At 43.8% G+C, this 576,716-nt stretch overlaps 5 long non-coding RNA genes across 8 annotated transcripts; 2 read left to right on the plus strand and 3 right to left on the minus strand.

Annotated features, from left to right (window-relative positions):
- Positions 1-34,076: 34,076 nt before the first annotated feature.
- On the plus strand, positions 34,077-334,485 carry LOC132346745 (uncharacterized). Of its 3 annotated transcripts, XR_009496684.1 has the most exons (5): positions 34,077-34,258; positions 34,391-34,487; positions 229,370-229,443; positions 318,083-318,159; positions 330,921-334,485. It is a non-coding gene; the product is annotated as an uncharacterized lncRNA (long non-coding RNA). The 3 variants fall into 3 exon arrangements; XR_009496683.1 differs by having other exon boundaries at positions 34,143-34,487; XR_009496682.1 differs by lacking the exons at positions 34,077-34,258; positions 34,391-34,487 and adding an exon at positions 47,447-47,570.
- On the minus strand, positions 164,808-166,660 carry LOC132346744 (uncharacterized). Of its 2 annotated transcripts, none has more exons than XR_009496681.1 (3): positions 165,885-166,660; positions 165,558-165,745; positions 164,808-164,977 (listed from the first exon to the last, which is right to left on the minus strand). It is a non-coding gene; the product is annotated as an uncharacterized lncRNA (long non-coding RNA). The 2 variants fall into 2 exon arrangements; XR_009496680.1 differs by lacking the exon at positions 164,808-164,977 and adding an exon at positions 165,023-165,426.
- On the minus strand, positions 303,086-306,549 carry LOC132346746 (uncharacterized). The gene is made up of 3 exons (XR_009496685.1): positions 306,008-306,549; positions 305,256-305,321; positions 303,086-303,923 (listed from the first exon to the last, which is right to left on the minus strand). It is a non-coding gene; the product is annotated as an uncharacterized lncRNA (long non-coding RNA).
- A 102,954-nt stretch (positions 334,486-437,439) lies between the features above and the next one.
- LOC112449125 (uncharacterized) lies at positions 437,440-442,894 on the plus strand. The gene is made up of 3 exons (XR_003037619.2): positions 437,440-437,996; positions 439,677-440,944; positions 442,142-442,894. It is a non-coding gene; the product is annotated as an uncharacterized lncRNA (long non-coding RNA).
- A 26,727-nt stretch (positions 442,895-469,621) lies between these two features.
- LOC112449126 (uncharacterized) lies at positions 469,622-491,880 on the minus strand. Its single transcript, XR_003037620.2, has 5 exons — positions 491,654-491,880; positions 481,653-481,728; positions 478,319-478,433; positions 473,222-473,452; positions 469,622-473,131 (listed from the first exon to the last, which is right to left on the minus strand). It is a non-coding gene; the product is annotated as an uncharacterized lncRNA (long non-coding RNA).
- Between the last annotated feature and the right edge of the window lie 84,836 nt (positions 491,881-576,716).

Here is a 576,716-nt window from a genome sequence, read left to right on the forward strand (position 1 = left end):
AGAGATCGTCCCTGACCAGGGATCGAACCTGTGTCCCCTGCATTGGCAAGTGGGTTCTTAACCACTGGAGCACCAGGGAACTCCAAGTTGAGAGTTTTAGAATGGAATATCTATCTTAGCACTCTGAGAAAAAGTGACTTAAAAATTTTGTGAAAGAGCAGCAAGTATAGAAAGAACGGCAAGTATGAACTATACTTAGTACTTCATTAAAATAACAATCTTTGTTCAAGGCTTTTTGGTGTAGTTGTTTCTTCCATCTCATTATTTAGAGATTGTTCTTGTATCCTTGATTTAATGGGTTTATTGTCTAAGTTTCTATTATTTAAATTCCTGTCATAGACTCAGGAAGGAATAGTAAACAAACCCAAGGCAATATAGATGATGTTTTCAACTATTCAGTTTTGTCTGTAATCTGCCTTCAGTGGTGATAAGGTAACTTATTTCAGCTGCGTGGGTTCTAAAATGCTTTACTTTTTTTTTGCTCGTGATGAACAATATGCTGTAAACCTAGGGAGAAAACTGACCCCCAAATGAAAGTCTCTTTCAACCTGGAATTTCAGTGCTTACTTGTAAGGTTAATTTTATTTTAATATTTCAGATATTTTCAAAAATGCTCCTGGGAAGAATTTATTTATTTAGATCTAATGTGTTGGTCAATTTAATGAGTGTGTGGTGGCAATGATAATCACAAAGTGCTGGAGCATCCCATAGTCTGGAGAGAATTAGAATGTTGTTATCATCTTCTCCAGTTCTTCTAGAATGAGGTTGGAAGAGATCATTATCCTGTTTACCAATGAGAAACAGATATAGGTGTGAAGAGACCTGGCCACAGCCATTTAGCAAATGAAAGGCCCTACCAAAGATGGGCCTAATTTCTCATCCTCTTATTATCCTGGACAAGACCACGAGGACCACCAAGACACTCAGAAGCGGCACCTGGTCTTTCCCAGATGTGCCAGTTTTGGAGCCTATGAATGTGTGTCGTTTGCTTCACACGCTCACTCTAAACTGGTTGCTGACATTGCTCGTACGTGATTTGCATGTGTGCCAGTTGCAAGTGGGCAAGTTGAGTCAGAGACATGGCAGTGATTACGTCGGATCAGGCAATCTCTGCTTTTCAGCTTTGTCGGTCAGGCTTGTGTGGGTCACACCAGCAGCTTGCAGTCGTACTTCTCCACCCAGTGATGGCTCCTTGCGGCTGCAACAGGGGAAGGTGATGCCACAGAAGGGCCATGGTGAGAGCTTTTGGAAGTAGACTGCATGACCTGTTCACAAAAGAAAACCCTCATAAATATGTTACAATCTCATTCTCATGTGTGTGTGTGCTTACTCGCTTCAGTCACATCTGACTCTTTGCGACCCCGTGGATTGCAGCCCGCCAGCCTCCTCTGTCCATGGGACTCTCCAGGCGAGAATACCGGAGTGGGTTGCCATGCCCTCCTCCAGGGGATCTTCCCAACTCAGGGATCAAATCCACGTCTCCTGAAGCTTCTGCATTGCAGGTGGATTCTTTGCTGAGCAATCTGGGAAACCATACACATATGTGTGTGTGTGTGTGTGTGTGTGTGTGTGTGTATGTGTGTGTGTGTGTATATATATATATATATATGCATATAGGGTTGGCTAAAAATTTTGGATTTTTCCATAAGATGTCACAGAAAAACCTGAATGAACTTTTGGCGAACCCAATATATATTTCACTTTAGTTTTTAGAAAACCAAAATGCATATTTAGAACATGTAACATCACAAATGCAAATGGAAATATCTAGAGTAAAAACTAAAAGAATAAGAAATTATGTAACAAAAGCTACTAGATATAAAAAGAAAATGCCTATCAAAAGGAGAATGGATAAGTAAATTGTGGTATTTTCACGTAGGGGAATACTATGCAGCAATACAAGAGATACACTACTGGTCCATGCAGCAGCATGGATGAAGCTAACGTATGTTGAATGAAAAAAACCTCCTGTAAAAGTATATGCACAAATTCTATACATCTAAGTTTCAATAACAGGCAAGATGAATAAATAATAATAGAAAAGGGCCACAGAGGGGAAGGCACATTGGTAAAGACTGGAAAGGTCATGAAGAAACCTTAAGGAGTGGTGAAAATATTATATGAGGTATCTTTTTTTTAAAAATTGGAGGACAGTTGTTTTACAATGTTGTGTTGGTTTCTTATATTTTAAATTTATGCTTTAGTGGTGAAGAATGGTCTTACTGAACTGAAATGTCAGAGCCTGGTGGCGTCTCTTCCACATCAATGAGGGAACCTCCAGGCTCTCAAATAGGAGCCTGGTGGCTCAGATGGTAAAAGAATCTGCCTGCAATGCAGGAGACCTGGGTTCCATCCCTGGGTTGGGAAGATTCCCCTGGAGAAGAGAATGGCAACCCTTTACTCCAGTAATCTTGCCTGGAGAATTCCATGACAGAGAAGCCTGGTGGGCTACAGTCCGTGGGGTCTCAGAGTCAGACACGACTAAGCGACTACCATTTCAGTTCACCTTTCTCTTACAGACTAGATTAATTGCCCTGTCTCTTTCATCTGTGTTCCATTTCCCACCGCCAACAACATCCCACCCAACAAGCCACTCCACTGAGAAACCGTTGCATTGCTATGTGTCGAACCCGGGCTCACAGACTACATATGTAAACGGGAGATTTGTGGGTGAGCTGGCAGAGACCATGCCAGCCAGCGCGGATCTGGGGAACCCCCAGTGCGAAGGCCCTCGTGTGGTGGAGCTGGGAGGACGAGGACTGAGTTTTACCGCTGTCGCTCCTGTTCGTTTGCCGGGGCCGCTGTGACAAAGTGCCACAGGCTGAGTGACTTGAGTGACAATTTATTATCTCTGTTCTGGAGGCCAGAAGTCTGACATCAAGGTTCAGCAGGGCTGGTTTCTCCTGAGGGCGGGGAGGGACAGCCTGTTCTAGGCCTCTCTCCCAACTTCTGGTGTTTCCTGGCAGTCTTTGGTGTTTCTTGGCTTGCGGTTCTCTGCCTTCATCTTCACATGATGTTCTTCCTGTGTGCCTGTCTATCTTCAAATTCCCCCCTTTTGCAAGAACACCAGTCATAGTTCACTGGGGCCTACCCGAATGACTCCATATCAACTTGATTACCTTCTGTAAAGACCTGATCTCTGAGTAGGGCCCATTCTGGGGTACTGGGACTTGAGACCCAACATTTTTCTTTCTCTTCTGGAGACCCCATTCACTCCATAGTGTTATGACTCAGGAACGTGATGACTTGTCTCTGTCGTGTGAGCTCACGTAAGTTTGTTTTGCTTTTCTCCTCTTCTGAATTAGGTAGCACGCTCTGTAGGGTGTGCATGGTACTCACGGTTCCTTTTCCATCTTTCCAGCCCCTCACGTGTGTGTGTTAAATCGCTCAGTCGCGTCCGACTCTTTGCGACCCCTTGGCCTGTAGCCCACCAGGCTCCTCTGTCCATGAGGATTCTCTAGGCAAGAATACTGGAGTGGGTTGCCATACCCCTCTCCAGGTGATCTTCACAACCCAGGGATTGAACCCTTGTCTCAGGCATCTCCTGCACTGCCAGGCGGCTTCTTTAGCAGTAGTGCCACCTGGGAAGCCCCCAGCCACCCCCATACAGGGTTATTTTTCAGCTGATCGAGGAGCTTGGGGAAAGCTGCCGGAAGACGCTATGCTTAAGGAGGTCACCTTCACTGCAGGGAAGTGTTCTTCACGCCAGTCTCCAGTGGGTTTTAGGAAGAGACCTGGTATGAATTCCAAGTATTTGAGAAGGGGCTGGGCAGATGGACTTGCCCTTTTTTTTTTTTTTTTTTTAAATAATAAATATAGGCTTTGTTTCCTCTTTGGAACACTCTGATCAAAACAAACGGATTAGGCCAAGCACATGGTCACAGTAACAGGTGGTCGGGAGGTCCCCTGTGGCGTGTGGCCTGCAGAGCCTGGCCTCCTTCAGGCCTGGGAGGGAGGCACTGTTGCGGTTGGGCCCCTGGAGGAGGCGGGCGCACACAGGGGAGCCAGCGGTGCGTGTCTGCAGCTGGGCCGGCCAGCTCTGGACTCCCTGAGTGACTAAGGGGGAAGTGCAGACAAAGCGGGTAACGTGTAGGGCTGACGGCTATTAAGGAAAGGAAGCTAGGTTTGTTAAGTCTTTCTCCCTGGCCGCTGTCACTGGCATGCTTTGTAAAGCACACTGCTTTCCTCCAGGGTTTCCCAGGTGGCTCAGATGGTAAAGAATATGCCCGCAATGCAGCAGACCTGGGTTCGATCCCTGGTTGGGAAGATCCCTGGAGAAGAGAACACTCCAGTGTTCTTGCCTGGAGAATCCCATGGATAGAGGAGCCTGGCGGCCTACAGTCCATGGGATCATAGAGAGTCAGACACGACTGAGCACACAGCATGCCTGCCTGCCGCTTGCCTCCAGGTCTGAATGGACCCGCACTCTCAGCGATGGTGGATTCACCAGCCTTGATGGGGCACAAGTGACCTGGGTTCAGGCCCTAGGGCCACCCTCAGTGTAGCTCTGTGACCCTGGGCAAGTGAGTCCAGCGTAGGGAGTCAACGAGTTTCTGCCTGCTCAGCCCTGCTTCCTCCCAGTGGTTAGGAACCCAAACCGAACGACGTGGAGGAAAGCGATGCTCAGAGGATAAGGTGATCTGTACACCATTACCCCTGTCACTGCTATGATTTCCAGATGTGTGCTTCATCCAAGTTAGTGAAATACAAGGAAAACTTTGCGTCAGAAAACAGATGGGAAGAGGCTGAAGAAGGGGAGAGGGGACTCGGCAAGATGAAGAAGGGAGATTTGTCCTCAGCAGGGTCTCGGCTTGCGATTCCTCCGAGCAGACCCAGAAACCGTCCCATGAGGCAAGCGGCTGCGGTGTTCACCTGGCTGAGAGAGGGTTTTGAACCATTGTTTCTGGAGCTCACTTTCTTACAAAGCTCTGGGAAAGCAGGTTGGCTTTAGGGTAGACTGAAGCCCCGGAGTCTTCTCCCTTTGTTTGGGATTCTCTTGGCTTCGCTCCTTGTATTTAGCTGGCATCGTCCGGGGGTCAGAGGCACCGTGTCCTCCTCAGGTCACTGCGTCCCAGTGACCGCCAGCTGCACCAGAGGAGGAAGCTTCCTTTCCAGGCCCAGCCACAAACCTCTCCACATGACTTTTTATTTCCAATTAGTTCTTATTTGTTTAGTTGCTAAGTCATGTCCAACTCTTTTGCAACAAACACCACAGACTCTAACCCTCCAGGCTCCTCTGTCCATGGGGTTCTCCAGGCAAGAATACTGGAGTGGGTTGCCATTTCCTCCTCCAGGAGATCTTCCCAACCCAGGAATCAAACCTGGGTCTCCTGCACTGCAGGCAGATCCTTTACTGCCTGAGCCACCAGGGAAACCCATAACTGCCCTACACCTTCTATGATGAGGCCCTTGGCCCTGTTTAAACCACTGAGACTACTTCTATCCAGAGATGATACCTGAGCTGGGCCTGGCTGGCCCTAAGTGGGGAGACTGGTCATTTTCCCTAAAGTGGTTTAAACAGAAGAGTCAAGATCATGCCCAGGGTCACCATGATGGGATAGCATGCTGAGAGGTGGCTTCTGAACCTCTTAGAAGGCCCCAGGGTCTCTGTCACTTGATCTTATACAGTTCCAAGTCTTTATTTTCATATACTGCTGGACTAAATGCAAGAGACACTTGACTTCTGTTGAGTTTAGAATCCTACTTGGTCTGAACGAACAGAATTGTCTTTTTGTTGTTGTGGTTTAGTCGCTAAGATGTGTTCAACTCTTTGCGACCCCATGGACGGCAGCACGCCAGGCTTCCCCGTCCCTCACCATCTCCCGTAGTTCATCCAAATTCCTGTCCATGGATGGTGATGCCATCCAACCATCTCTTCCTCTGCTGCCCTCTTCTCCTTTTGCCTTCAATCTTTCCCAGCATCAGGGTCTTTTCCAAGAGCATCAGGGACCATTCACATCAGGCGGCCAAAGTATTGGAGTATTTAGCTTCAGTGTCAGTCCTTCCAATGAGTATTCAGGGTTGATTTCCCTAAAGCTTGACTGGGTTGATCTCCTTGCGGTCTAAGGGACTCTCAAGAGTAGTTGCCCTTTTGAATAGCAAGTAAATGAAGGAGGTCCCTTTTGAAATAGGGTCTTCTCTAGACTCCAGTTTTTATATAATAGAGCTAAACCACTCATCTAAAATCCACAGTTTCAACACATAAAATGAGGTTGTATTGATTGGTTGATGAAAATATTGTGACCAGAGGCTCAGAGGAACCTAACTCTGTATTTTCCCTGGAAAAATTGTTCATTATTCACTAATTAAGTGTTTGTGGTCACTTTGTAGTGCATAACTACTGTGAATATTGAGAATCAACTAAGCGAAGAGTTGACTCATTGGAAAAGACTCTGATGCTGGGAGGGATTGGGGGCAAGAGGAGAAGGGGACGACAGAGGATGAGATGGCTGGATGGCATCACTGACTCGATGGACGTGAGTCTGAGTGAACTCCGGGAGTTGGTGATGGACAGGGAGGCCTGGCGTGCTGCGATTCATGGGGTCGCAAAGAGTCGGACACGACTGAGCGACTGATCTGATCTGATCTGAAGTGTATGTGCACATTTTTGTGTATTCACTAGTTAACACAATATTTCTTTGCATAAAATATATTTAGAGGGAAAAAAATTCCCTGGTGGCTCAGTGGTGAAGAATCTGCTTGCCAGTGCAGGAAAGCTGGGTTTGATTTCTGGACCAGGAAGATCTCCTGGAGAAGGAAATGGCAACCCACTCCAGTATTCTTGCCTGGAAAATCCCCTAGACAGAGGAGCCTGGAGGGCTATAGTCCACAGGGTCACAAAAGAGTTGGACATGACTTAGTGACTAAAAGCAACAATAGTTGCAGCAGGCCCCTTCACCTTGGTCAAAACTGATATGGATATTTTTCAAGTCTCTTTTCTTTACCGATCAAGCTTCTGCATGTTGACCTTTGAGGCAGATATTACCATTTTGGTAACACAAGATACAAATGACTGAATTATTACGTAAACTCTGGGCAGCTGCATTTCCTAACACACGTGGGCCTCGTCTCAAGGGGCCAGGACAGTACTTTCAGTGCAACAATTCTGAGAAGTTTTATACAAATAGCACTCTCTTTGAAGAATTTCTCCTGTTTAATGGGAGCTAAGGGATATCATTAACTCGAACACTTGATTTGGAATCAGACATTAGAGATTTTAGAAATTGAGGGATTTGAAATATCAAACTACCTCCTAGGATTTAGACCCGAACAAGAAAAAGCTTCAAAATAAAACCACATAAAAATCATTAAATTATTATCATCCAAATTTAGAAACATGTAATGAATATTCATTTTTCTTTTTTCTTATCTGGAGGCTATGTAATCCCAGTCAGGGATTTTTTCTTGAATATGAGAGAATAGAAAAACAAGTGTCTAGGAATGAGGTCACCTTATGACCTTTTCCCCAGGCGTCCCGCTCAATGTTTGGGGACTTCTATTAAATTGATGAGAACCATTCACATTGAGGACAGCATGAGAATAAAGCACGCAATTATGGGGGGAAAAGAGAGGAGAGAAAAGAGACCCTTTTTACTGTCAGATTCAATCTTTAGAGAATTGCTATGCCTCCCCCACACCCAAATTTTAACTTTTTACTTTGTATTGGGATATAGCCGATTAACAATGTTGTAGTAATTTCAGGTGGACAGCGAAGGGACTCAGCCATATGTATACATGTTTCCATTCTCCCCCAAACCCCGCTCCCACCTAGGCTGGTACATAATATTGAGCAGAGTTTCATGTGCTATACAGTAGGTTTTTGTTGGTTATCCATTTAAGATATAGTAGTGTGTATATCAGAGAAGGCAGTGGCACCCTACTCCAGTGCTCTTGCCTGGAAAATCCCATGGACGGAGGAGCCTGGTAGGCTACAGTCCATGGGGTCGCTGGGAGGTGGACACGACTGAGCAACTTCACTTTCACTTTTCACTTTCATGCATTGGAGAAGGAAATGGCAGCCCACTCCAGTGTTCTTGCCTGGAGAATCCCAGGGACGGGGGAGCCTGGTGGGCTGCCGTCTATGGGGTCGCACAGAGTCGGACGCGACTAAAGCGTCTTAGCAGCAGCAGCAGCAGTGTGTATACGCCCTTCCCCAGGTCCCTAAACTATCTCTTCCCCCTGGCAGCCATAAGTTTGTTTTCTGTGTCTCTTTCTGTTTTGTATATAAGTTCATTTGTATCATTTCTTTTCAGATTCCACATATGAAGGACGTCATACGCTATTTCTCCTTCTCTGTCTGATTACTTCACTCACTATGACACTCTCTAGGTCCGTCCATGTTGCTGCAAATGGGGACTGTTTCATTTTTTTAATGGCTGAGTATTATTCCATTGTAGATATATACCACATCTTCTTTATCCATTCCTCTATGTTTGAATTGTTAATGTGTTGTGCATGCTAAGTCACTTCACTCATGTGACCCCATAGACTGTAGCCCGCCAGGCTCCTCTGTCCATGGGATTCTCTGGGCAAGAATACTGGAGTGGGTTGCCATGGCCTCCTCTGGGGAATCTTCTCAACCCAGGAACTGAACCCAGGTCTCCCCATTGCAGGTGGATTCTTTACCGTCTGAGCCACCAGGGAAGCCCTGATCCATAGTTACTTATGCCTAATTATGGTTGATCTTTTTATATTAGAGTTGATGTGTGACTTGGGTCTTACCTCAACCTGTGGTTATTCAGAATCTTCATCTTTGTTTCATCAAATGATGACTAGTCTTCGTCATTTTCTGTAACTCTAACCATTTCTGTTCCCATTTACAGCCACACTAGTCAGTAAAAAACCAGAAGTCAGAAGATCCAGTTTAGCACTTCTGTTCTCCATGAAGCATCCATGCAGAGCCCCTGACAGCCGTAATGAGAGGGAGTCTTCAAGGCTCCTTGTTTCTTGCTGTAGGGAGAGCCGGGCCCTGCCCTGAAGGTGACAGGCAGATGTTTGACAGTTACTCACAAATCCTTTCTGCTATGAGGTTCTCATCTTCATCCTGCTCTCTTTTCTATGGTTCTTTTCTCTTTCCCACTGTTAACTGGTCCTCTGGCTGCATCAGTTGGAGTTATACATGCCCCTTTTGTTTAAAAAGAAAAAATGCCTCTCAACTGAGGGTTCCTTTCTTATGGTGGTGTATGTTACCCTGACAGATTCTCACTCCTGGGGTTCGTGAGCCAAGTGGAGGCGCTGATGGGCCAGCATTTGGCACACATCCTCCTCTAACTCATTTATAACATGTCCTGATTTCGTTCATCTGTCCTTAGCAGAGTCAGCAGAGTTGGTTGGGTTAATCCTGAGTGCATGCCTGCTAAGTTGAGTGTCTCTTTGTGACCCTATGGATTGTAGCCCACCAGGCTCCTCTGTCCATGGGATTCTCCAGGCAAGAATATTGGAGTGGGTTACCATGCTCTCCTCCAGGGAATCTTCCTGACCCAGGGATTGAACCTGCGTTTCTTTTGTCTCCTGCCTTGGCAGGTGGGTTCTTTACCACTGCCGCCACCTGGGAAGCTGGGGTTAATCCTGCTCTGTGGCTTACTAGCAAGTGGCCAGACCTGATCCCGTTACCCTCAGGAAGTGACTGTGCTGGGTGATGAGATGCCTGGCAGGTCTCACTGACCTGTCTTGTCCAGTCACCCAGTTCAGGATACCTTTTCAGCCTGGCTGGTTGCTCCAGGGTGATGACAATTCAGATACAGGTCTTGTTCACAAATTCTTTAAATCAACTGAAGTAAATTCCAGACTTACTGCTAGAAGTGAGAGTGCATTCGCGATCTCACTGAACCTGAGAAGATCGTGAACACGTGGTGAGGAGTCAATAATCCCTCACTCGTACTTGCGATGTGTTTGGTCCTGTCTTTAAGCAGACTCTTTGAGATCAACTTTGGGTCTTGCTAATCAGTTTATTTGAAAATTTGCTTTAGTTATTGTTTTAATGAAAGTGACAGGAAGTTTATTTTTTGCATGCAAGTATAAATCATGTTGGAATATTTTTTTCTTTATCAGAAAGCCTCAGATAGAGCCAAGATTTGGCATACTCTGCACCCATGTTTGCATAGACACAACAGGGTCAAATCTGTCTAAAAGATCATTTGATGTGATTCTCCACGCGTGCATGTTAAGTCACTTCAGTCGTTCAGTCACTTCAGTCACTTCAGTCCGATTCTTTATGACCCCCTGCTCTGTAGCCTGCCATTCCTCTGTCCATGGGGATTCTCCAGGCAAGAATACTAGAGTGGGTTTCCATGCCCTTCTCCAGGGGATCTTCCCTACTCAGGGATTGAACCCACGTCTCTTATGTCTCCTACATTGGCAGGTGTATTCTTTACACTAGGGCTATCTGTGTTCTTCACACTAGGGCCATCTGGCAAACCCTGTGATTCTCAGTAGCCAGCTTCTATTAACTATTATTCAGTTTGAATCTGGAAATTCCTGTATGGGACTGATGGGATGGTCAGTCATTTCAAAAGACATGTGCATGTAAACACTGATGACCATATTTTCCCCCTGGTGTAAACCCCTTAGTACAATGCCATGCTCATTTTTTTTGTTTGTTTTGTTTTGAAGTAAAGAAAGGTATATTGCAAGGCCATGTAAGGAGACGAGGTGGCCCATGCCCTGAAAAGCCTTGAGCTCCACTATGCTAATTTTGGGTCAAAGTCATTAGCTGCAATGGAGAAAACGTGGCACTGTGGATTTGATGGTTAGGACTCTGTCAGTGAAGGATACTTATCTGGGCCCGGGGCTCAGGAAACTCAAAAGGGGAAGCTCCGGTTCCCACAGTGAATTGCTTGCCAAGCCTTTGGTCAATCTTGGCAGGCTGCCACCTCTGTCCTGCCCTGGTCTGACCCCTGGAGGCTGTGAGTGCTGGTACCCGCTGAGTGCTAGATGGCAGGCATGGCCAGGGGCCAGAGCCATCTGAGACTTCAGTCAACTCGAGACACAAGGTGAATCTCTTTCCCGTGAATCAACATGATTTGCAGTTGGTGCAGGTACTTTTTAGCAGAAACCCTTTGCCCTAGAATACCTGTTGGTTCAAATTTTTAGAATTCTCCAGGCAAGAATACTGGAGTGGGTTGCCATTTCCTCCTCCGGGGAATCTTCCCAACCCAGGGATTGAACCCATGTCTCTCGTGTCTCCTGCGTTGCCCAGGTGGGTTCTTCACCCCTAGCGCCAACTGGGAATCCCCAGGCATGGCTCACAGACCTTTTTAATGTCTCAGCTCTCCTTTTTGGATGGTACATTTTCTTTTTTTTTTTTTCTCAATTTTTTTTCTGGGGCAGGATCGGAGCCGTTCCCTTTTATTTCCCCTCTGCTGCACTCACAGCTCGGCAAGACCGCCCGGCAGCTGCCAACAATGAGCTGTGTTTCTTAGGGCTTTGGCCACAGTTAATATCGGATGGTACATTTTCTTCTTATTATTTTTTTTTTAATAGATCTTGTCAGTCCTCAGCCTTGGACAGATTATGTTCATGGAATCCTCTAGTGTGAGACGTTAACGTGTTCCATTTTACTTAAAAAAAAATTGTTTTAATTTGTATACAACTTTAAAGGTTACTCTCTATTTACAGTCATTACAGAATACTGACTGTATCCTCCATGTTGAATAAGCCCAGCTCACACCCACCCGTTGGTACCTCCCACTTCCCCACCTCTATTTGCTCCTCTCGGCCCTACTGATAACCACTGGTTTGTTCTCTTTGTGAGCCTGCTTCTTTTTTGGTCATATTCACTCGTTTGTTGTATTTTTTCCAGGTATTTCATTTTTCTTGACTGTTGCATCCAGGTCTGGACACATTTACAAGACAGACAGGAGTATTTTTTAGATTTTCTCTCCTTGCAAAGGGAATGACACAGAGATAGAATCTCACAAATAGCTTGTGGTTTTCCAAATCCCCCAGGAGGAGGCCATTAGAGTTCTTATGAATGGAACCTGTCTTGGTCCAACCCCTCTAAGATGATCAAAATGCTCATTCAGAAAAGCACAAGGGCTTTCCTGGTGGTGGCTAAGGCTCCATGCTCCCAGTGCAGGGGGTCGGGGTTTGATCCCTAGTCAGGGAACTGGATCCCGCATGCCGCAACTAAGAGTCTGCGTGCTGCAACTAAAGATCCCACGGGCTGCAAGTAAAGACTTGGTGCAGCCAGATAAATAAATGTAAAAAAAAGAAAAACACAAGGGCAGCTTGGGTGATTCCCTACTTCAACAAAAGGAGCACGGTTTCTTCTCTTCCTTCCTCTCTCTGTTCACAGCCTTCTCCTTCTCTTCGAGTTTGGGTCTGATCTGTGTCTGATGTTCTCGTGGCTTTTAGGTCATTTTAGGAGCTAATGTGAGAGGGGAAATTAGTAGCAAATAGTGATGGGCAACTGCCTTCTTTACATTTCTCCATAGAAAATTGGAGACTCCCATCAGAAGGAACCGTTGGGGAGACTTGCAATGTTACCCTCTATGACTGTTTCCCTGCCCTCCTTGCAGGAGCATGGAGTATATCAATCCTTTCCAGAATGTGCTAGAAAGATGCCCCTGTCACACATCAGTGCAGAGATTACTAGCATGAGCCTTAGGGCAGGCAGCCCTGGGTCTGAGTCTCATGTCTACCCGATACGTGTCACCCAGTATCCCAAGGCAAGTCTCTAGCCTCGTGAAGCTTTAATATGCAATGTCTTTATAATGTGAATGTTGACTCTCTTCTTATAGGTGGCTGTGAAGATTCAGTGAAATGATTGCATATAGCATTTAGCACAGGGAAAACCCTAGGACATGCTAAGTACTTAATTGTGTGTAGCTCTCTGCTCCATAGTACAATTGTCTGGCTTCCCTTCTGCAAGTTAAAGTGGTTTTCTAAGCCTGATTTGCAAAATATTGAGCCCACTGTTTTGGGACCAGGAATATGGTTTTTTTTTTCTGTTTGCTATTAGTCACTAGTAGTGGGAGATGTTGTTAACTGGCCAAAGAGAACTTTGGGCATAGATAATTCCAGTCTAACTCAAAGTGTAGTAGAATGACGAATAATTAAAATGTGGATTTAATTGCAGTCAGATTTTTAAAATTGTAACTCTATCCTAGGATAGTCATCTCTTAACATTTTTAATAAATTTGCTCAAATGTAGGTCCTGCAAAAATAGAATATACAGGAGGGTCTTAGGTTATCCTAAGATAACCTAGGTTAACCTAAGATAACTTAGGTTAACCTAACTTAGGTCTTAGGTTAATTTGTAGAAATAAGTGCAGTTCAAATTGGATTTCTTTTAGAAGATAATTCATGTTCATGCTCACAAATTTAACCGCTAATTTCAGCAAATGAATGTTAAGAAAACAGATTTTAATAAGCTTCTACAAAGTCAAAGAAAATCTATGGAGCCTGTTTGCCTAAGGAGCAAAGGAGTTCTGAATAACTGGGTTTATTTCTAAGGAGAAAAAAAAAAATAGAAAGAGACTGCTTTCTTTGGATCCAGTGGAACTGAGACAGGAGGAAGAAAACAAGCTCATGTAAGAAAAATATGAAATAAAAACGTGAACATGGCAGAAAAAGGAAACTGGGTCAGACTCTTAAGCAACATGACTGTGGTGACAAAGCCTTGGAAGAATAAGGTCAGACTAGCCAAAGCTGCTCATAAGACACCACTCGTAGAAGACAGAAAGGACCAAGAAAGGGCCAAAGAGAATGTCACCTCTCTTCTTTATTACTAGCATGAGCTAATAACAAGCCATTAAAAGAATGGAGATGTTTGATGCTCCTTGAAAATTAACCTCCATACTTAAAAAGAAGAAGAAGAACAGGAAATAGGAACAGAAGACACATAAATTTGGAGGGTGGAGGACAGCTGTGTGGTGGATGATGTTTTAAATGGGTTGAGGGTATTAAAGTCAGAATGCTTGGTGTACTTGTATTTCAGGGCATGAAAATGAAGTTGCCAGTGTCGTTTCAAGAGCTGTCATGCCTATACACACCCATACACATTGGCATGTGCACACACACACACAGATTTAGCAATGACCCCTAAGGAAGAGTCTCCAAATAAATCAACAAGCATATTGAATAAAACAATGCACAGGGTAAACTCTTTCATACTTAAAATGAGCATCTCCATCTGGTCAAGGAAGATGCAGAGGGACTGGCTTTGAGATCAAGAGAGCTTACTTGGTACAATATCTCTGGCTTCAGAGAGACCCTGTAACTGTCCAAAATGATCAGGCAGCTAAGCAAGCTGACCAGCCCAGCTACCATCTGTGTTAGTTCTGAGCTGAACCATTTTCCTACAATCTGGACTCTGTGTCTGAGTTTCCCACTTTTCCCCAGTATAATTTTATAGAAGAATGTATTTGGAGACAAATAGATTGGACAACAATTTACCTCTATTATGAAAGGTATTGGAATCTTTGGTGAGATTTGAAATGAATTTTGATTGGACAGTACTTTTATTGACTCTCAATAGTAACCTGAAAACCAGCCCACAGTTTTTATAGGCTTGAGATAAAGTAGTGCTTTTTACAGCTCAGTTGTGTTTATAGGTATTTATTCTTTGAAAAGACAAATAGGACCAAGTGTTTATAAGAATATTTAATAATGTATCCTGAGGGTTTTTAATACTTTCACCAGGCGTTTCATCAGATTTCTTATGGAGAAACCCTGCTATTAAATAATATTGTTCTCCCTCATGCTTATCAGTGAAAACTGTGTGATCTTTCCACTATGTGGAGGGATCAGGGAGAGCAAAATTGGCATGGTCTTCATTTTTAGAAAGGCTGTGGGGGTGGAGCTTTCCCACTGGTAGTCCAGTGGTTAAGAATCTGCCTGCCAATGCAGGGGACATGTGTTTGACCCTTGCTCTAGAAATGTCCCCCATACCCCAGGGCAACTAAGCCCGTGTGCCACAGCTAATGAGCCTGTGCTCTAGAGCCTAGGAGCTGCAACTTCTGAAGACTGTGCACCCTAGAGCCTGTGCTCTGCAGCAAGAGGAGCCACTGCAATGAGAAGCCCATGCACTGCAACTAGAGAGTAGCCCCCGCTTGTGCAACTAGAGAAAACCTGCATGGGTGGCAGCAAAGACCCAGGGCAACCGAAATGAAAAATAAATAATAAATAAATCTTTAATGAAAGGTCTGGGGACCTCTTGACCTACAATATGACTACAGGCTCTATCATGCGTGCAGATATGCATCAAATGATTTCTGAGTTTCTGCTAAATGCAAGAGAATATGCACCCTTTTTTCCTCAAAAAGAGTGGGAATTCATTTACCATGGAGCCATATTGTAACGCTAATACTGCATATTGTGACCTGGATATCATGGTGCTTAATACATGCTGGAGGACTTCAACACTTAGCATTTACTTGACTCTATGTTAAGCTCTGGTTCCCACCCTTTTGATTTTCTGCAGAAGACCAAGAAGAAAGCTCAGATGGGGCGGGGACAGAGGAAGAGCTGCTAACAGAGTAGAAGAGGCATTTACTTGAACCACATCTAACAAACCAGAAAAATAAAGGCAGTGTTTTCCTGCCTGAAGCTCCTCACTTTTATCTGCCCGAAGTTTATTCGAGAACATAGATGTTTAACTCATTGTTCAGGCTGCTCAGCTCTTCGGTTTGTAAATGCCACCATACGCACCTGGACATTCAAAACAGCCAATGAACGGGCCTGAAGGCGATGCAGTTTCATCTTCCTTGGTCACTGCCCAGCTTCATGCATGGAGAAAAGTGCTTAGAGCATTGTCGTTGGCATCATTACACCTTCTTCTTTCTCTCTGCTGCTGAAATGGTCTGTAAAGAGAAGTCTTGCTGGCCAAAGTCGTATGGGCTGCAATGGGTCTCAGTTGTGGCAGGCGGGATCTTTAATTTGTGTTGTGGCATGTGGGAATCTTTAGTTGCAGCATGTAGGATTTTTTTTTTTTTTTAAGTTGTGGCATGCAAACTCCTGGTTGTGGCATGTGGGATCTCGTTCCCTGATCAGAGATCAAACCTGGGCCCCCTGCATTGGCAGCATGGAATCTTAGCCACTGGACCACCAGGGGAGTCCCCTACTTTACTTTTCTGAATCTGCCCTGGGACAGTGTCAGTGCAGACAAGCAGTAAGACCTGAGATCCTTGGTTTGCATACATTTTGGGCTTGTGTGAGAATACTCCCTCTCAATATGCTCATTCTCTGAGGAAGCTTGTATGAGCCAAATAGGAAAGGATTAGGAAGTTCCTTCTTTCCTCCCTACCCACCCCATCATGGCTGATGGTTTAATACCCAGCTAAAGGTTCCAGTTTGCTAAGGGCCCCAGGGAAGATGAGAGTGAAAGTCATTCCTATGAGATGTCAAGAGTAGCTGAATCTGGCCTCACATCAGTGTTCCTCAGAGTTAAATGTGCCAGGAATCATATTCGCAGTTAGCATTGATGGAAAGCATCCCTTGGTCATGCTCTGGAAAAAGAGGTGAAATATATATTTTTAGTATGGGTTTCCCAGATGGCTCAGCGAGTAAAGAATCCACCTGCCAATGCAGAGGAGACACAGGAGACACGAGTTCAATTCCTGGGTCAGGAAGATCCCCTGGAGGAGGGAATGCCAACCCACTCCAGTGTTCTTGCCTGAAAAATCCCGTAGACAGAGGAGCCTAGTGGGCTTCAGTCCAAAGGATAGCAAAGAGTTGAATGCAGCTGAGCATAGCACAGTCATATATTTTTAGTAGAGAAAGGAGGGCCTCACCAGCCACAGTTGGCACATGAACAGATCTGCTAGCAGCTGGAGCTGTGATCTGAATGTTACTCACCGAGACGAAAGGAAGTAAAATTCCTAGCTGCAGACACAGCCATGCCCTCCCCAGGGGCTGCCTATTTAAAAGCCATTTTTGGCCTCTTCTTTCCTGACACTCGAGGGTGAATGGGCCTCTCTGGGCTTGTAGGTGTGAAACACTTTCTCTTTTCAAGTCCTTGGGCATTTTCTCCTTTGGGGAGTTACTTGTGTTGTGATGTATCTAGAGGACTCAATTAGGTGGCTGAGCTGGGGAGTACACTTTTTCTTTTGAGAACTCAGGTAGCTCAGGGCACTGACACTTTCAAATTTTTGACTCTACATTTAATAAGGATTGCCTTTTGGAAGTGGGTTAAATTGCTCAGTGTCCTGAAAAGCATCCACTAAATGGACAGATGGCAAATTAATTTGTATCTCTTTTTGAATATTTAAATTATTTCCTACTTGTAGAGCCTGTTTGGATGCTAGACTCACATGGAGTTCTCTTCATGGTCTCAGGACTGGATTTTCAGACAGTGCTTCCAACATTGACTTTATTTTGCCAATGCAGGCAGGCACAGTTGGAACTCTCCTTACTTCAGTTTTCATGTGCCTTTACTTTGTGAAAACAGATGCTGAAATATTTCATCCAGGCTGCTTGTATCAACTTATAACCATGAAGTGAAGGATGAGATGTTCAATTCTTATTTTACTAATGCTAAAGGAAGATTAGAACATTCTTATTTGAAGATAAACTATCTGTTGTTGTTTAGTTGCTAAGTTGTGCTGACTCTTTTGTGACCTCATGGACTGTAGCTTGCCAGGTTCCTCTGTGCATGAGATTCTCCAGGCAAGAATACTGGAGTGGGTTGCCATTTCCATCTCCAGGGTATCTTCCTGACCCAGGGATCAAACCCTCATCTCCTGCATTGGTAGGCAGATTCTTTATACCACTTAACCACCTGGAAGCACCAACTATCTGTTAGTGTACCATGAATGTGTTCTTGTATTATTTGGTATAGGCCATCTGGAATTTTCCAAGAACTCAGGCATCTAGGTCAATGATCAAATTGCAGAGCTTGGTAGAATGCTGCGGGTAAGGTTCTGCCCTATTCCTTTTGTATGTAAATGGATTGTTTACACAAGAAAGGGTTTGTGGTCAACTCTGCTCTTTCCCTGTAGCTTTCTTGGGTCCCCAGACTGTAGGGGCAAAATAGACTTCACAGTTAAAGAATCTAGGACTAAGAGAAGCAAGTGATATGGGGTTTCTGACCGGTGAGACACATTTTCAACACCCACGGGCCCACAGGAGTAGACATCATTGCTATGGTGCGCTAATGATGCCATTTGTCATACAGAGCTATGCGAGCCAGCTGAGAGCTCACAAAGTCAGCCTTAAATGGGAGAGAATGGGCGGAGTTGGCCAGGAATTCTCACGCTCAGCTCACTTCCATCCTCGGCTTCCCTGTTCTTCTAGAAACCAGAAGAAATAGCAGGGAGTCTTTTCCTTAACCCAGTTTCTGTGTGTGCACACGGGCATGTAGGTAACGGCATGATGGCCGGTCTTAGGTGTTCAAGGAGTGAATGACAAATCCAAGTTCAGTGACCTGGGGCTTGATCGCTCAGCCAACTTTCCCGTTCTTAGCTGTGTCAATGTCAGGTCTGTCTCTGTCCCCATCTCTGTCTCTCTGTCTTACACACATGTGCACACACACCTGGAGAAACACGGCAGTTCAACAGGAGGAAGTGAAGGAGGTCACAATCTGCAACACACATACCTGCACAGTCACTGGACTCTGACTGACTCTACTTTTTAGGTGGGGACAGCAGGCAACATACAATCCTGGACATTTCTGCAGACCTCAAGAGTTCTGTGACAAACCACGGGCTTTCATCTCTGAGTGCCCAAGTGGTTCTGCAGAGCCCTGGCCTGGCTTCCCAGGCAGGTGTGGATGGGAACCCTGCCCTGTCCTCACTCCTCCTGTCTACACAGGCTGGAGAACAGAGGAGGGTTTCTGCCCATCTGGCTTCCTTCAGGCTGAGGGCTTATGGGTAAGGTCCTTTCCAAGCTTGTGTAACCGCACGGAAACCCCTAGGGAGCCTCTCAACGCAAACTCTTGCCATGTGGGCACGGCACCTGCCATACCACAAATTCCTCATCTGCAGCCACCCTGCCATTTCCCACCATGAACAGTATGTTCTGTAGCCTCACGCCACATCTAATTTGTTTTGCATTTAGAATATTCTTGGAAGTGTCCATATAATGAGAAGAAAACATTGTGTATCGAAGCAGAGTCTTGTCTCCACGCGCAACTCTTCCCCTGGCAGAAGTCACCTGGATGCTAATGAAATCTGAGTGTTGACGTCCTGTGGTGGGGGATGGTCTCCTCTGTGCTGAGACATGGTTTCTTTTTGTTAGCTCCGCCATCTTTATTAATATTAATAGAAATAATGAGAATGCGGGAGGCTGGCTTCTGGCAGCATCCAGAATTAATGGAGAGGATGGGAGGATGGTTGAGGAGTTAAGGTTCATTGGGCCAGTGAATGGACCACATCCTTCTGGGACCCTCTTAAAAGGTATTTTGTTCTAAATGAGGAATTTGGTGAATTTCTTCCACCCTTCAGTTTTATCACTAATGGGGAACTTCTCACAGCTGAAGCCCTAGTTTGCTAGAGACTCTAGCTTGTGATGGATTTACAGCTGGTATGTATTTGTGTGTGTATGTATTTAGTTAGGTATTTGGATCTATGATCAACAGCCAGCTTAATCAGGATTTATTCACCATGAGAACATTTGCTGCAAGGATCTATTGTTAAATGCATATCTATAAGCGTTTCATAATCTTAATGTTTTAATGACTGTCTCACCCACCATATGAGATGCTTTAAAGGGAAATACAGTGATGGGAAGTGGGGGCAGAGTCAGGGAACTTTCATTGCAGAAGAGAAATTTTCACGCTGAGGGAAAGTCAATCAAAAGTGGTAGATGATGTATCTCCTACTGATTTCATTCCCCTTGGAAGTTTCTCTAATTTTTGCTGCTTGTTCAAGCATTGAATGTCACTATGTCAACTCCCCCTACTGTTCCCAGGGATGTTTGTGACTCTGAGAGGGGGTGAGACACCTGTCCCCAGGCAGGCGACCTTCAAAGGCAATCTGGGGGTGGGGCAGCCAGGGGTCCTGTACAATTTCCCAAGAACTGCCAGCTTTCAATTCCTTCAAGCAACTGCTGTGCCAGGGAGATTATGGCTGGTAGCAGGAGAGACTCAGATGTGGTCCCAGCAGCTGGAGGCCATGCTGCTTGTATTAATACTTAGAGGGAGTCTAACTAACACTTGGGCTTCCCAGGTGGCTCAGCGGTAAAGAATCCACTTGCAATGCTAGGAGACTTGGGTTCGATCCCTGGGTCGGGAAGATTCCCCTAGAAAAGGGCATGGAAACCCATTCCAGTATTCTTCCCTGAGAAAAGTCATGGACGGAGGAGCTTGGTGGGCTATAGTCCATGGGGTCTCAGAAGAGTCACACACGACTTAGTGACTGAACAACAAGCAACAACAACAAACCAGCACTCACTGGAGCAAAGGGAAGGAGTGCATCTCAGTCCCTTTGGAGACTCCCCACCAGCAGTGCTGTGCTCACATCTCCCTTTCCTGTTAGGACGGGGCCGAGGGAGCCTCAGGGCTTCCCAGGTGGTGCTAGCGGTAAAGAACCCGCCTGCCAATGCAGGAGATGTAAGAGATGCTGCTTCGATCCCTGGGTTGGGAAGATCCCCTGGAGGAGGGCATGGCAACCCACTCCAGTATTCTTGTCTGGAGAATCCCCATAGACAGAGGAGCCTGGCGGGCTACAGTCCATGGTGTGGCAGAGTCGGACACGACTGAAGCGACTTAGCGTGCGCTAAGGGAGCTTAGCGTGCTCCTTGCACAGCAAGGGAGCCTCGAGACTGTGTGGCACAGGGCAGGGTGTCCTGGCTTTCACGCTGGAAGACCTGGGCTTAGGTCCACGTGCTGACGTCATCAGTGGTGGGACCTGGCTGACAAAAAACATCGGGTGCTCTTAGGGTGGGTGAACAGAGAGCGCATCCAGCACGGAGAGGTCGAGGGATCCCCGGGAGGGCCCCGTCTGGAGAACTGAATCGGGTTCTGTGTGCTGCTCTGGCAGAACACTCGAGACAAGTGGAAGCACACCCAGAGGATGGTGTGCAAGGCTGGGAGGGGATGTGAAACCACATGACATTAGGAACTCATGGAGGACTGAGGCCCTGGCCTGAAGGCATGATTTGGGGGAAGGTGTGATGATCTGAAGCGCTGTCATGAGGAAGAGGAATCAGTTTCTTTTCATGAGGCCCTTTTGGTGAGATCTGGGATCTTGGCAGAAGCCACGGAGATATACATCTTTGTTGCCCATAGGGAAGATCTTTCTAACAGTTGCAAAAATGTCTAAAGTGACTTTCGTTGCTGTTGCTCAGTCGCTCAGTCCAACTCTTTGCAAATCCATGGACTGCCGCACACCAGGCTTCCCTGTCCTTCACCATCTCCTGGAGTTTGCTCAAGCTCATGTCCATTGGCTGTTATTGTCCACTGACCATCCAAGAGGCTTTAGATGATTGTTATTGGGGATAATCATACCAGATTCTGCAACCGACACCACCATCTTGATGTTATGGAAACTTTCATGCCGTGTTGCCGTGAATTGTCACCATGGCCATTGTGATAAGCCTTTTAGGAGAGAATCAACACTAATTGATTTTTTGGCAATAGTAGAACATAACACATGATTTTAATCCTACTTATTCGACTTTCATCTGTTTTGAACTGAGTGTGAAATAGAGGCCTTTGGTCCATTCCCCCCCGCCTCCGCCCCCATCCCAAGCCTCTTCCTGACTCATAGCTCTTCCCTGACTCAGGTCCCATTCTTGAGAGATCTGTGGGGCCCCCACCCCACCCCTGTCCCTTGTCCCTTTTGATTTGCTTGAAGACGGAGATATGGTGATATTGATGATCAGTGACGGGCCTCTGGGGTAGAGCTGGGGTTAGAGTTGGAAACACTGATTCAGTTTTTGAATTCTGGAGTGGTTGGTTTTTTCTACCGTTACCTAAAAGCCTCAATTATAATATTATACTCCACATGTCAAGATGTCCATGTGTCAAAATGGTCTGATCAGAATGTTGTTCTTACAACTAGCTGGACACATGCTACTCAAGTATGTTACACAGGGAACTCAAGCATCATAGGGCTGGTTGAACATGGTTATTTGAAAGATATTTTGTCATTCTAAAATTGTGTGCTCCAGCTCAAGAGTTCCCTGTCGCACCAGCCTAGGACAAAGTTGTCACCATCTGCATTAAAATGCAGAAAAATAAGAACAATGGATTACATTTTGTCTAAGGCTAAACTTATTCAGTTTTAAGGACTTTATTCTAAGATAATGGTCTTTATTTTCTTTTCGTTATTGTTGTTGTTATTCTTCTTTTGTTTTTAGATGGTGATAGGAGGTGGCATTTAAAAATGTCAATGGACAAGATAAATAACCTGTCTCACCATTACATTTTTATTATTATTTTTTTCTTTTACTGATACGTAAAATCTCAAAGTCTGGGAGCCCTGATTTAAGTCCAGTCTTTGGAACCTTGTTATTCAATTGTTAAATGGGCATAGATGCCTGAGTTCCCTATCAGCATTGTTGTAAACTCTCACATTGGCTACTGTTCTTCCCAGACACAGGAGTCATATACTTTGTATGATATTGGGTTGGTCAAAAACCTTGTTCAAACAAACTATTTGGTCAACCCAATATAAATGCCCTGATCACTGAGTGTATGCAGTTGTAATATTGCTCCTCCTCTCCTAGTTTTTCCTTGACTAGAGTTTCCTTCTCAGCTTCCAGTAGCGCATATGAATGCAGTCCGGGAGTTTGCTGTGTTCTTTCAGGATCCCTGTGACAAAATTTCTGCCAGGGCACCCAGAGGAAGACCAGAGCACCTGGGGCAGCCAGCACAGGCTCTTCTCTTCTGTGCAACCTGGAATGGGGGGTGGTGGGCATGCTATGGGGGTTGGAAGAAGAGTTCCAAGAAGGTGGGAGAGGAGCGGTCCTGTCTGTCCCAAGGTGGATGTGAACTCGTGGCATGTTTACCAGGGCAGGGCTTCCAGCCAGGTGTGAGGAACCAGTGGTGCCGATGGAACCATGCCCACACTGATGAAATCATGCATCTCCGGTGATGCTAAACCTTTCCGGGTGATTCTCATCTATGGCCAAGAGGACTGTCCTGTTGGCTGTGAAAATTTGAGACTCTGAGGAGATTAACCAGGTTATGGCTCATTTGTGCTGATATCTATCAAATGAAGCAAAGTCCCTTCAGTTTTCAAGGACTCATCAGTATAGGTGGGAGGGGTTTTCCTACATGCTTGCTCTAGGGCACCAGCTGTCTGTACCTGATCTCCATTTTTTGTCTTAATATTTCCCTAGGGAATTAGTAACTTCCCTGGTGGCTCAGAGGTAAAGAATCCACCTGCCAATGCAGGAGATGCAGGTTTGATCCCTAGGTCAGGAAGATCCCCTGGAGAAGGGAATGGCTACCCACTGCAGTATTCTTGCCTGGAGAGCCCGGTGGACAGAGGGGCCTGGCGGGCTACAGTGCATGGGGTTGCCAAGCGATGGACACGGCTTAGCAACTGAGCACACACGCAGGGGATTAATAACATACTAAGGTGAAAGGTTCAGCTTCTGAAGAAGTTCTTTCCTTGTTTAATGATGTTCAGAGCAGTAGTGTTACTGGTGGTGGGAAGGTAGAAACAGCTTAGTGTCCATCAGTGGGCTCCGCCCCACCAACACATCTGCAGTGGCATGAGATAGAATACTGGGAATCCAGTCTAAGTCTTATCATATCACATGCAAAGTGTAATGTGGCCTGAAAAAAGGCAAGTTATAGAATAACTTTCCCCATAGGGAATGAGACAGTTTAAGTGGCTATTTAAAAGACACAGTACAACTTGTTACTTACTGTTACAGGTATCTTACGGTTTCTGGATACCTATGCATGTGATCCAATGAGAGCTGAAGCGTCACAGCAGGGCCACGTAGAGGTGATCTTTGGGGAAGGAGAGCAATGGAATTGGAGAGAAGTCCAAAGAGGATATTTCCATAGTGTTTTGGTGCCTTTACAAAAAGTAACGGAAGCACATATGAAAATGATTATAAGAATTCCAGGTTGTGGCTACATGTGTATTTATACATTCTTTGTTCTTTATTGAAGTTATATCTTTTTATTTTTTAAAATTTTTTAAAAGATTTTTTTTTAAAAAGTGGACCATTTAAAAAATCTTTATTGAATTTGTTACAATGTTGTTTCTGTTTTATGGTTTTTGGCCACCTGGCATGTGGGATCCTAGCTCCTTGACCAGGAATTGAACCTGTACCCTCTGCATTGGAAGGTGCAGTCAGTCTTAACCACTGGACTTCCAGGGAAGTCCCAGAAGTTATATACTTTTTAAAATGCCACCATATAATGACTAGAAAAAACTTAGCCTCTAGATTAAGATGCCCTTGGCTTCAGGTCTTAAGATGGCATAAGGCCCTTGGTCTTCCACTCGCTGTGCTTGTGACCTTTAGCTGTTAGACCTTTTGGGGCCCCACCTGTGAAGTGAGGACGGCACAGCGCCTGGGGCGCAGTGAGAACACCGAGGAGGCTGGCCCATGTTATCAGCATCCTCCAGCTGAGATGCTAGAGACTGATTCTTCCTGGTCAGCCTTTGGAACCCGGCTCAGGCGTCATTTCCTTTCGGTCATTTCCCAACCACCTCAGCCAGGTGCTCCTATGCTGCTTCATTCTACCTGCAGCATACCCTACGTGCATCACCTTCTAATAACGATGATTCATATTTGCTGAGTATTTACTACGTGCCAGGCACTCTTCTAAGCATCTTGCGTGCTTGCAGATTCTCTCTCTTAATTCTCTCATGAGAGTTTTATATCTTTTCTAATTTCCATCTTACATTCTAGTGTTTTTTTGTTGCTGTTGATTTTTATTGGAGTAGAGTTGATTTACAGTGTTGTGTTAGTTTCTGGTGTTTGGCAAAGTGAGTCAGTTACACATATACATATATCCACTCTTTTTTTAGATTCATTTCCCATATAGATCGTACAGAGTATTGAGTAGAGTTCCCTATGCTATACAGTAGGTCCTTATTAGCTGTCTGTTTTGGACATAGTAGTATATATATATTTCAATCCCAGTCTCCCAGTTTATCCCCGTCTAATACTCCCTGGTAACCATAAGTTTGTTTACTATATCTATAACTATTTCTGTTTTGTAAATAAGTTCATTTTTTAAAAAATGATTCCACATGTAAGTGATGTCACGTGATATTTATTTCCCTCTGTCTGACTTCACTCAGTAATGACAATCTCTAGGTCCATCCACGTTGCCGCAAATGGCATTATTTCCTTCTTTTTTATGACTAACAGTCCATTGATTATAGGTGCCACATCTTCTTTATCCATTCCTCTGTTGATGGATATTTAGGTTGCTTCCATGTCCTGAGCATTGAACACTAGGGTGCATGTATCTTTTCAAATTATGGTTTTCTCTGGGTATAGGCCAAGGAGTGGGATTGCAGGGTCATCTGCTGGCTCTAGTTTTAGTCTTTTAGGGAACCTCATACTGTTCTCCATATACATTATAGTTTAGAATGGCCTGTTAGTGTGTCTCACCTAATAGGTGGTGGGTTTCTGGAACCTAGGTGTTGTGACTGATGAAGCTTTGTGCCCTTGAAGCTTGGCACAACGATGGAGAAAAATAGGTCATTCCATATGCTTCCTGGCCCATGTTGATTATAGCTCTTAGACGGCTGTCTGTGGAATGATTGCTTCCTGCTCCTCTCCACTGGAACAGCACCTGCTAGGAGGGAAGGACTATCTCTGTTGTGTCCTGGGGCCTCTGCTGGGTGGGGCCTGGTGCTCAGTACCTCTTTGATGAATGGATGGAGTCAGGAGAGGCTGAGAGTGGGAGGACCGGGATACTGGAAGCCAACTCAATACTCAAATTCACAGCTGCTACTGATAAAGACCTTGACTAATGTCTTCAGGCCAATATTCTGGGGTCTTGTGAGCCTCTGTAACTTGGAGCTTCGCATGGCTGATAAGTGACTCTTCTAGAAGGAATCTTGCTCAGTAGGCAAAACCTTCTGTGGCCAGCGTCAGTTCAGACCCTCTTCCCCATTAGGATGGGTCACAACTTATACTCTTTCTGTGTCTCTTTTTTGTGTGTGTTTTATCTCCCATGCTGGGTCTTAGTTTCCTGACCAAGGATTGAACCTGTGCCCCTTGCAATGTAAGTGTGGAGTCTTAGCCACTGAACAGCCAGGGAAGTTTCGACTTACTTGCTTGACTCATGATCACTTGGGGCCATTAAAAATACAGATGTTATGCCCTCCCGTGCCCCCACACTATAAATACACCCACACATACCCTGAATCAGAATTTCTGGGGTGAAGCCCAGGAGGGTATGTGTCAGATCATTCAGTCGATTTCCGATGTCCTTAATTTATAGGTAGGGAGTTCCTGACATCCTACCTTTCAGGTGGAGGAAATGGATCAGGTACTGAAAGCAAAGAGATGGATTTTTTTTCCCCCTGATACAAAACCATACACTTTCTCTCTCCCTTTTATTCTCGCTCATGTCTATTCTCTTTCTTGTTGTCTTTATTGAATCATTCTTACCTGAATCTTAAGAGACAAATGGACACAGCCTGAAACAGGCAAAGGTGAGCTCAGGGCTCAGTTGTGACCAGAGTCGGCCCAGTGACTTGAGTCCTCTCAGCCCTGGGCAGGCAAACGGGAGATCTGTGGTGTGCTGGGCACCGCTGATGACAGCTTATCATACAGCGGGGCCTCCCAAAAGCTCATTTACTAGCTTAAAGGTCACATTTCCTTCTACTCCCCTTTTTAAGCTTAAAAAAAAAAAAAAAGAACTCTGTCAAAACGACAGGAGGCGTCACAGATGCAATCTTCAAGTCTTTCTGAGCAGGCCAACCATTCGTTGGCTCTCAAGATGACTGCAAATAATTTCCTTCCCATCTTCTTTATAAGCATCAGCTCCTCCTTCCCCCTTGCACAGGGAGGGACTCTGTCCCCCCATCCTGAGTGGACACATGGTCAGACATCTTCATCCACACTCAGGGTGCAAGCTGTTTGCCCAAACATCACTTTGTTTTATCGTGGCTCAGTAGTAAAGAATCTGCCCATGATGCAGGCGAGCTGGTTCAATCCCTGGGTTGGGAAGATCCCCTGGAGAAGGGAATAGCAACCCACTCAGTATTCTTGCCTTGAGAATCCCCATGGACAGAGGAGCTTGGTGGGCTACAGTCCATGGGGTTGCAAAGATTCCAATGCGATTGAGTGACTAACACTTTCCCTTTTCAAGGACACCAGGGGTCGTGTTCTTTTTTTTATGAAACACCTATGAGATCTGAGAGGGTCAGTGATGTGCAGGCTGGGAGCGGACACAGTCCCCAAGACCCAGCGTCCTGTCTTGGGGGCCAGGGCCCCCTTCTCCACCTTCTCCCTCCTCACTGGTCTGGGTGGTAGCACCTTCTCTGTTCTCCCTGTCCCAGTCAGGTGCAGGGAGGCACCTGCCAGGTGGCTGCTCTGGCTCTGTGGGACTCTCAGGCATTTCCTTTGGCCTCTGGTCACTCTTTTTTTTTTTTCATTTTATTTTTTATTTATTTATTTTTTTAATTCAAAAGTTTTAAATTTTATTTTATTTTTAAACTTTACAATATTGTGTTAGTTTTGCCAAATATCGAAATGAATCCACCACAGGTATACCTGTGTTCCCCATCCTGAACCCTCCTCCCTCCTGCCTCCCCATACCCTCCCTCTGGGTCATCCCAGTGCATCAGCCCCAAGCATCCAGTATCGTGCATCGAACCTGGACTGGCGACTTGTTTCATACATGATATTGTACATGTTTCAATGCCATTCTCCCAAATCTCCCCACCCTCTCCCTCTCCCACAGAGTCCATAACTCTTGATAAATACCCCTGTCCTGCCTTTGAGGAAGAAGCCAAGCTGAGCCTGAATTAAACCTGAGTGGAGGTGCTTGGAATGAGAATGGGGTCTGAGATATTTGTTAAGGTCCATAAGGAGCAATGGAGCTCAGCCTCTTAGCCTGTAAACCTCATTTTTATTTCACTTGATGTTCTGATATTGCCATTTATTAGCAGCTTCACTGGGGCTTCCCAGGTGGCTCAGTGGTAAAGAATCTTCCAGCCAGTACAGGAGACTCAGGAGACATGGCTTTGATCCCTGGGTTGGGAAGATCCCCGAGAGAAGGAAATGGCAACCCACTCCAGTATTCTTGCCTGGGAAATTCAACGGATAGAGGAACCTTGTGGGCTACAGTCCATGGGGTCGAATAGAGTTGGACACGACTGAGTGACTAAGCATGCACGGCTGCTTCATGAACACACACGTCTTTGCTGAGGACTTGCTGCATGCCGGGCATTGGTGTGGGGCTGGGGGCGAGGCAGTGTGGACGGCTCAGGGTAAGAGCAGTGTGGACTCTGAAAGGCTAGAAGGGCATGTGTGGTGCTCTTGAGATAGGAAGGAGGCTTGGGTTCGTTGGGAGGGCAGGAGCGGGGAGGAGTGGTTGGATTTAGGGTTTGTTCTGGAGGCAGAGCTGATGGCATTTCATTGAGTATGGGGTCAAGAAGAGATGAGTTTGGACTGGTAACGGCATGTCTATGCGTGTACACCTAGAAAGCTTCTGTGATCTTCGGCACCTGGGGAGATTCAAATGCAGGAGGCTCCTGGCAGGACATGGGCCATTGGAGTCAGGACCTTCTCTGGAGCCACTGCAGCAGCTTCCTGGCAGGTCTCAAGTCTGCTTCCTGGCTTGTCTTTCTAAAGGAGGGTTGGGTACTTTCCTTTCCCCCAGACCCACAGGTTGTCCCTGTGGCTTTTAGACCAAAGTCTAGACCAGCCCAGGGGCAGTCACAGCCTCATGCTAACTTCCCACCCCAGCTCCAGCCACTTCTTCACCTGCATTTACTGATGTTCCAGACACATCAAACGCCTCCCTCCTGCTCCCCCACCCATGACATCACAGTCACACTCCCTGCCTTCCCTTATTCTCTTCCCATGCCTCTGCCTTTCAGGAGCCTTTGCAAGCTTAGTCAGAATTCTGCCTTCCCCAAGCTCATACCCCATATTCTTCCTGATGGAATTATTTCTCTAATGAAACTTGATTTGTACATTTAGTCACCATTTAATTTTCCTCTGTATTACAGTTGTGTATCTTTAAACATGTATTATATATATTTATACTGTATTTATATATATATTATATATTTTGTGTTATAGTTGTATATCCCTATGCTGCTGCTGCTGCTGCTGCTGCTAAGTCGCTTCAGTTGTGTCTGACTCTATGCGACCCCATAGACGGCAGCCCACCAGGCTCCCCCATCCCTGGGATTCTCCAGGCAAGAACACTGGAGTGGGTTGCCATTTCCTTCTCCAATGCATGAAAGTGAAAAGTCAAAGTGAAGTCGCTCAGTCGTGTCCGACTCTCAGCGACCCCGTGGACTACAGCCTACCAGGCTCCTCTGTCCATGGGATTTTCCAGGCAAGAGTACTAGAGTGGGTTGCCAGTGCCTTCTCTGTATATCCCTATAATACTGCTTTTATTATTGTAAGGTCTCTATTACTAGATTTAAAAAAATTTTTTTTAATGTGAACCAATTTTGAAGTCTTTATTTACTTTGTTACAATATTGCTTCTATTTTAAGTTTTGGTTTTTTGGCTGTGAGACATGGGATCTTAGCTCCCTGTGTGTGTGTGTGTACTCCTTCAAGTCACTTATGTCCGACTCTGTGTGACTCTGTGGACTATAGCTCACCGGGCTCCTCTATCCATGGAATTTCCCGGGCAAGCATACTGGAGTGGGTTGCCATGCCCTCCTCCAGGGGATCTTCCCAACCCAGGGATCGAACCCACGTGGTCTCTTATGTCTCCTGCACTGGCAGCTGGGTTCTTTACAATTAGTGCCACCTGGGATGCCCCTTTGATCCCAGCTCCCTGATCAGGGATCAAATCCACATCCCCTACATTGGAAGGTGAAGCCTTAACCACTGGACCGCCAGGGAAGTCCCTCTATTCTCAAGGGTGAAGCTGAGTCTTACTCTGTATTCCAGTCTAACCTAGATTTTTAGACCCTCAGTAAATGACCTGCATTATATTGATTCAGTGAAGACAGACAGGAGCTAAGAGGGCAGTTCAGAAGCATCAAGTGCCCTCTGATTACAACTATTGCTGGTGTACATGGGTGACGGTAAAGAGCTTGTAAAAACCTGGAAATCAGGTAGCTTTCTATTTCAGAGGCAGCCAGCTCTCTCAAGATAATCCAGTGGTCCACCACATTTCCCAGCCTCCTTTGCACTTAGATTGGTCACACGACTGTCTCTGGTCTGTGAGATGTGGACAGGAAGTCAGGTGTCACTTTGAGGCTCTTGGGAATCAGCACTCTCCTCCGTCTTTGTCTCTGGCTGCTGCAGTCAGCCTGTTCAGTTCAGTTCAGTCGCTCAGTCGTGTCCGACTCTTTGTGACCCCATGAATCGCAGCACGCCAGGCCTCCGTGTCCATCACCAACTCCCAGAGTTTACTCAAACTCATGTCCATCGAGTCGGTAATGCCATCCAGCCATCTCATCCTCTGCTGTCCCCTTCTCCTCCTGCCCCCAATCCCTCCCAGCATCAGTCTTTTCCAATGAGTCAACTCTTTGCATGAGGTGGCCAAAGTATTGGAGTTTCAGCTTTAGCATCAGTCCTTCCAATGAACACCCAGGACTGATCTCCTTTAGGAAGGACTGGTTGGACCTCCTTGCAGTCCAAGGGACTCTCAAGAGTCTTCTCCAACACCACAGTTCAAAAGCATCAGTTCTTCAGTGCTCAGCTTTCTTCACAGTCCAACTCTCACATCCATATATGACCACTGGAAAAATCATAGCCTTGACTAGATGGACCTTTGTTGGCAAAGTAATGTCTCTGCTTTTGAATATGCTATCTAGGTTCATCATAACTTTCCTTCCAAGAGTAAGCGTCTTTTAATTTCATGGTTGCAGTCACCATCTGCAGTGATTTTGGAGCCTGGAAAAATAAAGTCTGACACTGTTTCCACTGTTTCCCTATCTATTTCCCATGAAGTGATGGGACCAGATGCCATGATCTTAATATGTAGAACACAGAACGGATGGAGCCTGGATCCAGACACGTCTGATGGAGATGGGTCCTGCCATCTCACATCAGAACTTGCAAGGATATGACACAAATGTTGTACTGAATTGATGAGGTTTGGATTTGCTTGTTACCTCAGCATAGCGTATCATATCCTGACTATCGTATCCTCTCAATGTAGAGCTAGTAAAATCTGCATATGATGGTTTGATTAGCGATCTGAGAAAGCTAAGTCAGAAATGGTCTGTTTGTAAACTTGCAGGCATCAGACATCACACCCAGGATGATTCAGTGAATGAGCTCATGGAGGCAGAAATAGAATATGATTGTAAACAAACACACAAACAAACAGCAGAAATCGAATCCATTGTGATGTACTGTGATTCAGAAAGGGGGCACAGAAAGGGCAATGGAGAACCAGAAGTCAGTCGTGTCCTTGAGAGAGGATGTCTTGGCTACTTGGAGGAACAGCATCTGGGCCTTTTGGACTATACTGCGGAGATGCAGGCATCGGCCTGTTGGGGACCAGATGTCATTTCACGTTCAGGTTATGTAACTTCCTGTTTCTGATGTGAAGCTAGGCGTGCAGTTTGTAGCCCGCCAGGCTTCTCTGTCCATGGGATTCTCCAGGCAAGAATACTGGAATGGGTTGCTAAGCCCTCCTCGAGGGGATTTTCCCGACTCAGGGATTGGTCCTGAGTCTCCTGTGTCTCCTGCATTGCAGATGGATTCTTCACCCACTGAGCCACCTGGGAAGCCCCTGCTTGAAGTATAACTTCCAGATAATACTGAACTTGCCATTAATTTGTTCAAAAGGAGAGAGGAGCCTCTGTGCTATCACACATACTAGCTGATTTAATCGACAGATCATTTTCATTGCCAATGAATTCTCTAGAAATCTAGTTATGTGTATCAGCCTCTCTAAGGCAGTAAGTTCATACATGGAAATCAGAATGAGATGGAAATCAGAATCAGTCTGTTGAATCTGTTGAAATTAGACCCAATTCACTGGTAATCCACCTTGTGAGGTCTTTAGGCAGCCAGGTGGGCAGTTGGGCATCCAGGTCTCAGACCCTCTCTGGTTCCACCACTCAGCTTTGCTGTGGGAGTTGTGCTTGCTACAGTGCGTAGCCTTACCATGTAACCTTCAGGGACTTCCCTGGTGGTCTGCTGGTAAAGAATCTGCCTTCTTTACATAAAGAATCTACATCCCCAATGTAGGGGATGCGTCTCAGATCCCTGGTTGGGAAACTAAGATCCCACTTGCCTCAGGGCAACCTGTTTACCACAGCTACCAAGCCTGTGTGCTCTGGAGCCCAAGCACTGTAATGAGGAGCCACATAAATAAATAAATTAAGAAAGAAAAAACACGTAACCTTCAGATACTTCCAGAAATGGAGCTGACTGGGAGACACAGTTAGCTTTGTCTGTATGATATGAGTCTTTACATTAAGGTTGGAGACCCCCAAACACCCCTTTAGAGAATCTCCTTGAAAATACATTTGATTGCTGACTTGAAAACAATAGACCCAACCATGAACAGCATTGATTCTTGTTTGCTTAAATAAATTTCAGGGAGAGGAGTCAGACAAACACACTCTAACTCTGCGGTTTCCCCCAGAAATCTCAAAGACAGTTTTGGATCATCAACAATATATATATCTGCAGCTGTGTGTTTGAAAGCTACCAGCAAATTCTTACTCAAATAGTTTCTCACGTAAGATTCACGTTTTGAAGATTTTCAGTTCCCTTTAGTCTCCTTTCTGGTTCTAGACTTGAAATACTGGTTAAGTCTCATATCCCAAACACCCAGCCCCAAACTAAAAATAGAACACAAATCGTTAATTTTTTGGATTTATTAAAAAACTTTTTTTTAATTTATTTTTCGTTTTATTTGTTAATTTATTGGCCACGATGCCTGGCACGCGGGATCTTAGTTACCTGAGCAGGTATTTAACCTGAGCCCCTGGCATTGGCAATGTGGAGTCTTAACCACTGGACTGCCAGGGAAGACCCTGTTAATTTTTTTAAAAAAATTATTTCTTTTTGACTGTGCTGGGTCTTCGTTGCCTGTGGGCTTTCTCTAGGGCAGCAGGGGCTACTCTAGTTACGATTCTCAGGCTTCTCTATGGTGGCTCCTCTTGTTGCAGAGCAGGGGCTCTAGAGGATACAGACTTTAGCAGTTGCACCTCCCGGCTCTAGCGCACAGACTCAGTCGTTGTGGCGCATGGGCTGAGTTGCTTTGCGGCATGTGGCATCTTCCCAGATCAGTTATCCAACTCATGTCTCCTGCCTTGGCAGATTCTTTACCACTAAGCCACTAGGGAAGCCCCCTTTTAATTTTTTTTTAATGGTAAAAATAGTCATATAAGAAGAATTTCTAGAAGTGCAGAAATAATAAAAAATAGAAAGTAGGACCCTTCCTAGTTCCATCCCCCAGAAAAAGCCGCTGTGACTAGTTTGGTGGATATTATTCCAGATTTTCTCCCTACACATATACAACCATATGTTTTATTATTTACAAAAATGGAATAATTTATGCATGCTGTCTTACAATATGCTTTTTTTCTCTCAGGAACATATCTTGGGCATATTTTTTATGTCAACGCACATTTGTATTTTTTAGTGGCTGTGGAATATTCCATTTTATATGTGTACTATAACTTTTTTAACCAGTTCCCATTGCATTGCTCTCAATTTTTCACGTTTATAAACAATCCTGAAATGAATGTCTTTATCTACAGATTTTTGAGTACCATATGGCCTTACTATAGTTAAGTTTCTAGATGAGAAAATATTAGGCCAAGAGATTTCTATGTCTTAAATTTTGATAGCTTTTGCCCAAAGGTCTGTAGAGTATACATATTTACCACCACCATGCTGACCTCTTGGTTGGCATTGCATTTTGATAGTCTTTGGTAATAGAAATCTCAGGACTAGAGTCTACTGTGCAAGGTAGAGGTGTAATTTTTTTTGAATTACTAAAATGCAATTACCCCCTACAGTGCCATTTTGGTTGTGGTTTCATAAGCACAAAATGGTAACCATGACTCATGAGTGAAAGCAGAAGTGTAGCCCATTCTGACATTCTCAGTCGAGTTCCCACCTTGTGGCTCCCCCACCCCCACAAGGACAACTGTACATGTGTGACAAGGTTTGTTGGGCTAACAGGAGTAGGAAGTGCTTTGCTTTACATCTGCCTTTTACAGAGAAGTCCGTGGGCTGAGATGGAAAAGTCCTTAACTCCCACATTTGCTGGCTATGCACCCTTGGTGCGTCACGAATTCTCTCTGAACTGATTTCTTTATCTGGCTTCTGGCATTTTGCAAGAACTAACTGAGAAAGTAGACGGAAGTTCCTAACCCAATGCCTGACATGTAGCATTTGCTTGTTTTCTCCATCAGCTGAGCATCCTTCCTCTGTGGAAAATAGAGCTTCTGTTCAAGGACCAAACTTCACCATGACAAACGACTCTGGTTTTAAACCATTTTCGAGAGAAGGGTAAGTCTTACTTGTTGGGAAACTCTATTCCTCTTGATTTGTTTGCAATATATTGGATGTTTAGATATGTTGTTGAACAGGATGCTTTTTTGCTTGTCTTTTCAGAGCAACTTTCTCTAACGGTCTTGTTGTTGATCAGTTGCTAAGTCGTGTCCGACTCTTTGTGACTCCATGGACCGTGGTCTTAACTGTATCCATTTGGTTTTGCCGAGTGCATTATGAAATAGGTCATATTACTGTTTGACCACATTATGTAGATACATACAGCTCATTATGTTTAAAGCTGCCTATTGTTTGCAAAGGTGGCTCTGCTGACAGTGGTTCCAGTGGGAGTGACTTGAGCTCAGTGAGACCGGTTGGGTCTATGAGGCTTTTCACTCTGTGCACATGTGAACTTGTTTCCTGGGTGAGCTGCTTTACTTAAGATTGGAAGAATCTGTCACTCATGGTAATTTTCTTCTACCTAGGGGCTTAGCTAAACCCTTGCTATGTTTCTAGCCATTCAGAACTACTCCAGAGTATTCTAAACCACGTGGCTGTCCATCTGGAATATCCACAAGGTGGATATGTGGGAAATGCCTACAGAGGGGGATCATTCCTGGAGAAATGAGAAAGCTGGTGGCAAAAATAAGGCCTGGATTGAAGGGAGGCAGCACAGCTTAATTCATTAGCTTGCTTTTATTTAACCACCATCAAAGGTGGGGCAGGTAGTGAATAGTAACCTTAATTTTCAGATGAGGAAATGGGAATTCACAAGTTTAATGCCTATGTTTAATGAGATTTGTAAAGTTCCAGATTGAACTCAAGACCTGTGGTCCAGTTCTCTCTCTATTGAGGAAGACTGGGATGGTAGTAGCACCCCCCAAAACTGTTCCTGGGCTGCAGATGCAGGAGGCCCAGATTCAGCATCCACAGCAAAGTGTCAGGGTTCAGCCAGGTGAAACTCAGCGGGGACACGACCTGGTGGTAAACTAGAGGGAAACTAAGGCAGACACAGAGTTCTATGAAGTGTGTTGCTGAAACCAGAGATGGAAGGACCAAGGATGTCCAGGTATTCAGGGCTCACCTCTGAGATAACCAGTCACTTTCAAGATCCACCTGGGAGAGGCTGGAGGCTGTTAACTTATCCTAGTTCATCAGATTTCACTGGGTATGAAGCCTGGCAGAGCTCAGGGGAAATGAGGCTTCATGACTCCTGGTCAGAGGGGCTGAGAGCAGCAGAGAATGTATGCAGGGTTCACAGGTTATCCCACAGAATCGCCTGTTCTAGATGCTTCTCCTGCCTTCCTTGCTTCCCCTCTGCACTTTGATTGAATGCGGCCAGCAACACCAATGATGCCAGGCTATGCTGAGCTCCATGCAAGTGTTCTGAGCTCTCCTGACTGCTTTCTCTCCTTTTCTGCTGGACTCATTCAGCTCTTCATTGAAATGTGTGTTGTTCATGTGGCAGATTTCTGTTTCTGATAAGGCCGAGTGAAGTTTAGGCTGCTGCATGGCTTTGGCTTCCTTCAAATTTATACCTGTTCATAGCTCTATTTAGTTTGCATCATGGTTTGTAGATAATGACACCTTTTCTCTGTTACATTCTCTAACAATCTAGTTACACTAAATCTTTCCATACAGGTTCATGATCTCAGATCATTTTCATGACCAATCCATGGGGAGATTTTCTATTACCCTCTCTTCCCTGCCCCTACTCCTACAATACTCTAGCCTCAAATTAATATCTGACATCTTTCTTGAAGGCTGATAACAAAGTATTTTTGTAAAGAACAAAGGCTTTTTTTTTTTTTCTTTCCTAAAGCTGACTTTTGGTTAACCACATTTGTTTTCTGTTGGGGCAGAGAATAACTATAGAAGGCACAGGCCTGGATGCTCAAATTATGTCTCTTAAAATGAATGTTTTACTGCTCTAGAATAGAACATGCTGAGAGTGATAGAGTGGGAAGGTCCAGGCAGGGCCTGCTGTTTAGCTAATCTGTCCAGTTCTTGCAGTGCTTTGGAGAAAAAGAAAATCATGTGTTGAAGGGCAAGGGGATCTTTGCAGTGATGCTGTGGCATTTTCAGTCCTGTTTATCTCCTGGTCCTTGTTTTTACTTTTAAGGAGTTAAAGGTTAATAATTTATACTGAAATACATAAGGATAAATATTGGGTGGAGCTTTCCTTGTAGCTCAGTTGGTAAAGAATCTGCCTGCAGTGCAGGAGACCTGGGTTCCATTCCTGGGTCAGGAAGATACCCTGGAGCAGGAAATGGCAACCTGCTCCAGTATTCTTGCCTTGAGAATTCCATGGACAGAGGAACCTGGCAGTCTACAGTCTATGGAATTGCAAGCATTGGACACAACTTAGTGACTAAACCACCACCAAATATTGGGCAGGGTGTTGCCAGACACCTTTTTTTCTGACACTTTTTGATACTATTGTGTAAGAAAATCAAATGTATTTCCTATGTTATATGAACTTGAAGAAATTGAAAGCCAGGGGAGAAAATACAATCAGTAACGTTTTGGATTAATCAAGCTCCAGACCCAGTGACCGATTTATAGGAAAACAAATTTATAGGGAAACAAGAAAGAGGAATGTATTAAGAGACATCATGGGATGCAATTAGCAAAACTCAGATATAAGTACTTCTAAGAGCCTCTTGATGAGGGTGAAAGAGGAGAGTGAAAAGGCTGGCTTAAAACTCAACATTCAAAAAACTAAGATCACAGCATCTGGTCCCATCACTTCTTGGCAAATAGATGGGGAAAAGGTGAAAACAGTGATAAATTTTATTTTCTTGGGCTTCACTATCATTGCAGGTGATAACTGCCTGCATGAAATTAAAACACATTTGCTCTTTGGAAGGAAAGCTACAACAAACTTAATTAAAAAGCAGATACATCACTTTGGTGACAAAGGTCCATATAGTTAAAGCTATGGACTTTCCAGTAGTCGTGTACAGACGTTGGACCATAAAGAAGGCTGAGCGCTGAAGAACTGATGCTTTCTAACAGTTGTGCTGGAGAAGACTCTTGAGAGTCCCTTGGACTGCAAGGAGATCAAACCAGTCAATCCTAAAGGAAATCAACCTTGAATATTCATTGGAAGGGCCGATGCGGAAACTGAAGCTCCAATACTTTGGCCACCTGATGCAAAGAGTTGACTCATTGGAAAAGATCCTGATGCTGGGAAAGATCGAGGGCAAGAGGAGAAGGGGGCGCCAGAGGATGAGATGGTTGGATGGCATCACCGACTCAATGGACATGAGTTTGAGTAAACTCCCGGAGAGAGTGAAGGACAGGGAAGCCTGGATTGCTGCAATCCATGGGGTAGCAAAGAGTCAGACACTGCTTAGGGACTAAACAATGATTGAACAACAAAGAATGGATAATCTAATTTCTTCTTCTTCTTTGATAACAATAAGGGCAAGAAGACATGGGAAAAAGAAATGGAGTAACCCGTAATTTAAAAGAGAATTAAGATCTATAACTAATAATAGTGTATAGACCTTACGTGGATCCCAGTGCAAAATTCTAAATAATAAAAAAAGTTTTTTTAAAGGATAGGTAAATGTGAACACTGACTCAATGTTTAATTATATTGAGTTAATGTGATTTTTAAAGTTTGTGGTCATTTCAATTTACACATTTAAGAAGATAAAATAGTTTCAGGGATTTACTTCAAATCATAAATCATTGGTGTTTGTGTGGACAAAAAGGAAATAAAAGTGGCCACTTTTGTGTAAGTTTGAAAATTTCCTAAATTAAAGGTAACATACAAAAAGTAAGCTAAACTGTAAATGAAAAAAAGCAAGGGCTGCAGCTTAGAATAATTAATGTAAAAATGCCTTGTGTCTCTAAGTTGAAAGAAAGCCAAATGTTCATTTTTATTATTATTTTTCATGCTAAGGTTTTGGATCATCAAAATCAAAACCTAAACACAAATGCACTTAAAGTAAAATTAATAGAAATATATAAACCTATTGACAGTGTTTTTTGTAGCAATCCTGTAATAAAACAAGGAATTTCTCAGCCCCACTCCCTCCCCCTATATCATTTGAAGGTCAGTAATGCTGTTGTGTTTGACTAAGATTTCTAGTGTCATTTATATACACTGCATGCTAAATTAATTTCCAAAGTTAAACTTGACGTTTATCAGAGTTAGACTTTGAAATTCACACAAGAGAAATAGGTCAAATCACATATTACAAAAGAAAAAAGATAAGCACCCATGTGTTTAAGCTTTAAAATGTCCTGGAAGGGGCTTTTTTTTTTTTTTTTAATCAAAACAGTAGGAGCTACAAAAAAAAAATGATTATATAAGGTCTTCAATTGTAGATGCATAAAAGTAGATGGAGGGGGTGGCAGGAAGACATTTGGCAAGGTCAGAGTCAGAATTTGTGGAGTTCAAATGTCTTGTTCAGTCTCCATTCTACTCTGCTCTGGTTGGAGATGTTGGGAATCTAAAAGTGAGGCATGGCAGATGTCCTTGCGGTGAGGATTCTGAATGAGAATTATGTTCTTTAATTATACGCTCCTCGGCTTTGGATTTGGAAGGCAGAATGAGCTTTGGTTTTTCCAGTAGTCATGTACGGATGTGAGAGTTGGACCAAAAAGAAGGCTGAGTGCTGAAGAATTGATGCTTTTGAACTGTAGTGCTGGAGAAGACCTTGAGAGTCCCTTGGACTGCAAGGAGATCCAAGAAGTCCATCCTAAAGGAAATCAACCCTGAATATTCATTAGAAGGACTGAGGCTGAAGCTGAAGCTCTAATACTTCGGCTACCTGATATGAAGAGCTGACTCTTTGGAAAAGACCCTGATGCTGGGAAGGATTGAGGCCAAGTGGAGAAGGGGGCAGCAGAGGATGAGATGGTTGGATAGCAACACTGACTCAGTGGACATGAGTTTGAGCAAGCCCTGGTGGAAAGTGGAGGACAGGGGAGCCTGGCGTGCTGCAGTCCATGGGCCCGCAAAGAGTCGGACGTGACTGAGGGACTGAACAACAACGAAAGCTGGTGACAGTAACCGTCCTGCCTTTTCGTTAGTTAGTAGGAGACGACCAAGGAAGAAGACCTGGGAAAAGGCTGTAAGGTACGAGGGAATAAAAGGAGGAAAGGGCAGTGGAGGTGAGCGGGTGGTGCTGGGGCTGTGGGTGGCAGACAGGGCGGCGCCCTGGTGGTGCTTGCTGGGGCAGTGGCAATCCTGGCGGGCCTCATGGTGCTGGTTTGTCTGCTGCTAGCGCTCAGAAGTAAGGGAGGAGGTTGAAAGCTGCTTAAAGATTTGTTGTGACACTTAGCCTGAGCTAGTTATTTCTGCTCACTCCTTTAGTTCTATGATGAACCTCCCTCTGCAGTAAGTGCAGATGCTTCTTTCTGACCCAGCAAACCGCACACAGCTCAGCCAGGCTGCAAGGTTGAGGCCTGGACTCCTGTCCTTTTCCTGTGTGTAGCTGACCCTCCAGTCATAGACTTGGGCCTCCTGTGTTCTGTACTATAACTCTGCTGGCTCCAAAGAACCAACATGTGACTCCACGGGTGCTTCTACCCCTTCCCCATCCTGACCCCCAACCAACGGGCCTGGGAACCAAAATACGCGGCTCCGAAGGCCGGTTCTGCAGCTTTCTGTCTCTGTGATTTTGGCTCAGTTTTGTAACCTCTTTGAACCTCTGTTTCCTCATCTCTGAAATGGGGGGAAATAGCAGTACTTCACAAGGTTAGAATGTGGATAATAAAGTGAGTTAATTATCTAGAATATGGCAGGTGTTTGTACACAGTATCCATTATATAAGTTGCGCACACTCTGAACGGAGTCAATGGATCATTCCACTTGGGGAAACTGATGAGAAAGCAGGTTAGTATCAGAGGGCATTTCTTCGCCGATCACAATAGACTTTCCATTGAGAAATTCCCTCTGCACACGCGTGCAGAACAGTCGGGTTCCTCTCAAATGAAGTGTTGTTTTTTTGACTTGGCAAGGGCATGGTGTACTCTGAGCCACTTACTGTCCTGTGTCAACAACAAAACAGAACAACACAAACAATTGCTGTTTGGCCTTGGTGACTCTGATCTCGGGTTTCTGCCTACCACCTGATCAAGCTCTGAAGTCTTGCTTCATGTAATCCTTAGATAAATACAATATTATTTCCTCTTAAGAGAAACCCATCCACCTAATGAATTATATATATTAAAGTAATTTCTGCTTACACACTTGCCGAATGTTAAATGCTCATAAACTATACTCTGAACAATGCAGGTGCCATTAGACTTAGAGTTGTTACAGTAATTTTATCATCTCTCCTAGTTCATAAATAATTTACACAGGGACTTCCCTGGTGGTCCAGTGGTTAAGACCCCTTGCTTCCACTGCAAGGGGCACAGGTTTGATCCTGGTTGGGGAGCAAAGATCCCACATGCTGCATGGTACTGCCAAAAAATAATAAAAACTTAAAATAATTTACACAGAGCAGAGAGCTTAAATTTTATATTTTCTAAAGGGAAGAAAAGCATAATCAATTGTGTATCTCCCCATTTCTATTTATAGACTATCTCCCAAAATATCTAGTTCTGAAACTCTACAAGATTGATGATATGAAACTAATCTATGCTATCGGAAGTTGAAACTAACATGTTTAAGTGGGTGTTTTATACGAAGTTCTCATACACTTTTTGATTCAAAGTTAACAACTGGTAAATATCAGTTCCTTTTGAATATTTACTAGAGCCTTAGATTGATGATTCTAACTCATACTATGAATAGAAATTGTGTTTTCTTCATTTTGAAAGGAATTTTTTTTTTTTTCCTTTGCCATCCACTGGATATTGAGACTGTGTCATGATGTGACTTAAACATGATGTAACCTGGTGGGGGAAGGAATTATGTGGTGTTAAAGAAGGTCGGGTCGAATGGAATGTTCCTAGTTCCTGAAGGAAAGGAGATATTGCCTTTTATTGGTTTACAAGTTATGTTTCAAGTGTTTTCTTTGAGACTAGGAGTTAGGTCATCCCTTTACTATACACTTAATAATTTGCTAATTCAGTCCCCAAGCTTCTAAGTAGTATTTAGACAATCTTATTTGTCTCCAGTCCCCATTATAAAGTGAGTCGTAAGCTTACTCTCCAGGTGCATCACGGATATCAAGGCTGGGGGCTTATTTTAGCAAGAAATACACACAATCATTTAGACATGGCCCCTACCTTCATAGACGTGACTATTGAGCCTTAGAGATAAAGTGAAAGAAAACATTATGAAATGTCTTTTTGTTGTTCTTTGGGGGTTGGATATAGATACAGATGCAGCCGCTACTTCGGTGAGAACGTTGAGTGCACATCCAGCTCCCTGCATAGTCTAGCCGTGGTCCTTCTCAGCCCAGACCTCTTGAAGCTGTATGTTGTGTTTGAGATGACAACCTTTCCAGATAAAGCGAGATCATTCTTTATTGTCAGTATACACACAGCTGGCCTCCCAAACCAGAAGTTTCCTATAAGCACTCAAGGTCCACTCAAGGTACAAGAACGAGAAGTGAAATTGGATCACAAGCTGAGGGTTGAGCTTTTGGGTCTTGAGTTGTGCTTAGTGATCGGTTTCTGAGAAACCTGCTCCCCCAGCTGTAGCACATGTTGATGTTCTCTGGGCCCCATCAGAGTTATGGTCTCCAATGAGGCAACTCAGTTTCTGATAAGGTAGTACGTGGTGGGTGGGGGTCAGGAAGCAAGGGCAGAGGATGTCCCCTTGAACTATGAGATAAGAAAACAAACAAACCCATGTGAGGCAGGAATGACATTTGTTCCGATGCCTAATTTTAGAAGCAGAACGTGAAGAGATGAGTTGGAACACACATGGGCAGCTCCAATAAAATGTTGAGGTGGCGTGTCCTTGCTCTTACTCTGAATGCTAGACTGTAGGACCGACATGCACAGGGTTTTGCAAAACAGGTAATTGCTAATATATTATTGTTTTCTACTAGAAGGTCTGAGATCGTCTGGCTTGGTCTCTGTGAATAAGGATATAGACTTGATAGGAACTGAAAAGTAACTTTCCTTTCCTGCATTAACCATGTAGGAAGCAAGTAGGAGGGAAGTAGAAACTCCCCCCAGGTTGAATCTTCATGGAGCTCTGTAATTAGGGGCCCTGATGGGGTGTCTGAACATTCAAAGGAAACTGGAAGACTGAAGGCGGTCTAGACAAGGATGGCAGATACATGGTATAAAGGCCACTCTCTTTTTTCCCATGTCCTGGCAGATCTCACCTGTGAACCATGGCATTTTTTTTTTCCTGCTAAGATTTTCAGTCCTTTTATGTTGAGATCTACAAAATCAGGAAGACCATCTCACCCTGTGTGAGTTCTCATTTTATATTTCTGGTTGTAATAAATTAGAAGTCACAAGACATCAAGAAACTGACATAATTCAAAAGGTTTCACTTCTTCTTTATTCTAATTTATGGTGGTGGTCATGAAGCCTCTTAAAGTGAAATTGATGTTGGTGATTTATTCTGGGTGAGGGACTAGTCAGATTTTTTTGTTGTTTTTACATAATGAGATTAAGGTTAATTTTCAGAGATAGACTCATACTAACCAAGATTACAAAAATTACATGCATGCTCAGTTGCTCAGTTATATCCAACTCTTTGTGACCCCCATGGACTGTAGCCCACCAGGCTCCTCTGTCCATGCAATTTCCCAGGCAAGAATGCTGGAGTGGGTTGCCATTTCCTCCTCCTGGGAATCTTCCCAACCCAGGGATTGAACCTGCATCTCCTGAATTGGCAGGTGGGTACTTTACCACTGAGCCACCTGGGAAGCCCACTTAGGAAACTAATGTTGTGTTATAATAAGAAATATACTTGGTCTCTGCTCCCAGTTCTCAGCACCATTTGAGTTTATGCCAATGCGGTGACTTAAGGCACATCCCCTGGATAGCCTGGGATGGGGCAGGTCATCAGAAAGACCGAGTGATTAGTGGGTTGAGACTTTCAGCTCCCCAGCCACAGCCTCTAGAAAGGGGAGTGGGATGGATGCTGGAGATTAAATCTCTATAAAACTCTCAAACAGTGAGATTTGATAAGCTTCCAGGTCGGTGAACACTTGGTGCTGAGCTGGTGGTGCACCTGGAGAGACCCTGGAAACTCCATGCTCCTCCCCCCATGCCTTGCTCCAAGCATCTCTCCCAGCTGGCTCTTCCTGAGTTGTATTCTTCTAGAATAAATCAGTAAACATAAGTAAATGTTTCCCTGAGTTCTGTTAGCTATTCTAGCAAATTATTGAACCAGAGAAGGAGGTCAGGGGAACCTGATTTATAGGTGGTTGGTCAGAAATGCAGGTGACAACCTGACTTGCAATCGGCCTCTGAGGTGGGGGTGGGTGTGGGTAGGAAGGGTGGCAGGGCAGTCTTCTGAGACTGAGCCTTAACCTGTGGGATCTGCTATAATCTCCAGGTAAATAGTGGTGTCAGAACTGAATTTGTAGGACATCAGTTTGTGTCTGCTGAGACTGGGGAGTTGCTTGAAGTAGGGAAAGCCCCCACATAGGAGAGAATTAGTGTTTCCTTTATGGATAGATAAACAGAAATGCCACTCTATTTAAACTCAGTGAGTACTATCTTTGCATTAGCCTGACCTGGTTTTTAGCTACCTGAGAAGTAGAATCATAATGAGTAAGTTTCTTGAGAATTATGGAACCGAGGGCTTCCCTGGTGGCTCAGATGTTAAGGAATCCACCTACAATGTGGGAGACCTGGGTTCGATCCCTGGGTTCGGAAGATCCCCTGGAGGAGGGCATGACAACCCACTCCAATATTCTTGCCTGGAGGATCCCATGGACAGAGGAGCCTGGTGGGCTGCAGTCCCTGGGTTCGCAAAGAGTCAGACATGACTGAGCAACTAAGCACAGCATGGAACCAGAAGTAAAAGAATCAGTTGCATGAATTCCTTTACTTGTTTAATGTTTTGACCATTCTACACTGAAGACAAAGTGTCTGCTCTCTTAGGGCCTACGTGGTGAGAAGATGGCTGATGATCAACAAGGATACGATGAATAAACATGGTCATTTCGAATAATATTTAGTTGATATGAAGAGTATAAAACAGGATGTTGTGGTAGTGAATCAAACGTTTAATTGATTCCTGCTCTATTAGTGGGCTGGCCTTTCTGCAGCTGGTAAACTCCTGACACCAGAAGCAGAATGACTAAGACCTTGGGCGGGATGTGCCTTCTCCCTTGGACGGTATACTAACTGGACTGCCAAAACATGCCTCAGCAAGTCCGCGGCTCATAGCCCCTTTAGACAGATCAGCAGTCCTTGATGCTGGGGAGCAGCAGTAAGTCCGATTAACAGCAGCAACCCCGTGGTCAGAACAGACCTGTAGACATGTTGTGCCTCTTGTAGACGTTCAACAAATGTCCACTGAGCTTCTGTTATGTACCAAGTGCTGTGCTGGTGCTAAAGACAGGCCATGAACAAATATGAAACATGCTATCTTTGGACACCCATGTTCACAGCAGTGTTATTCACACCAGCCCAAAGGTGAAGTGTCACAAGTGTCCACTGATGGATGAATGGCTATAAGGTGCCATAAACACAGTGGAATATTATTCAGCCTTAAAAAGAGAGGGAATTCTGATACATGCTACTGTGTGGATGAAGCTTGAGAACACTCTGCTAAGTGAAATAAGCCAGCCCCAGAGGAACAAATACTGTGTGAATTCACTTATAGAAGGCACCTAGAAAAACTCACATCAGGTTCACATAAGTTCACAGAGATAGAAAGAAGGGTGCTTGCTGTAATCAGGAGAAGAGGTGGGAGCTGGTGTTTAATGGGCACAGAGTCTCAGTTTTGCAAGATGAAAGGAATTCTGCGGATGGATAGTGGTGATGGTGGCCTGACAATGTGAATGTACTTGCAAAGTGAAAGTGTTTGTGTTCAGTTGTATCCAACTCTTCATGACCCCAATGGACTGTAGCCTGCCAGACTGAATTGTACACTTAAAAATCATTAAGATGGTACATTTTCTATCATGTGTATTTTATGACTGGTGCTACTATAAAAACAACATAAATCCCAAAGGGGTGATGAACAGTAAAAAGAATAAAGCAGGTACTGGGGATTGAGAGTGGCCTGGGGTGGTTGCCATTTTGGGAAGGATGGTTTAGGCACAGCCTCTCTTAGGACATGACAGAAGAGACCCAAAGGAAACGAGGGGACAGGCCATGAGGATGTTTGAGAGAACATTCCAGGCAGAGGGAAGAGCAGGTGCAGAGAGCCCGAGCTGGGAGCGTGCTTGGCGTGTTTGAGATTCAGCCAGGAGGTCCTAGACCAGAGTAGAGTGGGTGGGGTGAGCAGACAGGAAATGGGGTTTAAGAGGGAGACCGAGGCCAGAGCAGGTTGCATCCTGTCACCGTGGTAAGGACCTCAGGTTGTTCTCCAAGTTGATTATGAAGTCATTGGAGGGTTTTAAAAATGTTTTTTTGATCTATGTGTTTATTTTAGTTTTTAATTTTGGCTGCACTGAGTCTTCATGGCTACGTGTGGGCTTTCTCTAGTCTCGTGTGGTGCAGAGCCTTCTCATTGCACTGGCTTCTCTTGTGGAGCATGGGCTCTAGGCGCTCGGGCTTCAGTAGTGGTGGCACATGGGCTCAGGAGTTGCGGTGCATGGGCTTAGTTGCCCCACGGCATGTGATATCTTCCTGGACCAGGGATCAAACTTGGTCCCCTGCATTGGCAGGCGGATTCTTAACCCGCTGGACCACCAGGGAAGTCTGCTGGAGGGTGTTGATTGCAGGGCTGACATGGCTTCAGTTATGTTAAAGGGATCCCTTGGGCTCCCTGGCGAGGAACAGACTTCAGGAGACCAAGAGTGGAGGTGGGATGACCAATACGGAAGCTGACGCAGCTAGAAAGCAAGTCAAGGTGAGATGAAAGGGGCTTGGACTAGGGTGGTATTGGTGGCGGCAGCGGGAGGTGACTTGATTTTGCCTTTTCTATATTGAAGGTAGCCCCCCAGTGGGATTGTAGTAATAAAGCAGCCTTTAGGCAGCACTGATGGCCATCTCTTCTGGTCTCCCCACTGTGATGTCTTCACTGACAACAAGATCAGTGCCCACTCAGCTGCCTCTCACCACCTCTGTTTCTTATCACCCGAAGGCACAGGGAACTCCCGGTCCCTGACATACGGTGCACCAGCCATGGAGATCTGGGGTGCTGCCTCCAACTGTCCAACAACCTGCCTCCCTGCCACTTTTGCTCCCGTGCCAGGGGGGCAAAGGCCAACTGCTGTCAAGATCCCAAGAAGGTCCCACACATATCTGACCTGACGTATCTTGAGCCCTGTCGCTTTGAGAGATGCTGGCCTTTGGGGTGTGGGGTTTGCAACCTGTAACCCCTTCTTCATCTTCCTTCTCTCATTCCTGGAGGGGACCTGTCTCAGGGGGAACTCCAGCCTTGCTGCTTGAAATGTTAAAGAAGGGAAGATAAAGGGATTTTGAAAAACCCTTTTCTCTCTTGACAAAGCCTTTGCATGGGTTTGATAATCTTATTATAGATGTTAAAGGCTGAACTTGAATCTTCCTTTTCCTTGGCATCCTTACTTGAACATCCTAATGTTCTCTGCAATACTTCCCAGCTCAACTAGGATGCAGGTCTTTTGCAGAGAAAGGCCAAAAGGAAAAGCAGAGCGATAGATTTCAAGACACTACGCCTCTCCTGTAATTGAACTTTAATAACCTGAAGCAGTTCCCATAAGTTTCCTGGGGCGAAGTGGCCTGTGCCCACGAGCGGTCTCCAGGGCCGCGGGGAGTGACGGTGACTGGTCTCCTCTGCCCGGTGCTGGGTGGGCGCCAGGCCCAGCCCTTTCCCTGATGGTTCGGTTGAGGACATTTTTGGAAGCTCTCCAGAGAAAATTGTCAAGGCTAATCTGAAACAGGTTGTCACTGGCAGGCAGCAAAGCAGGAGGTGTGGAAACGGGCGGCCGTGTCGTCAGATGGAGGTTTCTGAAAGTTCAAGGGAGCCATGGTTACAAACACCTCCTGTACGGTCAGGCCCTTGGGCGCAGTGCGGGGACACTGGGCGGGAAGAGAAGAACCCCAGACTCCTGTTGGAACCAGGTCAGTCCCCATTTTCAGAACTGGATGGGCCTCTGGTCCCAGTGGGCTGGAAGTGAGTTCAGAGGGTGGCGAGGTGCAACCCTTGTGGGCTGTGGTATTTATTGCCCCTCATGAACTGTGTGGTTAAATTCTGAGGTACGGTTTCTTATAAACTTAAAAAAATTTTTTATTTTTGGCTGCGCTGGGTCACTGTGGCTGCGCTCCAGCTTTCTCTCATTGCGGCCAGTGGGGGCTGCTCTTCGCTGGGGTGCGCGGGCTTCTCACTGCGGTGGCTTCTCCTGTTGCCGACCACGGGCTCTAGGCATATGGGCTTCAGTAGTTGCGGCTCAGGGATTTAGTTGCCCCGCGGCACATGGAATCTTCCCGGACCAGGGATTGAACTCGTGTCCTCTGCATTGGCAGGCAGATTCTTAACCGCTGGGCCACCAGGGAAGTTCAAGACTCAGTTTCTTTATCAGTAAAATAGAAACAGTATCGTAATCACTTCTGTCCAGCCAGTTTCACAGAACTCCTGACCACTGAGGTTGGGACAAAGGAGGGATGGGAGGCAGAAATTACCCAGAAGGCAGAGACATCATGATTCAGTGTCCTGCTTGGGTTGATCGCCTGGGTCCAAGGGCTCAGTGGGCTGCTCAAACCTTACCAGGGGCAGGGGGACCTGGAGAAGTAGAAAGCTCTGTGTAATGGTCCCTGGTGGGGTCGCCTGGGGCTGCTGACTGCTCTTGCTTAGTGAAAGGCGTTTCAAATGCACAATGCATGATTGTAGCCCCTAGGAATACAGCATTTTCGAGCAGCTATGTACAGGATGCCAGCTGTAAAGCATTGCCGTGTTCATACGAGCACTCAGGACATGTGAAGAGAAGTGACTATATTATTGCTGGAATACTTCTCTATTGAGGAGAACCTTGCCGTTCCCCTACGGAGCCTCTGGAAGAAATTAGGGTCATTTTTAAGAGGCCTGCGTGAACACAGTGGAGCATTCATGCCTTTTATTTTATTCCTGACGCATTTACAATTGGAAAGTTTTATTATTCTGAAATTATTAAGTAGTTTGGGGGGAATGATTATTTATTTTTAAATTTATTTTTGAGAGCTCCTTTCCTTATTTCTTTTCATGTTTAAAAAATGTATTCTCTCAGAAGCCAATTTTTTTTTTTTTGGTGCAAGTGTGTGTGTCTAAAAAACCTTGGCCTGAGCATGAGAGGCTGACCTTTAACTTCAGAAGAGGAGGAAGTGCGGTTCGGGGCAGCTGGGGAGGGCGAGAGGGAGGGCAGAATGAGTCAGAGGCTTTGCAACGCCCTCCCACCCCGCCCTCCACCCCCAGGCAAGAGCCAAGCGCGTCCATCCAATGCTCAATCGGAAAAAGGAATCCCGTAGAAGCGACCACTGTGGTGATGACAGCGTGAGTGGTTCCTCTTTTGAAGTCTTAACGCTCCCAGAGCTGTGGGAGCAACAGTCAGCCGTGAGGAACTGGGTGTTTTCTCTCCGGGACAAAGGAGAAGGGCCGTGACAGCGAAGAAGCATTGGCCTTAGGAGCTGAGCAGGGCGACCCTAAGAGGTTGAGGAATGGAAGGCGTTTCAAGGTGGGCCGTGGGTCACAGTGACCTGGAACCGTGACTTCAGCTGTAGGCAACTGCCTCTCCAGAAGAAGTGGGGGCACTGTGTTATCGTCTGAGAACCGTGGTGTCCTGTCTAAGCAGACAGGCCGTGTCCACTCGGCAGCCTGCAGTGGGCACGCTCTACCGGGGCACCAGGGCCTTGTCCACCCGTCACCTCCTGCATGAAATGGTTCCTGTCCAGCTTGAAACCGATGTGTGAGCCCCCTGCTCCCACAATTCTGAACTCCCAAGTCACATAGCCACTGTCTTTCCTTTTTGACCCCATAACAGTGATTTTTGTGGACAGTTCCCTCGTCCTCTGCAATGGAAAGCCAGCAAATGAGGAGTAATTATGTGTAAGCCAGGTTCTAGGCACACAGATGGAGAAAGGGAGAGAGAGAGAAGGAAAAAGACAAGGAGAGAGAAATCTTCCTTTAGGGTCTTAAAAAATATTTGGATTCTTTCCCCTAAATGCCACTAAAACTCTTCCCACCTGGGTCACAAACGATCTCCTAACCATCAGTTCCAGCAAACACTGCCTACCGCCTTCAATGATCTGGAAGAATCAACCTTGTATTTGGAGATCTTCTCTAGTGCTCCCAGGATACCACTCTGCCTTGGCTCCCCTGTCCCCTCTCACCTACATCTTGGGGTCCACTGTTCTTTACCTCTGTCTCATGAATGAGGCTGCTGTTTCTCAGAGTTCCACTTTTTTGGTCTTCTTCTCACTCCTCCATTTTTTTTTTTTCCCTCAGCAATTTCATCTTATTCCAGAGCATGTAATCCTACATTTTATTAGGCTTCTCAGGTATGCTGATTCCCAAGCTGTTTTGAGAATCTCTGGACTTCCTAATCCCTCTGGTTCTTAGCTTCCCCATCTATAACATAGGGACAGTCATGGTACTTGCCTCACTGGACTGTCATCAGCATGAAGTGGGTTCATATATGTAAAGCACTTAAGCGGTGCCATGCTCATAGTCAGGTGTTGGAGAGTCCCTTGGACTGCAAGGAGATCCAATCAGTCCATCCTAAAGGAGATCAGTCCTGTGTGTTCATTGGAAGGACTGATATTGAAGCTGAAACTCCAATCCTTTGGCCACCTGATGCAAAGAGCTGACTCATTTGAAAAGACCCTGATGCTGGGAAAGATTGAAGGCAGGAGGAGAAGGGGATAACAGAAGATGAGATGGTCGGATGGCATCACCGACTCAATGGACATGAGTTTTGGTGAACTCCGGGAGTTGGTGATGGACAGGGAGGCCTTGCATGCTGCAGTCCATGGGGTCTCAAAGAATCGGACACGACTGAGCGACTGAACTGAACTGAACATGTCAGTTGTTTAGTTCAGGACCCAAAAGAGATCGGCAGAAAACAAAAGCCTCAGGAATATGTCCTTTTAGGACTTAGAGGAGGAATAGAAATCAATGCAAGCAGAAGAAACAATAGGAGAGATAGATAGTAGGGAAATATGGGGAAGTTCTCTATCATGGAAAAGAGGAGACCAGAGAGACCAGGGGCTGCGGACGAGCTGAAACAAATGCGGTCTCAGGAAAAACTGTTGACTTTGAGGATTAAGAAGCCATCGGAGGGCATGTTTATAGAAGGACGGTTAGAAAAACCAGATTCCTTCTTTAAAGCTCGGGGCCCAAGAATATATGAAGTTCATTTATACAGCATCCAGCAAAACTTCTGGTGCATTACAGGCTATAAATAAATGCACTTTGATGCATTTTATAAATTGAAAGTACTTTGGGGATTACTTGACTGTGTCTAAAGAAATTGGGTCATTTACTGATCTTCAAAACTGTGTGGAGGATGGAGCTACTTAATCTACAATGAGAGGAAGAGGATATTGGGGTGGTGGGGATTGTATATGGGGCAAACATCTTGGCCTACTTGATTGAATTGTCATCCACCGATGAAGGAGTTACGCCCATCTCGATTCAGGGACGTGTATGTGCCTCAAGTTGCCCTTTGATTTGTAGATGCTGCTGCTACAGTCTAGTCTCGTTTGCTCCATGCTCAGTCCTAGCCCTTGCCTGCAACAATAATTTTGTCTTCGGCATTCTGTGTTGGTCTCTATGTGCCCCAACTGTGGTAATGCTTTTCTGTAGTTCAATGTCCTGAGAGTTATGCATGAAAGTCCTTCAAAATATTTCTCCACTTTATGGTTACCTGCCTGTTTTGGGAAAATGGGGGGATGGGATATTGGAGGAAGAAGGAGAAATCAAACTTAAAGAATGCCCACTATTTTATTCTTTAATTAAAAAAAAATTTTTTTTGGCCACACTGTGAGGGGCAGGTTATCACTAGACTGCCAGGGAAGTCCCAAATGTCCATTATTTATAAAACTCATTTCAGTTCAGTTCAGCAACTATTTATTGGGCATCTCTAGTTGCCAGGCCTCTCACATGCTGTATCATTCTTCCAAAAACTTTCTGAGAAGTTGTCATCCTGCCAATTTACAGATAAGCTGTTCTGTATTCACTCATTGCCCTGCAGGTGATTTCTAGAACTTTATGACGGGTAGGGCTTTCTTTTTCTTTTTTAGCATCACATATGTCTGATTCAGAGTTGACCTACGAATAACAAAGTTCTCCAAGGCTCTGGATGTAACATCCTCAGTGAGCCCTAGGCTATAACTACATCTGGGATTTGGACATCATCTAGAGACCAAACCAAAAGCAGGACCATCTCCTTGTGGATCTGGCTTCCAGTCAAGGGCTCCAGTTGTTTCTATACCTGGTTTCTTGATGTAGGAATATAGGACTTGGAACACTGGCTCACACTGTCACCCGTTTTGCATTCATTCATTCAACAAAAATGTGATAAACTCTCACTCTGCTGAACACCGGGATTGCAGAATTAAATAATCTTTTGTCCTTGCCCTCAAGGAGTTTGTTCATTGCAGAGCAAGCCGAAGATCAGAAAGTAGGTCATTCTCAGCCAAGTCAACGTCAGTGATCAAATGCCTAGCACTACTTTGTTGTGTAAGCTGTGGTTTCTGTGCAATTATGTTCTGTGGTTATCCTTATAATATTTCCTCCGTTTATTTCATATGACATCACCTCCCATGAGGTGTAAGTGCCTTGAGAGTTGGGACTCTGTCTCATATGACTTTGTATCTGCACCGACTGGCACAGTCTCTGGCATATAATCTGTGTTCATCGGATGCTCATTGAATTGATTGATGAGGTATAAGGACTTTTTGTCCTGTATATCAAACATGAGGCTCTAAAACTGACTTAGTAAATTTAGAACATGCTACAATTCAGATTTTCTAAATGTTAGTCTTATAAAATAATTTTCTCATTTCATTTTTGACCTTTAGTGTACAGAGTTGAATTTAGTATACTTCTTGAGTCGTGTTTCACAAAATCATCATTCTGTGCAAGGCCCGTCTTTGTTCTATTTTGTTTTTTCCCTCTGACTTTTCTCATTTCCTGTGCCTGCCCCCTGACACCTACTCTGGCTTGTTGTTTGAGTCCTTAGATATGCATGTATTAATATTTTTGATGAGTAAATAGTGTCTAGATTATGCATGTGTGGTACTTAATTCCCAGCATTTAGAGATTTTCTATTATTGATTAAAGAATGTACATGGTAAGATTTCAGTCCTTTCAGGTTTACTAAGGCTTGTTTTTTGAACTAGCATATTTTGCTAAATTTCCCATGTATATTTCAAGAGTATGTATTCTGCAGCTGTTGGATTCAGTGTTTAATATTTCTCAATTAGGTCAAGTTTATTAATTGTGTCATTCATATTTTGATTATTTTTATTGATTTTGTCTGCTTGAAGAAATGTGTTACAATCTACAATGACTATGAAATTCTATTTTTTTTTGTTTTTGTTTTTTTTTGTTTCCTTTTGCTTTATATATTTTGAGACTATGATGTTACGTGCTTAGAAATTCAGAATTGCTGTATCTTCTTAGGAGGTGGAAGCTTTTATGATCATGAAATAACTCTATTTCTCTAAGTGCTTCTAAATCTATATTCTCTAATATTGATGTAGCTACATTAGTTTTCTTGGGGTTAGTGTTTGCATAGTATGTATTTTTCATCATTTTACTCTTAACACTTCTATTTCTATATATTTAAAGTGAGTCTTTTGTAAGCAGCCTGTAATTGGGCTTTGTTTTGATTTCTCAGTATTTCAATTGAAGTGTTTAGTCATCTTGCATTTAATATAATTACAATATACTTGAGATAAGAAATATCATCTTCCCATTTACTTTCAGTGTGTTTTACCTTTTCTGTGTTTCTTATCTCTCCTTGTTTGCCTTCTCTTTCATAGAAGTTCTTTTTAAAGAAAATATTCCTTTCTTCTGTTAGCTTATACATGCTTTTACTAATATCAACGCTTACTCTGGAGATAGCAACATTCTTGACTATGTAAAATCTAACCTAAGTTCATATTGTTACCATTCCCTAGATGCAATAAACCTCAGAACATTTTAACTCCCATTAACCCCACTTTCAACTTACTTACTATTTGTCATGTATTTTAATTTTATATGTATTTTAAATCCCACAAGACCATTACATAATGTTGTCACTATTTATTTAGATAGTTATGTTTGTTATGGTTTATGTAAATTGTGTTTATAGATTTACCATTTGTGCTGCTTTTTATTCTTCCCTGAATTTCTAAACTTTTACCTAGGATCATTTTCCTTTGGTCTAAAGAGAAGATTTTAGTATTCTCATTAGATTTGATGTGCTGCTAATATTCTCAGTTTTTGTTTGAAAATATGTTTACTTAAAGCTTTACTTTTGAGGGATTTTTGCTGAATATAGAATTCTAGATTGGGAGTTCTTTTCTTTCAATAACTTTGAAGATACTATTTCAAAGTCTTCAGGATTCCATTGTCTTCTGGATTCCATTGTTTCTACTGAGAAGTATTGTGTCAACAGTTTATTCTCTTCCTCTGGCTGCTTTTAAGATATGTCTTTGGTTTTTAAGTAGTTTCACTATGTGGAAAGATGTAATTTTCTTTGGTATTTGTTTCTGGTATTTATAGTACTTACTGAGAGTTTACCTTGATATCTTGTGCCACTTCTGGGGAATTCTCAGCTATTCTCATCTTCCCTGGGATTCTATCTACATTTAGGTCATTTTCTTGTACAGGTTTCCTATGCATCTATACTTCTTTACATTCTTCTCTATTTTCTTCCTTTTGCCCTTTCTTGCTTCAGTTTGGATATTTTCTTCTAATATCATCTAGTCCACAAATTCTCTTTTGAGATAATTTCAGTTATTGAACTTTTCATTTCATTTGATTCTTTTAAAAATAAAGCTTCCAAGTTTCTGGCTGAGCTCTTGGCCCACATTCTCTCTCTCTCTCTTTTAAGCTCTGAAAACATACTAAGCATAGTTATTCTAAAGTCAGTGCTTGATAACTCCATTATCTGAATTTCCTCTTGTCCAGTTTCTATTTTTCAGTTTAGTTCATTGGCAAGCCCTTGATGTAGGCAGGGCTGGCCTGAGAGAGGCTGTTTCTGTCTAGATGAGAATTCTGTGTTCTTCATTTGCACTTAATGTCCTGGTCCAGATGCAGACAGGAAGTTGGTGAGCTTCCCAGAGGAGCCCCGACTCTGTCAGATTTAACAGTGCCTAAGAAGCACTAGGAACAGGAATTTAAAAATTCTTATTAAGTGCTGTAGTTGGTGAGTAAAGCTGCAAGATATATATAGAATCAAGAGTGAAGTGATTTTAAGAAAGTCTTTTATCTGCCCTTCATATCCTGTTTTAGGTCTATAATAATAACAATGACAGCTAACATTTATAAGAACTGAATTTGTACCAGACAATGTGCACTATCTCTTCAAGGCACACAAAAGTCATGAGCTGGTCACAGTTATTAATCCTATTAGATGTACATCCAAGAATTAGTCCAAGACTGACTTGTCCTGGGGTCACACGGAAGCAAGTGGCCAAGTTAATCTGACTGCCTCGGGATACCTGTGCTGAACAGCTATCCGAATTGTGGCTTAGATTTCAGGCCCTTTTGTTTTGAAGAGTAAACTTTTAGTATTCTGTGTGAGAAGACGTGCTCTTGTACCTTTTCTGAGCTGCTTACTTAATGGGCCTTTATTAGCATGAGCATCTGGTTCTTGAGGGATTTAGTGTTACAAAAGCAGCGAAGGTAATGGAGAGGGAGAGACATTTAACAGGCTTCCTTTCTTCTGCTGCCACTGTTGGCATTCTGCTCCTGGGCCTCCTCATTTTCCCTTGGCAATGAGCTCGAATACATCAGTGGGGACGGACTCCGCCAAAGTGCAGCTACCCCAGGTCAGTGGGTAAGTGGCCAGACCTTGGTGGCCGTGGGGGGCAGACGGAGACACAGGTGACCTTCAGAAACTCAGCTGCGTGACTGGCTTCTCTGAGCACCCCCAGTGTGACCAAAAATGCAAGTTTCACGTAGATTTTCTTTTGCCCTTTTGGTGTTTGGTATTTTCCTCATCTGGGTCTGATGATCCCAGGCTGGTGTTTTCTCTGCACTTTGCTGATTCACGCTATTTCTTTCTGAAGTAGCTGAAGCAGTGTTTCCAGCCTGGCGCCTTTCCCATTTCTCTTAAGCCAGGTATGTTTATAGAAAAGTGGAATCATGTGCTTCTTATTCCTATTAGATTTACCTTCGTGGACTCCCAGGATATCTCGAGGAAGCTGGCGGGACCATTCCATGCATTTTCTCTTTGAACTGAGAAGTTATATTTAGTCCAAATGAGATGGCACAGTTGCTGGAGGCAGAATGGGGCTGAATGAGTGAGTTGGGATATTGAGAAGTTTATTCTGTAAAGCTGGCCCTAAACCTGAAGTGACCCCTTCTGACCCCTGGCACTTACTTGGGAACGTTTGAAGGACGCTCCTTTCAGGGCCTAAACCCAGGCATGAGAACAGAGGAAAAGAGAAAATAAACCCCAATTTTATCACCTACCACCTGGAACTCAGAAAAACTTTGACTCCAGTTTGGGATGAAGTCAGAATGGATTCTTTTGCTCATATCTGCACAACCTTCGCCTTTCAAAGCAGAGAGGGGGAAAAAGTCCATTTGTATCTTTTTTTTTTTAGATTCTGCAAATAAACATTGTCATGTGATATCTGTCTCTCTCTGTCTGACTTACTTCACTTATGATAATGTCCAGGTTCATTCCTGTTGCTGCAAATGGTGGTAATGAGGGGGTTGGGGGCTGGGGGAAGTCAGGGGGAGGGAGAGATTGGGAGTCTGGGATATACAGGTACACACTGGTATATTTAAAATAAAGAATGAACAAGGGCCTACTGTATAGCACAGGGAACTTTATTCAATAGTCTGTAACAACCTAAATGGGAAAATAATTTGAAAAAGAGTAGATCCATGTATATGTATAACTGAATCACTTTGTTGATTGTACACCTGAAACTAACACAGCATTGCTGATCAAGTGGCTAACGTGGTGGTGGTGTTTTTGTTTAGTCACTAAGTCATGTCAGTCTCTTTTGCGACACCGTGGGCTATAGCCTGTCAGGCTCCTCTGTCCCTGGGATTCTCCAGGGGAGAATACTGGAATGGGTTGCCATTTCCTTCTCCAGCGGATCTTCCTGTACCGGGGATCAAACCCATGTCTCTTGCATTTGCAGGTGGATTCTTTACCACTGAGCCACCTGGGAAACTCAATACTCCAATATGAAGTTTTTAAAACATGAAAAAAACAAAGAAGAGAAAAGATAAAAGAGCCTTAGTGAGGTGATGTCATCTTGATTCCCTTTGCAACTGAAAATCTCAGTCTTTTTTCATGAACCAGGTGCCAACCTATCAAAAACTCTAGAAGCGGCATGGTGACATCACCTCTCAGTTACAGGGGTGAAGTTAAGGGAGACTCTGTTCATACCATTTCTCCTGATAGGTTTTCAAGTCACACACACCACTTGGGGTAATAAAGATAAGGCTTGAGTTCTTCCAGGCTGTTTTCTCGAAGTCATTGACTTTCAGGTTGTGCTGGCTGAGCCTTGCCTGCAGGCCAAGCTTGGCTGATTGTCTTGCTGGCTCACAAAAGACAGAAAGTAGGTGTCTTGGTGGGAGCAGGGGACAGCCATCGTCTCCCAGAGTGTGAGTGCCGGGGATGTGAATAGAAGTGGTTTTCTGTGGAATCCTTATGCTTGGGTTTTTTGCTTTTATTCTTTGGTTTTCATGGGAAGTCTTTTCAGAACACTAAGATAGCAGGGCCTTTACAAGCCCAGGAGAGGAGCGTGGACAAGGCATCAGCAAAGGCTGGAGAATTTACAAAGCAAGTTTGTGGACAGTACTTCACTGGGTCCTCACAAAGGCCCTGTGATGAAGGTAAGGATTGTTATTCCCATTTTGCAGAAGAGAAAACTGAGGCCCAAGGAGGGTAAGTGGCTTACTCCTGGCAACACAGTGAGAATGTCATTCATCAAGGGGAGTCAGGCTTTCCCACAGGGGCTTTCCCAGGGCGCTTGACATCCCTTAGGCTCAGGGCCATCATATCAGGATCAGCAGCGGCCCTTACTGGGCAGATCTAATTGTGCAACTGTGATTAGGTGAATTCTCAAGCAGGATGGGTACCTGCAGAGGGCATTTGGGAATGTGTGGGGGCTTTTTAGTTCCAGTCGCTTGGGGTGGAGGGAGCCACTGATATGTAGAGACAGGAGCCAAGGCTGTCAAATGTCCTACCACATGCAGGACCATCCTGCAAAATGAAGACTGTGCCCACAGTTGCAATAGCATCCCTCTTGAGAAACACAGAAGAGCATCTTTTTCTTCTTTTTAGAAAAATACTTATGGAATTTCAGCCATAAAAAAAGAGTGAAATAATGCCATTTGCAGCAACATGGATGGGCCTCAGTTCAGTTCAGTTCAGTTCAGTCGCTCAGTCGTGTCCGACTCTTTGCGACCCCATGAATCGCAGCACGCCAGGCCTCCCTGTCCATCACCAACTCCCGGAGTTCACTCAGACTCACGTCCATCGAGTCAGTGATGCCATCCAGCCATCTCATCCTCTGTCGTCCCCTTCTCCTCCTGCCCCCAATCCCTCCCAGCATCAGAGTCTTTTCCAAGGAGTCAACTCTTCACATGAGGTGACCAAAGTACTGGAGTTTCAGCTTCAGCATCATTCCCTCCAAAGAAATCCCAGGGCTGATCTTCAGAATGGACTGGTTAGATCTCCTTGCAGTCCAAGGGACTCTCAAGAGTCTTCTCCAACACCACAGTTCAAAAGCACCAAATCTTTGGCGCTCAGCCTTCTTCACAGTCCAACTCTCACATCCATACATGACCACAGGAAAAACCATAGCCTTGACTAGACGGACCTTTGTTGGCAAAGTAATGTCTCTGCTTTTGAATATGCTATCTAGGTTGGTCATAACACCTAGAGATTGTCATACTGAGTGAAGTAAGTCAGACTGAGAAAGTGAAACAGACTTACAGAGAACGAACTTATGGTTGCAGGGGAAAGGATGGGGGGATGGACACGCTGCTATACTTAAAATGGATAATCAACAAGGACCTATTGCAGAGCACAGGGAACTCTGCGCAGTGTTCTGTGTCAGCCTGGACGGGAGGGGAGTTGGGGGAGAGTGGCTGCATGTACATGTGTGGCTGGATCACTTCTCTGTGCACCTAAAAGTATCACAACGTTATTAATCAGCTCTACTCCAATATAAAATAAAAACTTAAAATATACATATGGAGTTTATACATATGATTCTATTTGAGATGAGGTTTCCCCTGCTGAAAGGAACCTTTGAAAATGGCTGGGCTGGCTGTCCTCTAGGGCATCTCTGGCTCAAATCGCCCACTACTCTCTGCATCCTCGTTTCTGGAATTCCTGAGTACCATGCAGAGGGGCGGTGGGCTGCTCTTGCTGGTCTAAAATCCCCAGGTGGAACCATTTCAGCCTTTCCAGCCAAATACCGCAAAATGTTTGAGTGGCTTGAGCCTTGTGCAAAGGGATTGACCCTCGCTGAACTGAACTGCTCAGGTCAGGAACCCTAGGTCCTCCCCACCCACGAGAAGGAATCAAGCTGTCTAAAATTGTGAGATCCAGTCGCCCGCCAGGTTAGAGACGAAGGTGCCAGCACTCCTTGCTACCCTGCAGAGAAGACCTGGATCCCAGCATCCTCCATGGCCTTGGGAGCCGCTGTTTCGTGCAGCATCAGATTTTCCCCGCTGAAAGTGTCAAAGTTGGGGGTGGCAGCAAGAGGGTGTCATAGGCACCCGTCTGTCACAGCCAGAAGCTGGTGAGAGCTGAGCTGTGACAGTTTTTTTTTTTTTTCACAAACCCCCAAGAGCGCTGCTGGCAGCATTTCAAGCCTTCTCTGATCGTCCTGGCTGCAGGGTTTCCTTACATCTGCCTCCCCACAGGAACTGGGGGCTGCTGGAGAAGCCTGGCATTCTCTTAGCAACTCCTGTTCCCACTCAGTGACAGAAAGAGGCTTCAGTGTGGATAAGGGTGGAAAGAGAAAGCTCTTCGGCGCTGCGTCAGAATCCTATCAGACGTCATAGGCCCTACAGTAATGCTGGGCTCACAAGAGCCCTGAGGGTGGGCATGGTTATTCCTGCGTTACAGATGGGGAAACTGAGTCTTGAAATGAAGACTTAAATCATCAAGACCACATAGCTTCAAGGCAGGACAACTAGATTACTCACTGAGGTCTTTACTCATTGATTTGTGGATTATTCTTTGCTCTCTAGTGCCCCAGGAGGGCAGATATTTTCATTTGTCCTGGCCCGACATGTTGTTAGATGCTGGATAAATATTTGATGCACGAAAGAATGAATGAAGACGGTGAATGGGTCTCACTGATGAGCAATGTAAAAGCCATAAGGAGGAGTTTTAATCTAAGGGACAGTAGCCACAGTCGGATTCTGGAAAAAGAAATAACTCCCTAGCTCTGATGTACATGGGCAGACACTGTGCTGGGTGCTTTCTATAGATACGTTTATCTCTGTGGATCCTCCCTACTGCCATTGTCGTCATGTTTTACAGATGAAGAAAGCGAGACATGAAGAAGTTAAGGGTTGTGTCCAAGTGCAGGGGCTTTGGATTGACACCTAGATCAGTCTGAGCCTCGGTGAGGACTCTTGATGTCTGTAGGATGTGTTGGGGAAGGAAGTTAGAGACTGGAAGCTGGTGGAAAAGCAGAGAAGGGGTGTGTGAGATGAAGGAGGTGACATGTGACGCTGTGGAACACTCTTACGCCATCCACTGTCACCCCACCACTGAGCCATCCCGTCTCCCTGTGATCAGGCCACAGATCTGGGGAGGACCATGTGGGCTTATTGCCAGTCACTGGAAAGGAGGTTGGGGCCAGTCTAGGAGTGGCTGGAGGACAACTCTGCTGGGGGGAAAAAAACGTGTTCAGGACTTTTTAAAAATGTGATTTTAATCAGATTAGCAGCGTCGTCTGTTGTAATCGCAAACAAACCTGTACTTGTTTATGGTTCCAGCTTATTCTCAAGGTCCTTGCTGGCAGCCCTCAGATCTGAGGGATCCGTCTGGTCAATCTTAGGGAGCTCTTTGAGGGACAAAGACGTTGTCGACTGGAAAGAGAGAACTCTTAGGAACCCAGAGAAACCTGGGCTGACATCCTGATTCTGCAGACGTCACCCTTCTGAGTCCGAATCTTGAGGGCTCTGATGATTAACCCCTTTCTCCCAGGGTGCTGTAAGGGTTAAAGGAGGTGATTTATACAAAGCATCTAGTGTCTTACTTGGCACCAAGGAGGTACTACCTGGATGTTCGTGTCCTCGACTTTTTGTCTTTTTTTTTTTTTGAGTTATTTGTAGACTGGTCAGCAGGAAGGTAGGAACATGTGGAGGACAAGAGCTGGAAGTAGATGGACACCTAGGAAACACTGAGAAATAGGGCTATAGGTGACCCTCACTCGTGCTACTTGGTTATACAAGCACACACTTAAAACCGGTACATGATGATAAAACGGTTTATAGGATGCTATTTCTCCAAGGAATTCAAAGCACCTTTACGCATGTGATCTCCACAGTCCCAGCAGACTCCCTCAGCAGGTGCTGTCATGTCCGTTTTCAAGAGGGGACAGGAATCCTGGAAGCACCAAAGACCCATCTGGTCCTCATATTTACTCCGCTCTGCACTCAGCCCTGTCTTGAGGGCCACCCACCCAGCAAGGGCTGGCAGGAAAGTGGTAATGCCTTCAGAGTGCCCTCGTGTACCCAAATCCTCGTCATCTTAAGCACCTTAATAAAGCCATGCTTTCTTATGGGGAAAGTAGAGCTTTCCAGGAAAGTTTTCTTCAGGTTATTGGAAATTACTGGAACAGCAACTTCGTCTTATTAGCCTTCTCTGATAAAGCCTATGAGGGGATTTGTTTCATTCCAGAGATTTAGGGGGCAAGTTGAGACATGACCGGTCAGTGTTAGCAGTTTTTGACTAATCTGCAGAATCAAAATTATCTTGAACCATTGATTTTTTTCTTTTCCCACTTCTTTTTTTTTTTCTTTCCATTTTCTGGGGGCAGATTGTTGATCCGGGACCATTAAAAAGGGACAGCTCTTGGGAGTGAGTTTGATTACGAAGAGGCACAGAGTTCAGAGCACAGACTTTTTCCAAACTGCAACTTTAGGTAGACTTCGTGTGCTAAGTGATAAAGATGACTATCGGTTTGTCTTAACATTGACCCTAACTGTAGACAAATCCATCAGGAGGCCTCAGTATATCTTCTACTCAGGCTGTTGGATGAGGATCAGCCCTGTGTGCGGAGGTGTGTTTGGCTTGACTTCATCAGCCTATGTCCTAAAAACCAGAGGTGACAACCATAGGAAGTGGATACTGATATGTGATTCCTATTGCATTGGACCGGCCACACTTCCTGCAGCCATTCAAGTCCTTCACCCTAAACTGAAATGTTCAGCAAGCAGTTAAATAATCAATCATATCATGGAGTTTTAAATTCATTCCCTCAAAAAGCATTCCAATATCAGGTGCTGAAGATTTCCCAGGTGACTTAGTGACAAAGAATCCGCCTGCCAATGCAGGAGACACGGGTTGGATCCCTGGGTCAGGAAGATCTCCTGGAGGAGGGCATGGCCACCCACTCCAGTATTCTTGCCTGGGAAATCCCATGGACAGAGTAGCCTGGTGGGCTACAGTCCACGGGGGTCACAAAAAAGTTGGACACGACTTAGCGACTAAAAGACAAGAACAACAACCAGGCACTGTAAGAGATGCACATGGTATAAGGATGAGGGCAGCACAGAGCAGATTCGCAGATTCGCAGATTTTCTCTTAGTCCTCAGAGCAATCTTAATGTGGATAAACATACATTGCTCCCACTTTGTAGGCGAGGTGACTGAAGCTCTGGGAGATGACTAACGTTCACTCAAAATCTCACATAGAGGCAACAGACAGAAACCAAACTCATGTCTTCTGAAAACCAATCATTCTAACAACTAATGTTATTTAACATTTGCTATGTGCAGAGTTGCTTTATATGTACGGTATTGCTTCTAACTCTTTAAAACAATCCTAGGAAGCAGGTGCTCTTTTTATGATGCCCAATTCACAGAAAAAAATCCTATTTGCTCAAACAGAGGCACAGAAAGTTAAGTGACTTATCAGAGGAAGGAAGAGATGGAGCCAGGATCACACCCAGCCAGCCTGGCTGAGTCTTTGCTCACAGTCCACTCTGCTGCCAGTTACAGAGGGGACCCCGTAGCCCTCTGTGAGTGGGGGGTGCCTTTGAGTTTCCTCTTGGGAGGAATGAATTGGATGTTACGTTCTGAGTCTCTCCGTTCCAGCATTTAATGGGAATCTGACACGTTCCAGGGGCACTTTTGGCCTGTCCACAGAAGTGGTCCTTTTCAGGCTGTGATCAGTGGCTAGGCTGTGGGAGACAGCTGACCCCGAGAGGGAGGGGTGTGAACTGGTTTGGTCAGAACTGCCTGGCCCAACGGAAGCCTCATGCTGTAGACTCAGTTTTCTTATGAATATTCAGTCCCAGGGCTCTCCCCACACTGGGACTGTCCGCTCTGCCCGGAGCCCCTGCCGGCTCCTGATGACCTTGAGCATAGGCTATTTAGGGGTTTGGAGAAGCCCTTTCTGGAAGAACAACTTTGGGGATTTCTCTTGTGTGTGATCCTGTAGGGAGGCCCCCAGGGGAGGTTGCTGCTGGCTAGGGGAGGACGAGAGAGGGCAGGTGGGCATATGGGTGAGGGATGTCTGTGTCCCTCTCTGAGTGAGTAACTCAGTTTACTTAATGATGCCACAATTAGGCCATTTTTTTTTCTGGTTTTATTCAAAGAAAGATATTATTTTGGGGGCTTGGGGAAAAGGCAGGAAGATGCAGAGGGCTTATTTATCTGAAGCTAAAGGAGAAGCTTTAATGTTTTGAATTTATTAGACCCAGGCTATAGGATTGATGGGGTTTCCCTGGTGGCTCAGGTGGTAAAGAATCCGCCTGCAATGTGGGAAACCTGGGTTCAATCCCTGGGTTGGGAAGATCCCCTGGAGAAGGGAAAGGCTACCCACTCCAGTATTCTGGCCTGGAGAATTCCATTGACTGTACAGTCCATGCAGTTGCAAAGGGTCGGACACGACTGAGCAACTGTTACCCCACATGTTGATTTGCCTTGGCCAAGATAATCAAGCACTGCAGACTGGGAGGCTTAGCCAGCAGAACCATAGTTTCTCCTAATTCTGGAGGCTAGGATTCCAAGAGCAAGCTGTTGATGGGGTGGTTTCTCCTGAGACCTTTCTCCTTGATGTGCAGACAGCTGTCTTCTCCCTGCATTTTTAAACGGCCTTCCCTCTCTTTGTATTTATGTTCAATTTTTCTCTTTTTAAAAGGACATCAGTATTATTGGATTAAGACTTGCCCTTACAACCTCATTTTACCTTAATTTCTACTTTTTAGGCTTTAAAAAGAAAATGACATCTTACTGTGCTCTGATGTTAGTATTTTGGGTACAGTTTCTCTTCTGTTCACCCAACTTTCTATAATGTAGTTATATCTTTAACCACCCCCCCACCCCCCCACCAATTACTTCCTTAAAGGCCCTACCCGTCAATATAGGCACATTGTGAGGTCCTGGGGATTAGGAATTCAATAGGTGAATTTTGGGGGAATACGATTCAGCCCAGAGCTGTCCCTGGTGGTTCTGATGGTAAAGAACCCACCAGCCAATGCAGGAGATGTGGATTAGATGTGGATTCGATCCCTGGGTTGGGAAGATCCCCTGGAGGAGGACATGGGAACCCACTCCAGTATTCTTGCCTGGGAAATCCCATGGACAGAGGAACCTGGAGGGCTACAGTCTGTGGGGTTGCACAGAGTTGGATGTGCGACTAAAGAACAACAATTCAGCCCAGAGCAATAGTGGAGCAGCGGGTTTCCCTGCCAAGGAGCAGCTTTAGTTTCTCTGAGTCCTAATGAAATGAGAGAATGACAGGCAGTGGGCATGGCTGACTGACAGGTGGGGAGGTCAGCTCAAACCCCTTCCCAGCTCTGGCCACCTGAACAGAGGCTGCCCAGCTAAGACTTCAGAATCGATGGCCGGATCCAAATCGTCCTTGGCTTCTCTGATGTATACTGCTGGGTGCCACCTGCCTTCATCCTGCCCCAGAGCCAAGTGTGACAGTGGGCACGGGGCTGGCCCTGGGAGCTGGTGCTGAGACCATGGAGCCCCACTCCCGTCTCCACACTGAGGCTGGTGCAGGGCTGGGCCAACGCAGCCTTTGTTTAGGCTCAAGGGGATTGTTGGTTCCCTGGGCAAAGATGGGGCAGAAACAGGGAAAGTTCCCTTTCCTCACTTGATGGGGCAAGAGCTGGCAGAACACACTGTCCCTGGGGAAGGAGTGGAGGATCCGGGGCAGAGGTGGATAGAGGTGCCAAGTCAGTGGGAGGGAAGCGTGAGCTGACCAGCCAGGGGAGAGGGGGAGAGGCAGGAGCCACTCCAGCCTTGGCCACCGACCATCAAGATGGGGATGGCTGTCAAGTGGCCTTTTCTAGCCTTTGTTCTGTAAAGAACTGGAGCGCTTGTCACATGGGGCACAGCACTGGCGCCTATGACACAACTTAGGAGACACCGGAGACTCTCGACAGGTTTGGTTTCCAAAATGAAGACAGGTTTGGTTTCCAAAATGAAGACAGCCTTGGTTTTGAGCAATGCTTTTAAGACTTGCTCATGAACTTGATGCTTCAGGCTGGACTTTTCTTATTACCTCATCCTTTATCTATTTCCAATTTATTTAAAACACACACACACACACACACACATATATATCAGATCAGATCAGTCGCTCAGTCGTGTCCAACTCTTTGCGACTCCATGAATCGCAGCACACCAGGCCTCCCTGTCCATCACCAACTCCTGGAGTTCACTGAGACTCACGTCCATCGAGTCAGTGATGCCACCCAGCCATCTCATCCTCTGTCATCCCCTTCTCCTCCTGCCCCCAATCCCTCCCAGCATCAGAGTCTTTTCCAATGAGTCAACTCCATATATATATATATATATATATATATATATATATATATATGAGTCCATGTATATATAGGGCCCAATATAGATAATGATAACAATAAGTAGATATTTGGATTGTTTTTTCTGATTATAAAAATACATATTGTAAAAAATGTGAAATGTATATATACTCAAAGTCTAGAGGAGAGAATTTAAAATCACTCATGAAGTCAGAGATAATAATTTTAAAGAGTTGGCATTTAGTTTGCTAGTGTTATCCTTTTGCGTTTACATAATACATATATGTACAAATACATATAAATAAATACATACCATATATAAGTATATAAGGTTGTTATATAATTATTTTTACAAAAGGAGACATTCAGTACATACTTTTCAGTTGATATATATTGAACATTGCTGACAAGTTTGTATATCATGGTCTTTAAATAGCTTTTTAGTCATCCATTGAATGGATTTACCACAATCTATTTAATTCTCTATTGTAGGAGAATTTGTTTCCTCTTTTATAAACAAGACAACATCTCTGTAGAAATCTTCTGCTTTGTAACAGATGCAAACCTCAGCTTGGACTCCTTTGATTTTCTGAATCGTGTCTGGGAAGGAATGTGATTGGGGGGCTTAGCTGGCTGATGGAAATCAGGGTGGGATCCTGGAGCTTATGGCTTCATGTGGCTATGTCCCAAATTGATTCAGGTTTATTCAGGATGAATCGACACAGTGTCCAGAGGATAAAGTGTCAGGCTGTACCTGGGGAATTGTGCAAAAGTCTAATGTTATGTATAACAATGGAAATGGCAAATGGGAACTTGTTTATAGAAGGCCTCAGAGTGTGGGGTTCTTTAAGAGATCCCTCCAGGCAGTTATAAGTTTATAGAGTGAGGCTGCTCCTTTGACCATAGAAAGTGTGGACTTGAATTTTTTTTGCTCTTAATGGGCCAAAACATGGGAGAAGGAATGCCATGGGGCTTAAGTTTAGTGACTTTCTGTAAAAGAAGTCCAGATGGCAGATTAGGTGGCTCCATCTCCATCAGATGCCTAGATTCTCCCTTGTCCATTAATTAGTGTCTGGCTGCCATCTTGAAGATTACATCATGGTCCTGAATGGCAATTGGAGCTCCAACCATTACATCTTTATTTTAGGCAGGGCTAATATTTACTAAGAAGTTATAGGGGTGACCAACTCGTTGTTAAAATATCCACGTATTTCTGAATGAATGGGCAAATACCTACTGCCTCTTGGTATCTCTGGACTGTCCCCCAAATCCAGCAACTAAAGAGTTAATACAAGTTGCAGGAGTATCCTGTAGGACTCTGCTCGGGCTAAGGTTGACGTCCATTGGAATGGTTGAACATGTTCAAAAGGACCCCCAATTCTAGGAGGGGAGAGGCAAGCAAAACGGCTCACTTCCCAGGTAAGCTGGCTTCCTTTACACAGTGTTTCTCACAAGCCCTGGGCATCAACTTCCACTTACAGCTCATTGGCTACCTCTTCCTGCAGTGCAGGCTGGGAAATGTAGTTCTTCAGTTGTCAAGATGTCATCCTTCCAACAGTATAAAGTTCTCTTTCTAAGGAAGCACGAGAGTTGATTAGGAAACCCTACTCAGAACAACAAAGTCTCTGATGGGCACAGTGGAGAAGGCTCACTCTTTTTATACCTTAGCGTGAATCATGTCCCAAATCAAGTCAGCAACATTTTAGAGGCAGATAATTCTTCTCCACTATCATTACTGTCGCTTTGTGTGTTTGTCTGTGTGTGTATATGAATATGTGAGATGTGGGGAGGAAAGGGATGAAAGATAAGAGGAGGAGGGCTTATGCAGCTGGGATGTTGGATCTCCAGGAAGAAAAAAAAAGGAACAGCTTTTGTAGCTGTTTCCGTTTGTCAGGGAAAAACATGACTCTTTCCTCTGCCTAGACCAACTGTCTGAGAAAACCCCTCCTACAGTTTTTGAAAACAAAAACAAATAAATAAAACAAAAACAAACCTCCCCCCAAGGCTGGTGGGAGTGTAAATTAGACGACAATTAGGCAGTGTTCAGCAAAACAAAAAATTCACACCCCATTTGACCCAGCAAATTCACTTCCTGGAATCTCATCTAAGAAATATTCATCTGTTTGTAAGAAGATGTCTGGACAAAGATGTTGATTGTTCTTGCACATCTATCAATAGGGGATTTGTTAAACCAAGTTAGGGTATATCTGTTCTGAAGGATTAAAAAAAGAAGTAGACATACCATCATAGAAAAATCTCCATAATATGTTTGGAGAGGAATAAACAAGCTGCATAACAATTTGAATGCAAGTCTAGCATGATAATACTTTTGGGAAAAAAATGTATACATACCTGTCTGTGTAAAAGGGAACGGAGGGAGGGATTCTAAGTTGACAGTTAAGAGGGGGTGAGGAGTGAGTGTTGAGGAACTTTTATGTTTTGTTCCATCGGTAGACAAACCTCAGAGATACTTTGGGTTGGGTTCCAAACCACCACAATAAAGCTAATAATTATATCACAATAGAGATAAAGCTAGTCACACAGCTTTTTGATTTCCCGGTGTGTATAAAAGTTATCATCACACTATACTGTAGTCTATTAAGTGTGCAATAGCATTATGTCTCCACAATGTGCCTACCTTAATTAAAAGTGTGCTTCATTGCTAAAAAATGCTGACCATCATCTGAGCCTTTTGGGAGTTGTACTCTTTTCGCAATAGTAACATCAAAGATTACCGACTGCAGATCATTGTAACAAATACAATAAGATTGAAAACGTTTGAAATATCGCAAGAAGTACCAAAATGTGACCCAGAGACATAAAATGAGCAAACACTGTTGGAAAAAGTTGGTGCCGACAGACACAGTGTGGCTGAAACAGAATCACAGAGAGTCGGCTGGCTGCTTCCCTAACCTGTAGGTAGCCTGAGGGGAAGGCTCAGAGACCCAGGAAGAAGGGAGCCGGCTGGGAACTCTACTGCAGCCCCTCCAGCCACACTGGCCCCGGGGCCCTTTTTTTCTAAAGCATCAGGCTCCGTCTTTGGCTTGTTGTTTCCTCTGACTGAACATCTTTCTCTCAGCTCCTTAGGTCTTTACTCCATGGTTCCAGGGAAGCCTTCTGTGTCACCCTCTAAAATGACACCAGTTCCTTGTGCCCCTTAGCACTTGGCGCTGGTCAACATAGGAAATGCTTTACTTCTTCCTCTGGGCTCCGGAGCACTGAGGCACGGGCACTGGACCATTCACTGGGGCAGAAGCACTGGGTGATGCCCTGAGGCATGAGCTCCAGGGCTGAGGTGGCTCGTGTTCCCTGCTCTGTCCCTGGCACCACGTGAGTCTTGCCGCATGAGTAGGACTTCCGGTTGCCGCTGGTTGATGGACTGAGAGGGCAGGTGGGAAGAGTAGCCTGGGAAGGGTGGGGTACAGAGTGGAGAGCCTTGTTTTAGGGACCGCAGAGCAGAGCTGAAGAGGGTGGGAGGAACCCTCTACACACGTGTTCTAAATATGTTTTCACTGCAGGCCCGTGGCCCCTGGCCCTCCCCCAGGCCCTACCCTGCTGGGTGGATAGTGGGTGGCCCGGCTTCCCTCTCTGTGTGGGAAAGGGCCGGGCGAGTAGTGGGAGCCACAGAGCCCTCGAGAAGGGCGTGGGTGCCAGGCCAGCTCCCCACAGCCTGTCCCCCAGGGTCCATGGAAGGCCAGGCACACAGCGAGCTCTCTGTCACTCAGCGTGTGGGCTAAGCGTTGTCCCCTCTGGCCTCTGGTGGGAGAGGGTAATTGGCATTTCCTGCTCCCTCACAGCCCTTGGCTCTCCGGGGTCCTGCTCCGGTCTCTGACCCCCGAGACAGGGATATCCTTTCCCATCAGGGCTCCAGAGACCCTCTGGCTTCGGGTCACCACATGTTCCCTTGTCTTCTGTAACTGCTGCTGGGCTCCCTTTCCTGGCCCCAGGGTGTCTGGTCCCTTAGAAAATCCCCCAAAGCCACCCTTTGTCTGTCACTCAGCCAGGCCCTGAGCGTATTACCTCTCCCAACCCTCGGACTCCCTTGTGAGGCTGATTTCCCCTTTTGACAGGTTGATAGGAACGGTTTTCATCATTTCTGGAGACTTCTTCCAGTGCAAGGCAATGTCCCAAGCACTTCATCTTTGGAATGGATTCTGTTCTTGTTCCTGAGTGCTCGCTGCTCCTCCCAAGGGGACAGTCATGTTCCCCACCCTGAGAATGACTTGCAGGCCCGGGTCAGTCAATGAGGCGGGATTGGAAGCAACAGACTTCAGCATCGGAGTTCCCTGAGCCATTGTCATCGCGTTCTGCTTCTCTTCCCTCCGAGCCAGCCCCGCCGGGCCCAGAAAGGGGTGGGTCCAGGTCGTGTCTGGTTCCCAGAATAAAGACACGCGGCCAAACCACAAAGAACATGTAACAGGAACAAGAAATCGACCTTTGTTGTTGTAAGCCGCTGAGATTTCGGGTTGTTTGCAGCATAATCTAGTGAAAGCTGGTGGTTACGCCATGCATCACCACATTTAATCCAAAGACTAGCCCTGGGGGGTAGGTATTCATATACCCATTTTCATCATTAATACTCTAACCCCTCGAAATCCTACAGAAGTAGTCTGAACGGCTCTGACTCCAAACCGAGTCAACTTTAAAGAAACATTGGACGAGAGCCAAACTAATTAAAAGGGAATTTTTTTCTTGTTCCTTTAGGAAAAAACTGGAAAGGGGTCCACGTGAAACTCTTAATTGAATTCCTTCTCCTTCCTGCCCTCTATCCCCCCACTCCCAGCTGCTCCCCAGCCTGTCACGGGTTCCTCAGATTCTCTCCCACCTTTCTTCTCCTCTGCTCTCCTCTCTCCCTGCCAAAGCAGGCTAATTTTTTTCCCCCATTAGAAAAAGATATCGGAAACCCCGCTGTGTGAGGAACGCCAAATCTCTGCTTTTTCAGGATGGATCCTTTTTGCATACCCTGGAGATGATTGATTAAGAAGCCTTCCTTCCACCCCCATTGGCCCAACTCCATCATCCAGGAGAGATTGGATGACTCACTTAGCTTCAGCCTCAGAGAATGAGCCTCTTTTTCTTGCAAAAAGGAGAAAGAAAGTGGAAAACTAGCACAATTCTCTTGGATGGGCAGGGGGAGGGGCAAAAGCTGTGGTCATACGAAGCTAATAATATTCATTAATAATAATATTGCGTTCTTAATAATAGTAGTAACAGCATTACATATTTATTAAGAGTTTACTACATCCCCAAACCTGTGCTAACCATTTTACGTATACTCATCTCATTCATTCTGTATTGTAACGCTGTGAAGGTCATGGAACCCTCGCTTTATGGAAGAAAACTGAAGCCTAGAGCAGTTGAGAAACTTGCTCAAGGACTTAAGCCAAAAAGTGAAAGAATGGAGGTTCAGAACCGGTTCTGAATCTATAGTCTTTTATCGATCCCGGTGCCATGCTGGGTGGATGTGGCTCATTGCTTACAGACCTCAGAGCTGCTGGATCCTGGACATGCGCCCAGCCCCGAGCACCCCGGAGGTCCTGCAGCCCTGTCCCTACCTCCTTCAGCAGCTTCATCTTCATCTTCCTCATCTTCATTTTCCCTGTCTCAGCCCTCACTGCATCTCTCCAGTTTCTCTGCCTCCCGGGGACACAGCCCAGGCCCTAGATGGAGTGCGTGCTCAGTAAATATTTGTTTAATGAATGGCTGATTGATGTTTATTTATTCAGTTTACATGAAGTGGATGGTTTGGTTGCTTTTACTGTTTGGTGAAGGTTCCAGGCCACATCTGGATTTGATAATCTGTCGTCTGTGGCCCAAGAGCCCCTTGATGAGCAACGTCTTCCTTCCTGCCCGGGACTCGACTTTTTCATATTTGCCACATGACATGTTTCACTTTTGCCACTTCCAGAGCAGACTAATTTTTTTTTTCCATTAAAAGAAAGTCTTGAAGATCCCTTGTCTGAAGGACTTGATCATTTTTTTGTTTGTTTGTTTTCAGGACGGACTCCGTCCACACATTCAGAAATGACTTGTCAAAGAGCTCTCTGCTCATAGCCCATGACCCAGAGTCCAGCCCCTGTCTTCTCACATGAATGATGGGAAGAGTTCATGGGCCAGGGTATGACTGACTGGCATCCCAGATTTGTCATGGAACATTTTTTCCAGACCTCAGACATCCATGGCAGCAACAGGGATATTGTATTCATGAAGGGATAAAAGAAAATTCTTTCACAGCTTGCAGCCAAAGCAAAAGAGCCAAATTACCAAAAGAAATGGCACATTGGAGGCCTCACCTGAGGGCTTTTCAGATTTCCAGTGCAAGGGAAAAAAAAGCAGGTAGGCATACAGTAAGCCCCCTACATGAGAACAACTTCCCTTCCGAGAGTGGGTTCATAAGTCCAATTTGTTTGAAAGTCCGACCAAGTTAGCGTAGGTACCCAACTAACACAATCGGCTATATAGTACTATGCTGGAATAGGTGTATAATACTTTTCACACAAATAATACATACATAAAAAATACAAATAATAAAGAAAACATTTTTAATCTTACAGTACAGTACCTTGAAAACTACAGTGAGTGCATGCTGCTCAGTCGCTTCAGTAGTGTCTGACTCTTTGCGACCCCATGAACTGTAGCCTGCCAGGCTCCTCTGTCCATAGGGTTCTCCAGGCAAGAATACTGGAGTGGGTTGCCATGCCCTCCTCCAGGGGACCTTCCCGACCCCAGGGATCGAACCTGTGTCTCCTGTACTGCAGGAGGATTCTTTACCACTGAGCCATCAAGGAAGCCAGAATCACCAAGACGGCTGGTTAAAACAGATTGCAGGACCCCATCCCTAGGGTTTCTGACTCAGTCATTCTGGGCAGGGGCCAAGGATGTACATGTGCAACAGGTTCCAGGTGAGGTTGATGCTCCAGGGAGCACACATTGGAAATCACTGCCAAGTGTGTACTCTTATTCTATCCTTGCAAGGACTTGAAGCCCATGAAGGTGAAGCATCTAATTCAAGGTGACATCACCAGTAACCTGCAGAGTGGGGAATCTAGCCCACTCCCAGCTCTTTCTAGAGCCAGTTCTCTTTTCCATGGCCCTTCCATCTTCCCATCACACTTATTTGCCCTGGGAACCTTGCCCCAAGACAAACCAACACACCACAAAAACAAAATTCCAAACACTTAAAGGGCCTGTTCCTTGGGGAGCCCACTGCTATTTTATTTCTGTGATAGTGAGAAGCTTGAGAGATTTAGAGGTACAACAAGCAAGTAACAATCCGTGACCACAAATCAAATGCATGACGGAGTCGAGGCTTGAGAGTGCGATTTCTGCCTGGTGGGAGGTCCCAAGGCCACAGCGTATTTTAATCCATGTGCAGAATGATCAGGATGTAGTTCTGAATCAGTCTTTGCAGGGTGGTGGCACGGCAGCCTTCCATATTGTTTCAGCACTCCAGTAACCATCCCTCAGCATGGCAGGAAATAGATGCACAGTTCTTGCTCTGAGTGGCCTCGAGTATGGCCTTATATGAAGCCTTGGCATCCTAGAAACTTGCTTACAAGCTGCTGAATTTGTAAATTTGCCAGCAACTGGGAATCTCCAGCTCTAACCCAATGGACCAACAGTGAGAGATGTGGAAAGTGGACTTTGGGGTAACTTCACAAGGCTGAGCGAACAGCGTGCCCCAGTTGGCCTTGCAGATGGTTTCTACACGATGCAGACATCATACTGAGAAAGGTCTATGGGCACACAAGCATCTTTTGAGGTCACTGTGGAACCCATGGTCACCTACCCTGTCAGTCACATCACCTTCCATTTCTGGAGCAAAGGTTGTTACATCAGCACTCTGCTGCTTTTGACCCAGCATCCTGCATGAGGACCGGGGATGGGCACCCCCACTCAAAGATGCTCTGACTACCTTTATTTACCAAAAAAGATGAAAATATTTCTAGTGCGCAAGAGGTCTTCTTACCTAGAGACAACAACAACAAGCTATCAGAGGGGTTTGATTCACTTTTTTAAGTGATCAAGGGAGTTTTATGGTGTTTCTTGATTTCCTTTGTGAAGATGTTCTTCTCAAAAAATGACAATAAGAGTATAAATGATAATGACCAAAAAGACAAGCTAAACTCTAAGAAGGAACAAAACTAGCATCCTGGTTGGACATTAAAAATAATCCTGAAACATACTCAAATCTTTCAAAGCTTATAGACTGCATAAAATCTTGAAGAACTCTTGGGAGAAACTTCTCCAAATAGGTTTACGAGCTCTGCTGAGCTGAGTGATGGGAAGATGTAGACAGAGATACATGTTTTTTTTCAATGGGAGGAGAAAAGTGTACCACTATTCTGGGTTCCAGTAGAAACCCTTTTCCTTAGTTGGAAGTTACCATTTTCCCTGGGCCTCTGGGGCCTTCTTTTCCTTGAGCTTTCTCTGGGGTGAACCCTGACAATTCAGAAATACTGGCTTTTGCTTTTGAAAAGCCAGTAATGAGTAATAAATAAGGAGATGGACAAAGTCACGTGTGTAGATTCAGCACATCTCTTTCATGAGGCATGTGAAAAGGACCAGGAGTTGCATCACTATCCACTTAGACAATCGTGAGTTCACAGCACGCCCCACTGTCGTTGCCCCAGACAAGCACTGTCCAGTTGCTAGTTTATTTTCTTGAGCATCGAAATTTTTCTCTTGGTCTTATTGGCTGGGTATCTTTCTAAGAGACCATGTTACTGGTCTGCCTTTTGTTTCTGTTCCTTGTGTGTGTATGCTAAGTTGCTTCAGTTGTGCCCACCAGGCTATTCTGTCCATGGGATTCTCCAGGCAAGAATACTGGAGTGGGTTGCCATGCCCTCCCTCCTCCAGGGATCAAACTAGCATCTCTTCAGTCTCCTGCATTGGCAGGTGGGTTCTTTACCACTAGCACCACTTGGGAAGCCCTTATGTTCCTTATGAGCAGAAATTATTTATAGTTCAGGGGTTATCCACAAAAGCCCTGGCTTGTTCATCTTTGCTGGTTGGTTTGACTTTGGCCTAGTCTACTGCTGTGAATTTTTCCTAAAGGAAGGAACCTCTTACCAGTCTTCCGTGTTCCTATGTGGGAGGGTATAAGGATGTGGAGGTGATAAGGTGATTTCAGGACTAGGATTTATTTGCCGACTCATTCGATGATTCGTCACCCAATACAATGTGAGTCAGGCAACACTTAACCGCTCTAGAAGAAGAAACTCAAGAGCCTCATTGTTGTTGAGGGCTAGCAATTCTAAAGATGATTTTACTTAGGAATTTGAGGGGGGAAAACTCTTTGATTTTCTGTCCTTAAATGTCTGTGGTCCATCAGATGGTTACAGAGTGGAGCAGAGCTGAGTGTCCGCCATCACTATTTATTCGCCTGGAGCCGGGACCCCTAGCAGTGGTCTTGGAGGTGGCTGGCCTTCATTTCTGAGCCAAGAATGAAGAGTAGGTGTGGCAGACCTGCCCTGAGGGCCAGGAGTTGAGAAGGCGGCCATCATGTCTTCCCGAGTCTTCCTGGTCAGTTGCTTTCCCTACGCTTCCTCGGAGGCCGTGGTTTCCTGACCCTCCCTCCACTTGTTTGCCAACTCAGGATTTTCAGCCTTCAGCGGCTCAAGCCTGAGTTTTAACAGCAGCTCTCTGAGTTGCTTCTTCCCTAGCGTTGTTCTTCCTTCCTTGACAGTGATGGTCATGTAAAGCCATTTTCTGACTTCATATATGTTCCCCGTAGACGCTTGTGCTGTGTGACAATCCTCTTCAGAGTGGTTTCTAAAGAGCGTGTGAGTTCATCTTTAGAATGGGAGTTATTCATACAGCAGGCGCCCAGGGACAGGGAAGGGGAGGATTCTCTCCAAGTCTTACAGTCCGTGGAAGATGAGCGATCTGAATTCAAATGACTCGACTGAGAATCTCATAATTTCTGACCATAAATAGCCTGTGGAAAGCCTTTATTTTACAGATAAGGGCACAGAAGTCCGGAGAGAGAAATTGATTTGCCTGGTACCATATAGCCTGTGGGTGACCAGCGCTGGGGGTGTAAGCTGGCTTTTCTCATCCCAGGTGGCAGTTCTTCCTGCCCCCTCCCTATCTAATTTTCTTTTTTCTAATTTTCCTTTGGTCCCTGGGGTACTTTCATTTCAGTGGAATAATTTCTTAACTACTGTGGCCTACCAATTTGGGAGGAATGAAAAACACCAGCATGAACATCAGTGGTGGAAGGGTTTTCAAAAAATATAAAACATAATGACATGTCCTGAAATATTCTTAACTTTTCACTTCCCATCCCTCTGCTATGCAAAGCTTATTAAAGACTTAAACATTTCAAAAGAAGTACTTAGCTTTTTACCATGGAAACTATTTGGGAGTTCCAAAACTGTGATTGTTTTTAACTTCAAAGAGTATTGTAAATCAGACAAAAAGTGTTTTACCTGTTCTCAAGTTAGAGGGAATAAAAAGGATGAAAGAAAATGTGTGTTGAGGGTTGGTTACTCTAAACTAGGCAACAAGAAGTTCAGGGTCAGTTGTGTTTCTTCATTGTGAAAGAGCGAGTCTGAACCTTGAGCCCAGATTACAGATGAACCTTGGCCCCTGATCTTAATAACTAATTTCTCCTAAGTTAACTTTCCCTCCATTTATTCCTCTAGTACTAGCAGAGCATTTTTTAACATACAGATTATGCAGGGATTTCTCTAGGTGGATAGGGACATTCTAGCTCAACATTCAGAGAAAAGCTCAGGTTTAATTTGATCCCTGGTTTCATTAATTTCCCATAACACTCACAATTTTATGAATTCACCTGACTAGTGATAAGTTTATTTCTGATCAGTTTTTCCTTTCTTAACATAAAACTTAATAGGGATGTTAAATTATAAGTCATGCTTTGTAGTTAGGGTTGTCAAATAATGCATGAGATATATTTATACTTAAAAATTATTTATTGTTGACATGAAATTCAAACTTAACTGATTATCTTGTATTCTAATGTGCTAAATCTGGTAATCTTATTTGAACTATGTAATAGATACCCTCCTGAAATTTTGCATTTGGATAAAGTTTTTTTTTTTCTTCTAAATAAAATCAGACATTTAAGTATTTTAGGGAGCTAAATGTCTATTTTTTGATAAAGACATGCATAATAAATCTGGACTTTTATATATCTGGCTTGCTTTCAGTGTGATATATCCATATGTGTTTTATAAATTCAGTTTTTAAAATGTCTATTTTGTATATCAACCACTGCTCACTCTCCCTCCTCCAAGCGCACATTATATACTATCTCGTCATTTATAGACTCCAGGCCACAGTTCAGAAGTATATCAGTTTCCACTCATTTAGATGCCTACACTTCATGGTTTTTGAGATCTGTTTCAGGAAAAAGACTAGCCTGTTTTGAATGCTGTGAGATTTTTTTTAGCTCTGAGCCATTAACCCAAAAGAGTTCCACCAAGGACTTTGGTATCCACAGTGAAAGTGAAAGTCACTCAGCCATGTCTGACTCCTTGTGACCCCGTGGACTATACAGTCCATGGAATTCTCCAGGCCAGAATACTGGCGTGGGTAGCCTTTCCCTTCTCCAGGGGATCTTCCCAACCCAAGGATTGAACTCAGATCTCCCGCATTGCAGGTGGATTCTTTACCAGCTGAGCCACAGGGGAAGCCCAAGAATACTGGAGTGGGTAGCCTATTCCTTCTCCAGCAGATCTTCCTGACCCAGGAATCGAACTGGGGTCTCCTGCGTTGCAGCTGGATTCTTTACCAACTGAACTATCAGGGAAGTCCTATCCACAGTAACAACATTTATTAAATGCTTACTGTATACTGTATATATGTGCTTTCTGTATGCATTGTTTCATTCAGTTTAAACGACCCTACGAACTAGGGACTGTTAGCATTAATATCTCCATTTTACAGATGAGGAATCAAAAGTACCAATAATTTGCCTCTGGTTTCACAACCAATAAGCTAAAGTGCTAGGATTCAGACCCAGATCTCATGCTTTTAACTCTTACCCTAAACAGAACATTTCCCACTGGAGGACACAGTGGTTGCGAGGCCTGTTGTGGGCCTTGTGAAATATGGAAGTGCAGAGACTTACTGAGAAAAGGGCGGATCTAGGACAGTTTGTTGTGCTCCACTGGCCAAGTCTGGTTCCGTAGCAGCTGACGAAGAGTGGAGATGGTTGTCTCTGCTCTCTTAGGAGGTGGGTTTGCAATCCAAAGCCCAGAATTTGAAGGCTTATCACAAAGAAAATCACCAAGTATTTACAAACGCTTTGAAATTAGAGTGTCTGTTACTTTCAAGTATGTGGTCATAGAACCAGCAGAAGAACTTGTATCGAGTGCTGAGCCCACTCTCAGAGATTCCGATGAAGTTCTAATATGGTGGTTCTGCATATCTGAAAACTCAACTTGCTGCCTGATATTTGCAGCAACCTCCTAGGAACCAGGCGTTCCAAGTGGGTGCCAATGGGTGCACACCTTGAGAAGCCCTGCTTGAGCTGGTGAGTTCCCAGAGGGCAGGACTGTGTCTCACCTATCTTTGCATCCTCAAACCTAAAATAGAGCCAGATTCGAATCCCCTATTGGCTGAGATAGTATCACAGGGAATGCCGAAAGGGAGCGGTTTCCGTTGACATTTCAGGCTGCTGAAAGCAACCAGTTATAATTCTAATCATAATGGAAGAACTTTCTTCCAGCTTTTATAAGTGCAAAGTGTTGACTTTGATCTCCAGGGTCTACATTTCTAAGGGGTGGGGGGGGGGCAGATGGTGGGGGCGAGCATATATTTATGAACAGCAAAATCCTTATTATGCTTTATCAGTGAAGTCAGAGCACACGCGTCTTTGTATGTGAATATGCATCCATGTCTTCGTCCCTTCCACAGCTGACACTGGGGATTAGACTCAAGCTTTAAGCTTGTAAAAAGCCTTTGAGGGAAACCCTTAATGAGGAACTGATCCTTTTCAACTCGAGTCTAATTACTTTTACAGCAACGTTTCTATTTTGGATGCTTCCCATGAATAAAGTCTCTTTTATGCCACTGATGCCAGGCTTGCCCCTCAGTTTCAGCAGAAAGAACACCCAACACATGGCCTGACTGAGAGACCCCAATGAGAAAGCCAGTGACTCTTTTCTGCTTGAGCAGCTGGCTGGATTTCAAAGACCACCAGGAAAGAAAAACTTGGATTCCATGTTTATAAGCCCTTGAGAATGTTTCTATCTTTTCTTTGTTGTTTAGCCATGTGCCTCGTCTTCTCATGGCAGGTGACAGGCATCCTGGGTCATGAGGCTTTTAGAATGATCTCTTATGGGGCCAAAGAAGATTGGAGGGGTTATTCTGGTCATTTCAGCCACATGGATACTTGCTTTTTCAGTGTTCAGTATTTAATGGAAGTCATATGGGGGCTTCCCTGGTGGCTCAGCAGTAAAGGATCTGCCCACAATGCAGGAGACTTGGGTTCGATCCCTGGGTGGGGAAGATCCCCTGGAGAACGAAATGGTAACCCACTCCAGTATTGTTGCCCAGGGACAGAGGAACCTGGCAGGCTACAGTGTATGTAAAAAGACTAAAAAGCCTCCAGGTTGTTATAGGGGAAGTTAGATCTGACTTTGTCTCTACCAACACACCCTGGCAACACAGTTCCAACTAATTTATTTTTTCCCACAAAGTTCATTTTTGCCTAGAGATAGCAAGGTTAAGTGAGAAGTGTACTAGATTAGCAATTAGGAGGCTTTCACTAATTTACCAAGCTCACCTGAGCTTCGTAATGAACAAACCTCCATGACTTACAAAATTTCAATGAATGTGAGGTGTTGTAATCATGGCATGAGTGACAGAGTGTAGGCTGAGGTGTGGATAGATGTCACAGGGATGAATTCCTGTATCCTGGGAAAAACCTGCCCCCTGCAATCCCACCAAGCCCCTGGGGTAGACAGGAATGTTGCCTTGACCACACTTTGTTTGGGGTTCTGGAGAAAACATGGCCAGAACCCTTCAGCTAGTAAGGTGAGTGAGGGCAGGGAGCACAGGCTTGAGCTCAGATGGGGGCCCCAATAAAACAGACCCCAGATCTGCCGTGTGTGGCCATGTGACAGTGGGTGAGTCAGTGACTCTCTCTGAATTCCTATTTCCTCATCTGCAAGTGCCATGTTCCAGGGCACCTGGTGCTAGGAAGCACCTTGCCCATTGCAGGTGCTTACCAAGTCAGGTTGTTATGAATTACTAGCTGTGGTTCTTGGGGTTGGGCTTTGTCTTGGGGTTCCAGCTGCCACAGTCTTTGTCCAGGAATTCCAGCCATTGTTTAGTTAAATTCAGTCAAGCTCTTTTTAATGCCCTATCCCTTAGCTCTTCCAAACTGTAAAGGTGGTCCACTGGGACACTGAGATCTTTCTCCCATTCTTAGCATCAGGATTGTTCTCATCTGTATTGTTGAATAGTTATTAAGGTGGTTGAAGAAAAATGAGAGAAAGGCCAAAAAGAGCATTAAGACCTTAAAAGTTAATCAGTTAGTCTGGTGTCAGACTGCCCAAATGTTGATACCATCAGTTACTTACTGGATGACCCTAGGCAAGTTACACAACCTCTTTAAGATGTACTCATTCATAAAATGGACATAATAATGTTTATAGAGTGTGGGAGATGTTCACAGTGATAAGAATTAAATGAAAACATATGTACAAAGTGCTTAGCATAGTGCTTGAAATATAGCTACTCTTTGATAAATGTGGTCCTCCATGAGAAAAGGATTAAAAACCTAAAAGCTTCTCAAAGACTATCTTCAAGTATATTATACAGCATGTAGAGAATGATAGAAAATAAGGCACAATCATGACAAGGACGATTTAGGTCATCATTAAGAATAGCATGATGCTAAGGGTGATTAAACACTTGGGTATAATTTCTTTCCTTTGATTTTTAAGAAAACTTTTCATTTTGTATTAGAGTATCTTGATAAAAGTGAAAGTGGAGAGTGAAAAAGTTGGCTTAAAGCTCAACATTCAGAAAACGAAGATCATGGCATCCGGTCCCACCACTTCATGGGAAATAGATGGGGAAACAGTGGAAACAGTGGCAGACTTTATTTTTCTGGGCTCCAAAATCACTACAGATGGTGACTGCAGCCATGAAATTAAAAGACGCTTACTCCTTGGAAGGAAAGTTATGACCAACCTAGATAGCATATTCAAAAGCAGAGACATTACTTTGCCAACAAAGGTTCGTCTAGTCAAGGCTGTGGTTTTTCCTGTGGTCATGTATGGATGTGAGAGTTGGACTGTGAAGAAGGCTGAGCACCAAAGATTTGATGCTTTTGAACTGTGGTGTTGGAGAAGACTCTTGAGAGTCCCTTGGACTGTAAGGAGATCCAACCAGTCCATTCTGAGGGAGATCAGCCCTGGGATTTCTTTGGAAGGAATGATGCTAAAGCTGAAACTCCAGTACTTTGGCCACCTCATGCGAAGAGTTGACTCAATGGAAAAGACTCTGATGCTGGGAGGGATTGGGGGCAGGAGGAGAAGGGGATGACAGAGGATGAGATGGATGGATGGCATCGCTGACTTGATGAACGTGAGTCTGAGTGAACTCCGGGAGTTGGTGATGGACAGGGAGGCCTGGCTTGCTGCGATTCATGGGGTCGCAAAGAGTTGGACACGGCTGAGCGACTGATCTGATCTGATCTGATAGCCAGTTAACAATGGGATAGTTTCAGGTGAACAGCAGAAGGACTCAGCCGCACATATGTATGTATCTGGTTTTCCCTCAAACTCCCCTCCCGACACTGGGATAGAATTTTATCCTTCTTAGAGTTCTCTCCTTCTGGTTCTTAGCTCTCCCGGAGCTGCATATTAATAGAATAGCAACCAAAACAAAGGGTTTAAAAATATAGTTAGAAACATTTGCTTCAAATACAACTCCTAGCAAGTAAAATTACAGTCAATAATACTGTAATCATAGAATTTAAAAGTTCTCCTGTGGCTCAAACCAGCTTCTAAAGATCTCACAGGGAATGGCTGGAATGAGGCTGAGGATTTAGCATCAGCAGTTGGCATCCAAGACAAAACATGCCTGCTGTAGGTGTACAGCAGTATAAGCCAAGAAGAACAGTCAGACTAGAGAGGGGATGTCAAGTAGGCAGGGAAGATGGGAACACTGGTTATCTATCTAGTGATTTGTGGAGAGTGTACTGGGCTCCTTATATTGATTGTTCTTTTATTGTTCATAATAAATATATTATTCCCAGGAAAATAGAGCTTAGAAACTAAGTTAAGTAACTTACCCCAGTTACAGAGTTACATAAAGGTGGAAGCAGTGTTCACATCCACATCCTTATGTCCTGGGTGTTTCCTGATGCCGTGTGGCCACGCACATATGGTGTGTGTCTATATTGCTATGAGGGCTTTCGCAGGTGGCAGAGAGGTAAAGATTCCACCTACCAGTGCTGGAGTTGCAAGAGAATCGGCTTTGATCCCTGGGTTGGGAAGATCCTGCATGCCTCAGAGCAACTGAGCCCCTGTACCAAAACTACTGAGCCTGTGCCCTAGAGCCGGGGAACCACAACCACTGAAGCCCCACATGCTCTAGAGCCCATCTTCACAAGAAGAGAAGCCACAGCAGTGAGACTGCCCGAGCACATCAGCTAGAGAGTAGCCCCCGCTCACTGCAACTAGAGGAAAGCTGCAAGCAGCAACGAAGACCTAGAACAGCCATAAATAAAAAAAATTTACCCACAAAATCTCTGATAGCAGGATCATCCCAACATTTCTCTTATATTGTCTTAGGCCAGCTTTGTAACTCTTTTTGTCATCACCCGTGAGGTCGCCTGAGTTACCTACTGGCTAATTTTAAACATGGACTGTGAGGGACTTCCCTGGTAGTCCAGTGGTTAAGACTCTGTGTTTCCAGTGCAGGGGGCTTTGGATTGATCCTTGGTCAGGGAATTAAGATCCCACTTGTTGTGGGGCGTGGCCAGATCCACCACCATCACCATTACTAACAGCAACAAAAACCTGATTGTGAGTTTCTCCTGACTGGAGAATAAGGTGAAGCAGTAGACGATGAGGTTGGGGCAAAGGTGGGGTGGGGAGAGGTGAGAGGAGGCCGTTAGGAGTGGAGGCAGGAAGAAATGTGGGGCTTCAGACAATTGAGTTCTTCAGATTTGGGGTGAAAAAGTCACTCTCAGTCTGGGCAAGGAGCATTTTCTGTGGAGGGTTGAGGGTGCTAGGGTACAGTCTCTGGGTTACTGATTATAGCCAGCGTTCTGAGCTCCTGACCTCTCTCCTGCTTCCTGTTGATTGAGGAGAACTGTAGCTCAGCTGTCTGGTCAACCAGCCTCATGGGGTCTGGGAGGACACAGCTTCAGCTGGGGAGAGTGGGTGACCTGTGTGGGAACTGACAGCACCTTTGATTTATCTGTTCCATTCAGTGCTGAATGAGAACAAGCCAGGTGCAAGTGGGAGGTGCTTCCCCGGTCTCAGGGTGATTGGAGTGCGGGAGGAGCAGATAATAAATCTTGCGTTTGAGCAAGAGCAAGAGCACCTGTGTTGGGCTCACAGGCCCCTGTGTGCAGTTGTGCTGGTGTCTAGACTAGAAAAGCAGGGAGAGATGCTAGCGAGGTTCGGGGTAGGGAGGATGCTTCTAGGTGAGGAGGTATGGTACCCCTCTTCCCTGGTGGGTGGGTATGCTTTAGGGGCAGCTGGCAGTGTGCCTCTAGAGGTTACAGTCTTTGATCTGCTGCCTTATTGCTGCAACTGCCTCCATGGATTCTGTTCAGAGAAAATTACCATGTTAATATCTCAACCAGTGGTTCTCCAACTTGAGCCTGCAGCAGAAATGCCTGGAGGGGTTGCTCACACACAGATTCCTGGGCCTCACCCCCAGACTTCGTGATTTAGTGGGTCTAGGGTAGGGCGGGCAATGGCACCCCACTCCAGTACTCTTGCCTAGAAAATCCCATGGATGGAGGATCCTGGTGGGCTATACAGTCCATGGGGTCACACAGAGCTGGACACGACTGAGTGACTTCACTTTCGCTTTTAACTTTCATGCACTGGAAAAGGAAATGGCAACCCACTCCAGTGTTCTTGCCTGGAGAATCCCGGGGACCGGGGAGCCTGGTGGGCTGCCATCTATGGGGTCGCACAGAGTCGGACACGACTGAAATGACTTAGCAGCAGCAGCAGCAGCAGCAGGGTAGGGCCTGAGAATTTGTACGTCTAACAAGGTCCCAGATGCTGTTGCTCCTGCAGGTCTATTGACCACATATTGAGGATGACTGTTTTAGACCTGGCTTTCTCAGTTGTCCAGGGAGAAGGCTGGGGTGTTCTTGGGGCAAAAAGACATTGAACCTGGTGGGAGAGCCAGAGGATAAATCCTATTAAAGGACCCAAAGTAAACTCACTGAGGGGTTCAGGGAAATTGGGGAAATGGTAAGATTTTAGGCCTGCAACTTGCATGGGGAAGAATATATGACCTTTGTTCCGTTCAGTTCAGTTGCTCAGTCATGTCCGAGCATCCCTATCCATCACCAACTGCTGGAGTCTACCCAAACCCATGTCCACTGAGTTGGTGATGCCATCCAACCGTCTCATGCTCTGTCATCCCCTTCTCCTCCTGCCCTCAATCTTTCCCAGCATCAGGGTCTTTTCAAATGAGTCAGCTCTTCGCATCAGGTGACCAAAGTATTGGAGTTTCAGCTTCAACATCAGTTCTTCCAATGAATATTCAGGACTGATCTCCTTTAGGATGGACTGGTTGGATCTCCTTGCAGTCCAAGCGACCCTCAAGAGTCTTCTCCAACACCACACTTCAAAAGCATTCAATTCTTAGGCGCTCAGCTTTCTTCATAGTCCAGCTCTCACATCCATACATGACCACTGGAAAAACCATAGCCTTGACTAGATGGACCTTTGTTGACAAAGTAATATCTTTGCTTTTTAATATACTGTCTAGGTTGGTCATAACTTTCCTTCCAAGGAGTAAGCGTCTTTTAATTTCATGGCTGCAATCACCATCTGCAGTGATTTTGGAGCCCCCTAAAATAAAGTCAGCCACTGTTTCCACTGTTTCCCCATCTATTTGCCATGAAGTGATGGGACCGGATACCATGATCTTAGTTTTCTGAATGTTGAGCTTTAAGCCAACTTTTTCACTCTCCTCTTTCACTTTCATCAAGAAGCTCTTTAGTTCCTCTTCACTTTCTGCCATAAGAGTGGTGTCATCTGCATATCTGAGGTTATTGATATTTCTCCCAGCAATCTTGATTCCAGCGTTTCTCATTATGTACTCTGCATATAAGTTAAATAAGCAGGGTGACAATATACAGCCTTGATGTACTCCTTTTCCTATTTGGAACCAGTCTGTTTTTCCATGTCCAGTTCTAACTGTTGCTTCCTGACCTGCATATAAGTTTCTCAAGAGGCAGGTCAGGTGGTCTGATATTCCCACCTACCTCAGAATTTTCCATAGTTTATTGTGATCCACACAGTCAAAGGCTTTGGCATAGTCAATAAAGCAGAAATAGATGTTTTTCTGAAACTCTCTTGTTTTTTTGATGATTCACATTTGTTAGCTTGTCTTACTATAGTGTCCTGCCTTCTTGTATGCTATCACACGGTGATTTCTTTGCTGCATGTTATGTGGAGAGGTTTCTCCTGATTTCTGGGAGAGACCTCACTAAGAAAAGAGAGGAAGGCAAAGAAATATGCGCCTACTGCACTGAGACAATACAAGTGTTTTTAGAAAAGGAGGGGTTGTTTGTAGAGCATTCACTAGACGCTGGGCCCTGGGATATTAATACTTTACATACATCACCTCCTGCACTTTGTCTGTATTATTTTTCACTTTATAAACAAAGAGACTGAGGCTCAGTAGCATTAAGAAAAGCTCCGCGAATCATGAAGCTAGTAATGGGCAGAGCAGGACTTAAAAATATGTATCATTCTTATTCCAATTCTGTGTTCTTTTGATTTATTGTTGTAAATTCAGAGATCTTTATAAAAATGTGCAGTTTTAATTTATACTTTTAAAATTAATTTTAATTGGAGGGCAATTGCTTTACAATGTTGTGTTAGTTTTTACTGTACAGCAAAGTGAACCAGCTATACATATACGTGTATTCCCTCTTTTTAAAAAGTTTCCTTCCCATTTAGGTCACCATCGAACAATGAGCTATGCAGCAGGTCTCATTAGTTCCCTGTTCTACAGGTAGTATCATTAGTGTATGTATGTCCATCCCAGTCTCCCAGTTCCTCCCACCTCATCCCTGCCTTCCCCTCTTGGTGTCCATATGTTTGTTCTCTAAGTCTGCATCTCTCTTTTTGTTTTGCAGTTAAGATCATCTATAGTGCAGTGTCTAAAATGAAATATTACTTCTTAGCTTAAAAACAAGATTAAATATTCAGGACGAAGAAGACTCAGACAGGAAGGAGTGCAGATTATAGATGAAGAGATAAAGAAAGCGAAACACATAGAATCAGGACATCTAGAGTTATGTACATTGATCCAATCGGTTATTCTAAAGCTTCTTCCCCCCGCTGCTCACCTCCCTGGCTCTCCTCAGATAGGTAAGAGTTCAGAAAAACTGAAGTAAGATGCAGCGGGCAGATTCCCCAATCTTATATGCCAAGTGTTTAGAGCAGTGCCTGGCACGTAGGCAATGCTCAAAAACTGTTAGCTGTCTTTCTCCTCCTCCTCTTCGGCTGCATCATCATTACGTGCCTGCAGGTGTGCAGGCATGCAGGTGTGCCCACCTGCAAGGACTGTGAGGTTGGGAATTAGGTGGGCACCACAGCAGTGGGTGGTATCAAAGAGGAAAAGATGTATCACAAAGAGTGGATTGCTTTAGTTACGGATGCTGCTGCTCACTCCTGTATTCTTGGGCTTCCCTTGTGACCCAGCTGGTAAGGAATCCACCTGCAATGCAGACCTGGGTTCAATTCCTGGGTTGGGAAGATCCCCTGGAGAAGAGAATGGCTACCCACTGCAGTATTCTGGCCTGGAGAATTCCATGGACTGTATAGTCCATGGGGTCACAAAGAGTTGGATACGACTGAGTGACTTTCACTTTCACTTTCCTGAAAATTCTGGGCTCTGATTTAGAAGGCAAATATGATTTTGCTGAAGAATGGGAACTGAAGGAATTTGAGAGGGGGCGTGGAGACAAGGAGAGGAGGTCTCTAAGAGAAAAAAGTGGATCAATCAGTGAGAATGACTGTCAGGAAGGTAATTTGAAATTTGGGTTCATCTTGCTGAAATACAAACTGCCTGATGAGAAAACTCTCCCTCTATCCAACAGAAACCCCATGTGGTATGTGCGTGTTGGGTACTTAGGTAGTTCTTGAAAAGGTAGGCTTGGCAGGAAAGCTAGATGAAGAGAAAGCTGCTAAGTGAGCAAGAACCCAGGTGAGGCATGCGGGTATAAACTGGGGAGAAAACACACCTGTGGACTTTTCAAAGCGTAAGTTTAGAAGGTAACAGAGAGCGCAAGGGCATGCATACTCAGTTGCTGTCATGTCCGAGTCTTTGTGACCCCATGGACTGTAGCCCGCCAGACTCCTCTGTCCATGGGATTCTCCAGGCAAGAATACTGGAGTGGATTGCCATTTCTTCCTCCAGGGGATCTTCCCAACCCAAGGATCGAACCTATGTCTCCTGCGCCTCCTGCATTGGCAGGTGGATTCTTGACCGCTGAGCCACCTCGGAAGCTCAAAGGAGACCGCAGGACCTTTGTGCAAAGAAAGGGAGCCCTGGGAGATCCCGGCATAGAAGAGGTGGCAGGCTGGGGAGATGGAAAGAATTAGGATAGAAACAGTTGTGGCTGCACATGTGGGGATACCCAGGAGAGGAGCAGCCTGGGCGGCAGGAGGGGGCCCATCCCACAGCCAAAACCAGGCTGTTTCTAATTGATTTCCACATGGCAGAAGGGAGAAATGCTGGGTGGGCGGCTGGACTCCTCTTTTTAAGAGGCCTGCAGGAGCCGAGGACAGAGAACTGAGCACCGGGAAGCTGCCGAGGACATAAACAACTGGCCAGATGTTTTGGAGACGACCCGGGTGGCAGCTGGAACACATGCCAGTTATCAAGACCCATGAGTCAGCCGGAGCCAGCCGGGGGCGTGGCGCTGCTGGTTATGACCTCCTGGGCCCTCCGTGCCCTGGGCGCCGATGTGCATGGGACCGCGACACAGGCCAGGGATGCAAGTGAAAGCGATGCTCGATTCTGTAGAGCTAAGTGGGAGCCTGCTAACAAAAACAGGAGCCCAGCTGAGAGGTGAGAAAAGGAGGCTGCAGGAACCAGTCGGAGCCCCAGGCTCGATGTTCCGTGCTGTGATGGATGAATCGCGGGCGCAGGGGCGTAGCCATCCGAGGACGTCCTGTTCCTGTTGGCTCTGAGGGCAGGGAGGCATTAACAGCCTGGTGATGTGGCCTTGGTTTAACTCTTTTGTAAGATTGGCCTTTGCAGCCGGTTTCAGCATTCTGTGCCCACGGGGCATGCAGTTCTTGGCACTAGTCACAAGGTCCTCCCCACTGACAGACCCTCCTTGGGATTCTTGTACCCCAAGGGAATTCTCCATGGCAGTTTTTCGGCCTTGAGATCTGCCTATCTCTGAGGACAGTTGCTGGGAAAGAACTGAGCTGCATCCTGGAGCCAGGCTGGGAATTACACACCTTCTGTCCAGCGGAGGCAGGTTTGAGGCCCCCTTTGGCTATTGCTATGGCTGTAGCCAACCTCCACAGAAGGAACTTCCTTTCCCTGCTCCCAAGGTTGAGCTCAGGAACTGTCTTAATACAAATAAACATGGAGGGAAGGAAAAAAGAGCCCAGCAAGTTAACAGACAAAAATTCAGCTGACGAGACTCAAGACTAGCAGACACTTGGGTGGTGCGAGACTCCTGGGATCACCTGTCGGTTCAGTCATCATAGAGCGTGTTTCTAGAAGAGGCATTAGTAATGGAAGAAGAGGGAATGAGAGAGGGAAAAGTAAAAGCCGGCAGAGGGGAGGGCTGCTGAGATGGAGAGAGAGAGACAAGAGGCGCAATCGGATGGCTGGAGGCCAGGAGAAGACGGCTCCTGACTCCAGCAAGCTCGGGACCGCATGGTGACAAGGAGCCCGCTGTCCCAGGACCACGCTTTGCGGGGACACGACACCAGGAGGCCAAGCAGACCGTGGTTAGGGCCGAGCATGGAGGGTGCTGTGTGGAAGCAGATTATTAATAGGGACCCAGAGCACTTGCTGGGGAGCTGAGGGAGAGGTGTTGGGAACTGGAAAAGAAGCAGGGGACAGAGGGCTTGGCACAGCCACTGGGACATTTCAGAAGAGCCTGCAGAGTGCTTGCTGAGATCAAACTTCCAGGTCCCCATCTAAACTTTCTCAGAGTGATTAGAAAATCTGGCTTGGGTGGCCTTTGCCTTAAGAGAAACTGCCTTGGCAATTTCTTGCTCTCCCTCTCTCTTTTTTTTTTCCTCCTCATTTTGTTTTCTCACCTGAGAAACTGCTTTGCCAGCCAGTCTGGTACTATCTGGGTCCTTCAGCTCTATAGTGTGTTGGTCATTCAGTCACGTCCGACTCTTTGCGACCCCATGGACATAGCCTGCCAGCTCCTCTGTCCATGGGATTCTTAGGGCAAGAATACTGGAGAGGGTTGCTGCTCCCTTCTCCAGGGGATCTTCCTGACCCAGGGATTGAACCCATGTCTCCTGCATTGTGGGCAGATTCTTTACTGTCTGAGCCACTAGGGAAGCCCTCAGCTCTGTAGAAGGTTCCCTTTTGAGTGACTGCCAGTGTCTGGTGAACATGCTCCGTGACTGGGAATTGTGAGTGTCCTGCTGCCCTCCCCTGCCACCAATGGGCTCAGCAATGACCCCTCTCATCTGTATTGGGGATTTCTCCCAAATCCTTGAATAGCATTGAGATCAGGAAATTGTCAATGACTTTGGGTCAGTCTATCAGTTTAAGGCAAAGGTTTTGGGTTAGCTATTTTTGTGGGTTGGAGGGGGAGCCAAGGATGGGGATCTCGTAGACTCATTGGATGAACTCCATTTATGTTCCTTTTACTTTCTCCCCAACAACATGCTTGTCCTACAAATACACCCAGAGCAACAGCTCAGGCTTCTCAGGGCTACTGAGGTGAAAACAGCCTCAGAAGCTCCCTTCTTCTTTCTGCAGCAGGGCTTCCAGGAAGCGTTCAGGGAGCTTAACATCTAGTACTGGACCATAGGGCATTTTCCTGAATAATCATAGCATAAAATAGAATGTGATAAGTACACTAAGAGGCGTCTAGATTTAAAAGCCTCAGGAGTTCAAAGGAGGAGAGATTTACTACGCACGTTGGGATTGTATTCAAGTACAGGTTGTACCGGGAGAAGATAAATAACCTATCCACATCATAGTAATATAATAAATAAAATATTATTGACATGGCTGGAAAGACAGCTAATACCTTTTGGGCGTTGCGAAAAAGTCTGATGTTCATGAATAACCATGGGTTCGTAGAATCACAGAATCTAGAATGTGAGCCGCCCTGCAAGTGAGCTTGGAAGACATCCAGTTCAACCCCCTCATTTTGCAAATTTACAAACAGATGTCCACATAGGTTAGGTCAATTGGCCAAATCATAGAGATGGCTCGTGGCCAAGGCCGGGGCTGCTTGCTCACTGCTCACAACAGAGTGGTGGCTGCAGCCACTCTCCTGCCTCCGCTTGGCAGCAGGGGGCTTTCTGTTCCCACCCCAGCCTTCTTACCACCATAGCTTTTTGTCTCCTTTTTTACAGAGGACTCAGGTGTCCTGGGAACAGCCCAGAGCAAGAAAAACAGAGATGGAGGTCTGGAATATGTGTTGATTTTATTTATTTTTATTTTCTTTATATTTCCTTGGCAGTGCCACATGGCATGTAGGATCCTAGTTCCCCAACCAGGGATTGAACCCACACCCCTAGCATTGGAAGTGTGGAGACTTAACCCACTGTACTGCCAGTGCTATTAGTCACTCAGTCATGTCTGACTCTGCGACCCCATGGATTGTAGCCCACCAGGCTCCTCTGTCTATGGTATTTCCCAGGTAAGAATATTGAAGTGGGTTGCCATTTCCTACTCCAGGGGATCTTCCCGACCCAGGGTTCGAATCTAGGTCTCCTGCATTGCAGGTGGATTCTTTACTGTCTGAGCCACCAGGAAGCCCTGGACTGACAGTTCAGTTCAGTTCAGTTGCTCAGTCGTGTCTGACTCTTTGCGACCCAATGGACTGCAGCACGCCAGGCCTCCCTGTCCATCACCAACTCCTGGAGTTTACCCAAACTCATGTCCATTGAGTCAGTGATGCCATCCAACCATCTCATCCTCTGTTATCCCCTTCTCCTCCTGCCCTCAATCTTTTCCAGCATCCGGGTCTTTTCAAATGAGTCAGGTCTTCACATCAGGTGGCCAAAGGATTGAAGTTTCAGCTTCAACATCAGTCCTTCCAGTGAACACTCAGGACTGATCTCCTTTAGGATGGACTGGTTGGATCTCCTTGCAGTCCAAGGGACTCTCAAGAGTCTTCTCCAACACCACAGTTCAAAAGCATCAATTCTTCGGCACTCAGCTTTCTTTACAGTCCAACTCTCACATCCATACATGACTACTGGAAAAACCATAGCCTTGACTAGATGGACCTTTGTTGGCAAAGTAATGTCTCTGCTTTTGCATATGCTGTCTAGGTTGGTCATAACTTCCCTTTCACTGTACCTGGTGTGTATCCCACCTTGTCAGGGATCCGATCCCCGACCAGCAGCCACGTGTCCACCATGCATGTGACCCAAGAAGGGAGAGTTAGCCAATCAGATTTGTCCATTCTCTGTCAGTCCTTACCTCTCTGTTGAGCAGTCTGACCATTAGTCCCTCTAGCTGCTGGTCAGTCTCTCCTTCCATCTGTCCTCCTCTCTGTCCTTCTCTTTCACTCTTTTGAAAATTACTTATTTATTATGTCGCATAGCACAGGGGATCTTTGCTCCCTGACAGAGGATGGAACCTTCACCCCCCGAGTGGAAGTTTGGAGTCTTAACCATTGGACTGCCAGGGAAGTTCCCCCTTCTCTCTCACGCTTAATGACTGTATAATTTCCCTCCCATCACATTTTTCCTCTTTTCTGAATTGAATTTCCAGTGTTTGCTGCCGCTGCTGCTAAGTCACTTCAGTCGTGTCCGACTCTGTGCGACCCCAGAGACGGCAGCCCACCAGGCTCCCCTGTCCCTGGGATTCTCCAGGCAAGAACACTGGAGTGGGTTGCCATTTCCTTCTCCAGTGCATCTGCTAACCAAAGTCAGCCACAGCCCAACACTGCATCCTGACTTCCTTATAGTCTGTCCAAGCTTCTGGCTCCGTCTTGCTGCAGACATGTGCTCCCATCCCCTCTGCACTGCGGCCAGTCCTTCTCGTCTTCCCTCTGCTGGATGGTGGATTGTTGCCTTGGTCATGTGTCTCCTCTGGATCAGTTGTCACTGGCCATCCTCATTTGCTGTTGAAATCTGAGTTGTGAGGGTTGAGTGACTCCACTCAGTCACTGAATGTGAACCCTGTTTCGTAAACTTCTCCCTCTCCTCTGAGGCCAACAGTGAGGGATAAGCCCCTGAGTCCATTGGGTGGGGAATATTTCGATCGCTGGGTCAGGAAGATCCCCAGGAGAAGGAAATGGCAACCCACTCTAGTATTCTTGCCTGGAAAACCCAATGGACAGAGCAGCCAGGTGGGCTACAGTCCATGGGGTTGCAAAGAGTTGGACGTGACTTAGCACTCACACACGCAATAAAGTAACACCATGGGTCGAAAAAGAGTTGGACACAACCGAGCGACTGAGCAATAACAACAACAGAGTGACACCACTAGCATCCTCATCGTTTATAGAATTTTCTGCCAGGCACGCTCCAGGAGCACTTCGCGTGCTTGCCCTCATGTATTCCTAACAAGAGCTAGAGAACTGTAAGTACCATTAAGGTCCTTTTTACAGATAAGGAAACTGAGCCTCCGGGAGTTTGAGAAACTCATCCAGGCTCACAGAGCTAGAAAGTGAAAGAGCTTTCCAGTGCAAGCCTGTCTCATGCCAAATCTAGTGTGAATTGTGGCAGAAGGGTGGACTGATCTCCCTAATGTCTTATTTAATCAACATGGTGGTGGTGCAGTTGCTATGTCTGGCTCTTGTGTGATACCATGGGACTGTAGCCCGCCAGGCTCCTCTATCCATGGGCTTCTCCAGCCTAGTATACTGGAGTGGGTTGCCATTTCCTTCTCCAGGGGATCTTCCCGACCCAGGGATCGAAGCTGGGTCTCCTGCATTGCAGGCCAATTCTTAACCGACTGAGCTATGCGCAGTGTGTATATAAACTCCTGATATTCTGAAGGCGGAGATTTGGGACTGTACTTTGGAGTTTCACTTCTAAAATCCCTGCTCAGCTTATTGCCTCTGTCTCACTCCTGACTAGCTTCACTTTGGGTTGTGACACCCCAATCCTTGCTCACAGGTAACAAACTCCTCTAGCACATTCTTGTCCAAAAGGAGTAGCACGTGCTCTTTAGCTGGCCGCTATCGTAATGTCCAGGTAGCAGAGCATCGTGCTGCTTATCCCCGTCATGTTGCAGTGCTGTGTGAATACAGGATGTCACCCCCTGGTTCCGGAATCTGTGAGGGCACACTGTCAGCTCAGTCTCTGCTTGGATCCAGTGGCCTTATGAGGAAGCCCAGATGAAGCTGTTTTCAGTCTGAAGTGACTGGCCTGAGGGCTGAGAGCTGAGCGCTTGGCTGCCTTTGCAGGTGCCAAGCAGGAACTACTTTGTGGCTTATCAGTGTTGCTGCTGATCTGTTGATCCATCAGTAGTAGCTGGGCTGTAACTTCCCAACTTCTTTCCCTGGGTCATCCTTAAGCTTCTCTAACCTTTGAACCATGAATATGAAGAAGGGCCTTGGGTTTTGCAGGACAATCGTATGAGTGCTCAAGGTTTCTCTTGCAGCCATCTTGTTTCTAATATATATGCCCCCTGTCCTCTGTCCATCCCTTGGTCAACTCGATGGTATTACCCACAGCTGGTAGTACTCATTTTCTCTTCTTCCAGATTTGCCTTCCAAAAGATATTATTAATTGCCCTGCTTCTAAAGCCTATGTCCTACTTTTTGATTCCTGGCATCTAAATTGCCATTAAAACATCTCTTGTAATCATTCCCTGTGACAATAAAGACCGGGTTCCTGCAGCATAATTCCACTGCCTGAATTTTTCCCCCTTACATCTCATTCAGATGAGGAATAGTCCCCTCATGCTCCTAGAATCTGCCTTCCTGTTCTCAGGGGCTGACAGCATGGGTCCCCTCTGCCCTTCTTGGCCCCGCTTGCCTTTTGGAATGGCCTGGGCTCACAAGTGCTTGCAAGGCATCTTTGGACATTCTAGTTTGCCTCTGTCTCATTCTCTTTCTGCTTTCTTCTTCTCCACTCTGGCACCTCCAGTTTTCACTCTGGCTTTTTCTTGCTCCCTCCAAACTCTACCTGTACAGAACTATCTTCATCTTTCAGCTTATCCTTGGGACTGGCAACATAGTGCTCTTCCTTTCTTTTGAGGCTGCCTCCAAAATTTTCATTAGGTGACCCCGTGTCCTCGCCTCCTCTTCACCTCTGGTCATGGTGGGGGGCCTCACTCACATCTGTTTCTCAGCCTTACATGAAAGCAGCTGTCCTGCCCGTCACGCTTTCCTTCAGCATGCATCATGTAGCTTCTATATGCCATGCTGTGTGGTTGCAGAGATGGATCACGTAGTCTTAGGAATTTAAAAAATTTAAATAACCGTTTTTAGAGCAATTTTAGTCTTACTGCAAAATTGAGCGTGAAGTACACAGATTTCCAGTACCTCCCCCACACCCCCACACATGCAGAGCCTCCCCCGCTATCAACATCCCCCACCAGAGTGGTACTGTTGTTACAGCAGCTGAACCTACATGGCATGCAGGGCATGTGCATCCTCTGTCATGTCTGAATCTTTGTGACCCCATGGACTGCAGTCTTCCAGGCTCCTCTGCCCATTGGATTTTCCAGGCAAGAATACTGGAGTGGGTTGCATTTCCTGCTTTAGGGTGTCTTCCCAACCCAGAGGTTGAACCTACATCTCTGGTGTTTGCTGCATTGTAGGTAGATCCTGTACCACTGAGCCACTTGGGAAGCCGAACCTACTTGGACATACCATTATTACCAAAGTTCATATTTGACATTCGGGTTCACTCTTGGTGTTGTATGTTCTATGGGTTTGGACAAACAAACATATGATATGTGGGCTTCCCAGGTAAAGAACCTGCCTGCCAATGCAGGCGACTTAAGAGACTTGGGTTCTATTCCTGGGTAGGGAAGAGCCCCTGGAGGAGGGCAAGATAACCCACTCCAGTATTCTTGCCTGGAGAATCTCATAGACAGAAGAGCCTGGCGGGCTATGGTCTGTGGTGTCCCAAAGAATCGGACACGACTGAAGCGACTTGGCATGCACGCTCAATGACGTGTATCCACCATTGCTGTCATACAAAACAGTTTCACTGCCTTAAAAACCTTCTGTATCTTAGGAATTTTAAAGCCTAATAAGAGAGACTGGAACATAATAATTACCATACAATTTAAATAGTGGTGAAGTAGAGTTAAGAACAGAAGGCCATTGGAACGTGAACATGGGAGCAGCTAATACTCCTTAGTGAACCCATGGACATTTGGAGCCAGGAAAAACATTTGAATTTTATATATTTGCAAAGGATAAGGGTAGCGTGAGGCATGTGAGGCCAAGGGGCAACTTGAACAGGGCCACGCAGGCCTGAGTACCTGGGCACGTTTGAAGGAATGCATGAGGAGCCTGGTGTGCTGCCGCCCAAGGGGTCTCAAAGAGTCAGACACGACTTAGCAACTGAACAATGATGTGAGTATATTGACGGCGATCAAGAGCGAGACTGCTGCAATCTCATGAATGGAAATCCGAGTATGACCTCTGCATGGTCCTTGCTGTGTGATCTTAGCTAAGTTACCGAACCTCTGTAAGCCTCAGTCTCCTTATCTGCAAAATGGGGATGATGATAATACTTGCTTGCAGAGATGCTCTGAGGGTTAAATGGTGGTTTAGTCACTCAGTCGTGTCCAACTCTTTGTGACCCCATGGACAGTAGCCAGCCAGATTCCTCTGTCCATGGCATTTTCCAGGCAAGAATACTGGAGTGGGTTGCCATTTCCTTGTTAAATGGATGCACTTAATTAGCTCAGTGTCTGGCCTGTGGCTTGAGGACCCAAATGTCAGCAGGTGAGGTAGAAGCAGAGAGGACTCTGGGAACAGGACTCCAACGGCAGATTGAAAGGGCCCTGAAACCATATTAAGGACTTTGGACTCTTGTCCTCTAAGTCTGTGATGTTCAGTCTTGAGGGTACATATGAGTCACCTGAGGATTTGTTAAAGTGCAGGTTTCTTAGTTTTTCCCCTCAGAAATTCTGTTTCCATTGGTCTGGGTCATGCCCAGGAATTTGCATGCTTAGTGGCTCTGATGTGAGTGGTTCACATCACATGTTGGACTGGGTCACCGGGAGACCTTGTGTGTGCTAAGTCAGTCGTGTCAGACTCTGTGCAACCTCATGGACTGTGGCCCACCAGGCTCCTCTGTCCATGGAACTTTCCAGGCAAGAACACTGGAGTGGGCTGCCATGCCCTCCACTAGTGGATCTTGCTGACCCGGGGATGGAACTTGCGTCTCTTACGTCTCCTGCATCGGCAGGAGGGTTATCACTGGCGCCACCTGGGAAGCCCTCTTGTCATAGTTCTGCTAAAGGAAATCCAGAGTTCACAGATTCAGAGGCTGCAGAGAGAGGTCTGGGACTTTCAGCTGGGCGGCAGACCGCTCAGTGGAGCCAGAGCCAAACCCCGGGCAGGCTTCTGGATTCCAAGTCTGGGCTCCTTCTTCTTTCCTCAAACGCTGTCCACACAGGGCTAAACAGAAGCTCATCCAAAATCCTGGCTCCTCTGGTTCAGGGTCCTGCTTGAATAGCTTGTGTGCCCAGCAGGCTGGGATTCTGTGAGGGGACCATGCTGTCGACATCTGTGCCCTGGACACCTCTGGTCAGCACGGCCCTTCTGGGCACCACTTTCCTTCTGCCCAGTCCTCCCCTACCTCGAACACTTTATGGATTATAAGTAAAAATACACGCTGGAGAAGAGAATGGCAACCCACTCCAGTATTCTTGCCTGGAGAATCCCATGGACAGAGGAGCCTGGCAGGCTACAGTCCATGGGGTTGCAAAAGAGATAGACATGATTTAACCTCTAAAACAACAATAGCAGATATTCCATCACATGTATATATTCATCATATATACATATCACATCTCTGTAGTAGAAAAATTTTGGTAGCATAAATTTCAAGTATATAAAAGGCTATATGATAGCCTTTCAATATATTCTTTCTTTCTGCTTATAATAGAAATGTTAGTTTCAGGTACTGGACCGAGAACTTTGTCTGGAACAACAGAAGTAAAATGGATCTTGTTTTCTGTGGAATTGCTAAAAGACACATAACATCTTTAACAGTATTGCTACTGCATGAAACTGGATGTCAGGATTGGACTGATTAAAAAAAGAAAAGAGTAAAAATGTTTATGAGTCTCCAGGTCCTGGAATCTGACTTTTCGGAGCTGCCTGAGCACAGATTTTCAGAATGGGAGACAAGGCACCCCTTTTGGGGGAGCACACGGCAGCCCCAGGTGAGCCTTGCCAGACTCTCCCTTCTGGGTGTTAGGGACACCCTCCTCTGCTTGGCCTCTGGTGAAGATTGTGTCTTATTTCCTTGTGTCCTTCCAGCCCTGTCTGGTTCCTGTGCCTGGGAGAAATTGTCCCCACCTCTAATATGAGGGGCTCCATGCTGTTCGTTAGCCAGGACTAGTTCTCTGAACTACCCAGCTTCATTAGCACTGGGTTTACGAAGATAACCCTCTCCCTTCCTCCCTTTTTCTGAAAGAGGATTTAGAGGGCTAATTGAGGTTCGTAGGCCCCTGGTTGTAGAGAACTGTTGGTAAATCCTGCCTTAGGAGTCCCTACTCTGATTTCCAGTTTATTTTTAAATCCCCTGGACCAAGCCAGCCCTTCCTCACTTTTAAATAGAAAGCTTTGAATGCTCGAGTAAGCAGGACCACTCTTTCTGACTTTTTGGCTCCTCTCGGCTGAGATTATTTGTGAGCAGATTTGTTGATCTGGCTGTTGCTCCCTCTCCACCCCCACGCCCCAAAAGTGCCTTTAAAGGGGAGTGAAATCCCACGTTAAGTGGGCATCATGGAGCGGAGAAAGGACCAGCTGCATTGGCCCTGAGTCCGAAACAGAGCTTGTAAATAAAGTGCTGGAGCAACTGGGAAGGCCATGGTGTCAGGGAGCCCTTGACACTGACAGGGGCCCTTGCAGGGGCTGGTCACCCCAGCCAGGCTTTAAGCTTTCTGGATGCTCCGGGCTTTGGAAAAATGACACATCAGGTTTCCCAATGCCATCCGGGCAATGAAAGCCCAGGCCCAGCTGTGTCTGCAGCTATTCAAAAGGTTGTGGGGCAGCCGGGGGCCCTGAGGGTTGTGGTCCTCTCCGTTAACTCTGGTTATGGCCGGACCCTCTTAGGAGCTGTGACTCTCCCACACTTCACTCCCTGCTGCCACCGCTTTCTGGCTCTTAGGCTGATGTTAAGTAAAAGCAGCCTGGTGCTTTATATACATTATCTCAAATCATGAGCGGCTAGGGAGCTGGCCTTCACCCCCATTTTACCTCCGAAAGCTAAATGATTGACATAGGGCAATTGCGCAGCTGGGGTTCACCCCCAGGCTGGCACGAGTCCCGCCCTGGTGACCCTTCACCCCGGGTCCCGCGTCGTGTTGCCGCCCCTGGAATGAGAGTCAGGTCATTACCCCCAGTGACAAGGAGGTTGCTTAGTTACCGAAACCAATTGAAAAGCGTGAACTGTGGCTTGACTCAGGATAAATCGGTCCCAGGCCTGGCCATGGACAGTTCCGGACATTCCCAGAACTCAGGGAATTACTTGGAAAGGAGGCGGTGAGAGGGAATCAGAGCCAGCAGAGAGATAAAGTGCTGGGACTATATGTTGACAAGAGCTCGTCTTAGCTTAAATGTGTAGGTTTTAAATTACACTTATCTGGTGATTTCCACTTGGGCGGCGGCTGTGGCCTGAGGTTTCAGCCCCAGCTTCCCCAGCTGTTCACAGGACAGGAGCAACAGCCCTCCAGGGTGTCCTCCCGGGGGCCAGGCAGCTGGGACTCAGGTAAACTTGTCTTCCACGGCCAGCAAGCGGGATTTGTAGTCACTGTTATTCTTATCAGAGGTTAAGCGGTTCGGACTCACATCTTGATGGGCGACTTTAGCTGCGATTCCAAAACACCAGTGTGCCATCCGCCTCAGTTTTTTAGGACACGCTCCACGCCATCCACACACGGGAGTGATGAAGCCGTGGACAATGATTAGAGCTACAGTTTCCAAACCTGGGGTGCAGCAGGATGCCTGGGAGAATATGCAACAAACAGAAACAAACAGCCCCCGCCCTCCCCCCGCTGGCGATCAACAGACAGTCTCAAGGCTTGCCAGGCCCAGAGATGGATTTGGTAGGGAAATTATATATTGAAAACCTCACCCAGGCACTCATTCTGGGTGATGACCCGGTTTGCCAGGTTTGCCAAATCTCGAATGAGCTGTCTTGGACAAAGAAATTCTAGCGTTTGATTTCCCAGCTTTTAAAAAATTTCCCAGTTTTAACCTACTGTATAGCACAGGGGACTCTGCTCAGTGTTAAGTGGCAGCCTGGATAGGAAAGGAGTCTGGGGGAGAATGGATACAGGTATGTGTATGGCCGAGTCTCTTCACTGTTCACATGAGACTGTCACAATATATTGTTAACTGAGTATGCTGCTAAGTCTCTTCAGTCGGGTCCGACTCCGTGCGACCCCATAGACAGCAGCCCACCAGGCTTCCCCGTCCCTGGGATTCTCCAGGCAAGAACACTGGAGTGGGTTGCCACTGCCTTCTCCAATGCATGAAAGTGAAAAGTGAAAGTGAAGTTGCTCAGTCGTGTCCGACCCTCAGCGACCCCATGGACTGCAGCCTTCCAGGCTCCTCCGTCCATGGGATTTTCCAGGCAAGAGTACTGGAGTGGGGTGTCATTGCCTTCTCCGTTAACTGAGTATACACCAATATAAAATAAAAAAGTTAAAAAAAATCTGTTAATGATGCAAAAAAAAAGTTACCCAACTTTGAAATGAAAAGGTTGTATTACCCAGTTTCTTAGGGTCAAGGTAATATAGCAAAACAGCATCATATTCTGGTTGGAACCTTGGAGAGAACCTTGGCGTAATCCTGTTATCTTGTGGGTTGGAGGTTCTCAGTGGCAACAATAAAGAGCCTGTGGTGGGACTTCCCTGGTGGTCCAGTGGTTAAGAATTCACCTTCCAATGCAGAGGATTCGAGTTCAGTCCCTGGCTGGGGAACTAAGATCCCGTATACTGCAGAGCAACTAAGGCCTGTGCTCCGCAACAAGAAGCCCACACACCGCAGTGAAGACCCACCGCGGTCAAATAAATAAATGAATAGCCCATGGGAACATGGGTGAATGACCTCAATTTTTGGTACTCTCCATCTACAAAATGCAGGGCTTGTTCTGTGCGAAGGGCCTAAAAGTCTTTGATGAGCATCGTCACTTTCTGGAATATCCTTCCATGGCCAGTGATTTAAATCATATTAGCAAATATTTACTGAACCCTTGCTATGCACCCAGGAAGTGGTATTCTTTGAAAAGTTAGTTCTGGAGTTTAAAAAAGAGTTGGGGAGTGGGGAGGGGACAGACGCTAGTGAAAAGAGAAAGACAGAGTTCAGTGACTAAGACTTTGTGACCCTAATAGTGCCCCTGCTTTCTCATTTTGAGCCATTTTGTGTGATTAAAGCGCAGGTTAGAGTGAGACCACTGACAGAGAGCCACAAACAAATATAACCTGCTGGATGGGAACTGTGCTACTCAGCCCTTTGGATAACAAATATTGCCAGGCGATAAAAAGCCCTAATGCATCTGGTGCTAAAATGCTGCTTCAGGAAAAATGTGCTCCCAGAAAGGAAATGCTGGCGATTTGACTGACGGCAACAGCTGGAGGCCCCTCTATTCATCCAGATAGGAAGCAGGAAAACATAAAAAAAAAAAAAAAAAAAAAGTCGTATGGAGGGAACTGGTGCGAGCCATGTCTCTCCAATGTTCTTGTTGCCCAGGGTTTAGGAAGGTGCTGATGACGTTGCCTGTCAGTGGCCTGAGGGGCTCAGGGTCTGGGGACTCACGGTGCTGAAAGCCTTGGTCCACCTGGCGGTCCCCAGGGCCATACTTTCAGTGGAGGAGGCAGCAGTCCAGGGTGGGGGCTTTCAAATGGCTTTTAAAGGTAGAGGAGGGGAGAGGGAGAGAGGAGGAATGTGGTCACTGGCAGCATCTCCTTAAATCAGAGGTGTGCTGCTCTTACCTTTGGTATAATTGGGGCTCCACCTGGGATGCTGGGACAGTTTAGCCAGTTGGCAACCTCACCAGCTGCTTTGGGGGCATTAGTCACCCATTTGGCAAAGCCAAGTGGGGCAGAGACTGAGCGTGCAGTCTGCCTGGTTTGTTTGGGACAAGTAACTAAGAAGTGTTTGGGATGAATTTGTGGGGTAATGTGATCAGATTTCCTGGACCAGAGAACTGGGCAGGTGGTACGTTTGTTATCGCACACCTTCCCCCACAACCCGTGGCTGTCCTGTCCCCTGGGTGTGGCGGGGTGAGGAATGAGGGTGGGGACCGCAGCGGGCAAACCTTTGATTTTCACTACAGCTCTCTGGGCCAGCTCCTATTAATACATCTTTTAGAGGAGGAAACAGAGGGTCCCAGAGTTCTAGGATCTTGTCTGAGACCAGGGAGACAAAGGAAAATGCTGGGGCGACATCGAGTGTTGTGCTCTTAAGTCATCTCCTGGAGCTGACTCCAAGCACACCCGGAAGTAGCCTAGTCCTGGAAGTAACTAGAACCTTCTCTGGGGACCATGCGAATTAGGAGTCTAGGCGGGGGAGCTGACCTGGCCAGGGCCTCTGAGAAGGAGGCAGGGGTGGGAGTTGGCCTTGGGTCTCAGGAGAACTGTGATACAATCCACAAGTCTTTACTAGCTTCAGCTCACAAGCACCAGGGCGCTGGGGATCAAGGTCAGAATGGGTTCTGTTTAAGCTCAGATCAGCTGCAGCCTCCTGCATCCTCACCACTCAACCGGGGTTAGAAATGCTGAGCAGTGCCCTAGGCAGTGGGGCTTCCCAGGTGGCACTACTGGTAAAGAACCCATCTGCCAATTCAGGAGAGGCAAGAGACACAGGTTCCCTCCCTGGGTCGGGAAGATCCCCTGGAGTAGAAAGTAACAATACTCCAGTATTCTTGCCTGGAAAATTCCATGGGCAGAGGAGCCTGGAGGGCTACAGTCCATGGGGCCACAAAGAGTCAGACACGACTGAGTGACTAACACACAAGCTACGTCTCAGAAGGGAGTCTTACTATGAACCCTAGACACATTCTTTACTTCTGTAGAGCTGCTGAAAACTTGAGGTGGTTTTCTTATGTTTAATACTATTTGTATGTTACTTGTCTAAGGTCTTAAAAAGTCGATAGACTACGTCTATCTGTTCCCATCTTCTCTGTTTTTGTGGCAGGATCTCAGGTGGCGTCTCCCTCTGGTCTCTCTTGGGACATAGCCCCCCAGTAAGACATGTGACTTGACACACCCACAGCCTCACCACAGACAGATGTTTAGAATTCCTCCGTCCACTGGGAGTCAGGCAGAGAGAGCCTCAAGCAAGAAAGGCAGACACTGGGCACTTTTGAACTCATCTTGGTATTAGAGGAGCATTACATGGGGAAGGATTTGTGGAGACGGCAGCCAGCAATTGTAGCTGACTCAGGAGAGAGCCGTCTTGGGAGAGAGACCGTGGCTGCAGAGTGAGAGCGGCAGAACGCACGCTTAGGGAGATATCCAGCTGTCCAGTCCCGCGTGTATGCCAGGTGTCACCGTATGCAGAGTAAAACCATCTACAAAAGGGGGTGGATCAGAGCCACGGTTCTGCCTTCTTCCAGGTAGAGAGAGGCAGGGCAGGTTGGGTTTTTCTGCCCAGGGCTGGCATGTAGCCCTGGTACATAGGGGTGCATAGCCTGGTTGCCTATGGCTGGTGCCCATGATGACTGGCTGGTACTTTGAATGTCACCTCTCGTCACGTCCTCTGTGATACTGATTAGTGGAGGCTCAATAGATTCTATGGAATCCACAGACCTCCATCTTTCTTCCTGTCCTCATACTCAATCGCTCTGTCATGTCTGACTCTTTGTGACCCCGTGGACTGTAGCCCACCAGGCTCCTCTGTCCATGGGATTCTCTAGGCAAGAATACTGGAGCCAGTTGCCATTTCCCTCTCCAGGGGATCTTCCTGACCCAGGGATCTAACCTGAATCTCCTGCATTGCAGGTGGATTCTTTATTTTTCCTTTTAATTGGAGGCTAATTACTTTACAATATTGTATTGTTTTTTGCCATACATTGACATGAATCAGCCATGGGTGTACATGTGTCCCCCATCCTGAACCTCCCTCCCACTTCCCTCCCCATTCCATCCCTCCAGGTCATCCCAGTGCACTGGCCCTGAGTGCCTTGCCTCATGCAGCGAACCTGGATGGGCGATCTATTTCACATATGGTAACATACATGTTTCAATGCTATTCTCTCAAATCATCCCACCCTCGCCTTCTCCCACAGAATCCAAAATTCTGTTCTTTATATCTGTGTCTCTTTTGCTGTCTTGCACATAGGGTCATTGTTACCATCTTTCTAAATTCCATATATATGCATTAATATACTGTATTGGTGTTTTTCTTCCTGACTTACTTCATTCTGTATAATAGGTTCCAGTTTCATCCACCTCATTAGGACTGATTCAAATGTATTCTTTTTAATGGCTGAGTAATACTCCATTGTGTATATGTACCACAGCTTTCTTATCCATTCGTCTGCTGATGGACATCTAGGTTGCTTCCATGTCCTAGCTATTGTAAACAGTGCTGTGATGAACACTGGAGTACACGTGTCTCTTTCAGTTCTGGTTTCCTTGTTGTATATGCCCAGCAGTGGGATTGCTGATGGATTCTTTACCATCTGAGCCACCAGGGGAAGCCCTGTTCCTGTCCTCAGTAGTGGCTTTAAGGAAATGGTAGCAAGGGCCATTTGGAGATGAAGCAAGCTTGATAAATTAGTCTCAGTCTCATTCTTCACTTGGATAATTATTTCTTCTTGGCTTAAATGTGAGTTCTTTAGAGAGGCCCTCCATGACCCCTAGTCTAGGCTCCCTCCTGCATGTGCCCATAGCTTGCAGTATTCCATGTGTTACATCATTCCTTGTACGCCATCATTCTCACTTGTTTTAGGGAATGTTTATCCTCTGTAAGGTGCATAAGGGCAGGACCTCATAGATCTTGTTCACTCCCTATGCCAGAGGCTAGCATCAGATGGGTTCAGGTGATATTTGTTGAATAAATGAAATGAATCAGTGTTGAATGTTTTCTAGATGGCAGGTATGATACCATCCTCCAGGGAGTCATTCTACAGATTAGACAGTAGGACCATCAGCTGGACACAGATGCTGTGGAATTAGGGTGTTTCTGGAAGTACAGTGAGAGGGGAGATGTGCTTACTGCCCTGAGTTTGTGGGGCTGGGTGGTGGTGTCTTTGGTGAGGATTTGGAGGAAGACTTCATTGGGAAAGCAAGTCTGAAAGTGGGAACCAAGAGTCTGTCGAGTTGGGGAAAAGCCTTCCCAAAAGAGAAACCTGCAGGTACAAGTTCAGGGGGTATTGGCCAGAGGTGGCATATCTGGAAATGATACACATTCAAAGTGACAAGATAGAGCATTGGGGGAGAAATAATAGAACATCAGAGCAGAGAGGTAAGCAGAGTTTTCTAAGGCATGCTACAGAGCCTGGGCTTCTATACAATGGGGCACTTTTACAGGATGTTAACAAGGGCCTTTAAATTTTTTTTTTCCCCCAAAACATAGTATTCATGGTTATGTATGGAGAATGGGTTGAAAACTGGAAGATTCTGGAAGTAGGGCTATTTTCTAGAGGGCAGGGCCTCCCTTCTAGTAACATTCAAGGTGAAAGGGAGAGAAATAGTTAACAGACGCCACCGTGTTTCCCTGGAGAGGAACGGTGTGTATGTCCTGACAGACCGGCAGGCAGTGAGTTGCGATTCAAGATTAATATTTGACCTCTTTGTACCTCAGTAACTGCATCTATAACGTGTACAGGGACTGGACTCAAAGATCTATGTGTCTCTGACCATGAATATCCTGTAATTCTATGCAATCATAAACTGATAAGATAATGTAGGAAATAGTAGTATATTACTATTAGTAATAGTTCTGTGGGAACACAAATTAGAAAGAAATCAATACAAATACTAGCTTAGCAGTAACATTTGTGAAAAGGTGTAGGACTTTTATGGGACTGCAGGTCAGCATGGCCAGTGGCTTCCCCAGTGGCTCAGCAGTAAAGAATCCACCTGCGATGCAGGAGACCCAGTTTGATCCCTGGGTTGGGAAGATCCCCTGGAGGAAGGCATGGCAACCCACTCCAGTATTCTTTTCCAGACAATCCCACGGACAGAGGAGCCTGGCGGGGCTACAGCCCATGGGGTTGCAAAGAGTCAGACGTGACTGAGTGACTAAGCACAGCATGAAGGGACTTAGCACGGCACAGCACAATCTATGGTCCTTGTATAGAGCCTGGCACAGGCCCTTGATCAGCAAGTGTTCAGTAAATGAGTGAATGGAGAAGGTGGCATTGAATGAGCCATGAGCGCCTTTTCATCCTTGATATTCAAATTAATATCTCCACCCTCCAGCACTTTTGTTTATACAGCACTCATGACATTAGATTTTAATTTGTTCTTTCAGGATCTCCTTTTCTAGCTAGACTATCAGCTTGACAAAGCCAGGGACTGTATTTAACTGTGTCTTCAGTGTTCAGTTCACTTCCTGGCATATAGCAGGCACTCAGTGAGTAGGGAGTCATGTAACTTATTATGCAAACCAGGACTCTTTGAGAGGAAGGGGGGCTGACAGATACGAGCTGATACCACAGCACCCACCGGCTCTGTGTGGGGCAAACCAGGATGTATGGGTCCCCAGAGCAGTCGGCGCTTGCTGAATGTTGCAGAGTGAATGAGTTCCTGGAACCAGCAGAGGCAGGTAGCGCAAATGCCTTCCTTCTATTGAGATTAAAAACTGCTCCCTGGGAATTCCACCCGCTGGGCTCAGTTCTGTTTGACTAGACACACAGAAAGCATCTAGGCTTTCGTGTGGCATTTAAATGTTTTGAATTCATCTCCTGCTTCCCTTGGGCTGAATTTTCTCTTTTTCAGCCCAAACAGTCTCATTTTTTCTTTAACCATTCCCTGATTTGCCTGGAGGTGAGCCATGCTACATTCCGGGTTCTTTGGTTCTGGAAGGGCTTCCGTTTGACAAGGTCAGTTTCGGTGTCGTAGGCCTTGACCCTCAGTCACCGCACGTCCCCATCCTCCTGTGTTCGTCCACTCGCACATGTCTTCTCCTGTTTTTCCTTCACACCTCAAGTCCCTGGACTCCTACCTGTTCCTTGCCCATGCGACTTTGGTAGGGTCTCTGTGCATGCAGGCTTACTTGCTCAGTCGTGTCCGACCCTTTGTGAAACCATGGACTGTAGCCCGCCAGGCTTCTCTGTCCTGGGATTGTCCAGGCAAGAATACTGGAGTAGGTTGCTCTTTCCTTCTCCAGGGGATCTTCCCGACCCAGGAATGGAACCCATGTCTCCTGTGTCTGCTGCACTGCAGGTGAATTCTTTACCTGCTGAGCCACTTGGGAAGCCCCTGGCAGAGTCTCTAGAATCAGTATTTTGTTTTTAAGGACATTTATTCATTTATTTTTGGCTGTGGTGGGTCTTCTTTGCTGTGTTCGGGCTTCCTCCAGTTATGACAAGTGGGGGCTACTCTTCCTTGTGGTGTGAGAGCTTCTCATTGTGATGGTTTCTCTCATTGTGGAGCATAGTTTCTGGGCACACTGGCTCAGTAGTTGTGGTGCACGGGTTTCGTCGTCCCACAGCATGTGGGATCTTCCCAGACCAGGTATCAAACCCATGTCCCCTGCATTGGCAGGTGGATTCTTAACCACTAGACCACCAGGGAAGTCCCAGGAACCAGTTTTGACCATGGGCAAAAGGGATTTAGTAAATTCTGAGCCAATGTACTGCATGCCATCCTCATATAAGCCTTGCTGCTGATCCAGCCCTGCGCTGGTGACCTGATTCCCAACCATCCGTGCACTCTGGCTTCCCTCTAAAATGCAAGTCCCTGGGGCCCCAGTTCTGGTGACAGGCTTCAGTCCTAGTTCCTTGTCCTGACTGCTCGTTGGACAGCTACTGAGGGCTCTTCTTGTCCTTACTTGTCTGTCTCTCTCCCGGCCGAGGGGTAAGGACTTAGCCCGCAGGATCCAGCCAGGTAAATGTCCAAGCCCTGGGGCATTTGCTGTAACAGGCTATGGCTCCCAGTGCCTGACTGAAAGACCGGAGCTTGGCTCCTCGCCATTGGGTCTGGGTTGGGGGTTCTGCCCCCAACTGGACTGGGAGGACCTCCCTGTCTGTATCTGTAAATAACCTTGCTCTACTAGAACATTCCCTGGAGGCGGCACTGATCACCTTCTTTCGTCTTTTCTTTTCCTCATTTGTTTTCCTATTTGCCTCCTTTTTGGGCTTCCCTTGTGGCTCAGCTGGTAAAGAATCTGCCTGCAATGAGGGAGACCTGGGTTTGATCCCTGGGTTGGGAAGATCCCCTGGAGAAGGAAAAGGCTACCACTTCAATATTCTGGCCTGAAGAATTCCATGGACTATCATGGGGTTGCAAACAGTCGGACATGACTGAGCAACTTTCACTTCGTTTCACTTCGCTTTGCCCCCTTTTCACTTTCTTTTTTCTCTAGATGTAATTAATTAGCTCAAAGAATGCAGATAGCTCTATTTTCCTGTGGCTGCTAGTTTTTGTAGAGAAAAGAAGGAGAAGGAAACTCTCAAAGATTCTAAATCCCTTGGAGCGAGGAGCTGGGCTGAGTCCTTTTACTTACTGCTTCTTCAGTTCAGTTCAGTTTAGTCAATCTTGTCCGACTCTTTGCTACCCCATGGACCGCAGCACGCCAGGCTTCCCTGTCCATCACCAGTTCCCGGAGCTTGCTCAAACTCATGTCCATCGGGTCAGTGATGCCATCCAACCACCTCGTCCTCTGTCGTCTCCTTCTCCTCCTGCCTTCAATCTTTCCCAGCATCAGGGTCTTTTCTAAGGAGTCAGTTCTTCACATCAGGTGGCCAAAGTATTGGAGTTTCAGCTTCAGCATCAGTCCTTCCAATGAATATTCAGGGTCGATTTCCTTTAGGATGGACTGGTTTGATCTCCTTGCAGTCCAAGGGACTCTCAAGAGTCTTCTCCAACACCACAGTTCAAAAGCATCAATTCTTTGGTGCTCAGCTTTCTTTATAAATTTCTTCAGCACTCGGCTTTCTTTCAGCTTTCTTTATTGCATCTTATTTCCCACATAATCTCCTGTGCTTGCAACTCAGGAATCTATTCAACTGACCCATCACTTCAAAATACAACTGGGAGATACTAAATCTTGATGCTCCCACCCCCCTAGTGGAAAATGCTCCACAGAAATGTACAGCATTATTACAAATTTCTAGGAAGCCCTGAAGAGGGAACTGACCTTTTCAAGTGAAGTCACATTATACCCTTGAGTTACATGTTCCCTACATTCTGGAATAAATTCAAGCCTCTGAAAGGTTAATCATCTGAGCTGGAGAGGGAATTCTTTTCAGGATAGGATGATGTTCTTTCTTATCTCTTCCTAATACCAGGTTCCAGGTCCAGCTGCATTTTTTCAGGGAGAGAAATAGAAATGGCATCAGTAAAACAACATACTACTTTTAACTCCAAAACAGGACTCCTTGCTCTGCCTTCTAGGCAGGGAACCTTGGGAAAGCCATTTCACCTCTCTGGGTCCTGCGTTCTCATTTCTAAAATGAAGGTTGGAGGCCAGGCATCTTCAGAAGTCCCCTGTTGCTCTAGCATTTTATGATTTAACATGGACATTGAGAAGTAGCTGCTGTGTTGGGCTTGGAGTGGAAGCAGATGTAACTTTCTCTGGGACTGTGTGTGATTTGCTCTGATAGGGGATGGGAAGCTCCATTCTAAAGACAGTCAGGATCCCACTGGGATTCTGGAGTCCTGGAATTTCACAGAGTCTCAGTGGCTGGAGAAGCTGCTGAGATACTGCAGTGTTTCAGAGCTCCTGGGACCAAGGCGGAGATCTGGGTGCGGCTACTTCCTCAAAGGGTGACACTGGACGTGTTACTTAGCCAGTCTGAAAGCCTCATGTATCAGATGTGGGTCATAAAGTACCCACTCTGATGGGCCGTTGGGGGATTAAAGGAGACGCTTCAGTAGTTCTTGGGAGATGGTCTAAGGTCGATAAATGATGTCACAGTTCTTCATCTGTGATGGATGGTCCCGCAAAGGGCGGCATGGATCATCTCAAAGGTGATGATCCATCCAGCTCCCCATGGCTGTGACTTTTATGGCTTTGTGGAAAACGTATGGGCAGTTGATCTCCAGGATGTTTGGTTAACTGGAGTTTGGGGAATGAGGCCAATGTTCACAAGCCCTCTCAGCCTATGATAACTGGCAAATGCTATTTTTAGATTTGCTGACATAACGGAGCCTTTTTCTTCTCCTTGTCTCTCGCAGGCATTCTCATTCTGCAATCACACTTATATCTTTCTGGGAGTTTGGAAAATGCAAGGGTGTATTTTGTGACATCCGCTGCTAGAGGCCAAAGAGATGGAGCTAATGACTTCTCAGAAACGTGCTGCCTGAGAAAAAATAGTTCCTTTAGTGAATCTGTGATGATCACAAAGGAAAACATAGGATCTGGGCATGGCCGGGAAGGAAGTGCTGGCTCTGGGCTATGTCTGGCCTCGTTCACACCCCGGCTCTGGGTCCAAAGTCCACAAGCCCAAGGCTCTTTGCTGGATCGCTGGCAGAGATGGTCTTACAATTGTGCACATGCACAATTCTTTTAGGTGCCCTGGCCTGGACTCTGACCGCCCTGAGATGTCACCAGAGACCTTTGTGGCTTTCTCTCCCGTCTGTGACGTGTCTCTGTGACTCGGCTTCACACGGCAGGGCTGGGGCGGGAAAGCTGGTGAAAGGTGGCTTGAGTGTGTGGATGGCGTGGCAGGGCTTGGGAGGTCTCTTAGCAGAAGAAATAAATGACTTTGATGACGCATACTGAAACTCAGCACACAGTAACTATTAAGGGGCTCTTCACATTTCCATGCGATTGCCGGTCTTCAACCTGTTGAATCAAAAAGTCTGACTTGTAGGGTAAAATCAAAGCTGAAGATTAAAAATTAATATGATTTTTAAAAATGAAAGTAAGGCATAGTAAATTGTTGAGACAAAAGGCCCATTCAAAGGCCGTCTGCATTTAATAATAAATAACAGGATCTGTAAACCCAACTGGATGACCTGTTAACTGCACATAAAAGGAAACTGAAGTCAATGCAAATGTAAAATAAGCCCTGCACGTGGTTTGCTTAATTCAGGACACTGCATTTTCAAAATGCCCACCACTACCTCCCACTGGCCCCTTGCATTTTTGTCTTGACCAGCAATGCCAACCATCTTGAGTGGAAAAACAATGAGTGGCTTCTTTTGTAGGTGTAGGGCCTTCTGTCGATTCTGGACTTATCACCATATCTGTAAGACAGCATCATCAGACACTGGGTTGAGACTGCTGATTAGTAAGATCAATGATATGATTAAAGGCATGTAGATGAGTAATACTAAAAAAACTCAGTTATTCATCTTGAGACCATGTAATCAAGGTACGATTAAAATAGAAGTTGAGAACCAAAATTAAAGAAGCCCAAATGAATCACATTTGACCCACAACTCCTACAACTGACATTTTATGTCTTAAGTCTCCAAGAGCAATTGAATGTCACCTCCCTAGGGTGGCCTGCTTAGATCCATCCCACACCCTCCAATTCCTGCCCCACCTGGACCCCTGGAGTGTATTCAGTGGTCAAGCAGGGGTTCTTCCTGCTCATCTCTGCCACCTCCAGTGTACCAGGGCTTGTGCCTTGCACTGATTCTGTTCTGATCATGGTGATCTACTCATCTCTCCAATATGGCTCCAAAGCTCCTTTCTCTGTCACAGCTGTCCATCACAGGCAACGCTGAGTCTTTTCTCTTACGTGGATTACCTTCTTGGGGGTTGAACCCTAATTTGCATTGGCCTCTGGCACATGGGATCCTCTCTAGCTTGGTGACTGTTCACCTGTTTGGCAATATCCCAACCTCTTAGCCTCTGAGTCCTCCTTGGGTGCATCGAGTTTCGGTCCTGCTTTGCTCAGACATTCCTGTCCTAGCCTTCTCGCCTCTCTCCTTCACATGTTGCTGTCTCTGTGCGCTCCTGATGTGCGCTGATGCCCTCTCATCCCTGACTCTTCTCACAGGATGCTGCCCTGGAATTGCTGCAGGCTCCCTGGGATCCCTGGCTGTGTCGTGGAAAAGACACTTAGGCTGGAGACTGAGACTCTAGTCCAGACTTTCTGCTTCCTGATTATGTCATCTTAAGTCATGTGACCTCTCTGAGTTTCTGTTTCTTCATTGGTAAAACCAAGAAGATGATAGTGATGACGATATTACTTACCTGGCTTACCTTAAAAGTGCTGACTGGGACAATGATGTTGCACCTATTTAGGGGGGTTTATTTGCTATCTATCTCTTCTTGGGTGAAGTGACCATTCAAATCTTTCACCCATTAAAAAAAAAAAGTGAAAGTGAAAACACAACAGATTGTTGGACTTCTCTGGTGGTCCAGTGGTTAAGAATCTGCCTGCCAATGCAGGGGAGATGGATTCAACCCCTGGTCCAGGAAGACTCCATATACTGAGGGGCAACTAAGCCTGTGTGTGATAACTGCTGACACCCGCACACTCCAGAGCCTGTGTTCTGCGACAAGAGAAGCCACTACAACGGGAGGCCTGCTGACCACAACTAGAGAGTAGCCCCTACTTGCTGGAAGTAGAGAAAGCCCTCAGGCAGCAACAAAGACCAGGCACAATCAAAAAATAAAACACATACCTTTAAAAAATGATTGTTTGTTTTCCTTGATTGAGTTTTGAAAGTTCTTTATATATACTCATGACACAAGACCTTTATCAGATACGTGCTTTACAAAACTCTCTGCCCAACTGTGCTTGCCTTTTCATTCTCTTAATAGTATCTTTAGAAGAGCAGAAGATTTTAGTTTTGCAAAACTTCAGTATATTATTTTATAAATATAATTATTTTTCTTTTTATGTCCCATCAAAGAAACCTTTACAATCTAAGATTGCAAATATGTTTTGCAACTATGTTTTCTTCCAGAAGCTTTATCATTTTTGTCTTTGTATTTAAGTTTGTAATTTATTTTGAATACATATTTGTGTGTCTATCTATCTATCTATCTATCTCCTGTGAGGTCAGGGTTGACGTTCATCATTAGTCATTAAGGAAGTAACCACAATGAGATATCACTGCATACTTAAAAGAATAGATAAAATTAAAAAGACTGGCCATACGAACTGTTGAAGAGTTGGAGGAATTGGAAATTCGTACCCTCCTGGTGGGAATGTAAAATGGTGTGACCACTTTGGTAAACAGTTTGATAGTTTTTTAAGACGTTTTTTATAAAAGTTCACTCACCATATGATATAGCTGTTCCAGTGCTAGGCATTCACCCCAAAGAACTGAAAGCATGTATCCCTATAATATCTGGAGGAGGGCACGGCAACCCACTCCAATATTCTTGCCTGGAGAATCCCCACGGACAAAGGAGCCTGGCGGGCTACAGTCCATAGGGTCGCACAGATTCCGACATGACTGAAGCAAATAAGCACACACATATCTATGTATCCTTATAAGGACTTGCCTGTGAAGGGATCACTGCTCTATTTGTATAGCCCCAAACCAGAAACAACTGTAGGAGAATGAATAAGTTGTGGCATATCCATAAAATGGAATACTAGTAAACAACGATATGGATGAATCTCAAAGTAATTATGGTGACTGAAAAGAGACAGACTAGTACCGTGTATGTCCATTTATATACAATTCTAGAAAGTGCGGACTAATCGAGAGTAACAGAAAGGAGATCCATGGTTGCCTGGAGATGGAAGTGAGCTCGCATGGAGTGATTCTGAAGGGGCATGATGAAATTGTGCGGGGTGACAGAGATATTCATAGCCTGCATGTGGTGATTTTTCACAGGGTATCCATGTATCAAATGTACAAAGTCATGCACTTAAGCATGTTCAGTTTATTGTGTATCAGCTATACCTCCCTGAAGCTATTAAGTGAGGGGATGTGAAATAAATATCCACTAGTGTAAAAAAAAAAAAAAATGATTACAAGTCTCCAGTACGGTAATGCCGAGGACACTGCATTGGTAGCTGTAATCTGCTCTAGAAAGGTGTGTTGTCATTATTCTCTCTACCACATAGACTAGGAAATTTTCCTATAAAAGAATTAGACCAGTTTCTGGTGGGGGCCTCATACTCTAGTTTTCCCAACTCCACCCAGTGGAAAATGTCAAATTGAGATTATAACACCCATTACTGGAAAAAGACCTGACTGCATACTAAGACATTCAGACTTTTGAAGGATTTCTTTTAAGGCTTGACCATATCCCAGCCCGGGCTTCTCTGGTGGCAGGTAAAGAATCTGCCTGCCAAAGCAGTAGACACCGGTTCGATCCCTAGTCTGGGAAGATCCCTTGGAGAAGGAAATGGCATTCCAGTGTTCTTGCCTGAAAATCCTCAGAGACAGAGGAGCCTGGTGGGCTACAATCCATGGGGTTGCAAAGAGATGGACACGACTTAGTGACTGAACAACAGCAACAACAATATCCCAGCCCACTTACCCTGTCCCTTTATCCCAATAAACAATAAAGCAGTAGCTTCCAAGGCTTTCCTGTATGTAGAAGGGAAGTTCTCAATCCCGCCATATACAGAATTTACTAAGAAGATTGTGGGAAATGCTGATGTCTGGCTCTGTACCTGGACATTCTGATTCCCTTGGTTTTTAGTTTTAACTTCTCTAGGTAATTCTAAAGTACTGCTCAGGTGGGGAAATTCCAAGATGGAGCCTCCATCATTACCTGCCCGACTCCTGTGACCATGTCACCTCCCAGTTCATTCTGTGCACTTCTTTCTGTTCAAACAGTGTTAGGAGCAATTATGACCATAATCACCAATGGACATGCAAATAGTTCTTGGCTTTTTCTCAAAGAGTGTCCATGAGCACTTTCTCATTGTGTCTCATAGATAACTTGAGAAATAGATAGGAAATGATGCTACTATTTATCTCTTTTGCTGTCATTTTCATAAGTGTAACAAATGGTCATTTGAGAATTTTTTTTTTTTTTGGATCATGCCACATGGCATGTGGGATCTTCCCTGACCAGGGGTCGAACCCATGCCCCCGCAGTGAAAGTGTAGTGTCTGAACCCCTGGATCACCAAGGAAGTCCTAAGAGTATTTTAAAGAACAAATATGGAAAACTACAGAGAGAAAATAAATCACCTGTTATCTAATCTCTCAGAGAAAACCAGGGTTAATATTTGGGTTCTTTTAAAGCAATTATAGTATATGCGTTTAACTTTTTTTCAAACAAGATCAGTACAAGCTGTATCCGTGTTTTGTAACCTTCTCTTTTTACTTCATACATTTTAATTACCCATTGGGTAGTCTGGGCTTTCTACTAACTAGGCTACATTTCCCAGTCTGCCTTGAAGTTAGGTGTGGGTATAATTGACACCATTTCCAGGCCTTACCTATATGAACCTGCCTATCCACTCTTTCCCTGATCCCTTCCTCTGTCTGCAAACTGCATATAAATATCAGGACAACTTGGCAATGAAAATCAAATACTGAAGATGGCAGAGCCTTCACCAGTCTTCTCCTTGAAAGACTGAGTGGCACAGAGCCTCTGTTTCATCATTTTGAACTTTCCATGTTAGAAAAAATTAGTATTGGGTCAAGCCACTCATATTCTGGGATTTGTCTGTTAGGGTAGCTAGTGTTGTGTGTGCATGCTCAGTTGCTCAGTCGTGTCAGACTCTTTGCAGCCCTGAGGACTATAGCTGGCCAGGCTCCTCTGTCCATGGGATTCTCCAGGCAAGAATACTGGAGTGGGTTGCCATTTCCTCTTTCAAGGGATCTTCCCGACCCAGGGATCAAACCCTCATCTCTTACATTTCCTGCATTGGCAGACAGATTCTTTAGCATTAGCGCCACCTGGGAAGTCCAAGGCAACTAATGTTACCTTAACAAATATATCCGCCCTTCAAGTCGGGCTCAAATCCCTACTTTTCTATCTTCCTTTATTGCTCCAGGCAGAAGTAATGCCTCCTTCCCTTTAGTTATTATAGCACAGAGATCTTAATTTCATTTTTATTTCATAGTGCCCATGCCAACCTACCTCAACTTCCTGCCCACCGGCCTCCTAAAACGGTGCCTGTTCTGTCTTCCAGGCGCTTCCACGGAGACTAAAGGAAAGGAAACGCCTCTCCTCACACCTTAGGCCTGTCACCTCCCCCTGGAACCCATCTCTCTCTTGCTGCCTCGGGGTTTTTCTTCTCCTGTCTGTCCACCCCCTTGCCTTTGAGTTCAGATTTTCCCTCAACTGGCTGTGCAGGATTTGACAACGTACGTTGCTCGTTATTTCATGGAACTCTGATCTCTAGCTTCTGTAGCTGCAGCAGTTACGATGGGCCGGATTATGTGGCAGGAATCCAGTTTTCCCTGAGTCTCAGTGGTTCACAGTGGCAGAGACTTCCTTCTCCCTCGCGCTCTGTGTCCATTGTAGGTTGGCTGCACTTCTGCTCTGTGTCCGGAAGCTGGGCTGATGAAGGGAACTCTGGGGACTTTGTGGCAGAAGGAAATAAAAGGATCATGGAGAAACACATCCGGGCTCTTCGAGTTTCCATCTGGAAGTGACATGGGTCATTTCTGCTCACATTTCACTGTCCAAAGCATGCAGCATGGCTCAGCACCTCCTGCTCTCAGAAGCCTTCCTTGAGGGCACTTTACCTCACCCAGACTGGCCCAGGTGCGCTGTTGGATGTTTCAGAGTCACCCCATACTTCCTTTACCAGGGTCCTTAATAGGCGTGCGCAGTCACTCAGTCTTGTCTGACTCTGACTCTGGACTATAGCTGATTAAGCTCCTCTGTCCGTGGAATTCTCCAGACAAGAATACTGGGGTGGGGAACCGTTTCCTCCTCCAGGGGATCTTCCCAACCCAGGGATTAAATCCATGCCTCTGGAGTCTCCTGTGTTTCAGGCAATTTTTTTTTTTTTTTTTTACCACTGAGCTACCGGGAAGCCCTATAGTCCTGAAAATACTTAATTGGAATCAGTTTTAAACTTCTCTACTTCTCCAGTTAGGTGGTGGTGTTACGGGCATAATTGTGTCTTGCTCCCCAAATTCATACGCTGACGTCTAGCCCCTAGTACCTCAGAATGTAACATGCTTGTACCATTGCCTTCTCCGGAGGTCTTCAAAGCGGTGGTTAAGTTAAAACAAAGTTGTTAGCGGGGAGCCCTGATTCAGTCTGACTGGCATCCTTATAAGAAGAGGAAGAGACACCGGGGATGTGGGTGAATGGAGGAAAGAACACATGAGCACAGGGTGAGGAGATGGCCATCTGCACGTTGAGCATCGAGGCCTTGGAAGAAATCAGATCTTCCAACCTCCTTGATCTTCAAGGTCCAGCCTCCGGAACTGTCAGAAAATAAATTTCTGTTCTTTAGGCCGCACAGCGTGTGGTATTTTGTTCCGGCGGCCCTAGCAAACAAGCTCGGTAAGTGGTTTGAGGACAAGTTCATGTGTTCTTCTTGGTGTCCTTATCATTTATTCCAAAGCCTATCCCATACTAGAGGCCAAAGACATGTTTATGAGCTCAGCCGGTTAATAATTTGATTAATAAGTGGATAAATAAGGTTGATAGTGAGAAATAAATCAGTTTTGAGTGTTATTTTGATATAGTAAATTTGAATCCAGCTAACTTGTAGCCAGGAGCCCTGTTATGAACAAACTTGCAAGTCACAGATGTGCAGGAAAAACTGGTTGGCTGGCGAATAATAGGGTCGTATCATAACAGTGTTTTGTATTTATAGACACTTTTCTCTCAAGAAACTAAAAAAGGCTCCAGCTTCTGTTCAGACATCCCTCTGGGAGCAGTGGACCGAAGCACTAGGAACTGGGTCTTGCAGGGAAGGAACCTGGGGGGTGGCTGGTGGTCAGGTGGTCTGTCCCGAGTGGCCAGGGTGGAGGGGAGGGCTGCGTTCCCACCGGGTAGCTGAGCGCCCAGTCCTGCAGCAGGTCCCCGGGGTGGTCTGTGCAAAGGTCTGAGGAGATGACTCAGCCATACTGGCTCCTAAATGGCTGTCACACCTGGAGTTCACCTCCTGGATGTCAATGAAGGGAAAGAAACAGCAGATTTGAAGGGAAAAGAGAGACGACCCCATCAGAGTTTTATATGACTGACAGCAAGCATCTGGGTAAAAAGTGGATGCGGGGTCAAGGAGACACCCAGATGTTTTCTAACCACAAACGTGACAATATCTGGAAACATCTGGACGGTAAGTGGAAAGGCTTGTGTTGTTCCACTCATGTGGCCCATTTGGGCAAGCCCCCAGCCAGGAATGGGCTGAGTCAGAAGCGAGCCTCCCCCGCAGGGTTACACTGGGTCGGAGGAAGCTGGATCTGGCTGGAGTTGAGGTTGAACAGGCATGTGTGTACACACACACACACACACACACACACAGAGGCACATGAACACACACATGGTCAGAAGCTGCCTGCATGGATCTGGGGTTAGTGCATACCGGGGTTTCGCAAGGTGAAGGCTCCCCAAGGACTGAGAATGACAGCAGCCTGCCAAGACCCCCTGGCACTGGGGGCATGGAGCCAGCCCACGCCTGTGTGTGGAAATGCTAACCCGCTCCAGTGTTCTTGCCTGGGACATCCCCTGGACAGAGGAGCCTGGCGGGCTACAGTCCATGGGTTCACAAAGAGTCAGACGTGTCTGAGCGACCAAACAACAGACAACAGCTGGTCGCTAGCCAGAGGAGGCAGTCAGATAATGTGCTCAGAGAAAGCACACATCCTGGTGGTCAAAGTGCGTGGTGTTGGTGGGACTCCAAAGACGAGGTTAAGTGTCCCTTCTTACGAGCAGATGTTACCTATGCTGAGCGAAGAGGATTCCTTGGGAAACAGGGCTTGTGGGTCATAGCCGACTTGTCCCACTTCGAATCCCTGGGCCCCTCAGACTTGAGAGGGTCCTGAGATCAGATGAAATGGGGCCATCCATTCATTCATTTTTCATTCACTTGCCAGTAGGTATCAAATGCCCATGATACACAGATCAACAACTATACTAGTTAGTAGGGACTAATCATCTGTAGCCCGCCAGGCTCCTCTGTCTGTGAGATTCTCCAGGCAAGAATACTGGAGTGGGTAACCATTCCCTTCTCCAGGGGATCTTCCCAATCCAAGGATCGAACCCGCAATCAAACCTGTGTCTCCTGCATTGCAGGCAGATTCTTTACCATCTGAGCCACCAGGGAAGCCCAAATAGCAAACATCTGGCCTAGGGGAGGATGCAGAGAAAAGAAACAGGCTGTTGTAATACAGCGGAATAGGTGTTCTGATGGGGCAGGCGTGCTGGACAGGGCGAGCTCCTCTGGGCCTGCTGCCTCCACGCTTCCTGAAGGAAGTGATTTCCACATTAAGATCTGAAGGCTGAGTGGAACTGAGCCAGGAGAAGGGAGGGCTGAGGAGGTTACCGGAAGAGGGAACAATGGTGGTGCCGAGGCTCAGAAGAGGAGGAGCCAGTGGTTTAGATAGGCTGAAAAATTTGGTGGGAGAAACCAGGCAGGAAAAGTCAGCATAGCCGGATCCTAAAGAGGCTTTTTTCCTCCTGGTGGTGAGGTGGGACCGCTGGGGCTGGATATATGGGCTCAAGCGCAGAACGCAGAGCAGGGTGGGAGGCAAGGATCTGGGAATCCCTGGTGTATGGACAGTGAAAGTGAAAGTCCCTCAGTCGTGTCCGACTCTGTGACCCCATGGGCTATGCAGTCCATGGAATTCTCCAGGCCACAATACTGGAGTGGGTAGCCTTTCCCTTCTCCAGGGGATCTTCCCAACCCAGGGATCGAACGCAGGCCTCCCTCATTGAAGGCAGATTTTTTACCAGCTGAGCCACCAGGAAAGCCCAGGAGTGGGTAGTCTATCCCTTCTCTAGTGGATCTTCCCAAAGCAAGGTCTCCTGCATTGCAGGCGGATTCTCTACCAACTGAGCTATCAGGGATATCAATATCAATCTAAAGCCTGAGAGAGTGAAACCCTTCCCAGAGAGTGTCGGGGCTGAGAGGGAGAGCCCAGGACAGAATCCTGAGAAACTTAACATTTAAGGGGTAGGCAGGGTTACAGGGGCCCTAAGGTAGCCAGAGAGCTGGGAGGAAAACCAAGAGCCATGGCAGTAAGGTTCCCAAAGGCAGAGCAGGTTAGAAGAACAAGGTCGTGGTTAACACTGTGAAAGGGGCTGACAAATCAAGTCAAAGAATAACTTAAAAAAAAAAAAAAAAAAAAGCCTACTTAGCAACAGGGGGAAGGTTAGTGAGCTCGGCGAGATCAGATGTGGGCAGTGAGTAGGAGGTGAGAAAAGAGTGTTGCACGCTTTTTGTAGAACCCTAGCCATGATGGCCGGAGAAGGCAATGGTACCCCACTCCAGTACTTTTGCCTGGAAAATCCCATGGACGGAGGAGCCTGGTAGGCTGTAGTCCGTGGGGTCGCTGAGAGTCGGACACGACTGAGCGACTTCACTTTCACTTTTCACTTTCATGCAATGGAGAAGGAAATGGCAGCCCACTCCAGTGTTCTTGCTTGGAGAATCCTAGGGATGGGGAAGCCTGGTGGGCTGCCGTCTATGGGGCCGCACAGAGTCGGACATGAGTGATGCGACTTAGCAGCAGCAGCAGCCATGATGGCAAGAGAGAGTGTGGTCTGAACCTGGAGGACTTTGGTGGGAGGGACTTTTAAAGGTGGAAGAGCCCAGAGGACATTTGAACGTTACTGAGTGCCTTGGAGAGGTGGAAAAACACTGTAGCCTGGATCGGGTATGGTCCAGCATGTAAGGGGTGGAAGGGGTGTGTGACGACAGGGCAAGCCTGGGGCCAGACCACATGGATTTAGTCCTGCCTCTTGCATATCCAGGGCCTTCCCTGGTGGCTCAGCTGGTAAAGAATCTGCCTGCAATGTGGGAGACCCGGGTTTGATCCCTGGATTGGGAAGATCCCCTGAAGAAGGGAATGGCAACCCACTCCAGTATTCATGCCTTGAGAATTCCATGGACAGAGGAGCCTGATGGGCTGCAGTTCAGGGGGTCGAAAAGAGTCAGACATGACTGAGCAACAAATACTTCTTCTTCTTGGGTGTCCTGTCCCTGTGACCTTCAGGAACTCACTTAGGCTCTCTAAGTGTCAATTTCTTCATCTGCAAGAAGAGGACCTACCTCCTAAGGCTATTGGAAAACCGAATTCAATGATGTCCATAAGGGGGTTAGCACAGGGCCTGCCGAATCCTCATCACCATCTGGCTGCCAGCGTAGCTGCCTCAGAAGGATGGATGCTTGTCAGGACTTATCCATCCAGGTGGTAGGGGTCTCCTCCAGTGCCCACGTCTCCCTTGGATGGAGCGAGGGCTCCTCCTCTGCACTCTTGCTGGGCTCTTTCCCTGGGCCAGGAGCCATACACAGCTCACGTGGGTCTCTGTGGTCTCCAGATTGCACTTACTGCATGTGAACCTCTGACGGGGGAAGAGTGCCTGGGGACACACCCACCGGAGGCAGCATTGACGTCTGGGTGACACCGGGGGAGACCACAGGTTCGTGCCTCTGTGCCGGGAAGCCCAGCTGCCTCTTTCTCTGCCTGCAGAAATATTGTTAAAGGGAATGCAGACTGAGCTCCTGGGACACTGTCAGGTACTTCTGACATGGTTGCTCTGTTTTCTGAACATTACCACAAGGTACAGAGCGGGGCAGCAAGAAGGGAGTAGCCCGAGGGAAGCATCTTCTAAACCACGCTCTGAGCTTGCTGTCTCTTGCTCTCTGCCCCCGATTTCCTCCCAGCAAAGACTGTATCGGGCTTTTCCTCTCCCGTGAGGAGACTGAGAGCTTTATTCCCACTGGAATCAGATGGGGCCCCACAGATGGAGCCAGGAGCTGGGTGGATAATCTAGTGCCTGCAGAGGAAGATGAGGTTTGAGGTCACACAGTGAGTGACCTAGAGGCCAGGACACGACTTCAAGTTCAGGACTGCTGGTCCAGTGCTGTGCTCATAGATGGTGAGGATTTCAATAATCCATCTATCTCCCTTCAACCTGCTTGATTGTTGCTGATTTATTCATCCAGCATGCATCACGGAGTTCCTTTTTTTTTTTTTTTTAGAGGATTTCCGAGGACTCATGGGCAGTCCTTTCTAGACCCTGGGAATTTATCAGCAAAACAGAAAAAGAATCCCTGCTCTTGTGGGGCTCACAGTCCAGCCCACCTTGGTGATAGTGTGGGTTCAGTTCCAGACCACAGCAAGAAAGCAAATATCATGTGAAAGCGAGTCACACAAATGTTTTGCTTTCCCAGTGCATATAAAAGTTATGCTTACCCTATACTGTAATCTATTAAGTGTACTGTAGCATTATGTCTAAAAAAAGCAATGTATATAACTTCATTCAAAAAGAGTGCTGTCAGAAAAGTGGTGTCAAAAGACTTGTTCAACACGGGGTTTCAATTTGTTAAAAAGAAAACGATAATATCTGCAAAGTGCAACAGAACAAGGTATGCTGATAAACAAACAAGTGTAAATACATCCTCCACAATGTCTTTCCAGGGAATCTTTTCTCAACAGAATGCCTTTTGAATTATTAAAATCCGTGTTCATCCAATGTATGTACCTCTCAATACAATGTTTTTCGGTCAATGTTTATATAGAAAGCGTGTCTCTTTACGACCCCCACACTCCACACAACATTTAAACAAAGCAATTAGCAGGAAGAGTCTTGCATTACATTCTAAATACAATTCATAGAATTGTTTTAAAGGCACATTAAATGTCAACTTGGGGTGTGGGCCTTGGTAGTTAGAGCTGAGAGAAACCACAAGACATCAATCAAGCAACTCTTTGTTACAAACCTATTAATTTTTTGGTGGTCAGGAATCAATGCTTGAAGCATTTCACATCCTAACATGATGTTGTATTACTTAGGCGTGCATACATAGGTGTTGTCTACTATACTAGTTACCTTTTAGGACATTGGTTAGAGTTTTGGTTTTTTTTTTAATGTGGATCATTTTTTAAAGTCTTTATTGAATTTGTTTCAGTATTTCTTCTGTTTTATGTTTTAGATTTTTGGTTGTGAGTCACATGAGATCTTAGTTCCCCAACCAGGGATCGAACCCACACATTTTGCATTGGAAGGAGAAATCATACCCGCTGGACTGCCAGGGAAGTCACTTGGTTGGAGTTTTGGGTTGATGCATTTGAAAGTCATGGGAAGGAGCCTCCAGGTCAGCACTGGTTCTCTTGCTGATGTAGAGCGTGTGGTAGAAAGGTAAACGATGGTATACCAGGACCACATTTGTGTGCGTTCTCAGAGTGGTGTCTGGTTGGGACTCTGGTTGAGGTTTCAACATCCCCCGCGGTGACAGATCCCTTCCATGGGGGAGCTAGAGCAGAGACTGGTCCTTGACTCCAGGACATCTCGGTGGGTGTCCTGGCTATGAATATGACTTCTACTAGGAAGCTTGACTCACTAACGATGACCATGGCTACTTGCAAAATAACTTCGATTGGAAGAACAGAATAACGCCCCCGTCAAGTTCCGTGCTGTTCTCGTGCCAGGAGAGGCGGCCCAATTTCATGAGCTTTTTTTTTTTTTTTAATTTTCTTTGAATGGTAACTCTGGAATGGTAGGAAGTCTCCCACAAAGGATTTCCTTTGGTCATTGTTGTTTTTCCCTTAGGAAAAAAAAACGTGGTCGCGGAGGGCCAAGCATCTCTCTCCCTTTGTGACTTCTGTGATTCAGAGTTTAAAAGGCCAGTGACAGGATCTGGGTCACAGACTTGGTTTCCTTCTTGTGTGAGGCACGGTGTTTCACAGGCCTGGCCCTTTAAACACGGGGACTAGAGCCTCAGATTCTGTCCTAATTTTAGATTTGGTCACACGGGTGACGAGTGTTTTCCTTGAGGTTGGAATCTGTACTAAGGGAAGTACCAAGTATTGGAATAACCAAATCTTAAATTTTAGCTTTGCAAAGAGTGGAAAGGTCCCTTAGTCCCCCTTCCTCAGTGAGAACCCCACCCCAACCCCACAGCCTTCCTCCCTGTGACAGCTGGTTGAGACTGTGTGTGCTCTGAACACATCTCACTGTGGGTGAGTGTGTTTGGCTTTCCAAGAGAAATAGAACCAACAGAGTGTGTACACATGTAAAAGGAGGTTTACTTTTAGGAACTGGCTCCTGTGGTGATTTTGTTGTTCAGTTGCTAAATCTGACTCTTTGTGACCCCGTGGACTGCAGCAAGCTAGGCTTCCCTGTCCTTCACTATCTCACGGAGTTTGCTCAAAATCACATCCCTCGAGTTGGTGATGCCATCCAACCATCTCATCCTCTGTTGCCCCCTTCTCCTCCTGCCTTCAATCTTTCCCAGCATCAGGGTCTTTTCCAATGAGCCAGCTCTTCACATCAGGTGGCCAAAGTCTTGTGATGCTGGAGGCTGACACGTCTCAAATCTGCAGGGTGGGCTGGCAAGTTTGGAAGATCCAGTGCTCTGGTCTGAATATTTGTTCCCCTGCTCCCCCACCAATTCATATGTTGAAATCCTAATGCCCACTGGGGTGGTGGTAGGAGGTGGAGCTTCCGGGAGTGATTAGGCCTTGAAGGCAGAGCCCTCGTGAATGAGATGGATGCCCTTAGGAAGAGGCTCTCGGTCCCTCCCTCACCCCGTCTGCCTGTGGGGATACAATGGGAAGTGTGCACCCCAAAAGAGAACCCTCACCTGACCGCTCTGGCACTCTGATCTTGGACTTCCAGCTCCAGAACTGTGAGAAATAAATTTCTATTGTTTATAGGTCTGTGGTATTTTGTAATGGCGGCCTGAATGGACTAAGACACCCAGGAAGAGCCGAGGCTGCAGTTCAAGTCTCCTGGTAGAACTCCCACTTGCTCAGGGGGATGCTGGAGAAGGAAATGGCTACCTGCTCCGGTATTCTTGCCTGGGAGATCCCATGGACAGGGGAGCCTCTGGGGCTGCAGTCCATGGGGTCACAAGAGTTGGGCGTGACTTAGCGACTGAACAACAACAATGATGGGGGAGGTCAGACTTGTGGTCTGTTCAGGCCTTCAGCTGATTGGATGCGGCTCACTCAAATTATGAGGGACAATCTGCTTTACCCAAAGATCACCAATTTCAATTTATATCTCATCCCAAAACACCTTGCCAGAAACATCCAGATTAATGTTTGATTAAATATCTGGGTACCAGCCCAGGCGGATCAACACATAAAATTAACCATTGCAGTGGGGTGTGGCATCTGGAATATTATATATACTTGTGAATGTGTAGCAATTAAATACACACACGCACACACAAATGAATTGAACCCCTCTTTTGAAGAAGGAAAGGAAGGAAGCTTCCCTGGTGGTCCAGTGGTTAAGAATCTGTCTTGCAGTGTAGGGGATGTGTGTTCCATCCCTGGTTGGGGAATTAAGATGCCACATGCCAGTCAAACGCCTCAACCAAGACCTGGTGCAGCCAAATAAAATAATCAAATTAATATTTAAAAAGAAAGGAATTTAATTTTTTAAAGGAAAGAAGAAGAAAAGAAAGAACCAGCATTGGGTGGAGAGAGTACCTCCTTGTTTCTTTCTGCCTAGGAAAAGCGGCTGGCAAAGGATATGACACCTGGTCTTCGATGACTAAGAGCGACCTTGACTTCAGAGCTTTTAAACGTTGATGTTAGCCAGCGGCAGAACTTCCTGTCTGCCTGGATTTGCGTAGGACCTGAGAAAGGCAATTGGCTGATGTGTGTGTATGAGAAGTGGACACACACACATATGTGTGAGGCAGTGTAACAGAAAGGTTAGGAGGTGCAGGGACTATGGGGACCCACTGCAGAGTTAGCATCCCAGCTCTGCTGCTGACTGTGTAACTGCAGGCAAGCTACTTAAGCTCTCTGTGCTTCGTTCTCTCATCTACAAAACAGGGAAATAACAGATCCCATACTTCATAGGTTGTGGGGATTAAATGAGGTAGTAGCTGTGAAGTGCTTACAAAATTGCCTGGCACATAAGCACAGAAGTCCTAGAAATTATCTCTCTCTCTGTCATCATCATGAAGTATTCAATAAGTGTCACTTGTTCATATATCAATTTGGTTATTCGTAAGCAGGCAACCTACGCTACAGGAAAATAAATGGGAAATTTATTTCCAAACTCTACTATCACAGAGCCCGTGCCTGGACACTGCTTCATAAGAAGATGTGTGCTTTTTGGTACTTCATTAATAAGATTCCACTGGATAAGGTCCAGATTGTATCTGCTTTAAATTAATTTTATTTTTTAGTAAACAGTGTTATAGCAAGATGCTGACATGGTGGTGGAGGAAATTAGGCATTTCAGGTTTGCAAGGATCACCTGCAGCGACTTGGTCCCACTGAAGTGGGGGGACTCTCCCCTGCTCCCCACACGCTCAGCGAGCAGGCAGGCCACCTGAGGCTCAGGTGTGCCTGAGGCTACAGGGAGGCGCGTGCAGATAATGACAGCTGGTGGGCTCCAGTGTGCTCCAGCTCCTTCTCCCTGACAAATGGCTTCACAGATGATGCCAGCTTCATGCTCAATTAATCTCAGTTGAATTGATCATCCAGTTATAAAGAAAACCATTAGCACTAAAGCAAAACTTCCCAAAGAGCTTTTATGGGGAGGAGGAAAGGAAGTGAATTGGTTTTTTAAAGAAATTAAGATGATGAACTGTGTTTGAAAAGAACACAGCACCAGCCTTCTCTCTACCCAGCTGACTCAGCCCTAAGGGGGTGGGATAATAAGGTGATTTTTTTTTTTCACCTCTTCAGCTCAGGAATTGTTAAGAGGAAATATTTTTTAAATAAGCAAGTGCATATAAAGCTTATCACAGGACAGACTTAATTGGAAGCCGGGAAACTTTATACACCATGTATTAATTCTTTTAGCTCTTCAACAATATGGGGGGTTTAGGTAGGATTATTTTTTACCCATTTTATAGATTAGGAAATGCAAAAAAGAGATGAAGTTATTGCCAAAAAAAGTTCATTCGGTTTTCCAACCTGAACAAACGTTTTGGCCACCCTAATTGCTTGGCCTCCATGACTAGTGGTTGACAGGGGATCCAAAGCCTGGCTCTTGGGCATTTGCTACACGTATTCTATTCCTCTCTTTCTATTAGAACCCAGATTCCACCTGGGCCAGTCCCCTGCCTCACATTTAATTCTGGTGCTCATCGTCTTATTCCTGAAATCTTACTTTCATACTTTTAATGAAATGAAAAAAATGAAATCTTTTTACCACATGCACGTCTTCAAAAAGATAACTGTTCCTATACATGTGATACACATTCATTTCAGAAACAAAGCAACAATTAAAAATGCCAGGAAGCAAACAAGAAGAAAATAAAAATTATTCATACTCCTCCACTTTTTATAACCCTCGTGACTGTATTGGTATACATCCCTCTAGATTTTTTTCCTGTGCATATTCTTGTGTTTTCAAGCAATAGTGAGCTCATATACTGCATGCTCTATTGTAATTTTATTTTTTTCACCCAATAACAGAAAATCCTTGCATTTAAATAAATACATTTCTAGGACATTATTTTTAATTCTTAAATAGCATTTCATCATATGGATACAGGATAACTTATTCAATTAATTCTTTTTGGACAATTAAATTGTTTCCAAATTTTGAGATTAGTGACAAGGCCACTATGAACATGCTGTGCCTTAATGTATATGCACATTAAAACAATTTGAATTAAATTAATAATTTTAATTAGGTTTTATAGTATTATCATTATAAATTCCTATTCATTCAAAAGGTTTATTTACAAACTGCTACCATTTTTCATTTCAAGGTACTTACCTATTAAGGGAGGTGATCTGAAATTAGTAGCAAGTTCTATACTTTTCATTAACATGGATCTTGATTTCATTAAAATTGTATGAATTCCACATTAAAACCGTTGTGAATTGTGTTTTAATTTTTTAGAGGGTGACTGATGACATATGAATAAAACATAGAGAAAGCAGCATATTCTGCAACAAGCTCTCAGGAGGCCTCCCTCTAACTCCTGGTTCCCAAGAGTCTGCAGGGAGCGGGCACCAGCACTTAAGACCTGGGGTCTCTGCCTCCGTGCATACTGGCCATGCCCCCTGCCACCCTTTGGGTTCAGGTCCTCACTAGCCTCTTCCTGAGACCTTTCCCCACCTCCTACCTGATTTCCCACCTCCTGGAAACCTCCCTTCTCCAAAACATTTTGCACAGTGTTAGCAAATACAGCTCACACGCTAGCCTGATATTGCTTGGCTATCCAAAAATCTTCAGGATGGTTTCTTATTAAAAATTAAGGGGGACTTCCCTGGTGGTCCAGTGGCTAAGAATCTGCCTTCCTATGCAAGGGACTTGGGTTTGATCCCTGATCGGGGAACTAAGATCCCACATGCCATGGGACAACTAAGCCCGTGTACCACAGGTAGGGAAAAGCCCACACGCCACAAGGAAAGATTCTGCAAGCAAGATTCTGTGTGTTGCAACTAAAACCCAATGCAGTCAAATATATAACTAAAATAAAAAACATTAAGAGGAAGAGATTAAAGCACAACAGAAGGTCTAGCCTGAGTATCAAGTTGTTCCTCTCCCACTGCTTCCAGTGTCCAGGGGCAAGCCAGCACCCTGTCCCTCTGCTTTGATAATCAGTGGATTACAAAAACTTCTGGGTACAACCAGGGGGCTTCCTGCTTTCCAGTTCCCCTCTCTAGAAGATGTGGTCTGGGTTCCCAGGCGACCCAGGGGCCCTGAATGTGGCTATGAAGTGCCCAAGTCCCCTCCTGTACTCACCTGCCCTGTGGCACCTGCTTGTCTGGGCTGAGGGCTAAGAGCTTGCTTCCTCATTAAGACTATTTTTCATCCATCCTCCTGCCTTTCCCCAATCAGGGTTGAGTCTGAGTCCACACGTGTATTTTCTGTGGCTCTGTAAGAACTGTGCTCTTCCTCTAGAAGTGTCTTTAATTAAGGGAAGCAGAGGCGGTTGGAATTTACAACAGGATCGAGGGACAGCGTGACACTTGTTTTCTCACAGAAAAGGTGCTTGCGAGGAATTTTTCCTTTATTAATGGGATGTCAATGGAACTGAGCTTGAAAACAGATTGATTGAGCTCGCAGGGTATCTCTTGTCGAGCTCTTGGGAGAGTGTGTGGCTTATCATAACTTTGCATATTTTAAATGGCTTTTATACACAAAAGTAATCATCCTCTTTCCTTCCCTCTTAAGGTCACATGTGCCTGTGTACCCAGAAGCTACAAACAGCATCACGCGCTCCTACGGTCCCAACACTACACCTACTATGTGGGAGCAATCACAGGGAAAGACAGAGACACTTGTTAAGCACTGAGTGTCTCATACAGTGAGATGAGACACTCGTGCTGTGGAGAGATAGGTCTAATGATCTGGTTCTTTGTTTTCCCCTAAAAAAGAAATTTCAGAATATAGAGCATCACACAAAGAAGTGTTTCAAAATTGACTCAAAAAAAAAAAAAAAAAAAGAGAGAGAGAGAGAAATAATGACAGAAAGAAATAGTGGTAATTTGTTCAGTTCAGTTCAGTTCAGTCTCTAAGTCATATCCGACTCTTTGCAACCCCATGAATCATAGCACGCCAGGCCTCCCTGTCCATCACCAACTCCCGGAGTTCACTCAAACTCATGTCCATTGAGTCGGTGATGCCATCCAGCCATCACATCCTCTGTCGTCCCCTTCTCCTCCTGCCCCCAATCCCTCCCAGCATCAGAGTCTTTTCCAATGAGTCAGCTCTTCGCATGAGGTGGCCGAGTGTTGGAGTTTCAGCTTCAGCATCAGTCCTTCCAATGAACACCCTAGACTGATCTCCCTTAGAATGGACTGGTTGGATCTCCTTGCAGCCCAAGGGACTCTCAAGAGTCTTCTCCAACACCACAGTTCAAAAGCATCAATTCTTCAGCGCTCAGCTTTCTTCACAGTCCAACTCTCACATCCATACATGACCACAGGAAAAACCATAGCCTTGACTAGACGGACCTTTGTTGGCAAAGTAATGTCTCTGCTTTTGAATATGCTATCTAGGTTGGTCATAACTTTCCTTCTAAGGAGTAAGTGTCTTTTAATTTCATGGCTGCAGTCACCATCTTCAGTGATTTTGGAGCCCCCCAAAATAAAGTCTGATACTGTTTCCATTGTTTCCCCATCTATTTCCCATGAAGTGATGGGACCAGATGCCATGATCTTAGTTTTCTGAATGTTGAGCTTTAAGCTAACATTTTCACTCTCCTCTTTAACTTCCATCAAGAGGCTCTTTAGTTCCTCTTCACTTTCTGCCATAAGGGTGGTGTCATCTGCATATCTGAGGTTATTAATATTTCTCCCAGCAATCTTGATTCCAGCTTGTGCTTCTTCCAGCCCAGCGTTTCTCATGATGGACTCTGCATAGAAGTTAAATAAGCAGGGTGACAATATACAGCTTTGACGTGCTCCTTTTCCTATTTGGAACCAGTCTGTTTTTCCATGTCCAGTTCTAACTGTTGCTTCCTGACCTGCATATAGGTTTCTCAAGAGGCAGGTCAGGTGGTCTGGTATTCCCATCTCTTGAAGAATTTTCCACAGTTTATTGTGATCCACACATATCTGAAAATTATGACCATAAATAGTCAAAAATTATATACATATAATAAGAATAAAAGATAAGACATGTTAGTTATACTATTAGCCACTGTAAAATGAACTATTGTTTACATATATGGCATATCTATGGGCTTCCCAGGTGACACTAGCTGTAAAGAACCTGACTGCCAAAGCTGGAGATGTAAGAGATGCGGGTTCAATCCCTCCGTTGGAAAGATCCCCTGGAGGAGGGCATGGCAATCCACTCCAGTACTCTTGCCTGGAGAATCCCATGGACAGAGGAGCCTGGTGGGCTACAGTCCATAGAGTGTCACAAAGAGTCAGATAGGACTGAGGCATCTTAGCACTTATCCATAAAACCTAAAACAACACACTGAAATACTATTTCTATCAATAAAAATTAATTGTTTTAAAAAAATTTTGGCTGCTTCATGCAGCGTATTGGATCTTAGTTCCCCGACTGGGATCGAACCTTTGCCTTCTGTGGTGGAAACACAGTCTCAACTCCTGGACCCACCAGGCAAGTCCTATGACCAAGTTCTTTAATTGGCCTTTCTTTATATAAATCTTTTTTGCCTAGTGCTTATGTATACAGAAAACTGTCATTTCTGTAACCTCACTTTCTCAGGGAAGTGGATTCAGAGAATTAAGGTGACTCAAGGTCACATTTCTTAAAATGATCAGAGTCAGAGCCTCTGACTTTGAATTGAGTTTCTGCTGCTCAGACCCAAGTGTCTTTTGATAATTGATATTTCTGTGCTGTGTTTTCATTGCCTTTATGTCCGGAGTGGTTACCTTTTATGGCATGACTCACTACAAGCATGAGCTTAAGTCTCCAGTGTGAGCCCCCAGACTTCACCTTGCCTCAGGGCAAGTATTCTCAAGGAGGAGTGGCTTATGAGTTTGGGTTCTGCGGGAGCCGGAAAGCGCGGCAAGGAACTGAGTCCAGACCAGTGGACAGGAAGCCTCCAGGTGTTCAGACCCCCTTTTCCTAGGAGCTTTCTGACTCAGCTCTGTGCCACACCTTCTTACTGTCTTTTCTTCCCTTGGCATAAAGCAAGGACTTAGGTTTGATGTTAATGAGAGTGCATGCGTGTTAAGTCGCTTCAGTCGTGTCCGACTTAATGAGAGTGGAGCGATATAATTCCCTTCCCCTGCTCACCAATCGAGCAAGATCCTTTGGAGAAGAAATAAGCTTGATGTGCCTTGCTAAAAATGTGTCTCGTGTTTGATGGATATAAATTTGAATCGGAAATCTGCCTCACTGTCAGCGGACATCAGTCTTCTCCTTTTCCACTTTACGAGACTGTAAAAAGCTTCCAAAGTGTCACCTTCTAACACATGACCATGCAGACCAATGGGTGCTGCTAATAAAACCGTCTTTGAAAGCTTGGGCTATGGGCCTGGTGACTGCAGCAGAGCTGCCTGCTGAGCGGGTAGTCTCTGAGTATTCACTACTTGCTCTTTCCACTTTGATGAGGAGGAGGGGGATGAGAGCGTGAATGACAGCGAACATAGGTGATCACAAGGAAGGATGTGGTCCAGAGATGGGGGTGGGAGATTATCTTTAAACTGATACTGCATTTAAAATTACAAAAGCCCCGAAATTTAAAAATATAGTTGCCTTTGGGTGCTGATTATATTTACTAATTTTTGATAAATCGATAACTGTGCTCTTGCTGTTATTGTTGTTCAGTTCCTACGTTATGGCTAACTCTTTGTGACCCCATGGACTGCAGCCTGCCAGGCTCCCCTGTCCTTCACTATCTCCCAGAGTTGGCTCAAATTTGTGTCCATCGAGTCAATGATACTATATGACCATCTCATCCTCAGCTGCCCCCTTTTCCTTTTGCCTTCAATCTTTCTCAGCATCAGGGTGTTTTCCAGTGAGTCCGCTAAAATATCAGAGCTTCAGCTTCAGCATCAGTCCTTCCAATGAATATTCAGGACTGATTTCCTTTAGGATTGACTGGTTGATCTCCTTGCAGTCCAAGGGATTCTCAAGAGTCTTCTCCAGCACTACAGTTTCAAAGCATACATTCTTCTGCACTCAGCCTTGTTTATAGTCCAACTCTCACATCCATACATGACTACTGGAAAAACTACGGCTTTGACTAGACAGACCTTTGTCGGCAAAGTGATGTCTCTGCTTTTTGACATTCTCTCTAGGTTTGTCATACAGACCACTGTGTATCATTATGCATTTATCAAGTACCTGACAAGGGCCAGATGCTGTGTAGGGCACCAAAACTCCCCTTGGATTTTTTCTGGCTTTGGGTAGCAGGAAGGAACACATCTTATCATTTTCCACCTCTGTTAGATTGCTAGCAGAGTGGGTTGCTGCTAACAAAGTGGACTCATTTGAAATCTGTGACTGGTGCATACATACTAGCCAGATGCCAGAAGGTTCTGGAGTATGGAAGTCTGGAGCAGTGACCAGTGAGCCTGTATCATTAGAGCCTGACTCTTCAGTATCTTGAGTGTGTCAGGAGATTTTTGACACACTTAAAATTCAAATTAATTACACCTTGGTTCTTTGTTTTAAAAATTAAGGAAGCTTGCAAAAGAGAGCATTACAATAAGGTTGAATGAAATAGAGATGGATAATTAGAACCAAAGGAAATGAATCTATGGATATGCTAATTGGAAGTAATTTGCCTTGATTGGGACTTAAATTTGGCTCCAGGCTCCATGGAAGCCCAGACAAAAGAGAAATAGGACAAGTTGCATGTTCTTCACAGGTCCTTGGAGGAGACAAATCTGATCAAGCCCTAAATCCCAGGAAGGATCTTTAAAGGGTTGTACTGGAAAGATTTTTATGTTTGAGGCATGCCTGAATTCCTCCCTAAAAGAAGGACTCATGGCAATTTACTAATCCTTTATAGAAAGTCCAGTTTTTACCACATTCTTAAATGGGGTTTAATGGTAACTGGGGCTTCCCGGTGGCTCAGATGGTAATCTGTCTGCCAATGCAGGAGACCCTGGTTCGATCCCTGCCTGGGTTGGGAAGATCCCCTGGAGAAGGGCATGGCTACCCACTCCAGTATTCTTGCCTGGAGAATTCTACGGACAGAGCCTGGTGGACTACAGCCCCTAGGGTTACAAAGAGTTGGACATGACTGAGTGACTAACCACACACACACATACACACACACACACTACTCTTCATGCTTGTCATAAGGATTAAATGACAAGCTTGGTAGAATGTGTTTTCATGACTATTTGTTGGAAGCAAACTAATTTTAATCAACAGGAGAATGGTTAAGTAAAGTAGGATACATTCTTATCAGAGCATCCTACATCCTTCCTCAGGTATTGAACCCTCCCTGTAATCACACCCTTTGTCAATAACTGAAGTTTCTCCCTGCAGAGAGGGAGAGAATATTTCTCTCCACACCAGATTCTCTCTGGTGTGTCAGAATCTCCTGACACACTCTAGATACTGAAGAGTCAGGCTGTAATGATACATGGTCACTGGTCACTGCTCCAGACTTCCATACTCCAGAACCTTCTGGCATCTGGCTAGTATGTATGCACCAGTCACAGATTTCAGATGAGTTCATTTTGTTAGCAGCAACCCATTCTGCAGAGAGGGAAGAGGCAAAGAATATTTCCCTACCCTAGGGATTGAACTTGACCATGTGGCTTGCTTTGGCTGATAAACGTTGACAAAGGTGATATGGAATGAAGCCTAGACCTTCAGAGGCATTGTGTGTTTCCACTTACCCTTTTGAGCTTCTGCTTTTTACGTTAGAAGAATATGATCCTCTGGTGGTTTGGTCCAAGGTGGATATTAGACACGTAGAGCAGACTGGATCCAACTTGAAGTTCAGAGTCTAGATGAGTCTAGGTGGCTGAGACACTCATTGTGAATGAAAAGAAAAAAAAACAAAACAAAACCCAGAAAGTTGTGGAAACTCACTGAACATGGGGGTGATTTGTTATACACCATTACCATGACAACTGACTGATGCCGGAGCCTTCTACGATCAAGCCTCAAGAGCTAACTGTGATGTACTGAGAGAGGATATAAGCTTAAAAAGGAGAACGTGTAAATTCTGATTTGTAGAATAATATAAATGTCTGATTTTGCTTAGTTAGAAACAGAATTTGCATACATACAATGGGTTGGAAAACCCAAATGAGCTTCTTGGCCAACCCAGTGCATCTAAATAATAAAAAGTGTTGAGGAATGCCGTTCACATCTTTAACAGCATGAATGTGAAAAATATGCATATTTTAAAAACTGGTGGGTTTTTCTTTTTTCTTTTTTTTTCTGTGTGACATGGATGGACAATTTGTGAATTAAAAAAAGCTTAAAGATCAAACACAACAGCTTCGAAGCAGGCTGCTGCTACAGCACTGTGGTAGTCACCTCTGTCTAGGGGTATCGGGGAAGATCTATGGTCGGTAGGAACTTTTTGCTCAGACCTGCCGTTCATCCCTGCCTAAGAGACAGAGTCTATTGAAGACAACCATTCATCCTCTTAGCTGCTGTCAGAGTCTCAAAGCATTGCCCAGAGCTGCACAGCTAGAGGGGAGTGTAGTTAGAACAGGGCGCCACGCTTGCTTCCTTGCTTTCTCCGTCCAGAAACGTCTGTACTATAGGCATTACACTAAATGCTTGGGAGGCTGCTGTGGATCAGATATTCTCACAGAGCAACTGCAGCATCAAATCCTAGACGAGCACATGATCCATTTCTCATATACACACATAATTTAACGTAAGTACAAAAACTCCATCTTATAATTTGCTTCTTTTTTTCAATGCTATCATGTATATTCAGACAGCTATAATGAAATACTACAGACTGGGTGGCTTATAAACAACAGAAATTTATTTCTCCCAGTTCTTCAGGCTGGAAGTCTTAGATCAAGGTGCCAGCATGATTGGGTGAGGGCAATTCTTCCTAGTTCATAGAGGGCTGTCTTCTTCTCCTTAAAGGGTGCAAGAGGGTTGGTGAACTCTCTGGGGTCACTTTTATAAAGGCACTAATCCCATTTGTGAGGGCTCCACTCTCAGGAGCTAACCTCCTCCCCAAAGCCCCACCTTATGAAACCATCAGTTTGGGAGGTTAGGATTTCAACATATGAATATGGGGGTGACAAAAACGTTTAGACCATAGCAAGTTCAGTCTTTAAAATTATTTTTTTCCTTTGCTCTTTGACTCCCCTCTTCGTCCTTTATGTGTCCCAATTTTCCATCCCTCTGCCCCACACCACACATAGCACAACACACTAATTTGTATCCTTTTCTACTTTTATGACCATATAACCATGTATAAACATATTTATGGTGTGAGGTAGGGAGACTAGTGTTCTTGTGTCTATAGAACCCTGTGGTCACTTTTTATTTTATATCAGAGTAGAGACTCATATGAGAAATCAAGGCCAGGCATCCAGATAATGCCATCAGGATTCTCTTGCTCCAGAGTTTTTTGCCAGTCATGCTGCTAATCCCAGCGTAGCAGCAAGGCTGTTCATCTGCAGACTGTGTGCTCCCCCACCCCCCACCCCCCCCCGCCATTAATACAGATGAAAGATTGTCCCAAGACACAGTGTCATGTTCCCCTTGGCCTATGGAGGTGGGGGAGGAGTAGTGGGTGGAACAGGAGGGTGACCGAAGAGCCACCCACACTCAGAGTGTCATTCGCACTGAGTCTTTGTGTTTGGGGTGGCCAACCAAAGACTTCTGAGGGTGAAAGGAGTGCTATTAGTAATTCCACCAGAAAGAAGACATAAATCGACACTCTCCCAGGCAAACCCAGCCACGTGGTCACAGTTCTTTAGGCATTAGTGGGTAGACTTGACCTGACAATGCTTACAGCTTTGCGTAGCTTGCTTTTACTTTTTTTTTTCCCCACGTGGAATGTTAGCTCCCCAACCAGGAATCAAACCTGTGCTCCCAGCATTGGCAGCACAGAGTCTTAACCCCTAGATCGCCAGTCTTTACTTTTTGAAAAATACATCAGGGCCTCCCATCATTCCTACCCTCACCTCCCACCCACCCCACCCCTCCAATATAAGTACTCCAGTCCTATCCATCTCTGGGAATCCCAGGTATGTTTGTTTGTCTTCACTGAGTCTATACCTTAATTTTTTCCAGGAAGATATGCTTAAATACTCTGGAATATCAATCAATCAAACTTTACTGGCAGCTGCCACACATTCATCAAACAGATGGTAGTCATGGTTCAGATGTTGGTTGAAAGGCTTAAACTGAGATAGTGCCTGTTGAACACTTAGCACAGAGTCTGGCACGTGGTAAACCCTTTTATTATTATTGCTCTTCTGTTGTTGTTTTCATTAGAATCATTACACAGCAATAAATATGAACAAGACAGACTTCTTGTTTTCAAAATCCTGGCAATGGTGATGGGGGCAGAAAGAAACCAACATTTCCAGCACCGTGGTGATAGAAGTATCTACAAAACCATAAAGCACAGAGCTCTAGAACGTGATGGGTGTGACTCATCGTGCCTGTGGGTGGAAGCACAGGGTGGGTGTGGGAGGTGATCTCTTAATGCCTTCCACTGCTGCAGGAGGCACAGAAGCTTCCTCAGAGGAAACTCCTTTTGTTAAGATAGTCTCATTTTATGCGGCGAGAAATCTTTTGTGTAAAAGGAAATCCATTATGTAGATATTTGTATTTTGCAACAGTAAAAATGACTAGTAATGATGAGTATTTTATTTTTTATTTTTTTTATTGGAGTTTTAGAATTGCTTTGCAATGTTGGGTTAGTTTCTGTATACAGTGAAGTGAATCAGCCATGGGTATACATATATCCTTTCTCTTTTGGACCTCCCTCTCACCCCAGTGATGAATATTTTAAAATTAATATGCAATAGCAGTTAAGAGCTTGCATTCTGAGCGGGGAGCCTGAGTTTGAATTCTAGCTCTATCCATATGGGGTGTGATCTTAGGAAGTGACTGAGCCTTTTGGGGTCACAGTTTCCACATCTGGGAAATACAGATATTAGTAAAGTTTACCTAGAGAAGTTCACATGAGGGTTAAATGATTTAATCACTGGAAAGTACCCAGAGGAGAAAATGGCAGATGGTGAGAGTCTCACAAATGCCACCTCTAACTTGACACTTCAGTGTCCCCAGAGTTTGTCAAAGTGCTGTTGCACAAGTTAAACTCCTTTAAGAAAGAGCTAAGTGAATATGAATTTAAAAGTTGGTTTTTGCATAGAAGAAATGTGAATCCATGGACCAAATTTAAAGGCTCAAAAACCCATCCTTCTGGTTCCATGGATCTAGACTGTAGCACCAAAGACTCCAGAGCTTTCCACCTATTTTTATCGAAGTGTAGTATTTATACCTAACATTGGATTGAAATATACAGTTGTCCCTTGAACAACACAGGTTTGAACTACACGGGCACACTGCGGGTATTTTTCCCAATATAAACACAATGGTGCTACAGGGTGGGTTGAACCCACAGGTACAGATCCATAGATACTGGGGAACCACAGGCACGGTGGAACCACATATACAAATTTTTGACGGTGTGGAGGGTTGGTGCCCCAACTCGCACATGTTCAAGGGTCAACTGTTTCCTTTTAAAATAACAATTTGTCCCATAAGGAGGTGATTTTTCAATGTTTGCTAGAATGGGAATGGAATATGGGTCTTCCAAGGAAAGAACTGGAAGGCTTACTCTCCTAATAAAAAAGCTTCAAGCCAGAACTCACCTCACCCTCCCACCCCACTTCCACCTCCACCCCAGGCATAAAGTTGAAGAACTGTCAGCCTGAGCTGGATGAATGAGGAAGAAAGGAGGCCTGCATAGCCCAGATCCTTGGTAAGGAGGAAAAAGAGACAGCAAACAAAATAGATTAGAAAAAGTATTTAAATATTCTTTATTTATCATCTTTAAGCCATGATCTTAAACAGGGCTGTCACCCCGGGTCAGGGAACTGGACAGAGAATTGTAGTGTTGGCCCCGACCTGAGGGATCCCAAGCCCAGGTTGGTCATCTCTAAAATGCAGCAGTCACCTACCTTCTTCCCTCATCTGGTTCCTCTGGTTGTACCTGCTTCCCTTTAAACATCCAAGAAGATTCTTGGGTCACCATTACCTTTGACAGCTCTTGGCTATTTCATAATAGGCAGTGGGCCATTAGCACAAATGCCTGTGACCCCAAGTTCCTTGCTTGATTGAACAAGCAAGCTCTTCTATTCCTTCTTTCTCCCCCTGGAACTGTAAATGTAACTTTATAAAGTGAGAATAGTAATGGTACATATTACATAAAATTATTGGGAGGATTAAGTTTTAATAGATAAAACAGAGCATAAAATTATTGGGAGGATTAAGTTTTAATAGATAAAACAGAGCATAAAATTATTGGGAGGGTTAAATTTTAATAGATACAACAGAGCTTGACACAAAAAGATTGTCGGTATGTTTTTACCATTATCATGACTGTTTAGCATCATCTACATGCCAGGTTCTAGGCCAAGTGCTCTCCATGTGTTAGCTCAGTTTATCACCAGAAAAATGTATTCCTTTACTTTTCTATCTCAGTGATAGAACTTAGTGATCATTGGTGTTTTTCTTTGCAACTGTTTTTATTTTTAATGTTGTATTCTTGTACCTTGTTAATTGATAACAACTGCACACCAACCACGTGGATTGGAGTTTTGATTCTTCTTACCCTCTTTTCTCTCAATCTGCCCATTCCCCATCAGATTGGATGGATTTAAAACCTCTCCTGTGTCTTTCATTGATTTTTTTTTCCCTCCCCACTCTTTCCTGGCCCACGGGACACAGTCATAGCTTCCTAACAGGGTTCCTGTCTGGCCCACTTTTTATACTGCTCCCCAAAGCATCCACGCATAGCATAGTTCTCAATAAAATGCCAGCTGCTTGGCCTGGAACCGAAGATCCTTTACTTTCTGCTCTTAATCTACCCCTTGGAACCTTCTGGAAGGAGTTCTTTTATGCCCTCTGTTTTATTGCCAAACTGCGCCCTCTACTTTCCCACTTAAAATTCAGGCTGCTCCATCTCCCAGGTAGGTTCTTCTTGTAAATCATATGAATTCACTTTCCTTGTCAAATATGAAAACATTATATAGAATTCCTCTTTAACCAGCCCCCTAGCCACTCCCTGGAGAAGGCAATGGCAACCCACTCCAGTACTCTTGCCTGGGAAATCCCATGGACAGAGGAGCCTGGTGGGCTGCAGTCCATGGGGTCGCTAAGAGTCAGATACGACTGAGCAACTTCACTTTCACTTTTCACTTTCATGCATTGGAGAAGGAAATGGCAACCCACTCCAGTGTTCTTGCCTGGAGAATCCCAGGGACAGAGGAGCCTGGTGGGCTGCCGTCTCTGGGGTCACACAGAGTCAGACACAACTGAAGTGACTTAGCAGCAGCAGCAGCAGCAGCAGCTAGCCACTCCCAAGCCCTTCTTCTTCCCAGAGACCACCACTGTTCTTGGTCCCAGGGCCCCATTTGGCTCTTTTTCTATGCATTGACATTCATATATATGCACATACAGAGAAGAGAGGGTGATGCTTGTTGTTTTGTGTGTGGGTGTGTCTATGATATAAATAGTATCCAACTGTGCTTATCGTTCTGCAACTTGCTTCTCTCCTCCAACAATATGCCCTGGCAATCTGTCCATCAGGATGCATCTTAAATGCCACCAAGAATTCCCCAAACTTCACAAGATTCCATCATACTGGAAGCATTTTTTCTGCTGACACTTCTTGTAATCTCTTAAGAAAATTTCTACTTTAGATATGTGTGTAGCGGGATTATGAGTGATTTTTATATTTATACATTTTTGTAATTTCAAAAATTTCAACTATTCCCTCAATAGTATATTTAATCAAATAGGTATTAGGTTAGACACACACACACATACATACACACCATCAAAAACATTTTATTTTTTTTTTGCTGTTGTTGTTCAGTTGCTCAGTTGTGTCTGACTCTTTGTGACCCCATGGACTGCAGCACACCAGGGTTCCTCGTCTTTCACTATCTCCCAGGGTTTGCTTAGACTCGTGTCCGTTGAGTCAATGATGCCATCAAACCATTAATTTTATGTTACCCAGACTCCTAACTATTAATATTAATTTGTCCTCCCAGTGTCAAGGTCACTGGAAATGCAGATGCCTTGGAGAGTGAGATGAACATACAAGTCACCCGGCAAATGTGCCATGGGCACATTCTCCAGTCATGCTCAATTCTTAGTCAGCAACTTCACTACCAGAACACAAGGAGAATGAGCCTCAGATGAAATTCTCCCAAATGGTGCTGTTGTGCTCAACCACACTGGAGCCGGTGTAGAAGGAAAGTGAATGCTTCTTCATCTCTTTATCAAAAGTTCCTCTTTATATGATTACTATTATATTATATAATCATATATGATCTGCACTCTAGATTAGATAGACATAGCCAATTAATTGTTATAAATGACTAATTATAAAATACTTCATATACAAGCAGATTTTATCTTATGTCACTATATTAAATTATATTAATATCAAGAGTTAATAAAAACTATCCAACTGAAAAAAATGACTGTACATCACACCCACCCATGTTGCCCAATCTTTATGGGAACCACGTCCACCCCCAAAAACCTGTGCAGTGAGGAGGGCCCCAGGTGCGGTCCTAGGATGTGTGTTGTTTAGTCACTAAGTCGTGTCTGACCATTTGCAATCCCATGAACTGTAACTGAAGAAAATGGCAATGCACTCCAGTATTCTTGCCTGGGAAAGCCCACGGACAGAGGCGCCTGGTGGGTACAGTCCATGTGGTTGCAAAAGAGCAGGACATGACTGTGTGACTAAACAACAACAAAGACATCAGCTTCCTTGGAGCCAAGCATCAGCCAGTGTGTTACTGATGGTTGTTAACATTACCTGAATACTTGCTGTGTGTGGTGGACAACTGTGTGCTTATATGCAATACCTTATCCCCATGTTTTAGACAAGATGACTGAGCAGTTAAGTCACAATGCGCAAGTTCAGAGCTGGGATTTGAACTGGGCTCTGAGCACCCTGTCCCCACCAACCTACACATCTATGCTCTCTCCAAACCTCCACATCTGTGCTCTCAGCCCCCATGGTATCGTATGCAGCCAACAGCACTGAAGGATTTCTCAGAGAGTGCATTTGGTTCTTTGTTTTTCATATAAAAGATGCTGTTGCTAGGCTGACACATGAATTTCTCTGCTTTTGCTGATAAAGGAAGGGTGATTCTGCTGAAGTATCTGACTTTAGAGGGACCAGTGATTACCTTAGAGAAGTGAAAACCACTGTGAGTCACACTGGAAAAGCTGTCCTTCCCACCAAAACAATCCGAGATTGAACAAAGTGCAGAATTTTCAACCCAGTGCATAGCCATTTGTTCATTAAAAAAGAAAAGCTTAAATGAATGTATTGTTATGAACTGTCTCAAAATGCATTCACATCTTTGATATTAACCCAAATAAATACTAGGTTAATTTCTGGCTTACTTTGCTTGTTGGATGAACTTAGATCATTTAGTTTCTTTGATTCTCTCTATTCTTGTTACAGTTGACCCTCCGTATCTGTTCAGCATCTGTGGATTCAATCAACCATGGATAGAAAATGTTAAAAAAAAATCAAGAAACTTCCAGTAAGCAAAACTTGAATTTGCCGTGTGCTGGGCAACTATTTACATAGCATTTACATTGTATCAGGTGTTACAAGTCATTTAGAGATGACTTAAAGTATATGGGAGGATGTGGGTAGGTTATATGCAAATACTACAGCATTTTATATAAAGGACTTGAGCATCCGTGGATTTTGGTATTCATGAGGGGTCCTGGAACAAACATCCCAAGAAAAGCAAGGAACAACTATATTAATAAAGCAGAGTTGTGACAAGATTATCATCCCATAAAGAATTATCTTATGTTATCTACCCTGCAAAATTGGCTTTTCCCTCTTTATCCAAGAAGGAACTCAAGTCCATCACATTGCAGTGATAAATGCTGCATTCATTGTTGGGTTTCATGGCAAGTACATTGCAGAATTCCAAAGTTCCACACAACACAATTTCTGGCCTTAAATACATATTCAGAATGTATTTTGAAGTGAGGAAAATTGTGAGGGCTAATGAAAACATCAGTAAATCTTTCACTCAAAGAGTTCATCCATAAAAGAGCAAGTAATACTTTGAAAGTTAAGAAGGAAATATGCAATGATGTTTCATCACCATATCTGGCCATCAACATGTAGATTTCAGCCTTTTCCCTTTATGTTTCTTCTAATCCAAGGGCTTTTACGCATACTGCAGTTGAACTGTCCTTCCCTCCCCTTGCTATCATTCTCTGACCCAGGAGCTGGATGATGTGAGTTCTGTTTCCAGGTCTAGCTCTGACCATACATAGATCACAAAGTCTCAGAGCAATACCTTCCTACCCATCATACAAAATCATCAGGCACTAACACAACAATGTATGTAGAAGAACTCATTTACTTACACAGGTTATTCACTACAAAAATGTGAGATGCTACAATTAAACACTGTATTTAGAAGTTCTAATAGCTACAAAATAAGAGTTAATGAGGGGACTTCCCTGGTGGTCTAGTGGTTAAGACTTTGCCTGTCTAATACAAAGAGAGCTGGTTTGCATCCCTGATCAGGGAACTAAGATCCTGCATGCCGCGTGGTGAGGCCAAAAAATAGATAAACTTTAAAAAAATAAAAATAAAGGTAATGAGTAAATGATTGAACAGGAGAAACATTTGAAGTATCATTTTATTTTCCCAAAGTTATCTATTTTATCCACATGATAAAAAGATTGACCATATATGAAGGTGGTACAGGCATAAATTCCCTTTTTTTTTTTCAAACAGCTTTTAAGAGGTAAGAAAACATTTACTGAAACATATGCACTGATGACAATTTTCCCCACACATTTTATGATGAAAACTTTCATACAGAAATACTGGAAGAATGTCCTAAGACTACCCATAAACCTAGATTCTACCATTAGCAGCCTCCTCTACCTGCTGTACTGTGACTCTCCCTGTCTAGCCAGCCTCCCATCCATTCCTGAATCCATCTTAATTCAGGTATATAGTTCATAGTAACTTGCAGACATCGGTAAACTTTCCCCTAACTGGCACACATATCTTCAACTAGCGTTGAGCATCTACTTCCAGGATTTTTTTCTCTAGATGTGAATAGAGTCTAATTTAATGTCATGAAAAGCAGGACATAGTATGATTTTTGTTGTTGTTGTTCTGGCTATGAGACAGTGAAACCCTCTTTTCAAGCTAAATCTCACACAGGAGCTGATGTGTGAAACAGATAGCTGCAGAGATTCTCTGGATAAAGCAGGAATGGGGACCTGAGCCCTCCTCACTCCCTAGGGTGCCGCTGAAGAGCCTCAGAACGCCCCATTTGCCGTGTATCGTGAAACATGGGCAAATTCCCGAACCCCATGAAGCTCAGCTGGATCGTCCACAAAACAGGGCTTTGGAAATAACTGTTTTTCCTCAGGTTCTTTTCAAATTTCTCTCCCCTGTCATTCAGTGATGCTGAAGCATCAAAAACCTCAAAGACATTCCCTTTCCCAAACCTTCAGCAAAAAGCCTTCTCTTGCTTTTAATTAGCTCAGTGCAAGAAGCCTCATTTAAGACTGTGGATCTGGATGTCTGAAGCAGAAACTGCAGTTGGAAAGGCTGCCCGTGGAATGGAAGAAAACTGGAAAAACAAGAACCCGATCTAGGTGGATGGCTAAATACATTAGCCTGCACACATGGGGCGAGCGTGTGGGCAAGGTGTGCCGGGCACACTGTCCATCTCCCATGGCCTCTGCCAAGTCAGCGCTCAGGAATTCCAGCATCGTGCTGTGAAGTCAACCTGGCAGATTTACGTTCTCCTGGTCCCTCCTGAGACACAGTGCCCTTGTGTGCAGGCAGGAGCAGTCTGGAGGCAGGGGGCGGGGGTAGCCGGGCCTGCAGCAGGTTGGACCAGAATCCCATCAGCCAGAGTATAAGTGTGTTTGAGGATTAGAACAAGCATCAGGGCCATGGAAAGACCACACCAGTTCTCCAGATCTGGGGCAAAAGAGTGAGTCTGAGAAATGGGGAGAAGCAAGGACTGGGCTGGGGACTGAGTTGCAAAGCAGAGCTACAGAGTGAGTTCAAGTCTGTGCCCCGAGAGGTCTTGGCCCCCCAGAGGTCATTCTTGAGTGAGTGAGTGAAAGTCACTCAGTTGTGTCCAACTCTTTGAGACCCCATGGACTATACACAGTCCATGGAATTCTCCAGGCCAGAATACTGGAGTGGGTAGCCTTTCCCTTCTCCAGGATATCTTCCCAACCCAGGGATCAAATCCAGGTCTCCCACATTGCAGGAGGATTCTTTACCAGCTGGGCCACAGAGTAAGCCAAAAGTCATTCTAACTGTTTATTAAACTCTGTGCTATAGTCTCTGTGAGGACAGGACTCTGTCTACATGGACTCTATGTCCAGGCTCTAGAAAAGTGAATGGTAGGTAGGAGATAAATACTCAGGAAACTTTTTTTTTCATTTTACAATTAATTAGTGTATTTATTTTTGGCTATGCTGGGTCTTAGCTGCTGTATACAGGCTTTATCTAGTTGTGGAGGACACCAAAGGCTACTCTTCATTGTGGCATGCATAAAAAAATTTTCAAGTGGACCATTTTAAAAGTCTATTGAATTAGTTTGCAATACTGCTTCTGTTGTTTACAGTTTGAGGGGTTTTGGGCTGCAAGGCATGTGGGATTTTAGCTCCTCTACCAGGGATCGAGGAGAAGGCAATAGCACCCGACTCCAGTACTCTCGCCTGGAAAATCCCATGGATGGGGGAGCCTGGTGGGCTGCAGTCCATGGGGTTGCGAAGAATCGGACACGACTGAGTGACTTCACTTTCACTTTTCACTTTCACGCATTGGAGAAGGAAATGGCAACCCACTCCAGTGTTCTTGCCTGGAGAATCCCAGGGACGGGGGAGCCTGGTGGGCTGCCGTCTATGGGGTCGCACAGAGTCGGACATGACTGAAGCGACTTAGCAGCAGCAGCAGCAACCAGGGATCGAACCAGCACCCCCTGCAATGGAAAGTGAAGTCTTCACCACTGAACTGCCAGGGAAGCTCCTCAGTAAATGTTTACTGAAGGAAAAAAAGAAAAAGGAAGACACAAAGAGAGGGATGGAGGAAAGAAAGAGAGAAGATGGGATGGTGGGTTTCCCTGAGTTCCAGGAGGGTTGGGACAGGCATCCACGCCATGATCACCAGCACCAGTAGATCGCCGTAGAGAACTTAAATCTAACCTCGCCGCCCATAATCACTGTTTTCAACATTTTGACAATGAATCACAGTTGAAAAATATGCTTTAACTTGTGACCCAGTACATACAAATACACACAAAGAAACAAAGTCTCTTAAAATGTGATATGTTCTAGTAATTTCCAACTGAACCCATCCCATTCCGTTCCCAGAATACTGACTTGTAGCCTACAGACTGAACAATCTTCGTTCCAGTATCTTTGATCTTTTCTGGGACATTATTCTTGCAGTGATAACTTTGCTTCCAAAATTCTTAATCTCTCTCTTCTAGATGGAAGTTAATCCTCTTCCTGCAGACATATCAGGTTTATTCTGTTTTATAAGAAGCAGAAAAAGTTCTTCACTTGACTTTTCTCCCTTACTTGTGACAGCTCTTATTTAAAAGGATTCCTTTTTAAAAAATGATTCATACTCACTGCTTCTTTCCTCGTCAGGCTTACCATCTTTAACCCCCTCAACAAGCCACTTCTTCTATCACTTCCTCTCAAAGGATCCTAAGGACCTTTGACCCTAGAGATTCACAGCTGCTTTTCTCTTTTGCCTTCTTATTTTTCTCCTTCTCTTTTTCTTCTCAGTCTCTGCTCTTCTTCTTGACTCTGAATACTTTTGAATCCTGTTGTCTTAATGAGGACTCCTTTCTTGATTTATTCATGAGTTTATTTATTCATTTGACTAGTCATTCAAAATAAGTGAAAGAACATTTTGATGAGTAAAACATGGGTCTGTGTGCTGAAGGGAGAACAAAGATTAAGAAGATGCATGGTTTCTACTCTTGAGCACCTTGGAGTGTAGAGAAGAACTTGGATTTACACAGCTAACTGCTTGCACTAGGAATTAGAGGGCTACTTGAATGGTGAAATATGGCTAAAATCTCAGGCATCGGAGCTCCATAGATCTGGATTCCATTTTGGCTCTGCCGGTTTCTGGCCCTCTGATCTGGAGAAAATCAACTCACGTGTCTAAACATCAGGTTCCTCTTATGTCAAATGGTGATCAGTATTCATGGTACCTCCCCTGGAAGTGTTAGGAGGGTTATAGCATCTCACTGAATTCTTCCGTGATTCCTCTGAGGTGGGTACTATCATATGTCCCACTCTACAGATGAGGAAACTAGCCAGGCCATACTGTCCCCAAGTGACAGACCTTTTGATTTGAGAGTCTGTGATCCCAACACAAAGACACCTTACTTCTCTGGGTGTCCCAGAGTCTTTAGTGATTCAAGACTAGAACCTAATTTCATCTGTATTTGCAGAGGTCATCAGACTCTCAAGAGGCTGATTGATAAGTTAGGAGACCACTTTGTTAGTTTACTGCTCAAGAGATGAAACTGTGCCTCTGTACAGGATACTTCCTCCTGTACAGATAATGAGGACATCAAAACAGAATAATGATAACTACCATCGAGGTAGGGTATGCTGTGTGCTAGGCAATTTACACAGAGGACTTACTCTGAGTAACAACACTCTGGAGTGATGTTATTAGCTCAGTTTTACTGATGGCAAGACCAAGACATTATTATTATTATTTTGTTTAGAAATGAGTTATTTATTGCTGAGCAGGCTGACGAACACATTATTGAGTGGTAAAAACTCAATTCATTTTAGTAGCTACTGCTGTTATTATTTGGAGAAGGCGATGGCAACCCCACTCCAGTACTCCTGCCTGGAAAATCCCATGGGCGGAGGAGCCTGGTGGGCTGCAGTCCGTGGGGTCACTACCGAGCGAGTTTCCTTTCACTTTTCACTTTCATGCATTGGAGAAGGAAATGGCAACCCACTCCAGTGTTCTTGCCTGGAGAATCCCAGGGACGGGGGAGCCTGGTGGGCTGCCGTCTATGGGGTCAGACACGACTGAAGTGACTTAGCAGCAGCAGCAGCTGTTATTATTACTATTAATATTAATAACTATCAACAGTAGATGATATTAAGAAATTTGCCCAGTAGTTCCTACTGGTAAATATTAGAGACGAAAATAAGCTCAGGTCTATCTGATTTCAGAGATGATATTTCTCATTATTCAACCTTACAAATGAACAGCTTCAGACAAAGGGGATCAAGTGTCCCTAGAGAACCTTTCCATTCCATCTGAACTGCTTCTACCCCAGAGGACTGGGCCTAGCAAGGAACAAGGTTTGGTCACAGTCTGATTCTTTGGATGGTTACAAGTAAAGATGGGTGGCATGGTCTTGACTGATACCTTTTTCAACCAACTACCCAAATCTCTACTCCCTGTTGCCTGTCAGGTCACACTCAGTTGAGTGGATTATAGCTTTCTTTACAATGGATGAATCTAAATATTTTCTTCGATGAACTAGCTCCACCTGGTCTTTGATCTACACTAGCTAAGACAAGATGCTTCAGGTTATACGGTACCTATGGGGTCTGGAAGGAGTTCTTTTGTGCAGAGAATCTTTCTGAGCCAGGATTCCTTCTTTGGGGGTGGTGGGATATTTGAGGAGCCCTTCCATGTGTTGAGAGGCTTTGTGGTGGAAAAGTGAAAAAAGCTTTCCAACTAATTTTGAGGAATTTGGGGTTTTGTGGTGAGTGGGAAGATGGGAAGGAGTGAGATAGGAAAACGCTGAAGTTGGAGGTTAGGTAACTGGGAAAATGGCGGCAAAATGGCAGAAACTGAAAATAAGGAAGAGAAACAGTTTCTAGTTCTTTCTTTTCATGGGGTGAACAGTTGGGATGGAGAACAAGGTGGGCTACAAAATCAAGAAGATGATTTCAACTTCAGACAATTTAAGATCTGTAGTGTGGCTATAATAAGTAAACTTGTTTTACCTGATGTGTTTTCATACCTTTCCATTTCTGTTCAAACAGGCAAACTTGATTTTCATAGTTAGAAATATTGGGCTAAGTAAAGTCACTTTCATGCATTGGAGAAGGAAATGGCAACCCACTCCAGTGTTCTTGACTGGAGAATCCCAGGGATGGGGGAGCCTGGTGGGCTGCCATCTATGGGGTCGCAGAGTCGGACACGACTGAAGCGACTTAGCAGCAGCAGCAGCAGCAAAGTCATATGAAAGTGTTAGTCATTCAGTTGTGTCTGACTCTCTTAGACTACATGGACTGTAGCCTGTCAAGTTCTTCTGTCTATGGGATTTTCCAGGTAAGAATGCTAAATGGGTTGCTATTTCCTTCTCCAGGGGATCTTACAGATCCAGAGATAGAACACAGGCCTCCTGCATTGCAGGCAGATCCTTTACTGTCTGAGCCATCAGGGAAGCCCATAAAGTGTATATGTATGTTCATACCCATATGATTTTATACTAAGGAACAAAGTTATATATTCATGCACAAATCTGTAAATATTTACCCAAAAGCCTTTAAAAGATGATGCAAGATTTACAGATATGAGAAGAGAAAACTGGGAAGCAGAGAAAAATGGACTTAAAAAATTTCAACTCACCTCAGATAATAAAGAAAAAATTGCTTCGAAAATGTAAAAATATTATGAATGCACTTGACAATTATTTCTGGAGCAACAAAACAAACCATTTCAATATTTTTTAGTTCAGTAACGTGACTGAATTTTGGCATAGGTACATTTGGCAGGTGGGAGTGTAAATCTGTTTACAATGATTTTTTTTCTACAAGAAGTCAGTAATCCAATAGGATTCATGGCTGTAAGAAGTAAGTCTGATGGGTTTAACAGAAGTCATGAGCTAGTTGGGCATAAAATCAAGTCCATGAGTGAAAACAAAATGGAAAACTCTTTAATTATCAGAGTCTGTGTTTCAACCACTGTAACACACCACGACGAACACAACCAACAGCAAGAGACACAAAACAAATCCAACCAACCATTTTTTGAGCAGTGTTTGAATCACAAGGTTCTCAAAACTCCTGGGAGTGTGGAACTGTGGAGAATGAAATGGAGACTGATGCTTTCATTTGGAGTGATATGTATGTGCAGAGGGTAATCCAAGGATGGGTGTGAGGACAAGGAGAAGAAAGGAGAAGAGGGCTGAGGGTAGAGTCATGGGACATGTTCTCATCTCAGAGATGGGAGAGGGAAAATGAAGAACTGGGCACTTAGAGAGGGGGAAGAAATGAGAAGGTGCAGTCCCGAAGAAGACAAGAATTCTCCAACTTCATCAGAAGAGGCGTTTGATAGTGTTGAAAAGTGGGCAGAATCACAGAGATGAGGTCTGAAAATACATGGGAGGGTGTGGCTACTGGGGGCCATCGGGGCACAGCTTCAGAGATCAGTGAGGACGGAGGAAGTCAGGTTGCCAGGGGTTAGGTGAGCAGAAGGTGAGGAGGAGGGATCCTAAGAAACTGATGTTGGGACTTCAGTGGTGGTCCAGTGGCTAAGACTGAGCTCCTGATACAGAGGGCTAGGGTTCTGTCCTTGGTCAGGGGACTAGATCTCACATGTGGCAATGAAGAGCAAGGTTCCATGTGCTGCAATTAAGACTTGGTGCAGTCAAATAAATAAATATGAAAAAAAAAAAAAAAAGAAATTGATTGTGAAGGAGGAGAGGAGAAAGAGAGCGTCTATCCCTCATTTTGGATCTTGTACTAAGTTCTTTCCTAGAAGCTCTGGGAAGAGGCAGGAAGAGATATGCCAGGGATGGGCAAATTCCTGGTATCTGAGAGCCTAAGGCCAGCAATATGAAGCAAGAGTCAGAGAGAAAGTGGCAAAGATTACATGTTATAAAGTGTATTTTGCAAAACATTTGTCCACAGGATGTTCAACTGAGTCCCCTTCTCTCACAAAAGGATGATTTTATTCCTCTGTGTCCCACAAGAAAGTCATCAGCACCCCTGCCTCCTTCCCGAACCAGCAGGCCTGTGGGGCCAGCCTGCTGCTGCTTTGTCTTCCCATTTCTGGCTCGCTGAGCTGTTGGTTTGGTCTGGGTGCTGGGCTGTGCCTTTCTATTTTCTTGACTTAGATTTAGTCTCTTAGGGCTATATGTGTTGGTGTCCCAGGTCGCGCTAGCGGTAAAGAACCCTCCTGCCAATGCAGGAAACATAAGAGCCCTGGGTTCAATCCCTGGGTCAGGAAGATCCCCTGGAGGAGTGCATGGCAACCTACTTCAGTGTTCTTGCCTGGAGAATCCCCATGGACAGAGAAGCCTGGCGGGCTACAGTCCATGGGGTCACAAAGAGTGGGACACGACAGAAACAACTTAGCACAGCACAACTGTATGTGTATATGGTGCAGAAAGTCGAAAGTGAAAGTCGCTCAGTTGTGTCTGACTATGCAACGCCATGGACTATACAGTCCACGGAATACTCTAGGCCAGAATACTGGAGTGGATAGCCTTTCCCTTCTCCAGGGGATCTGCAGCCCAGGAATTGAACCGGGGTCTCCCTCATTGCAGGTGGATTCTTTACCAAAAGAGCTATCAGGGAAGCCCATGTGGTGCAGAGGGATGTGTCAAAGATTGAACCAGCCATGCCATGTGGATTGCAAGTCCTAGGAAGAACTGTCTGCTATAGGATGTCTCAGAGCTTCATGGGCTGTGAATCTCCGAGATGGGAATAACTCATGTATCTTGTATGTGCTCAGTCACTTCCGTTGTGTCCGACTCTGCAACCCCATGGACTGTAGCTTACCAAGCTCCTCTGTCTATGGGATTCTCCAGGCAAGAATACTGGAGTGGGTTGCCATGCCCTCCTCCAGGGGATCTCCCTGACCCAAGGATCGAACCTGTGTCTCTTACGTCTCCTGCATTGGCAGGCAGGTTCTTTACCGCTAGCCCACCTCAGAAGCCTGATAACTCATGCAGTGTTTCCCAAATTTGTGTGACCATTGTGCCGCTTCTTCCTCTTGTTCTGTGAGACACACTTTGGGCAGCTTGCAAATAAATGGTGAGAGGGACGGGAATGTACTTAAGAACAACTGTGTGAAGTATTTGAGTTGAGGGTCAGAGAAGCACTCTCCAGGTTGCTGCTCACGGCTGAGTGTGCAAGGAAAGATGGCCCTGCTGAAGACAGAGAGGAATTCCAGCTCAACGATGCCAGAAGGGCTGCCCAGGGAGGGATATCAGCCTAAGAAGGATCAGTGGTAAAGAATCCACCTGCTCGTGCAGGAGATACAGGAGACTCAGCTTCCATCCCTGGGTGGGAAAGATCCCCTGAAGGAGGAAATGGCAACCCACTCCAGTACTCTTGCCTGGAGAATCCCATGGACAGAGAAGCCTGGTGGGCTACAGGTCCATGGGGTCGCAAAAGTCGGGCACAACTGAGTGACTTAGCAAGCACACACGCATGCATGTCCCCTGCGTGGTACAGAGCCAGTGCCCGAGAGAAGCCCAGCAGCATCTGCTGAGAGAATGAATAATAAATGCCTACATATTTCCAGATGCCTGCACAACTTGTGTTAGAGTTCTCTAACCCACCATTCCCAGGCTCCAAACAACTGGCCTGCTTTCTCATTCTGAGTGTGCCTTTTCTATCTAGACTTTTGGTTTCCACTGACACAAGAAGGGCTGAGATTATGAAGCCGGCTCTGTGTGAACGCTTCGAAAGCAGGTGCATGTTCCCCTCCTCTACCTGGGTGAGGTCACATTGCGAACCTTAAATGCACTTTGCAAAAACGGTCAGCTGGGAAGGAAGGGGCCATCTACTCTGCTCTCTGCAAACCACACACACTGCCTGTTGCCTGGGATACTGACCAACAGCCGGTGCCCAGGTGGAGGTGATGCACATGGTCCAGGAGCCCTGTGTGACTCCACTGGTGAAAAGCGATCTCCTTCACGGGGCAGCAAAGCGTGTCAAGATGAATGCGGCATTCAGGCCGGTGCACGGAGCTGTTGATAGCGCTCTGTGAGAGCTCTTTGTTTCTCCCTGGCATGTGGATGCACAGGCTTTGATGTTAGAATTTTGGCTCATTAATAACTAATTTACATTTCCCAGACAGCAAATTGTGATCTGACACAAATTTATAAAAGAACTCCAAATGGTGAAACTCTCTTATACAATGAGTCCTTTGTGGGTCTTTTTTTTTTTTTTCCTCTCTCTCTTCCTAACTTAAGGAGTTTGTGATTAAAATTTTAATGCGATCGTTGAAATCTCATGGGCTACTTAAAAATAAAACACCATCTTATTTCCTTCCTGTCAGAGATCATGACAACGGGCTGCTCCTCCGGGGGTGTTTCAAGTTGCTACAATTGCTTTTTCATTTGCTCTGAGCCTCAGAGAGAGTGGGATGTCTGCAGTGAACTAGAAGAAAGGCACAGGGCGGGGACTGGAAGTGATGGCAGAAGGCAGTGGCACCCTGTTCCTCGGCTTCCGAGTGCCCCGGGCAGGTTACCGGGAGGCAGGTTTTCATAGCATAGTCTCACTGGCCTCCAAGGAGCTCACAGGGGCGAATCTCACAGCTCCGGGTGCACCCAAGGCTGAACAGGTCATTTTCAGAAACCATGGATGAGCTGATCAGAGCTCTCAAGATAAGAAATTTATATTCAAAAACAAATACATACTTGTTTTCTCTTGCCTACATCATCTTGGAGGACCAGATGCCTCATGGAAAACCTGGTGGTTTGAAGATGTTTTCCTCCAGGTTTCTTTGGGGGAAACGTGGAGGTCAAAGGAAGCTGGAAAAGAGCTCTTGGGAGGCAAATTTGGGTGCATCGTGGCTCCTTCCTCCTCCTCCCCTAACTCATCCTTGCCAAAGCCTTTGCCATCCTATCTGTTGATGACTCATGGCTGAGTGGGGGAGGCAGGCAGGGTTTCTCTTCCGTGTTGGAAGGAGGAATTGCCATGTGCATCCAGTCGCCTGGAAACACACCTTCCCGGATCACAAAGGGAGGCCTGTGCCGAGGAAGGTGAAGAGGCGGACCTGAGAAGTGGACCAGAGAGCCGGCCCTGGGCAGGGCAGCTGGGTGGGGCCAGGGGAACAGGACACTGAGGAGCTCGGTGGATTGCATCACTCCTGGCAAGAGGCTGGGTCTACTGAGTTACTCTTTGCTGGGAGAAAGAGTTTGGGGAACAGCTGTGGGCTTGTTGTGCGGAATGGAAACATACCCAGCATGAAAAGATTTGGAAACTGGCACCTCTTGAGGTCAAATTTTAAATGGTCGCCCAGCATGAGCCAAATTGACTCCATGCAGCGAAGCAACGGGCCACCCTGGTTCCCTATATTATTTTAATAACAGAAAGAATGTATTAGGAATTCCAGGCAAGACCTCCCCACCTGGAGCCGGTCCCAGATTCTAAGTCCTCTGTTCAGGCCATTGCAAATGAGCTTTTGACAAAGAGGCTCTTTCTCTCTGCAGCCTCTTTTCCACCAATGAAGGAATCTGAGACTCTCCCTCCCAGTTTTGGTTGGAGGAAGCGAGAAAATTGAGAACACTGTGCTGCTAGAGTAGGGTGGCTCCGTGGAGTGTTGCTGAGAAAATGGTGGGGCAGCTTGGTGGCAGGGTGGTGGGGGAGCTTTTGTTCAAATAACAAGGCCTGTCTTAGAAGGTGGCTCAAGGCCCACTGGCCTTTCTCCGGCTTGGACATCAGGGCGTGTGGAACAGAGAGGGGACGGAAGCTGGTGGTTGCTCCTGTTAGAATCTCAGAACCAGCTCCCTGGGAGCATCACCACGTCTGGAGGTCCACTTGCTCCTCCGAAGTGCTGGGAGGATTCCCGGAGAGCATTCTGAGATGCCCAGGGGAGGAAGGGAAGCGCGTGTGGGTCCTGACAGTGCTCAGGGTTGTTCTCAGCCCCTGGAACATCGCTGACCTTTATAGGAGAATGCTGCTGCCAGCCTTGCTAGTTTTGCCCTCTTGGATCACACAGAGTTCATGTAACTCTTTTTCTAAGTCACAGAGATCAGACTGGATTTTCTGAGAAAAGATTCATTTCTGTTCTGAGCCAGGCTTGCATGCATACTCTGTTGTTTCAGTCGTGTCTGGCTCCTTGTGACCCCCCTGGCCTGTAGTCCACCAGGCTCCTCTGTCCTTGGGATTGTCTAGGCAAGAATACTGGAGTGGGTTGTCATTTCCTTCTCCAGGGGAATCTTCCCGATCCAGAGATTGAACCCAAGTCTCCTGTGGCTCCTGCAGTGCAGGCAGATTCTTTATCACTGAGCCACCAGAGAAGCCCTTCTGAGTCATAGAGAGACCTCCCCCAACCACCCCCCCCCAAAAAAAAAACCCCTCCTCATTGCTGTAAACAGATGGCTTCTCCTGGCTGTGCTGTACTCAGCTTCTCTAACCTTGGGAGATCCCTGGAGTCAGGTTAGGGTTGAAGCCTGGTTCTACCACTCGTCACCAGTGAGCTTGGATTTGATACTTAATCTTCCTGAGCAATGATTTCCTCATCTGTACAAAGCAGATGATAATAGTGGTTAAGCGGCTTCAAGCACGGTTTTTAGCTCTTGGCCTGGCACACAGTAAGTGCTTGAAGTGAGTGTTGGTGTGTTCCAGAAGACCTGGGAGTGGCCTCCTGTGACATGAGGAAATGGGGTCACCGTAGGCTGCTCCCTCGATGGCCGTTTCCAGGGGGGTGTCACCAGTGCTGTGGTGTTCAGATTTCTGAGCAATTAGGGATCCCTCCTGGGCTCAGGCGGGCTTCCCTGGTGGTGCAGTGGTAAAGAGGCCACCTGCCAATGCAGGAGACACAAGTGATGTTGTTTCCTTCCCTGGGTCAGGAAGACTCCCTGGAGGAGGAAATGGCAACACACTCCAGTATTTATGCCTGGAGAATCGCATGGACAGAGGAGCCTGGTGAGCTACAGTCCTTGGGGTGGCAAAGAGTCGGACTTGACTGAGCAACTGAGCACTTGGGCTCAGACACCAAGCCTGAAGGGCTCTTTCTGCCCAAAGCATTTATAGCAAACCCCTTGGCCTTTGATCTCACAGGGCGAACCCATTCTCCTGAACAAATCTGACTGTGGAGGATAAACGCCTCCAAAGGAAGGGCATTGTGTGTGTTGTGCAGTATCTTCTCCTAAGCAGTGTTTGCCATATTGTGGCGCTGGGCAAATATTGATGGAAGGAAGAAGAAATGCAGAGACGGAGAGCTGAAGGCTGGGGGGCTGTTCCCAGGTCAGACTGCAGCTCATCTTCCGCCAATCACATTGGAGGGAGGCAGATCAGTGGAGGCTGATTTGATTCTCAGCGACCTTGCTTTGGGCCATCACACAGACACAAGCCAAGATCACTCTGTAGTTACATAAGGAAGCAGATGCCTTGGCACAGAAACTTTTCAAGATGTAGAGAAATAAGAAATGGGTCGGAGAGAGAACTCTATCTTGGCTATGCCGTGTGAGGGTTTTCACCAGTTTCTTAGGGAAAAGAAATTTAGGATTGAGTTCCATTACCTAAGAATATCTAATAAATAAAGAAAGAAAGAAAGTGCAGTTGCCCAGTCGTGTCTGACTATTTGCAACCCCATGGACTGTAGCCCACCAGGCTCCTCCCTCCATGGAATTTTTCAGGCAAGAATATTGGAGTGGATTGCCATTTCCTCCTCCAGGGGATCTTCCTGACCCAGGGATCGAACCCAGGTCTCCTGCATTGCAGGCAGACGCTTTACCATCTGAGCCACCAGGGAAGCACAAGAATATCTAATAAAATAATACACAATTCTCATTACAGAGCAAGAGCCACTTACTCCTTATTACATCTTATTGTCAATTTCATAAAGTCTTCAGTTTAAGGCTCCTTTCAGGTACTGATCATCGGAACCCAAAGTCTGAGGCTCAAAATAACCAAAAGCAGGCCTGTTACAAAATGTAATCCTGTTTGGGTGTGATGCACAGTAAAGAGGCATGGATCGGCCCTCAGTAATAATAACTGTGTGTTGTATTTTGGTAATCCATATTTACATTTTGGCTTTCTTTTTTTTTATTTTTTAAAGATTTTTTTTGATGTGGACCATTTACAAAGTCTTTATTGAATCTGTTACAATACTGCTTCTGTTTTATGTCTTGGTTTTTTCTGGCCACGAGGCATGTGGGATCTTAGCTCGCCTGACTAGGGGGTCAAACCTTCACACCCCTTGCACTGGAAGGTGAAGTCTTAACCACTGGACGACCAGGGAAGTCCCTCTGCTTTCGTCTTATCCTGATGTCATTCACAAGAGGTTAGCACAACAGGTGGGGTGTCAAGTATGGTCCTGATCTTACAGCTGAGGAATTCAAGTTGAAGTTTGCCCCGTCTCTGTGAACAGGTAGATTCAGGGCTTAGCTGGAACAAACACAGCTTCCCCAAATGCAGGGCTCTTTGTCAGCATTCTACCAGATCATGGTTTCAGACTGCTGACCTTACCCCTTCAGTCATGTCAGGGGCCAACCTCTGTTTTCTAGAAGGGAGAGGGGTCTGGTGGGATGGGGGTTTGCTGTTGTAAGGAATGATCCAGGGGTGTGCTGGTATTAATAACAACTGGTGTGCATCAGACGAGGACGGAAGGAAAAATTTTTAAACCAACCATGCATACTTGACTTTTGCTTAATCGTCTATCTTAGCTTCTAGAAGAACTTGGACCACAGGGGCAGGTTTTGGAATGGTGTCTGTGAATAGCAAGAGCAGCAGCCAGGCCTTGTCCAGTCTGTTTGAACAGCCAGATCCGAGGAATCGGGGAACATGATGACGGCAGACACCCCGGGTGATGACTGCAGCCGTCACATTCCTTGACTTTCATCAAATGACGAGCCTGTCCAGACAGAGAGGCGACTCGCTGTCTTGGCCATTTCGTTGGTCCTGGAAGGGCTTGGCTATCTGAGAATCGGCACAAAGCTGTGGGTGACGGCTTCTTCCAGCAGCTCTGGCAGGTGTCGTGGGTCAGCTGAGAGTTCAGGATGCAGGTCTTGCGGCTTTCAAGATGCCTACGGTCGGTTTCAGCCTGGATCAGATGGAGCTGGGCGGGGAATTCCTGCATGAGCTCTTTGTGAACAGCGCATGAGTGGATTGGGGTGAGACGGGGCAAGCCAAGATCTTACCTCACCATACAGACTGCTGTCTCATGGTGACAGGAAGACGTTTTAAATCACATGCAGATGCCTCCACTTTGGCGCACGATAGGCATTTGGATCTCCTGTTGCTATCAATCTTCTGCTGCCGTGGGGTGAGGGCTACATAAGGAGCCAGCCTGATTCTTTGCCCAGCACCTGGGGGAAGCTGAGGCCAGTGGTTTCCGTGTTGTCATCCAACCCATCTGTGACTTTGCCCAGGCTCCCTCACCACTGCCCACCTGCTTTTTGCCTCCTCCTTTCTTTCCCTGATGTGAAATGCAGATGATGAATGGTTACGTCACTCTTTGGTTTAGTAGCTTTGAAACAGATCTACTTAGATGTTAAATAAATATAGCTGTTTATTATCTGAAGTGGATTTGGCCTGTAAGATGAGCAAAAGTTTTGTATTTGTTTTTAATATTGAGGGTACTTAAGGACTTCCCTGGTGGCACAGTGGATAAGAAGCCACCTGCCAATGCAGGGAACACAGGTTTGATCCCTGGTCTGGGAAGATTCCACAGGCCATGGGCAACTAAAGTTCGGGTACCACAGCTGCTGAGCCTGCACTCCAGGGCCCACGAACCACAACAGGTGAGCCCACGTGCTGCGACTGCTGACGCCCGTGCTCTGCAACAAAGACCCAGGGCAACCAAAAAGCAAACAATTAAATTAAAAATTTAAAAAATAATGAGGCTACTTGCCTAAATCCTGGAGGCCTTCACCGTGGGCTCTGGGATCCCCCTTTTCACTTTCTGGCAAGTTGTAGCTTAGGAGTATGAACGGAGAGGATATAGTGAGAGGCTCCCCTGTGGGCTTGGGAAGGCTGCTCTCTTGGTGCACATATCAAGATATTTTGTTTTTGAAACCAGTTTCCTGGGAAATTTGGATTTTGCTTATAGTGATTTCTGGGAAGCCGTACTTCTCCATGCAATCATTCTGATTTTATTGAAGTCATTCTGATTTATTGATTTCTGGACAGTGAAGAACAGGTTGGAGTAATAGAAAAATGCTTAGCTAGGAGCCATGAGCCCCTTCAGTTGGAGGATGACATGATGTAGAAGAGAAAGCATGAGCTTTGGAGTCAGACATACCAAGGGACAAATCTTGGCCATCCAACTATGAGACTGGGTAAACTTTGGTTTTCTTGTCTTTTAAATGAGCCTGTTAAGCTCTGCCTCCTAAGGTGGTTGCAAGGAGTAAATGAAGTAGTATCCATGCTGATGCTTCCCTGCCTGGATTCTCTAGCATCTCTAGTCCAGACCAGTCTACTGAATTTCACACCTGTAGTCCCACCCGGATTCTCAGCAGTACTGTGTACCCGGCGCATCCTAGTCTGTGCTCATCCTCTTTCTTCCTCACCTTCCAGACCAAACTATCCACTTCCTCCTGAATTTTTCATTTCAGTGAAGGGTCTCATCATTCTTCATCATCCACTCCAGACACCTGGAGTGATCCTCAAGTCTTCTCTCTGCCTCCATCCAGAAAATTCCCTCCATCACCCAACCTTGATCCCGCTGCTTCTTTTATTGTGTTGTGTGTTCTCTCTACCCAAGGCCACTCTTATTCTAGCTCCTTGTCATGGTTCATCTGGGTTTCTGTGGCATCTACCACAAGAGTGAATGACCAGCTGTCACACAACTATTTAAAAGCCTCCTCATTTCTTCGTGAAGTTCAAGGGTGAGTTCAGTTTGGGAAAACATGCCCTCTGTGAGCTGTGTGCCTCGTTCCGTAGCTCCACCACTCACCACTTCTGTGTTCTCACCCTCAGTGGACGCTAAGCTGGAGTACTTTATGTCCTGCAGGAGCGCCAAGCTCTCGCTGACTGTCCTCCAGGATTATCTCTTCTCTCTGCCTGAAATGCTTTCGCACTTCCTGTGTGCCAGGTGAACCCTTAACCACCATTCCAGGGTCAGTTCGTACATTGCCTTCCCTTGGACCAGGCTGAGTTAGAGTCCCCATTTCTGTACCGTGACCAGTTCATCTATTTATGTATGTATGGTCCGTGGTTTTTCTGGTCTGCCTTCCCTTGAGAGCAGGGACTCTTCCTGCCCAGCTTGGCACCATCGGCTCCTGTATGAGGCTAAGCAGCGGTGGACTTTAAGTGCTTATTTAGGAATTGAAGGACATTGAAAGTGACTAGTGCAGAGCCTGGCTTATGGGAGGAACCCAGTAAAAAGATCTTCCTGATTTTGCCACTAAATAGCTGGTCGACTTGGGTGAAGCCTATTACCTCTCTGGGTCTTAAGTTTTTCATGAGAAAAAATTCATAGATAATTTTATATATACATAAAATTTATACAAGCAGACCTTGGAGACATTGTGGGTTCAGTTTCAGACCACAGCAATGAAGTGAATATGAAAATAAAGTAAGTCACATGAATTTTGGTTTCCTGGTGAATATAAAAGTTCTGCTTATACAATGCTGAACTGTATTAAGTGCACAATGGCTTTATGTCTAAATGCCATGTGCATACTGTCATTAAAAAAATCCCGTTGCTCAAAAATGTTAATTGTCATCTGAGCCTTTAGTGAGTTGTGATCTTTTTACAAGTAACATCAGAGATCACTGATCACAGATCACCATAACAAATAGAATCATAATGAAAACATTTGCAGTATAGTGCGAAGTACTGAAATGTGACCCAGAGACATGAAGTGAGCAAATGATCTTGGAAACACGGTGCCAACAGACTTGCTCAATGCAGGGTTGCCACAAACCTTCAATTTGTTAAAAAATAAAAAGCACAATATCTGCCAAGTGCAATAAAATGAGGTTTCCCTGTAATAGTAAGAAATAAATGGAAAGCAATTTATAACACAATTTCTCGTGTCCCATACAACTACAGTAAATAATGTAATGAAGGAGTCAGATGCTTGCACTTATAAAGAAGACTCTTGAGAGTCCCTTGGACTGCAAGGAGATCAAATCAGTCAATCCTAAAGGAAATCAACCCTGAATATTCCTTAGAAGGACTGATGCTGAAGCTGAAGCTCCAATACTTTGGCCACCTGATGTGAAGAACTGACTCCTTGGAAAAGACCCTGATGCTGGGAAAGATTGAAGGCAGAAGGAGAAGGGGATGACAGAGGATGAGATGGTTGGATGGCATCACCAACTCAGTGGATGAGTTTGTGGAAACTCTGGGAAGTGTTGGACAGAGAAGCCTGGCGTGCTACAATCCATGGGGTTGCAAAGAGTCGGACACGACTGAGTGACTGAACAACAACAACAATAAATAATAAATCTGGTTTCCAGAGCAATAAGACTAAATTGTGTTTACACTTTTTCTTTAAATTCCTTATTTGGAATAAAGGCTAAATAAAAAGTATTTAAAAGTTAAAGTGGAATCCTTTCAAGGGGGTTAGCTGAAAACTCAGACTGATCAAGATACTTTGTCCTGGTGACTGACAATATCTAACACCACAAGAGGCAACGCTGTTGATGACACAGTCTTCTAAATAAACATCCAGAATGGTAGATGGCTCTTGGTAAAGTTCTAAGTAAACATCACAATGTCTGTTGAGTTTTCAATGTATTTACATTCTTGGAAAATTCAGTGTGTACCAAAATAGTGCAAAAAAAAAAAAAAGTGTTTTTATGTACAGTGGAGTGAGACATTAGGCTCGGTTCCTTATAAATAGGCGTTTCACCTGTGGGAGCATCAAGTGGAGAGTTAGAAAGTCACGTAGGAGACAGCACACTCCTCCGTGGTGTGGGGTAACTGCCTCACTGCAGGTTGTTCAGAATTTCTGGCCCTCACATGTATAGGGTGGGAACACGAACTGCATCCTTGAGAAACAAAGAAGTACCCACACACCCAGATTTGTAAAATAGCTTCTAAGTGTCCAGTAGGGAAGCAGATAAGCCACAACGCGCTGGGCAGCAGTGGTGAAGCCCTCCGCACCTGCGTACCCCTTCTCAGTGTGTCTCGTTGGTCTAAAGCTCATTGTTGCAAAGTGAATTTAATTCCTATAATCAAGGATTTGCAACGTTGGGAAAAAATGACTAACTTTCAGTTACAAAGGAACTAGAAAGGACTTTCTCGAGACTCCTGCATATCTTGAATTCCCCTATCCTGGTTCCCCTGCTGTCGCCTGTAGTATGTAATGGGACATTTTATAATTTGCCACAATTATTTGCTGGCTTCACACACTCCTCTTCTTGGGGACTAGTGTCCTATTATCTATCAGTGACGCCAAGCTTACCATGATGCTGGGACTGTAAAAAGTGCTCCACAAAGAAGTTGGATTAAATAGATGAATATGGTTGTCATTTGGTTGCTCAGAGCAGAGCTCAGCCAACTTTCTCCATAAAGGGCCAGAGAGGAAATATTTTTGACTTGTGGGCCTGGTGACAACAAATCAGCTCCACTGTAGTGGTGGAAAAGCAGCTATAGGCACTGCGTAGCTAAGTGAGGGCCGCTGTATACCAATAAAACTTTATTTACAAAAATTGGCTTGGCCAGCAGGATGTTTCCTGACCTCTGGCTTATACTATGGTGCTAATGAGGCCATTATCAAGACTCACTTTGGATCTTCATTGGTCAGTTTAATTGTAGTACTAAAATTTCTAACCCTGGCCAATAGTCTTAAAGGTGCATTGTCCCTGCGGGAGAACTGACCAAAGCAGAAGGATAGAACGTGCATCCATGCAGACTGTGGATCATATAATTCAGAACTGCCACTCACAATGCCTTCTTTAAGAGCTCAGTCTTTCTAGGGCAGCTGAGTCCTGTTGTCTTCCCATTAGTAGGGAAGAGCACGGCCATTTATTTGAGTATCTGCCATGTGCCCGGTATTTTATATGTTGTCCATTATTTCATTAAGGACAATTATCCTCAGAGGCATGAGTGTTATCATTTCTGCTTTTCAAACGAAGAGACTGAGTCACAGGAAGTTAAATAATTTACTCAAGGTCACAGATGGGACATAGTGAATTCTATGTTGGCCTTTCCAACACCAAAGTTTGTTTTCTTTGCACTCCACCATCACAGAGTTATTATCGTAATAACTCTGATGCTGGTGCATGAGAAACCAAACGGAATGTAATGTTCCTGGCGAGGCAGGCTGCTGCAGCAAGTTAGTATTTATGGTCTTTCAGTCTCAGCTGAATTTCTGCTGTCGACTTTGTTAATTATGACAGTTCTTCTTTTACAGTCATTAGAGCCTGTCACTGAATTATGATCTTACGTCGTCAAGTATATCTAAATCACAGAGATTTAACTTTGGAAAAGAATCGCTCCTAGACGTACAAGTATTTTTACCCAGTAGTCATTGTAATACAACTGTAGTCTCACTTAAACTAAGGGGAAATTTAAATGGGGCGAACATAATAATGACTCTCATTTTCCCTATGCAGTTTGTCTCTGTTGTGGTAAACCAATGTGAGCCTCACAGGAGTTTTAAAAACTGGTCATCTCTTTTCTGTACTTGTGGCCATCCTCAGGGTAAAGATACGGTTATGAGAAGTTAAAGAAAATTCTATAATTCAAAATCCCCTTATACCTAGATTGTGTTCCTAAGACTGGAAGGAAGTGAAAATTGGGGCAAAGAAAACACATTTATCTTCAGAGTTTGAAGCTTGAGTTTCCTAAGGCTGGTTAATTGTACTTGCCATTTGTTCTGTCTTCTTGCCAAACCATGGTATAAATCTAGATTCATCTTTTCTATCTTGCTTCTTTTGCTTCTTTCCTTTTTTCTTCCCTCCTCCACTCCCTCTCTTTATCTGGTTATGTATTTCTATGTCTGTTCATCCATCCATCTATTTCTAGATATCTATCTAGATATCAGTCTAACCTCCAGGTTTTAAAAAAAATCTTATTTGTCTATGTTGTGTCGCGTGCAATCTTGTGTTGTGGCACATGGACTCTCTAGTTGTGGCGCGTAGGATTCGTTGTTTAGTGGTATGTGTGGGATCTTAATTCCCAACCAGCGATTGAACCTGTGTCCCCTGCATTGCAAGGTGGATTCTTAACCACTGGACCACCGGGGAAGTCCCAAACCTTTAGTTTTTAATCGTAATCTATAGGCTGAGTTCTCCCATGGAGCCACCGACTCTATCATACTTGTATTGTGCTTTTCTCACCAATCTTCAGTTTATATCCGCCTCTCTAAATAGTCACGGTTATTGTCCGATGCAAAAGAACAAAAGTATGCAATGTCTTTCTAATGTAGTTGTGTCCACTGTTTGCTTGTTCCAGCATTTCCATCACAAAGATTCTGTGTTGTGAGATGGAAGAGCCCAGGAAGTGCAGGAAATGAATTCCACTGAACTTGGTGCCTTTTGTAGTGATTTTCCAAAAGACTGGGTTAAAAATCAACAACAACAACAAAAAGCACACCCCAGTGACCATCCAGAGAAGTTTGTAAATCCCAAAGATCATCATCTTTTGCTCGGGCGGAATACATTCTAGTGCATCATGCTTTGAACATGTGAAAACCAAGACCTGCTGTGAGACACTTCAGTTTTGGACCAAAAGCCTTCAAAGGCTTCCCGGTCTCTAAATGAGGCTTTGAAGTAAAGCCCTGGGGAGGGGGGAGCGGGGAGGGATGGGAGCAAGCTCACCCCTCTGCAAGGCCACTGTGTTATTTCAGGCTTTTGATTTCCAGCTGCAAAGCAAACAAGACCCCCCGGTGCTCTGACTTACCCCAGGTTATCTTTATGGACAGAAGGGGCTAAATTTCCAACTAGGCCAAAGATAGAGCTCATCAGTCCAGTTTATTTATGTATCCAGACATCTGCAAACTTGTCCTTATTTTGATTTTGTTATCATCACAACGCCCTTTGACATTGCATTTGGTGTTGTGAAAATGAAAGCTTAATGATATGCGTTGATTTGAAAATATGCTGTGGTGGAAACCAACGATAGGCAAAGCATTGACTGGCAAAGCCAAGTGCAAGCTTCTTTCTCCTTTCTGCCTCCCCAGGTAGAGAGGGAGCCACGCATTCACTTTCCCAACTGCACTTGCAGCTAGGGTGGACACGGAACCCAGTTCTAGCCAATGAGATGTTCGTCCTACTGGCTTTTGGGAACGCTTTCTGCTTTCCCTGGTAAACGGGACATTTGGGCTGGTGCCCTCTTTTCCCTTTTTTCTTTTTTTTCCTTTATTATATGCACATAAGCTGCCTGGAGCTTCTGCAACCATTTTGTGACCAGTGATCATTATGAAGATGAAAAGTCAGTGTGCTAAGGGTGCTAAAGATGGTGGGAGGAAAAGATTGAACAGTATTAGGTCCTTGATAGTTTCATTGAACAGCCAAACCAACATTAGAAAAGATTGAACAGTATTAGGTCCTTGATAGTTTCATTGAACAGCCAAACCAACATTAGAAAAGATTGAACAGTATTAGGTCCTTGATAGTTTCATTGAACAGCCAAACCAACATTAGAAAAGATTGAACAGTATTAGGTCCTTGATAGTTTCATTGAACAGCCAAACCAACATTAGCTGTAACCAGTTTTTGGACTCCTTTGTTCTGTGAGATAAATGAGTCCTTGTTTGTTTCAGCCACCGTTTGTTGGGGACTCTGTTATTTGAGGCTGAAGGCCTTCTTAACTGATAAAGTATAATAGTCAATCAATGGTAATACAGAAAAGCCTCGGTCTACCGCCATCCAAAAAAGGGTTAGGGTTAGGGTTAGAGTTATTTCTAACTCTCTCAGGAGAGTTATTTCTGACTTTCACTTTTAGCTATGAGACCCAGTTTCAGATGCACACTACCAGTCTTCTATTAATTAAGGAACATATCTATGGAATAGTGAATCTGGCTTCACAGATCTGACTTGGTGCTCCTTGTGGGCTGGTTAGTGCATTATCCAGTAATTAAGGATGCCACTAAGATGCACACGAACACAGCATTTTCATTGAATACCTTCTCACTCATTTCCTCAGGTTAATTTATTTGATAATAAAACATGTTCTTTTCTTCTCAGGGCTCCCAAGAATACGTTTACTGTTGGAAAAACATCAAGTTATAAAAACCCTAAGTTATAAGAACTTTTAATGGGAAGTAATTTGTAACACTTATACCAACCACTGAATATACATAGTAATCCATACAGACAAGAAGAAATTCTGAGTGATTAAAGTCCATAAACCTGCATACTTGACCCTCAGCGAACAATATGTTGCTTTTTTTCTGAACCAGACATGTGATTTCTGAGGTACAGGGCTTTATTGTGTTCAGCCTTCATGGTTTCCTGAGAATCTAGAGGAAATGCCAAGCTTAAAGGAGGCAAGAAGTCTTCTTCTCCTCCATGTTTTATTGGTCTGGGCAACAATCACTGCTTGTCTCGCTCCCTCTAAGGAAAGTAAGTCACCAAATCCATTTTCTATTTTGCCAGAGGGAAGAGGACTTTATTACTTTCGTTTGGTGTTCCCAGAAGAGTAATTAAATGTGACCTACAAGGCAAGCTTAGGAATTAGTCTGGGGTCTAACTCAAACTTCTCTTTTTATATAACTTACATTTTGAAGAACTGCAGACCCAATTTACAGATAAAGTAATTCCTTTTAATAAGAATGAAATACGTACCTGGAAAACTATGTACTGCTTAGATGTCATCCTAAAATGAGAATGTCTGAGTAGCTGGAATTTAGAAAGTGTTTCACTGGTATCATCATCTAGTTTCTAGAATGTGCCTCCTTCCATGATCCATAGTCTATTAACACATCCATTATACAAATGGGAGTCAGTTTGTGTGAGGTGGATGGACCTAGAGCCTGTTATACAGAGTGAAGTAAGTCAGAAAGAAAAAAAAAACAAATATCATATATTAATACATGTATATGGAATCTAGAAAATGGTACTGATGAAACTGTTTGAAGGACAGGAATAGAGACGCAGGTGTTGAGAACAGACCTGTGGACCCAGCAGGGGAAGGAAGGCGTGGACCGAATTGGGAGAGGAGCAGTGACGTATATACACCACTATGTGTGAAATAGACAGCCGTTGGGAAGCCCCTATATACCACAGGAAGCTCTGCCAGGCGCTCTGTGATGACGTAGAGGGGTGGGATGGGATGACATAGAGAGGGAGGGAGGTTCAAGAGGGAGGGGACTTACGTTTACTTATGGTTGTATGGCAGAAATCATCACAACGTTGTAAGGCATTTATCTCCCAATTGAAAATGAAATTAAGAACCGCCCCCCCTCCCCCGCCGCCACCAAACATCCATTCTAGAACTTTTTACTGCACTAGGGATTTCTTTCTTCTTCTTCTATTTTTTTTTTTTGGCACCAAGGGTTTCTGCACGTGCCTGCTTCCTCTTCTAGATTGTGAATTCCTAAAGGGCATTGGCAGAGTTTGGTTTATCTCTGTGTTCCCCCACGTTTCCTAGTGTCAAGATTTCATAATCATATGACAGCTGATAAATGTTTGTTGAATTTTATCTGTGCGGTTGTAGCCTTGTAATTTCTTGATCACATGGGCGGCTGACCTCTGAGTCACCCACTCAGATGATTCTTAGCTAGGCTTCTGAGACTGTCCAAAAGATCAATTGGTTAGTATCACCAAGCTCTGATTCTTTGGTGTTATATAATTATGCTGCAATTAAGCTAAAAATAAGCAGCATATTTAAATAACCCAAACAGAATTAAGGCAAATGGGTGATTCACACAAATGGCCTCATTTCTCTTTTCTTGGTAGATAAAATTGAGTGTATCATCAAACAGGTTGAATCTTTTCCAAGACTGACTGGCTTCACTTAAGGCAAGCACACTTACAGGAAACATGGATTGATGTGAAAATAAAATTCAGTTCAGTTCAATTCAGTCGCTCAGTCGTGTCTGACTCTTTGCGACCCCAGGAACCTCAGCACGCCAGGCCTCCCTGTCCACCACCAACTCCCGGAGTCCACCCACACCCATGTCCATTGAGTTGGTGATGCCATCCAACCATCTCATCTTCTGTCATCCCCTTCTCCTCCTGCCCTCAATCTTTCCCAGCAGCAGGGTCTTTTCAAATGAGTCAGCTCTTCACATCAGGTGGCCAAAGTATTGGAGTTTCAGCTTCAACATCAGTCCTTCCAGTGAACACCCAGGACTGATCTCCTTTAGGATGGACTGGTTGGATCTCCTTGCAGCCCAAGGGACTCTCAAGAGTCTTCTCCAACACCACAGTTCAAAAGCATCAATTCTTCAGCACTAAGCTTTCTTCACAGTCCAACTCTCACATCCATACATGACCACTGGAAAAACCATAGCCTTGACTAGACGGACCTTTGTTGTCAAAGTAATGTCTCTGCTTATCAATATGCTATCTAGGTTGGTCATAACTTTCCTTCCAAAGAGGAAGTGTCTTTTAATTTCATGGTTTCAGTCACCATCTGCAATGATTTTGGAGCCCAGAAAAATAAAGTCTGACACTGTTTCCACTGTTTCCCCATCTATTTCCCATGAAGTGATGGGACTAGATGCCATGATGTTAGTTTTCTGAGTGTTGAGCTTTAAGCCAACTTTTTCACTCTCCTCTTTCACTTTCATCAAGAGGCTTTTTAGTTCCTCTTCACTTTCTGCCATAAGGGTGGTGTCATCTGAGTTTCTGAGGCTGTTGATATTTCTCCCAGCAATCTTGATTCCAGCTTGTGCTTCTTCCAGCCCAGCGTTTCTCATGATGTACCCTGCATATAAGTTAAATAAGCAGGGTGACAATATCCATCCTTGACGTACTCCTTTTCCTTTATGGAACCAGTCTGTTGTTCCATGTCCAGTTCTAACTGTTGCTTCCTGACCTGCATACAGATTTCTCAAGAGGCAGGTCAAGTGGTTTGATATTCCCATCTCTTTCAGAATTTTCCAGTTTAGTGTGATCCACACAGTCAAAGGCTTTGGCATAGTCAATAAAGCAGAAATAGATGTTTTTATGGAACTCTCTTGCTTTTTCCATGATCCAGTGGCCATTGGCAATTTTATCTCTGGTTCTTCTGCCTTTTTAAAAACCCTTCAGGTATGACCTAAATCAAATCCCTTATGAGTATACAGTGGAAGTGAGAAATAGATTTAAGGGACTAGATCTGATAGAGTGCCTGATGAACTATGAATGGAGGTTCGTGACATTGTACAGGATACAGGAATCAAGACCATCCCCAAGAAAAAGAAATGCAAAAAAGCAAAATGGCTGTCTGAGGAGGCCTTACAAATAGCTGTGAAAAAAAGGGAAGTGAAAAGCAAAGGAGAAAAGGAAAAATATACCCATTTAAATGTAGAATTCCAAAGAATAGCAAGGAGAGATAAGAAAGCCTACATCAGTAATCAATGCAAAGAAATAGAGGAAAACAATAGAATGGCAAAGACTAAAGATCTCTTCAAGAAAATTAGAGATACCAAGGGAACATTTCATGGAAAGATGGGCTCAATAAAGAAAATAAAATTAGGGCATTCATTTTTCCCCCCCTTTTCAATTTGTCTGCAAATAACATTCTTTTAAATAGTAAATTTAAAGTCTAACTCTATTTTAATTTTATTCATCTAATTAAAAATTTTTAAAAATTTGTTTTGCCATGCTGCACAGTGTTCGGGATCTTAGTTCAGACCAGGAATCAAACCTGTAAGGGAGCATGGAGTCTTAATCACTACACTACCAGGGAAGTCCCCTGACTCAATTTTTAAAAATCAGCTGAAAAGAAAAAAAATAAGAAAAGTCCCAAAGTGGCCTTTTCTGGGGGGGAGAAATGGGAGCCTAGGAGCTAAAGATAGGAGGGAGATATTCTCCCTGAAATCCCTTTGTTAACATCTATTGAAAGATAAAGACAAATAAATTTCAATACAAACAAAATGGAAGGACTTGTGCAGCCTGATTCTAAGATTTACTAAAATGACCTCATTGTAACTTGATTACATTTGTGAAGACCCTGTTGTCAAAGAAAGTCACGTTCACAGGGATCAGGCGTTTGGACTTTGACATCTCATATTAAGGGACATAATTCAACCCACAATGATTGTTCATAGCAGCTTTACTGGAAATAACTGTTTATGGAAACAACCCAGATGCCCACCAACTGATGGATGGGTAACAAATTGTGGTACGTCCAAATAACACACTACTCACTAAGGAGTAAAACAGATTGAATTACACATGTATATAACACAGATGAATTTCAAAACTGTTTTGCTGAGTGGAAGAAGCAGACAGGCAAGAATACATCCTGTATGATTTCATATACATTAAACTCTTGAAATGACCTATCTAATCTATTTCAACAATAATACAAATCAGTGTTCGCCTCAGGCAAAGGATGTGGGATTGTTGGATTGACCGGCAGTACCCACTAGAGAACTTTCTAGAGAGATGAAAGATTTCTATATTTTGGCTTTGGGGGCATCACAAAGGTGTACGCAAGTGTCAAAACTCACTGAATTACCAAACTGAACACATTTTATTTTATATAAATTACATCTCAGTGAAGGTTACTTAAAAGTTCAATTGCAAGCAACTATTCAGTAATCTATGGCATAAAGCAAGATCTGTCTTTGTGAATATGTTCACGTTCTTGTATTTATTTAATATTAAGTATGAGTGGAGCAGCTGTGGAAGGTGTTAGGATTTATCCATCAGCCACTGGGCAGCAAGGGAATATCTATGTTTTTGTCTGTCCAGCATCCCTTTACCCTCCTCCCGGAAATAGCATTCACTCCTTTCCCTTCTCACATTTTAGTCGTAATTTTAGGGGGACCTCCACTCGTAATGGACTTCTTGCCTATTGTCACCTCCTCGTCTGTTCCCTCTTCGCTCCTTCCATCTCCTCTCTCCCACCCTGCCGACGGGAGCATTTCCGTGTTCCATGAAGTAGAAGGTAATAATGCCGAGCTAGGGTAAAGCTGTAGGGAAAGGAGGAAGAGAGAGAGGACACCTTGCAAGCATGCCCTCTCTGGCTTTGGAAATCTGCCAATTATCCCCTACTCCATTATTTCTAATTTCTCGAGCCAAGAAAACAATAAAATTTCCCTTTTTGCTAAGTAAGTTAAAATTCAGCTTCTTTCAACTCCAACCAAACATATCTTAGCATATTAGAATTTTGAAAAATCCTATTAGCTCTAATCAGGTTGCTTCATACAAAGGACTGTTTCTGCAAATACATTCACTAGTCTATACAACATTTTCAAACTGTCCATGTCCCTTCTAACTAGCATCACCCTGGACTCCTCCACCTCCCAGTACTCCAGAGGTCGTGTTGTCCAGCATACCAGGAATCTAACTTTTATTTTTTTCAACTTTAATTGGTGGTGGTGGTGGTTTCTTTACTGTCTGAGCCACCAGGGAAGCCCGAGGTGGTGCTAATGATAAAGAACCTGCCTGACAATGCAGGAGACGTAAGAAACTCGGGTTCAATCCCTGGATCTGGAAGATCTCCTGGAGGAGGGCATGGCAACCCACTCCAGTATTCTTGCCTGGAGAATCCCATGGACAGAGGAGCCTGGAGGGTTATGGTCCATAGGGTCACAAAGAGTCAGACACGACTGAAGCAATTTAGCACAGTGATGATTTAGTCACTAAGTCGTCTATGACTTGTGACTCCATGGACTGTAGCTTCCAGGCTCCTCTGTCCACGGGATTTCCCAGGCAAGAATCCTGGATTGGGTTACCATTTCTTCCTCCAGGGGATCTTCCTAACCCACAGATTGAACCCAGGTCTCCTGTATTACAGGCAGATTCTTTACCACTGAGCCACCAGGGAATCCCTTCAGCTTTTATTAAATAGCATAAAATAGGGTGAGACATTCTGATAGTTGCTTTACTTGTTGCGGTACTTTGAACAGGAAGGCAATGTGTTAAAACTAAGCCTAGATTTAAAGTGTAAATTAACAAAAATTTAAAAATGTAAATTGCTATCAAGTTGGGTCTTCTTCATCTAATACTTCTGGAAGTGGTCATTTCAACCCCCAAATGAGAGTTTACATTTACTGCTCTTCAGTTTAATTCTGATTTGTTTTCTCTTTCTACTATTTTAGAATCCCAGTGAATCCTTAGTCTGTCATCTCAAAATTCTTCTCAGTTTTGTTTCATGCATTAAAGCAATAGAATTGGAGGGGAGCGATGACTTTTTGATGAGTGTCTATGTTAGTTCTGGTGTTTTCCTAAGCGCTCACCAAGGTCTGTTCAATAATCAGTTTGGGAATTTCCCTGGAAGTCAACAGGAAGCTGATGGATCAGCAGCTTTCTACGTCTCTGTGAGCAACCAATTCTCCCTTTTATGACCATCAGGAAACAGTTTTCTATCTTTAGCCTTTTGGCATTTCCTCTGTTCTCCAGGGGATTGTGATGACCATTAATGTAGCTCTCTGATCTCTTCTTCTGTTGATTTTGGTAGAAATTTGGGAGGCCAAAGGCTTGTACTCATTTCAGGCAACTTGGTATTCTCTAAATATCTCCTCATTTCTCTGGGTTTTTTGGTCTCTTCCAGTTTTAATCTCATTTTCCTTCATGGAGACAAATGAAACAAGATGAAAATGTAGTTATTTAACTCCCTACATTACTGACATCACCAAACCTCGCTGAGCATCCCTTTCCCATGGTATTCTTGTGGGGATAAAGCAGGTGGTGCAGAGCAAAGAGCAGGTGTGAGATAACTGGTAGTGAGGGGTTGGGCATGTAGCCTCAGAGCTGCTGCTCAAGTGGGTGATCCCTGGGGTTGGACACCACTGATAGAGGAGGTTCTGCCGGGGAGGAAGGGCGTATAACAGTTGCTTTTTGGGGAAATGGTATCTCTGCACATGTTCTTATTGCCAAGTGTTCTGTTCCTTCTGGGTGAACAGCCAAAGGCAAGTCTTCTGTTCCTGAGAAAAACTGAGACAAATTAGCCTCTGTGGACTACATGGGAAGAATCCAGATGTGGGCACCTAGGTACCAAAGGGCAAGGGGGCTGAGATTCAGGGAGCCCAGTGGTCAGCAGTGCAGCTTGACATCCTCAGTCAGACAGATGCAGGAGGGGATTGGTGGGCATTCGAATGACTGAGGATGAGAACTGCAAACTGACAGCATGAACAGCTCCATCCAACCTCCACACCAAGAGACTTGGCTGAACTCTAACATGGCTCGTATTAGCTTAAAGCCTTGTTCCTAGGATGATGACCTAGCCCCCTTGAAATGCCTGCCTCAGAAAGCTCAATGCTAGGGACTTCCCTGGTGGTCAGCTGTTAGGACTCAGTCCTAACAATGTTCCCAATGCAGGGGACCTGGGTTCCATCCCTGGTTAGGGAAGAGCCTGTATGCCGAAACTAAGAACGCGGAAGCCACAACAAAGAACCTGCTTGCTACAACAAAGACCTGGCACAGCCAAATAAGTAAAGAAATATCAAAACGGAAAGCTCAATGCTAAAAGAATTTACTCTTTGTTCTAGCCCAAACCTAACTACAGACCCCTGACTTCCCTTTGTATCAAGGAGATCCAACCAGTCCATCCTAAAGGAAATCAGTCCTGAATATTCATTGGAAGGACTGATGCTGAAGCTGAAACTCCAATACTTTGGCCACTTGATGCAAAGACCTGACTCATTTGAAAAGACCCTGATGCTGGGAAAGATTGAGGGCAGGAGGAAAAGGGGACAACAGAGGATGAGATGGTTGGATGGTATCACTGACTCAATGGACATGACTTTGAGTAAACTCCAGGAGTTAGTGATGGACAGGGAGGCCTGGCGTGTTGCAGTCCATGGGGTCACAAAGAATTGGACACAACTGAGCGACTGAACTGAACTGACTTCTCTTTTCTTCGAGTATTAACTTTAATAAATTTACAGCTGTAAGTCTTTTCTCTGTCAGTCTGTGCTCCATCTCCTATAACCCAGAAATGTTTTTCTCAAGGACCTGGAAGCCATCCCTTTGAAATGCAGTCATCAAGAAGGGTAGCCCTCGTCTCCCAGTCTCTGTGGGAAGAGAGGTGTTTACCTCTCATGCCCAGCAGTTGACAGACATAGTTGCTTGATCACAGTGACCAATCACACCCCTTGACATTCTTTAAGACTTTTCTTTGAGCCCACACCAGCATTTAAAAAGCTTCTCACCTTTTATTTTAGGAGAGTTGAGCTTGGCTTACACTGGGGTCTCCCCTTCTGCAATAGCCTGAATAAAAGCTGTTTTACCATTTTAAAGTAAGCATGCAGTGAATAATTCCTCTTCAACAAAGAGTTCAGATCATGGTTGGTCTGAGATAGTAGGGTGCAGCCAAACTTTCAAGATGAGAGGTGTCAGTGGATCCAGTATGGTGTCCTGTAAGTGGCACGAGGAGGAAGCAGGAGGTGGGTTTGGTGACAGTCTTCTTTGGGGGCAAGATGAACAGTTGCTGGCCTGGTGATAACACTCTCAGAGTGTCAGATCATTGAGGCGATAACAGAGATAGTTCATAAACTATGAATCCAACCGGAGGCTTCTCATGGGTACTATAGGGCTCTGTCTTTAGCTCTGTTACCCTCTGTATCAGTTGTTTAGAGAAATGTTTGAAAGGGATGTGAATAGCACTTGTGATGGTATGATTATGATTCCAAATAATCTCAAAGGTTTGACTAAAGAGCTAAAATTGTCAGGCAGAAATGGGACAGGAAGAAGTACAGAGATACCGATACTCAAAGCAGGGCAGGCCATGGAATTCACATGGCCGAGTGCAAAGTGGAAATGAAGGGTCTGGGATGGGGAAGTCAGTCTCCCTCACACAAGCCCACTGCCCCACTTGAAACGTCCACTTCAGGATGCTCCCTCATCTGGATCAAGGGTGGGTGAGAGGATGAACGTGCTATGGTACCCATGAGGCCACTTCAGGATGCTCCCTCATCTGGATCAAGGGTGGGTGAGAGGATGAACGTGCTATGGTACCCATGAGGCCACTTCAGGATGCTCCCTCATCTGGATCAAGGGTGGGTGAGAGGATGAACGTGCTATGGTACCCATGAGGCCACTTCAGGATGCTCCCTCATCTGGATCAAGGGTGGGTGAGAGGGTGAACGTGCTATGGTACCCATGAGTCCACTTCAGGATGCTCCCTCATCTGGATCAAGGGTGGGTGAGAGGATGAACGTGCTATGGTACCCATGAGTCCACTTCAGGATGCTCCCTCATCTGGATCAAGGGTGGGTGAGAGGGTGAACGTGCTATGGTACCCATGAGGCCAAGGCAAGAGGGCCTCCACTTTGCTGTGCCCCAAGACACTACGGGGTGCATGCTTGACCCTAACGTTCCCCAGGCCTCTGTCCAGGCCTCTGCTGAGGGTGAGGGCGACAGTGGCTATGCAATGAGGATGCAGAGGAGTGGTGAGCTGAGACTGAGACCCATCTCAGGCAGTGGGGGACACAGCGGGAGGTGGGCTACTTGGGGAGTATCATGTACTCTGTTGTCCTGTGGACATAACACAAGTTCAAAGGCAAAATCATTAAGAATCTCAAGACAGTAGCTGCAGAGCTTTAAATCCCAAGTCCGGGCCCTTCTGAAGGTAGGTCTTGTATGAATGTACTGGTCACAGGCCCACAAAGCTGACATTGATTCTAAGGCAGAAAACAGTGTTGAAAATGGAAAGAATATCTTTCTTGGGACAAACCAACTTGAGCAGATGGATGGACCTACAAAGAAGCATGAGAAAAGCTAAAGACAGATTAAAAACTAAGTGTTGAGAACTTTGAAAGGCAGACTGAGGATTCAGATATCAGCTTGAGGGGGAGAGGAGGAGGGAAAGTTGAGAGCAGGGAAGTGACAAGGTGAACGGAGCATTTTACGGCATTGATTTCCAGGGAGATATGTTTTAGAAGCTTGCGCCTTTCAACTATTCTTTTTTTGTTGTTTTCATACATAAAAACTGAAGAAACGCTCTTTTTGGATCAAAGAAGGGCAGTTGCCTGGAAGGCCTCTTGCGCTCACTTTTTCCTGCTTGTTCCATGCATGAAATCTGCTGGAACTTTTGACTTCCTGCTCTTCCTTGCTTCTGGATTTGAACGCCAGCAAATTAGTGTGTAAGATGTCAGCAAAAAATGACTTTCACAGGACAGAATGACCTTGCATTTTGGGTCAGCAGAAGAGCAAAGCAAGAGACATACTAACTGCTGAATTACAATGAACCTGTCTAGGATCCTTTGAGTCTCTCAGGGGAATCACAACGAAAAAGAGAGCAGTCGCAGCAAGCAACCAGCTTTGCACGCAGACAACAGGTGGAGATAAAAGCCAAACCCTCAACTTCCCTCAAAATATCAGGAAAAAAACGTAATCTTTCTGTTCCCCAGGGACCAGTAATAATTTTCATCTACAGTTCTTCTCATCTTAGTAGCAATTTATGAAAATGGGCATTTCCATGGCACACACACGCATGCACCCACAGGCACACCTGTAATCTTTTATCCCAGATACACATAGATTGAAGCTACCAGCGAATCAGTAATACAGTTTAAACAGTAGTTGTTGAGAATGTTATTGTTGTAAGAAGCAAACTCTATTAGGGTGGTGTGTACCCAGAATAAAGGCTTTTATAGTGCTGAAAGCTTTTGGTAGAAAAAAGCTCTGGGCTTCACCAGAGACAGAAAAATGAATACAAACTCCCAGCAGAGTTTTGTTTTCTCTCTGTAATCCTCTCACTTGCATGGCCTTGAGCAGTCAACCCGTTTCCTGGTTTGTCAGGTTCTAAGAGTCTTCTCGCAGCTGACCTGGGCGTTTTGAAGTAGTCTTGGCAAACGTGGAGCTCGCTTTGCCCTTCAGGGGATGTCCCCACCCCTCCTTCGTCCTGTGCTCTCTTTCCACTCTTTTGAGCAGGTCTTAGAAACATGTTGGCTGTTTGGACCGCTCCCTGTGGAGGTACGCTCATTTCTTCAGCGATGGCCACTGGACCGTCATCATGGGTGCTTTTCTGTTGCTTAGACAGAATGGGCTTTCTGCGCAAGTGTGCTGGAAAAGGGGTCAATGTAGGAGTCAATCTGACCGGGGTCTGGACCCTGGCCCTGCCCTTTCAGTTCTGCGACTTCTGACGGGTGACGCGGCTTTTCGCCCTCCTCTGAGTGTGGGGGTGCTGATGGCCACCCCCCAATAGATGTGTCGTGAGCATGAACCAAAGACACATGCATCAGGCACAGGAACGCAGTGGCCCCTGGGGACTCCTACTCCCTCCATTCACTCGCCTTCCCGTCTCAGCTGCCTGTAGAGTCTCGGGTTAAAGCTTGTGCCTGCCTAGGACTAGACGAGCCTTCCTGATTATCAGAAGTTCTGAGATGGCTTGTTTGCTTCTCCTCAAGATGTCAGCACTGTCAGCTCCCTCAGACCTCTTAGTTTGACTCAATTAGGTTGGAAGAGTTTATCCTCTTGTTGTTTCTTTATTGGCTCAGAGATAAAATTGTCATCAGGGCAAGTCTGGAACTTGTCTGATGATCTGTTTTTAAGAGAATGCCTCTTCTGGCAGATGCCCAAGCCCTTGGAGTATCTCAACCACCACCATGGGTCTCCCTGGACCCATTTTGTGATGTCCATTGGGAAAGGCTGTGTTCGTTCAACAATTTTTATTTTTATAAATCAAAGTATACATTGGGCAACTGGCCTGCCATCTAATAATTTCCCCAAATAATGGTTTTATATTGACTATTTAAAAACTAGCTATTATTTTTATAAGATATTTCTCAGTGGCTTATGATAAATAATAACCCTATACCAAAAAAAAAAAAACAAAAACCCTCATTCAGCTACCTTGACTTAAGACTGGTAACCTCATTTTACTCATTTTTAATGTAAGTTTGACTAGGAAGTTATATCATTCAAAGTGAATTGGGTGTTTATTATTATTTTATAGCCACAGTGGGTATTTTATAGCATGTGCTTAAAACATTAAGTTAAAATTATTCTGTCTGTGTTCTAAGCTGTATGGCTTCAATTATCCATTTATTTTCATGGAAGGACAGACCTACAATGAAGAAAGTTAAGATCTTTCTCAGTTCAGCTGCCTGTGGAAATTAGGTGTTCATCTTTGGAGGGCTCCGCAATTTTCCTAGGAGGTCATCTGTTAAGACAGTGGTTGTGCTTCTGACTTTTAACATAGAAGAGCTCCATTGCAGAGATTTGTTTTCAAATATATCCTTAAACTCACATTTGGTCAATACTATGAAAAATGCAAATGAGAAAGATCACATTTATGAAGGATTGTTTGGATAATGGGCAAGGTATTCTGTTTCATACACTACAATCTCTCTGTGGTTTAAATTAGGAATTTAAAGAGCCTGTTCCTGAAGCTTTATACCATCAGCACTGTAAACAGTCATATGGAATTCACTGCTGTATTTATTGTTATAATGTTGCTGAGACAGTGTTCACTCCATCACCCCTTGGCTTTTTAGAAGACAAAGAAGAGAACTTTGCTTAGTTCTTAGGACTAGACTTTCTAGTTGGGTTTCTCTGTTATTATTTTGTGGGCTCTGTGAGTCACTAGGTCCCTCTTTCACTTATACCAAGGAGATCATCCGAGTGCCTGGGTCATCGGGGGTTATTTTAGCGTTCTTTCTGCCATACCCTTAGTATTCTCAACTTCAGGAGTCTCAGTCTTAAACTATAGCCTCTTATTGACAGCTCACTTCCAGTTCTATGACATTTTTGGTCACGTTTCTAAAACCTATTTTTATTAAACATGAATCTTATGGGAAAGAGACATTTTCCATACGGAGGCAAAATGGAAAATACTGAACTTTGGGATTTTACTTTTGAAATATTTGCAGGGAGAAGTAGACCTGCTAGGTGCTTTTTCTTACTGTAGTTGTCTTTTTGTTTGTTTTTAATGCTTTTTTATTGTGGTAAAAGTCACATAATATAAAATAGACTCTTTTTGTCATATTTAACTACAGTTTAGCAGCACTAAGTACTGTCACATAGCTGTGCAACTCTCATCATCATCTGTCTCCTGAATTTTTCATCTTCCTAATCTGATACTCTGTCCCCCTTACACACTAACTCCCTGGGCATCTACCAATGTACTTTCTGACTCTTATTAGTTTGACTTTTCTAGATGAGTCAAACGGGTGGAATCAAACACTATTTGTCTGCACCTAATGTATTTTTGGTTCCATGACTTTAATAATGTCTTGAACTTGCCAGAACCTATAGTTTATTGGTCTGACCACATTTGTATGTCCCACATTCTCATCAGTTCTTTACTTCCCTCCTTTCTCAACTTATGGTCAATCACTATCATCACTCATGGAAAAATCCCATCAGTTCTTTTCTCTCTCTCTTTTGTTTTATTTGCTTAGCAAAACCCCTAACACCAGTTAAATCCTGCTCTCCTTTTCCCCTTGCCTACATCCAAGCAGATAAAAGTGGCTGGACAAAAGCATACTCCAATGCCGACCAATCTTCCTTAAATCTGTGAGTCCTAATTTAAGTAGGCTCTTAAAGCTGGCAGGCACTCAGAGAACACTTGCCTGCTTTTAAATACCGAAACTTTTAGACTTAGAACAAAGCTATCCAAACCTGTTCTGCTTGCAAATCTCCTAAAATAATTTTTCAAAACTATGTATCCTCTTGCATATTTTAAATGGTTATTTAAATTTTCATACAGAAATCTAAATAGTTGAGAATCTTAATTATAGTGTATTGCAAATACATATCTTTTTAATTGTAAAACTTTTATATTACTCTAAGGGAAACTTAATATTATAGTGATTTGATAGCCATCAGTATCCATTTTTAAAAATGGATAAATAAGTTCTTCTTTATCAATTAGAAATTTTACATCAGTCTAGTTTTTCCTTGAATTCGTTTATGTTATAATTCAAAGTAGTTTATTGTTCATCCTATCATTGCTTTGCTGCCAAAAAGTGCATATATGGTTAAATTAAAATTGGCTTAAATATCCTGATTGTAAATCTCTTAAGTGTCCAATTTATTCATATTGAAATATTATTATAATCATGATTAGTACCAAAGTTACCAAAATTATGTATATATTTTGCATATTTTAGTAAATAATCATAAAGCATGAACAAATAAAAATGTTAAAATACATCTTACAGTAACCATAGGGCTGGTGTGTATTTTATAAAAATTTGTTTTGAAAAATTTGAAAAATTTTAAATTTGCAAAGTTGCAAGCATGGCACAATGAACAACCACATACCCTTCCCCTGGACACAACAACTGTTAACTTTTGCCTTATTTGCTCTGTTTCTCTCCATATGGTTTTCTTTGCTTGTTGACCCACTTGCGAGTGTTCAGCTAGGAGCCTTAATAACACACGGGAAAGCAGAGTGTGGAAAGCAGAGTGTGTGGAAAGCAGAGTGTGTGGAAGGCAGAGTGTGTGGAAAGCAGAGTGTGTGGACATGACACAGATCGTAGGGAAGGTGTGGTGGTGGGCATACCAAAAGCTTCTGACTCCTTTATTTTCCTGGGAAAGAGGAATCAAGAGTCTGGGCGAGATGTTGCTGGAAGTTTATGGAAAGAGATGAAAGTACAACTCAGGTCAGTCAGCGGACTTCAGTCCTGGGTCTAGACACCCTTCAGTTCAGTTCAGTTCAGTTCAGTTGCTCAGTCATGTCCCACTCTTTGCGACCCCATGAATCACAGCACACCAGGCCTTCCTGTCCATCACAATCTCCAGGAATTCACTCAAGCTAACGTCCAACGAGTTGGTGATGCCATCCAGCCATCTCATCCTCTGTTGTCCCCTTCTCCTCCTGCCCCCAATCCCTCCCAGCATCAGAGTCTTTTCCAATGAGTCAATTCTTCGCATGAGGTGGCCAAAGTACTGGAGTTTCAGCTTTAGCATCATTCCTTCCAAAGAACACCAAGGACTTATTTCTTTTAGAATGGACTGGTTGGATCTCCTTGCAGCCCAAGGGACTCTCAAGAGTCTTCTCCAACACCACAGTTCAAAAGTATCAATTCTTTGGCGCTCAGCTTTCTTCACAGTCCAAATCTCACATCCATACATGACCACTGGAAAAACCATAGCCTTGACTAGACGGACCTTTGTTGTCAAAGTAATGTCTCTGCTTTTTAATATGCTATCTAGGTTGGTCATAACTTTCCTTCCAAGGAGTAAGCGTCTTTTAATTTCATGGCTGCAGTCACCATCTTCAGATTTTGGAGCCCAAAAAAATAAAGTCTGACACTGTTTCCACTGTTTCCCCATCTATTTCCCATGAAGTGATGGGACTGGATGCCATGATCTTCATTTTCTGAATGTTGAGCTTTAAGCCAACTTTTTCACTCTCCACTCTCACTTTCATCAAGAGGCTTTTGAGTTCCTCTTCACTTTCTGCCATAAGGGTGGTGTCATCTGTGTATCTGAGGCTATTGATATATCTCCCGGCAATCTTGATTCCAGCTTGTGCTTCTTCCAGCCCAGCATTTCTCATGATGTACCCTGCATATAAGTTAAATAAGCAGGGTGACAATATCCATCCTTGACATACTCCTTTTCCTATTTGGAACCAGTCTGTTGTTCCATGTCCAGTTCTAACTGTTGCTTCCTGACCTGCATATAGACACACCTGGGGGTATACAAAGCCCTTCAGGAAGTACAAGGACATATACAGCTTTTTTTTTTTTTTTTAATGTGGGTCTTTCTTTTTTTAAGTCTTTATTGACTTTTTTACAATGTTGCTTATGTTTTACTTTTTGGGCCATGGGGCATGTGGACTCTTAGCTCCCCAACCAGGGATCGAACCTGCACCCCTGCATTGGAAGGTAAATTCCCAACCACTGGACCACCAGGGAAATGCACATGATGTGTTTCCATGTGCATTCTCTCCTTAGAACGCTGCCTGCTACCTTCTCCATCTTCCCAACTTTAAGCATCCATTATTAGGCCCATATCCACTATCTATAGCTCACTTCTACTTCCATGACTTCAACAATGTCTCAATGTCTTGGACCCACATTTTCCCACTTGATGAACTTTATTTACTAACCTTCTAGTACATCACATTGTTCCCACTTTCCTCCTAATTCATTGCTTACTCTTCCTAGGACTTCTTTGCTTGTTTATCTTTATTCCTGGCTGTTAAATGTTGGCACACCTAGGGCTGAGACCTCAGATCTCTTCTCTTCGCTATTGTTACCTAGGTTATCTCATCCAATTTCATGGCAATACAACCGTCGATATACTCCCAACTCCTGAATTTGCATCTCCAGCCTGGCCTCTTCTCTGAGATCCAAACTTGCATATCTAACCACCTAGATAAAATCTCCATTTAGGTGTATACTGAGCATGTCAAATTTAACATTGTCAGGACCAAACTCCTGCTGGTTTCCTCTTGAAACCTGTTACACCGGAGGTCTTTACAGCCAGTAAACGCAATTCCATCCTTACCAATGTCCAGGTCAACGTTTTTGTAGTTATTTTTTCACTTTTCACTCTTTTCTCTCTCAAACCCCACCACTACCAATCCATTGGCAAAACCTGCTGGCTCTAGTCTCTTCTCATCACGTCATAGCTACCACCCAGGTCGTGGCCATGGCCGTGTCTCACCTGGATTTATGGCATTAGCCTTCTAACAGGTCACCTTGCTTCCTCTCTGTTGAGTCTGTTCTCAACACCGCAGCTGTTGCACTGCTCAGAACCCTCCAGTGGCCAGAATCCTCCCGGTTCACCTGTGAAGCCCTTCCTAAGCTGCTCCCCAGGACTTGTCTGGCTTCTCCTCTGGCCGGCTCACCTGCTGTCTCCCTGGACCAGCCACACCAGTCCTTCTGTGCATCTCATTCCCACCATACCTGCTCTCTCCTCCTGCTTTTGTGCCTGCTCTTCCTCCAGCTCTTTCTACCAGGGCTCACCACTGCCCTAGTTCCTTCAGTCCTCTGCCCAGATGCCACGTTCTCAGGAAGGCTTCCGATAATCTGACTGAAATCCACAACCTCTGCCCTGCGCTCCTTAAACCTGCTCCCTGCTGCACTTTTCTCCAGAGCACCCGTTTCCTATTGTGCTATGTTTTGCTTATTTGCTTATTATCTGTCTCCACCCAGAAAGCAGGACACTTTTTCCATCTTGGCCACTGCTAAATCCCTCTTCTTTGTTTTTGCTTCACATGCAAATCTTCACCTCACATTTGGGACTATCCTCAGAATTCTATTTCTTCTTCTTTTTTTTTTTTTTTTAAAACCTATTTAAGTATTTATTTTGATTTGGCTCTACCTGGTCTTAGTTGCGGGACACAGGATATTTAGGGCAGCATGTGAATTCTTAGTTGTGGCATGTGGGATCTAGTTCCTGGACCAGGGATCAAACCCAGTACTCTGCACTGGGAGCACAGAGTCTTAGCCACTGGGTCACCAGGGAAGTCCCTCTCTTTCTTCTTGATGTGGAATGAGACGTCAGTTCCTCTCCCAACAAAGCCATTTCTTTTGGGTTGGTTATAGCTTCTGCAACTGAATCGCCACTGGAGATGCAGCCAACCAAGTTTTGGGGGCACAAGTGAAGTTGTATTTATCAATCAGGTTACGTCATTTATGACTCAGAAGCACACATGAAAATCAGAGACCGTCCGTATTGCTTCTGTCTCCCTGGCTGTTTGTTATTTTGAGTGAATTATTGGGTACATCCTGTCCCATGTCCTCCTTTTCATCGCAGGCTGACGCCCTCCACAGAAGCCAGTCTGCACGCCCTCTGCTCCTGTTTCTTCCACATCTGCTTCGGATTTCACTTGCTCTCCTGTCAAGAGCATTCTGCTGACATTTTGAAATCCTTTACCTTCGAAGCTGGAGGGAAAAAAAAAAATTGGAGTTTGAAGCATGGCACCGTAAGATTTTATGGGTGGGATAAATCAGTTTGTATTTTTATAGATTTGACAACCCTGCTTTGAAAGGCACAACTGTAAAACATCACAGATTGGAAAATGTCTTGGTGGAGCCCGTAACCTCTTCTATTGGCGACCTCACCTATTAATTATTTTTCCCCAGCACCTGAGGATTTGAAAGTGGCTGACAAAGGTGTTAAGAACTGATTCAGAACAGTTTGCATTTACACATAGTTTAAATGCATATTCAGAATGATTTCCACCTTTTCAATGTGTCGGTTATTATTCTAGGGTGTGTAACAGTGTGGCAAGAATGACATGGTTAACGCAATAATGTGATCTTCCATCACTTTTATGAGACATTTGCATGCTTCCATGCGACACCTAATTGACCGTTGCCCCACCGGTCCTCCCCAGTGGCATCGCCTATTATACGGAATTTATCGCCAGTACTTTCCAAGTTAGTTCAATGACATGAAATGAAAATCTCTTTTAAATGACATTCAGTGAAATCTTTTCTCTGCCTGGAAAAATTGCATTTTGAAAAATATTTACTTGTTGTTGTTCTTGAGCAAGACACAGTGTCAGCGTGTGGTGTGTGTCAGGCAGGGCACACCTGCTGTGATTTGGAAGCACAAGTTCCAGCCCTTGTTGTGACCTTTCGTATGTATGGCAGGGCACTGCTAGTCAAGTGGCTGCTTCTGGGGAGCACACACACCCCTCTTCGCCTCCTGGGTCCAGATCTTCTTGTTCTGTGTATGTTTTTCTCTCTCTCTTTCATCTCATGTGAAAAGTGAAAATGTTGGTCACTCAGTCGAGTCCAACCTTTTGTGACCCCATGGACGGACGGTAGCCCGCCAGCTCCTCTGTCCATGGAATTTTCCAGGCAAGAATACTGGAGCCATGCCCTTCTCCAGGGGATCTTCCAGACCCAGGGATCGAACCTGGGTCTCCTGCATGTCAGGCAGATTCTTTACCATCTGAGCCACCGGGAAAGCACTCTTACTTACTGCCCCTCTGCTGGAGTGTCAGCTCCAAGAGGACAGTGATCCTGCTTTGTTCAAGGATGTATCCTCTTGGGACTTCCCTGATGACCTAGTGGTTAGGACCGCACCTTCCAATACAGGTGGTGTAGCTTCAATCTCTGGTTAGAGAGTTTAGATTCCACATCCTTTGGGGTCAAAAACCAAAACATAAAACAGAAGCAATATTGTAACAAATTCAGTGAAGATTTTTAAAATGGTCCACGTCAACCCCCTCCTTTTTTTTTTTTTTTTTAAGGATGTGCCCTCTAGCACATGGCAGGAACTCAATAAATCTTTGCTAAATGATGAATACTCTGACTGCCTTGACTTTGTTATTTTTGTGATTTTTGACACAATATTTCATCTGTTCCAACCCATTCAATCCTTATTCAACAAACCATTGAGTTTTTATGATGAAGCCCCAAAGAGATGCTATATTTATTTTTTTTTTAGAGAGGTGGATGAACCACCTCACCTAAGAACTGGCATCTCTTCCAGCTGACCAATGGGTGGGTCTCCTAAAGTGGCCAAAGACTGGGCTTCTCAGACTGCCTAATCCAGTTGGCCCAATTTTGGGTAGGGCTGGAGAGATGAGTGAGCACAAATACTGGCTTTGACTGGGGGAGGACAGCTGACTTTGTTTGGGTTTTTGGCTCATTTGAGGACCAGCATGGGGATCAATGTCTGCATCTTCTGTCACAAAATGAACATAATTAAAACGAAATGTTTAGATGTTCACCCAATGCCTTCCAGAGCTGAACTGAGAAATTTACCCTCAGCATCCTGCTTCTAAGAAGGCAATGTGGATCCCCACTAATGTCCTGACAGTCCTTCCAAGGTCTCAGCATGCAAGGGCCACACTGACATCTTCCTGTTTGCTCTCACAGCCCCAGTGTCCAGCATCCTTTCATTCATCAACGGTCACTGTGCTCTGTGACTACAAGTTGGTGTTCAGCAAACATTGTTGAATGAGTCAAGTCATTCACTCTTATTTCTGGCTAACTGGGGACTTCCCTCATAGCTCAGTTGGTAAAGAATCCGCCTGCAATGCAGGAGAAACTGGTTCGATTCCTGGGTCGGGAAGACCCGCTGGAGAAGGGATAGGCTATCCACTCCAGTATTCTTGGGCTTCCCTGGTGGCTCAGCTGGTAAATAACCTGCTTGCATGTGGGAGACCTGGGTTTGATCCCTGGATTAGGAAGAAACCCCTGGAGAAGGGAAAGGCTACCCACTCCAGTATTCTGGCCTGGAGAATTCCATGGACTGTACAGTCCATGGGATCACAAAGAGTCCGACACAACTGAGGGACTTTCACTTCACTTCACTTCTGATCGGTACTGTTTTGGAAGCCTGAAGATACTATTTGTGGAGCCTAAAGCTTACATACTTTGTGTGTGTGTGGTGGGGGCAGGGTAGGGGGGTGGTCTTCTTTAATGTAAAAGAATACAGAATGATGAATTAGGTATGGATGTAATAATTTATTTGGAATGAGTAAAGAAATTGTAAGAAATTACTGGAGACTTAGAGGTTCAGGTCCCTTTTGCCAAGTTCTTTTTAGCCAGTTTGCCAGAAGGACTTTCTTAGAACTGTTTCCCTTTTCTCAACTGTCTTTCCTTCTCCATTTATTTATTTGTGGCTGCGTGGGGTCTTAGTTGCGGCATGCTGGATCTTTGGTTGCAGTGTGTGGGCTCCTCCCTAGTTGCAGGTGGGGGGGGCTTAGTTGCCCCAAGACATGTGAGATCTTAATTCCCTGACTAGGGATTGAACTCAGAGTCTCCTGCATTGAAAGCACAGAGTCTTAACCACTGAACCACCAGGGAAGTCCCTCCTTCTCCATTTAGAACTCCTTAAAAGTCCCAGCAATTTGCATGTAAAGGACCCCGAATCTTAATCTTCATCAGCTTCATAGTAATCCTACGTCCTCTTAGTGATTATTTCACTGTGGTCTTGAGAAGGCCCTAGAAAGAAAAGAGGTGGGAACGGGAGGAGAAAGATAAAGTTCTTGACTAAGTAAGCCATTGGCTCTCAAAGAAAATTCTAGACACAGTCTGAGGCCTCAACTCGACTGCAGCCCAGAAATGTCGTAACACCAGGACATTCTGCACCGTCTTCTTTTGGATCCCTGCCATGGTTCCTCTGACTTGCCTTGTCTCTTGTGACCAGGGTTTGGCAGCCACCAACATCCTGCCTTTGGGTTGCTACTGGATCAAGCCTTGGGCATATGTAGAGTTGAATAAATTCCCAGGCTCCAGCTCTACTCTTTGGTGATCACTGGGGGAAAGGTCAGGTCAATTGTTCTTACTTTCTTTCCTTCTCTTTCTCCTTCATTCTATTTTCTATCTTCTCATAGAGGGGAGCAGTGTTTGAGTAGCCAAGTCCTCTGTTCCTCTTCTGAAACCTAAAAACATGTTCTGTTTTATAGGAGCATGTGATAGTCATTTTTTTCTTTTGTGTCCTTGAGTCTTTTCAGTTTCTTTACAGATATTTAAGACCACACTTGCATCATACATCAGACATTATTAGTTTTTTCCATAACATTTCTAAGATAAAAGATCTTTAAATGCAATCATGCGGACCGAGTAAATTCAGTAAATGTGTATGGCCTTGTGTAAGTGAAAGTGCTCGTCACTCAGTCATTTCTGACTCTTTGCAACCTCATGGACTGTAGCCTGCCAGGCTCTTCTATCCATGGAATTCTCCAGGCAAGAATACTGGAGTGGGTAATCATTCCCTTCTCCAGGGGTTTTTTTCTTACCCAGGGATTGAATCCAGGTCTGCTGCATCGCAGGTGGATTTTTTTTTTTTTTTTTTTTACTGTTTGAGCCATCAGGGAAGTCCCCATGGCTATGCGTAAAGGGTATGACAAAGAGTTAGGAAAGACAAGAACCTTCCAGAGTGTATATGCTATTTTGGGGGCAGATGGAGAATGAAGGATGTACCATGTAGCCATAACAAAAATCAGGGTTATGATGTCGTCATAATCAAAATAACATCAGTTCAGTTTAATCACTCAGTCATGTCTGACTTTTTGCAACCCCATGGACTGCAGCATGCCAGGCCTTCCTGTCCATTACCAACTCCTGGAGTTTACTCAAACTCATGTCCATTGAGTTGGTGATGCCATCCAACCATCTCATCCTCTGTCGTCCCCTTCTCCTCCTGCCTTCAATCTTCAGAATAACATAAGGAAGGTAAAAAGGCAGGGTGAGGGTAAGAGCTTGCATCAGAGTCCAAGATGGGCAAAGAGCACGTTGGGTTATATACTCTTTGTGGAGAGGCTGGTGAATTTCATGGAACTTTGGAAAGAGGTACTATTTCAGCAGGCATGGATGGGCTGGGAGAGCAGGAGAAAGGGGAACGTCCTGTGAGCACAGCAGGGTGGGGGACATTCAGGGGAAACTGAGCATATAGCTTTGCTCTGACATGAGAGAATACATTGGAAAATATTTTTCGAAAGATGTGGAAGGGTAAATTAAGTACACATTATGGATATCCTTTTTTTCACTTTGCTTTAAAAAAAAGCTGTGCTGGGTCTTCACTGCTGTGTGCAGGCTTTCTCTGGTTGCAGTGAGCGGAGGGCTACTCTTCACTGTGGTATGGGGGCTTCTCATTGTGGAGGCTTCTTTTGTTGGGGAGCACGGGCTTTTGGCTCCTGGGCTTCAATAGTCGCAGTGTGTGGGCTCTTGGGCACTAGGGCTTCAAAAGTTGCAGCAGGCTCAGCAGTCATGGCACCTGGGCTTAGTTACCATGTGGCATGTGGGATCTTCCCAGACCAGGGGTTGAACCCATATCCCCTGCATTGGCAGATGGATTCCCATCCACTGTACCACCAGGGTAGTCCCTATGGGCCTCCTTGAATCTTGGGTTTAGTAGTTGATATGAAAGAGAGTGTGATATATTGGGGAAATCACAGATCTCGGAGCTGGAAGAGCTGAGTTAAATTATGACCTTGTAATTTGTCATCTGACAAACTCAGTGAATCATTAAACAGTTGGAGGCTCCCCAGCAGAATGGCGGATTAATGCCTGAACTAGTGGTCATTTGAGTATGGTGAGGTTAAGAATAAAGGAATGATGTTCACTCATTCATTCTTGCAAGAAACACTTACCCAATGCCTAGGTCTTAGGGATCCTGAGGGAACCAGGCATTCAGGGCTCTGTTCTCAAAGAGTTGACATGTTGGTGCACAGACCTAGGTAAGATAGGCAGGGACTAGCCAAAAGGAAATAAGATACTTTCAGATAGCGATAATTACTGTGAAGGGAGGAGAACAGACAACTGGGTGAAGAATAATGAGACAGAATAGAAGAGCTGTATTTTTCATACTTCAGATGTTGTAGTTAGGGAAGGCTTCCTGGAAGAGTGGACAACTGATGAAAACGAGCCAGAAGTGTGAAGACCCGGGGTCTAGAGTTCCAGGCAGTGGCAATAGTAAAACCATACATGAGGATCAGAAGGAAAGCCAGTATGGAGGAGGATAGGGTAACAGTGTGGATGGAGCATGGTGGTGGAGAGCAGAGAGACAAGTCCCTGTACTGTCAGGACAGATCATACAAGGCTGTGTGGTTAGAGGAAGAGTTTGTTTTTCATCCCAAGAAATACTCATTGGTGGTGTAAAGCAGGGGTGGGGCTGGGACCGAATTTATTCTGTGAGAAAAGAATTGTAGTGGGACAAGAATAGAAGGGGCAGACCAGCCCGGGGACCATTGTGGTAATGTAGACAAACAATGGCAGTGGCTGGGCAGGGTGGTTGTCGGCAGACAGAAACACACGGCTGGATCTGGGCTATTTGGAGCATTATGAAATTGCTGATGGATTAGCTGTGACCACAGATAAAATGTGAAGCGAAAATGCTTTGTAATCTGAGAGGCCTGTGTACACACGAAAGAGTAAAGAGTCTGTAGTCCATCAGAAAAAGTGAAGGTTTTGAGCTTGGGAGTGACTCGAAGCAGCACTTCAGCCAGGTAATGAAGCCTTCTTAACTCAAAGAGAACGCTCAGAGTCCAGAAGGGAGGGCGTCAGGCAGTCCAGCGCTTCTCAGCTTCCACAGGCACCCAGATCACCTGGAAGCTGAGTGTTAGTCGCTCAGTCTTGCTCGACTGTTTGTGACCCCAAGGACTGAAGCCTGCCAGGCTCATCTGTCCATGGAATTCTCCAGGCAAAAATTGGGTAGTCATTCCCTTCTCCATGAGATCTTCCCGACCCAAGGATCAAACCCGTGTCTCTTGCATTGCAGACAGGTTCTTTACCATCCGAGCCACCAGGGAAGCCCACCTGGTGTGTGTGTGGGGGGGTCTTGTTAAAACACAGATTTGGCTCTGTAGATTCAGAATAAGACCTGAGATTCTGCATTTGGAACCAGCTTCTGTGATGCTGAAACTGCTGGTCTACAGGTCATACTTGCAGCAGCCAAGAGTTCAGGAGAATATTTCAGGTGAAGTTAATGAAAGCTTAAAGTGGGTGGGAATATAGATGCAGAGATATATATGGGTATAGAAGATAACTATTTCTTTTAGAGTCCAGGCTGAAGAACAAAAGGGAGTCATGAAAAAAATGAAGTTTTGAGTCATGGGGACCAAGAAATGATGGTGTTGATAATATTCATACTGAAAGCAGAAGGACATTTGTGGGAAGGGAGGAGAATGGATTCTTTTAAATTCCCACTATTTTTCTTGGGCTGAGGTGTGGGATCTGACTTGGGTACTGGGGTGGGAAACCCTCCTGACCTATCCAGCCTTGTCTGGAAGGATGACAAGTCCCAGTCTTAATTCTCTACGACTATGTTTGCTGAGAAGGAACACACAGAGTCTGGGTGTATTTAAAGAGCCCCAGAGGGATGGAGGAACAGGAGCCTCATTCCAAGTAATGTGGTTGGAATCTGAACCTATAAAGCATCTTAGAAGTCAAGGAAGGCTGTGTTTCCTTGGACTGTGTAGTGGCTTAGTCCCTGCCTGTTTACTGCAGAGCATCCTTAAGGCCAAACTCCACCCCGTCTCATGGCTGCACATGACATGCTGCTGACTTCAGATATTAATACCACAGAGCCTGAGGGCTAGAGCTGATACATCTGTGTGATATTAATATTATGAGCAATCGTCCACATTATTGGACACATTATGTGTCAAGAACTGTGCTAAAAGTTTTACAGCTATTTCATTAATCTCTTGCCATTCCAAGAGGAAAATTTAATTAATATTACCTCTTTTTACCCCAGACATCACCCATCCCCCATAGGATGTGAAGTTTTGCAAGGCTTGGTGCTTTGTCAAGGTCCCACAGTAAGGTGGCAGAACCAGAAATCAGATGAATCCATTAAGTAATTCTTCCAAACAGCAGGCCCAGGGAGACTGTTCTAAGAAGCCTCACCTTGAACCATCAGGTCAGACAGCTCCCCTGGCAGCACCTCTATAAAATCATCCTGGTTGTTTTTGTTTAGTCACTCAGTCGTGTCTGACTCTTTGAGACCCCATGGACCATAGCACATCAGGCTTCCCTGTCCTTCACTATCTCCCACAATTTGCTCAGACTCCTGTCCATTGAGTTGGTGATGCCATCCAGCCATGTCATCCTCTGTTGCCACCTTCTCCTCCTGCCCTCAATCCTTCCCAGCATCAGGATCTTTACTGATGAGTCAGCTCTTCACATCAGGCGGCCAAAGTATTGGAGCTTCAACTTCAGCATCAGTCCCTTCCAATAACTATTCAGGGCTGATTTCCTTTAGCATTGACTTGTTTAATCTCCTTGCTGTCCAAAGGACTCTCAAGAAACTTCTCCAGCACCAGTTCTAAAGCAACAATTCGTCGGCGCTCAATGGACCTTTTGTTGGCAAAGTGATGTCTACCTGGCGATAAAACAGAGTATCTGGCTTGACAATTGGTTTAAGTCATCTCTGGTCCTAGCTCTGTACCCAGTGATCTGTGTGACTTTAAGGCAAAGCACTTGAATTCTCTGAGCTAAAGTATTATCCCCCCACCCCACCCCACCCCTAAAAAGGGGATTTGATTTCTCAGGCCAAGTTATCTATTAGAATCAATGAAAAAGGGACTTCCCTGGTTGTCCAGTGGTTGAGACTTTGCCTACCAATGCAGGGGGTTCAGGTTTGATTCCCAGGTGGGAAGCTGGAACCCCACATGCCTCAAGGTCAAAAAAACCACATCAAACAGAAGCAATATTATAGCAAATTAAATAAAGACTTAAAAAATAGTTCACATTAAAAAAAAAAAGAAATTAAAGGAAAAAAAAGAATCAATGGAGAATGGTTAAACAAACCACTGATGCTGGGTCCCATCCTGGGATGGCAATTTACTTAGTTTGGCAGAGAACTCAGGTATTGGGACTTTTATGATGTTTCAAGGGGCTTCTATTGGACAGCCACGGGTGAGCCCCCAGAACGTCCGGTCACCCCTGCAAGGTGGCGAAGGAAAGCCCACCTCTATCACTGTCTTCCTAAAACTTTGTTATGTAAATCTGTGTGTGTGTGTGTGTGTGTGTTGCTCAGTCGTGTCCCTCTCTTTGTGACTCTGTTGACTGTAGCTCTCCAGGCTCCTCTGTCCATGGGTTGCAAATTTTGAGAATTCATTTCACACAGGCTATTTTTTTTAAACACTTCTGAATACAGTATTTTTATTTCTCATATAGCTTCTATTTCTTTTGAAATTTATTTTTAATAGGAGGATAATTGCTTTATAATATTGTGTTGGTTTCTACCATATCATGGTGGCTTTTATTCTAAGCACAAAACCTCAGTAGGTGGGTCTGTGCAGTCTGAAACAGGAAGGAGGTCCGATCTGGTGATACAAATTCTGGGTTTTATAGGTGAAAAATAGGAATATGGGAAAGATGATTCTTTTGTTTTTAAATAAAAGACGCTGCTGCTCCAGAATGGCGCCTGGAGAGGCCTGGATACTTTGTGTGCTGAGCTAGAACCCAAAGCTGAGAAATGTGTTCAAGGCCAGTAGGACCCGCCTGGATTTGGCTGGGAAAACGTGGTCATGGATGCCTGAGATATTACAGCAGAGTGACATGGAGGCAAGGCCAGAGCTCTACTTAGAAATTATTTCATCCCTAAGGCCAGGGGTGTCAAATACCCTTCCGGGGCCTCTGGGGATGTGAGCTTCCAGGCCATGTGTGTGGCAGCACCTGGGGCCATAAAACCCCACTTCATGGAGGTGACATCATGACCAGTGACCCTGGGCCCAGGGTTTTGCAGCCCAACCATCCCTCAACCCAGATGGCGCTGTTACATTTCTATTTTAGGATTCCTCAGTTGTGGAAGAATCGGCATATTTCTCCCTAAACTGTCCCCTCGGAGCCAAGCCTGGGCCGACTCCCATCGATCCCCCTCTTCTCTCAGTTCTGGTCCTGAATGGCCGAACCCAAAGATATTTGCCTCCCGGGGCAGGTTGACGTCAGTGAGGAGGCAGTTCCTCGGCCCAGGGAGCCAAGTCCTCAGACACGATCTCGGAAGTAGGACAAGTACATTTTGTTTCTGCGATGCAACCCAGAGAACTTCTTGGTCCCTGAAGCCTGTGCCAAATGTGTTTGCGCAACCTCAGTCAGCCGCTGCCAGGATGCGGCTGAAGGACTTGCCAGGGTTTCATTTCTGTGCAGAGTGAACGTGGGGGTCGGGACCTCAGAAAGGGCGAGGGTCCTGGGAGACAATCTCCCTGCCTGGGCTACAGACGAGACAAGGCTGCACCGCTCACTGCCCACCCCCACTACCGTCCCCCTCCCGGGACATGTGGCCGCAGGAACATTGAGACGAAGTTGGCCCAGCCATGGTTCCATTTTGTTTTGGCTAAGAGTGTGTTAATGCCCGTGGAAAGAAGCAAGAAGAGCTACCAATTTGGCTGTTGCTTCTGAACATTTGCTCTGCATTCCTGTCCTCCTGGTTAAAGAGAACTGCCTTGCAATTCTTTTCCTCTAGGCAATGGACAAGAACACTCTCTCTCTCTCCACGCATGTGAACCACACATACCTGGAATTAGAACCTTTAGGAAATGACAATCCTTTATTGCATGTGTGCCCACCTTCACACGCTCCTGGTGGGAGAAATAAAGGACTATAAAAATGGGTGTGCACAGAAAAAAGACTAGTTTCAGGGCTGGCATCTAACAAAGGTCAGTCTTATAATAATAAACTCATACTTTGTAGTGGTTAGAGTTTATGGAACCATTTCTCATGTCTCAGTCTGATCAGCCCAATGACATTGTAAAGTCACATTAGTTTCCTCTCCATTTTAAGGAAATGAAAGATCAGAGAAGTTAAGTGACTTGTTCAAGATTACACAGCAATTAATTTCTAGACTCAGGATAAAAAACACAGGTCAATCCCATCCAACCTCTCTACCAAGCTCTTTAATCTTGACCCTTGAAAGACAGAGGTTAATTGGCATATGACATCTGTTTTTTTTTTTAATTTAATTATTTTTGGCTGTTCTGGGTCTTCGTTGCAGTACTGGCTTTTCTCTAGTGGCGAGTGGGGGCTGTTCTCTAGCTGTGGTGCTAAGGCTTCTCATTGTGATGCCTTTTCTTGGTGCTGAGTACAGGCTCGAGGGCACAGACTTAGTAGCTGTGGTGCATGGGCTTAGTTGTTTCGGGCATGTAGGATCTGCCTGGATCAGGGCTGAAACCTGTGTCTCCTACATTGGCAGGAGGATTCTTTACCACTGAGCCACAGGTAAGCCCTGACTCGTTTACTTGTATGGCTGGGTGCTAGGCCTCCTGTCACAGGGCGCCTCTGAGGACCAGTCTCTCCCAGAGCTTTTGGGAGCTGAGACCTACAGACCCGCTCCAGACCTTCAGGGTTCCCCAGGTGATTCCCTGGCACGGTCGAGTTTGGGGTGCAGGGGAGAAGGGGGCTAGGGTCTCCATTTCAACTCTGCCATGCTCAGGAGTCCCTGAATACCAGAATTGCATGACCTGGGGAACCATACCAGAATCCCACCCCTGAAGTCCTACCTTTGTTATAACCTAGTTGCTCAGTCGTGGCCAGCTCTTTCTGATCTCATGGACTATAGCCTGAGAGGCTTCTCTGGTCATGGGATTCTCCAGGCAAGAATACTGGAGTAGGTTGCCGTTTCCCTCTCCAGGAAATCTTCCTGACCCAGGGATCAAATCAAGTCTCTTGTATTGCAGGCAGATTCTTTACCATCTCAGCCACCAAGGAATCTCATTTTCATTTTCTGCCTCTGGGATGAGACCAAGGTGTTATTGTTCAGTTTCTCAGTCGTGTCTGATTCTTTATGACTGCAGCATGCCAGGCTTCCCTGTCCTTCACCATCTCCCAGAGTTTGCTCAAACCCATGTTTATTAAGATGGTGATGCCATCCAACCATCTTGTCCCCTGTTGTCCCCTTTTCCTCCTGCCTTCAGTCTTTGCCAGCATCAGGGTCTTTTCCAATGAGTCAGTTCTTTGCATCAGGTGGCCAAAGTATTGGAGCTTCAACTTCAGCATCAGTCCTTCCAATGAATATTCAGGACTGATCTCCTTTAGGATTGTCTGGTTTTACCTCCTTGTAGTCCAAGGGACTCTCAAGAGTCTTCTCCAACACCACATTCAAAAGCATCAATTCTTCGGCACTCAGCCTTTTTTATGGTCCAACTCTCACATCCATACGTGACTATTAGATCATGACTATTTGCTTTGAAAAACGCCCCAGGTGGTTCTCATGTGCTTCAGATTTGGGAATCATTGGAATTGATCATTTCTGAGGTTCCTTCCCACCTTGGGTGAGTCTGAGGGCCTTGATTATAAGGAACCGGCCTATAAATGCTTCACCCCTACCACGGCTTTATTTATATTGAGTTGGTCAAGACATTCGTTTGGATTTGTCCATAACGTGGACAAACTTGAATGAAATTATTGGCCAACCCAATAGTTCAGGATTTGTACAACATTTTGCACTGAACCAGACCTTTCTTCTCCTGCCCAGAGACTCTGCCTCCTTGAGTCCTCCTTTAATAAGCACTTCTGAGGGCATCAGCCCCTCTCTGTGGTTACTAGACCAATGGGGTGGTATATTAATATTTTATTCTCTTCCTATGCCTGGGAAAAGCAGTTAAAATGTCCTTTTAACTTTAAAAAGGCCCCAGGCATCAGGGCCCACAGTGTCCTGCAGGGCTAAAGGCCCTGGGGTGAGAAGGACTGGCCTGCTCAGTGAAGATTTCCCCTGTCCCTTAGGACTGGCCCCAAAGTCAGCAGATTGCAAACACCACCAAGAGGGCCAAGGAGAAATTTCCAGACCAGATCTGGATCCTAGGAGAAGCCTGGCTGTTGCTGGTAAGGTGTGGAGAGTTCCCAAGACTTGATTGTGTTTAAAAAAAAAAAAAAAGCGAATACCAAAACAAACCCCATGGTTCCCTGCATACAGAGTCATGCCGAAGGATGTGGGAATGTGTTCAGCCTCCCATGGCGCATCTGGTCAAGCCATCAGGAGGGAACAGTCGTTAGGGAGAGACTGCGCCCGGGTCAGCGGAGGACAGCTGTTCAGCTGGGGCCACAGAGCTGGCCCGTGTGCCAGGGAGCCCGTAACACGAGATGTCCCGTGTTTCACCGCTTCTTAGATATGCAGAGAGGGTGCCAGACGGCAGGACCCACGGTGATTTACTGGATTTTGCAAAAGCAATCTAGAAACAGATGGATGGAGGTTTCTGGTGGCGCCCTGTGTTGCCGGGGCAAACGCGTGTGTTTTCATCTGACGTCTGAGCAAGTCAGGTGTCCCTCTGGCCACGGAAGACCACGTGCTTCAGCTGGGCGCCACACACAGAAAGCACACAGCTGTCGCCACCCTTGGCTGACGGATATGTGCCTGTCACGTACTTCTGTGCTCTCTGCCCGTCCTCTCTCTTTTGAGCTCAGTTTTATGGCTCAGCAGCTGCATGGCTCATTATTTGATTTTCCTCCCCCTCGACTTCTTGGACTCCTCTCATCACCTCCTTCCTGTCTCTTCCCAGGGCACAACCCAGTTCCCATAGCTAAGCCTCCCACTCGCTCTCCCAAGCTCAGGGTCCTAGGGAATCTGGAAATACCGGCGTAGACCTCTCTTGGATCTCGGGAGAGAGGCAGAGAGGCAGGAAAGCTCGGCTTTGGGTACCCGGCATCTTGGATGCTTACCTTCTCCACCTGTGTTGGCCGTCCTGTGACCATCACGGGACAGGGCAGTGTGCATTGGCCATCCTGTGACCATCACGGGACAGGGCAGTGTGGGACCAGTCATCAGTCAACAAAGAGGCCACGCAGGAAGTGTCCCAATCTCCCTGTGGATCCAAGAGCAGGAGGATGTGGGCATTGTGGTCAAGTGGGCCCTCCTGATTACAAAAGTGAGTGGGTCTCAATCCCATTACATCTTAGAATCTTCTGGGAAGTTTTCAAAACGTACCAGTTCCTGGGCCCCACTCCTGGAATTCTGGCTTAACTAGGCTGGGGAGATGCCCAGGTTAGGAATTCTCTTTTGTTTGCTTTTAAATGTTTTAAAAAATGTTATTCATTTATTTTTGACTGCACTGGGTCTTTGTTGCTGTGCTAAGGCTTTCGCTAGTTGCATAGAGTGGGGCTGCTCTCTGGCGTCAGCAGTTAATAAGCCACTGTGTGTGCCAGACAGAAGCTTCTCTTGTTGCGAGCACAGGCTCTAGGGCACTCGGCCTTCAGTAGTTGTGGCACATGGGCTGAATAACTGTGGCTACCAGGTTGTTGCTCCTTGGAAGAAAAGCTATGAACAACCTAGACAGCATATTAAAAAGCGGAGACATTACTTTGCCAACAAAGGTCCATATAGTCAAAGCTGCGGTTTTTCCAGTGATCATGTATGGATGTGAGAGTTGGACCATAAAGAAAGCTGAGCACCGAAGAATTGATGCTTTTGTGGTGTTGGAAAAGACTCTTGAGAGTCTCTTGGACTGCAAGGAGATCAAACCAGTCCATCCTAAAGGAAATCAGTCCAGAATATTCATTGGAAGGACTGATGCTGAAGCTGAAGCTCCAATACTTTGGCCACCTGATGCAAAGAACTGACTCACTGAAAAAGACCCTGATACTGGGAAAGATTGAAGGCAGGAGGAGAAGGGGATGGTAGAGGATGAGATGGTTGGATGGCATCACCAACTCCATGGACATGAGTTTGAGCAAGCTCCCAGGCGTTGGTGAAGGATAGAGAAGCCTGGCATGCAGCAGTCCATGGGGTCACAAAGAGTTGGACACGACTGAGCTATTGAACTGACTGAACAGTCTCTAGAGTAGTTGTGGCACACGGGCTTATTTGCTCCGAGACAAGTGGGATCCTGCTGGCTCAGGGATCAAACCCACTTCTGCATTGGCAGGTGGATCCTTTACCACTGAACCATCAGAGAAGTCCTCTGTTTATTTTGTTTGCTCTTAAACAAGCTGTTGGCTGGGTTGAGAGCCACTGTCATTCCGCTGTCCTTGGGTAGGGTCTGAAATAGAGTCACCAAATCCCCACTCCCAGGATGGCGGGTGGTGTGTTCCCCAAATCTGAATTCTAGAATCTCTGTAAAAATGAACAGGGACATGTCATGTTTGCTGACCCATAAGGTGAGGCCAATGTGAATGCCAGTGTTAGAAAAAAATGCAGTTGTGCCTCTGGCACACACAGTGGCTTATTAACTGCTAACTAAGTGTTCCCTGATAGTCCTCCAGAGGGGCTGGCTGGAATGTATAAGATAGACGTGTCCGACTCATTAGTAATTACACATTAATGCCTCTAAATGCAGCTCACACTTACTGCTTTTCTGACAGCCTCTTTGCCAGCAGGCAGACTTTTCCATTGCTTATTCAGTTATGCTGTGTCTATCACTTAATGGCTTTTAGATTTGCCCTCATTCCTTTTGCAGTTGCTCAATGGTAAAGAATGCACCCGCCAGTGCAGGAACCATAAGAGATGTGGGTCTGATTCCCAGGTCAGGAAGATCCCCTGGAGGAGGAAATGGCAACCCGCTCCAGTACTCTTGCCTGAATAATCCCATGGACAGAGGAGCCTGGTGGGCTACTGTCCGTGAGTTGCAAAGAATTGGACACAACTGAGCACGAATGCCCCTCTGGAACGGGTATCATTGGCATACCTGTCTTAATACCCTTTCCCAATGAAGAAAGTAGGAATGGCTACCAGTCCTGGGATGCAGCTAGGTTGACTGGGGCGATGGGGAGAGAAGGAACCACAGAAGAAATTACTTATCCCCTGCCTCAGTCTGCCCCCACCAAACCAGAACCCCCCAAACCAATCCACACACCTGTCCCTCCCTGCTCGCTCTCAGAGGAAGCCACTTGTGCTTCCTGATTCAAGGATGTGCGTTTAGGGACTTCCTTGGTGGTCCAGTGGTTAAGACTCCACACTTCCAATGCAGGGGCACAGGTTTGATCTCTGGTCCAGGAAGTAGGATCCCACAGGCTATATTACACAGCCCCCCCCCCAAAAAAGATGTCTTTAGACATCATCTCCATGTATGGCAACAGATTGTGAAGGAAAGAGTCTTTTAAAGGGACACGTGTGCCATAGTTCCAATCCTGCTGGTGGAGTTTCCCCACAAAGAAGTTGAAAAATCATGTGTTGTGCTTAGTCACTCAGTCATGTCTGACTCTTTGAGACCCTGTGGACTGTAGCTTTCCAGGCTCCGCTATCCATGGAGATTCTCCAGGCAAGAACCCTGGAGTGGGTTGCCATGCCCTCCTCCAGGGGATTTTCACAACCCAGGGACTGAACCCAGGTCTCCCACATTGCAGGTGGATTCTTTGCCATCTGAGCCACCAGGAAAGCCCAAGAATACCGAAATGGGTAGCCTATTCCTTCTCCAGGCAATTGTCCTGACCCAGGAATTGAACTGGGGTCTCCTGCATTGCAGGTAGATTCTTTACAAGCTGAGCTAACAGAGAATCCAGAATGTTATTTAGCCTGAGGCCACACATTCAAACATCTATGCAGCCCTGTTGGATGGAGGTTTCTGTGATGACAGAAATGTCCTTTAACTGCAATGTCCAATTCAATGACCACTAGCCACGAGTAGCTTTTGAACACTCAGAATTGGCTAGAAACCGAACTTTGCTGCTGCTGCTAAGTCGCTTCAGTCGTGTCTGACTCTGTGCGACCCCATAGATGGCAGCCCACCAGGCTCCCCTGTCCCTGGGATTCTCCAGGCAAGAGTACTGGAGTGGAGTGCCATTGCCTTCTCCAATGCATGAAAGTGAAAAGTGAAAGTGAAGTCACTCAGTCGTGTCCGACCCTCAGCGACCCCATGGACTGCAGCCTACCAGGCTCCTCCATCCATGGGATTTTCCAGGCAAGAGTACTGGAGTGGGGTGCCATTGCCTTCTCCGAGAAACAGAACTTTAAAGCTTATTTAATTTTAGTTAGTTTAAACTTAAGTTGAAGTAGCCCATATGACGAGAGGCCATTGGATCAGACAGCTCAGGTATACAGAGTCAGGCAAGGGGGAGAGACCTGGGTTCAGATAAGACCCCAGGACATGGGGTGAACTTGTGCCTTGAGTAAAGAAGGCTCACTCGACTCCAAGAAACAGTTGCCTTGTGGCAATGTTATAGGCTCCATGGTGAGATGTTCTATTTTTTTTCAAGAGGAGTCAACAATCCAGGTTTTTATTTGAAATCACCTGAGTTTTAAATGTTGGAAACCAGTCCAAAATTTAAAGAGCTTGTAACTTTCCTTTTTAGTACAATTCCTTCATTTTATACTCGAGGAAATGGAGATTTGGGGAACTGACGTGACCATCTCAAAGCTGAAGAGCGAGTGGGTGATGCAATGGTCCCTGGTCTACAGCTAGGTTTATGCCTCTGCTGCTGCTGCTGCTGCTAAGTCACTTCAGTCGTGTCCGACTCTGTGCGACCCCATAGATGGCAGCCCACCAGGCTCCCCCGTCCCTGGGATTCTCCAGGCAAGAACACTGGAGTGGCTTGCCATTTCCTTCTCCAATGCATGAAAGTGAAAAGTGAAAGTGAAGTCGCTCAGTCGTGTCCAACTCTTAGCGACCCCATGGACTGCAGCCTACCAGGCTCCTCCGCCCATGGGATTCTCCAGGCAAGAGTACTGGAGTGGGGTGCCATTGCCTTCTCTGAGGTTTATGTCTCATCTCTTGTTTAATCAGTGTATGTTCTCTTTCTGTATATTCTCGTTCTAGATGGCACCTATTTTGTCCTCCAGACATTTTCATTTTGCCAGACGGACCTGTGAGTTTATTGTTCCCTCTTATTCTTCCAGCCAGAGAGAATTTTCTCCGAGCATCTGAAATACCCTTGTGGCAGAAGAAAGAGAATTTTTGCCTCTCGGATTTAGGGGACTATAAGCCGTCTGTCTAGAGGTCTGAAATTCCTTTGAAGTCTCATATTTTGTCTTAAAAAATATCCATGTGAACTTGGCAGTCTACTCCTTAATATATTTGTGCTTATTTAATATTAAGACAAAATCCTCCTTTATATCTTCAAGTAAAACTGAAGTTCCAAACAGAAGCATGATTTAATCTTACGGTTTCAGGAATTGACTGGCCCCACAGCTTGTACCACTGGGTACCCCGTACTTTCAGCTGGAAAGTGCTGATGCATGGCAAATGATTCTGATGGTCAGCTGCAATTTCTCGGCCTTTCCAGCACACCGTTATTTAATAGGTAGAGAGGAAACTTCTTGTTTGGCAGTATCAGGATTTCTAGTCTTTTGCAGGAAGATGTGAATAGTCTGAGGCATGAATTTGGATCCCAACATACAATCCTTGAATTTCACGTATTTCAAAGGTATAAACACTGAAACAGGGTAAAGCAGGGAATATAAGCAGGCACAAAGAGATCAATCCAATGTCACTGGCTATTCAAATGGCATTGTCTTCCAGGAGACTTTTGTCTCCAAAAAATGAGAACCATGGAAGTAATTAGGAGGGAACCCTGCTGTGGTGGAGACAGTAAACGACCTTAATCCAGCCTCCCATCGCATGTTCTTGAAATTAGTGTGCAGGCATTCCAGCTCACAGATACACTCACTATATACACCTTGCAGAGGAGATGCAGATGAAAGAAGGGTGGCTCTTATGAAGAGAGGTCACACGCTTTCAGTTCTGGGTTGATTTTTTTGCTCTGTGATTTCCTGATGCATCAACTTCTTCTCTGTGTTTTTCTGCATTATCCCCTCCTTACTCCAAAGCCTCTAGTCGGTTAGGAGATATAAAGGAAAGTTTAAGAAGCCTAACATTAGGTGGAAGGGAGGTTCGAGAGGGATAGGACAAATGTATACATATAGTTAGTTCACTTCGTTGTACAGCAGAGAATAACACAATTTTGTAAAGCAATCAGACTCCAATAAAAAAGATGAAAATAAAATAAAGTTAAAAATTTTAAACAAAGAAAAAGAATCCAGACATTGAGTTTATGGCTAGTCATGGCTTAATAAAGTTAGCAGCAGAAAAGTATCCTGAGCATTTTTTACTCAGATAAAAGACTAAGAAAATGTGGGCCCCTTTGTGAATGTACTGTGATTTGCTATCTGCTCTTGAATGCAGAATGCAGTGCATTATGGATTTTTGTGAATGCTTTTGGCTTTATAATGAGCTTTGGCTATTTGGGCAAATCCTAAGGTGTCCTTGATCCCACGTTCTGTTTCTGTTTTATTTTAATCTTGAATTTTCCAGAAGACATTCAGGATTTTAGCCATCACACTTCCAAGTTTTTACTCCCCAACACATCATCTGCATATTTTGAATTGCCTGCTGGATACATCCTTCATATTCAGAAGCCATGGCATACCAAACTTAAAATTTACTGAAGAAAATTTATCATCTTTTTTCCACAATTCTGCTCTGTATCCTATACTTTCTCTCTCAGATAGTAGTGAAATGGTTCACTTAGTTTTTCAAGTTAGATAATCCTCCATCATCTTTTGAGTTTTCTTTTTCCTGCCCTTCCACATTCAAGTAGTTGCCTATCATGTCAGATTTCTCCTAATATATCTGGCAGCGTTCCCAGTGCTGTGACTTTGCTTCATATCATCAAGTCTTGTTTAGAGGAGTTCTTTCCTGACTTCTGATCCCTCTCACCTCTGGAGTAACTTTAACACTGCCATCCTGAGATTTTTTTTTTTTTTTTTTTTGTAAATGGGTATCATGGTCTCCTGCTTTAAATTCCCAGTAGACTCTTGTTGTTCCAGAATAAGGTTTAAATTCATTGTAAATATTGCAAGATTGGTCCCAACTGATGCCAATTTAGCTCTTCAACCTAAGTTTTCTCCGGCTTTCCCCTATGTATTCGACAGTCAAGCCACAGAGAGCCTCATTCCTCTGAAAGGGATCTTTCACGACCCTGGGTTGTCGCCACATGATCCTCTCTGTCTGGGATGCTCTTTCCTTTGTTCTTATTTCTTATTCATCTTTCAAGATCAATTTCAAATGCCAGCTCCTTTAAAAATTGTCTACAGCTCCTCCAGTCACAATTACCTATTCCGACTCTTATTATTTCCCAGAGCTGTGTCCCTGGCTCTTTTATGGCTATGATGCTTTGTCTTTCACTGGTTCACTGTTTCTCTGTATTGTTCACTAGGTAGGAAGATTGGGAAGACACAGATTTGTTCATTTCTGTGTCCCCAGAGCCTGGTACAAGTGGATGCCCAGTCTTTATTCAAACACGAATCGAATCTTATTACAGAGAAGGCAATGGCACCCCACTCCAGTACTCTTGCTTGGAAAATCCCATGGACAGAGGAGCCTGGTAGGCTGCAGTCCATGGGGTCGCTAGAGTCGGACACGACTGAGCGACTTCACTTTCACTTTTCACTTTCATGCATTGGAGAAGGAAATGGCAAGCCACTCCAGTGTTCTTGCCTGGAGAATCCCAGGGACGGGGGAGCCTGGTGGGCTGCCGTCTATGGGGTTGCACAGAGTCGGACACGACTGAAGCAACTTAGCAGCAGCAGCAGCAATCTTATTAACCACAGTGGCCAACTGTGAACTCCTAAAGAGGAAGGGTCAAGTTTTATACATCTCTTCATTGTCAGTGCCCATCAATTACTGTGTTAATGGGCATAATAAATTATAAATTTTCAGAAATCAAATATGGTGATAAAGATCACACTGTCAGTTTTGTGCCCTTGGAAAGTTACAAATCATCACTGGGGAGAACCAACCATCTAAAGACCAACAGTCCATCACGACGGCCTTGCTTCTTGCATTCATCTTATTTCTACCCAGAAATTATACTAAGAATGATAACAGCTACTCTTTACTGAGGGACTCCAGTGTGTCAAGTTTCACACTAAAAATTACCTCATTCAATTAGCATTTCTTTAAAAGTAGCTTCGATTGAACTAAGGACTATCATCAGGAAAAAACCCTGGAATTTATTTAAAATTACGTTGTGCCCATCTGAAAGACTCAAAATTATTGTTTAAACCCTTCAGACATTACAACACTAATCCTTTTCTAATGATCTCATCTTAAGACATAACACTGGCAGGAGGACTGTTGAGCCTCCCCCCATAACAACATAATGAGCAGATTTGGGTATTTACATAATAACTCAGGATGATTTCAGGGCATTTTAGACAAAATATACAGCCACTTAGATTGCCGTCACTGCAGTTATCTCATCTCTCTTAGAAATTAAATGGAGATGGAAATGGAAAAAAGTGAAAATCAGGGGGATTTTGGATTCATCGTACTTGGGTTTAGCTATTTCAGTGCTCTGGGTCTGAAGCAAAAAGCCACCATTAGGAAATTTGGTTCACAGAAAATGCAACCATTAAAGCTTTGAGCAAGACATCAAAAATTGATCTAAAGTAGAAGCAATTAGATTCCAGAAATCCTTTTGAAAATGGGTACCATTTGACATTTGTAAATGAAGAAACTAATGATCCTAGGGGTGAGATAACGTACCAGATTCCCCATTTCTGACTCACATACCATTTTTATTTAATATTTTACTTCTAGCTCCATGTCTTTAACTTCACAAATGGGGTGGACACTATATTTATTATTTTGTACTTTATCATCTTGCATGTTTGGCGTTTTGTTTACTCCTCCTTTCTTCTTCAGAATCATTCTATATCCTTCTGAGATAATCTTCTTTCTGAAATTCACCCTTTAGAGGTTCCTTAACTGAGTGTTGTTGTTTTTTTTTTTTGGTAATAATCTTTCTGGTTTTTTTCTTATTTGAAATTACATTAATTTCACCCTCATAGTTGAAAGATAGTTCTGCTGGATTGTCAATGATTTTTTTTCTCAGTTGTTGCTGCTTGTATATCAGCTGTTGGGTTAAAACTCTTTATAGGTTAACTGACTTCTCTGGGTGCTTCTTCTTTGTCTTCAGTGATTCTGTAGTCTCGCTCTGATGTGTCTGGGTGGGGCTTTCTTTGGAAATGCTGGTGTTCAGTGGGCTCCTAGAATCAGGGGATCATTGTGGTTAATTGACTGAAAAGGTCTCATCCCTTATCTCTTTTAATATCTCCCCTTATGCATCCCCTTCATTATCTCCTTGAAGATTGATATTAAAACTTTGCCCTTGACTTCTCTGTCCTTTGCTCTCTCCTTATGTTTCATCTCTTTGCCACTTAATGCTGCATTTTTGGTAACTTTTTCAACTTGATCTTGAAATTCATTAATTTTATCTTGAGTTCTGATTAGTTATTTTAGCTTTTGGTTTCTCAAATTTCTAATTGACTTTTTTTTTTTTTAAGTCAAAATCTCACTTCTTTATCTAGTTGTAGTACCTTCTCTCACTCTCTTTGTAAATAGTTGTTTCTTGGTACTTCAATGCAGGAGTTCTTTGAAACCTGGGCTGAAGTCTCTTTAACTCAATTTGTGACTTCTGCTTATAAAATGAATCCCAGCCCCAAACCATTTTAAGTGTGGGTTTATAGTTATATATTCTCAGCAGAGAATTCACCTCCCCTACCACCACCATCCCCTTGCTTTTTCTTCTGTCAATAACCAAGGAAAAGACAGATATATCTGTTTCTTTCTCTTTTAGATTTTCTTTTTTTGGATTCACTCATAAGAGTATTTCCCTTCTGAGGTCATAGAGGTTTTTTTGCCATGGTTTTCTCTGACTTCTCATCCACTCTATCCTGCAGTCTTGGAACCTGTTAAAACACAGATGTTAGGTCCCCAGTGGTCGGCAAATGACACAGGATGGGTCTGCTCCACCAGCAGCTTGCCTCCCTGGATTCATGTTGACTTACTGTTCTGAGCCTTTGAGAATTCACCTTACTTTCTTCCAGGTCTACCACCCATTTCAAAACACTTTAAAATCATTCTGCATTTCGGTTATCTCTGGATCGTATTTCTAGAAGCAGATATCTCCAGAATGAATTCATTCTCCAGTGTCTGATCAATACAAAAATGTATAGGAGGCTGTGCATAGATAACATGCAGATACCTCACCATTTTATATAAGGGACTTGAGGATATTGAGATTGGGGGTGGGGTGGTGGGGTCCTGGAACCCACCTGAGGATATGGAGGGATGGCTGAACAAAAGCGGGTATGTTAGTGGATTGGGGAGAGGAAGATAAGGATTTCCTGCCTAACTAATGCTGTGTTCTCTAAGACATATGCAGCAAGGTCATTGAATGGCCATTACACATCTTTCTAATGTGAAATGGGGCTTCCCAGGTGGCTCAGTGGTAATGAATCTGCCTGTCAATGCAGGATACCCAGCTTCAATCCTTGGGTTGGGAAGATCCCTTGGAGAAGGAAGTTCCCTTGGAGAAGGGAAATCCCATAGCAAGGAGGAGCCTGGTGGGCTACAGTCCATGGGGTCACAGAGAGTTGGACATGACTAAGCACGCATGCACACAAATAGAAAGACTGATATCTTGTCAACTAAGACAAAAATGAAGATACTGTTCTGGGTGTCTGGTGTAGACACTGATTATTTATCAAGAAAGTCCCTTCTCCTGTTGTTAAATGTATTTCTAAACTTTCAAACTGGAACGACAACTATTGTATTGATCAGACATCAGAGAAATAATGGGAAAGAAAGTCACAGACCTTGGGGCAATAGACATCTGAACCCTGGGAAAGGAAATCCTTTTCAAATCCTAGGTTGCTTTTCTCAGAAGAGGGGGACTGTGTGTGTGTGTGTTGGGGCAGACGTGCTAACCTGGAGTGGGTGGGGGCCACTGACTATAACGTCCCTGGAGGAAAGGACAGAGAAGTTAATCTCTTTCACACACATAAACTTGTGCAGCATCACGTCTGGCAGGGAAGGTCCAGATTGGTTCAGGTGTATAGTCGGGTCTGGGAAATGCAGATAATGATTAATCACAGGTCTCCTTCAGCCCCTGGCTTCTCAGATGGAGTCCTGAGGGGTCTCCATTAGGTCTGGGCTTATTTGAATTCTGGCTAATGATCTGGAGGGAGGGTGTTGCCAGTAGACTAACGACTCTGAATCACGTTCATGTTGAGGGCTTAAATCTCAGCATGGACTGAAGAGAATGCATATTGTATTAACTTCCTATTGCTGCTGTAACAAATTATCACCAGTTAATGATTTAAAACAATGTGAATTTATTACATTAGGGTTGTGTGGGCCAGAAGTCTGACAAGGGTCTGGGGCAGCTGCAGTCAGGGTGTGGGTGCGGGCAGGGCCACACTCCTTCTGGGATGGTGGGAGACTGCTAGCTCCTTCCAGCTTTGATGGGTCCCTTCTGCTGCCGCCTCTGGTTCTCAGCAGCCAGGAAAGGGTCTTCTGTCTGAAGGACCCTTGTGATCCCACTGGGCCACCCGGACAATCCAGAATGTTCTCTCCCCAGCTCAAGGTCCTTGACCTCGGCGACATCTGCTAAGTCCCTTGCTGTGTATGGCAACATATACACAGAGTCTGGGGTTTTAGGATGTGGGCTTCCTTGTAGGGTGGGGTATTATCCTGCCCATCACACGTGTAAAGAGCTTATGGAGATTGGAGCTGTGTAAAATCAGTCTCAAAAATGGAAATGAATGAAGGAGAGAAAATGGCTAATCTGAGTGACCCTGGTTCAGCGGGGATTAAAGACACACCTCCCTGTGAACAGCAGCCACTCTTCCTGGTTAGGCCCAGAGAACCCATTTTGCAGAAAAGTGATGGGTGGGCCATTGCCTCAGAATGGATATTCAAATGACTGTTGCTGTTTAGTTAAAAATCAAATATCAGACTGAAACCCTGTGGACTATAGCCCTCCAGGTTCCTCTGACCATGGGGATTCTCCAGGCAAGAATACTGGAGTGAGGTAGCCATTCTATTCTCCAAGGAATCTTCTCAAGCCAGGGATGGAGCCCAGGTCTCCCAGATTGCAGGCAGATTCCTTACTATCTCAGTTACCAGCTCTAAATATCAGACAAATGTGTCTTAAATAATAAAATCATTTCTTGGGATGAGATATTTTAGAAATGGAGACTTCAAAGGAGATGAATGTGCAAGCTGATGATTAAGAGGACACCAGGGCCAGTCTGAGAACAACTGGCAAAAATTACGCCTGGGGAAACACCTTCAAGCAAGCCAAGGAGGCTAATGAGGAACAACAGGCCACAATCAAGGTTAGTCAGTTTTAATCAGATGTCAAAAATGAACAGTGTTGGAACTGGGACTGTGTTAGGCAGAGTAAAGATGTTCAAGTCATAACCCTCAGAATATGTGAATGTATTGCCTTATATTTCGGTGATACATAGCATAGTACAGTACACCACATACATGACAAAAGGGACTTTGCTGATGGGATTAAATCAAAGATCTGGAGATGGGAGATTATTCTGGATTATCACAGTAATCACAAGCCTTCCTAAAAGTGGAAGAGGCAGGCAGAGGAAATCAGAGAAGTGGTGGATGAGGAAGATGCAGCCGAATGTACTGGCTTTTCGTTGCTGTTGTTAAATTGGGTATAATTGTTTTACAGTGTTGTGGGAGTTTCTACTGTCCAGTGCTAATCAGCTATATGTTTACACACATCGCCTGCCTTTCCATCCTCCCTCCCCCTCCCATCCCACCCCTCTAGGTCATCACAGGGTACTGGGCTGAGCTCCCTGTGCTATACAGTGGCTTCCTGCCAGGTATCTATTTTACATATGGCATTTTACACCTGGTAGTATATGTGCTTCCCAGGTGGCTCAGTGGTAAAGAATCTGCCTGCCAATGCAGGAGACATCGAGTTCGATCCCTGGGTTGGGAAGATTCCCTGGAGGAGGCAATGGCAACCCACTCCAGTATTCTTGCCTGGGAAATTTCATGGATGGAGGAGCCTGGTGGGCTACGGTCCATGGGGTCATAAAACAGTCAGACACCACTCAAGTGACTGAACAACAACAACAAAAAGTGTGTATATGTCATTGCTCCTGTCTCACTTTGTCCCACCCTCTCCCTTCCCCCCGTGCCCACAAGTTCATTCTCTATGACTGCGTCTCTATTCCTGGTCACTTGTAGTGATGCGGATAGGCCTAGAATCTGTCACACAGAGCGAAGCAAGTCAGAAAGGGAAAAACAAACATTGTATATTCATGTATATATGGAATCTAGAAAAGTGGTACTGATGAACGTATTTTCAGGGCTATCTTTGAATAAAGAGGATGGAACCACAGCAAAGGAGTGTCAATGGTCTCTAGAAGCTAAAAAGGTCAAGGAAATGGATTATTTCCTAGGGCTTCCAGAAGGAACACAGCCCTACCCACACCTGGATTTTTGCCCAGAGACCCATTTTGGACTTTGGACCTTTAGAAGTGTCAGCTAGTACTTTTGTGTTGTTTTAAGTCCGGGCTTGCGGTGATGTTCTTCCAAAGCAATAGGAGGCTGACAGAGGAAACCTGCGTTTTTGTGGGTCTGCTTTCTGTGTGTGCATGCTCAGTTCAGTTCAGTTCAGTTGCTCAGTCGTGTCCGACTCTTTGCGACCCCATGAATCACAGCACACCAGGCCTCCCTGTCCATCACCAACTCCTGGAGTTCACTCAGACTCACGTCCATCGAGTCAGTGACGCCATCCAGCCATCATGACCAATTCTTTGTGACCCCATGGACTGTAGCCCGCCAGGCTCCTCTGTCCATGGGATTTTCTAGGCAAGAATACTGGAGTGGGTTGCCATTTCCCACTTCAGCAGATCTTCCTGACCCAGGGATCGAACCCGCGTCTCCTGCATTGGCAGGCAGATTTCTTACCACTGAGCCACCGGGGAAGACCCTGCTTTCTGTGATGGAATCCAATGCTACAGGGATGTGCCCTCAAAGTCTGGCGTGAAGACTGAACAACTGAGTCAATGAACACAGAAACTATGGCACAGTCTTCTCAGGACACTTCAAAATAATGTCATTACTTTGCCATTTAAATTTATTCCCCTCTTGCATCAACTTCCTTTGATCAGGAGCATAGAACACCAAGAGGACACGCAGACACATACATGCAAATAAACAACTGTGAGTTCTAACGGACAGGACGAGGCTTCCCCCTCTCGGAGCTCCTCAGTTAAGCCCGGGTTGGAGGAAACTCAATGTTCTCTGGTTTGGGGCCCAGCAGTGCTGTGGTAGGGTGATCTTATCCTCTCTAATGTTCCAACCCAGACTGTGAAATGTTCTTAATCATATGACCTCAGACTCTTAGTTCAGGCTAATTAAGCCTCTTTTGACTGTACCTAATGTCCTGGTTTGCAACAGCAGTTGGGTAACCGTTAATATTGTATACCTTGGCCATGGTAGCTTGCTTGAATTCCTCTGTTTCTCTGGGCAAGATTCAGGCACTTCTGATAAGAATACAATCTATCTGTGGCTCTCGGGGGGTCTTTGGGCTTGCAGTCAACTAAGGGATTATTTTTAGAAGGAGGTAATGGCACCCCACTCCAGTACTCTTGCCTGGAAAATCCCATGGATGGAGGAACCTGGTAGGCTGCAGTCCATGGGGTCGCTAAGAGTCGGATAAGACTGAGCGACTTCACTTTCACTTTTCACTTTCATGCATTGGAGAAGGAAATGGCAACCCACTCCAGTGTTCTTGCCTGGAGAACCCCAGGGACGGGAGCCTGGTGGGCTGCTGTCTATGGGGTCGCACAGAGTCGGACACGACTGAAGTAACTTAGCAGCAGCAGTGGGCTAGCACCAGCTGGCAAACCTCCCCCGAGTCTAAGGATCTTTCCTTTCCTTCTGGGAGCTGCATATACAAGTTTTCAGGTGGGTTTAGAAGGGGAGTATGCCACCCACTGTGTCTGAAAAGGACAGTGAATGGAAAGGTCAAAGGGTGGGGGAGCGATCAGTGAGAGAAATGGTTCCTACAAATGAGTATGTGTCTCCAGAATTAGTGTAGGAGGGAGAGGAGCTGATTAGACTTTAAAGTCTATTTTATTAGATGCTCTTAGCCATGAACTAGGCTTCATGGTGGGCTCCATGGCTTCTATGCTATGATGTTATCTTGGACTTTCTTGGTGGTTCGTAGGTAAAGAGTCTGCCTACAATGCAGGAGACCTGAGTTTGATTCCTGAGTCAGGAAAATCCCCTGGAGAAGGAATTGGTCTACCCACTCCAGAATTCTTGCCCTGGGAAATCCCATGGACAGAGGAGCCTGGTGGGCTACAGTCCAGATGGTCACAAGAGTTGGACATAACTTAGTGACTAAACCTGACTTGTGAATCCTCTCTAGGGCTAAATAAGTAAGAACTCTTAGATTTTGAGCGTGTGTATATCTACACTTAGTCCACTGTTTCACTGTCAGCAAAGCTGATAGCCCTCAGTTTTGTGATGATATTTGAAGTTTTCTCAATGTCAGACTGTTTCACCTACATCTGTCTGAGGCAGTAGAGATCCCAGGAAAGAAATAAAAAGCACCTTCGTTTTGGGCAAGTTGCTTAGCTTGCCTCAGTGTCTTCATCTATAAAGTGGGGATAATAACACCAGACTCAAGTGTGTGGTTCTTGTGGGGCTTAAATGAGACGGTGCGTGTAAAGCTCAGTGGAAAGTGTCAGCCACAGGGTGAGTTTCTCTGCAGAATTTAGCTGCTCTTCCTGGTAACAAGCAAGTGCTTAAGTAGGACCAGGTGTCAGCAACAAGGTCAAGTGCTGGGTGCAAAGATGATTAAGGTAGAGTCCTGCCTGAGAAACTGCAGTTTATTGGGGGAAGATATGCAAATACATGGGGCTTCTCAGGTGGCTCCGTGGCTAAGAATCCAATTGCCAATGAGGGAGACATGGATTCAATCCCTGGGTCAGGAAGATACCCTGGAGAAGGGAGAGGCTACCCACTCCAGTATTCTTATCTGGAGAATCCCATGGACAGAGGAGCCTGGTGGGCTACCGTCCATAGCGTCACACAGAGTCAGACACAACTTAGCAACTAAACAACAACAGCAATGTGAACATGTAAGATTAAATGAAGAATCATGGGTCCCCTTAAAATTATGACTAGAGGTAGAGTGAGTGACCTGCTGTATCTGGGATAGGGGTGGCGATCATGAGGAAGCCCTTTTAGAGCAGATGGTCTGGAGGTAAGACTGGACCCATGAGTAGGTGTTCACAAGGCAGATGGGAAGGAAGGTGGTCCCTCCCATTTACAGTGTGCCCACCATAGAGAGTCCTGGAGGCACAGACCCGGAGCACTGCCTGCCTGTCCCCATTGTGGTCAGCTGTGTGCAGGCATAATCGGGAGGAAAGCAGGCATCCCAAAGGGTTCAACGTCTGCAATCAGATGGCCTTCAGGGCAGGCACAGGAGACCCTGCATCCCAGCACAACATCTTCCAGGGCTCCTGGCAATGGAGACTTTCCCTTTGCAAAGTGGCGGGGCTCCTGCCGCCTCCTGCCTTTTCTGGCAGCGATCAGGGAGGTGCCCTGAGGAGATAACCTGGGGAAAGTGCTGATGAAGGAGGAAGAAGATGGAAGTGCAGATGAAGGAAGACTTGCTAAGATGAACTCTTTCTCCTGTTCTGACCCACCCTTTCCTTCTTTCAGCAAGTGCTACCAATTCCTACCAACTCCGAGTGGCACGGGGGTGGGGAGGGCAGGCATCAATGGTGTCTTCATCCTCCCCTTCTAGGGTTGGAAGGACCTGACTCAGTTTTGTACATAGTAGGTACTCACACAGTCAAAGCTGGTTTTTCCACTAGGCGTGTATGGATGTGAGGGTTGGACCATGAAGCAAGATGAGCACCGAAGAGTTGATGCTTCCAAATTATGGTGCTAAAAAAGACTCTTGAGTGTCCCTTAGGAAGCAAGGAGATCAAAGCAGTCAATCCTAAAGGAAGTCAACCCTGAACATTCACTGGAAGGACTGGCACTGAAACTGAAGGCCCAATACTTTGGCAAACTGATGCCAAAACCAGACTCACTGGAAAAGACCCTGATGCTGGGAAAGATTGAAGGCAGGAGGAGAAGGGAGTGACAGAGGATGAGAGGGTTGGATGGCATCACCGACTCAATGGACATGAGTTTGAGGAAACTCCAGGAGATAGTGAGGACAGGGAAGCCTGGGGTGCTGCAGTTCACGGGGTTTCAAAGGACTGGACACGACCGAGTGACTGTACTGAATGGACTGAGAAGATGGACAAACACACCAGCAGTGATGTATAGAGTGGCAAGTAGTCTAGACAGACATGTGATCATGACAACAAAATGTACTCAGCAAATGCTAGTTGGAAGAAATAGAGATTTCCCGTATGAATGGAGGCTCTTCTCAGTGTGTATTTGGACAGAAAGCTCTGTGTATTTGGAAGCCAGAGCCCACACCTGTCTTGCTCACCAGTCTGTCTGGAGCCAGCAGAAGGCTTGACATTTTGTCAGTTCTCAACAGATGTTGAGTATGCTTTTTCTGGTCGTTAATGCAAAGCTTCAGGATCATCTTTAACCACTTCCCCCCACTCTTAATGAGTTACTAGGCCTTGTCAATTGTGTGTATAAATATTATGACACTTTTCTCCTTATATTCCTTGAATTCAGACTCTGGTTATTATTTACTTGAACTTTTATGAAACCTTTTACCCCGTCACCTGGTCTTCCTGTTGTCAATGTCACCTCACCCTTTCTACCTCCCTGGCCTACTTTTAAAAGTATCAACTGATCACATGTTATCCATCAGCTCTGTGTATGTTCATTTCTTAGCTTGGTAATAAACTCCTTCACAATATAGTCTGGACCTAACTCTTGAGACATGATTTCTTTCTGCCAATTGCTTTAATCAACACATCATTCCATTTCTATTTCACGTCTTCTGTCTTCAGGAATGTGCTTGTGTTAGGTGGCTTTCTCTGTGCACTAAACATGAATAGATGGATGGGTGAGTGGATGGGTGGATAGGTGGATGGGTGGATGGATGAATGAGTGAATGAATGAATGAATGAAAGGATGAATGTGTAGATAAATGAATAGGTTGTTGGATAAGTGGATTAAAGCAGGATGAGTAGATAAATGGATAGATGGATGGAAGGATGGGTGGAGAGATGCATGGATGAGATGGACAGGTGGATGGATGGATGGCTGGATGGACAGATGGAGGGATGGATGGGTAGATGAGTGGATGAACAGACAAGCAAACGGATGGATGCATGCATACATACATGAATGAATAATTGGATAATTATTGATGTAGCAATTCTCCAGGAATGTGCTCAGGTATCCTTAGAGCCCCACAGTGGACTTTATCTGCCGATGCGTGTATTATGTAGCACAGCTGCAGGTGTGGCTTACTCATTTTCTGATGTGATGAGGAAAAGATTATGGGAAGGGGGGCTGGATAAGGGATATATCCTTCCAGGTGTGCATAATAATGATAATATAATTCTTCATTTGTAACAGAGCCTATATTAAGTACTCTGTGCACATTATCATATTTAATCCTCACAGCAACTTTACGAAACAAGTTTCTTATTATCCACGATTTGCGGGCATTTAATGAGGTTGAATAACTTGTGAAGGAAATTTCAGAGCTAAGATCTGAGCCCACGTTTTATCCACTTGGAAGCTCAGGCCCTTACCTACTACCCAGAGCCAGGAAATATTGGGGTAGCAATTGGGTGTGAGGCCTTAGAAATCAGAGCTGCCATGTTTGAACCCAGCCAGGCCACTCATTTCCTGAGCAGGCAAATCACTTAATTCAGCTTCTCAGTTTACTCTATGGTTTAATGGAAGTAATAGAATCTTCTTAGCAGGAGTGCTGTGAAAATTAATGACTGCATATAAAGTGGTTTAAGATAAAGATTTTCAGATAAAAGGAACTGGAGGGAGGGAGTTTGAAGGGCTATTAGGAAAGAGTGGGAACTGCAGCTTATTCTATTTCCACGGGTTGGGCTGCAAGTAGGCAATGCATTTGTAAAAAATTCAGCTTCAGATCGATTTGCATGGCTGAAGAGTTTGGGGGGAAGTAATAGAACCTGGTAAATAATGTTAGATTCCATTTTTATACATTTATAAAACATTATTTTTAACACTGTATTATTTAAGAAAGAGAAACTCCTGTTTTGAATTAATTATGATGGTAATGGGAATTTCCTGGCAGTCCAGTGGTTAAGACTCCACACTGCTAATGCAGGGGATACTGGTTCAATCACTGGTTGGGGAACTAAGATCCCAGATGCCACATGGCCAGAGATTCAAAACATAAAACAGAAACAATAATGTAACAAATTCAATAAAGACTTTAAAAATGGTCCACATCAAAAAAAAAAAAATCCGAAAAAAGAAAAAATGATGATAGCTACCACAAGGGAACCAGGGACAAAAGCACTGTATGGCCTGATCTCGGAGTGAGCCTGGCTTCTCCAGTGGCAAGCTCAGAGTGCCACGCTCTTCCCTTCATCTGCTTGTGCTTGGCCATGGGCGTGGGTAGGAGATGGGAAAAGAGAAACTCTTTATGTTAATGCATCCTCTCCTCACCTGTTCCCCGAGATGGGAGTGTCTTGCGTGGTTGATTTTGTCACCCTCCATCATTTTGTACTCTACCACCACGCATGCCCTGTTGAATGGATGAACCAGCGTTCCCTGGCCTCTTCTACCCCAGCCAGGTATTACTGTGCATTTACGTACACTTTCTCATCCATTCGTGTGCTCATCAAATATTTATGGAACATCAGCTCTGTGCCAGACACTGTTCTAACACTGGGGATTCAATGGATGTAAACTCTACCTCGTGGAGAGATTTCCTGCCAAATCATCAAACCGTGAAATAATTACAGAAATGACAAGAGCATTGAGGAAAAGCAAAGGCAAGTAGAGAATCCTGTGACAAAAGAGTGTGACTTTGTGGGTAAGGTCAAGGGAGGCTCCCGGAGGAGGTGGTTTTAGCTGGGGCTGAAGGATGAGCAGAAGTTAGTAGGGCTTACAATGCTCAGTTCCCATACTAGGCGTGTGCAGAGATAAATAGGACCCAGTGGATAAACGGCACAGCCTTGAACTCAGGAACTTTTGCTGTGGTCCAGGAGATGGGCCTCAAAAGAGCCTCTTGATGAAAGTGAAAGAGAAGAGTGAAAAAGTTGGCTTAAAACTCAACATTTAGAAAACTAAAATCATGGCATCGGGTCACATCACTTCATGGGAAATTGATGGGGAAACAATGGAAACAGTGACAGACTTTATTTTGGGGGGCTCCAAAATCACTGTAGATGGTGACTGCAGCCGTGAAACAAAAAGACTCGCTCCTTGGAAGAAAAGTTATGACCAACCTAGACAGCATATTAAAAAGCAGAGACATTACTTTGACAACAAAGGTCTGCCTAATCAAAGCTATGGTTTTTCCAGTAGTCATGTATGGATGTGAGAGTTGGACCATAAAGAAAACTGAGCACTGAAGAACTGATGCTTTTGAACTGTGGTGTTGGAGAAGACTCTTGAGAATCCCTTGGACTGCAAGGAGATCCAACCAGTCAATCCTAAAGGAAATCAGTCCTGGATATTCATTGGAAGGACTGATGCTGAAGCTGAAACTCCAATACTTTGGCCACCTGATGTGAAGAACTGACTCACTGGAAAAGACCCTGATGCTGGGAAAGATTGAAGGTGGGAGAAGAAGGGGACGACAGAGGATGAGATGGTTGGATGGCATCACCAACTCAATGGACATGAGTTTGAGTAAACTCTGGGAGTTGGTGATGGACAAGGAGGCCTGGTGTGCTACAGTCCATGGGGTCACAAAGACTCGGACATGAATGAGCGACTGAACTGAACTGACTGATGAGATGGACAAACACGCCAGCAGTGATGTACAGAGTGGCAAGTGGTCTAGACAGATGTGTGTGAGGGGGTGGGTGAGGGGGCGGAGCTTCTACTTGGAGAGTTTTCAGGGGAAGTCCATCCCGTCTGGCGAGTCTGTGTTGCTCGGAAGCCTGAGTGGGGTCAGTAGTAGATGATGAACGAGGGAGTGGGGGCAAGGGCATTTTATGGAAAGGGAACACCTCATGGAAAAGCTCAGATTGCTGAAGCATTTGTTGGTGAAAGCACAAGTAGCTTTTCAAATCTGGAGCTTCAGGACACACTCGTGAGATGTGATGGGAGGGAGAAAAAGAAGGAAGTCAGGTAAGGAAGGGCCTTGTGAGTTAAGATGCTGAGAAACTGGAACTCTATCCTCTTTTCTGTGAGAATTGTTGAGGGGTTTTGACTAGGGAAGTAAGAGATTCCCTTGGCACTGGAGCATCCTCCCTTCAGCAGTCACGCTCGGAGGCTGATAGAGAGAGCACCAAGGGTATGGACGGGGAGAAGGAGAATTTGGCAATGACCTTTTGAGACTGGGTGACTGGATGTGACTGGGAGAGTACAGACGGCAGTCAAGGAAGATTCTTAACCATGTTTTCCAGGACATGACTCTCTGCAAAATTCTTTAAGCAACCAGTTCTTGGATGAACTGCTCATCTTCTCTCTCCTCTTAGAGTCCACCCACAAAGCATCATTGTGAGGAACCAGGTGGCAAAGATCCTTGATGGACTGGTTTAGGTTTTCCAAACACCTTTGACTTTAGGACCATTTCTTTTTATGAAACATATACTAACACCCAGAGTGATCTTGCTAAAAGTAAATGCCAAGCACATCAATCTTTGCTTAAAATCCTTTAGTGCTTTTTGGACAAAGTTCAAATTATTGGCCTTGTACCTCAAGGCCCTTCTAGAACTAGGGTTTGGGAGTCCATCTTGGGAGAAATGTTTCCATTTGTAGGTCTTCTTTAGAAAAATGTCTATTCAACGCTTTTGTCCATTTTGGTGGTGGTGGTTTAGTTACCAAGTCATGTCCAACTCTTGTGACCCCATGGACTGCAGCCTACCAGGCTCCTCTGTCCATGGGATTCTCCAGGCAAGAATACTGGAGTGGGTTGTCCTTTGTCCATTTTATTTTGTTGGTTTTCTGGTTGGTATTGAGTCACAGAAGTTCTTTAGATATTTTGAATATAAATCTCTTGCCAAATATCTGTTGAAAGTACTTCTTTCAATCTGTTTTGAGATCACAGTGTTATGTAAATATTGAGAAGGCAAATGGAATGAATGGAGTTTGGGGCAGGTTGCATTTAGAATGCCTGAAGAATATTCAGTCTATGCCTTGTCGACACTAGTCTCGAGGTGTCCTGGGGTCAGGCGTACACTTCCCTGCCTCCATTATCCTATATGTCAAATGGGAGAACAGTATCAGGTTGTCTTTTTCAAGGATTATCATGAAGTTAAAATAAAACATGTGAAAGCAGCTAGAAAGAGTGAAAAGCCATATGCAGATGGTTGTGCTACACTGGCATTACGTACATTTCAGACCACTCCCAGTAGGCAAGACATGGTGTCACTTTCAGCTCTAAGCCTGTCTTACCTCTTCTCTTAACTTCTCTCCAACTTGTCTTTTGTACCTGTACATGAACACAGCTCTTCTCCACTTATCTCTTCTGGGTGTTTGTAACTGGGTATAATGCATTCGAATCCCAGACCTGAACAGAGACAAACAATAAGTATTGTGGTCCTCTATTTGTTACATATTGGTCTTTATCTCCTTCTAGTCGCTCACCCAGCACATATTGATTGCTTTTTAACTATATATTCCAGACACACGCTAATGACAAAACAGGACAGACGCAGTCCTTTGTCTTACGGCCTGAAGTCTTTTGTGAGAGTCAGACAATTAGGTCATCATTATCACACAGGTCATGAAACGGGGTTACAGGAACATCAAAGAACAAAAGGTGGAATCTGGGGAGCAGCATGTAAGAAGTGAAGGAAAGCAGAGGAAAAGCTGGAGCTGTGATGCCATGAAGTTTCTGAAGGAGTCACTTAGGGGGAGTAACAGGAGGGCCTCCTACGTCTAGCAGAGGAAGTGTACGTTCACGAAATCCACATCTTAGTTGGCCATTTTAATCTTCCCCATTCACATTTTTTCATTTTATTGACTATTTGTAGTTCTTCTCTACATAGTTTATTATTATTATTATTTATTTATTTGTGCAGAGTCTCTGTTGCAGCATGCAAGATCTTTTTAGTTGCAGCCTACAAGATCTGGCTCCCTGACCAGGGATTGAACCCGGGACCTCTGCTTTGGGAGCTCGGAGTCTTAGCCCTGGGACCACCAGGAAAGCTCCACGTCTTTTTTCAGGATTAGTTGGTGGGGTCTCAATAGGATTCCTGTTCTTGCTTCTTACAGCCATTTGTTGAAGGTGATAATGATGGTAAGTTGTTCAAAAAAGAGCTGATGGGAAGGAATAGAAGAGGAGAGCCAGGGTAATTCCCTAACTGGTGTGTCAAAGCTTGAAGAACTGACCATTGACGAAACTGCCCTTCTCAATGGCCACTTTCCATCCTGGTCCAGACCCAGCACTCCAGAGTCAGCTGCATCCTTCTAGACAGCCACTTGTTTCAAGTTGCTGTCTGCTATCCCTGGGAGACGAGGCGGAACTCAGACCTTCGGGCCATGACCCACCCCGTCTGCAGGGTGCTCGGTGCCTGGGAGCAGAAGCATCCCCAGGAAAGGCAGCGCTGATCTGTGCTCTGGCCATGCCGTAGGAGACTGCCTAGGGCCCTGGCAGCTCTGCTCTCAGTTAGGCTCATTGGGGCACAAAGCATAGGACCATCTGAGATTGGGGTACAAATTCATATTAAAGGTTTTGCACAGGCTTTTTGTCCATGGTCAGAAAGCATCTCCCAGATCTGAGAGGCCTGTCGTCTGATGCTTTGCTAGACATCTGTCTGAGCTGGGTGGGCTCTTTATGCTGACTTTCCCCAGAGCCTGCCCCACACCCCCAAAGCCATGTGCTGTTCATCTCCCGCCATGGTTCTGCGGAGTAAGTGGCTCTCATTGATGCAACGCTGTGGGCCAAGATAATTTAGATAAAAATCAACCAAGAACTTAATGAGCACCTTGGCAGTTCACATGGTCCATTCTCCGAGCATCTCTGCTCACTGTTGCTGTGGTGATTCATCTGTGCGAAGCAGGAAGCTTTGGTAGCTTTAATGATGCATTTTACATGAATGCGGCCCCAGTTGACAGGTGTACATCTCCCTTGCTTTAATGGAAACATCAGCTGTAATGCAGCTATTAGCTGGTAAGTTTTCATTTTAACCTTCTGTGCTCTTCAGAAAAAATTTCCACCCTGAGGGAATATGGAGTTTATGCATGCGTGCTAAGTCACTTCAGTTGAATCCAACTCTCTGCTTCCCTGTGGATCATAGTCCACCAGGATCCTCTGTCCATGGGATTTTGCAGACAAGAATACTGGAGTGGGTTCCCATGCCCTCCTCCAGGGGATCTTCCTGACCCAAGGATTGAACCAGTGTCTCTTAAATCTACTGTATTGGCAGGCAGGTTCTTCACCACTAGCACCGCCTGGGAGACCAAGACGAGCCGTGTCAGACTCTTTGTGACCCACAGACTGTAGCCCACCAGGCTCCTCTGTCCTCAGAATTTTCCAGGCAAGAGTAACTGGAGCAGTGTGTCATTTCCTATTCCAGGGGACTTTCCCAACCCAGGGATCAAACCTGTGTCTCCTGCGTTGCAGATGAGTTCTTTACCACTGAGCCACCTGGGAAGCCAAAATAGCATTTAGGTTTGACTAAATTCAACTGATGTTAACTTATCCATCTTGGGTGTGCTTCCCAGTACAGAGTCTGTCACCCAGGAGGACCACGGTAAATGGGTGCCTCCTCCTTCTGGAGCCTCTGGCTTGGCTCCTGGAGGTTTGGGGGATTTGATAGAACCCATAGCATTTGAGGAAGGAAGCGCTGTGTCCTCCTGTGGATGTTGCCAACCCCGTGATCCACGTCAGGGCCATCTTGGGAGATCAGAAGGTCGCACCCTTCGTCTTGCAGGTGTGAGAAATCACTGCCTTCTGCTTGTTGAAGTTGGAAAGGAAACTTTCTGTGTCAGAGGCTGCCCGTGGCCTGCTGACCCTGTTTGCTGCATGGGCTTCAGAAGTGCCTGGGGTTTCTGTTAAACTACGGATTTCAGGGCACCGTCTTCATGGGTCTGGTTTGGAATGTCTGGGGCAGAGTACGCCTTGAGTAATTACTGGTTCATAAGACTGAGACTAAGAAAAAGAATAGGACTTCTCTGAGTGGTCCAGTGGTTAAGAATCTGCCAGTGCAGGGACACAGGTTCGATCCCTGGTCTGGGAAGATTCCACATGCCATGAGGCAACCAAGCTGGCGCAACGCAACTATTGAGCCTGTGCTCTCTAGAGCCTGGGAGTCACAATTACTGAAGCCTGTGTGCCTAGAGCCTGTGCTCCGAAACAAAAAGAAGCCACCTCCATGACAAGTAGACCCTGCTTGCTGCAACTAGAGAAAGTCTTTGTGCAGCAAAGAAGACTCAGAACAGCCAAAAATCAAAGAAAGAAAGAAAAAGAATGGCCCAGATCTGTGAACAAAAAGAGTTGGTGACAGGCAGTGGGAAAAAGCCTGCTTCTTGTCACCGCTGTGCATCGGTTGCAGGCATGTGGCCCTGGATACCAAGCAGGCTAAGTGACGGTCATCTCTTCAGTGGATCTTGGTGCCAGTCCCTGTGCTACGCACCGGGAACACGGAAAAGAGGAAGCCATGGCTCCTGCTCCGTGAAATCCACAGGCCAGTGTGAGTGAGCAAACAGACAAATACAAACCAACGGCAATGTACGGAGACTGATGGTGTGTTAGTGCAGCACACGTCCAGTCTGAAGAGTCACGGGATGAAAATAGTGGCTCCCGTTTATAGAGCATTTGCTGTGGATTGGGCTTTGTCTTATGCAAATCAAATAAATTCACGACAACAACCATTTAGGGAAGGTGAGGAAAGAGGTCTATGCTGTTAAAGCTTTGCACAAGGCTGCCCAGTTAATACACAGCAGAGCCAGATGGTACTTGCAAAAAGCCATGTTCTTAAGAGCTGAATTACAAAGTCTTTCTGAAGAGAGGGAGCCTATTATTTGCTGAGCACCTACTTTGTGTGGGGCTCACTTAACTGAATATTGGTGATATTTCTGAGACCGGCCAGAGCTCTGCCAGCACTCAGGGGCCAGGCGCACTTTCGGATGCTTTGTTGCATCTTTTAGCCAGAGCCTGAAAGGATACAGGGATGCTAGAATGTTGATTCTCTAAGGATTCCTGGTGGCTGGGCAGGGCCTTGTCACCTCTAGCCAGACAGCTAGCAACTAGGTCGTGGCTTCCCAGTCCGTGTCCCCCAGTGTGCTCACCGTTCAGGACACAGACAGCCCTAGTCTCTATTTCCTAACCTCCATAAGAAACAAACAACAGAGGTTTCAGCCCAAGGCGATCAGCGATTGCATTTCCATCCTCTGATCACTTTCCAGCGTGGGCTTGGTCCCCCGCCTAGTCCTTTGCATCCCGTCAATCAGGCTGGTGCTGGGAGAAGTCCCACCTGCTGGAACAGGGGATAGAGCTCCTGAGTCACTCACAGTTCACTTGTCATCCCCCGGACTCACTCTGCACGCATTCTATCTGTTGAGGTTTCGGTTGAAGACACCCTTCTTCACTTCCTCTCCAAAAAACGGTCAGGTGCTGTGTTTCATGTGGCATGGCTGCTCCAGTGTTGGCCACGTGTCATGGGTTGTCCCTGGCCCCTCAGTGTGTATATAGGCTGCAGGGACTGGTCTTTAATCAACCAGCAGTTTGCATTTGCTTTTTAATAAGTTACTATTGGAGGCCAATGATATTTTTTAAAAACCCACTTCTTTTTCTTTTACATGGTTCATCAAAAGCAGGAAGTCAAAAGATACAAATACTCTTCCTGTGAATTAGCAGAGAGACCTTTCTCATCTGTGCTCGTGAACTTGCCTCCTGGGGCCACCAAATGAGCTTCTGGAAGAGAGGAGAGTTGCAAGCGGGACCCTGGGGTAGTCAGCTGGCAGGAATGGGGGTGGTGGTGGTGGTGGGACAGCGTGCTTGTTGATCTTGGGAGCTGAACTTGAGAGGTATTGAGGAGAGAGGCAGTCGGATGCTGTGAGCTGGCGTGGCAGGGGAAGGGGTAAGGGCAGGGCCAGGTAGCTCGCTCCAGGGATGTTATATATAAGATGATGGCCAGTGCTGGCTGATGAAGAGATGATGCTCTCAAGTAGCAGTCAAACTGGCATGATGATCCCAGGCCTTCTGGGAGCTGCTGAGAAGAGGGGCTGCATCAGGGGAAGTGGGAGGCCAGGGAGGAATGGGTGTCGGAGAAGGAGCTCATTTCAACACTTTGTGTGGGTTCGTCGGTCAGTTATGTCCAACTCTTTGTGACCCCATGGACTGTAGCCCTTCAGGTTCTTCCGTTTTTCTGGGAGTTCCCAGGCAAGAATACTGGAGTGGGTTGCCATGCCCTTCTCCAGGGGATCTTCCCAACCTAAGGATGGAACCCGGGTCTCCTGCACTGCAGATTCTTTACCATCTGAGCCACCAGAAAAGCCCTTCAACATCTTATGCTGGATCAAATACACACACACCACCTTTGTACAAACTCACTCGGTCTCAGGGGTACTGCCCAGTGCCAAGTCACACAGGTCACTGATTTGTGATTGACAACTCATGTTTTGACAATAAGCAGTGAGTCACGAGTATCAAGGAAAAGCGGTGTCACTGGGGCTGAAAGACCGTCCTTTCTTGACTCTTCAGGTGGCTGCCTGCCAGAGAGGAGGCATTGCGCAGACTCTTGTGCAAACAGGCTGGTTGGCGTGTGCCTGCGGAAGAGGCCACCTGCCGGCATCTTCCCGGGGAAGAGGTAGGATGACTGAGATCATGTATAGAGAGTATTTGAAGACCTGGAAACAAAAGACCTTCTATGCATAGGAGATTTTCGGCCACCACCCCCAGGCCAAAATAAGCAGCCTTTTCTGCCGCTGCAGATGTGTGTTGAGAAAGCTTGACAGCATCAGTGCCCAGACACGTCTAATCACCTGCATCCTCTACTAGCTTCCACCTGGAGTCTGTGCTCATGACAGGCTTTGAGCACCTCTTTCTGCCAAGCCATGGCTTAGGTACCAGTTTCCCTCAGCATCACTGGTTATCTGTGGTCAGACCTCCTCTGCCGATATTTTTTTGTGTCCATTGGCCTTTCTATTTTTCATTCTTTCATCAAGATTGTATCGAGTGCCTACTATGTGGCAAGCACTGTGGAATGAGCTGGAGATACAGGAACAAAAGCATAGGATCTGTGTCCCCGAGTTGCTTCAAGGCCCGTGGGAGCAAAAGGCACACAATCCAATCAGATACGGGTACGTGTATGTGCGTGCCGAGTTGCTTCAGTTGTGTCTGACTCTTTGTGACCCCATGGACTGTAGCCCACCAGACTCCTCTTATCCATGGAATTCTCCAGGCAAGAGTACTGGAGTGGATTGCTGTGCCCTCCTCCAGGGGCTCTTCCCGACCCAGGGATTGAACCCCTGTCTCTTATGTCTCCTGCATTCAGGTGGGTTCTTTACCACTAGCATCACCTAGGAAGCCCCAGGTACAGGTGACCAAATGGTAAAAGTGATGAGAGGTGGCATGTCATTCCCTAGCAGACATCCAGGGAAGTAGCTTGTTTCATGTGCTGCCAGATCTAATGATAACTGAGCCTAAACTCCGATCTGTAACTTTGAGTCATTTGTCCAGGTTCCTCCGTCTGAAACCACAGAGCAAATGACACTCCTCTTCCGTAATGATGGAACTTTGGCTATGTAAGCTTCTCTTCCAAGGCTAATAATCTCTTGACACGGAGTCTAGACCTGTCCTTGTTTTAATTGCTATCTTCTGGGTATATTCTACTTTCTTACTGAAGTGGTAAAGCCAGAACCCAATACAATATTATGGGTTTGGCTGGAGAGAAAAGTCAGAAAGACAAATAAATGAGGAATAATTTTAAAAAATAATATAGTAAAAAAGATTCTAGCAATGTGTATGTGTGTGTTTAACATATGGGATTGAGAGAGAGTATATTTTTATCTTTAATTTTCCATAATGCAAAGTCAATTCAAAGACATTTTAGCATAACATAATTGATTTTGATTTAGATAAAAACTTACATGTTCATTCTCAGGCCTGTTTATGTTAAAGTCAAGTTATGAAAGCTTGATGGAAATACCTGACCAGGCAGGTACTGTGGCTATAGCCTCCTCAAATCAGTCTTGACCTCTATTTAACCTTTATCCATTAGCCAGGGCCACAGCACCCTGGGAGAGCCTTCACTTCCAAGTAATTCTTAACCTAGCCATACACATGGCTTTCTCTCTGTGTCAAAGCCATAACTAAGCCTTTCCCCCCTGCAGACAGCTGTGGAGAAGGCTCAGCAAAATGGCCAGGGACAGCCGTTCTGCTTACAGTCTCTGTGAATTGTCTACAACACAAGGAGTCCCCTTTCCCTATTCTGAGGAGTACAACCTAGGTGACCACACATTGCACCTGGACACAGATTGCCTGTGACGTCTGCCTTTAAAGCACAACCCAAGAAACCTATTTCTAATCTATCTTGGGAGACTGTCAGGGTCGGAATTCACCTGTCATAGGTAGATTGGTACTTGGCATCTCTTCCAACTCTATATCTCCAAGAATCCCTTGCAGCTAGGTTTATGGATGTAAATTGGGTTCCCCAGTGAGAGGCACTCATGGGAGATTTGAAATGGGGAACTCAGGTCAGATATATGAAGCTTTGGCCAATAGTGCTGGCAAACAGGGTCTTAAAGATGCTGCCACTTTTCTGTAGCAAAATTCTCTTGCATAATCAGCAGCTCATATGAGTAGAGAGGCAATCATAGTGGCATGCTAATAGTTTCCAGAGTCCCATAGGGGCTGTGCTCTGAAACACAGCTATTCCCAGGGCCACCTCTCCAGCTTCTGTTTGGGGAGGAAAAAGCAGTTTTCCTTATGGATTGGGTCAGCGGTGTAATGCCAGGAGTCATTCCTGGAGACCCAACCTACAGCCTAATCCTTCCAGCCCCTCCAATGATTTTGTGAGCACTGAACCCCTTTCCACTTAAAATTGCTATGATACTTTGCCTTCTGAAACCGAGGAACATTGTTCAAAGGTTGTGTCTGAAAGGTGATTTACCCTCTTTTACCTTCAAAAGTGCCTTGTGATTACTGTTAAAGCATGCTGCACTAGAACTTGAGTTTTAGTCCCATGTCTGTTGCTTGTCACCTATGCCCATGACCTTCAAAGAGTCACTCAGCTCTCAAGTCCTTTTCCTTATCTATCAAATTAGGCAGATGACATCTGCTTTGCATATGTGAGCATCAGTGCAGAGAATGGGCTTCAAGCAGTGAAATGTGACTGCTTGAAGTGTTTTCTCCTCAATCTGCTGCTGCTGCTGCTAAGTCTCTTCAGTTGTGTCTGACTCCTAGCGACCCCGTGGACTGCAGCCTACCAGGCTCCTCTGTCCATGGGATTTTTCAGGCAAGAGTACAGTGGGTCACCAGTGCCTTCTCCGAATATCCCCCTAATGAAACCCAATCTCTGCCTTTCACAAAGTCTCAATTAGAAAATGTTGTCTATTCATCATGAAGTGAGAAGTATCAAATGTCCTGCCTCATAAAATTTTGTTTAGGATTCCCTATGGCTATTTGCAAACTGCAAAATGCTCTGACACTCTGGAGAGTTGATATTTATGCAACAATTTCTAAATGATTAAGTGAGAAGGTGGCCCTTTGTGATCCCCATGGACTTTATGGTCCATGGAATTCTCCAGGCCAGAATAATGGAGCGGGTAGCCGTTTCCTTCTCCAGGGGATCTTCCCAACCCAGGGTCCGAACCCAGGTCTCTTGTACTGCAGGCAGATTCTTTACCAGCTGAGCCACCAGGGAAGCCCTGGTGAAATCAAAGGACTTTTTAAAGTCAGGCCGCTGTCAAGATAGACATTAATACCATTTAGCCTATGAGCTCGATGGACGTGAGTCTGAGTGAACTCCGGGAGTTGGTGATGGACAGGGAAGCCTGGCGTGCTGCGATTCATGGGGTTGTAAAGAGTTGGACACGACTGAGCGACTGAACTGAACTGAACTGAGCCTGTGAGCTCAGGGTCGTACAAGAAAGCCTGTGGAAAAAGAAAAGTTTCTGAAATCATATCAAGCCAGACTGGTAGCCGCTGAAACTCTACCATGCACAAGGCTTGCTTTAGGGTTAGGGTTGGGCATTGGGCCTTAAGTGAGATGTGAAAATAAGTACACTTGGGAAAATGTTACTGTCTGTAAATTATATATCAGTGAGCCTGGCTAAATTAAAAGAAAGGCACACAGAACTAAATATAATGGTTATTCATTTTTCATTCCAAACAAAGCTTGCTTGCCATGTATAACAGACCCACTGCACAACACACTATAATTCCCTCCTCTGTACAGATAATTGCTCTTTGCCACACCCATGCCTACTCTCGTTCTGCTGTTCCTTCTCATGGGAATCTCTGCCCATCGTGCCTACCCGATTCTCAGCTCCTTACGGCTCTAGTCAAAGGCCGCCTACTCTGAGAAGGTTATCTTAATTCTCTAAATCTAAATTAGTCCTTCTCTGCCATTCTAGTTATTCCTATATGTTAACTGTAGTATGCATCCGTTTTCTGCCTCCTGTTAATTTCTGTTTAAATTATTTTGTTAGTTTTTGGTGATTTCAATCAATGATCATCAAATCTTTGTATATTTCAGTTAGCTATTTTAACTGTGGAACCTAGCACAGTGTAGCACTGGTAGTGAGCAAAGTTTGCTGAGTTCAATTTGGGGTGGATCCTACATGCCTTAGGAAGCATCACTACGAACAAAGCTAGTGGAGGTGATGGAATTCCAGCTGAGCTATTTCAAATCCTGAAAGCGGATGCTCTTTAAGTGCTGCCCTCATTATGCCAGCAAATTTGGAAAACTCAGCAGTGGCCACAGGACTGAAAGAGGTCAGTTTTCATTCCAATTCCAAAGAAAGGCAATGCCAAAGAGTGCTCAATTTACTGTACAGTTGCACTCATTTCATATCCAGCAAGATTTTGCTCAAAATCCTTCAATCTATGCTTCAGCAGTATGTGAACCGAGAACTTCCAGATGTGCAAGATGGGTTTAGAAAAGGCAGGAGAACCAGAGATCAAATTGCCAACATCTGCTGGATCATAGAAAAATCGAGGAAATTCCAAAAAAAATCTACTTCTGCTTCATTGACTATGCTAAAACCTTTGGCTGTGTGGATCACAACAAACTGTGGAATATTCTTCATGAGATGGGAATACCAGATCATATTATATGCCTCCTGAGAAACCTGTATGAAGGACAAGAAGCAACAGTTAGAACTGGACAAGGAACAACAGACTGGTTCAAAATTGGGACAGGAGTACCTCAAGGCTATATATAGTCACTCTGCGTATTTAACTTATATGCAGAGTACATCATTCGAAATGCTGGGCTGGATGACTCACAAGCTGAAATCAGTATTGAAAAGGAACTAAAGAACCTTTTGATGAAGGTGAAAAAGGAGAGTGAAAAAGCTGGCTTAAAACAGCATTCAAAAAACAAGATTATGGCATCTGGTCCTATCACTTCATGGCAAATAGATGGGGAAATGCGGAAACTGTGTCAGATTTCATTTCCTAGGGCTCTGAAATCAGTGTGGACGGTGATTGCAGCCACAAAATTAAAAGACAATTGCTCCTTGGAAGAATACCTATGACAAACCTAGACAGTGTATTAAAAAGCAGAGACATCAATTTGCCGACAAAGGTCCATATAGTCAAAGCTATGGTTTTTCCAGTAGTCATGTAAGAATGTGAGAATTGGACCATGAAGAAGGCTGTGTGATGAAGAATTGATGCTTTTGAACTGTGGTGTTGGAGAAGACTCTTGAGAGTCCCTTGGACTGCAAGGAGATCCAACCAGTCAATCCTAAAGGAAATCAATCCTGAATATTCATTGGAAGGACTGATCCTGAAGCTGAAACTCCAATACTTTGGCCACCTGATGTGAAGAACGGACTTACTGGAAAAGACCCCGATGCTGGGAAAGATTGAGGGCAGGAGAAGGGGGTGACAGAGGATGAGATGGTTGGATGACATCACTGACTCAGTGGACATGAGTTTGAGCAAACTCAGGGAGATAGTGAAGAACAGGAAAATCTGGAGCACTGTAGTTCATGTGTTACAGTCAGACACAACTTAGCAAGTGAGCAACAACAGCAACATACCTTTAACTGTAGTGAATGTTTGAAAAGAGACGTCGAAAGGCTATTGATGAGGCCTCAGTGAGTCTTTCCTATTATTTCCTGTTTTCTCCTTAGCTGCTGCCTGCCTGCTCTCCCCACATAAGCAAGTGTCCACCCATCTTTTTAGGAGCCGATAGTATATGGTAGCAGGCCGGGGGTATTAGAACAATAGAAGATAATGTCACCTTTTTAGCTTTCATTATAATTCTATGTAGGGCCAGATCCATGAAATTTCAGGGAGGAGAAAGATGTATAATTTATTCAAATCTTGATTAAACCAAATAAATGAAATGCATCAGTGGATTCTGTAAGCACTTGCCCTGTGTGCATTATATAATGACTGTATCTATTTTTTTAAATTTTGTATCTTTAGTTTTTATTTTTCATTGGAGGATAATTGCTTTACAATGTTGTGTTGGTTTTTACCATACAACAACGCAAATCAGCCATGAGTATACGTATGTCCCCTCACTCGACCCTCCCCTCACACTCCTCTAGGTTAATAAAGACTGTATTTTAAGGGATGTGCATCCCCTCTCAAATTCACAAAGAAGGTGAGAAAAAGAACAGACAGACAAGAAAAAGAAATATTGGAGAAGTGTAGAAGGTGTGTGACCAATCACCAGAAGAAGTGAAATCTGAGGAGTCATTAAAATTATGGTAATGTTATTAATGAGAATGATATGCATACATTTGTATAGAATTGTAACATGTCTAGTTTCTTTTTTTTTTTTTACATTATTATCTCATTAGACCTTCAGGATAACCCTGTAGGATAGACAGAACACAAGTTTCATGTGAAGAGATGGATTTAGTCGAACAATATGTCTTTTTGACCTCTGTGAACATAGCAAATTTCATTGTAAATGATTTAAGGAAATATGCCCATCTGAAAAATTTATTAGTTGGCATTTTGCTTTAAGTTGTCAGACTGTACCACTAAGGAGCTTAATGCCCATTAGTGGTTCACCAGTTAGGGTCAGAATCAGCCAATGTTACTCTGGAGCAAATGGAAAAACAAAATGAGTTTCTGTGAACTGGGGGTTTTGCTCCATGTGGGCTTGAGCATGGTCTTGAAGCGTTTATTAAGCTTAAAATCTGGCCAAAGCAACAGGTGCTAAGCATTTGATTCTAAACATCTGTCTTTCTCTCTTCTTTATAGTATATCTACATGTTGAAACAGACACAGAGCTGGAAGATGGGAAGCGGATCAGAAATGCCCTAGGTTGGTTGCAGGTAAGTGAGGATCAAACCCTATCTGCTTTCACTTCTCTGTCCAGCTGGTGTGATGTCACCTAGAAATCAGCTAGAACCTGCAGCCTGAGGAAAAAGATAAAAAAGTAACTCTCTATGGTTTTGAAAAATTCGTTCTTTTGCCTCATTTATTCTGCTATGGATTCCTTCTAATATACTGATATATTTCATTTCCGTTATTGTAATTCTTCAACTCAGTTTGGTTGTTCTTTATTTTTCCTGTTTGCTAAAAACCTCTTGCAATTTCTCACTCTATGCATCTGTTCTTTTCCCAAGTTCTTGAATCATCTTTACCATGATTACTTTGAACTCTTTTCTTCAGCGGATTGCCTGTCTCCACTTCACTTAGTTAATCTGTCTTCTGGGTCTTTGGTTTTGAATAGAGACATGAAAAACAGAAAAGTATTTGAGATTGGGCTGACTTTTTCAAGTTAGACATTCATTTGTTTAGCTAAGAAACTATTACTGTGCCGTATAACCTGAGGACACATAGATAACACGATTCTCATACCTGAGGAGCCCACAAACTAACGGGAAAGATAAACACGGAAATGAACAATTCCATAAGCTTGTCTACAAGAGTGTGGTGATGGGAGCAATGGTCTGTTTAAAGGTGTGGGGAAGGCTTCTTGGAGGAGGTGATGCTGGAGGGTGCAGAAACGAGTTTCAGTCAGTGGAGAAGGAAGATTATTCCAGACAGAGGAAGTAGTATGTAAGCAAAAGCACAGGGGCATGAACGGTAGGAATGATTTGCTTAAATGGTGATTCATAAAAATATGTGTCAAAGTCTAAGTTAAGATGGAGGAGATTACACATAGAAATAATTTCTAGAAGATGTTTCCATACTCAAAAGGTCACCACTCTGGACAGCACAGTGCTAGAACAATGTGTCTCAAACTTTAATGTGCATAGAATTTGAACAGGAATCTCACTAAGATGCAGATTCTGATTAGGTGAGTTTGAGGAGGCATCAGAAATTCTGCATTGCTAACATGCTCCCACAGAGAAGGCAATGGCACCCTACTCCAGTACTCTTGCCTGGAAAATCCCATGGACCGCGGAGCCTGGTAGGCTGCAGTCCATGGGGCCGCTAAGAGTCGGACACGACTGAAGCGACTCAGCAGCAGCAACATGCTCCCAGGTGATGCAGATGGGGCTAGTTTGCAGACCATTCTGTGAATGTGAACAGCAAGGGGGAGAAGCACAGGTGATAAGCCTAGCGCCTAACTTGAGGCTAGGGGTTTGTGTGTACGTATGTGCACGCTTGTGCACGCACAGATGTGTCCACCATGGGCTAGGCAATGAACAGCAACAGATTTTTAAAAACTTTTTATTTGTATTGGGATATAGCCGATTAACAATGTTGCGATAGTTTCAGACGGACAGCAAAGGGACTCAGCCCTACATATACATGTATTCATTCTGCCCCAAACTCCCCTCCCATCCAGGCTGCCACATAACACTGAGCAGAGTTCCATGTGCTACAGAGTAGGTCCTTGCTGGCTATCCATTTTAGATATAGCAATGTGTACCTGTGCATCCCAAATTCCCTAACTATTTCTTCCCCTAGCTCTTCCCCCTGTCAGCCATAAGTTTGTTCTCTAAGTCTGTGAATCTGTTTCTGCTTTGTAAATAAGTTATTTGTATCAGGTCTTTTTAGAGTCCGCATGTAAGGAATGTTATACAGTGTTCCTTCTCTGTCTGACTTCACTCGGCCAGTCTCTAGGTCCATCCGTGTTGCTGCAGATGGCATTATTTTATCCTTTTTAACAGCTGAGTAATATTTCATTGTACACAACGTACCCTGTCTTCTTTATCCATTCCTCTGTCAATGCACATTTAGGAGGAAACAATGCTTTTAGAGTAGTGACAAGATCACATCTATGTCTGAATGTGCAGGAAGTCTGGGAGTGAGTGGAACAGGATACAAGGATGAGAAGCTGCTAGATGAATTGAAGGATGGATATTGGGAGCTTGAACAGTACAGTGGGGCAGCAGGAAGAGAGAGGACAGGGCGGATACAAAAGATCCTCAGGAGGTGAGACAGACGGGGCATGAAGATTGACTGGGTGGAGGGGTGTGGGAAAGGGCCAGGAGGAGGAGGAGAGAATGGCTCCTAAGGACCAGTCACGGGGGGGAGGAGGTTTGGTGCTGCCGTGATGACGTAGATAATACAGGAAGAGGAAATGGTCAGGTCTGGGTGAAAAGGAGCCTCCAATTCACCCAAGCAGAGCTGCTCAGAAAGCTGTTATGATTCAGAACTAAGGACTGGGAGAGCTGGATAGTCCTGGAGGTTAGGGGAAGCCACAGCATTCAGAGGAGGCAGAGAAATGGATGAAGGATTCAATATGGGATAGCCCGAGGGGTAAAAGAAGAGCAGACAGCATCATAGCAAGTGGAAGCCGAGTGTTCAAGAAACAGATCATGTCAATGTCAAACACTGCAGAATGGTCACGTAAGAATGAGGTAGACTTAGCATTTAAGTGCTGAAAGTGACTTTAAGGGAGGAAGTTCCAAAAGCACTGTGGTTGCAGGACCACATGGGCTTCCCTGATAGCTCAGTTGGTAAAGAATCCACCTGCAATAGAGGCGACCTGGGTTCGATCTCTGGGTTGGGAAGATCCCCTGGAGAAGGGAACGGCTACCCACTCCAGTATTCTGGCTGAGAGACTTACATGGACTGTATGGTCCATGGGATCACAAAGAGTCAGACATGACTGAGTGACTTTCACACACACGCAAGGAAAGTGTGGCAGGTAGAGTAATGGTTCCCCAAAGACGTTTCTGCCCTGATCTCTGGAACCTATGAATATTACATGTTATATGGCTGAGAGATTTTGCAGCTGTGACCTAAAGTATGGACCTTGAGTTGGGGAGATTATCCAGATGAGGGCTCTGATCATACGCCAGCCTTATAAGTGAAAGAAGGGGCTTCCTTCATAGTTAAGTCAATAAAGAATCTGCCTGCAATGCAGGAGACCCGGGTTTGATCCCTGGATCAGGAAGATCCTCTGGAAAAGGAAATGGCAACCCATTCCAGTATTCTTGACTGGAGAATCCCATGGACAGAGGAGCCTGTCTGGCTACAGTCCATGGGGTAACAAGAGTTGGATAGGACTTAGCAACTAAACCACCACCAAGTGAAAGAAGAGGCAGGAAGCGTGGACCAGAGAGACAGGATGTGACCCGTCAACCCACTACTGTTGGCCGTGAAGATGGAGGAAGGGGCAGTGAGCCAGGGACCTTGATGACTCTGGAAGCTGGACAGCTGTGAAGAAAACAGAGCTCCTGGTTTCATAACTGCAAGGGATTCTGCTAACAACCTGAATGAGGAGGATAAAGGATTCTCTTCTAGAGCCCCCAGAACGGAATCCAGCCGACCGACACATTGCCTTTGGTCTGCAGAGACCTATCCCAGACTGCCGAGCTCCCAAACTGCAAGATGACACATGGGTGGTGTTTTAGCTGCTGTTGGTTGATATTTGTTACAGCAGGGATAGGAAACAAGGTTCTCGTCTAGAGTCATGGCAATAATAAAAAAGTCAGCTACTCGTTCAAGATGCTTGAAGGTTAAAATACAAGATTATGAAGCTTGGAAATACATTCATAGGGCAAATTTTGGAGTCACTTTTTCTTTGGAGTAGGAAGTGGGATGGTTAGAGCCAGTCACCTGTTGACCTTTGACACTACATCCTTTGAGCTCTTCACTGGATGAGGTTGATTGATATGTAAGATCCCTATATTTGCTGGAAAGACCATGATTTATCCTTGCCCGTTTTTGGACTTTATTTACTTATGTGTGCATGCTAAGTTGCTTCAGTCGTGTCCAATTCTTTGCGACCCTATGGACTGTAGCCCCCCAGGCTCCTCTGTCTGTGGGATTCTCCAGGCAAGAACACTGGAGTGAGTTGCCATGCCCTCCTCCAGGGGATCGAACCTGCACCTCTTATGTCTCCTGCATTGGCTGGCAGGTTCTTTACCACAAGCGCCACCTGGGAAGTCCTTGTTTATTTATTTATGCCTGATCTTATTTTTAAGAGCAGTTTCAGGTTGACAGCCAGACTGTGGAGAAGGCACAGAGGCTTCCCGTTGCCTCCCTCCCTTTGACTCGCACAGCCTCCCCTCCTGCCAACATACTGCTCCAGAGTGGCTCCGTTTTACAATGTAGGACCCTACCTTGATGCTTTGTTATCACCCGAAGTCCGCTGTTTACATCAGGTTTCACTCTTGGTCTGGTCCGTCTTTCAACCTAAAAATAGAGATCCCACCAGCAACCTTTTGGTAAATTGCTTCCCTGTTGTCATCGCTTTGTGGCCCGATGGAACAAGCCCTGTGGCTTGATAGCAGTGGACACGTGCAGCCCAGGGTATCTTTAATTTCCCCTGCTCTGTCTCCTTCCACGTCTCCCGCTTAGCAGCCCAGCTATTACAGTAAGAGCTTAATGTGTGCCCTGGCATTGTTGTGGTATCATTTAGACGATTGCACGCTGGGCCGACACTAGTCAGAGGCGGCCTGTGCATTAAGGGCTCATCGTTATCAGCTTATTGGTTGCGGTCGATGAAACAGTGGTAAACCTCAGACCTTCCACTGAGACACGAGCCTATTTATGCTCTTCCCTCATCCTGTCCTATTCCCTCCTGTTCTGTCCCTTAGAAATGCTGCCTTTCTATGTTATTTGAAGCCAGTGGATAGCTGGGTGGCTTTTTCAGTCTTGCCCACCCCTTAGGAACATAGAAATATCAGTTGGTGAAGTCACTGTTATTACTCATTTAAATGAGAAAGTCCCAGGTACTGTAGTCATGGCCAGGGTATTTTAAAACATCTCTTTTATAATTCTATACGTTTCAATGTACTTTTTGATTTCTGTGTGTATTGCAGTTGTCTCAGTTATACTCCTTTGGTTTTGAAAGAAAGTTTCTAGAAGCCAGGTCTAGACTTATTTAAGGTTTATTTAGTGTGCTGTAAATACAACATCTGATGCCACACCATCGATTTCTCATTAACACTGATGTGTGCTTAGTCGCTCAGTCATGGCCAACTCTTTGGAACCCCATGGACTGCAGCCGCCAGGCTCCTCTGTCCATGGGGATTCTCCAGGCAAGAATGTTGGAGTGGGTTGCCATGCCCTCCTTCCAGGGGATCTTCCCAACCCAGGGATCGAACCCAGGTCTCCTGCATTACAGGCTGATTCTTTACTGTCTGAGCCACCAGGGAAGCCCTTTAACACTGACAAAGGCTTACGAATCTAAACAAGCCCTTCTTTTACTTTTTCTGCATCTGTCTACATATTTCTTTCGCAGGTGTTCTACGGAACTAAGTATTTCTTTATGCTCATCATTCAGTTCAATTCCTAGACACGCTGCAGAGTGCACAGACTGATAATACTAGCAGCAATGCTTCTTATAATGATCATCAGTCCAGTTCTCGCTCACAGGTGCTCCAGGGGGCAGGCAGGTCTCCAGTGACACATGCACGTTTTCAGGGGCCGCATGCATGCTCTCCTCCCCTCCAGAAATACCCAGACTCAGCCTACAACCTTGGCCCCAAAAGAATTCCTTTTATTCCGTGGGTGCCTGCTTAGTCACTTCAGTCATGCCCGACTCTTTGTGACCCAGTGGCCTGTAGCCTGCCAGGCTCCTCTGTCCACGAGATTCTCCAGACAAGAAAACAGGAGTGGATTGCCATTTCCTCATCCAGAGGATCTTCCCAACCCAGGGATTGAACCCATGTCTCTTGACATCTCTTGCATTGGCAAGCGGGTTCTTTACCCCTAGTGCCACCTGGGATGCTCCCCCCCACCTTTATTCCAGAGAGATATAATTATGAGGTGAAGGGTATGAGAGCAGATTGCATTCTGGGAGCTACGTACCCATCAAGTTATATTATTTTCTTATTTTTGCTGTCCTGGGCCTCCTTATCCTAGGTACTGGCTGAGTCTATTTGTCTTCTGTTTTATGTTTTGTTTTTTGGCCATGAGGCATGTGGGATCTTATCTTCCCAACTAGGGATCAAATTCATACCCCCTGCATTGGAAGGTGAATCTTAACCACTGGACCATCAGGGAGGTCCCTGGGTCGGTTTTTCTTATCATGCCCATCTGAGAGTACAGATACTGAATGATGCAGGTAAATTCACAACTAATCCATTGCCTGCATTCTCTCTGAATGTTTTGGGCCAAATCCTATTTATCCATCCTCCTACAAAGTTACCTGCTCCTTACCCGCTTGGAATTCTCTGGTGGTTTTCTTTATCTTTTCTGGAAAAGATTAAGTTTCCCTGGTGGCTCAGACGGTAAAGTGTGTCTGCAATGCGGGAGATTTGGATTCATTCCCTGGGTTGGGAAGATCCCCTGGAGAAGGAAATGGTAACCCACTCTAGTACCCTTGCCTGGAAAACCCCATGGACAGAAGAACTTGGTAGGCCATACCATGGGGTCACAAAGAGTCAGACACAACTTCACTTTCACTTTCTAAAGATGTATAGGTGCATGAATTTAGCAGCTAGTACTGCTAACTACTGTGAAACAGGAATTTTACCAGGCAATGAGAATACTTACAGGAGTGAGACACTGTTTCTATGCTCAAGAAACTCACCATCGGTGACTAATTTTTTAATATGTGTTGCCCTGAGTTTGGGTCATTTGCCTGGTGAGCATCAAATATCTCATTGGATTGTTCATCCTGGAGAGTAGTTAATGCAAGTCAGAAGCACGCTCGGTATCAGAGCTCTCACTTACCTCCTTCTGAGCATCAGATGGCATCTTTGATGCACTTCAAATCTTCAGCTGGAGTGCATGAGAGTAAGCCAGGCATGCCTTTGTCATCCTCTCCCTTGACCTGTGGGTACCATATTGTCCTCTGTGAGGGCCTGTGGGAGGTGAGAGATCTGATGGACGTCTGAGTCTAAGAGAAGCAGTGATTTTGTGACTTCGCTGTGATGGCCAGAGGTAGGCACATCTTGAAACATGATCTTAAATGTTAAGTACGAATATTCTCCGAATTAAAGGCACATTCCTTTGCTTTGTATTCCATGTGTAGAGGAACCTAATTCAACACCACCAGTTACAAATACAGATAACAGGATTAATTGAAATAATAATTCCTTCCTTTCTTATCCATGACCCTGTGTCAATGATACAAGAGCTCTGCAGACATATCATATGTATGAAAACAAATGTTTGCATTTACTGAAATAACTTTTCTCTTTGTAAACTTAGCAGATTGGTTGTAGAATGTTGCCCACAGGGAAAGGGGTATATGTGAGCACTTTTAGGTCAGTTGCTGTGCATCTGAGCAGTTGTAGATACACTGGTAGTGAAGTTGATGAGAAAGAAAGGAGGGATGTCGGAGAGGGAGGAAGCTGGGAGATGTCTTGGATGGTTTGGTGCCCATGTTCAGTGGAGTAGACTATGCCAGGGCTGGTTTGCGGGAGTCGGCGGGTGAATATCAAGAAAGCAGGGTGCTGGTCTTGGGCACAGATTCCTGACAGAACAGATAAGAATGGGTGCTTTAGGCAATCCAAGGAGATCTGATTTGCCTTTCTTTTTTTAAAGATTTTTCTGACACCCTTTAAAGTCTTTATTGAATGTGTCACAATATTGTTTCTGTTTTATGATTTGAATTTTTGGCCACGTGGCATGTGGGATCTTAGCTCCCCAGCCAGGGATTGAACCCATACGTCCTGTATTGGAAGGCGAAGTCTTAACCACTGGACAGCCAGGGAAGTCTCAGATTTGCTTTCTTTCGATTCCACTTCAACGTAGGCAGAGCAATGGCAGGTGGCGTTTGTTCAGCTTGTGCCCCTAAAGTCTCAGGAAATGGGCAGCCATCTTCCACTGGCTTTGCTTTGAGGAAGTCGATCTCCTGGACTGGCTGCAGCCGGCGAGCAGCCTGTGGCCTCTGGGCAGCCACTCCTGAGGTCACATCCTCCCACGTCCTGTGGACACAGAGCGCTTTGGCCAGGGGATCCATGACCGCGTCCTCCTGAGTCGGAGGCCTTCTTGGCTTGGAAAGCTTCCTGGGTTTGCTGACATCAGCCTCGTGTGGAGGAGGATTGGCCTGGCTGCTGAGAATATACATGGAAGTGAATGAAGTCCGTGAAGAAAAAGGAAAAGAAAAACAGCTCAGCCAGACACGCCCTTGATGGCCATTGTTCCTCCCTTGGAATCTGTGAGCTGGAGAGGAAGAGGTGACCGGGGAGGCATTTCCTAAACACAGATGAGGAGAAAGAGGCTGGGGAGGCCGGAATTGGTCAGGAGGACTCGAAAGGCCGTGCTCTCCTGCCAAATAGGGTGATTCTAAGGAACAGCTGTGATGACAGGAGCCTAACAACTAGGAATTTCAAAACAAAACAGAACGCTGTTATCACGGCCTCCCCAGCCAGGGGGTCCCTGGAATCCAGGGCTCTGCCCCTCACCACACAGAACCGGGCAGACACATTCACTCTTCAGCAATGTCCCAACATCCTCTCAGTGACAGACACGCATTCCTCTGTCTGGAAAACTTTCCTCACGTCTAACACCGAGCCCTCCCGCTGCAGCTGAACTCCGGCGTCTCGTCCCTCGGTTCCGGAGACGATGGGGTGGAAAAGGACCTGTCACCATTTCCTCCTGAAGAATTCTTCAAAACACTGCTGATTTTCCCTTGGCCCTTCAGAACTCATTTCTGAATTGGTCAGTTCTGGAGAGTCCCGGTCAGATGCTTCTGCTCAGGGGGAAACGAGCTTTCATTACTCAGCAGAGTAGAAGGGCAGAAATGGGTGCCCCTGTTCTGATTAGTCAAGGAAAACCCTTTGCCCCCAACTCTGGTTTCTTCCCCACCGAATGCAGCATGCTGGTTAAAGAGCGTTTTTGTTTCTCTTTTCTGGAACCCATTGTGTGTGGTGTCCAAGACACTTAGCGGCTCGTACAGCTGCAGTTGTATTAAACTTCCCAGGCGGTCCCCAGAACTCTCAGGAGGAGTGAAGCTGCCCCAGGGAGGGGTGTGTCCCCGTGTGTGTGTGTGTGTGTGTGTGTGTGTGTGTGCGCGTGCGTGCGTGTGTCTGTGTAGGAGGAGGGGGCCCTGGGGCTGGGCACCCCCCCGCCGGGCCGTCTTTTCAGCTTGAAGCCCTCACTGCCTCTTTCAGGCTCAGGAAGCTGTCCCCACAGTGACACTCACACGCCAAGGAACCACATAATCGTTGGCAAGGCCTTGGCCCCCCCACCCCCCACCCCCGTCAGCCAGACGGGGCGGAGACAGCATTCCATTATTATAACACAATGCCATAAGAGGATGCAAAATTCTTTTCATATTCCTTCTTATACAATAGGGCCCTGAAAACTCGACTTTTCCACCGAAAAGGGAGGTAAAATCAGCTGTATGTGGTGGTTGTGTTTTTGCCAACAAAGGGCTCTTACTCATTGTAGGGGCTACTGTGTGAGCCTGGCTCACAGGGGTCGGCTCCAAACCTCCTCCCGGAGGCCCGCCCCTGGACTCTGAACCTTAGCAACTGATACTGCCCTCAGCAAACTGGCCCAGCTTAGAAGGCTGAGCTCATTTTTCTTGCTCCAGGACCACAAGGCCCTGGAGGGTGAAGCCAAAGCAAGCCCAGGCCTCCTAGGAAGACTCGGACTTGCATTGTCTGCAAAACTGCTATGCACACACTGGTCTCAAGGGAAGGGCTCACCTCCTCACCTCACCCAGCCCCAGGATGTTGGTGCCATGCTCACCCAGGCCTGGTGGGGACAGGGTGTCCTCCGTCCTGGGTCACTCTGCCTGGGCCTAGCAAGGCTCGGTGCGCACCTTATCAGTGCTGTTGACAGGCTGACTCACAGATCCGGCATGGATGCTGGAACCCAGCAACCCAGATGCTATTTCTAGCTTGGCTGTGGTTCCTGGCCGTGCCTTCCCACCGTGGAACCAGGAGGAGAAGTCATCTGGGCCGGTGCTGGACTAGGTGGTCCCTGTGGGGTGGACACCAGGAGACGTGGGACTTTTTCTTTATGAAAGGGTAGGAAATGATTTCTCTATAGAAGTGTAGGAAATGAGTTTAACAGCCCTGGTGATCCTGTCCCTCTCAAGAGTAATCTCTGACTTTGGCAGTGGTAGGAAATGAAATGGATTCAAGAGACCTCTGTGAACTTTTGTAGAGTTCCAATCCACCTTTCAGAGTAAATCTCCCCCTTAATTCATTGTTGTCCTTATTTGCTGAACGTGCATTTATTTAGAATATTGAATGAGAGCTCTTCCTAAAAATCACTACAGACCTTAAGTGCAAGTAAGCATTGTTCTCCAAGCCTCGAAACTCCCCACGAGACCAATTCCTTTACAAGCATCCTAGAAGGTAGGGATTGCCCGGGCAGTATTTCAGACTCTCTTAATAACACCTTATGGGGAAATTATGACACATTTTCTTATTTTCTGTGAGGGTTATACTTGTTCTTTGGATGAAAGGAACTCCATATGTAAATGCAATTATTACTCTGAATTTCTGTACAATCGGAGCGCCAGAGTCTCCTGGGCTGTTTGAACAGGATTCAGGCCTGGATTTTAACAGTGAATATGGGCAAAGAAAAGCCATAAAATCCACGAAACATTAACATTGCTAAAGAGGACCCAGGGGTTTACAGCGTCGAGGGTCAGCAGTAAGTGGTCATGTTTGAATGAAGTGCGCCCTCTGATTAGTGAGAAACGGGGCCTGGCATCTTCCACAGCACAAATACTCTGCTTCTAAGGCTGCCAAGCAAGTGCTTTCAGAAGCTGAATTTTCTCCCCACTCCAGGGAGCTGGCAGTGGACAGCAGAGGACATTCCACTGAAATCAGGCCATTGGGAGCTGAAGACAAAGGCAGCTGATTCAAGTGCACCAAATTGGAGTTTCTCTAATCAAATATATTAAATTCACCATCATTCTTGATTGTCTTAATGGGAAGGAAGGGCAGCTGTGCCCTTCGTTTTCTAAGCATTTTATTTAGTGCCTTGGGGGGCAGGGGGTGTTGTGGAGAGGGAGGGGAAGGAAAGCAGGATGGGAAGAGAAGAGAGGTAGAGATAGCCAAGAAAGCTATGGGAAGCTAATGTCTTTTGTCTTAAAAGTAAAATGATTTTGCATGCTGTTCAGATCCACACTGAGAGTTCCCAGAGCTGTCACTCACCGAGAAAAAAACCCCAAATAACCAGTTTATAAAGCACATTTACTTAGGAGTGGAAGAACAGCCAGCAAACAGATCAGGGCATGGCGGGTGGAGAAGCTTGGAATATTCCAGCAAAGAGAGACGTGGGCGACTAGTGTTAGACAGACTTGCTCCACTGGTTTCATGAAAGCCTGCTCCATTGAGCATTGCTTACCCGTTGCATACTTTGTGCTTCGTACAACAGGATTTAAATTTCAAGACTCTTAGGGACTATATTTTAAATGAACAACCAACAAGGACCTACTGTATAGCACAAGGAACTCTGCTCAATGTTATGTGGCAGCCTGGATGGGCGGGGAGTCTGGGGGCAAATGGATACATATATTGTTGTTTTTTAGTCACTAAGCTGTGTCTGACTCTTTTGTGACTCCATGGACTGTAACGTGCCAGGCTCCACCATAGGATTTCTCAGGCAAGAATACTGGAGTGGGTTGCCATTTCCTTCTCCAGGAGCATCTTCCCAACCCAGGGATCAAACCCAGGTCTTCTACTTGGTAGGTAGATTCTTTACCACTGAGCCACCAGGGAAGTCCAATTACATGCATATGTACGACTGAATCCCTTTGCTGTCCACCTGAAACTATCACAGCATGGTTAATTAGCTATAGGGAGTGAAAGTTGCTCAGACGTGTCCAACTCTTTGGGACTCCATGGACTACAGCCTGCCAGGCTCCTCTGTCCATGGAATTCTCCAGTGGGTTGTAGTTCCCTTCTCCAGGGGATCTTCCCAACCCAGGGATCTCACCCAGGTGTCCCTCATTGCAATCGGATTCTTTACTGTCTCAGTCACCAGGGAAACCCCTCCAACACAAAATAAAAAGTTTGGAAAAAAAAAAAAGAGAGAGACATTCAGGGAAACAGATCTCTTCCGTCACCTTCCTGGCTAAGAGCAGAATCCACAGAAGGCCTTTTTCACCATTCGCACGATGGAATTCAAACTTCTGGTTCAGAATCTGATGGCCCGACCTATTGTTTTCTAAGACAACTTAACAGAAAAGTCCGAGAGTAATGTTTCCTGCCTGGAGTGCCGCGCTACAGACAAGGTCTCGGTCTGCCCCTCCAGCTTCAAAGGAGAACTTGGGCGCGTGATGTCACTTCCTCCGTCTGCTGAGTTGATAACAGGATGAACCTAAACGTGATATGAGCCAGACATTCCACTCTGTGATTTTGTACTTCACCCCATGGGAAGGCAGAGTCCTTAAGCAGACATTGTTTTTGTACTAAGAGCTATGCACCCACGAATGCGCTTCATCAAGGAAAACAAAAGTCCAGGAATCGCCGGCTGGACTCACAGGCTCGCACAGGCTAACGTGAGTCATCCAGGGCTTTGAAAGCTGGTGCCTGTTACCGCCTGAAGCCAGCCTGTTTCTGAGCTGGAATGTGAAAGGCAGCTGGCTGTGTCAAAGGAGCAGAGAATAAAGCCGCAGTGTAAAACGAAGACACAATTCAGCAAAGAGAAGATGATATTAAAATGGAGTCTGCTCCTCTGGCAGCCACTTTCGGAGGGCCCCCTTTGGGAAACAAATGATTCTATTCTTCTTTTTAGAGAACAGAAAAAGGAGTTGGGGGGTTCCTTTCAGAAAAATGTTATCGGACTCTTTTAAAATGTCCCCATTTGAAGGGAAGGTGGCTCAGACAGTAAAGAATCCGCTTGCAATGCAGGAGATCTGGATTTGATCCCTGGGTGGGGAAGATCCCCTGGAGGAGGGCATGGCAACCCACTCCAGTATTCTTGCCTGGAGAATCCCCATGGACAGAGGAGCCTGGCGGGCTACAGTCCATGGGGTTGCAAAGAGTTGGACACGACTGAGCGACTTACTGCTCAAAGGGCATGTGATAAGGCAGTGTCTATATACCTGGCGGCATTATATCAGAGGACACAATGCAGGCTAAATGGAACTGTTTATTGCTCGGAGGAAATCTAGCAACTAAATCAATCAGCTCGGCTCTCCTGTTATATATGGTGGGTGTCCAGCCTCCTTATGGTGGCTCCTTCCTTTCCCAGGAGCTGGGTGAGGCCGGCTCACAGAGGAAGAAACTGCCAGTGCCTTTCTCCCCATACTCCCTCCCTCTCTCTCACACAATGCCCCTTTGTCCCTGTGGTCCCTCATCCCTCAGGGCATGGCCTGAGCTGGGTAGAGGCCGTTGCCAGGGAGCCTATTTCCAGCTTCTTCCTCCTGTGGGGAGTGAGCCTCCTGGGCCAGCTTGGAGTCACATCCAGAGCTACCAGGCTTTGGGGTGGCATCCCGGCTTCTCAGGCTTCATCTGGGTGGTGCCGCAGGGTCCTGTCTCCCCCCGCTACCCCACCCCACCCCCACCCAGTGGCTAGGACCTGGGATCAAGAGAGGGGTGTATGGGTTCTCATAAAGCCCACCCAGCTCATGAAGGCTGCAGAGAGAGCTCAGGGCCAGGAGTCAATCTCAGCATAGCTTGGTCTTCTCTGTGAAATTAGAGGCTTCAGGAGATGACATCAAGGTCTCTTGCAGGTACAATGATGTGTTTGTGTGTGTACTCAGTTGCTTAGTCATGTCTGACTGTATGTGACCCTGTAGACTGTAGCCCATCAGGCTCCTCTCTTCATGGGATTTTCCAGGCAAGAATACTGGAGTGGGTTGCCACTTCCTTCTCCAGGGGGTCTTCCTGATCCAGGGATCGAACCTGCATCTCCTGCACTGGCAGGCGGGTTCTTTACCGCTGAGCCACCTGGGAATCCACAGTGGCGTGTACCTCTCAATAATAACTGAGGATGTGGGAGAGAAATACCATGGCCTTCTGAGTAGATGGGCCTCGATTCGAATACTGACTTCACCTTTGTGGTTTTGCTCAGGTTATAAAGCTTCTGTTTCTCTTTTGGGAAAAAAAAATTTGGACCAAATCACATCTACCATACCAAGATGCTATGTGAGTTTGCTGCTGCTGCTGCGTCGCTTTAGTCGTGTCCGACTCTGTGTGACCCCATAGACGGCAGCCCACCAGGCTCCCCTGTCCCTGGGATTCTCCAGGCAAGAACACTGGAGTGGGTTGCCATTTCCTTCTCCAATGCATGAAAGTGAAAAGTGAAAGTGAAGTCGCTCAGTCGCATCCGACTCCTAGCGACCCCATGGATCGCAGCCTACCAGGCTCCTCTGTCCATGGGACTTTTCAGGCAAGAGTACTGGAGTGGGTTGCCATTGTGAGTTTAGTGACTTGAATTACAGGAAAGAGTCTGGTATGATTCCTGGCCCAGGGTAGGTCCTTCTAAACATCAGCTTTCCTTGCAACTCTATGACGTTGACTGTCAAAAGAAAAAAGTGATGAAAATCTGTCTTAGTCCAGGAGGTTTGAAATTTACAATGGAATTATGTTTCATTTTCATGTCTTGGGTTACCAGTTCCTAGGCATTTCATTTTCAGAGACAAGTAAAGTTGGGGAAAACAATAATTAAGATTGGTTGCAAGGTAGGCTTGTCAGCTTTTAATTTTTGACCAAATAAGTTGGCTAAAAACCAATTCTCATTTATTCTGACTATCATTTCAAAAAGTAAAGGCCACGCTGATTAGTCTTTTTTGGGAAAGGACAATTGTCCTTAGTAAACTAACATATATATGGCACACATGTATTTTTATTATGCATGAAATGTATAGGAGCATCACTACTGTTTTCTTCTATTGACTATAGATGAGTAAGAATTTGTCCCATTCTATCCCCAGTATGGGGCTGGTCTGGGGAAACTACTGTCTTGGAGAATAAATTTAGCTTATTCGAGTACTGTCATGGGTTTATGTAAACTAGTCTGGGCCTGGAGAATCCCAGGGACGGGGGAGCCTGGTGGGCTGTTGTCTATGGGGTCACACAGAGTCGGACACGACTGAAGCGACTTAGCAGTAGCAGCAGCAGCAGCAGCAGTCTGGGCTGCTCTATTTTCCTTTTGTATTTTTTCATTCAGATCTCCTTGCCTTTGTGTACACAAACATGTATATTTCATTTATGTTGCTTTAGCCCACCCAATTCACCCTGAAATTTCCAGAAGGGGGCACAAGGCTTGCAAAGGGTTCAATATTTCAATGTCATCTGCACACTTCCTCCCGCTCACTTGAAGGACACGCCCTGAGTGGCTCTCTGAGCTCATTGCAGTCTAGAGGGACCCTGCCTTCACTGGCTTCCACAGCATTTCCAGGCCACCCAGTTGCCTCGCCTGCTCTGAGCAGAGTACAGCGTACATGGAAAGCGGGCTGGCCCAGCCTCTCCCCCTCCAGTGGACCCACTTAGTATGGAGCTCTTAGGGCTTCCCACCCACTCTGGTCTCACCACAACGTCTCCTCTGCCTTTGCTCAGCTCCCAGCGAAGAAGGGCCTTTGAGCCCAGCTGTTGGTACCCTATCCCCTCTTGAAAGAAAGCAGGGAGACCTCTTCCCCTCAAAGCTTGGGCGTTTGGGCTGCTTCTCATCATCAGGGAATCTGAGCTGCCACCCCCAGCGTGGTGTCCCAGGAAGGGGTATTGATGGAGCCAGAGCTGGGTGGGAAATAGGATGATGGCTCTTTGCCTCCTAGTGATTCAGGTTCTCCCAGAATGGCCTCATGTGTTGTGAATTACAGAAATAACAAAAACACCCACGATTAAATACAAGTACCAAAATGTTCTTGAATGCCAAGTGTAAGGGATTGAAACGCGCTCTTGATGCAAGCTGGTCGCACGCGGCTTGCTGCCATTCGCGCCTGCGCAGCAGTGGAGCCCGCGGGGGCCTGCTCTCCCCGGGCTGGGCTTGCTTTGTTTCTTCTGGTCCTTTCCTTTCACTCTCTGCAGCCAGAGACTGCAGTGGTGTTGGATCGCATTTTCCCTGCGAGGGGCCTGACCCCTCTGATAGACATATTTGGTCTTCCTGGGAGGTCTCTCCAGGGTCAGAAAGGAACACACAGAAAATCCATTAGGCCCCATATCACATCTCTTCAGGGGTAACAGATGTCAGTGGTGCTCGCTGAGATCTGAGTCAGAAAACTGCAGGGTCCTGGAGCCGAGCGTGGCAGAGTCGAGTGATCCAGCCGTCTGGCCTCCACAGCATCGAGCGCGGTGCCACCTCTGGGCTCACTATCTGAGTCCGAGTCTGCAAATGGTAGGGGTGCACGGAGGGCGGCGGGGGTCTTCTCTGCCTCGCTTCAGCTCCCTCCGCCCCAGCCTCTCCTTGCCCCCTGCTTAGTGGGGCCTGGTTCCTGCCATGCCGTGGAAGATGCTAGCAAGGAAGTGGGTGGGTGCACATCTAAGCTGAGTTTTATCTTTTTGGGGCTCCTTAATCTCTTTTGAAGTGATTTAGACCATAGAGAACAACGGTGCTTGTTTTTTATTCTGGAGGCTTCAGTTCTACCAAGAGGCTTCTTAAGTGTTAAGAGGCTCCCCGAGGTTGGTGCTCTCTCCCTTCATGTGGTTCTTGTTCTCATGTTTTACTGATATTTGATGTGGTGGCTGTAGCCAATGAAAGCTAGTCCCCTTCTCCCCTCCCCCAGCCCCAGCTCAAAGTCATAAACCAAGGGTTTTTGGTTTCTGTCTCAACATTTCCTCTCTTCACTGTCTCTGCAGGGCCAAAAATGTCATTTTCTAAGTTACTCTCAGGAGCTTTAGCTTCCTTATGTCCTTTGTTCATTAAGGGGGCCAGTGGGATGTGTGGGAGGGAGCTGGGGTCTGGGGCGTGGGGCCACTTCCTGAGTGCAGCGCAGGTGCACCTTGCTAGAAACAGAGGATTCAAAGATAAGCCCTCAGCAGAGCCCCCCCGCCCCCTGCCACCATGGGGATAGAAGGAGGACACCCACCACACTCTGGTGAAGGCCACCAACACCTTTTTAACCCCCAAATCCAAGGATCCATTTCCATTCCCACACTTCATTCCCTCCCTCCAGTTCTGGCCCTGTGGCTCACCCCTGCTTTTCTCATTGTGTTATTCAATAGACCTGGGTTCGAGCCCTGGGTTGGGAAGATCCCCTGGAGAAGGAAATGGCAACCCACTCCAGTATCCTTGCCTGGAAAATCTCATGGACACAGGAGCCTGGCAGGCTGCAGTCCATGGGGTCGCAAAGAGCTGGGCACGACTGAGCGACTAACACTTAAGGGGCTAGCCCATTCCTATGTCATGGGAAGTGGTACACGTGATAGTTAAAAGCAGGTTCTGCGTCATAACGTGTGTATTCACTCCAGTCCTGACTTGTCTTAGATGTGTGGCCCAGGTAAGTTATGCAGCCTTACAGGGACTCAGTTTCCTCACCTGTTAAATGGGATTTATAATATTATCTACCCCACAAGATTTTGTGACGGTCAGATCAGATAGTACCAAGGGTGTGCTTAGAATGAGGTGCTGGCACATTGTATAATTCTGGTGACTGGGCTTCCCTTGTGGTTCAGATAGTAAAGAATCCACCTGCAATGCATGAGAACCAGTTTGATCTGTGTGGGTCAGGAAGATCCCCTGGAGAAGGGGATCCCCTGGGAACCCATTCCAGTATTCTTGCCTGGAGAATCCCATGGACAGAGGAGCCTGGCAGGATACAGTCCATGGGGTAGCAAAGATTCGGACACAACAGACTATCACTTTCACTTTTTTCTGTTATAGTAATGATAATTAGGCTTCCTTGGTGGCTCAGACGGTAAAGCATAATTATTAGTATTATACTTTGTGCTAAGCACTAGTAATACATCTGGGAATTCAGTAGCCATGGTTTCTTCCCTCAAGAAGCTTACAGGCCAACAAAACAAAACAAAGCAAGAAAACAATTGTAGGAGTGAATAATAATTGAAAATTTAAAGTACAGATACAACTATGCCACATTGGATACAATTAGAGACTTAAGTCTTAAGTCAGTCTGATAGTAATTGGCTTATTAACTTTGGCAAGCCATTCAAACTCTCTGAATTGCAGCTTCTTCATCGAAAAATCAATGATTCGGATTTTTTTAAGTCTGTAATTTTATAAAATAAATTTCTGAAAGATGTGACTATTTGTATAACCAATTAGGTGGGCTTTTTAATAAAGCAGGTATTATGTTTCTCTCATTCACTCCTATATCAACCAATACCTAGAAATCCATCATCAAAAGTAGACTTCCAATAATTGTTCATGTAACAATAGAAAAAAAAAAAAAAAGCAGCTTACAGGCCAGTGTGGGAGACAGCCATTCAACCCGGGGATGCTGACGTGTTAAGATTGACACAGCAAGTACAAAGCTGTGCTCCCCACAGTCTGGGCTACTGTACTCTCCTGTTCCCAGATTCTCCAAACTTTCTTTCTCCAGCGCCATCCCTGACTTGTTTTTCCTTTATCTTTCACAAAGCTGTGACTCCTCCCAGACTCTACTGATTTCCTCCCCATACCCCTTGGCCCACCCCAGCTCAGAGGCGGAAGGAAAGCCTCAAGATCAGTCGAGGGTTTTCATCAGCCCGGAATCATCCTGGGCCGGGGGCGGGGCCAGTGGCCGGAACCTCCTCAGTGTGGGCGTGGGCTTCCTTCTTGGAGGGAGATGCTCTTAGATGGTCTCCTCTGCTCGGCCGAGAAGTCTCCACGAGTTGCTCGCCCTCTTATGATTCAGTTTAACCATCCCCAAGAAGGAGATGATAATACTCTTTACATGGGGCTAGTTGACCATACATATATTATCCACTATATATACGCACAAGTAAACACATATAGCATTCATATACACATATACATGCACACATATGTGTATATTTTTGTATGTGTGTGCTAAGCCGCTTCAGTTGTGTCCAACTCTTTGCAACCCCATGGGTTGTAGCCCATCAGACTCCTCTGTCCATGAGATTCTCCAGGCAAGAATAATGGAGTGGGTTGCTGTGCCTCTCCTACAAGGAATCTTCCAGACCCAGGGATCGAACCTACATCTCTTGTGTCTCCTGCATTGCTAGGTGGGTTCTTTACATTAGCGCCACCTAGGAAGCCCCGTTTATATATACACACATATAGACATAGGTATATGTGAAAAATCTCAACTCAGTGCCTGGTCTAGAGTCAGCACAGAGTGTAGCTGTCAGTGGTAGCTCTGACTCTAGCTGTTCCTAGGAGCTGGAGCATCCCTGTGGGTTGTGGTTTTGGGAGGACGGTGTCTGGAATGCAGAAATGCCTGAACCAGACAATTCAGTCTTGTGTAGTTGCTGAGCTAGGAATACGGGAAACAAAGTTGACAGAGTTGGGTTCCTGTCCTTGAAGGAGTTTGCAGTGCAGATCTGTGCACAGGTGACTCTGATGCAAGCCAAACTCTAGAAGACAATCGAACTGAGGGTGTGTGCCCGGACACTCAAAAGGAAAAGCCAAACTCTAGAAGACAATCGAACTGAGGGTGCGTGCCGGGACACTCAAAAGGAAATAGTTCTGTTCTGGTCATCAGTCACTTGCACTTAGAGATTCAGACCGTTGAGGCGGAGATGAGGCTAGAGGAAGGGCTTTCTTATCGGAATGCAGAGGTAAGCATGTGAGCAAGTGCACAGATTCAGGCAGCCTTGTAGCAGGTGTGAGCTCTGATCATGGTGCCTGGAGCACAGTGGTCCTGCAGGGACTCATCTGGAAGGCAGACCGGGATTGTGGTGGAGGGTTTTTAGGCTGCTGAGGGTTTCATTTTCTTGGGCTCCAAAATCAATGTGGATGGTTACTGCAACCACAACATTAAAAGATGCTTGCTCCTTGAAAGAACAGCTATGACAAACCTAGACAGTGTATTAAAAAGCAGAGACATCACTTTGCTGACAAGATTTCATATCGTCAAAGCTATGGTTTTTGCAGTAGTCATGTACAGATGTGAGAGTTGGACTATAAAGAAGGCTGAGTGCTGAAGTTGATGCTTTAAAACTGTGGTGTTGGAGAAGACTCTTAAGAGTTCCTTGGACAGCAAGGAGATCAAACTAGTCAATCTTAAGGGAAATCAACCCTGAATATTCATTGGAAGGACTGGTGCTGAAGCTGAAGCTCCAACACTTTGGTCACCTGATGTGAAGAGCTGACTTACTGGAAAAGACCCTGATGCTGGGAAAGATTGAGGGCAGGATAGGAGGAGAAGGGGGTGACAGAGGATGAGATGCTTGGATGGCATCACTGACTCAATGGACTTGAGTTTGAGCAAGGAGATAGTGAAGGACAGGGAAGCCTGGCGTGCTGCAGTTCATGGGGTCGCAAAGAGTTGGACATGAATTAGTGACTGAAAAACAATGACAAGGGGTTTGCAGCGTATTACATATTTGAGCTAAAAACAAACTGTCCTCTAATGACTTGAAGACTCCATCAGGAAGATCCTGGCTTGTAAGGAGAAGACAAATTGAAAAGGAATAGGGTTTGTAAAATAAGGAACTAAAGCCAAGTTGAATCATACGAGCAACATCACCTTCTTTGTTTCTGCTGGCAGAGGACTCTATCATTAAGTCACAGCACTGTGGCACCCGCCATCAGATTAAAATTCTCAACAGATTTCCGTGTGTAATAGAAACTTCAAACTTTTTATTACTTTAAAAAAGAGACATGCTGCCAAAGCCACACACATTATTAAGCTTTGGTATTTGAGCCTGGCTATGTGAGGAAATAATCTAAACATTTCCCACCTGACCCCTCATCTGTCCACATCTGAACCTCCCCATGGCTCCTCCTTACCCAGTGAATAATTTCAAAGACCTCAGCATGGTTTGCTCTGCTTTGCCCACCAGCCTCTCCCCTTGTCACTCTTTCTCATGCCCCACCCTCTGCCCACATCTAATGCCTTGTGGATGCTTGAGCCATGCTTTGCATCTGCTCTCCTCTGCGCCTTCCCTCTCTACCTTCTTGCCCTGGTTAATCTCTTTTCTTCATATCCAAAGTCCTGCTCTGTTGTCACATGCTCAGATGGAGCCTCCTGAGCTCCTGTCTCAGGCAGGGCCCCTCTTTTGTTCTTGCATAGCAACCTGTGCCTATCTTTGTCATCTTGAGTCTTCTGCCATATTGCAATTACTGGAGCATCTCCTCCATAAGCCTGTGAGGTCCCAAGGGATCTCTGCTTCTCTCAGCCTGATTTCTTGAGTGCCTGGCATATCCTATGGACAAGAAGAGATTCTGAATAGCAGATGAGAAATCTTAGGTTGAGATGGTTAGATAGCATCACCGACTGAATGGACGTGAATTTGAGCAAACCCCAGAATATAGTGAAGGACAGGGAATCCTGGGGTGCTGTTGTCCGTGGGGTTGCAGAGTCAGACATTACTTAGCGACTGAACAACGATCCTTGGGATCTAAGACATTGCATTGTTTGCCTCAAAAAGACCTTAACATATTTCAGGGGCCTGGAGACAGCATCTAATCTTGAGTGTTTGTGTGTGCTAAGTTGCTTCAGTTGTGTCCAACTCTTTGCAACCCTATGGACTATAGTCTGCAAGGCTCCTCTGTCTATGGGATTCTCTAGGCAAGAATACTGGAGTGAGTTGCCATGCCCTCCTCCTTGGGATCTTCCTGATCCAGAGATTGAACCTGTGTCTCTTACATCTCCTGCATTGGCAGGTGGATTTTTTTTTTTTTTTTTTACCACTAGTGCCATGTGGGAAACCCCTAATCTTGAGTACTTAATGTGAAAGAATCCATGGTGGGAATGCTGAAAACAATGGGGTTTTCTGGAGAGTCTTCAAAGTGTTCATTTTGACCCAGGCTAGTAGACAAATGTGTCTTGCACCTCCTGCTTCAGAGTCAATTGGTTTACTAGCGAAACATTCAGATTCTGAGTGCCTGCTTTATATCTTCTAAATCAAATTGCTGAAGAACACACCAGGGGATGGGCATTTTTAACATGTGTCCCCTGGTGATTCTGATATACCCTCAAGCCTGAAAACCCCTGATGGGGACAAAGTCTCCAGTCAATGAAATATTGGTAGGTGTTGGATGAAATAGGAGCTGGAGAAGGATCAATGCACACTGATGCAGTTTATGGTTCAAGAATTCTCAGCAAGACTCAAACCCCTCAAATAAACTGTATATTATGCAGGCTGTCACAGGACAGCATCTTGCCTTCAAAAATCAAACCTCTCTTCCGCTTCATTCTATGATTTGAAAACATTTGTCAGATAAGGAACAGGACCAGGGTTTTCTGGATGTCATATTATCCTCCTTGGATATTAGAACAAAGGCCATAGATATGAGTGATCATAACAACTTGACAGGTGAAGGGATATAATTACAAACAACCCTGTCATGGAGGGAGTCGATTTAGTCTGTGTTCCTCATTGTGCAAACAGAAATAAATAGAATGCTTTGTAGGGCCCCTGAGGTAACAGGTCTCCTGGCATTTGGCTACTTTCTGGCTCCAAAGAGTAAATTGTAAATTCACAGAAATGAGCTCTCAGTCTCCTAACCAGAGGACCTCCATCAAACTGTGGACTCCCCTCGAACTGGAGAAGATGACATGGAATTTGAGATGTGGTGGCTCTGATGACCTGCAGGTGAGGGAGACCAATGCTTTCCATTGACAACAGGAGAAAAAGGGGACTAAGGCCATTCAGCTTGGCTTTTCCCACCATCTCTCATTGTATGAGATGGTTGACCTCTTCCCAGCCTGCTATTTCCTTCCTGGAATGAACTGTGATTTGATTCTCATGGAGCAGGAATGCTCTATAGAACATGGGGCCTGAGATGAGAGGGAGATAGCTACCTCTTATTGGGGTGCTCCTCTGATGGGTGATTCTGGTACCTGAAGTAACCATCTGGGGATAGGAAGTCATGGTGGTGAAACCTGTCCAAAATAATGCTGTAACCACAAGACAAAAGCCACCAACAGATAATAGAAGCAGGCTCTGAAATTCCCCCTTGCCATTAAAGCTAAAGGCAGAAAGAAAAATTGTACCTGTGTTGCCTGGTGACTGAAGAGAAGATGAAGTGATGGGTCTCTGATGACCCAGGAGCTATGATCCCTTTCTTCACTGAATTTGCTTTTTATATTTTGAGATTGAAAATGAGATAGAAAATCCTTGAGATTAAATTGACCCAGAAACAAAGAAATTATTGCAAGGGTTTTCTATCCATTTCCTCCAACACTAAAAGTAAAGGAGGCAAATACTTTTTATTTTTTTTTCATATATATGTATGGGTATTTTGCTTTATATATATGTATACATGTATATGTGTGTATATCTTTAAATTTTGTCCTTGAACATAAAATGACTTTAGCAAATACCGGATTCTAATCACATTAGACTATCTTAATGAAATTATAACCATTGACAATCTGCAAGACCTGGCAAGATGGAATGATTCGTATTTACTATGCAGGTACTTAAAGCCCATTTGGCCTGAAGAAATTGAAAGAAACTTCTGTATGACAGAACTGTATCTCAACTCTCACTTATGTTGTAACAGCTTTGAAAGTGAAAAGTGAAAGTGAAGTCACTCAGTCGTGTCTGACTCTTTGCGACCCCATGGACTGCAGCCTCGCAGGCTCCTCCGTCCATGGGATTTTCCAGGCAAGAGTACTGGAGTGGGTTGCCATTTCCTTCTCCAGGGGATCCTTCCCAACTCAGGGATTGAACCCAGGTCTCCCGCATTGCAGGCCGACACTTTACCCTCTAAGCCACCAGGGAAGCCAAGTTCTGGCTAATATAATCCAAAACAGAAGTAATAGTCAGGCAAAAGCCTCTACTGGAAAATAGAAACCCTGGCTTCAGAAAACCCCATGTGCCTCCAATATTATAACAATAATGGAAAAATCCCAGAAAGCAAAAATGAGGGTGATGATTTGTATTTAAGTAGATTTTTTAGGTTTGATGCAGGGTTGTTTTAATCAGTCATTCATCTTGATTGACTCTCCTTTTTTTTTCCTACTCCCAATTTTTAGGGGTAGATTTAATACTTAAAGCAAGCTAAGTATATCCTGAAAGTGAAAGTGGCTCATTCGTGTCCGACTCTTTGTGACCCCATGGACTATACAGTCCATGGAATTCTTCAGGCCAGAATACTGGAGTGGGAGGCCTATCCCTTCTGCAGTGGATCTTCCCGACCCAGGAATTGAACTGAGTTCTCCTGCATTGCAGGGGGATTTTTTACCAGCTGAGCTACCAGGAAAGCCCAAGTATATCCTATTACCCATGAATCAAATCATCACATCTTCTACAGCTCTGTTCCTTGAATAAGCAGGTGTTACTTTTTCAGCTGTGGTTTAAAAAAAATGGATGTTGATACTGGGCAGGTCTTCATGATCCTGAAAGATTGAAAGCCAAGGACTGTTGTTATTTACATTTCTCTGATAAGGTCAGCTTGTCTGCTTGACATGCTGTATCTGTGTGATTCTGCAACACAGTTTATGACAGTTCTGTTAAGAATGGGCTTCCCTGGTGTCTCAGACAGTAAAGAATCTGCCTGCAAGGCAGGAAACCCAGGTTGGATTCCCTGGGTTGGGAAGATTCCCTGGAGAAGAGAATGGCAACCCTGTCCAGTATTCTTGCCTGGTGAATTCCATGGACAGAGGGGCCTGGCATGCTACCACCCATAGTGTTGGACAGAATCCAACGTGACTGAGTAACTAACTTATCCTGTGCCTATAGCCACTCAGACACACTATTGCTATACACAATAGCTTCCCACCTAGATCCCCCTTCTGCTGATGTCAGAAACATGCTTTGGGCTTCTCATGAGAATGGCATCTGGATGGCTGATGTATTTCTAGTTGGAGATTCTAGGTCACCAGGATTTACCCAAGTATCCCATTTCTACTATGACCTGAAACCTGGTACGATGGGATGCTGACAAGTCAGTGTCTTCTGACTAAATGTATCCTGTCCTTTTCTATTCTATCCTCAGAAATATTGTTCCCTCTTCCCTCATCTACAGTGTCACCCTACTCACACAGAGGTTAACAGTAATTCTCATATTCACGTAGAACTTGCCTCACTATGGGCCAAATACTGTGCTTAGTGGACAAAAAACACTTGTTGTATAAGTTGGATACTGGTCTAAATTATTTTAAAATGTTAATCTTCACTATGGTGGCCAGTTGCTCAGTTGTGTCCACTTCTTTGCAGCCCCATGGTCTGCATGGGGCTCCTCAAGTCCATGGAATTTTCCAGACAAAAGTTGCCATTTCTTACTCCAGAAGATCTTCCCAACCCAGGGATTGAACCTGAGTTTCTTGCATCGCCTCCATTGGCAGGTGGATTCTTTACCACTAGCACCACCTGGAAAGTAAGCCCATTAACAACTAGGAAATGTTGTTACTATCCCATTTGACATCTTAGTTAACTTACCTAAAGCCAAAGGTTGGTTAATTTGCTCAGGCTGAGTAGTCAGCAAGTGGTAGAGCTCAGATCGAAACCCCAGGTAAGTCTATTTTCAGAGTCCACACTCTGTAACCACTTTGCTAGGTTGCCCAGGAAAAATTTGAAATGCCGTTATGGTCCAAGGTAGACACATTACTGTCCTCATTTTGCTGATGGGGAAATTGAAGCACAGATGGCCATATCATTTTCCTAGCATCATGCATTCAAACCCAAGCCATCCAAGTTGAGAGGCTTCCAACTTTTTCTCCTCTGTGGGCTCCCTAGAGGTGACAGTAGGGAGGATTGAGTGTCTTCTGCAGCTTATGTTTAAGAACCTCCATGTAAAGAGCTAAGGTGATTAACAGCTTCTGAAGGTTGGGATGTGTGCTTGAGAGAAGCTGAAGAGCTTTACGATGATTTCCAGGCCACATTCACATCCCATGTCTCATAGGGTTTCCTGGGGGAGATGACTTCAGGGCAGTGAGGGAATTCAAGTCTCTGGCCCTCAGATTCCATGTCTTTAGGAGTGGAAGCTTTCGTCTGGAGCTGAAACCACTTCTGAGGTTCAGTCTGCAGTGCACCTGCAGATTTCCCATTAAACTGCCTGCCGAATCAGGAATAATGATCCTCAGGGGGGAGAGAGATTATTTGCATTTGAATTAATGTTCAGTTCAGAGTCACAGATTCCTCATCAAGAAGGATTTAGAGCAATTGCTGGTATCCTGGGGATCTGTGACCAGCTCATTATTTTCATCTTGCAGGGTAGTACTAGAATTTTTATTTTTATTTTTTCAAGTCTTCTTTTGAAAGTTTGGCTCTCTTTATCCCCATGATCATAATTATAATAATTTTGAAACATCAGTCTGCTCAGATATCAAGGTGTTGAACGGGTAATTTCACTTTAATGAATTTGTCTCGTATGGGCTGATTTTCCACATCTGTCCTAACCTGAATAGCTAACTGGTTAATATGAGAACTGTTCCGTTTCATTAACTTCTCCCCGTTGATGTCCTTGAGGTGGAACTGATGCATTGCCAGTTGTGAGCCCTGTCAGCTCTTTCTTTTTAGGCAAAGCATGATGCCAGATTCTATTCTAAGGCACTGATGCCAACTAGGGAGAATAAAATGAAGTCATTTGGTCATCCAGGTAAACTTCAGGTTTCCATATATCGGACAGCTTCTGAGAGATTTGCAAGTCCTTGTCACTCACAGACGTCATAAACACTTGGACCCGAGGCCATCTTGGGGGGAGGTTCTTGACTTCTAACCTTTGAGAAAGCAGGTCTCTTGAGTGCCATGATGGGCTAGGAAGATGTTTTGAGAGTATTTAAGGTAAAAGAGAAGATGGCGGTGGATTACCGAGCCTTCTGATGCATCCTCTACAGATCCCTGCTGAGATGTTCTGCTGAGCATAGTTCTGCTGAGCTGGAGAAACAATCTGTTATGATGCTCTGGGCTCTAAGAGAAAACCCAGGGCAAATAACCAGGAGGCGTGCTGTCGCTCACAGCAAGAAGGTAGAGTGCACTTCAGGATTGATTGGTTCAACGGCTCTGTGTCAACAAGGACCCAGTTGTTTGTGCCTTTCTGCCTGATACTAGCATTGATTTCATTCTTAAGCTTGCTCTCCTTGAGGTTGAATGAGGACTACTAGGAAAAATGAGGGCTGCCTTATGCTTCCCTGCTCACCTCCCTGGGGTTGAGGGAGGAAAAGACATTCTTTATTTGTGGAAGAAAAATCTTTCATTTCAGTCTGAATGGATCAACTTAGGTCTTGTCCTGCCCCAACACCAATAACTATTATCAAGAGAATAATATTATGAGCTGGTGCTTGAAACATAAGCTCCAGGTTTCATAACTGTCAAGAGGTAAGGGGCAACCTGGATTATGCTAGACTAATCAGTGCCCACTCTTGGGACTGCTGATGGAATCAGCTTTCTGGAGACACACCAGCTATTTGGAGAAAGGATGGAGTCTCGAGGAATGAAGAAGAAAAGAGTAGAGTAACAGTACTCACTATGCTGATCTGAGAAACACAGCTGCCAACCCTACCATGAAGAAGGTAAGAATTTCAGCTGAAGTCTACTGACCCTGGAGGTGGATCGAGGCTAGATCACTGTACCCTAATGATTTGAGACTGGGCACTTCTGCTCCGATGTTTATGAGCTCTGAAAACAAGATAAAAATGGAAATGAAACCAGAAAACAGAAAGCAGCACTGAGAACTCAGCTATTAAAAGGGCATGTGTGTGGGAGGCTGGGTGTGCTGGGTGTGTCGGGTTGTGCCCTCTGCCATGTTTTGTGCATTTTTGATGGAGACTTAACTGGAGCATGCTCTCTATATCACAGGACTAAAGGGACCATCAATGTGCAATCAAAAGAACAGGTCCCAGTATCCATCGTCCATGTAAAGAGCCATCTTGTTTGATGAAACCCGCAAAACCAACTTTCTAGCAGTCATAGACTCCTTTGTGCATTGTGCTCTTTTTTACGCTTACCATTTCAAGTGTACTTTAATTCCTACCAATTAAACAGAAATGTTTCACAATCGTCCTACGTATTCTTCAGTTTATCCTTTGGGAATAATAGATTGGTGTCATCTTTTTTAGCTAAAAGTTAGGTTGCCAGGAGAAATATCAATAACCTCAGATATGCAGTTGACACCACCTTTATGGCAGAAAGTGAAGAGGAACTCAAAAGCCTCTTGATGAAAGTGAAAGTGGAGAGTGAAAAAGTTGGCTTAAAGCTCAACATTCAGAAAACGAATATTATGGCATCCGGTCCCATCACTTCATGGGAAATAGATGGGGAAACAATGGAAACAGTGTCAGACTTTATTTTTTGGGCTCCAAAATCACTGTACATGGTGACTGCAGCCAAGAAATTAAAAGATGCTTACTCCTTGGAAGGAAAGTTATGACCAACCTAGATAGCATATTCGAAAGCAGAGACATTACTTTGCCAACAAAGGTCCGTCTAGTCAAGGCTATGGTTTTTCCTGTGGTCATGTATGGATGTGAGAGTTGGACTGTGAAGAAGGCTGAGCACTGAAGAATTGATGCTTTTGAAATGTGGTGTTGGAGAAGACTCTTGAGAGTCTCTTGGACTGCAAGGAGATCCAACCAGTCCATTCTGAAGGAGATCAGCCCTGGGATTTCTTTGGAAGGAATGATGCTAAAGCTGAAACTCCAGTACTTTGGCCACCTCATGCGAAGAGTTGACTCATTGGAAAAGACTCTGATGCTGGGAGGGATTGGGGGCAAGAGGAGAAGGGGACGACAGAGGATGAGATGGCTGGATGGCATCACTGACTCGATGGACGTGAGTCTGAGTGAACTCCGGGAGTTGGTGATGGACAGGGAGGCCTGGTGTGCTGCGATTCATGGGGTCGCAAAGAGTTGGACACGACTGAGCGACTGAACTGAACTGAACTAGGTGTACATGAGGAAAGTGCCACCTCCTCCCAGATTATTCAATATTTGTATCACTGGTGTGGTATACACTTACCACAACTTTTGTTTTGTTATTGTTGGAGTATAATTGCTTTATAAGGCTTCCTCATACAGCAGAAACTAACACCATACAGCTTTCATCTAGAGCAGGATTTCTCAGCTTCAGTCCTATGAACATTTGAGACTGGGAGCTTCCCTGGTTGTCTAGAGGTTAAGAATCTGCCTTGCAATGCAAGGGACACAGGTTCAATCCCTGGTCCGGGAAGATCCCACATCCTGAAAAGTAAATAAGCCCAGGAGCTGCAACTGCTGAAGCCCAAGCACCCTAGAGCCTGTGCTCCACAACAAGAGAAGCCAACATAATGAGAAGTCTGTGCGTGGCAACTAGAGAGCAGCCCCCACTCTTCAAAACTAAAGAAAGTCCAAGCACAGCAATGAAGACCCAGCATAGCCAATGAATTAATGAATGAATAAATAAATAAAAATTTTAAAAAGACATCGAGGCTGGGTAATGCTTCCTGGTGGCAGCCTCCCCTGTGCATTGTAGGAGGTTTAGCAACATCCTTGGCCTCTACCCACTGGATGCCAGTAGCATCTTCCCATTGCCAGCTGTGACAATCGAGCATTGCCACCATACCCTCTTGAGATCCTCTCTTCCCTCACCTCAAAAGAACCACTGCCCAAATGGGAAGTTGGAACTCTGAGGGTTGGGAATAATTTTAGATGGGTGAATGACTTCTTAAGATCCCGAGGCACTGATGAAAAAGATCAAAATGGGCACAGACTGATTTATAGCTGAAGAATAAACTTTGTACCCCAGCGTAGGAAAACTTGTAAAGGTGGTTTTAGGACCAAGAAGCCAACTTGATTAAAATGCTGGCTAGGACCAGTTTATACAAAAAGCAACGTAGTGGTCCATTGAGAACTGAATTGGATATAACTAAACATCTGAGAGTGAACATACCCCACAAATTACACTTACATGTGTATCCATCATGGCAATCACATTGACAACAGGCCTCCAAGTTACTCTGCACCTGGTACATGTCAGCAGCTGTGGAAAATACAGATTATACCAATTTGTGATCCCCACACTGGCCTACAAGACAGGGATTGTCCTCGTTTTGTACACAAGGAGTCTGAGGCTGAGACAGTTTTCCGTAGCTTGCCCGAAGTCTTGCCCAGAGTCTTGCCACTGTTCTTGGCAGGGCAGGCTAAAACTTCGTCTGACAACAGCTGGTGCTGTTGCCTCTACAGCACAGGATTAGAATGTGAGATGTGTGTACTACCATGAGATCATAACTAGCATGTCTAACAGTGTCCTTGATATACACACATACCATATACATGTATAGGCAGAGACCATCTTTACGTAGGAGATCAGGTGGTAGCTCATAAAACTCTACTGAACACGTAAGGCAGATGAAGCTTACTCTTGGGACCTCTGATACCCTCGTTTTCTGGGAGTTCAGATTTCTGAGGCTCCTGAGATATTTTGAATCCAAGCAGAGAAGAGAGTGGGTGACAAAAGCCACCAGCCAGTGTGTCAGGGGAGTGTCTGCTTGTGGGATGTGGGTAGGGGTGCTGAGAGGGAGACCTTGGGCCAGAGTTCTCGGAGCCTGAGATAGAGGTTCTCTAGGGTAGCTTCTTGTTTTAAAAAGTTATTTATTTTTAATTGAAGGATAATTGCTTTACAATAGTGCCTTGGTTTCTGCCATATGTCAACATGAAACAGTCATTTTGTTGTTCAGTTGCTCAGTCCTGTCTAACTCAGTGACCCCAGGGACTGCAGCACTCCAGGTTTCCCTGCCTTTCACCATCTCCCTGAGTTTGCTCAAGCTCATGTCCATTGAGTCAATGATGCCATCCAACCATCTCATCCTCTGTCGTCCCCTTCTCCTCCTGCCCTCAATCTTTCCCAGCATCAGGGTCTTTTCCAATGAGTCAGCTCTTTTGCATCAGGTGGCCAAAGTATTGGAGCTTCAGTTTCAGCATTGGTCCCTCCAATGCATATTCAGGGTTGATGTCCTTTAAGATGGAGTGGTTTGGTCTCCATGCTGTCCAAAGGACTCTCAGTCAAGGTACACATCGGTCCCCTCCCTCTAGAACCTCCCTCCCACCTCCCATCCCTTCCCACCCATCTACGTTGTTACAGAGCCCTGGTTTGAGTTCCCTGAGTCATACAGCAAATTCCGCTTGGCTGTCTATTTTATGTGTGGTAGTGTGTATGTTTCCAGGCTACTCTCTCCATTCGTCCCACCCTCTCCTTCCTCCCCATTCTTTTGTCCATAAGTTTGTTCTCTATGTCTGCATCTCCATTGTGACTAGGGCAGTCTCTTAAACTTTAATGTGGGGAATTCCCTGGTGGTCCAGTGGTTAAAAAAAAAAATACACCTGCTGATGCAGAGGACATGGGTTTGATGTCTGGTCTGGGAAGATTCCACATGCTGCAGAGCAACTGAGCCCAGGAACCACAGCTCCTAAAGCCCTCGTGCCCTAGAGCCTGTGCTCTGCAACAAGAAAAAAGCCACCACACTGAGAAGTCCATGCACCACACCTAGAGAGTAGCCCCTACTCGATGCAACTAGAGGAAGCTTGAATGTAGCAATGAAGACCCAGTGCAACCATAAATAAATTAATTAATAACATTTAAAAAACAAACCTTTAATGTGCAAAAAGGCACCTACATGTGTGCTAAGCCACTTCAGTCTTGTCCGACTCTTTGTGACCCCATGGATTGTAGCCCGCCAGGCTCTTCTGTCCATGGAATTCTCCAGGCAAGAACATTAGAGTGGGTTACCATGCCCTCCTCCAGGTGATCTTCCCGACCCAGGGATCGAACCCAGGTCTCTTTTGTCTTCCTTATTGGAAGGCAAGTTCTTTACCGCTAGAGCCACCTGGGAGCCCTAAAGTGGCACCTACTGTTCTTATTAAAATACAGATTATAGAGTATTTGGAGCCTGGAGGGGGGTGCCCAGAATTATGCATTTCAACAAGCCTTGAAGTGACGTTGTTGCTGCTGGTCCAGACAACCCACGGAGAAGTGGCGGTCTAGCAGTATGGCACCCCACTCCAGTACTCTTGCCTGGAAAATCCCATGGACAGAGGAGCCTGGTGGGCTGCAGTCCATGGGGTCGCTAGGAGTCGGACATGACTGAGCGACTTCACTTTCACTTTTCACTTTCATGCATTGGAGTAGGAAATGGCAACCCACTCCAGTGTTCTTGCCTGGAGAATCCCATGGACAGAGGAACCTTGTGGGATGCTGTCTATGGGGTCGCACAGAGTCGGACACGACCGAAGCGACTTAGCAGCAGCAGCAGCAGCAGCAGCAGCAGTATCAAAGAAGGCAACCTTATTCTTCGTGATATTTCTTTGTAAAGCAAGTCAGTTAAGAAACGAACCAGCCATAAAGAAGCTACAGAATGCAAGGGAGTCAAAGAAATAATGCTCAGATGATAAGTGGGGTAACAGGGATTAAAAAGACAAATAGGACCTTCTCCATATGATAAAGAGATTATCAGAGAGAGGCACAGAGTGGCTTGAAGCTTTAAAGAACAAGAGTTTTGGAGCAGTTTGTAAAATTACAACTTCATACAGCAGGTAGTTTAACGTATGGAACTCATTATCCCTCAACTTTAGTGAAGATGAAAATACAGTTACGGCAATGCTATAAATAAAACAGTAAATTACATACTTGCAGTAGGTTACTGAGGGAAGGAAGGGTATTTTGGAGCCCCTCCCTAACTTTTGAGGTTACCACACATGTTAGCTCTGTGCTCAAAGTTTCTAAACCAAAAATAGAGATTTATGATTCATAAAGGAGTCCTTTATTCCCCTCTGCATCTGGGTTTAAGACATACTGGAAGATACAGTATGGATGCCAGAACATGAGCACTTGCAGGACTTTTTGATGGTTTCTGAGAGCAAAGTGCTAAACGTTTGAAGTGAGTACTGTACTGGGAAATCCCGAGTCTATGGACTTCCTTTCAGAAACTCACATTGGGCCAAGTTCGCCAGTCTTTCTGGGAGTAGCAAAGTGTGTGGATCGAAGACTTCAGGAGCTTTTGTTCTATTCATCAGGGCTGGATGGTTGAGACCTCACCTGCAGTACACCTGCGCCTTTTTATTCCTTGGCCTGAGCTTCTCTCTACTGATATCCTAAGGTGGCTCTTAGTACATGTCTGTAAATACTCTAGTCATTGTGTCGACTGAACTCACTCATTTAGTCCACAACGGCTTATAAATGAGGACATGCCCAGCACTCAGTCAATCAAAAGGAACGGAACACTGACTCTCTCCTCTTGTGAGGCTTACAATGAAGTGGGGGGGGAAATGGACAGCATGGTTTGGCATCTTTTAGTTATCTTTTCCATAACGTATTTAGGAAGAGTTTGCAATTTCACACCCCGGGGACAGGTTCAGAAGGGATGATTCACAGAGGGCTACAGAAGGAAATGACTTTCAGGTTGAAATGCTGAGGATGGAGAGGAGTTAGCTGGACCAAGAGGGAGGAGAAGAAAGTTCTGAGAGGTATGTGGAGATGCAAATGCAGGAGACAACTTGCAGGCTAGTGTCGGGGGGGGGATGTCCCGATGGAGTAAGAGGCCTGTCCGTTGACACTGGAGAGACGTTCATAGAGGGCATCCTGTTGTTGTTTAGTCACTAAGTTGTGTCTGACTCTTTTGTGACCCCATGGACTGTATGTAGCCTGCCAGGCTCCTCTGTCCATCTGGGCTGCAGTAAATTCGTATCTCCTCCGATAGACCCTGGAAATTTGTCCAAAGGTCTGGAGCAGAGGTGTGACCTTGCTCTAGAGCTCAGGGTGTTCCAACCTTCAACCCTGAGACTTGATACTGAGGCTTGAGCTTGGATCTGGCAACTCAGCTGCCCAGTAGGTGGAGGGTGAGGGCAGGGAGTGCTCCCATCATCCACCACATGGACACTAAAGGCTCTGTGTCACTGTCCACCCTGTAAGGCACAGGTTGGCACCATGGCAGAGAATGAGGGTGGCATGAATACATGCAACATGTGAAGGAAAAGAGCCACATGCCTCCATCCTTCACCCTCTGGCCTGGAGCGGGGGTGATGCCCACACAGGACATCCAGGGGCTTGGCATCACTTTTGTGTTGTGCTGACAAAGTCTTCTTCCAAGAGGAACAAGTAAAGCACTGTCAGGACCTCAAAAAACTATATTATTTTCCAGATTCTGTCACCTGCAGGTAGTATTTCCTCAGGTGTGGGGGATAATTTAGACTATTATCTGCTAAGAGGATTAGCCTCTTAGGGATAGCTGGTAGATGAAGCTGAAAAAAACATTTTTTTTTTAATGGCTTACCATGATGGAATAGAAAAATCACTTGCTTTGTCCTTTTTTTTAATCGTCTATGATAAATTTAGTTTGAAGGAAATACAATTACATTATTCTCATTTGCTTTAGTCTCCTTAGTTTCATCTACCTATAATTGATCTCTTAGCCTATAGAATGGGCAGATTTTTAGTTCATTATTTTGCCTTATGAATCAGGCACCCCTAAGCAATGAAGGGACTCAGTCTCAAACCAGGAAAGGGAAAGCTTGTTAGCTTGTAGATCCCTAGATAAATTTTCTAGTGGTCTACTTGCAGTCTGGGAAACAGGGACAGATGAGGCTCAAAAGTGTCCTATATAGTTTTTAGCCAAATAATTCACTTTGCTTGCACCAATTTAAATTTTTTTTTTTATTTTTTGGTTGCACTGGGTAACTTGTGGGATCTCAGTTCTGGACTAGGGATTGAACCTGGGACACAGCAGTGAAAGCCCAGAATCCTAACCACTAGGCAACCAGGAAAATCCTTCTTACATCAATCTTAGCAAAAAATGTTTTCAAAAAGAAATTCTCATGCTATTATGGTATCCCCTCTGCCTACCCACCTCACTCCCAAAATGTCTCAGAGTTAGAATCCAGCAAAGAAAAGATGAAATTCAGTATTTGCCTCCACGGGAGGGCATGTATCTGATTAGAGAGACTGAATTTCAGATTCTGAAGTCAGCATAACTGAAGACTTTGTTTTAATTCTACCCAAGAGTTATCTGCATTTACCTGTTTTCTGAGTATCTCAAAGCAGGTTGGGAAGAAGTTGGGGCACAGGCTCATTCTACCTATTTAAAAAAATAATTTTATTTATTTACTTTTGGCTGTGCTGGGTCTTCCGTGCTCCTCAGGCTTTCTGCAGTTGCAACGAGTGGGGGATACTCTCCAGTTGCGATGCTCAGGCTTCTCTCATTGCAGAGCGTGGGCTCTAGGGTGCCCAGACTTCAGTAGCTGCACCACGTGGACTCAGAAGTTGCGGTTCCTGGACTCTGGAGCACAGGCTCAATAACTGTGGCCCACGGGGCCTGTGGGATCTCCCCGGACCAGGGATCAAAACTTTGTCACCTGTACTGGTTGGCGAATTCTTTACCACTGAGCCACCAGGGAAGCCCTCATTCTACGTCATTTGATGTGAGGGTTCCCCATCCATCACTACAGACAAGGAGCATGTTCAGATTCTGTCTGCACTGTGAGATGGAGGAGAATGTAAATCCTTAGTAGATTTGCATGGAACAGGCTTAGGGGGACCAGAGTTCTATGTCTGGGGTTCTAATGCCTCCCTCTCCTTGTGAGACCTCAGCTCAAGAATGGAAACAAACTAATGGGTCCATCTGAATCAGTTACATCATGCTATTCCTATCCCCCTTTCCCATCAGTAACCTGTTCGGATGTCTGCTCTGTAAATGTTCAAGGCTATTTGCCTTACCTCCTTGGTAAGCTGAAATACAGTTCTGTTTGTTTTTCTAGCAAGGGATACTTTAAAATAGTTACCATATTTGAATTGAGGGAGATGGTCCTCTTGAAAAATAACAATAAATGTTCTCTTGACACTCTGCAACTAAAAAAAAAAAAGAATGGAAACATAATAAATCAATAGACACTGGCGAGCTCAAAAGAGGAGTCTGTGGGACACAGAAACAATGTTAGGGAATGATCTTTTACTTCATTATCAGTGATAACAGTAATAAGAGGGTTTGGGAACCTCAGTGGTCACCACGGCACTGTTTAATAGTAATTATTGGGTAATTACATATTATTATATGAGAGATATATAATTATATAATTGTTATTATTAAGTATGATGTTGACCAGTGTGGTTCCAAGCCCTTCTTCATTGGTGGGGCCTGTTTGGGGATGGTAATTGAGATAATGAGGGATGAAATAAAGAAGAGGGAAAGTAACTGAGTTAGTGCATGCTTGCCTGGCTTGGCTGGGACAAGGGACGGGCAGACAGACTGTCAGGGATCAGCAACAGCCGAACTGGAGCAGTCTTCCTGGCATCTCTGACCAACCTCGGAGATAATTATTCTCAAAGAATATCTGGCACAGAGTGTTCTGGCTTCGTTTTTCCCCCACTGCCTTTGCAGAGCGTCTAATTGCAACATTGTATGAGAACACAGAACAAGCATGTGCGATGTCCTGTGTTGGTCTTCAGGCTGTCAGGGTGCCTGGGGACAGTGGAGGGAGTGAGATGGGATGTAGGCAAGGGAGACAGAAGCAGAAAAGAAGTGGATCACCAAGGCTCTGACCTGGAGGCCAGTGTCCTGAACACATGGCCCTGTATTATTTGATCAATTCTCCCAGCACCCTTCAGCCTTCTTTATGGTCCAACTCTCACATCCATACATGACTACTAGAAAACCACAGCTTTGACTGTATGAACCTTTGTTGGCAAAGTAACGTCTCTGCTTTTGAATACACTGTCTAGGTTTGTCATAACTTTTCTACCATAAAGAAGGCTGAGTGCCGAAGAATTGATGCTTTGGGGCTGTGGTATTAGAGAAGGCTCTTGAGAGTCCGCTGGACTACAAGGAGACCAAACCAGTTAAACCTAAAGGAAATCAACCCGGAATATTCTTTGGAAGGACTGGTGCTGAAGCTGAAGCTCCAATACTTTGGCCACCGGATGTGAAGAGTCAACTCATTGGAAAAGACCCTGATGCTGGGAAAGATTGAAGGCAGGAGGAGAAGGGGATGACAGAGGATGAGATGGTTGGATGGCATCACCGCCTCAATGGACATGAGTCTGAGCAAAGTCTAGGAGATGGTGAAGTACAGGGAAGCCTGGCACGCTGCAGTCCATGGGGTGGCAAAGAGTTGGATGTGACTGAGTGACTGAACAACAATAGCCCAGCAACTCTCAGAGAGATGGCTATGTGTTCTCGTGGCTACAGATCCTGGACCTGAAGCCTGGAAGACCAGGATCAAAGCCAAGTGTCAGCTCTTTTGTGCTATGTGACTTTGGGTGGTGACAATGCCCTGGGTCTGTCTCCTTATGTGTCAAGCGGGATAACACTGTTCTGACTGCAAGGTGGCTGGGAGGGCATAGCGTGTAGAGCAACTATAGGCCTGGGATGAGTGTGCTGTAAGCAAAAGTTGTCGGTGGAAATGGAAGTTGGCGTTTTCTGCCTTTGCTCACGGGGGCTTGCCTGCTGGCTAAGCTGGTAAAGAATCTGTCTGCCAGTAAAGGAGACACAGGAGACATGGGTTCGATCCCTGGGTTGGGAAGATCCCCTGGAAGAGGAAATGGCAACCCAATCCAGTGTTCTTGCCTGGAGAATTCCATGGACAGAGGAGCCTGCGGGCTACATTCCATGGGATCACAAAGAGTCGGACACGACTGAGCACACACCCACCACCATGCACCAACAGTTGGAAGACTGGGTTGTGACCTTGACTATGGTTAGGGAGATACCTTAGCATCCAAGCCAGGACACTTTTGATTGTTTAAGGAGTTCCGATATTAGTGGCTCTGGAACAACTTTCAGGAACACGACTGTCCTGGGCAAGCTAGTATATCCAACTCCCCATATTGGTCTTGGTTGAGTCACTCACCCTCTTTAAACCTCAGTTTTATCAATTTTAAAACATTAAAAAATACCCGTCCTAGCTCATGGGATGGGAGGCTCAAATGAGATCATAAATGTAGAAAGTGTTTTGAAAATAAGGGATCACTTTACAAATTCACAGGTTATTTCCAGATGAAAAAGGCCCCAAAGTGGGTGAAACAGTCAAAAGATATAAATTTCCAGTTCTAAAGTCAGTCCTGGGGATGTCACATATGGCCTGGCATCTGTAGTTAACAGTGCTGTATTGTCTGTTTGAAATTTCCTAAGAGGGTAGATCTTTAAAATTCTCATCACAAGAAAAATATTGCTGTGAGTGAAGATTGTTAACTAAACATACTGTGATGATCATTTTACAATATACACAAATATAAAATTATTATGTTCTACACCAAAAATGAATCCAATGTTTCCGTCTATTATATCTTAATAAAGCTGAAAAAGTTAAAACATACAAGAGAGGGAAATAGGTGTGCTGATTAACTTATATGCAGAGTACATCATGAGAAACGCTGGACTGGAAGAAACACAAGCTGGAATCAAGATTGCCTGGAGAAATATCAATAACCTCAGATATGCAGATGACACCACCCTTATGGCAGAAAGTGAAGAGGAACTAAAAAGCCTCTTGATGAAAGTGAAGGAGGAGAGTGAAAAAGTTGGCTTAAAGCTCAACATTCAGGAAACGAAGATCATGGCATCCGGTCCCATCACTTCATAGCAAATAGATGGGGAAACAGTGGAAACAGTGTCAGACTTTATTTTTCTGGGCTCCAAAATCACTACAGATGGTGACTGCAGCCATGAAATTAAAAGATGCTTACTCCTTGGAAGGAAAGTTATGACCAACCTAGATAGCATATTCGAAAGCAGAGACATTACTTTGCCAACAAAGGTTCGTCTAGTCAAGGCTATGGTTTTTCCTGTGGTCATGTATGGATGTGAGAGTTGGACTGTGAAGAAGGCTGAGCACTGAAGAATTGATGCTTTTGAAATGTGGTGTTGGAGAAGACTCTTGAGAGTCTCTTGGACTGCAAGGAGATCCAACCAGTCCATTCTGAAGGAGATCAGCCCTGGGATTTCTTTGGAGGGAATGATGCTAAGGCTGAAACTCCAGTACTTTGGCCACCTCATGCAAAAAGTTGACTCACTGGAAAAGACTCTGATGCTGGGAGGGACTGGGGGCAAGAGGAGAAGTGGACGACAGAGGATGAGATGGCTGGATGGCATCACTGACTCGATGGACGTGAGTCTGAGTGAACTCCGGGAGTTGGTGATGGACAGGGAGGCCTGGCGTGCTGCGATTCATGGGGTCGCAAAGAGTTGGACACGACTGAGCGACTGATCTGATCTGATCTGATCTGATAGTATAATTAGTGATCTGATCTGTATCATTTTTTTTACGAATTAAATGAATAATAATATTCATAATAACATTCAGAGGTTTAGCAACTTCTTAGTAGTGCGGTCGCAAAGAGTCGGACACGACTGAGCGACTGATCTGATCTGATCTGATAGTATAATTAGTGATCTGATCTGTATCATTTTTTTTACAAATTAAATGAATAATAATATTCATAATAACATTCAGAGGTTTAGCAACTTCTTAGTAGTGCTAGCCTGCAAACAAGCCCCATCATTTCCCATATGTGATTACCAATAAATAGCTTCATTGTGATTTTCCTGAACCTGTGCATCTGTGGAGCCAGTTTCATAACTGGATCTATCTTTTGGTGCAAAGAAGAGTGGCGTGTCCCAGTGGTACAGTTGACATCTCCGTTTTCTTCTCTTGGTCCGAGAGTAAACGCAGACTTTTTCCCAGTGTTTTAATTGGTTGCTTTTATTGGAGTATAATTGCTTTCCAATAGTGTATTGGTTTCTTCTCTAGAGCCATGTGAATCAGCCATACGTATACGTATGTCCCCTCCCTCTGGAGCCCCCCTCCCACCCCATCCCCCACCCCACCCCTCTAGGTCGTCCCAAGACACTGAGCTGAGCTCCCTGTGCTGTACCTCAGCTTCGCACTAGCTATCTGTTTTACACGTGGCAGAGTGTGTGAACGCCGCTCTCTCAGTTCGCCCCACCCTCCCCTTCCACCCGCGTCCACATGACCACTCTCTGTGTCTGCATCTCTCCTCCTGCCCTGCAGAGAGGTTCATCAGTAGCACTTCCCCAGATTCCATATATGTGTGTTCATATACGATACTTGTTTTTCTGACTTCCTTCACTCCGTATGACAGACTCTAGATTCATCCACATCACTACAAACGACCCAATTTCGTTCCTTTTTATGGCTCCAGTGTTTTAAGGCTCTCCCAGTCATGGTCACAAGAATTAGCATCAGAGAGCCAGGGAATGGCATCCAGTTTTGAGGTCTTTAAAATGTTTAGAAAATGACTAGATAAGCTGTCTGTCTCTGTATATGACTGCTTTGGTGGTCTCTGAGTGGCAGTAAGTAAAATGTTATTGCTTCCATGCCACATAATTTCCCCATAACACAAAGGCTAAGTATATTCCCCTTGGCTCCATCATAAGAATGTTGCTGCAAGCATGGGCTCTGGCGTCCTCTGGATCTGTTGGGGGTGGGGGTGCTCTTTAAGCATCCTTGGGCCCCAGAGCCTGATGAGCTCACTGTTACAAATACTGATCTTGACTCAGAGAGAAGCTGGGGATTTAAGGTCAAACTTTAAAAAAAATTAGGAGACGTGTTATAATTACTTGATGGAAGCATAGTGTGCTTGGAGCTAAATGTTGATTAATGTTAATTTTAGGGTAAATAGAGAGAAAGACAAAAAAGCCAGTGGACTCCAGAGCTAAAAATATTCCCGAGTTGAGCACTCAGCATCTCTGGGGATATAAGCTGATAATTACTTCTGAGAAGTGATTACCTGTGCTTATGTAATTAACCTTGGGTTCCTCTGGATGCTGGGGACTTCTCTCCTGGGAGGTACCAGTCACTGTGATTCATGGACCATTGAACTAAATCCAGAAATGCCCGCATGCTAAGGAACTCCATGCGGCTCGTTCAGAACATGTGTCTTCTCTTTTCTTGGTGGAATACAGGACGGACGTTGTTCGTTGGAGACTGAATCGGTTGGGAAGGGAATGAGACATCGGGCAGCACTGTAGTTACTTGCCTCAGAGAGAATGATGTGATCTGGAAAGGAGATCACAGAGAAACTTGCAGCTTATTTTAATTAAAGCCCCTTGAAGAGCCTTTCCATCCTGGAGTCCTCTGTTTCACTTGGGAAAGCCCAGAAAAGAAAAGGCTAATCAGCCCTTCAGCATTCTGGCACTGACGTGCACAAGCTGTATCCAAAATAAAGAGAAAGGGAGAGACCCAGGGAGGTAGAAGGATCTTGTAGTCTATACATGAGGAATGAAATGGAATCCTTTAAACTAGAATTGGGTTGAAATTAAATGGGCATCGTGGGTAGGGACATGGAAGCCTGGCATGCTGCAGTCCATGCGATCGCACAGAGTAGGACGCGACTTAGCGATTGAACAACAGGGGATGGGAACGAGGGGACAGCATTGTATTCCCTTCTCTCATAGAGAACCTCTGAGACTCGAAGGCACTAGAATCCACCATAGTGAATTGAGCTCATTCATTTTCTAGAGCAGATACTGTTGATTGCTCACCGATAGCTAGTCTCCCTTTTATCCTTATTAACAGAACCCTGGTTTTATTTGGATGATCAGTTCTCCTTCCTAAGGCCATGTGTCCCAGTAAGACAGTCAAGGTCTTCCCACGGTGCTACCAGGCAGTGGTTTGGGCAAGAGCTGTGTGTGTGTGTGGTTAGTCACTCAGTCGTGTCCGACTCTTATGACCCCATAGACTGGAACCCACCAGACTCCTCTGTCCATGGGATTCTCCAGGCAAGAATGCTGGAGTGGGCTGCCATTTCCTTCTCCAGGGGATCTTCACAGTACCATTTTGCCCAGTAAGATATGAAGGAGTGTGTGCTTGGGGATGGGGGAACCTGGCAAAGAATTTTGTCTGTTTGTTTGCTTATAAAATGAGACCACCAGGAAGAGGCGGTCACCTTCAGCTTCTTTTGGATGCTGGTGTTTGCATGTGGTGCCAGAGCCCACCACTTTGCTTCCGTAAGATGAATGAGCCTGGATACCAGCCAACCCGTTGAGGAGGGCAGTGGGAAAGATGAAAGGAACTTTGCTCACGAATGACATTAAGGATCCCATGAATTAGCTAACCTTCGAGCTGCTCTTCCTTGGCACTTCTTACCATGTAAATAATCCCCCAGTTGTTTATGGCAGTTGATTCAGGGTTCTTTTGCCAGCAGTTGAAAACATCCTGATACAGTACTTTCTTTGAAGAATTATGTGGTTTATAACAAATCCATTTCTTAGACAGTACAAGGCGCCTCAAAATCTTAGGAGGGGATATTCTGACCCCCACCCACCCCCCCACCGCCGCCAAGACAATACTCAAGATTAGCAATAACTATAATGAGAAATTGTGCTTGTTTAGGATATAGATTGTTCATCCTTTCCTGCAAGGCATGTAAAACGAATATTATGATTCCTATTTTCACGATGAGAAAATAAACACAAGAAGGTAGAATGATTTACCTGACACATTTAGCCACATGTTGATGACAGAGCTAGGATTAAAAAACCTAAGTCTGGCAAAGAGAAATGTTTTGACAGTGAGAAAGTAAATGTAGGAAAAGATTCGAAAGCATGGACTTTGGAAGCTGCCAGAATTAGGTTTAAATTCCCAGTCTACTTCTTGTTAGACAAGTGATATAAATCTCTCTGATCTTTAGCTTCCTCGTCTGTAGTATGACAGTTGTAAAGCCCACATCAACAGGGCATTTCAAGGCATTAAGGAGAAAAGATTTTTAAAGTAGTGAATCTGATGCTTGTTACATTACAGATTTCCTTCTCCTAAAAACTGTCTATAAACCCTTATTGAAAGAGATTGTTGTCACTCTATCCTTGCCCCTTTTGAAAGATGAAATAGGCAACCGTGAAGCCCAACTAAGGGAAAGACTAGATAGAGCTAATTATTTCTAAAAATCCTTTAAGATATAAGGATCCTAAGGTATGAAAAAAGGAAACACATGAAACAAAGAATTACAATTGAGAGTGTTTCTGGCCCATTGACGAAAGCCAATGATATAAAACAGAATGCTACATACATAATGGAGACGGGGTTGGGAAATTTATGTGGGAAAGAAAATAAAACCGTGAAGACAGGCCAGGACGGAGCAGCAATGTACAAGTATGGAAGAGAAAGATCCGGGGACCATAGAGGTATGCCAGCTAAACCTTCAGGCGGTTGTATTTTGCTCTTATTAAGAAAAAGGCATTTGTAGCCTTGGAATTCACAAGCGAGTGCCCAGCAGGAGGGAGCTTTGAGCTGATCCTCCCACCCAGACAAGACTCTGTCAGGCCTCAGGCCTCTCTTAGGATTCTTTCTGGCTTCACCTCTTCTTTCTGGAGAAGGAAATCTGTAATGTAACAAGCTTTGAAGTGATGAAGGGGGCTTTGAAGAAAATCCAGAGAAGGCAAATAACAATGATTAAAGGGCTGGAAGGCAGGACTAAAGGAGCAGCAGAGGTTTCTCTTATAGAAATGAGGCAGGCGGGGAATCGAGTGATCTCAGGGCCTGGATGGATATGTGTTGAGGCCTGGATCAGACTCTTCCACCCTTCTGTATCTTCTGCACCTGGTCAGGGGTCTGCAGTCTATAGATGCTCAGGAAACTGTATTTCGATATTGGTGATGTAAGTTTTAAATGCCTTCTGGAAGTGTAGGTGGAATAATTAAAAAAAAATTTGTGGCACTAAATATTATAGAACCTGGAATCTTCTCTTAGGAACTTTTTTAGTGACGATTGTAGAAAAACCATCAAGTTGGTTCCCTTGTAGTGAAGCCTTCAGAGAAGTGAGGCCAAAGAAAAGAAAATCTATGCTAGAGAGCGCACAGTTAGGGGCCCTGGGTTTATGTACGTGTTCCGTCATTTACTCACTGTAAATTTGGGCCAGGTCATTAGCCTCTATGAGCCTCAGTTTCCTTGTCTGTAAATTGGGGGTGATAATAGCAGTCATATTAACCGTAAGGGTTGAATCCATAAGGGTTTAAACCGTAAGGGTTAAAGTAACATCTCTTGGTACTTAGTGCTTAGAACATAGGGATGGATATTGGTGCTTAGGAATAAGGCAGCCCACATTAGCTATTATTTCTGAGTAGGAAGAGAGGCTCAGTCTGCTCACATGAAGGTGTGCTTAGAAATGCCTTAGCCTTGAATGCTTGTGTTCATGGACTCAAGCTCCCGCATTGCGTTCGGCTTAGTCTCCTGCCCTGTCATGCCCAAACTCCCCTCCCAGCTTCACTTGGAGCCCCTCTCACCTGAAGCCCCATCTGAAGCTGGGGGTGGCAGGGTGGCTGCTGATGTAAGAGGTGCCCAACTCAATCCTCATCACTTGACCCTCGAGGTGGCCTGAACCGGTTCACCCCCTCCCCTTACTCTCTCTTTGGAAATTTCAACTAACAGATTCCGGTGACCAGGACTCACTTGGCGGCAGTCCCCATCATTGGAAGGTCATCAGGATTTGGTGGTTCAGCCCTCCCTTTCAGGACTGTCCATGTGGGCCCTGGTGAGTGGTCAGTGGGCACAGAAACTGGTGGTGAGAGGGGGCCATCAGTGGGAGAGGAGAGGCGACGTGGCCTCAGAGAGTCCTCTTCCTGACGGCCTCCCAGTTCATCGATGGTCTGGGTGTGCTTCATGGTGATTTGAGCTGCTTAGTTCCTTGAAACCAAGTGACCTTGCCCTGGACACCTGGCCCACTGTCCCCTCCGCCTGGTGTGAGAAGCCGCTCGGTAAACGCGGCTAATCATGACGACGATGGTGCTGACGAGGAGGAGGGCCGAGGGGCCGCACAGATGATGTGTTTTAGCATCTGAGTTCTCCATACCAGCTGTGTTCTCTTGCACTGTGCACCATCGCCCCAACCTAGCCTTTGACCAAGACCAGACGCACACAGAAGCCCCCTGTTTCCTTGGGTGACCAGTACAAATTCAGCTCCAGTTTCAGGCCACCTTTTCTCTCTTCTCCCTTTCTTTTTTGTTTAATATTGGAGACTCAGATCCTTGGGTCCCTGCATCCATTACTCAGCTGAACTCTGGCTGGAACCCTGAAGGAACTCTAGCTCCTTCAGTTTAATCACTTTGGAGTTAAGAGTTCTACCAATGAGCATGATGAATCTCCCTTTTCTATTTAAAAGTGTGGAATTGCATCTTTATGGGATATTAGATGCTAAAGTCAGCCTGTGAGGCAAAGACCAAGTACACTCTGGAGGGCCTTCCGAGTGGTGGTCCAGTGGTTAGGGCTCAGTGTTTCCACCGCAGGAGGCAAGACTTCGATCCCTGGCCAGGGAACTAAGACTTTGCATGCCACACGGCATGGCAAAAAATAAATAAATAAATAAATAAAGGAAAGGAAAGAAAGAATATGACTGTGGAAAGTGCTTTGAAAGTGAGAGCATTAGTTGCTCAGTCATATCTAACTCTGCAACTCCATGGACTGTAGCCCACCAGGCTCCTTTGTCCATGGGATTCTCCAGGCAAGAATGCTAGAGAGGGTTGCCATTCCTTTCTCCAGGGGATCTTCCTGACCCAGGGATCAAACCCTGGTCTCCTATATTGCAGGTGGGTTCTTTACCCTCTGAGCCACCAGGGGAGCCCATGGAAAGTACTTTATGTCATCCTAAAGCAAATGGTGGCATATGAGGTTTGCTGAACAGTAACAGCCATGCACACTGGGTATTGTAATACATTCAGTCATGTAGGCTGTATGATGAAGGGTTTTATACAAAATCAATTTCCTGCCTCCCCTTTCCCTGCCTCTGTCTCTCTTTGCTGAGCACAGGTGGCTTGATATGCATGAGTTAGGTGCGTGTAGAGGTGCCTGCATCCTGAACCAGCTGCCTGTCCCTCCTCAGAGCTTGCAGATGGGGAGAAGGGGCTGTCATCTCCCAGCTGTGCAGGGGAGGTCCTGTTGGGCCCCTCCTTCTTCCCACACTCCTGAAGCCCCTTCTTCAGCCCCACAGGCAAATATACTCATCTGAGACCTAATCAGGAGACTAAAAGGAAAAATGAAGAGCTGGGAAATAGTCCTTATCCACCTGGGATGCCTACTCTTGGCTTCCCTGGTAAAGACAGACTGTGATAGGGAGGAGAGGAAAGAAAGAGGATGGGCGATTTGGGACTCTCACCTCTGGGTTCATTCTACCCGCAGCCCTGAGCTCTGCAGGTCGAGTGTTAAACAGGCACCTGGAGCCTTGGTTTTGCCCATGCTCCTTTGAGTTTTGTATCAGAAATGGGCAGTTCAGTTCAGTCACTCAGTCATGTCCGACTCTTTGCAACCCCATGGACTGCAGCACGCCAGGCTTCCCTGTCCATCACCAACTGTCCAAAACAGGCAATCCCTCTGAAAACCTCACTCCTCTTCCAATATTTGTCCTGATATCCCCAGGAGTCAGGGTGCTCTTGTTCCCGTGGAGAGCAGGATGGCTGACAGTCTGAGAGTGTCTGTGAGTTTTGCATAGGCCGCGGCTGACTTCTAAATGAAAATCACCTAGCATGGCTTCCCTGATGGCTTAGCAGGTAAAGAATGCAGGAGACGCAGGAGATGCAGGTTCAAGCCCAGGGTTGGGAAGATCCCCTGGAGAAGGAAATCTCAAACCACTCCAGTATTCTCACCTGAAAAATCCCATGGACAGAGGAACCTGGAGGGCTCCAGTCCATGGGGGTCGCTTAGAGTTGGACATGACCGAGAGACTAAACATACCTTGTGGTTTCCCATATGTCTGATGAAATACTGTAAAAATGAAATGCAGATCTTTGCCATGCACTCTTGAGCAAATACATAGACTGTTATATCTCAGAGTTATTTATTTCTCTTTATTTCCAGGGTGCCCAGTGCCACCCATCTGGAGGCACTAGTAAAAAATGGCAAATAGTTTCTCAATTATCCGAACATTTATATTTTATTTGGAGCAGGCAGCATGTTTTGGTTAATAAAATAATAAAATGTATTTTATAATTTATAAAACAAATTCTGAATATATGTTATTCATAAATATTAAAAATATTTTAATGTAATAAAGTGTAATGCAGTTGAATCACAAAATGATAATGTGTGTGTGTATGTGTTCAGTCACTAAGTCGTGTTCAACTCTTTGGACCCCATGGACTGTAGCCTGCCAGGCTCCTCTGTCCATGGGATTCTCTAGGCAAGAATACTGGAGTGGGTTGCCATTTCCTTCTCCAGGGGATCTTCCCAACCCAGGGATCAAATTCACATCTCCCGAGTCTCCTGCATTGGCAAGCAGGTTCTTTACCACTAGTGCCACCTGGGAAGCTCCAAATGACAAATAATTAAAAAAAAATAAAAAGACTCAGGAGAAAATAGGCCTCCTCCTGGAGGAGGGCACGGCAACCCACTCTGGAGTATTCCCGAGTGGGCGGGACTTCAGGGACGGGGGTGTGGCCCACAGGAACTCACAGGAAGTCCTTTGGAGGGAATGATGCTCAAGAAAGAGCCAGTTTCTTTAGGTCCAGTGAGACGCGCCTCACTTGTCCCTCCCTGACAGGACCGCGGGTCTGTGTCTCCATGGGTTGGCTCTTGTTCTAGCTCTCGTTTCGGGGGAGAAGGCCCATTGACCTCTCCCGGGCTCCTGCTTTTTTTCTTCCTCACCCTTGCTCCTCTGCATCATCATCTTTCTCTCACTCTTGAAGGGCTGGTCCAGTGCACACACCAGGCCACCTATCTGACATCTGCGTTCAGAGCAGCAAGTGAAGGATTGAGGTGGCTGACTGGACAAGTCCAGGCACATGGGCCTGTCAGCTGACAGTTACAGATACGTGAAATCACTTCTTTTTCTTTCTATTAATTATCAGCGCAATTCCATATTTCAACATTCCCTTTTATGCTGGGTGTCCAGAAATGGCACTGCACCAGGACTTGCGTTAAAGGATAACATTTAGTATTTTGATGCATCAAAATGGTCTGGTCAAAGATCATTTCTTTTTATACGTGAGTAATGTGTATCCCACTCCTCCCCTTCTGGAACTTTCTCTATCCCTTGGAGTGGTGACTAGGGTCTGAATTTTAAGGATGAGGTATAGGATGGTGGAGATTTTGGAAGGGGTGAGATTATCTGCTTCTTCATTCTTTAAAAAAAGAACTAATAGCTGACTTTTTTTTTAACATGACAAAATAGTCTCTCATCAGAATAATTGTATCAAAATGGCAATGTCAAATATCATGCCCTCTACTTTGCTGATTGTAGGTTCTTGATCTCTACTTGTTATTATGGCTGTTAATTTAACCTGAAACTGAAATTTAGTAAGGCTTCCAGAGAGAAGGTAACCAAATGGCAGATATTTCTGGCACTATGGAAATGCATGCTGCTGCTGCTGCTAAGTCACTTCAGTCGTGTCCAACTCTGTGTGACCCCATAGATGGCAGCCCACCAGGCTCCCCCATCCCTGGGATTCTCCAGGCAAGAACACTGGAGTGGGTTGCCATTTCCTTCTCCGATGGATATGCATATATGTGAACTATTTCCTTCCTTCTCTCCCTCCCTCCCTCCTCTCTTTCCTCCTCCCTCCAGTTACAAATGTTGAATGTCACTTGGGATTGGCCTCTTAGCCCTTTACAGCGATGTATTATGCTCATCCTAATGAACCAGATAAAGCCTTGTATCCATTTTAAATAATGATAGATTTGGTTTAGCAATGATGATAGAAGGTTTTGCTTGGTCAGACTTGGCACAAAGAAGAATATCTTCTTCAAGTCGTCTCTAGGCCCTGGCCAATCTACTGCATCAAGAGAAAGCAGGTTGAGATAGAGTGCCATACGGTACAGGGTGCATCAGAACATCAGAGTTCCTCCTTCTGGAATATGTTTTGACTGAAGCTTGATTCACCCTTTAAAGAGATCCAAAATAGATTCCTTACCTATAACATTTATTTGGCAACACTTTGAATTTTCATGTAAACCTGAGTAACAGAGACACCACTAAATCTGGCAGCATATTAATGTCACTGATCACACATTTTATTTATAGAATTCACCCTCCCCTCAGTTCTCAGTGAGAAGCCCATAGACAGTAATTAAGCCTTATAAAAACACAATAGGATATAACATAGTAGAACCACCCTGCTGTCAAGACACACAGAGCAGGGAAGTCAGAGGAACACAAAGAACTCAATGTGTCCAATTGAGACCTGCTGCAGGAATGTCACAAACCAGGGCCCTCCAAGGTAAGTTAAGGGGAAAGTGATTCCACAGCCAACTGGGGATTGACGCTTAATTTTCAGAAAACAGCAAACCAACCAGCAGACTAATCAAGCCACCAAAAAATTAACCAATCAAGTGAAGGGCAATTGTCCACAGCAGAGTGAAGAGTGGAAGGCACCATCTTTGTACTCAAGGAGTCCACAATCCTTTGGGAAGGAAAGGCTTAAAATAAAAATACAGTGTGACAGTGGTTCAAAACCTATCACGAGGAAGAAGAGATCAAGCAAATAATATAGAAAGCACATTATATGAATCTAAGGGAAGGCTAGGTGACTATGCCCAAGAAATGTTGGGCAAGACTTTACTTGAGGAGGTAGGGCTTGAACTGGGCCTAAAATGATGCGAAAAGTTTGAATAGAAAGAGGAGAAAGCAAATTGTATGAAAAAAGAAAAATACTGGAAAGTCAGACACTCAGAAAAACATTTATTCAAATATTGAGTGCAGTAGTTCACAAAATAAAATATCAGACAAGGCAATAGTGGGTATATTGTCTTCCTGTTAAAATGGAACAATGTCAAAATGATAATGTGTAGTAAAAAAAAATGTAGATATGCTACATGTGATCCAATCTGTAAAAGAAATTTATATGTAGCAGAGAAAAAAGACTAGAAGGGAATACATCAAATGGTAATACTACTTTTTTTTTTTTAATGGGAGATAAAAATATGAGTGATTTTTATTTTTTCTTTGAGCTTTATGTTTTCCAAATCCTAAATGATAAAATCTCTATGATAAAGTAAAAACAAAAGGAGACAAAACATATCAAAATATATGTATATTTTTAAAGAAACTATCTCTTTATTTATTATTTATTGATTTCTTTGTGGCTGCTCTGGGTCTTCATTGCTGTATATGGGCTTCCTCTGTTTGCAGCTAGTGGAGGCTACCCTTCCTTGGGGTGTGTGGGTTTCTCATTGCAGAGTCTTCCCCAGAGCATGGACTCCAAGCGTGCAGACTTCAGTAGTTGTGGCGCACAAGATTTTGTTACTCTGAGGCATGTGGAATCCCAGACCAGGGATCAAACCGGAGTCCCCTGCATTGCAAAGCAGATTCTTATCCACTACACTAACAGAAAAGTCCAAAAAATATGTATATTTTTAATGGCCTCCATATACAGATTTTACACTCTATTGTTCATCCATCCAGAGACCACTGGGAAGAGTGTGTTAGAAAGATTATATTTATGGGCTGAATTGTGTTTCACCCCATATTTATTTGCTGAAGCACTTACCCCCCAATATGACTGTATTTGGAGATGACACTTTTGAAGAGGTAATATTAAGGTTGCTGCTGCTAAGTCACTTCAGTCGTGTCCGACTCTGTGCGACCCCAGAGACGGCAGCCCACCGTCCCTGGGATTCTCCAGGCAAGGACACTGGAGTGGTCTGCCATTTCCCTCTCCAATGCATGAAAGTGAAAAGTGAAAGTGAAGTCGCTCAGTCATGTCCGACTCCTAGTGACCCCGTGGACTGCAGCCCACCAGGCTCCTCCGTCCATGGGATTCTCCAGGCAAGAGTACTGGAGTGGGGTGCCATTGCCTTCTCCGATATTAAGGTTAACTGAAGTCATAAGGGTGGGATCCTAATCCAATAGGACTGGTGTCCTTATCAGAACAGAAAGAGACATCAGAGATGTGTGTACACAGAGAAAAGCCGTGTGAGGACACAGTTAGAGGTGGCCATCTGCAAGCCAAGGAGAGAGACCTCTGGTGGAACCAGCACTGCCAACACTTGGTCTTGGATTTCCAGCCTGCAGAACTGCGAGAATAAATTTCTGTTCTTTTACCACGCTGTCTGTGGTGTTTGTTTTGTCAGCCCTGGCAGACTAATGTAATGTCTTCATATAATGCATTACTTGGATACTATAATTTGTCCACCTCTGTTTTTTTTGCTGTGGGCTCAGTGGTTAAGAATCCACCTGCCAATGCAAGAGACTCAGGTTCAATCCCAGGTTCAGGAAGATCCCCTGCAGTAGGAAATGGCAACCTACTTTAGTCTTCTTGCCTGGGAAATTCCATGGACAGAGGAGCCTGGTGGGGCTACAGTCCATGGGGTTGCAAGAGAGTCAGACATGAGTTAGTGACTAAACAACATTTTTGTTATAACATTAACAAAATAACTCAGGACATTTGTCCATCGGAATGAACCCTCCGTACCATCAATGTGTCCCATTCTTGCTAATTGATCTTGCTGGGCACCCTGGAACACTGGCCCTGGATCAACACCAGCAGAAGCTACAGACCGTATAAGGCACAGAGGACAGGACCCTGCAGTGCATTCCCTATAAGGGGTGGTGGTGGTGGAGTGATTTCCACATACAACTAGAGATTGACTCTTAATTTTCAGAAACGGGAAGCAAATGGAATTTTCCACCTGGATTATCTACTATAAGAAGTCATCCAGGTAGACAATCCAGGTGGGAAATTCCATTTGCTTCCCACGTGGCTCCACCCAGCTCTTCCTTCAGGACTGAAGGAACTATTTACCCCAACTTCTGCTCCTCTTTCTGTCCTCCCTGGGAGCTCTGGGCACTGTCCTCTATGAAGGCTTACAAAGGAAGCCTCTTCACCTAAGGATGGGCCCCTTCTTGGGGGCAGCCTCCCTCCAACGACTGCTCAAGGACGGCTCAAAAAGGTCTGACCCCCTTCTCCCAACAAGGGACATCTCTGGAAAGCCAACCAGCTCCTGGTCCCCCCGTACAATCAACGAAGACCTTGGCTGAGTTCACAGTCCAATTTTACCCTCCGGTCAGTTCTGATTCCTTCCCTTCCCGCTGAGGTATGAGCATGCCCTAATAATTTCCTGTTTGCACAGAGCTTTTAGGAAACTGACCTGTGACATTTCCCAATTTATCTGCTCCATCTCTTCCTGCCCCAAACCCAGATGGCTTATCCATGTCATCTCAAGACAATTATCTGCACATCAAGGATTATAGTTGTTGACCTTTTGTGTAACACTCAGGTGGCATTTTGTGACTTCTGGTGAGCAGGGAGATTTATTTTATCTCTGATTGGAATTTCTGCTCTTGGGCCCTGGGGTTAAGTCCTGAAGGCTGCTCCAGCTCACTCTGCCTTTCTTACCAGGTGGTTTTGTCCTCATCCAGCATGGAGAGGTTTAAAATCAGGGAGTCTAGGTCTCCTTTGGTGCTAAGCAGTTGTTCTTTATTAGAAGGTTAAATGTTAAAGCTGAAAAACAGTTTAGAAATGATCTGACTCTAGGGCCTTCCCTGGTGGTCTGGTGGTTAAGAATCTGCAATTCAGGGGATGTGGGTTCGACCCCTGGTTGGGGAACTAAGATCTCACATGTCTCCGACCAACTAAGCCCACGTATCACAACTACTGAGCTTGTGTGCCACCACCATTAGAGAGTAATGAAGACCCCATGTGCCACAACTAAGACTTGGAAACAGCCAAATAAACCTATTTTTCTTTTATGTTTAAAAAAATAAGAAATCATCTGACTCTAGAATGACCAAGGGTTTTTAACGCATACTGCAGCTTGGATCAGCTTGTAGTGTCTGTTGGAGAGCTGCCTTAAGGCTTCAGAGGACAGCTGGGGTTCAACGTAAAGGAGTGGTGGATGGCTATGGGTGTGGGGGGTGGATGTGAGTTGTCACTTCATGGACACCCTTGGTAATCCTATTCTCTTTTTTTTACTGGAGATGAAACTGGTCCAAGATCAAATCTACCCAAGCTTGTGTGGCTGGTTACAGCCATTTGCACCATAGCCAATTATGTCCCAACTAACAGTCCAGAGCCCTCCATCCCACGGATGCTGCAGCTTGCCTCTCTGGCTACCCACTGTTCCAGTTTCTGATCTACTCAAGCACATGAGCCTTGAGCCAGATCCCAGTCTCCGCTCCTGCTTGGCTCTCTTCTGCTGCCATATGTGAGCCTGAGTCTGCGGGCCAAATTCCTATGAGTAGTTTCTGTTTCCTGTGCTTCTCTTAGTTAAGGCCAGCAAAGTGGGATGGGTAAGCTCGGTAACTGATTAAGTCTCTGCCTCTGATCTGCCTTCCCTCTCATTCATTCATTTAGTCATTAAAAAATGTTTTTGGCACTTGACGTTGGGACTGTTAAAATTCCTACCTGAAAAGCCTACCAACACCTTTGAGCAGTGGCTTTAAATGTGTAATAAGGCCCATCCTGCTTTGTAGTGGGCAGTTTTCTCTCCCCGCCCCCCACCTCCACCCCACTGCCTGCTAACAGCATATTGTCCTTCTTTAGGGAACTTTCTCATCCTTCCTGTTCCACATGGTTCTCTTAGAGCTCTCAATCACACGACCAGCCCATACCCTGGCTATGAAGGTGGATATACAGCCAAAACCTGGCTGTGAGAGTCCAATAGTTGGTAATGCTCTACCCTCAGAACCTGTGAACGTATTTTACAAATCTGTTGCCATCTACATGAGAGTATGCTATCAAGTATACATTGCTGTTCATGGCAAAAGGATCTTTCCAGATGGAATTGGGGTTGTAAACTTTAGGATAAGGAGATTACCCTGGATTATCTAGGTGGACCCAATATAATCACATGGGCTCTTAAAAGTGGAAGAGAAAAACAGAAGTCTTAGAGAATGTGATAATAGAAAGAAAGGAAAAAAAGCAGGAGAGATTTGAAACTTGAGGAAGATTGGACCCACCAGTGCTGGTTCTGGAGATGGAAAAAGGGGCCATGGGCCAACGTATGTGGGTGGCCTCTAGAAGCTGGGAATGGCCCACAGATGGGGAAGGAAATAGAAAAGAAGGCCCTCAATCTTGTAAATACAAAGAATGAAACTCACCAGCAAACTGAGTGAACAAGGAAGTGGATTATCCACCTCACCGCGCCCCCCCGACAGAACCTATAGAAAGGAACTTATCCCTTTTTTCCCTCATTCCAACTCATATTTTTTTTTTATTACAACAGCTTTTTTTAAGTATCAAAGATTATGCTGCTGCTGCTGCTGCCGCCAAGTCGCTTCAGTCGTGTCCGACTCTGTGCGACCCCATAGACGGCAGCCCACCAGGCTCCCCCGTCCTTGGGATTCTCCAGGCAAGAACACTGGAGTGGGTTGCCATTTCCTTCTCCAATGCATGCAAGTGAAAAGTGAAAGTGAAGTCGTTCAGTCGTGTCCAACTCTTCGCGACCCCATGGACTGCAGCCTACCAGATCATAATCGTACACTATTGAGAGGTTCAGAACAAATTTCAATTCACTGGGACAGTCGCTCTACAACATTGTGCTGGCCTCTGCTACATACCAGCATGAATCAGCCACCGGTGTACACATGTCCCCTCCTTCCTGAACTCCCCTCCCATCCCTACCCCATCCCACCCTTCCAAGAGGAGACCTCCACTGGACTTCTGACCTCCAGATAATAAACAGTGGTCTGTTTTAAGCCACTGAGTGGGGCAATAAAAAATGAGAACAATAGCCAAGTCTCTAGCAACAGTGATTGGCTCAGAGGTAGGCATGTGGTTCAAGCTGAGCCAATCAGAGTTCTTCCCCTGAGACTCTAAGAGAAGCCTTTTCTCCTGGTGGGACCTATAACGGTATATGGCCCCAGGCCCCTGCCAGTTAGAGAAGCCAACAAGGACTGGGCCAACACATGGGCCAGAGCTGTGATGTGAGTCAGTGCAGGTCCTGACAAGGTTTCTTTCCAGATGTGCTTGACGCCAACTGCATGCCTGCCCTGCCCCGTCACATCATCCAATTAACTCCTTTTGTTTAGATTCATTTCAGCTGGCTTTCTGCTCCTTATCACTGAAGGACCTGTGATGAATTCATGCCCCGTCAAAATACCAATCCCTGGTCTTCCATACTTCAAGATCACTTTCTGGGCTCACAGAAATGGCAACCCACTCCAGTATTCTTGCCTGGGAGATTTCACGAGACAGAGGAGCCTGTCAGGCTACAGTCCATGGGATCGCAAAGAGTCAGACATGATTTGGTGACTAAACTACCAGTTTCTTCAGAAGGAAACTGATAAATGTATGTATTCCCTGGGAGGAATTCCCTGGCATGTTAGCAGAAGTCATATTATCAAATAACTCAGCTTCCATTGACTGATGACAGAGCCCAAAGGAAATGGTTCATACAACTAGGGAATTTTTAAAAAATATGTCTCTCTCTATATATATATTTAAATTTATATATGTATAACTTTTGGCTGGGCTGGGTCTTTGTTGCTGCACATGGGCTTTCTCTAGTTGTGGTGAGGGAAGGGCTGCTGTTTGCCGGGGTGCATGGGCTTTACAATGCCGTGGCTTCTCTTGTGGTATGTGGGCCCTAGAGTGTATGGACTCAGCACTTGTGGCACAAGGGCTTCGTTGCCCCAAAGAATGTGGGATCTTCCAGGACAAGGGACGGTCCTGATCGTGTGTCCCAACCACAGTTAACCCACACAGTATGTGGGTTAGTAGTGGACTCATGCTTGAGGCAGGAGGCAACTGTTTGTATACATCCTCCGTGGGCTGCCAGTGCACCCCCACAGCCAGGACCACTGTAGTCCCTTGGGATAACCTTGACTGAACAGGGATGGACCCCACTAGGGTGGCCACTGAAGTCCTGGGAGTGGGCAGGAATATCACAAGATAGAAAAAGGAGCAAGAGAGAAACCACACAAAAGAAGCTCCTCATGCAGTTGGCTTATTGTTGGAGCTTGAAATCCTGCCAAGTGTTCATACTTCTTAGTTGTCAGCAGTTTAGTTGGAAACAATAGTGAAAACAGCCCTGTTGGCCTCTACCTAAACTTCAGCAGAGGGGGGAAGAAAAAACCAGCATCAGATGTTGAACTGGAATGGTCTCCTTACCTTATTTGCCCCGACCCTGAGTTGCACTGCACTAGCAAGGAATCTAGAACATGGGGCATGGAAAGGCGGTGTTTATGAGACAAGCCTGGGGCTTACACATTCTCTGAGTCAGAGCCCTTGGAGTTGGTGATTTAGCAGGGATGTGGGAGGGAGGCGCTTTGCCAACTCGAAAGCCCCCTTCTTCAGATGAGCATCGTAAGCCAACTTGAAAACTCCAATCTTTTCAGCGTTGGGAGTTTACTTTCTCTTGTTAAAATGTCTGGATCTTTTTTCTCTGGAAGAAGGGAAAGAAAAGGCTAAGAGTAAAGATGACAGGTTTACTTGGGCATGAAATCACTGTTGGACGACTCCTTTTTTTCTGAGTTAAGTGTCAAAAAATCTGCAATTTACAGAGTGAGTTTCCCTGAAATTACACATGGGGTGGATAATTGAGAGCAAACTGCTTGGACTGTTAGTGGGTAGGGGTGGGGGTGCCGCACTGCCCTTTCTGGGAATCTTGGTCTCTCCTAGTGCTGGGTTCCTGTGGCAACTTGTTTATTTCCAGCATCATGACCCACACCTGCTCAAGCCCCCAGCTCTTGGCTTCACCCAAATGCCTCATTTCTTGAGCGGTCCTGAGGCCCGCTTCTAGTTTATTTGTAAGATCTGCAAGCATTTGCTTTTATAGTGTCACTTGGTCATTTTTTCATGTGAATCTCAGGAAAACTTGTAAAGAATTTTACAGTCTCGACACACGAGTTTTCCATTTCTGTCTCCATGGGTTCTGACCCCTGGCACTCTCATATGCCTGTCTTCTGGCTGGCTTGGCATCACCACAGACCACCATCCTGTCACAAAGCCCATAAAAGGCTCTGCAATCGCAGGATGTTGTAGAAAACAGCTTCTTTCAAAACGTCTTTACATAACGTGGCTTTCTTAATTAATATGCTGTGGATAGAGTTTTCTTAACCTTTATTTGTTCAGTGGCTTTGTGTGTGTGTGTGCAGGTGTTAGGGCTTTGCACAGTCATTAATTGGCATTCATAATGTTACTTGACAGTCAGGTTGCACCAAATCCACCTGAAAAACCTGAGGGTGAATTCTAACTCATTACATAAGGAAAGGAGAGGGTCTGGAAGGAGGCAGCAGCGCACAGGATGAGACCACCCTGGAGATGTTAGCATAAGCTTTGCGTGTTTCAGCCTCTTGGTACCAGTATCCCAAACCAGGACATGACCCCAGGCATCTCCTCATGGCCCAGAGATGCACACCATCCTCACCATTCAGATGCCACACGATGCCTTGCTGTAGCAAGCAAGAATTGAGTTCCTTCTGGGCCCCTGGGAAGGGCTTCCCACGTGGTGCTAGTGAAAAAGAACTTTCCTGCCAATACAGAGACGTAAGAGATGCAGGTTCCATCCCTGGGTAGGGAGGATCCCCTGGAGGTGCGCATGGCAACCCACTCCAGTATTCTTGCCTGGAGAATCTCCATGGACAGAGGAGCCTGGTAGGCTATAGTCCGTGGGGTTGCAAAGAGTCCAACACGACTGAAGCAACTTAGCACGCACTAGGTCCCTGGGAAGGGCTAGTCTTATGCTCAGTGCTCATACGTTCTGAAGCGCAGACCAGAGGAAGTGTCTTTCCTCCGCTATCAGACAGTCTGCGAAGAGGCAAAAGCTCCCCCAGTGAACATCCTTTCTCCCAGCCTCTCCTGACTGAAGTGTAAATGACTTTTGAGAGCAGAGTAAACCAGTCGATGAATTCAGTCTTTGAACTTCTCGGACTGGGAAGTGGTTCTGAGACTTTGAAAATCTTCAAAGATCTCAGCCTGTGAAATCAATAGTTCATTTTTCAAGTTGCCAGAGTTAAGACAAGAATTCTGCTCAGCCACACTGTGTGAAGGACCTGATGTGAAGGATACTGAAAAGGCCCAGACACTGAGCCTTTGAGGCTGTGAGCTCAGAGAATCATGGGTCATGCCATCGCGGGGCTGCCCAGGGGAGAGTCAAAGGCCGGGGAGTATGTGTCAGTAGGATCCGTTTAGAGACTGGCAGGAATGCAGGGTGAGAACAGGCACGTGGGTTTGGGAGTCAGGGAGTGAAGTTGGGGAAGGGGTGGGGGCTCTTTTCGTGCAGGTATTTACAAAAACCAAAAGTTGGGAGGCCACCAAAATGGTCTGAAATCTGTCCCATCCTTGTGCATTTCTTGACTGAAAAGTTTTTTGGTTTCTTATCTTCATTTTATTTCTAATTTATTTTTTATTGAAATATAGTTGCTTTATAATGTGTTCATTTCTGCTGTGCAGCAAAATGATTCAGCTATACGCATAGATACATTCTTTTTCATATTCTTCTCCATTATGGTTTATCACAGGATACTGTGTATCGTTCCCTATGCTGTATAATAGGACCTTGCTGTTTATCCATCTTCTATATAATGGTTTGCATCTGCTAATCCCAAATGCCCACTCCATCCTTCCCCTATCTCCCCTCTCCCTTGACAATCACAAGTCTGTTCTCTATGTCTGTGGATCTGTTTTGTAGATAAGTTCATTTGTTGATGGATAATTTTGAAACAAATGCTGAAGACATGTAATATTTACTAAGCACTGACTAAATGTCAGGTGTTATGTTATTAAGTTTACATGAATTATCATGCATTATCTCATTTAGTCTTTATCATAGACTCTATGAGATTTCTGCAATTCTTCAACTTTTTTTTTGGATGAGGAAACAAAACCTCAGAGAGGTCAAGTGATTTATCCAGGACCCCTCAGCTATTTAAGGCAAGAACTGGACTGTAAATCCATGTCTATCCATTTATTATAATTCCAGTGCCTTCTCCAGTCATCATCATCTTTTTAACCTAGGTTTGCATGTTCATTGTTGAAATCCACAGAAGCATGTTATGGCCCTGGATTGTCCAGCAGAACTCAGGAAGATTTTCACACCTCTCATGTTCAGAGTCATGACTCCCAGTAGCTGAGGTCTGGGCTTTCCTGCAGGAGCCCAGGGGTCAGGTTCTTGAGCTGGGGTCACAGGTGCCCACAGTCTCCCACACTGTGCCTGGCCCCACCACAGGCTCTACAAAAGCTCGGTTCGGTTTGCTCCCCATGACAGGCTGCCTCTGCCTGCCTCGTTGGCTCTGAAACTGCAAGCGGGAAACCAAACTGCAAAAGAGAGGGAAAAGATGCTTTCAAAAAAAGTAAAGCATCTTCCTTTAGGCAGCGGGTCTGCAGGAAGGGGTGTGATGACTAAAAGATTTAGGGAGAAGCTGCTACCTGGTGACGAGCAGCTATGTATGACAGCGGGCTCAGAACAGGTCGTACCCTGCGTGCCTGGGAAGAGCTGACACTGAGGGCCCTCTTGAGGGGGGCTTAGCATGAGCTGTCAGCTTCCAGCAGGAGGCCAACCAAGCCAGCAGCACCCCCAGGGCAGGCAGTTGAATAAAACACAAGCCTGATGAGAATGTTCAGCTTCCAGATATTGCTAAACTAAGCCAAAGCCACGGTTGCTAAGAGCGAGTGAATCACTGCCTGCAGCCTTGGGCCCCACAAACCCGATGGCCTCTCTCCTCACCTGAGGGTGAGATGGGATACAGGATAAACCCGCTTCTTGGCCCCTGGTCCCAGGAAGATCATTTTAGTCCTGGGACTAGCGGGAGTTTTGAAACTGCTGGAGGATCCCTGATTAGGCAGTCCACGACTTTGAATAAGCAGGTAGTAAACCCTGAGATGATGGGGTGGGGAGGCCAGAGCCCACAGTGGGACCTGCATCAGGAGTGAATTCCCTTTGGCTCAGGGAAGGGTAGGTGTGGACCAGGACAGGCGTGGTTTGTTTCCTTCTGACTTCAGAGGTCATTGTTCTTTCACATTGTCCACTCGGGCAGCACGTGACCTCTCAGACTTTGGGCACCTGCTCTTTCCCAGAAGAAATGCTTATCAAAAACAGCAACAGGCTTTGCAAACAGTGTTCATAGGATGTTCTGCCGTGTTGAGTCTGGACAGCACTGCTATGCACCTGTGTGTCTTAACGAGACATTTTCAGGAATCACCATCGGAGAAAATATTTGTTCCTATACTTAGGAAATTGTGGAAAAAATACAGCTATAAGCCCACTCTCCTAATTTGTCATTTATTGTCCTGTGTGCATACTAATCCCTAGTCTTCTTTCCTGGGCACTTTTTTTACACCTGTGGTTCAAGTCCATGGCCATTTGCTGAGCCCCTGTCACGTTCTAATTACAGAGGCTGCCAGAGGAGCTCTGGGAAGTGTTGGGAAGGATAATTTAACCAAATGGTAAGCTATTTAAAGGGCTTCCCTTTAGCTCAGCTGGTAAAGAAACCACCTGCAGTGCAGGAAACCCTGTTTCAATTCCTGAGTCTGGAAGATCCCCTGGAGAAAGCATAAGCTACCCATTCTAGTATTCTTGGGCTTTCCTAGTGGCTCAGATGGTAGAATCTTCCATGAGACCTGGGTTTGATCCCTAGGTGGGGAAGATCCCCTCGAGGAGGTTATGGCAATCCACTCCAGTATTCTTGCCTGGAGAATCCAGCTTCCCTTGTGGCCCAGCCTTTTCTTGAACCTTTTCTTGAAGCTCTAGCTATCAGGAACAACATCAATACTGTCATTCTGAGAAGTTCTTGTGGTGCCAAGGGAAATGGGGTTCTTTGGCTCCCAGGCAGCCCAGCTCTTATCTTCCCCAGAGCTGGCCTCCCTCTGCCCCTGCTGGTGGCCTGTCTCCTCACCCCAGGACCTCTGGTCCCTGCTTCCAGGTCAGCCATCCGCCAAAACCTTCCCTCCCGCTTCTCCACTGTTACCTTTCTGTCACCTTCTCCCATCTGCTCCCCAGCTTTTGCAAGGAGCTTGCAATCATTTAGTGATGGGCAGAGCAACTGTGTGCTGGGTGCCCGACACCGTGAGGTCTGCACCTGAGCCTGTTGAGTCTCCGCCACATCCTGAGGACACCTTAGTCTCTGTTTCCAGCAGGGAGCACAAGGGCTCAGCCCTTAGGCCGTGCCCGCTGCTCTCAAGTGTGGAGCTGGGATTTGAACCCGTCTGTCGAGTTTCCTGTTTCCTTAGGGGCAGGTGGTACCGTCTGTAATAACTGGGCCTATGAAAAGAGGCTGCCCCTGGCCTTTCATCTCACAAATCAAGAGAGCTTCAGTGTGTGTTGCTTCTGCCTTCTGGCTGGTGTTCACTGGAGCAGCACTAAGGTCAAGGGCTGTTTCTCGGGAGGCACAGAGTCCTGCATGAACACTGTAAGGAGCCTGGATTCTGGAGAGAGAGAGGGCTGAGGCCAGGGCCTTCATTTCCACCCACTGACTTCCTGCCCTGGGAATAATACCAGTGTGTAGCTGGTTGTGCTGGAAGGAGTCAATGCAGTCTTAGAAATCATGATGCTAATGATGGTGGTAATAATAACCCTGGGGGCAGCTGACAGCATCTCGGGGCTTATTCTGGACAAGTGTTAACATTGACTCTTGTCACCCTCATGTTGACACTCTGCAGTAGGGGCCGTGATTGTCACCTCTCATGGGTGGAGGAAGCCAAGGCACAAATGGTTTGGCAACTTGCCTGAGGTTACATGTCTAGGAAGTGGCATGCTGCGGTTCCAACTCTGGTGATCTGGGTTTAGTTGCCAGTCCTGTTACTTGCCAGACCCACCTTCTTCTTTCCCCTCTCCCTCCCCAACCCCTTTGCTCACTGTCTTTCCTCCAATCCCCTCTGGCCCCTGCCTCTAGAAGTCCAGCTTGTTGATTCCAGCTAACCCAGCTGTCATTGCTGGCCACAGCTTGTCCCTGGGTGTGTGGGCACCCCTCTAGGCAGCCGTGTCCTCCCTGAGACGTAGCTCACTGTGGGGTGCCCCTTTCTACCTTGCCACCAGTTACATCCGTGCATCATAATTGTACATTTTGGTTTTTTTTAATGAAAACCACAAGATGAAGCTAATAGGGCTCATGCTGGGAACAGATGTTCTTATTCTGCCCAGATGCTGTCCATGGCAAGGCTTCTCGGGCTCTTTCGTACTTTCATTTGGAGTGTTTCTGGTTGAAGTGTTCTCAGGCGGGGCTGAAAAAAATCATGCTGTCCTTCCAGCAAGGAACTGGGCATGGGTCTTTAGGGGGTGTGAAGTAGCCATCCTTGGCATTTTATAATCCATCTGCTTCCTGAGGACAGAATCCTGTTCCTCTTTGAAAACTGCCTTTGCCCACATTTTATAATTAAGCATTCAGATTTTCGCTTTTCTGTTTGCTTCAGTCTCAAGCTAATGTGGCAGTTAACAGTTCTTCCATTTTCTGCTTTATTTGCTCTTCTCTCTGCTTGGAATTCATGGAAGGCTTCTTTTTTTTTTTTTTTTCTCTCTCCCTTAAGAATCTTAAAAGACTATGATAACATCATTCATTCCTTTAATATTTACTGAATAATGTGCAAGGCACGGGTTTATGAAACAGACAAGGTTTCTACTTTCATGGGGCTGATGTTGTGGTCAAGGAGGACAGACAATAAACCAAGAAATAAATATACAAGCTAACTTCAGATTGGAGGGATGAAACAAGAGGGTAGGATAGAGAGAGAGAGCCTGGGAAGTGAGGGTTATTTGTTTAACATGGCCAGGGAAATTCTTTCTGAAGAGGTTACAGTTAAGCTGAGGTGAGGAAAGAATATTCTAGAAAGAGGGATTGACAAGTGCACATAAAGGCCCCAAGGCAGGGGAGAGCTGGGGAGTCAGAGGGCCAGGGCAAAGGCCAGTGTGGTTGGGTGTCCTGACTGTGGGCAGGTGAGGCAGGATCCAGTCAGTGAGGTGGGCGTGGGGACGCATCTCCTAAGACCCTCAGGGTTCTTCCCCACTCCCCACCCCCAAATAATTTTTTTTAAGTCAGCAGAAGAGGACAAAAACTCCTTCCTTTGCATTTGAAGATGAGCTCTGCTCTCCTCTCTGGACTGGTGGGCACATGGTTTACCCCTCTTTCCCCTTCACCCGCGTGCCTTGGTAAACCTCGTTGTGCTGGGCCCTGGGGGCCGTGGTAGGGATGGAGGGCAACCTCAACTCACCCAAATACGCCTAAAGTGGATTGCCTCGAAGCAGCCTTCCATTCTGGGTGAAACGTGACCACCGCCACAGTTGGCATTTCAGAGTCACGCAAAGGCACCCAGACTGTTCCAGTTACCAATACATTCTGTTTCTTTTTACGGCTGAGTATTATCCCATTGTGTGAATATTACTCAGCCATAAAAAGGGATGGAGTTGGGTCGTTCGTACAGACATGGATGGACCTAGTGTCTGTCATATGGAGTGAAGTAAGTCAGAAAGAAAGAACCAGATGTCATACAGTAATGCATACATGTGGAATCCGGAAAAATGGTATAGATGAACCTATTTTCAGGGCAGGAATCGAGATGCAGACATAGAGAAGGAACATGTGCACACAGGCAGGGGGATGAACTGGGAGACTGGGATTGACATATATACGTTACTGTGTGTAAAATAGATAGCTAGTAGGAACCTGCTACATTGCACATGGAGCTCAGCTCGGTACTCTCTAATGACCTGGAGGGGTGGGAGGAAGACCCAAGAGGGAGGGGGCATATGTATACATGTAGCTGATTCACGTTGGTGTGCAGCAGAAACAAACACAACGTGGTAAAGCATCTATAAGCCCAACAAATAAAACAAAACCCAGCACATTCGGTTGGGATGGAGACAAAGTCTTGCAGCTCTGCCTATATTGAAACTCGTATACATACAGAGATGTCTGTGTTATAAGGTGCTATTGAAGCCAGGGGAGGGGGCAACGCATAATGATATGTGATGGCTCTAGATAGCTCCTCCACTCCTGCTAAACTGGTCCTCAGCCATCCCTCTCAGAACAGGCACAGACCAGACTTTGGTCATGGAGTGGTCCAAGGCTGCCTGTGGCTACGTGGTCAGCACTGTGCTGGAGGCCCGTGGGCCCCCTGGGTGGTCCCAGGTCAGGAGTCCGGGCTGGGATCTTCTCACAGAGCCATGGCTTCTTCTCAAGGTATACCCAGCTTTCCTAGACACTGCTCAGACTCGGCCTGCCTACAAAGCCTGGACTGAGCCCATCTCCAAAGATGAGAGAGAAGGTCAGCTTGGGCATCTACCTGGTTTTGTTCAGGAGGGAACTATGCAAACTAGACCTCCATGCAATCTAGAGACATACCCTGAGGGACATTTGGACGAGACTCTGTGACAATGACCCCAACTCCCCGAATCACAGTCACTGACTGTGGAAGTGACTGAAGTCAGTGGGTTCATTGTAAATGGTCCCAAATGTGGGTGGGCAGAGCTGGAGCCCCACAGAGTCAGGGTCCCCACATCCTGCCTCCTTGTCCAGCTCCATGACACCCAGCACTGTGTCACCTCACAGTGAGTGTTGATGGGAGGCCTGGCTGGCTGAGAGATGCCACAGGGCAGACAGATGCGTTTGGCCCCCAGGCCTTGGAGATTGCTGTTCTAGAGTTGGAGTGGTGGGACACCATGAAGCCAGAGGCAGGAAAGAGGATCAGTAGACTCGGAAACACTGGCAGCTCCCACAGACCTGCTGACCCTCGGTGTGAGCCCAGAATGGATAAGACCATCACATGTCGGGAGCCTGGCCCAGACCCGCAGGGGGCAGTGAGTATCGTCCAATGTGACCACGAAGGCCAATGGCACCTGCATGGCAGGAGGCTGCCGGCTCTGGCTTCTCACTCTGCCTACCTGGGCAGATGCTCTCCTCTGCCCTTGCTCGTGAGGACTCATTTCAGGGGCAGGTGCCACAGTTGTTCAGGACAGAAGAAGGCATGCAAGGACCGTGGGCCAGACCCAGATGTTGTGGGGAGACTAGATTTTAGGTATCCATGGGAAGCAGAGCCCTGTGGGCACACAGCAGAGCTTCTGAAGAGTGGCAAGCATTTGTTGGATAAAAAGTGTGTGCTAGGTTGCTTCTGTTGTGTCTGACTCTTGCGACCCCATGGACTGTAGCCCACCAGGCTCTTCTGTCTTTGGGATTCTCCAGGCAAGAATACTGGAGTGGGTTGCCATTGCTTCTTCATAGATAAAAAGCAGGAGAAGGTCTTCCAAGGAACCAGAAACAGCCTTATTCCTTTTATTCATTGACTTTAAACATTTTATATACTGGTGCTGCATTAATGTATCAATAGAAAAAAAGTGGAGGAAAAGTAACCACAATGAAAGGTGAGAGATCAGGGGTAAAGAGGTCACAGGAAGAGGGTGCCATATATGCCAGCATCCTTTGGTCTTAAAGTATCAGTACCTGTATTCCTGAGTTGACAGTTGTCACAATTTCAGCAGCTATTACATATACATATCCATCAGCATATATATATATACACACCTATACATATGTATACCTATATGTTTATATACACATATATGTGTACATATAGGTATACATATGTATTAAACTGTCCATTCAGTTCAGTTTAGTCACTCAGTCGTGTCTGACTCTTTGCGACCCCATGAATCATAGCATGCCACACTTCCCTATCACCAACTCCTGGAGTCTACCCAAACTCATGTCCATCGAGACAGTGATGCCTTCCAGCCATCTCAAAACTGTTCATTACAAAATATTTTATGAACATTCACTCATTCAGTCAAATGACAGATAGTTGAGTCTCTACAAGGTGCCAGATGCTATTTTAGGTAGGAGGAATACGGAAGTGAATGAGACATAAATTTCCTATGCTCTGGAAACCAAAAAATTTGTGTGACTTGCTTGATTACAATATTCACTTTATTGTAGTGGTAAACCCATGATATTGCCAAGATATGCCTATACTTAGTATATTACCTAATGGATTGCTTTTTTTTTTTTTGGTTCAGCTTATTGTATCTGGCATCATTCAGTATGAACACAGTCCATTGGTTGTAATAGTTCTATAGATTCCCATGAGATGCATGTACCAAATCTGATTAGCCATTCTCTTATCTTTAGACCTTTCAATTGTTTCTCAGAATTATTAAAAAATGCTGCCCTAGACAGGCCTGAACATCTTTGTGTATGTATAAGTGTGTATCTTCAGGATAGATTCTTCATCCAAAACTTTCACAGAAGGTTAAAGCTTTGAAATGAGTTTCATTATGAATTATGTGTTTTGATTAATGCTGTTTTGCCAAATGCAGAAAATCATTTTAATCAAAGGTTAGGGGAAAAACTCCTCTAGGATTCTTTTCCTATTTCCCTGCTTTTCACCATATGCCAAAAAAAAATTTTTTTTAATTATTTTCTTGCCAGTAACTGCTTTTGGCTTAGCCAGCAGCTGAACATCACAGTGGGGGTGGAAAGGAGCATTTTTGCTCCAAATTGCATAATTTGGCAAGCTTTCCTACTACGGTAGTCATGTTTTTGCAAGATTTGGTGAACTTTATAAAGGCTGTCTCTCCATCCGTAATTTATTGCAGGAAACCCTGACAGCATGGCTGTCTGTCTCCCCCTAGACTTCTTCCTCTCTTCCCTGAAGTTCTGTTGGAGATCATTATTTTGGGGATCCCAAGGTCAGGTCCTGGCCAGTGTTGTTGACCTTGCTCCTTCTTTGTTGCCTCTTGTATCTAAACCCTTCCCCTTATAACAAAATGTACTTCAGATATGATAATAGAAGGCCAATGGAGAGCTTAGCTCCCAAACTACACTGGTGTGTGTGTGTGTGTGTGTGCTAGGCCATGAATGTGGGCTTCCTGGATGTCTGAGGAAATGTCGTTCCATCTTTGTTTAAGGTGGTGATCATAATCACCTTAAGGTTAAGGTGATCATAATCAATAGTGGCAAATATTCTCCAGCATTTACTGTGTATTAGGCACCATGATAGGGCTTCCCGTGTGGCACAGTGGTAAAGAATCCACCTGCCAAGGCAGGAGAAGCAGGAGACGTGGGTTCAATCCCTGGGTTGGGAAGATTCCCCTGGAGAAGGGAATGGCAACCCGTTCCAGCATTCTTGCTTGGAGAATCCCATGGACAGAGGAGCCTGGCGGGGTCCATGGGGTCCATGGGGTCACAAAGAGTCAGACACAGCTGAGTGACTGAGCACAGCATGCACATTTATATATAGTTAATCTATATTTATATATGAGATATAATATAAATATGCTATATAAAATGTAGGAATAATATACTGTATTTATACCGAATGCATTTCTTAAGAAAAACATGTGCTGCCTCTTTCTTAGCCAAGACACCTAGGGGAAAGTCTCAAAACCTAGGTATAAAGTTGAAAAAGAAAAGAAAACCTAAAGGCAAAACAAACCCAGGAAGAGAAGCAAGACAGAAAAATGTAGAAAGCTGGGAAGGAGATGGCCTCTGATTCTGCACTCAACCTGACTCATGCTCAGTGGGGCATGCGTTCGGAGCTGTTTGTTACAGGGCGATGGAGCTGCTGTGATTCATCCTCCTTCTCTTGCTGGGAATCCATGTGACCAAATGGCCTCTATGAAAAAGCCGCATGACCTTGACCTTTCCCCACGGGCCACACAGATGCGCATGTGGCGAGGAGCCAAGGCAAGTCGGGGACAGTTGGGTGCTTGTGGAGTCAAGCCATGGTGTCCAAATCCAGTTAATCAAGCTGCCCAGGTCCAGCTCCCTGACTTTAGTCCGCAGCAGGTATAACACCCACCAACAGATGAGAAGTTGCAGAAGTAACTCAGTCATAAACATCTTGTCTCTGAAAAGAGAAAATACCTATAAAAGTGCCTGGCTCATGTTAGGGCCTTAATGGATGTTTGTGGAAAGTATTGTTGTTGGAATGAACCCAGCCATGAAAGATCTTGTCTCCCTTCCTGACTCTTAGGTAGTTAGTCAATTCAGCTGGAGGAAAAAGAAAAAAGAGAGCTGAACTACTTTTTAGACATAATAATAATTTCTATTTTCGGTGGTGTTTTCCAGTTTGTAGAGTGCTCCTACATCAATAGCGCTTTTGATTTTTGAGCAGCACTGCAGAGGCAGAGAATGGTAGAGAGAGAACTCAGAGATGGCCGGTGCTTTTCAAGGTCGCACGGTCAAGGCAGAGAATGAAATCCAAATTCAGGCTTCTTCTCAAGAAACTGGAGCTGAAGTTTCTTGGCCTCGTTGGTCAGTTTCATTTTTCAACATTTCAAAGGATTAGACTGATGTTCTAATTTAATCAAAAGAAGATTGGAGTTTGAAACATCACATATGGGGCTTGGCCAACCAAGCCACAATTCCTAAACCAAAACGAAGGGATAAACTAAGCCTAAGAGCAGAGAACCCAGTGTTTGAGGGAGAAGATGGTGAAGGGTGCAGTTTGGAACCACATTCTTGCTTCAGCAGTTTCATCCTCTGAACACAGGGGTGATGTTACTATTATAGGAGATTGTAGTAAGGACTTGAAGGGTTACTGCATTCTCAGTGTCTAGCACAGTGCTTGGCACAGAGTAGGTGATTATTAAAAGCAATTTTTCTATTGCTCATTTCCTTCTGTTTCTCTTTCTCTCATCCTCTTGGCATCATTGTCTTCATTCTCATTTGCTCAGGAAAGTACAAGCGTTCTCTCACAAGAACACAGGACTTAGACCACTCATGGGATCCAAACAGAGGCTCAGAGATTCAGAAGGTGGACTGCTGAGAACCAGCTGGGGACCCCGTAAGCTCCAGGGCTCAGGAAGTCTGAATGGAAAGGTGGGATTTTTCACATCCCCTCCCCTTACCAGACCAGATCAGAAAGATGACGGAGGAGACTCCTAAGAAAGCTGTGTGTGTGTTGATCACTCAGTTCTGTCCGACTCTATGCGACCCCATGGACTTCAGCCCTCCAGGCTTTTCTGTCCATGGGATTCTCCAGGCAAGAATACTGGAGTAGGTTGCCGTTCCCTTTCGCCAGGGGATCTTCCTGACCCAGGGATCGAACCCAGGTCTCCTGCACTGTAGGCAGATTCTTTACCATCTGAGCTACTAGGGAAATCAAGAAAACTCTAAGTACAGATAAAATAATAAAGTTGTGTTTTTCAAATCAGAGTCAGCTGGAAGGTATCTTAAGATACAGCTTGCTGCCCCGTCCTTCTAATGTTTCTGATTCAGTGGGTCTGGGCGGGCCCTCCCCGGAGAATTTGCATGTCTCTCGGGTTCCCAGGTGCGGCTCCTCTCTGGGCTGGGGCAGGCTCTTACAGAACCAGCACGTGGTGGCAGTTGTTATGAATTCTTGACCCGTGAAAGAAAAGGTGAGGGGAGGAAGAGCGTCAGGTGCACTCTGGCTTCCTCCTCACCGCAGCAGGTGTTCTGACCTGGTTCCCCTGTGGGCTCGGACCCACCCAGAGGCGGACACAGGGCTTGGAGCCCTGGCGTGGGGAGGGGCGGAGGGGTCAGCTGCTGTCTCTTCTGTTAATCTCGGGTGTGGACAGACCCTTTGAAGAGCACCCGATCCCCGCTCCGCTTTACCGCCAAGAATTAGGGATGCGCAGGACGGGTTAGAATGACCACTTATAAACAGCAACAGTGTAGGGGTAGTTTTTCTTTTTTCTGGAACATGTGCCAATGGAAAAACATGTGCTGATCATGTTAAATCTCTTGCCTGGTGCTTTGGCTTCTTTCTTCCAGGCTTGAGAGTGGTTGTGATCACCAGGTTACACCTTCTTACTTCCTAGGATCCTTCTGAACTAGGCATGCACCTTCAGCTGGGGTAAGTTGAGGTGGTGTCAGTTCACTTTCCACCCTGGATAAACTTCTTTGCAGTCTTAGCAATGGGGTCGATAAAGCAGGAAGGTCCTTCCTCCCCACCGCCTTCCTTCCTCCCCTCCCCCGATTAAGCTACACTGTTCATTCATTGTTTTCTAAATGCTCTGGTGGTGGGGAGAGAGACTAAGTTGAATATAAGGAGAAGTAAAGTGTTACTCAAGCATACAGTGTGAAGTGGGGGTGAGCGTGGCTGGGGCGGGGAAGTTTCTCTTGTCTTGTTGTTCAGTTGCTCATTCGTGTCTGACTCTTTGCAACCCCATGGACTGCAGCACGCTAGACCTCCCTGTCCTTCGCCATCTCCCGGAGCTTGCTCAAACTCATGTCCACTGAGTCAGTGATGTTATCTAAGCATCTTATCCCCTGTCATTCTCTTCTCCTCCTGCCTTCAATCTTTCCCAGCATCAGGGTCTTTTCCAAGGAGTTGGCTCTTTGCCTCAGGTGGCCAACATATTTGAATATCAGCATCAGTCCTTCCATTGAATATTCAGGGTTGATTTTCTTTAGGATCGACTGGTTTGATCTTCTCTTATCTGGTGCTTCCTAACTCTGGCCCCATCTAAGAATCACCTTGTAGCTTGTACAAACATTTCTATTCAGGATGTGAGATTCTGATTTAAATTCACCTGGGATGGGACCCTTGCTGTTGGAAAATTTCAGTTTCTTCAGGTGATCTTAGTGTGTGGTCAAGCAAGAGATTTGCTTCTCTAAACCAATTTTCCTAAAAAACATCTGGGGTGCTGAGCACAGTTGCATTATCATGGGACTTCCTTTGAACAACCACAAGCCTCAGTGAAGTGGCCTGGAGGCTGCCGCCTATGGGATGGCTTAGAAGTCAATGCCCCAGCCCAAGTTTAGACAGGTAAGTGTACATATCTTGAGACCAGGTGGGCAAGATCAAAAAGGCAAGTTCAGAGAGCAACCAAAAATCCCCAGGCTGAAGATGACAGAGTCTGGGCCCAATGCAGGAACGTGAGCTAAAGGTTCAATGCCAAGAGAAGAGACTGGGTCAGATTATCCCCAGCCCAGGGAGACAGTGCAGGGTTAAAGCTGGATTCTGTCCAAGTCAGAAACTGTGAACGTCCCGTGTCCTGGGCTGGAACCAAGTCAGTGGGTACGAACTCACCTGGGCTGTTCATGTCCAGGTTAGGAATTCCAGGAAGCCAGGAAGCTCTTGAAAGGAGGGAGAGGAAAATAAAGTGTCCAGAGGAGATTGTCTGGTTTCCGTCATGCTCAATGCCAGTTCTGTTACTCTTTTCATAGAACTGACCAGTTTTTCTTTTTAAAAAAATATTTTTTGATGTGACTGCATTTGGTCTTGGTTGCAGCATGCAGGATCTTCGTTGCGGTGCATAGGCTTGGTTCCCCCTCAGCTTGTGGAATCTTAGTTCTCCGACCAGGGATCAAACCCACATCCTTTGCATTGCAAGGTGGATTCCTAAGCACTGGACCAGCAGGGACATTTCTGACCAAGTTTTATTTTTTTAATTAGTTAATTAAATTTTTGGGTTGCACTGGGTCTCCATTGCTGCACTCGGGTTTTCTCTACTTGCAGAGTCAGGGCTACTCTCTAATTTTGGTGTGGGGGCTTCTCATTGCAGGGGCTTCTCTTGTTGCTGAGCACAGGCTCTAGGGCTTGTGGGCTTCAGTAGCTGCAGCACGTGGGTTTAGTTGCCCCGTGGCATATGAGATCTTCCCCCAACCAGGGATTGAACCTGTATCTCCCACATTGCAAGGCAGATTCTTAGCCACTGTACCACCAGGGAAGCCTGACCAGGTATTTCTGATGCATGAATACAGCTAAGATGATGGGATCCATCATAACACTCACTGAGAACACTACATTCCTCCCCTAGTATCCTTGGGGGATTCCTCCCAGGACGGCTGGGGATACCAAAATCCATGGATGCAAAAGTTCCTTATTTTTTTCTTTTTCTGTTTTTTTTTTTTTTTCTGCTTTTTAGTTCTTAAATTATAGTTGATCTACAATATTAGTTTCAGGTGCACCACATAGTGCTTCAATGTCTTTAAAGATTATACTCAATTTAAAGTTATTATAGGATAATGGCTATATTCCCTGTGGCTCAAGCCCCTTGTGCAAATAACATATGCACGTTCCCCCCACCCCCGTATACTTTAAATCATCTCTAGATTGCTTATGATACATAATACAATGTAAATGCTATGTAAAAAGCTGCTGGAACATGGAAATTTTGTGTGTGTGTTTTGGAACTTTCTGGAATTTCCTTTTCCAAATATTTGCCATCTGCAGTTGATAGAATTCATGAGTACAGAACCTGCAGATATGGAGGGCTAATGGTACTCTCTAAACTTTAATAGCACAAATGAATTATCTGGGGAATCTTGTTAAAACAGTGACTCTAATTCAGTAGGTCTACTGAGGCTATGAAATGAAAAAGCTATGGTTTTTCCAGTAGTCATGTATGGATATGAGAGTTGGACCATAAAGAAAGCTGAGCACCAAAGAACTTATGTTTTGAACTGTGGGGTTGGAGAAGACTCTTGAGAGTCCCTTGGACTATAAGGAGATCAAACCAGTCAATCCTAAAGGAAATCAGTCCTAAATGTTCATTGGAAGGACTGATGCTGAAGCTGAATCTCCAATCCTTTGGCCACCTGATGCAAAGAACTGACTCACTGGAAAAGACCCTGGTGCTGAGAAAGACTGAAGGCAGGAGAAAAAGGGGATGACAGAGGATGAGATGGTTGGATGGCATCACTGACTCAATGGACATGAGTTTGAACAAGCTCCGGGAATTGGTGATGGACAGGGAAGCCTGGTGTGCTGCAGTCCATGGGGTTGCAAAGAGTTGAACACAGCTGAGCGACTGAACTGACTGAATTTAGTAGGTCTGGGGTGGTGGGGTGGGGGTGTGGGCTAAGACTCTACATTGCTAACAGTTTCCAGGTGATGCTGATCTGAAGACCACTCTTGGACAACACAAGCCTGGAGGACAGGGATGTCTGCTCAAATGCATTAAAGAACACCCGGCAGTGTGCAGTTTGGTTATCCTGCCTGTGGAGGCTGACATCGGATTTTCCCCTTCCTCAGATCTCTCGAGAGAGTCTGTGGTTTTCCCAGGATCCACTTTCTTAAGGAAAGTGACTTTCTGCTGATGTAAGTACGAGGAGAGCATCACATCACAAACAATGAAAGGATAGCATCATGCTGTAAACAAAGTCTGCTTGACATCACCCCCCTCCCTCCCCACACCTGTGCCTCACAGCAGACCAAGAGTCTACAGACTAAGGCAGACTTGCGTTGACCCAGTGAAGCAAGAACCATCAATAAGTAACCTGTTACCTGGGAATGGAGCAACAATTCTTTCATAAATGAATGTCAATGAGGTATAATTTTCTGCTGTAGCAGAATTTCACCACCTGACAGTATTCTTAATATACTTTAATTAAGAGGTTAATCTGTTGTAGAAATTGCTTTTCTCTGAAGCCACCTGAAATCAATTTAAACTCAATTACAAGTGGTTAGCTATTGTTTATGTGGTTAAAGATTAGAGAATACATTTTTGCTTGTCAGGAGCCATCCGAGCAAATTTTGAATGTCACGATCAGAAGAGAAGCTGAATAGCTGAGTGCTTCTTAATGGCCATGGAGAAACCATTAGAAAACGTAATCAGTCATATTTGATGACTTGACCTTGGGACTCTTCTTGAAAAGGGTCTAATCATGTCTGTCCCATAAGTGCCACCATGATGGCTCTGCTGAAATTAATTGATCATTACGTGCTTTCTGAGAGCCTAATATACCCTATTTGATGGAATATAAATTGCAAGAATAATCTGTAAATTATATAACAAGCTTCAGAATACATTTGCCCTCTGTCTTTTTAGCATAGATTAAATCTGACAGCTAGTTTCAAAATGATCAAAATCGTTTAACTCCTCCAATAAGTTTGGAATGCTTAAATTTTACAAAGAAAAAAAAAAACCTATCACGTGACATGTGCCCAGTCTAGAAATGTGAATCGCAATCCATTTTTCCATTAATAAAACATAGAGATTAAAAGAGGTCTGAGAAGGTTTTCTGGGGCTTGAATGCATTATTTTATTCAATTACTTAGTAAAGGGCTTAGCTGTTATTAAAAATTTGGATACGTGTCAGAGACAAGGAAACTGTTTTGAATCATCTTCACTTTCAAGCTAAGTATATGAAAGAATTACACGTCTCTAATTGGCCAGGCAGTTAGCTAATGTGATGATACCCCATAGTTTGGCTGAGCCATCTACAATGACAGCTCCCTCCGCTGATTATTGGTAGGTTAAAAGTTTCTTGTCATCCTTTCAGGTGTCAAAATGATTAATCCAATTACCTCCTCTGTTTCTGTGTATTCTCCTGGGATCAAGACATTCTGCTCTTATCGTATACACAATCCACGACATTTTGGTTAAAGTTGCAAGAAGGCTTCCTCTAGAACTCTTCCCCTACTCCAGAGAATTATTAAAAGAGTTTTCCTTTGAGCCGGCACTTTCATATTTGAAGTAAACATTCCAGGATTTTCTTTCATACATGGTGAATAGTTAACTATTGAGCAGAAGTCCATTGTTTCTGCATAATTGGCATCATGAGAGACGATCACGTTTTTGGAGACTGAAAAAAAAAGTGGGATCAGGTGGGCACAGTAGTGTTTTGTATAAGAGACGGAGGCAGCTTCCTAGATGCCAGGATGGTGGAAGGTTTTCTGGGAACCGGGCCTTTGAAAGCTAACATCTCCTGGGAGTTGAGTCAGGGGTGAAGTTCAGCCATAGGACCATACTTATTACATTAGGGCTCTTTGCCAGATCCTAGCTCTGTCCTTTAATAGTTGTGAGCCTTTGGGCAGACTTCTTAGCTTCTTGAGGCCTCGGTTCTCCCAACTGTAAAATGGAGATAATCATGAAGGTGAACGGCAGTAGAGTGGATAAAATGCCTGGTAGACTGTCACACGTGTACACTTAGCAAGCTCTTCATCATAACTAAGCAAAGCATACAATGCCTTTGCTGTCTCTCTTTTCTAAGTCCTAATCAGGGGTGCAGGATTTGAGAAAGATGGTTTTTCCTGGCTGGTGAAATTTTTGATATGAAAAGTCTCACCAAGTTACGGAAAGGAAGCGGTCTTTGATTTTTCATTTCAGAGATATCCTTTACGACGACTCTTTCCAGAGTGAGGATGAGAGGTGGGGGAGAGGAAAGATTTTCAAGACAATCTGTTCGGGGAGTAGGGGTCTGAGCTGTCATCTCAGTTCAGCTGTGAACCAGCTGTGTGAGGCTGAGAGTTGGGGTCCCTCCTTCTTTGGGCTCAGTTTATTTGTATAAAATGACAGGGTTGACCAGATGTCTGTTAAGGTTGCTTAGCGCACTGAGACTCCATGGTCTTGTGCTGCTGGCTGTTTCTATAAGACCTTTCCTGCTTCCCACCCAGAAAATGGTTGGAGGGTGGGCATGGATAGTGCAGTCTGGAGAGTGCAGTGACTGCTAGGCTTTCAACCTCCTGACCCCGCTGCTCGTGGCACAGAGGGTCCCACGTGGGTGGCCACATGTGGGTGGCCATTCACTAAGGAAAGGTCACACAGCCTTTAAACCTCATGTCTCCTTTTGAGAAACATAAAACAAAAATTCTCCACTTCCTCAATTCCAATAAGTTTCATACACTTTATGATTTTAGGGGGTGCCTGCTCTGCTTTCCCTGTCTCACCCTTCTTCAAATGAAAAGAGGTCTTAAAAGAGCAACCTGAGGGCCACATTCAGCCCATGGATGATGTGATTCCACCCCCTCCCCCCAAAGAATTTCCACCACTGGAGTTAACTACTAGCATTTAAAAATTGGAAGATTTCATGTAAAACTCAGATTTCTGGCTTCTTTTGAAAAAATAACAAAGAAGAAACTATCACCAGAACGTCCCCCAGAAGGATGGCCTGGTTCTTACATCAGTGGGTGAAGAATCTGGCCAAGACATGAAAAGGGCAACACCCAGACTCTGTCCTCTTGAACTTCTTTAAACTGGCAGAAGATCATCATGTTGACCAGTCACCCCGAGGCCCTTGTTGCAAAGGAGCCTGTGGAGGTAACCTCACTCCTGCCCGCTGGCTGGCTTCACTCCTTCAAGCTGCCCACCAGACCTCCTAAGCACATGTGTGTGCCCTTCTTGTGGGTTCATACATGAAGTCTAACCTCTCAGAGTTCCAGTTCCTTAAGATTCAATACTCACAGGGCTTTCCTGGTGGCTCAGTGGTGAAGAATCCTTCCCAGCTGGGACTAGTGGTAAAGAATCCTCCTGCCAATACAGGATACACAGGTTTGATCCTGGGACTAGTGGTAAAGAATCCTCCTGCCAATGCAGGATACACAGGTTCGACCCCAGGGTGGGGACAATCCCCTGGAGAAGGAAATGGCAACCCACTCCAGTATTCTTGCCTGGAAAATTCCATGGGATACATGTACGCATATGGCTGAGTCCCTTTGCTATTCACCTGAAACTTTCACAACATTGTAATCGGCTATACCCAATACAAAATAAAAAGTTACCAAAAAAAAAAAAAAAAAAGCGCACTGTCCCTGGGAATGATTTTCCTCAGAGGCTAAGTCATCTTCCAGCTCTGAATTTCTATGATTCTGTTTTCCTTTGCTGTCCCACAAGAGCTGTGCCTTTTGGCCACATGTGAGGACTCATCCTTAGTGTAAACCCACATGTGACTTCCCATGACACACCACGGTGTGTTTGCCAGTCAGACCACAGGTGAGTCCTGTTGAAAACAATCCTGAAAAAATCTGACCCAAGAGCAGGTTTGTATTAGAACCTAAGCTTCACAAAATTCGAGCTAGTGAGGACCACACCAGCAGGGGCTCATGTCAACCCATGGCATTGAGCGCAATGTGCGGGTCAATGACTGACCTCAGATTGAGTCAAAGGCCATGAAATCAATATCTACAGAGTAACCTTTGTCCAATATTCAGCATTACCTTGAATCGAGTCCTTCACTTGAGAACTCATTGACTGAAGTAAATGTAGGAGCAGGTGCTGGCGGAATACACGTGCAGACAAAAGGAAATTCCAACTGAGAAGATAATCTCCATTGATTTAGTCACACAATGAAGGGTTTCACTCCCGTGCAAAATACTTTAACAGGCGAAGGTTCTCTGCTCTGTACTCTAAAAATTCTAACTCCATTTCCCTAGAAATAGCATGCAGACTATGTCACATTCAGTTCCTTCTGTCAGCTGAACTGTCTGGCATGGAATTTGGGGGCTGATTCATTTTGTCTAAAAAGGAAAAAAAATAGGTCATTTGCTTTTTCTCTCCATAATTCTTTTGTTCATTCATTGGGTACTTCAGCCAAATCCTATTGAAGGAATGAAGTGTGCCTTACACAGCGTGCAGATATGGTGTGAGGTTAGCATTCTCCAGTAAAGCTGTCCAAATATTTTTATAAACTAGTTAAAAATACAAATTCTGCCATCCTCCGGCAACCATCATATCTGTATCTTGTCCTCTGACCTTTTGTATGTGTATTTCCCAGGTGGCTCCGTGGTAAAGAATCTGCCTGCCAATGCAGGAAATGCAGGTTCAATCCCTAGATCGAGAAGATCGCCTGAAGAGGGAAATAGCAACCTACTCCAGTATTCTTGCCTGGAGAATCCCATGCACAGAGGAGCCTGGTGGGCTACAGTCCATGGGGTTGCAAATAGTCAGACACGACTTACCGACTAAACAACAATAAAAAAGTGAATACACAAATTTTTCATTTATCTTTTTAACTCTATGTATTTGCTACATAGACTTCATTTTTAATGAGTAGAGAGGAATCAATCAAATGATATATATGCCATTGTGGCAGATTGCAAAACCGTCTCTAATTCTTTTGGGGGTGGAATGGGGCAGGGAGAGAGTCACATGTTGGACAGCATGTGAAATCTTAGTTCCACGACCAGGGATTGAACCTATGCCCCCTGCCTTGGAAGTAAGGAGTCTTAGCCACTGGACCCCCAGCGAAGTCTGCATCCCTCTCTGTTTCTGTCTCCTTTGCAATGTGACTTTATAGCCTCTCCCATCAGGGAATACAGTTGCTTTTCTAACCCTCGGAATATGGGCTGGCCTTGTGACTTGCTCTGACCACCCAAATGTAGCAGTAGCAAGTGGTGGCGTGCTGATTCCAAGCCGATGCCTCGAGAGGCCTTCAGTACTTCCTGCTTGCCTTCTTGGAACACTGCTGTAGACTATTATCATGAGAAAAAAACCTCTAGCTAGCCTACTAGAGTCTAAGAAACCACGTGGCATGGGGGCTGGTCACCCCAGCCATCACAGCGACCCCTATCCAGACCAATCAGCTCCTGGTTATATGTCATCTAAAATCATGGACAGATAATTCAAGTACTAATAAAAGCAATGGTAATTTTTGTTTGCTAACATTCATTGAAATCTTGTTATAGGTGATCAATTAATCTGCGTCCTTCCTTCTTTTTAGACTTAATTGTCTCTTCATTTACTAATACCCTTAACTAACATTTACCAAATGCCCTTAGATAGGTATTTGATAAGATTCACTCATTCATTGATACGTCTGTGAGCTGGGCATGATCCATATTTGAGGATACAACAGTGACTATAAAAAGATGCTATTCTTGGGGGCTTCCCCGGCAGTTCAGTGGTTAGAACTCCATGCTTCCACTGCAGAGGGCCTGGGTTCCATCTCTGGTGAGGGAACTAAGATTCCCACAAGCTGTTTGGTGCAGGCAAAAAGAAGAACATTTCCTGTTCTTAAAAAATTTACATTCTAGTGGAATAGGGGACATGCAATAGACAAATTGATGGCATGTCAGTTGGTAATAAGTGTCATAAGAAAATAAAAAGCAGGGAAGAGAGATAGTGACAGAAGCAAAGTAGAACGAATAAAGAATGTTTTGTGAAGGTGATCCAATAGAGGATAAATCTAAATTTTTGTTTTGAAGTCTTGAAATTGTTCGCTGTTTTGTTTTTTCTTTAGGATAAATTCAGATAATCTCAATCTCTTTAGGGCAACAGTTGTAACTTGCTGAAAGGCCCTCTACATTGCATTTGTACACCTTTAGAGAAGGTCCCTTGGAAAAGGAAAATTATCTTAACCAGCAGTAGCATCTGACCCTGGAGGTCACCTTGTCCTTAACTTGTCAAACACCGTTTGCAGCCAGTCTGACGTCAATCAGCAAGGGTTGACATATGATTCATCCGAGCTCGTACCATTGTTGGTTCCTGTTATTGTTTTTCCCCTCACATTGTAGTTAATCATTTGTTTGAGTTCGGTTAAACACTCACGTGCTTTATTCGGCCTTTTCCTACAGTTTCATCTGGGCCAAACCCTTGGTGAAAGTGTGCATTTGAGTCAGGTCTCTATTAATGATCTAAGGCCTTCTCTCCTGTTCCCGAGGGGCCAGCACACTAAGGGATGAGAAGCTAGAAGAAATGAATCCGGTTTGTAAGCCAAAATCACAAATATCCTTAAGTTGGAGAACAGAATGCGTTTTTCTTGCTATGAGCCAACTTCAGAGAATCTCGAAGGTTCTCTTTTTGCCTCTGAAGTTACTGTCAAGTCTTAAAATACTTCAATCCTGAGCCACTGACCTGAATCCACTACAAATAACCAGAGAAGGAAGGATGATGGGGATTTAAGGATAAACACAGGAAGGACAGAGACCAGACTCCACCAGGATTTCAAAAACCCAGATCTGCTTACAAAGTACGTTCTAACCCAAAGTTGCTGAGTTGAAAAGTCACCCCCTAAGATATGCAGACACAAAGGGAAGAGTTTAATAAAACTCTCCTCTTCCTAGCCAGGGGGAGGGAACCGCAAACAGCAGGAGGCTTTTTAGCAAGTTTTTCTTTCCTTCTTTCCTTCCTTTCTTCTCCTCCCCACTGCTTTCCCTCCCTCCCTCCTTTCCCTTGCTCCATGCCTCTTTCTTTCTTTCCTTCCTTCCTTCTTTCTTCTCTTTCTGCCTAAAATATCCTTCTTCTTAGCTTGACAGCATACAGGACAGACCCTCTGGCCCTGACTTGCACCTTCTGGATTGAGAAGCCGCCTTCTTCCTACCCACTTGTCAGAAGGCTCTTTGCCCTCAAACCCAAAAAGAGGTAGATCTCCTTACCATCCACAATCTATTTCTGATCAGGCTCCAAATGAAACTTCAGACTAGCTTCGAGTCTTTCAAAGTCAGGCCACGCCACTAACTCTGGGCCCTGCTTGCAGAAACGACTAATGATTTGTTGGTAATCTTCCCAAATTCAAGGAGCCTGCAAACTCTTGAAACGGGGCTTTGGAAATGAAAAAGAAGTTTCCCTTCTTAGTTCATCTCCTCACCATCTGGCTAAATGTTATCATCCTTATTGCACTATGATTAATTTTTTTATGCCATAGATTTCTGCTAATTAATTGTAATGACCAAGAACAGGAAATTTCAGCAGGACCAGATCATGTTTACCCGGAATGGCCAAGTTGGAGAACAGTTCTTTAAGAGGCGTTCCCTGGGATTGACAAATTTCAAAAGCTGAGTGGAGTCTCTGAGATCAACCAGCTCAAGTAGTTCACTGATAGATGAGGAAACCTGTGAGAGTTAGCCCAGCTCATTAGCAGCTGGTGCATTGGTGCACGCACGCTTAGTCATATCCAATTCTGCGACACAATGGACTGTAGCCCCCCAGGCTCCTCTGTCCATGAGATTTCCCAGGTAAGAATACTGGAGTAGGCTGCCATTTCTTCCTCTAAGGGAATCTTCCTGACCCAGAAATCAAAATCTGAGTCTCCTGCATTGGCAGGAAGATTCTTTACCACCGAGCTCCATTTACAGTGAGCCAGGAAGCCCCATCAGTAATACAGCAAGGACAAAAATCCTAATATCCACATCTCTGGTCCAGGGATGTTGGTACCAGGCTCTGCTGCCTCAAGAACTAGTTCAAACCAGAAGCAGCCACTCTTCTCCGTTTGGGTGGAATCATTAGCTCCAGGATGGAATTTGGTCAAATGTCTCATTGCATCATCACATGGCTTTGAAACTCCAAGTTCTCTGGACATAGAGTTCTTGTCTAAGTGATGTGAACCAGTAAGTTTTCTGGAAAAAAATCAGTCCAAATACTTGGCTGGTGTCTTGGAGAGGGAAAAAAAAAAAAGAAGAAGAAAATTGGGTGATTAAGTTTTACAAACTGAATTTAAAACACCTATGTTTGCATCCTGTGGACACTCCTACTGGGTCTAGACCAAGCTGTTCAAAGCTGGGGTTGGGTCGTAGAATTGTATGGAAATTGTGTGGTAGCTCTTACACGGCAGCCAGTAACCTATCAGCCCTTGATTGTTGTCCAGGGTGACAGGGACGCTCCAGGTTTTAGTCTAGTGGTTATTAAACTGTCAGGCTATGTTTCGCTTCTGAACTGCAGAATTGCTTTTTTTTTTTCCCCAAATAAAATAGTTTTGTGTAATCTCTACACATAAAATAGATAAGGGTGACATTTTATGTTTAAAATTATAAATTTTCCCCCTCTAAAAATAATAAATGGGAAAAATAAAATTGTCTGATTGAATGAACATTTGAACTTGTGAACTAGAAGAATCAGTTTTAGACTTAGTGCCTCATCAACATGTAATCTGTCTCTGTATGTGGGTTTACTGGCACTGTCACTTATTCACCTGGGATATCAACTATTCCACACAAGGTCCGGCTCATGGGAAATATGAATACATCAATGACTCTTAGCTTGTGTTGCCTCAGAAAGGCAGGAGCTACATTTTAATTCATCATTTAACCACCCTTCCCTGAAATGACCGTGACTTCCACAAAGTACGGATCTGAGAAATGTTGGTTGGATTAGGAGGTAATGAGTTAGTATTTGAGGAGGTTGAGTAACACTGGCCCACAGGAGAGCTCAGCGCATGCAGCAGAGGGCTATGGCCAAGTCGGTGAGTTCAATGAGATGTTCTACCCACAAGGTAATGGATGAATTAGAAGCAAATGTGTCAACCTGCTTTGGCTTCCCAGGTAGCTCAGTGGTAAAGAATCTGCCTGCCCAAGCGGGAGACCCAGGTTTGATCCCTGGGTTGAGGAGATCCTCTGGAGGAGGAAATGGCAACCCACTGCAGTGTTCTTGCCTGGAGAATCCCACGGACAGAGAAGCCTGGTGGGCTCCAGTCTATGGAGTCATGAAAGAGTCAGACATGCCTAAGCACACATGCATTCACGTGTCAGCCTGCTTCATACAGATTCTTCCTCCTCATGGAAGATTTAATTTATGGCATTCTATGGTCCTTGTTGTCACTGGGGCAGGGACATTTTTCAGCTCCTCCTCTAGTCTTATAGGTCTTATCTCCTCTGTGGCCCCATTGGTCTCTTCAGATCAGCACCTTGATTTGGGTCTTCATCATCTTTCACCTGGTCTATGGCTGTAACACTCCAATGAATACAAGTATACTTGTCTCAAGAATCTACCTCTGCCAGTTCATGCTGTGCTTTGTTAGAAAGTTTACTTTCTAAAGCCCAGATCTAGTCAATGAGCTCACCTAAGCAAAGCCTTCAGTGGCTCCCTAGTGTCTGTCGTTAGTTTCAAACCCCTTTGCAGGGAGGTGTTCAACATCAGGCGTTTCCTTCATTGTCACTGCCCCACCTTACGTGACCCTTAACTTACCTCCATGATGGAGATCGTGCTCTCTGGGGCTTCTGCTCCTTTGCTTGTGTTATTTTCATCCAAAATGATCTGTCCTGGGATACCGCTTAGCTTAGCGTCCATGTCTCTCAAAGTCTGCCCTCTCCTACTCCACAGCAAAGATTCGGGCATTCAGATATGTGAGAAACACCCTGGAACTTATTAAAATGCATGTTTCTGAGCCTTACCTTAGAGAACTCTGCATTTTTAGACCAGCATTCTGGCTGATTTTGATATAGCAGGTTCACTGCCTGCACTTTGAGAAGTATCTTAAATGTGTGCATCAACAATTCTGCACGTCTTCATTCATTCATGTATTCAGTCACAAACATGGGTATTTCTTCCACAGCAGAGCTTTTTAAAAAAATTTATTTTATTGAAGTATAGTTGATTTACAATGTTGTGCTAATTTCTACTGTAAAGCAAAGTGATTCAGTTATACACACACACAGATTCTTTTATAAAATTTTTAACAATTTAATTGTTTTTGGCTGTGCTGGGTCTTCGTTGTTGCACGGGCTTTTCTCTAGTTGCAGCAAGTGGGGGCTACTCTCCAGCTGCAGTCAGCCGGCTTCTCGTTGCAGTGGCTTCTCTTGTTGCAGAGCACGGGCTCTAAAGTGTGCGGGCTTAGTAGTTGTGGATCCCAGGCTCTAGAGCACACGCTCAGTAGTCGTGGTGCACAGGCTTGGTTGCTGTGTGGCTTGTGGGATCTTCCCAGGCTAGGGATAGAACCCAAGTCTCCTGCACTGGCAGGTACATTCTTTACCACGGAGCCACCAGGAAAGCCCCATATATATACAGTCTTTTTCATGCTCTTTGCCATTATGGTTCGGAGAAGGCAATGGCAACCCACTCCAGTGCTCTTGCCTGGAGAATCCCAGGGACGGGGGAGCCTGGTGGGCTGCCGTCTATGGGGTTGCACAGAGTCGGACACGACTGAAGCGACTTAGCAGCAGCAGCAGCCATTATGGTTTACCACAGGATATTGAGTATAGTTCCCAGGACTTTGTTGTTTATTTATTCTATATGTAGTCTTTTGCATCTGCTAATTCCAAACTTCCAATCCATCTTTCCCCCACACCTCTCCTCCTTGGCAACCACAACCCTGTTCTCTATGTTATAGCAGAGATTTTATATCAAGAATTGCATATGATAAGATCAATTAATTGAGAAGAATGAGTGACATTTCATGTTATTAGTTATAAACAACCGTCTTTAAAATCATCTAGGATTCATATATCTTTAAGGACAAAAAAATGCTCAAGTCTGCCCCATAGACTAACTGCTTGGAGAAGCTGTGTAATGTAATTGCACCTCTATGAATGATAAGAAAGTATAAGAAACCTGCCCTTACATGATAAGGGGAAAAGAAATGCCTCACTCAAGATAGATAGATGAATTTAGACAATCGTTTTTAATTTTTTAGGTTGCACTCTTATACATATATTTAAAATTCCAAAAGGAAAAAAAATATAGCTTCAGAATTGCACATCTGAAAACTTGGCCTAAGGCTGTAATATGTTTTTTGATAACAAAATATTTATTAGGAACACAATGCTCAAAGAACAGAGAACAAATTGTATGGTTCATTGAGTCTACCATGTTCCAAATGGTAGACACAATGATGGCATTATTTACAGATTTATAGGACTTACTTCGGAGAAGGCAATGGCACCCCACTCCAGTACTCTTGCCTGGAAAATCCCATGGACGGAGGAGCCTGGTAGGCTGCAGTCCATGGGGTCGCTAGGAGTCGGACACGACTGAGTGACTTCACTTTCACTTTTCACTTTCATGCATTGGGGAAGGAAATGGCAACCCACTCCAGTGTTCTTGCCTGGAGAATCCCAGGGACGGGGGAGCCTGGTGGGCTGCCATCTATGGGGTTGCACAGAGTCAGACACGACTGAAGCGACTTAGCAGCAGCAGCAGACTTACTTTCCTGGCTTCCAGGGGTTTATCAGGTTTAGTGACAAACCCTGATGTGAAAATCATATTTTCCCATATAAAATCATATATGGCCTTACAAATCTGAAAGTGAGATTATTCAAAATCCCTGGATGCATGCTCCTCTTTGCACATGAATTTACAGTTTCATCCAGCCTGATCTGCCCATGGTCCCTAACGTTGCCCACACCTTCCTGCTGCCTCTCTTTAGCTCATGCAGTTTCCCATTCTTGGAATACCCTCCTTGCTATTGTTCTAACCACCTAAGCCTAACCTTTATCCAAGATCCAGTTAATGTTCTACTTCTTTGTGAAGTCAGCCTAAACCATCTCAGACCACAATGAACCTCAGAACACCTCTAGCCCTTATTGTTTAGCCACTAACCTGGCATTTAACAGATGCCAAGGCAGCATTACAAACCTTCTTACGTACAGACTCCATTTCCCCAATTACACTAGTGCACAGCCCACTGGAGGGCAGTGACCATGCCATATGTGTCCTTATGTCCACTAGAGGATCAGACCAGTGGTGGGAACTCCTCTAAGTTAAGATGTGAATGCGAATGTGGACATTGTCTTTATTCTTTCTGTATGTGTGTGTCAAATATTCTCTGTAGTTGACCCATTCTATTGTGTAGGCTTTGAACTCCACTCACGTTCTATGACTTTTAAAATTTCAATAACAGGTCTTGTTAAGTTCAAAGCTATCTCTTGGGATACTGCTGCTGCTGCTAAGTCGCTTCAGGCGTGTCCGACTCTGTGCGACCCCATAGACGGCAGCCCACCAGGCTCCCCCGTCCCTGGGATTCTCCAGGCAAGAACACTGGAGTGGCTTGCCATTTCCTTCTCCAATGCATGAAAGTGAAAAGTAAAAGTGAAGTTGCTCAGTCGTGTCTGACTCTCAGCAACCCCATGGACTGCAGCCTACCAGGGTCCTCAATATGGTCCGTTTAAAATCAGGAGTCTCAAACTTATGACAGATTTTATTTTGTTGGGCTCCAAATTTATGGTGGACAGTGACCACAGCCACAAAATTAAAAGACTCTTACTCCTTGGAAGGAAAGCCACGACAAACCTAGACAGGATATTAAAAAGCAGAGATACCATTTTGCCACAGAGGTCCATATAGTCAAAGTTATGGTTTTTCCAGTAGTCATGTATGGATGTAAGGGATGGACCATAAAGAAGGTTGAGCGCTGAAAAATTGAAGCTTTCAAACTGTGGTGCTGGAGAACACTCAAGACTAGTCACTCCTAAAGGAAATCAACCAAATATTCATTGGAAGGACTGATGCTGAAACTGAAGCTCCAATACTTTGGCCACCTGATGCGAAGAGCCCACTCACTGGAAAAGACCCTGATGCTGGGAAAGACTGAGGGCAGGAGGAGAAGCAGACGACAAAGGATGAGATGGTTGGATGGCATCACTCATTCAATGGACATGAGTTTGAGCAAACTCTGGGAGATAGTGAAGGACAGGGAAGCCTGCTGTGTTACAATTCATGGAGTCACAAAGAGTCAGACATGACTTAGCAACTGAACAACAAACTTATATGCTTTCTGGGGCCAATCAAGTAACCTCATAGACTGTGCCCACCCAGGTCCATATTCTTGTCACAAGGGAATACAAGCTAAGCCTGTTCGTTAGAGCTGAGCATGTTCATGCCCCAAGGAGCTCCACTGGAGCTCTAAGGCCATCAGCAACCCATGGTCTTTGAACTCATTGCTAGGCAGTTTGTTCTCTGGTTATATGCCTCTTGCCACCCTCAACTAAACGCAAATGTCTGGACCCAAATGCAAAGACCCATCTCCAGGTCTACCCTAACCTCTGTTGACCTCTTTGCGCAGAGTCCCATTGATTCTCAATGATCAATAATGTCTCTCCCGGTAAGGCTTTTTGTTGGCCTGGAGTTTGGTGGCCAACAGTGCTCACCAACCTCTGACTCTCTGCTGCCCCCAACAGGCCTTTGAGCTCATTGCCTTTGCCATTTAGCATGGTTAACTTTGGCCTTCCTGGTGAGATAAAGAAGGTCTTACAGTCTTAGATGGATCATGTATTTTGTGTCAAGTGCTTCTGTGTGTTTGGTCATTACTTATTGTTCTGGTTGTGCATGGGTAGGTGCTTTCTTCTTAATTTACTTGCAGTTATTTTAGGTACATTCCGGTGGTTTTTTTCTTTCTATACCTAACATCTTTTTTTGTGTGTTTTTCTAACATCTTTTTTGTGTGTTTTTCTTCCATTTAAAATAACAGTGCTATTAAGTAGAAGCCCAGGTGGCGCTAGTGGTGAAGAATCCACAGGCCAAAGCAGGAGACATAAGAAATGTGGGTTCAATCCCTGGTTCGGGAAGATCCCCTGGAGGAGAGCATGGCAACTTACTGCAGTCTTCTTACCTGGAGAATCCCATGGACAGAGGAGCCTGGTGGGCACAGAAGTCAATTATCTGGATAAAGACAGTATGGTTTAACTGAAAGCATGTGACATTTGGAGTAAGACAGATCTGTATTTTAATCCGGACTCTACCAATGACTGGCTCTATAAACTTGGGCAATATTTTTTCTGTTTTGTTCCTTTCTGAAAAGGGCATTATGTAATCATATGCAAGCAAAACTGACTCACAGATGGTGCTTAATACTTGGGTTTTTTCCCCCTTCTTCTTCAGGTATTTTCACTTTGAGTAAGGCAGTCGGTCGTCAGCTTTCTTGCTATAGAAATTAGCCATCACTGTGTGGGAGACATTTATCATCTACTTTTCCCCTCCCCTCCCTCTCCTTTGTTGTCTTCTGTCTGTGGTCGCTCAGATTCAGGAGAGAGAATACGTCTCGGGCAGACGTTTAGTCAGCAAGCCCGGCACTTTCTCCCACTGACTGAAGGCTCTTACTTGACTTGCATGCTCAGGAACCATCCTTTGACTGTGAGCAACAGCCCTATGAAATGTTGTTTAGTCACTAAGTCATGTCTGACTCTTTTGTGACCCCAGGGACTATAGCCCGCCAGGCTCCTCTGTTCATGGGATTTCCCAGGCAAGTATCCTGGAGTGGGTTGCCATTTCCTTCTCCAGGGGAATCTTCCTGACCTGCATCTCCTGCATTGACAGGTGAAATTCTTTACAGCTGAGCCACCAGGGAAACCCCATGAAATGTTAGTCATATCAAAATTAGGCAGACTGCTCTGTCCTGTTAAAACAAAACTGGATCTGGAAGGCTTCATTGGAAGAGTAGGTGTTAGTTTCTAAGCATAACAGGCAAATGTGGTACAGCCAGCAACACCAGTCCAGGGCAAGACCACATCTTTGTGACCACATATTGAATTTTCACTGTCAGACATTTTACATGTTATACCTTTGACTCATCAGAAGAGCCTTGTGTGTTTGACTCTCATCCCCATTTCATAGATGAGGCAACTGAGGCTCCGAGAAGTGGAAGTAACTTTCGTAAGATCATATAACTAGTGAAGGCCAAAGCTGGCATTTGAACCAAAATCTGATTGGACACAAGACGCTGTGTTCCATGACAGTAAGTCCCCTGTATATGCACTTTCAGGCTGTGAACTTTCCAAGATGTGAGTGTGCCCCTGTGTGCCAGCTATCGTACCATTGCCGTTTAGTTGCTCAGTTGTGTCCACCTCTTTTGCAACCCCGTGGACTGCAGCCCGTCAGGCTACTCTGGCCATGGGATTTCCCAGGCAAGAATACTGGAGTGGGTTGCCATTTCCTTCTCCAGGGGATCTTTCCTGACCCAGGGATTGAAGTCACATCTCCAGCATTGGCAGGCAGGTTCTTTACCACTGAACCACCAGGGAAGCCCTATTGTACTGCACTACTGTACTTTTCAAGGTACTGTACTATAAGATTAAGCATATTTATTTTTGTGTTTGTTTTTATATCTTATTTGTGTGAAAAGTATTATAAACCTATTGCACTACAGTACTATATAGCCGATTGTGTTAATTCGGTACCTAGGCTCACTTAGTTGGACTTACAAACAAATTAGACTTATAGATGAGCTCTCAGAACAGAACTTGTTTGTACGTGGAGAACTTACTGAATCTCTAAAAACAAGGGATTCTGAGAGTCAGCCAATGGGGAGCGCAGCTAGCAGGGATATAAGACTTCACTTGGCTCCACAGGGAGACGCAAGTTTCAGCACCTCATGGCTCTGTGGGGGCTCTTAAAGGCTGGGTTGAAGGCCAGTGTTAACTATATTACTGTACCATACTGATGCCAGATCATAGCCTTCTGTCGGTTGCTGATCCGGTGTTGAATGACAGGTTACATTTTTAAAGATTGCATCAGTAATTCATGCATTATTACTCCTGAATTAGTGCAGTGCTTCAAATCATCTTGTTGTACTTCAGCATAATTATCTATAATTAAAAATAAATTCCTGTAGGGTGAGAATATTAATTCCTATCCAAATCTCTTTATTTCAGTTGTACCTATCAACCATTACCCAGCTCTTACTCCAGGACTCCGAACACTTTTTGTGGAACAGACTTTGCTGTGTCCGGTGAGTTTATATTTCCTATACTACAGTATATTCATCTCTCTTTGGGGTCAGCATTTCCCCTGGTATTTTGTGTTAGTTGTTGTTCAGTTGCTAATTTGTGTCTGACTCTTTGCGACCCCATGTACTGCAGCAAGCCAGGCTCCTCTGTCCTTCACTATCTCCTAGAATTTGCTCAAATTTTGTGTTAGTAAATGTTCTTTTAAAAAAAAGGAAACCGTTCTTAAAGTCTTTATTGAATGTGTTGCCATATTGCTTCTGTTTCATGGTTTTTGGTTTTTTGACCATGAGGTATATGGGATCTCAGTTCCCTGGCCAGGGATTGAATCCACACCCCCTGCATTGGAAGATGAAGTTCTAACCACTGGACCGCCAAGGAAGTCCCAGTAAATGTTCTTAAAGTTACTGGTTTTTCTTGGTTTGTGGTTTGATTCACTTGTATATTCTGAGGAAAGCTATGAAACACATTCAAGAACAAAAACACACAGGCACGTATGCACAGATTGTGCATGAAATTTTAGGAGAATCAAGGATCCCCTAGGACCTTCCTAAGCGGGGTCCCCAGGCCAGCAGCACCAGCATTGTTGAGAGCTTGTTGAAGAGGCAAATCCTTCGGCCCTCCTAATCAGAAACTCTGGGGCTGAGGACCAGTGATCTGGGCATTAATAAGCTTTCCAGATGATTCTGATGACCGAATGTTTAAGAACCGCAGCATGAGAGGATGCCATTCACATCCTGCAATAAATATCAGCTCTCCAAGAGCAGAAAGGGTAATGGATCCTTGCAAGCTCTGATCCAGTTACCTTTCCTGGGTGCTAACATCTGCTTCATGTTTCAGCCCAAGGATGCATTTGCTTACTGGCAGTAAGCAGGGGGCTGGCAACACCATCGCTGATCCTGCTGAGACACCTGCATTGGCAGGCAGGTTCTTTACCACTGAGCCACCAGGGAAGCCCCAAGTGTGATTAGGGAGAATACAGTTTGGTGCTTGGATTTTCAAGAAGTCAGCTTTTGGAGTCAGTCTCTAAGTTTTTCCATGCAGAAAATTTTACCTTTCATCAAGGTAAGCCGGTCATTGTGTATGCTTGCTGCTAAGTCACTTCAGTCATGTCCGACTCTGTGCGACCCCATAGACAGCAGCCCACCAGGCTCTCCCGTCCCTGGGATTCTCCAGGCAAGAACACTGGAGTGGGTTGCCATTTCCTTCTCCAATGCATGAAAGTGAAAAGTGAAAGGGAAGTAGCTCAGCCGTGTCCGACTCTAGCGACCCCATGGACTGCAGCCCACCAGGCTCCTCCGTCCATGGGATTTCCCAGGCAAGAATACTGGAGATACAGTACATTTCCTCCTCCAGGGGGTCTTTCCTGACCCAGGGATCAAACCCATGTCTCCTGCATTGGCAGGTGGGTTCTTTACCACTGAACCAACAGGACAGCCCACTGGGCAACTTACCAGATGCAGTTGAAGGCTAGAGTGACTTCTCTTAGCCCCACTCATGAACAGGAAACCAAGATCCTTTTCCACAGAGAGTGCACTGCCTCCCTACATTGCAGGACAGCTTACTCCCTGAAAAAGAAAGGAAAACAAAGCTAAACAAGAAAAGAAGTTATTTAACTGAATATTTGAATGGGTCCCCAAACTGCTAGGTGCTATTTTCAGGAATCTGAAGATATTAATACAAGTCCCATGACTCTGCTTCTCCCTCCAGCTGACACCCCATCTCTCTTCTCTGCTGAACAGCTGTTTCTCCTTCTTCAGCCCCATCGGTCCATTGAAATGGTTTTAGCCACGATGACCTGTGGTGGCCCTAGCTCTCTCTCTAGGAGTCTGTGATTCTCTCAGTGGTAGCTGACTTAACTTACTTCTCAGCGGTAGGTAGAGCTGTGGATCACTCCCCACCTTTTTAAGCTCTTCCTTTCTTTTATCAAAGCACCTCTTTTTTGTAACTATTTAAAAAGATGTTGCTGTTTCTTGGATGCTAGCCTGCCTTAAAGTCTTGTTAGTCACCATGTTTCCTTTGTGTGAATTTCCCAAATGGTTGTGGAGGAGAGAGGGGGCATTATTCTGTACCTGCATGACTGGCACATTCCCATCGTTCACGACTCCACCCAAATTGGTTCCTTGTGGTTCTTCCAGGTGCCCTTCTCTTGTCCACCTTGGCGTCTTTACACACTCCACTCCTCTACCTACAGGGCTCCCTTTCCGTCTTTGCCTTCAGATTTCAGCACAAATACCTCTCTTCTGGGAGCCTTTTCTGACCATCTGATCACTGATCACCTCCATGCTGGGGAGTTGGTTTTATTATTGTTCTCCCAGGACCAGGTGCTTTTCCTTCAAAGCACTTATTCACGTTTCTAAATGTATATCTATTTCTGGTGATCAGATGAATACTTACCTTCCCATAGATGGTAAGCTCCAGAAGAGCAGGGACCTGGTCTTCTCAAAAAGCTTTTGGCTAAATAAATCACTTTATCTCATTGAATTTGTAAAACAATGCATAGAGCTTTGACCTGACAATTCCTAGAGGGCTCCATGCCCTCTCCTTCTTCTGCATTCAACATCTGTCCTTTTGTTTCGCTCTTCCCCAAAGGGAGGAGTGCCTGAATTTGTCTGGCAAGTTTGAGAAAATCAACTCTGTTACATAGCCTACCTGGTCCCGGTCCTTGCCCTGCTCACAGCCTGCCAGTCAGCAAGTTCAGTGGACCAAGTGGTCATGGGTGATTCCAATTAGCTTATGACGAGGTGGGTAGATCTGCCTATTTCCAGGGTGAAGCCCATTTGTCAACTGTCTGAGCCAACTTCTCCAGGGGAGCTTTATCAATCTGACATTTTGACTTCCATCTCTCTGACCTTTTAATTTTCTTAATGAGTCAGTAGGTTGGATGAAGTTAAGTGTTAAGTTTGTCCGCTAACAAAAATGGCAGCCTTCTCAGATTTTCCCTTTCCCTGTTATAACGGATACTCTTGTTGTCTGAGCTGTCTAGGTCTGAACACTTTTTCTCTTTTCTTCAAATCATGGCATAAGTCGTAGTAAGTTTCCTGTTTCCTCAGAAACTCCTTTCCTATTCAAGTACTAGTTGTACTGAAAGTTTCAATAACTCCTTTTTTTTTAACTTTGTTATTTTTCTTATTGAAGTATAATTACCTTACAATGTTGTGTTAGTTTCTGCTGCACAAGGAAGTGAATCAGCTATATGTATACATATATCCCCTCCCTCTTGAATCACTCCCACCCAAGTAGGTCGTCACAGAGCACTGAGCTGGGCTTCTTATGTGATACAGCAGTTTCCCTCCAGCTATCTATTTTACACATGGTAGTGTATTTGTGTCGAACCTAAGCTCCCGATCCATCCCACCCTCCCCTTCCCACTCTGTGTCCATGCATCCATTATGTCTACGTCTCTATTCCGGCCCTGGAACTAGGTTCATCTGTAATGCCATCTCAGAGTCACTGATGAGATGAGTGTCTCACATATCAGCTGCCTGTCTCACCCTGACTTCTAGTAGGAGAGCCGTGTCTGGCAGATCACACTCTGAATTTACCAACATTTTCCCCTGCTCATGAAGCTGAGCTGACCTGCAGGTTAGGGGCACTTGACCTGAGAATGGAGACTCAAAGGAATCAAATTCTACCTGGCTTGCAGCCTATGAGGTAGCCTGGCACAAAAATCAATGTTCAAACAAGGTCAGAAAATGATTAACTAGGTCAAACAGAATTCTTCTCAGAGAGAATTGAATTGGAGATGTGGGCAAGTGTCCACTAGCTGGGAAGGAGGACCCAAGAAGGGAACTGCACAAGGAAGCTGGAATCCGATCATCATGGAGACTTGGTAAAGGAAGAACTCCAGAGAGAGATTGCTAAGATCCTGTTGTTGGTTGCCCAGTGGACAACCAGGTTGTTAGATGGATAACCAGGTTTCTAGGTGGACAACCAGGTTGTTAGATAGATAACCTGGCTGCTAGGTGAACAACCGTGTTGGTAGATAGACAACCAGGTTGCTAGGTAGACAACCAGGCTGACAGGTAGACAACCAGATTTCTAGGTAGGCAACCAATGTGCTAGGTGGATAACCAGGCTGCTAGATGGATAACCTGGTTGCTAGATGGACAACCTGGTTGCTAGATGGATAACCAGATTGCCAAATGGACACCAGATTGCTAGAACTGCCTTGGACCCCAAGTTGCCCATGCTCTGCTTCCAATGCTATTGGAGGGCCAGATGCATCTTTGTCCTTTGCAGCCAACAAAGCTCAGTGAAGGCTCAGGATTCAGAATGCTTCCACTTGTCTCTCCTGAATTCCCTGTTTCTCCAGCACCCTCGAGGAAACTTCTAGAGGGTATCCCTTAGCACAAAATAAGAGCGTGTCTCTTTTTCCCAACAAACAACACTGTGTGTGGTCTCGATTTACTCCCAACTTCACACATGACCTCATTGATCACAGGAGCCCATGTTCTCAATGTGGTGGAATACAGCAAGAAGTGTGGGGCCAGGTGACAGTCACACAGCTTGCAGGCTGATCACAGTGGTCCATGTGCCTGGTCTGGCTTACATGTATTTGTATAAAATTTTAAAAAATTAATTTCTCACATTGAAGAAGGAGATTCCCCATAAAAATCTAGATTCCTAGATTTCCTGAAAAATTGTGAACAAAAGCCCCAACAGCACTGGGCTTCTTTCCCTGAGTGTGGTCATTCGTCAATGCTGAGTAACGACCACCAGGCCTTCGGCTATATCCCCTGCTTCAGCTCCTCTCTGAAGTATCCAGATAACAGTATTTGATGCACACTTCCTGAGTTGTTTTGCAGATGTGAACCGCCCCCTGAAATGGAAAATATTAACTGCTTGATGATCATGAGCACATAGCCTCAGGCCTCCTGGAGCCTGTTGCCGTTCAGTCACTAAGTCATGTCTAACTCTTTGTGAGCCCATGGACTGCAGCGTGCTAGGCTTCCCTCTCCTTCTCTCTCTCCTGGAGTTTGCTCAGACATGTCCACTGAGTCGGTGATGCTATCTGATCATCTCATCCTCTGCCTCAGGATTGATATTAGCCCCTGTGACTTCACCATCATCAGTGAACCGTGCACAAGCTGACCATACACTCTGCAAGCCTTCCTCACTTGCCCTTTAAAAATGCTCTGCTGAAACCACTTCAGGGAGTGCAGGGCTTCTTTAGGGCATTAGCTGCTTGTCTCCTTGCACAGCCTTGCCATAAACCTTTCTCAGCTCCAAACTCTGACGTTTCAGTTTTTTTTGGCCTCACTGTGCATCGAGACCACGAACTTTCGCTGGAAGCACTTTCTTTTAAAAAATGTCCCCATGGTAATGTTTTTGATGGAATATTATCCTTTGGCCTGTTTCATTTTTCTCAGGGCTGTTTGGAATATCTCATGTGAAATAAATGCTTCAGATTTACATGAGGAAATTTGATTTACAAAAAATAGTGTCATAGCCGTTAAATATTACTTGGTTTGTCTGTGTATAGTCACTGAGAATTATGACTTCTGTTTGCAAACCCATGTGCCTCAACCTGCAACAGCTGAGGTTATTTAAGATCTCAAAATGGACTTGGTTTGTGTTCTGCCTTACCTTGCTAGGAGTCTTGGTAATACACCCATTTCTGTCTTCCTTAAGCTTCCAGATTAGAAATATCTGCTCTTGAGCAAATACTTAATTATTCACTAGGGCCAGTCCTTCTCATACAGCCCTGCCCTGCTCCTGATGGAGGCTAAGAAAATTCCCTTAGATTCACTCACATAAAATATCTCCTCTTCTTTCTCGTATGGCCTCTGGCTTCTTGCTTCCTGCTTTCTTGAAATCTGTAAGTTTTCAGGTGATTTTTGCTTCTCTGGCTTGATCTCTACCTGAATTCCCTTCTGGGTTCAGCCGGCTTGCTTCTTTCACTGGTGGCTGCCATCTTGCTTCTACTCCCAACTCTCATGTTTTCCCAGCCTTCTCTTGCTGGTCAACTCCTCCTCCAGCACGGACTCCCTTCCCTATGGCAACTCTCACAGTGCAGGACTGGGTGTCTCTCTGTTTACAGTTTGCTGCAAGTCTTATTATAGTTATTTGATGGGGAAGGTTTCAATTATACCCCAGCTGGTTCATTCACTTTAATTTATACTCCCACTACCTGCTCTCTTCACTTATACTTCCTATACTTCTAACTATTAGTCACCTATGTGGAAGGAAGATATTGAAAATACCCTTCTGGGTTGACCTGATTGTGTGGTTCTCTTCAGATTACAACTACATATCTGAAAGGAAAGTGAAAATCTGAGGACAGTGGGCATTTGTAATATCGACAATATTGATGGTCTTTGGATCTGGAAGGATCTGGAGAGAATTTAATCTGAACTCTTTATTTTCTAGATGAGGCTTGGAGGAGAGATCTGATTTATTCAGGATCATTTTGCTAGCTAATGTCAGATACCTGTCTCCCTAGATAAGACCGTTTTCATCCCAGAGTATTTATTGACAACATGGTTACTCCTGTATAGTCCTACCTACAAATAAACTATTTATGTGTGTGTGTGTGTGTGTGTATGTATACACTTGAAGAATGTTTCCCAAACCTGTCAGAATCATCTGGGATGCCTTTTTAAAAGCACAGTAATATTGGCTACTTTCAGACACCCTGAAACAGAATCTCTGAGGCTGGGCTCAGGAACTCAAGGTCTTTCCTGAGGATACTATTTTGTATAATTCTCTCACCCTCCCCCTCTCTTTTTTTCTTCCATCAAGTACTACATTTTCTAAGACTGGCTGTTATCAGCATGAAGGGGACCCCAGGTAGGCTCACCACACTATGTTGTCAGGGTAAAAACCAGAAACCCAGGGCAGAGAGGTACACATGTAGCAGCTTGTATGTGGCCCTGAGCACGAGGTCCTGTATCTTTAAGCAGAGCTCTGCAAGCTTAGAGGCTGGCTTTGCTTGCTCATCTATGCGGAGGCGGCCACCATCCTGTGAGCAGTACCTGGGCTTGTGGGAGTTCTTTGGGGAAACTGCCCCGTGAGTCAGGCCTGCAGAGGGTTGTGGGGCAGAGTTCTCAGCATGCTCAGTGGTGATTCAGGGGCCCAGCTGAGACCTCGGCAGGAACCGAGCCTGCCCTGAGTAATCCATTCTCCCTGGTCCGGAACTGGCCCTGTCTGGCTGGTAGGGAGTGGTCCTGACTTAGATAACCACACCATCACCAGCAGTGATCAAAAAGATGCCCACAGGATCAGCCTCCTGGCATCAGCCGTGGCATGTGGGCACAAGGAGAACTGGGGAATAGTGGGTTGAAATGGTCTGAGGAGACCAGGTCTCCAATGAACAAGCATATTCACTATGGCATTAGGGCTAGAAAGACCACACATTCACTGGGTGTATCCACAGGAGTTACTCAGCAGCGTGATACATGGGGGGCTGGAGACGTAAATCCCTTCTTGTGTTTAGGGATTGAAAGTCCCCTCTGTGGTCAAGGATTTGGGGCAGTCTTATGTGAAAGTAGTGAGAGTGACCCAGTGGCTTCGGGGCTGCCTCCCAGCCCTGCCCTGGACCACAGATGCATCAGCCTACGGTAGTTCAGTAGCTCTTTAGTCTTGATCCTCAGAAGGTAAAATATTGGCCTCCTTCTCCCTGCAGATGTTCAAGGTGGGCTCAAGAGCTTGTAATGATTCCTCTTCTCATTTCATGGTTCTGATGGCCCCCAAAGCCTTGCTGTCTTGCAGCCCAACCAGAGGTCAAAGAATAATGCAAGAAACCCCATTTCCCTCAGATTATCCTGGAATCACTTTCCCTTGGAGCTGGAAGAGGACCTAGGCCACCTCCCATCCCTGAATCACTGAGAACCCTGGAGTCCCAGAGCAAAGGGTAGATTCCAAGTGGAACAAAAAGGTCCCCTTGAGCAAATGCAGCCAGAACCATCACAGCTTTCCAGGGGCATGAGGAGATGCAGGGCATGTAATCTGTAAGTGTTTTTGTTTGTTTTAACCTGAAATCCTCCATACTTTCTTGTTGGAGAGCATGTCCTGGAAGAACAGCTTGCTAAGTTCTGGTCCATGTTGAAGGGGCATTGTGAGCATTTTGGTGGAACTGCAGTAGCCAGTAAGTGACATGACCTCTTGGCCATGCTCTCTGCTCCCCATCAGTTTCTCTACCACCCAGCACAGGTGGGACCAGTGGATGTGTAACCTTGAGTTGAGAGGAACCATGACCTGTGGTAGCCTGGTCACATATACAGAGACTGGGGTTATTGTAAGAAATGAGGAGTAATTCAGGAGAAGTTTTCTGTTAAGAAACCACAAAGGGATTTTTCTACCTGGATATTAGAGCTGGAGACAAGTTAACTCTTAGAACATTGACACTTAGAAGTCATGGACCTGGTGCTTTGCCATTGTAGGGACTTGGCCAGCTCTTGGATTTCTGCTTCTCTCTATACGTAAGCTTTATCTTTTTCTCCCCCTACTTTTGACCTAATGTAACCCCTCCATATTGTATCTTTGGGGCTTCCCTGGTGGCTCAGTGTTGAAGAATCCACCTGCCAAGCAGGAGTGTAAGTTCAATCCCTGGGTGGGGAAGATTCCCTGGAGAAGAAAATCACAACCACTCCAGTATTGTTGCCTTGCAAATCCCATGGACAGAGAAGACTGGTGGGCTACAGTCCATGGGGTCACAAAGAGTCAGACATGACTTAGCGACTGAACAACAACAACATTATTATCTTCTACTTAATCATGTTTCTACTTCCTCACAATTTGGCTTGCTCTTGACTTCAGCTGGCTCAAGGCTATTCATGGTCTTACCCACTGCATCTCAGCCCCTGTGGCAAACAGCCTGAGAATAGGCATTATTTTCCAATTCAACAACCTATGAGTGAGGATCTAATTTGCCCAGCAGATGCCTGTTTTGAGTGCAGATTTTTTTTAGAGAAACATTACTTTTTTAAAAAGATTATTTTTAATGTGGACTGTTTTAAAAATCTTTATTGAATTTTTTTTACAATATTGCTTTTGTTTTAAGTTTTGGCTTTTTGGCCTTCAGGAATGTGGGATTGTAGCTCCTCTGATCAGGGATTGAACCTGCACCCAATGTGTTGAAAGGCAAAGTCTTAACCACTGAGCCATCAAGGAAGTCCCCTGCAACTCTCTCTTAATTTTGTGTCTCCCCCATCAAACTGTGTCTTATTCATCTTAGCATCCCCAGTGCCCAGCCCAGTGCTGGAACCAATGCCAAGTACTAAATTTGGGGGCAAAGCAAATTATCAGTTCAGTTCAGTCATTCAGTTGTGTCCAACTCTTTGTGACCCCATGGACTCCAGCACGCCAGGCTTCCCTATCCATCACCAATTCCCAGAGTTTGCTCAGACTCATGTCAATCGAGTCAGTAATGCCATCCAACCATCTCATCTTCTGTTGTCCCCTTCTCCTCCTACCTTCAATCTTTCCCAGTAGCAGGGTCTTTTACAATGAGTCAGTTCTTCATAACAGGTGGCCAAAGTATTAGAGTTTCAGCTTCAGCATCAGTCTTTCCAATGAAAATTCAGGACTGATTTCCTTTAGGATGGACTGGTTGGATCTCCTTGCAGTCCAAGGGACTCTCAAGAGTCTTCTCCCCACAGTTCAGAAGCATCAATTCTTTGGCACTCAGCTTTCTTTATAGTCCAACTCTCACATCCATACATGACCACTGGAAAAACCATAGCTTTGATGAGTTGGACCTTTGTTGACAAAGGAATGTCTCTGCTTTTGAATATGCTGTCTAGGTTGGTCATAGCATTTCTTCCAAGGAACAAGCACCTTTTAATTTCATGGCTGCAGTCACCATCTGCAGTGATTTTGGAGCCCCCCAAAATAAAGTCTGTCACTATTTCCACCATTTCCCCATCTATTTGCCATGAAGTGATGGGACCGGATGCCATGATCTTAGTTTTCTGAATGTTGAGTTTTAAGCCAACTTTTTCACTCTCCTCTTTCACTTTCATAAGAGGCTCTTTAGTTCTTCTTCACTTTCTGCCATAAGGGTGGTGTCATCTGCGTATCTGAGGTTATTGATATTTCTCCTGGCCATCTATAATATATGAAGCAAATTATATACAAATGCAAAAATGGTGGAGAAAGGAAGAGGGAGGCTTGGAAACCTAAGCAGGCATGAAATATAAGATCCAGGGGTCATGGTGAAACATGAGCACTGCTGAATATCTCCATTAATGTTGATTTAGAATATGATGCATAGGATTCAATACAATTTCTTGTAGTGTTCTCAGCATTGGCTAAATCTTTATTTTACCTAGTCTGTTTCTACATTTTTTAATCAAAGAAGAAGAAAGGAAAAGCAGAAGATGCTAGAGAAGATTGGAGTATGCAAGGTGAAAAGAAAGAACAGAAGGGATGTAAAATAATAGTTGGATTCTTTAGTTTGGGAATCAAAAAATCAGGCTAAGGATTGATTTTTTCAATGCAGCCTCAGAATCCAAGGCAACAGATGTGTGGACTCTCCTTTTATTCCAATGTCACAATTAAAATCAGAAAGAAAAATGGGGAAGCAAAAATTGTTGGCAGGTTGATTGCCAAGCAACTGATCGAATTGCAAGGGTCCAAGTCAATTCACTCTTCTTAACAACAAAATAATTGGACTGTGTCTGAACTATGTGAAATTATCTCCATTTTAAAGATACTAAATGGATTTGATTATTCAATAATCAGTGCACTGCTCAGCATTAGCAAGTTATAGCAGCCAAAATAGCTGATTTGACTCCAAAAATGTCAACTTGGCAGCACCCTGTAAACACTCTTAGGCTTTGTAGGAGAATGGGCTCCCGAGCCAGAACTTGAGCTACCACTTTACCCAGAGAGACAGTGGGTATGAAAGTCACTTGGCTTCCTCTGGGAAAATGGGAAGTTGCTTGCTCTTACCCCCCTCACTGAACTGTAGAAGACTCATCCAGTCATTCAAAAATATGCTTCAGTGCAGTTCTGACATCAACCATCCAGGGTTACCACAGACTCCATAGGGAGAGGACACTGTCCTCCTAAGACTCCTTTCCCTTCCAATACCAGCTCCATGTTCCAGGGTCCCCAGGCCACTTCTGAACAACTGGCTACTGATTTTGGGGTTCTCATGACCCTCTCAGATTTGATAATTTAGTAGAACAACTCACAGACCTCAGGAAAGCTCTCTCCTTATACATTTACTGAGTATGAAAATCTGGACCAGCCATAAGACACCTATAGGGTAAGACCTGGGAGGATCCCAAATGCTGAGCTCCTGAGTCTTCTCCATGTCTTCTCTGTATAGAATCAGGATGTATCCTGGTACATTGATACATTCACCAACCATTTGGGCCTCAGAGTCCATAGTTTTTATTGGGATTTCATTATGTAGCCACAATTGACCGTATCATCAGCCAGTTGTCTGAATTCTATCTTCAGCCTCCCTCCTCTCCTCGGAAGTCAGGAATTTGGGTTGATATCATATGGCTCAAAGCTCCAACCTCAAGTTACATGGTTGACATTTCTGGCATGGCCAGCGTCCCCCTTGAGGTCACCTAGTGGCCCACATGAGTCACCCCAGCAGCACCAACTCAGGTGTGGTCCCCCACTATCTTCTGGTGAGACAGGAGACTCCCAAACTTCTGTGACTGCTGCCACTGCCCGCAGAGAGAAGAATAAAGTTTGGGTGGTATTTCTGCTTCGTAACCTGTGTCCCAGTGTCTTGCCCTTTCACCTCCATCCTTTCGCTTCTCCTACCATACTCCCCTCAGCTCTCACATGGGGTACCCAGAGCTGCAACATGGGGAAGTATCTCTGTCCTCCTTTCTTGATCACTTCTTTCTGATTCAAATGATCTATGTCTCAGGAAAAATGGCAGTGGAATGTTCATTCCATTAATAGTCCCCCAAATAAATTGTTCTTTGGTGTATTTCCCAAGATCTGTGTTGGGCTGCTTGGTCTGTGCTTACCTTCATTATCACCGTCACCACCACCACCATCGTCATCAATTACCCTCCACCGTCTACTTCTTGAAAGTCACCCAAGACAAGTGCCCTACAAATACTGATAGGAAGCAGCCTTCTGTGTTTTCACCCAGAAAGGAAACCATGCTTTGGGAAGTGAAGTAGAAAACAGACCAGTAGGCATAGCAGGCAACATGCCTGAACCCCGTGGCACTGGGAGGTTGAAGGAGGAGAGAGCAGGCAGGAAGGATGTGAAACATCGGTCTTCCTGCAGACAGTTGGTGAGGCCAGGCCAGCTGTCCACCAGAACAGGCCAGAACATGGTCTCCTGGGGGACAGGTCTGCTGGGGCAATTGTTTGAAAACGGAATTATAGAGGAAGTATGACAACAAGAGGGATGACGCTGGCCCCTGCCCTCTTGTCTTCCCAGACACAGGAAAATCATGGAGCCAGGACACGGGCTGCTCTGTAGCTTGCCAAGCTCACAGGGCAGGTGGTTGCATGGGACATGCACAGCTCCTGTATTCTCTGGTGTTGGGTTGATCATCACAGAGACAGAGGGAGACCCCTTGTTCTCTTAGCTTCCAGGTCTGGGATAACATGGTACTTTGGGGCCAGTAGACTTGGGTTTGATTACTGTCTCTGGCTCTCCTGATAGCTAGCTGTGTTATGGTGGGTGTGTGGCCTGGCTTACACTGAGCCTTGTTTACCATGTGTCAGGCTGTCTTCCTCCTATTGTGTAGCGAGGGTTAGATGAGATGATAGACAGGGAAGCTGTATGATACCCAGCACATTTAGCCTGTTTCCCTTCCTCTCTCTCTTGTCCGTAGGTTCCTGGTGCCACCATCCTCTGCACAGCATCCTGTACCTGTAGATTCTGCAGAAGCTCCTGCTTCATTTCCTGCTGGAATGGAATGATTCAGGATCCCCCACTGTCCATCATCCCTGAGGGGGAGCAGTACTGAAGAAGAGCTTCTCATGTTCCCCTTGACTCACCCCTATGGACTTTGCTGGACTAAAAGAAGGTTGGCATTCATGCACTGTAATTTCATTGACACCAAAAAAAGCCTTTCCTTCACTCCCCTCACTTCCCCCAAACCCCAAGAAAACAAAAACAAACCCTCCCCTTTGTGTTAACCTGCTGATATACAACTCTTGGGGTTTTGTTCTTTTAAATCATCTAAATGCAAATTTTCTTAGAAGTCATGATATTTAGAGCCTGAAATTTGTCTGTCTGAACAAATAAAAGAGTCTCAATCTCCCCTCTGAGGTCCCTGTGTGAGGGAGGGCCTTATATAATTGCTGAGGAGAAAAAGCAGCCCAGACTCTACTTAACCTACTTCTACAGTTTTGTTTTGAGCCCTTTTCGAGAGAGAGTGCAAGACCAGTTTCTCATCAAACCCACAAAACTCATATTCTCAGACTTGGAGTTTTTTCTGTCCCCACCCCTACCTCACCCCACTTCCTCCCCACCTCTGTACTCCACCGTGGCAGGAAGGAAAGATGGGACCTTTGCTGAGGGCTCAGGAGTGTGGTCTCAGAACCAGGGGGCCTGCCTTTCCATCTAAGCGCTGACCCTCTCCAGCCATGTGACCTTGGACAAGACACATACTCTGTCTGGGCCTCAGTTTCCTCATTTATATATTTTGGGAACAAAAATAGTTCTTATTTCATAGGATTCGTTAAAGGTTTAAGAATTAGTGCATACAAAACGCTTAGAACTGTACTCAGAACCTAGAAAGCATCATCCACGTAGTCAGATAACAGAGAGGAAAGCCCTGGTGTTGGCATCAAGCCACCAGGGTCCGTACCCTGGTGCTGCTGCTTATGACTGTGACCTTCAGCTAGAAACCCAAACCTCTCCGTCTCAGTTTGCTCCTTTGTAAAAGCAGAATGTGTGCTAAGTCGCTACAGTTGTGTCTGACTCTGTGCAGCTCTATGGCTTGTAGCCCACCAGACTCCTCCGTCCATGGGATTTTCCAGGCAAGAATACTGGAGTAGCTTGCCATTTGCTTCTCCAGGGGATCTTTCCAACCCAGTAGACGAACCTGTGTCTCTTATGCCTCCTGCATTGGCAGGCAGGTCCTTTACCACTAGCGCCATCTAGGAAGCCCGTAAAGGAGGATAATAGTAACCGTATCAGGGGATTGTTGAGAAGTTTAAATGAGTTAATATTACAAAGCTTTTCAATCAAACACACCAGGCACCAGTGAGCACTCAGTGTAATTATTATTTTACTCTATAGCATGTTGACATTGTACAAGGTGGTCACCTGTCAAAGAGGCAATGGGGTGATGTGATACCTGTGATATTGTTTCATAATGAGATAATATGAAATGTGGTCCAGAAAATAGCCACTTCTATTTATCACTTCACACACAAATAGTTGTTTTCAAAAGCTATTAATACAGTTTCAGTCACTAGCTCCTGATCTAAGACCTCTCCCTAGAGATTCCTCCAACTTGAGTCCCATACCCCCGACTTCTCCACCCATGCGAAGTCCTTTTTACCCAGCTCACTGCCTCCCGCCTCCTGCCTGAGTCTGTGTGTTAGCCATAATTGCTTCACAAAGTTATATGACTCAAAAAACAGAACAGCATATTGAATGGGAAATTAAACAACACATAAGTTGGTTTCATCACATCTTGCAAGGGTCCTGGAGTTTTCCACATGATTTGATTCCAGCTCAAAAATTGCATTAGGGCTTTGGTAAAGGCTGCTAAAATTTACCTGTCTTGTTGTTTGGAGGAGTGGTTTTCTGATGATCTCAGAGTCATGAGTTGTCTGTTAGCTCCTCCCCTAATAGTGCTACTAAAAGTGCACAAGTATCATAAGTCTTGGGAATTGGTTTATCCAGTGGCCACAGGGCATCACACAGATTTTGGAGAACTGGGGTATCTAGAGGAGGGAGGGTCTGGATGTTCCTGCTGGCGTTCTCAGTGTAGCACTGGATGGTGTAGATGGGCTGCTTCAAAACTACAGAGCTGCAGAGAGAGAAGCAGACCAGTCATATGTCGTTGAGAAAGGATTGGACGGATATGGTGAGAGGCTATGGGCTTCCCAGGTGAAATTAAAAGATGTAGAAGTAAAGGCCCCGTGCTGTAAGCAAAGGAGAGAAATAGGGAGAAGAAGGTAGGTTGCAGTATCACTCAGAGCTGGAGCTTTGCCATGCAGACCCAGTCAATGTCCAGAAATGCAAGGCAACTGCAGATGCTGGTGAAATGATAGTTTCAAGGAACAAGCCTGAAAACAGGCTCAGGAAGCTAACAATACTCCTTCTGTCTCCTTGTTTACCCCAAGGAAGCTCAAGGGAAAGAAATTACCATGGAAGAAATTATGCCTGTCTTGTAATCATTATTATTTAACAGATGAGATCCCCTTTCCATTTAAGCTCCAATTCATAATTATGAAAAACAATGTATTTAACTTCAGATGTCACCTTGTCCTTGTCTTGGTGTTATGCATAAGTTCAAAGTTTTGGGAACTCCAGAATTTTTAGGTGACCACCTAGCCCCCACCATACCAATCAGGCATTCCCCCAGGGACCTGGGTGGGGGAGGGGCAGCATGGTATTTTATCAAAGGGAGGAGGGGACATTTACCCAGACCTGCTGAGGGGTGGTCACCCAGGTCTCCATAGACATGACAGAAGAAAGGCCAGGAAGTCCCTTAAGAAGCAAGCATTGTAACGTGTGGTGGAGAATATGACCCCACTTACCATCAACCTCCGCCCCCCTCAAAAAAAAATTAAGAGTAGGCAAGAGAAAGAGATTTTTTTTAGCCATATCCCATGGTACTGGGGACCTCAGTTTCCTAACCAGAGATCAAATCCATGCCTCCTGCATTGGGAGCATAGATTCTTAACCATTGGACCTCCAGGGAAGTCCTCAAGAGATTATTTTTTTAAAGAAATAGGTTGGGCTGTGGTCTAATAGGAGTCAATTGATTGGATGAAAAATTAAGAACATAGCGAATGAGGTTGTGGTGCTACAACCTCACTGGATTTAATCTTCACCGAACCTTCACTGAATTGCAAAAATCATTTTTTCTGGCTGTTGGTGGTGGTGGCAACGCAAGTGGGAATTGTTCTCTTGCCCTGGTTTGGGGCACCCCTTCCGTATAACTGATGGAAGAAGAGCTCCAGCCTGGCGGTGACACTGCCATTTCTTGGGAGGCCAAGATGCTCCAAGAACTTGCCCTCTGATTCACCTCGAGAATGTTCTGGAAAGGCCTCTCCTATTTGTCTGCTACGAGATAGAAGCTCCTTGAGATGGTTTGTCCATTTATGAACCACAGAAACATGCATGTAGCTCAAGTGTCATCCTCACTTTGAACAGAAATGAATTAGAACTCATACAAATATATTGTGAAAAATAAAAATGGTATGTGTACAGTACATTATGGCTCATAAGGTAATTCCTCTCGTTACCATATTTAATCATCTCAAAAATTCTTTGTAGTCAGTTGGTATTCTGAGTTAAAAACAACTCCTTAGCTTGATAAGTTATTTAGCTTGAAAATATAATTTTTTATCATATTAATTTGATTGAACTTTTCTTTTGCTTTCCTCAGTATTTCTGAGACATTTTCATTTCACTCTCCTCCTCCTAAAACCTTCAATAGATTTCTAGAATTAAATAAAATCTCTCATACAATGCCTGCCATGCTTAGATTCAAATCATTCTTCCAACTGTATTTCCTCATCTCATGTCCTTTGAAGTACAATTCTGTGCTCTCTCTCTTCTTCCTCTTCCAGTCCCATTCTTGTCTTCTCTTCTCCTGGCTTCTCTGCTTTTAACAAGGCTTGATTCTAAACTCTGACCACTTGTTAAAGGCTTTGCTTAGACACCACCTTCTTAAAAAGATCATTCTTGCCATCATATTCACATTTGGCTGTGATCCCTTCGATCTCAAGGTTCCCAACATAAGTAAAATCCTTGTTTCAAAAACTATGTCAGAATGGTGTCGAAAGTATTTAGTGAAATATCTTAGTAGGTTATAACTTCTTGAAAGCTGTGGCATTCTTCTTTTTAGTTCAAAACCTAGATCAAGTATTAGTTCCACCATGAAATTCTTTTCTACAGGCACTTCATCATTCCCTTCTGTCTCCACCACATCCTTTTTAAACGTTAGTAACATCTTATGGAAAAACTCAGAGCTTACTTTTTGGCCAATATAATACTCCAAGCAGATGTGCTTATCACATTGTATCGAAATGGCTGGTTTTGATGTTTATCTTCCCTAATAAGTTGTAAGCAATGCAGAAGAGCAGCCACAGCGCCTGGGTCTAAATCCCCAATCTGGTATTTAACAGCAGTGTGACTCTGGGCAAGTCACTTAACCTCTCTGTGCTTTGGTTTTCTTATCTCTAAAATAAAGATAACAATAGTACCTACCTCACAGAGTTGCAAGGATTAAATGAATTAGCCCAGTTAAATGCTGATCAGGAGAGAGTAAGCAACTTAATGTACTTTATTGTTCTTTGTATTATTATTGACAAGGACAATGCTTAAATAGGCATAGGGCAGGTGTTTGTTGAATAAAAAAGTGACTACATGAGGGAAAGTGTATACAATGGTTCTTTCTCACAGATTCTAAAGTCATAGACTGCCTCACAGCAATTAATATGAGGCTTAAAATAGGTGATCAATAAATACTTGGGAGCATGCTTTATAATATTAATCCAGTGGCTGGCAGGTTGAGAAAGAAAGGAACTAAATTACACAATGCATTAGGCTCATATAAAATACATGGTCACACAGGATTTTACATTAAGGTTGTGAAATACATTGCCCTTTTGTTTTAAAGCTCCCAGCTGGGAAGATTATTTAATTTGCATGGTTGGTATTAACCAACTTTGGGCTTCCCTGGTGGCTCAGTGGTAAAGAATCCACCTGCCAATGCAGGAGGTGTGGATTAGATCCCTAGTCGGGAAGATCCCCTGGAGAAGGAAATGGCAACCCACTCCAATGTTCTTGCCTGGGAAATCCCACGGACAGAGGAGCCTGATGGGCTACAGTGCTTTGGTTTGCAAAAAAAGTTGGATATGAGTTAGGGACTAAACAACAACAACAACAAGCTCTCTCATAACATGGGGGAAATTCACAAGGTAGATATCAGCTTGGATCATGGGGGCAGCCAGAAACATGCAACAGGAGCTGAAGATGGACACTGAGATTCTGTGGTCCCTATGGGGTGGGTGCAGACTCCAGATTTGCCACTGGAGACAAGTGTAGGGAATCTTATTACTGATCTGGTCCATCTGTCCTCAGCAACCTGGAGGAAGTCTCCTGCCACACTGAGGATTTGGTAGAAAGACTGAATCAATGAATTTTTTTTTTTTTTTGGAGGATTTCAAGAAAGCAGATTAGGGAAAAAAGCTCTTTCAGCCGATTAATCAGGCAGGTATGGGGCTATTTCACAGTCCAGCAAACACGCATGCGCAGGTCAACGACCACGCTGCAAAAAACCAGGGGACCTGTTTTTTCAGGTAGAAATGCTTACACTGGTTGCTTCCCCTCCCTCCCGGGTTTGTCACTCAACTTTCCTAATTCTGCACTGGAGGGTTTTTTTTTTTTTTTTTTCCCGCCCTCCTCTCGGCTTTTTAAAGTAACATCGGTGGAGCAGCTAATGAGGCGGTGGAAACCAAGCTGGTCGGTTCTAGGTTGCTAATGACTCCATTCCCGGGAGCCTAATCAAAGATTTGTACATTTAATTGCTGTCAAGTCAGCTCCAACCACCTGCCATTTCTGCAGCACCTGAGCTCGTGGCTCGGTAGCCCCTGATTCTAAATGAATCCATTACCATTTCTAGAGGCCAGAAAGCCAGGCTGCTGGGCAACCCTGAAGGAAGTTTATCTGGGATGGCAGGGACTACAGACACTTCGGAGAGGTGTCACTGACCTAACTGGATCCACAGTGGAGGAAATGGTGATTTACTAGAATCAATTTCTCCTGCTTCTAGCAGTGAGGGAAAGGGTGGGTGTGGTGAGGATGGGGGTGTTGTGATGCTTTTATCCTTAAGGATGACTTAATTTTCATCCCCAACACAACATCCAGGTTGTGTCCTGGATCAATATTCTCTTGGGATGCTTTTCAATTAAAATAACAACTGTTTTATTCTCTTTCCCAAATTCATGTTGTCATTCTGCTCTGGGCTTTTGTGGTGATTTGAGGAAAAAGAAAGCAGTTTACTCTGGACCTGAGTTTAACCTAATGATGAAACAGGTTACCTTATGGGGATAGAAATTAGTTAGAAAAGAAAATTTTGTTTAGCCATTGTTCTAATTGCAATAAGAATTCTTTAAACTCATGGCCTACATACACTCTGACTTTCACCAAGAACTTGATTGGCTGCGCCTACCAGTAGGTAGTGAGAAGGAGCCACTGAGCCTGAGAACTTATGTATGAAAAGAAGGGCTTATTTTCTTTACCTTCCCATCACAGGCAGACATATCATGTACAAAGGAAGAAGACATAACAGGCCGACCAGGGTTGGACAGGTACAGTGTTTTGACCTATAGACAAATAGTCCCTCCCATCTGAGAATTCCCTCAGTTGGAATATGGCTAATTGCATTTGAGATTTATTGTCACTTTGGGAGAACAACCATTCAAGCCTGTTTAGGGCTGAGGGCTTTCCCAGTGTTAAAACTTAGAATTCTACACAAAGCGGGACTTGGTTCGTCCCCTCTCCCTTAAGCAGAATCTGCAGTAAGAAAGGCAAATTGTTCATTCAGATTTACAAATAAAACGAAGGTAAATACTGTCAGGCTGTAAGCGCTTTTTCCATACCCTTGCCAAAAAGAGAGGGAACTAAGGTATTTAGGTTGGTAAATATTCACTCATGAGCCCTAGCTTGTCTTCAACAAATACTTGCTCTGGGCAACTTTAGAACTGGACACACTTCTCATTATTGACTGAGAGGAAGGAGGTTTTCTTTTTTATTTCTTCAGGAAAGAAATTTGGTAAACTTGACCTGATTAAAAAAATAATAATAAATTAGGAGACCAAAATACCTCCATCATTTCACTGCAGCCTAGAGCTTCTCCTTGATCTTGACTTGAATTTCTAGCTTAGCCTTTGATGGGCAGCCAGTTGATGCGGTAAATACATTGTCATGACTAGCTCTGCCTTAAGGCTCTCTGTTAACTGTTATTTTCCCATATTTATTTGTTTTCCTCCACTTTATACTCTTGTCACCACACTCCAGACAAATGCACACTTGTTTTGATTTCCTCCTTACTGCTTAGTCTACTTATATCAGGGGACCCTGGAAAGTGTGCAAGATAACCTGACCAGAAAGCTAAATTAATTCCAAGAGCAAACACCATAGAATCCGCCGATCAGATGGGAAAATATTCATTGTTATTCACTTACCACCCCAAATCTTTCCCCAGAGTGCTTGAAATCACAGACAGGAGGTACCTTTGCTCTTGATTCCTTTGAAATTTGAAGATAGAACCAAAAAAATAATTGCTATCAATCTGACAGGACTGGGGAGGGCAAATATGTATATATGCATGTGTATATACTTTCATGGAAAAATTAAATTGGCAGCCTTCTTGATGGAAAATTCCATGCCCTTTGGGTTGAGAATCTTGCAGGAGCAAACATAGCCTGAATACAGGACTCCTGGTTCTGTTACCTTCTGCTTATCTTGCAAGGCTATCTTGGAATATCCAGGAATATCTTTTCTCCAGGAATACCCTTCCTTCCCTGGCTAGAGCCTCTTCCACCCTGGGCTGCTCTGATCACCCCTTCCTCCATGGGGCAGTTATTTTGCATCTCTGCTTTAGCCCTTATTACATAGACTTAGGGTCATTTGTGTATGTGCTTGTCTCCCAATTTGGCTGCAAACCTGTTGAGGTCAGGATCCAGCAGATATTCCTAGTGGGTGCCTTGTGATGGCCCCACCAGTGGGTGCTCAGTAAATGTTTGTTGATCAAATGCCTGGCTTTTATACTTGAAACAGTTTTGGTGATGCTAGGCACAGCACTTGGCTGATCATTTCTGCAGAATTTAGCAGTGTAAATAGGATTGGGGCCAAGTCAAGAGATTCTTAGCATTCTGCCCTTGTAACCTACAATCTGGGCCCCAATATCCTTAAAGGTTAAATTGGCCACGGCTTGAGAGATGGGATTAAAAACTAAGGTTGAGAAGCTTTATTTTCTTTATTTCACTTACAGTTAGTGCACTTGCTTTTCATTCCTGATGGTCCCATAAAGCCTCTGTGTGTCCGTTGCTCAGTCGTGTCTGATTCTCTGCGACCCCATGGCCTGTAGCCCGCCAGGCTCCTCTGTCCATGGGATTCTCCAGGCAAAAGTACTAGAGTGGGTGGCCATTTCCTTCTCCACCCATAAAGCCTAGAGCTATGGAAATTAAAATGATCAGGAAGCCTGTCGTTCTCACCACTTTCTTTCTCCCTCCCTCTTTTGCAAACAAGTGGGAAGGCTGCCTTCTGCTTTGCTATGAGAGAGACAGACTGATTCTGTCCTAGAGAAGCATTTATTATCACCCTGCAAGTCCTGCCAGGAATAATAATCAAGATGGTACCCTGTGCCCTGGGACAGAGAGGTCTCTGTTCAGTTCAGCCTAACTCTAATGTTTGCGCTTCTACATTCATCTCACCCAAGTATTATGGCACATGGTGGAAGAAATGGAGAATATTCTTCCCTGGAAACCTTGACCAAATTGCAAGTATATCTCACTTTACCCAAGAAATATGGTGCCAAAGAGCTACACTGAAAGTCACCTTTTTTTAAAGAAATCCAGTGCTTGTTTAAAAATGCATGAGAAAAAGCTTGCATTTAGTGGAGGTGTTTATGAATACTTCCGGAGTTACATCTCTGCTAATGGAATACCGATTCATAATTTCTCTTCTGTGAAAATCCTCATTTTTCACAACATGAGTTTGCTCCAAGTGGGATGTGTAGGAACGGTTGAAGGTTGGTGCTGTGTGATTATTAACAATGATTAATAGGTCAGCATCCTTTAAGGTTCTTGGGCTTTTGGGCTCGAGTTTCCCCTCTGTTCTGCTGCCTCTCCAGGGTCCTGTCCCCCAGCCTCACCCTGATAACAAGGGAAAAAAACAAAAAAGAAGAGGCGAGAGCCTTTTCTCCATTTCCCTCTGAAAGCATGGGCTTGTTGGCAGAGAGTAAGGGGAACAGTTGAGAGTGAAAAAAGAGAAATGGGAGAAAACATCACCCCCAGAATGTAGGGAAGCACCAGGGTGGAATTAAGCCCCCTGAACCTGAGGAGGGGATCCAGTGCGACTTGGAACAGAGAACACACTTCCCTAGCCCCATCCCATTCCTGGGTTCCCACTACATCACTAACCCCACGGTCAATGTTTCTGGGCCTCCATTTCCCACATGGGCACTGGGTGGAACCCTGGAAGGGCTTCAATCAAGAGCATGGTATGAGTGTGCCATATGTTTGGTATGACTATTGCAGAACCTCACGGGATTTGCTTGTTCAATTAGGCGACGTGCCAGAAAGAGAGGAGAGAATCTAGTCAGGAGATTTAGCTTATCAGCTGCCACTGCAAGAATTTTCCCTGCTACAAATTTCCTAACATTCTGACCCTTCTGAAAATTTCCAAATCTGTTCGTAAGCCAACCCAAACCATGATATGGTCTATATCACTTGTGCAGTATAGACAGCAGCCGGATCTATGTTACCAGGAGGGTATATGGAAGCTGTGATGTATTTCCTGTTCTTTCCTGTGGGAGAGTCTAGTGTTTCCAGATATAGAAACAGAACTCCCGAGACCCAAATTCCTCTGTAGGTGCCCAACTGCCCTGCGCCTCCACTAGGTCACCCTTGGGAAGTTTGTAGTAATAAATCTCTAAAACATCCTTGGGAGATTTGTAAAGACTCCTGGACACCTGGCTGACAAAGGAAAGGCCAGAAAGTTCACCTCAAAACTGCAAATATCCAAGTGTTTTCAAACATGTAATCAAAATACCAGAATGCTATCCTGAATACCAAAATGCCATAATACCATCATGCCTACATAATTGTAAATTAGATGCTTGGTTTCATGGAGCCGTAGGTCAGTATTTTAGACAAAATCCTGACATTTGCTTTATGTCTCTTTTTTGGAAATTCACCCTCATCTTTAACTATACAGTGAGAAAAAAGCTTTGATCTGTCTCCACCAGTTTTGCTTTTTATTTTGATGATGGACTCACCTCAAAGATGTAAGAGCTTGAGTAGCATTTAAACCTCCATCATCACCACCGCCAACCCACCAGGCAACAAACAAATAAGCATGAAGTCAGAAGCTCTATGGCCCAGCTCTACCATTCACTGTCCTGCTGGGATCTGGCTCAGTCATATCCCCCCAGCCCTAGCTTATTCATCTGTACAACTGGAATGATGACCCCTGTCTCAGAAACTTCTTAGAAGATTCAGTAAGATGCTGGGTTGGAAGCTCTTGGAAGTTGCATGTATATTGCCTCATATTTTTGCCCATAGGTTGTCCAGGCACCTGCCCTTTGTCCTACAGGAGGACCAATGAAGGACGTGCACCCACACATACCAAGCTTGGCTCTTACCCTGGCCACCCCTTTGCCATCCCAAGCTACACTATCAACACTCCTAGGATCAACAAGTTTGAAATGCTGTTCCCACATGCACCCTCTGTGGTCTCTCAGAACAGCAATCAGTATGCTTTGCTGGGTCAATGCCGTCCAATCCTGACTTCATGTAGATATCAATTTATCATTCTCAATGGAACACATCTACCTGAACACTGGGATTAAGAGGAGAGTAATCTCACCTAGTCGCTTTCTTCTTTTTACAAAAAACCCTCATTTAAAATGATCTTTGGTCAAGTTTATTGAGTGTAATTTACATATACCAAAATTTACTCTTTTTAGTGTAAAGATCTATGAGTTTTTGGCAGACACATTTCTTGAATGACCACCATGATCGATCAATATGCAACAGTTCTATCACCTCCCGAAATGCCTTGTTCACCCTTTGATTGTCAATTTCTTCCCGCTTTCCAGCCCTGGCAACTATTGATTGGTTTTCTGTCCCTATAGTTTTGCCTTTTCCAGTACACGCATACTAAGTCGCTTCAGTCGTGTCCAACTCTTTGCAACCCTATGGACTGTAGCCCACCAGACTCCTCAGTCCATGGGATTCTCCAGGCAAGAATACTGGAGTAGGTTGCCATGCTCTCCTCCAGAGAATCTTCCTGACCCAGGGATCGAAGCTGTGTCTCTTATGTCTCCTGCAGTGGCAGGTAGGTTCTTTACCACTGGCGCCACCTGGACCTTTTCCAGAGTGTCATGTAAATGCAGTCATTAATTATGTAGTTTGGGGGGATATGGCTTATTTCACTGAGCATGGTGCATTTGAGATTCATCATGTTGTTACACGTATCAGTAGCTTGTTCCTTTTTAAGGCTTCATAGTAAGCAGTCCAGGACATGGTGTACTTCAATTTCTGTATCCATTCACCAGTTGAAGGACATTGAAATGTTTCTACTTCTTGGTGATTATAAATAAAGCTACAAACACTTGTGAGGTATTTTGTAGGTACCATTTAGCTTTAAGAAATGTATTTGAGTTGAGTTCCAGATGAACATTCTGGGACTAAAAGACATGGGGGCCCCTTGAGGAGAGGTGAGACTATATTCCCTTCACCGGTCAGTCAGGCTCAGACCTGTAAGCTAAACATGGGTTAGTTGGAGCTGGAGGCTGTTATTGTTTTTGTTGAGGACATGTGTCAAATAGAAATTAAAATTAACTCTATTTTCCTGAGCCCCTAGGGACAAGTACAAGTACATGGTGGCAACTATGAGTTTAGGGTGCCTAAGGTTATGTAGGAGGTAAAAGAATATGTCCATGGTGCTGGCAATTCCCAGGATAGGTCATCTATGTGTACTGGATGAATTATTTTTCGAATCATGGGTAACACCTCTTTAATAGATAAAGAAGAATGTAGGGCCTGAGAGTAGGCGATTTATTAACTAACTTCTTAGGGTCATTCAGGTTGAATAAACTTTCTTTGCCTAAATTAGGGGACTTGTCTATTTCATAATGATAGACCAGATTGGTAGAGATAATCCTAACTTCCTCCAGTTTGAGAAAGAAACAGCTCTAACACATGAAGAGGGGGGTGATCTCACACCTGGGCTTGTTAGGAAGAATGTTACACCAAACAAAATAAAATTTTCTATTTCTATGTGAATTTCACTTTTTTCCTAATCACAACAAAAAATGTGATTTGTTCATGAGGTCAGGAAGCATTGGTGGAACTCCCTCAGGTAGATCAAGGGCACAGGGTTTCAGGCAAAGTAACGACGTTCCTGAAAACGTGTTGGTGTGAATTATGATGGCGTGTTCAGGGAACTCCCCGGAAGTGGCTCCTTAGGGCTGGGACTTGCAGTGGGAAGAGTGACAGGCTGAGCATGAGACACAAGGGTGGGGGTGGGGGAAGGGCATGAAGCTGCAGCCTCAGATGTCACAGGGCTTTAGTGTAGGGCTTACAGAGTGAAGTCTTGCTTCCATTTGGGTGGTGAGCCGTACAGGTTGAGTTTAGAGACAGTGATTCATTACTAGTTATTGCAATAATTCAAGAAAGAAGTGATACAATCTGGGGGACAGAGAGAAGGTACCAGACTCAAGAGGCTATTTTATCAAGACAAACCCATTTGGGTTTGGTTACCAACTGAAGGGGAAACGGAGAGACGTGTGGGGCCTGGTTTCTAAGTGGCTGATCAGTGGTTCTATTAGTTAGAATGGGAGACATAAAAGAAGGAGCTAGTTTGAAGAGGAAGAAAGACAAGACTGGCTTTAGATCGGCCATGGAAATGACTAGGAACCTACTCTGGCTTGATATAAGGAAGATCTTCCTAACCTTTTGATGTGTACAGAAACGAGTTCCCCATCACTAGGAGTATTCAAGTAGAGGCCTGCACAACCCTCTGTCAAGGTTGTAAAGAAGGTGATTCCTGCATTGGGCTAGAAGCCAGGGTAAACAGCCTTTCAAAGATCCTCCAGCTTTAAGAGTCTATGATACTATAGGAGTAGGAAAGAAAGGCTGTTTATTTCAGACACTGTGATATCTTCTGACAGATTTGAAATTCCACTGTGACGTATACCATGAAGCAAAAACAAGCAGGAAAAAGAGAGTGACAAGTGCACGCTTTTTATATGTGTATCGATAGCTGTACATTAACTTCATGCACATTTTTTATGGGAGGCTGTTTATATCCAGAACTTTAGTGGCTGTTTTAACAAGTCAACGTTCAGCATTTGACGTACTTGTCAATGTCAGGTGCTGTGATATAGCCAGTTCTATGTACTATATAGAATAGCCAGTGATATAGCCTGTGTTCAGAGGTGAACCATGGAGGAGATGAGAGAAGAAGGCTCTCAGTAAATATGTGGTTGTATATGTGTAAATAAAAAGAAAGGACCATGATTCCTAACTAAATGATTACTATTTTCCTTTTAGTGCAGTATCTGTTCTATTACCACCTAGCAGTCATTTATAAATCTTTTGCAAGGCACTGATGCTGAGGAGAGTTAAATATCAATCTAAGTATAACATCAGTATGTAAACAGATTGATGAATTGCTAGATTGCTAGGATATAAACCATATGGAACAGCAGGAACGCTCCGAGGAGCTGAGGATAATTTTAGCATTTCATAAAATCTGAGGATGAGACCAGTTGATTAAACTTGCCCATGCTATTCTGCTTTTACTCTCAAGGCTACATAGGACAATCAGCATCTTGAACAGCAAAATAAAACTTGCTAGCGTGTTTCCCCTCTAAGGATTAATGGACCCTGTGGGTGTTGGTGCTAGAACACACTGTAGGGAGAGACTGGGAGGGGTTGTCACCCTGGGGGCAGACTGCGTTATCTGTCCCCTTAAATGCCGTGCACAGACGGCTAAGGTTCCAAAGCATTTCGAGGATCTTCAGTGCAAGAAAAATGAAGAATCCATTGCTTTTCATGTGGTGGGAACAAGACTAGAAACCAGGTTTCTCCTCTCTCCATTCTGAGCCCTTTTGGGGCAATTATGCTAGCTTCACAGACTGCATTCAGCGATGGCATTGTATATTTCACAGCTTGTTGTGATCAGGAGAGATTGTCTCTCTTTCCTGGATTCTATAAGTAGATCTCTCTTCCCTTCCGATTGTGGATGTAGTCAGCCTAGGCGCGCTGGGGTGGATGGAATTAAGTTGATAGGTCCTGCGGATCCTTTAAGGAGTTAAGGAATTTCAGGGCAATTCCATGCAGTCCGAGAAAAGCTGAGAATTAAGCAATCGGGACTGAATTTAAGCCCAAGAGGCAGCCAAGGTGGAAAATGAATTGAGTCTTCACTGAACTGGAGTTTGGCAAATCTGACCGGAGCTACCCAAGAAGAGAAAGTGGAGTGTTAAGAGGTGAACCATGGAGGAGATGAGAGAAGAAGGCTCTCAGTTCAGGCTCAGAAGACTGCAGCCACTGAGCTGAGGAGGCTGTGGGTGAAGCAGATAAGGCTGCCTGCCAGGCTTTCCTGGCATGCTCACCCCGGGAGTCAGGGCAAGTGGTCTCCAAGCACATAGGCAATTGGGCTAAGCTGCAGCTCCAACCTTGCACCTTCACTTCCAGGGAGCTGCTGGCAGAACGGTGGAGTGAACAGCATCTGGATGAGGAGGGACCCCTCCTTTCCAGGAGGAGGACAGGACAGCTCAGGGGAAGGCTGGCCCTACCACTTCCTGGGGGCAGGAGAGGGCCCAGGAGGAGCTGGGCTTGGCACAGCCCCTGCACATCTGACTCCAAACCGGCCTTCTATCTCCCAAGAGAGAATGTAGGAGGAACCCTGGAACGTGCCTGGAGCCAGAGTCATCATTTTGCTGCCCTTCTAGTCCATTTTGCAGAAGTGTGCATTCTTTCCACGATGTTTAAAAAAAAAAAGAATGAGCATGCTCTACTTTAAAGTGTTACTGTAGTTTTCCTTCGGGGACAATCATAAATGCCTCATGTATTAGATGTGACCATTTATTCTAACTTCACTGGGTAGTGATTCCATACAGTCTTTCCAGAAGTTTCTAGAAAGTTCCCTTGCCAATCTTCCAACGCATTTAACTACCTAGGGCTCAGGGAGGGATCCTCCTTGCAGCATCCTGAACTCAAAGGAACTATCATTTCTAAGAAATCTTTCCAGAAGTCTCTAGAAAGTTCCCTTGCCAATCTTCCAACGCATTTAACTACCTGGGGCTCAGGGAGGAATCCTCCTCGCAGCATCCTGAACTGGACTCAAAGGAACTATCATTTCTAAGAATGAGTATATCAAACAGGGGTAGAAAAATGTACGTGCATCACCTTGAGTGGGATGTGGTAGGGCTTGGTGTGAGAACTACCATATGAGGTTTTAGTGAAATAAAAAAATTATGAATGTATAGGACAGAATAGGCTTTGAGTTCAATGGACTGATTCTCGTTCTCTAAATGGATGGGTAAGGGAGGAAGAAGAGGGAAGGAAGGGAGGGGAGGGTGAGGAGAGAGAGAAGAAACTGCAGCAACATAAGACACTATCCTGAACTTTGAGCTCTAAAACTGACTGCACTTCCCAGAGGAAGTTTGTCAGTTTCACTGACTGCCGGATATTGGTAAATTGCACGTACCATAGTTAGAAGCCATCCTGGTTTTGTCAGCTGCCCCGATAGGTGCGTGACCTTTGGCAGACGCAGTGTGTATTTGCTCCCGCTTGACTCCTGGTGGCAAGTCCACTTAGATAAAGACCTCTCAAGGCCATCTCTCCACTGATGACCTCTAGGGCACCCATGCTCTGCTTTCCTGCTTTGAGATCTTCCTTGTCAAGTCCCCCTTATCACTGGTAAAACTTGACCTCCAGCACACAAAGCGTGCCCTACACACAAAACTGGGGGCAACAGAACTTTCTGACTTTAAAGTCAATCTGGCTTTGCTTAGCTTTGAACAGAGCATTTGTATTTTGAAACTGTTTATGAGAAGTCCTCTGAGCTCTGACCTGCAAACACAGATATCAAGAAATGCTGGGGCCAGAGTGTCCACATGGCTGGGATAAGGACAACTGAGTTGAAGAATAATAAAACTTGTCACTGATTGCTTAGGGTTTTGAATTCTCCAAAGGCAGTCCTTTCTGGTCTTTGGCCTTTGGTCCAGGGGGAAAAAAAAAAAAAGAACAGAGGCTTCTGAAATAAAGTATATTAGAGTCTTCACCTGGCTGTTCGCCAACTGTGAGAACTTAAGCATTCTGCTTTGCTCAGGAAGCTAAGTTTTATCAGATGTAGTAGGAAACAACATCTATTTCACAGAATTGTTGAGAGGACTAAATGAGTAATAAATGCTTTCTAAGAGCTTCCCAAATATTTTATGTCCTCCCCCATTTTACAGATAAGAATACCAAGGTCCAAAAAGGTTAAATAACTTATCCAAGCTGGGAACACATATTTAAGAATTAAGGCCAGAGGAGGTGGTCAAGAAATTCCCATTAAAATCAGATTCAACATCATGTTACTATGATTCTATCTATCTCCCTCAGAAATTTGCCTTTGGGGCTAAAAGAACCATGGTGTTTTTTAATATTTTCACAAATTATTTTAGGTTTGATTTTCTTCTCTGAGGCATTCTTGGAAATAAAAGGGACAAAGAACCCTGTTGCATTTGTTCTGTGGTCCTTGTAATATAAAAATTATAACAGAGCTAACCCCCAGTGATGGACACAAAGTCAGGAAAGCATGAACAAATACAGTCCAATAGTGTTTTGCAAATAGTATGTGTCCAATAAGTATACGTCGATTGGGTGTTTAGAAAGATCAGTTCACTGATATTCTGGGAGAAGGCCAACAGGTCCTGGAAAAGAAAACAGACATTTCGTGTTGCTGTACGTGTCCCACCCTGGAGGAAGATAAACAAGCACAGTTATGTCCGCAGGGCTGGGGTCAGTGTGACACTAAGAACTACAAAATCGAAGCGGTTATTTTGGCAACCAGAGTCCTAGACACTCACCACGGCACCAGATGATGTTTATTCCAAGGAGAAGATTATTATAATGTATCTCTTGGATTAAGCTTTTCCTATTACAGGAACTCTGTGTCAGATTCAGCTAAAATAAACTAATGCGAATACCACCTTACCAATGGAGTTGCCTTTTCACTTTCAAAAGCCCACCTCCATCTTTACACATTGCCTTTCTGGACTTGATCCCCAGAACAACCACGCGGAATAAATAGAGCAAGTATTTTTATTTGTGATCTTTACTGGGGTGGGGCTGGGGAGCTTGTGTATCATGGGTTCATCTAGCAAGGTGACTGGTACGTGTGTGTGTTAGTCTCTCAGTTGTGCCCGGCTCTCTGTGACCCCATGGACTGTAGCCTGCCAGCCTCCTCTGCACATGGCTGGCATATAATGGGTCTTTGATGAACAATAATTAATAGCCATCACTGAGTGTTTACCATGTGGCAGACACTACTCTGAGCTTTTAACGTATGTCTTTATGCGGAGTTAGGCGTCATCGTGATGAGCATGTGAGACGGCAACTCACTCGTAGAGTGACTTTGGGCAGGTTACTGAAGCACTTTGGTCTTAGTTTCATTGCCTGGAATATGAGAATAATAACTGGGCTGACCTCATAAGGTTATTGTGAAGATCACCTGAGCTGATGCAGATGAAGCCTTCGGAGCAGGGCTGGCGTATCTGAATGCTCACTAAATACTGACTACTGTTTGTCCTTATCCCAGTCACCTCTCCAGTCATTGGTGGAACCAGCATTGGAACCCAGGTTGCCTGGCTCAACAGCCTGGGTCTCTGATCCTTATTTATTCGGAATGAGTAACCAGAGTAGTGAAGAAAGAGTCATGCAGCAAGACAGTGGCCCAAAGCCACGTTTCCCATCACTCAGGCTACAGTTCCAGCGCCAGACGGAGGCGGAGAGGTGGAGAGTGCGCAGGCGCGCTGCCAAGGAGGAGGCGGGGAGGTCCAGGCACCCTCTGGGTCCTCAGATAACCCCTCTCTCCAGGCTGCTGATGTGCTTAGGACCGCAGGTATCAGCCTTCTGCTCTTTGGTGGTAAAAGGCTGGATGCCGTAGCACGCTGAGGTGGGGAAAAGAACTGAGTGAGCTCAGAAGTGCTCGTAAGTGGCAACAGGTAACTCTCTAGTTTACAAAGCACTTTCACGTTCATTGTCTCACTGGATCATTGGCCAACCGTGTAACATAGACTATTATCTCCAGTTTTGAAGCAGCTCAAGTGCACAGACGTTTTGTGAACTTGTCCGAGTGTTAAGGTTGGCAAAGCCCAGAGCCCAGCCTTCCAAGCAGGGTCTTCTCACTCCAGATCTCATGTTCCCATCTGGACAAAATATTTGACCCATTCCACTGAAGGATCTTTGTCTTTAGCCTCATTAAAAAAAAAAAAAATTATTTCATGATCTTTCCACAGTGTTGATTTTGATCTTCTTGGGAAAGTTTCGGTTTGAACCTTTTGGAAGACAGAGAGTATGGAACAAGATGAATTCCCAGATCACATCCACAGCCATGGTCTCTGTGATTCTTTTCCAGAATTTTATGAAATAAATAAAATTATTTACTTGGAATGCCTGGTGCAGGAACTGTCACAGAAGCTGTAAAGAACCATTTATTGGGGACTGTCTAATCATGTGCTGTGATTCAAAAAAAAAAAAAAAATTATGGGAAAAGGAAAGGGGGCATAGGGAAGTTTATTTCATTAACTTTATATGTTATTGTCTTATTCTGATGATCTTTTATTTCAAAACTTCAGTCCACAGCAGTTGTCCACATAAAACAATGCTCTCTGGATCCTCTGCGATTCATCATGCTTCTTTTTCTCCTGTATCTAGAGATTGTTTTTCATTTTGAACCCAATTGCTGCTTCCTTGATTCTGTGGCAAATCGCCCTCCTCAGCCGTGTGGTATAATTACTTCCATGGCAATGGGCTGAAGTTAGAGACAGGCCATTATGTGAGGCTGCTGGCTGAGCGGAGAGACCAGAGCTAAGAGTTCCTTTTAACCCGGGTATCCTTAATAATGGCAGGACAGAGGTAGAAAATTACTGGCATGATAAATTGCTCTTTTCAATAAAGTCTTTGTTCCTATCTTTTAAAAAGCTGTGCCACACTGAGAAAATTTCTCCACATTTTTAATTGTGGATCCTTTTGTGTAAGAAAAACCTCCCAGTGAAAATGGTCTAATGCAATGTGCTGAGTTCGGCTTTGGTAAGGCTCCACAGGTCATCCTAAAGGAGTGCATGAAAGCACACACAAGCGATATTTGCTTTTACCTAAAAGTGTAAATGATCGTTTGCATCAAAAGCAATGTAGGAGACGGAGGAGTGGAGACTGGCCCCTAAACAGAACGCCTACTTTCTTACACACTTACAGGAAAGAATAGGGGTAAAGGAAGTGGGGTGTGCTGCCACCAAGCGGTGAGCCAGGTAAGACAGGTGACTACCAGGCTCCTTCACTTATCCAGAAGCCAGCCTCATCTATCCGGAAGAGAAGCACCAGTTAGGAAAAAAGCAAAGCCTCCCCCAGTGCCACAATTAGGTAACTGCTAGGAGAAGACACATTCTGAAGCTTGTGTGCTTTAATCAAAGAATGCAGACTCAGAACCTTGTCTGTGCTTATTTTAGGCGTGATTCTAACAAGCTTGCTTTCAAATCCCATAGCATATTTGAATCAAGGGACTAGAGTGGGAAGAAGAAATGAAAGTGAATAGACTGGGTATTTCTGTCGTATTTATTCTAATAGCAACCGATCTCAACCGGCGTTACACTGGTGTGTGATGGACTCATTTTAAAGATGACGAAACAGATTCAGAGAAGGTCAGAGAGCCGGTAAATGGTAGACTTGTGCTCCATGTGTGGGATTCTGTGACCCCAGGGCTCATGTTCCTTCCTTTTCTGCCCCTGACCTTTCTAAAGACAGGCCCTCTAAGAATCCCTGATGATCAGGGCAATGGCAGGAGGCAAAAGAGAATCATACTTAAAATTTACCACACCCTGAGACTGTCAAGGGCTTCCCAGGTGGAGCTAGTGGCAAAGAACCCCCTGCCAACGTAGGAGACATAAGAGACATGGGTTTGACCCTTGGAAGGTCCCCTGGAAGAGGGCGTGGCAACCCACTCCAGGATTCTTGCCTGGAAAATCCCCTTGATCAGAGAAGCCTGGCAGGCTACACCCCATTGGGTCACATAGAGTTGGACCCAACTGAAGTGACTTAACCTGCACACACGGGGCTGTCAAGTTCAGACAGAAAGCGTCTCATCCATTCCCAAAGGCATCTGTCTTAGAGGATAGTCATCATGACTTCACATCTTCAAGAAGATGTTCAACCACTTGCAGCCCTCTGAGCATAATTAGTAGGGAGCTCCCTGAACAGGATGTTCTCAGGGTGATCGAGCTGGGGCTTCGAGTGCAGCCCTGCCTTTCTCTAGCAGTGGGAGCTTGGTGGTATCACATCTCTTCCTTGTGCTCAGTTTCCTCATCTGAAAAGTTAACATGATGATTATACCACCTACTTTGTGGAGCTAGTTTGGAGAATTCAGTGAGGCAATTTACACAAATAATTAAAGCAGGACCTGATGCTTGGTAGACATTACATACCCAGCATGGACATTCCAGCAATTTGAAAGCTCACATCTTTTAAGGACTAAATTTGGGTTCTTATTGAAATTGCTTATTATTCATTCATTCATTCAACCCACAGTTATTAACTATGGATACATACTATAAAGGACTTCCCAGGTAGCTCAGTTGGTAAAGAACCCACCTGCCAGTGCAGAAGACACAACAGATTCAGGTTCAATTCCTGAGCTAGGAAGATCCCCTGGAGGAGGGAATAGCAACCCATTCTGGTATTCTTGCCTGGAAAATTCCATGGACAGAGGAGCCTGGCAGGCTACAATCCATGGGGTCGCAATGAGTTGGACATGCCTGAGCTCAGACATACACACATACACAAACACACATACTATAAGCCAGTAGTGGGTAGCCACTAATTAAATAAATATAAATAAGCTATCAGATCAGATCAGATCAGATCAGTCGCTCAGTTGTGTCCGACTCTTTGCGACCCCATGAATTGCAGCATGCCAGGCCTCCCTGTCCATCACCAACTCTGGGAGTTCAGTCACGTCCATCGAGTCAGTGATGCCATCCAGCCGTCTCATCCTCTGTCGTCCCCTTCTCCTCTTGCCCCCAATCCCTCCCAGCATCAGAGTCTTTTCCAATGAGTCAACTCTTCGCATGAGGTGACCAAAGTACTGGAGTTTCAGCTTTAGCATTATTCCTTCCAAAGAAATCCCAGGGCTGATCTCCTTTAGAATGGACTGGTTGGATCTCCTTGCAGTCCAAGGGACTCTCAAGAGTCTTCTCCAACACCACAGTTCAAAAGCATCAATTCTTTAGCACTCAGCCTTCTTCACAGTCCAACTCTCACATCCATACATGACCACAGGAAAAACCATAGCCTTGACTAGACGGACCTTTGTTGGCAAAGTAATGTCTCTGCTTTTGAATATGCTATCTAGGTTGGTCATAACTTTCCTTCCAAGGAGTAAGCGTCTTTTAATTTCATGGCTGCAGTCACCATCTGCAGTGATTTTGGAGCCCAGAAAAATAAAGTCTGACACTGTTTCCACTGTTTCCCCATCTATTTCCCATGAAGTGGTGGGACTGGATGCCATGATCTTCATTTTCTGAATGTTGAGCTTTAAGCCAACTTTTTCACTCTCCTCTTTCACTTTTATCACGAGGCTTTTGAGTTCCTCTTCACTTTCTGCCATAAGGGTGGTGTCATCTGCATATCTGAGGTTATTGATATTTCTCCCGGCAATCTTGATTCCAGCTTGTGTTTCTTCCAGTCCAGCGTTTCTCATGATGTACTCTGCATATAAGTTAAATAAACAGGGTGACAATATACAGCCTTGACGAACTCCTTTTCCTATTTGGAACCAGTCTGCTATAGATCTTTCCAACTAGGATCCCAGACATGTCAACAGAAACTACAGTGATTCAGAAAGGCCAGGGAAGCATTTCTGTGGGGACACAGATATGGGAACTCACATCCTACCTCCACTCAGAGAAGTCAGAGTGGCTTCCTGGAGGTGACGGTCATGGAAGGTGAGGAGGAAAGGAGATTCCAGTGGAGGACACAGCCGTATAAGCAAAGACTCAGACAGAAAAAGAGCAGGTGATTTTGCATGTTGGGGTACAGGGTGTGGGTGAGGGGGTGCAAGCACGTGAGGCTGAGGAGGGTAGCAGGGCACCCAGGAGGGGCCTTGCACTGTGGGCTAGATCCTAAGGTGTGTCCTGTAGTTTGCAAACTTCTTTTGTTTTTTTCCCCAAACAAAATCTCCTGGCAAACACCAGCATGTGAAGCAGATAAAAAGCAGCATTTTACCAGGGAATGTTTCCCCTGGTGGTCCAGTGGTTAGGACTTGGTGCTTTCACTGTGGGGGTGTGGGTTCCATCCCTGGTCGGGGAACTAAGATTCCACATACATGCATGCTTAGTCACTTCAGTTGAGTCTGACTCTTTGTGACCCCATGGACTGTAACCTGCCATGATTCTCTGTCCTGGCAAGAATACTGGAGTGGGTTGCCATGCCCTCCTCCAGGGGATTTTCCCAACCCAGGGATCAAACACACGTGTCTTATGTCTCCTGAATTGGCAGGGAGGCTCTTTACCACTAGCACCACCCGAGCCCCCTAAGATTCTACAGCGTGCAAAAAAAAGAGTGAATGAATAAATAAACAAATAAATACAAAAAAAAATTAGAGAATGCTTAGTTTGTAAGTTCAAATTTACAACAGTCACCGAATCAACCAATGAGAATAATAAGAAGATATTGATTCAGAAATTTAGGGTGCTTTTGATATGCTCTTCTGATCCTCCTGCTCAGTTAGGTTTTCATCTTAGACTTTAGGCTGGTTGCATAGAGTGCAGCCAGACTTACTCCCTTTGCTAAAACAGTACTGTAAGGGTGACGCATCGTATCTCTGGGGAGGACCTCTCCCCGGGAAACTGGGGGTTGACTGTAGAGGATTGGTGGATTGGAAACCAAGTTGGCACCTACTGAGGGCTCTGGGCTTGCTTATGGAGCTGAATCATATATCCTGATGGAAACTTTCCCCATCCTGGGAACCATTAATGTGTCATAACCCATCATTTAAAAATTATGGGGTGTTTGGGACTTCCTTTCTCGCTCAGCCCACAGATCCTTATCCTGACACACAAACTGAACCTTCTGAATATAAATGAAGGGGAAAATCCTTCCATCACCTCCTCCTGGAGCAATCCTATGACAACAAGCGCAAGAAGAAACCATCTACTCTGGGTTCCTTGTGGGGACAATAATCGTCACCCTCCTTAGTCCTTGGGGCTGACTGCTGCTTTTTATTCTCAGAGTCCAGGCACATTTGGTTTCCTCCTGGCAGACCATGGGTGACCAGTGAAAATGAAGGACTCCTCCCAGCCTGGCAACTCGATTACTGGGTTCACCAACCAACAAAGGCAATGGCCACAGCGGAGTGACAGAGGTCCTGCCGCTGAGGATGAAAAGCAGCCTTGCCAGCGTTTTACAAGCAGGGCCAAACTTCCAGGCTGCCTCACTCAACATATAGGCATCTTTTTGTTTCCCTGTTCACCGTAAGGAACTATGAAATGGAGGGTGAGAGAGAGAGGGTCAAACGTTTACAAACGTCACTCAGTTTTACATCTGAACAATGAACAGCAATGCCGGGACCAGGTGGACAGTGAGGACGAGGGAAAGGATGACAGAGAAAGAGATGTTTCAAGGCCTACCCCCTGAGACTTCCTCCCGTATCCCCTTCCTGGTGTTCCGGTGCATTCTGCTGATGAATTTAGATGGTGATGTCTACTTTTAATTTTATCTGCAGAAAGAAGGGAAAACAGAGCTAGTGAGACATTTAAAGGCAGTCATCTGGGCCTTTTACTTTTAGATAAGTGACATACCCACATCATTTACTCTTGATAAAGACTCCCAAGGCTGCTCATTTGCCAAAGACATGTGGCTTTTAAACCATGGAACGTTTGAGAGGTTGCCAGAGCAAAACTCTTCATTCCTACTTGTGGAACTCCCTTCAACACACACATACACACACACAGTAATTTTTGCACCCATTTTTATAGATGTCACCCATCGCCTGTGCTTCCATCCATTGCTGTTGCAACATCTGCACGTCCATATGTTGTGACATCAGTCTAATTGGCTCCTGCCAGCTCTTCTGTGTTCCCCACACACCCAGGGGACTCTCTTGGTTCACCCCCAGGCCCACTGAACCTCCAGAGGATTCCCCCTGGAAGAGGAAGGTCACTGGGATGTGCATGGAAATTAGAGCACTACGACCCAGCCCATGGGATGAGGACATCTGTCTGGCTGCGCTGTTCACTCCTGCCCACGACCTCACAGAGGCCTCAATGGGATCGGGCAATTAATATGGTCAGGACCAAATGCCGCCCAATTTAATTCAATTACTCTTCACCTCAAGAGAAAATATGGTTATTATAGTGACAGGACCTGGGTGAGGAAGACGGGCTTCTGGCCAACAGTCTGCCCACACATTGCCAGGCTGCAAGCGGGGTGCAGAGCAGGGAGTATGAGGAGACAGGGCGGAGTGCGGTCTGCTGTGGATTGAATGTCGGGGCCCGACTACCCAGAGGCAGCTTTGCTGACGCTGTGGGCGTAGCTGTTACCAAGGAGAAGCCAGGCTTAGCTGTTACATGATAACTGCCTCATTCACCAAATCCCACGGAGGAAGGGGTGAAGTAGAGTGAATGACAGCGGCCAGCAGAGAAAAAGGAACCATTTCCCAAAGCTGAGCTTCCCAGGTGGCTCAGTGGTAGAGAATCTGCTTGTCAGTTCAGGAGATGCAAGAGATGTGGGCTCGATCCCTGGGTTGGGAAGATCCCTGGAGGAGGACACAGCAACCCACTGCAGTACTCTTGCCTGGAGAATCCCATGGACAGAGGAGCCTGGTGGGCTACAGTCCATAAGGTCACAAAGAGTCGGACATGACTGAGCACAAGCAAAACTTCTTCCCAAAGCTACTATTTTAAGGGAAATTCCTTATTTATGGGTCACAAGTCTCTATAACAAATTTGACCACCAAGAAGACCATGTAGACCTTAAATCTCTTTTTTAAAATAAAGCTTTATCTTGGGGACTCCCCTGGTGGTTCAGTGGTTAGGACATTGTCTTCCAATGCAGGAAGTGCAAGTTTGATCCCTGGTCTGGGAGCTAAGATCCATCTGTCTCTTGGCCAGAAAAACCCCCAAAACATAAACATCATAAATCACAGAAGCAATATTGTAACAAATTCAATAAAGACTTTAAAAATGGTCCACATCAAAACAAAAATCTTAAAAAAAAAAAAAGAATAAAAAACTTTATCTTGCCCTAATTTGTCCTTAGCCTGCAGTATTTGATGATAATTCACATCACCATGTATACCACATGAACTGCTAACCAGCCACTGTTCAGTGCTGTTTGTAGGGACAGCTCTATTTAACTTCCCCTACTCCCCGGCCCCATGAACACTGTGAGATAAAGCCGTCCTTCAGTTCAGTTCAGTTCAGTCGCTCAGTTGTGTCCGACTCTTTGAGACTCTGTGAATCGCAGCATGCCAGGCCTCCCTGTCCATCACCAACTCCCGGAGTTCACTCAGACTCACGTCCATCAAGTTGGTGATGCCATCTAGCCATCTCATCCTCTGTTGTCCCCTTCTCCTCCTGCCCCCAATCCCTCCCAGCATCAGAGTCTTTTCCAATGCGTCAACTCTTCGCATGAGGTGGCCAAAGTACTGGAGTTTCAGCTTTAGCATCAGCCCTTCCAATGAACACCCAGGACTGATCTTTAAAATGGACTGGTTGGATCTCCTTGCAGTCCAAGGGACTCTCAAGAGTCTTCTCCAACACCACAGTTCAAAAGCGTCAATTCTTCGGTGCTCATCTTTCTTCATAGTCCAACTTTCACATCCATACATGAGCACTGGAAAAACCATGGCCTTTACTAGACGGACCTTTGTTGGAAAAGTAATGTATCTGCTTTCTTATCCTCATTTTATGATGGGAAAAATAGGCTTGGAGAGGCTGAGTCACCTGCCCAAGATCACCTGGCTGGGAAGGGACAGAGTGGACTCCAGTCACACCTGTTGATCACGAAACCCCTGTTCATGACCATTATTCCAAATTTCCCCTTGGTTTGAATCTTTCACATGTTCTTTTTTTTAAAGAATTTTTTTTTTTAATGTAGACCATCTTTAAAGTTTTTATCGAATTTGTTACAATATTGTTTCTGTTTTATGATTTAGATTTTTGGCCCCAAGGGTGTGGAATCTTAGCTCCCCCACCAGGGACTGAATCTGTGCCCCTCACCTGGAAGATGAGGTCTTACCACTGGACCACTAGGGAAGTCTCTGACTCTCCCACATCCTCTTTGCCTCTTTTGAATGTACGCACGGCACTGGCGAGAGGTCCTCCCTAACGCTTAGGGGCACATTGGATACCCGAGACCCTGTGTCCCCACAGAACCATGTCATCATTTCTTAAACCAGCATCGTGGGTTCAAATCCCAGCTCTGCCACTTGCTAGCTGTGTAACCGGGAATTCTCGGTGTATGGGCTTTCACCTGTAAATGAGAAAAGATATTTCCTCCTAAGGTCGTGAGGGAAGCTGACAGAGTCAACACACTGAAAATGGTGCCTGGGAAAGGTGTTCAGAAATTGCCAGCTATTATTATTATGTCCCTTGTGAAAGCAACTCATGTAAAAATTGGAAGCAAAGGAGGTTTTCCTTGGTGTTCATGGGTTTGCAATACACGCGGTAGTCAGGCTTTAGCTGGCACTGTGGTCATGAATAGTCATACTGGCCAAGAAGCCCTGCCCTGATCAGGGTGGGGGATGGGGTGGGGAGTTGTCCCAGGAGACTCCTTAGCACATTCATTTTGGGATCAAGTGAGCTCTTCTTTTAGCTTGATCTCCTGTCTTAAGCACTAATTATTTTGACTCAGAAACATAGCAGGAGGGAGAGATTGGACAACTGGCCCCCTCTCTACCTCCTACCCCATCTCCAGGCCACACCAGTTAACAGGCACGGGCTCTGCCTTTCACATTCCCTCTGGGAGGAGGAGGACTGCCTGGGACTGAGTATCCATCCTGGTAACTGCCCTGCACACATTATCTCTGAGTTTGCCAACGTGCTTCCTTTAGATGAAGCATCGTCTAGCAGCTTTGCAGGGAGTTTTGAAAACTTGAGAAATTCATAGGAATTTCCCCAAGGTCTTACCACACTCGCCCAGGTCATCAAGGAGACAGAGGTCTCCCCGAAGCCAGGGTGCAGGCGTCTCCAGCCTGAAGAGATGGAGGGCGAGTGCTTTGAGTCATACTTGAGTTGTTAAGGATGGTTCTTAATCACCACTTGGATTCCTTTCAGGGCCAGGGTCACTTTTTGTAGTTACCATAAATCTAAGCTAATATGCATATCAGTGCATATCAGATAACGTAAGCCCTGGAATCAGGCTCTATAGTGATTCTGGCAGGAGCGATGGCAGATCTCCACTGAGCTGGGTGATAAGAGTTACTTCTCCCCACTGAGCCCCTCGTGCGTGGCTCCACTCTCGCTGAGGAATGGGTGATGATCTGCTGCGTTCAGTGCCTCTGGTGGTCACTTACAATGTTCTGGCCCAGCCCCTTCTGCTTCCAGATTCCCGGTGGAGAGTCCGGAGCACACAAACTGCAGCCAGATCGTTTGGGTCGGTTTTGTTTGAACATTGTGGAGTTAGGATTCTGAGACGGATGTTTTCATAAAGGGAAGAACACTTTAGTGTCCTGCCTAGAAATATCATCTTCTACTATGGGGTTGCAGCTCGAAAAATGGAGTGAAAATGAACAGAAAAGCAGGAACCTGGCTTTTCCTCTTCAAGTATTTATTTAGTTGATGGCACTGGGTTTTGGTTGTGGCACGCAGGCTCAGGAGTTGTGGCCTGTGGGCTTGGTTCCTTCACAGCATGTGGGATCTTAGTTCCCTGACCAGGGATTGAACCCACGTCCCCTGCATTGCAAGGCGGATTCTTAACCACTGGACCACCAGAGATGTTTCCTGGCTTGTTTTTTTTTTTTTTTTGCTTTACATTTCCAAGCAAGTCCTCCAGCCTCTCAGCCTTAGTTTGCCCATTGCCATGGGTACTGAAATGGAACATTTCCACTGCCCACCCTTGTCTTCTGCAAACGAGTTGGATTCATCTTCAGCGGCCTAAGCCCTTCACTGGTCTGCAATGTACATTTAAGTTATACTTGCTGGTATCACTCAGACAAGGAAAAGAACTATTTCCAGTTCTGGATGAGCAGGGCTCACTGCTGTAGCCAGATGCGAGAGGAGCAAGGCTGGTAACCCACGTACGTGCCCCCCTCTTGGGGCCTCCACAGGGACCCTGGGGGGAAAGACGGTGACCCCACTCAGGTAACCATTTCAGGGGGACAGGAAGCAATGCTACCTGGGTTTCCACACCAGCTGAACTCAGGGATAATTATACGCGTCGCAACACAGAGCATAAAACAGATTCACTTAGCATCTGCAAGAGTTGATTGCACCAGGCCTGCCCAAACTGGCCTTTCTCACTGCAGGGTGTGGGAGAGCAGGGCTGTGCAGGCCCCCTGGGGCTGCTGGTGCTCAGCCGTGGGAGACACGCCAGTTCTCAGGTCTGTTAATGAGTGCTGTGGTGTCTGGCAAGGCCCCGGCCTGAGAGTGAGGGTGACTAATCAGGAACCTTTTCAATAACGCTGACGGTTCATTCTCCTTTTTTTTTTTCCTCCCTTCCCTGTTCTCTGGGCAGGAGCCGGTTGAAATAAGAGCAAATTAACCTTCCTCTGGAAAAGGCAGGGCCTGATAAAGGACCCCTAAAAGGTTTCCCGTGCCCCGTGCCTGCATGGTTTGCAGTCGGGCTAATTATCGGACTTGGGTGGGCTGGCAGGGGATTCTTCTGTGGTTGTTCCCTCCACTCCATAAGAGGCAGCATCTAAAGACCGTGCCCTGGCATCATTCCACAGGCTGCTTGACAAATAGGCTTCTGACACCAGCGAAGGCAGTGTCATTGCGATTATTCTACATGTGTTCCAGCCCAAACTGAGGACCCTCCCATTTCCTGTTCAAAGGCTACATTTCATCAAGTACTGTTTCCCTCTGGCATGGAAATGTGAGACCTTAAATGCCCTGGACTCCTTAACTGGGAGTGAGAGCCAAAGAGGGGGGTGACCCTTTTTCAGACTCCTCTCTCTCCCCGCCACCCACTTTGTTGCTTGGTAAGTTCATTGTGCTGCTAACACCAGAGCCCAACTGTGTGTTCACTCTTGGGGAAAGTGTGTATGTGTGTGTGTGTGTGTGCGTGCGTGTGTGTGTGTGTGTATCTCAGAGGCGTCAGTAATGCCATCTGTTGGTTAGCGGGTTGGAAGAATTTCAAGCTGGAAGGCAGGTTTTGCTGATGTTGCACCGAAACTTTTAGAAAGGGGTAGTTAATTGTTTAATTGATGTGGTACCCTCATCATGGACTAGACCTCTGAGAATGACTCAAACACAATTTCTTAATGATAGAGCCAAAGGATTTCATGTTGAGAGGCAAGAGCAAGTGAAAGAAATGAAGGAGCTGGAAAACTATGAGGTGGTTTTTAACCATCCCTTGTTCCCTAAAATAAACACATGGCCTAACTCAACTTTCTTTCTACCTTTTTAATTTAAGCCAGTTTGTTCTCTCTTCTCAGCCTTGCGGGACTACCAATAACTGGCTGGGAGGTCCAAGATGCTAACCAGAGTTATCAAACCTTCTAAGTTAAAACTTGAGACACGTGTTCCAACAGGGGTCAGAATATTCGCAGGAACAATGAGTGAGAGTATTTAAAATGGGAGAGTTCCTTGAACATTCTGACCACTGAGCTCTTTTCAGTCTCTGAGCGCCTTGTATGCGTAAGGAGTCACGGTTACGGTTTCAGGCAGGAGTTGCGACTGGTGATGGGAGGCTAGATCTGGCCTTCAGCCACGTTTTATGTTGTAGGCCAGGAGATTCAAAGATACCACTGCACTGGTGGACAAGAACCCAAAAAGGTAGATAAGGAGACATCACCCTTACTTAGTGGCAGAGGAAGCTCCTGTAGAGATTCATAGACTATTCAACACGGACGAGCCTTAGGAGGTCTTTTGTGATGAACATAGTAACCTCCTCAGTAGACAATGCAATCTTTTTCTAATTGCCGTCAGTATTAGCTCATGTCAGTTGAGGGTTGCTGTTATAGCACTGTGCTAAGGATTTTTTTTTAATTATTTATTTTTAATCGGAGGATAATTGCTTTAAAATATTGTGCTGGCTTCTGCCATATGACCCAGCAATCCCACTGCTGGGCATACACACTGAGGAAACCAGAAGGGAAAGAGACACGTGTACCCCAATGTTCATCACAGCACTGTTTATAATAGCCAGGACATGGAAGCAACCTAGATGTCCATCAGCAGATGAATGGATAAGAAAGCTGTGGTACATATACACAATGGAGTATTACTCAGCCATTAAAAAGAATACATTTGAATCAGTTCTAATGAGGTGGATGAAACTGGAGCCTATTATACAGAGTGAAGTAAGCCAGAAAGAAAAACACCAGTACAGTATACTAACACATATATATGGAATTTAGAAAGATGGTAACAATAACCCTGTATACGAGACAGCAAAAGAGACACTGATGTATAGAACAGTCTTTTGGACTCTGTGGGAGAGGGAGAGGGTGGGATGATTTGGGAGAATGGCATTGAAATATGTATAATATCATATATGAAACGAGTTGCCAGTCCAGGTTCGATGCACGATACTGGATGCTTGCGGCTGGTGCACTGGGACGACCCAGAGGGATGGTATGGGGAGGGAGGAGGGAGGAGGGTTCAGGATGGGGAACACATGTATACCTGTGGTGGATTCATTTCGATATATGGCAAAACCAATACAATATTGTAAAGTTAAAAAATAAAATAAAAATTTTTTTAAAAAGGAAGAAAAAATAAATAAATAAAATATCGTGCTGGCTTCTGCCATAGACATCAACACAAATTAGCTATAGGTATACACATGTCCCTTCCCTCTTGAATCCCCCTCCTACCTCCCACCCATCCCACCCCTCTAGGTTGTCACAGAGCATCAGATTCGGGTTCCCTGCATCATAGATTCAGGTTCCCTGCATCATGCAGCAAATTTCCACCTGCTGTCTAATTTTACACATGGTAATGCTTATGTTTAAATACTACTCTTTCAATTCATACCTCCCTCTTCTTCCCGCTCTGTGTCCACAAGTTTGTTCTCGATGTCTGAGTCTCCATTGCTGCCCTGCAAGTAGGTTCATCAGGACCATCATTCTAGATTCCATATATATGCGTTAATATACGGCATCTGTCTCTCTCTTTCTGACTTAGTTCACTCCGTATAGTAGGCTCTAGGTTCATCCACCTCATTAGAATGGACTCAAATCCTGTTATCCTCTCACAACCCTCTGAAGCAGGTGTCATCACAATTCCCATAACTCAGAAGAGGCAACAGAAGAACAGAGAGGTTAAACACTCTGCCCAAAGTTTCACAGCTGGTAGTGTTGGAGCTGGGATAGACACAGTGTAGACACAGCATCACCCTAGTTGTGAAATCATACGACAAGAATGAGGTCCTGACTCTTAACGTCATATACACAGAATCCACAACCAACTCGGTTTCAGTCCCCAGTTTCCAGGTTCTAGTTGTGATCACTGGTCCAGAAACACCTAGGACCACACTCAACCTCACACTCGCACACATGTACATGTGCACTCACGTACACACTTGGGAATAGACTTGCCCTGTTCTACCTCCCTAACTTGTACATACTCAGAGACATAGCAAAAAAGGCAATAAAATGTGGTGCTGTTTCTCCGGCAAGCTTCCTATTCATAAAATGGAACTCGAACATTGCCATGACCTAAATTCCAGGGATATTACATAAAGGAGCCTGCTACCGTTTTTGTACTGTAATTGATTCTCCTTGGGAGAACGGAAATGGGTAATTATGCATTGGCAGAGCCGCAGGGAACATCAGGTGAATTTAGAAAAAGAAAATAAAGAAAATTGCACATCAGACCCCTTGAGGCCCTTGTCAGTTACCACCTGATCCTGAGCACAAGGGGATTTGCTTTCCCGGGTACTCTTAGGGCTCCTCTGCAGCAAGCCCCTGGCTCTGTCCTTTGCAGAAAGACTCCAGAAGTTATTCTTGAAAAGAGGCCTCCCTCCTGACCTCAGCAGAACATTGACATCCAGGCCCTGGAGGGTGACTCAGATGATCCTGGGGTGGAAAAGAAGAGCAGACTCACTGGAAAAGACTCTGATGCTGGGAAAGATTGAGGGCAGGAGGAGAAGGGGGTGACAGAGGATGGACGAGATGGTTGGATTACATCTGACTCAATGAACACGAGTTTGAGCAAACTCTGGGAGATAGTGAAGGACAAGGAAGCCTAGCGTGCTGCAGTCCATAGGGTCACAGAGTCAGACACAGTTGAGCAACTGAACAACAATACCAATCACCGGAGAAGTGTAGTCGTTGAAGAAGACCCATGCCCACAGGGGACCCCACCTCTTCCCGATCCCACTTCCTGCACTCCTGAAGTCAGCCCCTGGCAGCAGCAGCCTCTGTAAGGAGAAAACCAAGACTCAGTCGCTAATGGATTGACAAGTGGTTCGAAAGAGATGTTAAAGGGAAAATGTCAAAGAGAAAATGTGAAGAAAAGGGAAAAGGAGGGGAGTCATGCAAAGGGCCTTCTTATCAATTTGTTGTCGTTTAGTCACTGAGATCTGTCTGGCTCTTTGTGACCTCATGAACTGTAACCCACCACACTCCTGTCCATGGGTTTCTCCAGGCCAGAATACTGGAGTGGATTGTCATTTCCTCCTCCAGGGAATCTTTCTGACCCAGGGATGGAACCTGGGTCTCCTACGTTGCAGGCAGATTCTTTACCATCTGAGCCACCAGGGAAGCTCTCTTGTCAATTACTCTTAGTGAAAGGACAGCATCGCCCTGAGAGGACCAGAAGGGCCTCAGCCAGCGTGTTAATTAAGCCAGAGCTGACTGTGATGACAGGCAAATCCCCGCTTGTCATTGATTTAGCACAAAGTTCATTCTGTAAGAGATTGGTTTAAGGTGATTCCTCTGTGTTTCAGAGAGTGTTTCAGGGACCCAGGCTCTTTCTTTGGCTTCCCCCTCCACCGGTGCCTCAATTGTTCACTTCCAGCCAGACGATGGAAGATGAAAGAGCTTGAAAGATGACAGGCAGGTTTCCATGGGCTAGGCCTGAGTGACTCAAGGTTCTCCATCTACATTCCTATACGCAGAACTGAGCCAGGATGGACCATGTAGACACAAGGGCTGCCACGTCTTGACCATAACTCTACTGTGTAGAGAGAAGCCTGAATCTTTGATAGGTAGCTTGTGTCTTATACCCGCTCACATATTACAATATAGCTAATAAGCTTGAAAATATTGTTTCAGAGGGTTCCAGTCTCCAATTATTCATCCATTTCACGTCATCACCAACATGCAGTGCAATTTATAGCAGAATTCTAGTTTATTCCACAGGTCAAACAACTGAGAAGGAAAGTTGGGATTGTATCATTATATATGCGATTATATTTATTGTACTGCTACTGCTACATCGCTTCAGTCGTGTCCGACTCTATGCGATCCCATAGACGGCAGCCCACCAGGCTCCCCCATCCCTGGGATTCTCCAGGCAAGAACACTGGAGTGGGTTGCCATTGCCTTCTCCAATGGATGAAAGAGAAAAGTTAAAGTGAAGTCGCTCAGTTGTACCCGACTCTTAGCGACCGCAGCCCACCAGGCTCCTCCGTCCATAGGATTTTCCAGGCAAGAGTACTGGAGTGGGGTGCCATTGCCGTCTCCATATTTATTGTGAATACTATTCTTTTTATGCTGCTGCGATTTTGAAATATTTTCTGTTAGATTCCAGGTCCGTGGAAAAGTTACTGTATTAACTACCTTCAGGACCAGCATTTTTATGGTAAATTGAAGTTGGTCTATATACTTGATGACATCTCAGAGACTATCTTTGGTTTACATGTGTTATAGAAACAATGGCTTCCCATGTGGCGCTGATAGTAAAGAATCCACTTGCCAATGCAGGAGTCATAAGAGGGTTTGATTCCTGGGTTGGGAAGATCCTCTGGAGGAAGAAATGGCAACCCACTTCAGAGTTCTTACCTGGAAAAATTCCGTAGACAGAGGAGGCTGGTGAGCTATAGTCCATGGGGCTGCAAAGAGTAAGAATGAAGCAATACAGATACAGTAAGCAAGTCATCTGAGGGCGCCTACATTTTAGGCAGGAGGCTGAAGTGAGGTGAGGAGTAAAGGATGTACCTGAAGCTGAGTTATCTTACAGGAAAGGGCTAATCTAGAGGTCACACGCAGTACTTTAACTTGCCTCCTACTTTTCATACTCTAGTTATGGGTTCGTACCTACTGCAAGGAGAGCTGGGAGGCAGACATTGTGGTTGGGTGTTTTATGAATGGGATAAAACTGGAGTGCTTTGAGTAGGAAAGAATGGGAGAATGGACTTTAGGTGGGCCATTCAGTCCTTAGCCAAGCGAAGTTATACTTTGGGGGCCATCCTTGGGAATAGGGTCTTTGGGCTTCCCTTGTGGCTCAGCTGGTTGAGAATCCACTGATAATGCAGGAGACCTGGGTTTGATCCCTGGGTTGGGGAGATCCCCTGGAGAAGGGAAAAACTACCCACTCCAGTATTCTGGCCTGGAGAATTCCATGGACTGTATAGTCATGGGGTTGCAAAGAGTCGGACACAACTGAGCCACTTTCACTTGGGAATAAAGTCCTAGAACTAAATAAAATTAGTTATAGACAGCAAGGCTAAACTAGGTTTTCCCCAACCAGAGCTGTATTAAATAAGATAAAAGTTCAACTCTGCTATGCGTTTTGGTTTTCACAGAGTCTCCACACTGCTGTGAAGGTGGCCAGGTGGGACACATCCTATCAGCAAGCAGAGAGAAGAAGCATAGGGTCCAGGGAACATGGAACTGAGAGGACAATCTTCTGTTTAATGAAGGTGCCACTGCGTGATCAAGGGGTGAGAGCAGGGCTGCAGAAACGTCTACACCGGCAACCAGGGTTCACAGGCACCACCAGACACTCCAGTTCTTGAAAGGGACACATGAGGGTTAGGAACCACTTGAAGTGGCAGAAAATCCACCTCGACCCCACTTCACCAGAGAGGGTCCTCTGCAGAACGGAGGAGGAGGAGGAGTGAGATCGAGTTAAACTAAATCGTGGGGCCGCGGGGACTAAGCAGACATTTCAAACTGTCCTTGGAATGTGATCAAAGCCCCTAAATGTATTAGGCTGATGCCCTAATGCAGCCCACCACAAGGAAGGCTTGGTATCTCTCCTGTCTCCTCCCTCACTCTTTTTGACCAGCTGTGGGGAGTAACTGAGTTCATTGCCTGAGAGAATTAGGTCAGACCAGAGCTGAATATCAAGCTGACAGAGGGGAGTTTGGTGCCAATGTTGATTAAACGAGAAGTGAAAAGAGAGTCTCACTCTGAATCCAAATATGGGAATTTAAAAGGGAGAAAGCTAATATTAGACTGCTTAAGAGTCAGGACGGGAAGATACGTTTATTGTCAGAGAATCAGGGAGCCTCCATCCAAGTCAATACTTTACTGTAAAGAAGCTACCTTTTATGTTAATAGGTATTTAAAATACTCAAACTTTAGCCGTTAGGATAAAAATGATTCATTTGCTATCTGGAAATTCTTGAAAAACTCTATTACTGCTCTTCAAATACGTATCATGACATACATTATTACTGCAGGGCTATTTCTTAAGTTTTCTAACTCCTATCATTCCAGCCCAGAACTGAAAGAGCGACTCCCTGTCATAAAGAGGACAGCCTCTGACCCCGTCCATCCTGCATAGAAATGACAATCTCATTAACGATGCTAAGTTTATATTGTAAATATATTATCACCACTCTCACACCAACTGCTTATGGTAAAAAATAATTACCAATTAGTTTCAGCAAATGCATTATAAAAAGGTAGCTAATTTTAACCATCTTCCTCCTCCCTGTTTTAGGGGGAAAAAAAAAGAATTGAGTGACTCACGGAAAGCAATCTGTTACCTGGAGGAATTTATAATCATTTAATGATCTTTAATCAGAATGTTAAAGAATCTCCTAAGAATGGTGGTTCAGGTAACAACAAGAAGTGAGTTGCAGTCTCCAGCTTTTCTCTTTCTCTTTGAAATTTAATGGTACAAATAAGTCTACTTAATTGACTTAACCGTTTCTAATTTATCTCTAAGATTCCTTACATGATGTTGTCTGGACATCTATTCTACTCTCTGTCAGCAGATGTCAATCCTTTTTATACCTTCCCTTTCTTCCTTTCTCCCAGGAAACCTGCTTTTCAGTCTCATACAGATATCTTGTCCCTGTAGCTCTCCCCTTATTCTCTTTATTTATTTTTAAAATATTTTTATTCATTTATTTAATTTGGATGCACCAGGTCTTAGTTGCAGCATGTGGGGTCTAGTTCCCTGACCAGGGATTGAACCCAGGCCCCCTGCATTGGAAGCACAGACTCTTAGACGCTCAACCACCGGAGAAGTCCCTCCTAGCTCTCTTTAGGTCCACCCTCCCTCTGACTTTGCTGCCTCCCTCTTGAGCCCAGACCCTAAGACAGAAGCCTCTCCCCCAGACCCTAGTCTCCCTGGTCCATCTTGTCCTTTGTCGTTTTCCAGCAAATCAAGAGAAATCAACCATCTGTGTTTTCTACTTTTAAGCAGGAGAGCCAGATACTGCTGGAGAAAATGATACATTCTTGTATATTGATTCCACTGGTTTCTAATGTCAGTTGTTTCCTTAACACTGTCCAGAAATCTTATCCCTTCCCAAAGAGCTTTTACTTCTTTATGGAGAAGTTAAACATTACCATTCACCACGCCAGCTGCAGTCCGGCTCTGACCCTGAAATCGCATGGACACAGCTCTTGCCAAGCTTGACAGGACCTTCTCTTTGCTGAGTTGTACTAAATACCACAAGGAAGGATGTTGGGTTGGACAACTGGGGCTCTTATCTTGACTTTGCTGTTTTTCAGCTGTGTCATTTTGGCAAGTTTCTTTACTCCCTGAAGTCTCCATTTTTTCACTCATAAAATAGATATAAATAGAGAATTGTGAGAATTAAGTGAATAATAGAAATAAAATTTTAAAATTGCAGTCTAACAATATTTATCTTTTACTTGGAGTATTTGGTTTGCATGCGTGCTCAGTAGCTCAGTCATGTCCTATTCTTTGTGACCCCATGGACTGTAGCCCACCAGGCTCCTCCGTCCATGGGGTTTCCAAGTCAAGAATACTGGAGTGGGTTGCCATTTCCTCCTCCAGGAGATCTCACAGACCCAGGGATCAAGTTCACATCTCCTGAGTCTCCCACACTGCCAGGCAAATTCTTTACAACTGAGCCACCTGGAAAGCCCTGGAGTAGTTGCTTTACTAAATATTAATTTAATCACTAGTAAATGAGTTTAAAATTCCCACCTAATTTTTTTCTATTTGTCCCCTGTTTCCTTTTTTTGACCTGTTCTTGCCCTCTTTTGGGTTATACATTTTTTATTATTACATTTGTTACCTATCATCATGATTAATATTATTTTTGTTTGGGTCAGGATATTATAAACTGTGAAGTTGAAGATTTGCTTCCAGGAAATCGACAAGGATGACATTCTTGATCTGGGCAGCATGCTATTATTCTTTTATTTACTGAGCACCTACTTTATACCACATGCTGTTCAAGACTCTGAGAATCAAACCAGGAATAAAAACAGATACATGCTCTGCTCTCATGCAGTTTACCATCTAAAAGAAAAAGAGTATGAACTCTAAGCTTAGACAGTCCTGAGTTCAGAAACTAGCATTTTTACTAACTAGTTGTGTAACCTTAGACAACTGGCTACACATGGGGTATTCAAGTGTAAACCCTGGAATGACACTCGTGGAGGGTAATTTTGAAACACAGAGATAATGTATAGAAAACTCTTGCACAGCTGGGGCATGTAAATGGTAATAAATGTGCTATAATTAATTATCATTATTATATTCACCAAACTCTAATCACCTGAATGCTTTGCCACATATTAGTATTATTAAATAATGCCAAATTGGGACCATTTCACTGTCACTCTCTCTTTGCCTACACAATCAAACTGTTATATGTTTGTATTTTTCTGCACTTTGATTTTCAATTTTGTGAACATGATTTCACTAACTGTCCATGAGTCTGTAATAATAATAGGAGTTGGAATAATAAGAACCATATTATTACTACATGGGGTGACGTTCGCCATCTTCCTTGTGAAGACAGATGTCTAAAGTCAGTGTCATATTACTTCTGGTGGTTATTATTAACTACCAAGTTTAATGTTCATGTAAAAAGGATATGCTAGGAAAGCAGGATCCCAACTTTAAAATATAGTAAGTCTCCTACATATGAAGGAGTTCCGTTCCAAGAGCATGTTTGTAAACCCAACTTGGTTGGTAAGTCCCACAAAGTTAGCCTAGGTACCCAACTAACACAATTGGTTATATAGTACTGTACTGTAATAGGCATATAATATTTTTCATACTAATAATACATAAAAAACACAAAAAATAAAGTATTTTTAATATTACAATACAGTGCCTTGAAAAATATAGTAGTACAATACAGCGGCTAGCACGCAGTGGCTGACATTGAGTGAACAGGCAAGAAGAATTACTGACAGGAGAAGGGAGTGGTGGAGGGAGACGGCAGAGCTGAAAGGTAGTCAGCCATAGGAGACGGAGGGCAAGCTGCAGTTCCAGTCACACCTGATGCTGACCGCACAGGTTCTGATTCCCTCTTGGAACCAGATGCACGTTCGCATCTCTGAAAGTTTGCAACTTGAGGGTTCATATGTAGGGAACTTACTGTAGTCCTATCTCCAAATATATCTATTTGGAATCGCATAATTAATTAGCATAAAATACCTTTTCAAATTCTCTGGCGCCTGACTACAATTTTCACATGGGATGGACTAGAAATTCAAACTCTGTAATTGTCACTATGTCAGAGTTATTAGTTATTAGAGTTATTAGGCACTTCTATGTATGTATCCGTTATGTGATTTCACCTAATGTCATTCAATAATATGTGCTTTTGACTATCTCCTAAGAATGTGCCCATTAATGGGAAAAATATTGACTGACTATATTGCCGGGGCAAGGCGCGGTTATTAGTAATGGTTCTGGAAATTTACTTTGCATAAGCATCACCTGGAACTCTGCTCAGTGTTATGTGGCTGCCTGGATGGGAAGGGAGTTTGAGGGAGAATGGATATATGGATATATATGGCTGAGTCCCTTTGTTGTTCACCTGAAGCTATCACAACATAGTTTATAGGCTCTACCCCAATATAAAATAGAAAGTTAAAAAAAGTAATCACCTGGGAAGAAGCAGGAAGTGAGTGGGGGCTTGTTTAGGGGATTGTTATAAATACAGATTCCTGGGTTCCACTCCCTAAGACTTCAGTTGGCAAGCTGACCATGAATAATCTCTTAACGTAAAATGAGAAACTTTCCACAGTCTTGGGAATTCCAGACCACCTGACCTGCCTCTTGAGAAATCTGTATGCAGGTCAGGAAGCAACAGTTAGAATTGGACATGGAACAAGACACTGGTTCCAAATAGGGACAGGAGCACCTCAAGGCTATATATTGTCACCCTGCTTATTTAACTTATATGTAGAGTACATCATGCAAAACGCTGGTTTGGAGGAAGCATGAGCTGGAATCAAGATTGCTAGGAGAAATATCAATAACCTCAGATATGCAGACGACACCACCCTTTTGGCAGAAATTGAAGAAGAACTAAAGAGCCTCTTGATGAAAGTGAAAAAGGAGAGTGAAAAAATTGGCTTAAAACTCAACATGCAGAAAACTAAGATCATGGCATCCGGTCCCATCACTTCATGGCAAATAGATGGGGAAGCAGTGGAAACAGTGGCTGACTTTATTTTTCTGGGCTCCAAAATCACTGCAGGTGGTGATTGAAGCCATGAAATTAAAAGATGCTTACTCTTTGGAAGGAAAGTTATGACCAACCTAGACAGCATATTAAAAAGCAGAGACATTACTTTGCCAACAAAGGTCCGTCTAGTCAAGGCTATGGTTTTTCCAGTGGTCATGTGTGGATGTGAGAGTTGGACTGTAAAGAAAGCTGAGTGCCAAAGAATTGATGCGTTTGAACTGTGATGTTGGATAAGACTCTTGAGAGTCCCTTGGACTGCAAGGAAATCCAGCCAGTCCATCTTAAAGGAGATCAGTCCTGGGTGTTCATTGGAAGGACTGATGCTAAAGCTGAAACTCCAATACTTTGGCCACCTGATGCAAAGAACTGACTCCTTAGAAAAGACCCTGATGCTGGGAAAGACTAGGGGCAGGAGGAGAAGGGGACGACAGAGGATGAGATGGTTGGATGGCATCACTGACTCAATGGACATGAGTTTGGGTAAACTCCAGGAGTTGGTGATGGACAGGGAGGCCTGGCATGCTGGAATCCATGGGGTTGCAAAGAGTCAGACACGACTGCGCTACTGAACTGAACTGAAAGTGAGAAATTCAGTAGGCATCTTTTACTTCTTGTGTCTGTCCCCAGGAACAGAACTGTGGCTGTGATTTCTACTCAGTGGTTATGTTTCAAAACTCATCTCATCATTTCTCCTGAGGGTATTTCAACTTAACCTTGACCCTACTTAACCTTTTTTGTAAACAATTATTTTTAAAGAGGTTAAATGGGCCAGATTTCTTGGACTGAAAATGGAGTCATGCAAACTGATAATTTTAACTATAATTTACATGAAAAATGTGAAATAATAAATATTGAATCAATGCTTGGCAAAAGTAGAATTCAAATCAATTCAACTACAGAAGTATTTGTTGGAGACCTGTTGAGGTTCTTTTTTTTTTACATGGTGTCTGCCACCTGCCTTGTCTGGCTCATAGTGGACACTCTGTGTCTTCTTTGAGTTGATTCATTTGAAAATGAGTTCTTTTGGTGCATTCAATGAAAATGCATGGTACACAGTTAGAAGCTTAGACGTGAGTCAGACTCTGGGCTCTATTCCTGTTTTGCTATTCACCACCCACCACTGTGTGATTTGGAGTGAAATTGACCTTCTCTGTGCTTCTCGTTTTCTTCTTTTCCAAATGGGGCTAACAATAGTACCTAATTCATGTGATGGTTGTAGGCAGTCAATGGAATAGCATGAGGAATTGGTTTGTTTCAACGTCTGGCACTTCTTAAATGCTCAAGAAAAGCCTGCAGGACACACATGGGCAGAGCCTGGATGGACTGATGGAAAAAGAAGCTTCAGATCCACTGACAAACAGTATCTAAGGATCGGGTCTGGGAATCTTTTATTTTTTTTTTAAATACGTCTTCCTTTATTTTTTTCTTTCATAAATTAGTCTTGCTTACTTTATAATACCTAAATGATACAGACATAATTAGAATATAAAAATAAAAATTCTAGACCTCTTAACTCTATAATTCAATTCTACTTGGAGATAAAAAGTTTTCTACAGTGAACATACCTTTTTCAAGTATAGATATAGATTGTATAGATGTAGGTGTAGATTAATGGGTTAATAGATGGACAAACAAGTGATAAAGCAAATTTAGTAAAATGTTGGTGGCAGAATCTAGGTAATGCATATATAAGTGTTCTATAGAGTTCTTTTAACTTTGCTGTTCAGCTGAGATTTTTCACAATAAAATATTGAAAAAATAACATGACATTCTTAGGTAGAGATTTCTATTGTTGTTATTTAGTCGCTAAGTCATTTTCAACTCTTATGTGACCCTATGGACTAGTCTGCCAGGCTCCTCTGTCCATGGGATTCTCCAGGCAAGAATACTGGAGTGGGTTGCCATTTCCTTCTCCAGGAGATCTTCCCAACTCAGGGATTCAACTCATGCCTCCTGCTTGGCAGGCAGATTCTTACCACTGAGCCACCTGGGCATCCCATAGAGATTTCTATAATATTTATTAAATAGGAAAGACCAGGTTACAGAATATAATGTATGTTGTGACACTAGTTTGTAAAGTAGATGTTTATATTTATAAATTATATTATTGATATAATAATGGCATGTAGACATAGATAAGGTTGTAGAGATCTTTTAAGTCTGTATATTACCCATATCTATATCCTTATAAAAATCTATATCTGGGACAAGATATAGCTTTTACATATGGATTTAGAAAAGCTAAAAATGAAAAAATGCATCTTTATATTCTTACAAATGTTAACCAAAAGAAAATTGGTATAGTTATAATTATATCAAAAGAGTAGAGTTTGAGGAAAAAAGTATTACTAGAAGAAAAGCACATTTCATAAAGGTGAAGTAGCCAATTCGTCAGGAATAGAATAATTCTAGATTTATATGCTTTTAATAAAGTAGCCTTGAAATATACAAGGAAAAATCAACAGAATTAAAAGGAGAAATGGACACAGCAACAATAACAAATGGAGATTTTAACAAACAGACAAAAGTCAATAAAACCTAGTAGATCTGTGCATCATAACTAGCAAACTTAACCCAGTGTCTGAGGAAAATACTTACCAAAATAGTATGCTAGGCCATAAAGCTCTTGAAAAACTATGAATGATTGAAATAATTCAGAGACTTCATGTTCTTTGAAAGATCTTTTACTGAAATTATGGATAGAAATATACAAAAGAAAGCAAATGATATAAATGGAACTAGAAAATGGAACTTAGAAAATATTTGGAACTGAATGAGAATGAGAATACTGTATATAAAAACTTGCAGCTTATAGCATGCAGCTGAAGCCATGGTTAGAGAGACATTTGTACTTTTAAATGCACAGAGTTGGAGAGAAAGGCTGAAATTTCAATGATCTAAGTATCCAGCAGGGACTTCCCTGGTGGCTCAGAAGTAAAGAATCTGCCTGCTATGCAGGAGACCCAGGTTCAATCCCTGGATCGGGAAGATCCCCTGAGGAAGGGAATGGCTAAGCACTCCAGTACTCTTGCTTGGAGAATCCCATGAACAGAGGAGTTTGATGAGCTATAGTCCACAGGTTCAAACCCGACTTAGTGATTAAACAACAACAACAAGTATCCAACTCAGAAAGTTAGATCATTTGAAGCCAAATAAAGTAGAAGGAAGGAAATAATAAACAAAAGAACCAAGACCAGTGAATTGGAAGGCAAATATACACTGTATATTAGATTCAACAAAGCTAATATCTTAAAAGTGAATTTCAAAAAGATCAAGAAAATGTATAATTCCCTAGCAAGACTGATCAAGGGAAGTTAAGAGAGGGCGTAAGTGATTCTTATCAGGAAGTAAATAAGGGCTTTTTGTTATGATTTGACAGACATTAAAAAGATAATGAGGTTATATAAACATCTTTATGTCAACCAAGTTGAAAACGTATGTATCAACTGCTAGAAAAACACAACTTGTCCAAATAGACAAAAATAGAAAATCCACAAACACTGAGGAGTCCATTATCTATAAAGGAAATTGAATCTTACTAAATACCATCATGATGATGGTGATGCCATCTGGAGAGGTTCTTAGACCCTAGCTCCCATTTTTAATGTTGTGGGATTTTTATTAGCCTAGTCCCTGGATTCTCTTACTTATTCCTCCTGACAGGAGAAGCAATTACCTAACACAGGATTTGAGGGAAGAAACAAAGAATGCTCAGGTCAGTTTTAGTGATTAGAACCTTGCCTGACAATTAATATTTGGGCCTGGAGAATTCCATGGACTGAAGTCCATGGGGTTGCAAAGGGTTGGACACGACTGAGCGACTTTCACATTCAATAAATGTTAGTTGTTACTTTCTTTAGAAAAATTGAATCCTTATTTGGTGCCAGAAGTGGGTTAAATGCTTTACATTGCTTTATGTTGTATAACATGTAAAAGAAATCTTTGAGGTAAACTCTATGATTTGGGACTTCCTGGTGGTCCAGTGGTTAAAACTCTGTGCTTCCAATGCAAGGGATGCAAGTTCAATCCCTGGTTGGGGAAATATGATCCCGCATGCCATGTGGTATGGCCAAAATAATGATAATAATAATTAAAAAATAAAGAAAGATTCTAAAAAAAATTACCCTTATGTTACAGATGAGGAAGTCAAAATTTGGGAAAGTTAAGTGTCTGTCTAAGGTCATACGCCTTGTAGGGTCTGATCTCAGAGTACACAGTTCCTTCTTGCAAATATAAGACATTGGTGATAAGTGGGTCAAACAAAAGAGAGCAAAGGATTGATGTGCATTTGTCATTATTCCTAGAGAGGAAATTTAGGGTGAGGATCCTACTGATGGTCAACCAATAGCATCTAATCCCAAGAAAATGACAGTGTTTGTATGATGTTTAAAAGGACTCAGTTTAACAGAAGTAATATTCAAAACATTACACATTCATGGAACTCCAAGCATGTCCAAGAGTCTTCATGAACCATATAAACATCACATCATTAAATGTGAAAAGAGTTGGGTCTTTTCAAATATCACTGTCTAACCTTCAGGTCTCCCTCCAACTCCAGTTCTCTTTGGAGTTTTACCTCCTTCATAAGAAGGTTTAATGGGACCTGATCAGGTTAAGTTAGATCAGTCCATGCTTATAAATGGTTCTGAAATCGTTTTTGCTTTCTCTTCCCTCCCACTAAGCTGAGCTAGCCAATGCCTTCTTTTCAGCCTTCACAGCCTTGCAATCATGCTAATCATACAAGCTTTTCCTAATCATTCCTGAAAAGGAAAAGGCAAGGTCTTTGGGGGAAGAATATATGATATCTGAAGTACTTCTTGGATCAGTGTTCACTAGAAAAAACATGATTTTTATAAAAGACAAAAACATAGCAACCTCTTTAGCAAATTTGGATCTTACTGATATTTATCCAGGTGTTTGGAAATGTTTACAATCTGAATCTGAGCTGGGAATTAGAAAGCTATACTTCTTACACTTTAGTGGGAGAGTATATGTGATGGGGAATTTTCAAGACAACATTTATTTCTGGAACCAAAATTGAATAATACTGAAAAGGAGCATTCATGCCTGCTAAGTCACGTCTGGCTCTTTGCTACCCCATGGACTGTAGCCCACTAGGCTCCTCTGTCCATAGGATTCTCCAGGCAAGAATACTAGAGTGGGTTACCATGCCTTCCTCCAGGGGATCTTCCCAACCCAGGGATCAAACCTGTGTCTCTTAGGTCTCTTGCATTGGCAGGCAGATTCTTTACCACTAGCAGCACCAGGGAAGCCCACTGAAAAGGGGTCTAGGCATTAAATTTCAAAGTGCTGTTCAAATAAAGTTAAGTTACCCCAGTATCTGGAATTAAGGAATTAACATACATTTGGAAGATGTGAACAAAATTGGAAACACTTTAAAGTTTTTTTTAATGTATTGTATTTGCATGAAGTATTTTTAATTGAATAAATCTGACTATAGCATGTAAGTTTATCAAAGTGTTACTTTGATATATTTATATATCGTAATGATTGCTGAAATAGTGATATTTGTCACATTACATAATTATAGCACAGTATTATCGTCTATTGGGCTTCCCTGATGGCTCAGGTGATATAGAATTGGCCTGCAATGCAGGAGACTCAGGTTCAATCCCAGGATCAGGAACATCCCCTGGAGAAGGGAATGGCTCACTCCAGTATCCTTGCCTGGAGAATTCAACGGACAGAGGAACCTGGCGGGCTACAGTCCATGAGGTTGCAAAGAGCTGGACACAACTGTAAGAGAAAAAAAAATCATCTATTACTATATTCATTATGCTGTGCATTAGATCTCTAGGGTTTATCTCCTACTTGTTACAAACTTGTACCTTTAACCATTATCCTTGTCCCTCCCACCCCATCCCCTGGTAATCACCATTTTACTCTCCGGGTTTTTTTTTTTTTTTTTAACATATTTAACATTTTGTTTTTAATTATTTATTGGCTGCACCGCACGACTTGCAGGATCTTGGTTCCCTGACCAGGGACTGAACCCGGACCCTCAGCAGTAAAAAGCTTGGAGTCCTAACCACTAGACTGCCAGGGGATTCTCTATATTTAACTTTTTTAGATCCCACATAGGATCTTTGTCTGACTTAGAAGTTGTCCAAGTCTTGTCTTTGTCTGGCTTAGACGTTTTCTTTCTAATGACTGATGTGCTGTGTCTTTGGGCAAGTTCAAATCTATGCTTAGAGACCTCAGCTCCCCTATTTGCAATTTGGACTCCATAAAGCACATAGACATGGAAAGAGGATTTTTATAGAATGCCTATATTTCACTTTGGCTTTCTTGCATACGGCAGCTATAAAACCACAAATAGCCCAGCCAGATTTTCCTTATGTCTGGACTTCCCACCCAGGAGCAAGTAAAACACTTTTCAAAAGTACTATTAGCTCCACTGAATTGCTACTTCCTCGTATTATATGGAGCCCAGGTGGTTTTTAAGTGTTAACACCACTTCCTCAAAACTGCCTCTCTGGCTCCCAGGGATTAACTCAGATGCTTGGAAGGTAAGCTTTGCTCATTATTTTAACATTTTCTGTAGCTTCTCTGCAGGGTAGATTCATTCGGGCCACCCTAGAGTTTCCATTTTATAAGAATGCCCCTTCCCAAAGAGAAAGAATATTTATGGAGCTTGCTCTGACAGCTCTGAAACGAAAGTGATAAAAAATGGTTTAAATTGCCAATCTGAAATTAATGTTCCCTTTCCAGTAAGAAAGAATGTTTTTTGAAGCTTGTTCTGACGCTTCTAATATTAGAACATTTTAAGCCTGACCTTCTGAAATGAAGGGAAAATAGTTCGAATCTCTGTGGTCTAGGTATGACATCTCGATGTGAGGTGTTAGAAGAACATACTCTCGCGGTCCTTCCATTGGCTCTGCTGTCTCTTTTCCCTTGTTTTCTTCCTTACGTAGAAACAGTACCCAAAATTTAGGCCTTGTGCCTTTTCCCTCTTTCTCCCCAAACTCTTTTAGGTTTATACATTCATACAGGGATGTTCATAGAGTGAGAGTCTATGAAAATCACAGCAATTTGCAATCCTGAATTACTCCAAAATATTAAATAAAAGCCTATGTGCTTCACTGGCAAACACCATCAGAGGGAAAAAGAAAAAGGAAGCCTACGTAGGAGGTATGGAAGAAGAAGAGAAGAAAAGAACAAAGGGTAGATTTGAAAAGTTGGTGAAAACATGAGATACATTCCCCTTGTTTCCAGAGAAACCATTAGTCACCTAGAATTCTTCAGCAAATCACTCACCAGAAATGCGAGTAAGACTCTCCATCAAAAACCAGAGGAGAAGCACTCATTGCAAAACTGAGAAAAACATTATTTTGCTCAGGCTTATAAAAGTAAATACATTTATAAAAGAAAATAAATTCTTTATAGAATTTCTATAAAGGCCCTTTCCAACTCCATTTATATAAATTATATGCCATATTGCTGATCCGCAATGAAATCAAATATATTTTCAGAATGGTAAGCCTAACAAAACTACTACACTTGTGTATGCATGGTGGGGGGGGGGGGCGGGGGGGGGGAGGGGAGTGCCAGTGACCATAAGTGATAAACAGTGGGTAATAATGGTATGGGAGGTAAAAGCCTGCCTTTTAATATCCTATTTGTAACTATTAAATCCCAGACTTGAGAAAGAAAAAACAATTTGTTAAATTACACATTCAGTGACAAAAACTTTGGTATCTGAACAAACTTGCATAAATAAAATCTGTGTCAAGGGCTTTTGATAGATGAAACATTTCAAATTTTACTCCTGGGGCTTTACCAGGTCTCCAGGACCACAGTTGAAATTATAGCTTGGGATTGTTCACAAATGTACAATTGATCCCTTAGGTAGATTATATATGAAGCTATGCTTTAAGCATTTGCAAAATTTATAGCACCTTAAATTGGTATTGAACCTCAAGATAGAGAAAACAATACTGTTGATTTAAAAAATAACACTCCTTTATATTAAAACGTATACCTGCATTACAGAAAATTTAGGAGATGTACATAAGGCAAAAGAAGAAGAAAGCATGTGTAATTCTAGCCATTAAGAAAGCAAGACCATTGTACATCTCATTATATATTTTCTTTTCTCCATTGTTTATAATGGCCACAGGGTATAGCACCACATGGATATACCATAGTTGATTTAACCAATTTCTTATTGCTAGGAATTTAGGGTTGTTTTCCTTTTTTTTTTTTTTGCCAAAATTCATCAAGTGACAATGAATACCCCTGTAACATAAATCTTTGTACAGATCTGTTTGCTTTTCTGAAGTTAAATTTGGGCAGAAAGAGAACTTACATGAAGAGAATATTTAAAGCATGTAATCATTTTAAAGCTACCCTCCAAACATTTGAGTTTTATTTTGATGGTCAGAATTTGATATAAGGAGAGTTTATCTTCGATACTACTCTAAGAAGGGAGATGAATTTAATACTACAAGTTCTTGGTGGAATAGGTGAGTTTACCTGCAAAGTATGTCATGGCACAGAATTAAAGAACAGAGTCAGAGGGCACTCCAAAATAAAGCAAGGTTTTCTTACCCCTTTGGGGGTAGCTGCATCTTCCTGTGGGTTTCCTTGGTGGCTCAGTGGTAAAGAATCCACCTGCCAATGCATGAGATGTGGGTTTGATCCCTGGGTCAGGAAGACCCCCTGGAGTAGGAAATGGCAACCCATTCAGAAATCCCACGGACAGAGGAGCCTGGTGGGTTACAGTCCATGGGCTCGCAAAGAGTCAGACATGGCTGAGCAACTGAGCATGCTCACATCTCCCTGTGAGTGTAAATAATCTGGGGATGAGGAAGGTATGCACCTGGTAAGAAGGAGAGTGAGGTCCCTGGACAAAGGTGCCAAGGGGAAGGCCATTTCTGAAGAGTTTTCCCAGCGAATATCATCCTGAAGGATTACACAAAAGAAGAAACAACCTGTGCAACCTACGGCGTTTTCAGGCTTATTCATTCACATTTTCTTTAAATGCAGAAGTTGTTAGCATTTTGGAACTTTCTTCCTCTTGAAAGTCATTTAAATAATAGCCTAGATAATGCAGTATCTGGGAGCATAGGTAAGAGGCACCCAGGATTCTTTTGCTGCTGGGGAGGATTCTAGAAAATTGGAGGTTAATGTAACAGAGGAGCACATGCTAATAAAAAATAAATCACTGTGCTTGAGATGAATAGAGGCATCTCATATAAAATAGGGCTTCTTCCCAGATGGCACTGATAGTAAAGAACCCGCCTGCCAATGCAGGAGACACGGGTTCCATCTCTGGGTCGGGAAGATCTTCTGGAGAAGGAAATGGCAACCCGCTCCAGTATTCTTGCCTGGAGAACTCCATGGACAGAGGAGCCTGGCGGGCTACAGTCCGTGGGATCTTAAAGACAGTCGGACAAGACTGAAACGAATTAGCGTGCACACATATCAAGGATCAATCAAGTCAGCTCTAGGGGAAATAAATTCTGAAACTGTTAACACCCCGTGATTCTGAGTAATGGAGATGGAGGGAGACAAACTTTTTATTTGGGGTTCTACTGTCTGGATCTTTTACAAATTACTACTATGTGCATGCCTTGCATTTATAAAGAAAAAGAAACTTAAAATAACTATAATGGATATATGCTTTAAAAATAACTGGCTTAGATTTCAGGTCTTCAGGCTGTGACTCAACAAGCGTAATCTTTTAAAGAGGCTGACTTCGTAGACCATGTAGCAATAATTGTTGCTGTTGTTTCAAATTAACATCTATTAGCAATAACAAAAAGGTTTGTAAAATAAAAAATAGATATCATTTATAGCAATTTCTTCAAAATCCAAACATCAATGGGAAATAGAGAAAACAATATGAGCTTAAAACGGATCCTTTTTATCTTCCCCACATAAACCACATTGTTTTCTTCATTCTCAAATAATTTAATATAAAAATAGTTTAGAATAATAATACCAAATACTAGTACTATTAAAGCAATGTCTCATAAAAATCACTTATGTTTGATTCTATTTCATGGAGATATAATTTTCTTCCTCATTCTCTAGCCCAGGTGAAATGAGAATGAATCTTAAAAAGCATTTTGTTTAGTGTTCCTTGTTTATTAATAGGGGACCAAGAAGACCTTTTAAAATAAAATGTAATTCAATAGAACTGGTTTGAAAATAAATAGAACACATGTGGTTAAACTTTGCTTTTGAAATTAACCTATCAGGCACAGATCTCTGTAATTAAAGATTCCTAATTCACAATTCTCTGAATCACTGCATTTGGCAGGCAAATGCCAGTAATTTTCATTTCACAACACAGTGCCTCAGACAGTAATAAGCCAGAACGAAACACATGCAGGTTTAATCAGGTAACAAAGCATGTCAAATACTTACCCTGAAACAAGGGAGTCTGGCACATGAAGTGTGAGCCGGGAGAAGTCCCTTAGGGGATGTTATATGCTCTGATCTGTACCTTTTCACAGCTTCTATTGACACCTTTAAGAGGAAAGAAAAAGTCTCCGCCAGAACAGGCATTGGTATTCAAAACAAACCACTCTGGATGGGACTTCTGGGAGCCAAAGATACAAACACACACACACAGACATGTGCGTGGACACAGATGCATAAGCACACACGTGCACATTTACATACAAATAATATATCAATGCAAACATAGAGGCAGGTAAATAAATGAAGAGCATTTAAAGAATGATCTTTGTTTAAGCAATTTTGGTTCAAGGGCCATAATAAGAAATAAATGCTATATTTAGCTCTTAGGAAAGTATGTAAAAGTTTGATTTTGGTCTATAGGTCTCTATACATATGGGTTTCCCTGGTGGCTCAGTGGAAAGAATCTGCCTGCTAATACAAGAGATACAGTTTCGATCCCTGTGTTGGGAAGATTCCCTGGAGAAGGAAATGGCAACCCACTCCAGTATTCTTACCTGGAGAATCCCATGGACAGAGGAGCCTGGTGATCTACAGTCCATGAGGTCTCACAGAGTCAGACATGACTGATGTGACTTAGCATGCATATATATTATATGTATACTAGCTGTTTCAGAGCCCAGAGATAAGCTAGCAAGGTACTGCTCTTAGAAGGAGAACCAAGGAGCAGGAAGACTTTCCAAGGCTCTCATATGGCAAGTCCACAGATCTTAAGTAAGGGACCCGATATCTAAAGTCCATGATCTATGGGGCAACCAAAGAGCTAGTGAGGAGAAAATTTTGCAACATACATTGTTGCAAATAGCATTGTAAATAGCCCACATGGACAGGGCCGCCCACGATGGCGCTTCCTTTAGACCTGGACAGCTAGCTTGAACAGTGTGTTGCCTCCTTTGACTTTGCCTCTTCTCAAAGAGTGAAAGGTCCACAGGACAGGGGAAGTGCCCATCTGAAGCCCTGTCATCAAATTCTGGATGTGGGGTCCCCAGCACATGCCCCTCTACCCCAAACAGCCCAAACCTAGGTCCTTGCTGGATGGTGAGGGCCTGCTGGGAAATTGGGTTCCCTCCATTCTCTTCCATGTAAAATACCATGTTTAATAGAGAATATATAATCAAGGCATGCTCATTTGAAGATTACAAAGATTTTTCATATGCAAAATCAACAATAACTTCAGCGATTTTTCTAAAGAGTATAGCTAGCAACAGATTTTTTTCAGGAAAAAGCGTTTCATCACTGTCATAGTTTAGAAAAGCTAGCACATGGAGATAATAAAGAACAGACAGACTTTTCGTTGATTTTATCATTGCTTTTAAATTCTCGGCAAACCATGTACCTGCTTATTACTTGTACTTGGCGAGAGTTGGGGACGGGAACCACTGCCCTGCCTTTGATATTCCACTCATGTTTGTAATCATTCATGTCTGACTCTTTGTACCTCATGGACTGTAGCGCACCAGGCTCCTCTGTCCAGGGGATTTTCCCAGCAAGAATACTGGAATGGATTGCCATTTCCTCCTCCAGAGGATCATCCTCACCCAGTGACTGAACCTGTGTCTCCTGCATCTCCTACATTGGCAGGCAGATTCTTTACCACTGAGCCACCTGGGAAGCCCCTTGATATTCCACTGCTCCTCCATTATTCCAGGTCTTCTGAGAAGGTATCCTGGTGCCTAAAAGAAGGGCAATAACCATCTGCCACTGTCAGCTCAGGGGAGAAGAAAGAACAGAACCTCCTAGCACGTTTAAGAAGAATCTCCTTCAGGTTACATGGCCCTAGTTCATGTGGGAGGAGGAAACGAGAGTGGAACAATATATGTTGAATATCTTTCCGGCTATTATACATGGAACTCTGCTCATGCTCAATGTTACGTGGCAGCCTGAATGCGAGGGGAGTCTGGGGGAGAATGGATATGTATAAATGCACGGCTGAGCCTTTTTGCTGTCTACCTGAAACTATCACAATGTTTTTAATCAGCTATACTTAACAGTAAAATAAAAAGCATACCTTAGACTTCTTTGTCAGCCACGATAAGGGAGTCTTTTAGAGTTTGTTTCCGGGTGAATCCTTGAATCATACTATTGTAGCAGGTAATGCTGATCATTAGGGGACCTGAGTTCTACTGATGAACATTGACTCTGGTACAAACATTCCATCTGATTTACCGTCTCTGAGTTTTGATGTCTCCAATGTTACTTACAGCTGGAAAGAAACGTTTATATATAACTAGTCACCGATAAGCTATGAAGCAGAAAGGAACTTAAGTTGGTTTTAGGAGCTGGAGGAGAAATCTGGATGCTAACTGGAAGGGAAGATAAGAAATTCAAGCTCTTCTTTCTGGAGGAGCTGCAAACACTGTGTTGCTGAAAGCCCTACCATTCATCTCTGCTCTACTAGTTTTATCTTCTGAGTGTTCCCCTGGTCTATGGTATCGTTTATTAGTTGAATGTCAACTATCTCCTTGGTGTAGAACAGAGCCCTACTCCTCCATCTCTTGGAGCAGAAAATGCAAGAAGGATTGTGACAGACAGAAAGAAGCACAGTAGCCACCAAAGCACCTTATTAAAGTGGTTTTAAAAGATCTGTCAGTTTCAGAGTCAATTCCAAAATATGTATTTCAAAGCAATGTCTTCTAAGGGGAAACAACTCTGGCATATAATGAGAGCTTGGTAATCGTTATTGAATGAAAGGTTCTCAGCTCCCTAGAAGGTAATGGTTCACTTCATTCAATTCTTCAGAAGAATGCATGAATATGTCCATATCTTGCTGTCATACTGGCAATTTTATGGGTAGTGCTGTCTGTGAATTGCAATGACAAAATTAGCTTCAGGATGGGATATCAAGAAGTCTGAATCTTTGGCCAGAAGTGAACTGCTGAGATATCTGATGGGATAAGCAATCCCTCAGGAAAGATAGGGGCATAAATCAGAGCATATAGCAGCCTGTTCTTTGGGTGGTTAGGTGTGGTCACACACAGCAAAAGGAAAGAAACCTTTAAACAGGGTCTGCAGAAGTGCTGGCCACCGTGTTAAAAGACTACCAGATCATTTGGGTTTTCTTACACCAGTATTCTTGCCTGGAGAATCCCATGGACAGAGGAGAGCCTGTTGGGCTACAGTCCATGGGGTCACAAAGAGTCATACACAATTGAGCGACTTGCACTCACTCACACCTTATCTTGAGCTCTCTTTGTAAAATAAACAAATAAGGCTTCCCAGGCTCAGATGGTAGAGAATTTGCCTGCAATGCAGGAGACCTGAGTTCTATCCCTGTAGGAGGGAGTGGCTACCCACTCCAGTATTCTTGCCTGGAGAATCCCACGGACAGAGGAGCCTGGAAGACTATAGTCCATAGGGTTGCAAAGAGTCAGACGCAACTGAGACAGTTTCACTTTCAGTCATGAGACCTACCAATGGAAGGTGTGACCCTGCATCCTGACCAAGGACCTAACCAGGTCAACACAAAATGCCTGAGGTCAGAAAAGTCACATCTGTGCTCAAAGCATCTAGATCACTCCATCATCACTCCAAGAAGTGACAGCTTCCTCCTGAGAACATTGCACCCTTCTGAGGACACTGATAGTCACGCTGGGAGCATATTGTCTAATTCACTATGTATTATAACAAGACACCCAGTAACAGCTGGGCAGAGATGTTGTAATTTCAACTGCAGACTATTGAGTAGAATAGAAATGCGTTAAAGCCCTTTCCTAGGCTGAGATTCTGTTGTGTGACTGTCTTGCATTCCCACTTGACTTTCTCACATCCTACTTCCGTGAACTGATACTGGGATCAAGGAGGTAGGTATACATGGGTGACGTTCAAGTCAAATATGGAAGGAAGAATCGTCCATCCATTCCCCTCCCCCATGTATTCCCCTTTTCCGGTGGAAAATAAAATTCAAGATAAGGATTCAATACAATGGTCCTTACTAGTGCTTTGCTTCTGGTGAGCTGTGCTCCAATGAAGTATGGTCCAGAGCTAAACAGACAACTCTTCCTTGAAGCTCCTCTCTAGACACGAGATGTTATTAAACTGCCATTTTTAGTCTAGCTGTGCCTCTCCAGAATCTCCAGATTCTTTCCCAGCCCAGAGACCTTAGAGCAGAGGACCGAAATGTGGTCGTCTGAATCCTGTGACTGCGGGAAGCCCAGCGCCTGCAGCCCGTTATGCTGACTGTTCCTAAGAAGCTCCTTAAATGGTGTGTTAAGTTCATTCTCTTAGCAAGATTTTGAAAAAGAAAAACAATCTTCGATATGTTCCATAAAGCAAAGTTTTAAAACCTGGAAATGAAGACCAACTTGTTTCCTCTGACCCTGACCAAAGCCAACATGCTCCAATGAAATAAACCTGGGACTAGTGGCTGCCAAAAAGGAAGGGGTTAGGGGAGGGACGGAGTGGGAGATTGATGTTAGCGAATGCAAGCTTTTATATAGAGAGAATTTATAGACAATAAGGTCTTGTTATATAACACAGAAAACTATATTCAATACCCTATGGTAACATAATGGGGAAAAGTGAGAGTGAAGTCGCTTAGTCGTGTCCAACTCTTTGGGACCCCATGGACTGTAGCCTACCAGGCTCTTCCATCCGTAGGATTTTCCAGGCAGGAGTATTGGAGTGGGTTGTCATTTCCTTCTCCAATATGTATTAAAAAAGAAAAAAATATATATGGATATATATAGGGCTTCCCAGGTGGCGCAGTGGTAACGAATCTTCATGTCAATGCAGGTTGAGACCCAAGAGATGCAGGTTCGATCCCTGGGTTGGGAAGATCCCCTGGAGGAGGGCATTCAACCTACTCCAATATTCTTGCCTGGAGAATCCCATGGACAGAGGAGCCTGGAAGGCTACAGTCTAAAGGGTCATAAAGAATTGGACACAGCTGAAGGGACTTAGCACACACACATAACTGAATCACTTTGCTCTTTAGCAGTAATTAACACAACACTGTGAATCAACCATACTTCAATTAAATTAAATAAACCTCAGGTTACTGGGCATAGATGCATGGTCATGGAGAGAAATAGCAGAAAGAAATGGACACTTGGTAAAAAACTAATAAGAGCAAAATGAAAAAAATAATGAACTGCATCAAAATGAAATGTTCCATTCATAGAGAAAAAAAAAAAAACCTTTGTGGACTGAAATGGCAATCCACTCCAGCACTCTTGCCTGGAAAATCCCATGGATGGAGGAGCCTGATAGGCTACAGTCCATTTGGTCGAAAAGAGTCGGACACGACTGAGTGACTTCACTTTCTAGATCTGCTCTTTTGGACTTTCAAAAATGGTGAGGGCTACATGTTCTAAAGTACTTGGACTCCTCAAGCAGACTGGGTCATTTCATCTTTTTTTTAAATCAATTTTTATTGGAGTATCTTTGGTTTACAATGTTGTGTTAATTTCTGCTGTACAGTGAAGTGAACCGGCTATATGTATATATATATGTATATGCCCTTTTTTGGATTTCCTTCCCATTTATGTCACCACAGAGCACTGAGTAGAAGTCCCTGTGCTATTCAGTATCTTCTCATTAGTTACCTATTTTATGTGTGTGTGTCTTCAGTTGCTCAGTCATGTCTGAATCTTTTTCGACCACATGGACTGCAGCTCACCAGGCTCCTCTGTCCATGGAATTCTCCAGGCAAGAATACTGGAGTGGGTTGCCGTTTCCTCCTCCAGGGGATCTTCCTGACTAAGGGGTTGAACCTGAGGCTCCTGTGTCTCCTGCATTGGCAGGCAGATTGTTTACAATCTGGAAAGCCTCTTATCTATTTTGTACATAGTATCAATAGTGTATTTGAGTCAGTCCCAATCTCCCAGTTCTTCCCACTCCCGACCCCCTTTCCCCTTTGGTATCTGTATATTGTGTCATTTCATCTTTTTTTATTTTAATTTTGTATTGGAGTATAGCTGATTAACAATGTTGTGACAGTTTCAGGTCAATAGCAAAGGGATTCAGCCATACGTGTGCATGTATCCATTCTCTCCCAAACTCCCCTCCCACCCAGGCTGCCACATAACATTGAGCAGAGTTCCCTGTGCTATACAGTAGGTCCTTTTGGATAATCCATTTTAAATATAGGTCTCTGTCCATCTTGACAGAGATCTCCTCGAGAAAAGATTCCCTGAATTATACTGCAGGGAATTAAATTCCTCTTATTGAATCTCAGTTTATAAATATTTGAGAGAAAACTTAAGTTGACTAAGAATGTATTTTTACTGGGGCAGTGTTCCTTCTGTTATGATGCGTTGTTATCAATGTGGGTTTAACTTTTTTACCTTTCACTTATCAATGGCTTATTGGAGAAAAAAATGACATTAGATAGAAAGGAAAGGTATAAATTAAGTTGTTTTTTTTTTTCTCATTTTTGTTTTGGCCCATTAGACTTTAGACTTCATTTTTCTATCCTGTTTTTTTTTTTTCTTTTTGTATTATGTAACATAGTTCTATAATGGTCAGTTCACTTCTTTATGTAATGATTCTTTTTATGTATCTCATATGTACCTATTGCTAAGTATTTTAAGCCTAAGGGAAGGATGTTCCTTTATTTCAAGGACTTCATGGTCTGCTGAAGGAGATGTACTTATAGTCAGTGATGACAATGCAGAGTGATCATTGACTCCATGAAAGATGGATCACAGTGGGAGATGAGTGTGTGTAAGTTATGCAGGGAATAGAAACATCAGGGACGGCCATGAAAATGTTACTTCTCTGTAAAAAACTCACTGTTATGAAAATTGTAAAAGAAATGATCCAAAGGTACATAGTAAAATTAATTATGAAGTTACACTCTTCCATACGTTTTTCTATGGGTATGGTTATAGATAAGTTTTTCTCTCTTTTTTTTATCTTTTAAATTATGAAAATGTGATAACTCATTGACAGGAGACTTGGAAAATACAGACAAGGTTACATACACATGCTGCTCCTGCTGCTGCTGCTAAGTCGCTCAGTCATGTCCAACTCTGTGCGACCCCATAGACAACAGCCCACCAGGCTCCCCCGTCCTTGGGATTCTCCAGGCAAGAACACTGGAGTGGGTTGCCATTTCCTTCTCCAATGCATGAAAGTAAAAAGTGAAAGTGAAGTCACTCAGTCGTGTCCAACTCTTAGCGACCCCATGGACTGCAGCCTACCAGGCTCCTCCGTCCATGGATTTTCCAGGCAAGAGTACTGGAGTGGGGTGCCACTGCCTTCTCCAACATATACATGCTAAATCACTTCAATTCTATCTGACTATTTATGAGCCTATGGACTATAGCCTGCCAGACTCCTCTGTCCAAGGGATTCTTCAGGCAAGAATAGAGGAATGGGTTGCCATGCCTTCCTCCAGGGGATCTTCCTGACCCAGGGATTGAACCCACATCTCCTGCATTACTGGTGGATTCTTTACCGCTGAGCCATGGGTGAAGTCCAAGGTTACATATAGTTCCACTATATATTACAGTTATTTTTAAGTGGATAAATTAAGATTTTTAGTTGGAGTTTCAATAGCACAGTCTCAAAAGTTAATAGAAAGAATATACAGAGTAGAAGGATATAGTAGACCTGACAAGAACTATGAACCAGTTCAACATAATTAAGACTTATAGAATTTTCACACAACAGTTAAGATACAAATTCTATTCCCATACAGTATAAACTAGAATGGAGAAGGCAATGGCACCCCACTCTAGTACTCTTGTCTGGAAAATCCCATGGACGGAGGAGCCTGGTGGGCTACAGTCCATGGGTCGCTAAGAGTTGGGCACGACTGAGCGACTTCACTTTCACTTTTCACTTTCATGCATTGGAGAAGGAAATAGCAACCCACTCCAGTATTCTTGCCTGGAGAATCCCAGGGACGGAGGAGCCTGGTGGGCTGCTGTCCATGGGGTTGCACAGAGTCGGACACTACTGAAGTGACTTAGCAACAGCAGCATAAACTAGAAGACACTGGAACATATCTAGGGACAATAGGCCAGGTGCAAAAACTTGATGGTCTAAAGTTACTGAAGTCATGCAGAGTCTGTTCTCTTATCACTGTGGAATTATGTTAGAAATCAATATCAAAAGGTATTTGAAAATAACCCACATATTTTCAAGTGCAATGTGACATTAACCAAGAGAGACCTTCAACTTAGCCTAGATAATTTTTAAAAATTGATAACATGCTCATTCTTTTGCTGTTACTGGGTTGAATTTATTTCCTTCCTTCTTAAAAATAGAGAAGAAAAAAGAGAAAATACTCATGCTATACAAAATTATGTCAGTTCAAAATAACACTCATCAACTCACAGAATGAGCAGACATGGAGTGACCAACCATCACTGGCCATCTGACCATCTGACACACTCATTTTCCAAGAGCTCTCACTCTGATTTTAAATAATGGGTTTTCTTATCTTAAAAGTTTCATGGATCCTCCAAGGTGGATGCATTTTTGGTCTAATGTTTTCACATCAAAGAAGAAGTCATGTTCCTGATGCACCATTGATAATAGTTCAGTCTCACGAGCTGCAAAGGTCAACAATAGGCTGGCAGCATGGAGCAAGCAAACACCACACATGCCAGCCGGTGAAATCAGAACGCCTGCAAGTTAAGGGAATGTCTCACTCCTGGTGACTTCTAGAGGAGGCACAGTTCTTGGCACTTTTGTCCCAAGAGTGCCCTCTGCTAGCATTCCTGTCTGACCCACAAAGCAGGAGTCAGCAGGCGAACAGAGCAAGAGATCAGGGAGGTGAACTGCTCTCTCGGTGGGTGCTTCATGGAGGTGGGGTGTGCCCAGATATCAGGATATCCTCCGCTGGAGCCAGGGGAAATTAGCAAGGTGAACCCCTTCAATTATTGTTGTTCAGTTACTAAGTCGTGTCTAACTCTTTGCAACGCCATGGACTGCAGCACACCAGCCTTCCCTATCCTTCATCATTTCCCAGATTTTGTTCAAATTCATGCCCACTGAATTGGTGATACCATCCAACCATCTCATCCTCTGTCACCCCCTTCTCTTCTTGCCCTCAATCTTTCCCAGCATCAAGATCTTTTCCAATGAGTCAGCTCTTCCCATCAGGTGGCCAAAGTATTGGAGCTTCAGCTTCAGCATCAGTCCTTCCAATGAATATTCAGGGTTGATTTTCTTTAGGAAGGGCTTATTTGATCTTCTTGAAGTCCAGAGGACTCTCAGAGAGTTTTCTCCAGCACCACAATTCGAAAGCATCCGTTCTTCAGCAGTCAGCCTTCCTTATGGTCCAACTCTCACATCTGTACATGACTACTGGAAAAATCATAGCTGTGAGTATACAGACCTTTGTCGGCAAATGTTTACCCATAAATTCCACTGGAAAGGAGTTGAAATATACTTTCCTTTTCCTGTTAACCCCACTTCTCCTGAGGGGAAATATGAGTAGCTATCAGCATCTATACAATGACAGAGCTCGTAGATATCAATTTGGAAGCCTCATCTCTCATGAGAACTTGCAGGATGAAACATCCTTTTTGATAGTAATCTTTTGTTGTGATGAATCACCTGGTGGAAAGGGGGCCTTTATCGTTTGTTGCTTAAGGGCTGAGGTTTGTGACGCCTCAAGTGTGTGCATTCAGAGGAAGACTGATTGACCTGTCGATTTTCATGGTGCATTCACCCTGTTTAGGAAAGACAGTCACTGTGGAGGGGGCTATGGGGAGAGTCCACAGGAGCTGAAAATACACCAAAATATACCACTCCAAAGAGTTTCTACTATAAGGAAGACAGTCACTCATCTTTAGACCTTGAAGGAAACTTGGAGTTGATGTCGTCTAAAGCCCACTAAAAAATAAGAAATGGTAATTATGTGACATGACGGAGACAATAGTTCACACTAGGGTGACCATCGTAATGCAATATAACACTTTCAACTTACTCAACATTATGTGTAAATAATCTCTTAATAAATCTTGGAAGAAAAGTGAAAAAATAAAGCTAAGGAAATTGAGATTCACAGATTGTTTCTAACTCAGCTTGGGTTAGAAACAGTATTTCAGCTTTTCATCTAGTGATCTGTTGAAAACAGTGTGCTTGTCCTTCTTCTTTGAAGGAGAGAGAGAGAGAGAGAAGCTCTTTGATGATGTGATGAACCAGGGACTAGAAAGGAAAGCTCTCCACCTACAGGTCTGGGACTACTTATGAGTAAACGCTCTGCTTTGCTTCCCATCAGAACCAGCTTCCCGTTGAGAGCAAACTGTGATAGTTGAATAGGGTTTCACTTTCAACCTCAGGCTGACAGACATGATCATGATTCACTGGGATTCTCTGTGAACAGAAATAACTTGGCTTCTCACACCTCCAGGGACCGCTGGACGGTGGTGGTGGACCTGTCTCAGTTCCAGATTCTTCTGGCCCATCTGGTGCACCTGAGCGCATGTGTGGGATGGCCATCTGTGCCGTGAATGACATGTGCATTTTACCCGCTGACATGGGGCAGCCGCAGGTGATGAGTGGGGCCAGAGCCACCCCTGTATGGACAGGAGTGAAAACCCAGCGTGGCTTGCAGAATGCTTTGAGGTGCATCCTTTTTCAATGCACTGATGAAAAACTCTTAATGGCTGAGTTCTGGGCTCAGGTTTCCGAGTTCTGCTCAGTCTCATGTTGAACAAAGGGACTTAAACCTAAGAGACAAGGATGCCAAGGAATAAACAGGAAGCTTGTGTGTGTTTGGGGCTTCCTAGGTGGCGCAGTGGTAAAGAATTCTCCTGCCGTTGCAGAGACGTGGGTTCGATCCTTGGGTCAGAAAGATTCTCCTGGAGAAGGAAATGGCAAGTGGCTCCAGTCTTCTTGCCTGGAAAAGGTGTGTTTTGTTTTCTGAAGGGATTTTTAAGAAATCTGCTTGTCTTACAAAAAGTCTTGTTGAGAATCCTTGTGTGTCCATGACCCTGCTAGCTTGCCTGAAACTAGCAACTCAAATAGTACAATTTCAAGCTTAGGAATCATTTGGTTCCAAGTAACAGAGACAGACTCCAACTAGCAGATGCTAAAAAGTGCAATTTGTTGGGAGGACATGAGGTTATCGCTTGGCGACCATGGGCAGGAAGAGGAGCCAGGGTGCATGGAGTCCTGGAATGAGGGGCTGGAGCCGAGGCAATGAACAGCATCCTCTGGGGACCGGCCAGGGGCTCATTTCTGCTTCTCTGCTTTTTGGCATCAGTTTTCTTGCTGCAGATGGTTTCTGCTGCTTCACTGGGACCTTGGCTCTATGACACTTCCCGCTCTTAGGCTGAGCCAGGTTCTAGGTTCACCTTCCAAATTTCTAAGAGAGAGGCACCAACAGGCTTAGCTTACTGGAGACCAGCTCTCCTTGTCCACCCTCAGTTCCGCTAACTCTGGCTGGGAGCTGAGTGGCATGTGGAGTGAGCTGGCTGTTGGAGCCCTGGGCTGCGGGTAGGAGAGACAGTTCTCAGAGGAGTGTGGTTTGTGGAGACGACCAGCCTGATGGCAGCCCCCAGCAGTTGTCATTCTTGGAAGGAGCTCAGATGGATCCAGAGACATTGCAGAACTCCCTCAACATCTTAAATTTAGCGGGGTAAGCAAAACTGTCTCACAGATGGGAAAATGAGGGCTGAGGTGTCAGTAAATTGTCTAAGTCAGTTTGAAACCTGAGTTGCTGGCTCCCTGGCTCAGTCTTTGCCATGTGAAATATTTCTCATTTGCACCGTGAGGGCTGGCTGGCCGCGGATGCTCCATGTCTTTTAGAGAGGAATCGTGAAGTTTGTCCAGATAAACAGCAGTGAAGGCGGGCTGAAATCAAGTCGATCCATGGCTGATGCACCAACACGGTACATAAAACAGCTCTTCCCCAACGTGCAAGCTGGCTCACGAGGGAGAGTCTTGGTCCCTTGGGAAAGCGTTCGCCCCAGATTGAACAGTGGTGGCTCGGCTCAGTCTGGTTGAGTCTGGCATTTTGTCGTCAATAAAAATGACTTATTAAATATCATGTTGAAATATTCTTCCATCATTCTGAAAGTATGCACTTTGCTCATCTGAAAAATACAACCAACTTGCCAGTTTCTAAGTTGAGATTTGTGTGTACTGCCTAGAATAACATTGACTCAGTATTCCTTTGAACATCCAACTTTGGTCATGTTTCCCCCTTCAGTGTTCCTTTTCTATACCTTTATTACAGTGTTCCATGCATGGGTACATACACACATGTACACACACATGCATGTACACATATACATGCATGTACCTGCACACATGCAGATGTATGCATGCTTTTTCTCTGTGTGTCAAAAATGACCAGGAATCAATGGACAGAGTCTTTTGAACTAAACAAGCTCTAGAGATGAACCTCTACGTCAGAGGTTAAGTCAAGTTTCAGACAAGTCCATCTCTTTCTATGTGAGGCACTGCATTTGTCCTCTGCAGAACTTGGGGACCAATTTTTACATCATAGTTTTTTGCAGAAAGTGTTTAGCAGCACGTTCAAAGTAAATTTCAACCAGAAAAGGTACACAGCACTTTTCTAAGCAGAGAAACTTTCTGTTCTAATAGAATGAATGCTCCGATTCCCTTTTTAAGACACTGTTTATGAAAGACCCTTGGACGGACTATGGGGGATATCTTTTTAAAATTTGTGGTCTTTATTTTATTTTTTCATATTTTCTTGTCTGTGCCACATGGCATGTGGGATCTTAGTTCTCTGACCAGGGATCAAACCCGTGCCCCTTGCATTGGAAGCCCAGAGTGTTAACCACTGGAGTGCCAGGGAAGTCTCAGCTATAGGGGATTCTTAAGAAAAGCACCCGGGTCCTGTTCTTCATTATTTTCTGATTCTAAACACCTGCGGAGTGATGAATCTTTATGAGAACTATTGTCTCCCAAGCACATATGATGAAAACAAAAATCCCAGGACGTTTGGGTGCAGAGACACTGCCTTAGCAAGAACCTTCTCTAACAGATCTATGCACAGCTGTTATTTCTTTTTCCGCCCCAGTTCCTCACTGGACCCCACCTTCCACTCCACCCCCACCCTACCCAATCCCCCCCAAGAGGGCAAATGCATTTCCCCCTGGCCTGCCTACCTAGCATACAAATAAGAAGTGAAATAGCAGTTGCTGTAAAGATTTATGAACCCTCCTCCACAGGGCAGTCACAGCCCAGGGGCCACAACAGGCATGATTCATCCTCACTCAGCCCTGAGAGGAGGGTTTCATTACCAGGCCGGATAGGAACTCTGCCTGACTCTAAGCCCCACACTTTTAACCATCAAACCGAATTTTTCATTCACAGCAGTATTTTGAATAGTCCTTTAGAGTGAAGTAATCCTTAAGTGCTCTGTTCCAAGGATGCTAGAGGGAACTTTCTAAGGAGCGTTCCCAATCTTCAGCTCCAGCTTTGAATACCATCCCAGTACCAGACCCAAAGAGCAACTGTTCCACCTGGGCTCAGCTAAACTGTCTGGAAAGGACTGTGAGAGCGAATCTAGCTTCAGACGCACAAACAACCACATCAAGACTGGCCCGCCTTCTTGTGGGCCATTATTATTTTATCTCATAATTATTATTATCTCGTGGGCCTCATGGTGGATCATTTTTTTGTTTACATTTTTTCATCCCCAGCAAATACAGGTGTGCCTGCCTAAAGGGAGAAAATGAATCCCAGAAAAATGAGAGTTACAAAGAGAATGATTTTGAAGTGAACGTTCTTTAGATTTGTGGGAGAAAAGTGGGAGATGAGTACCAGAGGACCACAGAGGCTGATATGTGGGAAAAAAAAAATCATCATATAATTTAATTTTCAAGCTCATTTGGTCCAATTGGTTTTATTTCAGAGGCAGGGAAACTGAAGAGAGAAGTAAAATAACTTGTCAATGCTGTTCTAATCCATGAGGTTGGATTTGGTCAAAACATATTAGGAAATGCAGTACAATTTGATAATCAGCATGTAAAGAAAAACTAGTTTCTGATAAAATGATAGTAAACTGAAAAATTTTATAATTTAATGCTCAAAATATTAGCAACACAACTTTCCAAGACTAAAACCTATCATTTGATAGTAACTATCAAATGAAGTCATTAAAAGGGACTGTGCAATAAAAAGACTTTATAGAAACATGCTTTATTTAACTTCAGTTCCACAAATATTTATTGAACGAACATCTCCTGTGTGTCAGGTCGGAAGTAAGGAGCTATGACTTCACAAATGAAGTCATAGTTTTTTCCTGTTAAGAATCTATAATCTAGTGGATGATCACTTTAAAATGATTACTTTAAAATGTAACAGGAGTGGAGACAGTCTTCCGAAAAAATTTAGTTATTTTGCTGATTTATCAGAAGTTCTAAACCACCTCATTTATATGAAAGATCACACCCACATCCCCCCCCCCCCGCCACACACAATACCTTTCCAATGCATAGTAATATGACTATCAAAACTGTGTCCAGTCTGAGACCTTATTCCACTTGCAAGCTAAGAAGATAGCCTGCCACAGTCTCACGGATGCTGTTAGAAGACACAAGATGCCTAAATCAGAGACACAGGGCTTTATTGCTCACAGTGGTAGCAGTAGGAAGAATGTCAGCATTTCTCTGTGTTGCTTCCCCAAGACTGTGCTCCCATGGAGACATGAAGAGGGACAGGGGATCCCTGCACACACAGAGGTTTACATTACAGGGAAGGGACAGAAACCAGATTTTTTATAATGCGTGGTAATCATGGCTTTCCTTTGCTCCTAAGGAAGTACTGCTTTAGTAGTAGTGAGCAATAAGCACACTTATGCTTACTCTGGAAATAGACACTATCTCCATCCTCCAGTTTATAAACAGACCCGCCCTTTGCTCTGAAAGAGAATTGTCTCTATCTTCCAAGGCTATTGGTAAAAAGCATCCTTGAAAAAAGATAGTCCAGAACAATGACAGCTTCTCTACTCACAAGACCTGCGGAAACCCAAGAGATCCGAGGAAAATTGTCTCCCAATAGTTTTCCTGTTATTTTAGTACCAATATTATAGATGTTTTCATGACTAAAGTTTATATAAACCGTTAGAACATCATGTAAGGCTCTTGATATCTGATGAATTATTTGGATTCTCGTTCATATAACCACCAGGTGCATTCATATCGACACTCCTCTTTCCAAACTCATGACCCGTTTACTTGTAAAAGGAAATGAACACACTAGAAATTTGAAAATGAAAACTGCTTATCATTCCCATGAAATGTGCTTCAAACTAAATCGAGGATCCTCCATGGCTAATATAACAGGAAGATAGTTGCTTTATAAGCTCTCAGTTGTAAGGGACTCAGAGAAAGGCCACTAATTCTTAGATGAAATTAGTTAATCTGTTAAATCCCCAAGTTTCAAATTATCTTAAGTAAACAACTAGAATCCATGAATATGCCCCTCATCCTATAAAAGTTGATGTTGATTATTGGTGTGATATATAGACTTTTTTGAGGTATCTTAAAGGAAAAGAAAATCATCAAAGTTAAAGAGGTGAGAAAAATTACTTTGCTTAAGAATCCAACCTTGACTGCTATTGTGATTGTGCCTTTTTTCTCTGGAGTCATGTCTTAAAAAGAAAATTGTCTCTGATGGTCTGTGGTTAAAGATCCACCTGCCATTGCTGAGGATGCTGGTTTGATCCCCGGTCAGGGAACTAAGATCCCACTTGACATGAAGCAGTTAAGTCCCCACATAACTAGAGAGAAGCCGGTGAACCACAACTAAGACTCAATGTAGCCAAATAAATAAATATATTTTTTAAATAGTTGATTATGTTCCTAGAGTGGTTTCATTGTGGATGAGCTGTCTGATGTTCAGTATTCAGCCCGACATTGATTCTTATGACATAATATTAGAGAAGGACCCCATCCTTGTGGTTCAGAGAGATATTTCCTGCTTTCACTCATCTCCTCCTCCTCGGAATGTATTATTGCCCTTCCTATAATTGAGCTATACCTGCACTGGCCTCCCAGAACACTGAAATCCATTCTTTTGCTCAGCCAACAAATCTATTGATTGGAACTTACAAGAAGCAAGTGTTCCCTAGAGCAGGGGAAGTAGGGAACCAGTTCCTCCATGGCAAAAATCACTAATAGTAAATACCTCAATAGCACAGACTGATACTGGCCCTCTTATTAAACAGACAGTTTTGTTTCACAAAGGCAACACTGTCTTATGGCCCATGAAGAGGCCGATCTGCTTATTTTATCATACTGGGAGTATGCTTGCTTATTGCATAGCTACAATGCTTGGATCACCAAGATTTTGCCCCATTTTTCAAAGACATGATGAAGAGTAAGGCTTCTTTAAAGTATGGCTACTTTAAATTTTTCTTACGTATGTATAGGTTCAGTAAAGCACCTTTGGAAAACATTGACTGATACCTTTAAACCTTAAAGACTGATACTTAAACCTTTAAGATGAATAGACTCATGTGGGTGGGACTTGCCTTCTGGAAGACTTCCTTCTTACTAAGGAAAAGTATCCTGAAGGTCAAGTACATGTTAGAACTTTGATATAAACCTTTTCACTTCCTTTTATTAATCTCTTCCTCTAAGGTAGAGATTTTAACATTCATTTTATAGGTCAGGAGTCTGAGTCTTGGACAGGTTAAATGGCATGCCCCAGGACAACTAGCCAGCAAGCCTATGATCTTTTTTTCTTTTTGCCACAGTTGCTTCTTTTCCACTGATGGACCTACAAAAATGCACCATTATCTCAACTTCTGCAGAACCACAGGATGTTTTCCTTCCAGATTGTTCCACGGATTACTCCCTAATTCTCTTGGTCCCTTCTCAGATGCTACTTTTAGTTGTTTTATTCCTTTGAGTACTTAGAACAAGCTAACTCACTCAATATTTTTCCCCATTTATTTTGTTTATTATCTGTTCTGCCCTGGCTAAAACGCCAGCCACATGAGGTCAGGAATTTTTGCCTGTTTACTGTTGAGTTTAAAAAAGCTTCTGGCAGGTAGTAGAGATCAAAAATATTAATCAAGTGAATGGGTAAATCATAAACCTAAGCCTGAGCTCTACACTCCATCTAAATGCACCCTGTATGGGAGGCTCAGTGTGCCTCTTGAAAAGTAGGGGGAGGGAGACTCTATTCTATGATGACAATAGCGAAGAAAATGCTTCCACTTCCACCAAAAGAAGCAAAGAATATGGTTTCTGTCCTTGACAGACTGCAAACTAATCAAGGAGACTAAACACAGAAAAAAATAGACTGGATATCAACAGGAACAGTTAAATCTAGCAAGGACTGGTTTCTAGAAATGGAGAGTCAAGGAGCTTTCTCAGAAAATATCAGTTATGTAGAAATAAATGAATTCACACCTGAACACTAGAAAGCATTTTTAAGGATATGCTCGTTTACACCTTATAGAATAAGTATTAACATTTGAAGTGGTTCAGTGGTGAAGAATCCGTCTGCCAAGCAGCGGACACAGGCTCGATTTTAGGGTTGGGAAGATCCCCTGGAGAAGGAAATGGCAACCCTTTCCAGTATTCTTGCCTGGGCAATCCCACTGGACAAAGGAGCCTGGCAGGCCACAGTCCATCGGGTCACAGAAGAGAGGGACACAGCTTAGTGACTAAACAGTAGCACGTGAGAAGGGTCTCAAGCACATGTATTGAGAATGCTGAGTCTATCATGAGGGCACATGAAAACGATTTCTCAGCAAAGACTTCATCCCTCGAAGAAGCACAATTCCACCAAGTAACAGCATCAGCAACTTAAAAGAGAGAGAACTTTGAAATTGCTAGGAACACTCTGAACAAGCAGGAGATAAACACCTGACTGGGATCTGGCCACCACCTGATGAAAACCAATTAAATTTGGTAGAGGTGGCGAGTGACGGAAGGAAATAAAGTTAACTGGAAAATAACCCGTAACGTTTGCTTTCCATCTTTCTGCTGTTCTATGTCTCTCTCATTTGTTCCTCTTCCAATCAAAATGTCCCTCTCATTTCTTAGAAGAGCAGCTATACCCCAACTGCAGATATGAGTCCCACAGGCAGTTCTCAATAAAAAGTAGACAGGAGGTAACTTCGTACTAGTTTGGTTGTGATCTTGAGCTATCTATACAGTGTTTCACATCCTTTGCAAGAAAAAAACTACACAAAGTTGGCAGGTACTATGGTGGCAGATACTACTTTCAGTTGCCCAAAAATAATCTCAGTTTCACTTCAGATATTTAGAAGCTTATATTTTCCTCTATTTTCTATTTTTCCCTCTTCCTACTCATTAAACATTCCAGTAAAACAAATAAGCAATTTGTTCATGGGCGTAGAATAAATTCAAGATTCAAAATAACAAAACATAGTTGGGGGAACTATACATGGTGGTAGACATCAAAGAGTCTTGTATTAAGTGTTCAACACATTGAGAGAGTAAGGGAATATGCAAATTTCTGGAAGAATAGTCCAAAAGAGGTGTTTGCATTACTCTGGTGGTGGTGGTTTAGTTGCAAAGTCGTGTCTTACTCTTGCAACCCCATGGACTGTAGCCTGCCAGGCTCCCCTCTCCATGGGATTTCCCAGGCAAGAATACCGGAGTGGGTTGCCATTTCCTTCTCCAGTGGATCTTCCTGATCCAGAAATCGAACCTGCATTTCCTGCATTGCAGGTAGATTCTTTACCACCAAGCCACCAGGGAAGACCTTGCATTACACTGGAAGGCACTGTATTCATTTAGCGTAACATACATCTAACCACATTCTAGAAGCACAGCTACAAGGTGAAGCAGCTTCTCAAGACCAAATCACACATGTCATTTAGAAAGTAGTGAACTTGATCTCATGCTTTTCTAACTTCAACACACTTCACTTTGTAACTCAGATATAATATATACTTCAAGTGGAGAATACACACAGAAGTAGCTGCATGTTGCAGTACACTAGATCATTGAGCTCTCATATTGAATACCTCCAATATATGTCTATTTATTTATTTGGAAATTACTTAACATACAAAATAGCGTATAAACTAAAGCATGTATAAATTAGAACCAAAATGTTCTAAAAAGAGAACACTTTAAAGGATGAAGTTAAGATGAAATCAGCAGTGCCTTTAAATGCCTTGCTAACCATGATGGCTTCATTTTATTGTGAGTTAACAGAAGGCACAACATAAACTCAGCCAAGGTTCACCTTTAATGATAATGGAATTGAGTCTTCTTGATGATTTCAAACATTTTCTGCCTAGTTCTTCACAGATGTAATGAGATTATCACTGTCTTAAGCTCACAAAAGTCAAAGTCAAAGTGTTAGTCACACAGTCACATCTGACTCTTTGCAATCACATGGACTGTAGCCTGCCAGGCTCCTCTGCCCTTGGAATTTCCCAGGCAAGAATATTGGAGTGGGTTGCCATTTCCTTTCTCCAAGGGATCTTCCTGACCCAGGGATCGAACCCAGGTCTCCTATATTTTAGATTGATTCTTTACCACCTGAGCCACCAGGGAAGTCTTTAAGCTCACAATGCAGTTGACAAAGAGCTTTCCCAGGAAAAGAAGGGTCAGCTCTGCCATCTTTGCTGGAGTTAATTTCACTGTGTTATCTTTCATCGTGATCTCTTTGCAGGATTAATTTTAAGCTTGTATTTTGTGATGGTTGATTCAGTTAAAACTAGATGATATCATCTTTAAATCCTTTCCACAAGGGCTCACATAAATGCCTTTCACAGTAATGAACCAAGAGAACAGGAAGGATCCTAGTGAACCATCTCTTCCTCCTTCTCCTGACCTCCGCTCACCATCTCAAGGGGCCATGGCAATCTACTGCATACATGTTAATAAAGCTCAAGAACTTTCTTATTTTTATATAAATACAGAAGATCTAATATATTCCTTTCCAATTGTGCCTGTGGGGCCTTGAACATTGAACATTTCTGCTTTTCAAATGTGATGCTTCCTAATTCTGAGAACACACGGGAGGCATTTTGTGACCCTGATAATACACAATTTTAATTTTCAGATATCTCCGTGAAAATGTGTGTGCTCAGTTGTGTCCAACTCTTCGCCACCCCATGGACTGTAGTTTGCTAGGCTTCTCTGTCCATGGGACTTTTAAGGCAGGAATATGGGAGTGGGTTACTGTTTCCTCCTTCAGGGGATCTTTCCCACCCAGGGATCAAACCCGAGTCTCTTGTGTCTCCTGCATCGACAGGTGGATTCTTTACTACTGAGCCACCTGGGAAGCCCCCTGGTCTCAATACCCTTTATAAAAATGTGGAAAGGCCCATCTTTCAGAGAATGAACTTGGAGCATCTGTAGTCTTCCCATGGACTTCCACTATTTGTATTTTATACTCTCCAAGGAAGAGGTTTTGTTTTTTTATTATTGTTGTTTGTTTTGTTTTCTGATATTTGTTGGTGTTAAGTTGCTCAGCCATGTCCGATTCATTGCAACCCTATGGACTGTGGCATGCCAGGCTTCCCTGTCCTTCACTATCTCCTGGAGTTTGCTCAGAATCAGGTCCATTGAGTCGATGATACTATCCAACCATCTCATCCTGTCGTCCCCTTCTCCTCCTGCCTTCAATCTTTCCCAGCATCAGGGTCTTTTCCAATAAGGTGGCCAAAGTATTGGAGCTTCAGCTTTAGCATCAGTCCTTTCAATGAATATTCAGGGTTGGTTTCCTTTAGGATGGACTGGTTGGATCTCCTTGCAAAACTGTTATACTACTACAAATAGGACAGCCTAGGAACAAAAAGAACACCAACAACCCCTTTGATGATTTTATTTCAGAAGGAAGCACTGCACAGAGCAATCAATTAGGGTTTCATGGACTCTTCCTTTGTGCAGTCAGGAACAACTAGATTCCCCATAGTCACAGTTAATTGAAACAAAGAGAATAACACGTTTCTCTTCAGTTAGAACACTACGTGCAAGTTCTCAAGAACACACAGTTCAAATACAAATCTAAGTTTAAAACAATGCTTACAAAAATATGCACCCTAAGGTCTCAAAACACTGGCTTTTTCCTGAAACTCAATCTAAATACAATAAAGCTCACCAGTTTTTAGAGTTTAAGTCTCACAAATGCATATATCGTCGGCACCCACCAGCACAATCATGATATATAATATTTCTAGCACCTAAAAAGTGTCCTCACGTCCCTTTCCGATCAGTCTTCTCCACCCACACGCTGGTCCTCGGCAGCCACTAATCTCCTTTCTGAAACTATTGTTTTGCCTTTTCTAAAATCACGTGCAAATGGCGTCATGCAGTATGTGGTCTTTTGCATCTGGCTTCTTTCGCTTAGCATGCATCTTCTGAGGTCTCTTCATGCTGTTGTTTAAAATATTTTTAGGATTGTTTACAGCTTTGGTTCTGGTATTCAAGGGTAATGTGACTCAACATTATTTGTAAGTTCTGTTTGATGATGTAGATTTTTTTTTTTCTATCAACACAGTTTGAAATGACTCCAACATATTTCTGTTTTTCCTCTCCATTCTCCTGTCTTCATTCACTTGCTTTTCCTCCTAACAAGGAATAAGAGCTAGAGAGTATGAACAAGAGTCATTGACCTGGGTACCGATTCTTGTCTCCTACTGGGCAACGTTCTGCTGGCTTTGAAGTTTGACGTGGCCACATGACCTTTTTGGCTAATGAAATGTGACCAGAAGTGATGTCTGCTCCTTCCAGCAAGAAACCTTAAGAGCTTCTATTCTCTTTCTCTGCTCTCATGATTTTAGGAGCGTGTGTAGAGATAGACCCTGGGTCCATGAGTGATGATGATCACCAGAGAACTCTGCCAGCTGTGTTGGACATGAAGCATGAGCAGGAAATAACAAACCTTAGCCATTGAGAATTTTAAGGTTTGCTGAAGCAACTAGCACACTAGTCAACCCTAGTTACAAGAGGAAGCAAGGCTACAGGATTGACGCACACAAGCATTGATTTTCATCTTTCAATCAGAAGATTCTTCTCTTTTTTTTTTTCCTATTTTATTCATCAGCTCCAGAATAAACTTCTTTCTTTATGCTCCATTGCCTAAAATTTGCTTTGGAAGATTAAATGTATTTATAAAACTTTCAAAGCAGCTTGTTCAACTTGATTTCTGATGGTGATCGTCAAACAGAGCATGTCTTTTCTAATGACAGTTGAGTTGAAACAGTGTAACAAGCATAACATAATATCTCCATGGAGGAATAAAATCATTAGCAATGTCAGGCTGTAGCAGAGACTTCTAGTGCTCAGCAACATCTACGCTGTCCTCCTCTTCATTGGCACAGCCAGAATGCAGCTTCCAACCCCTTGACCTGTGAGTCAGTTTCAAGCCAAAGCAGTTAAGAGCAGGTATGTGTCCCCATATTCTCTTTCTTTCATTGGTTGAGGACAAGACATCAGATGAAAGAAAAGCAACATGAAGGAAGGAGCCTGAATTGTTAAATGACCCTCTCACCTACTTCCCATCCCACCAACCTGCACTGGGCATAGAATAAGAAGGAGATCTTTACGTTCTTAAATCCCTGAGGAGTGAAGTTAATTTGTTACATCAGCTAACACCAGTTATCCTGATTAATATGGGACTTAACATGCACCACCGTTTGAAAGCAACACAAATACTTCTATCCAATTTAATCCACACAACCGTCTGAGCTCCACTACACTTGTGAAGAAACAGAATTTATGTGGCTTGTCAAATCCATGTACATGGAACTTCCCAGGGATTAAGAACCCACCTGCCAATGCATCCCCGGTCCCGGAAGACCCCACGTGCCTTGGGGCAACTAAGCCCATGGGCCACGACTACTGGGCTTACTCTCTATACCCCACGAGCCTCAACTATTGAAGCCCATGCACCCTACAGCCCATGCTCTGAAACGAGAGAAACCACCACAACGAGAAGCCCAATTGGAGAGCAGCCTCCTCTCACTGCAACTACAGAAAGCCCACACCTGATGCAGCAGTGAAGACCCGGCACAGCCAAGAGTAAAAATAAACAAATAATTTTAAAAGCCACGTATCTGATAAATGGTAAATATAAGAGTTCATTTTCCATCCCACATCTCGTGCTCCTACCATGCTGTGCAACCGCAATCAAAGGCTCCAATCTCTTGGCAATTTACTGCCTCAGAGTCAACAAAATTAGATACATAACAGAATTGTCTTAAGCAAATGTGGCAAATCCATCTCTTTACGGCGCTGGCTCTGTGTCTGATAGGGAACTCGAGGCACACACGGCAGGCAGACAGGAGATGACGATCAGGAGCAAGCAAGAAACTACAAGCAAAGCTGGGACCACCCCCAAGAGCAGACTGACACCGTGGCTGTTCTTCTGAACCCTAACTTTGGTGATGAGGATTTTCTACAGAAGTCAGCCCTTCATCACTGATTGTGCCATGTGCTTTGGTTTGTCCTGAACCAATCAGAGGGCTGCCCAGACACCAGCTCAAGGACAGCCCATTCATTGGAACAGCCACACCTGGATAGTTCTAAAGGCCTTGGAATCAGTGACTACACGGTGTCTTCGAAGAAACCAGAGACTAAAAGTGGAATACGGCTGCACACTTGGTCCCCACCCTTCTTCCCATCTCTTGTGCATGCAAAGCTCAAGAGGAATCCTCCTTCTGTAAAATTCCCAGCCAGCTCTTGAAAAATGAACCATCTCTGTTCCAAAGCTGTGGATGCCAGAGTCTTAAATGCCAAAGGAAGCCTGCCAAACAGAGAGTGTTCTTCTCAAGATCCATCTTTCTGCTCATGTACCCGAAGGGCAACCTTTGCTGGTTGGCTTTAAGGGAGATTCTTATAATTCAGTCATGCTGGGTCACCGTTCCTGGGTTCGTGTTCCTCTGTCTCTGTGGTCCTATCTTTAGAGGGGTTTGGAGGTCCAGGGTGTCTGGTGCCCCAGGGACCTCTGCAGTTGGTTGTACTAGCCTCGTCAGTCTCATTTCTGAAGCAGCCAGCTCTGCCTCCCTCCAAACATGATGAAGAACTTTCTGGAAGAATCAACACAGTTCTTGTGACTCTTGATGCCAACACAGCCATCCTCAGAGTGTGGCCTCCTTGAGGAATGACAGGAGAAGATGGCGGACATATAGAACCAAGCCTTGTCTCACTTCCAAAACAGATCACACGGTAGCCAAAAAAGAAGACTATAGAAAGTAGACAAGAAGGCGACTAGTCAAGATGGTCCAGATTGTGTTTCTTAAGTGTGTTCTGGTGTGTGTGCGTGCATGCATGCGTGTGTGTAAGAGAGAGTAAGTACAAAGGAGAGTGGGTGAGGGTACGGGGGTGATATACCTGCACACAGAATTTATGGTGGATCTGGAAAGGGAAGTGCTAACGAAGAGATGGTTCATGGCATCACTGACTCGATGGACATGAGTTTGAGCAAGCTCCGGGAGTTGGTGATGGACTGGGATACGTGGCGTGCTGCTGTCCATAGCATCGAAAGAGTCAGACACGACTGAGTGACTGAACTGAACTGAAAGAAGAGAAAATTAGTCTCCCCAAATTTATTGTGGATCCCAAACTTGTTGACTGTTTCAATCTTCCCTAAAATTTAAAGATTTCAGAGGTCTAATAGTTACTAGCATCAAAAACTTGCTGCTGGGGCTTCCCTGGTGGTCCAGTGGTTAAGACTTCAGGCTTCCAATGTAGGGGATGTGGGTTTGAACCCTGGTCAGGGAGCCAAGATCCCACATGCCTCATGACCAAAAAAACAAAACATAAAATGAAGCAATATTGCAACAAAGTCAATGAAGACTTTAAAAATGGCCCACATTAAACAAACAAACAAACAAAAATCTTAAAAAAAAAAAACCCTGCTGCCACAGGAGTGCAACTTGCTGAGTAAAACGACCCAGTTTCAGGTTGCTTTTTTTTTTTTTTTTCCAGCCCCTGGAGCATCTAGAAACCTGCTGCCATTACCCCCCATAGCTTTGCCCCCATTTCACCCCCACTGAGTCCCCTCCAAACAAGATAAGAAGACAGACAGTAACTTGTGCCTAAATAAACCTGGTCCAGGTTCATCTGCCTGCCCAGTTGCAAGTTCCTGCCGATAAGCTACTTGGCAACCACGAATCATGACGGTCATTAAATGGAGTACTGGGAACTATTTAGTGCCAGATATCTGCATTTCAGCCTTCAACTTTTAAAGAGGATTTACCTTACAGTTCACATTTTATTGAACTTCCACTTCCCTGGTGGCTCAGACGGTAAAGCGTCTGCCTACAATGTGGGAGACCTGGGTTCAATCCCTGGGTCAGGAAGGAAATGGCACCCCACTCTAGTACTCTTGCCTGGAAAATCCCATGGATGGAGGAGCCTGGTAGGCTACAGTTCATGGAGTCGCAAAGAGTCGGACACGACTGGGTGACTTCACTTTCATTTTCACTTTTCACATTTTATTGAAATGATTAAATGATGGTCAGAACCAGGGATACACACACTTCCAGCATACAACTCTTAGAACAGGCTTAGACATCAATTCCAAGACTTCTAATCCAACTCTCTGCTGCTGCTGCTGCTGCTGCTAAGTCGCTTCAGTCGTGTCCGACTCTGTGCGACCCCAACTCTCTACTAAATTTATATTTAGATCATTTGAAATAATTAGTACATGTTTGATAAAAATTCCTAATTTTTATGACTAACAAGTCTCCCCATTCATGATAAAATCATACTTAGAAGGATTGATCTTGGGGAAAGGTCTACAAGATTCATTATCAGAGCAGTATCATTATCAGAACAGTATATAAAATTATTGGCAATGCACTTATAAAACAGGCCCTCATTCCCATTGTGCATTGTTGAAGAGCTGCTTTCCTTTTGTCCAAAGGTTGGACCAAATACCCATGTGCTTTATAACTGAAAGCATTTAAGCTTTATATGATTATGCTAATAATATTTTGAATCAAGTGAATTTATTAAAATATTTAATTCCCACAGACCATTTAAAAAAGAAAACCGCAAGATCAAACATGATTTTTTGGAGAGCAGAGCATCCAGAAAACACTGCTGTTGAAAGGAGCTACTTGAGGAACCTCCATACTGTTCTCCACAGTTGTTCCATCACTTTACACTTCCACCAACAGCATAGGAGTGTTTCCTTTTCTCCACATCCTCTCCAGCATTTATTGTTTGTAGATTTTTTTGATGATGGCCATCCTGACTGCTGTGAGATGATACCGCATTGTAGTTTCGATTGGCATTTCTCTAATAATGAGTGATGTTGAGCATCTTTTCATGTGCTTCTTGGCCATGTGTTTATCTTCTTTGGAGAAATGTCTATTTAGGTCTTGTACCCATTTTTTCCATTGTGTTGTTTGTTGTTTTGATATTGAGCTCCATGAGCTGTTTGTATACTTTGGAACCCATTGTCTGAAATAGATAGCTAGTGGGAAGCTGCTACAAAGCACAGGGAATTCAGCAGGGTGCTCAGAGATGACCTAGAGGGGTGGAGTGGGAGGTCCAAGAGGGAAATACAGTGTTATGTATATTTATATATATATATATATATATAAAACTCCTTTATATATGTAAATAAAGAAGTTACTTGATTCACACAAACAATCCTGGCTTCACAAACCCCACAGCCTACATACCCTAGAAGTTACTTATTTGCAGAGGAAAATATCTATATTTTGTGAGATTCTGATTTACTACTCAGTTAGCCAAGATTATTTAATTGATTGGAGATTTCCATTTTTTCTTTGAATCATTATAATTGCAGCAACATAATGCTTGGGTAAAAATTAGGTAAGAAATTAGAAAATAGTTTTGATCAATCATAGTTAATGGAGATGGTATCACCCTCTCCTGCTCAAGATTATAAAGCACATTTTGCAATGTGCTTCTCCACCTGATGCTTTGGTATCTATTTTCCCCAACTTTCCTGATCAATTTTACTTTGAAAGCTATTAAATCTGTAGTTATTTTTCATTTTAGGAGGTGTAGATTTGGATTCACACATAACTCAATTTTTTTAATGCAATAGATTTACAGTATCTTTTTGAAACCCTGTTAGAAAAAGAATCATTTCTTGTTATCCCTCTCAGTTCTTTACCCTAGGTGCCATGAGGCCACTGCTTTCCAAAGTATAAGAGCCCTGGATCTGCTCTCTTCATCTTCCCTAATAAACTATTTGCCAAATAACTGAGTCCAAATAAGGAGTCTTAGCTTTGGGTTTTTCATTGCCAAACTAGTGTTCAGTGCACCACAAAATAAAGGCAGAGGAAGGAGGAATTGATGAGCCAGGGGATGTTTGAGTGATGAGTTCATCTTTACCTTTTTTTAATTCCATGTTATAATTGTAGAGTCCCTTGTACTTCAAGGAAACAGTCAATACTAAAGGAAATCAACCTTGAATATTCATTGGAAGGACTGATGCTAAAGCTGAAGCTATCCAATACTTTGGCCACCTGTTGTGAAGAGCGACACATTGGAAAAGACCCTGATGCTGGGAAATACTGAAGGCAAATGGTGAAGAGGGCAGCAGAGGGTGAGACTGTTGGATAGCAGCACCAGCTTAATGGACATGAGTTTGAGCAAACTCCTGTTTGTAGATTTTTTTGATGATGGCCATTCTGACTGCTGTGAGATGATACTTCAGGAGATCGTGAAGGACAGGGAGGCCTGGCATTCTGCAGTCCATGGGGTTGCAAAGAATCCAACATGACTTGCTGACTGAAAAACAACAACAAATAATTATCCATCTATATAAATTTCCCTCAGAAGGAACACTGTATGCTGCAGTCACATCTCTTTAATCTTTTACCTCCACATAGAAGCGCAGAGCCTGATCCAGTTCATGGCTCTGAACTGGATACAAAATTTATTTGTATCAAGGTAATTTAAAAGTGATTTCCCTTTTCATATTTTTAAGACTTTCTCTCAAATCAGCCTAAAATATTATCTACAGGGCTATTGAGATGGAAATGCAAAGAGAAAAGAAAAAAATCAGTGTTCATTTATTTTCTCAATGACCAGAATATGATCTTTCAGTAAGTCCTGGGAATTAGGCTTTGTTAACAGTGAAAAGGATTTTCTAGGGAGTTTCTCTATGCCGTGGGTGGGGTAGCTAAGAATGCTGGCCTGCAAGATAGCCACTGGGTTCACTGTAGTGGCCATAGAGGGTCCCAGGAATCATCTGCAGCCACAATCCAGGCTGATTGTCAGCAGTTAAGGTGAAACCAACCAAGACAAAAGGGAAGGTCATATATGGGGCATCATGTAAGAAAATAAATACCTGTGTCTGTACACCTCTATACTTATGATAACCATATAGATATTATATCTAACAATTATATTTCATTTCCTGATCTTCATTGGTTACTGATTTGAATATGGTAAAACATTCTGTGAGCTAAGTAATGGAAGTTATAAACTAAGAACATTTCCTCTTTTTCATTGATGATATTGATATAATATGGGTCAAATATCGACTCGGATGTCACTACAGATGCTGTTGTAGTTACAGATGGGTTTCCCAGGTGGCACTTGGTGAAAAATCTGCCTGCCAATGCAGGAGACCTAAGAGACATGGTTCGATCCCTGGGTTGGGAAGATGGAGGAGGGCATGGCAACCCACTCCAGTATTCTGGTCTGGAGAATGCCCATGGCCAGAGGAGTCTGACGGGCTGCAAACCATAGGGTCACAAAGAGTCAGACACAACTGAAGGCAACTTAGCAGGCATGCATACACACATAGATATAGATACAGATCTAGAGATTTTTGGGGGGAAATGATAGGTGGAGCCAGAAGAACAGGAGATGGTCAATTTGTGGTCTACTTAATATTCTCAAAACATGTTTAATAACAAAAGCAAGACACCTGCCTTCTCAATCTCTTTATTTTTTTGTAATTCAGAAATACGTGAGTAGGAGTAGACTTGTTTTTCTTTCTAATATGGACAAGCTCATTCATTTATTAAAAAAAAAATTATGTTTATTAAGTGCCAAAAGTTATGTTTGGAAGTCACTGAGGGGTTTTAAGCAGAGGAGTGACATGTTATTTTTGACTTTGGAACATGAGATATGACTTTGTTTTTCTCCCAGCTCTGCTTTCAAATTTGCCAGATCTTTTGTCCTTAACCTTTGACGACATCTCTAGAAGATCCTGTAGGGCTTCCCTGATAGCTCAGATAGTAAAAGAATCTGCCTGCAATGTAGGAGACCCTGATTCGATCCCTGGGTTGGGAAGATCCCCTGGAGGAAGAAATGGCAACTCACTCCAGTATTCCTGCCTGGAGAATTCTATGGACAGAGGAGCCTAGTGGGCTATAGTTCATGGGGTCACAAAGAGTCAGACACGACTGAGTGACTAACACTTTCACTTTCACTAGAAGATCCTGTAGCTTTCAGGATATAAGAACAGTTATAAGTCAGCTGTGAAAACAGTCTTACTTTGACAATGAACAATGAGATATTGAAAAGTTGAGTAGAGTCTAAATATAAACACCCGTCTCACATTCAACCCCAACTTCTTCTTTTCCCTCAACTCAGTCCTGAGCTGGGCCATGGAGCCTGCAGTTGGAGTCCATTCTATCATTCCTGTTTATGGCTCCTCCAGAACAAGATATGAAGGAAGAAGGGATTCAAGGAAAAGAGAAAAAGGTTCTTTTGTGCATTCATTTTGAGATTTGGAGGCTCTGTGAACTCTCTGTACTGTGTATTTCTCTGACATGGGTAATGTATTACAGAGGTAGGTATTTGCAAACAATATGATCACTTGCCCAATACTCAACCTCAATGAATATCTTGAGGTATCTTATGATACCTCCCAGCTCCTGCCTCCAAGTGTATCCCCCAGTCCCTTTCCACTGATGGGTCAGGATACCTTAAAGATGCCAGTAACTCCCCTCTCTGGCATGACTTTTCCATGAAATGTGTGTATGCTTGCTGGGAATTCAGGCTGATCCACTGGGTTCCCTTTTCCCCCCAGGTGATTTGTCTTCAGGCTGCTCCAGGAGAAAGACACACACTTGCCTCTGTTTTCACATGTGTTCGAAAACTCCAGAGGATGCAAGTCAAGTTTTCCCAAGAACCCTCTGCTCTGGGTTGCTGGCTCCAAGTTAATATCATTCAGTGAGCATCAAGCTGGGAAGTGAGTTTCCTGGGTTCTTCCTTGCAGGCACTTCCACTCTTCATGAAAAATTTATGTCTCATTCCTTCACTCAGGGACAGTGAACTCTCTTCTTTCTATGAAACAGAGAGGAGGAAAGCTAAAACATTCTTTTCCTTTACCCCAGGAAGTGACCTGCCTCTTCCCTAATAACTTAATGAGCTCCAGTCTTCTGTATACATATGTTGGAAGCAGTGTTGGAAGTGAGACCTGAGTCTCATTTGGTCACTTTTCAGTAACCCCTGGGAGGGAGTGCCTGCTGGTTCTATAGCTCTTCACAGTGGCCTATGGTTCTTAGTGATGGGAGTCTGGATGAAGAACAAGACAAGAGCAAAACCCCATTCTGCAACATGTTTCATCTTGTATAAATAGTACCATGATAACATTGTGAAGAACTGAGTCAAAGGAGATGAGATGGGAGATGGGGATTTCAGGAAGGAATCCAGATGAGAAATAAAAGGAGTCTGAACTCCTGGTCATGGGAGTGGAAAGGAGGAGATGGATCTGTGAGATATCCACTGAGGTTGAGTGAGTAATCGTGCAGTTGGCACATACGTAACAGAGAGAGAGCAGAGCAGACTTTGAGGACATGCGTTGATGTCTCTGGGGCGATTGAGGCAGAGAAGCTCAGGGGGGCAGTTAGAGGTATAATATGAGGTTCAAGAGAAGGGTCTGACTTGAGGCTATGGCTGGAGGAATTGGCAGAGTACAGGTGGTTATTTACACCTGTGTTTTTGGGGTTATCCAGGGCCAGTGCCTAATATGACAATGAAAGGACCCAGTAGAGCCCCAGGAAGCCCCTGCATTGAAGGACTGGGTTGATTTGCCTGGGAGACTGAGGAGGGACCAGAAATGTGGGAGGAAAAAGTTCTCCGAAGGATACTGAGAAAAGCCTGTGCCCCCTTTCCTTAAACCATTTAGTATAAATGTCACCTCTCCCCCTGCACTGTACCACTGGCACTTCTTTCCCTGGCCCTGCTCTCTTCATCTGCTCTGAAAAGCTGCTCCTTCCTTGATGAGCTGTTCCACAGGTCCGCAAAATCACTTGGTGAGGCTTCAACTGCTTCCTCAAACCAGAGGCTCCCTCACAAAGGCTCCTAAGATGAGAGATAACTAACTGGAGGAACATGCTTTGCATTTCTCGGGTGAGCTGCCAGCGGCTCCTGATGATGGGCAGGGTGCCACCATTCTGCTGTGGCTCCCACCTCTCTTCGCCTCACAGCTTGCTGCTGTCCCCTCCTGGGGGGAGCTTGTGCATTCTTTTCCTCAGCATCCAAAATGCTCAGAGATTCCCAAAGGCTGTGCTTTAAGTGCCCTTCTGGTTTGACGACGAATTGGAACTGAGTGGACCTCATCAAGTCTTCACATTTCTAGAAAAGACCTCGATGTCACTGGTGGAAGAGGAAGATGATCATCAGATATTACAAGTGATATTAATACTTTGTCATGGGATTTCTATTGCTCCTCTTTTAGAGAGGATTATTACAAGGCCCTTGTGCTGTGCTGGGCTAGTCGCTTTAGTTGTGTCCGACTCTTTGCAACCCTATGGACCTGCCAGGCTTCTCTGCCCATGGGATTCTCCAGGCAAGAATACTGGAGTGGGTTGCCATGCCCTCCTCCAGGGGATCTTCCCAACCCAGGGATCGAACTCGAGTCTCATGTCTCCTGCATTGGCAGGCAGGTTTTATACCACCAGCACCACCTGGGAAAGCCTACAAGGCCCTTATAAATCTCCAAATAGAGATTTCTATTCCCACCAATGGATTCCTTTTTAGTTGGACAGAAGGACAGAGAGGAGAATCCTAAGAAGGACAAAGAGAAAAAAAAAAGTTTTTTTTTTCTAGACACCCCCAAAGCAAATCAAAATATTTGGGGTCAGAGAATCCAACAGATAAAGTCTGGCTCACTTCTAGAAGCATCCATTAAGCAAACCACCTACTTCAATAGTTGGATCCTTTGCTGCCTTCAGTCAAAACAAGTATTTCTCCTTCTGTGTGCTTGCCTTCCCCAGCTCCCTCCCAGAGTATATGTCAAGACTCACATCTGCTTTTGTTTTCCAGTTCTTTTGAAGTAGTTTGCCAATTTGCAATGCCCGCTTTCATGCCAGGATAATCCATTGCTATAGTATGGGCAAGCTCTTGATCCCATGCCCTGTGTAGTTTTGCCAAAGTCATGGAGGAGGCCAGTGGGAAGCCAGGAACAGCACCCACAGCTTCAGGCTTTCAGGGCCCTCCTCGAGTGGCAGACACACGGCTCTTTTTTTTTTTCCCTCTACAGGTGTTCCTTGGCTCTCATAGGGAGCAAATTTACTCTTTGAAATGAAATATATCCTCTATTCCCTTAAACAATACCTTGCAATATCATATGATATTTGTCTTTCTCTCTCTGACTTACTTCAATCAGTATGACGATTTCTTGGTCCATCCATGTTGCGTAATAATGGCATTATTTCACTCTTTTTATGACTGAGTAATATACCATCATTGGAGAAGGAAATGGCAACCCACTCCACTGTTCTTGCCTGGAGAATCCCAGGGACGGGGGAGCCTGGTGGGCAGCCATCTATGGGGTTGCACAGAGTTGGACACGACTGAAGCGACTTAGCAGCAGCAGCAGCAATATACCATCATACATATGTACCACATCTTCCTTATCCATTCATCTGTTGATGGACATTTAAGTTTCTTCCATGTCCTGGCTATTGTGAATAGTGCTACTATGGACATAGGGGAGAACCTTTAAAAAGCTTTTCAAATTATGGTTTTTTTCTGGATATATGCCCAGAAGTGCGATTGTTGAGTTATATGGTAGCCCTATTTTTAGTTTTTTAAGGAACCTTCGTACTGTTAACCACAGTGGCTATACCAATTTACATTCCTTCCAACAGTGTGGGAGGGTTCCCTTTTCTCCACACCCTATTCAACATTTATTGTTTAAAGATTTTTTTGATGATGGCCAGTATGATCAATAACCTCAGATATGCAGATAACACACACTTATGGCAGAAAGCAAAGAAGAACTAAAGAGCTTCTTGATGAAAGTGAAAGAGGAGAGTGAAAAAGTTGACTTGAGGCTCAACATTCAGAAAACTAAGATCAGGGCATCTGGTCCCATCACTTCATGGCAAATAGACGGGGAGACAGTGGAAGCAGTGACAGACTTTATTTTGGGGGGCTCCAAAATCACTGTGGGTGGTGATCACAGCCATGAAATTAAAAGACGCTTGCTACTTGGAAGAAAAGTTATGACCAACTTAGACAGCATATTAAAAAGCAGAGACATTACTTGGCCAACAAAGGTCTGTCTAGTCAAAGCTATGGTTTTTCCAGTAGTCATGTATGGTTGTGAGAGTTGAACTATAAAGAAAGCTGAGAGCTGAAGAATTGATGATTTTGAGCTATAGTGTTGGAGAAGACTCTTGAGGGTCCCTTGGACAGCAAGGAAATCCAACCAGTCCATCCTAAAGAAAATCAGTCCTGAATATCCATTGGAAGGACTGATGTTGAAGCTGAAACTCCAATACTTTGGCCACCTGATGCAAAGAACTGACTAGTTTGAAAAGACCCTGATGCTGGGAAGGTGGGAAGAGAAGGGGACAACAGAGGATGAGATGGTTGGATGGCATCACTGACTCAATGGACATGAGTTTGAGTAAGTTCTTGGAGTTGCTGATGGACAGGGAAGCCTGGTGTGCTGCAGTTCATGGGGTCACAAAGAGTTGGACACAACTGAGCAACTGAACTGACTGAATCTGATCAGTGTGAGGTGATATCTCATTGTAGCTTTGATTAACATTTCTCTATTAATTAGTGATGTTGAGTACCTTTTCATGTGCATTTTAGCCACCTGTATGCCTTCTTTGGAGAAATGTCTATAAGATCTTCCACCCATGTTTTGATAGACCTGTTTTATTAAGGCTTCCCTGGTGGCTTAGATGGTAAAGCGTCTGCCTACAATGTGGGACACCCGGGTTCAATCCCTAGGTCGGGAAGATCCTCTGGAGAAGGAAAAGGTTAACCCACTGCAGTACTCTTGCCTGGAAAATCCCATGGATGGAGGAGCCTGGTAGGCTACAGTCTATGGGGTCGAGAAGAGTCTGACACAACTGAGCAACTTCACTTTTTATTTATATTGAACTGCATGAGCTGTTTATATATTTTGAGGTTAAACATTTGTTGGTTGCTTCATTTGCAAACATTTTCTCCCATTCTGAGATTTGTCTTTTCATTTTGCTTATGGTTTCCTTTACTGTGCTAAAACGCTTAAGTTTAATTAGGTCCCATTGTGTGGAATCCAAACAATAAGGTATGAATGAACTTATCTACAAAACAGAAATAGAGTTGAAGATGTAGAAAACAAATTTATGGTTACCAGAGGATAACAGGTGGAAGGATAAATTGGGAGATTGAGATTGACATATACACCCTACTATATATAAAATAGATAGCTATTAAGGACCTACTGTATAGCACAGGGAACTCTACTCAGTACTCTGTAATGGCCTATAAAGAGCCTTCTGATGAAAGTAAAAGAGGAGAGTGAAAAAGTTGGCTTAAAACTCAACATTCAGAAAACTAAGATCATGGCATCCGATCCCATCACTTCATGGCAAATAGATGGGGAAACAATGGAAACAGTAAGAGACATTATTTTGGGGGGCTCCAAAATCACTGCAGCCATGAAATTAAAAGATGCTTGGTCCTTGGAAGAAAAGCTATGACCAACTTATAAAGCATATTAAAAAACAGAGCCATTACTTTCCCAACAAAGGTCTGTCTAGTCAAAGCTATGGTTTTTCCAGTAGTCATGTATGGATGTGAAAGTTGGACTATAAAGAAAGCTGAGCACCGAAGAATTGATGCTTTTGAACTGTGGTATTGAGGAAGACTCTTGAGAGTCCCTTGGACTACAAGGAGATCCAACCAGTCCATCCTAAAGGAAATCAGTCCTGAATATTCATTAGAAGGACTGATGCTGAAGCTGAAACTCCAATACTTTGGCCACCTGATGTGAAGAACTGATGTGAAGAATCTTGGAAAAGACCTTGATGCTGGGAAAGATTGAAGGTGGGAGGAGAAGGGGACAACAGAGGATGAGATGATTGGATGACATCACCGACTCAATGGACATGAGTTTGAGTAAGTTCCAGGAGTTGTTGATGGACAGGGAAGCCTGGTGTGCTGCAGTCCATGGGGTCACAAAGAGTTGGACATGATTGAGCGACTGAATTGAACTGAAAAAAGAGTGGATATATGTATAACTGATTCACTTTGCCGTACACCAGAAAGTAACACAACATTGTAAATCAAGTACAATAAACTTTTTTTAATGTCTTGCAAATATGTGTCTGTGTGAGCATGTGCTCAGTAGTTCAGTCGTGTCTGACTCTTTATGACCCCATGGACTTTAACCCGCCAGGCTCCTCTGTCCATGGAATTTTCCATGCAAGAATACAGGACTGGGTAGCCATTCCCTTCTCCAGGGGATTTTCCCAATCCAGGGATCAAACCCAGGTCCCCTGCATTGCCAGGGGATTCTTTACCATCCGAGCCACCAGGGAAGCCCATAATAATATTGGGTAAAGAGAATTGTATATAATATTTTAAAGAGAACTAATACCATTACCGTCCCCAGACATTTATTGTAAGAAATAAATAACACAAAGTGCTTTCTACTACAAAATGCTTTATAAATGTGAGTCATAATTATCTTCTATAATAAGAAACTGTGGGTTTATTCAAGTTCACTCTTTGAAGTACTCAACTGCTGTGTCTATCAAAGCATTATGAAATTCTACTCTCTATCATGATTTTCAGGCTGTTACTTATATTTCCACTGTGTTCTGTCTACTGAGTTTTGTAGGCGCTCAAGATGGAAACCTACTGACCTAACACTTAGTGCTGCTGGCAGGAGCTGTCTTTTGTCCCCAGGTACAAAGTTTTATGATACCCGCAGATTATCTCTACAACGTCTTGATTCTACAATGATCTTGTTGTTTTTGAAACCTTCCTCTGAGACTATACCGTATCTAGCACTCACATCCACACTTGCTTTGAAACTGTATCATTGACCAAAATATTTGCGGGAACAGTTGAGAAGTAAGGATAATTTCTAAGTCAGCATGGTGTCCGAGTTTGTGTCCTGGCCCCTGATCTGAGACTTAAACCGAAGCTTTGCTTATAAGAATGCTGTCTACACAATCGTCTCAGTGTTATTGTACACAATGAATAAGATGACTCTGAAAATTCACTCTTCCCAGAGTTGTCTTTTTAGACCACCGCCTTATTTTTCCAATGGAAACATCTGAGATTTCTGCCTTTCTTCTTATGAAGCGTGAGAATTCCAAAAGGTCACTCCCTGAGGTTTTCTTCCATTTATTTTCACATTCTGTGAATCTTTGTAAAACACTCTGTGGGGTTCTCTGAGGGGCATGTGAGATATGGTTTCTGCTTTTAGAGTTTCATCTAGTTACTGGGATCCAACAGACTCAAAAGAGGAAACCTTACAGGTGCTTCCAAGGTGAGCCTGGCTACACATGTAACCTAACTTCAGTGGGACAGTAAGCATGGCTCTAGAGAGGGTGTTAACGCTGGACTGCACTAGCAAATAAGCCTCTAGACGTCAGGAGCAAAGGCCACGCCTCTGTTGAGTCATGGCCACAGCCTATTGGCTGGCCTCCTCCGTATAGTATTTAGTGATCCAACTTTCTTCATCTTGGGATGCTGCTTGAGCCACACAATGTGGCTCCCAGGGTTGCTGTGGACAAAGAAGAGAAGACTGAATGAAGGCAGCACCCTGGTTCCCCAGTGTCTCATCATGGAAGGGACACAGGCATTTATGGTCACTTCAGTTCAGTTCAGTTCAGTCGCTCAGTCATGTCTGACTCTTTGCGACCCCATGGACTGCAGCTCGCCAGGCCTCCCTGTCCAGCACCAACTCCTGGAGTTCACCCAAACTCATGTCCATTGAGTCGGTGATGCCATTCAACCATCTCATCCTCTGTCATCCCCTTTTCCTCCCACCTTCAATCTTTCCCAGCATCAGGGTCTTTTCCAAGGAGTCAGTTCTTCACATCAGGTGGCCAAAGTATTGGAGTTTCAGCTTCAGCATCAGTCCTTCCAATGAATATTCAGGACTGATCTCCTTTAGGATGGACTGGTTGGATCTTCTTGCAGTCCAAGGGACTCTCAAGAGTTCTCCAACACCACAGTTCAAAAGCATCAATTCTTCGGCACTCAGCTTTCTTTGTAGTCCAACCCTCACATCCATACATGACCACTGGAAAAACCATAGCTTTGACTAGATGGACCTTTGTTGGCAAAGTAATGTCTCTGCTTTTTAATATGCTGTCTAGGTTGGTCATAACATTTCTTCCAAGGAGCAAGCGTCTTTTAATTTCATGGCTATGGTCATCATCCACAGTGATTTTGGAGCCCCCCAAAATAAAGTCTGTTACTGTTTCCACTGTTTCCCCATCTATTTGCCATGAAGTGTGGGGACCATCATGGGGCCATGATCTTAGTTTTCTGAATGTTGAACCTCAAGCCAACTTTTTCACTCTCCTCTTTCACTTTCATCAAGAGGCTCTTTTGTTCTTCGCTTTCTGCCATAAGGGTGGTGTCATCTGCATATCTAAGTTTATTGGTATTTCTCCCAGCAATCTTGATTCCAGCTTGTGCTTCCTTCAGCCCAGTATTTCTCATGATGTACTTTGCATATAAGTTAAATAAGCAGAGTGACAATATACAGCCTTAACGTACTTCTTTTCCTATTTGGAACCAGTCTGTTGTTCCATGCCCAGTTCTAACTGTTGCTTCCTGACCTGCATACAAATTTCTCAAGAGGCAAGTCAGGTGGTCTGGTATTCCCATCTCTTTCAAAATTTTCCACAGTTTGCTGTGGTCCACACAGTCAAAGGCTTTGGCATAGTTAATAAAGCAGAAGTAGATGTTTTTCTGGAACTCTCTTGCTTTTTCCATGATCCAACGGATGTTGGCAATTTGATCTCTGGTTCCTCTGCCTTTTCTAAAACCAGCTTGAACATCTAGAAATTCATTGCTGAAGCCTGCCTTGGAGAATTTTGAGCATTACTTTACTAGCGTGTGAGATGAGTACAGTTGTGCGGTAGTGTGAGCATTCTTTGGCATTGCCTTTCTTTGGGATTAGAATGAAAACTGACCTTTTCCAGCCCTGTGGCCACTGCTGAGTTTTCCCAAATTTGTTGGCATATTGAGTGCAGCACTTTCAGATCATCATCTTTTAGGATTTGAAATAGCTCAACTGGAATTCCATCACCTCCACTAGCTTTGTTCATAGTGATGCTCCCTAAGTCTCACTTGACTTTGCATTCCAGGATGTCTGGCTTTAGGTTGGTGATCACACCAACCTATCTGGGTCATGAAGATCTTATTTGTATAGTTCTATGCAGAAGAACTTGCCACCTCTTCTTAATATCTTCTGCTTCTGTTAGGTCCATACCATTTCTGTCCTTTATTGTGCCCATCTTTGCATGAAATGTTCCCTTGGTATCTCTAATTTTCTTGAAGAGATCTCTAGTCATGGTCACATACCATGGGCCTAAAGTAGCCACAATGTCTCACATCATTGCTAGTTGGCTGGAAACTATAGGGAAGAGCCTCAAGAGTGAATAGAACACCTCTGCTGTCACCATCACTGGCTAATTCCTTTGCTCCCAATTCAATTCGAGTCCCATGGTCCACAGGTAATCCTGCTTCCCTTTCACTGAGAAAAACCGAGTTGTTATGACAATCACTGCCTTCTTTCCCTTGACACCTGCATCACGGAGAAGCTGAAGCTGCGGCTCTCCTCAATTCTCAGGTTTGCTCTGTCACTGGGCTCTTTTGTTCTTTGACATTTCTGCTGCCTCCAAGCCCAAACGTAATTCTATAATTATGTAGTCTCACGCCAACATCTTCAAATACTCACAGCAGGTGTGTATCTCAAGCTCAGAACTAGAATTCTCTCCATTTTTAAATGGTGATTTAATTTTTTTCAGAGTCCCCATTCTGTCAGGGTCAGAGAAAACTTTCTTTAGGTTCTGTTTTATCAAAAATCAGGCTGAAGTTGCTTCTAATATTTGGTCCACTAGGGTGGATCCGTTTTCTTTTAGGGACAAATGACTTCCTTCTGGGATGCCCCTGCCCTGCGTGTGTATCTGAAGAAGAAAGTGGTGTGTGTGGGGGGCGGGGAAGAAGGGGCACAGTGCACCGCGGGCTGGGAGCTGTGGCCGGTCTCCCTCACCCTTCACCCTACTGCAAGTGTAACTCTGGTCATCAGTTGTGGTCCGACTGGGATGCAGTGTCTGTTACAAGGTTCCTCTTAACCCTCCCAGCTGAAGTTCTCCTCGCCTACTCTGAGACCCCACAGCATGCTTTCTAGGCCTTGATCACAGCATTTACCCCTTTCTATTGTGCACTGGGGGATATTACGGTTATGTCTTCGTTTTCGTATTAAACTAAGCTCCTCCTTTCCAGCAAGATCCGTCTGTCACTCATCTCTATGTTCACCTCCTAAATTAGTTGCCTCAAAAGTAGGGGTTTCAGACTTAGAGAACAATTTTGTAGTTACCAGTGGGGAAAGGTGGGGAGAAGGGATAGATCAGGGAGTTTGGAACTGACAAGTACACAATGCTATATTCAAAATAAGTAACCAACAAGGACCTACTACATAGTACAGGGAACTCTGCTTGATACTCTGCAATAAATAAGAAAAGAACTTGGGAAAGAATGAAAGTGTTAGTCACTCAACCATGTCTAGCTCTTTGTGACATCACGGGCTACAGCCCACAGCTCCTCTGTCCGTGGAACTCCAGCCTACGATAATATGAAACCACTCTCAGATAGCAGAGTCATTTGCTTTTTCAATACACCAATATTTTAGGTGTTATTTTGTAAACATTTATGGAGAACCTACTTTACAAAAATTTTATTTTATATTGAAGTATAAGAGTTGGACACAACTGAGCAACTGCACTTTCACTTTTCACTTTCATGCATTGGAGAAGGAAATGGCAACCCACTCCAGTGTTCTTGCCTGGAGAATCCCAGCGACGGGGGAGCCTGGTGGGCTGCCATCTATGGGGTCGCACGGAGTCGGACATGACTGAAGCGACTTAGCAGCAGCAGCATAGTTGATTAACAATGTTGTATTAGTTACATATATATGTATAACTGAATCACTTACTATACACTTGAAACTAATAAAACATTGTTAATCGACTATACTCCAATATAAAATTCAAAAATTTTAAAAAGGGCTTCATAAATGTTTATAGAAGAATACCTAAAATGTCAGTGTATTGAAAAAGCAAATGACTCTGTTATCTGAGAGTTGCTTTATATCATTCTAGGGAAAAAATGAGAGGGGAGAGGAAGAGTTGAAACAAGTTTAGTGAGTCTCTACCACTGATTAAACTGGGTAATGGGCACATAGGGGGTTATTATTCTGTTCTATATACTTTTGTGTGTGTTTGACACTTTTAAAAAATAAAAAAACAGTAAAAAAAAAACACAGAAAAACAAATGCTTCATTTCAAAAAACCTCAAATAAAATGGTTGCTTTTAGAGTTAGATTTCCAGTTCCAAACAGCTGAGTATATCATTCCAATAGGTTAATTTTAGGATACTGAAAGAATAGAGTCCAAGAATATATTTTGGCTCCCTGCCCATAGCTCTTTAAAAACTAGGAATTATATACATCTTCATTCACAGAAAGTTTCTCAGGGTTATTTGTACGTGAGCAAGAACTTGGTGATGCTGGGCTCTGCAGCATTGTTTTCTTCACTTGAAATGCTTCATTCTGCTATTGTTATTTCTAGATAAAAATGGTTTGCTGACATCATTTCTGCAAATCTGCATGGAATATTAATGTTTCTATTTTGTTTTATAACTTGAGTCATAAATGTAACCTTTTATTGTCTCACCTCCCTTTGCTTTTCAACACCTTCTTTCTATATGAAATCATTTTTTAAAATAAACTTTATATTTCAGAATAATTTTAGATCTACCGAAAAGTTGTGAAGACACTGCAGAAGGTTCCCACAAACACTGTATCCAGTTTTCCCTGTTATTAATATCTTACCTTATTGTTGTTAGTTGCTCAGTTGTGTCCAGCTCTTTGCGACCCCATGAACTGCAGCATGCCAGGCTTCCCTGTCCTTCACATCTCCTGGAGTTTCATGTCCATCGAGTCAGTGATGCTGTACATTAGGATGATGCATTTGTTAAACTAATGAACTGAAATTGATATGTTATTATTAACTAAAATCAATTTTTTATTCAGATTGCCTTTGTTTTACCTGCTGGGTTTTTTTCTCCCCATTTCAAGTTTCCAAGTATCTCAGGATACTTCATTACATTTAGTTGTCACACATAAAATAATTTTTAAAAGGACACTTATATTTCTCTAATCCATGAGAGCAACTTAGTGTTTCCTCAGAATATTCATCTTGCCTAGAAAATGTATGATCTCTTTGCTCCCTTCTAAAATATATTATTCATTAGAAATTTGACTTGCTCTGAGCATTCCATTATGCATAGGTAATGACACTTTGAAATTTCAGGAGAGGAGAAAAGAAGGTAAAAAAAGCAGAAATCCTCTCTACTAGGTTGTTCGAGTTGGTGAATACATCAAGCTTTGAGCTCAGAGCTTTTCTTCTTCTTTTCTTTATAATTTTACTTCTTTATATATATATATATATATATATTTGGTTGTGCTGGGTCTTCCTCACTACACAGGCTTCTCTCTAGTTGCAGCTGCTCTTCTTTGCCGCGCATGGGCGTCTCAGGGCCATGTCATCTCTTGTTGCAGGGCACGGGTTCTAGGCACTTGAGTTCAGTAGTAGCGGCTCATGGGCTCCAGAGCACAGGAATACTTGTGGCACAGGGGCTTAGTTGCTCCACGGCAGCTGGAATCTTCCCGGATCAGGGATCAAGCCCATGTCTCCTGCAGGTGGATTCTTTACCACTGAGCCACCTGGGAAGCCCGGGTTGATAAGTAGTTTGCAGCTACACAGTAACTCTTTTTAAAAAATTAATTTATTTTAATTGGAAAATGATTGCAATATTGTGATGGTTTTTGCCATACATCAATGTGAATCAGCCGCAGGTGTACATGTGTCCACCCCCATCTTGAGCCCCCTCCCACCTCCCTCCCCACACTATCCCTCTGGGTTGTCCCAGAGCACCGGCTTCGTGCATCGAACCTGCACTGATCACCTATTTCATATATCACCTGAGAGCTGCTGAAACAGAGCTAAGAGTGTCAAGATTCTGGAAAAGAGGTCATTGGAAAATGAACTCAGAGTTGTTGTCTACTTTCGCCCTGGGAACAGTTGCTGATTCTGGGTATAAGAAGAGAACCTGAGCTTTCCCCAGGCAGCGGCCACCACAGAAAAAGAGAAACCAGCAGAGGCTGTGGCAATCACATGAGGATGAAAAATCAAAATTAGAGACTTGATAGATTAAGATCCTGGTGAGAAGAGTGAGTCAGAGAACTAAGCTTAGCATATGGATAGTTTTCCCTTGAAGATAATTACCTAAATCTGGGAGTTTAAGAAGCTAAGCAAGAAGCTTCTGAAAAGCATTATTCAAGTTTACTGGAGTCATGTTAAATGGATCTAGTAGCCAACTTGTAGGCAGTTCTACTACCAAAGTTGAGATCATTTAAATGTTAAAAAAGAGACCAACCATAATGCATTGAAACATGTTAAATATGTCAAAATCTACACATTCATTATTACACTAAAAAATAGAAACCACAACAGCATCATAGGCCACCAAGAATGCTTGGGAATCACTTCATCATTCTGAAGACTGGTGAAGTAAAAAGCAAATATTTATATTGTCTTTCCTGCTTGTGTTATGTCTGAGGGTAATCAAATGCTTGATGAGTGTTGTTTCTACTTATAAAAGCATCCCAACCAATACAGTAAAAAGTGATGGAATTGGAATATTAGCAAAGCCTCTTGAAATAACGAGTCTCACAAGCACTTACCAGTGACAGTGAAAGCTTTAGATGAACTTTTATAAAGAATAAATCAGGCTGACCATGCTCCAACCCACTGATCAATCTTGTTGTGACCAGAAAGAGAAAGAACCATAGAATACATGACTCTTGAAAAGGCAGTGGAAAACCCACCACAGCATCTCTAAGATATTCTCAACCAAACATCCAACCTGAATCCAATAAGCCTCTGGGTATAGCTTCCACTTTACAGAAAGTAGAATAGATAGAGGAAAAGATTGGAAACATAGGGACACGAGGTGCAAATCCAGAATGTAGGAGGCTCTACAGAACAAATCACCCGATTTCTTTCATAAATATACAGCAATAGGAGAGGAAGAAGAATCAAGAGGGAGAGAACCTATAGATGTGATTTGAGCTGTAGCAACCAAATGCAAACAGCGACAAATCTTGGGACAAGACACACATCAACTGAGTTACAAAGATACTGATAATTGAGGTCATGACATCTGTAAGTAACTCTCGTGGAAGGTCATTGCCAATGGAGGGCGAGTGGGAGACCTCAGAGAGGAAAGCACTCGAAGGAAGAGATCAATGAAGGCCATTATGCCAAGTCTTTTCTCCTTCCACTCATGCTCAAGTGGACCTGGCTTAAGAAATGTGCAGGTCCAGTTGGGGCATATGGGGGGGTATGTATGGCTCAGTGCACGTTACCTCAGCTAGAGATCAGTTCTCACCCTAATGGTGCCCAACATTAAGTTTTCATTATCATAGACTTTACACTGGGTCTTTATTTCAAATATCATTATATAAACATGGGTAAATATGCCAGAAGTATTTTCATATATATCACCTCATTTAAATATTCACACTACCCTAATTTAGGTATTATTTCTTTACAAAGAAGAAATCAGACTCCAAGACATGAAAGAGATGTGAAAGGTCACACAGTTAATATGGCACAGAGCCTGAAGCCAAACTCTTCACTACAAATTCTAAGTTCTTTCTTCTTATAAGTCCTTGTAAGTGGGCAGAAATCAGCCACTGTTGGGCTGGCCTGACTAATCCTTTCCTAAAGAGTGATGACAAATGTCACACCCTCACTTCTATCCCCAAAGTATCTCCATCCTCAGGGTCATCCTAGAAGACTTGACACCAAAAGTAGATCTCATCGGGAAACTTTTTTGTTCTCCTTCCCAGATTATTTTATTTTGGAGTTGAAGGCAAAAAAAAAAAAAGGAGAATTTTTTTCCTCCCCTATCATTTTGAGACATTCAGATTAAAATGACACCCTTGTCAAAATTCTTAATGCTGCTCTTAGAACTACACAAAGGCAGACAGATGATGGAGGGGAGAGGGGGGTGGAGAGGAGGTGTCCCTGAATTGATTAGAGATTGTTCGAAATGGATCCTATACAACTGAGTGATCTTCATTCCCTCCATTGTTTTCCACTCTGATGGACAGCATCTGACTGGTAGGTGGAGACTATTTCGTATCTTTTTTGTGTAGTTGCCAATTCTCCCCACTTGTGTCTTGTCATTTGCAAGCACAAACTGCCTCTGAGGCCGTTGCATGAGACTTTGTAGGAATAGGGCTTTTCAGAGGCATGGACCCCCCAACTTGGGATAGAAACTTGCTAAGATAAAAAGAAAAGTTTCAAAATAGGAATCTGGGCAAAAACTACCTGTTGCTCCTCCTAATAATGATTAAAGAGGAGAGTAAGAAAGTACTTTAATAAAGATGCACCAAACTAGATATCAGACAAGGTGTCCTGTGTCCCAGAATTCCAGCTGCATCTTGCTGGAGAGTAGATCATTGACTTGGATTGAAATGGACAAATATGGACTCCACTTAATGCTCATTAAGTCCACAAAAATGGGCTCCACTTAATGCTCATTCCCTTTTCATGTTCAGATACTAAATGCATTGGGAAGGGCAGTTAAACTGTTATTTTATCTATCAAACTCCCCATCTTACATGTTCTTCACAGGAAAGAAATAACTGCAAAAAGCTAAGTAGCACTGAATTCATCCAGGTTTGAGACACTCATTCTCATTGTTCAGTTTTTCTTTACCATGTTGCTGCTCAAGGTTACAGAATAGATTATGAAGAGAATATTTTGTTCCCATCACTTGTGACCAGATCAGTTGATATATTGAAAAATGAGACACACTTTGAAACAATATTTAAAAAACAAAAGAGGAACTAAATTACTAATGTATTCGCTTATCTATTACTAGTCAAAGCTATGGTTTTTACAGTAATCATGTATGGATATGAGAGTTAGACTATAAAGAAAGCTGAGTGCCAAAGAATGGATGCTTTTGAACTGTAGTGTTGGAGAAGACTCTTCAGAGTCCCTTGGACTGCGAGGAGATCAAACCAGTCCATCCTAAAGGAAATCAGTCCTGAATATGCATTGGAAGGACTGATGCTGAAGCTGAAACTCCAATTTTTTGGCCACCTGATGTGAAAAATCAACTCATTGGAAAAGATCCTGATGCTGGGAAAGATTGAAGGTAGGAGGAGAAGGGGATGACAGAGGATGAGATGGTTGGATGGCATCACCAACACAATGGACATGAGTTTCAGTAGGCTCTGGGGGTTGGTGATGGACAGGGAAGCCTGGCATGCTGTGGTCCATGGGCTCACAAAGAATTGAACTTGACTGAATGACTGAACTGACTGATTCACTTATCCATAATCATAATTGCAACAACACATGCACAAAGCCATTCTTATTAATGAATTCAAAAGAATGGCTCAAAGCTCAAGAGGTCTGTTGCTTTCAATCCTTTATGTCTCGTAGGTTATTGCTTTCCTTGTCTTCACCATGAAAGCAATGAACATATGAGCCTGAATACAGAAGGAATTATATGCTTTCAGTGGAGAACCCTTTCATGGTTATGCTGTGCTTAGTCACTCACTCGTGTCTGACTCTTTGTGACCCCACGGATTGTAGCCCACTAGGCTCCTCTGTCCATGGGGATTCTCCAGGCAAGAACACTGGAGTGGTTTGCCATGCCCTCTTCCAGGGAATCTTCCCAACTCAGGGATAAAACCCAGGTCTCCCACATTGCAGGCAGATTCTTTACCATCTGAGCCACCATTTTGTCAGGAATTAGCTGAAGTTTTTTTGGGCTAGGAACACTGGTTAGGACCTATTTAATAACATGAAGGCAATGCTCATTGGCTGTCTGAGTGAGCATCCTTTCATCTCTTGTAATTGGTAAGTTATCTAAATCTTAGTTGGTAAACACCCTTGTTCAGGTAAGTCCTTAACCATTCAGAAGTATGATGAACATGAACAAGTATGCGTGGCACTCAGAATTGTACTTTCAATTTCAGACTCACTGTATGGGCCAATTGACATTGGCAACACCCTTTGTAATATTTGATTTAAGGAGTTTAGCTCTTATTTAAGAAACTATCATAAATGAAGGCAGTAGTTGAAAAAAAAGTTCTTGTAACTCATCCTCCAACTTGTTGGTTATGCTAACTCAATTTAGACATCGTACCAACAACAGGCAAGCTTACCTAGGATCTTTTGGCACAAAGGACATCCATTCTTAGATTTTGGCTTAAGATCTTCCAAGTCTTTTATTTGGCAGAATACTTAAAACTCTTGTTTGATTGAATGTGTCTACTCAGGCACTTTATGAAGACTTGTTACTTTAGGAAAAAGGAAGTACCAGTTGCAATGATCTTGGAAAGGAAAGGGGGTGGAGGAGGAAGAGGAGATAAATAGGAAAGGCATTTGCTCTTTATTAGGTTGTAACTAGCCAGGCCATTTTTAAACACTTCATAAACAGACCTGTCATCCAATCTCAATTAAAAATCATCTCTTACTGCAGAAAAACCTAAATCAGGACTTCCACACTATAATAAGACATTGTAAATGGGTAGAATGCTGTCTTCATATCACATTTCTCAGCATAAATCCAAGTATATTGTAGGTGCCTGGTGACTCGTGGCTGTATCAATTAATTAACTAATTAACATATGAACTAATTGTAGAATTTCACACCAGATGCTCTAATTTTAAAAATGAATCATAGGAAAGTTAATATAACAAACACCCATGTAACTTACACACTGAATTTAAAATATACTAACATTTTGTAGTATTTGCCTCAATTTTTTTTGTGCAATAAAACTCTGCAAAGAGAAGTTGACATTCTTTGTGTGTGTTAGTCGCTCCATCGTGTCCAACTCTTTGTGACTCCAAGGACTGTAACCTGCCAGGCTCCACTGTGAATGGAATTCATCAGGCAAGAATATTGGAGTGGGTTGCCATTCCCTTGTCCAGGGGATCTTCCCAACCAGGGATCAAACCCCAGTCTCCTGCATTGCAGGCAGATTCTTTACCACTGAGCCACCAGGGAAGCCAACATTCTTTACCCACCACCTTCCCCACCCTGCACTGCCTTTTAATTTCAACCCTCTTCCTCACTCCACAGAGGCAATACACTAGATATTCATTTTCCAAGAACCAGCGTTGGTTGATACTTAGAGAAATTCAAAGAGCAGAATAAATAATTTTGTGAAGGAAAGAGAGAAAGAAGGAAAGCAGGGAGGAAAGAAGTAAGAGAGAAAGATAAAGAGAAAAAGGGAGGGAGTAAAGATTATTGAAGATGTGCAGTGGGATAGTGCAAATGTCAGGATATTTAATGAAGATGATCTGTTGGCAAACACAATATTCTTTTTATATCATCTAGATGGACGTGAGTTTGAGTGAACTCCGGGGGTTGGTGATGGACAGGGAGGCAGGTGTGCTGCAACTCGTGGGGTCGCAAAGAGTTGGAGACAACTGAGCGACTGAACTGACTGACTGACTGAAGCCCACCAGGCTGGGTACCATTGTTCTCAGTTCTCAGTACCATTGTTCTATGACTTCAGGTCTCTATCCTTGGAGATTCAGCTCAATTTGTTAACTTACAGCTTCTTAATATTTCATGTTGATACCCTCTGCTACCCCTATTCTCAAAGACTCGCGGAAATAATTCTCTATTAAATCTTGTATCAATTTTAAAGAAGTGTATGAGGACAACTGAGGAATGGAAACACCAGGATTAATGAAGCAAAGGGAACCCGACAACCCAGGTAGCTGGTGTAAAATTCATGACTGAATAAGAAGAGTTCTTCAGCATCTGCCCTTCAGCTTCCTTGTTCTTTTTGTCTTCTTGAGGGGCCTTAATTGACATATAACATTAAGACGTCCACATGCTTATTTGATCCATGGTGCTAGCGGTAAAGAACCTGTTTGCCAGTGCAGGAGACATAAGAGACATAGGTTCGATCCCTGGGTCAGGAAGATCCCCTGGATGAGGGCGTGGCAACTCACTCTAGTATTCTTGCCCAGAAAATCTCATGGACAAAGGAGCCTGGTAGGCTACAGTCCATAGGGTCACCAAGAGTTGGACACAACTGAAGCGACTTAGCAAGCATGCATATTTTGCAGACATGACATGACATGCATACCATGACAGAGTTAGCCAACACATCCATCACATCGCATAATGATCATTTCATTTCATCGTGAGAACGTTTAAGTTCTATTCTCTTAGCAGCTTTGAAGTATAGAATACAGTATTGTCCATAATAATAGTCGTGCATTAGCTCTCCAGAACTTATCTTCTAGCTGCAAGTTCCTATCCTTGACCAAGAGTTCCCTTATCCTCCCCCCCACACCCCCACACCTAGCCCCTAGCAATCACCATTCTACTCTCTGTTTCTAACAGTTTGGCTTTTTAGATACCACGTATAAGTGATACAGTATTTGTTTTCCTCCGTCTGAATTATCTTACTAGCATTTTATGCCCTCCAGGTCCATCCATGCTGTCACAAATGGCAGGTTTTCCTTCTTTCTCATGACTGAATAATACTCCATTGTGTAAATACTGACACTGAGGTTGTGTCCATATCTTGGTTATTGTGGATAATGCTTCCATAAACATGGCCATACGTGTATCTTTTCAATATCCTGTTTTCGTTTCCTTTGGATATATATACCCAGAAGTGAAATTTCTGGATCCCATTGTAGTTCTGGCTTTCCCAGTGGCTCAGCGGTAAAGAATCTGCCTGCAATGCAGGAGACATGGGTTCGATCCCTGGGTCGGGAAGATCCCCTGGAGAAGGAAATGACAACCTACTCCAATATTCTTGCCTGGAGAATCCTCATGGACAGAGGAGCCTGGCAGGCTACAGTCCACGGGGTCGCAGAGAGTCGGACACGACTGAAACAACTTAGCGTGCGTGCATGGTAGTTCTATTTTAATTTTTTGTAGAAACTCCATGCTGTTTCCCAAAGTAGCTGTCCTGACTTACCTTCCTACCAACAGTGCACTGGGGTTCCCTTTTCTCCACACTCTTGCCAAAACTTATTATCTCTTGTCTTCTTGATGATAGCTGCTCTAACGTTAGTGAGAGGTGATAACTCATTGAGGTTATGATTTGCATTTCCCTGATCGTTAGTGATGTCGAGTATCTTTTCATGTACCTGTTGGCCATTTGAAAATCTTCCTTGAAGAAATGTCTATTTTGTTTCCCTTCTCACTTTTTTAACTGCATAGTTTGATTTTTCATTGAGTTCTTTATATATTTATATTAATTCTCTATCAGGTATATTATTCACAACTATTTTCTCCTATTCTGTGGTTTGCTTTTTCATTCTGATGATTTTTTCTTCTTTTCTATGGAGGCTTTCCATTTGATACAGTCCCGTTTGTTGAATTTTGCTTTTATTGCTTGTGCTTTGGGTGTCATATTCAAAAAAGGCTGAGGCTGGTTCTCTCAGGCAGTCTTGTTCTTTCTTCAAGAGTCTGATGGAACACTTCAAAGGGTGTGTTAAACAGCTGAGTTAATGAAAATGCCACTCGCCAGCAGAAACTATCTGTTCTTGCATGGGTTCAAAAACAAATACAGGCATTTCTGATACATGAACTTACGTACAAAATAGAAACAGATTCACAGACTAATAGAATTAACTTACGCTTACCAGGGTCCAGCAAGGACCTATCTCATAGCACACGAAACTCCACTCAGTGTTATGTGACAGGCTGGATGGGAGGGGAGTTTAGGGGAGAATGGATACATGTATGGATATATGTATGTCTGAGTCCCTCTGCTATGCATCTGAAACTATCACGACACTGTTAATTGGCTATCTTCCGATATTAAATAAAAAGCTTTTGAAAAACCAAATACAAACATTTCCTATGGAAAAGAAGTGTTATTGATCATTTTCAAATTCATAAATATGAGTTTTGCAGGGGGAAGAAGTTCTTCAAGGTCCTGTTTGAAGAACTGTCGTGACATGAATTTATGAGAAAAGAGCTGGTTTGTGGGTGAGGAAGGCATAAGATCTCTGAGACACATTTTTGCGATAAGGAGCTTGGTAGACTCATTCCTTCCAAGGAGAACACATTCCTGGCCCCAAAGCACAGACGCCTCCATGGCCAACAAGCTCCCCAGGTGGGCTTTCAGAGAACTGGAATTGAGTCTCCCCTCGATCCTTCCATCTTTTCAACTAAAACTTTTAATAACCTTTTCCAAGCACAAGGAAACAGTAAGTCAAGCAGGTGATTAGAGGAGACAGAAAAGATAATTTTCCTGAAGCTGGTTTTTATCATCTGCCTAAGAATTCATTTCCAGAATGAAATGTTATATTAGAGAACCAGATAGGGGGGCTTAAACATTTTTCTTCTCATTTTAAGATGTTTCTAAGTGAAGCCCTATTATTTCAGTTGTTTTGAATCATTAATTTTGAGCGTGTGGGTTTTTTTTCCAATGACCACTTTTGATATGATCGTTTAATATATAAACACCAAAGATCACCTTGGGCTTCCTTGGTGGCTCAGATGGTAAAGAAACTGCCTGTAATGCAGGAGACCTTGGTTTGATCCCTGGGTCTGGTCCCCGGGTCAGGAATATGCCCTGGAGAAGGTAATGGCAACCTACTCCAGTATTCTTGCCTAGAGAATCCCATGGACAGAGAAGTCTGGCAGGCTACAGTGCATGGGGTCTCAAAGAGCTGGACATGACTAAGTAGCTAACACACATGGGGTAACTTCTATGAGATGCAATCAGATCAAGATATTTCACACTGTCCTATACCATATGGCACAGATATGAGAACCTTGAGAAGGGGAATCAGAATTGCTCTGAGGTTTGTCCAGAAGTGGTATCTGAAAGTTCACAGAGCATCAAACCCATCACTAAGTTTTCTCATGAAGCAAAAGCCTCAAACAACACATTGCTAAGTCTTTTGAAACCAGGGCTCTTAGGATATTCTTTAAATGAAAATAAATTGCCATCATTACTTGGGTTTTGAAACCTGTTCCACATGATTTCTATACTGTCCAAAAAACACATGGCTTGGTCCCATAAATCTAATGAACACTTAGAACTTAATGCCTCTGATAGAGGCTTATCTCTTGTAGCTTGTCTGCATAGCCTACTTCATGATAATCCCAATTAGATTAGAACCCTAATTATGTTTCTGCTCAGGGTATTTTTAGATAGCCTTAACATTTGATCTGTTTAGTCTAGTTTTACAGGTGGCAAAAGATTAAAAACAGGTTTTAAAATAAGATATGACTATTACGTTTCTAATAATAGGCGATTGTGGTCCCTGAGCTACTTTTTATTTAGTGACGCATGGAACAACCCTTTGATGATGGTAATTGTCCCCACACACCCTATCCCCACACTGGGAAAAATAAGCCACCCTTTGTAGTCAAGCCTTCAGTCCTACCATATAAACTTTAGCCCTTTCGTTGCAGGATCTTGAGTTTCTTTCACTCCTTCCCTCTAAAATAACCTACCTTTTCACTTCTGCCCAAACCTTCTGGTTACATATTCCCAGGGACACTTGTCCTGATATTACCTCCATGACCTCGCTACCCATGAATGAAAAAAATCACGTGTTCCCCAAGGTGGCCTCTCAAACTTGCGTGTGTGTAAGGCTCGCCAGGGAGCTCTTTAAAAAAAAGGAGATTCCCAGGCTGCACCCAGAGGGTTTCCACCTCTGGATATGTCTTTCAGGGGTCTGGGAACTTCTATATTCAACAACCAAAAATCCTGGGTTATTTTTTGGAAGGATTTTGAGAAACATTGCTTTCCAAAACATTTTCACTTCCAAATACACAGTTTCAAATTTTCCATCATGCTGACAGTTATTTTCCATAAATGAGAACATCCTACAGTTATAAAATGTTAGACAAGTAGACAAATTTAAGGTGCAATGTTTATTATTTTTAATATTTTTCTAGGATAAGTTTGGGGCTTCCCTGGTGGCTCAGTGGTAAGGAATCAGCCTGCAATGCAGGAGATGCAGGTTCAATCCCTGGATTGGGAAGATCCCCGGAGGAGAAAATGCAACCCGCTGCAGTATTCTTGCCTGGGAAATGCCATGGACAGAGGAGCCTGGAGGGCTACAGTCCACGGGGTCACAAAAGAGACACAATTGAGTGACCAAACCACCAACAGATTAAACTTGGCTCTGCTGCAAATCGCCTTGATTCTGCCCTCACTTTCCAAGGTAGAAGAAAAGGAACACCAAGAATTGTACAAAGGCAGAGAGAGATTGCCGGTGGGCTCACTCTGGCTGGACTTGAGGTAACTGTAGCTCCACCGTCCCTACTCAAGAGGCAAGCTTTGTCCTCCAGAGACCTCTAAGGCCCTGAGGAGTCTTTTTTTTTTCTTTTTTAATTAAGGAATTTATATTTTTGACCAGGGTGTGTCTTCGTTGCTACACGCAGGCTTTTCTCTAGTTGCGCGGCAAATGGCTACTCTCTAGTTGGGGTGCAGAGGCCTCTCACTGCGGCGGCTTCTCTTGTTGTGGAGCACGGGCTCTAGGCAGTGCAGCTCAGTAGTTGAGGCGCATGGGCTTAGCTGCCCTGTGGCATGTGACAGCCTCCCAGACCAGGCACTGAACCCATGGCCCTGCACTGGCAGGCAGATTCCTAACCACTGGACCACCTACAAGTCAGCCCCTAGCCACACTGACAAATCAGGCACGCAGAACCCTTCATCTATTCTTCATTTACCTGAAATGTTTAAAGTTTCAAGACTTGACATGATGGTCAGACTTCAGCTTGAATGTGCCGTGCACTTATGCCATCTCAGTGGCCAATTCCATTGTCAAAAGCAGACAGCTCTCTATGCAAGTCAGAGTTTCCATTTTTATTGCAAGGACAAAATGCATAGCCTGATGGTTGCCCGAGGTATATGCAACCTTTCTGGAGAGGATGACCTTGAGTGATACTGGTTTGCAAAGTCAAAAGCTTTGGCAACTTGAAAGATGAATTTAAGCCAGGGTTTCGGGACGTTTTATTTTTTTTCCAGTTTTTTTTTAAATTTTATTTTATTTTTAAACTTTACAATATTGTATTTGTTTTGCCAAATATCGAAATGAATCCGCCACAGGTATACATGTGTGCCCCATCTGAAATGGTACTTGACTTACTACTACCTGGTCATGAATGGGTTAAGTAGGATCTGCCCTTAGTAATGATACCTCGTATGCTCCTATACATGGAGGAGGAATGTCAGCCATTCACAAATATTTATTCACAAGCTCTTATTGAATATCTACTATGTACAGGGGCAACAAAGAGCCAAGAGTAGTAAGAAACAGTCCTGGCCCTCAAGACACATCCCCCCAAAGTGGGAAAATACCCTGTTTGAGTGTGATATGTGCCACAAGAGAAGGAAGCTCAGATTACTAGCAGGTGCAAGGAAGGAGAGACAGGACAAAACAATCCAAGAGGGCTTCCCAGGGGAAGGGATGCTTAAACTGAATTTTAAAAACAAACACAAACAACCAGGAAGATTATGTACAGGAGAGGTAATGGCTGACATTCCAGACAAACATGTCCAGAAAAACAGACGCTAAAAAGAATATGGCTTTAATTGGAAATGCAAGTAATGTTAAAACTCTAGATAGGAGAGGAGGAGCCACATCAAGATGACATCTCTAGATGTGGTAAATGGAATATTACTCAGCCATAAAAATGAAGGAAATAATGCCATTTGCAGCATCTCTAGGATGGACCTAGAGATTATCATGCTAAGTGAAGTAGACAGAGAAAGGTAAATATATGATGCTTTTTATATGTGGAATCTAAAAATAATGATACAAATAAACTTATGCATGAAAGAGAAATAGGCCCACAGACATAGAAAACAAACTCATGGTTACCAAAGGGGAAAGGCAGGGGAGGGATAAATTAGGAGATTGGGATGAACATGCTCACACTACTATATATAAAATAGATAACAAACAAGTACCTACTGTGTAGCACAAGGTGCTATACTCAGTATTTTGCAATAACCTATATGGGAAAAGAATGTCAAAAACAATATTCAGTTATTTATATATATAACTGAATCACTGAAGCTAACACAACATCATAAATCAACTGTATTTCAGTTTTTAAAAAATGACATCTCCATATCATGCACAGTTTAGCATTTCCCTGACAGGCTATGGACAGCCTTGAAAGGACTTTAGGTAAGGGATAAATATAGTAGAATTTGCATTCATTCATCTGTTCATTTGATGCAATGAATGTTTATTACAGACGCATTAGGTGCTAGGTATTGTGTCATGGTGAGCACAGAAAATATAATACTGAAAAGGTAGAAATGGCCCCTGCCCTCAGGGAGCTTAAATTCTGATGGAAAAGATACACCGTAAGCACACAAGAATAAAAGAAACAATGTATCACCATTGCCCTGAGTGGCGGAAAGAAAATAAAGAGGGATGTGAGAGAACAATGAGAAAGAGCTGTTCCTCTAGTTCAAATGATTGGGGGAAAATTTTTCTCTTAAGACTTGATATTTAAATTGAAGGATGATAAGCAATGAATTGGAGAAGACTCTTGGGAGTCCCTTGGACTGCAAGGAAATCCAACCAGTCCATTTTAAAGGAGATCAGTCCTGGGTGTTCATTGGAAGGACTGATGCTAAAGCTGAAACTCCAATACTTTGGCCACCTGATGCCAAGAGTTGACTCATTGGAAAAGACTCTGATGCTGAGAGTGATTGGGGGCAGGAGGAGAAGGGGATGACAGAGGATGAGATGGCTGGATGGCATCACCGACTCGATGGACGTGAGTTTGAGTGAACTCTGTGAGTTGGTGATGGACAGGGAGGCCTGGCGTGCTGCGATTCATGGGGTCGCAAAGGGTCGGACACGACTGAGTGACTGAACTGAACTGAACTGAACTGAAGGAATGAATTAGGAATTGGGTTCATTTATTCCTCATAGTTCAGTTGGTAAGGAATCCACCTGCAATGCAGAAGACCCCAGTTTGATTCCTGAGTCAGGAAGATCCACTGGAGAAGAGATAAGCTACCCACTCTAGCATTCTTGGGCTTCCCTTGTGGCTCAGCTGGTAAAGAATCTGCCAGCAATGTGGGAGACCTGAGTTCAATCCCTGGGTTGGGAAGATCCCCTGGAGAAGGGAAAGGCTACCCACTCCAGTATTCTGGCCTGGAGAATTCCATTGACTTAGTTGAAATGTATTTGACTGTATGAATTCCATACAGTCCATGGGGTCGCAAAGAGTCAGACACGCCTGAGTGACTTGCACTTTCACTTCATTCATTTACTTCAATAATATTTATGACATACCAACTTTAAAGTGATTTGGGAGAAGAACTGGGTGAAGCACATCCTAGGTAGACATGAGAAGAAATGAAGATGCTGGGAAGAAGGAAAGGACTTGGCTTAAGAAGTGACAAAAGACAAGGTGTGTGGCAGACAGACAGGGGACCAGCCAGAGAAGAGACAGGCAGGTGAGCAGTGGGAGTGTAAGTAGAGAGTGACATGCCTTGATTCACCTCTGTAAGTACGTTCCGACAGCTGCGGGTAAGGAACGGACTGGAGAGGGTAAGGGTGAAACCCACAGACTGGCTGGGAGGCTATTTCAGCTGGTGCAGGGAAGAGGGGAACATGACTCAGACAAGATAATAACCAATGACATGAGAGAGGTTTTAGTGTTTGTCCTGGACAGAGTAGGAAAGAGAGAGCCTTTCAGAAACAACACTGCTGCTTACGACCCAGCTGGTTAGTTACTGCCAGAGCCCAGACTAGAAACGTGGTTTCCTCACTCCGTGGCCGTGGTTTTTCCACTATGTGATGCAGAAGAGTAGAAAGAGTTATAAAGTTTGGGAAAATACTTTTATTTTGCTCTCATTCAAATCCCTTTGATTTGAAAGGCTGTCAAAAAGCATAACACACTGGTGACCTGGATGTTCGAAGTAAAATGAAAGGAGAGAACGTGAGTAAGAGATGATACACAGTTTTCTATCTCCCTTTTTATCATCCATGTGTTCATAAATGGATTTTGCTTGGAACATATTTACGCAGATGTTTTTGTTTTATAAGAATGTGCAATAAGTTATTAGTTAAGTCAAAGTTTTACTTTTTAGTGTCCAAGAGGATGTTAGCTATATGCTGAATGAAGGATAAAAGCTTGGATGGGAGCCCTGGAGTTCTCTGCACCAGTCTTTATAGGATGAGCAGCAGAAAAAGCATAGCAGGGTCCTGTGCTAATTCGAGCACTCCATGAGGTTTAAAGGATGACTTTTTTGTCTGTGTGTCTTTTTTTTTTTTTCTTTAATCCTGTGTAGCACGACACTCAGACCTGAGCCCTGGGGGAAGACCTACCCTCTTAAGCAGTCTGGGTGCTCTTCCTTCCTCCAAATACACCAATCACCAGGCTCCTCTTTTTCTACATCCTTTCCTCTTCCTCGCTTTCTCATCTTCCCTCTCTCTTTCTCTCTTGCTCTGGTCATTGCATATGTGCTCTGTTGTGTCTGACTCTTTGCAACTCTTTGTAGCCCCCCAGGCTCCTCTGTCCATGGAATTTTTCAGGCAAGCATACTTGAGCAGAGTTGCCATTTCCTACTCCAACACTACACAAAGGGAGGAAAAGATGAGATAAAATGTTTCAGGGAGAAAAACAGTAGAAGATGTTTGCCGTTAGAATCACCACATGTAAGTGCCATTCATCATGTATTGTTCCTTCCAATTAGTAGCTTCATCTAATTGAGCGATGCTGCTCTCTTGAAAGCTTCTCTATCAATGTCAAAGTCAAAGATAGAGGGTGGAGGAAAGACTGTGTTTAGGAAGACGGTATTTTAAATGTGGATTAGCCAAAGGAAATGCCACGCTTCTTCCATCTATCTTTGTAAGCCTTTGTTCTCAGTGTCTTACAGACTCTACTAGAGTTACCAGCTTAAGCAGGAGTCCCTAGGAGAATTCTTCTTGAAAGTTAGAGGTGGTGGGTTGGGGATCCCTGTGTGTTCTGGAAGAAGCCAGAGACCTGGATTCAGAGTTCAAAATCTGCCACTGAATAGCCTGGTAATTTGCGGTATATCAAATTTGAGGTGAGTCCTAGATCCCGTTCTCACTGGGTACGTCAAGTCACCTCACCTATTTTAGTGCCACAAGGGAAGCTAAAGAGCATCATTTGACCAGGCATTGGATTGAGCACCATTTAAGATCCATGTGCTAGGGATTACTAGTCCAATTTCACAATGAGGAAACCCAGCCTCCACAAGTTGGTTTTCTTTTTAGACTCACTTTCTTTCCATTACATGTGTCCTCTTCCATGATTTTCACAAACATTTCATATAAAATTCACTTTTTAAAAGTCTGTGTTGACAGTTTACACTGTAACAAACCTGAGAAGTACACTCAAATGTGTTTTATTACACAGGCTACAACACTAGAGACATTACTTTCTGCTGTCAATTTTTATTAAATTTATGGGGGACATGGACTAATGCTTGCTCTGTCTGTCTTCTCTGTTGAATTCAAGAGTACCCAGAGATGGCAAGGAGAGATGGTAAAAGTCAATTACCTTTTGCAACTGCTTGCCTGGTGTATTAGTTATTGCTGCATAACAAGTTATCTCAAAATTGAGTGGGTTAAACTAACACTGGTTATCTCATAGTTTCTTTAGGTCAGGAATCTGGGCACAGCTTAACCGGCTCTCTGAGTTTATCCCAAGCTACAATCAAGGTGTTGACAACAGCTTTAGTCATCTAAAGGCCCCACTGGGGAAGGATCTGATTCTAAGTTCATTCACCTGGTTGTTGGCAGGATTAAGTCCCTTGTAGGCGATTGACTAGAGGACTCTCTTGTTCCTTGCCATGTGGGTCTCCACTGTGGGGAAACTAACAACACGGCAGATGGCTTCAACCAGAGCAAGTAGGGCAGAAGGGGCAGAGAACATGAATGCTAACAAGATGGAAGACATGGTCTTTTTTATAACCTTATCTCAGGAGTGACATCTTATCATCTTTACTGTATTCTAGTCATTAGAAATAAGTCACCAGGCCCAGACTATGTTCAAAGGAGAAAATTACCAAAGGCTTGGACACCAGGAAGCAAAGATCATTGGGGACCATCTTAGAAGTCAAGTTACCACACCTGGTGGACTGTTATATTCCAAATATTATGAAACCAAAACGAAGTTGAGGAATGACTTGATGCCGAGCGCAAGAGAACTACTGTCATCTCTAACTTCAAATTTCAACTTTTTGCATTCAGTAGGCTAACATGATTTTTTCATTGATTCAGCTACTAATGTGTTTCAATTCATACTAGTAAGTTCAGATTTATAAAGTATATCTTGATATCTATGTACATATTATGCTTCCCTGGAAGAACTGGTTGGGTGGGAATGAGGAGGTGAAATGTCTCTGTTTAAAAAAAAAAGTACAGCATTGTCTGGACTGCCTTATACACCATGGAAAAATGAGGAAATTGGACTTTTATGCTGAAGTTTCCTTTCAGATCTAAAACTTGTTTTACTCATCTCGAAAATGGTCAAACTGATTCTTTTTGGACTACCTCACAGGTATGTTGGCAGAATTAAACAATTAATGATGGATGTGAATGTGGTTTTTTTAAATTATAAAATGCTATTTTGTCATATGTATTTAAAATTTTTTTAAATTATAAAATGCTATTCAACCTGGAGATTTTCCCTCCTGACCCTAGTATGCACCTGGATTAAACTGCCACGTTCTCTGAGTTGTCTTGACAGAGGAGCCTGGGGAGTTCAGAAGAGCTTCCAGAAAGAAGAGGCAACAGCCTCTGAAAGGCTGCAGTGATTGGTCGGTGCCTCTTGGTGGGCGGGGCTGCAGACTGAGTTAAGGACAGGTTTCCTTGAAATGCTCTGAAAATGACCAGGACCCAAGAAGTGACCTTCAGAAGGTGAGTGATAGAAAGTGACACAGAACTCGGAGAAGGATGTTTCCTCCAATTAATTTGCTAAAAATAATTTGATCATAAGCAATTTAATTCGAAAAAAAATGGCAGTGGTGAAAATCAACAACTTGTCTTAGAATGAGTATTTGGATGGTTTTTGGTTTTTGGTTTTTGTTTTTTTTTTAATTCTTCAATGCTATATTCTTCCCGTGTTGATAATTTGGGTTCATCACTAGCCAGTTTTACAACTATTTACTCGAACATCAATTATTTTTGTTTTTTTTAAAGAATTTATTAGTAGATGGATATATTTCTTTTTCCCTGATTTTCTTTCTTCCAATATGTTTTCTGCCAATGAAATCATTGTACTCTGTGGAGTTTATAATCACGAAAATGTGGCAGCAGTTTAAAGGTTGTTTCCAACTCTGCAATATTACAGCTTGTACAGGCAGGAACATTTGGATGAAATCATTTTGAAAGTAAAAATTGTAAAAGTAGAAAAAATCCTTGAGGAACATAAATATCAATTGGGGGTATTTCACTTACATCATATTATCATTTCAATGAAATTATTATCTTAAGTCACTTGTTTTCCTCCAAAACACATTTCAGATGTTGGCATCTTTTTTAAAAATTTAAAAAAAAATTTTTTTTGGCTTTGCCATGTGGCATGTGGGATCTTAGTTCCCCTATCAGGGGCTGACTCCATGTCCCCTGGATTGGAAGTATGGAGTCTTAACCACCAGACCACCAGGAACATCCCTCAAATGTTGGCATCTTGAGGGAGTCCCAGGATGCAGGGCTCTGGGCAAATTATCCTTCACCAAGGACAATAGTCTGGTGACAGTGGCAAAGCACCCCCCCTTGGGTGACTGTCTAGACAGCGGACACCAACGTGGAAGGCATGGAGGAGAACTTGAAGAGATGATTTATAAATATGGGTTGGAGAAGGAAATGGCAACCCACTCCAGTGTTCTTGCCTGGAGAATCCCAGGGACGGCAGAGCCTGGTAGGCTGCCGTCTCTGGGGTCGCACAGAGTCGGACACGACTGAAGCGACTTAGCAGCAGCAGCAGCAAGGAAGACCCAGAAATTATTTATTGGGACTTTAGGAGAAATTCAATGTTTTACAATAGGCAAGTAAGTTCAAGATGACTGTAAAATTTAAAATATCACTGTTAATAATTTTTCTTGTGAATTTTAGGGAGATTCTGATGATAATACAGCTGTAAGAAGTCATCGTTAAACTTTGGCTAAACCTGACCATTCATTTAAGATAGTGATTGTCAGGGATGGATACACAGCTTCCCTGGTGGCTCAGTGGCAAAGAATCCGCCTGCCAATGCAGGAGATGTGTGTTCAATCCCTGGTCCAGGAAGATCCCACATGCCTTGGATCACCTAAGCCCGTGTGCCACAACTATGGAGTCTGTGCTCTAGAGCCCTAGAGCCACAACTACTGAAGCCTGTGTGCCCAAGAGACCATGCTCAGCAATGAGAGAGGCCACCAGAATTCAAAGACTGCACACTGCAGCTAGAAAGGGGTCCCCGCTCACTGCAGCTAGAGAAAAGTCCATGCAGCAACGAAGACCCAGCACAGCCAATAAATGAATACATAAATAAATAAAATTATAGACTTAAGAGTAAAGGATGGATACAAAAATGATCCAATGAACCTGAAACTGCTCTAAAAAAATAAAGTCTATTTAAAAACAATGGTCCTGTGGGGTATGGGAAAATATTTGCAGTCTTACTTTTATTATCACATATAAGATAAATGAAATGTACTAATATGTAATATAAGGATTTACACTGACTTCCTTAGTCAACACATCCTGTGGTCTCAGGCCACCAAAGGCAGGTGCAGGGGTGAAGTCAGTTACCTCCCTGAGTCCTGTGAACTATGATGATTTGAAGTTAATGTGTGCCATAATTAATTGGATTGTACCATTTAATTCTAACTAAACTAATATTCCCCCAACTATACAAGTGGCTCATAAAGGTTTCTACAAATTAAATGTAGATAACATTTAATACAATTCTAACCAAAAAAGAGTAAGATATCAGTAGGAAGAATGTAAAGCTTCTCCTTCCAGTACAAACTTTGATTAGATGTAAATGCAAACTTTTCCTTCAATGTAAAGGTGACATTACAACAATGAATTAAAAACCACCCACTTTTTGAAAGAAACTCTGGTTATTGAGAGAACACACACTGTGGAAGCAAATGTCTGGAAAACTTTCCAATGTTTTATTATTTTAGTGCCAGAAGCAATGTGTTTTGCCTTAAAAACTCATCATTTATACATTTAGGAAACTTGCAAACCTTTTTTTACCATGTTTAAAAAGCTTCCCCCAAAAAAGGGTTTCAGTGGTTTTTAAACCCATTTGTAAAACATATTAAAATGTAACGAGTTCTGATTAGTTGAAAGAACATTTGATTGACATCAAGGAGGATGGAAAATTACTAGCCACATTTCAACTGCAACTTTTACATAATTATTGAGAGGATGGATAAAAGCACCATTTAGGAGAAGCAGCCTGAGTTGTACGTTCCCCACCTGGAACTGCTCATGCTTTGTGATATCTTTGCCAGCTCTGACAGGTTTAAACCAAGTATGTAAATAAGCCCAATTTATATCCAATTATGGATATACCAAGATGTCAAAAATTATAAACCATATTTATACATATTATTCTCCCTAAGACTTTTAACATAAGAAGATGCATCATTTTAAAATAAGTATACCAATATTGAGGAGTACAAAATGAAAAAGTTTTAGTACCATATATTTAAGACAATGTTTTTCATTTTGCACTGACCATGGGGCTCAGTCACTCAGTTATGTACGACTCTTGGTGTCCCCACGGACTGTAGCCCACCAGGCTCCTCTGTCCATGGGATTTCCCAGGCAAGAATATCTCAGTGGGGTGCCATTTCTTTCTCCAGGGGATCTTCCCAATCCCAGGAGATTTGATCTTCCCAGGGATCAAATTCTTGTCTTCTGCATTGGCAGATGGATTCTTTACCGCTGAGCCACCTGGGAAGCTCCTGAACTGACAATAGGGATATCAAATAAATTTGTAATTCATATGAATAAATAGCTTCTTCTGTCTGGGCACTGGGTCTTCATGGATGTACAGGATCCTGAATGAGAGAGATTTAGACTCCGAGACAGACTTGAGGGAGGGGCAGAGGCCTCTGGCCACAGTCATCATCAACCTGCAATGGATTGTGTTCAGGCTACAGTGGAGAAATTTCTTCCAAAGTGGATTTAATTCAGCAGAGGATCAGGTAGTCAGTATTCAATGGTGGATTTGAGGTGGGAAAAAGAAGACTCTTACAAGATCATTTATAAGAGCCTTTCTGCCTACAGTACAGGAGACAAGGGTTCGATCCCTGGGTTGGGATGATCTCCTGGAGAAGGAAATGGCAACACACTCCAGTATTCTTGCCTGGAGAATCCCATGGACAGAGAACCCTGGCAGGCTATGGTCCATGGGGTGGCAAAGAGTTGGATACGACTGAGCGACTAACACACACAACACAGGCACCAGTAGGTCTGGGGGCTGCAAGCTCATGGTCCTGGTGATTCTAGACTAAGTCTGCCAGAACACTTATGCATTCACCCTCTGACCTGAATTAGCAAATCGTTCCACCAAATGGCCAACTCCCGTCCACTCTGGCCCAGCCTCTATCATGGTGCATGTGGATCCCTGCAACAGTGTGTTCCTGGTTTCTTTGATGGCAGCTGCTCCAACCACTTCCCATCCAGTCCTGAAAGCCTGAGAGCCGTTCATTCATCCTGGGGCCCGTCGCCAGACAGCTCTTCCCTAAATGTTGTTGTTTAGTCACTAAGTTGTGTTTGATTCTTTGTGACCCCATAGACTGCAGCCTACCAGTCTCCTCTCTGTCCATGAGATTGCCCAGGCAATAATACTGGAGTGAGTTGCCATTTCCTTCTCCAGGGGATCTTCCTAACCCAGGGATTGAACCCATGTCTCTTGCATTGGAAGGCAGATTCTTTACCACTGAGCCACCTGGAAAGTCTCTTCCCTAAATGATATTCCCCTAGTCTGTACACAGATCAGATTGTATCAAATGTGACTGCCAGGCCCTCTGCCCTGTGGCTCCATTCTGTTTGCTGACTTCTCAGTACCAACCTGGTCATCAAATCAGACTAGCCACTTCAATCCTCCAAAGACACATGTTCCTCACTGCTTTCTTTTCAGGAGGTGGTTCCTTAGCAAACAAAACCCACCATTTCTTCTCTTTTTGTTGGAATCTTGAAATATGCCCACTTCAGTTTCCATTCTTCTGTGAATCCCTCCCCTGTCTATTCGGGCCTTCATGAACCACTGTCTCTTTGGACTTCTATAAGGCCTATGTGTAAGACATAATCTAAGATTCACTTGAATTTTTTGCTGTTATTTACCTCCAGTTATATTTTGTGAGTAAGTAATCCGTTTCTTAACCTTTACTTTAAAATCTCCTTAGCACCTATATAGAGTAGATGACCAGCAAATACTACTGTTTATTGATTTCTCTGCTTCAGAAAAATTTCCTTTTTCTCTATCTTCGTTTATCTTGTTGACTTGCTTCCTTTATCTGACACATTCTTAAGATAATTGAAATATCCTGCTTTCAGCAAAGGTTAAAGGGCCAGCTTCAGTTCCATCCAGACTTTGCTATTTCTGACAGTGACTTTTTCCCAGACAGAGAGCTCTGATTCTGTGAATGAGACCATTTTCAAATACTCTCTGGGAGCTTTATTATTCTGGAAAGAAGAAACCTAAAGCATAAAAGATAAATGCCATATAAACCCTTAAGTAAACATGAATTTTTATTAAACTAGTCTTAGAAGTAATAATCTTCAGATTTCAAATTCTGACATTATAACAGAATATGTTTATGTGTCTGAAGTGAAAAGTGAAATTGTTAGTCATGTCGTGTACAACTCTCTGTGACCCCATGGACTGGGGTCTGCCAACCTCCTCTGTCCATGGGATTTTCCAGACAAGAATACTAGAGTGGGTTGCCATTCCCTTCTCCAGGGATCTTCCCAACTCAGGGATCAAACCTGGGTCTCCTGCATTGCAGGCAGATTCTTTACCATCTGAGTTACCAGTAAAGCCTGTTTAACCATGCTAATTAAGAGTTGAAATCTTCTGATCATCTTTTCATTCAAAAGGTTAGTTTAAAAAATTAAGATCTTGTGGATTTACCTAAGGTATTGCTGAACTGACCTTTCTGCTGTGAAATGCAAGACGCACGAAACTCAACTGTGTGAAAGAAAAGCAGTTTTAGTTTCCAAGGGATGAATCAAAACAGAATCTGTTTCAGCAAATTTCTTCATCATTTTTAAACAGAAACAAAAAAATCACATATCTACTGAATTTTCCTTTCATTTTATGGGCATATCTACTGAATTTTCCTTTCATTTTATGGGCATTGGTATTTAGTTGTTTGCTAGTTAAAACATGTTTACAGCCTAAATGAGAATAGGGCTCATGAAAAGCCCAGGAAAACAAATTCCACATTTTTAATGCTAGCACAATTGCACTTTTTGCCTTTGCTACTTTTCTTGACTTTTATTTTCATTCTGTGCCGAGCAACTAGTTAATTAACATTTCAGATGAGACCGTCAAAAGCAGGGAGATGACAGACTGCTACTATTCTTGGTCTTGCTGACACCTTCCTCATGGCAGGATGACAGCCACAGCTGCAAGTCATTGCAAGGAATCTGCTTGAAATTGGTATTAATATTGGGTCAAGAAAGCTTCCATTTTTCAAAGCAATTTTCATCGTTCTGAGTGGTACCCAGCCAAAACCCATTCTAAGGAGTGTGTTTGTGTGTGAGCCTCCTTTGAGAACCACCGCCAGAATTCAACGGGAAGACCATGAACCAAACCATGCATTTCTCAACATTTATCGAGCCTGTATCCATGGCATTGAGAAGAATACAAATAAGTGTACAAAACAGTCTCTGCTTACAAGTGGTTTGCCATCTTATTGGGTTACTTGAGACTGTCTATAACTCCAGACTTTCATGAAGACTCAGCATTCTTCATGTTCACATCCAGCTTCACAAAATGGCGTCACTTGAGTTGTTTTATGAGGGAAAATAATGGATTATTAGGCAGTTATTTATATCAAGAACTGAGATAATAAAATCAGCCTATTTAGTGAATGTGACTAAGGAGGGTGAGGTAGAATAAGAGAAGACTCATTCATTGAAAGCAGGGTTGGGGGGGTTGGTTTCCGACCTCTTCACTTCCCTTCACCTGTGTAGACAGTGATGTCAGGTCATACAGTAGTCATGATCCTGGGCTCTGAGATCCTGAAGACATCCAGGGCTCAGGGGATGTTCCTGACTCTGTTGATGTATAAGTTTGGGGTTAATGGTACACAAAGGGGATGCTGTATGAAGAGGCAGACTGGCGTGGTTCATCTTGGCTCTTATCCTTCAAACTGTATTCTTTTCTGTTGAGAAACACACACATTGGCTCTTATTTTATTCTTCTGTCCATACTACACAAAGTGCATGAAATAAGTGAGACTTTCAACAGGAATCTTGTAATCTGTTTGTTTTTTTTTTTTTAAAAAAAAAACCTTTTTAAAATTTAAGTATGGTTGATTTGCAATGTTGTGTTTGTTTCCAGTGTACAGCAAAGAAGGATGGAGCTGTAGGAATCAGGCTCCCTGACTTCAGACTATATGACAAAGTTACAAATCAAAACATCATGCTACTCACACACACACACGCACACACACACACACACAAACACCTGAAATAGATACCAATGGAACAGGAAGAAAGCCCAGAAATAAACCCATGCTCTTATCATTAATTAATCTACAACAAAGGAGGCAAAGATACAATGGAGAAAAGACATTCTCTTTAATAAGTGCTGGGAAAACTGGCCAGCTACATACAAAAGAATGAAATCAGAACATTCTCTAACATCATATACAAAAGAAAAAAGTGAAAAAGCTAAACTAACCTACTTGAAATACACATTTACTGTTAGCGACAGGATCTGTTGCTTTCCCCCTGATAAAGTGATCAGAAAATAATTTTTTGTCATAAGCAAAGAGATTTCTTGGGTTTTTTTTCCCTCTGTCCATGAATCTTGCCTGACTCATTACCAAGACAAACCCACGTGATGCTGGTGGAACTGAAAGTAATGAGATAGCATCTAGACTTTTTTGAAATCACCTGTCTCTCTCAAAGATCTTTAATACATTTTGAGATGACAGCTGATTCTCTCACTCTCTCTGAGGGTAAGCTTTGATTAGAAAGAGGGTTCTACTATCCAAGAGATGTTGTCAGGTTAGTTGATATTTTTGAGCAGCCCAGTGGGCACACTCCTGACTGCCATAGTCAGAGGAAGTCTATCCAAGTGTTGAGACATGTTAGATACAGGGAAGTCATTCACCAATACCAGCACGAGCTTAAGTCTATAAACAAGAGTCTTCCTTTTACAAAGCCCATATAACCCATTCAGAAGTTCTAACCTCGTACATGTTCTTGTGTATCGGGGAGGGAAGGGGATGGAGGAGATGGTCCACTTCAGCTCAAGCTACCGCTTAATCCTGTTCCTCCATTTGTAACCCCCCACAAAGGTTCGTCTAGTCAAGGCTATGGTTTTTCCAGTGGTCATGTATGGCTGTGAAAGTTGGACTGTGAAGAAAGCTGAGCACCGAAGAATCGATGCTTTTGAACTGTGGTGTTGGAGAAGACTCTTGAGAATCCCTTGGACTGCAAGGAGATCCAACCAGTCCATTCTGAAGGAGATCTGCCCTGGGATTTCTTTGGAAGGAATGACGCTAAAGCTGAAACTCCAGTACTTTGGTCACCTCATGCAAAGAGTTGACTCATTGGAAAAGACTCTGATGCTGGGAGGGATTGGGGGCAAGAGGAGAAGCAGATGACAGAGGATGAGATGGCTGGATGGCATCACCGACTCGATGGACGTTGAGTGTGAGTGAACTCCGGGAGTTGGTGATGGACAGGGAGGCCTGGTGTGCTGCGATTCATGGGGTCGCAGAGTCAGACACAACTGAGCGACTGAACTGAACTGACACAGTTACTTCCTGGCCTGCGTAATTGTATCCCTTCCCCCATCAAAGTGTTCCTCTTTACAGAGAGCCGAAAGTAGCAACATGAGGCTCCAAGCTAAGTAGGAGTCACCTCCTCAAACCACAGAAGCAGTTTTTGAGCTTGTTGCTTATTCCATGACTACTTCCTCTTTGCAAAATTCAGCCATCAATCCCCATCATCTCTGCCACCAGAATCCATCATCACCTCTTGTGTGGACTGAGCCTCAGCTTTCTAACTGGTTTCCAGTTTGAAAACTTTTACCTGACTCCATTCCACAGTGGAGAGAGCTTTCCCACACAGGTGTGGTCATGACACTCCAAAGTTTAAAACCTGATAAGAACGTCCTGCTGTCCTAGGTTAGGCAATGCCCAGACTTCTCAGCACCTCTTATCAGGTCCTCCAGCACCTGACCCTTGCATAGATCTATAGTCTCATCTTCACTAGTTTTCATCTTTATTCATCCTTCCGGCCATGCCAAATGTTTCCCACACTCTCTCTCACGCCTGGGCATTTGTTCATACTTGTCCGTCTCCTTGGAATATTCTCTGCTCCTCCAACTTCCCAATACCGCACCAACCAGGTTAACTTATTAATGAGCATTTGGGTTTCAGCTTGAACATCACATCCTCAGTTCCAGAAGGCTCAACAATTTCGGATCCCTTAGTCTTTGCTCTCGTATCACTCTTCCCCTTTCAGAACAATCAGTGTGCTCACTGTAATTGCATGCCGAGGGACTTCCCTTCCAGACCAGGGGTCAGCAAGCAATGACCCACAAGCCAAATCTGGACCTCCACCTGTTTTTGTAAATAAAGTTCCACTGGAACACAGCCATGCTCATTCATCTATGTACTGTCTATGGTTTCTTTCACGCTAAGATGGCAGAGCTGAATAGTTGCAAAAGGAACCATAAAATGTTGGCTACCTGCCCTGTTACAAAAAATTTTGCCAACACCTGTGCTAGACTGTAAGCTCCATGACTGCAGACACTGGGTCTGTCTCGAATATCAGCATGTCCTTAGTACCTAATGTAGCACCTAGCGGTGAGAAGGTATTCAGTAAATATTTGCCAGATGAGAGAGAAAGAATAAAGTGGGTGTGGAATCAAGCAAGGGTTCTATTGCCTGCAGTGCAGAAAGGCAAAATCTGACAGCCAGTATTCGCAGCAGAGTCAGGGTTTATTTACAGGACCACAAGCAAAGGGGTATGAGACAAGCCTCTGGCTCACTCCAACTCCATCTTTGAATTAGGATTTTTTTTTTTTAAGGGAAAGAACTAAGAGGCTGGGATTAATCATTATCTTGTGACTTTTCTGTGGCATTTCTTAATCCTGGTTTCTGGAGTCAGAATATCTCTGGTTTACAGGCTATCTCAGTCCAGGTGTTCCACAGACTTGAGGGTCTATTAGCTCAACTTACCCTGGAGAAGCAACCTGAATTTGTACATTAATGATGATTTCTATCATAGCAAAGTTAGTACATTACCGATGTTATCGACAACGATAGTTTTAACCCTCTGACTCTGGCAGATTGGTGTTCGTTAGCAAAGGATTGAGGTCAGAAGGGATGAGAAAGGGAATGGAGTTGTGAATAGAGAGGTGAACAGTAAAGAAACTTGGTTTTCAGAGGGACTGGGCTTTAAGTGTGTTCAGGACTTGGTGAAAACCACAAGGACTCTTGCTCTGCCTTATCCCAAGAAGAACATTCATTAAACAGAGCAGAGAAGTACAGGGTTGTGGAGACCCTGATTCCTGCTGTTGTTCTAAACTATTTCAGATTGATTGGAACCTGAGGGAGATGGTGGCTTTCTCTCTCCCAAAATCAACTCCTGTACCCACCTGCCACCCACTCCTTCCTGCAGCCTACCGATCAGTTCAACATCTTTAATCGCGTCTTCTGAGCCTTTTTCCGTTCAGGGCTTGGCTCACTGTAGGTATTGGATAAATCTGTGTTGCATGAATGGAAAAATTTATGGTGGCTTTCCAGTGGTCCTCACATCCAGTCCCAGATCCTCTTCTTGATTCCGCACCTTCTCCATGAAGATTTCTCCATCTAAACCAAACCACTTCTGGGAGCACGTGGCGTCTACTTCTTAGGAAACTGAGTGGATTTAGTGACAGAAAATGGAAAATGAGCTTCCAAGCTAGGTAGAGAGGAAATTCATCCATAGCAATTGGCCTCAAACCAAAAACACAGTTTTGGGTTTGCTTGTTGCTTTGTTGCTGTTCATTTGCTAAGTCGTGTCAGATTCTTTGTGACCCGATGGACTGCTTGTTGCTTACTCTAGTGATGTTTCAGAGCTGTGGAAGGCAAACAGGACACAAGAAAAGGGAACAGGGAAGTCTGTTACTAGAGTGATCATTTCTTGAGCGTGCATGCATGCTAAGTCTCGCAGTCATGTCCGACTCTTTGTGACCCTATGGGCTGTAGCCCCCAGGCTTCTCTGTCCATGGGATTCTCCAAGCAAGAATACTGGAGTGGGTTGCCATGCCCTCCTCCAGGGGATCTTCCCCACCCAGGGATCGAACCTGCGCCTCTTACATCTCCTGCATTGGCAGGTGAGTTCTTTACCAACTAGCACACCTGGGAAGCCCTCTGTGTGCTGAAAATGGTCCATATCAGAAATATATATATATATAAAGTTAAATGAATTTGTTTGGTTTTTTAAAAATAAAACTTGAAAGTAATCTTATCTCAAACCATGCATTCATCAGAAAACCAGCATTTATCAAGGAACTGCAAATTCTCCAGGCACCTCCGGGATCCAGGGAAGCCAGGTTGAGCCTTGTGGGTCTCCTTTTTCTGTAGGATTTTCCTCTCTTCTCTGGCATCAGCCTTCCCTCTCTTCCCATGGGTAGCACCTCTTCGTTTTGAGACCCTAGTGGGGTTTGAGTTCTGGATTGGGAGGCATTTGGTGGGTGGCCAGGCCTGGCTCCCCTCTATCTGCCATGAGTCCTCTTTCCCCTTTGCCTCTCTGGGGCCCAGCAGCAATGGGCTGGCTTCCTAGGGCTCTGGTGGCAGAGGCTATGGCTGCCAGAGATTTGCCTCCTGTCTCTTCTTTTTTCACGTCGATGCTGCCACCCTGATGGTTAATCTGATTCTGCTCTGAGCAGGTGCTTCCAGGTAGCACAGTGGTAGAGAATCCGCCTGCCAGGGCAGGAAACATAAGTTCAGTCCCTGGGTCAGAAAGACCCCCTGGAATAGGAAATGGCAACCCACTTCAGTATTCTTGCCTGGAGAATCCCATGGACAGAGGAGCCTGGTGGGCTACAGTCCACAGGGTCACAAAGAGTTGGACACAACCGAGGTGATAAACAGCAGCAACAATGCTGTTAGGAGCAAGACAGCAGGAGAGGATTGCTACAACTTTCTCTTGTGTCCTTTCCTTCTTCCCTTCAGAGACCAGAAGCTGGTAGAGAAGTCTTTAAAGAGTCTTTAAAGCTGCATTCAAATTTGCCCAAAGTCTGCTGGGGAGGGATGCACTTCTGTGTCTGGGTCCTGCCTCTCCCACAGACAGTGGCTGTTGGGGCATTCGAGGTACCTAGGGTGATGCTCTGGTACCTAAAACAATGGCTTTGTCCAAGCCTCACCTTTGTTCCTAAGACAACTCATGATTGTGGTCTGCCTTACAGTGTTGTTTTTTTTCGGCTGTTCTGGGTCTTCGTTGCTGTGCACAGTCTTTCTCTAGTTGCAGTGAGCGGGGGCTACTCTTCCTTGCAGTGCCTGGGCTTCTCATCGTTGGTTCTCTTCTTGAGGCGCACAGGCTCTAGGCGAGCAGGTTTCAGTGTTGCAGTAGGCAGGCTCAGTAGGTGCTCCATGGGCTTAGTTTCTCCAAGGCATGTGGGATCTTCCTGGACCGGGGATTGAACCCATGTCCCTTGCCTTGGCAGGTGGATTCTTAATCCACTGTGCCACCAGGGAAGTCCCTGCCTTATGATTTTTTGATGCATAGATCACAGAGATTTCTAATAGGGAAGAAAATTTTCCTAGGTGAGCAAAGGCCAGGGAAATGGTCTTCACAGTGAGTTCAGAAAGAAGCACTGACTCATGATTGCCTCCACCAGAACATTCCCTGGTCTCCAAGGTTGTGCATCCTGGTGTAGTGAGTTCTGCCCCGGGCAGAACCTCCGTCTCATCTTCACTTTCAGTACCCAGGAGTCATCTTCCAACCAGCCATCCAGAAGGACTCCCCGTGGCTTTTCCATCTCAAGCCCCCCCCCCCCACCCTCCACCACCCCACCAATGATGATCAGTCTCCTCCCTGATGTTATCATCTGCAGGAAATCAAAACACCATGTGTGTGAACATAAAATCCTGTCATTTATTTATGCTACAGACTTCAGGAAGGAAAAAAGAAAATCATAGCTCTCTTTTCATTAAAAAAAAAAAAAAAAATTGGCACAATGCTCAAGCCTTGGTGGCCTGAAATCAGCCTGTTATTAACAGCCAGGAAATGCCTGACCCCAGAGGTCTTCACTGCTATTATAAACTGTGAATATTGTAAAAATGGAAATAAAAAATAAAGTAATTACCTCTTCACGGGTTAAAAAAGTTAAGTTGAATGGCCCGTTGCCATAGAAATGACTTCCTGTTTACCGGGCTGGTCTTCCCTCATAGTTAAAGACCAGTCATCAGCCAATGAGAAAACAGCATTTAACAACCCATATTCCATTAACATTTGTCATAGTAACTCAATTCAGTCTATAATTTACCAGTCAGTAAAATTTGGTAAGTTGTATTTTCAGATGTATTCATGGTTTTTAATTTTTATTCTTTGTATGAAATTATTACCATGGCCAAATGCACTTCTTTTTATCATCTGAGAGGGGGAGAAGTCTATATTTGAAATATCCTAGTTCCCCCTTTTAAAAGCCTGATACTGTCTTAATACTTCAGCACAAGAATTCTAATGATAAGAGAGCTTTTCGTCTTCCTGTTTTTTTAAGGATGGCTGTTTGGTATCAGTCGTAATATTCCTCATAGTATTCACTCTAACAAAGAACCAAAACGACCATTCTTATTAACTATCAGTTCTTTGGGCTTTTTACTTCAAGGATCCCAGGATTCTGAAATAAACTACTTGGAGCGTGATAACAAATACAGTTGTTTGAAAATCAAGGAATTATTTGCCGAAACGTAAAAATAAAACCCAGTACAAAGGTATCAAGTAACTCTTAGGAGATAGAACCACAGATTTGAGCAACAGAGTCTTGATAAGAATGATGTCTTGACTTGTTGGAAGTTCCTGGCCCCATGGAAATACAAAGCGTGGAAATAAAAAGGAAAGAAACTGTATACTTTCTCTTGAATTTGGGGTTGATAGGAAGGCAGCTTGAAGCGGTTTGCCCAGAAGATTCAGTGCTCGTGTTATATAGCTGGCCCCAAACCACAGCTCTGGGAACACCGCCCTCCATGTCTCTTCTTGATGGCCCCGCCTATGCCTTTGACAAAACCTAGAGATTTTCCATCATTCTTCTCCATGTCCAGCTGGTCCCAGCCCTCTCCTGACCTGTCCTTCCTGCCCCTCCTTTGCCATCCACCTGGCCTTTGCAGCTGCCCCTCTGAAACACCTGTGGCTCCCAGACCCACCCCGCCTGCAGACACAAAATATTGGCCACAGAATGAAACAGAAACAGCTCATGGAAGGATCTGCAGTGTGCCTAAACTTTGTCTCAAGTAATCACAGTCTTTTTTTTTTTTTTTTTCACTTTTAAAAGAGACTTCATTTAGCAATAGATATGTGTTCAACATGGTACAGATGAACCTATAGCAGGGCAGCAAGGCAGGAATAGAGATGCAGGTAGGGGACATATGTTTACATATGGTTGATTCAGATTGCCGAATAGCAGAAACCACATTGTAAAGCAATTATCCTTCAATTAAAAAAAATTGAAGTTGTGGAGTTTTAAGGGACCACTGGCAGTGGCGCCCCCCCTCCAGTACTCTTGCCTGGAAAATCCATGGACGGAGGGGCCTGGTGGGCTGCAGTCCATGGGGTCGCTAAGAGTCAGACATGACTGAGCGACTTCACTTTCACTTTTCACTTTCATGCACTGGAGAAGGAAATGGCAAGCCACTCCAGTGTTCTTGCCTGGAGAATCCCAAGGACGGGGAAGCTTGGTGGGCTGCCGTCTATGGGGTCGCACAGAGTCAGACACGACTGAAGTGACTTAGCAGCAGCAGCAGCAGCCTTGTGTCCTCCCCAGCCTCTCACACAATATGGGGGGTCCTATAGTTATCTGTGTATTTGTTTAGTTCTTCCTCCCTTGATAACTACACCTTGAAGGTAGCAATCCTGTTTTCTTGACAATCCTATCACTCAGCGTCTTGGGCAGAGAAGAATTACTCATTGATGAAAGGAATACTTAGCATCTAAACAAGGTCAAGGAGCATATTTTGCATGCTAACCTTCACTGCATCCTATTCTCTTTGTACTAAGCCTCCTTAGTACTGTGTGTTTGTCAAAATGCTTGAAGTACGTTTTGTGGGTTGTACTAGACCTTAAAGATGAGTACAGAAGGAGATGTGCTATCTCATCAGGAAGTCTGACAAACTGTCTGAAAAACCCGAAACAAAAGGCAAAATGAGCTTTGCTTTTGTTTTGAAAGATGAAATGGAGTTTGGGCAAAATAGCAATGCAGTGCTGTTGAACTGAGTTGCACCAGCAGCAGTCGGGGGCTGACCCTTGTTAAAGTCATTGGAACTTGTATATTAAATGAGGGGCATCCTCTTTAGAGTTGTAGGATTTGGGGACTGTGCATGTTTGAGGTATAGGTGGGGATTTTTAAAAGTCAACCTCTGACATTATGGCTATAAAATACACACAGTTTTATTGTATGATTTGTAGAATGAAACTCAATCCATGGCTAAATGCTAATCCTACCTTAATGTGAAATAAATATTGACATTTTTATCAGTATTGCCAGTTATGTAATAAAAGGATTCCTCATCTTTGATTGGCAGGTGCAGGGAGGGATCTTGGTTTCTTCACTTTGGGAAGGTTGGAGGGGAAAGAATGAAGTGCCTTATGGGATGGCCGTGGTGGTGACTTTTGGGTCAAAAGTGGACACTCTGCTCTGGAGGTCAGGGGCTGAGACGGTGAGCAGAAAGATCAGATGGCACGAGAAGTGAAAATGTTATCTACTCAATCATGTCCAACTCTTTGTGACCCCATAGGCTGTCACCCCCAGGCTCCTCTTGTCCATGGGATTCTCCAGGCAAGAATACTGAAGTGGGTTTCCATGCCCTTCTCCAGGGGATCTTCCCAACCCAGAGATCGAACCTGTGTCTCTTATGTCTCATGCACTGGCAGGCAGGTTCTTTACCACTAGCGCCACCTGGGCAAGGACTTATTCTGGAAACAGAAACTTGGCTATAGATACCATCAGCTCCTGCTACTTTGAGAGTCTAGGGATGGTCCACATTGATGCCCCAGAATTTATAATTAGGAAAGTAATGCTCAAAATTCTCCAAGCCAGGCTTCAGCAATATGTGAACCGTGAACTTCCTGATGTTCAAGCTGGTTTTAGAAAAGGCAGAGGAACCAGAGATCAAATTGCCAACATCAGCTGAATCATAGAAAAAGCAAGAGAGTTCCAGAAAAACATCTATTTCTGCTTTATTGACTATGCCAAAGCCTTTGACTGTGTGGATCACAATAAACTGTGGAAAATTCTTCAAGAGATGGGAATACCAGACCATCTGATCTGCCTCTTGAGAAATTTGTATGCAAGTCAGGAAGCAACAGTTAGAACTGGACATGGAACAACAGGCTGGTTCCAAATAGGAAAAGGAGTTCGTCAAGGCTGTATATTGTCACCCTGTTTATTTAACTTATATGCAGAGTACATCATGAGAAACGCTGGACTGGAAGAAACACAAGCTGGAATCAAGATTGCCGGGAGAACTAACAATAACCTCAGATATGCAGATGACACCACCCTTATGGCAGAAAGTGAAGAGGAACTCAAAAGCCTCTTGATGAAAGTGAAAGAGAAGAGTGAAAAAGTTGACTTAAAGCTCAACATTCTGAAAACGAAGATCATGGCATCCAGTCCCATCACTTCATAGGAAATAGATGGGGAAACAGTGGAAACAGTGTCAGACTTTATTTTTCTGGGCTCCAAAATCACTGCAGGTGGTGATTGAAGCCATGAAATTAAAAGACGCTTACTCCTTGGAAGGAAAGTTATGACCAACCTAGATAGCATATTCAAAAGCAGAGATATTACTTTGCCAACAAAGGTTCGTCTAGTCAAGGCTATGGTTTTTCCTGTGGTCATGTATGGATGTGAGAGTTGGCCTGTGAAGAAATCTGAGTGCCGAAGAATTGATGCTTTTGAACTGTGGTGTTGGAGAAGACTCTTGAGAGTCCATTGGACTGCAAGGAGATCCAACCAGTCCATTCTGAAGATCAGCCCTGGGATTTCTTTGGAAGGAATGATGCTAAAGCTGAAACTCCAGTACTTTGGCCACCTGATGTGAAGAGTTGACTCATTGGAAAAGACTCTGATGCTGGGAGGGATTGGGGGCAGGAGGAGAAGGGGACGACAGAGGATGAGATGGCTGGATGGCATCACTGACTCGATGGACATGAGTCTGAGTGAACTCCGGGAGTTGGTGATGGACAGGGAGGCCTGGCGTGCTGCGATTCATGGGGTCGCAAAGAGTCGGACACGACTGAGCGACTGATCTGATCTGATTTTATTCATCACTTCACATGATCATTTCCATTTCCATCTGATTTGATTCTTTGCCTTAGCCTTGGCCAAGCCTTTTGGGAAGCTTTTGCCTTAACAGCTTATATTATTCATCTGTCTTCTGCAAGTTACATAAAGAGTATTGAAAAGTAATGAACTTCTGCCTTTTGAGAGAGGAAGGAGCTGGAAGATTTCCATTGTATTCTCCGAAAAAGGAGGTGAGGCACAACGTACTTATCTGTCTGACACGTGCCGAGCTCGCAGTGATAGGTGATGTTAACAAAAAGTTCAGAGGCCTCTGTCTCTGAAGAGACAGATCACACAGGCAACGGTGTTTCATGAAAGCTCAGTTTCCCAGTATCTAGATGCTAAATGGTCAAACACTGCAAAAAGAAAAATGATAAAGGCATGCATAAGGTGTGTTTTTTTCCTGTATCCAGGTTTGACACTAGTCATCTCTTCTGATTCACACAGAAACTCTGAGGCAACCGTGGGATGCATTTAATACACTGGGTGTTGAGCTTAATCTGACACACAGAATTAAGGGCAAGTCGCCATTGTCATCACTGTCATTATCGCCAAAGTCTCAAGGAGTGCCTCTGACCCCAGGCCAGACACATGGTGGAAGGGTCTCTTCAACTACCTCAAACCTCCCCAAGGGTTTCTCAGGGTATCCACCCTTCCACTCCACCCCACCAGGTTACTCTCTCTCCTTCGCAATGGCTCAGCATAGCACCATCCAGCAGAAATATAATGTGAACCACAAACATAGACAGTTGTTTTTATTAAACTTTTTTTTGTGAAAGCAGAATGTGGGATCGTAGTTCCCCGACCTGGGATTGAACCTGTGTCCCATGTATTAGAAGCAAGGAATCTTAACCACTGGATGACCAGAGAAGTCCCCAAACATAAGAAATTTTAAATTTCTTTTATAAATGTTGAATCACCATGCTATATAACTAAAATGAATATAATGTTGCAGGTCAACTATACTTCAATTAAACACACACACACACACACACACATAAAAAATTATATGGGAAAATGACTACACCAGGTCCTAAGCCCATTCATATTACCTAAAAAAATAAATTAATTAATTTTAAACAACAAAAGCAAAAGAAGTGATTTTAATTTTACTAATAGATTTTATTTAACCCAATTATTCAAATATTATAATGTTAACATATAATCAATATACAAAATTGAGACTTTGTATTCCTTTTCTTTCACACAAAGCCTTCACGATCTGGTGGGTAATTTGCACTTTGAGCACATCTCCAGTTGCAGGAGTCACATTTCAAGAGTTCAGTAACCACACATGGCTCGTGGCTCCATATTGGACCACACAGATATAACTATTCTCTCATTTTCATGAGAGACTAACACATGGTTTTTAAGAGTTTAAACCAGCTTGTTCATCCCTGAGGTTTCTCTTGCAAGGTCTCCTGTGATTGCCTTCCTTCCAATCAGCTCCCAGGGCTCTGAACCCCAGGACAGTTTCGCATCAGCTTTCAGGACTCTACCTCTAGAGGGCAAGTTGTCCCATGAGCCCTCTAGTGACTGCTGTCAGAATGCACAAGACCGTGCAAAAACAATTCTGCAAGTTTCTGAAAGGAAACCACTAAAGTAACATCACAGAACCTCCACAGCCATCACATTTCCAAGCCACTCTTTTTGACCATTGCTGGAGCAGGACCCAGCCCCGTAGCCATGATCCTTGGAACCAGGCAGCTGTCTCCATGGAGAGCCCTTCAGAGGGGTCTGCATATACAATTCATCACCCCTGGGTACCACTGGCAGAGTTCTGTCTAGGAAGCTGCTAAGCTTTGTGCTCCTCTTCATTTGCCCTACCCGGCCCCCACCCCCAACCATGTCCTTCAAGGCCCTGCCCCAAACCTCTTTTATCCTTTTCTTCTGCTGAAGGGAACCCCACGTCTAGGCTGTTATCCATCACTCTTCTCAGCACTCATGGGATTCAGGGACGCTGCCCAACCTCAGGACCAAGAGCAGACTTGATTGGTCTCGGGACAACCCCTTCTCCTTTGCCATTGGATGATGGAGATTCCAAGACTAAGCCAATCAATGCGTGGCATTTCCTGCACCAAGAGAACGTGGATCAGTTAGATGCTAGAATTGTGATGAGAGCTTCTGGGTAAGAAATTTCCTCCCTTTTGAAACTACCCACTGGAATCAGTAGCTATTTTCTCCTCCTCTAGACATTGTGGTACATGGATGTGAAGTCTGAAACTACAGTACCAATTTCTTATGCCACAGAGGAAGCTGCACACAGATAAGGGAGCAGCCTGGGGAACTGTGGGGAGATGGAGTTGGAGCCACTGGGTTAAACTGACTCTGACACTTCCTTTCTCAGTTCCCAGTTACACATTTAATACATTTCCTATCCTTTAAGGCGTCTGTTTAGGATGCCTGTGATTTGTAGTGGGAATCTCTCCACCTGAAACAGGCACCAATGCTGATGGGACTGTAGAAACTTCTCTGCATAATCTCAGCTGCTGAGAGCAGGTAAGCAAACAAAACTTCTTGGAATTATTTGTGAACACACACATAGGCACAGAAGCTAATATCCTATGCCCCTGAAGTTAGGAGGGATGCACTAGATTTATGCCAAACTGGGCAACTTAAGGCAAATTAAACAGAGTATCTGCTTACCTCTCCTAGAATGGAGACCCTGATTCAATTTGACATTTAATTAGAAGCATTCCGAAAAAGTTAGACTCCTATCCACTCTATAGACTGAGGCTTCTTTAGAGATTATCAAATCACTGTGTTGTACACCTGAAACTAATATAATGTTTTAACTCAACTATACTTCAATCAGAGAAGGCAATGGCACCCCACTCCAGTACTTTTGCCTAGAAAATCCCATGGGTGGAGGAGCCGGGTAGGCTGCAGTCCATGGGGTCGCTAGGCTCGGACACGACTGAGCTACTTCCCTTTCACTTTTCACTTTCATGCATTGGAGAAGGAAATGGCAACCCACTCCAGTGTTCTTGCCTGGAGAATCCCAGGGACGGGGGAGCCTGGTGGGCTGCCGTCTATGGGGTCATCCAGAGTTGGACATGACTGAAGCGACTTAGCAGCAGCAGCATACTTCAATAAAAATTCATCATAAAGTTGTACTAAGTTGCTTCAGTTGTGTCTGACTCTTTGCAACCCTATGAAGCTGCCAGGCTCTTCTGTCCATGGGATTCTCCAGGCAAGAATTGGAATGGGTTTCCATGCCCTCCTTCAGGGGGTCCTCCCAACCCAGGGGTCAAACCCAAGTCTCCTGCATTGCAGGCAGATTATTTACCACCTGAGCCACCAGGGAAGCCCATCTCATAATAACAATCCTATCTCAATAACTGTTAGCTATTACTTTGCTGTTACTACCAGTGTCTTAGTTTTGCTGCCCCTCCTAACCACCTTATAACCAAAGGGCTAATGAGGGACTTGGGGGGAACACAATGGATTTGTGGTCACCCAGATCCGGATTCAAATACTGTCTCTGTTACGTTCAAGTGTGTAACCTTTGTTCAGTCACTTATACACTCTGATTCTCAGTTTTCTCAAGTAGGCAATGGCGTTAAGAACATCCAAGCTGAAGAGTTTGGGGGAAGATAAGTAATACTTGAGATAAAACACATAGTACCTAATAATTGTTCAAAATGATCACCATCCTTATGACCTTCTAGATGAGTACTTCTGATAAAACGATTCAGTAAGGGAGAGTGCGATATTATTGACTAACAGATAGCTTCAGTTATCAACTGATTTTATCTATCTGTGGCAATGTTGACTGCATCAATATGTCAACACAGAAGAATTCATTTTGAAGAATTTCCATTGTTATAAATGTATCCTTTTTTATTTTTAGTTTGTATTCCAAATTGAAGCACTGGCACACTCTTGTTGTCATTGTTCAGTAACTCAGTCATGTCCAACTCTTTTCGACCCCATAGACTGCAGCACGCCAGGCCTCCCTGTCCCTCACCACCTCCTGGAGTTTGCTCAAACTCATGTCCACTGAGTCGGTGATGCCATCCAACCATCTCATCCTCTGTCATCCCCTTCTCATCCTGCCTTCAATTTTTCCCAGCATCAGGGTCTTTTCCAATGAATAGGCTCTTTGCATTAGGTGGCCAAAGTATTGGAGCTTTGCATTAATAAAAAGAAAAAAATTATTTGTTCCAGCTTGTGAAGAATACCGTTGGTAGCTTGATAGGGATTGCATTGAATCTATAAATTGCTCTGGGTAATATACTCATTTTCACTATATTGATTCTTCCAATCCATGAACATGGTATATTTCTCCATCTATTAGTGTCCTCTTTGATTTCTTTCACCAGTGTTTTATAGTTTTCTATATATTGGTCTTTAGTTTCTTTAGGTAAATATGTTCCTAAGTATTTTATTCTTTTCGTTGAAATAGTGAATGGAATTGTTTCCTTAATTTCTCTTTCTATTTTCTCATTATTAGTGTATAGGAATGCAAGGGATTTCTGTGTTGATTTTATATCCTGCAACTTTACTGTATTCATTGATTAGTTCTAGTAATTTTCTGGTGGAGTCTTTAGGGTTTTCTATGTAGAGGATCATGTCATCTGCAAACAGTGAGAGTTTTACTTCTTCTTTTCCAATTTGGATTCCTTTTATCACTCATTATCAGAGAAATACAAATCAAAACCACTATGAGGTACCATTTCACGCCAGTCAGAATGGCTGTGATCCAAAAGTCTACAAGCAATAAATGCTGGAGAGGGTGTGGAGAAAAGGGAACACTCTTACATTGTTGGTGGGAATGCAAACTAGTACAGCCACTATGGAGAACAGTGTGGAGATTCCTTAAAAAACTGGAAATAGAACTGCCTTATGATCCAGCAATCCCACTGCTGGGCATACACACTGAGGAAACCAGAAGGGAAAGAGACATGTGTACCCCAATGTTCATCGCAGCACTGTTTATAATAGCCAGGACATGGAAGCAACCTAGATGCCCATCAGCAGATGAATGGATAAAAAAGCTGTGGAACATATACACAATGGAGTATTACTCAGCCATTAAAAAGAATACATTTGAATCAGTTCTAATGAGGTGGATGAAACTGGAGCCTATTATACAGAGAGAAGTAAGCCAGAAAGAAAAACACCAATACAGTATACTAACGCATATATATGGAATTTAGAAAGATGGTACCAATAACTCTGTATACGAGACAGCAAAAGAGACACTGATGTATAGAACGGTCTTTTGGACTCTGTGGGAGAGGGAGAGGGTGGGATGATTTGGGAGAATGGCATTGAAACACGTATAATATCATATATGAAATGAGTGGCCAGTCCAGGTTCGATGCATGATACTGGATGCTTGGGGCTGGTGCACTGGGACGACCCAGAGGGATGGTACAGGGAGGGAGGAGGGAGGAGGGTTCAGGATGGGGAACATGTGTATACCTGTGGCGGATTCATGTTGATATATGGCAAAACCAATACAATATTGTAAAGTTAAAAAATAAAATAAAATAAGGAAATTATTAAAAAAAAAGAAAAAGAAAAAGAAAAAAAACCAAACCCCAAAACACAAGTAGATGTAAATATTTCTAACAGTCAGAATGCACAATGCCCAGTATAAGTGGTTATAATGGGCTGAAGACAGAGTCCATCAACAACAATTTGACTTGATTTACTGATGAGTCACATTTTCCCACTTAGAGCTGTTACTTTGTTATTTTGGGAATTAGGGACAAGTCACCAGCAAACACACACACATGCACACACACTGTACTGGGTATAATGAATCATCTCTCTGGTTGGTGGGCAAGTCTTAAACACCCACTGTCTTCACTGGCTACACATTCACTGCCTTTCTTACCCATCACCCTAAAAAGACAGGGTGATCCATTGCACTCCCCCTCTTGGAACATAAACTCAGGAGGCACTGCAGAAAAATGGGGTGAGCTTACAGGCCTAGTAGGTTTAGAGAAGCTTGAACAATTTTATTCTGTGGTTCAAAGTACTTTTTATTTTCAGAGATAGTTGAGTCTTTGAAAAGCTACAAATATATATTTAAACAATTGATTATCGCTGTTAAGAAAAGAGTTTTCCCCCAGGTGCTACAAATACTCATCAATAATCCAAAGTAAGCAAATGTGAAGACCCAAAGATGGAACCACACAAAGAGAAAAGACATCAGAGATGCATTAGATAGAGCAAATGATACCCTACCTTTGGGAGGCTTGATAAGTTTTTCTTAAAGAAAAAAACATTAAAATAAAAATCTTAAAATAAGAAGATATCTTCTTTTAAGAGCACATCATCACATAAGACAAGAATAGTTGGGGCATGCTCTGCTTTCCTGGAACAAGCTGTAAATTGGCGGTAAGGAATAAGCTGACCCCATGGTATTTGGGGCTAGACAAACGTTCCAGTTTTATTTTCCAATGTTTGGGTTTTTATAAACCAAAACACGTTTTGCCCTAAGCTCTGGATTTTACCAAGTCATGTGTATTTGAAGGGAAATTGAATCCATATGTGTCTAATCTATTTACACTTAAGTCATTAAAATGTTGTTTTGTAAGATTATTTAGGCGACCAGGAAACCTTCAGAGCATCGTCAGAACTCTGCTTCTCACACCACAGAAGTCCTCCTTCTACAAAGAGGTCACATTTGCCCACAGGCCCTAGAACCTGACCTTATTATACACCCATAAACCAGATCCCTGAAACAATTCCAATTTAATGAGTTGATACCACATGACTTCCCAATTCCAAGAAAAGAAATAAGCTTGTATGTGTGCTACCAAAAAAACAAATGACTCCAGAGGCCCTTAGATAGCAACAACTGTGACTTGCCCAATATTGGAATAAGATAACAGGAGATGAATGAGGAAGAAAGATACACTCAACAGACATACAATAGGAGGATAACTGAAGGCTTGAAATAGATACAAAATAGTGCTTGGGATTATCAGAAATATTAAAGGACGGGAGGATAAAGAAGTCCTACCCAGTAAGCCACATAGTAAGTCATATACCTAAAGTGAAGGGCTTGTACCCACATGTTCCTACAATGAGAGTTCTAAAAAAATCCCAATTGTAGGGGGAGAGAAACCTAGGCAGGTTAGTCCATCACACTTTGCAAAGATGGTATTTTTTGCAGGGCTGATGCAGGAGTAAATAACAGTCATTAATGTCAAGGTACACTGCAAAGACTTGCACAGCTTCCTGTTAGAACCTCTGTTGGACATACGTGATAGGAATCCATCACCTTGACCATGTCAGGGCAAAAGAAGGGGTCAGCTCATGTTTTGCATATTTCAGTGAAACTATCGCTTCAAGGAAGACTCAGTCCAATTCCAAGTCAACATAACACATTATAAAAATTAAAAACAAATGTAATGTTTGCGGACTTCCAACAAAGAGAATTTTATTAAAGCTCTTGGTAAAATACACCAAGCTTAATGAGAATAATCACAAAGGGAGTTTTTGTCTTCTAATTGTTGTGGCAACTGGTAGGATTGGCCAGGGCCTCTCTGAACGCATGCTAGAGCCAGATGAGACATATACAGAGAGAGTTTGGCTCATGATCAGACTCAGAAATAGAGGCTGGGTTCTAGAGTGAACTCTAGTTTTCATGCAGCTGCCCTTTTTAAACTATCAGCAAGACATTCAGTGCTAAACACGTGTTTAGAGAGAGCAGAAGTTGAAGGGTTAACACACACGTGTTCTCACATTGTCATTTCCTCAGCACATCAGACTCATTGCATCCTAGGACAAAAATGCCTGTGTGTGCTAGAGTTAAGCCTTAACTCTCCTCAATACGGACAATAGTCTACATGATGGATAATAACCACATGCCAGGCTCGGAGCAGCTACATTATACACAACTAGCTCTCAAAATAATCTTGCGTGGGAGAGAAAACTAACACATGTTAAATGTCTTTTCCATTGATGGCATGACATAAATGAATGAAATCATTTAATCCACCCCCAAAGCCTGGACTGATGTTTTGAAGCTTGTCTTTTTCACTTTACCAAGTGAAATAAATGCGTGAAATATTCTACAACTTTTTAATGGTTACATGGCATTGCACTGAATAAATGTACCATATCTTATTTAATATGGTTGAACATTTATGAAATTTCTCATGTTTTGTTCTTTTGAAAAGTAAAAGTGAAGTCGTTCAGTTTTCTCCGACTCTTTGCGACCCCATGGACTATAGCCCACCAAGCTCCTCCAACCATGGGATTCTCCAGGCAAGAGTACTTGGAGTGGGTTGCTATTTCCTTTTCCATGGGATCTTCCTGACCCAGGGATCAAACCCAGGTATCCACACTGTGGGCAGACGTTTTACCATCTGAGACACCGGGGAAGTCCTTTAGGGATAATGCAAAAAAGAATCTCTATTTTAAATAAGTTCTGGTTCACCTCTATAGTAATTTTATCAAACTTATGACTGGAAACAAATTTCTGGGTCCAAAAGTAAGCATATTTTAAAGAATTTTGATTCATATATCAAATTTTTTTCCTAATAGGGGATCGATTCATGTGGCAGGGATCAATTCCCTGACCAGAGTATACAAATTCTCTAATAAAATTATGATCTCTTTTGGGCCTGGGATTATAACCCTCATTATTACACATTATTACTCATTATTACCTCATTACTACTCATTATTAAAGGGCTTCCCTGGTAGCTCAGTTGGTGAAGAATCCACCTGCAATGCAGGAGACCCTGGTTTGATTCCTGGGTCAGGAAGCTCCTCTGGAGAAAGGATAGGCTACCCACTCCAATGTTCTTGGGCTTCCCTGGTGGCTCAGATGGTGAAGAATCCACCTACATTGTGGGACACCTGGGTTCAATCCCTGGGTTGAAAAGATCCCCTGGAGGAGGACATGGAAAACCACTCCAGTAGTCTTGCCTGGAGAATCCCCATGGACAGAGGAACCTGGTGGGCTACAGTCCATGGAGTCAAAAAGAGTTGTACATGACTGAGTGACTAAGCATGACAATGTACTCATTATTATATGAATTTTTTTCCTCCTTTTAAAAATTATAATTACCAGAGATTTCTCTAATTCATTGTCTGTTTTTGTTTGTTTATTTTAACTCACAAAGATTCAGCTCTTAGATGTATTGATTATAATATTTGTTATTCTTGTTTTCATTTATTTTTTACTTTTATCTCTAAAATTCCCTTTTTCTTTGAGCTAACTTTTCAAAATTTCCAAATAGGAGAATGAAGTGCTTATTTTTTTAAATTTTCATTTTATAATGGAACTATGAGGTTGTGATTATGCCCTGATTATTGTTTTCATCACATCTTATAGGTTGCACTATGTCACAGTTTCATACAGGTTATAATCATAGCTCTATTACCTCTTTGAGTCATAATGGGCTTCCCTTGTGGCTCAGCTGGTAAAGAATCCACCTGCATTTGGGTTCAATCCCTGGGTTGGGAAGATCCCCTGGAGAAGAGAAAGGCTACCCACTCCAGTATTTTGGCCTGGAGAATCCCATGGACTCTATAGTCCATAGGGTTGCAAAGAGTCGGACATGACTGAGTGACTTTCCCTTTCCCTTTCCTTGAGTCAATAATGAATTAGAATAGTAATTTTAAGGTCCAACCAACCAGGATGGTTTGTTTTGCTTTGTTTTTGACTTTTGTTATTAATTTCTGGTGTCACTTTTCTGATAGTTTGAGAATTGGGTTTATATACCCTATTTCAAGTCCTAGAAATTTATTGAACTTTAAGGGCAGCAATTTTCAACCTTTTGTTATTTTTTAACCAGTGCAACAATTAAAAAATAAAACCTTCATTGAAGCCTCAACATGTAAAAAAATGAAAAGCAGAACAGTTTTAGCTGAATGGAGAACTGAGGGCCTCGAAACCTACTTATAATTAGGGACCCTTGGTTTTGACCAAGATAACCCAAAGAATCTCTTGAAAACCTATGGCTTTGCATAACACAATGTGTCTTAGTATGTATTTCATGGATCCTTGAAAAGAAGGCAAACCATCTTTTCATACAGATTTATATATTGTGAATCCAAGGTTATTGACAGTAATTCAAAAGTTTCTATCCTTATTTTAAATGTCAGAATGCTTATATTAAATGTCAGAATGTTTTTCTATGTCTTCTATGCTTATTTTATTTTATATCATTATTTTTAAATCTCTTTTGATTCTATTAGAAACTTCGGGAGAACTTCTCAAGTTTATCTTCTATGTTATTCATCAGATTTTCTGTTACTGATTTTTTTCTTTTTACCATTTCTAATGAATATTTGACTTCCATCATTGCATTTTAGTTTGATCTATGCTAGACACTGTCATAACTAATAGTCCAGGTAATTCAATGAAATAGGTACTATTTTAATCCCCATTTTTTGGATGAGGAAACTAAGACTCGACAAGGTTGAGTGACTTGCACAAGGTCACACAGCTAAGAAGATGCGGAGCTGGGTTTAGAAGGATTTGGTGACTTTATGAGCTATAGTTTCTTAGACACAGTTCAAAAGAACTTTATAGTAAGTCATCTTCATATTGCTCTATTATTTGCATTTCTTCAAGAGTTTATTCTCTAGTTGTTTTTATGGTTCATATTTCTTGGTCATTTGATCTCACTCCCTCTCTCTCTCACACACATACACATCACATACACACATCTAGCAGCATAACCAGAACCAGGTTCTGGAGTGATGTTTGGGTTCCTTCCATCATGAGATTGGGGTGCATCGCAGATGGAGCCCCAGAGCCTGTAGCAGTGGCTGGCCCAGGTCCTGGTTACTCAGTTATCTTTGCTCCCTCTGTATAGTCTGTGTAAGCAGATTTATGCAAATCAAGGTTCTTGGCAGCAATGGTAAGTTTTTCCACTTCCTCTTAGCATTGAGGTGCCCCACGTTAAGCCCTGGTTTCAGCAGTGGGCTGGCTTTGGGCTGCTGACACATATTCTATGGGAATCAATGCCCCAGTTGCCTCTGTTGGTTCTAGTATGAGAGTTTAAGCAGTCCCCACCTGTTTTCTAATTTCTACCTCACCTCTGGTCCACAGGGATGTGCAGTTTTTGGTGTGGCAACAACTGTGTGTTTTCCATTTTCTATATATACTGTTTTTTCTTTCTTACTAGTATGGTAACAACGTGTGTAAAACCTGAAATCATGATACCAAGTTTACCAAACACCCAGGATATCATTTTGTGATATTTCAGAAGACATTCTCTAAGTTTCTACTTCATTGCTCTATAGTATTTTTCTCACATGCTCCTTGTACTATTGCAGTTTTTCCCATTTGCTTGTCTTAGGGGTTAGTTTTCTCCAGCAGACAAGGACCATGACTTGCCCTTGAACTCCTGTGTTGTTCATTTACAATTGGAAATGATTTACAACTGGAGGGCAAGTTCAGGTGCACAATTTCTTGCCTAACTTTCAGTGACTGGCCCACATTCTCCCAGCATCATTGTTGTGGACCAAGGCATTCTCTTACACCCAATGCCTGGTTCCTTACACTAAAAATGAATCCCAGCATGCCCTTCCAGTGTCTGGTCTCATCGCTAACTCTTTATTTGTTTTAAACTACCAGAATGCAACACACTTCTGCTAGGCCTTCTCCAGACTTTTCTCTTCTCATCTCTCTCCAGACACACTTCCTGCTATGTATTTTCTAAGGGGTTAAAATCTCCAAGTAAATCTCCAAGGAAAGAAAATTACTAATGGGGTCAGGTGTGTCAATCTAGTAAACTCAAAAGAGCTATCCATGCAATTGCATGGATAGTTTGGGCTTTTGTATGGACCTTGGATCACCCCACAGTTTGGGGCTTTTATATGCACCACTATTTGGGCTTCATAGTAAATAGATGGGGAAACAATGGAAACAGTGACAGACTTTATTTTGGGGGGGCTCCAAAATCATAGCAGATGGTGACTGCAGCCATGAAATTAAAAGATGCTTGCTCCTTGGATAAAAAGTTATGACCAACCTAGACAGCATATTAAAAAGCAGAGATATTACTTTGCCAACAAAGGTCTGTCTAGTCAAAGCTTTGGTTTTTCCAGTGATCATGTATGGAGGTGAGAGTTGGACTATAAAGAAAGCTGAGCACCAAAGAATTGATGCTTTTGAACTGTGTTGTTGGAGAAGACTCTTGAGAGTCCCTTGGACTGTAAGGAGATACAACCAGTCCATCCTAAAGGAGATCAGTCCTGAATATTCATTGGAAGGACTGATGCTGAAGCTGAAACTCCAATACTTTGGCCACCTGATGTGAAGAACTGACTCATTTGAAACTGACTCCCTGATGCTGGGAAAGATTGAGGGCAGGAGGAGAAGGGGATGACAGAGGATAAGATGGTTGGATGGCATCACTGACTCAATGGACAGAAGTTTGAGCAAGCTCCAGGAGTTGTTGATGGACAGGGAGGCTTGGATTACGGCAGTCCGTAGGGTCACAAAGAGTTGGACATGACTGAGCCACTGAACTGAACTGAACTTGGGCTTTTATATGCACCCTGGATCTCTGATCCAGGCCCCATAGTTCTCCCTCCCTCTTCTGAAGCAGTTGGCTGAGTTCCATTTCAGCTGGCAATGCACACCTAGGGCATTGATTTTGATGTCTAGGTCCACCCCAGAGACTTCGTTATTGGGAAACTTTCTTCCAAGATTCTGGCAATAGGTTGGCTGTGAGTTTGGGTTTTGCACAAATGTTCACTCTTTTTGCTGTCTTTATAGTTATTTGAGTAGGAAGTTAGGAGAGGTCCTGTCAGGATCTCTAAGCCAACTGACTTTCAACCAGAAATCTGCTGCTGATTTTATTTTTAAATACAAATTTGTCTACAACTATTACCAATTAGGAAGATTTTATTTCACCATGTTGGCTAGAAAATTTCGGTTATTTCCCTCACAGAAAACGTTTTAAAAATCCTGATCAGACTACCACGAGGCCACCTGTTGAAACTCCCTGTTTGCTTGGCACTCTCAGACTCTGCTCAGCCCATTTTTGGAAGGCAGTCTGGGCCAACGTAAACCAGAAGACTCAGAAACATCTTTAAATTCAGAAGTCTCAGCTCAGATCCCTTGCTCAGAACAGTCATTAGCACATGTCTCTTTTGCATGAATTTAGAAAAAGTAATCCCTTCCTGATTATTTATTAGAATGAATTCATTATTAATTATTAGACTAAATCCCATTATTTCTATCTATTAAACAATTGCTATGTTATACTTATTTTTACAGAACAAGACACTTTAGTGTGATTTGCTAGACATTTGTCAAAACATATGACAGAAATAGTCTCCCTTAGAGTTGTGCACTATAGAAACTGAGCAACTGTACATGACAACCCTGCTCTTGTGCTTTTGCTCCTGGGAAAACTACGTTTAGAGATCACAAGAGGACTTGTGGTTATATATAGTAGGTTGAATAACTGCTCACCCTCCTGCAACCTTACTAAAATGAAAGTAAAAGAAAAAAATTAAGGCACGCATCAACAAGGTCAAAGAGCAAGAGAGAAAGAAACGGCAAGAGAATTGTGAAAGCTAGAAAGCAAAGGGATGAAAGATAAGTGACATTGCGAGAATTAAAATGAATACTAAACTCACCAGTGGTAAAAGCTGAACATGATTTGCACTGTGGAACCCCTCTAATAATTAGAAATTGGCAGCACTAGGTAATTATACATTGGGAATGACAGCAGAGCTGAAAACAAGAGTGGTTATTTGAAAGTCTGTATGAGAAACACTCAGACTGTCAAATCGCCCGCGCTGTTCTCACTTAGCACAGCTTGGCCTCGGTATTTTCACACCTTGGTGGAAACCCAGAGATTTGTTCTCAGGACAGGTTGAATGATCTCTGGGATAAGGGAGAACAGACCGTGGGAGATGGGGATGCCTATTGGAAATAGATGGTCAAGTCAAAATCCACTTGGCCATTGAATATTAAGACCAGAGATTCTGTGTAAGCACTCAGTGTATAGGATATTGGCAGCCAGGCTCGTACCCTGCACAGGACAAAATCTTCACTTGAAATCTGACCATCCCAAGAGAAAATGTGCAAAGAGACTGACATCAGGGGTTCCAAGATCACCTTCCTGTATGTCCCAAAGATGGGACGGCACAGAAGGCCGCATTTCAGCTTTGGGGGGCCTCTTTCTTAAATATTAGCAGACAGTAGAGTGGAGGTGGTAGTGGTTTAGTTGCTAAGTCATCTCTGACTCTTTGCGACCGCATGTTGGGGAAGTTGGGGAGGGAGAAGAGGTACCCACCATTGAAAAGAGCCTGCATTCAAAGACTCAGGAAGGGAGGTGGCATGTCCACCTGTGTCTGTTTGAGTCCATCCTGGCTTTCTGCTTCCTTTCTCCCATCGCTGCCACCCACGCCCTCCCCACTGGTTCTCCTGACTCCCCTCCTTTTCAGGGCTGGCTGTGTTGATGCTACCTACCCCTCATCTGACAGTCTACCCTATAACTATTCTCAACAGAGTGTGGGCAAATTACATTTCTCCTAGTTTCAATACACTCAAAGTTAGCTTTTCAAGAGTCTATACTGAGAAAACACATGTGGGCTGTGTGTGCTTAGTTATTCAGTTGTGTCCAACTCTTTGTGACCTCTTGGACTGTAGCCCACCAGGCTCCTTTGTCAACAGCATTCTCCAGACAAAAATACTGGAATAGGCAACCAGTCCCTTCTCCAGGGGATCATCTCAAACCAGGGATCAAACCTGGGTCTCCTGCTTTGCAGGCAGATTCTTTACTGACTGAGCCACCAGGGAAGGCCAAAACAAACTTACAAAAATATAGAGATGTTTTCTTTCCAAGCCCCACATACCGTCCTCCACTATCTGGCCACAGATGGACATGGTTTGACTGACACTCATTAGAAAGCACCAGCCTTCCTTCTCTTCTCCAGCTTTGAGCTCCATCTCACCATCTTTGCCTAGACCACACATTTCCTGAGATAAGAAGAATGAATGTTACAGGATTATACAGTAGCAAGGGAGTTGGTGGAAGCAGACTAAAAATGAAAATGAGAAGGAAAATATAGGAAGGAATTATTATTTAAAGAGTTCAGAATTGTTCAAGGAAAAATATGAAAATAAATGATCACTTTCAAACGTCTGAATTATTTAGTCTTAAACTACAAGAAGAGTACTTTTCCATCACTTCTTCCTTGAATTCCAGAAGACTGGCTCATGTGAAAAAGCAGACATTTAACAGATTACTTCTTACTGACAAAAGACATGGTCATGAGCAGACAGGTACATTTCCACAGCACTTTCTCAAGCAGAAAACCCAGCTCCTCCAATGTTATCTCTCTGATTCCTTCTGATGCATCCAGGATTATTCTGCCCCAATAGAACCTGCTGATTCTCATCCCAGCAGACAAGACTGAGGTCACTGCAACAAGGAAAAAAATTAGTAATTCTCAACCATGACTGAGCCAACACTATCCATTATGCAGATTCTTCATAAGGGTGCAAGACCTACCTGACAGGATAGACTTTCAAAGAAATGTTCACGACAAGATGGAATGTGCTTGACTCAATAAGACACAATATGCATTTATGATGTCTTGTTGAATGTGAACTTACAATGGGATTCCACAGGCAATTTCACCTTTTCAGTCAGCATTCTTTGCGTTACTTACACCTCTTCTCTGCATTACTTATACCTCTTCTTCGCATCAGCATGGGAAATTTTTACATGAGTCATATTTATCTAAAAAAAATCAGATATAAGTAGACATAAAGACTGGGCCGACTCTCCCATTCTGGTCCATTTGTCAACTAATATACAGTATATCAGCACTGGCTAAAAAGAACCCAAAAATGCAAAATCAAGCAGGTCGGCAATAACATTTGGGTCCTAGACTTAAAAAAAAATAACTCTTAAAAGCAATGGACATCTGTCTCAGAAAAAAAGTAGAGAGGAAGCTAAGCTTAACACTTCCAAGGTTCTAGACCCTAGAAGCCATACTTGGCCCTTGACTATTGAATAAAAATTCTCTATTTCTTATTGCCAATAAGGAATTGGCTACTCTGAGCTCATGCGAAGGCAATTTGCAAACTCCTGTTTGACTTGGAACAGTTTCTAATGGCACAAACTCTCTGCTCTTTAGTACGTTCTGGTCAAGGAGGACAATGTGGCATTTGGCTTGAGGTCTGGCCCATTTGCTGGGGAAAACCCTCATGGTTCAAACAGTTGTTTTCAAATATTGTAAAACCAGGACAATAGGCAGAAAAATCTATCTGTTTGTTTGGTTTTTTTAAAGGAGGATGTCCTTTAAATAGAAGAGTATGGCTGTCACCTGCTTTACAATTTATAGCTGTTTGTGACAACAAACAGGATGTCAGGTTCTGTCCCTCTGGAAGGGTGCATAAATCAAGGGAAGTGTCAAACCAGCTTCTATCGCCATTTATCTAACAGGACAAGATGGTCTTTACCCTTGAAGTTTAAAACAGGCAGGATAATGCTCTGCAGGGTGGAGAGGATTCACGTTCTTTATCCAATGACCAAACACCAGGCCGGAACTGATGCATCTCTGACAATTTGCAAACCTTCACCCTTTCACTCAATCTCTTCTCACTTCTCTCACATCGGTTGGCTAGCTCTTTCTGCAGTATAATTGGACTGAAGCCATTTCCAACTCAATGGACATAAATTTGAGCAAACTCCAGGAGATACTGAAGGACGGGTAAGTCTGGTGTGCTGCAGTCCATGCGAATGCAAAGAATCAGACACGACTTAGCAACTGAACAACAGTTCCTATACTTTGAGTTCGAATTATTTGGTTCCTCTTAAGGAATTCCCTGATTTATGTTCTCTTCTTTCTCATATTAGTTGGGATTCTTGTAGCTCCATTCTCTGATATGGACTCTCTGGAGTCCACTTTATGATCACTTAAAAGTGTTAAAGTGTAGAGTCTTGGAGATAAGATGTCAGACACAAATGGCTGATGTTTATGAAAGAATCCTGGATGCTACAGCATCACTGCTCTTGCCCCGATTTGCAAAAGCATACTAAAGAGGCAAAAAGCTTTTTGTGTATGAAGGACATCATCTGATAATAACTTTTTAAAAATGATCAAATGAGTAATTAGCATTCAATGTTTGGGGCTCCACTCCCTAAGGGAATAGTCCCAGAAAAGGCAAGCACTAGAAGCTTTATACTTGCTGATAAAGCCAATCTTATGTCTCTCAGAAGAAAATTATTTTTTAAAAAATCATGTTAGATCAATTAAACCTTTAGTTGTTATCTAGCCAGAGGCAATACATTTGAAATTTAAAGTCTCTGTCTCCTAATCACTAGGCAGCCAGTCGTTTGTTTTGTGACCTTAGGCAATCACTTAACCTCTCAGTGGTTCATATTTCCTCATCTGCAAAATGTGCACATTAGTGTCAGCAATCATGAAAATTATCACGAAATGCTTGCAAAATACCGAGGTAAAATAATGGCCTTCTTCTATAAGATGTGGCTTCCTATCTGAACTTTGGCATATAGTGGGCAACTCAATACATATTCATTGTCTATAATAATGAAAGCATGGATGCTCCAAATGTATTTAGCCATAGCTTTCATGTGGGCCGCCTTCCAGCTCCTTACAGCCAATATATTAATAGCTATTCCTCCAGTATGGCACCATCACCCCAGCTGGGTGGCCTTTGGACTAATCTCCCCTCCCTACTCCTCTCCTGCATTTTTCCTTCCTCTCTCTTTCCAATGTCCTTCTTCAGGGCACTTCTGCCTTTTCTCCTCCCCTACCCCCCAACCCCTGGAGCCATTTGACTTGCAAGATCTTAGTTTCCTGATCAGGGATAGAATCTGGGCCCCCAGCAGTGAAAGCGCAGAGTCCTAACCACTGGACCGCCAGGGAATTTCTGCTTCTTCAATCTGTTGTTCCCCAAACAAATCCCATGTACCACTCCTCTCTCACCCCACTGCTAATCCAAGCTAGCTCAGAGCATGTCTACAAGGACAACAATCAAAAGGGACAGTCACTTACCCAAAGAGCCCAGGAAAAGCATATTGGTGTCAAGACACGGCATTCCGTGGACTGTGTGTGCATGCTGAGTCGTGTCCAACTCTGTCACCCCGTGGACTGTAGCCTAAGAGCCTCCTCTGCCTGTGGGATTTCCCAGGCAAGAATACTGGAGTGGGTAGCCCTTTCCTCCTCCAGGGGATCTTCCTGATCCAGGGATCAAACCCATCTCTCTTTCAATAATAACCCAACTACCAACAACTGACTCAGTGAAGGGAGCACATTTCTCAAGCATGCATGACTTCCAGGGATGCCTCTGAAATAGGTGATCACGTGGATAATATAAAAGAAAAAAGTTCTTCTGGCTCCAGGGGACCCATAATTTGTCGTTTCATAAGGCTTAACGACTATCCCAGGAGTCTGGCATTTACAGAGCCAGTTAGCCTCCGGCGGCGGCAGTGTGAGGATACATTCTCAGAGTCCTATTTAGACTCTGGAAGCTTTCTTCAAACCTCGTGTTTCCAAATCAAAACAATAGGATTATTGTCATCTTAAAACAATGGAAACATTTCCTCTCTTTTTGTGGCTAGCTGATTAATTCTTCGCTGAAAGTTCAAATAGCCATTGAGCCTCTTGGATACATTTATAGCATCTATGTCTCATTTCAGCTTCAATTTCAAACTTGCCCACACTCGGAAGAAAGGATAAAAATAGCAGAACAGCATAAGCCAAACAGAGATGGCTTTGTTGGCAAAATAATGGGATTAAGTTTTTAAACATAGGCCTGACCATTTCACTCTTTGGCTCCAACACAAAGTATAGGCTGAAATGTCTCTTAGTGAGTGATGGGCAGGTGGTTACAAGAGCTCCAGTAAAGCAAGGCGGATGATGGAATTGGGGCTGCAGGGATGGAAGGAAGCGATGATCTATATGATGAAACTGAGGGCTTGATAAGTGACCAAAACCAAATGCTTTGGCAGTGAGCGAGGGAGCTTCCAGACCAGGAGAGTAACATTTTGGTGCTTGGTATTCAGGTCAGAGGGACATGGTTTGGAGGGTCATTTAACTGTCATCACTATTAACCAAATTAGATTATTTCTGTTAATTCAAAAAGAGCACAAGCATTTCAGCACTGAAGATGTTTTTAAATGCCTCTTTCTTGCTAGTTCAGTCTTAAATTCCTTTGCATTTTTTAAAGATTAATTTTCAGGAATCTACTCCCTTATCTATTGATCTTAAATAAAAATGCTCTGGAACCCACGAAAGAGGGCAAGAGAGGGGAGAGAAGGCAAACCCAAGTCTGAACTGTCTTGGCTCTAAATGGACACACTTCACATTTACACAATGTTCTGTGTCAAGCACATCTCAGTATAGTTGTGTGGCTTCGTTTTATAACATTAACAGGATGATTTACATGGAATATCAAAAAGATTTAATAGTCTAGTCATAGAAAATAAAGGGACACACTTGATTCTCATCCTCATTCCTTTGCAAAAACAAGTCACATGTCCTTATCTAGGAAATGTAGTACTTAATGGACAGGCACTGCCCAGAGACAACTCTACAACATAGAATTGGAAGCAGTAGGAAGTTCTTTGGTTTGTTTAAAATTTTATTTATGTATTCTTTGGCCACGCCCACATGTAGGATCTTAATTTCCCAAGCAGGGATTGAACCTGCACCTTCTGCCTTGAAAGTGCAGAGTCTTAACCACTGGACCACCAGGGAAGTCCCTGGAAGAATTCATTTTTTAAGAACATCTAGCCATCTCTGTGGGCTTTCCCTCATGTTTCAGATGGTAAAGAATCTGCCAACAGTGCAGGAGACCTGGGTTCAGTCCCTGGGTCAGGAAGATTCCCTGGAGGAGGAAATGGCAACCCACTGCCATATTCTTGCCTGGAGAATTCTATGGAGGGAGGAGCCTGACAGGCTACAGTCCACAGGGTCACAAAGAGTCAGACACAACTGAGCAACTAACACTAACAAACTAAGCCATGTTGGTCACATTCCTCTTCATCTCTCCTCTCCCTATCTCATCACCCAGACCCCTTCATAGCTTATATCACTATCTAAAGATAGGAATAATCGAAGGGTAAACCAAGTCCTGGGCTTCCCTGGTAAAACAGTGGTAAAGAATTAGCCTGCCAAAACAGGAGACACAGGAGACTCAGGTTAAATCCCTGGGTTGGGAAGATCCCCTGGATGAAGGAAATGGCAACCCACTCCAGTATGCTTGCCTGAGAAGTCCCATGGACAGAGCCTGGCAGGCTACAGTCCACGGGGTCGCAAGAGTCAGACACGACTTAGCGACAAAACAGCAACAAAACAGTTCCAGGCACTCATGGGTCCCAGGTTTGAAAAACTCCATCAAGAGTCTGTCTCTCTCTTCCCATTTTTTGCCTTTGCTTTCATGTGAGTTGGCTTCCTTTTCAGACAGGCGGTCACCACACACTAGCTTAGGATGGCCATGAGAAGCTTCGATTGCGCTGTCCCTAGAATCAGCCATCTCAGAAGAAAAAGAAAATAATAAAAATCACCTTTCTCATGCAATTCACAGCAATCCCTGAAAATCAGTCTGACAGATCTAACTTGAAATGCATGCTCACCGTTGAACAAATTTCATGCTTAGGAATAAGAAGTACTCTCGTCAGCCCCTCCAAAGGCAGAAGAGATGGAGTCATGGGATTTATTGCTCACCAGGAATTTGCGAAGGAGCTGTCTCTGAAAGGAAAAGCAGTTGGACGTTCAAGGAAGTACCACCGGTTATGACGTCGAGCTCAAAGAATGGGATGTAAACAGACATGGAACTTGTGAATTTGCTTATTATTATTCCTTCCTGTCATTGTTAGTTTTCTTTTAGTCTTTAGTAATATGTATCTTCTCATGTATTTCTGATTTTTTGCATATAAGAAGAAACCGGAATTCTTTTCTCCAGTTACACTATGGAATTTTCTAGGTTAAGAATGAGGTCACTCCTTCAAACACAGTTTTAAATAACTAATGTGGCATAACACAAAAATGACATTTCAACAAATATTTTGATAAGACGATCCCTTAAAATGTTTGTAAAATCAAATCAGAGTGTATTTATTTTCATTTTGGAGGAAATGATGTTACTTGGGCAGGGGGTGGTTCTAAAGTATCCTGCCAGATGTGAGCATTTTGTCTTCTAGGGAGACTGCAGATTCCTTAAGATACTTGGAAGGTCAGATCTACAGAGTGTTCACAGGTGCCAGACCTCTGATTTTTTCTAAATCTGTATGTAGTGCTTGGATAGCACCTAGATTGAAATACGGATGGAGTCATTCATGTATTTATTCAAGAAAAGGGTTTTTTTTTCTTTTTAGAGTTTTCTTATGTGGATCATTTTTAAAGTCTTTATTGAACTTGTTACAATATTGCTTCTGTTTGATGTTTTAATTTTTTGGCTGAGAGATTTGTGCGATCTTAGCTCCTCGACCAGGGATGAAACCCACCCCCTGCACTGGAAGGTGAAATCTTAACCACTGGACCACCAGGGAAGTTCCCAAGAAACGTAATTATTGTTAACATTGTTCATATTGAATATTAGCACCTATGATGTACCACAGGCACTGGGCTACCTGTTGGGGATACAGCCGTGAACTTTAACTTAGTTACATCTACAAAGACCTTTGTTCCAAACAAGATTACAGTGACAGGTTCCAGGGAGGAAGGCATGAACATGTCTGTTTGAGGGCCACCATCCAGCCTATTACAGTGATCCAGCCTTCCTGAAACTAGTCGACATTAAAGTCAAGGTTTAAAGCATGAGTCAGTGTCTGGGGAGTAGGGTTGAGCGGTGTTTCAGACTGGGAACAGCGTGTCCAAAGCCTAGAGGCAAGAGCATGGTGCAATCAAGGAACTGAAAGAAGTTCCTATTTGGCCCAAGCTCAGAGCACTGGGAGAAAAGTTGGAGAGACAGGGCTGGAGCCAATTGAGTGCAGGCCACATGAAGGAGTTCTACGTTTATCTCTAGGCAGTGGGAAGCTGTGGAATGTTGTAAGAATAGGAGAGATATAATCAAATATGCTCTTTTGGACGATCTCTGGCTAATACAGTGGGGAAATGGATTAGGAGAAACTAGAGTGGGAGCGGATCAGTGAAGAAATTACTATCATGGTCCAAGAGAAAGAATGATAATGTTGGGGTAGGATGGAAAGAAATAGCCGGGCCCCAAGTGTATTCAAGGTAGAACAGGTTGAACATGATGGATTCAGCTATGGATTGGATGCACAGAGGAAAGAGAGTGAGGTGTCAGGAATGTCATCCGGGATCCTAAGTGTCATAGGTTGAATTGTGAAAAGTGAAAGTGTTAGTCATTCAGTTTGCATTCAACTCTTTGCAACCCCACGGACTGTAGCCTGCCAGGCTCCTCTGTTCATGGACTCAGACAAGAATACTGGAGTGGGTAGCCATTCCATCTCTGGGGCATGTTCCAGACCAGGGGATCAAACCCAGGTATCCTTCACTGCAGGCAGATTTTTTATCATCCGAGCCACCAGGGAAGCCCTATACATATGTGTATATATACATATATATATGGATGTATATACAATTGAATCACTTTGCTGTATATCTGAAATTAACACAACATAGTAAATCAACTATATTTCAATAAAAATAAAAAATAATGAAAAACAAAAATTGTCTTTTTCATCCAAAATTGAAATAATATATAACTTAAAGCAAAATCAGTTTCCAAACGATCCAGAGGCTGATCATTTTAACTGGAAAAACTAAACCAATTTGTCTTACATGAATAAAAATTAGAGGCAAAGTTTTAAAGAGAAAAAAAACATACTCTTCTCATTACCTTCCACCCATAAGTAATAACATAGTTCTGGTCCCAGTTTTGGAACCAGAAGATGAAGAAGCAGGTTTGAATAAGCAGGTTTATCAAATATGTTGATTTCTGCTCTTCAAATGGGATAACAATCATTCTGAATCACTTGAATTTGCTTTTGGGCTTCCCTGGTGGTAAAAAATCTGCCTGCAATGCAGGAGACCCAGGTTCAATCCCTGGGTTGAGAAGATCCCCTGGAGATGGGAATGACTACCCACTCCAGTATTCGTGTCCAGAGAATTCCATGGGCAGATGAGCCTGAATTTGTTTTAATCCATGTCATGATTCTAATAGGTGAGATGTGTGGTTCCACAGAATATGTATTAATACAAAGCAGCATTATTAAATCTGTTTATATCAAGTAGGAGGAAATCAGTGCCTATCTTGGTGCCCAGTATAGAACAGAAGCACAATACCTGTTTATTGAATGAATAAGTGAATCATTTAGTCCCCAAATATGAACATCAGAAATTTGCATTAAAGATTATCTACACTTGCAATTTCCAAAGAATTTTTACTCACAGAACTTTTTGTTCAAAGACACCTTGCCTGGAACTCAGGGTATAAAACTGATTAACCAGCACTAAGCTGGTTGAATATCACCAGAGATTCATCACCTTGCCACCTTCCCCCTCTCTCCAGCCAGCAGGACTGAGTTTCCAAGAGGCAACATTTTGAAAAGTACTGATTGGAGTTCCATTTAAGCACGGCAGATCGTCTCTTAATTTGAATTCTCTTCTGAACCCCACTAACAGGATAGTGAAAACATTTTTTAAGTTTTATTTCACAAGGTCAAAGAAAATGGTAGAGCACATGAAAGATCTCAGTAAATTTTTGGAACACAGAGAACCATGATGGAGTGGTACCTGACCTAGCAAAAGGGAGGAAGCTTCGAAACTTTGAGCTTCTAGCTAAATACTTAGATATATCAATTTGCAGGCAGAGCTCAGAAAGGCTCAGGATCACCAGTGAAGGTAGAGATGAAGTATAGACCCAAAAATAGGGCTTACTGAAGTCAATAGACTGCCACTGAGACTCAGGTGTGCTGTCCCACCCACAGCCAAGTGATTACCTACCTCTACAGGAGATCAGAGTGTTCCTCCTGGAAAACATTAATAAGGTAAGATCAGGATTCCAGGACTGCAGGTATGGCTAGAGAGAAAACAAAAGAGAAAATTGAAGTCTGCAGTTTGAATGATGATACCCCTAATCTCTGTCCATCTCTGGGCTCAGACCAGAAAATCAATAGCCCAGTCCGAGTAGTCCAGCCTATGAGTAAAAAATGAAGATTCATCTCTTGAGACACTGAATGATCCAGAACAAAGACTTAGGCTACATGCTGACATTTTGGGAGTTACTCAGCTAAAAGCTTTAATCTCTGCCCAGTCACTTTATGGTAAATTTCATTAAAAATTATGCAAGAAAAATTTCTCAAACTGAAGGATTCAGGACTCTAGCTTTGAAAGGGCTCTTCAAATGTGTTGTCAAAAGAGCTTTGTTTTGAAAAGACTCATTGATTAGGAATTCCAGCCCACTAAAGATGAAACAAATGATCTAAAAGCTTCTAGAGATTTAAAAGAAAAGGATTTCCAGGGCCATCCAGTGGTTAAGTCTCTGCACTTTACCATAGGGAACATAGGTTCGATCCCTGGTTGGAGAACTAAGATTCTGCATGCCCCAAGCAATGGCCAAAAAAAAAAAAAAGAGAGAGAGAGAGAGAGAAAAGAAAGAAAAGGAAAACAGGTCAAATACAGGGATAGAAAACAAAAAATGACTTCAAAATCAGGAGAAAAAAAATTTTTTAACTTCTAATGACCAAACAATAAATCAAGTGTAAAGGTAGAAGACATATCTCAAATGACTAAACTTCTTTTTAAAATTTATAATGAGATTAGCCTAGAAAACAATAGTGCAGTCATATCATGTTTCCCTGAGGCCCTGCTTTCCTCACCATCAGGGGCCCAGCCAAGTCACATTCTTCCTAATTCCCCTTCAATAGACAAGGCCAAACGGCTGCAAGAAATCAGGTTGCCCCAGAGGATCTCCACTGGAGGCCAAAAGCCAGCAGAATAGTATAAGTTGGCAAGAAGAAAAGAAGAGAGATCTTGAAAAGATATTTTTAATTAGGTGATTCAAAACAGCTAGAGATCATTTATTGACTCAGTTCCAGAGTCGTGGTTTCCAGTTATGACCTTCAGAACAGTACAGCTTTACTGTATTTGGTTAAGAAATTGAAAATACTGTAATATCAAACTTCATGGGATGTGGTGATGGTGAGAGGGATGGTGATGATGAGGATGGTGTTGATAAGGATGATGCTGATGAGGTGGTGGTGATGCTGATGAGGTGGTGGTGATGCTGGTGATGGTGATGATGCTGATGACAGTGGTGATGGTGATGACACTGATGCTGGTGATGATGGTGGTGATGATGCTGATGCTGGTGATGGTGACAATGCTGGTGACGGTGATGATGCTGGTCATGGTGGTGACGCTGATGACAGTGATGCTGGTGATGGTGATGACATTGATGCTGGTGATGATGGTGGTGATGATGCTGATGCTGGTGATGGTGATGATGCTGGTGATGGTGATGGTGATGATGCTGGTGATGGTGATGATGCTGGTGATGGTGATGACGCTGGTCCTGGTGATGACGCTGATGCTGGTGATGATGGTGGTGATGATGCTGATGCTGGTGATGGTGACGACGCTGGTGATGGTGATGGTGATGATGCTGGTGATGGTGATGATGCTGGTGATGGTGATGACGCTGGTCCTGGTGATGACGCTGATGCTGGTGATGATGGTGGTGATGATGCTGATGCTGGTGATGGTGACGATGCTGGTGATGGTGATGACGCTGGTCCTGGTGATGACGCTGATGCTGGTGATGATGGTGGTGATGATGCTGATGCTGGTCATGGTGGTGGTGATGATGCTGATGCTGGTCATGGTGATGATGCTGGTCATGGTGATGATGTGATGGTGATGATGCTGGTGATGGTGATGACACTGATGACAGTGATGATGGTGATGGTGATGTTGATGATGCTGATGCTGGTGATGATGGTGGTGATGATGCTGATGCTGGTGATGGTGATGTTGATGATGCTGATGCTGGTGATGATGGTGGTGATGATGCTGATGCTGGTGATGGTGATGATGCTGGTGATGGTGATGACGCTGGTCATGGTGATGATGCTAATGATGGTGATGATGTGATGGTGACGATGCTGGCAATGGTGATGACGCTGGTCCTGGTGATGATGCTGATGACAGTGATGATGGTGATGGTGATGACACTGATGCTGGTGATGATGGTGGTGATGATTTATAGATTTCTTTTTCAAAAAGTAAAACTAAAGCAATTCACATTAAGATGGTGAAGCCAGGTCTTCCACAGTGGGTGAAAATACCAAGCATCTTGTGATTAGACTGTTATTTATACTCATTTTGTTTTCTACATAGCATATAGTTTTCAGTAAAATCTTGAAAAAGAGGACACAACTCTCTATTCACAACAAATGCATAAATTAGAAATTCTATGTAATGATCCAAGGGATTGAGTCTTTTCCTCTTCAAACCAAAGTTACCCCTGATAAACTACATAAGCCACACACATTAAAAAGATGTGGTGAAAATTTTGTGATTAAAATTGTATTCCTACAGCACCAAATGCTGGTGAAGATGTGGGCAACTGGGATTCTCACACATCACTGGTGGGAATGCAAAATGGTACAGCCATTTTGGAGGCCACATTGGTGGTTTCCTAGAAAACTAAATATACTCTTACCATATGATCCAGCAGTTGTGCTCCTTGGTATTTGCCCAAAGAAGTTGAAAACGTATGTCCACACAGAAGCTGCACATGGATGTTTATAGCAGTTTTATTCATAGCCGCCAAAACTCAGAAGCAATTGAGATGTCCTTCAGTAGGTAAATGAATAAATAAACTGTGGTACATCCAGACAATGAAATATTATTCAGCACTAAAAAGAAATGAGCTATCAAGGCATGAAAAGACATGGAAAAACCTTAAATGCATATTACTAAGTAAAGAAGCTGATCTGAAAAGGCTACACAGTGTATGATTCCAATTATTTGATATACTGGGAAAGGCAAAACCACAGATACAGGAAAAAGATCAGTAATTGCTGGAGGTTGTGGAGGGTGAGGAGTGGTCAGATAGAGCACAGAGCATTTTTAGGACAGTGAAACTCTTCCATATGATACTATAATGATGGATGCATGTCATTATACATTTGTCCAAACCCATAAAACTGACACCACCAAGAGCGAACCCTAATGTAGTCTGTGAGCTTTAGGTGATAATGAAGTATCAGTGAAGCTTCATTAATTATAACAAATGTACCATTCTGGTGAAGGATGCTGACAATGAGTGGCGTTATCCATGTGTGAGCAGAGAAGGCATATGAGAAATCTCTGTACTTTCCTCTCATTTTTTGCTGTGAACTCAAAACTGCTCTGAAAAAAAGAAAAAGTCTCAAGAAAAAATTGTATCTCTTTGATTTGATAACTATGATCCTTCTTAAAATGCAATTACTGCAGGAAATAGGAGTGCTCTAAACTGTGAGGAGTCTTTGAAATCTTGCTATGAGTGAGTTTTCAATCCTTTGGAAAAGCTGATTTTTAAGGGGGAAGGACTATAGATATGGAGTTGGGCATAATGAGGAGACACATCAGATGCACAAGCCTCAGGCATGACAGCTAGACTCAATGCCATGTAGACACTGTTCATTCATTCAACAGATGTTAATTACATGCCTAGAATATGCCCATTTACTGTATGGAACTCTAAGACATAGATGAATCAAACAGATAAAGTCTCCTGTCCTCACAGAGCTTACTCTTTAACAGAAAAAGCTAGAAAATAAGCAATAAACAACATAAAGTTGCTTCATCTAGTATTTTAGAAGGCTATAAGTTGCTATAGAAAAGAAAGAAAAACAGAGCTGGGTCAGTGGTTTAGGGATGCCTAGGTTGTAGAGGCAGGTTCTAATTTTAAATATGATGGGTGGTTTGCTTTTCCAAGTAGGAAATTCAGTGAAAAGCCCAGGAGTATATAATCAGATCCCAAGTTTTAAAACCATGAAAAGTGCATCAAGGATAACTGCTAGACACTGAAAATTCAACATAACACATGGGCTTAGAGGTAGCGAAGGCATTTATTATCCTCTGTGGATATTTATAGATGTTCAAATAACATCATGTTATCTCCGTCATTGTTTCATAAATGCAGGGGACATTCTGAGTCTCATCTCACAATCAAAAGCAAAGGAAAATATGTCCCTTTTTAAAATTTCAATTTGATTATATTTAGGAGAAGCACATGTTTATACTCTATATAGCATAAACATGTATCAACAGCCCATATTTGATGACATTGTGAAAACCAAGCCTGTAATTGTGATTTTTAAATCAGGAGTTTTTTGGAAATTTTCAGGTCTTATATCTCGGTCGTACTGACTGTCTTCAACTTCCCTGTCTTGAAAAAACTATACTTTGCATGAAATTACCAGGAATTGATTCAACAAATATTTTTTATTGTAAACTATGCATGTGCATGCTCAGTCACAAAGTTGTGTCCAATTCTTTGCAACCCCATGAACTGTAGCCCGCCAGGCTCCTTTGTCCACACAAGATTTTCCACACAAGAATACTGGAGTGGGTTGCCATTTCCTTCTCCAAAACTAACTACACTTAAATTTTTTTTAATGTTTTAAAAATTAAAAAAGCAAAGGAAAATATGTTTCTTAGAACAATGACACAGCTTCACTTCCTCTTCATCTGTAGATTTCCATAGGTACCAATCAGGCTTAATTGATTGTGATGTTTCCCTCATCAGCTCATAGTTTCTAGTGGCTCAGATGGTAAAGCATTTGCCTGCAATGCAGGAGACCCAGGTTCAATCCCTGGGTTGGGAAGGTCCCCAGAAGAAAGGAATGGCAACCCACTCTGGTATTCTTGCCTGGAGAATTCCATGGACAGAGGAGCCTTGGTGGCTACAGTCCATGGGGTCGAAAAGAGTTAGACATGACTGAAGCAACTAACAATACACTACTACTTCTGTCATCAACATATGAAAATGTTAAAATGGTTGAATGAAATATACTTTCAAAAGATGATGATTACTCTAAGTGTTGAGAATGTGGTGATCTGCTTCACAATAAAAGAAGAAAAAAACAGAAGAAGCATTGCCTCCATACGCTCTCCTTTTCTAAAAGAAGGTAAGCCCTGCGTCACCAGGTTCTGCTGTCTGTCATTCATGTTCCGGAAGTTGAGAAAGCATTACTTGGTAATTGAAGCTCATTGAAAATCACAGGGGAGAAACAGTCAAGAAAAACCACATTAAAGGGCAAGAATTCAAGTCAAGATTGTTTTGGCCTGGATCAATAAACCTCTGCCTTGAGATTTGCTTTGTTTTGCTTTGAGTCCCTAAATCATTCCTTCATTAATGACTTCCTAACAAAATCTATGTGCCAGAGCTGGAAAAGAAAAGAAAGAGGTGATTAAAATGTAGCAATCTGACCAGCAACAACTGAACAAGATCAAACAATGATGAAAATAATGCCTTGTGAAGCAAGATTCCTTATCCTGAGGATGTGAGGTAGATGTTTTAGGCACAAGTTGCCTGGGTAACAGAGAGTGGCCTGCTTTCAATGTTTCATGTTTGAGGTAGCTGGGAGAAATCTAGGGTAAACATTTCTTATTGGGAGAGGGGTTTGTTGTCCCACATCCAATCCCCATTCTGCTGGGGTGGAAATCTTTGTGTCCTGGGTCAGCTAGATCTTTCCTCTGCCTGCTCCCTGGGCACAGGCAATGTGACCCAGGATCAGTTAACAGGATGTGGCAACTGGAGACTGAATACTGTGTGTGAGACCAAGATGGTCACCAGGTAGAGTTGGTTCATCTCACGTGGGGCACAGTCATGGTGATGGAAGTCGCAGTGTCCGAGGTCATGATTGCAATGTCTGGAGGCTTTTCTTTTAGTGTGACTGATCTGTGATTCCAGCCTCGTAAACTCCTGCTGCTCCTGCTGCTGCTAAGTCGCTTCAGTTGTGTCCAACTCTATGTGACCCCATAGATGGCAGCCCACCAGGCTCCTCTGTCCCTGGGATTCTCCAGGCAAGAATAATGGAGTGGGCTGCCATTTCCTTCTCCAATGCATGCATGCATGCTAAGTCACTTCTGTTGTGTCCAACTCTGTGCGACCCTACGGACAGCAGCCCACCAGGCTGGCTCCTCTGTCCATGGGATTCTCCAGGCAAGAATACCGGAGTGGGCTGCCATTTCCTTCTCTGCATGTAAACTCCTAGAGGCGTCCTATTCCAGTCCTCAAGTCTGTCTCCCCGGCCTTACTACCAATTCTAAAGCTCACTAATAGCCTGTAACAATCTACTCTCTGCTCAAATTTCCTTTTCCAGCCAAGAACCTTGACTGACAACATACATGTGAAACCAGAAAGATAAACTTTTTCATCTCACAAACGAGAGATTGTGTCAGAGGTGTGATTTTCTCTGGGTTACTCAGCAATGTGGTGCTTATTACATCATAGCTCAAATATTGAAAAGATTACAGTATTGAAAATTACGTATGGAACCGAGGAATCAATTAAGGGATAGAGTTGAAGTTTAAGTATTGAAAATCAATAAAGCCACCATTTGAGAGCATGCAATGCAAACCTGGGACAGAGCTGAAAACAGATATTTAGGATTACTTACATTAGGAAGTGAGTTAAAAAAGAGTCCACATGAAGGCAAAGAAGAGATTGATAAAATTGTAAGCAAAGCACCACAAGTGGAGGATTGTTGAAACCAGAGTTTGAGAACGTGATTCCAAATAGAATAACTGATCAGCAGTTGACAGCACCATCAACAGACGAAATTCAAATCACTGATTGCAAGGTGTGGAGGGTGTTCCACACCATCAAGCAATTCTCTGACACCAGCTGGTTGTCCTAATAGTAAGCCCCTACACACAAATGAGTTCTGTTCCAAAAGCATGTTCATAAGTCCAATATGTTTATTAGGTTCAACAAAGTTAGCCTAGGTACCCAACTAATACAGCTATATAGCACTGTATATAATAGGTTTATAACACTTTTCACACAGATAATACATAAAAAACAAACACAAAAAACGGCGGTGGTGCACAATAAAAACAAATAATAGCAGATTGAGACAAGGACAGTTCTATGAGCCACTCTAGCAAACTAATCAAACCCAACAAGGGTGTCATTCATGGAAACCTCTGACCTGCAGCCAATGGATCAGAAGCACAGGTGACATTGAATTTGCAATTGACATCTGAAGTGGGCATGGTGGAGCAGGGGTCAGGCAGCCTTATATTTGGACTGAGCCTTAGACCTGTGCAATCTGACATTATCTCCAGGTTAGAGAATGTCAGAATGGAGTTGCGTTACAGTAAGTCCCCTCCATACGAACCTTCAAGCTGCAAACTTTCAAAGATGCAAACGTGCATTTCATCAGTGTCAGGCATGAGTGAAATTGCAGCGTAACCTCCATCTCCCACTGCTAATGACCCTTCAGCTCTACCATCTCCCACCTCCTCTCCTTTCTCCCATCAGTAACTCTTCTTGCCTGTTCCCTTGATGCCAGTCCCTGGGTGCCAGCTATTGCATTGACTACTGTACTTTTCAAGGTCCTGTACTGTAAGATTAAATATGTTTCCTTTATTTTTTGTGTGCTTGTGTGCTTCATAAGTTTCATGAAGGTATGATCTTTCTCCTCTTTTGTTCACTTCTGCTTCCCCAGGGCTTCAAATAGTAGCTGAAACTTGGTAGTCACCCCATAAATATTTGTTGATAAAGGGCCAAAGAGCCACTAGGCTTTCCTTGTGGCTCAGCTGGTAAAGAATCTGCCTGCAATGTAGGAAACCTGGGTTCAATCCCTGGGTTGGGAAGATCCCCTGGAGAAGGGAACAGCTAGCCACTCCAGTATTCTGGCCTGGAGAATTCCATGGACTCTATAGTTCATGGGGTTGCAAAGAGTGGGACACAAGTGAGCAACTTTCACTTTCACTTTCACTTACAAAGAGCTAAAATGTGAAAACACAAAACAAGCTAAAAGGTAGAAAAATGCATTCAAAAGATCATTTAAAAATCCAAATTCTTTCATCAACTAAACATTTCTACGAAAATCCCTATGAGATGAGCCTTTGACTAGGAATCTAATCATTTCATCTTTAATTTTTCCTGAATAATACTTGGCTCTTGTATTTTTGATATCTACTATTTCAAGGAATTTTTAATTTCCAGAATAACTCACAATCATTTATACTCAGATTTAATTGAACAAACATTGATGGAGGGCCTTCTATTTACCAGGCAACATTTATCCAATTTGATTTGGCATCATTACTGTTACAGCTTTGTAATCAGCCAGTAAATATTTTTGAAATATGTACTCTTTCAAATTTGAATAGAGGCAAATTTTATCAGCTGGGATGGTAAAGTGCAGGTTCAGATTATTTTCCTCCCATAACCAGGATTCCTTCTCTTTATGGCCCCTGAATTTTATCGACTCAAAACGAGTGGGAGTACCCCACCTGGGGCAATCATAGGATTACAAAACCACAGCGAGGCAAGCACCAGGGGGCTGCAGGAGACATAAGTAACAAGGGTTCGATCCCTGGGTTGGGAGGATCCCCTAGAGGAGGGCATGGCACCCACTCCAGTATTCTTGCCTGGAGAATGCAATGGACAGAGGAGCCTCGTGGACAATAGTCCATAGGGTAGCAGAGTCGGACAGGACTGAATCAACTTAGTATGGCGTGTACACACATACACCAGGACAATCCATTTCATCTACCTTTGTGCTCCTGGTCAGAAGTGGCTTTACATCATTATGCTAAGAAAGAGTGTACCTTCAGTTCAGTTCAGTCGCTCAGTCGTGTCTGATTCTTTGCAACCCCATGGACTGCAGTACTCCAGGCTTCCCTGTCCATCACCAACTCCCGGAGCTTGTTCAAACTCATGTCCATTGAGTCGGTAATGACATCCAACCATCTTATCCTCTGTCGTCCCCTTCTCCTCCTGCCTTCAATCTTTCCCAGCATCAGGGTGTTTTCCTATATCTTATCTTGGAGTAATTCTACAGGACTGTATATGTCTACCACAATTTTATAAACTATTACTCTTCTATCAAATCATTATTCTTATTTTCTAGATGAAAAAACTAAGGTAGATGATTGTTTCTTATGCTATAACATCAAGTTTATTATAGAGTCTGGATTAAAATTCACTCAAAGCTCAAAGTATCAACTTCTGAATAGTTTCCTGAAGCTTCTTGATTTTTTATTAATACACAATTTCTTTTCTAAGGTAAATGACATTTTCCACAAACCAATGTCTTTTGGAGTTAAAGTATATACCTCTTGACTCCATAAATGACTCCAATTTGACCAACCACCTTTCAAAATTGATTTTTAATTTCTAAATGTAATAGTACAATTTTCAGAGATGCCATTAAAATTTCATTATAACTAATTCTATGGGATGTGTTAATTAATTACTTGTAGAGGAATTTCACTATCGTGAATATTAAATTTAGGCATCAAATTCCAAAGCAGCAAGAGGCAGAGAGAAAACAAGACTGGTGTGTGATAGCTCTGAAATAAATTAACAAAAAGACAAATGGCAAAGTCAAGATGTTAATAAGTTACCATTTTTACTGAGCATCTAAAATGTATCAGACCCTGTACTAAGCTCTTTCTGTTTATTTATTCCCAATCCATTCTCTCTTTCAAGGTCCTGCAGCTTTAGTTTACTGGAATTCTTACTTTTGATTAGTTTGGGTAAATAATAAGGGGATTAAACATTTTGGGTTGATGTATTGCTTTTAATTTGTGATGAGAATAATAATAATGCGGGCAGGAGTAAGAAAAGATGGTAAGTTCTAGTTAATATCTACTTCCTGAAGATTGATCAGAATTTCCTATTTTGTCACATGGTTCCCAGATGTCTCAAAAAACATTTTTATCAGTTTTGTAAGTCAAAATCTTTGATAAGTCAAGACCCCATGGCTGCTGCTTACCATTTTAACCAGATTCTAATTTGGCTGCCAGAGTTCACATCACGGCATACAATTTTGAGCGTTTTAAAGTTCTCACTGCCTAACAAACAAAGGCTGAAAATCAGCTGAATGGGAGGAAAATTCTCTTATCTGGCACAGAATGATAATGAGAAACTCGAGTTGTTATGCTGCCAGCCCCAAGGTCAGTGGAAGCCAATTATTTCACAAGGTCTTGCCAATGGTATGTGTTTATACTTAAGTGCAAATCCAGCTATGTCAAGGTTACAATATTCAGTTGAAGAGAATGTTTCCAACACCAGAGAACTAAGGATTTTTAACCACAGGATCGAAAGGAGGTGCCTCTTGCTCCTCATTGTGTACAAGTCAAGACCTGAAATACTGGGGGCAGAAGAACCTGACGGAGGACAAAATTCCATTTAATGGACAGTGCTGTTCTCTCGGCCAAGGGTGAGGTAACAGGATTTCAGGATAGGAAGGGACTTTTGTGATAGAAGATACTCAAGTGTGGAGACAGTTAGACACTTTCACAAGGTCATAGTAGGACTGGAATCCAGGTCTCCTGACTTCCCACTGCTTCTCTGCTGGAAAGATTCCTTCACCTGTAGAGAGTGCAAGGTCTTCTTCCTGGTGGGATCCAGCCCAAGGCTAGTCTAGTACCGTATCACGTACGAACCACAAGCAAATCATGTAGACCATGGTTGTCAAGACAGGTTGTCACCCTTGCCTGGATGCAGCGAATTCTAACACACTTAAGAAGTGATAAGCTTAGAAGAGTTGAATAAAGCTTACATTTGGTAAGCATTTGTTTTTGCATCAGTCCCACGTGTAACTCAAGAACTTCTTGTCTCCACATTAAACTGCTCCTCTCCTTAGGGTCATCCTTACGATAAAGATTTGATCAGACAACAAATATATATTGAGCCTTCCTCTTGAAGCACTAAGTTTTCTCTTTTAATGTATTAACTTCTTATCATTCCACTTAAGTTTTTAGAAGGGTTGACAAGTTTCCTTCTTTTTTTTTTTTTTTAATTCCAGTTTCATATATACAAAAGAGAAACAACAAACTGAGTTGTCTATAGGCTTTGGAATAATAAGGCATTATTTAATGTCCTCTTTAATATTTTAGGGCTTCTCGGTTTTTCAGACAGTAAAGAATCTGCCTGCAATGCAGGAGAAATGAAGTGAAGTCGCTCAGTCATGTCCGACTCTGCGACCCCGTGGACTGTAGCCTACCAGGCTCCTCGTCCATGGGATTCTCCAGGCAAGAATACTGGAGTGGGTTTCCATTTCCTTCTCCCAGGGATCTTCCCGACCCAGGGATTGAATCTGCATCTCCTGCAGTGGCAGGCATATTCTTTACCACTGAGCCACCTGGGAAGCCCATTAGGTGTACTGTAACAATCTTTCTTTAGCCAGATGACTAGTTCTTTTTTTCCTGGAGTTTGGGCACCACTCTGCATGCATTCTGAAAGTGGATCATAGCCTTGATAGACATGAATTTCAGGGATCCAGCTCAAGGTGTGAGTTCCTATAACAATTCAGAGCTGGTAATACCAAGGGCTCCATCATGGGTTTAAAATTCAAGCTCAGAGCTTCTAAAGCCACAGATGCGATAGAACAAAAACACAAGAAAATGGCATGAGAAATACTCTAAAAGAAGACCTTGATTTTCTGCGAACTACCTGTCACTCTGCAAATGCTATGCTCCAATCCAGTGCCCAACATGAGAGACATCTTGGAGAAAACCAGGTCTACATAGACTGATTTAGATGGGGAAACAGTGGAAACAGTGTCAGACTTTATTTTTTGGGGCTCCAAAATCACTACAGATGGTGACTGCAGCCATGAAATTAAAAGAGGCTTACTCCTTGGAAGGAAAGTTGTGACCAACGTAGATAGCATATTCAAAAGCAGAGACATTACTTTGCCAACAAAGGTTCGTCTAGTCAAGGCTATGGTTTTTCCTGTGGTCATGTATGGATGTGAGAGTTGGACTGTAAAGAAGGCTGAGTGCCGAAGAATTGATGCTTTTGAAGTGTGGTGTTGGAGAAGACTCTTGAGAGTCCCTTGGACTGCAAGGAGATCCAACCAGTCCATTCTCAAGGAGATCAGCCCTGGGATTTCTTTGGAAGGAATGATGCTAAAAGATGGTAACAATAACCCTGTATACGAGACAGCAAAAGAGACACTGATGTATAGAACGGTCTTTTGGACTCTGTGGGAGAGGGAGAGGGTGGGATGATTTGGGAGAATGGCACTGAAATATGTATAATATCATATATGAAATGAGTCGCCAGTCCAGGTTCGATGCACGATACTGGATGCTTGGGGCTGGTGCACTGGGACGACCCAGAGGGATGGTATGGGGAGGGAGGAGGGAGGAGGGTTCAGGATGGGGAACACATGTATACCTGTGGCGGATTCATGTTGATATATGGCAAAACCAATACAATATTGTAAAGTTAAAAAATAAAAAAAATTAAAAAAAAAAGTCAGACACGACTAAGCAGCTTTCACTTTCAATGGGAGCTCATGTTTATTAAAATAATTATTTAAAAAAAAAATTCAACTTTAAAATAAAATTAAAATTGAAAATTAAAATAAATAAATAAAGCTGAAACTCCAGTACTTTGGCCACCTCATGCGAAGAGTTGACTCATTGGAAAAGACTCTGATGGAGGAGAAGGGGACGACAGAGGATGACATGGCTAGATGGCATCACTGACTCGATGGACGTGAGTCTGAGTGAACTCCAGGAGTTGGTGATGGACAGCGAGGCCTGGCGTGCTACGATTCATGGGGTCGCAAAGAGTTGGACACGACTGAGCGACTGATCTGATGTGATCTGATCTTCCTCTATGTATTAGTTTCCTATTGCTGCCATAAAATATTACTACAAACGTAGTGGTACAAAATGGGCTTCCTAGGTGTCTTAGTGGTAGAAGAATCCAGCTGCCAATGCAGGAGCTGCAGGAAACTTGATCCTTGAGACGGAAAGATCCTCTGGAGGAGGAAATGGCAACCCACTCCAGTATTCTTGCCTGGGCAATCCCATGGACAGAGGAGCCTGGCGGGCCCTTTCATCTCCTTGTATTAAAAACCTTATGTTAATTACATCTGCAAAGTTTCTTTTGCCCTAAAAGGCAAGAGACAGAGGCTCCTGGGATTAGGACAGAGATATTTTTGTGGGGACCTTGTTCAGCCTATTGCACTCAGCCAGAAGTCAACTCAACTGAGGGAAAATTCTGGTTCATTCACAGATGTGGTTGGAAACAAGGTTGAACTGTGGACGTTCAGACAAGCTATTATTGCTCATCCTTTGAGACTATGCTTTTCCTGCTCCGCATGGGAGTTTCTGCTACTGTGTAGAGAGAAACCTAGACTCTGGTTATTTGTTTTGCCATTTCCTGTGAGGTCATCGTCCCAAACCTAGTGTAGTTTGGTGTGTCCTCTGACCTCAACATTGCTTTCAGCACTTGGACCTGACCCGTTTCTTCCTACATATCACATTGGTAACTGATTTCCAGTGGTACTGCCATTCAACTTGAGGGATCTCTCTGCTTCCTCTCTTCCCTCCTTTTTAAACATTCTAGGCCTTTCAGAAAATGTTATGGATTGGTAACAACTGCATGTTTTACAATTCTTTACTGTTGTAAAGAATTTCTTAGAAAATTTTAATGATTCTGTTTAATAAAATGACATTTAATTTGATCTCCATCAGATAATTCTTATAAAATGAGTCTTCAGTTTATAGTCTATACTAACTTCAGTTGGTAGAGTAGTTCTAATTTCAATACTTTTTTATAAAAGGAGAGAGTCAAAATCATACTCTAAGATAATACATGTCAGGGACTTCCCTGGTGGTCCAATGGTTAAGACTTCACCTTCCACTGCAGGGGTACAGGTTTGAACCCTGATTGGGGAACTGCAGTCATGAAATTAAAAGACACTTACTCCTTGGAAGGAAAGTTATGACCAACCTAGAATAGCATATTTAAAAGCAGAGACATTACTTTGCCAACAAAGGTCCATCTAGTCAAGGCTATGGTTTTTCCAGTGGTCATGTATGGATGTGAGAGTTGGACTGTAAAGAAGGCTGAGCACCGAAGAATTGATGCTTTTGAACTGTGGTGTTGGAGAAGACTCTTGAGAGTCCCTTGGACTGCAAGGAGATCCAACCAGTCCATTCTGAAGGAGATCAGCCCTGGGATTTCTTTGGAAGGAATGATGCTAAAACTGAAACCCCAGTACTTTGGCCACCTCATGCGAAGAGCTGACTCATTGGAAAGGTCTCTGATGCTGGGAGGGATTGGGGGCAGGAGGAGAAGGGGACGACAGAGGATGAGATGGCTGGATGGCATCACTGACTCGATGGACGTGAGTCTGAGTGAACTCCGGGAGCTGGTGGTGGACAGGGAGGCCTGGTGTGCTGTGATTCATGGGGTCGCAAAGAGTCGGACACAACTGAGCGACTGAACTGAACCGAACTGGGAAACTTAGATCCCACATGCCTTGCAGCCAAAAATCCAAAACATAAAATAGAAGCAATGTCATAACAAATTCAATGAAGACTTTAAAAATGAAAAGTGCAAGTGAAAGTAAAGTCGCTCAGTCGTGTCTGACTCTTTGCGACCCCATGGACTGTAGCCCACCAGGCTCCTTCATCCATTGAATTTTCTAGGCAAGAGTACTGGAGTGGGTTGCCATTTCCTTCTCCAGAGGATCTTCCTGGCCCAGGGATCAAACCCAGGTCTCCCACATTGTGGGCAAACGCTTTACCATCTGAGCCACCAGGGAATCCACATTAAAAAAACTTTTTAAAAATAGCATGCGGTCATACTATTACTTTTCTATCACCACTTAGAGCTTTGAATGAATGATGTAGCATTTCTGGGCCACTCATATTTATTAGTCTTCTCTCTCCAACTAGATTACTAGTTCTTAACAGAAACAAAATCTTTTACTTCTCTTGTATCCTCAGTGAGTAACTAGTATTGGATTGGTCGCACAATTAGCAATCAAATTATTTTTGGTTGATCGACTAGTCTTTTTCTTAAAAGTCACATATGGCTATATGATTTCATTCCTTTCTGCCAATTTGAATACATTTCAATTTAAACAAATTGTATATATGGAAATTTGGATTTGCTTTTTAAAAAGAAGGAGAGCAGTGATTTAATTTCAAATAGGATATAAGATTCCTATTAATGAGCACTATCCATCACAGAATTTAAATGCATAAATGCATATACCTATAATGGTACAGGAATATATTGATTGCAAAGTCAAATGTGGTTGTACCCTGATAGATTGCTATTCCATTAAGTTTCAGCACTCTAATGATTTTTGAAAATATCTATGTGCTGCTTGGTAATTCTATTACCTTATCACCCATCTTGGATTCAGATGTCACATCACTATAATTTTAATAATTACCTTTTTAAAAGCTCTCATTTTATTTTATTTTTACCTTTTATTACTGTATAATACATACATAAAAGTACATGGGTCACAGTGTCCAGTCCAGTGAATTTTCGTAAAGAGCATACCCCCACCCCTGGAATCCCACCCAGGTATGGAAATAGAACGTGGCCAGTATCCCGAAGCCTCCCACCTCTCCTCTCCAGGCTTATCCATCTCTCAACTTCTCAAGTCGTAGATTAGTTTTGCTTGCTTTTGAATTCATTTGGTTTTAAAATTTGCTTGTTTACTGGTAGCCATTTAAAAAAAAAGAAAGATTCAGATTTCTATCTTCCCTGCTCCACCCCCATCACACAAAAAGATACCTGGGGATATATTTTCTTTTTTGTTTTTAAAAGATGAATTTAATGATGCAGTTCATGATCTCAATCATGTCGTGGGCATCATTAAATCTGCCTTTCTTCTGACTTCCTAATGGGCCTCCGATGCTTTTTTTTTCTCCCACCCTTTCATAAAAGCCTTGAAAGTTTCTTAATCTTTCTGCCCACACATTCCTTCCAGGGACTGCTGTGCTTTCCTGTCCCTAGCAGTGCTCAGGCGTGCTCCAGCATGCACCCACCTTCTTTCATATTCTTAGAGAGAGATCACTTTCTCTCTTTCAAGATGAACTCCTCTGTCTTCCTTTGTGAGTGCCCTGTATGGCTGTACTTTTTCCTTTCTTAAAAAAAAAAAAATCCCATATGTATTAATTATAGAGTGTTGCTTAAATTTCTAAAGATTCCTGAGGCACTTCCAAGCATTTAATAATTCTCATTTCACTTGGCTGATTAGTTTTCTTCTTAAAATATTAAGTCTAGGAATGACGGCTTGTACTGCTCTGGGACGAGTGTTCATCAGTTTTTACGATGTCAAGTTCAAGTGGACGTGGGTGCCTTCTTTCCTTTTCTTCTGCTTCACTCCCCCATCCCTTTGTTCAGAGGCACACTGAGATTTCTTTGGCTGGGGCTCTGTTCTCTGCTGCTAACATTTCTTTCTCTGACTAAAGAACCATTTGGATAGACCATGTGCTTGTTTCCCAGAAGAGGCCTAGAATAACTCTCCCCAAGGAAATATTTTGAGCACTTTAAAGAATTTGAAGAATTGAAAACTCTAAGTACGTCTCACATTCCTGATTCGCTTGAACTCTTAGGGACGCAGGACATTATATAAAGTTCTTGCCTGGAAGACAGGAAACGTGTTCTTATCTTGGGCAGGCAGCTAACCAGCTATAGGATCTCAAGCAGGTCATCTCTTGGCATTTTCTTCATCTGTGGGATTGGGCGATGGGGATTGTCAGTGTATGTGGGGAGAGGAACTACTTAGTCGCCCTGGGGACACTGATGAATCTATAAGGGTGTGTATTTTCATGATCCTAAATATAACAAGTGAAATTCCTCAAAAATCTTGGGTTTTAGAGATTCATGGAGGCTTCATTGAAAAAGCACTGTGTGAGAACATGGGCTTAAAAATGTGGCAAAGACTGAGCAAGAGTGTCTTTAGAATATCCAAGAACCTTAATTAATCATCACCAAAAGAGGCAAGAATGTAAAATGGGAAAGACAGTCTGTTTAGCAAGTGACACTGGGCAAGCTGAACAGCTGCATGTAAGTCAATGGAGTTAGAACACATCCTCACAACACTCAAAAATAAACTCAAAGTGGCTTCAAGACTTAATCATAAGACATAACACCATAAAACTCCTAGAGGAGAGCATGAGCAAAACATTCTCTAACATAAATTGTACCAATGTTTTCTTAGGTCAGTCTCCCAAGGGAACAGAAATACAAACAGAAATAAACAAATTGAACCTAATCAAACTTACAAGCTTTTGCACAGAAAAGGAAACCATTTAAAAAAAAAAAAAGAAAGAAAACAAAAAGACAACCTACAGAACGGGGGAAAATACTTGCAAATGATACAATAGAGAAAGGCTTAATCTCCAGAATATACAAACAGCTCATACAACTCAACAACAATAAAAAACCAACAGCCCAATCAATAAACGGGCAGGAGACTTTAATAGACATCTCTCCAAAGAAGACATTCAGTTGCCAGTAGACACATGAAAAATCACTCAACAGTGCTAATTATTGGGCTTCCCTGACAGCTCAGTTGGTAAAAAAAAATGCAAATCAAAACTACAGTGAGGCACCATTTCACTTGGTCAGAATGGTCATCATTAAAAAGTCTGCATATAATAAATACTGGAGAGGGTGTGGAGAAAAGGGAATCCTCTTACACTATTGGTGGGAATGTAAGTTGGTATAGCTACTATGGAATACAGGATGGAGGTTCCCAGAAAAATAAAAATAGAATTACCATATGAGCCAACAATCCCACTCCTGGGAATATACCTGGACAAAACTATAATTCAAAAAGATACATGGACACTATGTTCATAACAGCGCTATTCACAACAGCCACAACACAGAAATAACCTGAATGTCTATCACAAATGAATGGGTAAAGAAGATGTGGTGTGTGTATGTATATGCATATATAATGGAATACTCCTCAGTCATTTGGAGAAGGAAGTGGCAACCCAATCCAGTATTCTTGCCTGGAAAATCCCATGGACAAAGGAGCCTGGTGGGCTACAGTCCATGGGGTCGCAAAGAGTTGGACATGCCTGAGTAACTAACACACACTCAGTTATCAGTTCAGTTCAGTCACTCAGTTGTGTCCGACTCTTTGCGACTCCATGAATCGCAGCACGCCAGGCCTCCCTGTCCATCACCAACTCCCAGAGTTCACTCAGACTCATGTCCATCGAGTCGGTGATGCCATCCAGCCATCTCATCCTCTGTCGTCCCCTTCTCCCCCTGCCCCCCATCCCTCCCAGCATCAGAGTCTTTTCCAATGAGTCAACTCTTCACATGAGGTGGCCAAAGTATTGGAGTTTCAGCTTTAGCATCAGTCCTTCCATTGAACACCCAGAACTGATCTCCTTTAGGATGGACTGGTTGTAGAAAGGAACAAAATAATGTCATTTGCATCAACATGGATGCAAGTACAGATTATCATACTAAATGAAATAAGTCAGAAAGAAAAAGACAAATACCATAAGATATCACTTATATGTGGAATCTAAAATATGGCACAAATGAATCTATCTACAAAGTAGAAACAGACTCACCGACACAGAGAACAGACTTGCGGTTGCCAAGAAGGAGGCGGGGAGAAAGACGGATGGCCTGGGAGTTTGGGGTTGCCAGATGAAAACTATTACCTTTAGAATGGATAAACAAGTCCTAATGTGTAGCACAGGGAACTAAATTCAATACCCTGTGATAAAACCAAAATGGAAAAGAATACAAAAAGGAATATGTAAAAAAAAAAAATTTCATATCCAAAATAGGTGCTTAATTAAGATAGTATGTGAAAATGTCTTTTTATGTATTTAAAGCACTATCAAATGTAAGAAATAAAATCATTAGTCTAGTAAGTTAATAAATTAAAAAAAAAGAATATCTGAGAATCTGACATTTATGAAGAGCTTTATTAGCTTCCTTTCATTTCTTGAACTTTTGGGCATATCAGTCATTCTCTGTTCTTGTGTCCTGCCCTTCATGGAGTTCTCTATAAATTATACAGTCCCCACTCAGGGTTATTGGGTCTTCAACTCCTTCAGATTTCCTAGAAAAAATAAACAGTTCCTTCTACTCAGTAAGAAATATAATCAGAAACCAAAGGACCAAGTTCTCTGAGCAGAAAGTTTTCCCACCTGACCCTCTGCCAATGGTCCCCAAAGCTCGGGTTTGTCATCACTGGGATGCTGGAAAAGAACACTGAGTGAAAACTCAGATCCAAGTCTTCAGTCCTGCATTTTCCACCTACTGTGTGGACAGTGAGCATGTCATTTCATCTCACTTGGCTCAATCCCTGAATGAGAAGTTACCATTTATTTCCCACATTCACAGTGCCAGCCTAGATTCTAGATTCAGCTCCAGGGTGAATGCTCGTAGTGCAAGGAGACCAGAGACTCTTAGGGTTCTCGTTTGACTTAAAGAGGCTTCCAGCTGGAGCAGTGTTTTTCACAGGAGTAGGTTTGGCCTGGAGTGAAGGGCAGGAGTGCGTAGGAAAATCCTCAAGTAGGAAGCTGTTGTATGGCACAGGGGACTCAGCCCAGTGCTCTGTGATGACCTAGAGGGATGGGATGGGGAGAGGGGTTGGGGGGGACGTCCAAGAAGGAGGGGATATATGTATACATATAGCTGATTCAGGTTGCTGTACAGCAGAAACTAACACAACATTGCAAAGCAATTATCCTCTGTCCGTGGGATTCTGCAGGCAAAAATACTGGAGTCGGTTTTCACTGCCTTCTCCAGGGGATCTTCCCAATGAATCTGGGTCTCCTGCATTGAAGGCAGATTCTTTACCTGTCTAAGCCACCAGGGAAACCCAAAAATAAAATTAAATTTTAAAAAGAGGAGAAGCAGGATCAAAAAAGCAGTGCCCTGGGGACAGGGGGTTTGAACAACGTCAACCAGCTGTACTCTCTTCCCTGTTGCCATGTCACACCTGCTGGGACACACCAAGAGGGAAGCAAGAATGACATGATTTCTTACCAGTTGCTGGAGGAAGGTGCCATAGGAGTACTATAATGCGGGGTGGGCAGAAAGAGAGAAGAGGAGGGAAAAGGACTACTGGGGAGAAGTTTGCAGCTGATCATGGACAAACATGTTCTAGCACTGTTGTCAAACCAATTATATGAGCCCATATTATTGATCCCCCTGGTGGCTCAGACAGTAAAGAATCTGCTTGCAATGCAGAAGACCTGGGTTCCAATCCCTGGGTTGGGAAGAGAAGATCCCCTGGAGAAGGAAATGGCAGCCCACTCCAGTATTCTTGCCTGGAGAATTCCATGGGCAGAGGAGACTGGCAGGCTATAGTCCATGGGGTCACAAAGAGTCTGGCATGACTGAGTGACTAACACGCTTTCATATTTTTGATGGGGTTTTGCCATTTGGTCTCAGGAGAAGTTGATCTAAGAATGAAAATCCAAACTGGGAGTCTCAACAGGCAGCCTTGCAGGGAAATTTTTCTTTCCTATGGGGGGTATTATATAGAAACAGTACATGTCTCTCTTCTCCCTGTGGCCCAAAGTTCAGGAGCCTTACTGAAGAGGGACTGTGGTAACAGAGAGGTAGAATGATTGATTCAAAAGCCCTTTCCTGTTTCGAAGGTTGCTGGGGTTGTCATGGAAAAAGGAAACTTACAACTGCAAAGAATTCATTTGCATAAATGGTGGTTAATTGGAGTGCTGTGAGCCAGAAGAACACACACACACATACACACAAATATACACACATGCACACGCACACACAAGAAAGGGAAAGGAACACCTGAGAAATGGACAATCGTTTCCTGACAACTGTCCGGGAGTTGACCCTCCTAAGGGCAGGATGAGGTGCGAGGTGCTTCTTTGGACTTGGAAGTGTGTCCGTCAGAGGAATGGCAGGCCTGAACCTGCTCCTCTGGCCCCCACAGGAAGCGGCGGGCTGAGCTCAGCTACAGGCTTTCCTGTGCAGCGTGAAGTGGCCCCGAGTGAGCAAAACATTCTTATCTGATGAAGAGCTGGAAGCGGGACCCTGTGCCGAGATCTCTGCTCCACTCTTCCCTCGGTTTTCTTTCTCTGCTGTCCTTCCTTCGTCTTTGGCAAGCACGCCAGGCTCTTGGTTCTTTTCTAGTTTCTCACATGGTTTTGATTACGAAGGACAAATAGAAATGAGAACTGATATGCTCCTTGTTTTTCCTCATCTTTTTTTCAAATTAATGTGCTTAATTAAAGCTAGTCCTCCTGTGTGCTTGTATCAGGGGTATATTATATATATATATATATAAAACCTGAAACCTGAAACCTGAAAGTGTCCCTGTTTATACCACCGCTTTGTAAAAGCTGCTTTGGAAAAAGAAGTATTAATATGAAACAGTCAAGCTACACTTGGCTAAAAAGAATTCAGTTTCTAGAAGAAATAAACTAAAATTTATTTTCTAGGGGAAATAAACTAAAATGCATTTTCGAGGAGAAATAAATCAAGCATTTTGGTTTTCAGTCCTGGCTCAGCATCTAGCTAACTGTGTGGCCTTGGAAAACTTGCTTCAAGTTTCTGGTGTTAACTTTCTCATCTCCAAACATGACAAAGTTGGATTAGGTACTTCCCCAGGAGATGCTATGATTATCTTTGTTAGGTATGTTGGAACCACTTTCATGAAGGGAGCCAAAATGAGATTCCTTACCTTCACAGGAAAGTAATAATCAAAAAAAGAAAGAAAGAAAAGAAAAAGTCCTTGTATTTATTTCTCTAATGGAATAAAAATGACCAAGAGATAAAGTTTATTCCAATTACGTAGCATCATCTTATTAATGGTTCAGATGCAGCAGGAACATAGATTACAGAGCTGTGTGTGACACCCAGCTCCTAGAAAACACACGGTAAGTGTCGACTGGACGGTGTGCACTCTAGCTGCAGACAGTGTGGCATAATCGAGTGACAAAAACCCAGAATGTGTAAAACTGAGCCCTGTCTCAGCCCCACTACTTACCGTGTCATGATTTGGAACTAATCACTTAACATTTCTAAGCTTCCATTTCCTCAACTGCAAAATGGGTGCTTATCTGGACTTCAGATTTGAAGGGACAAGCATAACATGATGCATGTGGAAATGATTCACAAAGCACAGCGTCCTCGCAAATACTCTTGGACGCAACTACAGTTAAGTTACCCAGGCCTCAGACTGCGAAATAGGGAAGTTACCCCTGTGACCTAGAACCAGCTTCGAGCGTCCTTGATTCCATGACACGGTTGAGCTTCCTCCCCGAGATGTACCTGGCTCCAGACAACTGGCAGCAATACCGGCCGTGTCTGGAAGGTTAGAGAGAGAAATTGGGAGGTTCAGAGATCTCATCCTTGGCCTAATGGTTCTTGCTTTTATTTTCCTGTTTTTTGCAAATGAGCAAACTGTTGACAAGAGTATCCTACATGTGCAAAGGAGAAATGGCTGCCTAAAGTCACCTGAGACTCTAAATCCCATGGTGCAGGAGTGGATTTATCATTGTAAACCGTAGGGGAAGTGTCTTTACCAGATGGATGTGGGCTCACCAGTCTTCCACCTTCGGAGGCCTGGGCATACTGATGCTGAGACTGTGTTCATCTTCTCGCCTGGCAGTCAGACCCCTTAAAGAGAGTTCCAGACAGTGTGACTGTCCCCCGCACAGCAGCCTGTTCAATAGAAGATGTGAATGGGGGCAAACTCAGGCTTTAGAAATAAAGGAGAAAAGAGCAGAAGAATTGATCAAGTAATGAAAACCCCAGTGTACAATGAAAACATCCTTTGAGGTGCGTGATACTCACTTTTCTATTTTGGGATCAGCTTTTACTCACTGTTCTCTATTGCTTACCCCCGCAAATGACTGCCAATAAGATTATTCATTCCTCACAAGTCTGTGTGTCACCAGGACGGTAAGGGGTGTCTCTGCTGTTTTTAGACCCAACGATTATACAAGCCAAAGGCCACATTCCATGTCTATTCTAATGAATGCAAGCTTCAGCCTGACGGCTCTGATATCACGCTTTGTGTCTGATAACTCTGCAAAGGCTTTCTTTGACAGGGGAGCGTTGCAGTGGGTTAAGGAAGGGAAAATGGAGAATAAAGGGGCGATATTTCCGGATTTTCACTTGAACAAAAGCTAGTCCTGACAGCAGAGTTGACTAATAGTCAGAATTCAGAAGTGTAGACAGGCAGAGGGCAAGGACCCCATCTCCTAAGCCCCAAGAGGATGGGACTGATTTTGGCAAACCCCAGTGGGTGGAGTTGATCTTTGGGGATTTGCCAGGCTTTGATTTCAGTGTTTAATAAATATTTTGGTGGGAAGGGGATGGTACCATGGGCTCTAATTACCCTGGGTGGGTTTTCTCCTCCTAATTCTTTCTCATGATCAGGGTTCCTTGGCCTCCAGATATCCCGTACCTGCTAACTTGCCTCCGAGCCTCCATTCTAGAGGTTTTCTTAAAAACCCAAACTGGAAAGGCTATACTGAAAGGAAGCCACCAATTCCTTGCTCTGTGACCTACTTGTATCCCCTGCCTTCAGGAATGAGAGCCCAATAAGCCGCCCACACCCACTGGCATGGGATTCGCCAGTCTGTCATTTTGGCTGGAAGGTAGGCAGCTTCTGGCAAACTTAATAAGCAGATTTTCTCAGTGATAGGAAAATTCTTGCTTAATGCCACTCTATTTCCCGTGGTTAAAGGCTTCAACCTAGAGAAGATAACAAAAGTCACCTGACCTGGTGTGAAGTGGAAATTAAAGGGTTTTTTTCTTCTTTTTTTTTTTAACTTCCGTTTTCTTAAAGGAGGAAGGTTTCCCCTTTAACAGACCAGGTTCATCTAAGACAACTTGTGTTGGAAGGATGAAACCGGCATTGCTGTTGTTCAGTCCCTAAATCGTATCCTCCTCTTTGCGACCCTGTGGACTGCAGCATACCAGGTTTTCCTGTCCCTTACCAGCTCTGGGAATTGGCTCAAACTCATGTCTACTGATTCAGTGATGCCATCCAACCATCTCATTCTCTGTTGCCCGCTTCTCCTCCTGTCTTCAACCGGCATAACATATCATATTATAGCATCATATAACTTTTTAGAGCAGCCATCATGCACATCACCCACCGCATTAAGTGCTTTCATTGCCTGATAAACATTAAGTGCTTTTCCTGTCATTGCCACTCCACACGTGCAACCGGTGGTAGACAAGGGAGCTTATAAAAACTACCAAATAGCAGAACGCAATCAATAGAAACAGAACACAACGTGGAGTTAACTTCTGTGGATAACTCCAGGAAAAGGAGTCCACGTAGCTGCAACTCCTCCCAGAAATTTCCAATCTCTAAGTCTGAGAAAAACCCAGGCTTTCGGGTGAGGCAAATACGCAAAATACTCATCCACAAAAACCGGATCCTCAAATGCTCTTCTACTTTCTAGTCTTCCCAGGGAGTGCTAGTAGTGAAGAACCCACCTGCCAATGCAGGAGACATAGGAGATGAGGGTTCAATCCCCAGGAGGGGAAGATCCCTTGGAGGAGGGCATGGCAACCCACTCCAGTATTCTCGCCCACCTGCCAATGCAGGAGACATAGGAGATGAGGGTTCAATCCCCGGGAGGGGAAGATCCCTTGGAGGAGGGCATGGCAACCCACTCCAGTATTCTCGCCCACCTGCCAATGCAGGAGACATAGGAGATGAGGGTTCAATCCCCGGGAGGGGAAGATCCCTTGGAGGAGGGCATGGCAACCCACTCCAGTATTCTCGCCTGGAGAATCCCACGGACAGACGAGCCTGACAGGCTACAGTTCATGGGGTTGCAAAGAGTCAGACACGACTGAAGTGACTTAGCATGCACACACTGGAAATGTCATCTATAGAGCGAGATAACTTGACCTGACATGTACACCACCTCCTTAGCTGTGGTGCTAAAGCAAGGTAATAGTTAGAAAGCGATTTTTAAAGTTGAAAATGTACAAATTCAGGAGTCAGCAGAAGCAGACATTGGGGTTTCACTATAAAAAAGATATAATCTCTTTTCTTGTAATAGTTCAAGTAAACAAATGTCACAGGCTTTTTTTTTTTTTTTTTTTTTGCAGTGTAGCAGGTCTGCATTTCATCACTTTGTCAGGAAACTAAACAATATACCTATTAAAACTCATTAAAAATTGGAAGCTCTAATTCTGACTTTTATTTATAACTCAAGCACAGTGAGCTGGCACCAAACTTTTACAGAGAATTTTATTTTTTTTCAAGGGAGACAGAGTATGACTCTGAGTCAAAATCAAATTGATTCCAGCTTTCTCAATATGTTAACTTCCTTTTTGTTTTCTGCTGTTTCTGCTGCCACTGTGGGGGCTGCTCCATTATTGGGCTTCTGGTCCACATGAACCCTTCTTCCCCTGGGGAGAGTGTGGAAAGTGAAAACATCATTCAGGAGTCCAAAGTCAGTTGGGGAGTGAGATGGGCCAGACCCCCATTTCAGCAATGAAAGTTAATGTGCGATCAGACTCAGCCCTTTGTTATCAGTAGGGATGAAGACAGGGGTCAAGACACCAAAAGGCCATTTTATTAAACCCATCAGTTGGATGGTGGTTGTTGTTGTTCAGTCGCTAAGTTGTGTTTGACTCTTTTGCAACCCTATGGACTGTAGCCGGCCAAGCTCCTCTGTTCATGGGATTTCCCAGACAAGAATATTGGAGTGGGTAGCCATTCCTTTCTCCAGGGGATCTTCCCACACAGGGATAAGACCTATGTCTCCTACACTGGTAGGCAGGTTCTTTTATCACTGAGCCACCTGGAAGGGACTCTGTTATATGGGTTAATTTTTGTATCTATCAGTTGGATAGTGACTCTCAAATCAGCTCTTGGTCCCTTCATTTTTATTCTCCTTCATACAACAGCAGCTTTTGACAACTAGGAAGCTGGGGAGATCCCACCTGGGCCAAGGGCATTTGATCTCATCATCCTCCCAGGCTGCATCCCAACCCCGAAGTCCCTTGTTAATATGATTTGATAAAAACAAACAAAAGAGAGAAGCAAAAGCCACAATACACAGTAGAAATCTCCTGGGCTTTGTAATGTGAAAATCTAGAGCATACATACTGATACTAGTCCTCACTACATATGACTTATATACAAATTAAATTGTATTAAAACACAACACTTCAGTTTCTGAAGACTGAGCCTCAGTTGCTTCATATGTAAGAAGGATGTGGTAGTATAATATTACATATTTTAAGGTGTTGCCTTGAGGATTCAAAACATTCTCTGTCAAATGCCCAATTGAACTGCTTGGCACAAAGCACATCATAAAGAGAAATCATAATTGTTATTTTGTCAAATACTTTTTTCTGCATCAATTGAGATGATCATCGGGGGTTTCTCCTTCATTCTGTTAATGTGGTGTGTTACATGGTTTAATTTTTGTATACGGAATTATCTTTGCCTTTGAAGACTCAGTCCCAGTTGGCCATGGTGTATGATCTTTTTAATATGCTGTTGAATTCAGCTTGCTAGCATTTTGCTATGGCATCTTTGCTGGGTTTGCTCTCAGGATAATTCTGGCTTCATAGCATGAATTAGGAAATGTTCTCACTTCTTCAGTTTTTTGGAAGAGTTGAACTGTATTAATTTTCCGTTAAATATTTGGTAAAATTTTCCAGTGAAGCCTTGTGGCCCATGACTTTTCTCTGTTGGGAGGTTTTGATTACTGATTAGTCTTCATACTAGCTGTAAATCTACTCATATTTTCTATTTATTCATGTTCAGTTTTCAGTTTTGATAGATGTTCATTTCATTTAGGTTATCCAGTTTGTTGGCATACAAGTGTTCATAACATTCTTTTACAGCTTTTATTTCTGTTTAATCAGCCATAATGCCCCACTTGATTTCTAATGTTAGTTATTTGAATCTTTTTTCTTTGTCAGTCTATGTATAGATTTGTAAATCTTGTTGATCTTTTCAAAGAATCAAATTTTGGTTTCATTGGTTTTTCTCTATTATTTTTCTATTCTCTACTTTGCTTATCTCTACTCTAATTTTTATTATTTCCTTCCTTTTGCTAGTTTTAGTTGGCTTTTCTTTTTCTAATTCCTTAAAGAGTAAGCTAGGCTATTGATTTGAGATTTCTTCTTTTAAATGTAAACGTTTATTGCTATAAATTTCCCTCTGAGCACCACTTTTCAGCATCTCATAAATTTTGGTATGTTTTTTGTTTTCTATTTGTCTCAAGATATTTTCTAATCTCCTTTGTGATGTCTTCTTCGATCCGTTGCTTATTTAAGCATATGTTGTTTAGTTTGCACATATTTGTGGATTTTCCAGTTTTCCTTCTGTTATTGATTTCTAGCTTCATTCTATTATGACCTGAAAAGAAACTTCATATGATTTTAATCTGATGCTGAGATTAAAGAACTGATGCTGAGGCTGAAACTCCAATACTTTGGCCAACTGATGTGAAGAACTAACTCACTGGAAAAGACCCTGATGCTGGGAAATATTGAGGGCAGGGACAGAAGAGGACGACAGAGGATGAGATGGTTGGATGGCATCACCGACTCGATGGACATGAGTTTGAGCAAGCTCTGGGAGTTGACGATAGACAGGGAAGCCTGGTGTGCTGCAGTCCATGGGGTTGCAAAGAGTCGGGCACGACTGAGCAACTGAACTGAACTGATGATTTTAATCTTTTAAAATTTAAAAAGTTTTATTTTGTGGTCTAACGTATAGTCTATCCTAAAGAATGTTCCATGTTCAATTGAGAAAAATTTGTTTTCTGCTGTTGTTGGGTGGAGTGTCTTGTATATGCCTGAGAGCTTTAACTAGTCTAAAGTTTTATTCAAGTACACTGCAACCTTATTGATCTTTTGTCTGGTTGTTCTACTCCTTATCGGCAGGTGGAGTATTGGAGTCTCCCACTATTGTCTTAGAGGTGTCTATTTCTCCCTTCAATTCTTTCAATGTGTGCTTGACATATTTTGGAGCTCTGATGTTTTGTGCATATATGTGTATAGCTATTACATCTTAATGAACTGATATTTTTGTGCTGTGCTTAGTCACTCAGTCACGTCCAACTCTTTGAGACCCCATGGACAGTAGCACTCCAGTCTCCTCTGTCCATGGGGATTCTCCAGGCAACAATACTAGAGTGGGTTGCCATGCTCTCCTCCAGGGGATCTTCCCGACTCAAGGATCGAACCCAGATCTCACACATGGCAGGTGAATTCTTTACCATCTGAGCCACCAGGGAAGCCCTATTGATATTTTTACCTATATATCTTATTTTTCTCTTTTAATAATTTTTGACTAATAGTCTCTTATCTAATATTAGTATAGTATAGCTACCGCAATTCTCTTTTAGTTATTTTTTGCAGTAAATATCTTTTTCATCCTTTCCCTTCCAACCAAATTCTGTCTTTAGAGATAAAGTAAAATTTGGCATTTGATTATTATAATGTAGTAAGTCTGGGAGTCAGATTTCCCCCTTTCCTCAGAATACACTTTTTGCTGTTTGCTTGACTGTTGAAGACTGTGATAGTCCATTTGTTTTGCGACTTTTCCAAACCATTTTGGCAAAGTCTATTTCTTGCCGTGTGTGCTCATTGATGTCTCTTTCACTTTAGTTTGTGTTCAACTCATCTTTTGATAGAAATTTTCTTGAACAAAGGAAAAACACAGAGGAAGAAAGAGGGAGGGCGTTTACCAGTTTCAGTCTTGTTAGATGAGCCTGTGCTAGGGTATTCCTTTCACTTAGTTAAGTTTGCTCTGGGACTAGGAATCAGCTTTAGGTGAAAGTTTTAAGATTTACTTGTTGCAGTTGCTGCTGTTTTCCTGAGTATATGTACTTAGTTAAACACATGGCTTTCTAGATTCCTCTGTATAAATGGCGTGCTTTTGAATCTCCTCACTTCCCAAAGAGCCTCATCCCACTTTCTCCTCTGAGCCTTAGGTGGTTTATCGTATGTCTTCAGTGAGCATCTATTGCCCCAGGTTCGTGTGGGTGTGTAAGTTGTGTAACCTCCTTGTAGCGTTTATGAGCACAGCCTACCGCTTTACTGCCCTGTGTTCTGAGTTAGGAGAGAGTCAGAGAGATGTTCAGGTGGCCCCAGCCAGATCAAATCAGATGTATACAATAATTTGTAAATAAGGTCTGCCCTCTCCCTCTAGTTTAGAGACAGAGCTGGGAATGGAGTTGCCACACTCAAGACCACACTGTTTCCACTCAGGCAAGGGTAGGTTTGGGCTTGTTTGTTTCTTTCACCCTTTGTTGATGATTTTATGGAGGACCGTGGACCCTGGGGCTTCCTAGCCCATCATTTTGCGGATGCCCTATCATTTTTCCTTTTTTTATTGGAGTCTAATTGCTTTACAAGGCCGTGTTTGTTTCTGCTAACAGCAAAGTGGATCATCTATGTATACATATGACCCCTCCCTCCCACCCCACCCCTCCAGGTCATCACAGAGCATCCAGCTGAGCCCCTGTGCTACACAGCAGCCTCCCACTAGCTGTTTCACACGTGGCAGTGTACATGTGTCGATGCCACTCTCCCACATCGCCCCCTTCCTTCCCCCCTTCCCCCACCATGTCCCACAGGTCCGTTCTCAAATTTGCATTTCTATCCCTGCCCTGCAAATAGGTTCCTCTGTACCATTTTTCCAGATTCCATATATATATATATATATATATATATGAAGTAAAAATTGCTCAGTCGTGTCTGACTCTTTGCAACCCCATGGGCTATACAGTCCATGGAATTCTCCAGGTCAGAATACTGGAGTGGGTACCCTTCCCCTTCTCCAGGGGATCCTCCCAACCCAGGGATTGAACCCAGGTCTTCCGCATTGCAGGCAGATTCTTTACCAGCTGAGCCAACAGGGAAGCCCATATACTCACATAAAATAATAATGATATACATAGATAACATTATTATTTTATGTGAATTTATCACATACCGCAAACTGCACTGAGCTGGTTCTTCTCTCTCTGCCTTCCAGACCCACACCCCTCCCTTCTCCGTCCTAGCCTGTGGCCTGCAGGTTGGTCCGTACAGGTCACATCAGTGGATTCTCATCCCCGGCGGGAGGAGAGGGAGGCTGTGCATTTGATTCTTTTCCTGCTGTGTCGGCCACATCTTTCCATCAAATGTCACGGCTCTTCTTCAGTGACCTACTCCCTAGAGCTACCTGCCGTGAGATCTGCAACTGGCACGGTTTCCTGCAGACCCGGCGGTAACAAAGAGCTCACCAATCACCATCACCTTCTGCTGTTTTAGCCCCAAGGTCCTTCAACATCCCCTAAATCTTTCCACATCCTTGTAAATCACTCTTTTATTAACACTCCTCACTTCGTTTGAGAGTGCCATCTGTTTCCTGCTGGAACTCTAACACACTGCACTGTTGGCTGCTATTTCTCTTTCTGAGAAATGCTTCTCGTTTTGGTGAAATGGGCTCAGATACCAGCAGATTCTGAGCGGCTTCTTTGGGTCAAAAGATAGGAACTCACTTTCCTGGATGAATGTGTCATAGTTTATCAGGAGGCTGCTCAGCTCAGAGTTCAGAGGTCATCTCTTATGAAACATACAGCCTTGGTCATATAATCTGAGAGGTGAACAGATGCGTGTCTCAATGCCTCAAGACAAGTGAATGGAGATCGCCTTCCATTCACAGGTGAGCAGAGAGGAGCAGCACTCCCCCAACACAGTGACTTGTCCCACAGTAACCTGTCTTCCCCCAAATTGAGAAGACGAGTACCCAGGGAGACAGTTAAGGCCTCCTGTGTCCAGAAAAGTGTTACCTATGGAGTGAGATCCAATATGTAATACTCCTTCTCTGATTCATCTCCCTCACTGTTGAGTCTTCTTGAGCAGATTCCTGACGAGACCCATTTCCTTTGCCAAACACCTCCAGTGGCTGCCTTTGGCCACAAGACAGAGAATGCCAAGTACTCAACACAGTCACCCTCACTCCCACCTCCCGTGGCATGATTTGCCACGAAAGCGGCTTTAGGTCACAGACACATTTTCATCACAGCTCTCCAGGTAACCCGTCCTTACGCTGCTTTTCATTCAAGGTGGGCGAGTATATTTTCCAACCTTGTCCTGGAGGATAAAATACGTTCCAAATTCAAAAGCAGGGCATTACGCAGTGTGGCCGCAATCTTCCATTCTAGCACCTTGGCATCTTCCTCCTGCTCTTTCGTGCCATGCCTTTAGTCTTCTATACTGTTCATAGCACACAATGGGTGTTGGAAATACTTGTTAGATGAACATTGATACAATCGTAGAAAATAAAATTCTCTTTGAAGACCCACACACCTAACACTTAAATCTGAGCCAAATATGTTTCGAATATTGCAGTAGCACGAAAAATATTTGTAAATTAAATTAGAGCATTGGCCCTAATTGGAGGATACTTAAAGAGTAGAAAAATCTATTAGAAGAAAAGTTGGGAAATAGATTCCTTACAGAGTAAAAGCTATATGTTCAAGCTCAGTGTGTTTTGAATTGCTTCCTGCACACAATGGCCCTGGTGACATTGGTCTTCTTACAGTAGAGTGTCCAGTGCATTTATATGTGAGGTCAAATTTTTCCTTAGTTGTAGGTCAGCACTCCAGACTGTAGCTGATTGTTTCTGAGACAAGCCCCTAAAGCAAATAACAAATTCCTGCTATTCTCCCAAGTTGTCTCCGTTTTACCTCTGCTTGGAAAAGCCAATTACATCATTTGTCTGCTGACGCTTTTTAGATGGAAGCCTCTTAACAGCATTTTACTGAATTTGCATTAGAATTTCAGAATATCCATTTCTTAAAGAGAAGAGTGAAACAAAAACAGTATCTTTAAGATCAGAGATTAAAATTTTTTAATGTATTTAAAAAATAAATCAATTCTGAATGTAGACAACCATAGACATCTAATTATCAGTGCAATGGAGACCATGGCAAGTAGGTATATAGGTGAATTTCATTCCGTCAATACCCACTGAGAGACGGCTCTGTGTCAGAACTAGGCAGAAAGCTGGGGAGGTTGAAGGTCAAAGAAGAGCACTGTCTCCCTAAGCATGCAGCCTTGTGGGGAGAGAAGATGAGCACAAATTTTATATCCCAATTATTTATATCATTTCATTTTTTTTGGCTGTGCAGTGACGGCTGTGGAATCTTAGTTCCCTCACCAGGATTGAACCCATACCCCCTATATGGAAGCACAGAGTCTGAACCACTGGACCGCCAGGGAAGTCCTTCAATTATTAATTTTAAACTTCACTCTTTAGATGCTATTTTACTGAGCATTTACTGTGATGGGAAATCATTATTTTGCCTGGATTATGTCATTGAAATCTCATGATACTTCTATAAAGTGCATATTAATCTTTATAGAGATGAGGAAATCAAAGCTCAGAAAGTATGGGTAACATACAGCTCAATTAGCTCATAAACCCATGCTCTTAATGAGCCAGAAATTAATAACTGGAGTTATATTTTTAGACAGAAAAACTTTGAAAACATTAAAACCCAGTAGCCAAGGGTGCAAATGATCCTAAAACTGAATTTTCTGTTTCTGGATAATAATTCAAGATGTTCCAACTATGTGGTAGCTGGTAGTAGACAACCCAAGAGCCACATTTTGTTCAGAGTAATTTCTTTACCAAAATCTTTTGAAAACAAATAAACCCACTGGAAAATATTTTCAAAATCATTTCTAAGCAGCAAAAATAAATTTAGACACAGCAAAAAGAATGATTGTCAATTTTGATCTCAGCACAGGATTTATCTTCATAAATAACCCGGGATGGTGTGTGGATGTGTGGTCAACAGTGAACCAGGATGGTATGTGGATGTGTGGGCAACAGTGATAAGATTATAGGCTATCAACCAGAAACAGTCACAATAGTGGAGTCTGGGAGTGCAGATTCTTTAGATTTGGCATATTTGAAATAGCTTTATTGTGATTACTGTTTCAACATATTTTGAAAGTGGGAGCAGTGGGCTAGGACAGATTAATACTGTTGCTATGGGGGACGCTGGTTTCTCGGTAACTTCAACGTAGGAACAAACTATGCATTCCAATAACTTCCATTAAGACATGGCAATTGCTAGAATTTAGGAAATACACCTCTCTTTCCATAAGACTTTTCTAGAAGCCTTAGAAGGGGTGTGATTGAGCTCCTGAGAATAGCCTTCACATATTGAAGGACCATGGTTAGTTAGCTACAGTGTGATCCACGGCTAGAGTTTTAAATGCACTCTTGTCTGCACCGAGGCCAGAAATGAGCAGAGCACGTCAAGAAAAACTGCTGAACAAAACCTAAACTTCCTTTCAAGAGCTCCCTGCACAAATGCAAAAAAAGCAGTTGTTTTTTAGTCGATAAGTCGTGTTCAATTCTTTTGAGGCTCCATGGATTGTAGCCCACCAGGCTCCTCTGTCCATGAGATTTTCCAGGCAAGGATATTTGAGTGGGTTGCCAATTCTTTCTCCATGGGATCTTCCCAACCCAGGGATCAAACCTAAGTCTCTTTCACTGGCAGGCAGATTCTTTATCACTGAGCCATCTGGGAAGCCACAAAAAAGCAGAGTGGACCCCAGTTGGAAGATAGCTCAAGAATTCCACACCAGGGAAGCCCTTCCATTATCAAGATTTACTCTATCAGAGAAACAGGGCTTAGGTTGGAAGCAGTGGGACAGAAGACACTGTAGCATCTGTGGGAGGAAAGAGAAAACCAAGAAACTTGAGTTGTGCTATAAAGTCGGTCAAGAGGAACAGGCATATTTGGTCCAGGGTTCCAGACCGGCCAGAAAGAGTAGATCCCATGAGGATGCATGCGCCTGCACCATGGGCTCTGGGGTGGACCCAGAATGTGGGGACAGAGGTCCTGCCAGTTTACCAGGTGGAACAATTTAGCAAACTTGCCTCAGAGGTTGGCAACAGTAGGTTCAAGTAGTGAAAATGCTTTTGAACCTGGGGAAGAAGGCAACTGTCAGTTTTAATCTTGGACCTGGATTTATTCCACAGGATTTGCTCAGTTTGTGTATGTATACATGGTGGAAAATTCCATGGAGAGAGGAGGCTGGCAGGCTAGGGTCCATGGGGTTGCAAAGAGTCGGGCACAACTTAGCGATTAAACAGCAACGTGTGGCCCAAGTGCAGGTATCAACTAGAAACATAAATTTAGCAATTCAGGTTCTACCATCTGCCAGCCATGTGCCTTAAGCACTTTGCTTCCCTTTGGCCAGCCTCAGTTTGCTCATCTGTAAAATGGAGACATAAAAGAAACTTAATTTTTAGGCTGCCTATAAGCAGTAAGTGAGATGAGAGTTTAACACTGCCTGGCACTTAGTATTTCATTTCATTTCATTCAATATTACTGTAATCATCAAAGATCTACATTGCATTTTTAGACAGTAAATCCTGCCTTTAATCTGCCATGATTTGCCAAGTCTTTAAAAAATTACTGTCTGTTTTCCCCTCCCTTCCCTCCCTAGCTATTTTCTGACCTTGAAGAATTTACCTGGGATGTAAATAAAGTCTCATTTCCTGGAACTGAAAAAAGTATCTCCTCACACATTTTCAGAAGATCCTTTTCTGAAATCCCACCAGACCTTCTTCTCCAAGGATGACCTAAACCCAGATGGTCAGTTAGTACTACAGGTTCCAATCAGAGAAAAGAAAAAAGGACAACCTTCTAGGGTAGCTTCTAGAAGGCCAAGAATCTCCTTCTGTGATTCTCTTTTTTTTAATTTATTTTTTAATTGGAGCACATTCACAATTGCTTTACAATGTGCTGATGTCTATAATGCAGCAATGCAAATGAGTCATAATAATATATACATCTCCTCCCTTTTGAGCCTCCGTCTCTCCTTCCGTCCCACCTCTCCAGGTTGTCACAAGATGCCAGGCTGGGTTCCCTGTGTTATATAGCAGCTTTCTACTAGTTATCTATTTCACACATGATAGTGTATATACGTCAATGATATTTTCTCAATTCTTCCTACCCTCTCCTTCCGCCAATGAAAAAATGTTCATCAGTACCATTTTTCTAGATTCTATATATGTGTGTGTGTGTGTGTGTGTTAATATATAATATTTTTCTCTTTCTGACTTACTTCACTCTGTATGATAGGCTCTAGGTTCATCCATCTCTTTATAACTGACTCAAATTCATTCCTGTTTACGGCTGAATAATATTCCATTGTATGCCAGCTCTCATGGTGGGGTGAAGTCGGCCAGCAGAGGTGGGAAGGCAGGTGGGGCTGTGAGAGCATCTTTCAGCCATGCAGGCAGAGACTGGCTCCAGTACCATGCTCTGTCTTTCTGAAGTTCCAGAGATAGGCCAGGTAGGCAAGCAGGAAATAGAGGGTACCATCATACCTGGTGTTCATTGGAAGGACTGATGCTGAAGCTCCAATACTTTGGCCACTTGATGTGAAGAGCTGACTCTTCACTGGAAAAGACCCTGATGCTGGGAGAGACTGAGCACAAAAGAAGAGGGCACAGAGGATGAGATGACTGGATGGCGTGACCAATTCAATGGACTTGAACTTGAGCAAACTCTGGGAGATGGTGGAGAACAGAGGAGACTGGCGTGCTGTAGTCCATGGGGTGCCAAAGAGTTGGACATGACTTAGCATCTGAACAACAGCAATCATACCTGGGCTCCAGAAAGGTTTTCTTTCCATTTGGATCCACTCAAGAGTGAGTGAGTGAAGTCGCTCAGTCGTGTCTGACTCTTTGCGACCCTGTGGACTATAACCTATCAGGCTCCTCTGTCCATGGGATTCTCCAGGCAAAAATACTGGAGTGGGTTGCCATTTCCTTCTCCACTCAAAGGGATGCCTTAATCTGACTCCCATATTTCTCAAACAGGGTTTGTGGAGGATGCTGAGGACCACAGAGACTGATGCTGGGGGGACATGACAGGAGCTTGCTGGACCTGGGTTTGCGTGCTAGCACCATCCTCCTGGCTGCTCAGCCCTGTTCATACTCTATCTGACCTTCCAGCACATTCCTTTGCACCATGCCCTTGCTGTCATCTTATCTCCAGTGCACCAGAGGAGGATGCTTACCTAGGCTGGACCGGGTCCACCCTTCAATCAGGATGCTCACCAGGTGTTTCAGAATCACCCTGAAGGAATGCGGGCTGTGGGCCAGAGCGATTCCTCCCTCTCTTCGTCCTTCCCTCGGTCCCTCCCTCTCTTCTTTTCCTCCTTCCTGCCAATATATTTATTGACTGTCGGCTCCATGCCTGACACTAAGACTTTCTTAATTATCTGGGTTTAAGCTAAGCTCTTAAATTTGGAGATGACAGTAAACAGTGTTGAAAGCACCTTGAAAGGGAAGAAAATTTATGGGTGTGTTGAATAAATGCACTGGAGCTAATTAGAAAAATTGTGAAATGATTTGGACTCATGTAAGTTTAGACTCAAGGGAGCATGGGGCAAATAGCAAACCACTGGGAGAGTAGGTGAAGTGAGCCTAAGAGAGCAAAAAGAGATCAACAAAGCAAATCAAATGTATCTGTTGAGCACCCACCGGCCCCACATGCATTCTGACCCTCATTCATTCTTTTTTTCCACTACACTTTTTATTTCATGCTGAAGTATCACCAGTTGACAATGTTGTGATAGTTTCAGGTGAACAGCAAAGGGACTCAGCCATACATATACATGTATCTATTCTCTACCAAACTCTCTTCCCGTCCAGGCTGCCACATAACATTGAGCAGAGCTCCTTGTGCTATACAGTAGGTCCTTACTGGTTATCCATTTTCAATACAGCAGTGTGAGCACGTCCATCCCAAACTCTCTAACTATCCCTTCCCCCTCCCCATTCCTTCCCCCTGGGAACCATAAGTTTGTTTTCTAAGTCTGTAAGTCTCTTTCTGTTTTGCAAATAAGTTCATTTGTATCATGTCTTTTCAGATTCTGCACATAAGGGACGTCATGCGCTATTTCTCCTTCTCTGTCTGACTTACTCAGTGTGACAATCTCAAGGCCCATCCATATTGCTGCAAATGGCATGATTTCACTCTTTTTAGCGGCTGAGTAATATTCCATTGTATATATGTACTACATCTTCTATATTCGTTCATCTTGTGATTGACCCCCATTCATTCTGACCTGTGCCAAGGATTATGAGAGCTGAGAGAAAAGTGAAAAAGATGCTTTAGGGGTCTTGAGGCATATGTCACTTTGGAACTGCTGACCAATTCACTCGGCATGGATTCTCCTGGATTTCCAGCCACGGCTGAAGTTTAGTGGTTTCCCAGGAAGAAGTAAGTTTCCTATGCAGTGAATCACCCCGTGTTATGGAGGATTTTCCTGACCTCAGCTTCTGAGTAGCTCACTGAGACTTCATTACTCAGAAGGGCGGTGGAGACTGACATCACTGTAGCCCACAGTTGATTTACTTTGAGGGGTATCTTTCAAAGGCACATTTGGACCGAAAGTGGCATCATGACTCCTGGAAACCCTGAGTAGTGACTTTGCGTCTTAAGAATCTGTCTGCCATGCTCCGTGGAAGAGTCTGGAGAACAAAAGTGATGGTTATTAACGTGAAAGTGTAACCCTACTTACTCTCCTTCTAATAAATGCCCCACAGTCCAAGTAAAAGCACTTAAACTCCTTGGATATCTCGACATATTGCTTCAAATCAATTTGCTTTTATTGGTCTAATTCTATCAGCTTTGGAAGTTGGAGGCACTGTGTGCAGAGTTGCAATGCTTTGACAAGTATTTTCTAGTCCTTGATGTTTTACTTTTTCTATTCCCACTTTTTTTTTCCTCCCAGTGGAGCCTAATATCTTCCAGCCCCAGGCTTGCGGGTCCACGTTCATCTCTGTGACTGACCCCATAATATTTACTTATAACATTCGTAAAAATACCTTGCGTGCCAAAAGCGGCTAGCTGCAGGAAAGTGATAAAATATAAAAATATTTAATCAGCCAGTGGGAATTCCCTTACATGTAAAATCAAAGGCTCCCTCAGAGAACCCACCGTGACCTTGGAAGGCCGGCAGATTCAAGCCACATTGAAGGGCGACAGCGGGAGGGGACGCCTGCCGAGAAGCCTCTGGGGTCATGGCCCTCCCAGGGCTTCCAGGAAACACAGCCCAAAGGAGGTTTTGGCTGTATTGTCAAGCAGCTCGGGGGCAGGTGTGTGGAAACACCACGAGGCTTTTCCATGGAGATTTTGTAGCTTGTCACGTTTCCCCTGGGACCATCCTACCTACTCTGTTCCTCTCCATTTCTACCTGCAGGACTTAGCCTGTTTTTCTAAAAGCGGTGCCATGAACATTCTTTCTTTTTTTCTGTTCTGATTTTCCCCCCAGCTTTATTGAGATGTAATTGATATATAACATTATGTAAGTTTAAGGTGTGCGGTGTGATGTTTGATATGCGTTGTTGTCGTTCAGTCGCTCAGTTGTATCCAACTCTTTGCAACCCCATGGACTGCAGCACGCCAGGCTTCCCTGTCCTTCACCATCTCCCAGAGCTTGCTCAAACTCATGTCCGTTGAGTTGGTGATGCCATCCAACCATCTCATCCTCTGCTGCCCCCTTCTCCTCCAGCCCTCAATCTTTCCCAGCATCAGGGTCTTTTCCCATGAGCTGGCTCTTTGCATCATGTGGCCAAAGTGTTGGAGCTTCAGCTTCAGCATCAGTCCTTCCAGTGAATGTTCAGGGTTGATATGCGTAGATATTGCAAAACATTGACCACAATAAGGTTAGGTAACACATCTTTCACCTGGTGTTTGTGGAGGGTTTTGAGGAAAGAGGTGCTGCAGGAGTGGTATAGACAGTGATGTGATGGGAAAAACACCCCAAGGTAAGCATTGACAGCTCTGGATTCCAGCCTTCACTCTGCTGCTATGTATCTTGGCTAAGTCATGGCAAATCTCTGGAAGTTGGATATATCTGTGGTTTTCAGCCTTAGTGGTTCCAGGAAGTACCTCTAACTTAGAGAGGGGCTGATACGAAGCAGCTGGGTTTCTAGCCCCTCCTCATTCCCATGCCAATCAGTTCTGCATTATCTATATTACATTTTGGATTGCATACAATATTTAATTCACAAAAAAATGTGTCTTACTGTTGAAAAGTTTAAAAACCACTGAATTAAAAAGAGATTCCTGTTCCATATTAACATAATCTGGGGCTCAGTAATATTGTTGTTGTTGTTCAGTCGCTCAGTCATTTTCAACTCTTTGCAACCCCATGGACTGCAGCACGCCAGGCTTCCCTGTCCTTCACCATCTCCCAGAGTTTGCTCAAATTCATGTCCATTGAGTCGGTGATGCCATCAAACCATCTCATCCTCTGTCATCACCTTCTCCTCCCACCTTCAATCTTTCCCAGCATCAGGGCCTTTTCCAAACTCCCATTTCCCTCTCCTTAGCACTGCCCAGTAAAAGTTGGTCACAACTGGCTTGGAACTGTCAGGACATCAGCACCAGGACAGGGTCCACTTGAGGGGTGAGGTTGGATGCCACCCTGCTTCTGCAGAGCATGGTGTAATCCTGCCAGGTGCAAGCTGAGTCAGTTGGCAGAATGCCTTTCTCTCCTTTGCAGTTACTTTCTACAAGAATGGTACCAAGGCAGAGTGCTGAGTCCTGGTAGTCTGCCAAAGTGGTTTTCATTTTTTAACTGAAACAGGTCCCTACTCAGGACTCAGGAAATTCTGGAAGATTGCGGACCCACGTGAGTGACAAGCACTATGATAAGAGAATCAGAATCAGAATCAGGATCGCTCTGATGCTTTGCTATGGACTTGTCCTGAGATGCTGTTTCCCAGTTGGCTGCTCAAGACTTTGGGCAAACAGATTCCTGAGAAATCTACTGAAGGAGCTGATCCAAATCCCAGCGTGAATGCCACCAGCCCAGCTACATTTGTTATACTTTCCTCTTTGCTTCCAAGTCCTCATTTTAAGCCGCACAGAATGGTTGCAAATCATTCCATTAACAAATCATTTTGTCATTTACTTTCCATCTATCACGCTAAATATCCCGCCTAAGTTTTGTCCTTGATTCAATATCTGTCAACAAGATAACACTGACTCAAAATTCTATTACCAATTCAAATTAAAAGTGACAGAAGCAGGTTTTGCTGGGCCAGGCATCAGGGACTTTGCAATCCAACTGCTTAATATTACTTTAATCCTCACATCAGAGCACAGTTTTTATTAACACGCTATTGTTTGTTCTTCCATATCTTCTCTATATGTATATAATATTTTTATAGCAATAAGATCATACAATGTAGTTTTAAAATCTGCTGTTTTGACTTTAAACACCATAGCCTGAACATTTGCTCATGTTAATTAATATTCTTTTACAATATAATTTTAATGGCTACATAAAGTAGATAATTAATTTAACTCAATTCTACTAAAGTTGGAAAACTATTCAGATTGTAACTATCCAGATGTTATCATTTTTGATCATAAAAATCCCCAGATGAATATACTTATACCTTCATTCTCACTCTTGTAGTCAGAAATCCAGTGGCAGAGGGAGTATTTTAATAAATATTAAATATTTGTAATAAACATTGCCAAATTTCTCTCTAGAAAAATGAATCTTGCCTTAATTTTAAGTTCTTTCTGCTGTAGGAAGAGTGAACATTGTGTCAAATCTAAGCTAACCATCTATATTTCTTCTTTGAGCAATGCCCACTCATGTCTTTTGCCATTTTCCTTTTGGTGCATTTATTTATTAACCATTGATTTCTGAGAACTCATCATATATTAGGGATCTTAACCTTCTATTTGATATGTATGCAACAAATATTTTTTCCCTGTGCTCAAAGCCTAAAAATGTTGCTTAGGCTATTAAGGCTAAAAATGATAAAAACTATTGATGGTTTTTAAACTGCATTTGCTTTTGGTATGCTTTAAAAGGTACTTCTGCACTCCTAAGATTATATATTGATTTTATAATTCAAATATTTGGGTTGTTTCCATTTCACACTGAAATCATTAATTAATCTAGAAAAATCTAATATTTTTCTAAGTAATTCTCTCTTCTTAATACACACTGGCATTTTATTCAAAGAACAAACAATTTATGAATACCTTTTACACAGATAGATTTATTTATTCATATGTCTGCTATGATGCCTAAATCTGTCCCCAAGTTTGAAAGCAATTCAGAAACAATCACTGTGTTTTGGTAGCCTTAATTATTTATTCCAAGAGGCATAGTTTGAAAATTCTCAGATGTATGTTAAAGTTGGTTTTGCATCCAGTACTGATTTTCCTTATTTTTTTAGGTGTTTCTCAGAATTTTAATTTGCTCTTCTAGGTTCCATTTTAAACTTAAAGTGAATAGAAGCTGTTTCACTAGTTCCCCAGTCTCATAGCTTGCTAGGTTAGTTAGAAAATGAGCATTGTCAAGAGTGGCCAAAAAACAGCAGAGCATGATACAGAAGTAACGCTCTTTTCCTTTAATGAACTTTTTATTGTTATTGTTATTGTTATTGTTATTGTTATTGTTATTGTAAAAGTGTGATTAAACAAGCAAGAAAAGGTCTTCTAGCACTGTGAATACACATGAAACTGAGGCATTTGAGAAGAGTACTTCCTTCCAGAATAAGATGTGACCCAAAGAATTAAGATGTGACTTCCCTGGTGGCTCAGATGGTAAAACGTCTGCCTGACAATGTGGGAGACCCAGGTTCAGTCCCTGAGTCAGGAAGGTCCTCTGGAGAAGGAGATGGCACCCCACTCCAGTACTCTTACCTGGAAAATCCCACGGATGGAGGAGCCTGGTAGGCTACAGTCCATGGGGTTGCAAAGAGTCGGACACGACTGAGCGGCTTCACAAAGAACCCATGAAAGTAAGGGAATGAATAACCTAGGTTAGGCAGCTTTGATTCATCATCGAAACCAACAACTCCTCTGTCAACCTCATTCTGCAAAGATGTAAGAATTGGAGGAAGGCTTCTTACAGAAAATAGTAATTCAGTGCATCCCAAAATTGATCCACTCACTTGGAAATATGAATCTAAAATGAATCTGTTGCTGGGCATCGAATGAACTGATGTAATGTGGCCAGGTTCCAGAGAACATTAGCACCTGTCTACAAAGACACAAGACTAGACACTGACTTAGTGTTTTAAATAAAGAAATCCAGCTTGAGTTACTCAGTGTGAGTCCCATGAGATTAGAGTCACCTGAACTCAGGTGTCAAGCACACGTCTGCTTGTTCACTGCCGTCTCCTCATTCACTCATTCAATCAACCAACATTCATTGAGCACCTACTGTAAGGAACTGTTCTAGGTGCAGGGTACAGCAGTAAATGGTGAAAGTTGGCTAGATAATGAACCTCATTCAAACAGAAAATATTCACTGCAGGAAAACCAAAAAGATGGAATAAAATAATAGGAACTAGCACTTTGAGAGTCACAGACAGCATCAGAACAGGGAGAGAACATCTGCATTGAGCATCCATAAATAAAATTCTTTGAGCTAGGTGGGAAATATGTCCTTACTCTTGGAGGCCAGGAAATTTTTGTCTATTTATCTGAATACATGTATTTTGATGGGCTTCTCAGGCAGCTCAGTGGTAAAAAGGTCTGCCTGCCAATGCAGGAGACTAAGGAAACATGGGTTCGATCCCTGGGACTGCAAGATCCCCTGGAGAAGGGAATGGCAACCCTCTCCAGCATATACTTTCCTGGTGAATCCCATGGACAGGGGAGCCTGACAGGCACAAAGGGTCAGACACAAGTGAGCATGCACACACACACATATATATTTTGATAGGCTAAATAATGCCTACCACGCATTATGGCAACCAAAGGGTTGCCATTCCCTTCTCCAGGGAATCTTGCAGTCCCAGGGATCAAACCCATGTTTCCTTAGTCTCCTGCATTGGCAGACAGATTCTTTATCACTGAGAAACTTTGGAAGCCTATCAATATATATATATATATATTCAGATAAATAGACAAAAATTTTCTGGCCTCCATAAAAGATATCTACATTCTAATCCTTACAACCTGTGAATATAACCTAATATGGCAAAAAAAAAAAAAAAAGAACTTGGTAAATATGACTTAAGGATTTTGAGATGGGGCGATTAATCTGGGTTTTCTGAGTGGCCCTTGCGCAACCATAAGTCTCCTTGTAGGAGAGAGGCAGAGGCATATCAGACCATAGAAGAGGAGAAGGCAATGTGACCACAGACATAGGGATTAGAGTGATGTGGCCACAAGACAAGGCAAGCTGGCCATCAGAAGCTGGAAGAGGCAAGGAACAGACTCCTGGAAGCAGCATAACCCTGATGACAGTTCGAGCCCAACCTAGTGAAATTGATTTTGGACTTCTGGCCTCTAGAACTGTGAGACAATAGATATTTTAAGCCCCCAAGGTTGTGGTAATTAATTACAGCAGACACAAGAAGCTAATACATGCTTGTTAACCCAAATGTGTGTGTCTAATATATCCATTTATCTACTAGATGTCTCTATGTAAAGAGCTACAAGTTTCTTTCTTCATCTTTCTCATCTTTTGTTCTTTAAAATTTTTTGGATGTGGATCATTTTAAAGTCCTTATTGAATCTGTTACAATATTGCTTCTGTCTTATATTTTGGTTTATTGGCCACAAGTCACATGGCATCTTAGTTCCCCAGCAAGGGATTGAACCCACACCCCCTGCATTGGAAGGTGAAGTCTTAACCACTGGACCACCAGGGAAGTCCCTTTTGCTCATCTTTGGAAATGGCACAACCATCTTCTACTTACTCAGGTTGAAAACCGAGAAGGAATCATCTCTCAAATTTATTTCCTTCATCCCAACCTCATGCACAATTCCAATCATCAATATCTTCTGGTTCTACCTCCAAAACATATCCTGAATCTGGCCACTTCTCTATCACCATTACCATCACCTTAAGCCAGCATCACCTCTTGCCTGAAGCACTAAAGCAGCTTCCAAACGAATCTCCCATTTCCTGTCTTGTCCCCAGTAATCTGTTTCCCCCAGAGTAGTCAAGAGAAACTTTAAAAAATATGTCAGTTTGACTCACACTCTAAGTAAACCTTCCGATGGTTCCTATGGCTCTGCTTTGTTAAGTCATATGATGTCCTGTGGTCACAAACCGCTCACGATCTGTCCCACATATTTCCTAGGCTCTTCCCTGTGTCCCAGCTCCATTGGTTTTCTTTCTACTCCTTCAACAGGCCCTGCTCATTTTGACTTCAGAGCGTTTGCAGTAAGCTTTCCTCTGCTTGGATCAACCTTCCCCGGCTTTGCATAGCTGGGTCCTCTCATCCTTTGTATCTAAGTTCCAAAGAATCCCGATCTGACCACCCAACTAGAGCAGTCCCTCACCCTTCCCCCACCCCACTATCCTTTATTATGTCACCTTGTGCAATTCTTTTGGAAATTATTTGATAGTTCTTTTGCCCATCTATGGGCTTCTCTGGTGGCTCAGACGGTAAAGCGTCTGTCAGCAATGCAGGAGACCCGGGTTTGATCCCTAAGTTGGGAAGATCCCCTGGAGAAGGAAATGGCAGCCCACTCCAGTATTCTTGCCTGGAAAATCCCATGGACGGAGGAGCCTGGTAGGCTACTGTCCATGGGGTCGCAAAGAGTTGGACACGACTGAGCAAAGGGAAGAAGATCAAAGTCTTGCCCATCTATTGGCTGCATTCTTCCCTACTCCACTCCCCACTAGAGTATAAGCTCCTTGAAAGCAAGGGCTCTGTCTGCCATGTAAAACACTCTTTCACCTTCATCTCAAACAATGGCTTGCTTCTAGTAAAAGCCCAATGAATATTTGTTGAACAAATGAATAAAATGACTCAAGAACATGAAGTCTTAAAACAAGATGGTTATTCAGATCAAGTCTGAAATAAATGGTTGATTCACTATGCTTTTACTGTCACTGGTCTAAAGCTTTTTTTTTAAGATTTTTTTTTTATGTGCACCATTTTTACAGTCTTTATTGAACTTGTTACAATACTGCTTCTGTCACATTTTGGTTTCTTAGCCGAGAGGCATGTTGGATCTTAGTTCTACAACCAGGAATCTTACTCACACCCACTGCCTATTAAAGCGAAATCTTAACCACTGGATCGCTACAGATGTCCCCAGTCTAAAGCTATTCTTGTTTAGAAGTTGCTTAGCATATCTTTTCCATTCAGTGGAGAGTTTAAGTAGGAAAGGGGGCTAAATATGGGTGTCTAGAAGCTGCATCAGTCTCATTTGTGCTCTGAAATTAAAAAGAAAAAAAAAAAAGAGGAAGAAGTGGCAGGAAAAGAAGGATAAGGAGGAGGAAGAAGGAAGCGAGAGAAGGGGAAATACATACTCTTTTTCTTCATTCTTAGTTTGCTATAAAGTTTACTTTGAAAAATTCCAGTCTCGCCTCTCAGCTGAATGATGAGAATGAGGCTGTTCAACACAACTGATAATCAAGTAAGAAAACTGGCAAGTAATCTAATGATCAATTGTTGGTGGCTTCTGAGAGAGGAAGAAAAGTATTCAGGATGATGTCAACACATAATAAGTGTTCATAAATATTACCTGCTTTTATGATCATTGGTTGTTGTTCAAGAACCAAGGGTAGCAGTGCAAACCTGATGTCAAGCCACTCGCTGACAAATTCAGTCATTCATCTCTGATCAAGAGTCTCCTGTCTTCTGCCCACATCTTGAAACTGTGGCAGGCTAATTTGCTAGTTTGCAAGAAGGGTAAAAATCTCAGACTCTTCAGAGTTGATGATAACCCCTAGAGTCCCCGTTCCATGTAAGTGTGGTTACACCCCCTTTATTCCTTGGGGATTCACGATGCTCTGATGATGGCAACTTGCTTCATTTACCGCTTCTCTATAGCCATGCTGCATCCACACCACTGCACAGGGCTTTCTCCCATAATCTAGTCACAAACTTCCAACACCTGCTCAAGATTTTTAGGCAGGTCAAGTTCCAGACCAGTCCTACCCAAGCTCCCCCACAGTATCATCATATTAACCAAATGCATTATAACCTAATCATTAAACCACATTAATAATGAGGATTACCTGGTGTCACATATCAGTGGCTTCCTAGGTGGCGCTAATAATGATAAAGAATCCACCTGCCAATGCAGGAGACTCAGGAGACAAAGGTTCGATCCCTGGCCCAGGAAGATTCCCCGGAGAAGGGAATGTCACCCCACTCCAGTATTCTTGCCTGGAAAACTCCATGGAGGGAGGAGTCTCACACACTACAGTCCATAGGGTCACAAAAAAATCAGACACGACTTGAGCATGCCCATACAATCACAGAGAGATATCAGTATTTGGCTGACAAGTGTCCACATTTGACACTTCAGTGCTGCAGGTGATTTTGTTAAGGAAGGGCAGGAAACCAAGCTCCCTCTCTGACCATAGCATTCCGATTTGTCAACCAGTCATGAAACGTGGCAGAACTCAAAAATAGACATCAAGCCAGGGCCAGCCTCTGGGGCCACCCAGAGAGCATGGAAAATGCAATCCAGTGATGGTGATTGGATCAAGAAGAGGGAACACTGCCTTCATGATTTTTCCAGACATATTCCAGACTCTGCACAGAGTCTCCCAGGCTGCAGGATGGATGTCATACGAGCAGCCCTGTCATCATCATGTGAGTGTGTGCTGCTGCGAGCTCAGTCATGTTCAGCTCTGACTCTGTGACCCCCAGGACTGTAGCCCGCCAGGTTCTTCTGTCCGTGGAATTCTCCAGGCAAGAATACTGGAGCGGGTTGCCATGCCCTCCTCCAGGGGAATCTTCCAGACCCAGGGATTGGACCTGGGTCTCCCGCATTGCAGGCAGAGTCTTTATCACTTGAGCCACCTGAGAAGTACTTGTGTGCAAATTGCTTAACCATTAATGTTGGGACAATGATAGCTTTTATATTAATACTCATGAAGCTTACGTGTCCAAATGAAATTGCCACTCTCTCAGAGTTGGCTTAACATCTAGTAACCATGCTTATCAAAAAGATAAGGATTAAATTAATTACAATTATAAAAAATAGTGCCACATTCTGATGCCTCACCTTATAAGTTACAAAGGACTTTTCATATTAGCTCATGTCATCCTCACAACTCTTTGAGACAAGTACTCTCTGCTCCATTTTACAACTTTTTTAAAAAGGTTTATAGATTAAGATTTATGCATTTTAATATATCTGTGTCTGCTTAGTCACTCAGTCTTGTCCGACTCTTTGTGAGCCCATGGACTGTAGCCCACCAGGGTCCTCTGTCCATGGGATTTTCCAGTCAAGAATACTGGAGTAGGTTGTCATTCCCTTCTCCAGAGGATTTTCCTGGCCCAGGGATTGAACCTGGGTCTCCTGTATTGTAAGCAGATTCTTTATCATATGAGCTACAGGGGAGTTCCTTAATATATGTGCATTTAATATCAAAAATAAAAATTGTCAGCCAATATCCAATCTAGTTAACAATATGTACGCTGAACTATTTAGGGAAAAGGATACTAATCTTTGCAAATGAACCCTGAAATCCATCAAAAAATGGAACAGATTAATGGATGGATGGAGGGTTATATACATGAATAGGTATGTGATGAGAAAGTATGGTAAAGGTTCATGGCAAAGTCTAGATAATGGGATTATGGGTATTCACAGCAAATGTTTTTCAGCTTTGCCTTTGGGTTGAAATTTTTTTTATAATAGGTGTTTTAGGATTGCTGGATTCAGAGTCCAGAGTGCTTCAGACACAGCAGGGGAAGGAGAGGGTGGGATGACTTGAAAGCAGAGCACTGACATATATATTAATACACTACCATGTGTAAAATAGATAGCTACTGGGAAGCATCTGTATAGCAAGGAGAGCTCAGCTCGGTGCTCTGTGACGACCTAGAGGAGTGGGATCGGGGAAGGCATGTGAGGGAGGCTCAAGAGGAAGGGGCTATACATATACATATAGCTGCTTCACTTTGTTGTATGGCATAAACCAACAAACATTGTAAAGCAATTATCTTCCAATTGAAAAACCCAAAAGAAAATGTTTGGGGGAAAATGGAGGCTTGGAGAGGTGAAACCTGCCCTTAGGTTACAGTCTGAGGCTGGGCTCAGAGCCAAATCCAGTTGATCTGATCCTAGTTCCCATGGGTAACAGGAATACTTAAGAAAATCATTATTATTCAGCGTTTAAAGGAAGACTACAGTACAGGTAAGTACTGAATTTGCGTTCAGTAAGAGCTATGCAAAACCAGGACAAGCTCCACCATAGAAGGGACGCTATTTCAGTATGGAGATTGCCTTTTAAACCTGTGTTGATCCAGCTCAGGGAGGCTTGCCCGCTTCCTGGCAGTCCCTTTGGGGTATTTGACATTTCTGGTAAAGATGCTGCCTCATGCGGTACTGCCTCCCCTCTGAAGGGAGTGCGTTCAGAGCGGAAGACACTTCTTCACCTGCTCTCAACGAGGAGAAAACTTTGCCCTTTTAAAAAATCCAAATGTCGCCTGAAGCCCAGTTAGGCAGGTGACATTCAATGTTGACAGTATTATCTCTTTGTAAAGCTACCCAGTGAATACAAAGCATAAAAGGAGAGTTTTTGTTTGGCTGGTTTTGTTTTTGTTTGATTAAACAGAGCTAGACCTCTAAACTAACAATACGGTTTTTCTTGTATGCCACAAAAGGTGTCTCTGAGAACCAACTCATGGCTGCCCGTGGGGAAGGGATAGTTTGGGAGTTTGGGATGGACATGTCCACACGGCTGTATTTAAAACAAATAACCAACAAGGACCTACTGTATAGCACAGGGAATTCTGTTCAGTGCTATGTGGCAGTCTGGATGGAAGGAGAGGTGAGGGGAGAATGGATACATATATATGTATGGCTGAATCCCTTTGCTGTCCACCTGAAACTATCACATTGTTAATCGACTATACTCCAACATAAAACATTTTTTTTAAAAATTGAAAATAAAAATTACCAAAAAAAAAAAAAAATCTCTGAAACCTACACTGTGCTGGTATCTGGGGCTATGGCAGCATCTCATCCGTGACAGAACTTCCCAACTTTATAATAACAACATATTTAACATCCATCTCCTCCAGTAGCCTGGAAACTTCCAGGGGACCCCAGAAGCTGTCTCACTCCCTAACACGGGGTCTGTGGTTACATTTACAAAAAGAACTAACAGAAGAATGAGTTAAAGAATGACTAAGTAAATGAATGGGTTGATTAGGTTAACTAAGTTGAAAAACTGTGATCTTTTGACTGTCTCTGGCCCAGTATTTCTATTGGAATTTAATTTTTTCAGCATCATATCCCATGTGTCATGCTGTGCAACCATTAAAAAGTAGCAAAACCACATAAAAAGGGAAAAGGTTTTCTATGAATTTGTTTTTAAATAACCATGACTAATCTTGGGTTGCCATCCCTGAATTTTCAGTGTGCAATTATACCTTTTATGAACAGAATTCTTGTTTGTTTGTTTTTTCCTTAGTCTTCACCACTAGTTACTAACAGGGCATCTCACATACAGAGACAAGCACCCCTGGCAAGCGGAGCCCTTTAGGTCTTTCAGCTTTTTCACTAAACACAATGGTAACTCTTGGGTTAAGTACACAAGATTTACTGTGTCCACAAATGAACATTTTATTAATATAAAGTTAGTTTTATTAGTAAATGGATGTGCACATGAATGGATTTCTTCTGACTGTCTTCTAAGCTAGTAAAGTACTGGATTATGTTCTTGACGGCTGGGATGAAGCCAAACAGTAGGGATAGTAATACCTACCGTCCAGGTTGTGTGGGGATTACAGTACAGGTTATACGTGGCCTACGGGCCCCAGCACCTTCCCTGGATCTGTCCTGCTCTAGACTGCTGAACATGGCTCCTTCCGCTCACAGTCCCAGCCCCTGCTCACATGTTGCATGTGGATCTCATTTCCTAGTTCAGCATGTCCGGTTCCTCATCTTCCTTCATCCCTGGCTCCCAGTGGGCTTTTCCCTGACCCTGATTACTGCTCTGGCCATTCTGAGATGCAGCTTCTCTACATCCTTGCACAGCCACCCTTCCCTCCAGTGGGTCTCCCAGACCTCTCCCCACCAAGACCCCTCTGTGCTGCTATCACTTGACACCAGGGGCCAGGAACCCTTAGGATCAACCGTAAAAAACAGAAACTAATAGTTACATCAACAGATCAAAGAGCTTTTAAAGAATATGAATAACTCCTTGACAGCAATTATCAGGCAATCCCCAAAGTACACAGGGCTTCCCTGGTGGCTCAGATGATAAAGAATCTGCCTGCAATGTGGGAGACCCAGGTTCGATCCCTGGGTTAGGAAAATCCCTGGAGAAGGGAATGGCTACCCACTCCAGTATTCTCGCCTGGAGAATTCCATGGACAGGGGCGCCTGGTGGGATACAGTCCATGGGGGTCACAAAGAGTTGGACATGACTAGCACATACTCATGCAAGTACACAGCCTAACTGGACCAACCCAGACCTGAGGTGCCTGAAAGCTTAATTCTACTTGTAATTCTCGGTGGCATTTTAGCAAATTTCTCCAGAGTCCCGTGTTTCACTAAAGCATATAATGAAGACACCTCACTAGCAAATGTAGTTTATCAATAAATGTTCACCCACTATTTCTAGGCAAGAGCTTGGTAGTCTACTGTTTCCTTCATCGCCATAGCTGCTGAAATGTTCAGGTAAAAGTTTGTGCAATGTGGGAGAAGAGCCAGTCTTCACTTACTGAGGTTTCTAATGTAGCCATTTTACATCCTTCACAGTTTATTTTATTTTTGTGCTATCACATAAAAGCAGTCACTTGGGGGTCTTGATTATATTTGTACTGTAGATACAGTTTTTAAAAAAAAAAGAAAAAGTAATTTCCTTTTTTTTTTCTTTCTCTGTAGAAAGCACAGCAAGGTCTTTGGGGTCTGAGTTCTGAAATTTTGCCTTTGGGGCACTTGGCAGTTATTTTGTGTTTCAAGGACTAGAGCTCTAAATAATTCCTTCCCCTAGTCTCCATTTGGAAATCCTTAGCACTTTGGGAGAAGGAAACAAGGAGATGAGCATGAAACAGGACGGTGACTGGAGATTTGAGTTTTAATGAGAGGATGAGGACAAAGACAGGGGATGCCATGTTTCCAGGACCTCGGGACTGGGAGACAAGACAGGGGACGATGAGAGGCGGACACATGTAAACGCTTGAAGACGCCAGTGATCCCTCCTGCAGCCCAAAGATCGTAGGACCTTGGATAAGGGGTAATTGTGTGTACACCAAGGGTCTTCGTGCTAAAAACAACAGGAAGCGTTTCCATGGTTGTTATTGCTGTTTAGTCGCTAACTTTGTGTCCAACTTTGAGACCCCACAGATTGCAGCATGCCAGGCTTCCCTGTGCTTCACTATCTCTTGGAGTTTGCTCCAATTTATGTACATTGAGTCAGTAAAGCTATCTAACCATCTCATCCTCTGTCTTCTCCTTCTCCTCCTGCCTTCAATCTTTCCCAGCATCAGGGGCTTTTCCAATGAGTTGGCTCTTGACATCAGGTGGCCAAAGTGCTAGAGCTTCAGCTTCAGCATCAGTCCTTCCCATGAATATTCAGGGTTGACTTCCTTTAGGATTGACTGGTTGGATCTCCTTGCAGTCCAAGGGACTCTCAAGAGACTTCCCCAACACCACAGTTCGAAAGTCTTGTTCAAGACTGAAATAAAAGAACAAACCACTGTAAGGGGTGATCTTTGAGATCCTCCTTAAACATCTGGGCAGTGCAGACAGCCGCACAGGCAGACCACTTCTGAAGCTGATTGCAACATTCACCAACTCCATCAACTAAGAACAAGTATCTTCCCTGTATTGCTGGGGCAATGACGGTGGGGAAGATACCCACATTAATATTTGATTTTGCATGTCTTACAAAATCTTGCTCAAAGATTTTGTTTGATATTGGGGTAGGGGAAGGGAATTAAGATCCCTTTTTTTCAATTGACTAAGTGGTTCACACTTACATAACTGGATTTGATCTTTAATTATATCCATACTATATGGCATAAACTACCATGCAATCCTTTAAGGAAATACACAAGTTAAAAATAATTAAAGGAGAAATGTGTTCAAATGCTTTGCCTTTATTTGAGCTTATGAGGCTTAGTTTATATATATATATATATAAAATCTATAGTCCAATCTATTGATCTAGGACAAAATTCCACAAAATTCTACTCAGACTTGAAGTTTATTTTGTCAGCTGAGGGATAATAAAATTTTGTATTTCCATTCTGATCTGGGTCATTTTACTTCTAATTTTTTTTCCAATTATCTCTGACTTTTTTTAGCTCACTGTTAATAGTTTTAACTCTCTAGCTTAATACCCCAGCTTCAGAGTTTATATCTGAGTTAAGACATATGTCATTTCTTTCACTCTGTAGCAGCTCTCCCCCAAGAAGAAAAAACAGAAGAAAACTTCATTTGTCTGTATTTGTTCCCTGTTGTTTCTTCTAGACTTGTTCCTTGTTCTTCCAGTTAATTGATTTGTATGAGGATTTGGTATTGAGCAATATCCAAACCAGGCAAATTTCTAGAATTCATGTTGAATCAAGGCTCAGGTAAGCAAAATTAAGTTTAGCAAGTGCTGCAATTCAAATTATTGGGGTCATTATGGGGTTTACAAAAGTCAGTCTTAACAGACCTCCTGGTATGGTTTGAATGGAAAAGCCAACTTAGCAAAGATTTCCCAGTGAGGTCCCCAAGGATGCCATAACCTTAGCAAATTAAGTGAATTCATTGGTTTTCAGGGTCTGGTCCTGAGCCCTGTAGGTTTAGAAACCCAGTGAATCAGAATATCGAGAGTAGATTCTGCTCTCTGGAAAGACTCACATTAACTGGATCCCTAGTTACTGATGTATAACAACTAGAATGGCAATTTAGTAGCTTACATTGAAACATAAATTAAAGAACTAAACAAGGTTTTCTTTCTTGTTCATTTGCTCCCCTGTAGACAAATCCACAAGGAAAGCCAGATTATTCTCAGGAAAAGATGAAAGTCAAACACAGGGAGTAAGTTGAAGGATACCCACTGATGCTGCCAAAAAGCCATTCACCTCTGCTGGAGCCTGTCCCTGACACTGGACTGAGCACTTCTCTCTAGTCCCCAGGCTTATGTTGGAAACCTTAGCCAGCGTGCAAGTGACATCCTTTTCTCTGAACTGATAGCTAAAATCAGCATCTTTCTTTGTTTTTTAAATTCTGATTTTTATATACTATTTACTTTAAGCATGGCATTCAGAGGGAAAATAAATTTTAGCGGACATACACTTAAAGTCATTGCAAATACCTAACAAGCTAAAATTTGGTTTCTAAAAAGCACTGAGCCATGATACATGCTTGGGCATCCCAGCACAATGGGATCCAAGTACCATGGTGGGACCAGAAGTCTAGGACCCACTAGAGCCTAGGGGAGACACAGAATTAACACTGCAGTTTAATAACTGGCTGTCCCTCATGTCTGAGGCATACCCTGTTCTTCTGACTTTTGATATACTTGTCATCTTGGGCTAAATTTCTTCTCACCCTTGCTTCCACAGGTCTGTGTTGTACAGCTTCCCAATGAGCCTGCTGTCTGAGCAATATCCATTCAACTGTCCCTTTTGCATTTCTTCTGACCAATTTTGTCCCTGGTTTACTGTTTGTACCTCCTGAGCTTTATTTCCATAGCACCTGACCTCTGGATGCCAACACCTTTATCCTGCATTGTCCACCTGCCATTTTAGAATTTTACAAAACGTATTGATGGCAATAGTTTTTATTGAACTCCTTCATGCTCTACTATTATTAAAGCAGTAACATTTGTACTCGACCAATAATTACAATTTTCAACTGCTAAAGGAATAGTTTTTGCTCAATTTAAAGCCTTAGCAATTTCTATTACAATTTTTCACAGGTTTAACATAATAAATGATAAACCTAATAACAGGCTATTTATGAAATCTGACCTTCCCTGAAAGTGACAACTTTTAACTTTCTAATAAATAAGCAAATTAATTAATCTAATAAATCTAAAACATTAGTGTTGAGACCTATTGAAGACAATTGTTGGTGGAACATAAAAGAGGCCGAGAATTACTGCACAAAGCATACAACTGTAGAATAATATTTCTTCGTTTCATTACTTTGTCAATTTTACTACAGAGACAAAAATAAAAGCAGAATCTATACAATCCCATGAGAAAACCACTAGATGCTGTCCACGTGCATCTGTGTGACATATTTTAAAGTGTTCATTATCAAAGAACCAATATATCCACTAGCTTCCCAGGTGGCACAGTCATAGAGAATTCACCTGCCAATGCAAGAGACGCAAGAGACTTGGGTTCAATCCCTGGAGGAGGAAATGAAAACCCAGTCCAGTATTCTGGCCAGGGAAATCCCATGGACAGACGAGCCTGGTGGCCTATGGTCCGTGGGTCACAAAGAATCTTGGGCATGACTGAGAGACTGAGCTCACACAGGGATCCACTAGCTTATATTTTTGAATAAACTGAAGTTTTCACAAGTATGAGAGGCCCTAATGATTTTAATCATAAAATTATTAAAAGTCTTGAAACTCTTAAGTGAAAGTAAGCATACCCCAATTCACCAATGTCAGATGGAACAGGTCATTTTTCCGATCTTTTTTGTGATGTTAAGTGAAGAAGAGTTGAGATTCAGGCAGAATTTAGAATGAAAATTGCTCACCCAGTTAGAAGACAGCAGCTATGGCAGGCTCCCATCTGGGGCACACATACTTCTTTGGATGTGCGAATATCTCAAATACAGTTTCCTTCAGATTTTAACCCGAGAGCCATACACATCTCTAAAGCTGACATGTTAGATGGATTTGTTGCTTGGATAATTTATAAACGTCAGAGGAGCCATCTTAGTTATGTTCAGCTTCATGGGGTAAGAAGACGGGAGAAAGAAACTTTATCATTGATCCTGTGTTTATCTCCAGCACATCTGTACTGGATTCTTTCCTTTGGTCCCACGGACACACTCTCCACCCGTTCTCACTGGTTCTGTATCAGGAAATTGAAAGGACTGAACCGACATCAGTAGGCCCCCACTGTCTCTGGCTTCCAGTTGGGTCTGGCCCTTGGGAAGCAAGCTGCTGCTGCTGCTGCTAAGTCGCTTCAGTCGTGTCCGACTCTGTGCGACCCCAGAGACGGCAGCCACCAGGCTCCCTCGTCCCTGGGATTCTCCAGGCAAGAGTACTGGAGTGGGTTGCCATTTCCCTCTCCAATGCATGAAAGTGAAAAGTGAAAGTGAAGTCTCTCAGTCGTGTCCGACTCCTAGCGACCCCATGGACTGCAGCCTACCAGGCTCCTCTGTCCATGGGATTTTCCAGGCAAGAGTACTGGAGTGGGGTGCCATTGCCTTCTCCGAATGGGAGGCAAGCTAGGAGGTCAGAAAGAACAGTGGAGTTTCTGCTGGTCCCCGGCTCCCTCCCTCCCGTCCTACTGGACCGCTTGCTCCACAGACCCTCTGGGTCTCCAGGGTCTGTAACCGCTCCCTCCTGGCGCCCCCTTCAGGCCAGGGCGGTAAAAGCTCAGTTCAGTTGCTCCGTCGTGTCCGACTCTTTGCGACCCCATGAATCGCAGCACTCCAGGCCTCCCTGTCCACCACCAACTCCCGGAGTTCACTCAGACTCACGTCCATCAAGTCAGTGATGCCATCCAGCCATCTCATCCTCTGTCGTCCCCTTCTCCTCCTGCCCCCAATCCCTCCCAGCATCAGAGTCTTTTCCAATGAGTCAACTCTTAGCATGAGGTGACCAAAGTACTGGAGTTTCAGCTTTAGCATCAATCCTTCCAAAGAACACCTAGGACCAATCTCCTTGAGAATGGACTGGTTGGATCTCCTTGCAGTCCAAGGGACTCTCAAGAGTCTTCTCCAACACCACAGTTCAAAAGCATCAATTCTTCAGCACTCAGCCTTCTTCACTCCAACTTCTTCAGTCCAACTCTCACATCCATACATGACCACAGGAAAAACCATAGCCTTGACTAGACGAACCTTTGTTGGCAAAGTAATGTCTCTACTTTAGAATATGCTATCTAGGTTGGTCATAACTTTCCTTCCAAGAAGTAAGCGTCTTTTAATTTCATGGCTGCAGTCACCATCTGTAGTGATTTTGGAGCCCCCAAAAATAGAGTCTGACACTGTTTCCACTGTTTCCCCATCTATTTCCCATGAAGTGATGGGACCAGATGCCATGATCTTCGTTTTCTGAATGTTGAGCTTTAAGCCAACTTTTTCACTCTCCACTTTCACTTTCATCAAGAGGCTTTTTAGTTCCTCTTCACTTTCTGCCATAAGGGTGGTGTCATCTGCATATCTGAGGTTATTGATATTTCTCCCGGCAATCTTGATTCCAGCTTGTGCTTCTTCTGGCCCAGCGTTTCTCATGATGTACTCTGCATATAAGTTAAATAAGCAGAGTGACAATATACAGCCTTGACGTACTCCTTTTTCTATTTGAAACCAGTCTGTTGTTCCATGTCCAGTTCTAACTGTTGCTTCCTGACCTGCATACAAATTTCTCAAGAGGCAGATCAGGTGGTCTGGGATTCCCATCTCTTTCAGAATTTTCCACAGTTTGTTGTGGTCCACACAGTCAAAGGCTTTGGCATAGTCAATCAAGCAGAAATAGATGTTTTTAGGAACTCTCTTGCTTTTGCCATGATCCAGCGGATGTTGGCAATTTGATCTCTGGTTCCTCTGCCTTTTCTAAAACCAGCTTGAACATCTGGAAGTTCACAGTTTGCATATTGCTGAAGCCTGGCTTGGAGAATTTTGAGCATTATTTTACTAGCGTGTGAGATGAGTGCAATTGTGCGGTAGTTTGAGCATTCTTTGGCATTGCCTTTCTTTGGGATTGGAATGAAAACTGACCTTTTCCAGTCCTGTGGCCACTGCTGAGTTTTCCAAATTTGCTGGCATATTGAGTGCAGCACTTTCACAGCATCATCTTTCAGGATTTGGAATAGCTCAACTGGAATTCCATCACCTCCACTAGCTTTGTTCGTAGTGATGCTTTCTAAGGCCCACTTGACTTCACATTCCAGGATGTCTGTCTCTAGGTCAGTGATCACACCATCGTGATTATCTGGGTCGTGAAGCTCTTTTTTTGTACAGTTCTTCTGTGTATTCTTGCCATCTCTTCTTAATATCTTCTGCTTCTGTTAGGTCCATAGCATTTCTGTCCTTTATTGAGCCCATCTTTGCATGAAATGTTCCCTTGGTATCTCGAATTTTCTTGAAGAGATCTCTAGTCTTTCCCATTCTGTTGTTTTCCTCTATTTCTTTGCATTGATTGCTGAAGAAGGCTTTCTTATCTCTTCTTGCTAGTCTTTGGAACTCTGCATTCAGATATTTATATCTTTCCTTTTCTCCTTTGCTTTTCGCTTCTCTTCTTTTCACAGCTATTTGTAAGGGCTTCCCAGACAGCCATTTTGCTTTTTTGCATTTCTTTTCCATGGGGATGGTCTTGATCCCTGTCTCTTATACAATGTCACGAACCTCATTCCATAGTTCATCAGGCACTCTATCTATCAGATCTAGGCCCTTAAATCTATTTTTCACTTCCACTGTATAATCATAAGGGATTTGATTTAGGTCATACCTGAATGGTCTATTGGGTTTCCCTACTTTCTTCAATTTAAGTCTGAATTTGGCAATAAGGAGTTCATGATCTGAGCTACAGTCAGCTCCTGATCTTGTTTTTACTGACTGTATAGAGCTTCTCCATCTTTGGCTGCAAAGAATATAATCAATCTGATTTCGGTGTTGACCATCTGGTGATGTCCATGTGTACAGTTTTCTCTTGTGTCGTTGGAAGAGGGTGTTTGTTATGACCAGTGCATTTTCTTGGCAAAACTCTATTAGTCTTTGCCCTGCTTCATTCCGTATTCAAGGCCAAATTTGCCTGTTACTGCAGGTGTTTCTTGACTTCCTACTTTTGCATTCCAGTTCCCTATAATGAAAGGGACATCTTTTTTGGGTGTTAGTTCTAAAAGGTCTTGTAGGTCTTCATGGAACCGTTCAACTTCAGCTTCTTCAGCATTACTGGTTGGGGCATAGACTTGGATTACTGTGATATTGAATGGTTTGCCCTGGAAACGAACAAAGATCATTCTGTCGTTTTTGAGATTGCATCCAAGTACTGCATTTCGGACTCTTTTGTTGACCATGATGGCTACTACATTTCTTCTGAGGGATTCCGGCCCGCAGTAGTAGATATAATGGTCATCTGAGTTAAATTCACCCATTCCAATCCATTTTAGTTTGCTGATTCCTAGAATGTCGGCATTCACTCTTGCCATCTCTTGTTTGACCACTTCCAATTTGCCTTGATTCATGGACCTGACATTCCAGGTTCCTATGCAATATTGCTCTTTATAGCATCGGACCTTGCTTCTATCACCAGTCACATCCACAGCTGGGTATTGTTTTTGCTTTGGCTCCATCCCTTCATTCTTTCTGGAGTTATTTCTCCACTGATCTCCAGTAGCATATTGGGCACCTACTGACCTGGGGAGTTCCTCTTTCAGTATCCTATCATTTTGCCTTTTCATACTGTTCATGGGGTTCTCAAGGCAAGAATTCTGAAGTGGTTTGCCATTCCCTTCTCCAGTGGACCACATTCTGTCAGATCTCTCCACCATGACCTGCCCATCTTGGGTTGCCCCACAGGCATGGCTTAGTTTCATTGAGTTAGACAAGGCTGTGGTCCTAGTGTGATTAGATTGACTAGTTTTCTGTGAGTATGGTTTCAGTGTGTTTGCCCTCTGATGCCCTCTTGCAACACCTACTGTCTTACTTGGGTTTCTCTTACCTTGGGCATGGGATATCTCTTCATGGCTGCTCCAGCAAAGTGCAGCTGCTGCTCCTTACCTTGGACGAGGGGTATCTCCTCACTGCCGCCCTTCCTGACCTTCAATGTGGGATAGCTCCTCTCGGCCCTCCTGCGCCCGCGCAGCCACGGCTCCTTGGACGTGGGGTTGCTCCTCCCAGCCGCCGGGAAGTCGCTAATCTCGTGGTTAAGTCGCTACTCCCTGACAACTTTGTATTCAGCCCTCTCTCTCTCTCCTGATTGACCCTTCTGAATGTCTCGTCCATTTCTTCTGTAACCCTGACTGATGAAACTTTTATCTACATTGTGTCATACAAACCATCTTCATGGAGTCTCTTCCAAATTGTTTAAACTACAATTTCATTATTAAGATTAGACTGAAACTGTGGATTCTACTGTAAAGAGTTAACACTCCTTTTTCTAAAGTGCAGGCAGGAATTTAGAGAGAAATGCCAATTGCCTAAAGACATCAGTTCTTCTTCATCCAAACTGTAATTAGACTTTGAATAATCTTCTTTGACATATAAAATCACATCTTTTTAACGAAAAGAATTCTTAGATTGAGTGCTTTAGACGTCAATAGGAGTAAAGAAGGGTTCTAAATTAAGACTTGAAACCTTTAAAACAGACAGGGGGAAGAGACCAAAGTGTCTTTGTGTTAACCGATTTTTTTTTTTTTTGCATTACTTCTCTTAATGGTGTTATTATTATTAATAATAATAGATAACAATTATTGAATGCTTAGCTTATATCAGTGACCTGTTTTGGGTGCTTAGCATATATTAGCTCATTAAACACCCTCAACAAATCTGTGAGGTAAGAATTGGTATTATCATCCTCACTTTAAAAAGAGGAAATGAGATATGGAGAATTACATAACTTACTCAACATAGCACTATATGTTGCTACTTTCAGTGGGTTTTGCTACCCACTGGTTTAGCTACCCACATGGTTTACCAACCATGGTTGCTAAACCATGGTTCTTGCCCAGAAGAATCACATATACTGATACTTTTAAAAATTAAAAACCGTTTTTATTACTACTCCTATATTGCTAACTGACTTCCAAATATCTGTAGACCCAGACGAAATAATCATTGAGTCTTGCAATTCTTTTTTTTAACATGGAAGTTTGTTCCAAATCATAAATTTCTTACCCTGAGAATTTCAGCAAAAGATGCTTACATTTCTGAACATTTCTTTCAAGAAATGCGTCCACATGTATTTGTTGTGTTGGGGCTGTTGCCGGCACAATGGGAAAAAGCAGACGCTTAAACATCATTTCAAAGTTAAATTAATGGGAATAACTTAATGTGAAAAAATCATCTTGCTTAAAATTAATTTGGGCAATCTGTATGCGTGTGCTTAACAGTGGCAGCTTGTGAACCTTTTAATCATGAAGCACGATATATTATAAAAGCACTAAAAAAGAATATATTGAGAGTATAAATCCTTAGAAAATCTAAACTGTGAACACATGTCTCCTTAACATGCGTCTATGTTCTAACCTAGTTACTCGAGTTATAGTCCATGGTCCAAAATCCCTGATACTTGTGTGTAACCGTGGAAACATAATTAACTTTCCCTTTCAACCTATTTCAGGCAAATCATAAGCCAAAGATTTAACTTGAAAGCCAGATGGTTACCAGCAGCTCAACTGCCTGGTGGTGAGATTAAAACTACACAATCAGAACTTACGTTTCCAGGTACTGGTGGTGACTAAGACAAATTTTTCTGCCAAAAGAGTTCTTGCTGCTAAAAACAAGTTAAAGGTACGAAACACACACACATACACACGTTAGTTTAAACATTCATTTTTAAATCCTTGTTATATCATCGAACTACTAAATATTATTGACAGATTTTTTTTTCATCCCAACATTTTGGTCACAGTGTAACTCTGAAGACACTCACATACAAATGCACTTATCATGATTATAGATGGAATAATGTGCTTAAAGAGACTAGGCCAGAGTATTCGAGAGGATCTTGAGTATTATGTACTTCAGAAAGTGAAGTCAATAAAGATGAAATGATTAGCAAATTTATTAATGGAGTGCCATTTTCTCCCATATTGATAACTACAATTATTTCCTGTTTTTGCTCAACCTTTTTAAATTTTCTGGTCTTTGGGGCTTTTCACTACATGGAGATATTACTTGTGCTTGAAAATCCAAATCTGAATCCATATGCCATGGGTGCAGGTAAGACATAAACTAATCGTGTGCTCAGTTGCTCAGTCATGTCCGACTCTTTGCAACCCCATGGGCTATAGCCCACCAGGCTCCTCTGTGCATGGGATTCTCCAAGCAAGAACACTGGAGTGGGTTATCATTTCCTTCTCCAGGGGATCTTCCCAACCCAGGGATTGAACTCTTGTCTCCTGCATTGGCAGGTGGATTCTATAGCACTAGCACCACCTGAGAAGACAAGCTAATCATGTAAACTAACAAATGATCATTCTCACCAGCTTTCATCAGGCAAGTTCCCCAATTAATGATGTGTTCATTGTTCTTCTCTATTAAACAAGATTAGTTTCTTTTCCAACTTTACACTAGAATATAATTAACGTTTATTCAGAGGTTCAAATGTATGAACTCATTTATCCTAATAACGCCTCGGTGGGAAGAAAATGTTTCATTTCAACCAAATTTCAACAATGATAGCCCAAGAGACAGAGCTAATGACTACCCAAGGTCAAGTCAAGGTCAACTGGCCAAATCTAGAGTCAGAATTTGTGGTCTCAGTTCCCAATTAATCTATGGGAACAGTACTAAGATTTTGACAATAGTACCAAGAATGTGTCAGGATTAGATGATCAGAGTTGCCAATCTTTAACCCATGTCCTTTAATATTCATTATTGAGAAAAAAATGTGAACTGGAACTCTGCATGGACTTGGGAAATCTTTATTGAATGCATGATTTAACTATTGAATCTTTAACTTAATTCATCAATCACTAATCTCTGAATATCCATTGGAATCCCTGAATATTCACTGGAAGGACTGATGCTGAAGCTGAAACTCCAATACTTCGGCCACCTGATGTGAAGAACCAGCTCATTGGAAAAAACCCTGATGCTGGACGGACTGAAGGCTAAAGGAGAAGGGGGCAGCAGAGGATGAGATGGTTAAATAGCAACACCAACTTAATGGATGTGAGTTTGAGCAAACTCCAGAAGACAGTGAAGGGCAGGAAAGCCTGGTGTGCTGCAGTCCATGGGGTTGAGAAGAGTTGGACATGACTTAGCAAATGAACAGCAACAACAAAAACAAATCTCTTTTCAGTGCTTTTGTTCTGTATCTTCATATTTTTTTCCAAAATAGATGGGTAAACACTAAGTGCTAAATCCATTTTTTTTTTTTGGAGGAAAAAAAATTAATGCTTGGCACAATTTAATGAAAAGCAAGTATAGAAAACATCCATAAAAATCACAAAGTAAGTTAAACAGTGTTCCCACTAACATCAAGTTATGGTTAACTGAAAGAGAGGAAGCTTGCAGAGGGGGGTTAAATGTATATGCACAATGTCTTATTCCTTTAAAAAAAAATTGGAGATCAGAAACAAAAGATCAAATCTACTCAGTCTGATTGATGGGCTCTCTTGGTGTTTGTTGTATTATTTTGACATGGGCAATATTTCATGTTTTAAAACTTTAGTAAAACAAAGTTTCTAAATTTCAGTAATGGGAAGATCACTTCTAGAGGACAAAAATTGACAAAGTTCTAAAACAAGTCTGCAGACCCAGTTAGAGAAAACAATGAAATAGAGTACTTTCAGAAAGAATAAAGTTAAAAACACAATTTGTTTTACCTGTCTGTTTCAGTGACTTATCTCTGCCTCTGGAGTTCAGGATGCCAGAAGTTTGTCCTCATCTAATAATTGTAACTTGGGGATTTGATTGCTACCTTATTTATACTTATTCCATTCTTGGGTAATTCTTAGGCCTTCAAGTCTTTCGGGGGCTCCCAATTAACTTGAATCTGTTCAGTATCCCTTAAAAATTAGGTACAAATAAGAAAAGGATATTTAGGAACCATGAGCCTAGCTTTCTGCTATTGTCAGCATTTTGATGTGATATTTGGGAATTTTTAATACACAGCTTAAAGAAGAAGGAAGAAAAAAAGGTACAAAAAGGAGATGTAGGAAGGACAGGAGGTAGAGAAGAATGAAAAGAATGAAAAAGAAAATTAAAGAAGCAGATGGAAAAGGAGAAGGAAGAAAATAGGAAGAGGAGAGAAAGTCAGGGAATGGAGAGGGTGGCAAAAAGAAAAATCATTAAAAAAAATAGTTATTTTTGGAGGCCAGATTATTTTATGGTAGAAAAAAGAGGAGTGAGAAAACTTCCCACTCTTCTTTGTATATATGCCAGTGTATAAAGGACTATTCTATACACAATTGCCTACAGTCTTATAAACAAATTTTTTTAAATGTATACCTATGTCCATCCGGTAGTTAAGACTCCACACTTCCACTTCAGGAGGTGTGAGTTCGATCCCTGGTCGGTGAAGTAAGGCTGAAAAAAATTTTTTTAACGTACGTGCCCTGACATTTTCACTACTTGGACTCTACTTCCTAGTGTTAGTCACTCTTTGTGACCCCACGGACTGTAGCCCACCAGACTCCTATGTCCATGGAATTCTCCAGGCAAGAATACTGGAGTGGGTTGCCATTTCCTTCTCCAGAGGATCTTCCCAAGCCAGGGATCGAACACGGCTCTCCCGCACTCTTTGCCCACTGAGCCACTCTACTTCCTAGAAGAATGTAATACATGAAATCAGAATCCATCTCATTCTTTATTCCCTTAGATAAGTGTGTAAAGAACTATTTCCTCAATTTCAACAGGATTAGGAAATTAGCCAAAATTACTGACTGCTGAGAACACCATGCTGACAAATTTAACATTTCAGAGCTGATAAAGGTCGGCTATGAGTCCCTTCTAAAACCCTGGCAGAGGACTCAGTAATGTGTTTACATGTCTTCTGTTTATGTAAAATTTGTAAAAGAGATTTTTGTATCCATTTTCTCTAAAAGGAACCCCGAAATTTGTCTGAGCTCCAGGCCCCACAAAATTTGGATCTGTCATGGATTAGGTTATTCAAGGAGACTGTCAAATCTGCTTTAGGAATTCTAAAAGAAGAAAATTGTGCAAAATAGTTCTGGAAGCTCTTTATATGTGGTCCTGTCTAAATACAAGGGGTGCTTAGAAACTTAGGGGACTTCTCAAAGTCTTTTCCAGACCCTTGAGACTAGGGATATTTTTTTCAAGTCATGCAATCAAAAAGCGTATTTGTTATGAAGCAGTTCAAAATATAGGCTTATATTATTACTTACCTCTGTTGCTCTATTTCCCACATTTTGAAGATGGATAGCTAAGGAGAGATGGACAGATAGACATAGATCCCCAGGACACTTTCAAGTGCCTTCTCCTTTTCTGTAACAAATTGTGCAGTGTTTCAGTCTTTGACATTTCACTATAAAAGCCCATCCAGAGAAAGCTTGTAATCCATAAGGCTGTATCAGGTACCACAGCATCATGGTGGCACACAATACCAGGACTACTATAATCCCAGATACCTGTGCTCAGTGAGTGGGTGGTGATGAATAAAGTGAAAGGTTCAATACTTTCATTTACTTGAATGCTAAAAATGGCGTTCTAAGCAAGTGAACTTACTCTAACCACAGCAACCCTCAAACAATACTCTCCTTAGCTACACCTTCAGGCTTAAAATAATTCACACGACTCTGGTGGGCACGGTTTTCAAGGGGAGGAACGCAAAACCTAAAGGAAGCTGAGTTCTAGACCAGGCATGGCCAGAAAAAGGCACTAATCCAACTATTCCTCTTTCCTATCCTGGGGCAGACATCAATAATCAATCATCAGATTCTTCTCCTATGTTCCAGGGAGCCATTACCAATTGATCCATGTGGACACGTGAAATAAAACTTAAGTGAATAAACCAGGTTTAGACCAAGCACACAGAGTGAGTCAGGAGACAACAAGGAAATAGAACTACTGTCCCTTCCCTACTCCCACCCACTCAACTGCTTCTTATTATGATACCTCTTTTCATATGACTTCATTCTCACAAAGACTCTTCTTCCAGAAAAATAAGGCATTTATCCAGGTTATGAGTAAAACCCCTCTCTTTCCTGGTGACACGTTGAGAGTGGTGATGACTGAGAATCCTGTCTTCATGCTTGACTCTTCACTCATGACCTCAGCAAACGTCTCCACTCACTCCCCTGGGGCCCGTACTCCAGGCGTGGACTCCAGCTTTCTCTGGCTCAACACACGGCTGGACACCATCTGTCTAAACACGGAATCCCTCAGCCCACATCCCCACATTGCTCATGCTCTGCCTCTTCAACTGTCTGCGGCTTGGGCCTTGGCAAACACCAGAGGAAAACTATCCAGGACTCTACCTGTGTTTTGAAGAGAGTTTAACCGTGGAAAAGGCAATGTTTCATAATAAGCGGGCTTTTCATCTTCTTGGAGGAGGCGTCCCTTTCATCACATTCTGTTCTCAGAGCAACAGGTGAAGACAGAGAAGGAAATGGATGACTTTGAAGGGGGAACTAATCAAATAATAGTGATGGATGCATAAGTCTGTCTTTTAGCTTAGAAAGTGCTTATGGGAAGTACTTGGCACCACAAAGTGGTGAGCAAGGAGCAGAGTTCCATGTTTCCCTCATGTTCTTAAAGCTTGCCACAGCACAGGACCCAGGGGTCACCACCCATGGGCTACCTGGGGACACATTTTGTGACACTGTAAGCTTTTTTTTTTTCACACCTGGCAGCAAGAATTTTGAGAAATACCTATTTGTTTCCATTTTAGTGACTTTAGGCTGACCAACATAACAGTGGTCTCTAACCAACTCAACTAACTCAATCACTCAAAAGTAGGCAGTGAATGATCAGAGCCCTTGCCCTCCCCTTCTGGCCGCACCTCCATGCTAACAGTACACAAACCCTGGACACAAGGAGGAAGCTGGGTGAGGCTGAGGATGAGGCATGCTGACCAGGGGAAATGACTCCCTTCTCAACAATCTTGCTGACTCTTTCATTTCTTCATCAATTTATGTAGTTAACGTATATTTATTGCATCCCTGACTTAGGGCTTGCCAGGTGGCTCAATGGTAAGGAATCTGCTTGCCAATGCAGGAGCCCCAGGAGATGCAGTTTCGATCCCTGGGTTGGGAGGAACTCCTGGAAGAAAGCATGGCAACCCACTCCAGTATTCTTCCCTGGAGAATCCCATGGACAGAGGAACCTGGTGGGCTACAGTCCCTGGGGTCACAAAGAGTTGCACACGACTGAAGCGACTGATCACTCAACTCAACTCACTAGTCTTGACTAGGGCCAGGGCTACGTTCCAATTACTAAAATAAAAATAAGTCTGAAAATTAGGTGTAGACATTCTTGCTTCTTGATCATGTAATGTAAATAGCAGGTAAGTACATACATATTCTTCATTCAACCCTGTGATACAAGTGTTAGTCTCATCTTTTGCCAAGTGACAAAACAGAGACTCCAAGAGGTTATACAGCTCAATCTATGTCTCAAGATTAAAATGTGCCCCAATGGATCTGAACCCAAGCCTGTCCTACCATACTGCCTCAACCATCACAACTGAGTGAAAGAAACGAACATATATATGCACGTCTGCCTGCTTAGTCGCTCAGTTATATCTGACTCTTTGCGACCCCATGGATGCAAAGGCTCCTCTGTCCATGGGATTCTCCAGGCAAGAATACTAAAGTGGGTTACCATTTCTTTCTCCAGGGGATCTTCCTGACCCAGGGATCGAACCTACGTCTCCTGAACTGCAGGCAGATTCCTTACCATCTGAGCCACCAGGGAAGCCCAAATATGTATGTATGCATGTATATACATATATATATGTCAAGGCTATGGTTTTTCCAGTAGTCATGTATGGATGTGATAGTTGGACTATAAAGAAAGCTGAGCACTGAAGAACTGATGCTTTTAAACTGTGGTGTTGGAGAAGACTCTTGAGAGTTCCTTGGACTGCAAGGAGATCCAACCAGTCCATCCTAAAGGAAATCAGTCCTGAGTGTTCACTGGAAGGACTGATGCTGAAGCTGAAGCTCCAATACTTTGGCCACCTGATGTGAAGAACTGACTCATTAGAAAAGACCCTGATGCTGGGAAAGACTGAAGGCAGGAGGAGAAGGGGACGACAAAGGATGCAATGGTTGGATGGCATCACTGACTCAACGGACATGACTTCGGGTAAACTCTGGGAGCTGGTGATGGACAGGGAGGTGGCGTGCTGCAGTCCATGGGGTCGCAAAGAATTGGACATGACTGAGTGACTGAACTGAACTGAATATATATTGCCTTCAAAGGGATTAATGCTATCACGCAGGTGTGGGTTATCATGCTGTGGGAGAGTGTGGTTGAGAGTCACTTTCTGTTCAGGGACTTCTGACCCTCATTTGGTCCTTGTGAGGAGTAAAATATGGACAATTCCTAACATAGGAATCAGAACCCTGTTTTCTTATTTTAGAAGAGCACACAGTTGTCAAAGCAGCCACACCTGCCCAGGTTAATGGTCTGCACTATGGTTTCAGTTTAGACCCCTTCAGCTCAAATGTCACCTCCATTAGATGGCTGCTGTAAGAAACTTAAAAGGACTGTCAATCCAGGAAGCTCAACTGCATCAAAAAGCAAGTCACTCAAACAGAAATCTGGACTGAGTAACCATCACGATATCACTTTTACAAAGGCCATGGGAGAAGCAAAAGTATTGAAACTTACAAGAATATAGCTGATCAATATTTTATTAAGTCTGCCAGGACAAACATATAAATAATTTTTAAAGAACTGAATTACAGTAATGAGTTTTCTTGGCCATGCTCATTTTTAAAAATGCATCAACATAATAAGAAAAGGGACTCGGGAATTACCCCGGGGGGTCCAAGGGCTAAGTCTCTAGGCTGTCAGTGCACTGGACCCAGGCTTCAATCCCTGGTCAGGGAAACAGATCCCACATGCTGCAACTCAAGATCCCACATGCTGCAAGGAAGAGCAAAGATTCCAAGTGCCACAACTAAGACTCAGCACAGCCAAAATAAATACATTTTTTTTTAAAAAAAAGAAAAGGGACTCATACAAATAAATGGGCAACTAAATCCTTTTACTATCGTGTTATCATTATAAAACTCCTAACTCTGGAAGGTCTCCTCATCACTTTGTTTTTTTTTTCCCATACATGGAGGAAAATGATAGCCAAGTAGGTGTTTCTCTGGGGACTAAGGTGGGACCTGTATACTGAGCACAGACCTCAGAAAGAAAAAAAAGAAAAAAAAGCACTGTATTTCTGTGAAAGGGCAAGCACAATACAGCCATTCAGTTCAGTTCAGTTCAGTACAGTTCAGTCGCTCAGTCGTGTCCGACTCTTCACAACCCCATGGACTGCAGCACACCAGGCCTCCCTGTCTATCACCAGCTCCCGGAGTTTACTCAAACTTGTGTCCACTGAGTCGGTGATGCCATCCTACCATCTCATCCTCTGTCGTCCCCTTCCCCTCCCGCTTTCAGTCTTTCCCAGCAACAGGGTTTTTTTAAATGAGTCAGCTCTTCACATCAGGTGGCCAAAGTATTGGAGTTCAAGCTTCAACATCAGTCCTTCCAATGAATATTCAGGACCGATCTCCTTTAGAATAGACTGGTTGAATCTCCTTGCAGTCCAAGGGACTCTCAAGAGTTTTCTCCAACACCACAGTTCAAAAGCATCAATTCTTCAGTGCTCAGCTTTCTTTACAGTCCAACTCTCACATCCATATGTGACCACTGGAAAAACCATAGCCTTGACTAGACGGACCTTTGTTGGCAAACTAATGTCTCTGCTTTTTAAAATGCTGTCTAGGTTGGTCATAACTTTTCTTCCAAGGAGTAAGTGTCTTTTAATTTCAATATAGCCATACCACTGCAAAATGAAAGTACCTGATTCCGAAAGGTTTGCTTTTCTATGCTGTCATCATGAGGCAAGGGATTCCTTGCTTATTCTCCATTCCACATTCTCAGTTGGTACTTTTTGACTGGCAATATTTATTTTCCTTTTAGTCCTGGGGAAAAAAACAATAAAATAAAGGATCAGATGTTAGTCCCGTGGGTGAATTGAATAAGGGCGTCAAAAAGCACTCGCTGTAATTGGTTGCGCATCCGTCCCCGCTAGACAAGGGCGAGGCCAGGACGGAAGTTCCAGCCTGTGGCTCACTTGCTGTCGAGCTGTGTAGCTAAATTGGCTTCACCCGCCTTCTCAATCCGTTGACTCAGCTGCAGCTGTTTAGACACTGTCTGTCCCCACAGCAGGCGCCAGCCCGGGGCTCCTGCTAAATGGCTGGAGTGGCCAGCAGCAAAGCCACTCTCAGCCCCCTCCTCTAGTAAGGAAAGAGCCCGTGATCACAGGCTGAAAGGGAGGGTTGAACTGAAGCAGTGTTTCTTTTTCCCAAGTGGAAAAACTGAATAACCCGTGTTTGTTTCTTGGCTATTTTAGGTAGGACAGAATGCTTATTATGAAGTTGATTTCACAACTTTTTGGACACGTTTATACAATAGAAGCATTTCTATGGAATCTGGTTTTTTTTTTTTTTTTCTTAACAAAAGATTTTCCCCCTCCCTCTAAATATTGATGGCTGACATCTGGGGTTTTCCCATATTTCCTCAGCCAAGCGTCTCATCCCAGCCCCACCAGTGGGTTACACGTGGTTGTTCCAAACCTTCCTGCTCAAAACTTTCCAGGCCCAGGACTTATCCTTGAGGGACCTCACTCAGAACATTCTCTAGCTGAGCCATCCACAGGTCCATCTGACATATTTTGGCTCTCAGACCACCCCTGGTGTTGCAGGAAACCACAGCTAAGCACCCCGACTCACAGATTATGGGGACCAGTTTGCACTGAGCTTCCTTCTTTGGTAGCTTGTCTAACTTTCCCTCATCCCCCACCTCCAACAGGCAAGCCTCTGCTCCTGCTGTGCAAAGGAGCCTGGCATGACAGTATTTGCTTGACCCCCTTGCAAAGTGGCCATCTGTCCTAGACTCGGCTTGACCTCAGAATTTCCTGCCAATGCGATTCTGTCATTTACTTTCTGGTTTACAATCAAGAGTAAGGGTCATGACTGAAATACACCTTGGTCCTCTGCAAAAGAACCTGAAAGTAATGTTATCCTAGAACCTACGTACATAATTAATCAAGAATAGAATATCGGATAAAATTAAAATGGTAAAAAGAAGCTATAGTCAATGCTTATTTTTCATTAGCAGGGCCTTGCTATCACAGAAAGAGATTATTTCATCAAAGAGTCTTGTGGGCTGTGTCCTAGGATGGTAAATTGCACATTTTTTAGTGTTTATCTGATGGTATGTTCTAGAATCTTTGATTAAAAGATGGTAGAAGAGTTGTTACAGGTTATTAGCTAAGTTACTGCAAAACAAGGCATGTAAGGAATTGCTAAGTGAGTCTTTAGAGAAAGTTGACAAGCAACATGTTTTGATTTTTCTTTGGGTGCCTGGCTCTAGTCTGAAAGAGTAAGTAGGGGCTTAAATCAGTTGGGAATGATCCATTCCTGACTCCTGTCCATCCATCACACCTTATATCTAATCCAATATGGTCCATGGAATTTTCTAGGCAAGAATATTGGAGTGGGTTTCTTTCTGACCCAGGGTCAGTGATCTTTCTGACCCAGGGACTGAACCTGCATATCATGCGTCTCCTGCTTTGATAGGCAGATACTTTACCACTGTGCCACCAGAGAAGCCCTGTCCTTGACTCCTCTGTGTCCACCATGCCATATATCTAATCCAATATACTCCATTTCCACTGCCACCATCTCATCCATCATTTTTCCTGTAGACTAAGTCTACAGCTACCTACAGGTCTCCCTACTTTAACTCCTCTCTTCATTCCATCTGTTGTCCACCTGCAGCTTTTTATCCGGTGCAGCAAACATCAGATCACATGACATGCTCTTCAAATGCCTGTTTCCACTGTCACTCCCACAGGACACCTAACTTCTTCTGATTTTTCAGTTCTTAGCTTAAACATCATCATCTTCTCTAAGTAGAGGCTCCTTATTATTCTGTCTCATTGATCATTCTTTATTGCTTATTTGGTGGCTTTCCAATTCCCTCTATAGCATGTAGCATCCACAGGGCAGAGAGCATACTTGCTTGTTCACCAGTGGGTACCCCAAACCTAATAGGTCAATTAGTCTGTATTAGATACCCAATAAATATGTTGGATGAATGACAAAGAAGAACTTGAATTGCGTGTTGATGGTAAAAAGGATCTGGCATTCAGAGATAGAGGTAATTCATGGTGGCAAACAGAAAGGTGAAGATGAAAAAATGGAAGAGAAAAAGAGAAGTGAGAATTATGAGGGCTTTGGGAGCAGCCCAGAACGCAGAAGAAATGGTTAAGGAGCAGTGGGTTGTAGTCCAAGTGAAGTCCACAGATACAGTGGGTCTTTTTGTTGCCTGGAGTTCATCCTCTGGTCTGGTGCTGTCTATCCTACACGGGTGCCATCAACCTGGACCTCATATAAGCTAGAGTGACCATTCCCGGAGAGAATGCCATGATCGGTGTTCGAAAACACGTGCGCACTATTCTACGTTTTGAGACATTTCACATCCAAAGGATGATATTCTACATTTAAGAGAAATGTTCCTTACATACCTCACAGGGTTGCTCTATAAGGGATTTACAAAGAAGGTCTGAAATAAACATTTCAAAAGCCCTTCAGAATGCAAATCCCTACACTCAGGAAATGACATGAAAAGAGTGGTTTCTGGCTACGGTAGTGATATATAACCCAGCCGTTTACTAGAAGTATGGGGTTGGAGGTGAGAACTAGCTGGGGACTTGAAGTGTCACTGAGAATCCATTTAATTCTCTACCTCTGTTGCTGACATGGAATTAAAACACCAGAGCAACAGAATACCCCATTTCTTAAAAGTCTCTGGGGAGGAATAAATTACGGTGTTTATGGTAAATCTGATCTTTGTCACAGGATCTCCAGCCTTATTTCAACACATTAATTCTATAGTAAAAAAGGCCAGGTGGATGCGAAACAATCCTCGCATTCACGAGTGTTTCAGATCTCAGCCAAGTCTGCACTGATTTGATTAAACGTTATCTCACACCCAAGGGACTGGGTGCAGATGTTGGTCAGGAAAGTGAGATGGGCCTGATGGTGTTGGGTTGGGTTTCTTAGGACAAAGGAAAGTCCTTGACCCAGGAAAAGAAAAGCTAATGACAAAACCGTAGAGGAACAATCTTGGCCTTTATCCCTGTGGTTTGAAAGGGCAGGAATGGGAGAGTAATGTTGGCTTAGTTCCTAAAGTGTTCATTAAGCTCCAGAGAATGGCACTGGAATTTTAAGTACAGTATTGTGTGAGTTGTTCACCTGTAGGAAATTGTAGACATGTCTAACAATACCTAAATTGCTTATTCTTTTCAGCTCGCTGACTAATGGTTCACCATTCCACTCCAGTATGTTCTTTTTTTTTTTTTTTCCAGTATGTTCTGACGTGGGTATGCCAGCAATCAGAGAACAGCAAAGAACACATCCCAAGATCAGGAGGGTCTAATCCAGAGAGCTATGTGAAGGAATACTAAAAAACTAAGAGGCTTTAATGATCAGGCTTTAAGGTTTGAGATGCTGCATTCTTGCAGTGTTTCAGGGCTAGACAAGTGATCTGGTGTCAATAAGCATGTTAAGAATGTATAGGGAAGGGCTTGGAATAATATAAGGGCAGAGAGTGAGACAATCCTGGCCAAATAAGTCACATCTCTGTTTTGGAAGTGTGGATTAAATATCAAGGACCAGCACCCAGAGCATCATATTTTGACCCCAGAGACAATCAGTCTCAAAAATGCCCTGTTTCCAAGTCCAAGTCCAGCATCTGCTGGGAGAAGATTGCTTCCTCTTTTACCTCTGAGGGAGAGGAAGTAGAATGGAGACACTGCCCTGGTCATCCATTAGCTGTAACAGGGTCTGCTCATGGGCTGCAGATTATCACCTCCATTCATGTATCTCCTGTTCATTAGTAGACTTAACTATCTTTCCAGAAGCACACAGATCCCCTGGCTCCCACTTGAACACCTCCACAATTTCCCCCCCAAACCCAATAAACTAGCAGCTCAAGAACTCCAGCTCCAGAGTGTGTGTGTGTGTGTGTGTTAGTCGTTCAGTCATGTCCGACTCTTTGTGACCCCATGGACTGTAGCCAGCCAGGCTCCTCCCTCAGTCCATGGAATTTTTCAGGCAAGAACACTGGAGTTGGTTGCCATTCCCTTCTCCAGGATCTTCCCGACCCAGGGATCGAACTTGGGTCTCCTGCATTGCAGGCAGATTCTTTACCATCTGAGCCACCTGGGAAGCATGTCAAAAGAAAATTTTATTAATAAAAAATCATTAACAAATATTTCATACCCTGGAGGCTGGCACATTACAGTAGATTAAGGTCCCAGCCCATTAAGTTCTCACAGCAAGTATTATCTAATGTCACTTCATCTCTTAGCAAATATTCCTGGCAAAGTCTTCATTTCTGTCTGTATATGGCCAGTGATTACTTCTACTTGCAGGGACTACAGCTCTAGGAAAATGGTATCAAAGCAGGGAGTCCCTTCACCAAATGATGAGCCTCTGGTGGGCATAGGAGAGCATGTCCTCTATATACAGAGGCTGCCTTTGCCTGTTGAGAATCTTAGGCAGAACAGAGTTACTATCTTTTATGACCTATTCCCTCCACCTTTGGGAACATGGGGCAAATGTTGCCCAAGATGGGTTACAGGATAGGTGACTTTATCACATAGGCTTTTCTGATGAAGTTCTAAACATTGGCTGTCTTGGTCTTGGATCCATGCCCTCCTCGAGGGGATCTTCCCAACCCAGGGATTGAACCTGCATCTCTAATGTCTCTCGCATTGGCAGGCAGGTTCTTTACCACTAGTACCACTTGGGAAGCCCTAGACCTCTCTAGTGCTGAGAAAAATGAGGCGTGAGCAGCAATCAGGAAAGTAACAATTAGCTTAGGACTGGTTATCAGCTAATACCCAAGCTGTGTAGGAACCTGGTATACACTGTTTCCTTCCTTGACATCTAATTTTAATTGCCTTATATGTCTTAATTTACCCCATCAATATATTTTTAATTTTTTAAACTGTTATAAATAGTATTGTTCTTTTTCCCTTTATTGCTAAACTGCTTTATTTCCCATTTTTATTTATTTGACTGTGCCAGGTCTTAGCTTTGGCATGTGGGAGCTCGTTCCCTGCCCAGGGATCAACCCAGGCCCCCTGCATTGGGAGCGTGGAGTCTTAACCGCTGGACTACCAGGGAAGTCCTCCCATCAGGCTTCTTACTCACTTTGTGGAATGGAACCCAGGTCCTGTTTTTTAGGGAAAGTGTCCAAATTAAGTTTCTCAGTTAGTGGGATTGGGTTTGTGTCAGCTCCGATTGCAGGCTTCTCACCTTTATTCGTACAACATGTATTTAGGTAAAACAAGCACAAGAGATACACATTACCTTTTAAGAGACATTCCTATTGGCTCCCACCCACATGCACTCAATTTTTCTCCACTCACAAACCTTTAGGTTACCTTTACCCTTTGAACTGCCATCTAATCTCTTCTCTTCTCCAGTCTCTGTATCTGGCCATTTTGGTTTTCCTCCAATTTGGCAACTTAAATTGAAGGTTGTCTTCATATCCTGACTCTCAAAGCCACAATTAGGACCTTCGAATGACCATGCACAGTAACATCAGGGTTATTTCCATTTTAAAAGTAAATTGCAAAAAAATAAAATAAAAGTAAATTGCACAATCAAAGCAGCACCCAGAGTATCTCCAGTCAACGCGCCTTCTTTTTACATCACACCTGTCACCTCTGTCTTACTAGGGGTCTTCTCCAAACAATAGTCTCCTCCCTTGTTGGAGAGAACCTGAAAACCATTATCTTTCTAGTAGGTTAATTCAGATACGAACTGTCTACCTGATTATTGTTAAAACTCAATGCTCCAAGCTTCTCCCATTCTTGCTCAATTTTCCCCTAATCTTACTCGGAACTCTTCCTGTACTATCATCTCTGTAAGATGAACCTATGTGCTTCTTGAATTTTTGTGGAAACAAAAAGTACTACATGCAAAACCATTTGAAGAAAAGCAGGGTATCATATAATACAGTGGCTCCTAAACCTTGTTGACAAGAAATCACTTCACAAGTTTTTAAAGATGGAGATTCTGGGCTTTTTATCCCACAAAATACTAATCAAGTAGGTCTGAGATGGGGTCAGGGAATCTGTATTCTTACAACAATCCCCCTACCTCAGGCCAAATAATTCTGACTACCAGCTGGGTTTGGGATCCAGCTTAAGCTGTTATTACATTTCCAGAATAATAACTATGCCTTTCTGGGGGTTGTTGCTTTGCTTTTTTAACCTTTCTATTTTGAGGTAATCATAGATTGACTTGCAATTGTAAGAAATACAAAGGTATTCCACATACCCTTTACCTGGTTTCCTTCAATAATAACATCTTGCACAACTATAGGAGAATATCACAAGCAGGATAGTCACATTGATACAGTGCACCTATCTTGTTCAAATTGGCCAGTTTTATTTATACTCATTTGTGTTTGTGTGTGTGTATTTAGTTCCATGCAGTTTTATCAATATATAGATTGTCTGTACCACCACAGTCAAGGCACAGATCAGTCAAGATTTGTGCTTTATTTGTGATAGCCCCAAGGTGAAAACAACCCAAGTGTTGTGCTTTTATGGCCACACCTACCATCTCCCCTTCCCCCAGTAACCTCTAATCTATTCTCCAGTTCTATGAGTTTTTAAATTTAAATAATGTTACATAAGTCAAATGAAGCAGTATATGTGATAGGCTGAACAATGGTCTCCCAAAGATGTTCACATCCTAATTTCATGAACCTGTGAATACATTAGCCTACATAATAAGTATATACTTTGCAGATGGGATCATGTTAGGGATCTTGATTTTTCCTGGATTATCTGGATGAGTTCATAACCACAAAAGTTCTGTTAAGAGGGAAGCAAGAGATCAGAGATAGATAAGTAAGAGATGTAATGATGGAGATAAATAGGTAAAGATAGGTAAATAGATAAGAGATGGAATGATGGAGGTAAATTAGTAAAGATAATAGAGATAGATGATAAATAAATAGAAGTTGTAATGATGGAAGTAAATAGGTAGAGATAGATGATAGGGATAGATATATAGATAGATAGAAGATATAATGATGGAGGTAAATGGGTAGAGATAGAAGATAGATAGAGATAGATAGATAGAAGTTGTAATGACGGAGGTAAATAGGTAGAGATAGATGGATAATAGAGATAGATGATAGATAGATATATAGGAGATGTAATGATGGAGGTAGAGGGGCCACAAGTCAAAGGATGTAGATATCCTCCAGAAGTTGAAAAAGTCAAGGAAATGGATTTTCCCTTAGAGTTTCCAGAAGGAATGAATCCTGTCAACACCTTGACTTTTTAAAGCTTTAGAGATTGATTTCTGTAAGCTGTAAAATTAAAATTTTGTGTTGTTTAAGTCACTAAGCTTGTGACAATTTGTTGCAGCAGCAACTTAAAACAAATACAGTCTGTAACATCTGGAGATAGTCACTTCTCCTCCGTATAATTCCCTTGAGATTTGTCCAAGCTGTTGTGTGAGTAGAGCCTATTCCCTTTCATTGCTGGGTAGTGGTCCATGGCGCTGATGTCCCACCATTTGTTTATCCATTCACCTACTGAAGAACACTTGGGTTGTTCCCACTTTGGGTGGGGCTGTTACAAATAATGCTGCCATTAACATTTATGTGGGCTTCCCAGGTGGCTCAGTGGTAAAGAATCTGCCTGCCAAGCAGAAGACACCGTTTGGAGAGAGCCTCTGGAGAAAGAAGTGGCAGCCTACTCCAGTATTCTTGCCTAGGAAATCCCATGGACAAATGAGCCTGGAGGGCTACAGTCCATGGGGTCACAAAAGAGCTGGACACAACTTAGTGACTAAACAACAACAACAAACATTCAAGTATGGGTTTTAGTGTGAAAAGAAATTTCATTTCTCTGGGATAAATGCCGAAGAGTGCAATTACTGGGTCACGTGGTAATTAAATATTTCATTTTATAAGAAACTGCCAAACTATTTTCCAGAGTGGCTGTACCATTTTAAATTCCCACCAGTAATGTGTAAATGATCCATCATCCTTTGGTGGTGTCACTATGCTTTTTCTTTTTAAAATTTTAGTCATTCTGAAAGGTTTGTAGTAACATCTTATTTGGGTTTTAATTTTCATTCCCTAATAGGGACTGATGCGGAGCATCTTTGCATGCATGTACCTGCCTGTAAATCCCCCCCTGGTGAAATGTCTGTTCTTGTGTTTTGCATATTCTCTAATTAAATTATTTGTTTTTTTCACCATCAATTGTTAAGAGTACTTTATATGGTTTAGATGTTAGCCCTTCATCAACATGTGGTTTGCCAATATACTTTCTTAATCTGTACCTTGTATTTTCACCCTAATAGGATATTTAGCAGAGTAAAACTTTTAAATTTTGATGAAGTCCATTTTATCAGTTCATCCTCTTAGCACCAAGTCTAAGAACTTTTTGCCTAGCTTTATATTCCGAAGATTTTTCTAAGTTTTTTTCTAAAAGTTTTATAAGTTTACAGTGTATTTTTAAATTAGTGATCTATTTGGAATTGATTTTTGTATAATAAATTTCAACTTTATGTTGAAGTTCAAATTTTTTAATCTATCCAATCACTCCAGCAACATTTGTTGAAAAGGCTTTTTTGCAATTTCCTCAAAAATAAATTAATAAATAAATGAAAAACAAAGGAGCACATTTGTGTGGGTCTATATCGCATTCTCTATTCTGTTCCATTGATGAATATGTCTATCCATCTGTCAATACCACATTGTCTCGATCCCTATGGCTCCATGGTGACCTTTTTTTTTTTTTTTTGGCCACCACAGACAGCACCTGGGATCTTAGTTCCCTGACCAGGACTCAAATCCACACTCCTTGCAGTGGAAGCATGGAATCTTATCCATTGGACCGCCAGGTAAGTCCCTTTGGAGTGGGGTGATTTTCTACATAGGCAATCATGTCATATGTAAGAAAGAATGTGCATTGATTATTTTGAGCCAAACAGAAAATGCTTACAGAAAACATGTAGGATTTGGGGCTAAAGAGTGCTGCCACGCTGTGGTTTTGAAAGACAAGTGATTGTTCTATGGAAGCAGAAGAGCAGAATTTTCTTTTTAAATAAGAGCACTTGTCTCTCTTCAAACACACAGGAAAAAAAAAAAAAACTGTCAGTCCCATCTCACAGATTTCCTGTGTTGAGCTGGTAACTATGTCATAAGATAAAAAGCAGGTTGACTTTGATTCCTATAGTTTGAAACTGGCCCCATCAAGTATGACTTAATGCTGTCCTCTGCTTTGTAGACAAGGAAGTATGGGCCAGCTGTGAAACTGGCCTTTCACTCTGCGTGGGCTTGTGATTTCTCCACTTTCAGTGGCATCTTTTACCATCAGAAGGGTCCCCAAGTATCAGAAGCTATGCTCATCTAACTAGTCTCTTAGGCTCTGGGGGGTGGGGATGACAGCAGAGAGCCTAATACTGAGTGTGTCTCCAGAGTCATGTCAAGAACAGAAACAAAACTCCTGACATTTAGGTTGCCCATCTAACCACCAGCCTGCGTTTCCTCCTTTTAATTTCCACTCTGTCCTTCACATAATTACATCAATGCTTCACTGTGTTTATGACGCATGGTGTGGATTAGAGAGCTGAGTGTAAAATGTTCTGCCTGAGAAAGCAATTACTTTGAACAATTGTTTCAGTTGGATTGAAAGGTGATCTTCAGCACATTAAATCCAGGTTCATATATTAGCTTCAGGGCTGTCTCCGAGAACTCAAGGGCAGGGAAACCACAAGTCCCCAGGAAGGGATTGGAACTAGGTCTTGGAAATCTGTCAGGACTCCCTCTGAGTCTCATTGCTTCTCACAAAGCCTTGCTCAAATATCGCCCCTCTCTCTTTCTCTTAACCTCTGTGTTTTTCCACTCTGGAATCCATGTGATGAGAACCATGGCCCCAGAAACATCCCCGTTACAGGCCTATCCACTGGAGATGACTGGCTCTCCCTCTCCCCCTGATTCCCAGGGAAGAGATACTGACTGGCTGCTTGGTTATCGGGTCTACACTGAGACCAAAAGTTGAGGCCAGGAGAGTGGGAACTTCCTGTACAAAAAGACTCTAAGGAATTATTAAAGGGTAAGTTGTAGGAGGCGGGGCCGGGGGGCGGGCGGTGCGGAGAGGAGGAATTCAATAAAGTTTGCACAGAAAAAAAGAGATACTAATACTTCTTTCCATCATAAACTTGGAAATCAAACTTCCCTAACTCTTTATGATGGAGAAGGCAATGGCAACCCACTCCAGTACTCTTGCCTGGAAAATCCCATGGACGGAGGGGCCTGGTGGGCTGCAGTCCATGGGGTCGCTAGGAGTCGGACACGACTGAGCGACTTCACTTTCACTTTTCACTTTCATGCATTAGAGAAGGAAATGGCAACCCACTCCAGTACTCTTGCCTGGAGAATCCCAGGGACGGGGGAGCCTGGTGGGATGCCGTCTATGGGGTCACACAGAGTCGGACACGACTGAAGCGACTTAGCAGCAGCAGCAGCAGCAACTCTCTGTGAAGTCAGTTTATTTATGAGGCATCGCAGTTGAGTTGTACCATGCTGTCAAATCTTTAAACCTAGACTCACAACCCAACAGACTGGTCACAGTTTTACTTCTACACTAAAATGGCAATATGTGAAAAATCAGAATATTAAGATTTGAAGTGGCTTAAAAAGTAAAGACAGATTTAGTGATCTGATAAAACCCTCACACCAAAGAGGAGTGCCTGGAGAATTCCATGGACAGAGGAGCCTGGTGGGCTACAGCTCCTGGGATCCTAAGAGTCGGACACAACTTAGCGCTATCTTTCTTTCTTTGTTTCTAAAACCCTCACACCAAAGAGGAGTGAAAGTCATTGAAAATTAGCATCAACCGGGGTTTTACATCTTCTTTTCCAGACTGTGTGACCTAATATAAATCCTTTAAACTTTCTGCTTCTTGATTTCTTAACTTATGAAATGAAAAAAATAACACCTATCTGATTTGTCTTCTGGTATATTTGTAAAGATCAAATCAGTTAGCATATGCTAAAAAATGCTTTATAAACTGCATGTGTGTGTGTGTATGTGTGTGTATTAGTCTCTCAGTCATGTCCAGCTCTTTGAGACCCCATGGACTGCCCACCAGTCTCCTCTGTCCATGGAATTCTCCAAGCAAGAACACTGGAGTGGGTTGCCATGCCCTCCTCCAGGGGATCTTCCCAACCCAGAGATCAAACCCAGGTTTCCCGCATTGCAGACAGATTCTCATGGGCCATTATAAAACCATAATACTGTAATCACGTTTGTCTTGAAATTTATGTTACTGAAAATAAAAACAGTAATCCTTTAAAGCATCTTGTGTTTATTTTAACACAAGGAGAGATAATTTATATAAATGTTCATATTTATTTTTAAGAGACCCTTTTCAGGTTATTTGGGACAGAAAATATTGTCATCACTTTGTTGGAGGCAAAAATGAGGGCCAAATAAAATTACTTGCCAAGCGCCACATAAATAGTCATGGAACAAGACTTTTTGGCTAGAATATGATATTTTTAAAAAAAACAGTGTCAAAACCTGGATCCAAGTCATCATCTTATTTACATTACAGGAGAAAGGTGTTTCTTAGTATCAAAAATTCCCAGGAAATGACCTCTGAGCCAGTGTAACTGGAAGATGGAAATGTGGAATTGAAGAGTTTCTCCGTGAATTTCATGGCTGACCTTGCTCTGTTTTCTCATAGCTAATGGAAAGCACCACTGTCCTTGGTAGCTTGAGCCCTCCGTACACTGATACCAGGATCCCTCCTGCTCTCCAAGTTCTGGGAGCTATGCTAAAGACCACCTCTCCTAGGATGTAATTTCATACTCCGAAGTCAAAACGCTCCCTTGGGTATATTCAAGCTTCTCCCAACTGATGCACAGATTCCAGAGATGCAAGAAGCAACAGGTACCCCCCTGATGCCTACATGTTATAGAGCGAGGAATTTGATTTCTGCAGAAAAGGCACCCATTAGAGAGCATGTTTCTGCCCATATTCTCTCAAAAGATGAGCAGAATCATATGGCACTTTTACAAATACCCCTGCAAAGAGACCCCCAAAATATGCTATTCTAGCACACCCTCAGAAGTGAGTTTACCTTCAGCTTCCTGTCTCAGGTAGTAAGGCTGAAACTGACAAAGGATTCTCCTTCCTCTGCACAGACTTCACCATGGTTGCCCTCAATCATGGCAAGCGACCTTTGTTTATTTTTCTTCTCTTTAATAACTGAAATAGCTCTGAGAAGGCCTGAAACTGGAAAAACCAAAAGCCGCTTCATTAAAAGCATCTGTTCTTCTTTATTAGGACACATCCCACAATGAAAATGCCCGAAGAATCAGCCTATGTCCATCTATTATCAACACAGGTATCCCAGATTTGTTCTGCTGGGTTACACTAATTGGAACATTATTGAGAAATACAAGTTTCCAATGAGAAGGGACTGAGAGTCTAGATAAATCACTCCACATAACATATAGTTTTTTCCTAGGATGATCATGAACAATTTATGTGTCATTTGATTTCCAAGGACAGAGGGTTTTTTGTATTACACTGAAATCTACAAAGTAAGGTACATTGATTTACAGGAAATTGTCCCTTTATACACAAATTCATCATTTACAAATACAATTTCAGGGACCAGGTTGAAGGCAAGCTTACATTTTTTTTTAAGCCAACTATGTCATCAACTGTGTCAGTATCTGTTTATAAATAGTTCTTCCCAATTTGGGGATCCAAGGTTCACAAAAATATTTGTCTTAAATCATTTCAAATAAGCTGCATAAAATTCAGTCTTAGGGCTCACTTCCAGCGAAAGCTGTATTCACTTGCATTTCATAGAAAAAGAGAAGGGTGGGTGGGGGTGGTCAGGACATAAAAGAAGTAGCCAGTTGGGAGGTTAGTGCCATTTTCCCAGGAAATGGTACTGGCTCAAACTAAAAACGAATGATGTGTGTCCCCATCTCCTTTAATATGAGAACTTTGAAAATCCCCCAGAACTTTCCATTTGCCACTCTGAGCTCACAGACAGACATTTTATTACCTAGGATATTTAATTGCAGATCTTAAAATGTCCATATGTCATGGAAGATATGAGCCCTTGATGACAGGTACTAAGACGTGTCCAAAACCTATTTTTCCAGGGCCCAGTGCCTGCGGTCCTGATTTGAGGCGAATAAACAGTGAGCACGGCCAGTGGCTTGGACAGGGCTCTTTTCTTTCAGTTTCATCTGAGATACGATTGCAGTTGAGCCAGGACATTCTCCATTGCTAATATTCCTAGCCCCAAACCTTCTACCTTTTGGTTCAGAAAGTTTTCCTTTTTAGAAGAGGACTCGAAGGTAAATGTGTTGAGAACACCAAGAAGTGGGAGCTATGTCCACCTGCTTTGACTTAGGAATGCGAAGTTATCAGAAAAGAAGACACACAGTGGCAGGAAGTGGGGATGGGGGGCTATTTTATTTCTCTTCTGTGTCTTTCCTCTTGAGTTTCAAAGAAAAATATTCACTCTCCAAAGCATGTGTAGTTCTAACAAGCTTGATGCCTTCCTGGAAGCCACAAATGATTCGAGTGTGACGGAGGAACACCGCAGTTCTGGAATTCCATGGAAGACGGCTGTGGTAGGAAAGGCATTTCCTGATACTTAACCAGGACGCTGGTGACTTAGATTTCATTTGCCTTTGCCTTGGCTAGCTGATTGTATGCTGAGATGCAGAGTGAGGGTGTCAGTCATCAGCTTTGCTTCTGAAAGCTTATTTTTCATTCACATTGACTTGAAAATAAGGTTCGATCTGGGTTGGTTTCCAAATCAGAACTTTATTATGGTTTGCTCCCCTGTGCCCTCTCTCAGCGTTTTGGAATTCAGGGTCCATCAGGCAGAGGAAGGCAGTACTGGTCCCTTTGTTTAGAATACCCAGAAAGCTCCCTCTAAGCCCACTCTGCACAGCGCACAGAGGATTCTACCAGAGAGAAGGAAAGAACCAGGGAGGCGTGTGCCCTTCCCCCACCCTGCCCGCTCTCCCCAGATACAACCATCCAGCCTGGATGCCAATGGCTTCAGCAGCAGACAGGAGGCAGAGGAGGCAGCTGCCTTGTTCTGCTTTCCGCTGCAGACAAATTGGATGGTTTGGATTCGTGACTCACTGTGTTTTACTTGGTCCTCCCCACAATCTCCTCCTGTGTATTCTAGGACCAAGTTTAAAACTGCTCATTAGGACTGTGTGTGCAAGAAGCCACCAGATAACCATTTTGGCTTAACTGTCTGTGTAATTCCAACAATCTATTTGGTCGGGGAGGAAAGAGGGGAGGCTTTTTTGTTTTAGTTTAGTTTTCTTTTTTTCTTTTTTCACTCTAGGGTTTGTTTTGGAGGGGGTAGCAGGGGGGAGGATGTGGGTTATTTTTTAACTGAATTCCATATATTCCACTTCCTTTACCCTTTTTGCTTCTCTTCTTTCTTTCTGATCCTGTCTCGCTCCTTCTGTTTACGAACTAACATAAATTTCTCTGTTGTGTTTCTTCCACCACCACCCACGATTATAGACGTTTCCTGATCTTGCAAATACTGACATTCCCGAAGATTCTCAGTGCACACCGGACATTGACCTATAGAGACGTATCACACCTCTGAGGCTTAGCATGCCCCTTGGGCTCTTCTTTCGGTTTTCAGTTTTCTTTCTTATAGATATCCTTTTCATCCTTTCTTTTGGGGTGGGACATTGGAGGTTTAGGTTTTGCATTCTTTCATTTCAAGCCTCATGTACTTTAATTCTCAACCTAACTGATGTTAACCCTGGCCCAGAATATCCTCAGATTGTTCCATTTGTTCCATGCAAACCATTTTTTTTTAAATGCATTACACTGTGTAGACACCCTAGGAGGTAAATTAGTTTCTATTTCCTTCATTTCACAGATGGGGAGCCTGGAAGCAGAGAGAGATTGAGTCTAGAGCACAAACTGGAGGTAAACAGTGATTCCAACTGCCAGCCCTTGCTTCTGGTTGCTTTCACTCAAGAGAGTCCCCTCTCTTTGGCCCATGACCCCCCAAGTTCTCCACTGAGTCCCAGCCCTAACCTTCCCTTTGTAGACCAGATTCTTCCAATTTTCACATCAGAAAATGTTTCACTCTTCCAGCCCTGAGTCCCCACTCCTTCAATGTACTGTAATACTGGGACCCCTTTTGGGTCCAGATAAAACTGTCCTTTCATTGGCTTGGGTTGGTTACTGTTTTCTGATCCCTGACCTCCTTCCTCCTATTCCAGATCCCCAAGAGCCAAAGAAGAACATGATCACTTCTGCCTGTTGATGCTTTATTTAACTTTCCTGCCAATCAAATGCTCACCATCCCTTTGAGGTCAGGACAGAAAATCTTAACTGTGGCGATTAGCCACAGCTCATCACCAGCTACAAGAACCCGCTGGAATTTTTCTCAGAAATCAAGGCACTCAACTGTGACGTGCTGATTGAGATAATGAGCTGCAAGATGAAAATTAAGGAATAACAGGATGGATATCACTTTTCCCCTCCCACTAAGAAGCCAAAGAAAAGCAAAGGGTAAAGGAGACCAGGGAGGAAGCTAGGAACTAGAGTTTATTTTCTAAGACATTCCTCATTTAGTTTTTCCTCCCTAAATCTGATTAAGTCCACCTCTGTCTGAAGCTTTTGCATATCTCTACCAGTTGCGGCTTTTAGGCTGAAGAGGAATACCTTTGGAAGAATGTAACTTGAATTTGTCTTTGGCTGCGTGAATCTTAAGAGCTATGGTGCCAACAGTTTTTCTCCAAATCCCTTTTCCTTTCACTCCTCCTCTTCCAAGGGATCAGCTTCAATATTGGCTTTTGTTTGACTCGGGTCCCTTGTATCAGATGTCTGAGCTTTAGCTGTTGGCACGCGGACCCAGCCCACAGTGCCCATTTGTCATTGTCCCTTGGAATTCCAGAGGCATCAGGCCCACCTGGCCCACTGTGCCCCTTGGGGGCCCTGGGCTTTCCACCAGGGGACTCAGTGTATTGAAGCAAATTCCCACTGAGCCACATCCTGACCCAGCCCCCACCCTCCTACACCCAAAGCAGGATGGAGTGGGGGTGAGAGACAAAGGCTGTCTTGGAGATTTTGGTCTCTGAAGGCACAGCCTGTCTCTTAGGGAGAGCAAGAGAAGTGAAAATCTTCATTTTTTTTTTTTTTTTTGCTTTTTATGTCACACAAGGAACTACAATTATGAGACTGTAAGGTTGCAGGGGAGGCCTAGGGAGAAAGTGCGTGAGCCTGTTGTGGACGAGTGTGTGTGCGTGCATGTGTACGGGTTGTGCATGCATGCTCAGTCGCTCAGTCATGTCCGACTCTTTGAGACCCTACGAATCATAGCCTGCCAGTCTCCTCTGTCCGCGGGGTTTCCAGGCAAGAATACTGGAGTGGGTTGCCATTTCTTCCTCCAAGAGATCTTCACCACCCAGGGATCATACCCACGTCTCCTTCACTGGCAGATGGATTCTTTACCACTGAGCCACCTGGGCTTCCCTCTGTGTATGATTAAGTGGATGCTGGTGAGGAAGAAAGAATTTCTGCTGAATATCTCAAAAAGGTTCTTTGGCAATTTCAAATTGTTAACATTGAAGACACTTTACACGTAGAAGATGACTACACTTTCCCTAATCTTCATGGACCTTTCAGTTTATTTTCTAAATTGTCTTTCATCTTAATGGGTAACTTTATGTACAGGTTTACACTAAACTTTTATGGTATTTATTGCACACATAACTATAGCATTCACCCCCCAAAATAAAATGCATGTGCTTATGCATGCATACAACAGCTTGAAATTATATATATGTATGTAATCATCAACAGCTTGAAACTAAATGAAAAATGAGACATAAATTGATTAAATTTCACATAAAAATATTGCTTCCCAAATGCCATTTTAAAAATATGTATATATAGTAAAATATATACGTATGTGTGTGAAGAGAGAGAGAGAAAAAAAACCATTAATATTTGCTTGCATGTTTGTCCTTTACTCATCTAGTCTTCTGTCATTTTATTCCTTCTTTACCACTGATCTTCTCTGACCCAGGGAAAGACCCTGCCAAGGAGTCAAGGCAGCTGAGCTAAAGCAGGGAGGGAGGGAGAACCATCTTGGTCCCAGGGACCTACTGCTCTGCCCCCAACAAGTCATGTGACCTGAGCACATCTCCTTGAGCCCCTGTGCCTCTCTTCTGTTAACCAAAGAGCCTTATGCAACTAGCTAGTAGGGAGGAGATGGCAGATCGCCCAAGGTGTTGCAAACCCTCTGTACTGAGACCCACAGTTTCATCATCCCTAGAGTCTTTAACATTTTAATGTCTCTGAATTTACAGTTCATTTTACAATGATGGTGCATCATCTTGAAGGCTCCCAGGTGGCACAGTGGTAAAGAACCCACCTGCCAATGCAGCAGACATAAGAGACACAGCTTCAATCCCTAGGTCAGGAAGATCCTCTGGAGGAGGGCATGACAACCCAACTTCAGTATTCTTGCCTGGAAAATCCTATGGACGGAGAAGCCTGGCAGCCTATGGTACATAGTGTCACAAAAAGTCGGACATGACTGAAAGTGACTTAGCACGCACGCACGCATCATATTGAACAGCATCTTTTCTTTCTTAATGTACATCAAACATCGGTGTTTCTTACAATGGAGGATTGGTTAAATTTAATGCAATACAGTTTGGGTTAAAAGTGTTCTGCAGGTATATGTTATTATTCAAAATTCACACGTTTTCTTACAAATACAGATGAACCATGGAATTAATCTCCCTGGCCCATTCCAAACAACTAAAGGCTGAGTGACCAAGCGCTCTGCTGAAGAAAAGGGAGGGACTAGGTAAGTAGAAGGAAAAAAGTGTCCCTCAAACAGTGTCATGCTTAGGAGAGGATGTCACTAGGTTTCCTGATCTGCTGTCACTGTCCTGAAATTCTTAATAAGTTCTGAGCCTGGGGGCCTGCATGCTCCTTTGACACTTATCTAGAAAAATTACATAGCCTGTCCTGATGGGAAATGTATTTGGTTAAAACGATGGAAGGCTGTTTGATTCTTCTCACATTCACCTTCTGGCTGGTGGCACAGGAGATTCTCAAAAAGAGTCAGGAACTCTGTGAGGACTTGAATTAGAGCATCTTCAAGCACACAAGTTCTGTTTTCAGTCTGTACCATTTCGAGCTCACCTGGAGAGCAGTGACATACTCACGTCAGGGTTTTGAAAGTTAGAAAAGGACAAAAATTTCAAAACCTTTATCTTTTAAAATAAAAATCCTTAAGAAAAGCACTCCATTGTTTCAATTTGAGGGTGAAATCTCCCTTAAACGTCAGGATATCTTTTCATATATCCATCTTATATAAGGCATCTCATAAAGTTTCTTTTTAAAAAAGAATAGTATTAGGTAGTATGGGATTTCCCTCGTGGTCCTGTGGCTAAGACTCTGAGCTCCCTAGATCCTGCATGCCACAATTAAAATTTCACATGTGACAACCAGAAAGATTCTATGTGTTGCAACTAAGACCCAGAATGGCCAAATAAATAAAGAAGCTATTTTTAAAAACAAAAAATATAGTAATAAAATCAAGGTTTGGGGATTCTAGTTCTTTAGTAATTTCACACTGGTTCCTGGGGTGGTTCATCTTTTATCCTCATTAGGAGTTATCGTGTGATACCCAAAACTCTTCCTTCATCCAGAGCCACATTTCTTACTGGGGCCCCTGTCTGAAACTACATCTATTTCTAAGATTATAGAGGTCTGCTTCAGGCGTCCAAAGTCTAGCATACATATCTAAGTCCTTCAGTGTTTTCTTCTCCAGGACAAATATAAAGAGGACCTAGTCACCTTCTTCCAAAATGTCTACTATTACGTGTTGCCAATCTTCGTTTTTCTGAGTTAGAATTTAGTCTAGCACCATCATTCCTCATACTGCTGTCTCCGTTTTCTCTTAGACCTATCAATCTCCCCCAAATCTAGCATGATATCTTCAACCTTACAGAAGCCACAGCCACCTCCATTCCTTTCACCTGCTAAAAAGGTTCTGCAAGAATTGGGGTGCAAGGAAGGACAGGAGAAAAGTAAAGGAAACAAGAATCCTGCAATAATTTTCAAAAAAATATTTTAAAAAATGAGGGTTTTTTAGGATTTTTTTTTTGTGGACCATTTTTTAAGTCTTTATTGAATTTGTTACAGTGCTGCTTCTGTTTTTTGTTTTGGTATTTGGACCTTGAGGCATGTGGGATCTTTGACCAGGGATCGAACCTACATCCCCTGCATTGGAAGGCAAAGTCTTAACTTCTGGCCACCAAGGAAATCCTTGACTCATCTTATAAAGTGGTCACTACTGCTGTATACAAAATTCAGCATTTAAAAAGTGTAATGCATACTAGGGGCCATATAATTATCAAGTTTTAACACCTTCCTTTTTAAGAGAAGAGGAAAAAAATGTTTGGGAGCCAGTAATTTAGAAAAACTGATCCTAATGAGAAAGTGGATCGAACAACGTTCTGTTTCAGGGGTTCTCTCTCTCTCTGTGTCTCTCTCTAAGGCGCTTCAGTCGTGTCCAACTCTTTTCAACCCTATGGACTGTAGCCCACCAGGCTCCTCCGTCCATGGGATTCTCCAGGCAAGAATACTGGAGTGGGTTGCCATTTTCTTCTCCAGGGGATCTTCTGGACCCAGGGATTCTCTACAAGGAGCAATTGTGCCTTGCACACTTACCCCAGTGGATGTTTGGCAATACCTGGAGATGTTTTCAGTTGTCACAACATCTTTGATGGGCACCACTGACATCTAGTGGGTGCTAGCTAGGGACACTGCTGAAAACTGTTTCAGGCATAGGACCACTCCCCGTCCCTCCCCATGACAAAGAATGATCTGGTCTGAAATGTCAACAGTGCCAATGCTGAGAAACCCTACTCTATTTTCTTATAAACAAACAACAAAAAGAGGAAGAACTGACTCATTAGGAATTGCCTTCACAATCCTTAAAATGGGTCATTTCGAATGCAGAGGAGTCACCTGCTCAGCGTGGGTCTTACGGAGACAGAGTCCTGTTTCTTTTTCACTCTGTCTTCTCAGCTACACCAGTTTCTAGACCCTCCCTCTTCCCTAGTAATGGGACCAGCTCTGCCCCCTGTCTACAATTTAAACAGCTGGAAGCTTGACTTTGATACACGGAAATCAGGAGTCCTGAAGCTCAAGGAAGAAAAATATCTGTGCAGATGCTTAAAAACAGCTTGGCTCAAAGAGTGTCAAGAAGTAGACACTCTAATCACAAGCATCAGGGAGCAGATTCTAAAAACGTTCCAAGTAGAATCTGAAAATCGAACACAGAGTCCTTTGACAGTTTGATTTTACACGAAAATCAGAGTTTGAGGCATAAACTCAACAGTATATACCACTGATTTGTAAAATCTTTCAACAAGAATGCTGTCTTCCTCATTGTAACTTTTAACCACCATCCCCACAATGTTTGGGTTCTTCTTCTTTTTTTTAACCAATTTACTATTATCACACTTCTACGTCTATTTTTTTTTAATCTAGGATAACATGGGGGAAGAACTCCTGTGAACATTCCTACTGGAAATATTTGCATTTTTGAACATTATCTGAATAGCACTGTGCTCCTCACACTACTGAAATCACAGAGTCTTGCAGGGAGCAATCAGGATAATTTCATACAGATAGAAATTACTATGCTGAGCAGGAAACCAGAGCAATAGCACTCTAAACTAGAAAAGAGATCAGTCACAAAAGAGCAATAAGAAGAAAACATTTGTCTAAAACAATAAAAAATTAATTTAGAGTACTACTATTCTATTGGAGCCATTTGTATTTTTCTTGCATACAAATGTATGTTTGCTTATACATGTGTGGATATATATGCATGGGCTTCCCAAGTGGCTCAGCAATAAAGAATCCACCTGCCAAGCAGGAGACACAAGTTTGATCCCTGGGTTGGGAGGATCCCCTGGAGAAGGAAATGGTAACGCACTCCGATATTCTTGCCTGGGAAATCCCAAAAACAGAGAAGTCTGGCCGTCTACAGTTCATGCGGTTGCAAAAGAGTTGGACACGACTGAGCAACTCACACACACACACATATATCTAAAGTGTGGTGGAGGGACAGCACACACCCTGTTGAAAGAGCCCTGCTCATAGCGCTGTATCCTCCTGGGGAAAATTCAGGTTGTCTGACCCTACACCCATGTCTATTTACATGCTCTCCAGGACTTTCTTCCGCTTCCTCCTTCTTCCTTTGCTTACCCATGTAGCCTCTCTGTGCTGGTAAAGGATAGGTTAGAAAAAATTAACATATGGTGAGGCTCCATCCAATCAACTAGTCCAATGACTAGCTGCTCAGTTAAAAAGATTTATTGAGTCACAAATATCAAACAGTGGCCATTTTTAAAGAAGTTATTTATAGATATTCTTCATCAATGTTTTTTCTCTCTTTGCATCAAAAAACAAAGGCTGGTTTTATTCCTTTCAACACAAAACATCTGTTAAAAAAAAAAGCAAAAGTAGGATTTCAAATGACAGGGTCACTCTGACGGGGGGAAGGGGTTCTTTCCAGAACATTTAGTTTTGGTTTTGTTTTGTTTTTTAATTGGGGAATAATTGCTTTACAATGTTGTGTTAGTTTCTGCTGTACAACGAATTGCATCAGCCTTATGTATACATATACCCCCTCCCTGGTGAGCTTCCTCCGCATCTCCTTGGCGTCCTTCTAGGTCATCACAGAGCACCAGCTGAGCTCTCTGTGCGATACAGCATCTTCTCATGAGCGATCTATTTTACACATCGTAGTATGTATATGTCAAGGCTACTCTCTCATTTCATCCCCCCTTCCTACCCCTGTGTCCACAAGTCCCAGAACATTTAGTTTTTATGGACAAAACCCACTGAAGGGAAAACACACAAGGGCTTAGATACATAAAAATTTCCAGCATCGAGAAACAGGCACAGGCTCATATTATCTGTGCTTATTTATGGTCTTACATAATTTATTGTACTTTTCATAAATATGCCGGCCTTGTGAATTATCTTCATTTCACTATAGAAGCTGTACTGAGTCATTTGCTGTCTTAGTGCAGGATTTTCTTTTCTGTTTTCATATTTATAAATTTGTCCTCCTGGAAAATATCAAGGTCAATTTCTGCCATTTGTTGCAAAATGTAGATGATTTAACTGAAGGTAATGTTGATTATGCATGCATCCAAATATAGACCTGGGTCTTAAATATTTATTTAAACATTGAAAACACTTAGATGGGAACACATACAAAGGCACACAGTAAACAAAACAAAAAAGCAGAAAATGAAATCTGAAATATGTTTTCTTAACCCTCTGTGTCATGCTGTCTCAAGCGGAAGGATCCAGTCTCTGAAAACACTGATTTTTGGTTAATAACAATTTGAAATGAAAATTATGAAGGTAGCACAATAGCTAACAAGTTTTCCAACAAATAGAGGTTTTTATTTAGTTGCTGTTTTGTTCTTCTGGGGATATACTTAAAAAAAAAAAAATCTCAAAGACCAGAAACAGCAAATTCAACTCCAAAACTATTTTGAAATGAGAAAGTCAGAGAACATTTAAGACTATGGACAATTTACAAAGCTGTTCTTTATACAGTTGGGTTGTAGCTCTGGCGCTTCAACAATTTCCTGGGCATAGCAGGGAGCAAAGGATTGAACCCAGTAGGTAAACATAGGAAGAAAACATCAGTGGATGGTATTCATCCATTCTCTTGTTCATTTTACAAAAACATGTGTCGGGAGACAGACTTCAAATTAAAGATCAGATTCAATAAAAACTAGAAGACAGAGATCGTGTACAGAGGTTGAGGCACAATAAGAAAGGGTCATGGAACAACTTAGAAAGCATTGACTTGGAGGCTAGAAGTAATTGGAGAAGTTGTGAGGAAATCTGAACTGCGATTTGGCTAAGGGCAAAAATAAAGACATCCTGAAACATACAAGGACTCAGAAGATATAGTATCCTTTCATATAGAATAGTATCCACCTGACAAAGGGAATAAATCAGGAAATAGATGAAGGAAGCAGTGGCTCCAACACAAGTTGGACAGGGAACTCCCTGGATTACCATTAAGTGCCTGGAGATAATCAATGTATACACAAGAGAGAAGAGAAAGGAGGCCCCTGGGAGCAAGATTTCTAGGGAAAAAACAAAAGGAAATTTGATGGGTCATCTGACTTAAAAAAGCTTTTTTGTTTAGGTTTGGCTTTTTTTATATTTTTAATTTTTGTGACAAAATATATTTAAGATAGGGCTTCCCAGGTGGTCTACTGGTAAAGAACATGCCTGCCAATGCAGGAGACATAAGACATGCTGGGTTTGATCCCTGGCTCTGGAAGATCCCCTAGAGGAGGCATGGCAACCCACTCCAGTATTCTTGCCTGGAGAATCCCATGGACAGAGGAGCCTGACGGGCTACAGTCCATAGGGTCACTAGGTTGAACTTAGCACACATGCAAATACATAAGATAAATGCACCATTTTAGCAATTTTTAAGTTTTGTTGCAATAAATACATTCTGTTGTGATAAGTTCCTGAAGGTATTAAAGTTATTTTATTGATTTGAGGCTTTTCTTTTCTTCATGGATTTATAGAAAGATTCCCTCTTAGCACTGTTTTTGCTGCATCCATTAAGTTGGTATGTTGTTTTTTTCATTTTCATTTGTCTCAAGTTATTTTCTTATTTCCTTTGTAATTTCTTCTTTGATCCATGGTTGCTTAAGAGAGTGGTATTTTATTTCCACATGTTTGTCAACTTTCCAGTTTTCCTTCTGCTACTGATTTCTTGTTTCATCCTACTGTTATAGGAAAAGACACTTTGTATGATTTCAATCTTTTAAAATTTATTAAGACTTGTGACCTAAAATGTTGTCTATCTTGATTAATGATCCATGTGCAACTGAGAAAAATATCTATCCTTTTGTCGTTGGATAAAGTATTCTGTACATTTTCATTAGGTCCAGTTGATCTCTATGTGTTTTAAGCCCCATATTTCCTTTAAAGATCTTCTGTCTGGCTGTTGTATACGTTGCTGAAAGTCTGGTATTTAAGATTCTTAGTATTATTGTAGAGTTGTTTATTTCTCTCTTCAATGCTATCACTTTGGCTTCATAAATTTCAGAACTCTAATGCTTGGTATGTAAATATTTATAACTGTTAATATCTTGGTGAATTGACCCTTTTTTCATTATAGAATGTCCATCTTTGTCTTATAGATTTTTTACTTAGTGTGTTTTATCTAATATTTGTATCGCCACCCTGATTTCTTTTCATTACTATTTGCATGGAATATCTTTCTCATGCTTTCGCTTTAAACTTATGCGTGTCCTTACCTCTAAAGTGTAGATTGCATACACTTGAATCTCATTTTTTGAATTTATTCTACTAATCTATGTCTTTTGGGAAGTTTAAATCATTTATATTTAAAGTAATTACTGATAACGAAGGACTTACTTCTGTATTTTGTTATTTGTTTTCTGTGCGTACTGTAGCATTTTCCCCATATTTCCTTCATCTTCAATTTCCTTCAACCGGACATTTAATATCCATAAGTTGGGTTGGTAATGATTCCATCTTTAAGAGGTGTTCTGAGGATCAATGAGGTAAGGCATGAAAAGCACAGATCCTAACACATGATAAATGCTCACTAAATGTTAGCATTAGTAATTGCACTGCAGAATTTTACCAGATAAGATGTGAATTAAGCCAGTCTTGCAAGTTGGAAACATTTCGTATGGACATTGAAGGGAGATATAATTAATTTGAAGACAATCACAACTCTCATTATCACCCCAACAGAAATGGGCTTTATTATTTTTTTTTCAGAAATGGGCTTTAATACAGTTCAGGGGTATGATTCAATAGGTGTGATTCAATTTGTTTTTGTGTTTATTTCTTTAATCCTTGATGGAGGAAAGGAGCCAAGCTAGTAGATGTGACTGGATGGGAAGGGTTTTTGGCTACTGTTGATGGGTTCTGAAAGGGTTTATTGATCTTTAACACTAGAGCTTTCATGTCCTGAGAAAAGGGTTCCCCTGAAACCATGACAAGCCAGGGTGGCTATACTGCATAAATAGTCCAGTTTACTGTTAGTATATAAACAGTGTTTTGGCATTAACATAGGAAATCTGAATCAGAGGGTCCTATTCATAAATAAATTATTTGGATAAGAAGCAAAGCCACCACAGAGTTAATTTGTTTGTAAAGTCAAAAAGAAACAAGAGGAATAAACAGAAAAGCTGGTGTCAGCATCAGGTAATACTCTGGATATATGGCAGTTACCTGGTTAATGTAGTCAGTGTGGGAAAATTCAAGAATTTCTCCAAATTGGCTACCCACATTGACTGAAGTATTTAAACAATGACAAATCTCTACTCTGTCTTGGGTAGATGAGTTATTATTGTTCAGTTGTTAAGTCGTGTCTGACTCTTTGTGACCCCATGAACTGCAGCACACAAGGCTTCCCTGTCCACCATCTTCCGGGGCTTGCTCAAACTCATGTCCATTGAGTCAGTAATGCCATCCAACCATCTCATCCCCTGACACCCCCTTCTCCTCCTGCCTTCAATCTTTCCCAGCCTCAGGGTCTTTTCCAATAAGTCAGCTCTTCATATCAGGTGGCCAAAGTATTAGAGCTTCAGCATCAGTCCTGGGTAATGTTCAAAATATGTGACAAAATAGTATAGTACAGAAACTAAAAATCAGAATAGAAACTTGCTCAATCTGATCCAGTGTTATCTGTAAACATGTTGTCCATCTGTACTTATGTGTACCCACAGACTATTAGCTTTGGGGTAGATACCATCTCTTGCCTTTTTCTTACCACTCCTCCATGAAAATTGACTCTTCAAGATGTTTTTAACCTAAAATGCTGATGATCCCAGCTGGCTCTCTGCATCCATCAATTTAACCACTTCA

Source organism: Bos taurus, chromosome 12 (genome assembly GCF_002263795.3).
Source record: "Bos taurus isolate L1 Dominette 01449 registration number 42190680 breed Hereford chromosome 12, ARS-UCD2.0, whole genome shotgun sequence".
NCBI lineage: Eukaryota > Metazoa > Chordata > Mammalia > Artiodactyla > Bovidae > Bos > Bos taurus.